Below are 576716 nucleotides of genomic sequence, written 5' to 3' on the forward strand. Positions count from 1 at the left end.
ACCGCACAAGTTTCTTTTTGAACATTACAAAGCAGCACTGGCAGATGGATGCATGAAGGACATGCCCAAGATTCAAATGTGGAGGCTTACTGCACATGTTCTCTTTGCAAGCTTTCCTTTGGACATAACATAAAAGTGCCATCAGCCAGATACATGTCTGACTCACACATCTGGCTGGTAGTGTTTCCTATGACATCTGAAAACAGTAGAAAGGCAGTAGAGAGCTCCGGCTATTGGGCGGTATAGAAATGTAATAAATAAATAGAAGCAACACATTGAGCTCCATCAGACGGGGGAAAATCACACTTGCCTACCGTCGCTTCTCTGCCCCTGCTTTTGTTGCTAGCTACTTCCTCTTTCTCTCAGGGAGAGGAAAGAGGAAGTAAAAGAGTGCACGTGGCCCATTCAGGGACCATCTTTATTCCATCACTTCTCCTGCACACAGTAGGAGATAGCAGCAACATCCATCTTTGAAAATAATGCAGACTTACCAGGGCCTTTTTTTTGGTCACGTGAAGGCTAGAGGGGGTCGGAGGCAGGCAACATTGTGAGAGGAACCCATGATAATGCGTAACTGCCCAGTAACACTCATAAAACACTCATCTGATGATGTTTCAAGCATTGCTCATACTTTAGATAAAAAACACAAATTCTGCAGCCAGCTCTTGGCATATTAACACAACAATTCCAAGTTTCATGTTAAATTTGGGTGCAGAGGTGGAGTTAGTGACATTTGGGGGGGGAGGGTCCTTTTCTGATATAGTGACATTTTCTGAGATACACACACAAAAAGGAGCATTGATTCCACTAAGATACAAACTTGCTATGTATTCCCATCATAAATTAGGGATTATTTGTCTTTTCCTTTTCTTACTTTTCAACTCGCTACTTCACAGTATAAAGTGAGGGACAGAAAGGAAATAAATACAATCTCTTTAAGGTACATTATAAAACAGTACAACAAGCTCAGATGCATGTCAAATGTCCTCTTGAAGATAAATGAAGGGGATGGAACTCAATGTACTGCAATCAAGGCTGTTTCTGGAATTAAATTACTTCAACGGGGAATTGTGAGGTTATATGTGCATCAGGCATCTCATCCCAGTGGCACTGCAAGCCAACAGTCCTTATGACATGCAAATGTCACCTTTTCCGTGGAGTTGATGCATCTGACAACATAAATGCCATGCTAGAATGCTTCCGGTCCCGAGGTGAAGAAAATCCTCGAATGATCTTAATCTGTTTTGCTAGATGTAAGAACAGTTTTGATGAATCAAAGCAACCGTGGGGATTTCTGCTTCTGCACAGGTTGAGCCAACAATTTATGGTTCTAGATGAAAATGAGATCAATAGCAATTTGGGAAATTTTCCATAGTTATGGTTGCTTAGGTTTAAGACAAATGCCCAGTCCTGTTTTGGGACAGAATTAATCTAGGATGAGGAACTTTAAGCCTGCATGAGTGCAAACGTAAAACTATCAAATGAAACAAATAAGTCAAACATGGCAAAATGTAAAGCCTTCTTCATATTATGGACAATTTGCAGGAAGCAAATTATTCTGTACTATATCTGTATTTCATTCATTGTTATTTATTACGGTCACAGACCAGCAAAATCAACACCAAAACATACAAAGGATAGATAAAAAGTGACATAAAAACAAAATATAGCTTGGTGAGTTGCTTCTCTCAGAAGGATTGCAATGTTATTTTTCTAATTTGCATTGAGGTCATGAGAAACTCTGTGTTTCAGTGCCTATCCAAAATGCAGAGGCTGCTGAGATCACAAGGAAGGTGAATGCCTGAAACTTTAAAAGTAGATGGGTAAACATGAACAGTGACCTATAGTCAATTGTCAATACACACTAAGGTTAACTCTATCAGTCTTCCCCCATCCTTGCTCTTTGTATTATTTTATTTTATTTATTACACTTTTATACTGCCCAATAGCTGAAGCTCTCTGGGCAGTTCACACTTAGCCTGATGGTGTGTTCTGGAGAACTCAAAATCTTGCACAATCACCTGTGGCATTTGGGTTGATTCTAAGAAAACTATTGCCAAATGATGGATTTTTGAATGGAGAGGAATTCTTATGACCAGCATGGCTACCTTGTTTTTATGAAACATTTTAGGCTATCACCAAATGTACAATTGATAACATTACTCCATGATTGTTAGCAGTCTCTACAATTCATATATTGGTTGTCACATAATATCAAGGTGCAAGATGTTTTGTAAACCTCATAGAATCATAGAATAGTAGAGTTGGAAGGGGCCTATAAACCATCAAGTCCAACCCCCTGCTCAATGAAATCTCATCTTGTTCATTCTCACAAAAATACTGTGCAGCAGATGTGGTCAGTATTGTTTCTATTTTAGAAGTGGTAAATGCAGAGGGATTTATTTACCCCCAAAGAAATTGCCCTCAATCCAATGTTGGTTGGCTATAAACCAAAAGATATTCCAAAGGTTTGAAGATATGCCCATTATGTATGAAGTGGAAAACAGTTCACATTGGTTCACCTATACTGTGGACAATATTCACTGCATATATTCATCAGAGGTATATGACTTAGCAATGGAAAAAATGGAATAAACATACTCTGTTCTCCTTCCATATCCATATTGTGTAGATTTCCTTAGATGCTGACATTTTTGAAATGTCAGAGTTTATGAGGAAATAATGAAAATCTAGGTAACATGGCAGGCCACAGTGACCTTTCACTAAGAGATTGATATGAACTCTTAAGCAAGCTTGGGAAGGAAATTTGGAGGTAAAAAATCAGGTTCTAATAAGTAATTGAGGACTTCAAATGTCAGTGTTTTAGCAGCATTTGAGTGAGCGGGCTGGTGCTAGCCACTCTTCATTTTAACATTTCTATTATGTGCTTATTGGTTGAAAAGGAACTTTACAAATTGCTTAAACAGTGAAGTTCTGTACACAGTTTTAATTGTAATTGTGGCTTTTCCCCACTAGTGTGAAAGACCTACTAGGCCCAATCTACACCAAGCAGGATATAACACTTTAAAAACAGTATGAAAACATTATATGTAATGTGTCCTAGGCCTGAACAGTTGTCATAACCATTATAAACCGTTTTAAGCAGTTGCGTAGATCCTGTCCTAGTCAGATATCATAAAGATGAATGGATGTTACTAGTATTAAGATCAGAAGCTGGACATATTTAATCAATGTTCTTCTGGCGTTCTTAGTATAGCCATTGAGCCGAGGAGTAACAACATAGCAAATCTAGCAGATATTTTGGGCAGCCATATATTCCAAAAGAATTGGGATGTATGACATACGCAATAGCAAAGAATTGCAGAAGGATACCAGGTGTGTGTGTGTGTGTGTGTACTATTGCATATGAGATATAGATTAATATTTGTATCCTGTGTAGTAGCCTATTAGTTCAAGACATAGCAGCCAGGTTGGTCACCAGTACACCGAGGGGTGACCACATCACACCAGTCTTAAAATCTCTTCACTGCCTACAATTAGTTTACTGGTGAAGTATAAAGTGTTGGTTATCACCTTTAAAGCCCTACATGGTTTGGGTCCAGGCTACCTGTGGGATCGTCTTCTCCCATACAATCCGCCCCGCATACTCAGGTCCTCTGGGAAGAATTTACTCCAGCCAACAAAAACAAGGCTGACAACTATTACCCAGAGGACTTTTTCTTCTGCCGCTCCCAGTTTGTGGAATGGCTTGCCGGGAGAGATTCGTCAACTTAACAGTCTTCCAGAATTTAAAAAAGCCATAAAGACTGATCTCTTCTGGCAGGCCTACCCAGATGAATTTTAAGATGCCTTTTTTAATGGTGTGCTGTTTTTAATGATTCACTGGTTTTAAACGTTTGAAATAGTTTTATGTATTTTATGGTGTTTTTATTTGTGTTGTACCCCACCTCAATCCAGAGGGAGAGGTGAGTAACAAATAAATTTATTATTATTATCATCATCATCATCGAATGAAGAAAAACATTTAACAAAAAAAAAACTTCTACAAAGGCATCAAAGCATAATATTGCTAACAGCAGCCCATTGGAAAGATTTATCTATACTAGTATTTCCACCACCACCCCTCAAAAATACACCACACCTCTTTGTATGTATGTTTAATGGTGTCACAAACTATTAAGTGCAAATATAAATGCCAGTTTTGAAGTCTCTCAAGAGTTTGCAAAGCCAACTTACCAAAAGAACACCATCAAAACCAGGGGAACAGTATTGCTTCCTACACCCTTGCCCTGTATCCAAGCCAATGCTCAATGATCACTGGATGAGACTCTCTGCTGAGTTGCCCTATGCCTCTGAAGTGATCAGAAGGTCTTGGCTTTAGGAAGGTCTGCTTTTAGCCCTGGGTTATCAAGGATTGCTCCAGGGCAGGGAGAGCTCAACTGAACTGTGCTTTATAAGTAATCAGAGGAGGCTAGACTGGACTCAGGAGAAACATGGCTAAGCCAACCCTCTGGGAGATAAGTACTCCAGTAGTCTGCTAGCCATCGCTTGCAGAATGCTGATCAAACTCTTATCAGTGGGCCCTTGGTAGTGAGCACATACTGTCTGCTGGATCTAGGGTGTAAAGATCAGTTGATAGGATAATAGAGGATTGGCTTTATGACACTTCTGCCTGTGGGAGTGAAAAGTCAATTGCTGGTATTACCAGCCCTGCACAACCAACTGAGGAATTTCTTTCTGTTACTCTCAAATGTACCAAGACAACTTTGTTGCTGCTGTGAAAGCTATTAGCTCTCATCATGTGGGAACTGACTTCATCTGAACCACATTGGATATGCAACAGTATGTTTAATTCCCCCCTTTGAATCACAGTAACAACTTTTATGATTCCTTTAAAGACAAGTAAATAATCAAAGCCTAATAGACAAAGACTTACCACCTTTTCCTTCAATTCCCCAGCTCTCAACTACCCTACCAGCCCACTCCCTTCAACTGGCTCATTGCTTACAGTATCCCATTTTCCAATCCTGATTCAGGAAAGAATCTCAATTAAAGTGAACTTCTAGCATCACTACAGAAAATAGTAACCATGTATTTGACACACTACTTCTTCCTGTATAATAACCAACATATGTCTCTATTTCTGTGTGTGTCCCCATGTGTGCATGCCCATAATTTGTTGAACTTTAATAAAACCCAACAGCCCTCCATTTTGCCAAATCACTTGCTAAATGCTGTCCAAACCCTCTCCAGTTGGCCCATGGGTAATGAGCTCTGAACTCTCTGCTCAGTCTTGGGTCTGGGAGTGAGTTGAGAGATTGGCTTGACCTCCTCACACACTGCTTTAAACACAAGACATCAGTAGAGGTCCTCTCCTCACATATGTTCCCCACCTCAAATGTCTGCACGTAGGCCCTCCAAGGTCATAAATTGTTTTCAGCAGATTCAGCCCCTCTTGTAATGCTTCCTGTTTGTAGAAACTACCGACTGAGCAAGCAAGGTTCATCCAGGGTTAGAGATGGCTTGGCCTAGTTTAGAATCTGAACTGCAGCTTCCAAATAAGTATGTACTAGAAATAAGTCTCCCAAGTCCATAGCCAAACCTCAGGCCTTTACCATCTTAGCTGAAGATGCTCAAAGCATTGTTGAGGAACCTCATGATGGCACAAACATTGAGAAGCATGATTTGAAACCAGATCACTGGCCCAGGTGTTTTGATATGTGTAATGAAATAGTCAAGATGCCCTTGAACTGCTTCCCACCACCACCACCATACATTGAGTCCTGGCAATGTTCCATGGGTGATTTTAATTTCTTCATATGTTTGCTGATGGTGTTCTTTTTCTTTTTTCTGAAAACACTTTTGCAATCTGGGTTGGAATTTCAATAAACTGCACAGCATGATGACATCTGCTAAAAACAAAAGGAAGAAGAAAAGAAAAGCATTTCACAACTCTGCTTAAATGAAAAGGAATTAAGGTGACTGCAGAAATTTCCACTGTATTACTAGCCCCATTAGATACATGGGAGCAAATTCAATGCATTTGCCATCTGCCAGCATTTTTCCCACAGTGCCCTACCATTGCTCCTGTTGCTTCACCTGTGAGCTGGATGCTCATAAACATCATGTTTCAGTGTGACATTATTATACCCTGCTGTTACAGCAAAAGCTTTTTATAATCCATTTATCTGAGTAGCGCAATTCGTTTTCTTTCCCTCCCTTCTGTTGGCATAAAAATATTTTGATAAAAATACATTGGAAGCTGAAAAAATTCAACTACATCTGAAATACAGATGTTGTCACAAGAAAAGCTAGGTGGAAATGCCAATGGCCACTACTCTCTTGCCAAAGCCCTGGTCAATATGGAAATTGTTCTATATTGATCAAAACGCATCCATGTGGATGCACATTTTAGGCAAGGTCACCAACCTGCTCAATTGATGCACTCATCAGGAAATAACCTCCTGGTGATACCCAAATTTGAGGGGATTCAAACCATCATGACTTGAATTTGGACATTTAGTGTCATGGCACCCACTCTCTGGAACCCCCCACAGCTACAAGGGCAGCAGCCCTTCTATGGTTTTGGCAACTTTTTCCAACAGACATTCCCAGAAAGGTAATCTTGTCCTCCAGACATCACTTAGAACTTTCTATAAGAAAAGCCTTTCCTAAAGATCAGAAAAATAAATAAATAAATAAATAAATGCTTCTGTTGGCATAAAAATATTTTGAGCTTTTGGGTTACATCAAATTCTTCATCAAGAAAAATGTCAAAAAAGTTATGTATTGTCAAGGATTGCATACCTGGGGGTAATAGCTGTACTTGTATTCTAGTGGTCAGTAAGGGTGGATGTTTGAATTCATTTTCAAGGCACAGGAAGATGTGGAGCAGTGTGTGGCAGGATCAGTTCACTTCTCAGCTGCTGATTGGCCACCAGGGGAAGGGGGCAGTGGTGCTAAGGAGCCAGGGCTTCATGCATGGACAGCAAACCTATTCATATCATAGCTAACAGTTCCAAGTGCAAGCCAATTCCTTGCCATGCCTCCCAAGCTTAAGCTGGCTTACACAGTGAGGGTGCAGATCAAGGTCTCCTGGTAAGCGTGGGTCCATGGTTATGCCTGAGGAACCTCTACATCCACTTCTGTGAAATTCCATGACAACCAAAGGATTTGCAGCCCTCTCCGCAAGAAATTCTTCTAGTTTTACCAAAATTCTTAGGATTCCCTTTGAAATTTCTCTAACAGTACACCAAGGAAGAAATATTCATATTCACTTCCTATCTATCTCACTTCAGTGGCTCTTCTAATTGACCTGGAACATCAGCTACAGGGTAAAGAATTGTCTGATTCCCTAACATAGTGATAGAATAGCTGTGTTTTCATGGACTGTTGTATGCCCATTTCATAAGTTAAAAGTACTCTTACTTAATTTAGAATTTTCTATTCACACTAATTAGCTTCCATGCTTGTTCATTAGTGTGCTAATAAAATATACGAGGAATGGGAAGGGTGATTATCTAACTGCTAATCTCACTGTGTTGTATGTGTGTTTCCCTGTCCATTCTAATTGTTACCACATGATTCATAATACTCAGGCCATGAAAGATGAGCTTTTGCCATAAGAACAGCCTCACCACCCACCCCCTCCACGGTACTTTGATGGAAATTCTGTCATCCTGGACTTTGTAAAAAGAGGTGGATATTTCGATGACCGTATAGGCTGACTATCTTTCTGCTAGGTAATAATTGATACTTTGGGGTACTTGCGCACATGATGCGAAGCACACCAAAAGCAAGCCAGGAGCGTCTTTATCATACCAGGAAGAATAAGGACCTTGGATCTTCCTGCTAGGGTCCAAGCTTTAAGATCCCTGATGCCTTAGAAATTGGGGATGGGGAATCCTATTGGATTTATTTGTGGATATTTACAAACTTCCCTCCATCAACCAAGATCGGATTTTATGTAGACTAGTTGCCATTTATTTATTTATTTATTTATTTATTACATTTTTATACCGCCCAATAGCCGAAGCTCTCTGGGCGGTTCACAAAAATTAAAATCATCATAAAACAACCAACAAGTTAAAAATACAAATACAAAATACAATATAAAAAGCACAACCAGGATAAAACCATGCAGCAAAATTGATATAAGGTTAAAATACAGAGTTAAAACAGTATAATTTAAATTTAAGTTAAAATTAAGTGTTAAAATACTGAGTGAATAAAAAGGTCTTCAGCTGGCGACGAAAGGAGTACAGTGTAGGCGCCAGGCGGACCTCTCTGGGGAGCTCATTCCACAACCGGGGTGCCACAGCGGAGAAAGCCCTCCTCCTAGTAGCCACCTGCCTCACTTCCTTTGGCAGGGGCTCACGGAGAAGGGCCCCTGTAGATGATCTTAAGGTCCGGGTAGGTACATATGGGAGGAGGCGTTCCTTCAAATAACCTGGCCCCAAACCGTTTAGGGCTTTAAATGTCAATACCAGCACTTTGAATCGGGCCCGGACCTGGACTGGCAGCCAATGAAGTTGTAAAAGGACTGGCGTAATGTGATCTCGCCAGCCAGTCCCTGTTAGTAAACGGGCTGCCCTGTTTTGTACCAGCTGAAGCTTCCGGACCGTTTTCAAAGGCAGCCCCACGTATAACGCATTGCAGTAATCCAAACGAGAGGTTATCAGAGCATGGATAACTGTAGCTAGGCTATCACTGTCCAGATAAGGGCGCAGTTGGTATATCAGCCTAAGCTGATAAAAGGTGCTCTTTGCCACTGAGTTCACCTGTGCCTCAAGTGACAGTTCTGGATCGAAGAGCACCCCCAAACTACGGACCCGATCCTTTAGGGAGAGTGCAACCCCGTCCAGGACAGGGCAAACATCACCTCGCCGGACAAATGAACCACCCGCTAACAGTACCTCCGTCTTGTCTGGATTGAGTCTCAGTTTGTTAGCCCTCATCCAGTCCATTACCGTGCCCAGGCACTGGTTCAGAACAGTCACTGCCTCACCTGGGTTTGATGAAAAGGAAAGGTAGAGCTGGGTGTCATCCGCATATTGATGACACCTCAGTCCACATCTCCGGATAACCTCCCCCAGCGGCTTCATGTATATGTTAAACAGCATAGGGGATAAAATAGAGCCCTGCGGAACCCCATGGCTTAGGAGCCACGGCACAGAGCAATAATCCCCCAGCACCACCTTCTGGAATCGGCCATCCAAGTAGGAGCGGAACCACTGCAACGCAGTACCTCCAACTCCCAGTTCAGACAACCTATCCAGAAGGATACCATGGTCGATGGTATCGAAGGCCGCTGAGAGGTCCAGGAGAACCAACAGGGTCGCACTCCCCCTGTCTCTCTCCCGACAGAGGTCATCCCACAGGGCGACCAAGGCAGTTTCTGTTCCAAAACCAGGCCTGAAACCCGATTGAAATGGATCTAGATAATCCGTTTCATTCAAGAGTGCCTGGAGTTGTCCTGCAACCACCCGCTCAAGCACCTTGCCCAGGAAAGGGATATTAGCCACCGGCCTGTAGTTGTTTACATCTTCCGGGTCCAGATTAGGCTTCTTCAGGAGTGGTCTAATTACCGCCTCTTTTAAAGAGGCCGGCACCACTCCCTCTCTCAAGGAGGCATTTACAACCTCCTGGACCCAGCCGGCGATCCCCTCCTTATTTGATGTAATGAGCCACGAGGGGCAAGGGTCAAGCACACAGGTGGTCGACCGGACTTGGCCAAGCACCTTGTCCACATCCTCGGGCCTCAATAACTGAAACTCATCCAATAAAACTGAGCCGGACGGCGCTCTGAACGCCTCTACTAGTGGTGCTGCATTAAGTGTGGTGTCCAATTCATGACGAATCTGAGCGACTTTATCTTCAAAGTGCCGTGCAAACTCGTCACAGCGTGCTACCGAGGGTTCAACTATCTCACGCCCTGGCCCAGAGTGTAACAGGCCACGAACCACTCGGAAAAGCTCCGCCGGACGACACCGAGAAGACGCAATGCTGGTGGAAAAGAACTGCCTCTTTGCCACCCTCACCGCCACAGAGTAGGCTCGATAGTGAGCTCTAGCCCGTGTTCGATCAGACCCAGCACGAGTTTTCCTCCACCTGCGTTCTAGCCGTCTCCCCTCTTGCTTCATCGCCCTCAGCTCAGATGTATACCAAGGAGCTGACCGGGCTCTGCTCAGAGGGAGAGGACGCTTGGGCGCGATCGTGTCAACCGCCCGAGTCATCTCTGCATTCCACAGAGCGACCTGGGCTTCGACAGGAGCACCGGCCATATCAGCAGGAAAATCCCCCAGAGCCCTCTGGAATCCATCGGAGTCCATTAGCCTCCGGGGGCGGACCATTTTAATAGGCCCCCCACCCTTGCAGAGGGGAAAGGCCGCCGAGAGTCTAAACCTCAGTAGGAAGTGATCCGACCATGACAAGGGGGTAGATGTTAGTTCCCCCACTTCCAGATCACCATCCTCCTGTCCAGTCGAGAAAACCAGATCAAGTGTGTGTCCCTTTGCATGTGTTGGGCCGATGACATGTTGAGACAGCCCCATGGTTGTCATGGCAGCCATGAAGTCCTGAGCCGCTCCGGATACAGCAGCCTCGGCATGGAAGTTGAGATCCCCCAGAACCACCATCCTGGGGGTCCTCAACACCAGGTCCGAGACAACCTCCGTCAGCTCAGGCAGGGAGACTGTTGGGCAGCGGGGTGGACGGTACACCAGCAGAATCCCTAATCTGTCTCGAGTACCCAACACACAGTACAAACACTCCAGACCAGCACTCGACTGAACAGGAAGCCTAGAGAGGGAGATTGTATTCCTATAGACCACGGCAACCCCCCCTCCCCGGCCCTCGAGTCTGTGCTGGTGCTGCACCGAGTACCCAGGAGGGCAGAGCTGGGTGAGAGCAACCCCACCCAGTTCACCCACCCAGGTCTCAGTGATGCATTTCAAACCATTTATTGTTTTATTATCCACTTAATCTTTGTATGGCCATCCATTCACATACATTGTTGGGACAGCTAACAGAATTTCAGCTTGTTGTAATAAGGTAGAGTAGAACATGAGAAATGTACAAACTGATTAATGGGCGAATTATGGAATAAAGCAGGGTGAACTATACAATAAAGAAGGGCTACCTTGAACTTCGGTCACCTTTGTTTGCACAGAACTCTAGTCATTCCATCACACCCACAGTTTGGGATGGATTTTTGATCCAAGGCTTTGCCTTCATAGAACAGCTGGATTTTTCATCTTCTAGCTAAGGACAATGTGGCCTTCAGAGCAGAGCAACTTAAATCTACAATGCTCTATAGTTCAAGATTGAAAAGGAAGAGAAAGATAACTTCTGCACTTACAAAGAACTGAAGAAGGTGTGTGTCTGCATTTCTAAAGTCTGTCCTTGGGTGTTCTGAGAGGGATGCCTTTGATATAGTGTGCTGATAGGACGCTTATACCATTAAGTTATACTGATTCAAACTTTCATGCATCATTTGACAGAGAAAATGAGAATTTGTAGAAGTAATAGCTAATGTAAAGTATATTAGTCTGCAATGCAGTTAGACAGGTAAGAAAATGACATTTACATGTTGATGCCATAGAAAAGAATACCGAAGCACAAAAAGAGCCCTTTCAGCTGGGTATTTGTAATAGAATAAATGTGCTTCAGTTGAAATATGACTGAGAATGATGACTCCACTCCGTGCCTTCAAGTGTTTGATGCCTTCCACAGTAGGGAAGGAGTTCATTTAATTTATTTATTTAAAATATTTCTTGGCCCCCTTTCAGCGCAGAAGGTGTTAGAATCAAGGCCTATTTCATAGTATTTCATGAATAGGAGAGAGAAAATTCTTAGGATGTAGCAAACACAATCTTTTATTTGATTTGTATGTTTTGGGGTGTTGTTTTTTTTAAAAAAGAATGCAAATAGCTTCTAGCATTCTCAAGGCAGGATGCAATGTTTCAAGGTTTGAATGCACACACACACACACACACACACACACACTTATGCTACAAATACAGGGAATTCCCTTCTAGAATGAGTCCCTTAGTGTAAGGTGTTAAAATTCCTAGGCATGTAAAAAGGTCGGAAGGGACATACTGATGAAATAGCCATAGTACCATATAGCAGGGGTGTACAAACTTTTTTGCCCTGAAGGCCGCATTGGGATTTTGCAGGGGTGGCTAGTCTGCACTTGTGTGTTTCCACATATGTGTGAATGAGTACATATTGACATACAGTTCAGCTACAAGTCACTCTCTCACACACACCACTCAGTTCTCAAACCACCCTGCCCTCCAGGAATCCAGATTTTTAACTCTTCCTCCTCTTCTAATCTACTCATTTCATGGTCTGTTACCTAGAAAACTTTAAGGGGGTGGAGAGAAATGCCCTAGAAAAGCACTCTATGGTTCTTGCCATAGATGCTCCATTCCTATAGCATTGTAGGAAGCAGGCAGGAGCCTTCAACTACAAGGCTCATGGAATGGTCTCTATGGTTCCTGTTGTAGAAGGCTTCTATGGCAAGAACCATGGAGACCATTCCTAGAGCATTTTCCTTTCTCTAGTTTTTCTGGGGTGTCTTGGGGCCACATCACCCTTTTTTCATCCCTGTAATAAAGGGACCAAGGATTTCCAATTTATGGAATGTAAAGCAGGGCCCATTTTGGAGACTGAAATGTTGCAGGGTCCTCAAATGCTGTATACTCCCAGATTTTGGGCCTACATCAGTAAAGTGGTTCCAGGGATGAGAAGGTGGAGAGAAAGACTGACAGAGGTGTAGAACATTATTAAATAAGATAAGATAAAGTTGGGGAAAGGGCATAGAAACAGCCAAAAGATGAACGTTAATTGATGCTTTGAAAGCAGGGGGAAGATTGGCAAGAGTTAAAATGATTTGTTGCACAGTCAGTTGTGAAAGTGACTTCCAGTGACAAAATATATTACAAGCCATTAAAGCTCCTGAGCTTTTTGGACATATCAGCAGCAGTGGGATGATAGGTATTTCATTTCTGCTGCACTTCAATGCATCTGTAACTTGATGGCACTCATAAGCAATAATCTGAATTGCCTATCAGAGGGGCCATTTCGTCCTATTTACAAAAATGGGAAATAAATAATTTAAGATGCCACCAGTCCCGTAATGAAACAAAGTGAATATAGCAATGTGCATAATGAAGCAAAATACCCATAGCACTTCATATCCCAAAGAGATGACATTCCTGGGTTCAATGAGTTGTTACACAAAAGAACATTTTTATAATCTCTTGACACTTTTTTTTTTAAAAAAACAAGAAACCATCTTCTTCTTCTTCTTCTTCTTCTTCTTCTTCTTCTTCTTCTTCTTCTTCTTCTTCTTCTTCTTCTTCTTCTCCTCCTCCTCCTCCTCCTCCTCCTCCTCCTCCTCTCTCTCTCTCTCTCTCTCTCTCTCTCTCTCTCTCTCTCTCTCTCTCTCTTTCTCTTTCAGTAGATATTTGACCCAGATAAGTACAAGGTTAAACTTCAGCCACTGGACACAATTTTAGCCCTATTGGTTGAAATGCAAGTAAGCTAAGTGTGTCTTTCACATTGACTTCAATAGGGCTTAAAAGTGTTAACCTTGGCTAGATTGAACCCATTATTTCCTTTACACTGAGCATAGGAAACTGATATCACAAGATTCTCTATCCCAAATAAGTAATCAGTTGGCTGCAAAGCATTAACATCAGAACTGTCTTTTACCAGTATGACTTCCAGCAGGATGCTTGTTTTACTAGATCCAAAGGTTTCGTTTCTCTGGCTTCCATCAATGGAGCAAGGAAGAAGGGGACATTTGGATCCAACCTACTAAAATTATAATTCCTATTGATCAGTGTTAAATCCCAGTAAATAGGACTAAGGTTACAGTTCTATATACCCATTAATATGGGAATAAAATAATTGAGCTCAGACGGATTTACTTCTGAGTAGAAATGTATAGGATGACTCTCATTACACATACTTTTAGCTAGGTAAGCACTGCTGCCTCCATAGTTTTCAGATATGTGTAAAGTGGGCCCATGTAGATCTTCTTGATTTTTGAAATGTAAAGGCAAAATAAATAATTTCATTGGAGGTTTCTGTTTGGGCAAAACATCTTAGAAATTTCAAAGGTAGCTAAAAGGGATTTATTAAATTTAACAAATGTAGGGCGACCATATGAAAAGGAGGACAGGGCTCCTGTATCTTTAACAGTTGTATTAAAAAGGGAATTTCAGCAGGTGTCATTTGTATATATATGGAGAACCTGGTGAAATTTCCTCTTCATCATCACAGTTAAAGCTGCAGGTGCCCTGCCCTCTTTTAAATCTGGTCACTCTAGTATAGCTCCTGCAGCTTTAACTGTTGTGATGAAGAGGAAATTTCACCAGGTTCCCCGTATATACAAATGACACCTGCTGAAATGCCTTTTTCTATGCAACAGTTAAAGATACAGGAGCCCTGTCCTCCTTTTCATATGGTCACCCTAAACAAATGGTTTGGGGAACTTCTACACAACTCTACTTGAAATCCACAGAAAACCCAAATACAGGCTGGAAGTCAACATGTGTAGCCATCAGTCTCTCCCTTGCACTTGAATGTCCAGTTGGGAGTTCAGGACTTTCGAAGAAATCGTTCATGCTGTGAGAAAGTTAGTAAGATGTGAGACGACTATTGCCACTGAATTTCTCTTAAAATGAAATTTCAAGGCAAATTTCTAGGTTGCATTTTGGAAGAAACTTGACTAATTCAAAGGGTAGGCAACATTTTTCTTCCCCACCCTCCTTCCACCTCCGTCAGTAGTTTATTAAGATTTTTATTTATCTACAACAATAGAAATAAGGAAAGAGATAGTGATAACTTTCTAGTAGGGTGTGTGCATGGACCCCCCGATCCGCTTCTCTTCCAGATCCACAATTTGCGGATCGGGCTGCTTCGCTCCGCCCCGCTCCGCCTATAGTCCGCTCCGCTCCGCTGTGGAGCTCTGGATCCAGATCGGAGCTCCACTTTTCCCCCATAGGCTTGCATTGAAATCCAAAAAAAGTATACAATTTTTTTCTGTTAAAGTTAGAAAGCTCAAGTTTGGCACCATGACACGTCATGGACGTATACATATGCATGCCAAGACTCAAGCCAATCCAAGCCTCCCCTGATTTTTGGGGAATTTATGAAAATCGGACACCCCATTTTCAGACATGGGCTTTTCTCCGACATTTTGACAGATAATTTTTTTTGAAGTGGGCATCCTCACAGATGCTATCTAGATCCACAATCATGCCAAGTTTCAAGCAAATCCCATCATCCCCTGATTTTTGGCGGGGCTCTAACCTCTAACGCACCACCCATAACCCCAATTCACACCCCTTTTGATATCTCCGTCAATTTTCACATTAGAAACCTCAAACTCACCACCATGATAGATTATCCATGGATACACATGCATGCCAAGACTCAAGCCAATCCCATCATCCCCTGATTTTTGGGGAATTTATGAACATCGGACACCCCATTTGCAGACATGGACTGTTCTCCGATGTTTTGACAGATAAAAAAAATTGAAGCAGGCACCCCCACAGATGCCATCTAGATCCACATTCATGCCAAGTTTCAAGCAAATCCCATCATCCCCTGATTTTTGGCGGGGCTTAAATCTTTTACTCACCCCAAATCAAGTCAATTTGCACATCAGAAACCTCATGTTCGGTCCCATGACAGCTTATCCATGTGTCCAAATGGACGCCAAGTTTGAAGCCAATCCCATCATCCTCTGATGTTAGGGGAATTTTTGAAAATCGGACACCCGATTTGCAGACATGGACTGTTCTCCGACATTTTGACAGATAAATTTTTTTGAAGTGGGCACCCTCACGATGCCATCTACATCCACATTCATGGCAATACTCAAGCAAATCCCATCATCCCCTGATTTTTGGCGGGGCTCTAACCTCTAACGCACCACCCATAACCCCAATTCACACCACTTTCGATATCTCCGTCAATTTTCACGTTAGAAACCTCAAACTCGCCACCAGGATAGCTTATCCAGGGATAAACATGCATGCCAAGACTCAAGCCAATCCCATCATCCCCTGATTTTGGGGGAATTAATTAATATCGGACACCCCAGTATCTCAGGGATTTAAAGCTGCAGACAGCTCAATGGGGCCATTTCAAAGGAAATCCCAACATGCCATGAATTGGGGAGTAGAGATAAACCTAAATATGGATCTTCTTCCACACTTGAAAAATGTATTTGGAACTTCCAAAAGTCTAAGTGAGCGCAGGAAGGACTTCTCCCCTGAGTCAAAGCAAGACACACACAAACCATCCCTGCGAGGCAGGCAGGGGAGGAGGGAGGGAAGGCAGGCAGGCAGCAGACATTTCTGGGGGCATAAGGAAGTGAGCCAAGGATAATTTCAAAGCCAGTAATGCAAACCATCCCTGTGAGGTGGGAGCAGCACAGAGAGATGCCTTTTCTTTTGCATCCCTTATCTACTAGGAGGCTAGGAGGATCCTTGCTTTGTGATCCTTGCTTCAGAGTTCATTGACTGCACTGTGATCACAGCCATTACTAAACAACAAAATAATAATGTTAATAATAGCAGTACTAATTAATATTAATAGCAATAATAATAACAACAACAACAATAAGGAGTTGAACCACAATGAAAGCCTGCCTGATTCACTGAAGTGGAAAAGCCAGGAGAGCTTGGGCTATGGGGTGTAAAATGGAAGAAATAAATAAATAAAGGAGGGGTGGAATTAAAAGCAGCAGTGCTGCTGAATAAACAACAAGAAGAATTTTTTTTAAAAAGGCTATGTCTGTCTTTTACCAGTAAGAGGGAAGTGGACGTGCCCAGGGGGAGGGGGATTAAGAAGTAACCTTTCACGTCAACTCATGAAAGGCATTAGCTCAGCTGCTTCTATGCCAAGAAACTGCCTGTTACTTCAACTCATGACAGGAATTAGCTTCAGCACAGGGCACGTCCACATGCCCTAGGGGACCTCATCCCCTTGCACCACATGTATTCAGTTGTTCCCCAAGGTTATGGTGGGTAGCAGTGCTGTGTTTCCTATCTGTTATTTATTTGCTTAGTATATGATTTCAGGTTGTGTTTGTGCATTTGGTGGGGCTACTGTTTTAAAAAACACTGGGAAAAGTCCGTTCAGAGTAGAAATAGAAGTTTCCCAAGATCCCAAGTTACCCATTTTGCCTATCCCCTCCTCCAACTTTGGGATCATGTGATCATGACCGGGAGTTGACTCTGCCCCTCAGCACTTCGAAAAGGTACCTTTTCCCGGTTTTTTACATATTTTTTCAAAAAATTCTAGCAAGCAAACCGCAGCACGCAGAGAGCTGACAGTAGGCTCAAAATGACCCCCAGCCACAACTCTCTAAGCACAAGAAGTTTCAGAAAGATAGCTTAAAAAAACAACACAGTTATCCCCTTTTCTTTTCCGCAATGCAATCCTATGGGCGAAATTTTTCAAAATGGCGATTGGATCGCGCCACAAAAAGAGAATCACTCTGCCTATGGGCGCTTCTCTTCGCCGTGCTTCTAAGGGTCCGCGGTCCGCTTCTACTCCGCCTCTGGGCAAGGCGGAGCAGGCCAATTCGCTTCTGATTCTCCGATTCTAATCGGAGCGGAGCACATCTCTACTTTCTAGGGATGGGTGAACTCCCCCAAGTGCTGTGCTCATCAGACTCCTGCTGTTTGCCCAACCCTGGAGTGCATGCAGGGCAAACCACCAGTTGGCACACAGGTGCCCAGCGAGAGCTTGTACCTTTTTGTTGTTGTTGCTCCTGAGCTGCGATTTCCATAAATTTGTTGCTGGGAACCTTTACGGAATTACAATTTGTGCAAATTCATGACAACAAATAGCATAATGTGTGTAAAAATGAGTTTACATATGCAATTTAGTGCAAATTGAGCTATTTATGGCCATGAATTTGCATGAATCACAATTTCGATAAATGTTCCTAGTCAGGAATTTAAACAAATAAGGATTTGCACCAAAAAACAACACAAAACCAAAAACAAATAGTGGGAAAACATGAACTTTCCCGACCAGAATGTGCCAATTCGAGCCAGTTCAGGAATCCATGAGCTGACATCTGGAGGGCCTAGATGGCAAAAGCTCGCTGGTCTCTACCCCCAAAACTGATTCCTCTGACATCCCTAAAAATTCGGACAAACATTGGAAGTTTTGAAAAATAGATAACACTATTCCTTTGGACAGTGCAAAACTATTTGAAAGGAAAGACATTTCTAGTAAATAAATTATGCATGTTGCAGATTCTAGCCTCTACAAAATATATCTGGAGTTGGATCTAACTTTCTCGTTTCAGCAGTAGAACATATACCATTGGTGGAAAGGGACTCCCACATCCTTTCTTCCTCCCTCCAGCCCCACCAATGTGCCCTCCGGATCTGTTCTGGAGGATTAAGGCATCCTATGGATGAGATGTGGAGGTTGTGCAGGAGATTGCAGCAGGGAGAAGAGGATGTGTAAGGCCCATTCCGTGAGAGGTACCTATGGGCACAATGAGGAAGTTCGATCCTACCCCTGGTGTTCTGTTTTCAACCAGATAATTAGGAAGATAAGGAAAGAGACAGAAGATAAAAGAGAGATAACAGTTTTTTTACTCCTATGGACATGCCTTATTTTGAGTCAGACCTTGGTCCATCTAGTCCAGTATTGTCTTTTCTGACTGGCAGCAGCTCTTCACCTGATCATCTTAGCATGCACTCTACCACTAAGATATGCCTTCCTCTTTTGTGAGGATTCAGAGACCCAACAGAAGGCTCAGTGCTTTGTTTAACCCTTGTTCTCTCCCAAAGGGGCTAGTTTGGCTTACATGATCCCCATTGTGGGGCATCTTGAATTCCAAGAAGGTGATTTGCAAATAACAAAGGCTAAGCTTGCTGAGCTTTTGTGCATACCAACATTTCTGGATTCCTGATTAAGGGCAACTTGCCTCATTGAATTTTAGAAATGCAATGTATTTATTGTAAGAAAGTCTCCTGACTTTTTTTCTTCTTCTTCTTCATATCAGAGACAAGATCATTTCTGTAAATGACTTATTTCAGGAGAGTTTAGGCTGGATTAGTGCTTTGTGATTGAAACTGAATGTGGTTTAAAAGAGAATAGAAGAAAAGTCTGAAAAATCCCTTGGTAATCCTGATAAATGAAGTTCTCAGTTGAGGTACTGTAGCCATTTAAAACAACAATATGATTTACCTTTTACAAAAAAAAAAAAAAAGGGAATAGATAAACTAAGCAAATAATGTTTCTCATTTCTTCCGCTAAATGTCTGTTCACAATCACAGTCAAGAACAAAGTGAATCTTTAACATTATTTTCAGGAACACTTTTGCATGACTGAGGTTTTTCTCCTTCTTTCTGTTAACTGCCCTTTCTCCCTCAATCTTTAATCAAACTATCTCAAATTTCCACGTCATGTAAAATAGACACTTCTTTCTAGCATGTGCAAATTCTAGGAAGGTTGGTGAAACCCTTTCGATTTTATTAAGGTTAGTACAACCCACCCCCTTGATTTCCATTTAACTTTACAGAACCCTTATTTTCCTGATTTGTTTTAGCTATTGTAGCCACAACTGTGGCTCTGGTAATAAAAGAGGTATGCAATTGTTCTTCCAGTTATCAAGTACAACAATTGAGTGGAGCTGGGTGGGTGGATTGCTTGTGTACAAACATATGCCGTTGGTGAAAATGTTACAGTGATAGGAAGTGCTTCAGACTCAAAGCTGGGGGAGGGAATGTGGAACAGAAATTCTGATGCACAGAAACAGATGGAAGGTAATAATGATGGTGCCAAGGGAGCCAAGTGGAAATGCAGGCGTGCTTTAATGTTGCTTTAGAAAGCAAGTGACTCACTATTTAATAAATGAACTACAGCTTTTTCTGCTTTATCAGTGGTTAGTGTGAAAATCAATAAGAGGGGGGAAATTACTGAGGGGCAATGAAATGTATAATCAAATGAGAGGCAATAAATCTTGATGTAACCATAAGATAGGTTTCTTCCCATGTTGCCTGAGTGGTGTGGGAGGTACCACAACGAGCTTGTCTACATGAGGCTGTTAATCAGCTGTACCTACTTTCTGTTTCATCACAGAATTGATATCCAAGATCTGCACCTGGGCAGGATCTACACTACAGCTTTAAAACAATTTAGAACAGTTTTGACAACTGTTGGGATCCATGACACACTCCATATACAGTTTTCAAAACATTTCCAAAGTGTTTTATCTTGCTTGGTGTAGATCTGGCCCAGGACTACATAACCTCTAGGAGACCCTGTGGCAAATACTCAAGAGGAAGTCACACTTCATTTCTACTTCTTTGTTATTTGCTTTTAAATTAAACACTGCATTTTTCCTGCTCTAAAAAAAACTCAATAAAAGTACCGGCTAGAAACAGAATTGAAATTGCAGGGTCACAATGTTTTCTAAAGAATCCATAAACAACTGTGAACGAGGGATGATGAGTGCATGTGAAATACCCCATGTAGAAAAGCCCAGTGTGTCTTCTTCCCATGCCACTACAGTAGATTCTCCCTGTTGATGGGAGTTGAAGTACAGCACATCTGGAGATTGGGGAATGTTTGGTGAGATAACCAAGTTGAAATCCATATTCAGACCTGAGTCAGTGGATGACCTTGTACCTCTCTCTCTCTCAGCCTAACCTACCTCATATAGTTAGGAATAAACAGGGGTTACATGCATAACCATGTAAGCCACTCTGGTCTCCTTTGAGAAAGGGTGGGTTCTATATGTAATAATACATTACAAATTATGGGGTATATTTGCATTGTTTTACATACATTTGGCTGGTTCTTCTTTTTCTATAAGTTAATATATTTTTAAAAATGCCACTGTGTGGAGGTCCTTGGCTTCCCCCACCCTCCATGAAGTACAATTTGGACTGGAAAATTCTGAAGAAAGAACAACCTATTTCTAAGAAGAATCTTGTTTGACATATGTAGCTACAAAGCCATAAAAGGAAACACCCTTTTTTAGTTTAACATGGTCCATAGTACACAAATATAGGAGTATTTATTTATTTTGCTACAAATCCCAGAAGGATGTATTTTCCTGCATTATTTATAAGATGGACAGTATACTCCGGAGAGGAAAGCTGTTGGCAAATGTTTGTCTGCTCATTGTTAAAGCAGAGAGAAGTCTGTGATCTGTCTTACTGTGGAAATGATTTGTGCAAGAATGCCCAAAGCTCAGGATACAAGTCTGATAGTTTCATAAAGCTAAATAAATATACTTTTGTAAAATGCCATCACTTATTTGCAACAAGTATTGAGGGATTTTCTCTAGTGAAGTCATTCATAGGCTTCAAAAGCCTAATATTCTGAATCAAATGTGATGGAGAGAAGAGATGAATTTGAAATTGGTGGGTAGACATGTGAATGGGAGGGGGAGCATCACCGTTATTCCCAGCAGTGCAGGCAGGGGCAAACAATAATCAAAATAGGCTGCCACCTCAGCTGGAGTCAGGGGCCTCTCAGACCTTACAGGACACACCTAAGTTTTAGAAATAAAGGCCCAAGCCTGAATCTTTAAACTAGGGCTATGCAAGTTTTGGCTTCAGAATTCCAAAATATGGCAGCCATTTTGTGTGGAATCCACACAGCCCTAGTGCGAAGATAGAAAAAGTTCCTACAATTCCCAGCATGCATTTCAGTTAATGATGGATGGACTTAGCAGGGTCTGTGAGCAGCGGGTGCACATGACCTCACCACTGCCGCTCGCCCAAGTGAGCCAGGAGACATGAGCCCTTGGACGGCTCACCACACAGTTTGTGAGTATCCTGCAGCTGCCCATTTACCTTGCAAGCCACTCATTTCTCTCCACTGTCCGTAAATGCTGGGCTCCCAAAAGTGCACAGATGATCCCTCCCTGATCCCGGGATCCCCTGTGCATCCTGTAGACGCACAGGGACGACCCCGGGGTTCACCCCAGGATAAATGCTGGTCTAGCTAAGGCCTGTGCGCAGAATTTGCAGTGAGATCCTAATCTAGGGTGACCATATGACTGGATTTGCCCAGATTTGTCCGGGTTTTTGATGGCAAATCCGGGAGGGGGAGGGGAAAACATCCAGATTTTTTCCAAAGAGGAGCTCTAATGGGAATTAACAAAACTGCTTATAACTCTGTCATTTTTTAAGATAAAGACATGAAACTTGGCACAATGGTAGCTCTTAGGAAGGGCTTTAGTCATACCAAATTTGAAACAGATCCGTTCATCCATTGATTTTTTAAGGAATTTTTAAAAATTGAGGTTTTAAAATTATTATTTTTAAATCATCATTTTTAAAGTTAAAGAGATGAAACTTTGCACCATGAAAGGATTTAGGTAGAGCTTTAGCCACACCAAATTTGAAACATATCCGTTCATCCATTGGTTTTTTAGGAATTTTTAAAAAATTGAGGTTTTAAAATTATTATTTTTAAAATCATCATTTTTAAAGATAAAGAGATGAAACTTTGTACCATGATAGGATTTAGGTAGCGCTTTAGCCACACCAAATTTGAAACAGATCTGTTCATCCATTGATTTTTTAGGAATTTTTTTAAAAATGAGGTTTTAAAATTATTATTTTAAAAACTGTCATTTTTAAAGATAAAGAGCTAAAAGTTGGCACCATGAAAGCTTTTAGGTAGAGCTTTAACCATACCAAATTTGAAACAGATCTGGGGGCAGTAGCAAACCCTGTTAACAACACCAGCAGCTTGCAATGAGTGAAGATACAGTCAGAAAAGATATTTCAGGGAAGGGGAGAATGTAACACACATAGTATAGCAAAAGCTTCAAAGTACAGCAAAACCTACAAAAGTAGGAGTGAGTGAAGTTAATTTCAGATACATTGAATCTCTCACTTGTTCTTTATTTCAGTGATTTTAACATTAAGATGTTATGTAGAACAGATTTGTCTTAAATGTGTGCTGTAAAATCAGACATGTGACCAAGGCTATGTTTGGGTGGGCACGCCCCCTTGGTGCTGGACACCCCCCCTTGGGGGCGACCATGTTGTCCTCCTTTTTGGTTTCCAAAATATGGTCACCTTACACTATCATATTTGCTGCAAAAGGGTTAGCGGCCTAACCATGGCTTAGCATGTTGTCTGAACAGGCCCATTATCTAGATCCAACCCCATATGGAACCACCCTGCACAAAATTCAGTCCACTGTCACGATGACCTGTATTCATCCAGCTCAACTGGATAGTCAAAGCTTTTCTGTTGACCAAAAAATGTTAAGTTACATAATGCTGGAACAAATGACGCATGTTGGGTGTGCCATTAAAAAAGATGGGGGCATAGAAAGGATAAATGATTGCTAGCATCTGGAATGATGCAACTTTCCCTGAAATCTGTACAATGAAGCTCTCAGAAACAATTCTAAAGACTAGTCATTTGTGAACTACTAGCACACAAAAGATCTGTAATTACATTTATGCTAATTTGGGGTAGCACACGAACTGAATAACACATTATTATAAAGGCTTCTAATTTGGAAATATACATGGATTCCAGCATGTGTGTGGAACTTTCATTCCCGAATATCAATGAGATTTAAGGGCATGGGTGATTCACACTGTCTGTATCCTTGCTGTTTCCCTAGCATTTCAAATGAAATCTTTTTTCTTTCTTTTTTGCAGGAATTTTTTAAAAAATCAGGCTTCTTTCTCTCAGCATCAAGAAAATAAATGCACTTGTGTACATTCCTTGAGGGGCTTTCCTCTTGCTCAAAATCTATTTTGAAAGAATCATTCATTTTGTCACCGGATTTCCCCTTCTATTTGTTTTCTTCCTTCCCCTGCAAAAGAAGCCAGATTTGCATCCATATAATGTACGGTGTGATTCATGTAACTCATCATAAACAGATTTCTAGTTCCTTGCAAGATTACTAACCCACTTCTTCACTACCATAAAAAGAAGGCATACATACATACACACACACACACACACACACACACAGAGAGAGAGAGAGAGAGAGAGAGAGAGAGAGAGAGAGAGAGAGAGAGAGAGAAGACGCAGCCATGGAAAAAAGGGATAATATTAATCTTAAAATATATGTTTTACTTTAATTTACCAAATGGATGTCTGTATGCTGTTTTGTAGGTGGCTTCCCTATGTGCATTTACTCTGGTGAGTCCACTGTAGCATTTTACCTATTTTGCACTGCTTTCAGGCATTATCCCCTAATCATGGTGACTGTGGCACTCCAGAGTAATCCAAGATTTGATGCCATTTTGCCCTTTGGCAGGAAGGTGTCTCTCAGAAGCCCAAGGTAATAACATGTGGAGAGTCAGGGCTCCTCCACTGCGCATAAATGCGTAAAATGGATTCCTGCTAGATTTCTTCCACAGAAGAGTCTGCAGCTCACATGCTTCTCAACACTTCCTGCCTCGGTCTCTCAATTTACATCAAAACAGGTAGCATTGACAAACCTATGGGGGAGCCTATGTACATAGAGACCTGCACACAGATATCCCCACCCTCTTGCCAATATTCCATTCAATGCACAGGTGTCAGAGGCAGAGAAATGTGTGAGGTCTCACTTCCCCCTCTACACATTGGATGAATGCAAGGAGAGAGCTCTTATGAATAGACTCTTGAACTTCAAGTGTTCAAGACCTGCTTTCAAAAACCCTGCTTGGCCATGAAACACATGAGGTGAAGTCATTTTCTCTCAGCCTCCTCCTCACAGAATTGTCATGAGGAAAAATGGGACAACTCAATGTACACTGTCATAAACTTCTTTGGGCCACGCAGGGACAAATAAATAAATAAATAAATAAATAAATAAATAAATAAATAAATAAATAAATAAATAGTAATATAAAGTAGCACTTCAAGCTGGTTTATACACTAGGCCTTCCACATGATGAATGTTCACCATTCCCCTTGATATTGCCTAAAATATAGCATGTGACATGGACCAACTCAGCGAATGTTTCAAAAAAGGAAGGGAAATGGCTCACATAGTCCACATCAGAAATTACACTATACATATGGGGTGAGCATTCTCACTTCCAGACCACATGCATTCATTCCAGGGTACCCCTGTGGCTGCCATTTTGTTCAGCACAGCAATTTTTTTTTTAATGTGGGAATACAAGACAATGTATAAATTGCTATTTCTCCTTCTGTTGAATGAATCAGACAACCAGTTCAGTGCAAATAGAAACATCAGGCTCATTCAAGGGATGAGCATATAAATGATGGCTTGCACATCTAACATGGGCTATCACAAGTTACCAAAGAAAGAGTTTTCACATCACCACAGATCACTTCAAACAAAATACATTTCAATGGTGAGTAAGCACATAGGTTATGAGCCAGGAAGTTATTTCAGCCATAAATGCCCTGAGGTGCCTCAAGCCAACTACATTTCTCTCAAGTCCCTCCACATATATGCAGTAAGGGGATGATGATGATGATGATGATGATGATGATGATGATGATGATGATGATGCACATCCTTATAGGGCTGTTCTAAAGTACTTTGAACATTTGAAATGTGCTATATATTTTTCATGGCTATTGGCTGACAGCTATCAGGTAATCAGCCAAGCAATACGTATGTGTGTGTGTGAATCAATCGCAGTGTGGTCAAAGAATTTCAATATACACAGCAGGATCTAGACTACTGCTTTAAAACATTGTATAACAGTAGTGACAACGGTTGGGGCCCAGGACACACTCTATTTGCAGTTTTCAAACCATTTTCAAAGTGTCATATCCCGCCTGGGATAGATCAGGCCATCATCTCTGTTATCCTTACTACAGCTCTATATAAGATAGGACCGACATCATTTAATAACATATAAATAACCTAAAATAGTGGCTTTACAGCCCCTAGGCAGTGCCCCTACATATGTTGCGGATCTCCTCCTCCATGCCCATAGACAAAGGAGAGGCCACAATCCGCAGTATCCTATGGCCTCTCCAGTCTCCTCTGTGCCCACTTAAAGATAAGTCAGCTTTATGTGCTCAAAGACCATCTAGCTGCTTTTTGCATTTTAAATGGAGGAAGGGAAGCAAAATCTTGCCAGCAGGGTATAGAATAGATAGAAGGCTCCGAATTCGGAGTCCTCCATCTTTTGGGAATGCAACCCATAGGATTGTGCTCTAAGTAACTAAAAAAAACCTTGTATGATTTTAGATCCCTAATTCCTCACTAGGGGCAGTAGCCAAGGACGTCCAACTGCTGTCAATCATCTGCACCAGCCAAACTCAGTAAGTATACCTATTCCCAGCATGGAGGGGAACAGCCATGGAGCTGTTCAAAATGAGAAGGCAATCAGAAAAAAAGAAGTGGAAACTCCAATTCAGCACTAACGTGATTGAATACACAGGGATTCAAATCCAGCAAAGCACTCTGTTAGTTTTGGTTTCTCCCAGATTCATTTCTTTTTAAAATCATCATCATCATCATCATCTCAAGTTCTTTCCATCGAGAATACTAAGACATTTCTGAATTTTGGAATTATTATTTTTTAATCAAAAATGATTTTTTAAAAAATCTCACCCATCCCTATTCCTGACAAATCTGAAACATCTTTCATTGTTTCTAGAACAATGTAGGAAGCAGTAGGCCATGGTATAATTCAATCTTTATATGTGTATTTTGTGAATTGCTAAATTCAGCTGTTGAGTATTTCCATTTCTGTTCTGTACCTTTCAAATCCAAGCATTTCCCTGTCTTCCAAGGAAAGTTTGTTAAATTGATGCATGAATGGTTTTCTGGCAAAAACAGGTCAATTGACAACCCTAACATTTCAATAAAGATCTTGGGGATTGAGGCATTGGGGGGCTGAGGGGTTGGGGGGAGAAGAAGAGATTATTTTAAGATAGGATACATACAATTATCCTGTTGGACACTAGATGGAGCCATGACAAAACAATTCCCTCCTGGTCTAGTTTTTTTAAAAACATCAGGAAGTTTTGTTTATCACATTTTTCCCCTTATCAATTTTGACGAGCGAGATGCTTCACAAAATGTATTCTGCTCTACACACACAGTCCTTGAAGCAATTCATCCTCACCTTATGGGACTGCAACTATATTCATTCATACATTTGACCACCTAGGAGAACTTTTAACATGCATTCCAAATGTCCCTGTTTTCTGGTACCTGGTCAATATCAGTTTATGCACAGACTTACACTAGACCTCCCCACCCACCCCAGTTTCAGATCCTTTTAAAAGTTAAATCTCTGAGTTAGAAGTCAGATCAACCTTGATTCAAGTGGCATATGCATACAAAGTGGCATTAGAGAGCCAAGGTCACCTTCACTCTGCCCGGATTTTCCCAGTCCTTTCACATCTTGTTTCAGTACATGTGGGCTTTGCTCAGACACAAAAAGCTCATGCATCCCGAAGTCTCTCCCTGCTGAGCCACCCTGTCTCAGTTGGGGTGACTTTGCCTTGCCTGCGCCTTCTACCATTCAGGTGGATGTGGGGAAAGGAAGGCTGAGCAACCCAGTCAGAACATGGACGACTGGTTACTCTAGGTGCCTCCTAAGATGGTCGCCTTCTCCATGCATTGCTTGCAATGGGCATGGAAAGGGGAATTCCCAATGTTAACTCAGACTGGAAGTTAACACCCTGACTTTCTGTCCCAGAATCTGGCCCACAGATGAATGTGGGCAAGGCCTGGGTAGAAGCATGGCATGGGAGGAAACCTCTACTGGATGAATTGGGACCTCTGAACTTTGGCCAAAGTTCTCCCATGGGCTGCCATGATTGCCATGATTCCAATCTCCCATGATTGGAAGATCCATCATGTCATTCAGAAAGAAGTGCTTTTTCTTGATTAGATTGCAAGAGCTGCAGAACATGCCCATTTTTCCCAGGTGTTCCAACGATTCTTTTGAAATATTTATTTATTATCGATTGATTTGATTGTACCCTACATTTCTATCAAAAATGGCACTCAAGGCAGCTTACAGTCACTGGTAAAAACAACGATAAGCAAATACATTGAAACACAACAACAATTAAAAACACAATGACAACAGAATAAAAACATCATCCAGCTCAACTGACCTGCTTACATACCAAAGGCCCATTTGAATAAAGTAGCCTTTGCCTGCTGGTGAAAGGACAGCAGAGAGGGAGGCTATCCAGCTTCATTGAGCAGGGAGCTCCACAACTAGGGAATATTCAATTGCTTAGCCTTGGGAAGAAGTTCATTCATTCCCTGAAGTTTGGCCACACGCTGTGGATGTCTGACTTGATGTCTTCTGCACACAGCCTTGCCTAAAAGGAAAAAAGAAACCTTGGGGGATAACAGAGCTTACTATGTGTGACATGGAAATTATTAATGCAAGAAAGTAAAGGCAGGTGAGAGTGAGGACAATAAAAATGAACAACATTTTCACAAAGAATTCCAGGGGGGAAAATCCAAAAGGTTTTGAACACACACAAAAGTCCCTTTCAACAATTTTGCTCAGCTCTTATTTAATCATGAGCTAAAGTGCAATGTTTGACCAGGCCTCTCTCTGTGATAAGAATGGGAAACCATGGCCTCCCTTTCTTGGTCCCACCCTAGCATGGCAAGTAGGCTTAAGAAATGGTTGGTTTGGCAGTTGGGGGGAGTCTTAACTCTCTAGCTTCCATATGCTGTTATGCCTGCCAAAAATCTACCATTGTGACAATTAGGGGCTAGTCTAGACAGGCGCTTTTCCACGCGGTAGCTTCAGAGTAGCAGCAGGTGATCCACATGATGCAGCCACCACTCCAAGGTGATCCAGGGGCAAAGCCCCAAAGATCCGCTTTAAAAAAGTCAAGCACTTACCCCAACTTTTTTTTTAGCTTGGAGCGAGGCGATGACAGCATCTGCTACCTGTCGCTCTTGCTACAGAGCTGTTTAAAAATTAAAAAAATAAAGGGGGGGGCTGGATATTCTGTGAGGGAGGGAGCACCATGTTCCTCCCCCTTGTTCCCCCCATTTAGCCATAAATGCAACCCTTCGCATTTACAGCTTTAAAAAAAGAAAGGAAAAACTAAACTTAGGGCAATATATATATATATATATATATATATATATATATATATATATATATGTGTGTGTGTGTGTGTGTGTGTGTGTGTGTGTGTGTGTGTGTGTGTTTGTTAACCGAACCTTGGAAGAGGGGCACAGATGCTCCCAGGCGCCCCTGAACTGCCACATGTGTGCCCAGGTGGGTGGACCCAGCGGCAGCAGTGCCATCAGGAAAGCCCACAACTGTGCTCCTTCCACTGTAGATGGTTGGAAGAAGCGCCAATGTGGCGCTATCCCGCTTTGCGCCGCCCCATGCTGCAGATCTGATGTCATCAAGACGAGGGCTAGTTTTAGAAAAAAAAAAGGTTCTATTTGCAAAAATGCTACCTTTCGCTTCCCTGAGCCTACTTTGCCACATTGGATGAAGGGGGACAAGATGGGGAGAAGTGGAGAAAGAAATAGATAGAGAGAAGAGGGGGAAAGGCAGAGAGAGAAAGGGAGGGAGAGAGAGAGAGAAGGAACAGTTGTTGGTGGAAAGAAAATAGCTGATCCAGGACACCTTTGGCTTTGGCCTTGGCCACTGATAACTCTGGCCCTGAACATACCCAATATGTCGCCCCTGAGGGAACACAGCCCATGATTTAGAAAAGGTCCCCCCCTTTTTTTTTTTTTAGATGGAGGGATGAACTCTTTCTTACCTTAAGCCCAGGATATGTTTGATAATAATATCAAACTATACTTAAAGTTCTACATGGGAACTTATATAGATACCTAAGAGAGTAACATTTCTGCAGGCAGAAGTAAGTTTTACCATTTTCAGCAATAAGGAAACAATGAGGTAAAAAGACTACGTTTAATTAGTAGTGTCCTACCACACATCTGGCTTGCCTAGCTGTGGGTGGGGGGATTGCATTGGGGGTGGGGGAAGAGCAAGATACTTGCTCTTGCTCTTTGCCCCCATTGAAGGAGGCATGGTGGTGCCACTGGCTGGCAGAGGGTTTACAGGGCTTTATTAGTTCCTTCAGCCTGTCCCCAGCCTCTTTGGAACGCGGCTCCCTCCTTCTCTCTCTGGATGCAGTGTGGCTTCTGTGGGTCATCCTTTTGGGGGCCGAGTAGGAATTTTTGGCTCTTAGGGCCCGTCTACACTTGTCTAGATGAAACATAACAAGTTGGCAGAGATGACGTCAACAGTCACGTGATGCTGTTGTTGTTACGTTTCTTCTGACTTTTAAAACCGTTCCACTTTCTGTTAAAATCGTTTTAAAACTAACAATGTGCCCCAACCTTTCGTTGTTTTCAATGCCGTCTTTCAAAGTCATGTCTCGTGACCATGGTCTTTGCTTCCTGATTAGGACAAGTGAGGGCTTTTCTAGGGGAGAGAGAGCTGGCACAACGCGACGAGGGGGAGGGGGAGGGGGAGGGAGGGCGGTGAAAGAGGGGACAGAGGCTTAATTTTTTTAAAAAACGCTTATCTTTCAGGGCGCACGTGGCCCCTTTAAGACGCTGCAGGGCTTCCCTCGTCCCTACGCGTCGCCCCGCCTCCCTGCCGGCTTATCCCGGCAGGTCTAGCTCAGAGTCACCGGAAGAAGGAGGTTTACTTCAGAGCCGGTATGAGCATAATGTAGAACGTTCTAAAGAAGAGTGTGCCGGGTTAAAACGATAGAAGAAAAGGTATTTCGATTGACTGGGCTCAAGTTGCATTTTGTAACGTAGCAAGGGAGGACGCAACAATGCACTTAAACAATGGTGTAATGAATAGTGTAGATCCTGCCTTTGTCTTCTTGGATGGCTGGGAGTCTTTTTGCCTACTCCACACTGTAAGTAGGGCAGGAGCATCTTCTCAGGCTAATCTGGAGGTTTGTTGACTGTTAATTCATCACAATTTTCAATTAGGCTGGTGGGGGTGGGCACGAGGAGGGAATTCAGGAATGGTGTGCATTCTGAGGCACTGTGATGGTGACAGGTGAGCCCTGAGGGCCTCCTGCTGAGGGTTTTCCAGCCCCAGTGGGGGGATAAGGGCTACCTGTGAGGCCAACTCACCTCACCCACTCAGTGTTTTACAGCCCAGGAGGGGTGACATAGGAAAGTTTTTAGATGTGCGTATTTACTGTTTTTATACTGTATGCTTTTATCTGTACGCCGCCCTGAGATCTTATTGATATAGGGTGGGATATAAATGTTTTAAATAAATAAATAAGTCTCCCCTCCCCAAAAGGGGCAGTCCTGTCAGTGGCAATCTGGCAGGTGCCACTTGACAGGAATGGAATGTTTTCACCCGATAACAGCCCAGCTAGTTACTGGCTGACTTTACTTGTTCGCCGAGTTAGTCCTTTGCAGATCTAATTTGAATAAATGTGGCCCAATTTTATACCGTACCTATGTGTCTCGTCTCTTTATTTCCCTTCCTCCACTCGCAATTTGAATTGCAGATACGTTTGTGCTAATATATCTCTGGAGAAAGGAGTGCAGATAGGGCTTTTAAAAATTGGGGTATATTTTAGAGTAACAGCTTCCCCGTAAAACTGCACATTAGTGTGGGTGAATTAAGTTATTTATCATTGTAAGTAGTGCAATGTTATCCATAAAACCCAGTAGAATAGAAGTTTGTTTCATGTGCTCATCAAGAGGGTAGTTTAGTAAATGGATTAATATTCTAACCTCAGTACTGTCTTAGAGCAGAACAGGAAAGTCCTGAAATGATTCCTGGGATGGCATTAGTTACAGAGGTATTCCTTTGGTATTCCTTAAAACCAAAGAGATAAAATCAGATTACAAGAAAGAATGGGGGAGAAGGTAGAAGCACCTTGATTTTGTCATTCTTTTGGTTGCTTAATGATTCATAGATAGGCCCCTCAAACATAGATCAATCAATTACTGAATTACAGAGCAATACTATGGTCCCTGAACAGTGTGACAGTGACCATCAGATATGGTGGTTCAGCCCTTCTGAGGCTGTAGACAGAGAGCTTTTCTACATGAGGCTATTAATACACTGTCTCTACTTCCAGTTTTGTTGAGGAATTGAAATCTGAGCACTACACAATCAGTGTTTCCTTTTCTGCTACAAAACCTCTAGGTGGCACTGTGGTGTAGCAGACTTGTGTGAGTACATGAGTGAAAAAAGCATTTTCTTTTGCTTTCGCAAATAATATGGCATTTTCCCTGTTAGATAAAAAATCACTGAAAGTGCTGTTCATAAACAGAAGTGAGCCATGATATCATCTTAAAGAACCCATAAACAACAGTAAGTAGGGAATGAAGAGCGCACAATATGTACCTGTGTAGAAAAGCGTATCACTATGACTTGAGAGAAGAATCCAAGACGGGATTTCACAGTCGCAGCCATCACAACAACATTGACAGTGGGAAAAGGGCATGCTGATGGATAGTGAAGGCAGAGGACATAGATCTGCTCGGATGACAAGCCTCTACATTCTCAACCCTATCCAATGACACTTAAGGAAGATAGACAAGCTCAGAGGCCCATATCAGTCTTAGTTCTTCTTAAGAGGAATAGGAGGTGAAAATGCCTTCATCATTCCTCCTGCCATGCCTGGTTCTTGCCAGCAAGGCTTTAGATTCTCAGAGTACTCCAGCATCAGAGTGTTCCGTCTTATGGGCTAGAGACACTCAAAAGATTGCTCAGTTAAACAAATCGAGAGATGTGGTAAAGCACATGCTTTGTACGTAAAAGATCCTATTCTGCTGCTGCAAGTCGTTGTAGATCATCCTAATTTAGAGGGACCAATGGTCTGGCTCATTATGCATCACTTTTCAACGTCCCTAAAGCAAGATTATGTGAATGAAAAAAATGGTAGTTTAGAGTAAAATAACTATTAAAGAAAGTTATATGGAAGGTAAAAGGAAAGAGATTTGTTAAATGTATACTATTATTTTTGCTCAAGTAGCAGGTGTGATTGACAATTACTTAATAAGGTTTTAAGAAATACTGTTTGAAATTGAATTGTAATTGTGTTAGAGAGCAATCCTATGGTCCTGGGAGAACATCCCAGGGACTGCAAGATTATTCAGTTCTGCTCCACCCACCCCCCGAAGCCATAGACACTGCTACAACCTTGGAAGGGGAACTCCAGAATCTGTTCCCTCCCCCAGCCCATGTGGGTTGTGGCTGCTGCAGGAAGAACCATGCCGGCTGATCGGCGAAGTTGCAAAAGGCTCTTGGACAGGTCTGAAAGGGGGCGTTCTGGTGTGCAGGGAGTGGAGAGGAGAGGCCAGGATATGAAGTTTCGTATGGTTTCTCCAGTCCAGCCCTGCCCCTGACAGCATGACTACTCTAGGCAGGCTCAGGAGGTAAAAGGGGGTAAAAAAAAAAAAGGAGGAGGAGGGCAGAGAGGTGAAAACGCCTCCATCACTCCTCCTGCCCTGCTAGCAGCGATGTGTCAGGACACTGGATTCACGGAAAACTCTGCAATCCGTGGTTACCATCTACTGAGGACGCAACCCATAGGACTGTGCTCTAAATTAATTACAATTAATGCATTTCTGGTTATGATTTTGAGAATCTATACAATGCCAGATATTGTTAATAATTACATTTAGCTGGGATATAAAAAGTGAAAGTAAATAGTATTTGTATTTTATAAAAAAAATGTTTTTTTTTAAAAAAACTAATTAAGAATTACTGGTAAACAAAGAATTGCTCGTACTCTGTGCAATATTATATGGGCGATCATACAACTTGCACCTTGCATCCATCGCTTGCATTTTTTTCTGTGCTTTGTCACAGGCTTAGGGAACCCGTGGCCCTTGATATTGTTACACACCAACCCCAATCATTGCTTACCAGCGACCATGCTGGCTAGGGCTCATGGGATCTGGAGTCTAGCAACACCTTTCAGAGGCCTCATCAATAACAACATTTGCCTTTAATGTTGTAGTGCTCACTCTCTGGAACTCCCTAACACAACAAAGTCAGCACCGACCTTCTGGGTTTTCATTCCCTACTGAAAACAGACTTTTTCCAACAGGCATTCCCAGGAAGATAATCTTGTCCTCTGTATGAAGACTTGGATGTTTTATTGTAAGAACCTAACAGCCATGCTGAATCAGATTAAGGGTCCATCTAGTCCAACATTCTGTTCACACAGTGGCCCAGCAGCTGTTGACCAGGGACCAATAAAGCAGGACATGGTGCAACAGCACCCTCCCACTCATGTTCCTCAGCAACTAGTGCACATGGGCTTACTGCCTCGATTACAGGAGGGAGCACATAACCATCAGGACTAGTAGCCATTGATAGCCTTCTCCTCCAGGAATTTATCCAACTTCCTTTTAAAGCCATCTGAATTGGTGACCATCACTACATCTTGCAGAAGAGAATTCCATAATTTAACTATATGCTGTGTGAAGAAGTACTTCCTGTTATATGTCCCGAATCTCCCACCAATCAGATTCATGGGATGACCCCAGGTTCTAGTCTTATTGAACATCACTTAGATATTTCTTTAATGAAAGCAATTCATAAACATTGTCAAATAAATAAATAATCAGTCAGAGGCAATGAAAATCAACCCATAAAATAGAATTAATTACCCTAATTCCATAACCTTTGTGTGTGCAAATGAAATCCATTATTTTTCTTGCTTTGTTTCAACACTGCCAATGTTGGCATTAGGTTTCTGAATGTTGTTTAGATTAATCAAGCCAGAGACTGTGACTTTAATTCTTCTGTTCAGAAGTTGCTATTTACTAATGAAAAATAAAAAAATAATAATAGGAATGACATAAAAGCAAAAATCAGGTAATAATCTTTGCACTACTGAACTAATTGTTTCAGCCCAAAGAATTGTCTGACAGCAGAAGACACAGCTGTACTAATGAAGGTTAAATGCTCTGGATGGAGGGAAAGGTTACTTCTGGATTATATGTAAATTAAATTGATATCTACGGAGAAAACACAGAAGCATAGAGCACTAAAGTTTCATTTCACATGGGTTTTGATAAGAATATATCAAAATTCACAAATTTCTTCCTATTCAGTATGGAAACAGCTTGAGAGTGTAAAAAAAAAATGTGGAGAAAGCAAAACGGACACATCTACCCCTCCCTGGGTAAATCTCAGAAAATGTCCAAACTCTCCATTTGGTTTTGGACATTGAAATTCTACCTCAGAATTTCACATGTTGTATTTAGAATCAAGATTTTTTTATACAAAATTTGACAGTTTTGAGTTCTTTCACCTGCTCAAAGTGATGCTGCCTGATTAGGTGAATTAATATATTAGAACAAAACATATTAAACACTGTTGCAAATTACTGTCAGACACTGTCACATACTCACTGCTACGGCCTGTCAGATGTCAAATACTGTCAAAATGTTGAGAGCTGTGACAAACAAAATCATCTGAAGTTCAGCATCAAATATTCACCCTGTGAGCCTCAGTCTATGTTGTAGTTCTAAACACCTCAGAGGACCCAGCTGGGCCCTAGTATTGCTGAAACCATGATCTCATCTAGACACATCTGCCTGATGATAGGCGGTGCTCACCGCAGCACTAGTGACTGTTCCTAATAGCGATGGGAGAGCCCTCACCCCCATTTTTATTTGTAATTAGCTTCTGAAAACCAGTGTTGGTTGAGTTTTTTGTGGGGTGGAGGAATTGGAGATAGTGGGGAGGAGGGAAGGAAAGAGATCTCCTTCTTCCCACTCTGGGGCCTGGAACTATATTTTGCAGTGAACCAGGCACAAATAGCCCTGACACTCACAGTTCGAGTGACCATATGAAAAGGAGGACAGGGCTCCTGCATCTTTAATTGTAAATGGAATTTCAGCAGGTGTCATTTGTATATATGGAGAACCTGGTGAAATTCCCTCTTCATCATAACAGTTAAAGCTGCAGGTGCCCTGCCCTCTTTTAAATCTGGTCACTCTAGTATAGCTCCTGCAGCTTTAACTGTTGTGACAAAGAGGGAATTTCACCAGGTTCTCCATATATACGAATGACACCTGCTGAAATTCCCTTTTCTATGCAACTGTTAAAGATACAGGATCCCTGTCCTCCTTTTCATATGGTCACCCTACTCACAGTATCCCTGGCAAAAAAAAAAAAAAGTATTTCCCAGTGTTCCACGTGCTGGAAGGGAAAGAAAGGCCTCTTGCTCAGCTGTCATTGGAGTAGCAGCTGTGGGTGGGGGGCAGTTTAGAGGCTTGTGAATAGGTGGGAGAGAGTGGTAAAGAAGTTGAGTTAAAATCTCAGCAGAAGAACTATGGGTTCACAATATGATCACAATACAAAAGCAAGTGGGATGAGTCATGGAGGTTCATATTCCAAGCTAAAGGATATTTTCAGTGACACGCTAGTACTTATTCCCATAGTTTTCAGTCTTTCATGAAAGGGAGAGAGAACTGGGTCCAGAATTCCAATGACTCCCATACATCCACTCCCCAGACCCAACTCACTGGCCCACAATACATTTGTGAGCCCCCTTTCAAGCGCCCCAAGGCATGACAAGCACCCAGCAGCACCCAGCCCTGGCCTGGAGCCTCCTTTGTTATACACATTGGAGGCTCCAGAAATTGCGTATTTCTCATGTTGTATAAATGTGGCCTTTAGAGCCACCTTTTATGCAAGTTAAGAGATACACAATTTCCAGAGCCTTGATTTTGCACAACAATAGAAGCTCTGGACCAGGATGGATGGGCTTGGATCTTGTCAGGTGCTCAACAAGCCAGGAAAAGCTCACATGCTGCCACGACTAGGGGCAGGTGGCAACTTGGCGAGCATCCAGACACAGGTGAGTCCATCCCTCTCTAGAGTTGGATAAATGTGGCATGTCTTTATCTGGCCTATACAGTGTTGTGTAAAAAAAACCTCTCCCTGTGGCTTTTTATCTGCGAATAAGGCCTACCCAAGGCTTCAATCCTATGCAGACCAGCCTCCATAACAAACAGGGCCTTTCTTTTGTAGCCCCAGTATTTTGGAATGCCTACCCATGAGGGATACATTTGGGCCTTCCCTACTGCCTTTCTGAAAGCAACTCATGGCTTTTCTTTTTCTATCTGCCATTGGTGGTCGAGTTGCCAGTGCAGCAGATGGTTTGGACTTTGGACAATGGCTTAGAATTCCTGACCATTGGCGATACTGGTAAAAAGCCCCAAGTGAGGGAGTCCCCTAGGGGGCTTTTCAGAAAATGCAAGATGTGCCCACAGACCCCAAAATTTTCCCACCCCTGCTCTAGAAGCTATACTTCAATGGGTGGCAATAAGTGGGACTTGTAAAAAAAAGTTATTTAAAAAGCAAACCGCCTAATAAGAGTTCTTAAAATCTAAGGGATTTTAGAAAATAAATACTTTCTAAAGTTGTTAAATCATTAAGTACCATTAAATATAATTAATGTATTTTTTAAATTTTATTTTTTTGCCCTAGCATCCTAAAAGTACTTAATTCCCTTCACGCATAATAGAGCTATTTGTTATTCCAATTGCTGCAATCATTATAAGTGAAAGTGGTTTTAAAAGAATGCCAAGTCATTAATTCAAGTCCAAAATTTGGAACAAAGTAATGCAAATCTTTCCAACAAAGTGCACCAAAAAATGAGAAAATATCTGATATGTACATAAAACAGGAGCTGAGGCTTGCACCAGCAAAAGGCTACAGGAAATGAAGGGGGATACATGAATTACAGCATGTTTACTCAGGTATAAGTCCCATCATGTTTATTTGAATTTGCTCCATGAAAAGTGTGCAAGAGATTGCAGCCTTAGATGAACTTCTTATAATTGCATTCTGCTCTTCTTTCCAGGAGCTCAGAGCAGCATTAGAAATTCACAGCAACCCAGTGGGGTAGGTTAGGCCAAAAGATTATGTATTTGCCCAAGATCACCAGGTCAGCTTCATAGCTGGGTAGAAATTAGAATGTATGTCATAACCCAACACTTTAGATCAGAGGTGGAGAACCTCTGGCCCTCCAGATGATGTTGGATTACAAATCCCATTAGCCCCAGCCAGCATGAATAATGGTCAAGGATGATGGGTGGACCAAAGAGGAAGAGGAAGGAGGAGGAGGAGGAGGAGGAGAATTATTATTATTATTATTATTATTATTATTATTATTATTATTATTATTATTCAGAAAAGCACATACATCTATCATCATCATCATCATCATCATCATCATCATCGGGAATTCCAGCCAGCTGACATGCAATGGAACTACAATATAAGGTCAAAAGCTCAGAACATAGAACTATCATGAAGCCATAAAATAGTCAGACAGGCACTAAAGGCCAATTTCAATCCCCTCCAGAAACTCAAATGCCTTCCTTAATAAAATAATTTCCTCCTCATTCTTCTAAACATCAGGAGTGATCCAGCTTACCTTGTCAAGGTGTGACATGGGAAGAGTACTGCAATGGAAAAGGCACAAGGTCTAGTGGTGGGCATTTGAGCAGGGGAAAAGTCCTTGAGGCCTGGGGACAAATCTGGCCCACCTCAGATCCCAATCCAGCCCTCCAGGGATCCCCATGTGGTCACACACCCTTCTTACAGCCCCACTTCCTTACCCCAACCATGAATCATTTGGTGTTCTCTGGCTTTTGTGCAACATTTCCCACAATCTAGAAAGCTGAAGTGCTTCTCCAAAAGCTTAGCTACTGGCAACAGCTTTAAGCTAGAATATACTGGTATCTTTTTTGGCCCTCCCCCCTTTGTCTTATGGCTCCACCCCTTTTGTCTTCAGCCCCACCCACTTCCCCTGAAAGCTTCTCTGAAATGGAATGCATTCCAGGCATGGAAACATGTTCTACACCTCTGTGTTAAAGGGTGCATAGCATGCAAAGCAGGTCCCCAGCCTACCAACTTAAGCCATGAGGGGGAATACATAGGCAGATATTTCTTTCAGGGTAATTAATATAAATATACTAGAACTATCAGTGCACATAATGATATATTCTGGTACCAAACAAGACAGGCCATTGAGCAGTGGAACTTACAAATCTGTATTTCATCAGTGATGGAGAAAACAAAGGAAGAACATGGTATGAAGATTTATTTTATTCTTTATTTTTTACATGAAGTCACACTGAAAGTACGTTATGTTTTGGTGGATTCTTCTCTGCCCATGTTCTCAACTAGGTTCCACATGTCATGAGCAGATCCATGTTGGACACCTAGGGACAGGTGATCTCCTTTTGTCCATATCATTAGCCATGTCTACACTTCCCGGTGTTCCAAAAGGGAGGGGGAGGATCTCACAATTTTCTGATTGTGAGATCCTCTTCTTTGTGCAGATGGTGCGTATGACATCCTGGGAGGAACGAGGGATGTCGCGCCCGCCATTTTTTCTTTTTCTGTTTTTCACAGAAGATGAGTGCTCATGCGCTCCCATAGCCAGGGCTCCCTGGGCGGTTTACAGAAATTCTAAAATTGAGATAAAAACAAGTATACAAAATTTAAAACTCTAAAACACAGAACATACACACATAAAGTATTAAAACTGTTAAAAAAAACTAAACATGTGGGTGATTAAGATGTGCTGCCATATGCCTGGGCAAAGAGGAAAGTCTTAACCTGGCATCGGAAAGATAGCAGCGTTGGTGCCAGGCAAGCCTCATCAGGGAGATCATTCCATAGTCTGGGGGCCACCACTGAAAAGGCCCTATCCCTCATTGCCACACTCTGAGCCTCTCTTGGAGTAGGCACCCGGAGGAGGACCTTAGATGTTGAACGTAGTGACCGGGTATATTCACGTCAGGAGAGGCATTCCATCAGGTATTGTGGTCCCAAGCCATGTAAGGCTTTATAGGTTAAAACCAGCACCTTGAATTGGGGTCGGAAACATACAGGCAGCCAGTGCAAGCAGACCAGAGCAGGTGTTATATGGTCAAACCTTCTGGTTCCCAAAATCAATCTGGCCGCTGCATTTTGCACGAGCTGCAGCTTCCGAACTGTCTTCAAAGGCAGCCCTACGTAGAGCGCATTGCAGTAATCTAACTTGGAGGTTACCAGAGCATGGACAACTGAAGCCAGCTTATCCCTGTCTAGATAGGGGCGTAGCTGGGCCACCAACCGGAGTTTGTAGGTCACCTGAGCCTCAAGTGACAATGATGGATCTAAAAGAACCCCCAAGCTATGAACCTGCTCCTTCAGGGTGAGTGCAATCCCATCCAGAACCGGTAGAACACCCCCCATCCTGTCAGCAGAATCACCTACTAACAGCATCTCAGTCTTGTCTGGATTAAAAAATAAACTGCTCCCCCATCCCACCCCTGATGGGCACTGAGTGCCTGAAGAGCTCCATGCCCCATGCCTGCCTCCTGCCTCCTTGCATTTACTCATGAAGAGCCAGGACGAAGCTGGGATGGCTGCCCACACCTACTGTGGTCTTGGGATGATCCCAAGACATCAGGAAAAATTGGGCTAAAAGCCGTTGCAGTTATCCTAGGGAAATGGAGGGATCATCCCTCCCTTCCCCCGGGATCCCCTGTTTGTCATGTGGATGCACAGGGATGATCCCGGGATGATCCAGGGGATAAGGCCCATTGTCCACAGATCCAGGGAGACAGTAAAACAAAGCTGTTTATTTCACTGAAATGCTTATTATAAGACCGTCTATCAGGAGTTTAATAATTTTAGCCTTAAAAGCATCCCTGACATTTTAGAAATCCAATTACCTGGAACTTCACAGAGATTTCGTTTTTGTTCAATTGCTCTTTAAAAGATGCTACTGAAATGCTCACCATAGGGCAGAAATGTGTGTTAGAGATGGGTGAACCCCTCACACAAAGAGAAGTATTTTATTTTGCTCATATCTGTTTGTTTGCATTTGTTCTTGGCATGTTTGTTTCCACGCCTATTAAGTGTGGCATTTCTTGCCCTTTTCTTATTGTCAGGTGTGTTGGTTGCTAGGCATGCAAATAGGTCTGAGTGAGGAGGGGGATTTGTGTAATGATGAGCACTGCTGTTACGACGGCCCTGGCAATTCCCTCCATCGTCATATAATTGAATTCTCCTATGCAATTATTAGGAAGAAAGGGCTGGTCTACAACATCAAATGTTTCCTAAACATATTTTATTATCTATCCCTCCTGCCTGTATTTGCAATGGACAGAAAGGCAGACACGTGGGCTATTGTTGTATAAGATGATCCCCTACAAAGGTATTGTTGTATAAACTGATCTCCCCTCAAAGGACATTTAAATGTAATTGTCTGGCATGTTCACTTTGGCAGTATCTTCTGTTACTCTTCCCAAAAGGTGGGAGAAAGAAGGGATGATAGGAGAAAGCATTTATGCAGCAATATACCAAAAATAATTTACAGTGAAAGATACAATCCTCAGAGATGATGATGATGATGATGATGATTGAAGCCCATCTGTACACATTTGTAAATTGTAATGCCTTCTTTGGTTCTTTTGCTCTTGCATTCTTTAAAATTTATCAAGCTGTGGGGACTTAGAACCTCTTTAGTTATTACCCATATAACCTGATTTCCCATCCACCACCACCCATTCTTGATTTGTCCGCACTTGTGTCTACTTTCACCGTGACCATTTCATCTTAAGTAAGGATCTGCAGAACATTCCTAATAATTTCAACCTTGACAATCGGTGGCATTACATGTTTGGGGGCAATGATCTCCAAAAGTGGATGCTGTATTCATGAAGGTAGACTTTCTGAATTATCATTTTGTGCCCAAAGCATAATTGTATATCCTGGCCTATTTAAAGGCACAGCAGTCTAGCATAGTTGTGGGAGACAGCTAAGAAGAAAAGTGGCCTACGGCCTGATCCTACACATGTTTCCTTGGAGGGAAGTCTCAATAGTTTCAGTAGAGCTTATTTCTGAGTAGTGTGCACAGGATTGTAGCCTTAATTGCCCATGGTTTCACTTTATTTATTTATTAAAAAGCTTAGGAGCATATGTCTACATTCTTACAATGGAGCCCAGTGGCTACGATGTTGATAGGGCTGTGGATCCATTCCAGGTTTCAGTCAGAATCACCCAGAACTCTAAAGGAGCTATCCAAGGTGCTGAACTCATTTTGGCAGTGTGCTGAATTCATTTTGGGAGTTGGGATTCAGCACCTTCGGTAGCTCCTTTAGAGTTCTGACTATTTTGGACTGAAACCCAGAGTGGATTCACAACTGCACTGAAAGCAGAGCCACTTTCTTCCTCTCTCTCTCTCTCTCTCTCTCTCTCTCTCTCTCACACACACACACACACACACACACACACACACACACACGCATGCACCCACCCACCCACCCACCAACCACTTAAAAGATATAAAGTACAGATATAGTGAATAAACCCATACTGAAAAATAACGTTTCCATTAGGTGATCAATAACTTCTACTAGTTTGTTTCATCTTTCAGTTCTCACTTGCCTCTCTCACATTCTGATATATATTTCTTTTGTCTTCCCTTCTTTGGGAGCTCCTTTTATGTTCATTCTACTATACTCATTTTTCTGTTTATCTTTTCCTCCATGCTCTAAGATATCCATTTCTTGATTTGAAAACATCATAATTTAACATAGGAAAGAAAACCACGAGCCAATTGTAGATCAGAGTATATATCTCTCCCTGCCACTTCTTAGTCTTCTCTGAGAACCAGAAAGAAGATGAGCTCTAAACATCACCAGCTATTCCCTGTATGATTGAGGTAACAGATGACACATATGCAAACCAAATAACTGATTGCCTTTTGTTCTTGTCAGCCAAACTGAACTGCACAGAGACATAACTGAGGGCCAAGCTAGTTGGGATGGCAGCTCTATGTACCTAAGGGCCAAAGTACATGGTATGCTAACTATGTAGAATGCAGCGATGTCTGCATTTTTCCTTAATTAATTACATGGATGGGGGAGGAGATTATTATCTAGGTTGCCCCAAGTGTGGAGGGAAGAATTCTCTCTTCAATCTCTGATTTTGATCCAAATCAAAATTGTCCCCCAACCTTTGTAATGGAGATAATCCTTCCCTCTCCACTGTGGAGGTTTTGTTTAATAATAATTTCCCACCATGCCTTAATTAGATACATAGCTGCATGCTGCACATTACATGACTGTGTCATTTGACACTATATCTACCTGAATCATGTAGAATGCAAGGAATAGTAGTTTCTATTTTAATAATACAAGGGCTGTACAAGTTTAGAGAATACCTCTTCTTGGATTTATCAATCTTCAGTCCCTCCTCTCCATGGTTTTACCCAGTTCCAGTATTGGACCTTGGCTAGATACAAAAGTACCTGGGGAGACAGATTATTTTTGTAACATGACTGCAAATTCTGGAATATGCAAACATTTCTCCAAATAAAAAGCGCTCTTGCTTTTTCTGTGTGAACGGCACATGCCCTCATGATTCGCAAACAGAAATGAAAGTCTCGTACATTCCTAGTTTCAGTATGATTAACACATGGATCTGCCCCTGCAAGGTCAAATTGGGCCCTGATTTGTCCAAGGTCACCAAGCAGGTAAGTAGCAGAGGAATCATGAATGGAACCCATAAATATTCATTGAAACCAACACAGTTGACACATCTGCTGAACCGTGCTTCTTCAATACAGGACTAATTACCCTGAAAATGGATTTTGCCTGCTTGAACAGATGACTGCCTCTCGGACACACCCAGCAAGTCCTGACTTTATTTTGCTGCCTGATAGGAAGCACCCCTATTCAACCTTTTAAAGGGTAAGTGTACACACATCCATTTAGCTTGTAAATACTCTCTGCCTCTTTCAGATGTACAGCATATGTATTGGCTAGGAGCTACCTAGAGTTCATACTTGCATTCTAACCTCAGATAAATCACTTACTGAGGACAAGCAAAGATCAGGCAGCAGAAAGAACCAAACCAAAACTTCTGGTTCATGCATTGGAAGGCTTTATCAATCTTGTATGCACACACATGGGATGTAGGACAGATCTTCTATTATTATTATTATTATTATTATTATTATTATTATTATTATTATTATCAGTAATAATAATAATAATAATATAGCACAGTCATTGTACATGGTACTGTACATTTATATACATTACTGGCACAAATCGAGGATAATTTTGATGTGGACAAAAATGGTTCAAAGTTTTGAGTACATGGTAACAAACATAACCCCTGTTAAGTATAATTAGTGCTGTCCCAGAACTCACCACATACTTGCGCAAGATCAGTCCCTGCCCCTGAAAAAAAATAAATGAGGGGAATCTTCTGGTGCTTTGGGGGTAAAGGGAGAATTTTCTTCAAAGCGTTCGGGCTGGGATGATTTATGTTAGCTTTTTTAAAGACATGGGCAGAATCTACACTACAGCTTTAAAAAGGTTTATAACAGTAGTGACAACTGTTCGGGTCCAGGACACACCCCGTATACAAACCATTTTCAAAGTGTCATGTCCTGCCTGGTGTAGATCTGGCCAAGGTAACTGGAGAAGTGTTTCTCTTTTAAAACTCTTTTTAAAAGCTTAGCAACTGCTCTGAACTGCTGTGATGCTCTCCCCATTTCCTCCCTGCTGTGTTGGGGTAGGGGTGGCTACCTTTAGAAGAGGCGGCCAAGGAGGCAAGTCTTCTTTTTTAATCTTTACAAAAAAGAGCTTCTCGGTGGCTCCAAGGCACCAGAACTATCTCTGTTTTCTCCCTGTCTTTTCTGGATCCAGAATACCCATGGGATCTGGATCCAGAGAACACCAAGAAGGGCATGGAGAGCAAGCAGGGCTTTCAAAGATGCTCCAGAGTTTTTTTCCTTAAGGATTGAAAAAAAATAGGATCCCCCCTCACCTAAACCACCCAGATCCCACTTCACAAGGAAGTAGGAGGGAGAATACTGTGTGGTTCTAAATCACCTTAAAGATGTTGCTTTCATCTGTAGTATCTATCTATCTACTTTCACATTGTACTTTGCATTTCCTTCAAGGAGCTCAGGATAGCTGATTATCCCATGTTCTCCTTACAACAACCTTATAAGGTAGGTTGGGCTAAGAGTTAGTGACTGGCAACGTATGAGCTCATTTCATGCGCAAGGATCCAGACCCAGGCCTTTCCAGTCAAAGTCCAACTCTACCTGCTCTACCGCTGACAGTCATTTGAGTGAATGCATTGTGCCCCACAAAAAGACACAAGCAAAGGAAAAATATTATCAAGCAGCATCCAAAACATTATAACTGGCAAAAATATACTGTCAAAGCCCATGCCCATATTTTTAATTCTGTTTTAATTTTCCTTTATTGATTTGGTGACAAGGCTAAGAGTTCAGAAATGAAATCTCATTATCAAAGCCATTCCCTCAGGCTTGGAAAGATTACCATTCTATGTGCTGTACAATCACTCAAGAGAAATTGGACAGATCATCGTCGTCTCCGAAGCTGCATACTGGATGTCAATGAGGAGGCTGATGCAAACTGCCTTTGTGCAAATGATTTGTCTGCTTGCGCCAGACAGTAGCTTCCACCGTGGCTGGTGTAGCACTGTAGCACTAATCTAGAAGAAGATGGAAGAAGATCCCACTTAGTGTGCAGGGTGAAGCATGTGATGAAATATATTCCACCCCACAGGTAACTGGAGGAAAAGAGATTTTCTTATTGTTGCTTACTAGTTTTGCACTCTGGATGGCTACACATTCCAAGATTCGTTTCAGTGAGACCATAGCTGAATGGCATTTTCAATTGGTCTATTCCTAGAACTATGATGTGGGCCTCTAGGGCAGAGTTGGGCAGACTTCAGGCTTGCAGAATCTACTGTTTTGTTTTCTTGCCAGAACCCTGACATCTAAATAGTGGTTCAGGCAAACTGACCTCCATTATGACGTAAGGATTAGGAGCCCTGTGACCATAAGCTTAGCCCAGGAATTTTTGACCCATACCAAAACCAAGCTCAGAAGTCTGTTCACACAAAAAACTACTCCTGGTTTTCCCCCAAGCATTATTTTTCAGCAACAGACAGGGCGATCCTATTGTTGTGAGCAAGACTGTAACAGCAAGGCCTTGTAAATGGAGCAAGGGACGAAGACAAAATGATGCTGGAGCTATGTGTGATGGTACAATCTCCCAGGAATTGTGACAGAGTGCTCTATGGCTTCGAGTGCAGCGTCTCTCGCTGATCTCCCCATCCCCTTATTTTTTTTCCTTTTCAATTTTGTTTTTACTCTTTCCATTTTTATTTTATTGTTTAAACTTAGGAGTTTAACTTAGGAGTTTGATTGAAAAATGTTGGTCCTCCTTTTCTCTGTCAAGAGACAACAGGAGCCGGTTGTAAAATAATTCATTTTGGTTTGACTCTGGAAGGACATTTCAAGCAAGATCAACTTACCTGAACATATGGGACGCAACCCAACAACAGTTGTATGTGGTTTGGCCCATTGAAATAAATGGGCTTCAGAATGCTTAACTCTATGCTGTATTGTAGTCGTACAACACAAGCCTATGGATGTCTACTCAGACATGCGTTCCACTGAGTTTAAAGAGTTTTACTCCAAGATATAAGACTGAACCATTGGGGCAGAATCATATGTGTGTGTGTGTGTGTGTGTGTGTGTGTGTGTGTATGTCAGTGTCAGGAGTGGTGGCTTTTTATCCATCTTGAAAGTGGAAACCCAAGTTGCCTTCTGAACCTATTTTGGGCTATATATGATTACATGCAAGCTCTTCCACCTCACTACATGGCTAATTTCGCATCTCCTGGCCAAGTCTTCTGACTATATTATTTTCAAATTCAGCTGGAACCTACTCAGATCAGGTGCAGGAACAGAAACTATTCCAGGTGGGAAGTGTATAAATGCACCTCCCCTCCATGCAAAAAAGTCAAGTTTAATTTTAGTCAAAGAATCATAGAATCATAGAATAGCAGAGTTGGAAGGCGCCTATAAGGCCATTGAGTCCAACCCTCTACTCAATGCAATAATCCACCTTAAAGCATACCTGACAGATGGTTGTCCAGCTGCATCTTGAAGGCCTCTAGTGTGGGAGAGTCCACAACCTGCCTAGGTAACTGGTTCCATTGTCATACTGCTCTAACAGTCAGGAAGTTTTCCCTGATGTCTAGCCAGAATCTGGCTTCCTGTAACTGGAGCCCATTATTCCATGTCCTGCACTCTGGGAGGATCGAGAAGAGATCCTGGCCCCCCTCTGTGTGACAAACTTTTAAGTATTTGAAGAGTGCTATTCATGTCTCCCCTCAATCTTCTCTTCTTCAGGCTAAACATGCCCAGTTGTTTCAGTCTCTCTTCATAGGGCTTTGTTTCCAGACCCCTGATCATCCTGGTTGCCCTCCTCTGAACACGCTCCAGCTTGTCTGCATCCTTCTTGAATTGTGGAGCCCAGAACTGGATGCAATACTTAAGGTGAGGCTTAACCAGGGCCGAATACAGAGGAACCAGTACCTTGCGCGATTTGGAAGCTATACTTCTATTAATGCAGCCCAAAATAGCATTTGTTAGTTTTTGTTTGTTTGTTTGTTTTTTGCAGCCACATCACACTGTTGGCTCATATTCAGCTTGTGATCTACAACAATTCCAAGACTTATTGTTCTGAATGGTAAAGACATTTTATAGCCGCACATGTAGCAACTGAAATACTGAGAATGCCTAATTCACTGATTTCCTATTTGTATGGCTATTCTGATATCCACAGAGCTCCCTCCACATTCATTTCTATGGAGGGGCAGCTCCACAAGCTCATCTCTGTCAGTCAGTGCACCTCCCGCTACCAATAAAGCAGCGGTCCCCAACCTTTTTGGGTCAGTGGGCATATTTGGAATTTTGAGAGAAGGTTGTGGGTGCTGTCACAAAATGGTTACAATGGGGGTGGACTTACGCATTCACAAAATGGTGGTCATGATTGGTCACAAGATACTCATATCCAGAAGGCAAACTGTGAGACTAACAGAAAAGTAACATCCCAGAGAACCTAAGAGGTGGGGTTTGAGTTCCCAAACCACCCTCTTAAACTCAAATAAAGATGGTATTGTACGGCAGCACTTCACTTTGCAACATGCCAGTCTGCCAATTAAAAATCTTAAGAAGAAAAAAAGAGGGGGCAGGAAACTGGTGGGTACAAGTGAAATGTTTGCAAGGCAGACTGGTGTCCATAGGCCCCATGCTAGAGAGACCCCAGCCATAACATGAAGACGTACTTCATTTGAGTCTACATAGAATTCTGGATCACAAGTAGGACCTGCAACAGAATGAAGCAGGGTAGAATGCTTTTACCCAGGATTCCAGCCACCACAGGCCGTTCTCCATCTGCATTGGTCAGCTAGCATTCCATGCCAATTGAGTATGCTCAATCCTCACTGGGCGCTTTTTTTTAGGGGAAGGGTTCCCCTTCTTAGATTTTCCACCCCCTACCAAAAATGGTACTTCTGCAAACCTTGGGGGTTCTCCCCAGCTTTCTGGTGCCTCCCCCTTGTATGTGCATGGTGCTGTTATGGCTATATAAGCAAGAGAACTTGCAGCCTGAACCTCAGAAATTAAGGGAATGCCGTTAACAGCCCATGCCTACTCAGAAGTAAGCCCCATTGAGTTCAATGAGGCATACTCTTATGTAAGTGGGGATAGGATTGCTGTCAAAAATGGTATTTGTTTCTCTCACTTTGGCTTTCACATGCTTCTATTTTATATTATGGCAGAACACGAGAGACTTCTTTAGCAATAATTTGAGCTTTTTTCCCCAAATTGTGTGTCAGAACTTAATCCTGTCTATGAAGTCTCTTCAAGCATCACACATTCATTAAAGCCTCATTTTTTTCCCCTTTAAAATAAAAGGCTCCCTGCTTAATGAATATCCAAATCTCTTCAAGGATTACGGTTATGAGGAAATGTATTTAAATCTTTTTTAAAAATGAAATGACATTAAAAAAAAAAAAACCACAGTATTTTGCAGATAGGAATGCGACATTGAAATCCTGGCCCCCGGCCTGCCCATGAAGACACACCACTGTGACTTGAATTTATCAGTTGGAGAGATCCCAGCAAGTTTTATGAAAATATTGTACTTTCTAAGATCATTTTTGAAAATCTGCATGCTTGGACTGAACTGGACTAGCTTTAATTAGGGCGCAATCCTATGTACGTTGAGATAGAAAAAAGTCTTATGACTCCCACCATCCCTCAGCCATGCTGAGAGTCATAGGACTGTTTTCAATCTAAACATGCATAAAATTGCACCCATATTTAAAGCATCCCTTGCCTGTGTCAAGGTAATGGAGGGAAGGGGAAGGAGAATGGACAAACATCCTTCTTCTCCACATGCTATCTGTGCTCCTTCTGCTGCTGTGCCTAGCAGTACGAGAACGGATGGTGGGGGAGGAACCTACATCCTTCTCTTCCTCCTGTTCCTGTATGCCAACATTAGCTGGCAAAGTAAAAGGAAAATTGTGGGGTGAGAGATTATTTCATGGATGGGAGGAAAACTTGGAATTCTTCTCCAGCTTGGATTTTAACCCAAGCCATAGAAGAATTTCATGGCTTGTAATACTTCTCTTTTGAGGTGGACTCTTAGGGATCCTAAACATTCTTTGAGCCTAGCTTGGGAGTAACTCACTGACATCTCTATATTGGTTTCCCCAACTTGGTGACTGTCAGGTGTTTTGGACTTCGGCTCTGATCAGCCCTGGCCAGTACAGCCCATGGTTAAGAATGATAAGTTCTTTTAGCCCCAAACATCTGGAGGGCACCAAGTTAGAGAAGCCTGGTATAAGCAATCAGGGAACCTTCCTTTGAAGGCTCCTCAATTGCCTGCAGTCTTTGCACTATTGAACAGGAGAGGAGTTATGCAGGAATGATTGATTACAAGCTCAATGGAAAATTGTCTTCTATTTATAATCTTGAAAGTTTTTAAATTACTATGCTACAATATTTCAGGTTACTCAGCTTTATAACTGCTTTTCTTGTTGTTTTATATTGAGAAATAAACCAAAGCACTGCATTAGAGAATATTGTCATTGATTTCACAAGGAAGCTTCAGACATTTAATAATGAAAAATAAAGCTTCTAAAACCCCTATAATTACAACCTGGATTGGTCCAGCCATCACATGTCTCATAATATCTGCTCAACAAGAAAATGTGTTATAAATGTTGTGGAAGCTTCTTTGGATGACTAATCTTTGACTCCCACAGTCCATCAAGAGCCGGTTTTAACATCTGGTTGTTTTACTATGTGTTTGTAAATTTAGAATTCAATAAAGGAAGAAGAAATATTGAAGCATTACGTCTGAATGAAGCAAAGTTGCTGAGAAACAAACACACACATTTATTGAGGGAATTTTAGTAGAAGGCAACACTATATTGTGGAAAAAAAGGTCTAACAAAATAGAAACTATGAAACATAGGGAAACATAAAATATTGGGCCAGTTATAGAAGAGTAAACTTTAGGGCTATATAATTCTTTAGACGGTATGTGTAAACATTTGGAGCAGGCCAGTTTGGACTATGATCTTGAGCACCTTCAAATTTAATGGTTTTTATACACTAATAAATCTACTGAGGGAGTCAGTTGTGCCATTCAGCATAAATAAGGATTGCAGAACATCCATAAAAGCACATTACTGAAGAAGTGACAGACGTACACAGGGCCAGCCTTAGGATAAATAGTGTCCCAGGAGAGAAGTGTCTTTGGTGCTCCTCCAGTCACCTTTGCAGGGCTACCCAGAGGGTTTATAGGGCCTGGTGCAAGTGTGATGTTGGTGCCCTCCTCAGCTCAGCTTGGCACCCCTCTCTTGTCACCCTGGGAGACTGCCCAGCTCACCACCCCTAAGGCCAACCCTGTATATATCAAAGACTTCATGCCAAGAATGAGGCATGCCGTGTTCCTCCACTTTGCCTTACCTATCAAATGTGAGAGGGATGACTAGGAGGAGAGTGAGGACAATATGGGCACCATGGCAGAGATGGAGGTGACGGGACACCCCTGCTGTCCTACTCCATAACTGAATGATTTAGACCAGCATATGGTGAAAGATTCTAACAACTCCATCAGATGGGGGGAAATCACGCTTGCCTACCATGGTGAGCTTTTGTGCCCCTGCAGAGGAAGTAAAAAAGTGCACATGGCCCATTCAGGGGGCCGACTTTATTGCGCCACTTCTCCTGCACACAGCATTAGATAGTGGCAACTTCCATCTTTAAAAATAATATGGACTTACCAGGGGCTTTTTTTGTTGCACAAAGAAGGCTAGAAGGGACAGAAGGCATGCGGGAGGCAGATGATATTCTAAGAGGGACCCATGAAAATCCATGAGTGCCCAGTAACAAGCATGCAATAAAACACTCATCTTATTACAAACAAAATCCATCTAGAACAAAACCTTCAGCTGAACTGTTCTGCTTTCGAAAATAAACAGACACCAGTCAAGGCACGACTGATGGTTGCCATGGGACAATAACTTCTTGATTATAAATAGGTCCGGCACCATAGATATATAATCTTTGTGTCAAACTAAAAAAGTAGAGGCTGATGACTCCAATATCAGTGGGGCAGTGAATCTGCTCTGGGTTTCAGTAGGAAACAGTTAGAATGCTAAAGGTGCCATGCAAAGCACTTCAGCACCTTCGATAGCTCCTTTAAATTTCTCACTGGGAGAGGATCTACACTAGTGCTTTAAAATGGTTTATTACGGTATTGACAACTGTTGGGGCCCAGGACGTACTCTATATACAGTTTTCAAAGCATTTTAAGAGTGTTATATTCTGCTTAGTGTATATTTGGCCTGGTTCTGACTGAAACCAGCTGTTTATTTTCTGAAATTTGGCCACCTCATGTTGGAGCTAAAAAGGGGGGAACCTCCATTGACTCCAGTGGTGATTTTTTCTTCCCTGCTTTCTTTTTGGCCTCTGTGCAGTGGTAGTGGTTGTGGTGAGGTGATGTCAGAAAACAAGCAGATGAGGGAAGATTTAAATCACCTCTACCTACAAACAGTAGTCCCAATACAGGTTGGGGCCTCACAATTTATGTGTGATGAAAAACAAAAGACAGCTGTTTACTACATATTTAACGCAACATGGAGTTTGACTTTACTCAATTAATGGTATGAGACTTGGTCACTTAGGGCGTTACTAGATGAGGCTGTAGCGCGCGTTACCTTCGGCAGTCGCGTCGAGGCTTCCAGATGACGTTCACGACGATCCGTCGTTATCCTGGGGTGAAGCCTCTTTATCCCGACTTTAAAAAAGTGAGTTCAAGTGCGCCTTTTCCTGCCGGGCCACGGTAATTCGGAGTACGTGTGGGAGGATGTGAGGTCACTGCGGTCCGCACTGGTCAGGAAAAGGCATGCTAAGGGGAGTGGCCAGCGGCTTCGGTCAAGCCACCTCCGCCATTTGCGCCCAGCCCGCCAGCTGGGGCAGCACGGCGGAGCGGCTTTTTTTTTAATTATTTCCACAGTGATAGTTAGCGCAGGACCGGAGGACCGGAAAAGTGGCTGGTGCGCTGCTGGGGCATGTGCGCCTGTTTTTTCTACTGCAACCTCTGCGTGGGTCAGTTTTCGGAAAGCCAGGCATCCCACAGTCCGCCTTCATGGGGAGTTGGTGACTCCTCGCGGTGGGCAGCCACCGTGGCCGCATAATGGCAGTGCTGTATGCTGCCTGTTGGTGTGGGTACCAGGCTGGCAGAGGGCAGAGCTGTTTGTGGGCTGCTGCCATGGCTACGGCCAGATGTGGGTTGGCTCCTTGGGATGGGGCAGAGGGCACAGAGGCGGTCATCGCCGCCGACACCTCAGAGGCATGATGGGAGATGTAGGCACAGAGTGCCCATGCAGACAATTGACCTCGGGTCATATTACACCCGCCACGACCCCCATCAGGAAGTGAGCGCATCAATGTTGACCCTCAACAGCACCAGCAGCACTTCAGCTGGCACTGGCACTGCCACGGCCGGCTCCGGCTCCGCTGCCGGGGCCGGCGGCGGCATCGCTGACGGCTGCGCAAGTTTGCGGTCTTTCAGACTTGCGCAAACCGTGCGGTGAGCGAAAAAAAAGCCGCGGCAATCAGGCCGGTGTGGCTGCGCAACCGTGCTCGCAGCGGCAGCAGGACAACTGGCGCAAACTTCCGCCACAAATCGAAGGCAGGTGTGGATGATGAGGCGTCACGGCTGAACGGGAAAATCCGCTTTCACCGCTCCTCAACGACGGAACACCCGGTAGGTCTAGCAAAGCCCTGAGACTCTAATCCTAAACAGACAAGCATACCTGGGAGTAAGTCCCACTGCATTCAGTAGTAGAAATGCATAGAATTGTGGTGGTAATAAAATTGTAGTGATAAAAAAGAAACCATTCTTTCAAAATCACACTTCGTTTTTAGATGATGCACTCATGTTGTAGCAGGTGGTGTTGTAGAATGAGCATCCCCATCCTTTAGGTCACATACAGGAAGAAAAGCTTCTACTAAGATAATGCTTGCTCAAGTGCCATCTTTATAAAAACCTGTGTTAAACAATAATTTAAAAGTGAAGTCTGATGCCCAGTCAAAATGCTTTAATCAATCAATCAATATAACTAATTAATTGACTAAATATTGCCCTATGAACATAGAGACTCTGATCCAGAACCAAATGCTTATTATGACCTACCATTATGAGCTATGGTTGGTGGCTGAAAATTGTAGTCCAAAACATCTGGAGGGCACCTGGACAGGATCTACACTACTGCTTTAAAATGGTTTATAACAGTAGCGGCAACTGTTGAAGCCCAGGGCCAGGGCTACACTAAACAGGATATAACACTTTGAAAATGTTTTGAAGACTGTATCTGGAGTGTGCCCTGGGCCCCAACAGTTGTCACTACAGTTATAAACCGTTTTAAAGCAGTAGTGTAGATCCTGCCCAGGACACAGCTAGACTTAATGTTTATCCTGGGATCATCCAGGGTTCGCCCCTGCCTGAGCACTGGATCCCCTGTGTTATTATTTATTTATTTATTTATTTATTTAGCACCATCAATGTACATGGTGCTGTACAGAGTAAAACAGTAAATAGCGAGACCCTGCCGCATAGGCTTACATTCTAATAAAACCATAATAAAACAATAAGGAGGGGAAGAGAAAGCAAACAGGCACAGGGTAGGGTAAACAGGCACTGGGTAGGGTAAAACTAACAGTATAAAGTCAGAACAAAATCAAGTTTTAAAAGCTTTCGGAAAAAGAAAAGTTTTTAGCTGAGCTTTAAAAGCTGCGGTTGAACTTGTAGTTCTCAAATGTTCTGGAAGAGCGTTCCAGGCGTAAGGGGCAGCAGAAGTGTGTCACCTAGATGAATAGGTTTGAGCCCTGGATGATCCCGGGATAAACCTTAGGTCTAGCTATGGCCACACTCCCTATACAGTCTTCAAAACGTTTTCAAAGTGTTATATCCTGCTTAGTGTAGATCTGGCCCTGGCTCGGGACATGGAATTTTATTTAAATTCATTTCATTTATTTAAACTTATTCCTAGGCCATCTTTAAAGGTGGAACCCTCTGAAACTGGTATATTCCCAGAATCTTGTACGATTACAGCCACTTTACTGCTTGCCCTTTGCTCCTTTACAAATTTTCAATAAAGTGTCCAAACAAAGCTAATGTGTACGTAGCACCACCAATCAGTAGATAGTGCTATATCATTTCCTCCTTAGTTTTGTTGTTCTGACAATGATCTAGAACAGCCTTTCTGAACCTGGGGCGCTCCAGATGTGTTGGACTACAACTCCCAGAATGCCCCAGCCTGGCTGGGGCATTCTGGGAGATGCAGTCCAACACATCTGGAGTGCCCCAGGTTGAGAACCACTGATCTAGAAGTTCGTGTTCTTCTACGTGTGCTTCTTGGGGAATTGTAGTAATTTAATGACGCTTATTTTCTTTAAGCAAGTATTGCTTAACGAAATCCATCACTTTGTTTTAAAATGGCTTCTATAATTGCAGAAGCTACCAAAAAATGCACGACTTACAATTTTTTGGCTGAAAGCTTCAGGCCACCATTTTGTTTCTAAAGTGAGAATAAAATGGCACCTCAAATACATGACGAGTCAGAAACTAATTATTTTTAATAGACACATTCATCCAAAGTATTAAAAAAATACCTGTGCTATCCAATTAAAAAAGTAATGTCTTGCTTCAGAAAGTAGATTGATTTTCTAAATATTTACATATCACTGTTTTGATGCCCAGAGACAATTAATTATTTTTAGTTTGTTCTTATATTGTAAAACGTTCCTGTTGCCTTCAAGGCATATACACAAATTATCTGAAGAGGTCACTCTGACAAGTGTAATTACTTGATGGAAAATAATATTTCACATTCCTTCAGGCTGTTCAAAGGCATCCTATCTCTAGTATTTGAGGCAATAAGCCTGTGTGCACCAGTTGCTGGGGAACATGGGTTGGAGCATGCTTTTGCACCATGTTCTGCTTTGGTGGTCCCTGGTCAACAGCTGCTTGGCCACTGAGTGAACAAAGTGCTGGATTAGATGGGCCCTTGGTGTGATCTAGCATGGCTCTTCTTATGTTCTTATGAATGTGAAGAGGTGTTGGACAGGCATTCTGAGAATCTTCTGAATCCCTGAGCATCCTTCAAAGGCTGAACAGTGTCAGTTGCTGAGCTACTCTGACCTGTTACAACACCGTGTGTGTGTGTGTGTGTGTGTGTGTGTGTGTGTATCCTGGTAATATGCACCTATGTAATGCTGCACAGTGGTGCGTACATGTCATCCTAGATGTGGGTTGGTGGTCAAGAGCACATTATTATTATTATTATTATTATTATTATTATTATTATTATTATTTATATAGCACCATCAATGTACATGGTGCTGTACAGAGTAAAACAGTAAATAGCAATATAAATATCATTATAAAGTAAATAGCATTAGCACCACTGAAATGCCCACCCAATGGTAGTAATAGATACAGAAATGCACAGCATCCATAAAAAGCAGCTATAACTGAATGTGTGGGTGGCCCGTTGGCAACTCCAACTTCCCTTCATTGTTTTCAGCTACTTTTGCTTTGTCTTGAATCCTGCTTCCTCCATTTCTGTCCTTTTCTCTTAGCCCCACTGTTGCACTGTTATCCTTGTTTTCTGTGCACTTCCAAACCAGGTTTGCACATTTCCTTAAAGCATTTCCCCCACCCTTTTTTGCATCATTTATTCTGCTTTTGTTAATGTTGAGAAGGGACAAAGGGTTATGTAGGGCGCTGCATTCCTGCCACTGATCACAGAGATGCTCTACCCTGTTTGACTTGCCTTGCTGTGATGGAGGGGGCATTGCGGGTGCAGAGGGTGAATGAAAAGACACTCCTTAAAGCCCCAGCATTGGCCAGGCTTAGTGATGGTGATCATTCTGAAGCATCCTTGGTGGAGACAGGTGGTGCCTGAGGGCCTCCTGCTGAGGGCTTTGTGGCCTCAGTGGGGCGGGGGGATAAGGATTGCCTGTGGGGCCATCTTATCTCACATATCTGCTGTTTCATGGACTGGGGGGATATGACAGGGGATGCCCCCCCTTTTCCCAAAATGGGGAAATCCTGAGGGGTGCCAATTCTGCAATCGACATCCTTCAGGCAAAGAATATTTCGCCCAATTACATTGACCAGCTCGTGCCGGCATAGTGGAATTGCTGCTCAGGGATCCCTGTTTGCAGATCAAATTTAATAAACATGGCCCAATTTTCAATCCATATGGTTATGTCATCAACTATTCTGCAGATCAGAGCTTGATTATGCACCAGCTTTGGCACTTCCTGAATGCTCCAACAAAGTTCTTGGCTCAATAAAGGTATCAAAGTATGTTCAAAATGAATTTTTTTTGACAGAAAATAGATTTGCAAATGCACTCCCTGCCTCACTCCTCCCCCTCATAGCTGGCCCAGTTCTCTCCATGCCTGCTATGTCACCCATTTGGAAACAGAGTGTGCAGATGGAGGAAAGGAGAAGAGGAGGAGGAAGATTGTGGAAGCCTCATTTTGCAGCTGCCTGTGCATGTTCTGGCTTTCTTCCCTCATCCTCTGCAAAGCAAAATCACCAATCTAACCAAAAATGAAGGGCCGCCGGAGCATTCAGGTGACAGCAAAAGTGTCACTGATTCAAGGCACCCTAAGGGGGCACAAACCTATATTTGATTGGACAGGAAAAAGTCCTACAGCTCTCAGGATTCCGCATCCCCATGCATAGAATTGCACCCTAATTTATCCACCCCTATTAAACACTAGAGACCCATAAACATATACTTCGGTCTTTCCCAACTTCGTGCCCTACAGATGAAGGCACAAAGTTGGGGGAGGCTGCCATAGCTCCTATGTATTGTCAATATCGCTTTCTGTACACTGGCCGCTTGAGCACAAGCTGCCAATGAGAGCGCTGCATATGAGAGAAAATAAATGAAAGAGAACTCACTGATGTATTTCAATGGAACGCTTCACATTTGGATGAGTAAACAGAGCTTCAGATAGTTTATTTGGATATATCTTTGTTTGGTAATTGCTAGGAATTTCAAAGTCTGTAATGACATATTGTTCACTCTGAAAAGCTCTTGTGGGCAGAGCTCACAATTAAAGAGAATAAGCAGAACTTATCAATGACAGTAGATTCACTAATTAGATCTATTGTGTCCCATGTTAATGCCACAGTGTCAGAGTTATTTTTATGAATATGTTTCGCTTCATGATAGCTCTTTCAGTAGGAACTTATGCATTAGGCAAGCAGCTGTAAAATCCCAGCCCAAGAAAGAAAATTAGTGATGAAAAGTATAGTCTCATCAACCTTTCAAACAAGGGGTGGATACAGACAACCATTTATGGTCTGCCTCAAATCACCTGGTAAGCTGGTTACCTGAGTCCAGACAAGTGGCCATTTTACTACACATCTGCACCTGATGTGGGGTAGAAGCCCCTGGGTAATTTGTTCATTCTCTATGCCATTCTTCTGAGTGGAATGGGGAACATGTGACAGACCAGACCAGACCAATGCTGATATTTAAATGTTTGTTTAAATAGGGGGAGGGGTATATGATTCATTTTTGAGACTATAGTTCATTTGTTAGACTGTGGGGACAGACAAGTTGGTTTTTGGTTCATTTGTGAATCCGAAAAACAATAAACTGGCTTATGATGCATTTGCACAACATTATGTCTTTAAAAAACCAATAGCAATGGTGAATGGCTGGCTGGCCAACTTTTATATTTCTAAAAGCTCCTCTACACAATGTTGGCCCCTCATTCAGTGATTCCTTGGTTCTACCCCTGCTGAACTGCTTCCCATTCCACCTGTGGGCTATGAGCCACCACTGGCATTGGACCTTTATAATTCTTATAAAGAGTATAAAGAAGGAAGCATATAACTTTCTCTCTTGCCAGCTCTTTAATTTCCAGTACATCTCTCCTCCCTTTCCCTTCAAAGCTGGAGCAATCCACCATGCAACCTCCTTGGTAGCATTATGAGCTTTATCACACCAGCGTTATACTGTGCAATCACTGCGAATTGCGTGAAAAGGACTCCGAAGTTTTCCAGCTTATAATCTGCTTTGACTGTGAAGTACTCCCATGCATCCTGCTTTAATTGTGCTATAAAGGGGTGTTAGCATAGGTGCCTCCATTTTCTAAAGGAAGCTGTGAAGTAGCCATTATACAGCAGGCAAAATGTCATGTATGTGAGAATGTCTCCTTGGATGTCTCCTTGTGTCTGTCTTATCTAATGAAAACATAGCCTCGGCTCCAGTGCTCCTGTGTCAAAGTTAACTTACTGTAACTTACTGTAAGGCAAAGGGATTGTTTAGCAAAAGATAAAAAGGCTCTAGTGTTACGTTCTGATTGGTTTATGCTGCAACAGGGCCCTGCCCTTTGCAGGCTTGAAATGCTGTGCTGAATTCCCAATGTCTTTGTCTGACTGCTCCCTTTGAAGAGACCAGACCTTGATTACTAATCAATAAAGCGCTTTTGAACCCTCTGTCGATGGAAGTGTGGAGTCGTGCTTAGGGGCTGTTTGGATCTCGTCCCTAGGGCAAGAACTTGTATAACGGGGGGGGGGGGGAACACACCCTATTTTGCTACTACTTTTGGAGATAATCATTTGTTGTTTTCCGAGCAGCCACTGGGGGCGCAGGAGCAGGATTTGATAGGTTTAAAGAAAAATTAAACAAATGCTTACATCTGTGTAAGCTTTAAAGATAAAGACATCAAAATTGGCACAGTAATAGATATGAAGGAGAGCTTTAAGCATACCAAATTTGAACTGGATCGGGTCATCCGTTGATTTTTTATGGTTTTTTTTTTTACATTTCCCCCTTTAAACCCTTTGCAAAGGATCTTAGGAGCGCTGCCGCCTGGGGTGTGATTTCGCAGCAGCAACAACAACAACAACAGCTTAGCACTGTAAGGGATAATTTGAGGGAAACAGGTACGTGGGATGAAGCTTTACTTCTCACCCCCTCCAAGTCCCAGGACAGACTTCAGTAGTTAACAATTAACTTTCCTTTTTGTTATACTTCCTCAATAAATCGTCTCATCCAGACTTCAACCCAAAGTTACTAATTATGTGCTCCTGTGTGTTTGAGTAAACATGCTAGCTTCCGAGGCAGCTCTACCAGACAGACAGCAGCCTGTCCTCTGAAAAAATAGAGCTGGGGGGGGGGCTATTTCCCATAGCACATTTCAGTTAAATTTCCCAGTCATTCCTGTTCTAGAGGGACTTTTGCTTTTGATATAGACTTTAGATACAAATTCCAGGATCAATTTTTTTTTGCCACCATGGATCAGTCAAGGTGTCTCTCAGCCTCTTCCCAGATAGAGACAGGCTGCATGTGCTAAATTTTATTATTTATTTATTTATTACATTTCTATACTACCCAATAGCCGGAGCTCTCTGGGTGGTTCACAAAAATTAAAACCATTCAAAGTATAAAACAACAGTATAAAACCATAATATAAAATGCAATATAAAAGTTCAACCAGATAAAAACAGCAGCAATGCAAAATTACGAATTTAAAACACCAAGTTAAAATTTATTTATAGACTGTTAAAATGCTGGGAGAATAAAAAGGTCTTCACCTGGCGTCTAAAAGCATATAATGTAGGTGCCAAGTGAACCTCCTTAGGGAGCTCATTCCACAGCCGGGGTGCCACAGCAGAGAAGGCCATCCTCCTGGTAGCCACCTGCCTCACTTCCTTTGGCAGTGAGATGCATTCTAATGATTAGAATGCATCTTTGGGGAGATGAACTAGTAAGGAAAACCATAAAAATGATATTGTTGAAAGTTCGTTGTCCCTCTCCATTTCCACAATCTCTGCATTTTTAAAATCATTCTTGCGTTTCTGGGTTATAAGAAACTCACAACTACAGCAGTCATCTTTGTCGCTATGTCGCACCATACCACAACGCAAGGCATCAACATCATTGGGGAGCTGCCTATTCTGCATCATGGAGTCTGCACAGGATATGAAAGAAATGTCCGTAAATGTGACCCTGGAAAAGCAAAATGTTTAGAAGCAACTCACAAAACCGTGCTGGCTGTTCCAGAATTCCAGAGAGCACAGCATTAATTACTAAAATGTTCCAATGGTCAATTTCATATCCTTCCATAATTGCGTGCATATAATATCAAACTAACTGTTTGGCCCTGTTTCACTGGATAGAATTCAAAATGGAGGTGTGGCAAGCTGGAGCTGCCAGAGAGCATTTATGCATGAATACTGCATCAGTGCTTCATGATTACAGGGCTTTTTCAGCCAACACCTACTGTGTCCACTGTAAGGCTATATTTAGTTCTGGACCATCTGCCATAACTTTAATTTGCCCTCTATTGCTGGAAGGGAACTCTGTCATCCATTCACTTTTGGGAGAGGGGGGGAGTCCATTGTCCAAGCCAGAATATGAAACATGGATGAGCAGCAGGTAAATATTTTCACTTTTCCCCTAATGATCTGTTGACGTATGGTCCAAAAGTCACATCTGAGAGATCTCTCTCATGGAAGCCAGCGCAATATTTGCAAGTTCAAGCAATTTTTTTTAACAACGTCAACACTACTTAAACCAACTCAACACAGGATCTTCAAGCTCAAGCTGTGCTCATTCCATAATCCTCCACAGTTGTTGGTTTTATATAACAGTTCTGGGCCCAGCTTGGGCAATTTTGTTTATCTACCGCTTGCACACACTGTCAATAATGTTTCCTTCCCGTCATTATTGTGATCATTACCTCTAAATGCTCTTTGTGTTGTTGGGCTGCTATTCAGAAAATAATAATAATGTGCATCAAAACAGCTTCACCCACCTGTGTAGATCGTTGTATTATCAAAACAATGGAAAGAATGGGGAGCAGAAATTACTGTCTTCATGCAGTAACTCCATTACATTGTATTAGCCAAAGCCACAGTATCAGCTGCATTGCCAGTGGTGATGCACAAAACCATTTGGGGACGCAATAATGTGACAAGATATGACATGTAGGAGACATAATTGGGGATGACTCTCCTGCCACCTTAAAGGTATTTTTAGCCAGAGTCTTGCCATTTACACTAGCATGAACACATGTTCCAGATGTGTGGCTATAACCCAGTCTTGCACAACTTGGGACACCCCAAACTGAACACACATCACTAGCCATGTGTGGCTTCATAAACCTGTTGTTGTTTTGCTGTCTGACTCCAACTGCAAAATGGAGGAGGGGCCGTCAAACTCCTCAGTGGCCAAATTATGTAGCTGTCAGACTGCAACATTTGGAGCATCATTAGACGAGCATTTTATTGCACACTCATTACTGTCCACTCAGGGTTTTTCTCAGGCCCTGTTGTCAATGCCATCCACCTCCCATGCATCTCCAGCTCCTTCTGGCCTTGTTCCCATCATATAATAAGACCCTGGTAAGTCCGACTTATTTTTAGAAGCGAAACATGCCTCAATCTCCTGCTGTGTGCAGGAAAAGCGGCATGATAAAAATGCCCATTGAATGAGCCATGTGGTCTTTGTTTACTTCTTCTTTCTTCTCCGTGAGAAACAGGAAGTATTGTGAGACAGAAGGGGGAAAACAACAGTAGGGAACTGTCTGATGAAGCCCTTGGTTTAGTGAACCACCAAGTTTTGCAGGCCTGTAATAAACGATTACCATGGAAGTGGAAGCAGCTCTCAGAATAAATGTGCTTCTCAAAAGGATACTGCTGTAGCTGTCTTAACGTAAGCTAGTCTTTCTGGACCGAACCAGTATTAAAACCTATTGCTCCTATTGGACCCTGACACTGTTGGACCTAAATTTGGGGAGCATATGACCAAGACGCTCTAATTCTTCTTTTTCACTTAGATTTCTTATTTAACCCTCTGGGGGAACACTGGGAGTAATTAGGGCTCACCAGGAGGAACAATGGGCTTCTTTTGCCAGTTTGCATGCTTTGATGTATTACTTTCCTGCTAGGGAATATTGGAAGAGAACAAGCCTGAGGTAATCCATCCTTTTACAATTAGGATCTCCTATTTCTGTTGGGGGAAACAATAAAGGCGGGTTGCAAATGGGGAAAAAAGGGCTTCTCTGACTCATACTCCCCAAAGGGAACAACATGGTTAGTAACTGGAGAGAGAGAAACTGCCACATGTCAGATGAGTGGATTGTTTATTTGTTTCCAGTCCAATAATAATAATAATAATAATAATAATAATAATAATAATAATAACTTCCCACCAATACTGGGACGCAAGGTGGGACTCAAATATCAGTGGCCATTGGGAAAGATGAATGCAAAACATTGAAATTAAAGGGAGTTGAATCAAACAGACACCAAAGAACCCAGAGTGTGAAGTATTCATCTCAAGCATCAGGTGGGCCTTTATAATTAATAGAGATGAGCATTCTCAAAACCAGGATCATTTCAGAACTCCTTCCAGCTTAATCGGTTCAGCCAGGAGGAATCAAGACTACATGGCCCAGCATTCCTAACAGCATCACGGAGGCTTCCAAGCATGTTATTCTCTCTCAGGGGGGGCAGGGCGGAATTAAATGACAATTTGTCACAGAATCCCAAAACAACTTTGGAAGGGAATACTCCCAAGGAAAACAGTCTCTCTCTCCACCCCCCCACAACATGTCACTGAAGTTGATTGGTGGAAGATTCAGGACAGATGAAAGGAAGGATTTCCTCACACTGTGTATAGTTAAACTATGGAATTTGGTCCCATAAGAAATAGTGATGGCCGTCAGTTCGGATGGCTTTAAAAGGAGGTTAGACAAATTCTTGGAGAAAAAAAGCTATCAATGGCTGCTGGTCCTGATGTCTATGTGCTACTTCCAGCATCAGAGGCAGTATGCCTATATACACCAGTTGTGGGGGAACATGGGCAGGATGGTGCTATTGCATTCATACCCTGCTTGTGGGCTCTGGGTTGTCAGTTGGTTGGCCACTGTGTGAACAGAATGCTGGACTAGATAGACCCTTGGTCTGACCTAGCATGGCTCTTCTTATATCCAAATTAAAACAAATTGGTAGCATGCTTGAATATTGTGAGGGAGAAACCCATCCTTCTCTTCATCTATTTACTCTCTACTCCAAGTCTTCATCCTCATGCTAGCAGTTATGCATCACAAAACGACAACATCCAAGTGTGCTAAAAGTTCAACGCACAGACTACAGAAACCAAAGTACAACTTTCAGAGGGCAATAATGTCTATGTGCAAGGTCGCATTAACTTGTGTATACCAATAACTCACTGGAAAAAAGACACAGAACTTTGTCTGAATGTTCATAGAGAAAGCTTGGAAAGAATGAGCCAATAATGAATCACATAGTGAGGGTTTTTTTCCTCCCCCCCCCCCAAGACTAACTTATGTTAAGAAGAATATTTCACTCTTTTGTAAATTGAAGGCCTTAGCTAGACCTAAGGTTTATCCTGGGATCATCCCAGGGTCGTCCCTGCCTGCTCCCGGGATATCCTGTGTTTCATTTACATGAACAGGGATGACCCTGGGACAATCCTGGGATAAACCTTAGGTCTAGCTAAGGCCAAAGAGCATTAAGCATTTTACAGCATCATGAATATGCAGCTCTTGTTGAATCTTGAATCTTGTTCTACATATTGTTCTCCATCATCATCATCATCATCATCATCATCATCATCATCATCATCATCATCATCATTTTTTGAAAAAAACTAAAGGACTGTTACAGATATTATCCAGGAACCATAGAGTTATTTTAGCAATCCTTCAAATCCTCAGCATGCTCAGTGGAGTGGGGGTTCCACCCCCACTTTCCTTTTAAAAACAGACATGCATGTTGATCACAGACTACTTTTGAAAATCCTCTTTTTCAAAAATAATTTGTCAGGTGTCATCCTGGGGGCAGAAAAACAAACCTAAAGCCCTTCATCTCACAGAGCTACTTGTACAATTATTTGGATTCTGGGCATGTGTTATGTTTAAGGGTGAAAATAGCTCTTCACTGGTCCAAGCTATGGGAATTTATGCCACTTTAGGAGAAGGCTGAAATAAATAAGTCATACATTTGAATATGAGGGCAAGAGGGAAACACATTCTGCCAAAGATTGTGAAGAGGTTTTGGGCTTGTAAAATGAGTTATTGATATGGGGGATCTAGAGAGATGCTGCTGCTGACAAATACTGTTTCCCATTTGCTTAATATGGGACAAGGCTGGTGTTTAATTGGTTAGCTCAAAAAGGGGATCCCTTCACCAGCCTGTCCTGGTGGGAGGGGAAGCTGACCTTGTGGCGAGGATGAAGTAGCAGGCTGCAGTGGCACCTTTTTGGACAGAAGAAGCTTGTCCAAGCCTTTCCCTTCTTCCACTGGGAAATTTAATTGGTCAGTATTGAAGCACAAGCTTTGCATGCAGAAGGTTCCAGGTTCAATTACTGGCATCTCCAGGTAGTGCTGGTAAACACTGTCTGAAGAGCCACTGTCTGAAGTGCCACTAGACAGTGCAGAGGTCCATGGACCAATGACTTCCTCTCTTTCTATGTTATTTGAAAGCTCCAGAACATGCTTGCAGTGTATTAAACACTGCAAGGGCCTTCTTCTGCCTAAGATCATGGGGGTTGAACTACAACTCCCATTATCCCATCACTGCCATTTCCCACTGCAGATCATGAGAGATGCAGTTCAGTCTGCACAATCACAGGCAGATGATCTTGCAACACCTCTATGCATCTTCTATGGCTTTCAACAAATGAAGTCTCAACGGAATCTTTCCACTTCTAGGACCTAGATGAGCTGGCAGTGAGTTAGACAAGAACTGGGGTGTGGGCTGCATACCATGAAATCAAGGACAGATGTTTACTTGTTTACTTACGACACCCCATAACAAGCCATTCCTTACAAAAGGCAACAAAACTCTCCAGTTCTCTATCCCAGTAGACACCTGACACTTGAAATGTCCATTGCTGAAATTTCCTACAGCTTATGCAGAACTGGAGGACTGGCAATAAACAGAAGAACATGTTGAGTGGTAAGCCTTCTCTTGTATATTGGGTGGAATGTGAAACGAGATGAATGGGTGAAAGCAGAAGGTTCAACAATGTCAAGAATTGAATGAATGAAGACCAAAACTAAGTTATTGGAATGGGAAATATAATAAACATTCAATGATAAAAAAAAAAAATCCTGCTGGTTTAAAAGACCAAAGTCAAAACTATCTCATAGTGGCTCAAAGTCCAAAATGCCATGAAATGGGAAGGTAAGGATGATGCCTTAACAGGCTTACCCTGGGATCATTGATGACGTTATGCAATGGCACAAAATTATGCTTGCTCACAACTTCCTTCCATACACCCACACTTTTCATTGGTCTTTCAGGCCCAAATCCAGGTGGGGAGGATGCAGTGCCTGGGACCAGCAAAGATATCTTGGTCCTGTATTGCCTTATGAAACATTTAGAAAAGGAAGGAACCTCTCGTGCAAGCACTGAGTCATTACTGACTCTTGGAGGGACGCCAGCTTTCGCTGACGTTTTCTTGGCAGGCCTTACAGCGGGGTGGTTTGCCATTGCCTTCCCCGGTCGTTATTACCTTTCCCCCAGCTAACTCAGTACTCATTTTACTGACCTTGGGAGGATGGAAGGCTGAGTCAACCCGAGCAGGCTGCCTGAAACCAGTTTCTGCTGGGATCGAACTCAGGCCGTGGGAAGAGTTTCAGCTGCAGAAACTGCTGCTTCACCGCTCTGCGCCACACGAGGCTCTTTTATGAAACATTTAAGCGTTACTGTATTGCTAGGTAAATTCTCCTCTGAGTTGATCCATGTTTATTTGTTGCTTTCATCAGTAGCTGGCAGGATGGGTTGAACAGTAAGTGAGAGCGCTCTTGTAGCACTTCCTCAACATCCTTACTGGTTTTGTTGTTGTTGCCCTACAATAAGTTCGAATTACATGAGAATTCAAGTTTTGTATTCTGGATTTTGAAGTGCACCATGATGAATGAGTAAAAAAAAAATAAAAAAAATTCAACACCACACTGAGATTTCCATCGGCAGGCATGTTAGTGTTGCTCTGGAATCTGAGATACTCGTTTGGGATAGAATGGGTTAGCAGTCTGAAAGAAAAATATTCATTCTCTGCCACATTGAGATTGCCTCCAGCATGCATATTACAATATATGGTTGTTTTGCATCTAGAGATGCCTGGTGAGGATAAAACAATTTTGGTGTTATCTATTGCAGCTGAAAAGAAATGATGAGAGCAAGGGTTAAGAACTCTCTTCCGGCACTCTACTTGTTGTGAGGATGCAATTTGAAGCAAATATCTCTTCAGAAAAGATGTGAGGGCTCTGGTTTGTGACCTCAATTGTCTAACTTCAGTCTGTAAAAATAATAATATAAAATAACTGGGTGAGCCTTCTGTTAATAGATTTGATGGTCGAGTGTGGCACGCATATAGACTAACTGTTTTAGTTGTGCAGATATTTTAACAAATTAGCACGACCTTTCATGGGTTACAACCCACTTCATCAGATACTTCAAGAGGAACTGGAGCTTTGAGTCTGAAAGGACAGTTAAATATGGAGATCTGCAACAAGCATTCCATCCACTTGAAGAGACAGTTACAAACCACAAACCACACTAAGGCCTCAGCTAGACCTACCAGTCTAGCGCGACGGAGGGGTGAAGATCTCGTGATATTTTTATCACGAAATCTCCCCCTCTGTTTACATGCGGCGCACGACGACCTCAGAGGGAGAGGTCGTCGCACCTGCCATTTTGTGTGTGTTTTTCCTTAAAGGAGACGAGCGCTCGTACGTAAAAGGTAAGTGTTTGTTTGGTTTTTTACACTTTCCCCCACTCTCCCCACCCTACCCCCGATGGGCACGGGTCCCGGCTCTTCACGAGTAACCACGAGGAGCCGGGACAAACTACAATGCCAGCCCACACATTCCGCTGTCTCGGGATCAGCCCGAGACTGTGGAAAAAGCGGGCCTAAAGTGTAGGGCAAGATCCTGGGGCAAGGAAGGGATCATACCTCCCTGATCCCGGGATCCCCTGTGCATCATGTGGATGCATAGGGACGATCCCGGGGATAGCCCCAGGATAAAGCTCTGACTAGCTATAGCCTAAGAGTCTTTATAATGTGCATAAAAACCATAATTGCTGTTGAGTCCCCGATTAACACAATCAGATTTCTTTATCGTCTCTTCGAGAAAAGACCTGGTTGGCTTTGTGATTTACTGGTAAATTCTAGCATTTTCTGACATTTCCCTCTGGGCCATTTAAAATCTTAAGAATGAATAGCAAGTGCCATCATTCACTAAATTCTAGCACTTCGGTCAGGGGCAAAATACTGGTGGAACTACTTCCATAAGCCTATGTGGACTTCAGAATCTAAAGCAATACTCTTCCCTTGAATTGGCATAGCAAACTGCCTTTGAAAGTGAAGGGAATTTCAAAAGTAGTTTGTGATAAACATATTGATTGGCCAGATCTGCATCTTTTGTCATATTATAATCCCATCATGGTGAGACGATACCCATCTTGTGCATTTATACCTCATAGTGTTGCCCCTCAACCAGGGGTTAAAGGCTCACTACCCTGGTGTGTTAGTAGCTAATCAAACACACGAGTATGGAGAATTCACTTAATCCATTTACTTCCAATACTGCAGTATGGAGGTGCTCTCCTGTTCTACAAAATGGAGGCACCAAGAACAAAGGAATCTCACAGTATATACACGCCCTGACTACAAGAGAGTGTTAGTCTCTTTCTAACCCTTCTATTGGTCAGTTCTGGATTAGCATTTTAAGTTACACTTAATTTTCAAGTTAAAGTGCACAATCTCAATGAGTCATAGGTTACATTCGATGCTCTATTGGTTGAAAGTTTTTCTCTTTATCAGAGAAGTAATCTTTTAACCCTTGGCACATTACATTCATCAGAGAGATGAACGCTCTCCCTGGTTCTATTGATAGGACATACAATGATATTTTTATTATTTATTTATTTATTTATTACATTTCTATACCGCCCAATAGCCGGAGCTCTCTGGGCAGTTCACAAAAAAGAATTTCTGTGGTATTTTGGATAATGTGGGACAAAAAGCAGGAAACAACACTATGAAAGAGGCAAATGGATTGTAGAATGTGCCCCAACAGTCACCAGTGCACTTAATACCAGTAAAAAGTAGTAGTGTATATCTAGCCATGGTCACCTCTTCAAACAGAAAAAGGAAATGAAAAACCCCACTGGAAAAAGAATACTAGCAGAGGCCTAAGTATCCTTTTCAATCCCTTTATAGATGTAGGCATGGAAGTGAATTTTGACTTCAGCTAACACAGCTACACAAGGGGAATTGTCCAGAAGTTGCTACTATTGTGACACTGCAGATGTAGACATAATGGACTGCATAAGAAAATGGCTTTTATTCATTCACATAGTTGACACATGAAAGATAGAGAAATAAAGATATTGTTAGTGCATATGGCTGGAACAATAGCTGGTTCCTTACAACAAATATTACAACCATTTAAAATGCTGTCAGATGCAGTAGGCTACCGTCACATGCATGGATAGTTTTGTTGAGCAGTTTTGGCATAAATTGATTTGTACACACAAACTTATAGCAGCTCTTTCAAATAATATAGAAAATATAACCTATACATATAATGCTAATAAGAAATCCAAACAAGTCAGCACTGCCCCTAATTTACTCAATTTGTCCGTTCTTAACTGGGGTTTTTTTAATGTGTGCAGTAGTAAGTATTAGTTCCTGTTACTTAAGTAAAAATTATATAAAAGTTCAAAGTCTTTGATGCCAGCAGAGGTCTGACTCATATTATCACTACAGTGTGAGTGCTGCTTCTGTGTAGTCCTCCAAACCCATGCTGTTTCCCTAAGCTCTGTAAAGAAGAACTACATCATTCATGATGCCTCATGGCTTTGTTTAAAGCTATTAACTGGCGGCCCCCAGGCTTCAGCAAATGATACATGAATCAGGCTACAATTGTGACTAAATCTCAGTCAAAGACACCATTAAAAATAACCACCTGGGGTTGGCCTGCCTTTAGGTAGGATTAAGTCTGGGTGAATCATTGGACTGAATCTCTCCAGTGCAGTGCCCCAGAAAAAAACAAGAGTTCTCATCACAGTTTAGGCAACCAAAAATCTGTAGGTTGTTTGGGTCCTCTGAGGCATTTCTGCCAGAGAAACTATTCTCCCCTTTTCTCTAGAAATGACTTGGAGCCATGGACAAGTCACCCTACAGTGGAAGCACAGGGCTATGTGGACCAGAAGAAAAGTCTTAGCAAGCGGATTACAAGCCTGTAGACCTTAATCTACATGTTACACGAGCATACCACTGGCTATGCTTCCAGCCATCCATTTAAAACACACACACCTCATTCTCTGTTCTTACAGGGGTTGATCGGGTCACCATCCACTTAGCTTCAGCATCAGATACTACCAGGTCATCCAGCTATGTTTATTAAGCTTCCCTCTGTGATGAGCACTTCATAGGCACCCACATCATTTTTCAAAATGGCTTGACTTTCTAATTGGATCTTATGAAGTCTTCCAATCGGACGACAAGCAGGGCTTTTATGAACGTGATGTTTCAGCGTGTTGTTTTCCAAACCTAGGCAACAATATTGAGAAGGTTCCCATTCTTTTCTCCTTCAAACTAAGAGTCTTTAGGACAGAGATCCATCCGCTGCCTTTCTGTTGGTGATCCTGATACCTGTCCTGAATTTTTCAATATGGAGGGCTACAAATCCAAAAAAATCATGGATTTCAAAGACCAGGATTTAAAATTTGTTGGGAAAACTATAAAGAACCAAAGGACTCAATGAAAATACAGATGAGATTACCGTTGGTCAATGTTGACATGAGTTGCTTTAGCAAGCAGTAAACTTTCTGAGCATCCTCTTTGAATTCTAGCTTTACTATACTAGAAATGTGATTTGCATGAACCTTCCTTCGACTATCAACTTAAATGCAAAGTATCAGACATGTATGGCCTTGGGATATAAAAATCACGACTGCTATGGATTATGTTTAAGAATTAGTCACTGCCCCACAGTGACTGTTTGAAATCAGGATAGGAAAACAAGTTGATGTTAAACATCTCTCTCTAGATTCTTCCTTGCACTGAACAACATCATGGCATATTTGCTTGGATTTTATTGTATTTTTTGTTAATTTTAATTCCAGGACCAGAATAACTCTTTTGCAATATTACACAGCTTTTCTGAATCATTCCTATAATTTCAGTGAAGCAGTTGTTCCATTAACACCAGTTGACCATTCAGCCAGTTCTCATAAAGGTCCAGGCATAATATTTTCACTAAATTTCAAAACAGTTATTTGTATAAAAAAAAGTCTTTTCATCAATGATCTGTGTGGTGCATCAAAGCTGTGTTTCTTCTCTGGTGTCTTGCCCAATGGCATTGCAGAAGCTGTTTTTCCGGCTAGATGTGGTGTTTGGAACATATGATAATGGATCTGGGCGGATCAAGTATCTAAAAGAAAAATTACAAGGGGAAAAAAAACCCCACATGAATTTACATTGATTCTGCATCCAAACCAGTAACCATACAACTGATATTTAAAATGGATTTCACTCTGGACCAATGAAAAATTGGTTCTTGTGGCAGATACCACCTACAATATAAAACATAAAACATTTTTAAAACTATTTTAAAGCAAAATCGATTAAACAGAAGCCAGAGATCCAACAAATAGAAGCCAACTCACAGCCCTAACGCCCTCTTAAACTAGGGCCGTAGCTAGACCTAAAGTTTATCCCAGGACTGTCCTGGGGTCAAACCTGTTCATCTAAGTGCTACACAGTGCTCAGGCAGGGACGAACCTGGGATGATCTTGGGATAAACCTTAGGTCTAGCTACGGCCTAGGTCTCCACCAACCTTCAGAAGGCTCCCAATAAGCTTTCTTTGAGAAAGACATGAATATATGCCTTCCACCACATAACTCTTCCTTGGATTGGCTCCATCCCACATTCTACTCTGCCACCCTTCGAGGTTATAGTGGAGAATTTATCAAATTAATGCTGGGAGTGATGCATGCAGAGTGTGCCATAGTTTTCAGTTTGCATCTCTTGCCTCCTCACCACCGCCCCAGTACAGACCTCCAATGTGCATGAGCGCATACACACTGCACAAAAAGGAATCTTGATGCAATGATATGATTGCATTGAGATTCTATTTGGGCAATGATTAATGAATACATATATGTGTTCATGAACATTAGGAGTCTATCAGAAGAAGAAAAAGACACAAGCTGAAAAGTGTGGCAAAATGTGTATGTGCAACAGTGTTAATGAAGTATAAAAATCAAACAAGATCCGGTAATTTGGAACTCCAGGCATTTAGGAGACATTTGAATGGAAAGAGTTTTCTAATTATCCCTGTTTGAGGGAAGGACACAATGTTTGGGTTCAGACAACACAATGAGCCATGGTGCCTGCAGCCTCCAGGTCATGACATATGAACCTGGCAAGCACGGGTTATGTGAGGGATAAGCAACCTAAAAAAGACCATTGCATAACCTGTGCTCAGTGGATCTGCACAGCACAACAACCCTCAAGGAGGGGTTGCATATTCAAAATAGTGGCTGCATGTACCATGCATGTGTCATGGAAAGAGTCCCATAAAGTCATGTAGAGCTTCAGCTCTTGGGCAGTATGGAAATATAATAAATAAATAGAAGCCATGGAGGAAAAGCATGAATGATCACACTTTCCCCATTTTGCCCACATACAGGCAGTTTTACATAAACATATGACTCAGGCCAGAAATGTCCTGGCTAACACAATTTGGATTCTTTGGAAAGCATCATTCTTGAAGGAGGCAGGGGGAAGAGGACAAAAATAGAAGCAACCAACAGAGAAAATTCATAAGGTGTGAACCAAAATGTTCCTCCTCAACTTCAGCATCCTGTTTGCAGAATGTAAAGTTGGTTAGGCAGTTTGGTAATTTTGAGGAGGAGTGAATATGGGCAAAGTGTTACTTATTTCTGGTACTGATCATGCTGAAAAAGATTGCCCGGAAGTACCTTTTCATTTTACTCACAAGACAGTGGGCCTGTTCAGAAGACACCTTAAGCCATGGCTTTAACCGCAGCGAATAAGGCTTTTGCTTTATTCACCATGGTTAAAGCCATGGTTTAAGGTGTCTTCTGAACACGTCCCAGCTTTCTGGCTTAACCACCATGGTTAAAGACATGGTTTAAGGTGTCTTCAGAACTGGGCCATTGTGGTTTGGCTTATGACAATGCCATGTATCCAATGGGTTGTGGGTAATAAACTTGGAAAAACGGAAATGCTGCCCAGCAGCAGTGCGTGTGATTGCTGAAACCACCGGGACCACACCAACAGGCAGCACTGACAAAGGGTCTGAGTGATATGAAAGCTTTCACTCTCCTGAATCCTCTCTTTTTAAGCTGACAATGTTCAAAACAAAACCTCCAGCTCAGTCTTAAAAATTAACAATCTCTGCTATATAAAAGTGCAAACCAGAAGTTTGGCAAATCTTATCTTTCATGGTCTTAACTTACACAACATCATTCAGCTCAAGTCGTGTGTCTGGCGAAGGATTGATCAGGATGTAAGAAAGAGTGTTATGATGATCATTCATTTCATCTACAGGACAGAGACAGAGAGAATGAATGAATGAGTGAATGAATAAAGGATGTATTGAACCACTGAACATTGGACATGCCCTGACTTATGGTAGATCAACCTAAAATCAACACTATACATTTACTTTATTTTTCTTTAAAGGAGATGGAAAAATAAGAGAACAGGGTGAGGTAAGAGAAAGACAAATATATGATTAAAAAAATGAAAATTGGGTCCCACATCATAACATGTTGTGGGTTGGGCCTAAAGGTAAACCCTGGTTTGAAACGTTTGGAGACTAGTTCATTTGATTATTCATAGGCAAATTGAAAGAATGATACCTTTTGATAAATCTATCTTTAAGTAATTGTTTTTGGTCCTATTACACTTGTTAAAACACCATTAAGGCTGTCTTTGTAAGGGAAACAGTACACCTGTAAAGAAGCCAAACAATTATTTCTAGGACTACTATCTTTTTTTATTATTGAAAATATTTGACAGGCCTTCCTTATATTACCAAAATAAAGTCCCATGCTCCCTCTGGATCCATTACACCTGAGAAGCTTGAGCTATCTTTAGAATCTACTTATATTGCTTCTCTAAGCAAAAGATTGAACATGAGAAAAACAGCTTTACTGTAGGTGTTTTTAGGAGAGAGAGAAATAGTTGGCACTCACTAAAATGAGTGCTCCAAATGACAGCCCAGATAGATGCGATGGCCAGGAGTGCCTACTATCAGCTTCGGCTGATACGCCAGCTGCGCCCCTTCCTAGAGTTAGAAGACCTAAAGCTGGTAGTGCACGCGCTGGTAACTTCAAGGCTCAACTTCTGCAATGTGCTCTACAAAGGGCTACCTTTGTGCCTAGTCTGGAAACTTCAACTAGTTCAGAATATGGCAGCCAGGCTGGTCACCGGTACACCTAGGTGTGACCATATCAACCCAGTTTTAAAATCTCTTCACTGGCTTCCAATTAGTTTCCGAGCAAAGTATAAAATGTTGGTTATTACCTTTAAAGCCCTACATGGTTTGGGTCCAGGCTACCTGCGGGATTGCCTTCTCCCGTACAATCCACCCCGCACACTCAGGTCCTCTGGGAAGAATCCACTTCAGCTAGTAAAAACTAGATTGACAACTGTTACCCAGAGGACCTTCTCTTCCGCTGCTCCCAGACTGTGGAATGGCCTGCCAGAGGAGTCTCGTCAACTTAACAGTCTACTAGCATTCAAGAAAGCTATAAAGACTGAACTCTTCCAGCAGGCCTATCCAGTGGAATTTTAAGATGTTTTTAGAATGTTTTTAGGATGTTTTTTAGGATGTTTTTAACAATGTATATTATGTTTTAATTCAGTTTTATGTATTTTATCATTTATTGTTGTTCCCCGCCTCAATCAGAATGGAGAGGTGGGTAAGAATTATTATTATTATTATTATTATTATTATTATTATTATTATTATTATTAAAATTAAATCTCTTTCATCAAAACACTATTTTCTTTCGCTGCCTATGAACACTCTAATAAAGCAATTTCCCAATAAAGTCTTCTTAGTGGAGATTCATTACTGCTCAGAAACCACTCTCAACTATTAATAGTTAATAAACTTGTATTATGGTTTCTTGCAAAGTAGCTATGACATAACTGTGAAGGCACTTCTGCACCTTGAAAGATGCAGCAAGCGCCCCTTAGATCCCTACATTGTGACAACTGTTCATTGTCCTCTGCTTCCTGTTGTTTAAGTTACAAACCCAAAAGAGGAGTTTTCAAGGAACTTTGACCACTCTAGGGCAGGATCTACACTACTGGTTTAAAACGGTTTATAACAGTAGTGACAACTGTTGGGGCCCAGGACACGCTCCGTATACCGTTTTCAAACTGTTTTCATAATGTCATATCCTGCTTGGTGTAGATCAGGCCCTAGGCCAAACTCTACTTCACAAAATATAATATCTTTACAGAACAATGTCCTACCATAGCCTGCTGTGGAAAGTCCCAAGTGTTTCATTCTGTTTTTCACCAGTTCAGCAAGTTCCTGTCTTTCTGACCTTCTATAAAGATTCATTCTCTGCTGACTTATTTTCTCTGCTGTTTTTGCTGAGTGCTTTGGAACTTTTCGGCTCAGCCGCCGTGCCCACTGCATACTTTTTCGTCGTAACAAAGGATGATCTGACTGATCACTGGATGTTGAGTTACGATGATTGTTACGGTAGTTAAATTGTTCTTTATTATCCTTGGTGTCCTCCCATTCTTCCACGCTGATAGAAATTTGAGACTTTAAAGAGAAAGCCATTGCAGAAATTAAATCCTTTGGGAAAAGCTTTTTCCTTCACCTAAATAAATCATCTTAACTCAGAGACTTTGTCTTATTCCCCCCCCCCCAAACACACCTCCACCCAATTATGCTACTTGGTACAGCCAATACAGCACCCATAGTATGAACCAAACAAAAGCTAGGCATTTCCTGGGGAGAAAATGCTATTAGACCACTGTAGATTGTATTTACTTTAGTGGTACAGAATCACTTAAAAACATATTGTGCAAAATGGATGGTACTAGTGAAAGAGTATTTTCCAAAAGAAAATGTTGGGAAGAATATAAGATAACTAAATCACATAAGGTTTACATAACCATTTAAATACATTTGCATAATTATTAATTTGGTTATATACATCCATGATACCACCTCACTTGTACTTTCCCCACCACAGATATTGTGCCTAGGTGTGTGTGTGTGTGTGTGTGTGTGAATCCGACTCATTGTGCACATTCAAATACCACTAGCAGAGCTCCACTCAGTCTTTTACTTGTGCTATTGGAGCACATGGCCCACTCATGAAAGAGGTTGTGCAACTTCTTTAGCTGGAGTCTCTCCTTGCGCATAATTTCTGCCAGTTCAGCAGCATTTACATTAATAGAATGACACAATTGGATACTTCCTATTTATGTTAACAACACCAGTGTTTGAGAATTAGCAGTCGAAGCAAAAGAATGACCTAAGTGTTGGAAGCGCTCAGCAACTGGAGAACATCCAGGTTCTTGAACCTGTTTAGGGAACAGATCTAGATTTAAGTTGGGGCTGGGTCATGTGGTCTTACCTAAAAAGCACATGACCAAAAGGAAGAGAACAACAACCTAATGCTACTGTGACACTAAAACTATACTACAGTAAGAAACAGAAGGCCAACACAGACTCCATAGGCTCATGGCTGCATTTTCACCCAAGGCTCAGAATGGCTAAACATAGGACATGGCTAGAAGCCACCATGCTGTCTAACAGCAACCAAATATATACTAGTTTTACACGTTCACTGTGACATATTCATATATAATACTAGTGATGGGCAATAGGCTAGGGCTATAGAACTGAAAATGTGTGTGGGGAGGGGGAGAAGAATTGCCCACCATACCACACCCTGCAGGCCCAATGACATCAGGGGTTTGATCCTGCCCCTTGACATCACATCAGGAGTGTGGCAATGCCCCCTTCTCTCTTTTTAAATTGTGCTGGAAAGAGGCACAGAACTGAGAACTATCTGAGATTGGAGTAGCAGTGGGCATTGGGATTTGCCCACATGGGGAAGAGTGCCCCCTCAACAAGCAGATGAGTCCCACCACCTCTCATTCCCTCTGCTTCCTCCAGTTTGATATCAGGGCAGTCGGGGCTGTGAATCAACCGTGCACAGGGAAGAGTATTTACTTCCCCTCCCCTGCCTGTGTGAGCAAGTCCCACCACCCAGGCCACCTGGCATCAGATTGGAGAGTAGCAGGGATGAGGGGCATTGAGACTGGCCTGCACAGGGAATAGTGGCCACTCTGCCCAACATGGGCTGCTCAGGCTCAGGCTGTGCAGTATCCCTGTTGCTTTCTCCAATCTCAAATTGGAGATAACAATGGAGATGCTTTCCAAGGGTATTCCTCAAGGGGGCAGGGCTTGGAGGTTAAGCTCCACCCCTTGGAGGAACCCCAAGAGGCGGCATAGGCTGAGTTTGGGTATCTCACAGGCCAGAGGTTCTGCACTCTCACAATAGGCATTTGCATGTTGTTTTCATTGATGGGGTGAATACTATTGGAATTCCCGGTCTCAGTGGGAGGCTGAGGGGCACCGAGGAGGGAGATTTTAACAAATTCCTATGCTTTCTAACCTCCTTCCCAAATAGGTGTGATGTTATATAGGATAAGGTAAAAATATGTAACTCAAGGACACACTTGGATTGGGAAGTTCAAACTTGTCACAACTTATGGCGATGCCAATATCTGTGGTTAGAAGCAAGTCTCTCCCCACCCCCACCCCAGATTGCATCTAAAAGGCAATGAGAACCAAACTAGATGCTACTGGTATCTCTTCATCCTGTCTTCTGTTTCTTGGTGATGTTAGAATACAACATAGTTTTTCAGAAGTGGTGTGTGTGTGCACACAGAATACAAAACACTGCAATTCTATGAAGCTACTAGAATGTTTCTTTTTGCAGATTTGCTATGTTCTGTCTTATGCACACTCACGACTACGCAATTACTAGACTGCTCTATTATTAACTCATGCCCAGGGCTATTAAGTAGCCATCCTTTTCTATTGTTTGCCTCATTATTGAATAACAGCTCAGGGATTTCACTCGTTCGGGCCAACACTCGCAAATGGAAACCCAAGGCAAATACTTACTTGTGAAGCCATTTCTCGAGACTGACACAAAGTAGGAAGTCAGGAGGAGGAAAGAAAACAAAACACACCATTCAAACAACCGTGCCCAAACAAGGAACACACAATTACAGTGATCACAACATTGGGGATGTACAAGTAAATGCACACAGTCAGAAGCTTGTTTAGTGTGAAATATACTCACACTTTTAATTAACAACCATTTGAACATTTGAATGATGGGGTACTGACACAAGCCATCATTTCCCATGTCGTAAAAATGGCCTTTGATCAGCCAATACCATTAAATAACTAACAGGTGTGTGTATGTGCATGAATGATATTCATTTTTTGAAATCATGAAGAGAAATTTTACATTGAGTACCATGCAATAATTCAGTGATATATATTGAAAGCCTTCTGTTTTAGTGCTGGGACTCACCTTTAATCTTAACCTGCAACATGACACCCACTTTTAATGTTTTTACAGTACGTATGCTTCTCTCTCTCCATCCTGTTTTTCTCTGTCTCTTTCTCACTCCTTTTCCTCTTCCTCCCTCTCTCTCTCTCTCTCTTCCTACCCCAACACCATTTAAAGAAAAATTAGGCAGCAAACAAAATAATGATGGTGCTGCCAGTACAGTTCACCTTGGACCAGCCCAAACCAAGGATATGTGAGACCCCACTAGCTCACCGTCAAAATCAATTTGGTTTTTCAAATGAACGCTAAATAAAAGTCAAGGTGTTCATTTTGTTCTGGTTTTTTGAGTGCTCAGTATGGACACATGAGAAGCCCAGTTGTTTTTTAACTGCCAGTCCTCACTTTGCTATTTGCTTCCTTTATTTTACCTTGGGGAAAGGAGTAACAAACAAGGGGGGCTCACTTCGATCCAGGAGAGGCCCTGCACTGAACCCAAGTTGAAGGATAATGGGCATTGTGGTTTCCAAAGTACACACCTCATGATTCCTGCCAGAATAATGATGCTCCGTGCATCATTTAGAACTAAAGAAAGGCTCTGTGTTGAAATGAGGCCTCTATTGTTTGTTCCTCAAGGTAAAGTGCTTTGTTTGGCTTCAAGAAGAGGGAAGGGATGCTTAAGAAGGCCAGGCAAGCCATGGAGGCAGGCTACAATCTCAGTTTGAATCAGGCCAGCTTGGAAGGAGATGGGCCTGAGGCAAATGAGGCCAAATATTTAGAATGGGAAGAAGTTCACATTTTGAGCTTCATCCAGTCAAAGTCTCTCAATATCCCTAGTCCAAGCAACCCAATATTAGGGTGACCATATTTGGGAAACCGAAAAAGAGGACACCTAGTGTGTGTGTGGGGAAGCAGCTTTCTGAGTCCTGCAGAAAGTACGTTATTCCCCCTCCACCTTAAAGAACCCGATTGGAGTAGAGGAGGGGAAAGGATTTCATTCTGCACCACCACCATCCACTCCAATTGGGGCCTTTTCTATAATGTCCACGAATGACCCACTTTCCCCTTTAAGACCTCAATTGGAGCTCGGGGTGGGGGGGAATGATGTACCTCAAGAAAGCATGTCATTCCCTCCTGCCATGCTAATGGCAGCCTTAAAGGGGAAGGTGTGTCATTCCAGGACATTATTGAAAATTATAGAAAATCCCCCCTGACACCATGGAAAGAACAAAAACCAGGACAAATCCGGGGAAATCCTGACAGTTGGTCACCCTACCCAATATCAAACACACTATGTGGTGTTTGTGGTCTGTAATTTGATTAGTCAGTCCTGTGGGTTGAAAGAGGATTGAGTTCACTCCCTTTAAAATAAAGACAAACTAAAAAAAAAACTTCCTCTCCACAATTGACATCTTATGTTTCTGAATTCTCAACATGAGAAATTGTGGATTATTAAGGGAGATGCTAATGATATGGAAACGTAACCACAGCTCCAATTGCCATAAGGATTTAATGCACACATCAGTAAGAATGTAATAAACCAAAGTGTCATATTTTCGGCAAATAAACTTTGATGCCAATTACATATAGAAGAATTTGTGCTAGTTTATTTTACATTAAATTGCAACAAAGTCAGAAATGAATTGCAGGGATACTTAATTCTTTAACAAAGATTGATTAAGGAGAGATACCTCCACTTTATAGCCTGTTTCTTGTGCATTAGTAATGGTCTTTTTTTTATTATTGGCTGCTGAAAAATAGAATGGCTTAGACTTTCATAAGCATTTGAGAAAAAAATATTCCTCAATGAAATGCTGTGACAATCAAGCTTTATTGTGATATAAGAATAACTGTTGATATTGACTAAATTATTTATTTATTTATTTTATTACATTTTTATACCGCCCAATAGCCAAAGCTCTCTAAATGAGCTTATACCATGTTTTCATATCTCACACTGTTATATTCAATGCTATAAAGCATTTGCAACCAAGCTATATGATAAGATGGCAAACCAGAAAAATAAGGACTATTTCACACATAAACAGCACATTTATGTTAAACAACAGGCATCATAGTTGAGGTGGTTAAGCTAATGCTGGACTGAGAAAAATCATGACAACTTGTTGCATCCATTTCAATGGGTCTACTCTAAGTAGGATTTACATTGGATTTTACCTTATGAACCCAACAGAAATTATTCCTTTGGCTCAAAACACACACTTCAAAGTTATATATTGGTATAAGATGAAAAAAAATCCTCATAATTGTTTGCTGCTGGTTTACAAATTTAATAGAAGGGGCTGCTAATTATTATTATTATTTTGCCTATGACTAAATTCAAGGCAAGGCTATCGTTCGGGCAGGAATATCTAAGGGATTTAACTAAATTGGGTTGTACATGTCACTAGAATGAAAGAAGGTGGAAGGCTTAATTCCTGCAATCAACCTAATTTTTTGGAAGTCCAAGGGCTGGTTTTATAGTGTTTTCCACAGGAAGGGTTCCGACCTATTTTGGCACACACACAGTACCCTATTTAGGCATTCAACTTGCTCACATGAGAGGTAAAAACGGGAAGAGGACATTCTTCTCCGGCATACTCCTCCTCCTTCTTGCTCACACACACACACAAACCTTTGTTCCTGCCCACTCAGACCCCAGCTGTTCCAGGAGCGGTCTGAAGTATGCTTCTACTCATGTTCAAGGGAATGTGAGTAGAATAACAACAGCACCCCTTACAAGACTTCCTTGTTCAATGCAGAAAAGTTGAGGATGGAAGGAACAGGGATGAGGGGGGATGCTTGTTTACAAGCCCCCATCTTTCTCCCCACTTTTAGCTCTCACATGAGGTTGAAAACCTGCATAGGATGACTTTCATGCACAAATGGACACCTGTAATAATTCCCATGATTACAACAGCTGGAATTATTGCTGAGATCATGGGAATTGCGGCTGGCGAAATCCAATATTGCCTACTGCATACTTTGCTTTTGTCCATGAAAACAAGTACCTGGAGACAGCTGGGACAGACTGCTTGCATGGAAACAGAACACATAATGAACTATGCTTCCCTGCAATGCACTCTACATAAGGCTACCTTTGTGCCTAGTCCAGAAACTTCAACTAGTTCAAAACATGGCAGCCAGGTTGGTCACCAGTACACCTAGGGGTGACCACATCACACCAGTCTTAAAATCTCTTCACTGGCTACAATTAGTTTACTGGTGAAGTATAAAGTGTTGGTTATCACCTTTAAAGCCCTATACATGGTTTGGGTCCAGGCTACCTGCAGGATTGCCTTCTCCCATACAATCCGCCCTGCACACTCAGGTCCTCTGGGAAGAATTAACTCCAGCCAACAAAAACAAGGCTGACAACTATTACCCAGAGGACCTTTTCTTCTGCCACTCCCAGTTTGTGGAATGGCCTGCTGGGAGAGATTCGTCAACTTAAGAGTCTTCCAGAATTTAAGAAAGCCATAAAGAGTGATCTCTTCTGGCAGGCCTACCCAGTTGAATTTAAAGATGCCTTTTTTAATGGTGTACTGTTTTAATGATGCGCTGGTTTTAAACGTTTTAATTAGTTGTATGTATTTTGTGGTGTTTTTATTTGTGTTGTACCCCGCCTCAATCCAGAGGGAGAGGCGGGTAACAAATAAATATATTATTATTATTATTATTATTATTATTATTATTATTATTATTATTATTATTAGAAGGGACCAACATTGGACATCTGTGGGTAAACTGATAATGGGAATGTGTTGGTTTATCAGGTTTAGAATATTGTAGTAACTGATATGGCTAATACTCTATGTGACAGCAGCTAGGAATTGAATTAATCCTAGCTGTATAAGAGAAGAAATACACTGAAAATGACCTCCTTCCTAATGTGTGTAAGTGTACTTGATTTTAATTAAGAAGTGAATTCCTTGTCCTAATTGTGTAAGTGAAGTTGAATTTGATGTTCCAACATCATTATATTGTGTGTTGCCCTTCTCCCACATTGGCTTCCACTGGTGGAAAAATGTGGAGTGTTATGACATCAGGACATAGGATAAGTTGACATTATGGAGCAGAAAATGCAACATCAGGCTTTTGTGCGCTTGTGTGTGGGCTCACCCTTCTGATAATGTGTAGCTCTGTCCATAGATATCTCTTAATAAAGGCAAGTTCATCATTGCTCTTAGCAGCTTAGTATTGTTTGCATATTATTAAGGGCCTTCTCAGGCAATTCTAGGAAGAACTATCAACCAAATATTAGTATCACATGCATGCGCGTCCCTCTATTCCTACATGGAGAAGGAAATGAAGAAACTGAGATGTACTGTGTACTGTTAAAATGCTTGTTCTTTTGAGGGATGAATCGGGTGGTTAGGGAAATTTTGGTTTCAAATAAACGTTACCTACTTTCTACACTGAGGTAGGGGCAGTACTCATGGAAACACAAGAGTAATATCAGGTTGGAAGTTGACCCCAGATACATTCAGTGCCTGAATAATGTAACAGAATTTTGGGTAATGTGGATCCAACCTTCTCTCTCTCTCTCTCTCCCCCCTATTTTGAGTTCAATGATATTTTCATATATACATTATAACAGTTACTCTGATTCAGGTGACTGGTTCAAAGGAAAGTGTTTTAAACTTGTCACAGACAAATTAAATACGCAAAACCAACACTCGTAATGATACAATGGCAAGAACAAAGCCTGATTACTCACATTTGGTCTAATATTCCCCACCACCCACCCACCCCACTTCAGAGATGGCACTTATTCCACCAGACACTTGATTGTTTCTAAGAATCTTGACTAATGGGGAAAAATAATTATGAGGATAGCAAACGCTCTGGAAGGCAAGTCAGTGTGTGATACGGTTGAACTTACATCATTGACTGCAGGGGGGAAAAGTGCTTCAGAGCATTTTATTGTGTCATGTGATGTCAGCTTTTCACTGAGATGTTCAAGGTATCACACACTAATTAATTAAAAAATGCAAATTAATGAAATTTTGGTGATGAACAGAAGCCTCCAAACTTTGCCAGTCACATGGAATGTACCATATTTCCTGGAATCTCTGTGTCTGTTTTAAGTAGTTTTCTTGGGGGTTGAAAGCAGACACTCATAAATGAAACCTGAGGAGTTCTGAGTTGGGTGGCTTATGTACCTATATTTGGGAATAACAGTGTATGTATTGACCTGTTAATTCCCAACCATCCCTTTTGAAGCTGCAAATATATTTCCAAAGACACTACGACACCTCAGTGTTTTCTCCCCAAAGAAATTGACCCTGGAACAGCTGCTCTGAAGCTCCTTCCCACCACTCCTTCAGATTTTATGTGGCGTTTTATCCTGGTTAATAATTTATGTGGCAATCTTATTTGCTTTCCACAAGTATAACACAGTTATTCCCAAACCCCATGCAGATGTTCTGTGTATCCAAGAGCTTCCTTTGCCCACAATATAATGTGAGAATATAAAATACCTTTATTTTGAAAAATGTACACAAGTGAAACATTGCTTGAATGCAGTGCATCATTTGAGGGAATTCTTCTACGTGCATTATTTGTATACATTTATAGATGTTTACACATTCAAAGTAATTCTGTGTAAAACATAAGTCAGCCCAAACATACATCATTGCAATTCAGACAGGCCCCGGTGTTTAATATTTGCTAGTCAACCAACTCCCCCACACCCACCCCCGGCATCATCTCCTGAGTGATTATCCAGAGCACGCTCTGTGGTGGGATGCGCATTCCTCTCCATTTTAGATTCCTGTCATAACTTTACTGTTGTGTATTTCTGCAGGGCTTTGCTTTTAGATGTACGCGTGTAGCAATGAACAGAATTTCAATACTGTCAAATGTAGTTTGCCTGATTTCCTTACATGCCTGTGATTGCCCATTATTCATGCCATGATGCCTTATTCAAATGAGGGCAATGTGGAATAACATCCGGGAATTTTATGATAACAGCATACATAAATAGGAGTTGGTGCTAATTGCATGCTGAGTGAGTGTGCGTCCACTCTTATATGTCAGAATTATTCATTCTCTCTCTCTCTCTCTCTCTCTCTCTCTTTCTGTGTGTGTGTGTGTGTGTGTGTATCTATCTATCTATCTATCTCCAAAGACACTACAACACCTCAGTGTTTTCTCCCCAAAGAAATTGACCCTGGAAGAATTTTTATCCTACCCCTGAAGCTGATCAGTAATGAACAAAACCATCTTATGATCTAAAAGACCCAAAATAAAAAGGGAGGAAGAAGGATGAGGAAAAATTAAAACAAGAAAACACAGCACTAATGATTTAAATTACACTTAAAAAAAAACACTTTATAATGACCATTAAAAAACTTAGAATGAAACAGGTTGATGGGGAGGAGGAGCAAAAGGAGCTGATCTCTCAGAAGGGGAAATGGAGGAGCCCTGCTTCTTATTGGTCCCTCTGCTGCAGCTCCTCTTCCTGAACTATTTCCATCTATGCCGCTCCCTATAAGATTTTTTCTTAACCTTAAGAACTGACATCTTCCTCTTCCTTCCTCATCCCTTTCCCCCATTTTGTCATGTTCTTTAGAGGGTAATCCCGAGGGCAGGGGCGGTCTCTATTTGTTAGTATTCTTACATGAGCAACTCTGGAAATCTTTTCAGCTGAAGAATGGGGATAAACATTATTTAAACAAATAAATAAATGTATGCCAGATGAATACATATACAGTATGGGATCTCTATAGAGTTCCAGACTTCTGATAGCTGTGGTACATTTTACCCTGAATAAAAAATGTGACAGACATTTTGCTCTGTCACTTTAAAGGTTTATATTTAGAGGGTGTGGAATGTGAGATCTAGCTTCTTTCCAATTAATCTTTGGTGGAACCCATTCCCTCATGTTCCTGCATGACTCACTGCCTGCGGTGTGGTTCCTAATTGGAAAGAAGCGAGACCTGAGCAACAACTCATACAGAGATATAAATTAGCTTCCCCTGTGGAAATTTGGGTGCCTTTCTCTTTGGGGAGTGATTGAATGTCAATCCAATCATACCAAATGCAGAATCAGGGCTGAATTGCTCTCTCTCAGCAGAGTCTGATTGGAATGTAGCAAAGCAGAGCAGTGAATCATGCAGAGACGCAGCAGGCCACCTTTCTCTATGAATGGATACATTTGGGTTCACAGGAGCTGTTATTTATGTAACTCGCTTATGTCTCACACTACTCTAACAGTTCTCTTGCTCAGCGCAACAATTTGTAAATTACTAATATGAATAGTGTAGGAGAAAGGATTAGACCTCTAAACACGTAGTGGATAGGTGTCAAGGTCTGCAACTAATTGCGCCTCTATGAAGCATTTTGATTAAAGACATATAACTCCCATTCATAGTTTATGTTTAGAGAAAGAAAACACCATGATGGAGGTTATAAACACAGCTCCAGACTAATGTGTGAAGAAGACATGAGAGAAAGGTGAGCCAAACAGTTCATTAAAAACATTACATGGCCAATATTCCTTGTAAAAAGGGGTGTGAATATTAAACCATCCAAACCTCAGATGTGGCAAGTTTCTGTGATTCGGTTCTATAGATTCCAATAGGAATATCTCCTGTAGAAGAACAAAGCTTCTGATAAAGCCTGGCGTATGTTCTGATCCACAAATCATCTTCTGTGATTTTCATCTAAGCCAACAACAACAGCAATTAAAAGAGCTCTAATTGTGTGCTTAATTTTATTTACTCAAATCAAATGACCAAAATTACTACAAATGCAACAGACTGATCACTGTCCTCTTAAAAATCTTACCAGATATATTGCTTAGTCTTCACTGACTATAAAAGATTGTGTTTCATAATAATGAGTGCATAACATGCAAGTACAGATTTCAAATGAAAGCAAAAGGGCTGCAAGGATTGAAAATATGTCACAGAGAGATGGAAAAACAGAAGAATTTCTCGGAATATGCAAAGGTATTTATTAGGTAGGACAGTCAATTTGGTTTCTCTTAGCCTGAAACATGGCGGTCTGGAAGATATAAGTACCACAGCTAAGCACTAATTGTCATGCATTTAGTGCTTTCTATGGGAATAGAAACTTTTCAAATGCTGTCATTTCACACTTCCAAATATAATTTCTTAGATGCTAGACAGTGATGCTCTTTCTGCACAACATGGGCAAATTCAAATTAACTATAGACTTGGGGAGGGTTCTTGCTTTTCAAGGTGTGAAAATCACAGGGGTTATGCTAGAAATAACGGCAATACGAAGACTCTTAGGTGGGTTGAAATATCATGAATGAAACGATGGGGGATTTATTTATTTTTAACGGTGTGACACCTCAAGTAGCACAAGGCAGAAAAGAATGAACAAATTCTGAACAGATAACATTTTACTTCAAATAATCCCAATCTCAATGTGACTTTTAGACAGCTTTACTTTATTTGTATACTCTCTCATTTTAGTCTGTACTTGATTCATTCTCATACAAGACTTTCTTAAACCAAATCTACTATATGTAGTTGGTATAGTGTTGGCTCTAGACTTGGGCATGTGGAGATTAAGTTCCTATAAGCCATCGAGTTCAGTGCCTTGGACAGGAATAGACAACTGGAAGTCCGTGAGTCAGATATAACCCAAAATAAATTATATGTACTTCCTAGCATCACTCCCAAATTTTAATTAAGGTGTATTAAAAAGGTTGCCCATAGCTTCACTTGTAATCAAAAGAACAAGGCTTCTAAGTAGTAGTAGTAGTAGTAGTAGTAGTAGTAGTAGTAGTAGTTTACATTTTTATACAACACCATAGCCAAAGCTCTCTGGGAGGTTTACGAAAGATTAAAACATTAAACATTAAAAAATTGATATTCCAAATTTAAAAACATAAAAGCAGACAGCATACAAAGACAACACCCAAGTTGTATGAAATAGAGATATTTCAGACTTTAATTCTCTTTTGAATTTTGTGCATAGTGCCCCAGGTAGGCATGTGTTTGTATCTATCTTATTATGGAACCTGACCACTCTTAAAGATATCACTCCAAACGGCAAAATACACTTCAGTCTGGAGAAGAAAATGATAAGGAGTTCAGGATCTGGCCATATTAGATCTTGGGTCAGACTCTGTCCTGCAGATAAATCCACTAAAACCTGTATGTTATTTTTAAACAACACAGCGAAATACAAGAACAATGATAATAGCAGTTCAAAAATATACCTCCTTTTCAAGTAATGATAGTTTCTAAGGTTTATCTCACTCCACATCATAAAGTACTTGCTTTACCAATAAACAAATATATGAATCCTTTGCTTTGTGCCTACCTTGTTAAAGTCATTCTTCAGAGCAAAAGAAATTGAGGAAGAAAAGGCAATACCAAAACAAAAACCCACAACGTGCCAATGTTCAGTCAAACTTAACCAAAAGTTGTTGTTTTAAGATGACAACTTACAGAACAAAGAAACCCAGATCCTGGTGTTGTATCTAGTCCCAGCAAAAGTCTTGCGATAGAGATCATGTAATCCTTAACAAAAGACTGAAGATTTAAAAAGAAAAGAAAAAGTGCTTTAGTATGTATCAGTAAGTAAAATTCACAAATAGAATGGCTAAATCTCTGTGTGTGTGTGTGTGTGTGTGTGTGTGTGTCTGTGTCTGTGTCCGTCCCCCCAGTGGATATTGACTTAGTGGACCAGCTTTAAATCCCTATGGACAGAAGCACAAATTGGATATGCTCATGGAAACAACCTTTTCCTTTCTCCAAGGCGGCTTCTTCTTCTTCTTCTTCTTCTTCTTCTTCTTCTTCTTCTTCTTCTTCTTCTTCTTCTTATTATTATTATTATTATTATTATTATTATTATTATTAAATTTATTTATGTATTTATTTATATAGCACCATCAGTGTACATGATGTCCCTCAAGAAGTGGGGAGCTCAATAATAGAGTGCATGTTTGGCATGTATATGAGCCCAGGTTCTATCCCTCCCTCATATCTTCAGATAAAAAGGATTTCAGACAGCAGACCTCAGAAAGATCTGAGCTAACTTGAGAACTTGGAGAGCTTTGAACCCTCCAAATCGACAGTGTAGGTTAGAAAAACAAATAGTTTGACAGCGTATGGCGGCATCATATCATTTGAGTTTTGCATTCTGATTCTTAATCTATACTGACAAGTTTTGTAATGCTATGCAACACTGTCATTCCAGTTTGTTTCAAACGAATCACAAGACCTGTTTCCATAAGCAGGGGAACTGCTAGTGGGGGAAAAGTGGCTTCTGCACATTGACTCTAAGATTCACTTAGTGAATTCTAGATGTATTCAATTACGTTTATTTATCTATGAATGTCCTATGACAGTAACACCAATAAAAAAATGTGACTAATTATTAAGGTCATAAGTAAAGGAGATAAAAAACTGTGTGGCCATAATGAAGTGCTAAATCTGGTTTTCAAATGCATAGCATGATGGAATTTGCCCATTTAGGAAGAAGTTAAGTTTAAGTCAGGGAAATAACATATGGGGAAATGGTTAACACTTGGGATGGATAACAAATGATGTTTGCATTCACCCAGGTTCTCTGAAAATTAGCTTGATGTTTTTCTCATCTAGTTTACCAAAGTCATTTGTGATCTCTGATAGATTGGCGTAAATGGGGAAATTGTGCAAGTCGAACAATTTGTGTACTTTTCCAAGGTTACTCAATTTCCCTCATAGACTAAAGCATGAGATTGCGCAATTTTAAAATTGCACAATTACGAATACCTTGTTCAACAAAAAAATTGTGCATTTTTTGAATGTGACCATGTGCTCTAAAATTCATGAACAATTTCAGAGAACACATTCTCCTGCTTGTGCCCATGAGCATGAACGAAATTCTTGTACATCTTGTATGGAAAAATAAACCAGAAAACCTTTGTTATCTTGAGGAGAATAGTTTGATGTACAGACCATTCTTACTCAGTCTCTGAATTCCCGTGAGAGAGCGTTTTCTCACTGTGATTCCATTGCATCATATGTTGTCTGTAGTATGAGTCAGCAGTTGCCAAGGCAGCAGACAACTCAGGCTGCTGTAATGCATTTGAAGCCTGGGAGAAGAAGTCTTATCTACCAACAGGTGGCGTTTCTTGGCATGCTTCCCAGAACTTCTTGCTTTGATCTATGAGACAAGTCTTGTGCCTGCTGAGGTCAGATGTCTGGTTCCCTTGGTAACATGCTGATAAGAGGCGGGAACATAGTGACATAATGGGCTAAAACAGCACATGCGCTAGGGGCCAGTTAGTATAAATACGACTCCCTAGCATCTTTTTTGTGGAACTTCGACACAGACTCACATTGCAGTAAAAGGTGCTGTGTGTATGGTTAGCCAGCAGATGGAGTTTCTCCATTGTCTTTTTGATGCGGTTTCCGGCAACTGAATGGAGAATGTAAGATCTTGTTCAATTTTGCTTATTAACCTTATCTATGTGTATTTAAATGCGATCTTTAGCTTGCTAGGTAATAAAGCTTTAGACTTTTACCCACTTTTGTTGTTATTGCTTCTGAAATCCGAACCTCTCTAATTAATTGGCAAAACATATCCCTAGTTAATACTCTGCACCATAGCCCCAATCCAACTGTCTCTCCCCCTCCCCCAAAAGCTTAGAAAACTTGTGAAGTTGCAGTCCTTGAACTCTATGTAATGTGTTGTTTGATACTATGTGATGTACAGAAATATACACTGATTGTGGTGGTGGTGGTGTGTGTGTTGGATTGTGTGAGCCTTGTCATGTGGCATAACCTATCCCTGTTACCTATCAGCCTCCTCAGCTCCAAAATTTGCCTTTGAAGTCAACCATCAACACACCTTGGAGAGAACACAATTCAGCTTCTTAAAGATTGAACTCAGTGTTATTTCTATGGATAAGGGCAGCGAACAGAAGAAGTCTGGCGGTTGGTATGACTGAGTTGTTCAAAACTTCACAGCTCTCTAATCACCTCTCAGCACCAGGGTATTCATTAACTCTGCAGTGAGTATTGAGAAGTGGTGATAAATGTGTGTCTTGAGGTTCCTTTCATTTTGTGCCCAGCTTCCCTTCTCCCCGACATTGATTTCCCCCCCCCCAAAAAAAAGATCTTACAGTTGTTGTCATTCAACCACTGCAATATTTCACTTGCCTGAGGGAGATGGCCACTTGGTAGCAGTTTTAAAGGTGCAAATTCATTTGATTCTATCTAGAACAAGATTCAAATTCATTTGATTCTATCTAGCTCCTGCCTTTAAAACACACACACATCCACGTGGTGCTGGAGCATCCCTCCTGACTTCTGGGACATTGCTCTGGCATGTGCATGCTGGGGGATGATCCTGGAAGCAGGAAAGCCCACAATCCTCCCCCCATCCCAGATAGCCAATAGGTATAGATGAGCCCAATGTGTAATCTTGTCCTTACTCTACCATTCTTCAGCTTCCCAAACATCTTCTGCTTCCTCAGACAACTTTCCCTAGTTTCACTTGGTGATCCTCAAGCCTGGGATTCCCTCCATAACAGTTTTATGGAGCTGAGGGATGGGTGAGCATTTCACTCACTTTTGTTCATAAGGAATTACCAAAATCCACAAATTTGATAGTTAAAGATACAATTGTGGGAGAAAGTGAAACTGACAGGTTCATACACCCAAACAGAGTGCTTCGAGTGCTTAGCTCTTCAAAATCTGGATTTGAATCCCTATATAATCAGCTATGTTTGTGGTGATGGATTACAGTTTTCCCCAGGTTTTTTGGGAGGGGGGGGCGGCTTCTTATCTTTAACAGCAACATGGCAAGAAGTTCAACATGGTCATATCCATGCTGGCGATAGCTAAGCAACAGCTAGGGATGTGAAAGAAATGTGCTGACTTTGTAAATTCATAAAAGATTACCCAAACTGCACCTTCTGGAACCAAATACAATTTACTATCGGAAATCTGGACATTTACGAGCTTGTGATCAATTTGTGCCCCAAAACAAATGCATCTAAAAGATAGGTAAGTGTGAAAGAAACCTATTAAAATGCATACGTTTGAAAACGTGTACAAATACAAGCTCATAATCTGTTAAATACCGAAGTCGGAACAAGCTTTGAAGTGGAAATCTGGGAACTTTTACAAGCCTGAGTTTTGCTGATTTGCACATCCCTTGGAATAGCTATGCCTTTTGAATTTGGCCAGTGCCATGCAGTTTGCTTTTATATGAATTTACCAAAATTTGCAAATTTCTTCATAGAAGGGACAGAAAGAACTTAAGATTCTGAAAATTGGAATGACCGAGAAAATGGACACATTTGTCCATCCTTAATGCTGCTACCTTTCTCTCCTCCTTCAAATCCCCCTCAAAATATACCTTTTTTTTAATGAGTGGCTTACCTTCTCTTGACTTCATCTCCTATAGCAAACTAAACCAAAGGACTAAATGCACTCATGTATTTTCTTTTCCTGTTATTCTTACCTCTGCCTTGCTTTCCTGTAAATTGCTCAGACCAGTCTTTTGTTTTTTCTGCAAATTGTCAGGTACATTGATATGCATATCAAATACTATGAAAACAACATGTTGGCGTTTTCAGGTCTGTGGTGGCTTGAAATACTTTAAGAAGGATAGCCAGCTAGCATCTCATCTGGGTAATCTCGCTTTCTACTTTTGTACCATGCAATCAATTGCATTGAGTGTTTCTCTCCCTTTGCCTTCCCCAAGAGATAGTATGGCATTTTGAAATGGTGCATGATTCTGACAGAATATCATTGATCCTGATACTGGGGCAAATATCATCATATCTTCTCCTGGTTGCTACTTGGGTGGTGCAGAAATTTATAAGAACACAGCCACCCAAGCTTGAAATGTATTGAAAGGTAAAGGCAAGACATATAGCATGTGCATAGGTGTACAAAAGAGGACACCATTTTGCTCTTCACAGTACCTGGTACAGCAGGGTGTCCAGCATGCTGATACTAAATACTCTGCCAGCAGCAAAGGGCAATCGAAACATGAATGCCAGATTGGAGCCCTTCTCTCGTTCTTTCTGTTCAACATCAGGGGGTGGAAGAAGAACAAGAGAGAGAGAGAGAGAGAGAGAGAGAGAGAGAGAGAAGCAGTTAACACTTTAATCCATTAAGTAAATGCTGTATTAGGACTTCCACAGGAAATATTCTGCCAAAGTAAACATCTCCGTATGCTGCTGCTGATTCTTTTTTTAATACAGCACTCAAAGGAAAATCATGGCAATTCTCAAATGGATATAATTTCCTTCAGAGACTCCAGATTTTGAGTCACTGTCCTCTTGTTCTGAGAAAAATAGGGCACTTGCATGGGTGCACACATAAAGTTGGTTCATTATTTTGGTACTTTTGCTGAATACACCCAAACTGAAATTCCAAGGCAAATAAAACCACCCGTGTTTAGTTTCAACACCTTGGGGGCAACAATATTTCCCCCCTAGAATTTTTAACATTTTAGTGCTTCAATAGACAAGTACATTATTCTATACCCTAACTACACCATCATACAGGCTAAGGAACAAATATTTCCCATCATATAGGCAGTGGTTATATGCCTCAACACTTTCCTATTCAGCGATGAATGCCCATCTGTACAGATTCTGGGGCAAATGTTTAGTACATCAGGCCTTAATCATTGATCTATGTGATTGTGATGGGGCCCATATGCTACAAAATGTGCCCTTACAGTTACACATTGTAGAAAAGACTGGTAATGCAAGGAAAGCGACCTTTCAAAAAAGCTTTTTCCATTTTTACAGAACTTCTTTGCTACTGAATGCAGATTTGACAACAGAAAGAATAACAGTGGGGGTCATGTCAACATTTTAGGATGCTTCATTGATACTGACCTAAAAGTTGCAAGCATCCTATAAAGGAATAGAGACCATAGCCTAAAACTGCAAAACTATTTTATTAAAAAATAATAATTATCAGGATATTTCATTCTGTTCATTTGGGGATGAACAAGGATGACGGTTTCCTGACCCAGTTCTGTCAATTAATTCAGCAGGGCTATGATGACTCTGTTATCATCACTAAGTTATAGTGTTGTGAATGGTCACTGTGCATGTATTTGGGGCTCTCTTTTTTTCATACAATTAAACTTCAATTGAATTGTCATTTTTTTGCATTTTTTTGCATTTCATGAAATTTGATGCCGCTGCTTACATTTTTAAATTCCTCTTCTGCTCTCATATTTATATATTTACCAGCTGAGAATAAGTCCTCATGCACCTGATGAATTTGGCATTAGTAGATGAAAGCTTATGCCATAAGAAATTTGTTAGTATTTAAGGTGTCACAGAAAACCTGAAAACCACTGGTACAAGAAGGCGAATAAATATCTTGGAGCATATAACAAGACTGACATCCAGACTTCACTACAATTGGGGACTCTTATCTCTCTCTCTCTCAAGAAATAAATCTTGATTTTCTAACCTAGGCCACAACTAGATGGGGCGATATCCCAGGTATCACCCCGGGATCATCCCTGTGCATGCAAATGACGCACAGGGCATCCTGGGAACAGGGAGGGATGATCCCTCCCTTTCCCCAGGATATCACCCTACCCTTCAATCCCACTTTTTTCATGATCTTGGGATGATCCCGAGACTGTGGAACATGTGGGTGGGTGTCGCAGGTTGTCCCAGTTCCTCACGAGTAACTGTGAAGAGCCAGGAGCCAGGCATGGGGCACAGAGCTTCTCAGGAGCTCTGTGCCCATTGGGGGTGGGGGGAAGGAGTGGGGATTTTTTTTAAAAAAACAAACAAACTGACCTTTTGTGCACGAGCGCTCGTGCACACCGTCTCCTTTTTAAAAAATGGCGGCCGTGATGTCGAGCGCTGTGTGCAAACCAGGGTGACGATCGTGCGATCATAAAATAGCTCTCTGACCCCCTCGTCTAGCCATGGCCCTAGTGAAGATTAAAGACCACAGCAGCCTAACTATATACCTGGCAACTACTCCCCATAGGACTGAGTAGAGATGAAAGCTTCTATGAGTCATCATTTGCTCTCAGTAAAATGCTCAACTCTTCTGTTCCACTATGCTTCTCTTATCCCATGTTTCATCACAACAATCTTCTGAGTTACATTGGTATCAGAGGAGGTGGGGTACCTTGGAATAAGATAAAGCCAACTTGTCCAAGATCATTCACTGAGACTATGGCTGGGAAAGGAGTTCACATTTCAGATTTCAATCCAGGCCTCTCACATTCTAAGTTCAAATTCTATAGTTCCCCTTCGTGGAAAATTAAATGCCACTATTTGCCTTTTTTTAAAAAAAAATTTTTTTGGGGGGGGGGTAACCAAAAATCCCACCGAAATTAAGAAGAAGTTTGTTCTTAGTTACTGAATTGCTAACATGTCAACCAACATGCATTCATGTTTACATCTGCTTTATGAATAATGAAACACGGCTCTGGATGTTAACTCTGGCCCTGTCTGCTGAGATTTGTGGCGAACAGATACTTTCTGAATTGCCGCAGTAATTGCTCCCATGCATTTTTAATTGATCATTCAAGCTGCACAGAGATAGCGATACAATTTACTCCTTGGCACAAAGAAAGCCACCACAACAGCTTTAATTATTTGGAACTGGATCATTCTGTCCTCCTACATAATTCACAGCAGGAGCCTCTGCAAGTAGAAAGATTGCAAGAGATAAGAGTGCACTGAAAGAGGGGGGGAAGAGTGCTCCCTTAGACAGAAGAGAGAGCCTAGCTGAACAATGCTTTGAGATCTGTTCAGCTCCAGTTCTGAGACTGTATGCCAGTCACTACCAGATGGTAGGGGTTTTCAACAGGGATTGGATGTTTCGTCCATGCCCTGTTTGTGAACTTCCCTGTGGGGCATGTGGCTGCTACAGAGGATGCTGAACTTGGGGCATTAGTCTGACCCAGCATGGCAATTGTTATGTTTAATTATAGGTTGACTGTAGACACCACTGGGAAGCGATGCTTGGGGATAGCATGGTGGGCTCTCACTGCCAACTATGCTGCCCCTCATGAAGGACATCTGTATTATTTTTACTTGCTTTCCCTATTAAAGTAACAGATCAGAACCAAGATAGTTAAACAACAACAAACAAGCACGTCCTTCCGTCTCAGCCTCACCAATTAAAATGGTCTCCAACAATTAATCCATGCTTCTTTGGCATAATATACATATAATAAGAATAACTTTGTCCTCCTTAAGAAGTAGGGCAGAACCTAAAAAGAACACCTTTATGTTATTAGTTCTTGGCTCTATAAGGTGTTCCCCTGCGATCAAGAGACAATATATTGTACACACAGTGGGTTACAGGAGAGAATTAGGCACGGGTGGATCATTGTATTTCCAGACCATATCAATCTCACACCCACCCATCCAAATTCCATCCCATTTCTACATGAAAGAGCTTGTTTTGAAAAGTTACATAAAAAGTTGTATCTACATATGAATTAAAATAAATACCTTCAATATATTTTCTAACAAAATACACATTATCTAAATGATCTGTGTTGCCAAAATATTTAATCCTCAAATTTTGTATTGCATTTTATGTTGTATCCTGTGGTTTTAATTGTGGTGAACTGGGCCAAGAGCTTTGGCTATTGGGTAGTATACAAATGTAATAAAGAAATAAATACACATTTTAATATATTTTGGTACATTTTATGAGTTGCATATAGTACCACAAAATTCAGAGAACTTGAGTCCCAGTACTTCAAAAAAGGTGGGATGAAATAATAATAATAATAATAATAATAATAATAATAATAATAATAATAATAATAATAGAGAAGAATAATGATAATCTCAAACAATTTGATCTGCACCTTGGTCAAATCAGTTTGTATATGAATTTGCTAAGACCGAATTCTTCAAGCACCCTTTAGATGTAATCTGAGACATGAACAATGTGTAAGGATGGGTGAGAAATTAATTGGATTCACATTTTAAAGTGAACTTACCAAATCTGCACTATTTGAACCTACACACAAACCCGAATGCACTGATATGCCTATATTCACACTTTCCTGAACTTTGCAATGCCTACACATAGTAGTACACAAAAATGCATCCTATACAGGAAGGCACACGGGGAACATGCACTCAAAACCACTTTATTATTTGCCTTAGAAATGTGTATAAACATATGTATATCTGGAAATATGCACACTATAAATAAATACTATAGATGAATGCACATGAAAATACACTTTCATTCATTATATTTCTATACCGCCCAATAGCCGAAGCTGCATTATGAATTCATGTAGGTGAAATGATTAACTGAGTGGAATCGAACATCAAGATTCATCAATCTCTAATGCTAGATAAACATTTTGTATAATTACAACATTTACATACTTTAAACAAACCACAAAGAAATAAATTATGCGGGTTACGCTTTCATGTCGTAATGCATATACATACATAGGCATCTAGTTATAAATTTGTTCAAATGAAGGGTACAAGCCTGATCACATAATATTGGGACATTGTGATGTGGTCAGAAATGTTAGTGGGTTCAAACACCACATATACTAATAGTGGGCATCTATTTCCTTTCTTAACTAGACAGCTGAAGAAATGCCACTCTCTCATTCATGTTTAAATAAATACAGTGGTTTATGTGCATACTGAAATATTAAATATTTGCATAAGATTGCTTTTTCTTTAGTACATTTTAGTTGTGATTCATTTTTATCTTTTTTGTTGCAATTACTTTGTATAAAAGCCTTTTAGAATATGACTATAAATATAGTAGAATCCACAGATTGGGGACTGAATGCCTTATGCTAACAATGGACTACAGCAAACAAGAGCAGTTTAATTTATTCCTCATCTGCTCTAATTGATACAAAATGGATATGGGTTTAATGACAAAAAATGCAGTGTTGGGTGGGTGATGAATGGAGGAGCTATAATATTGGGCGCTTATTGGTGGGGAAGAGTTTAAAGAAAAGAGAGGGTTGCATATTAGTATTAGTATTATCATCATCATCAGACATCAAAGTAAAACTAGAGTATTCTTTTTCGCCAGCTCATTCCCTCTACAATATTTATTGGGCAGATCAATTTTATGGCTGAGGAGAAGGAGAAACTAAGACGGTTCACCTTTTTGTATGCCTTGCTTGCTCATCCCAGCAGGGTGGAAGGTGAAGAGCAGGTGATATTTCCCCTTTTCTATTTGTTCATTTTATTTATTTATTTATCCTTTCCCCCTCCCATTGCTCCAAATAGGAAGGAAATAAGCACGCCAGTTCCAGGGCTGGTATAGTTTCCCCCCTATTCCAGGTGAATGTTGGGGAAATATTGGATCCTGCAAATGTACACTGTTTCTGAGCATGCATGCCCCCAGCACACATCATTTTTGTCCTCTTTCTTATGTCAAAGAAGCACTAGCTGTGGGCCTTTCTACAGCCCTAGGTAGGATACTTATGGGGTCAGATGTCCCTCTCTGAGGGCTTCCCTTTTCCACTCCTGAAGAGAGAAAGAACCCACCCACCTGCAAATCTTAAGGCTCCCAGGACACCCTCCCATGGACCACAAGATTGTGCCCTCAATTATATTTATATTTCATTGATATTTATATTTTAATAAATATTTGTGATTTAATTACCCCTAACCTATCCATCCATCATGTATTTTGTTTGTAGACTGTAAGCTATTGGTCGGAACCTACTTTTGTTTTTCTTTTATTTGTACATTACTGAGTGTAACATTTGACATAATGACAACAGCAAACTACTATTGCCCCTTGTATTTCAAGGGTTTTTTGTCCCATCGTTGACAATTCCAGCTTTTTACCCCTCCACCCCCTTCAATGCATCCATTTATATATACATGACAACTTGGGATACTGCTTGCAACTGATGAAGTAGGCTCTAGCTCACATAAAACTTTCTCACAAAAGAAATAAAATATGTTCCAGTGTTTCTTGACTGTTTTGGAAGAGATTTGGGGAGGATCCGATCATGGTTCTCAACATCTGTAGATTTATTAGGTCCCCAAGTTATACAGATGTCAGAAAGGCCCCCAAGTGGCATGAATAATTCAGTTTCACTGGTTTTGAGGAATGGGTGTCACCACCCAATGTCTGAAAGTAGGTTTACTCTTTGATAAACATGAAGCATCTACACAGTTAGCCCCAAACAGCTGGTCAGCTTTTTAAATCTTTTCGGCACCAGGTCAAGACTTTTCTCCCAGGTATTTTAACAGCTTTTAACAATGTTAAGTTTGTTTTTAATGGACCCCAGAATTGTTTTTTTTAATGGATACTGTTGTTTTTATACTGTTTTATGTTTTTGATGGTTTTTAAATTTTGTATACTTTTAATGTTTACCATTTTTAATTGTTGTAAACCGCCCAGAGAGCTTTAGCTGTGGGGCAGTATATAAATGTAATAAAATAAATAAATAAATAAATAAATAAAACCAATCACCCATGTGCTCCTAAGCGAATATGATGGTTTTTCCCATTTGACTGAAACTTAATGTTATCATGGACTCAGTCCATAGTAGGTGAACTAGCCATGTGTACAGGGATCACCACAAAGCATAACAATATCTTTCCCCCTTCCACGTAGTCATCACATTGACTGGGTGGGATGGGAGGGCTGTATGCACCTTCCAAATCCCCATCAAAACCACCTTGGGCCTTTGTACACCTGCCTTTTCCCCCGGGATCATTCCTGGATCATCCCTGTGCATCCAAGTGACATACAGGGGATCTCAGGAGCAGGCAGGGACAATCCCCCCATTTTCCCAGGATAACCCTTAGGTGAAGAAAGGGCCCTCCTCAGCTCAGTCAAGAATCATGAAATCACAGTTCATATTACTCTACCAAGGAAAAAGGGATGTGGCGGTATAGACAAAGGTATCGAAAGCACACATACGGCTCCCATTCCTTATAAATGCCTGACATATAGAAAGAAAGAAAGATAGATAGATAGATAGATAGATAGATAGATAGATATGCAAAGGGAGGGGGAAACAGCCTTTATTATACTCCATGGTGATCCCTCCACCTATGGGTGCTATGCCCAGAGTGGACTGGATCAAGACAAATAAATAAATAAATAAATAAATAAATAAAGTATGTCTGAAGAGCAAAAATAAATAAACAGGGGGGAAGTGAGTTCCTCTCAGGCATTACAAAATCTAGTTAGAAAATGTTCACATTTAATTAAAGGTGTGTTAACTCAGACAGTATGCTAACACACACACACATAGTCAGTGGGTGTAATCCTGCAAATTCATACACATACGCTCGTCATCAGTTGATGACAGAAACTTGAAGAAATCTCTCACACATGTTACTGAGAGAGCCCCGGTGTGAAACTTTATTCCATTTCAGGTCACGTCACCTCAGTGGAGTCAGTTCATGCATTCAGCTGATAGTCATCAAGCATACATTAATCAAGGGCTGTACACACTTTTATGAACCAGGCCTTACACTGCTTAAATCAAACTGAAGACAATGGTATTTAAGCTGCTTAACTCTGCATGAGATCGCACAGCCAGACGGTATCTTCAGTGGAAATAATGAATGCATGCTTAGACAGTCAATTTTCCTACCCCTTAATTGAAAAAAAAAAAATTACAGCCATTAGGATGCTGTATGGAGGCTTTCTTGAGTTTTAATTTTTATGAAGAAACCGGAAAGGATAGAGTTTGACTTTGGGCATATGGTTGCCATATCTTTCATCCTCAGATATTTCTGCTGAGCAAAAGGCTCTTGCTTGTTCCGATGCCAACTGTGATTGCTTAGCTATTTCCAAAGAGCAAAACAAGGGAAGTTGCAGCTGTAGCAGCAGATGGAGTTCTCCTGTGACTCAGGGATTTCTTGCTTCAGAAGCCCATTAAGCCACGAAGTCAATTTTCCATGTATGTTTGTACGCTTTCGCTGCAGGCAACTGCCTCATTTTTAGAGTCCCTTTGTAAAGGGAGAACATTACACAGGAATTAACAATCAGCTGTACACTGGACCACATAAGACAATTTCCTCTCAAAATTTTAATTGCATTTCATTTTGCACAGGGGAGTTCTCTAAGCTTAACGAGCTACAGCTCCACCTGCAAAAATGTGCTGTGGTGACTAGTAAAGGTGAAATGAATGGAACAGAGCAGTAACCCTAGCCCACTTGTCCCACATGAAAGATAAACTCTTTGAACTAATTTTCCTACTTGTGGCTAAGTGGGCTTAAAGTCAGTTAAGCAACTCTTCTTCAGTTTTTCCCCTGTTTAGGCCTGGCATAGGAAACTGAGGGGCCTCTGCAAGCAATCCGTTGAGACCTCTGGCAAAAGCAATCTGTCTCTCTCTTTGCAGCCCACAGAAGAAAGGCGGGATGGGAGAATGAAAATGGGTGGCCACGCCCACCACTGGCTTCAGCCACACCCACCAATGGCATGAGGTTCCAAAGAGATTACAGCCAAGGGAATGACTGCCCCTGCTTTAGGCACTTGGTTTACAGATTTCACAAGTTGTAGAGCAGAGCTCTTGCCAATCATGTGTATAATGAGTGTATAAAAGCTTCCCAATGAGTGTATAAAAGATATATTGAAGTGCATGCGTCTGTCACAGTCACACTTAAGGCCAGATCTGCACCAAGCAGGATATAACACTTTGAAAGTGGTTTGAAAACAGTATATGGAATGTGTCATGGGCCCCAACGTTTGTCAATAAACTGTTATAAAGCAGTAGTGTAGATCTTGCCATAGAGCATCGTCACACAGGGGGAAATCGTGTTTGCTTACCGTCGCTTCTCCGCCCACACATTTGTCCCTCATAACTTCTTCTTTCGAAAGAGGAAGTAAACAATGTACACATGGGCCATTCAGTGGGCCATTTTTATCGCGCTGCTTCTCCTGCACAGAGCAGGAGATAGCAGCAACTTCTCTCTTTAAAAATAAGTCGGACTTACTGGGGTGTTTTTTTTTTTTTTTTTTTTTTTTGTGGCACAAAGAAAGCTAGAAGAGGTGAGAAGAGTGTGGGAGGCACACAATGCAGTGAGAGGGACCCGCAAAAATCCGTGAGTGCCCAGTAACAAGCATGCAATAAAATGCTCATCTGATGGAGCACGTAGTCTACACTTTAAAATGCAAGACACCAAATACAGGTGTCTTCCCCATGACAATCTTTTTTAAAAGACACACACATCAAAAGCAGCTTCAAGTGGTAAGGAAATTAAATGGAGGAAGGGGCTGCTTAAACTTTTCCTCACCAGTCATTTTTTCCCTGCTCAGAATTGTCCCAGTTGCTTTTTCCTATAAGGAAAAAAAAAAAAAAAAAACAGGGAGGAAGAACATCTCTGGGAGTGCAATGTTGAGAAAGAAAATGGCTGGAGGGGAAAGCTTTAAGTGAAAGCTTTAAACTCGCAGCCTTTCCAAAATGCTTTTGGCCAAGAAAAATAAAAGAGCTAGGGCAAAGGTACATGCAATTGCATGTCATGGTTGTTTTGACTTAACTAGATACGCGCGTGTGCACACACAATCATCCAAACCTACCAGGGTTCCCTCAATCACTTCCAACGCTACAAGCTTTTAAGGAAGGGTGGCTACTGTGAGTTACTCCAGTGTGAAATTACCACATGGGAATGATTAATACACATTACCACTCTCGAGAAAAATTCAGTTCTTGCCATGCTCCCACTCATGGGGCTTTAGACCTATATATCCTACATGGCTGGTTCCCTAGCAAACACTTCTTCTTGGCTCCCACACAACCACAAATCTCTTTCACAATAGCTGAGCGTTAAAGTTGTCTTATGACTTGCATATGGTACATATGCATCTGCAGTACATAAAAAACTGGCACTGAAAAGATGGCTAGGAATGCATATACAAATGCATTTAAACAAGAGAACAAGCACAATGAAGCCAATTATGAAGGGGGTATCTAGTTTTAGCCTGTTATATTTGCACTCCAAGTGAAATTAATCATATCCCTCTTATCCAAATGAATGCACATATATTAAAAGTACATATGCTAGCTTCAATATTTTTCTCAATTAATTGACTAATGCTCAAAGCATCACATTAGAGCTGCTATTTTGAAATTACTTAAGTACGCATTAAATTTTCTTCTTCAGTTAAATAGGTTGTTTAAAAAAGGATGTCTATGATTTGCTTTCCATTTTGGAAAATCATAAACTTAGTTTTAGGGGGCAGTGGGAAACGGATGGGTTTAATATAGACAAAATCCCCCAAATCTTTCAGATTGCCTGGGTTAATTTTGAACACTATTGCAGAAAACCCAATAAATAGGCCTCAATAGTGGTTTTCAAACTGTGTTGTAGGTACCTCCAGCAAACAATATATAAATCATTGTATAATAGCAAATAAGCTTTCCTGAAAGACAGCTAGCTCACAAATGTCAATCTTCCACACCAATATGTAGTCACAGGAGACATTTTCAGTTTACACAGGTCAACACTAAGACCCAACAGGCCTGGCCAGCAGACTGCATTAAATGGTTCACTCTGCAGCACACTAGGGGCAGCATGTAACGGTACATGACTGCTAATTTAAATTATATTGTACTACTGTAAACTACTGTAGCGCAATGCTAATAGCATTAGCTGGTGTGCCAATTTCCTGGGGAAACTGGGGCACCAGCTAACACTATTGGCATTGTGCTAGAGCAGTTTACGCTAGAGAAACATAATTTACATTAGCGGTTGCACTCCATTGGCTACTGTTTCCATCTTTCCATGACAGACATTATGGGGTAAGTCGAATGAGAAGTTGAGATGGGACGTGTTCCCTGAAAGCAGGAAGTCTGGAAATGGAACTGAAATAAATTCGCTCCCAGAAATTCTCCTCAAAATTCTCTGAATGTTGAAAGAGAATATCTGGGGGATTTTCCAAATATTTTACCATATATGTCATAGCTGCACGTGGCACCTCATGATACGTAATTTCAAATTATGAGAAGTAGTTGATATGTGCAAGGGCATTTAATATTTGATAGTACTGATATTTGATATTCAATGGTATATCACAAACCCTGTAAAAAAGAATTCCAACCAAAAAACCTCAGTCTTATATACAAAATATTTCACAGTATATACAAAGTCTGATTAACTATCCTTAATATAACATCACACACTTGAAACGAAATAAAACCTATCTAATCATTTGAAGCTAGAATTTTAAAATGAAACCATCTCGCTGTTAAAACATCAATGTGGTTTAATAACACACTGCCAAACATGCTTTAATTCCCGTCTTCCAGAGCAGCTATTGGATAGTTTAAAATGCATCTTCGTGTATATATTTGTATATATTAAAGTCAGTTGAAATTTTAACAGCTGTGGGCCAATGGGATCACAATATTCTCTACCCTTTTTGTGAACAGAGGAATGGGGGAGGACCATTTCACCAAATTTCTCCAATGGAAAGAGAAATTACCCCACTGTTTCTAGAATATGGGTCTCACCATTAGCAATAGCTATAGCACAGTAGTCTTCTTCTTCTTCTTCTTCTTCTTCTTCTTCTTTTTTTTTTTTTTTACATTTTTATACCGCCCAATAGCCAAAGCTCTCTGGGTGGTACACAAGCTCTCTGGGAGGTGGTTGTCCTCCTCCTCCTCCTCCTTCTTCTTCTTCGGGGGTTGTTGCTTTTATTTTTGGTGCTGCCACTGCAAGTGGCAATGGCAACAGCTATGTTAACAGCCTGGCCCCCATTTTGCATCTTCCACTATGCCTCATGCCTAGCATCATTCTGGGGCATTGTGTGGGTGATTATGGATACATGTTGCCTTTAATGCAGATGCTTATAATACTTCTTCCCTTCATGTCCTGTAGCAAAATTGAGGGGGAGGGGCAGTGTTGTGTTCAACTCCAGGGAAGAAGTGGAGCTAATGCTGTGCTAAAATCTGTCCTCCGATTTCCCAAACATTTTCATCACTCATCAAACCACCCATGACCATTTAAGTTCTGCTTTAAACATATTTTTAAACTATTTCCCATGAAATTGAATGAGAATGGTAAAAAAATGTGGGGGGGGGAATTTCAGCACAGCAATAATTTATATATAGTATTAGATCAACCTTTTGTGAATATGATTATGAATATGACAATGGTTTTCAAACACTTTCTGAGTTCAGAAAGGAATCCTTCTACATTGACCTGGCAGCCAAGTAATCATTTCAGCCTGCAATTAACCTCCCACACATTGTTTGAAGTTCTGAAGCATACTCTAAAGTGCATACTCAGTTCACATGTGGCACTGTTGGTCATTGCTACCTTGAACTGAGAGTTTGTCTTAGAAAAGATCAACATTTCCTTTTTTTCAGTAGAAAATTATTAGCGATGCACAAGTTATCATCCAGGAAGGTTTGTTTACTGGTCTACACTTTAAGGAAACCTCAAAAGTTTTTTTTTGGGGGGGGGGAACACAGCTTAAAAACCACTGTTGGCAGAATTTGATGGCTGGTAGATATGGCATTTTGGCAGATAAATATTAGACCATGACAATTCATGAAGTTTCAGAGTTGATCCCTACCAAGCTATATAAACTAAGGAGATGTCAATAAACCTAAAACATTTAAATGTTGGATTTTAAGGTAAACATGTCACATCCGCACTTTGAATTTCCCAGTAGAAACTGGCAAATTTAACATATATTGAATATTTGGAATTATTATTATTATTATTATTATTATTATTATTATTATTATTACATTTATATCCTGCTTTTTTTCCTCCAATGAACCCAAGGCAGTGTACATCCTCCTCCTCCTCTCCATTTTATCCTCACAACAACAACCCTGTGAGGTAGGTTGGGCTGAGAGTCTGTGACTGGCCCAAACTCATCCAGTGGGTTTCCATGGCCAAGTGAGGACTAGAACCTGGATCTCCTGACTCCCAATCCAACACCTTAGCCACTACACCACAGAAATCATAATACTCCTACCATCCCTTTGTTCACCAGTGACAACTGTTCATTACTTTTTATTTACTAATATAATAATATTCATATTTATTTCACAATTATTTTGATAGTTCCAATCGTAAAGACTTGGCATTTTTGTATTATCAATTTCAAATAAAACCCAGATTTTTTTTGCTTCTACTCCATTTGAAAAACATGTAATATATTAATTATAACATATATTAAAGATAACCCAATTATCAAAGATATTTTCTTACCTTCTCCAATCTTGATAGCGCAAGAGAATAGCAGTCTTTGGCCCTAAACTGCATGAATCTCATGTTGGCTGGGTGAGTTAATTCAGTGATAATGCTTAGACTGGAGAACAACCTAAAAGTTTTATAAGGAGATAATATAGTTATTTCTACAGTAATATCAGCTGGCTAGGATAAAACATGGCAACACATAAAGAACCTAATTACTTATTTCAAACGAATAGTGAGTTGCAAGGAAATGCTGGCTTTTGACAAAAGCAAATATGCCCCTATAACAGGACAAATGTCCTGAAGATATTCAAAAAAAGCCAGTATATTGATATCTAACACTTAATATGACAAAGAAAGCATTGATCAGCCATTATTTCAGCTATGGTTGATAACTAACTTATTCTCAAAAATGGAGCAGGTCTGCAGAAAAAGATGAAAACGCAGAGAAAGAAATGGACAGATGTAGTCTGTTACCAAGGAACTAATTTTTCCAACGTGCAAAATTATAACTATGTTAAGAATTTAAATTGCACTCATGATTTATATAAGAATGATTAAATGTTGACTCTATTCCTATCAGTAGCAAAGCTCCCAGTGCTTTAACACAGTGCTAGTAAAAGAGTTCAGATAGTGTTGCTTATTTTTGTCTTAAAACTGGAAATAGCAGAAAAGAACTCAACAGAAACAACCAAAAGCAGGCAGACTCTCAAAGAACTGTTTTTAAACAGCCTTAATAGAAAAAGAGATTACTTAAATGGGCATGCAAGAAATTGAACAGCATTCCACTAAATTAGGATTGAAGCCAGTTTCTTGCTGTTTAAAAGTAGCTACTTTAATGCTCTGGCATTAGATGTTTGAAATATTTTAAATACAACAAACAGAACTGCACTTTATTATCACCACTCATTTGAAGACTTATTTATGTTCATATATGCTGATTTATATACTGCCCTCCCTAAACATTGAGGAAAGTCTGGATTAGTTAAATTACAATCCAAAAATCTGCCATGAACCACAACCACAATAGATGATGTAGCTGGACTTTTACTCTTTTCCCTCCCCCTAGTCCTCTCATGCATAAATGGGGAGTATCTTCAGATCAGAGCCAAACTGAGGGCCAGATAGAAAGCTCTTGAGCCTGCAATCTTATGCATGTTTAGGCAGAAAAAATCCTACAACTCCCAGCATCCCCCAGCCAGCTATGCTATGCTGTCTATGGAATGCTGGGAGCTGCAGGACTGCTTTCTATCTAAACATGCCTAGGATTTGTACCCTAAGTGTCTATATTGGATTCCCAGGCCACCAGACGTCCATCCTATTATTCAGAAACAAGTCAAACTAACTATAGGGGCCAAACAATTTTAGAAACTTGAGATCCAAATCTATATTATAATGTCCTGCTTAATTTTATTCTTTTTTCCCTTTCATTTGACCTGCCTTTTAAGATTCACACAGTTTTATTTATTTCTAGCCACTTGCATCATAAATGGGCTGATTCAATGTAGAACAAAATACACTTTTTGGAGTAAGTGTGCCAATCCGTATAAAATTTAGATTGCCATAGTGTGTGAAGAGGGGAAGGGAATAATATTAATGAATGATCAACTTCTGGAATCCACCAGATGTTCCACTGCACTGAAATTGCAGATGGGACTCATAAATAGGAACAAGGAACATGGAATGTCAAGCTAGCAATATTGGATTATGATAGAATAACTGAGAATGAGTTTTTAGATTTCTGGGGGGAAATCATCTTTTTTTTTAAGCTTACACTCCTGTAGTCTTTAATGTTGTATATTATGCATTGAAGAAAAGACAGTTGATTAGGCCAGGTTTCTCATATGTGTGCAAATGGGTGTTTTAAGTTATGTGTGCATGCATATATTACATTCACACGTACATATATGCTCCAGTTATATAAAGCAAGCACCTTGTCAAGGGAATGGGGGAAAGGTTGCTATAGTTGAAGGTAAAGGACATTATTATCATCTATAACTCCAAGCCAAGCTCCACACCCTCCAGAGATATGGACCTTTGGCACAAGATGAAGAGCAAGCCATAAGTGAGGAAGAAGCCACCCTCATCGCACACTATGCCAGGTTCAGATGATATGGCAACACACACTGCATCAAACTGGGATAGTGCATGCAGTACACAGAGGCAGGCAGAGAAACCACAGTGGCTTTTTTTACTTGTGTGATCATCTGAACCCAGTCAGTGCATTAGTACCTGCAGCAGTAGCCAGAACATCTAGGAGTCATGGGAAGACTGTACTTTGAAAATGTTATGCCCCCTGGGATTGTGGCTACAAGAATGAGCCAGAAGACTTACCACCAGAAGTCACAGAGAGGGTTTGATCAATTTTAGGAGATATATTAAGAACTATTTGTATTGGGGGTCAGTTGTGGCCTGGAAGGTGGGGGTCATTATAAGTTAGTACAGGGCAGAAGGTATAAAAGCAGTGGGGGTAATGACATTGGTTGAAGGAAGGCAACTGAGACATCTTAATGTTGTTTCTTCTTCCAGTCCACCTGTAACCTCTGTAATCTTTAAGGCTTACTTGCATTTCCCTTAAGTCTGATAGTTGAAAATGAATGCCATGTTGGCCAATGGGAAAAGATGTATCTTTGGTTTATTTATAGAAGATCATGCAAGCCTAGCTTGTGCTATCAAGGTATGGTTGGATGTAGACAGAGGGGTAAACCTCGTTAAGATTACCCTGTACAGCATTAAGCGTGATTTGAGGGGTGGTAGCCTTGGTCTATAAAGATTTCATCTCCCTGGTCAGAGAGAGACAGGGCTCACCTACACCAAGCAGGATATTCCACTATGAAAGTAGTATGAAAATGGTATAGAAACTACTGCTTTATAGCAGTATTGAAGTGCACTGACAACTGTTGGAGCCCATGACACATACCATATACAGCTTTCATACTACTTTCATAGTGTTATACCCTGCTTGGTGAAGATGTGTCATGGGCCCCAACAGTTGTCAATGCACTTCAGTACCACTAGAAAGCAGTAGTGTAGATCCTGCAGTGCCCTTCAATACCTCTATAAAGCAGTAGTGTGGTTTCTGTCTGTTATATACAGCTTTCATAGTGGAATATCCTGCTTGGTGTAGATGAGCCCACAGAGTTCCCTACTGACCACATCCCAGCTGTTATCTCTGATTTCAGCCTCTAAGCACCACCCCCAAGAAAGACACAAGGAGGCTCTGTGGCTTGTATGCAGAACCTTCACAGGGCAGACTAGGCCTGCAGGCCAGAGGTTTCAAATTCCTGATTTGCATTAGCTTCTCTGGCAACTGAGTACAACCTACTGCTCTTTTCCTACATTGCAATTATTGGCCTGACACCTACACCACAGTGCATTTCATAATCCAGATGCAAGGCATTAAATGTGGTGTTCTCAAGATGATGACGATGACAATGATATACAATTATGTTAACTGCATCTAGTTCCAAAGAGACAGAATCCTAAAAGCACAAAAATACATCCAGTAACTCCTCATCACACTAACTCACTCTAAACATAACATTTCATATATTAGGTAAGGCTGCACTCTTGTGGAATGTTTCATACAAAATGAAAATGCTACGCAGCAATTAAGTACATTCTGTCTCCTTTCTGCATAAATTTGCAAGTTTTTTTTTGAAGTCCATACAGAAATTTGCACTTTTAAAATATAAAAGTGTACACACAAAAAAGTGTAATTCATTTCTGTGCACATTTTGAAAATATAAGCTTTTCCCAAGTACTTTCCATTGACATAATTCACATTTGTGCACAGATTCCAGTCTAATACATACATTTTTGTATGTATTTTTCCCATTGAAATGCATCACTAAGCTTGGAAAAGTGTAAATTTTGACACACAACTATGTTTCAGCTTGCTTATTGGTTTGGGAAGTGTGTATTGGGTAAATTCACTTTAAAATATCAATGAAACTAATTTCTTATCCATTCCTAGGTAAGAATGATTGTGGTGGTCCTTGTGCTTCTAGCAAGAGTGGTATTAGCATGGGATTATCCTGCATATATTTATAATTGTATGTTGTTGTTTATTCGTTCAGTCGCTTCCGACTCTTCGTGACTTCATGGACCAGCCCACGCCAGAGCTTTCTGTCGGCCGTTGCCACCCCTAGCTCCCCCAAGGTCAAGTCTGTCACCTCCAGAATATCATTCATCCATCTTGCCCTTGGTCAGCCCCTCTTCCTTTTGCCTTCCACTTTCCCTAGCATCAGCATCTTCTCCAGGGTATCCTGTCTTCTCATTATGTGGCCAAAGTACTTCAGTTTTGCCTTTAATACCATTCCCTCAAGTGAGCAGTCTGGCTTTATTTCCTGGAGTATGGACTGGTTTGATCTTCTTGCAGTCCAAGGCACTCTCAGAATTTTCCTCCAACACCACAGTTCAAAAGCATCTATCTTCCTTCGCTCAGCTTTCCTTATGGTCTAGCTCTCACAGCCATAGGTTACTATGGGGAATACCATTGCTTTAACTATGTGGACCTTTGTTGTCAGTGTGGTGTCTCTGCTCTTAACTATTTTATCAAGATTTGTCATTGCTCTCCTCCTAAGAAGTAAATGTCTTCTGATTTCCTGGCTGCAGTTAGCGTCTGCAGTAATCTTTGCGCCCAGAAATACAAAGTCTGTCACTGCCTCCACGTTTTCTCCCTCTATTTGCCAGTTATCAATCAAGCTGGTTGCCATAATCTTGGTTTTTTTGAGGTTTAACTGCAACCCAGCTTTTGCACTTTCTTCTTTCACCTTCGTCATAAGGCTCCTCAGCTCCTCCTCACTTTCAGCCATCAAAGTGGTGTCATCTGCATATCTGAGATTGTTAATGTTTCTTCCTGCAATTTTAATTCCAGCCTTGGATTCGTCAAGCCCAGCACGTCGCATTATGTGTTCTGTATACAAGTTGAATAGCTAAGGTGAGAGTATACAACCCTGCCGTACTCCTTTCCCAATCTTAAACCAGTCCGTTGTTCCGTGGTCTGTTCTTACCGTTGCTACTTGTTCGTTATACAGATTCCTCAGGAGGCAGACAAGATGACTTGGTATCCCCATACCACCAAGAACTTGCCACAGTTTGTTATGATCCACACAGTCAAAGGCTTTAGAATAGTCAATAAAACAGAAATAGATGTTTTTCTGGAACTCCCTGGCTTTCTCCATTATCCAGCGGATATTGGCAATTTGGTCTCTAGTTCCTCTGCCTTTTCTAAACCCAGCTTGTACATCTGGCAATTCTCGCTCCATGAATTGCTGGAGTCTACCTTGCAGGATCTGGAGCATTACCTTACTGGCATGTAAAATAAGTGCCACTGTCTGATAGTTTGAACATTCTTTAGTGTTTCCCTTTTTTGCTATGGGGATATAAGTTGATTTGTTCCAGTCTGATGGCCATTCTTGTGTTTTCCAAATTTGCTGGCATATGGCATGCATCACCTTGACAACATCATCTTGCAATATTTTAAACAGCTCAGCTGGGATACCGTCGTCTCCTGCTGCCTTGTTATTAGCAATGCTTCTTAAGGCCCATTCAACCTCACTCTTCAGGATGTCTGGCTCTAGCTCACTGACCACACCGTCTGACCTATCCCCAATATTATTATCCTTCCTATACAGATCTTCCGTATTTTCTTGCCACCTTTTCTTGATCTCTTCTGTTTCTGTTAGGTCCTTGCCATCGTTGTTTTTGATCATACCCATTTTTGCCTGGAATTTACCTCCGATGTTTCTAATTTTCTGGAAGAGGTCTCTTGTCCTTCCTATTCTATTGTCTTCTTCCACTTCCGTGCATTGCTTGTTTAAAAATAATTCCTTATCTCTTCTGGCTAACCTCTGGAATTTTGCATTTAATTGGGCATATCTCCCCCTATCACTGTTGCCTTTTGCTTTCCTTCTTCCTTGGGCTACTTCCAGTGTCTCAGCAGACAGCCATCTTGCCTTCTTGGTTTTCTTTTTCTTTGGGATGTTTTTTGCTGCCACCTCTTGGACAATGTTGCGAACTTCTGTCCATAGTTTTTCCGGGACCCTTTCTACTAAATCTAGTCCCTTAAATCTATTCTTCACTTCCACTGCATATTCATTAGGAATATTAGTGAGCTCATATCTAACTGATTTGTGGGTCTTCCCTATTCTCTTTACTTTGATTCTAAATTGTTCAATAAGAAGTTCGTGATTGTATAGTTACTTATAATTTCATTGGTAGCAATTAATGCTAAATTTGAAATAATCAAGGCCAGCCCAAAGTACAGAAGATTTGCAGCAGTCTCTAAGCAGCACTGTGATGGTCAATTATGTGTACCAAACTAAATTCATTTCATGACAATTACAATTTAGATTAATTTGTCATGCATCTTTGCATGATACACTAAATATCAAAACAACACTTCTGATCATTCCCCCTACACACACTTCAAATTTTGATGTATTCTACAGAGACAATTCCTTAATTTGTGGTTAAAACTAGATCCGTCTAATTAGTAAGTCATTAAAAAGTGATTTTGTAACAGAGAATCTTTTCAGACCTTGTTCCTTGACAAATAAACATCTACAAAAGAGTTTAGACATTGTGATTTTCTGCATTTTTTTAAAGAAATCTTTTGCGAGTTCTTCACATTGTTGCTACAAAATTGTCCATATCTCTTTCTTAAATGAGAGAACAGTTTGATTTACGAAGCCATACTTGCACTAAAACCATTATATTTTTAATGCTTTTTTCGTTCAGAAAACAAAACCTCTTATGTTTTTTCAAATGGAATTCCTAACTGCAGACACGGGGAAAGGGTGCCATCTAGTGAGAATATGCTATATCTAAAGATGAACTAGCTGGAGGTATCTATAATAATCTCATCACAAGTGATAATGAAGACTGCAAACGTATTTATGTTAAGTAATAAATAACTTTGTCGGCTACACCAGTATCTTTTCTGGCTTCTGAAATCAACCTTTAATTCAGATTTCTACTTCATCCTTTGGATATCCCTCTGGTGATTTTAAAACTGGAGCTCTCAAGTAGAAACAGGACAACAAAAATAAAGCAGGAGACCCAACAGTGGATAACTACAATGAATGACTAAGGAGCATTTGTTCTTCAAACAGAAAAAAAGTAAAGATGAAGTCATTGTGAGTCTGATAATAGAGCTAATGGCAAGCATTTTCATCACTGTTAATCTTCAAGGTACAGTTCACCCAAGGACTATAAGAATAATGGTGCTTGTGGAAGTAAAAAGAAAAAAAGAAAAAAGTGTATCCAGCAAATTAATTTACCCACTGCCCCACCAGCTGAAGAGAAAGCCATGTGTCTTTTGGCTATGGAACAACCACAGTCACTGGTAAAACTAGGAGATTTTAGACCCTGGACTTAGCCTTATGTGGGATGCCTTTAGACCACCTTGTATGTTACTTGAATTGTGAAACACGTAGCTTACATTTCTTTTTCCCCTCCCTCCAACAGTCATTCTATGCTTTGAAACTGGTTCTTCATTTCTGATATGTTATAACACAACACTGTTTGCCAACCCTGATTTAAAAACAAACTAACCAACTAAAATGTAAAATTGCACATGGACATAAACTCACTTAAATCATAGCACCACCATGACTAAAGGAGTAATAAAATGGAGTTAGCATCTGCTGCCCTGTTGCCCTCATGACCTACTGCTTTCTGTGTGGTCATTTGAGGCCCTCTGAGCTCCGGAGCCTTAGACTTTGACCCCAACATCTAGCCACATCTGGGTTTCTCTTTCAGGCATACTTTCTTTTCGTTCCAAGAGAAGAAACCATGCCACTGATGAGTCTGGGTGTTCCACGGCTGCCCTGGTTGACTTCTATACATTGCAGTGATGTACAATCTAACTTGGAGAAAGCAGCTAGCTGACACTCATGGAGCACCCAGAACAGCCAGCATTTCCATTTTTCTTCTCTGTGACTGAAAGTGCAAAACACTTCAGTCGGAGGGCAGTAGCTACAGTCGTCTCCATTGCTTTATTGAATTCTTGCTGCATGCGGGAGAGTGGAACAAGTGGCAGCTGCACCATAGGAAAGAAGTGAGAAGGAGGTGAAGTGAAAGAAGGAAGATGAGGACACAAAAGCAAGCCTTGTTGGGTACTGGGCTGGGGAAGACCACAGAGAAAGTATCTCTGGGTTTGTGAGTGGATCAGGAGTAGCCTAAGTACTTAAATGAGGGGGAATCACTGTTTGATAGAAGGCTAAATGCCAGAAGGATTGCAATGCTGTACAAGCTTTCACAAATTCCTTCAAGTCATGATTTTTGACTGCTCTGTAAAGCTCCATTTATTCTTTTATACTATTAAATTGTGTCCACCTTTACCTGAATTGCCCTCCTTAATCTCAGGGCTAGCTGCCTCATGGCTGTTTCCTCCATTCTATGTACAAAAGCCAACCAGACTGGCTGTTGAATCTTACTTCAACACAGTTGATGGGACAGCATCTTGTGGCTGCAAACTACCTTAAGGGACCTCTCAGCATCCACTGCTTGTGGTGGCTGCTTCACTGCCTACTGTTGGGGCCAGCCCTGGTTAGCCAGTTCCTTCACTTTGAACTCCAGCCATTATTCTCTCTTCTCCATCTGGCTTTACTGCAGCCAGAACCTATGAATATCTACTCAGAAGTAAGTCCCAATGAATTCAAGAGTGGGCACACACAGAGATGTCTTAGCCCTTCCATGTAAATCTTCCTTCTTCATTTATCACAGACACCCCAGATTTCCTTCCTCTCTTACCCACCCATCCACTACCACCCCACTCTCTCACTCCCTTTGAGGGCTCCTGACTGCACAGCTGCACACATTGACAAAAAAAGTAGGAGGGAGGGATTATGGCGTTACCCCACCATTGAGTATATTGTATATGTATGTCTAGGTTAGTTAGGCTGACCATATGAAAAGGAGGAGTGGGCTCCTCTATTTTTAACAGTTGTATTGAAAAGGAAATTTCAGCAGGTGTCATTTGTATATATGGGGAACCTGGTGAAAATTCCCCTTCATCACAGCAGTTAAAGCTGCAGGTGCCCCGCCCTCTTTTAAATCTGGTCACTCTAGTATAGGTCCTGCACCTTTCACTGTTGTGATGAGGACAGAATTTCACCAGGTTCCCCATATATACAAATGACATTTGCTGAAATTTCCTTTTCTATGCAACTGTTAAAGATATGGAAGCCCTGTCCTCCTTTTCATATGGTCACCTTAGGTTAGTATGTCTAGTAGGTATGGAATGTTAGAACTGAGTGGGTGTGGTTTATGATGTAATAGGTGGGGGGAAGGAGTATATAAGGAGGATTTTGGGAGTTTGTGAGGAATGTGAATTTCAGTGTGTGTGAGGAGTGTTGTTTAGATTTAGAATAAGAAGAATTTGGATTCTAGGGACTTAGGATTAGTGTGAAGAGAGTGACATGGTTGGTGTGTGGAGAGTTCAGATCAGGCAGGGTTGAAAGTATTCTATTTTGATTTAAAGCTTTTAAACAACAATAAACTTATTTTTTATTTTGTTAGCTATCAAATACCATGTGTCAGCTTGGCATTATTTACCTGCCTTACAGTTATTAAACACCCACACCAGAGTATTCCCACACTCATATTTAGAGCAGATACTGAAGAAAACCTGTTTCCCTCATAACTAAGGGAAAGGTTTTATTTAACCCTCCCTCAGTTTTTCAAGTAGTGGTGCTTGGCCTGAGAAGGGTTTATGTGACGGGCCTAGTGTAAGGGCCAGTGACATCACAGGGATGAAATGCAGTTGACATACATCAGTGGGGCACAGACTGCAAGACCCCGTGAAAGGCCAAATGACTCTGTTTTACACAAGTGGCATTCTTGAGCATATATATATATATATATATATATATATATATATATAGAATCATAGAATAGCAGAGTTGGAAGGGGCCTACAAGGCCATCGAGTCCAGCCCCCTGCTCAATGCAGGAATCCACCCTAAAGCATCCCTGACAGATGGTTGTCCAGCTGCCTCTTGAATGCCTCTAGTGTGGGAGAGCCCACAACCTCCCTAGGTAGCTGATTCCACCGTCGCACTGCTCTAACAGTCAGGAAGTTTTTCCTGATGTCCAGCTGGAATCTGGCTTCCTTTAACTTGAGCCCGTTATTCCGTGTCCTGCACTCTGGGAGGATCGAGAAGAGATCCTGGCCCTCCTCTGTGTGACAACCTTTTAAGTATTTGAAGAGTGCTATCATGTCTCCCCTCAATCTTCTCTTCTCCAGGCTAAACATGCCCAGTTCTTTCAGTCTCTCTTCATAGGGCTTTGTTTCTAGACCTCTGATCATCCTGGTTGCCCTCTTCTGAACACGCTCCAGCTTGTCTACGTCCTTCTTGAATTGTGGAGCACTTCAACTTGAATTGAGCACTTCAGCCTTTTCTTTGTCGTCTGTTATCAATTTGCCATCCTCATTAAACTGGACGCAATACTCTAGATGAGGCCTAACCAGGGCTGAATAGAGAGGAACCAGGACCTCACGTGATTTGGAAGCTATACTTCTATTAATGCAGCCCAAAATAGCATTTGCCTTTCTTGCAGCCATATCGCACTGTTGGCTCATATTCAGCTTGTGATCTACAACAATTCCAAGTTCTTTCTCATTTGTAGTATTGCTGAGCCAAGTGTCCCCCATCTTGTAACTGTGCATTTGGTTTCTATTCCCTAAATGTAGAACTTGGCATTTATCCCTATTAAATTTCATTCTGTTGTTTTCAGCCCAGCACTCCAGCCTATCAAGATCACTTTGAAGTTTGTTTCTGTCTTCCAGGGTATTAGCTATCCCACCCAATTTTGTGTCATCTGCAAATTTGATCAGCGTTCCTTGCACCTCCTCATCCAAATCATTAATAAAAATGTTGAAGAGCACTGGGCCCAGGACTGAGCCCTGCGGCACCCCACTCGTTGCCTCTCCCCAGTTTGAGAAGGTTCCATTGATAAGTACTCTTTGAGTCCGATTCTGTAGCCAACTGTGGATCCACCTAATAGTTGTTCCATCTAGCCCACTTTTAGCTAGTTTGTTAATCAGAATGTCACGTGGTACTTTGTCAAAAGCTTTGCTGAAGTCAAGATATATGACATCCACAGCATTCCCACAGTCCACAAGGGAGGTTATCCTATCAAAAAATGAGATCAAATTAGTCTGACAGGATTTGTTCCTGACAAATCCATGTTGGCTTCTAGTAATCACTGCATTGATTTCAAGGTGTTTACAGATTGACTTCTTTATAATCTGCTCCAGAATTTTCCCAGGGATGGATGTCAGACTGAATGGTCTGTAGTTCCCAGGTTCCTCCTTTTTGCCCTTTTTGAAGATAGGGACAACGTTAGCCCTCCTCCAGTTGTCCGGCACCTCACCCGTCTTCCATGATTTTGCAAAGATAATAGACAAAGGTTCTGAGAGTTCTTCCGCTAGCTCCTTCATTACTCTTGGATGCAGTTCATCGGGCCCTGGAGATTTGAACTCATTCAAGGAAATTAGGTGTTCTTTGACCATTTGTTTATCAATCTCAAACTGCAATCCTGCCCCCTCAACTTCTGCTTCACTTTTTCCAGGGGGGTCATAGACCCGCTTTTGGGAGAAGACCAAGGCAAAGTAGGAATTGAGCACTTCAGCCTTTTCTTTGTCGTCTGTTATCAATTTGCCATCCTCATTAAGCAGTTGAACCACCATTTCTTTCCTCTGTCTTTTACTACTCACGTATCTGAAGAAAGCCTTTTTATTGCTTTTAGCATCCCTCGCTAATCTCAGCTCATTCACAGCTTTAGCCTTCCTGACGCCATTTCGGCACTTCTGCGCCACTTGTCTGTACTCTTCTTTTGTAGCCTGGCCTTCCTTCCACTTCCTATATGTATCCCTTTTTGTTTTCAGTTCATCAATAAGCTTTTTGTGGAGCCACATTGGTTTCCTCTGTTGTCTTCTATCTTTTCTCCTTGTTGGAATTGTTTGTAACTGTGCCTTTAAAATTTCATTTTTTAGATACTCCCACCCATCCTGCACTCCTTTTCTCATTAGGCTCCCTTGCCACGGGACCTTACTTATTATAGTTCTGAGTTTATTAAAATCAGCTTTCCTAAAATCCAGAGTACGTGTATGGCTACGCTCGACTTTTGTCTCCTTCATAATCAAGAATTCAAGTATGACGTGGTCACTTTCCCCCAGAGTTCCCATGACTGCCACTTTATCCACTAAGTCATCCCTATTGGTCAATAACAAGTCAAGGATTGCCGACCCTCTAGTTCCTTCCACCACTTTCTGTAGGAGAAAGTTATCACCCATACATGTCAGGAATTTCTTGGAAGGGCCGCTTTTGGCAGAAATGGTCTCCAACAGATATCAGGGTAATTGAAGTCCCCCATTACTAGTACATCACACTTCCTTGAAACACTGGCAATTTGTTTCTCAAAAGTTTTGTCCTCATCTTCTCCTTGATTGGGTGGTCGGTAGTAGACTCCGATTATCATATTCTTTTTATTCCTAGCCCCATTTATTTTAATCCATACGCTCTCGACGGGGCTCCCAGTCTCATCCGCCTGTATTTCTGTGCAGGGATAGGTATTTTTAACATATAGTGCAACTCCACCTCCCTTTCTATTTCTTCTGTTCTTTTTGAACAAGTTATATCCTTCAGTTGCTATATTCCAGTCATGGGAGTCATCCCACCAAGTTTCAGTTATACCTATCAAGTCGTATTTGCCTTCATGTAATAAGAGTTCAAGTTCATTCTGTTTGTTTCCCATGCTCTGGGCATTAGTATATAGACATCGAAGACCATGTGTTTTATAGTCTGGCTTTGTTCCTACCTTGTTGCAGACACTATTTTGGGACACTGTTGGAGCTGTTCTCTGTACTGTGGTGCATTGGCCTTCATCCATTGTTGCCTCAAAATTTACGTCTCCCACCCCCGTAAGATTCAGTTTAAAGCCGTCCTGATGAAGTTCTTCATGCTGTGGCCGAACTCATTCTTTCCAGCCCTTGTGAGGTGCAACCCATCCCTTGCCAGATGGAAAAGAACAAACAATTCTTTGTTTGTTCTTTTCCATCTGAGATTGCAGGAAGAGGATATTTGTCAACAGCATGCCTGTTCGTCTGTCTTTGTCCCAATAATGTAGGGGGTGGGGTGGCAGAGGTGAGATGGCGATGGAGAAGCTGGGGTGGAGACTGGTGGATGATGGAGTCTGGTAGGCAAGCTTGCTCAAGAGGAGCTCAAGAAGAAATTAGATGGTTATCATTGGAAGGGCAGCAAATTGTTAGTTGTTTAATTTAATACTACATCATGTTTACTGCTAGAAAGTGGGAGAAGGGCTTGTGGGATTTTCTTGTTCAGGTACAAAATAATTAGATGGGCCTTGAGTACTATGCACAATGTTGGGAAGGGGGGCATCATTTGCTGTTGCACCTCAGGCAGTGAAATGCTGTCGGGCAGCCCTGCGCATTACTTACTTCTTGGTAACTGGAATTGACTTCTAGGGGCTCATCAGACAAATGTTTTATTGCATTCTTGCTACTTTCATGCATCCTTTAGATGCTGCTGTCTGCCTCCCATGCCTTCCGCTCAATTTTCAGGCTTTTTTTTTTTAAATGAAACTTGCCGCCATTTCCTGCTGTGCGTAGGAAAAGCAGTGCAATAAAAATGCCCACCGAACAGCCCATGTGGTTGTTGCTGCTTCCTCTTTCTCTCCCTATGTAAAGAAACTATCACTGTTGTGGGAGAGCAGCAGGAAGCCATAGTGACGGTAGGGAAACGTGAAAATCCCCCCATCTGATGATGCTCCTGGTAGCTGTCACACAAAGTATAATATGCAATGCTGTTTGTTTGCTCTGGATACTATGCATTTAATTGAAAAGGAAACCTTATGTTCATCAGGAAAAGAGATGCAGGACTCAAGGTCCTCAGAGAAGTATCTGTGGGGCTTGGAGCTTAAAAACACACTTTCTTCCCACACCAGAGTTTCATTAAACTTAGTGGGACCCACATCAAGGCACATTTGAAGCTGCTTAACGTGCCTTGAAGTGTCAGACTTAATCATTCTGTATGTTCCAATATCCAATGAAAACCATTATTATTATTATTATTATTATTATTATTATTATTATTATTATTATTAGGCTTTTCAATAACGCCACTAGTGATTCTGATTCACCACAACAGGAATCTTAACATTATACTGTATCCAACAAAGGTACAAGGGGATAAAAGCAGTTGCACCATCACTTACCTAAAAAGGGTTTGAACATTTACAATAGTCTTAGCATCTGCCATGTAGTCTTCTTCAGCGCTCATAGTACTTTCCTTATCCACCACGACCATGTTGGCAGCAAAGGTCATGCCACACCTTAGCAAATCATCTAGGCTTTTGTAAACAGAACAAACAATTAAGCACTGTCAAAAATGCATAAATTTGCCACGTATTTTGGTAACAATTTAAAATGCTTAGGAATGTAGAATGCTTGCAGCCAATGTACAGTCTATGGTTGTTCCTACTGGCTTGAACATTCTAGTTTCTTAGTTGTGATAAACTGATTGCATATGGTGGCTGCAATTCATAGGACTCAGCTGTTGCTACTATGGTAGTTTTGCCATGGCAGCAAACTTGCAGGGGCATATGCATCCAGGAAGCAAGGAACTAATATATAGTATTTTTCAACTGTTATTTTTTTTTTTTGAAATGGTTACCATTGGGCACATGACTCAGGCCCTTGGAAGAACAACACAGACATCAATCTGGTTTTGTCTTAACTATGATTGACAAATCAAGAGCCAATGCATATTCCTTTCCTGTAGCTCTCTTCTTAAGAGCAAATCTCTACACCATTCCCACTATTAACTATGGTTACCTTCAAAACTAACTACCTAACAGCACAAACCTATACATGTGAATTCACAGAGGTAGGCCCCATTAAATTCAATGGACTTACTTCTAGACAAGTGAGAGTGAGCAGGGGTGAGCAACACATAGAGCATGGGACATATATGCATCTCCTAGCTGATTTTGCCCTACTGCTGACTTTGCTGCTGAAATTCAGTAGTACAGCAGCAGAAAAAACCCACAAATTTTCCTTTAAAACAAGGTGTGTGGGAAGCACAAGCCTTGTTTTAAAGCAAAATCACATTCCTGGAAGTGTCCATGGAGCATGATTTTGCTTCAAATCAAGGCACATGCTCTCTGCACATCTTGTTTTAAAATAGAGTTAGTGCAGAGGGGAGGGTTTCCCAGCTGCCACCATGCTGCCAAATTTTTGGCGGCTGATCTGTTGGTGGGATAGAAGTAGCAGGGAAGGTGGAGTCCCCGCTAGGTTCCAGGAGTGGGAAATTGGCCCCCTGACCAGTGGGTGTTGCTCACCCATGATGTATAGGACAGCAGTCCAAGGCTTCCTTTAAGCCTGAATGTGTAACTCACTTCAAAATGCCGTTTCAGGTTCTGATAAAATGAGAACCCTGGTTAACCACAGTTAATGTCATGGCCAACAACAACCAATAAGGGAGGGAAAGGGAAATTTGCTTCAAGGAGGGGAAGGGAAAGGCTGCAGGAAAGGGACACACATCCCAGAGCTGAGACCCAATTTGTTAAATTATCATGAAGAAAGTCCTATCATTGCATATGCAGTCCAGTATGATTAATTTCCTTTGACTCATGGCTACTGTTCTGGACAACATTATTGCCATCATCACTAGAGGAGGAGGAGGAGGAGGAGGAGGAGGAAAGGTCAATTTAAAAATAAATAAAGGAGAATTACCACCCCTACTCATTTCTTCTGTAGGCCACCCACTGCAGCTAGGCCACCCACCAATAGCCAAAAGAGAAAGCCAACTTGGATGGGTGTGCCTGCTGGCCATAAAGTTTGCACCAGTGGGTGCTTTTTCTGCACTTTGACTGAAGTGCACTGTCCAAGTCCAGAGAAAATAACCCACTGATGGCCACTCCACACTGAGTTACCACTCCAATTTCTCCAGTTTCCAATTTCTGGAAATTGTTTCAAAAGTGGGTGAAATTAAAAGATGGAGGATTGTGTTCCATGAAACAATTTAATATTCTCAAACCCAATTACATGTTCAATTCAGATTGGCTTAGAGTGCAATCCTATGCATGCATGCTCAGAGTAAGACCTGCTGAGTTTGATGACACTTACTCGCAGGTAGTAGTGTATAGGATTGCAGCCTTAATGACTTTTAAAATGAGGGTAATAAACTGGCTCTTTGGGCAAAAATATATATTATAGTAATAGGGCTACTGCTGATAGTAGAATTGAGTTCTCTGTCTCTTCCTAATTGCATCTAGTGAATCTCTCTGTGCTCCACATATTTGACTACTATTGCTAGGGGAGGGCAGCAAATCTGGACAGCATGAAACATCAGATTAAGTGTCACTACATGTTCTTGGATATTGTGCATTTGACGGGGGAAAGAGAAAAAAGGCCATAACAGCAAAAAGGGAAAGAATTGGAGAATGCATAAAGTAGGAATAGTTAATGACAGCAAAAGAGGGTTGCGCAGAAACATATTGGATGAATGCTAAACTGAGGGCCTAACTAAATGTTACAAGGGATGCATGGCTGCCACTAAACTGGTGGCATCTAAACCCAACAAATTTCTCCTAAAAGAAACATGTAACATCACATCACATTCACCACTCCTGCACCCTAGTTCTTTGGCTTCCATGGGAGTCAGGAAAATACTGAATGCAATCACGGCATGTATCATGTTACTTTTATTTTTATTTATTTATATACTAGGAATATTTATATACTGCTTCTCATTTGAAATAAATCCTAAAGTGGTTTACAAAAGAAAACAAACAAAAACTACACACACACACACACACATACACACACACAAATATCATGTGTCTTGTACAAAGACAGCTCCTGGCTGGGTGTGGGAAACCAAAGTAAACAGATATATTTTCAATAAATGCTAGTGTTGAGGCCTGATGTACCTCACTGGAAGATCATTCCACAGAGCGAGCCTCACTGCAGAGAAGGCTTGTCACTGTGTCACCACAAAACAAAAATCCGTAGGGCATGGCATAGGCCACAGGACCTCCTCTGAAGATTGTAGTGGCCTGGGAGGTTAGTTTAGGGAGAGATATTCCTTGATATAACCTGGTACAAAGACCCTACCAAATATAGTTGTAGGGAAGGGGGCAGGTTTTACATGCATCCCTCTTACGTCTAGTTAAGAAATAAGTTTTATGTCGAGTGGACTGTCTTGCCATTATTGGTAGCAGTGCAAACAACACATCAGAAAGTTGAGGAGGATTTCTGCTAATAGGGTTGTTTCAGAAGAATGCATTTAACCTTTATAATTATTTTGGTTTACATTTATAATATGACTCGGCAAGTGTTTTCTTGCCGAACTTTAATAACACAATAATTACATTTGCACAAATTGATACGAATGAAAAATTACTCATCTCTTATTATGAAAACATAGTCCTCCTGAACTCTTAAAATCTATGGAGTGATGTCGGCAAACAATGCATATTAGTTTAACCACAACCATTTTTGCAGGAGGGTGCACACCCTTGGCATGTGACCCTGGAAAGTTACTCAAAAGGAAATGTGGTCCTCAGACCAAAAAGGCTCTCACCCCTGGTTTAGATTAAAAATAGAGCCAAAAAAATTCCCATGTGAATTTATCCCTGGATTTACAATAGTGAATTGCCTGGTGTTTTACTAATGTCCAAGTCTAGTTTTGCTCATTTATACACTGAAGGAGGAGGAGAAAGAGGAATATTGATGTTACTGTATGAATGGCTGTATCAAGATTCTTTTTGCAGAATGGTTTATGGATGTGCAGGAATGCAGGTACAGAAAGAGTCTTGACGCAATCATATGTCCAGTCCCATCAAGACTGATGAAACACTTCCAAAAAAGAAGCTATGTACATATGCATATTGCTAATTTATAAGAAGTGAAGGCACAAAGACATGGAGGAAGCTGAAATGCAGCAAAGCATTCATGCTTCATTTTCAGAACTGGAAAAATATGCAAAACAATAAAAGAATGAAACAGGAAAAATCTGTTCATCCCTAGTTTAGGTATCTATAAACTTGCCTATTATTATTATTATTATTATTATTATTATTATTATTATTATTATTCATCATCATCATCATCATCTTTTCTATACTGCCCCATAGCCAAAGCTCTCTGGTTGGTCTATGGTTGCAAACTTAAATTCATTATCAGTCTTACTAATCAACTGGAGTTTTAATCACATATTCCCTTGTGATTGGTTGGACTGAAAAATGACATAACCTCTGGGTATTGGACTCTTGAAGGATCTGATACTGCACAAATAAATTAACTGACCAGGTTTGGACAACATGCCTCAGCTTGTCCTGGTTTATTTAATCCATGCTGAACTGCAGCAACTGCCAGCTCCAAGTTGCAGAAGTAAGCCCTGCTTGGGGGTTGTGATGTCATGAGAACCCAGTGAGTGTGGTTTATACGAGGGTGAAACAACCTTCGCATAACAACAGCTGTATAATATGGCTAAACAACAGACCTCGCATAACACACGCTCATAGGTTTTACATGACACAACAACCCCTGACTGAGAGTTGCAAATTAAAAGTAACTAATAACTGTGAGGTGACCAAGGGTGCTTTCTATTACACATTTCTCCATTTCTTTTGAGCCTCCCAAGCTGTCTGTGGCCATTGTCCCGGGATCATCCCTGTGCGTCTAAATGACACACGGGATCCCAGGAGCAGGCAGGGATGACCCCTCCATTTGCCTGGGATAATCCTTAGGTCTGGTTAAGGCCTCTGCTTCCTGATTTGAAAAAGCCCAATGGAAGGAATTACTTCATGATGTTTTCCTCTGGGCTTTAAAAGAAATATGGAAAGCCAAGGAGGCTACAGGCTGCTGGAGAGATGATTGTACAATGAAAAACAGGGCACTTGTGCACACTCCACAGCCATGAGCATCCACAGGGCATCATTAATCCCTTTCTTCAATCCCACTGGCCTTTGGTAAGGCTGTTATAGTGCTGGACACAGTACAACAGTCCCCTTATTTTTCATTAATGGAAGTTCATGTGAGATCCACCAACTCACCTTATCTTAAGGGCAGTTTGTGATTACTGGGAACACATGTAACTCATGCACCAAGAGCCTGGACATTAGAAGGGTGCATAGGCTTCCCATTTTAGGTAATGGTTGAGCTCTTTGCACAATGCCCATCGTAACATACACCTAGCTGAGAGCCAACAGGAGAGAAAGGGTGAAAATACTTCCCTCCTGTGCATACAGCTGCAAGGGACATCATACAAGGGATATGGCACTCAAAATATATTGATTGATATTTTAATTGTGTTAATTTGGGATGGAATCCTGGAGGACCACACACGCAAATTTCTAAGTGGAATCACTCCATGGGAGTCATGAAAACCCTCAACTCCCACATTCAGTTGAGACCATGATGCTCCGCTATTTTTGTAGCCTTGGGCAATAATAGTGGAACTCATTTTAAGTGCTTTATGGATCATCTTCTTGCTAGGTCTGATCTTTTTTAGGAGCTTTAGCGAGTTAAATAGATTCTTACAAGGGCATTTATTATAAGCTCTTCCACATTTGTCTGGAGGAAGTCTGGACAACAATGTGCTAAACAGTTAAGATGACACGCCTGACATAGCCATATGGATGGAGCATATACATCAGTTAAACAGCTGGAGAATGAGATTCAATAAAGAAAATGCATTGGCAGAGTAATTTCTAAATAAATATGATGGGTTGGATCTAATAAGACCAACTACCAGCACAATCCTATATGTATCTACTCCAAAGTATGTCCCACTGAGTTCAGTGGGGCTTACCCAAGGTAATTGCATAAGATTGCATCCCATGTTAGTTAAACTTGTGCCCCATAGTCATGACATTATTTAAGTCCCATTGATTTCAATGGGAAAGAAGTTGAATTAACTTAGCCTGGATCCAGCCCAATATGACAAGCAAACACTGTTATTTAAACAAAAAGCTTCAGTATATATGACAGCCTTTAAAGATATTGAGTACATTTATTCCTGCCACCATCTGTTTAGAGAACAAGAAAGATGCTATAAAATGCTGTTCATACATAAACAACATATTCGCATCAAACTGAATTTCCTTCAGATTCAGAAAGTTCATATAACTATCAAAATGCCCAACAAACTGTCAGGAGGGGTGTGTGTATGGAGAAATGACACAGGGATATTTACAATGATGACCCCAGGATTAGCAGTTTTGAAATGGTAGAGTGCAGAAGTGGTAGACTAGCTCTTAAAGTCTTGTACATATGTGTGTGGGAGAGAACTAAGCAGAAGTAAACTCTGAAGAGTAGGTGGCGTTCTGGTTTTCCGAGTCCCTCATCATCCCTATCTCAGAACTTTGGGCAAGTATGCTTCTCTTAGCTGCATTCTCTCCAGAGGTCTAACTCATGCCTTCTGTAGAGTGAATTGGCCCTACCATTCATGAACTGATGCAGATCACCCATGGCCTCTTTTAATCTTTCAAGAGTGAAACTGATGGACTTGTAGGTGGCAAGTTGGAAGTGACTCATGGCTACTTCTAACAGCCACATATTGGTCTTGTATTCAACAAGAGAATCACTTCCCAAATCAACTGGAATCTTGGTTTTCTAGGTCTCAGAAGCAGACATAGTAATCGGTATAACTGGATGCAAGTCAAGGTGTGTGTGTTTTTTTAAGTCTAAACTCGTAACGTAAGGGTTTAGAAGGTTGAGGAACAAATATGCATGCAAAGTTACAACCTTTTAAACACTGGCATTACACAGATACATGCAATTACATGGCACTGCACACCACAACACACTACAATATTTAGTGTTCCAAGGATTGTTTTACCTACTTGTCAATAGAGCCCACCATGTAGTAAACCATTGGAAACCAACAGATTGCATCCAGAAAATGCATATCTGGCCTAAGCAGCAGATGGGTCACAAAGTGAAAGATAACATCACAAAAATTGTGTGGCAACTAACAAGTACTTAATGCTAATAAATTCAAAGACAGTTTTAAGCCAGCTTGGATATACAAATGTATTCTTTATGATAACATAAGGAGTAGCTTGTTTAGTCCTTCACAATGTTTATTCTCGTCAGAACCATTGACACCAGTGGGTTTACTCAGGCAAAACTATGAAATAAATATAATTGTATACATAACTGCACTTCTAACAAAAAATATTTAAATCAGAAGCTTTACAGCACAATGATATACAAAATACCATGTTAATAATAATAAAGTATGACTACACTTCGCACACACTCTGTGAGAGCCACTTTTCTGTGATGTGATCCCACATGACTGGAGGCTGCAAATGAATGATGCAACCCTGTGGGTGGGGCAGGTTGTATGGGTCTTTCCCAGCACCACACTGGGTTTAGCTATAGAGACCATATGACCTAATATAAAATGGCGGAACTTTGGTGCACAATTACATGCACATGAATCCTGTTGAAATCAATGGGACTTAAGCATATCTGACTCTGTGCTGGATTATGTTGGACAATCATTTCAAGGGAAGAAGTTCCTATCTGCACTACAAGTGTTTTTGTCACTGGGAGGTGGAACATATGATCAGAGAACTCACAGGTAATCTCTGTTTGGCTATGATCACAACGATTATCCACAAAAGTTATACTGAAGTCCCCTTCAATATAAAAAGGAGACCCAGCCAGAAAATATGATCTAGCATACATCAGCCAATTTGGGGGAAACAATGCATTTAAAATGATGTATTTAAAATAAAAGCCCTAAAAAGAATGCATGCAAGCACTAGAGGGCACTGTGGTTCTAAATTCCAAATTCCAGTGCGCTGTGAAGTTTGCAGAGTTGAAGATGAAACAATTATTTTAAGGACATTTCACACATCATGATTCTTGGACAGGAGGCCTTGGAAAGATGTCTATCAGAGATCTTGGGTCCAAGATCTGCTGTTAGTGAAGGCTGATGTTATCCAGCAATACAAATGACATGCTAATATGTATGGATGATAGTTGCATCTCATGCTACAACTATGTCGAAATTTGTTTCATTTTGGCCATGTTTTCAAGACAGTTATATCCAGGGCTGGCCAAAGAAAATATAGTTTGCTGCCTGAGGCAGTGTAACAAATGATTAAACCACCCCCACCACCATTAAGGTGCAGAGTATCCAAGGCATCTCCCATTGTCAGCAGTAATGATCTCTAACAATCTGCTGCCCTTTCATGACATACAAAATCGGCTGTAAGAAGCAACTGCCTCTCTCTGCCTGGGTTCGCAAAACATGCTAACCACACTCATGGTTGTTGTTGAACCATGGGTTGGCATGTGGTCTGAAACCTGGACATTTTCCGCAGGGTGGCTTATTAAACCACGCAGTGTGTACTTTTCTTTGAACAGGCCACCTTGAGAACCCATGGTTTGTTGTTGGCTTGTTCAGGGTGGTGAATAAGCCACACTGCATGGTTAACTAGCCACTTTGCAAAAAATGCCCTGGGTTAAGACAACACGCCATGTCATGATTCAGCAAACAATCCACTCTCAGTCACTGCATGCTGGTAAGCATGTTGTATGAACAGCCCCATAGTCTAATGGTATGGTTGGCCCTGGTTACATCTTTCCATTTGATGCATAAAATAAACCTTGTATTTCCCATTGAATTGATGATATTCAAGGATACTGGTGCCATAATACTTCTGATTTAAAACCAACCATTTAATAAATTACTTAGCAACAACATGAAACACATGTTGTGTTCTGAATCTGAACCCATATCTGTGATAAAAGAATAACCTTTAAAAAAGCCACTTACGGATTATCCAATAGCAATACTATTGGGTTGAGTTCTTTTTTTGGTCTGTAGTAAGCCCTGAGAGGAACAATGAAGTTGTAGAGGCCATTCCCAGCAGTCTCTGCAGCAACTATAATGATTTTGTTTTTGAAGCCATAGGCTTTGGCATCTTCAAAGTAATTATGCTGGCATCCCTAAAATCAGCAAGTGAAAACAGGATCAATGGCCTCTATTCACAGAACAGACTTAAAGAAGACGGTATCAATGAGTTGTTGAATTTAAGGACTGGTTGACGGATTGGTCACAATACATAAACATTCAGATGAATGAACTCAGCCTCTGAGTTCCTTGAATAAACTGCCTTTTCTGAAAGAATCCATTCCCTCTAACGGAATCATAGAACCCTGAAGCCAAGACCAAATTTTGAGGTGAAATCCCTCTTCTGTGAAATTCCATGGCAACCCTCTATTAGCTGTGGATTGGGGCTTCATTCAGAAAATAATAATAATAATCAGAGAGTGTGGCCAGGCTATCTTCCTGATACAGCCAAAGCCACCATGTTTCCACATAGCTGAATCAGCTGACCTTTAATGTATACCAAATAAATAAATACCAAAAGCATTGCATCGGGGTAAGCAACATGAGAGGAGGGATGTTACGAATTTTGTAAAAAACGTTCCATCTGCATTTTGCAGATTGTCAGGTGTCTTTTGTTCCATCCTCTGCTCACTGATGGAATTGGAGAGGGGGGGTTGTTTGTTTGTTTTTCAAATTTCCCACATTTGTGAAAATCCCCACATGTGCATTTTCACGCTTTAGCCTAAGGGGGAAATGCACATTTTAGCTGTTTTTTTTTTCTTTTATGTATTCTTCTACGACTAAATTTGCGTAAAATTCTGGAAAGTAAAATAAGTGGTCCACAAATCCACAGAATCTGTGTGACTTGAAAATGTCAGTCCACTGTGGAATCCATGGGGCAGATTTATAGAAATCCAAGCTCATTTAGTAGATCTTTCTGGCATCCCTATTTGTGGCCCTCTAGACATTTTGGCCTACAACTCCCACCATTCTCACCGTTGGTTAAGTTTGCAAGGGGTGATGAGAGGTGTAGGCCAAAACAACTGGAAGTCCATAAAGGTGCCCAGGCCTGATCTACATGAAACAACAGTGAATTTACCTTATCTAACCTTAGACAGCAAAATGGCACTTTTTCTTGAAGCAAATGGCAGAAAGTGGGAGAACTTCCTATATACGGGGAGTAGGGCGGATAGCCTTTCAGATACCTAAAACAAGGGAAAATCCAGTGTTGTTATTAGTGTCAGTTATGACTTACTCCACATCACATTTCCACAGAATGGCTCCACTGTGTATAAATTCCTCCCCAACCCATCTTTGATTGGGAGATTGAGCTACTAGGGAGAATTCTCCTTTCAATTTAAACAGCTCCACCAGTGCCACCATATACCAACCTGGAAAATCTTTCACTGCCATACACGTACGAAAAGAGAAAGGATCTTCTCTGCTCCCCAATCCCCTCCCCTTGCCTCTCAGTCTCTCCTGTCTAATCCCTTTTCCCTTGGACTCTCCACAGAAACACCCAGCTTTTGCCTTTGACCCAGTCTGAATTCTTTATATGCATTAGACCTCTTTGTTTACACTTTCCAAATGACTGCTGGCTGTAATCTTCTGTTATTTTTGTGGTACACATTGTACCCTTCTGCTTTGCATATACTCACCCCAAAGGAGGGAAAGTCTGCTAATAGTTACCCTGCTTCCAGGTCAGAAATGACCCAGTTTCTACTGAGTGCTATAAGTTCTATTGTATAAATGCATGATCATACAATCAGGCTTTCGGCTTCTCCACCCCTTTCTTTCACAAGTTCACTTATTATAGATCATATGCTATATTTAAAACACAGAATATTATTCATTTCTTTTCCCTTTCTTCTTAACTTTTCTTGAATTCAACTCTTTAGCAGCAAGTAATATTTTTTGGAAAACTGGCATATACCTTGTACAAAAATACTAATGTTCTTCTTCTAATGAGTTCCATTACACACACATAATTTCCTTTCTCCAGTTCCATGCCTTTTTAAACATATAAACTTATTTAAGTGAACTGAACATACTCCAGGCCATTCGAAACATCTTCATCTGAGGGAGTTGTTTCATCTTCTGACTGGTCACTTAAGAGATCACAGGTCTGAAGTGCTGAAGAGTCAGCAACCTCCAGAACGGGTGCTATGCTAGGTCTTCTGCCTGCTTTGCCTGCCTCTGAAGGAAGAGTTAGGGTAGGCCCACAAGGAGATCTGCAGCCTGTATCTTGCAAGTCTATTGCCACAGTACCTGAGGAAAGAGGGAAAAAATAGCTTTGAAAGTGAGGAAAAAGAGACAATTACTGGATGTGATCATGAGGACCAAACTAGGTGCGATGGTAGGGATTTCTGAGAATTGCATTTTGCTCACAGAACAAGTAAGCATGCCCTGTTCAAAGCCCCGGACACGATCGTGATGATAAGTATGCGTCCACCAAAAATGTTCACCAATTGCTAGACTATGGAATGGCCTGCCAGAGGAGACTCATCAACTTAATAGCATTTAAGAAAGCTATAAAGACTGATCCATTCCGGCAGGCCTATCCAGTGGAATTTTAGGATGATTTTAGGATGTTTAAATAATGTATACTATGTTTTTAATTCAGTTTTATGAAACCTTTTTTTATTCTCTCTGTATTTTAACAACTAATTTTAACTTACATTTAAATTTTACTGTTTTAATTCTGTATTTTAATCTTATATCAACTTCTGTTGTGTGGTTTTATCCTGGTTGTGCTTTTTATGCTGTATTTTGTATTTGTGTTTTTAGATTGTTGGTTGTTTTATTATGTTCTTCATGGTTTAAATTTTTATGAACCACCCAGAGAGCTTTGGCTATTGGGCGGTTTTAAAAATGTAATAAATAAATAAATAAATAAATTTTATACTTATTGTTGTTCCCTGCCTCGATCCAAATGGAGAGGCGGGTAAGAAATACATTATTATTATTATATTTGCTCTCGTCTGGTTTGTACGAATGCCCAGTTAGATGTTGGACATATTTCCAAATTTGCGCAAATTTCCCTATCGACTGAATCAGCCTGGCTTTAGTCTGTGGAAGAAAGTTGCGCAGTTTAGAAAAATTGTAGGGTGGGTGAGGAACAACAATTTGAAAAATTTGAAAGAAAGAAAAAAGCTGTGTCAAAAGCTGTAGAAGGAATCTCAAGATAAAAATTTAAAGAACTGGTAGGGGTGGGTGATCTCTTCTGCACGCAGCTCAGTGGGCACTCGCCCTTTCACCACTACCATCTGCCCCCACTGCCCCATGAGCCTCTTCAAAGGTTTGGCTTTCCCCAGCAAGTGCTTGGCAGCCGCCTGCTCCGTCGCACCGAAATTGTGCATTAACTCCCCTGTGTCAATGGTGCCCACAATTGCACAATTTCTCCCAGCTGCATCAGTGGTGGCTGTAAAGCTCCCATATAGGCAAGGGTAAAAGGTGTGAATTCTCCTTTATGGCCAACTTTGATCATTTTCTCCAGCTAAATTTGTGTAAAATTCTGGGAAGTACAATAAGTAGTCCACGAATCCACAGAATCTGTGCGACTCGAAAATGTCAGTCCACTGTGGAATCCATGGGATGGATTCATAGAAATCCAAACTCATTTTATTCCAGAGTAGATTTCATTGATGCGCAAGTGCTCAATTTTGGTGTGAGGGGGCAGGGCAGCTGCCAAGCATTCTTCAGGACTCGTGGGCACTTGAACAGGATCTGTGTTCATGCCAGGAGCACCTGACTGGGCATGGTGGGGCAGACGCACGTGTGTGTGTGCTGGACTCCCATGCCCAGTCAGGCACTCGAGTCAACCCTATGGGGTAGTATTCTAATTGTGGATCTACAAGTTATGTAATGGGGCTTTGACAATTCTACAAGTCATCTGAAATGCTTGCATTCGACATAGAGCTCACAGAAGTGTTTAAGTAATGGCACACATGCTAAAAATCCTGAATGCTTTCATAAAACAATACGGAGGCATTCTACCAGTATAATTAATCTGAGAGTATGTCAAAATGTTGTTTCTAACTAACGTCTTACAGTTTTGTATTTTATTTTATTTTCATTTTTATTTTCGTTCAGTTTAGCTATATCTTACTACAACATCATCACTTTCCACTTTCTCTTACCCATACTAGCAATAATGCTGTGCACTGGCAACCGAGAGGGACCATGATAAAACGACCTGGATGGGTGATTTTTCCGCTGCTGCTCTTGCTTCTTAAAAGCTGAATTTTCTTCTTTCGTGATGTTAATATAAAAACATATGTCTGAGGAGCTCATAATATAGCGAGGACCTGGGTTCAGCAAAATGTTTTTGTTGTCTTCCCTCCTAACACCAATTAAGCAGACACCAAACCTTAATTTTAAAGTAGAAAAATAAAATGTGGTTAGCAAATTTGAACAAAATCCAGGACATTACACATTCACTTACAGTGCAGATGGGTAATATGGAAATGCATTACAGCAAAAATAACTGTCTGGTTGCTTATTCCCATTCACAAAATTCAGCCCAATAGCAAAATATTTTCTATTGCTTCCAGAAAAATAATTGTTTTGAAGAGCATCTAAAAGAAATCTCTATCATCATGCAGCAACCACAATATACTCTTCTCTACAATTCCTTATCACTGACAGAGTGCCCCGCTAAAGACACTTGAGAATCAGATTGTGGCATATGGAATCATTTGAGCACGTTACAGGTTTGGCAAGAGTATTTATGTGATAAGGAAGTGGCCATGATCCCATTCCCACCAACATTCAGATAAATTCCTCATCAATGCCAATTTCTGCAATTCTTCTCCTGCTCTAGTTTTGATGAAAGAAAATCACTCAACTTGAGCATCCATGTGGAGTGCCCACATCATACATGACTTTATGTGTGTGACGGAAGGAAGGAGGCATGATTTTCCTCCACCAAGAAATAATGCTTACTGGTTCAGTAAATATCCCACTGGGCTGTGACCTCTTGATGCTCTACACTAGTGCAATTCTGGCATGGTAAAGTGTTACTAGCATAGAGAGGGTGCAGTCCATGCTACATACCACGATGTGTCACACTTCAACTCTAGAACAAAAGCCGCTGGAAATGGAACACAAAGATTTCTACTTCATTAAAAGAGGTACAAGGATTTGTGTGTGTGTGTGTGTTAGACTGGATAAAAATCTCATGCTGTCCTGCCTCCAGCTGATCATTTATCATTATTGGACTTGTTTCCTTTTCGTTCAATGGTAAATTTCTGCCATTTTTTTATTTTCTTTAAACTTGGCTAGTTGTTGATGCAAGCAGGATTCAAGCTACATCTCAAAACCTCATAATCCATTTTTGGGGGAGGGGGCAAAGGAGATAACACTTGTACAAGTACAACTGTGCAAAGAAAGAAATTAATAAGACAAACGAAACATACTTAAATACAAAAAACAAGAATTTTTTTTTGTACAGGAAACATGCAATTGTTTCTTATGGACAATGAGAAACAAAAATTAAATGAAAGTGAAAGTGTTGTTCTGGGTACAAGTATGTAGGATCCAATATATTTAGGACATTGTAAGTGAAAAGTAGCATCATGGATTTGGTCTCAAAAAAAAAAGGATGCCAACTCTAGACCCTAGGACATCAGTGTAATAGTGTTCCTTTATATGCCATTTTTATATACTGCAGATGTCACACAATGCAACAAACATTAGGGGTGTGCTCTCCGCCCCAGAATTATCTGGTAACCATGAACATCCATGGAGCATTAGATCTTCCAGAGCAGAGATTGGCCACTTCCAAACCCATCGATTAATATCAGAGCGGAGACATGCCCAATGAGAGCTTCTAACGTCTCCAAAATTATCCAACTGTTTTTCAGTGCTCTGTGTGTGTGTGTGAATTGAATATATCCATATTTGGAAGATGCTGAGTTGGGTGAGGGGCAGCTTTGTTATTGACATATGTGGCTAACCAATTAGGAATTGCAACAGCGCTGCCTGTGACCATGCTCTCCTCCAATCACAGTGTTTGGCGGAGTGGGAAACACTAACTGGTTGCTGATTCTGACTGTGGGGGAGGGAGAGAGGGAGCATGTTTCTGCTCAGACTCATAGAAGTTAATCATCCACATTTCCACAGTGTGAAAGTGCTGCTGGGCTGGCTGGCATCATGAGTGAAAAACCTTCTATACCTGAGTTAGGCGTAGGCAGGCTCTTTATTTCAGTTAAACTATTACTCCTGTTGGCTGGCTGGGCTTCCAGTGCATTGGTGGCAGGGGCATCCATCCAATAGATCTGGAGGGCACCAGGTTGGAGAAGGCTGGAGGAGAAACTTCCACCAGCAGCAGTGGAGCTCTGCATCAGCAAAGTAAAGGATAAAAGCTCCCTGCATAAATGTGCAGGGTTGGGTTAGTGTGTGTGAGAGAGTTTAAGGGGGATAATGGTTTGAAGGGGGAATTAAAAATTCCTAAAAAATCAAGACATGAATGGATTTTCTACAATCTTGGCATGCCTAAAGCCCTCCTTAAGAGCTATCACTGTGCCAAGTTTCATTTCTCTATCTTTAAAAATTACACAGATGTAAGCATTTTTGTTAATTTCCATTTTAAAAAATCCTAAAAATCAAAGCATGAACTGATCAGATTCAATCTTGGTGTGGCTAAAGATCTTCTTAAGAGCTATTGTTGTGCCATGTTACATCTCTTTATCTTTAAAAATGAGGGAGCTGTAAGCATTTGATTAATTTCCATTGACTAGAGTGCTTATCCCAAAATGGGTGGTTCTCCCATTTAATCTGACAGGGCAGAGTAAGGGCAGCCACTCCAAAATCATGGCAGAGAATTGCCTCAATGGAGCTCTGCTTTGAATTTAAGGCAGAGAAGACCTACTTTGCACACCCCTAATAAACTTACATCTGAGCTTTGTGTTGTACAAAATTAGTTTTCCATTTGTGATCAAACACAGCTCCAATGTAATAATGGCACCTCAAGGGACAAAACAGGAAAAAAGTTAAGCTTTTTCTTTCTAATGCCAACTAATTTCTCAAATGAGACTCTTATCTCCTTCTGATCATAAAATGTTAGAAGAATAATGCTCTCTTGCAAGAAATTATGCATCATATTAATACTGTACCACTATTGCTGAGTGGAGACCTATTTTCAGGTACTTTTCTCTCTATATGCTGTTCTTAGAATCTATTTATAAACCACAGAAAATAGATAAACAGAATACATTTTTCCCTAAAAAGAGTTTTAGAACATCCCTTTTATATTTGTTATATCCCTAAGCTTCATATCCTAAGATGAAAACTGTCTGTTTTAAAACATATTCAATGACATCTGCATACAACCATTTGCCAAGTGAAAACTTATCATGGTGGCATATATCTACTTGGAAAACCTTTGCCAGAGAATGAAGAGAATTTAACACATTTTTCTCTAACTATTAAGAAATCCAAGGAAAACGTTCTCGTTGAAACAACCTTTGAGATGTAAGTAACTAGGCAAGTCTTCCTAACTATAACTTACTGTGAAAGAATACTCAGTTATACAGAGCATTACAATGTGACAACCCACCAGCAGTATCATGTATATCATATTAAACACTCTCACAAGTTTGTGGTTTTCTGCTTCTATTTGCTTGTGTTGACATACAGCATCCTTCCTATCTGCATCAGTAGCAGCCGCTACCTGAAGCCAGAGATAATATAGTGGAGGGAGCACAAACTGAGAAGAGTTATCTGGCTTTGGTAGTGGGACTGGGGAAGGTGGGGGCAGCTAAGGAAGGTCCCATCAGCACAGCTCACTAGGTATTCAGTGCTTGGAAATGGATATAGAATATGTAATGAAAAGGAAACAGACATATACCTCTGAGTGTAGCAATTCTACAAACATTTGTAGCAATACTACAAACAAGAAGGATCTTGGAATTGTTGTAGATCACAAGCTGAATATGAGCCAACAGTGCGATGTGGCTGCAAGAAAGGCAAATGCTATTTTGGGCTGCATTAATAGAAGTATAGCTTCCAAATTGCATGAGGTACTGGTTCCTTTCTATTCAGCCCTGGTTAGGCCTCATGTAGAGTATTGCGTCCAGTTCTGGGCACCACACTCCAAGAAGGACGCAGACAAGCTGGAGCGTATTCAGAGGAGGGCAACCAAGAGAGACTGAAACAACTAGGCATGTTTAGCCTGAAGAAGAGAAGATTGAGGGGAGACATGATAGCACTCTTCAAATACTTAAAAGGTTGTCACATAGAGGAGGGCCAGGATCTCTTCTCGATCATCCCAGAGTGCAGGGCACAGAATAACGGGGTCAAGTTACAGGAAGCCAGATTCTGGCTGGACATCAGGAAAAACTTCCTGACTGTTAGAGCAGTATGACAATGGAACCAGTTACCTAGGGACGTTGTGGGCTGTCCCACACTAGAGGCATTCAAGAGGCAGCTGGACAACCATCTGTCAGGGATGCTTTAGGGTGGATTCCTGCATTGAGCAGGGGGTTGGACTATAGGCCCCTTCCAATTCTTCTATTCTATGATTCTATGAGTGTTTTCTGCTGCAGGCCAAACCACAGGATCTCTGGTCAACAGTAACCATGTTGAGGGGTGGGGACGATGTAATTCAGATCAGGGCTATGGTGCCATTTTCCCAATGAAAAGTGTTGTCTCGCTTGGCCCTGATTAATAAAGACAGTCTCAACATATCTGGGAATAGGGGCAGGGATTCCAGATCACAGCTTGAAGTTTCCAGAAAAGCTTGACCCTTTTTCTCATTATGAATGCAGCGGGTTCAAGCATCTGATCTAGATGGGTGACATTTTAAGATTCCAGAGTACTGGCTCTGTGGCCTATACCCAGATGGAATTCAGCAACCCCTCAAGCATATTGTAGGCTTCTTACACTAGCCCTAATGCATTCCCAGTGGGCCAAATCAAGAGTTTCTGAAAGGAAGTCATATTAAACTCCACTGTTAGAAAGGAAACATACTTTTTGTGTGCATGGAAAGATGCATATGTGAAACTCTTTCCTTCATATTCAGCAAAAAAAATACTCTCCTCCAGGATAATGTGATACACTTCATTACCGGAGCATCTGCCATACATTTTCTGCCACTGTTCTGGTGATTGTTGGCCTTCTCTGAAACACAAATAGAAAAAAGGTGAACCAGTGTTTTGCCACGCAAAGGGATGGTGGATGTATGATATAAATGGGCCCTCTTCTCCATTCTTGTTCATCATCACATAGCATTGATTACAACCTCCTAGAGTGCGAAGAACTCCCCCATGGTCTACTCCTGTCCAAAACAGACAAACATGAATGGAATTATTGAGTTGGAATTGTTTCCCCGCTATGAGAAACAATTTTATTTCCTTTCCATCTGCTCCCTTAGCTTTTCACTTGATAACATTTTGCGATAAGAGGGATTTATTTTACTGAGAAAATCAAAGGTGGCCGGGTGGGGGGGTCATTTTGTTACACCATATATAAAACAGGCAGGGAGGGGGGAACTGTGATGAGAAACTAATACCAAATAATCTTAAAAATGGAAAAAAACATTTTTTCTATCTCATTTTAATTAATATCCATTTATTAAGGGAAATTGCTGGATTTTCATCGGCTCAGGATTCTGTATACACTTGGCTGAGCATATTAATGCTAATGAAGGTACATTTTTTCCCCTCCGTCGTTCTCATCTGGCAGGCAGTGCTGTTTTCCATTTTGTTTCTCTTAGCAGGTGCCAACAAAATGGGCACCATTAATAGCTTGACATTTGCCTGCCTCTGTGCGTTGTGTGTTTCGGCCACCTTGGGGGATACTCAATTGCCATACAAAAGGCTAAACAGCCCTCTGGGTAAATGTCAGCATTTTATTCATGCTCATATAGCTACTTCCTCATAACATTTTAGTGTTGTTTTTTGTTTTTTTAATTGGATGCAGCATTTACCTCAGCACTTCACAGCTTAATACAATTCTTAAGCAGAAATACAGTCAAAGGGATTCTTTCACATAGGGTTGCCACCTTACTTCTGCCAGGCTCCCTTACCTTTGAAAGCTGCACGACTACTAGAAATCTATCAGGCACAATTTCCCCCATCACTGCATCTTTGTGATGGGAAAAGCTGCAGCTGTTAATATTTTTTTCCTGTCATGCAGCTCTTAAGGGCACTGGAACCCTATCAGAAAAGAAGAGAAGAAAAAAGAAAAGAAAATGCACGCCTATTTTTACAGACATAAGGAGGGGGGATGATAATAGATCTTGGGGCTGTCTAAACGTCATTTTTGCCCCCCGGTGGCTGTGAATTAGCACTCTGTTGGTTGTTGGAGACACAGAGAGAGAGTTTTTCCAGTGGTCATCCGGGTACTGGAGCCCTCCATCTTTGGCTTCCTGTGACCAATCAGCTGTTGCTATCCACCCTGCAGCTCCAATTTGCAGCCACTGCAGGGCAAATAGATGAAAATATGCAGTGGAAATTTCAGGGTCTTATCCTGACTTTTTTCTTCAGAGGTCACCATGGCCCTTCCACCATGTGGCCTCACTCCAGCATGGTGCCAGGGCTGTCCAGGGTGGATGGTGACAGCTGATTGGTTGCTGAACGCCAAAGATGTCAGGGGGGCTCCGGTACCTGGATGACCACTGGAAAACTTCTCTCTCTCTCTCTCTCTCTCTCTCTCTCTCTCTCTCCAACAATATACATTTCACACTGCCACCCTACAGCAGCGAAACCACAGGGTTTAGCGTAGGGTGACCATATGAAAAGGAGGACAGGGCTCCTGTATCTTTAACAGTTGTATTGAAAAGGGGATTTCTGCAGGTGTCATTTGTATATATGGAGAACCTGGTGAAATCCCCTCCATCACAACAGTTAAAGCTGCAGGTGCCCTGCCCTCTTTTAAAATGGTCACTCTAGTATAGCACCTACAGCTTTAACTATTGTGATGAAGACGGAATTTTACCAGGTTCTCTCTATATACAAATGACACCTGCTGAAATTCCCTTTTCTATGCAACTGTTAAAGATACAGGAGCCCGGTCCTACTTTTCATATGGTCACCCTAGTTTAGCGGCACAGTAGGGTCAAAGCAGTGCCATGAAGATGCCCCCCTTGTATAAAGATATACGGGGCAGTATCCGAGTCTTCCCATGTGCCGGTGGGACCCACTGCTAGCACAATGGGGAGATAGCAGTTTTAAAAAGCAATAAAAAATGAGTGGAAACACTAGTTTCTGGAATGTGGCAGGTCAGAAGTGCTTGCAGCAGGAAACTCCGCTGACCTGTCCCATTCTCAAAATGAGCGTTTTTCACTTGTTTCTGGGTTGCTTTTTGAACTGCTGTTTACTTTGCTTAACGTATTACATTTTTGTATCAAATATATGTGATATTAGAGGATGGTGAAAGATACAATGCTGGCGTTCTCAAGACATTGTTAAGAGACAGGGAGCAAGTTGCCATTCCTCCTCAGAAGCACGTGCCCCTCTGGAGAAAATCTCCACTTCTGCCTTTACCTGTGATTGAGAGATGTGTGATTCCACAGCCTGCTTCCAGCCTCTTACACAACCATCTGAGCATAAGAATTTCTTTACAGCGATGTTTTCAATATATTTAAATTTTCACAACAAATTAGAGAAATGATACCATTTTAATATAATAGATTTAAACGAAGTAGTGAAGGATGCTTTCTGGTCGACCCTGTAGGCAGAACATTCCATAAAATGGGTGCCATCACAGAGAAGGCTGAGTTTTGCAACCCTATTCTTCTCATCTCTGAGGAAAGAGGCTGAAGACCACATCTCCAGTACTCAGCGTACAGGAGGAACATACACCTAAAGCAGCCATGTCATAAACATGTAGCATAATAAGCACCTTATCCCAAGGAAAGATACATGAGAGATAAGGTCAATAAATCAGCCCCTCTCCTTGAAATGGTAACCCACTTGAAAACCCAGGTTGCTCTGCCAGTATGACAGCGCAACGACACAGTCCAAAATATGGAGGAAGGTGGTTGCTCTTCTGTACATGGTGTTTTCATTAGTCAGGAACAAAGAAAGGAATCATAATTAAGTAGGGTGACCATATGGAAAGGAGGCCAGGGCTCCTGTATCTTCTAACAGTTGTATAGAAAAGGGAATTTCAGCAAGTGTAGTTTGTATGTATGCACCACCTGGTAAAATTCCCTCTTCATCTCAACTGTTAAAGCTGCAGGAGCCCGTCCCTCTTGACCAGATTCAAAAGCAGGCAGGGCTCCTGCAGCTTTAACTGTTGTGATGAAGAGGGAATTCCACCAGGTGCTGCATGCATACAAGTGACACTTGCTGAAATTCCCTTTTCTATACAACTGTTAAAAATACAGGAGCCCTGGCCTCTTTTCCATATGGTCACCCTATAATAGATAGTCACTTCCCCCCATGCAGATTCCATTAATTAAAAGTTTATACTTACTGCCCTCTTGAGGTATGAACTAACAAAGTGATGAGTGTGGATGTTGCTGGACAAATGCAGTTCAAAGCTAACATTGCATATTTGAATTCTTCTTCACATACAACATGGTCTGAAATAAAAACAGAAGAATGCTATTTGAAGCATGAGTGGCTTGCTTGGGAGCAAGTGTCTACTAGCATTACATGGGGTTTAGTGCATTTGCATGCCTGTAGTGAATTTGGTTTGTAAACAGGCCAGAAAGCTTTAGCTGTGGGGCAGTATATAATCATCATCATCATCGTCATCGTCATCATCATGCAACAGTATTAATTTCTGTCTCATTTATGAGCTAGGTAGTTAAACCACCTAAAGTATATACTTACATCAATGGAAACTGACCCTTGCTTTCAATGAAGGAATAGGATTCCTTTTAATTCCAGTGGTATGATACTTTTCAGGCTAACTTACTTCAATACAGTGATGATCTGACTCATAGAAGTCAATTGAATAAATGCAAATATGCTATCTTAATTGGTTTATGGACAGAGATTATATTGCCTCTAAAATGCAGCCATTGCTTTCCTCAAAATTACCTCATTCTACAGCTAGCATGATACTATGTGTATAAACTTTTCTCTGTATAACATTATAAAAAGGAGTTTTAAAACTGTTGGCATACCTAGTAATAGCTCCGGTTATTATTATATTCTTCATAATCTACCTTCAGAACAATCTCCCAATGTTATCCCTAAATTGCTTTTTAGAAGTCTGATTTTTCTCAGTAGGATTATCTCATTTTCACATTACCAGTAGTATTGATCTCTACTAACTTAATCCACAACTCAATTTGAGAGAGAGAGAGAAACACCTAATCCAGTCACAGTTGGGCTTCTGAATTAGATTTCTTTTTCTCATTCATATAACACAAAGTATTTTATTTCAAACCTGTACATAAGCAGGAGCAGATAAAGATGTTTCTATTTGGAAAAGGTTTTGCAACAGTTCTTGGACAGTTCTAGTGGTATTATTCAGAAACCAGGTAAAAAAGCAGGAATATTATATGTGAAATGCATAGATGCAATACATAGGCAAAGTGTTTGGGGCCATGAGCAGATTTAACAATTTGAAAAACTGTTCTGGACACCACCACAAAATGGCTTGGTAGTCACACTACCAAGTAGCCTGCCCAAAAAAGACTGAGTACAAGGCGGAGGTGGAGTCTCACTACTGCCAGTAAGAAAATGTATCAACTTGTTTTAAGAAGTGGGAAGGGTAGGGCACTTAGTGGTCACCCAGGGGCACATTTGTGCCTGCAGACATCACATTGCCTACCCCTGCAATACACATACATGTTCTTATTTGAAACCTCTATTGCACCTTATGTATTGTATAAAAACATGACATAATACATTAGTTGTTGGGGAATATGGGTGGGAGGGTGCTGTTGGATCATGTCCTGCTTCTGATTCCCTGGTCGACAGCTGGTTGGCCACTGTGTGAACAGAATTCTGGACTAGATGGACCATTGGTCTGATCCAGCAGGGCTCTTCTGATGTTCTTATGGACTGAAACATTTGTGTTTGACCATTTGCCTGCTTAATGGACTTCCCTATTTGAATTTGTCCCTGTACTTGTATAGTCATGAGCCTGACCCAGCTGGAGCAGGACATGCTAGTAGCAATGTGTGAACCAGCTCTCAGAGTTATGTTTTTTTTACTTCTCCCATTGACCATACAGATATTACTTAAACTTATTAATACTAGAAACATTAGTAATTTATATTACAGATTTATGGAATATGTAGGGACAATATATGAATCTCACTTTGTACAATTACAAATTTCTGCCCTGGATATGCAATGTGTCCACCTTCTAATGTTTTTTCGATGTGTGCACAGCTGGTGCCTTTTGCCCTGGACTGGTTTTCACTTTGGTTTACTTTTGTTTTACTCTGTTTTAAATTTAGGGTTAGGGTTAAATTTAAGGTTTCTATATTATGTTTTACTCTGTTATTGTATGCTATGTAAACTGCCTAGAGAGCTTGTTTATGGTAATATCATGACATTTTTGAAGAAAAGGATTGATATAGGCAAAATGTAATAGGAGGAAAAGACATGACCCAGAAAGAGAGAGAGAGAGAGAGAGAGAGAGAGGAAAGCATTCATTTAGTGCCTTTCACAAAGACCGATGCAATTCTGTAATGGATAAATTCTACTACATTTCATCTCTGCACTTAGCTGATGGATCAATTCAGCAAATTAAGCATTTAGACACTTAGTATAGGGGGGAAAAACCACAATCCAGGAGAAAGATCTAAGAGAAATTTGTATGATTTTGCTTATATTGGAAGATGAGCCCGATTGCCCATCCTGCTAGACTCGTGCAATGGATACAAGTGCACAGTTTTCCTAGCCATGATGTTAAGGGGAATTCCATCTTCGATATGCTTCACATGTGTACTGGGGCCCTCAGGTACCATGTGGATCCTGCTTTATGGACAAGGAAAAGGGTGGACTGGATGACCTTTCAATCACTTCCTGTCCTATTCCCAGAGGGTTCCAAGCAAAGGCTAAATGGGGACTCAGCTGGAGATACAGGGCACCACTCCGCAGGTGTCAGCAAACAGATACTGGTTCCAGTGAGCAAAATCAAGATGGTAGAGTAAGCCTTGAGCAAAGCAAACCTTGCCTGAGATCTGAGCTCAAGTAAGCATTGAAATGGCAGAACAGACCTGTTGAATAGCCCTGTGCTTTGACCAATAGCCAGCAAGGCATTAAATCTTAAAGGGACAGACAGAGCCCTGCCTGGGAGCTTTGCACTCCTGCATTAGGGATGTACAAGAGTTTTGTTCCTGTTTACAAATCATGCAAGCATATCCTGTTCACACACATCCACTGCAAACAGGAATGCAATTCTGGGGAATTTTTGCAATTTCTCGAACTTGCATTCACATTAGAAAATATGCACACACACACCCCAAAAATGCATATTTGCTCAACCCCCCCCCCCCCAATCCACATTTTCATGCTTTAGCATATGAAGGGAAATGCACATTTTTGGCTGTGAAAAATGTGGATTTTTTAAAACTGGGGGAAATAGAGCACTTTTAAAAATGCACATTTCTCCCCAGTTAATTAAAAAAAAAAAGGTGCTCACATTTGGCAATGCAAACAAGGTGAAATGAGCTTCAAGAAGAATTCCGGGAACCTCAACAAACTCTAATATTGCAAGTTGCTCATCCCTATCTAGCATCACTCTGTGGTCTCTTCCTGCTAAGGGCTTATCAGCCTTCTCCAACTTAGTGCCTTCAAGACAATCTGGATTTAATTTCTCATCACACCAAGCCAGCATGAACAATAGTCAGGAATTCTGGCAGTTGTGGTCTAGAACACCTGCAAGGTATCAGATTTGGGAAGCCTAGCTGACATGGTAGTGAGGGGCCTTGGGTATCTGGTAAGATGGGAGAGCTGTAAATTGTATTTCTGCACTTGAGGATTCTGAGGACCAAACTACATATGTGGAATCACATTAAAAAAAAAAACTCTCATTCATCAAACTGAAATGCCTCAGGGGAGGCTCCAGATTTGATTATAACAGGGATAAGAGGAGGTACTTTTCATCAGTAGGACCCCCATAGTTTCCCCCTCATAATCTAAAACGCTGACCTCAGTGCTGAGTCAGATGTCAAGCTCTGCTTCCCAATTATAACAGAAGGACAGTAGAACTGGCTCCCTTACAAAGAAGTTGAAATGCATGTGAACTGCCATCAGCAATCAGCAAAAGTACTATGTGTATATGCAGTATAATCACTGCCCACTGGGTCACAGTTCCCTTGCTCCAGGTGTGCGCAATCACTGGGATGGGATTGCTTGCATGGAGGGAAAGCAACTATGTGAACTGATCCATTGGGAAATGATAAGATTTTATACCAAGTCTTTAGTTTTCACAAATGTCTTCATCAAGCAGATACAAGAAAGTTAAGACTATGTCTGAACCACAGCATATGCATAGTAGATTATTGTAGGTAGAAACTCCATATGATCTTATACCCATTTGATGATAGCGGTGGCCACTTCAAATGGGTTTTTACTATTTCAATTAGCAGGGGATGGTGTTTCTGAAAATCATAAATATTGCATCTTTGCAATAAAGTTGTTAAATCAAACTGAGAAATTTAACTGCAGTCATATGGACTGATCCTGCAGAAGGATTTTCAGGGGCTGTGGCAAAGGGATAATAAAAAATGGGGAGAAAACAAACAACTCTGGAAAATTATTTCCTTCAGCTGGAAATAATAAATTAGTCAAACTCTTAATCTTAAAAATGAAATTGACATTTCTGAAGGCTGCGACAACCAACCTGTTATTTTGCTTTGAGTATTTCACACACTGCTAAATCATTTTCCTAAGAATAAAGAAATCAATCAGTTTTATTTTCTATGTTTTGCCTTATGTGTAAAAGTAAAAATTATTTTCCACAGGCGCAATAACAAATGTAAGTTATCAGCTTGGTGACCCTCAAAGATATATATGAAAAATTACCAACGCCAACCCAAATCATGTCTTAAAGATGTTGTAAACAGAAAATAGCGTTGTGCAAGGGTTGCAAAAATGCTTGGGGGGAAATGACTAAGCTTAGATGAAGAGGGTTCCAAATACTATAAAGGTGTGCACATGTTCTTTCATCTACCTTTCTTCTATGACATTTGAATCTTAGCCCATGGCTAGACCAGGCCTATATCCCGGGATCGTCCCGGGATCGTCCCTGTGCATCCAAATGACACACAGGGGATCCCGGGAGCAGGCAGGGATGACCCCTCCATTTGCCTGGGATAATCCTTAGGTCTAGCTAAGACCTAAGTTAGAATGTTTGTTCCTCAAGAGCAAGCAAGTTCACAGTTGCAAGTCCATTACTTGTTCTTTCACCACTTGGGAATGTAAAAGAGTACATGGGCTGGTTCCAGAGAAAATTATCATCTTGAGTTTGCATTGGATGATATATCAGTTTTACCTGTGGTGGCACATTCACACATACAGGTATTCACCAGCCAGGAGAATTAAGATGGCTGGCCTCACTATGGGAAAGCTGCTCCCATGTCATGACTTTTCTAAGGCAAAAATGATCAAGTATTCTCCACACTGATATATAGATTACTAACAATGTTAACATGAATTTAAGCAAAAATTGTGATAAAAATATTGAGAAGTATATTATGGATGTGCCGAATGATACTTAAATACTGCTGTCATGGTCCTCAATGGGAATTCTGGTAAAATGTGAAAGCTTGTGTGAAAAATAGCTAGAATTTATTAACTTTGATCATTTTCACAAGTGACTCCAAGAATGGGAAATTTGAGTACCATGTTGGCATCACTTATTAAAATGTCTTACAACTACAATCCGGTGCATGTATATTAGCATTTATTGATTTCTAACTGACTTCAACATGCACAGATGAGTGCTGGATTGTGGCAGGTGTTTTACCTTGTAGCTTCCTTTTGAGTACAACAAACAATGTACATTCTGCCAAAGGCTTTTGTTGCACAAAAGAAAGTTATTCTTCCAGTTCAATGCAATGTGTTTAGATCACAATTGTTGCATGTTCAATGGTACAAATATAGGATTCTTTGCACTCTTCTGGACTACGAGACAGAATGTTCCGAGATGCTCAGCATCACCTTGAGATTGGCCTTGCAGGTGCTGGACAAAATGGCATCTCGGTGGTGAGTTTTTCTTCCTCCGCTTGCAGCATGAAGCTGTACTACCAGCATGAATTGCCAGCATTGATGTATTGTGTCTCCCACCTCTGCCAGCAGCTGCCAAAGACACAAAAGTACGAACACAATGGGCATGTCTACACCAGCCCTATACCCGGAGGTCATTCCTGTGCATCCAAATGACACAGAGGGGATCCCGGGAGCAGGCAGGGATGATCCCTCCATTTCCTTGGGATAACCCTTAGGTGTAGAAAGGGCCCAAGTGACAGGCCATTGCTAGCTTTTCATGCAGAAGGTCCCAGTTTGATCTCCAGCTTCTCCAGGTAGGGCAAGGAAGGAATCCTGCCTGAAACCATGGAGACCTGCTGCCAGTCAGTGTCGACAATACTGGGCTAGATGGACCAAAGTTCTGACTCAGTATAAGGCAGCGTCCTGTGTTCCAATGTTGCCTAAGGAGTATGGCTTCTGCAGCAGCATCTGTATGGCCATAGGCAGCTGATCAAGTGGTCTACAAACACCCTTAATTCTCAGGATAATTTAAAAAAAAAAACACCAGGAAGATTTGAAGCATCTTTACATGACTCAACCATTAAAAGTATGCCTGATCATATATTAGGTACCTTGGAGAGAGGCTAAAGATTATTGCATACTGCCTATGACTATGGGCGGATGCGCACGTCGGCCCCAGAGCGCATTTATGTGACTCTAGGGCACCCCAGAAACGATAGTCTGTACTTGCCTGTAAAAAGAAACTAGGAAGAGACGGAGACGCCGACGCCGCCCAGCTCTTCCCTGCCGGCTCCTCGACCGGGACGGAGAGCTCAGCGGAAGAAGGTTGGGTGGACAGTGGAAGAAGCTCTCTACCCCCGCCTTCTTCAAAAAGAGCTCTCCGAGCCGGCCGGGGCGGCGTCGGCGGCGTCTCCGTCTCTTCCTAGTTTCTTTTTACAGGCAAGTAAGACTATCATTTCTGGGGTGCCCTAGAGTCGCATAAATGCGCTCTGGGGCCGATGTGCGGATCCGCCCTATGTCAGGCAACACCTTCAACAGATCCTGTGTGTCTGTGTTCTGTTGTCTCTTACTTCACTCCTAGCAGGCTGTGAGTTGAACAAGCAGTTTACAGTTGGAAGACCTTCAGTGTGGTGCTCATGGCAAGATGGCTACTTCCATGTCTGCTTCAATCTATTGTCATTAATTGGTGTCTTTGCAGCACCATGTACATTGATGGTGCTATAATAATAATAATAGTTTTGGGAATGTGTGCAGCAAACCTTTCCTGTCTCATTTAGTAGTCATCTGAGAGGCTTTAAATGATTCATTGATCGAAATGCTTCAGTGATTGATGACTGGTGTCTGATAGGCTAGAAAAGCAACCTTTTTAAAAAAATTCTACATGGTTTTAAAAAATAAATACATAAACAAAACTTCACCCAAGACAGCATTGAAACTGGTATCAATTTAAACTTAATTTTAGAATAGGCATTCCTATTTTAGAAATAGAATAGGTATATTAAATTTAAAATGTTTTGATAATGTCAAACAATTTTTTTAAAAAAAAATGTGGAAGGGAGCAAGAGAAATAATTATGGCTGGATATATGAAGAAAGGAAAAGAGAAGGCGAGATGAACAGAAACAGAAAATTCAGGGAGAAATGAAATTAATTTGACTAGGCCTGAGACAAATGAATGGGATGGAAGAGATAAATTGTAGGAAATGAAGAGAAATGAGTCAGGACAGAAAGTGGTGGGAGGAGAAATGAATTGGAAGTGACTGTGGGCCTTTAGTGGGTAATGACAGGCAGTGCTGTTATAATCTGATCTAATTGGAAGTAGTAACACAGGCGTGTAAGTTATAAAATGATCCTATACATGTTTACTCAGAAGTACATTGACACACTTAAGAAAGCAACCTCAAATTGTCAGACTTTTGAGTTTGCCACATTCCTCTATCATGGGGGCCGTAGCAGGCTAACTTTGAATACAGTGACTAGTGATAAAGAAAGCCTACCAACTCTCAAAAAGAGTCTGCAACTTTAAACTGCCTTAATCATGCCCACCCGCAGTCCGAGTAACCTCAATCCTACTTGCCAATTGTGTGTCGTTGGTTGAGCTTACTATGTGGCAACAACTTCTAGATGGGTAGCCATGTTTGTCTGCCACACTATTGGTCTCCAGCACTTTGCATGTATTCTAAAAGTTAGTGTTATTCCCCACAACATACAAGGAGGGCGACGGAGAGTAGCCCGATCCCCGCCCATCCGGAATGGCTTGGGGTGGGCGGGTTTTACAAGGGGGGAAAGGAGCCGCAAATAGGAGCAGTGTTCAGCATTGTGTGGAGGTGGAGCCAAAGCTATAAAAGGCTTGCCTCATGTGGCTCCCGGCCCCACCCTCCCTATCAACTAGTATGGGAATAGCCAGTCACCTTCTTTGAAAGGGGGTGGGTGGCTGAGTAGGATTTTCCCCTGTCATTTACTAATGTTCAGGTTTTCACCTACTCCATACTGGATTTAATCATAAAATGGAGAATAGGTCAATTGGTGAGTGGCAGGTGAGTACGGGAATTTTGGGAATTGAGAATAAGGATGGTGGGCACTCTGGCACCTTTATGGTGATTGGCAATCCAGAGGTCCTGCTCCTCAGGGGCTCTGCAGCTTTCGTGTCAGGATATGGTTTGCATTTGGGGACCTTCTGGTCTCATCTACTGGAGCTTTGCAGCCCTGGGTGGGGATGATGCAGGTCAGTCTCACCAAACACTCAAGTGTAGTTGGGAAAAGGGACCGGGTCGCCCAACACCTGTGTTCAACTGAGTGGCTCGCCATGATTGGCGGGCTAGTTGCCTGGAGACAAACAAGCTAGATTCCCACACAAATCCATAGAGGGGTGAATTTCCTGGTTTAAATACAGTTTATACCAAAGCTCTGTTGTCTGTGTTTTATTTCTATGGCTTCCTTCTCCACTCGCAAGCACACTAGCTCTGCTCCCCAGCCTCATTCTTGTTGCACCCAAGAAAGCTCCAGTGCAATGCAGAACCCTGGAAAAGCAAAGGCATTGGATTCCACCTGTCAATGTGTATCGGTTTGAGTTATTATATGGTGATGCAGACTGTATGCCCTAACCTTAGTTATGTTTTGGTGGAAAGAAAGGCACTCTGCATGGATTCATGGACAGTCTGCATGGCTCACTGTGGTCACGGACACTTTTGAAATCTTTAGAAGGACACCTAATATAGTAGGTATATAAGATCGGTATAACTTCCTTGAAGTTTTGAGGTAGCTGAGAAACAACAATATGTTCAAGAATCACGATAATCATTTAAATTCCAGTTTAGAAGTTTCTTAATTAATCTCAGTGGGTGTTCGTCAGGCTGCAAGTATGGGTTATTATACAGCAGGAAACACAAGGTTTTGGAAAAAAGCCAAGTTTCTCCTTTCATTTGCTTGGCAAAGTGGCTTGCAAAACTATAGTCTGAGGCACATAGAGCAGTTTCAATCTTAACAAAATATTTTCCTTAGAAACAAACATTACTGAAGAAGTGCTGAGTAGTCCAGTTATCGGTGGTACAAACATAACTAGTTATTTATATTAATAGCATTTCACTTATTCCTACCTTGAAGAAACAACATACCATTTATGCTGCAGTATGCAAAGAATATCAGACAGCTGGAGAAAGGGGCAATTAAAATGACAATGGACTGACTCACCTTACAAGGAAAGCCTAAAGCGCATGGGGATTTTTAGTTTTAAAAAACCTGAGGTTAAGGGGAATATGGAAAGAGTAGTGATTTTCAAACTGTATCTGGGAAAACCTTGGGTTTCTTGGAAGTTCCTCAGCAGTTCCTCAGTGAGAAGATCAATGTAACTGTAAACTACCTTGGCAGTATTTAGTTGGCAGTGTGACTCTATTGATTCCCCTTGATGTCTCAGCGGCCTTTGATACTATCAACCATGGTATCCTTCTGGGACGACTGTCTGAGCTGGGAGTGGGAGGTACTGCATTGCAGTGGTTCTGCTCTTACTTGGCTGGTCGGCTCCAGAAGGTGGTGCTTGGGGAACATTGCTCAGCCCCGTGGATTCTACAGTATGGGGTATCGTAGGGGTCAGTTTTGCCCCCCATGCTGTTCAACATCTACATGAAACCATTGAGTGTGGTCATCTGGAGTTTTGGAGTGCATTGTCATCAGTATGCTGATGACACGTAGCTCTACTTCTCCTTCTCATCTTCATCAAGTGAGGCTGTGGATGTGCTGAACTGGTGCCTGGCTGCAACGATCAACTGGATGAAGGCTAATAAACTGAAACTCAATCCAAACAAGACTGAGAGGCTGTTAATGGGTGGTTCTTCTGACCAGATGGAGGGTGTTCAACCTATTCTGGATGGGTTTACACTTCCCCTGAAGGCGTAAGTTCGTAGCTTGGGAGTTCTCCTTGAACCATGTCACTTGAAGCTCAGGTGGCCTCAGTGGCATGGACTGCCTTCTATCAACTTCAGATGGTGGCCCAGCTATACCCCTATCTGAACAGGGATAACCTGGCTTTAGTTGTCTATGCTCTGGTAACCTCCAAGTTAGATTACTGTCATGCAATCTACCTGAGGCTGCCTTTGAAGATGGTTCAGAAGCTGCAGTTTGTGCAAAATGTGGCAGCCAAATTAATAACCAGGACCAGGAGGTTTGAGCATACAAGACCGACTCTGGCCTGCTTGCATTGGCTGCCTGTACATTTCTAAACCTGATTCAAGGTGCTGGTTTTAACCTATAAAGCCTTACATGGCTTGGGACCACAATGTCTAACAGAACAGCTCTCCCGATATGAACTTATCCATACACTATGTTCAACATCTAAGGTCCTCCTCCAGGTGCCTACTCCGAGGGAAGCTCAGAGCATGGGAACAAGGGAGAGGGCCTTCTCAGCAAATTATCTCCCTGACGAGGCTCGCCTGGTGCCAACATTGTTATCTTTTTGGCGCCAGGTCAAGACTTTTCTCTTCTCCCAGGCATTTAACAGCATATGTTGATTTTTAATTGACCCCAGATCTATCTTTAGGCCTGGCTGAGATTTTGAAGTTTTTTTAAATGTATATTGTCTTTGTATATTGTATATTTTTATGCTTCTATGGTTTTTAATTTTGAATATTGATTTAATGTTTTGATGTTTAATGTTTTAATCTTTGTAAACCACCCAGAGAGCTTCGGCTATGGGGCAGTATAGAAATAATAATAATAATAATAATAATAATAATAATAATAATAATAATAATAATAATATAATAATAGATACATAAATTCAAAAAAATTAAATAACTAATCAAGCAGACATACATCCATGCAGTGGAGGCTGTTGGCTCTGATATCAGTGGGGCAGTGATTCCGCTCCAGGTTCCAACCAGAACTAGTCAGTCTAAAGATGCTATCCAAGGTGCTCCACAGATGACAGGTAGGATCTCACATATAAAATGATTACCCATACACAAAAGGAAGTATGTCAGGGGAAAGGGTTCTAGCCTAGCCACCAAGAAGGGGGGCATAGTTCAGTGTGATAGCACACATGCTGGTCATGCAGATGTTCCCAGGTTCAATTCCCATCTTCTCTAGGTAGGGCAAGGAATAGGATCCCACCGGAAACCCAGGAGAGCTGCTGCCAGTCAGTGTCGACAATACTGGTCTAGATGGACCAATGGTTTGATTCAGTATAAGGCAGCTTCCTATGTTCCTAGTCTTCTGCCTGACATACTAGTTTTCCATGAGCATTTTATTTTTATTTTTTTATTGTATTCAATCATATGTTCATCCACGAACCATCTGAAATTGTATAGTCTACAGGCAGGCTTACTACCTCTTCTGCTACTTGTAAGAACTAGGCCTCAGTTCAGACAGGATGCCTGTGAGCGAGGCACCATGTGTTTGGCCAGTTGTTTTACGTCAGCTAAGTATGTGTTCAGTTACACTCGCCTGTCCTTGGAGTCCTCTCTGCAAAACTCAGAAAATCTCCATTGCAAGAAGAAGACAAGATGATATGAAAATAATTTCCTGTGCTGGAACTTTTGCAACCATTGTGACACTGGTTTATAATTATAAATAGCACACAAAAAGAGAAGGTTTTTTTGTCCTGTCATAACACTAAAACCTGGGAATCAGCCATTGAAGTTTATTTGCACTGAGATGCAAAGGAAAGGACTTTTTCACACAGCACATTGTTAAGTTGTGGAATTCAGTCCCCTAATGTGCACGTTAGTTTAGATGGTTTTTATAAAAGATGAGACAAATTCATGGCAAATAGGTCTATCAATGGGTAAATGTGACCGTTGTGTATTGAAGCAGATACAAAATGATGGAGAGATTCAGCAAGAGAAGTCATTAACTTCATGTCCTGTTTCTGAACTTCCAAAGTCATCTAGATAGCTGCTGATGGATACAAAATGTTTCACTAGGTGGACACCGGTCTGAACTCACAAAATAATGCTCATGTTCTTAATCAAAATTAACTTCCAAACAGGGATGCTCCAATAATTCGGTCTTTTTTCTAATTCTGTGGAAAAACTGAACAGATCTTCACCTTCTGGACTAATGTGCAGATCAGAACGCAGCTATCTACCAGAATGTTCCAGTGCAGTTTTCAGTTCAAAAAAGTAAAAAATGATGTTAAAAATATGTATTCCAAGAGAAAATATTTAATATTAATATTTAAATGTGTTTTTGAGAAGATATGTTTAGAAATACATGTTTGAGAGAAATATAATAAAATATGTTTTATATGCAAACTTTCAAGCAGATCTTGAAATAAACTGCAGATTGATGAGGAAATTGGACAGACAGACGTAACAGGCTAAAGTGACATGGACCAAAAATAGTCTACAATCTATTTTGTATTCAGCAACACTGAATTATTACATTAACTTAAGCAATCTTCCCACCATAAGTCTGTATTTTGCTATATTTTTGCAAATGCTTTCTAATAGTCCATGAACTTGTGCATAATAAACCTAAACTTTTTTTTCCAATGGTGTCTTGGCCCAGATGTCTCAACATAAGCATGAGAACCAGACAGTTATTATATCTGCTGAATTAACAGTTTAAGATTTATTTTGCTTTTGCAACCATTTCCATTGCTGGCAATATGGTGGGAATTTGCAGTCATAAGAACATAAGAAGAGCCATGCTGGATCACACCAAGGGTCCATCTAGTCCAGCACTCTGTTCACACAGTGGCCAACCAGCCATCGGCCAGAGATGAACAAGAAAGACATATTGCAACAGCACCCTCCCGCCCATGTTCCCCAGCAACTGGTGCACACAGGCTTACTGCCTCGAATACTGGAGATAGCACAAAACCTTTTCTTTCATTTTGAAGTCCATTTGGTTTTAACAATCAAGTCACTAGATACAGTGATTGGATCCAAATTATATTTATCTAGCCGTATAGGACAATTGCAAAGGCATATAGGCAAGTTATTAATTATCCACTATCCATTAAACAAGCTCGGTTTTTATACCCAGGGGTCTGTGTGCACATTAATTTTTTATATGGAAATGTTTACATCAAACTGGTAACCTTACTGGTTTTGTACTTGTGAAAGAAGGGGGGGACCCCGAATTATCTATCCATATTTCCAAACACAAGTATCATTCTTGACCCAGACTTACCTGCAAATTTGATGTGAAACTTATTTTCAGGCTTCAGTATCTGAACGTATAAAGGACAATTTGGTGCAAAATCTTTAACTGCCCAAGCTCTTAAAATGGTTTGATGATCCTAGAATAAAATAGAAGGCATCACATCAGACAGGATGATTTTAAAAGCACAAAAGCTTTATTGCAATGCTACTGGATTCCTTCTGTGTCTTGACCCATGCCTGTTTGTTGCGTATATCAATGGTTGACAAGATTGGTTAACAGTGTCTGTGTGTGTGTGTGTGTGTGTGTGTGTGTTGTGGTGGGGGACTCTTTTAGCAACCTTCACCATCTTTAAGCTGGCTCAACAGAGACAACTTTTGTGTATTGCACTACAATAAGATTGAATAACATGAGAATGTAAGTTTCTGATACTGCATTTGGAACAGCAACAAAATGAATGAGAGAAAAATGTTCATTCACCACTGCATTGAGATTTCCACAAGCAAGTATGCTGCAAAACATCTGTAGTTGCTTCAGAATGCGAGACGCTGGTTGGGGATAATATGGGCTGGGTGCCACAGAACTGAAAAGAAGTGAGTAGTGGAAGGTTTGAGCACACTCTTCCAGGACATCAGCTCTTTGCTTCAAACTGCATCCTTCCAAAAGGTGTGTGGACCATGGTTTTTGAGCCCAATTGTTTTATTTCTTTATTTGAAACAACAACGATGAACTGCATCTTCATCCCACTGGTACAGAATTTCAGGGCAGCATGCACAAAACCTTTCTCACTTAATATTCTATGTCAGTCCCAGAGAGGAAGAGGCACTGGCTTACAAATACGTGAAATATAAATGAACAACCCAATCACGCCCCAAATCAGTGCATTCCACACCTCCCACTCTGCAAAGACACAGTGTTTCTTGGTGCCTCTTAAACTAGGCAGCTTATTTTCAAAACTTGTTTTATTTATTTCATTTATGTACCGCCCCATAGCCGAAGCTCTCTGGGCGGTTTACAAAGGTTAAAAACAATGAGCATTAAAAACAAATATACAAAAAATTTAAACCAACAAAAGCATAAAGACAACAATATCCATTTAAAATAACTATTCTGGGGTCAGTTAAAAACTCAGCATATGTTGTTGTTAACTGCCTGGGAGAAAAGTCTTGACCTGGTGCCAAAAGGATAACAATGTTGGTGCCAGGCGAGCCCCATCGGGGAGATCATTTCATATTTGGGGGGGGGGGCACTACTTAGAAGGCCCTCTCCCTTGTTGCCATCCTCCGAGCTTCCCTCAGAATAGGCACCCAGAGGAGGACCTTAAATGTTGTGCGCAGTGCACGAGTAGGTTCATGTTGGGAGAGGCATTCCGTCAGGTATTGTGGTCCCAAGCCATATAAGGCTTTATAGGTTAAAACCAGGATTTTGAATTGGACTCGGAAACGCATAGCGGGCCAAAATCAGTCTTATATGTTTGAACCTTCTGGTTCCGGTTATCAATCTGGCCGCTGCATTTTGCACAAGCTGCAGCTTCCGAACCATCTTCAAAGGCAGCCCCACGTAGAGGGCATTACAGTAATCTAATTTGGAGGTTACCAGAGCATGGACAACTGAAGCTAGGTTATCCTTGTCCAGATAGGGGCGTAGCTGGGCCACGAACCAAAGTTTTGACATTTTTCATAACTGGCCATCAATTTAATGGTGCTAGGAAACATGGCTGCAAGCATCACATCCCAAATCATTGCCAGTAGTACCATTCTCACTCCTACTGCATCAGAGGAGATCTCGTTCTCCCAATGTTTAACAACCTATCCTGCCAGTTACTGGTGTAGGCAGCAAACAGGCATGGGTCAATGCACAGGAGGATTACTTTAGCAACACAGTAAGACTCAGATGCTTGCAATCCATGATCATGACAACGTGAAGCATCTTTGCTGCTCTCAAGCACTCCATCCTCCCCATCTGATCTGGGCCTGAAAGACCAAGGAAAAGTGTGGGTACATGGGAGGTAAGTTGTAAACCAGCACAATTTGTGACACTGCACAACATCATCACTGATCACAGGACACATTTGTTAAGGCATCAGTCTTAACTTCCAATTACCTGGTTCTGCAGTGCTTGAGCTACCATAGCCAGCCTTAACTCTAGCCTTAATCCAGCAGGAATTTTTATTAGGGCTGTGCACGGATCCTCCCCCTCCCAATTTGCTTCAGATCCTGATTTGGACCTTCCGAATCAGGATCCGAAGCAAATCAGGGGGTGTCTGTGCACAGCCCTAATCAAAATTTGCTTCGGACCAATTCAGATATGTTTCACTTCGCTTTAGATCCAAATCCAAATTGAGATTCGGATTTCCAAATTATTCAGATTTCTCATTTTCCCATAGTCTTGCACTGGGGAAAAAGCCTATAACTTTTTCATTTTTCATGACACAAACATAAAATTTGGAAACCTTGTAGATGCTGTGGAGGTGCTCATGTCTGCCAAATTTCTGTCAGATGGGTACAGTGCTATTCGTGCAATCAACTGGTAAAATTTGCTTTTTCGGAGAAACTACTCAAAGCAAAGGGCTATAACTTTTTCATTTTTCATGATACAAACATGAAATTTGATACCTTACAGACACTGTGGAGGTGCTCATACCTGCTAAATTCCAGACAGATTGGTGCACTGGTATTCATGTAAACTACTGGTAGAATTTGCTTTTTTTCATGAAAAAATGGAGAAGGGGAAGGAAGGGGGAAGGATTGGAACAAACACATTAAAAGCTAACAACTAGAAGATTATTTTTCATAAATTTTGTATTTTTAAAAAAAGACAAGCAGAAAGAGAAATAGGGGCAAGAAGGGGGAAGGCTCAAGAAAGATCCACGTACCAATGCCCCAAAACACACACCAACAACAAGCCTTAGTTAACCAGCCCAAAACACCCTACTAGCCCAGAATGAGCAAGGATGAAGGAAGCTTGATCTCCTGATTATCCTTAAGCCCTCCTCCACCATTGTGATTGGAGGCTGCTGGAGAGAATTGGGAGAGTTCAGGAGAATTGGGGGATGAAGCTGTCACTTAGCAGGCAATTTCCCCTCCAAACTCCTCCCCCCTCCCTACTCTAACAACAAAAAAATGTTGCAAGTACAGACAGGTGGTCTGTACTTGGGGAAAAAAAGGTTCAAATCAATAAGAATAAATCCAAATCAATTTGGACCATGCTGCTTTGCTTCAGATCGATTCGGATCTGTTTTGATTCACTTTGGATCTGTTTCAAAGCCCTCCAAATCATCTCAATTCACATCAGATTCGAGATTTGGATCCGATGCAATGCACAGCCCTAATTTTGATAATGGAAAAATGAAATCCATCAGGTCAATTGAACTAACGAGACACTTTCCGCTGGTATAGTACCATTAGAAAACAAAACAAAACCAAGTCTTCTTGTTGAGATATACTGTCTAACCAGACTATTATAACTTCCACTCGTTATACTTTTAGTTATTTTTTTTTAAAAAAATAGCCTACCAAAGAATGATTTCTCATAGCAGTCATGCCAATAACCAATTAATTATAGCAGAAGTCACAGATAGAACCTATTGTTAAGAATAACATGAACATATTCAGAATAGAATACTTTTAATACAAATCACAATTGACCAAGTTGGGCATTGAGAATATCTCATAGATCACTAATGACTGTAAAGCAATTTGAGGAACAGAGCAATGAACAGGCTTGTCCTTCCATTTACTAATACTTAGCATTTTACATTGCACTTAGCGATTATATATTGCTTCACATACTCTATCTCAGTATTTGAGAGCCAGTGTGGTGTAGTGGCTAAGATGTTGGACTGGGAGATGGGAGATCCAAGTTCTAGTCCCCACTCAGCCATGGAAGCCCACTGGGTGACTTTGGGCCAGTCAAAGACTCTCAGCCCAACCTACCTCACAGGGTTTTTGTTGTGAGGATAAGATAGAGAGGGGAAGGATTATGTACGCCACCTTGGGTTCCCTAGAGGAAAAAAGGTGGGATATAAATGAAATAAATAAATAAATAAATAATATACCATAGAATCATCAAATAGTAGAGTTGGAAGGGGCCTATAAGGCCATTGAGTCCAACCTCCTGCTCAATGCAGGAATCCACCTCAAAGCATCCTTGACAGATGGCTGTCCAGTAATGCTTCTAGTGTGGCAGAGACTACAACCTCCCTAGGTAACTGGTTCCATTGTCGTACTGGTCTAGCAGTCAGGAAGTTTTTGCTGGTGTCCAGCTGGAATCTGGCTTCCTGTAACTTGAGCCCATTATTCCACATCCTGCACTCTGGGATGATACTGCATCCTAATATTGTAATGGAGGCTCACACATTCACTTTCTTATGGATGCCTAGCGAATGTACGGATAAGGCAAGATCCAAACTAAGGGAATTGTTGTCTCATAACTTCCACTTTTCACTGCTACACTAGCTCTACATATTAAATGTATTATTATGGATACAGCCCTTGCAATATTGCAGCTTGAGTTATTGTTTTTCTGCAATGATAAGAGTGATTTGCATGGAAAATGCCTATAGCCCCACATGCACCAGTTAGACGATCTGCCTCATCCCTAATCCAGAATAGATCCTATCCTATATCAAAAGGTAATGAGAAAATGTCCCACTCTTCCAGTAACAAGATATCAGTGATTTTGGCATGCCATCTCCATATGTCTACTGGCAGCCAGATGTACTCCTGGGGCAATGTTTGTAAGCTGATAAAGTAGTCCCTTGGAAAACTTAGTTTGAAGGACAAGGGAATTTTCTTCAAAAAGGGCAGTTTCTGGAGAAATGGCAAATTGGGAAGCAACTGTTGACATTTTTTAAGGTTGCAGTGGACTTCCTGATTTTGTGCACTCATATGAGTTCTGCTGGAGGCTACCTTTCATTCACAATGCATTCTTCTTCCTTATATGACTGAGAAGCAAGGATTAAGCTCACTCAGATTTATGCAAACACTGTTCCAAAAGAAAGGTGAGCAGCTGTAACTCGTTGACCTGTGATGAAATATGCGTCTTCTCTTTTGTTTCTATGCTTTTTATATACATAAAACAGGGTCAGATGATGTTAACATTTGTCTAGATGAAAACTTTGAACCAGAATACAAAATTTGATAGAGAAAATCTAAAATATGTCATGAATTGTTTAGATGGGAGATAGAATATCGGGTTTGAACAATCCATGATTTTGAATATATCATGGTAGAAATGCTAAATTATATTGTTACATAATTATTAAACTATGAATTAAAATGTAATTAAAATATAATGTTAAGCATTTGGGAAAAAGATAGTTCAAACCGATCTCTTCTTTTTCTTTTAATATATATGCATGAAGATGGGTTTCTTTTAAATGGATATGTATAAATTTGCTTCTTAAAGACTGGTTTAGTTCCCAATATTTCACTTCATTTTATAGGTCTCCAGTCACTCCAATTTACTCTTATCAAATATAAAGAGCTAGACTCTACAGGACTCCTCTAGTATTTCAAATCGCACCATGTTAATACATTAAAATGTTCAATTTTTGAAGTGCTGTTAACTTCTAAGACTTTATTCTGTAAGACCCAGATCAATTTTTGGAAAAAAATCAACTCTGTTTTCAAAAGCACAACTGATGGTAATTTACAAGGCCTAATGATGCTTGGGAAAGGAATGGATTGTCTAGTCATAAACTTGCTAGTGGAGGAAAAGTGAGAAAGAGAATAGAACAATTCATTCATATCTGTGGTGGCAGTAGATAAGAAAGGTTTCTTTTTGGTCCAGTACACAAAGAAACATTTCAGCCAAAATGGTGGCAGCATTATCACTTTCAATGGGAGAAGAATGAACTATTTTTGCTGGGAAGCGGAATAGCAAAGTAACAATGGTCAGAACAAGTATTTGGAAGTCTTCAATCGAGAGGCCATCACAAATTCCTTGACTGGTGAAGAAGTGAGACCATACATCTGCTCTCCAAAAATGGTATTCATGAATAAAAGCCTTTCAAAGTTATGTGTTTTTTGTTTTTTAAGCTACTCACAATCTGAAGTGATTAAACCTTCTTACTCAGAACTCAAAAAAGCAGTCACAGGCTGGGGTCCAAAACAGAAAGAAAACTCTCTCTCAGAATTCTAAAAGCTATTATCTCCAGAACACTGCATATTTCAGCATGTCCAGATACAAAGAATGGTCCTAATGGTTAAGTATGCCACTATATATGAAAGTTACATTAGCTAAACCCAAAACAATTAGATGGGCAGTTGGGATGCCAATGACTTCTACACTAAACCTAGTGTTTTTAGATTAATAAGAGGAAAATACTAAATCATCTCCAGGAAATGCTGGTTAGCAGCAGGACACAAAGCAGGGTGTGTTGGTTGTAGTTAGAAAATATTAGGCACTGGATTTTAGGGCCCATTCTTATTTTACACTGGGCCCGTTCAGAAGTCACCTTAAACCATGGCTTTAACCATGGAAAAAGGCTTTTTGCTTTATTCACCCTGGTTAAAGCCATGGTTTAAGGTGTCTTCTGAACAGGGCCATTGGCAGCATGGGAGTTACTGCAGTGTGGCTATTTCCTATGCCACGAGGGTAACAGGGGCAGGCCCCAGCCATATGAAGGTGCCCACGCTGTACCTTTTTCCTAGCAAGACACAAGCAGGGGACACTTTACCATTTCCACCTGTCCCACACAGACTTATTACCACGAGGGGAAATGTACATATTTCTTGTGGAAGTTTATTCAAACTTATTTCCAATCAAGCTATGTGGCTCTCCATATGTCTTCTGAGATTTGCTGGAGCCAATGAGAAGCAGTCTTGGGGTCGGGGGAGCACTATTCTGAACAGTGAGCAGCTGGCTCGCCCTATAATGTATGGAACTGCCCTCACATCTTCTTTTGATATTACAACTTTTGTTCTCAGGAGCATGCCAACACGTCATTCCCAGAGACAAAAAATTAGGATGTCTGATGCCATTATTTGCAAGTCAGGTAGTGGTTTTGTGAAGCTGCTTCAAGGATGCATGGCTCAGCCATGCCTGATTCATACATAGTTAAGGATTGTAAGTCCTCTCAACATTATGATTTTTGTCAGGGGAATAACGTTGCCCCTACAGTCCCGTGAGTAAACAAGTTGTACGGTTGGAAAAGTTCTATAACTCTAGATACTTTATATGAGTTCACAATGGCGCACATGTATTTTGCCCTCATTCCAGTTAATCAAATATTTATTAATTTTTTAAAATATTCAAAATTCTGGTGCCTGTAAGATAACATTAGTATGTGGCAGCTTTTTTTTAATTCTTTTGAGTGTCGTCGTCCCCCTCGGCTTCCAAATTGCAATTAAGAAACCATTTAAATGTATATTTCGTTTGGGTTGAATTCACTGAATGGATATGTACCACCTTGACTCCTATGAAGGAAAAGATATAAACCAAATAAACAGACCAACCATGCTACAAATAAAGCTAACTGACTTAAAAAGACAAGGTCACTATCTACAATGATCACAGGTAGGATCTCCACTACTGCTTTAAAGCACTTTGTAACAGTTTTGACAACTGTTAGGGCCCAGAACACACTCCATATACCGTTTTCACTGTTATAAAGCGCTTTAAAGCAGTAGTGTAGATCTGGTCACTGTCTCTCCCTCACCCCACCCCTACTCGACACACACACATAAACACACACTTTGTGTAGGCATCTTTTCCTGTTTTCCTACTGTCTTCTAAACAGGGCCATCTTTTAAAACAAATCTGTGCTCACGAAGAAGAAGAAGAAGAAGAAGAAGAAGAAGAAGAAGAAGAAGAAGAAGAAGAAGAAGAAATAATAATAATAATAATAATAATAATAATAATAATAATAATTTATTTAGAAAGAAGTGTGTCTGTATCATAATCTATATATATAAAACGCTTAGGTATGTTTCCGTAAAGGCTTCAGCTGATACAGGTTGCTAAGCAACAGTAACAACATGTAACGTCAGCTGATACAGGTTACTAAGCCCCTCGCCCGACTCCTCCGGGCTTTCCAAGGTAATCCTACCCCCCTTTCTGCCTCTTCCCCCCCCCCCATGAAGGGGGCAGCACCATGGTCTGGAGCATGAGCAAGGCATGGCTGAGTCCCTTGGTGGCCGTGTGGGAGGCCGCTCGCCTGCTGCAAGCCCAGGCCCGGGCCTAATCTCATTCGAGCTGGGCAGGCAGCCCAAGGCTGACAGGAACCCTGGGGAGAGGAGGACACCTGCTCCCCCTCCCCTCAACCTCCCTGCCCCCCAGTTCTGCCAGACGGTGCTGTATCGGCGGCCTCCAAGCAGCCCGCGCCCCTGCGATGATATTTAATTAATAAACTTTAAGATATGCTACAACGGCGTATGTTACGCCGGGTACAGCTAGTAATAGATAATCTTTCTAGGATATACATAAACATTTACCTACATCTGGCCTTAAACCTTCAAGTCTGGTAAAGCCAATGTATGGCATGCTTTAAAAGCATGAATTGATTTTGTTCTGACTTTATACTGTTAGTTTTACCCTACCCTGTGCCTGTTTGCTTTCTCTTCCCCTCCTTATTGTTTTATTATGGTTTTATTAGAATGTAAGCCTATGCGGCAGGGTCTTGCTATTTACTGTTTTACTCTGTACAGCACCATGTACATTGATGGTGCTATATAAATAAATAATAATAATAAATAATAATGTGATAAGAACGCAGATTTTGTGATATCAGCAAGGACAGGCCCAATACATGGAGCCATGTTCTCATGGTAAATTGCAATGATCACAGATGCTCGAGACCCTGGAAAGCTGCTGTGAGTGATAGTAGACAATAATGGGCTAGATGGACAAAGAGTCTGACTTGTTATAAGTTCCCAGGATCCCAAAATGGAGTGACAAAGCATTCAAATCCTGGTCTGTTGAAGAAACTATGCACATTGCATATCAGTTCAGATGTTCCTAAAATCCCGTTGCTATTTCGGCATCTATTTTAACTTCAGAACAGGAAAATAAGTAATTGCTATGACTGTATGTCCTTCCCACGTGACCTGTTTACCCTCTTTTTGTGGCAGATGGATTAAATTAGGTCATAAGCACTTCTTGTTTTATTCACACTCCTATTGGTATGATTAATAAACTGCCAGCAGGTGGTGGACCGTATGAACCTTCTAAAGCTTAAAGTTCCAATTTCCCAGAAATCATTTAAAATCTGTAATGCTCAGGCTATATCCAGTCAACCCCACATGTAGCATGATTTTCCCATTCAGGTAGCACTAAGGCAACATTGTGAAAGAAAAGAAAATGCACAGAAAACCCGTTTCCAAGCTTCAGTTAGCTGGGACAACTAATCCACCCCTACCCCACCCAAAGTTAAACATGGAGCCATACTTCACTCTTACACCTGAAAAAGTATGACTTTTTAGAGTTTGTAAGAGAAAGGATTACCCACTTTTAATGGAGTCCACTCCAATGGTTGCTTGTTCTGGATCTTAATAAGGTAAGGCAAACCTACCTCATGCAGAGTGCCTCATGCAGAGATGCAAAGGGCAGCATTGACCAATTCTGGTACACCAAGGGTAGACCACCCAGTGCCCTCCAGTTGTTGTGGACTACAATCTCTAACCATTGGCAATGCTGGCTGGGGCTATAGACCCAAACATCTGGAGGGCACCAAGTTGTCTACACCCGTTCCTACATTTTTTTTAGCAGAACTGGCCAAGTCAGTACAATAAATTATGCAAAGATAGAGTGGGCAGCCATCCCAGTGTTTGGGTTTCATAGGAGGCTTTCATGATTGAAATTATTTCGTGAGGTTTAGGGTTAGGGTTAGGGTTAGGGTTAGGGTTAGGGTTAGCAGTGCTCACAACCCATAATTTGGGGATTACCAGTCTAGAAGCTGTCAAGATCACTCATTTGGAACTATGGCTGCATATGCCTCCATCATTATTCTGGTCACCTGCAGCTGTGCTATATAAAGCTAGCCTTACTCATATCCCTTCATGGAAATTCTCAGTAATATTATCAGATAACCCAAGGGTAGGCAATATGGTGCCCTCCAGATGTTTTGGGCTGCAACAACTTGGACCATCCCAGACTATTGGCTATGATGGGCATTGTAGTCTAAAACATCTGGGGAGCACTAAGTTCCTACACCTGAGATAGCCTAAGCCGCATCTAGCCATACAGCATGCTGCAGAATACCATTGGTAAGCCAGAATGGTTGCTCGGAGAGGTTCAAATGTCTTACTTAAAATATTTTTATGCTGCCCAGAGTGGCTTATAACAAGACAATAAAAGCAAACAACAATAAATATAAATCCAAGCACAATAAAATAGATAAACAGCAGAGAGCAGCAGTTAAGCAACAAGCACAGAGCTCGGTGGAATGGATAAAAAACAAAACACACAGCCTGCCTGCTTGTACTAGATGATACATGCTCAGGCAAATAAAAAGGACTTGGCTGGGTCAAGAGGCAAAATGATAGTACATCAATATAACAGAGGGTCAATTGCATGCCTTAGCCCTTGTCTCAATTATCAGTGCTATGCTACCCATGAAGTACCAGATTGTCTTTTTATTCCCTTCTGGGTGGGGTGATGGTTGGGTAGCTTTAAAACCATTAAATCCATTTGCTTTGATCTGGTCTTCTCTGGACTCAGCCATTTTAGACACAGATGAATCAAAAGAAGAGTGGGGGAGAAAGATACATCTCTTGACTATTTTAATAGGTATGGCAGGAAGAACTCAAGAACTGGCAATTCAACCGAGGTTCCATTTTCTGAATCTAAGTGCACAACTGACACACACAGCAAACAAGAGATCATAAAAAGGGGGAAGCGTTGGTACAAGCAGTGCCGCCACGACAAGGCCCTTCCCCATAGGCACTGGTTATAGGGCAGAAAAAAGATCCAAAAATTATATAGAGACCAAGCAATACATTATGCAGCAGTAAAGGAGCTGCTTTCCCATGATCTGATCTTACAGCAATCAGGCCTTAGCTAGACCTAAGGTTTATCCTGGGATCGTCCTGGGGTCATCCCTGTTCATGTAAATGACACACAGGATATCCCGGGAGCAGGCAGGGATGACCCCGGGACGATCCCGGGATAAACTTTAGGTCTAGCTAAGGCCCCTGTTAACATGGATGAGGCTTATCCCATGGCTCCTTCCAGTGCCTAGGTCCTAGAGAAGATGACACTGGCACAGGAAGGAGTCATATTATTCCTCCATTCATTATTGGGGATATGTGGGACCAGGACACAGCAATCAAATTCCCAAACTGCTATGGATAATGTATGTATTAGGTCACGTTCAAGCCAAACAGCAATGTTGAGAATGTTCTCAGTGTGTCTTCCTCTGCTGTGATTCGAACAGGAAAGACTTCTCCCATATGCCATCAAACTACAAGGGAGCAACACAGCATGTAGGCAATACCAGCAGTGCAATAGCTTTGATTTCTAAATGTTGTTTGCCGTTTCAGTAAGATGGCTGCACTCTTGAAGAAAGTATGACAAGATCTATTTTCAGTTCTGGAGCTCATGTCCTTGCAGGCACAATGATGGACAAGTTTCTTAAGACTAAATATCAGCAAGAGTGAAATATAAATAAATTGTCCTCTCCTCCCACACTCTAAAAACAGAGGCATGCCCTAGAATATAGAGTACAAGAATACGTATTTCCATCACAACCACCCAGGCTGCGGCTGTCTTAGACCTGTTCTCAATGCTCTTAACATGTAGAGAGGTCTGCCTGAAACACTGCATTTGACTCAGAGGCATGGGCCATGAAAGCAGCAGGGCCAGATGGATGGGCGGTGCTGGGGTCTTGTAAACATCAGTTTGATTATAGGTGGCCACATAGGACTTTATTTATTATTATTTATTTATTAAAACATTTGTATCATTGGGATCTTAATGTGGCGAACAGATAATTATGGCAGAACAGTTTGAGGAGGTGCAGTTAGGTTGGGGAAGAGAGGTTGGAAAAGCTTTGAGAGAAACCCGGGCAATGCAGAGCTGACATTTGAAAACAATTTATTCAGTACAGCAATAAACCAGTTGATAGAAGCTTGCAGGGCCCTTTCGCATCCATAGGCCTATCTCAGGGCTCAAAGTAAAATATGCTTTGCAGAGCCAGACAGATGACCAAAACCTATATTAAATTATTTGCAGAATGGAGAGTGTGGTAATGAGAATATATAGAAGTACAGCCTGGAATAGTGGTCTTCAAAGTGTGTTTAACATCTGGGATTCCTTGGAAACATCAAGCGTTCCTCAGTGAGAAGAACAGTAATAGCAGACAAGCTTCCCAAGAAAAACTGCTTGCCTACCACTATCAATCTTCCTCTGCAATTTGCAACAATGCAAGAAAATTTAAGGTTTGTACTCGGTCACGCTTACTCTGAGTATAGGTAGATGGTACTTGCCAGTGAGTAACCCACCTGGACTTACTGTGTGCCTTAAAACATGTCCAGGATATTCTACAATGTGCAGAGGTTTCTTAACAGACAACTCATTGTGGAAAGTGTTCTGTGGAGATAAAAGGTTTGGGGGTGCTGGCATTGGTTTAGAAGAAGCCACGGCAACTGTGTGGAGCCTCACACATGGACTACTTCAAAGCCCTTTAGAATGATTCTATCAGCCTTGGATGGAATTGTTTCACAACCTGAGGGGTATGGCGATTCTGAGGGGTATTGGTGATTTTGGGCAATAGGCTGTAAAGATCAGCTGTATATGAGAATCCATTTTCCAGATTGGGTTCAGCACCTTGGATAGCTCCTTTAGAATTCTCACTGGTTCTGACTGAAACCCAGAGTGGATGATTCACAGCTCAACTGAAATCAGAGCCACCAACCTCCACTGATCACAAGACTATGGGATGCTTTCCGGCACTAACCCTACTTTGCTTTGTTTGTTGCAAGCTCCATTTAGGAAATGTTCAAACCCTAACACACCCTGTTTTTTCATTCAGCTACTGCAGTAATGCACAATTTAACAACTCTTCCATATTTCTGACAAGGTATTCACAACAAGTAAGAAAGGAACACAAGAACCAAATGGGTACTATAAAAAACTTACTGCTGCAGTTCTGTCCACTTCACAGCGGCTACTTAAAATGAAACAGGCTTCAGCATCATCCATCCTAAAAAGTGATATGAAAATTTTAGCAAAACAGATTTAACATCCCCATACTACTTCCAAAGAGTGTCTAATTAAAAATGTCCTTTAAAATGTAATCTTTAGGCCTAATTTTTTTCTTCATATTTTTGGGTTGTAGAAACAGCCCTTATTAACTCAGGAATGCAAATATTTAAACAAAACACCCCCAGTAACAACAAAAACACATTATGCATTATAAAATATATTCGATTAAAACAGAAATAAGAACATAAGAAGAGCCCTGATGCTGGATCAGACCAAGGGTCCATCTAGTCCAGCACTCTGTTCACACAGTGGCCAACCAGAAATCATAGAAACGGAAAATCATTTTATTTATTTATTATTAAATTTCTACATTAAATTAAATTTAAATTACATTACATTAAACATTTAAAAGGGCTTTCTCCGCTGTGGCACCCTGGTTGTGGAATGAGCTCCCTAGAGAGGTCCGCCTGGCGCCTACACTGTACTCCTTTCATCGCCAGCTGAAGACCTTTTTATTCACTCAGTATTTTAACACTTAATTTTAACTTAAATTTAAATTATACTGTTTTAACTCTGTATTTTAACCTTATATCAATTTTGCTGCGTGGTTTTATCCTGGTTGTGCTTTTTATACAGTATTTTGTATTTGTGTTTTTAAGCTGTTGGTTGTTTTATGATGGTTTTAATTTTTGTGAACCGCCCAGAGAGCTTCGGCTATTGGGCGGTATAAAAATGTAATAAATAAATAAAATAAATAAAAAATTAAAAAAACCACATTCTGGGATGTTTTTCAAGGGAAACTTATTATTAATTATTTACTCCACCCGCTCCTTTAATAACAGTAAGTGAAAACTAAACAAAAATAGAACTACTAAATGCTGCAGAATGCAACAAATAAAAGACAACCATTAACAGGAGCAGACACCCTCCAGCAATTTAAAACAGTTCAATGTAGCGAGTTAACACATAAATGTTAAAACCATTCATATGCTGACAGCCCTCCTAAATAGGATGTTGTGGTTGTTGTTTTTAGCAATTCAGTGGAATGCTGTTAATGAGGTGCTGAGATAGCGAGTGCCCAAGCCTGAGCAGTCACTGAAAAGGTCTTCTCCTGGGTCCCAACTAATTGTATTTCTGGGCGCTTTGGGACACACAAGAGGGCCTCTGATGAAGATCTTAACAGATAGGCAGGCTCATATGACAAGGCACTTCAGCTGTCTTGGTCTGAAACCATGAGGGGCTTTAAAGGTGATCACCAGCACTCTGCATTGGGCCCAGGAGCAGTTAGGAAGTCAGTGGAGTTGTTTCAATAAGGAAGTCATGTGTTCTTGCTATGCAACTCTGTTTAAAATTAGGCTGCTGCATTATGAACCAATGGTAGCTCTTTATAGGTAGCCCTGTGTCATGAGCATTACAGTATGATGCACATGTGATGCAACTAGGACACATGTCATCCTGGCCAGGTCTGCAGACTCCAGAAATAGCTGAAGATGCTGCACCATCTTCAGCTAGACAAAAATATTCCTTGCCAAAGCAAACTGTTGGGTACCCAGGGACAAGGCTGGATCCAGGGAACCCCCTTCTACATGATGGGGTTTGTCCCAACTTATTTAGGTGCCACATCCCCATAATTTCACTACAATCATGTCCCATTCAGCTAGAAGCCAAAGCACATCCATATCAGCAGTTGTGAAAGAAATCTTAATGTCATTCTTCCCTCCCTGAGTCTTGCTAAATATCTAAATAAATTATTACCCTTTTCTATGGAACTATCAAAAACGAAGTAGTGAAAATTAATATAAAAAAGAAAGACATAGATTGCTTTTAAAAAAGTAATCTCATGCAGCTGCTTTTATAGCCATTAATTTTCATTAGCCTGGCGCGTAACATTTTTCCATACAGAGGCTACATGATAACATGCAAATTCAGATAATTGGGAACAAAAACAGATTCATATTTTTTTTTAGTGATAGCCAAAACATACCTAAGACTTCCTTTACTAGAAGGGCTGCTGAGTGATCTTTTGCTATATCCTCATTATAAAAAGAGATATACATACTGCTGCTTAGCAACTTGGGCTCTATTTCTTCTAATACAGTCTATTAAGTTCTCCCCATGTTGTCTTCCATAGAAAGTGTTAAAAAATACTCTCGAGAAGTGTGCATTCAATTATATGTTTTGTAAGGAGAAAAGTACACTTTTATAGCTGCATGGCTTTGAGATTATTATACACTAAAATCCTATTATGTTCAAGGGAAAGGTTGTTGTTTTTATTCAAGCTAACCTTCTAACACAGAGAAAGCCACAAAATTCTTTTTAGCAAGATCAGACTGATAGCTAAAACTGGATTTGTATTTCTTAAGCAACCATTTCCAGGCCCATCTCAAGGTATTTGAGCTTTATGTGAGGTGCAATTTTGCCACCACCACCTCATCACTTATATTAGTTTTGAAATAGCATACAATGGGTTTGGGGCAGGATGAGGGACACACAATTCCAGGAATACTGATTCCTTCTATTGTTAATTGCTTTATTTTTACAGCCAGAGACTGTGCTGGGTGCTTAAAAGTTTCGAGGAAGAGGCCCATAAGCCAGTATCTAGAGACAAATTTGTATAAAATGTGCAATTGCTGATATATATGAATAGATGTGAGTTTAGAAATCAAACTATAATTTAAATGCATTCTCACCATAGTGGGGAACACAGTGATTTTGACATTCAAAATATGCTTAGTTTGCACTTCTGTTTTTCCACTGACTACATTAACAATTTGAGATCAAGCAACATAACTGTTGATTATCCTATAGCAAATCAGAAACAAGTGAATGGATACAGTATTGAAAGAGACTGAAGAACAGAGCATGTTTAGCCTGGAGAAGAGGAGACATGATAGCACTCTTCAAGTACTTGAAAGGTTGTCCCATGGAGCAGGGTCAGGATCTCTTCTCGATCATCCCAGAGTGCAGGACACGGAATAAACAGGCTCAAGTTACAGGAAGCCAGATTCCAGCTAGACATCAAGAAAAACTTCCTGACCATTAGAGCAGTACGACAATGGAATCAGTTACCTAGGAAGGTCGTGGGCTCTCCCACACTAGAGGCCTTCAAGAGGCAGCTGGACAACCATCTGTCAGGTATGCTTTAAGGTGGATTCATGCATTGAGCAGGGGGTTGGACTCGATGGCCCCTTCCAACTCTAATATTCTATAATTCTATGATTCTATTTCCCCTCCATGTCTTGACTGATGTCTTAAGATAGCTGACATGAAATATAATTTGCTCATAATCAGAGAAGGCCATTTTAGCAGACATTTGTTAAGCCTGGTCTTCTGCCTTCCTGAGGGATAGGACTTCCATATACTATTGTAGAGCAGGAAATATCCTGTCCCAAGAATTAAAGCAGAGAATGCCCACAGACCTAATTCTTATATTATAAGAGCAGCATACTAAATTGCCAGTCTCTACTGTGACTTCCTATGATGTTCCAGCTCAGGCAATGTATGAAAGAAAGAACTATAGTTACTAACAGGCACAGAATTTCATTATAGATCATAAGGAGGATTTTGAAATTGGAACATCTAATCACATTGACCCAAGCAATGTTCTTGTCTAAGACTGAAAGTGGTTAATATTTGTTACTTTTACTTTGTTCTCCAGAAAAACTAACCATATCCACTTTCAGTGTAAGTACTGTAGTGTATTCATTTGAACCAGATCCCTACATACACTCAGGTAGATGTACAGTCTTTATTGAGCCACATCATCAAATGCATTCAGGTGGATGTGCACTCGAGATATTTTTAGTGTAAATGTGATAAACATCTGTACCCTGCAGGTTCACATATCAGGAAGTTCTAACAGCTTGCAGCTCACACTGTAAACTACACTTTGCTTAGGCATAGGCAACAGCTCTATTAATTCAGATTAAACTAAATTAAGAGATTATATACTGTACAAAAGCTTGAAAAGGGCAAGAAGGAGGTTGAATGATATCTTGGACCAATAACATTACTATTTTAATAACATTAAAAAACACACTAGATTGCTAATACCTAGAATTCCAAAAAGCAAATATTTCAAATTGTAAGAATGACTGGCTTTAGCAGGTTAGGTTTTTGCTGCTGAAATTCACAGCAGCAAAAAAAAACAAACGGATTACCACTACAGAATGGTAAAAAGGTCAAATTTAGCTTGAGAAAAAAACTAAAACTAAATTTGATCTAGTCATTGCTCCATAGTGATTGCCACTGATTGTTTTTATTTATTTATTTTGCCACTGCCAGTGGAGGCCCACAGAATTCTATGCAGCAGTTGCGGTAGGAATGTGGTCCCTGTGGGTGAAATGGCTCCTGGATCAGACCCCTTAGAGATGCCCACCGCTTGACTACAGCAATGCTGTAGTATACAGGACTTCAAACAAATGGCTTCCATTTTGCTTTGAGTTCTTATGTATGATGATCGAATTTATGAAATTCAAATTGCAAAGAAAGAAAAAACACAGATATTTTATACATACTTAGCTCTTAGCAGGTCTTGATCCTTCAGTGCTGAACCTTGTAGATAAATAACTCTTTGAGACCACATTGGGATTTGTAGCACTCTTCGCACCTGAACATCCATCTCAGTGGGACACAAGATAACAACATAGTAGTCCTGCAAAAGTGTTCAAGAAGGAATGAATGGAAGAGGAGGGGGGACAGAAGAGAGAGAATATCATATGGGTATACTTTGTAAGTGGAACACTATTGAATATTTAGATCAGAGAAATTGGAGGAGGGGGTGAAATTCACGAGACGTAACTTATTCCAACTTTTAGTTCTGGAAAGAAAAAGGAAAATGTCTCCATGCAATTTAGTGCCACTGTGATTTTGCTGATGCCAAGGCTGCCCAGCAAGATACCAAAGTACAAAGCTTGGCACCATGCTGTGATGAATTTAAATCACTTCCTCTGGCAAAGCATGTTTAAGCATTACATGCTTTGCAAAACAATCTGGTTCTGCAGCAGAAAACACACATTTGATGGGTTAGCACAGACATTTCACTCCTCACAAGAAACATCAGGATAGGCACTATACAAGTTCTAGCAACCCTAACAACAGGAAACATCAGGTACTGTTATCATTTTTAAATGTCTGTACATTTCCCCCCATAAATGTTTCTTGATTTACCCAAAAATTGTAGGTCGTTTCCAGTCTTGTGAAGATGGCCTAGATGAACATTTCTGAACGGAACATTTTAGAAGACAGCCTGCAAGAGATTTCTGCCTGAATTGATATTCTGGTCTGCTTGATTTACCTGGAGCCTGGGATGAGCATAGAACTCATTTAGGAAATCCATGAGCAGGTCAATCTTAAGAGAACTGACACATAATACCACATGTTTTTCTGTCTGAGCTCTGTGCCGGCTATAATTGCCACCTGATTTTTGTCTTTCCATCCACAAATATGCGAGCTGTTCAAACTGCAATAAAATTGAAAGATAAAAAGCATACTTATATACATATATTTGAATGCAAATGAGGTGTATGTAAATACCCTTGCCCTCAAAGCATCAAAGAGCCAATGGGACAGAAGCAGAGAAACCATATGCTCCAATTGCCTAGAGACTTCTATTTGTGATGATTTATTTATTATTTACTTATTATAGATTAAAACATTTGTATCCCACCCTGTATCACTGGGATTTAATCTGAGATCGCTCATTCATATATACAGAACACATGCTGATTCAATAGTCAGTGAGTGATGTACATGCATAGATAAACGGGCAGCAAAAGCTAATATACAGATTCCAAGAAAGCAAGAAATAAATCTCCCTTTTACTGTAGTACTTCAGATTGGCAGTAGATGGAATTCACATGTTTACATGCTTCCGTCCCAATAGAAAACTTATTGCCTGTAGAAAGCTAGTGTGTCAGGGAGAGGATTAGGCAGCCTGCCATAGGACTGGATGGGAACCATTACATTATCTGGAAGTAAGAGAGTGCATTTGTGGATATCACTACTCATAGTGACCACAACCATTCAAAATCAATACTGCCTTTTTAAAAATAAAGACGGGATGTTTTACCATTTGCCAACATTCATTATTATAACCCATAACTCTCTTTTATTATTCTGGCCTAAGCCTTCATGCAAACATTAGCAGGCTCATTTTCATATCAATCATATTAAGCAGGGAAGCATAATTATCTTCATTCTCTTTTACAAAAAAAAAAATATGGACAAGATAACTTTAGTCGTTTAGCCTGAGCTCGTAGGCAGAACAAGTCTTCTGTCAGACTCCAGAAAAAAGGTTTAAAAACACTGCATGGCTTATTTGAATTGTGTGATAAGAGAATAGGAGCTATTATGGGCATGAGCAAAATGGTGAACCCAAAAGCTAGAAGTAGAGCCACAATAACAAAAAACAAAACAAAAAACAAACACAAAGTATTATCACTTGAAAAGAATCCTGAGTCAAAGAGGGGGACACACCACTGGCCTGACAAAAACTGCTATTAGCAATTCCATGACTGCAAATAAATGTTTCACCTCTATTCCATCACACTATGGTCAGAAGCCTTATTCACTGTGGTTAAAGCCGTAGTTTAAGGTGCCTTCTGAACGGGGCCATTACTTTCTTGTTCTCTGGGGGGTCAACAAAGTCCAGTCCATAACTTTAGACAGACCATTGTTCAGGTAGGCCTATTTGAGGATTTTCTTCTTGGCTCAAAAATATATTAAAATGCATATTTTAGATTAAAATGCATGTATTTTAATATAATATAGCAGAAAGTATGTGTGAGTGATGTATGAACATTATTATTATTATTTATTATTTATTTATATAGCACCATCAATGTAAATGTTTACCCACCTCCAGATGAGTTAGAAACTTGAAATTTGGCATGTACAATGTACCAGAAAAATCTAAAAACACAGATTTTTAGGTTTTAAGTATTTTTAAAGTATTGAATAAGAACCAAGGCTTATGCCTACAACTCCCAGCATGCCTTGGGCAGGAGGCCAGACTTACTGGCCTTTGGCGGCCATTGTGAGTGCATGAGCGGGTTGCTGCTGTGTGTCTTTCATAACCCTGACTCCTAAGGTTAGTCTTGAGAAGTCAACCCAATTCCACGTAAAAGGAAACAACCCACAGAAATGGGCTGCATCCATTTGCGGTGCCTCCTCCCACCCTCGGCATGGTTTTAAAATCATAACTAGGTACAACAGCTTAACTTTGAGGGGCTGAACATGCTGAAAGACACTCTGTCCTGATATCACTATTTCTCAGAAGCTGGGGGAAGGAAGTGTGCAGCCTTCACCCTTAAGAGATAGGTAGGAAGGGGGGCACTCTGTGCATTCCCAGAAACAGACCCAACGAAGGGGGAAAGTGCCCTGGCCAGCCCTGGCACTTCAGAACTGGTTCATGATGGAGCACCTGGTGGACAAGAAGCATGGGCCAAGGCAGTCCCAGCAGGACTTAGTCCGAGCTGGTTGTGTCCACTGACAGCCACTTACCATGCCTCCTTGGCGATCCTACTCCTCAATGCTTTATCGAGGAGCAGGAGCAGCAACGAGAGGAGGGAAGCACCTCTCAGAGCATGTGAGCACCTGTGGGCCACCAAAGGCATGCTGGGAAGCATAGTATTGGCATGTAGAATGGCTGGTTTTAAATAAAGCATGGGTTAGTAAGCCAGGTCACTATGTGCAAACCAGGGGCATGTCCACACCACAAGGGTGTAGGGGGAGGATGGAGGACTTAACGGCTTTCGCAATCCTCCCTGGGTGTCTAGAGGGCCGAGTGACCCCGCTCCCCACTCCCACCCACTGATGGGCACAGACAGGACAACCCGGGAGCAGCAGGCCACGCTCCACAGGTTGGTCATGGAACTGTGGAAAAGCCGGGTGTTCCATGGTTCCTGATATCCTGGGCTAAGTCCTTGCTAGTCCTGGGTTGTCCCCAGGATGCCCTGTGAGTCATGTGGATGTACAGGGACGATCCAAGGACTACAACAGGATATAGGCATGGTGTTGACATGCCCTAGGTCACCTTTTCTCAATCCTAACTCAGTAACTGTCTTAGTTCTCCTTCTACCTGACTTTTGACAACTGCCACTAACCCTACCCACCGTTCCATTCTAGCCACAGCTATCACATTCTTCCATTCACTCTTCTGTTTCAATGGTATAGTCAGGCTTTTACATAAAAATCATGAACTTTGTCTTGGAATGTTGTAGTTTAGTTATGATAGAAAAAAACCTGGAGCATAAAAAAATCTTATCAACTTAAAAGGATCTGGGGGGTAAATAAAATATTCACTTGGCACTGGAAAGTAATCACTAGGCAAGCCTGCCTAGGAAAAAGAAATCCATAAGCAGGGTGCCACAACTAAGTAGGCCTGCTCTCCAGTTGTCTCCCACCACACCTCAGATGTTGTTCAAAGATTAACACATTATTCAGGAACTTGGGTTTATGCCTACAACTCCCAACATGCCTTGGGTGGGAGGGAAGACTTATCAGGCTTTGGCAGCCATCATCTCACCATCCTGGGCCTGAAGATAGAGTGCCTGGGCCTAGCTGCCAGCCTTGGTCGCTAGGCACCATCAGGATTAGGACAGAAGGAGGGTGCAGCTCTGGGCCTATTGCCAATGGCAACGAACGAGCTAACCATCAGTCAGTCAGCTGGCTCCCTCATGGCCTACTCGTAGATTACCTTGCGGACATGTATTTTAGGGGGGACGAGCAATGCCAGGTATATCTCATATATATTCTATATGATAAAATGCATACATAATACGTATTTTGGGGGGAAATACATTTAACAGGAATGTGAATTTGTGTGTCTGTTAATCGACTGTGATTTTTAATTGATCAATGAAGAAACAGAATGGAACAAAACTGACATCTTATTGTTTACATTATAGCTCTCCTTTTGACCATAAAATCACGCTCAAGGTGCCTAACGATAAAATCCAGATTCAAAACAAAATCTTAACGAAAAACATAAAAACAAATAAACTAAGAACACAACTGAAAACCAATTAAGAAATATACAGCACCAACCACTTAAAACAAACAAAAACAAAAACTTCAGCAACAGATTAGTTTATATGCCAAAGACCTTCCTGGATAAAAATATCTTTGCCTGCCAATAGAAGGACAACTAAGAGGGGGCCAACGTACCCTTCCTCAGCAGGGAGTTCCAGAGCCTGGGAGTAGCCATGAGAAAGCTCCCTCTCACACACATCCCCACCAAATGCGCTTCTGATGGCAGCAGTAAGAAGAGAAGTCCCCCCACCCCTGAAGATATTAAAACCCAGGCAGGCTCATATGGGAGAAGGTGGTTTTTCAGATAGCCTGGCCGTATAGGGTTTTCTAGGTCATAACCAGCACTTTGAATTGTGCCTGGAAACAGACCAGTAGCCAGTAAAGCTATTGTAACAAGGGAGTTGCATGCTTCCTGTAACTGGCCCCGGTCAACCATCTGCCTTCAGCATTCTGTACCAACTGAAGCTTTCGAACAGTTTCCAAAGACAGCCCCACCTAGACTAAGATGTCTATGGCCAGATCAGGCATCTCTAGAAATGGACACAACTGGCACATTAGCTTCAGCTGTGCCAACACAAGCTGGCCTCTACTTAAACCAAGGGATCCATGTTTAGGGCTGAATCCAGGTGATTCAGGACCAGAAATAGACTCATCTGTCCATCCCTAGAGACAGGAGCTTTTCAACTGTGGTAAGCCATCTGTGGAATTCTGTGGAACCTCTTCAGGAAGGTTTGCTGTCTCCATCTTTGTTTTCTTTTCAGCTCCAGGTGAAAACCTTTTTTTATTGCCCAGGCCATTTAGGTTTTATTGTTTTATTATTCTAAGCTGCTCCGAGAGCTTCAGCTGAACAGCAGCCAATAAAAATCCCAAATAAATAAAAACCGTTGGGTGATTGTGGACAAGTCATTAACAGTTGTATTTCCCTGTTTTAGTTGAGTGGGAATAATGCCACTTACATTTTATTGTAATGATAAAATAACAATTGCAAATTGATGTGCTCTTGAAGTTATTAATAATTGTTTACAATCTATAGCCCATTTCTAAATGAGCTATTTATAGCACACTCATTTCTGGAGACTCAGGTAATTTTCCAGGTCAATTAAATGATGCAGTAAACAAACAGGACATCTCCTGTGGTTCCCACCCCCCTTATTCTGGTTTAAAATAGATCAGATAAAAGCTGGGATAAACCCTTAATTGTGTAAAATTAGCCACATGTAGAGCTGACATTGCACTATGAAGTTGCTAAGGAAGGGAGGAAGGTCTTTACAGGAAGGTAAAAGAAGGTAAAATGCCTCCCTGCAACAAAGGTGGGCAGATTTGATCCTCATATGTCTACTCAGAAGTAAGTCCTATTGTGTTCAATGGGGCTTACTCCCAAGTAAATGTACCGAGGGTTGCAAGCACACAGCACAATCTTACTTCTACTCAGAAGTAAGTCCTGGCTTTCTTGGGGGCTGCAAGGAAACAGACGAAAATCACACACACACACTCAGCCCCTTTGCACACATGCCAGGAAGGGAGGCGTCCCCCTGATTCAACCATGTCTGCTGTTTAAAGGAGCCCCGGGAAATAGCAGGATCTTCCACCTTGTCAGCCCTCTCCTCTCCTGTAATCCAACTCATATCACTCATGCCAGAGAACCAGGGGGGGGGATCTACACTACTGCTTTTAAAGCGCTTTAAAGCACTTTAAAGCACTTTGAAAACGTTTTGAAACCTGTATATGCAGTGTGTCCTGGGCCCCAACAGTTGTCAAAACTGTTATAAAGCGCTTTAAAGCAGTAGTGTAGATCCTCCCCCCCTAGGACACACAACAGCGCTGGATAAAAAGCAGGATTTCCCTTAACGTAGTGACGCTCTGTGTTTTTGTGTGTGTCCATATGTGAGAGAGAGACAGACCAACAGGCGGGGTGGGGAATCTGGCAGGGGAAAATCAGCAAAACATACACAGAGATTCGTTTTTCTTTTTCCGAATAGGAGTATTTGGTTTTCCCAATGAATACATTATTTAATGCAAACTCTAGGAAAAAATGAATTAAGTACATTTACAGTGCAATCCTATACAGGCCTGCTCAGAAATAAGTGCCATTGAGTTCAGTAGGATGTGCCCCTAGGTAAGTATGTATAGGATTGCAGCCTTAAGCAACAATTTAATGTAGCTGGTTTTATATTGGCTTTTAAACTTTTTAATGTTTTAAATGTATACTTGCATTTTATGAGTTTTAATTGTGCACTGCCCAGAGAGCTTCAGCTGGTGGGCAGTATAAAAATGTAATAAAAGTATTCAAAAAGCACAAAGCCAAAACCCAACTTCTTCACACATGGATTTGGAAACCCTATTTTTAATGTACATATAAACCATCGCTAGCAAATAGGAAACCAAGGAATTATTTCTTTGTATATAAGTGAACACAGGAAGGTATGGTTATTTTGAAAAGATGGGCATTTAGTCATTGCAAAACATTTAACAATAATAAAGCATTTATCCCTTTGTATAATGAAAAAAGAACACCTTATATATTACCTGTATTGGTAATACCACAAGGGCAACACAGATCATAATGACAACCAGTAGTTTTGAAGGCCAGATCTTGGGAGTAACATCCCCGAAGCCCACAGTAGAAAATGTCACTATGCAGAAATAAAGGGAGTCAAAGAGAGTGAGCTTGTTTCCTGCTCGTTCCAGATGCTGTATTCCACAAATACTACATAAAGAAAAGAACAAATAAAAATAAAATCAACACCTAGAAATAGTTAGATAAATACAATTATGACAATTATGCTTGGAGAGGGGATCAATTATTTGATATACATGATTGCATCCATGTAAATACACTGGTTTTCATAAGAATGTTTTCCAATTCACAATGGCGAGTTCCATGTACAGCTTTTCATGCTACTTGAATAAGAGTTCTGTGTATCTTGCATATTTCAACATCAAGAGTATCTCAAAGGCTCACTGGCACATTAGAGTTACTAGGATTTGATTAGCAGCCAGGGCAAAAGTAGTAAGAAGGACTAGCAATGTCCCCGACTGAAAACATCAGGGATGTTTTCAGAAAAGTGCATATAGAATTCAATGCATTGTAGCCATATGTATGCATTTTAAATATTTCTGCATGGTTACTTTGGCAAAGTACATACAAGAAATGCTATGATTGTCTGCTTATGTCTCTTACTGTTTTAGGCTGGTTCTTTCAATGGCAAGACCAACAAATAGGATGAAGCAAATTAACAGCTACTGAATACTAGCTGGACATGGGTGTGGTTTTTAGACATGGGCATAGATCTGGATCTGGCAAGCCAAAGCCAATAGCAAACTTGTTCCATTGATAAGTTCCACATCCTGTTGCTATGCTAAGTGTAGTTAAACCCAGTGTGCTTTCAATAACAGATTGGTAAATTATATTAGTATTCCCTCAACAGTGCTTTGAGATTGCCTATTAACCTTGCTTTTGGATCTGCTAGCTAATGTCAGATATTAAGACCTGCCAAAATGAAACTATGGGCTTGTTCAGACGACACGCTAAACTGCTAACCCTTTTGCAACAAATGTTTGTGGGTGTGTTTAAAGCGTGGTTATGTAGCCACCATGGTTAGGAATGGTTCACATGACATTATGGCTACGCCATAATGTTTAGCTCAAAATAGTTAACCACTGTGGCTTAGTGTGTCATCTGAACAGGGTCTATGAAGGGTTGATACAAAAATGCAAGGGCATCGTTCAATAGAACATCTTGCAATGAGTAATTACAGCAACTTGTTGTTGAATGTGTGAACTCTTCTGATCAAAAAATATAGGATTGGATCCAGACATGCTTGTAACCCTTCACCCTGAAGCCCCCAGGAGACTGTGTACAAAGAGTTATAATTTTACTAGAAAGCACAATAGTAGCATGTCAGCTTTCAGTTCACCATACGTACTACATATATGGGGGTATAACTTGGGGGTAGAATACTTTGCATACAGACGGCCCAAGTTCAATCCCAAGCATTTCCAGTTAAATAAACTCAGCTAGCAGCAGGCCGAGGAAGTTCTCTGACCTGAGAGCATTCAGACCCAGGACACACACACACCACTACACACACCACCACCACCACCACGAAGTATGAAATGGAGCACATTTTTCCTGAGCATGCAAGTTTGGCTCAATGAATGCCACACTACTAAGAGGCAGCTTGTGGAGGAACACCACCTCAGGTTATACCACTGTTATCACCAATTGCGATGGAACAACCTGGACTGTTTCAGGGACTACTTGCTGAAGTTCTCCTGTTCCTCTGCCTGAAACCTTCTGGTGCTGGACTCTGCCTTCCTGTTAGATGCTTCACCACTACCACCACACACCACGGCTGCCCTCAGACACAGTTCCAGTATTTAGAACTTCCAGTAGAGTTCCTTAGACTGGGAGGCATCCTCTTTTGCCAGCTCTGAGCGCTTTCCCTTCGGTCAACAACAATTAACTCTCCTCCTCTCTGACTGTCTCTACCAGTTTTCCACATCTCCTGACCAATCATGATCCTCATGGTACTTTTAACTGCCAATCATCTTTGTTCACCCACCTGACCAATCCAAATGAAAGTAATGCTTCTCCTCCTAGACATTTTCAAACTCAGCTTGAACCCTTCTTTCATAGTGACTGTAATCAAGGCAGCCACAACTGACCTAGGCCCAATACTGAGTAGAAAAGCCAGGCTTCTTGCCTACTCATTTACATTATAACATTCCTCAGGGTTACTCAATACATAAGCAAACATATATAAATACAGTGTTTCTTCACACTGCTCATGTTTGATCTAAAGATGATGAGCAGACTTTTCCCATAGCATAAGACCAGACACTGTTAAGAATGTGTAGGGTAAGGCATGCTACAAGCATAAATTACTTATTGTCTTCTTTTCCCATCCTTTCCATTAGAATTGTGATAGCAATTCATTTAGAATTCAAGCAAGAGGAAACCTGGATCTGGCTAAGAGTTTGCATTTGCATTTATACAGTGCTGCAACATTTAATTAAGCATTTTTGTACATAAGTCAAGCTTTGATGCCTACAGCACAAATATCTCTTTTGTTGTTTTTCCTCCCAACAATATGAATTTATTCTCAGTGTTCTGCCAAATATTCTCTGGGCCATGAAAACACCTCTTCATGCTCAGATTAACCTTTGGCAAAATTATCAGGTCTTTTTCTAAACTTCAGTAGGTTGAAGCTGAAGCAATTTTTAGGGTTCATCCCAAGACAAACTGGCAGAACCAATACTTTCAGAGCTATACCTTTTTTTAAAAAAGTTATGAACTCACTATCAATTCCTGTCTTTGAACCTCTTTAAAGAAGATAAATGTGAAGTTCAAAAGAAAGGAAAAGCTTTGCATAAACTATGACAAATAACAATTAATATCCTTATGATTCATTGCATCCTCCAGGCATTCTGCATCACACTGGACTGAAAAGACTTGGAGGGTATCACTCTGAAGAGCATCTGAGGGAACCTAGCTCATCTAAACAGAGCAGGAACAACTTAACCTGTAGCAATCTCCTATGACACTCTAAAGGGATCATATGAATCATGGAATCACATGGGTCTCACCCAATCACTTCCCAACTGACAATAAGGTTGAAAGACCATCAGAGTTTCCTCTGTGGATTTTGGATGCCTACCTCAGTGGCATGGGCTATTGCCATAGGTAATTGGTTTCCACTACAAATTGCTATTATTCCTTCAGGACATTCCATAAATACAATTTCTGAAGCAGGAGATATTGAAAATTGCTTTATGTTATAAATGCTATTCACGGACCCGAGCAACACCGGGCAAATCAGCTAGTATCCAATATTTTGATTTGCACTGAAATAATGGCTGATTCATACATTAGTTCAGGAGCACAGCTGCAACTGAGAATCACATCTATGAGGTCAGAGTTCCACATGATTTGAATCTTCTTCATTTTAGGGTGGTTCAGATCAAACCCAAGACCCTAATTGGCATCAGTCATGGTGTTTGCCCATGCATCAGCTTTGCCTATGTTCACCAGGGAAAGATGAGTTGCTGGTAATTCCTGCCTCCTTCTGTTGTTTCATGCAGCTAATCTTTCTTAACAGTTGGAAACTAAAAGAGAAGAAGGTCAGGGGAAAGCATCCACAGGCAAGTGCTCCAGCTTTCCTTCCAGAGAGGGATGATCCACAGTTCAAACCAGAAAGACTCAGGCCATGGCTAGACTGGGCCTATATCCCGGGATTGTTCCGGGATCATCCCTGTGCATCCAAATGACACACAGGGGATCCAGGGAGCAGGCAGGGACGACTCCACCATTTGCCTGGGATAATCCTTAGGTCTAGTTAAGTCCTTAGGCTCCTTTACATGTAATGTGTCGCATGTTGCCCAACACTCAGACATATGTAGGAATCTCAAGTTACCAACACAGCGTAAATGATCATTTAGAATTGTGGGCTAACACTTTCATAAAAAGAGCTAAAAGCCAAGTCAGGTTTACATATTGTCACTTCATTTTCAAAAGGTAATTTCATTTTTGCTTGCTGCTAGGAATATATAGGCGTTCAGGAGAGAAAGCAGTGTTAACTTATTCATGGAGGATAATGCTACTAGTCACACTGGGTGTGCATTTACTTCCAGTATCAGAGGCAGTTTGGCTCTCAATACCAGTTGCTGGGGGACATGAGAAGGGGGTGCTGTGCACTTGTGCCTTGCTTGGGCATCCCATAGGCACTGTGGGAACAGAATGCTGGACTAAATAGACCTTTGCTGTGATCCAGCATAGCTCTTCTTATGTTAAGTCTGTACTGTGGTAATTTTTGTCTCCTAAAGCAACAAAGAGCAAAAAGAAAAGAAAAATCCAACAGAACTGAAATACTCATAATCCAGAATTAAGTGGAGTCAGATGAGGAAGTGTGTACCGGGGGACAGGGGAACAAATACTGCTAACATTGACTATTATACACATTGATGTACCACCTGAACTTTGTAGTGTTGAGTCATTATTTACTCACATCTTTCTCTAGTTCCCGTAAAGAGAGGTTTATATTACATGTTTACACCGAAATGGCTGCCAATCTTTCTTCCCAAGTACATATTTCCTAAGTGTAACATAAAAAAAAACAACACTCTATTTTTCCTCCTTACTGACAGAAAATAAGAGAATATCACACAGAAAAGGAGACAACAAATAATGAAGGTGACTAATTCTTGGTATGGCATAAATGAGCAAAAGTTTCTTCAGGTGGATTGGAATTTAAAAGGACTTCAGTTTGTCTGCTAGTGGAGCCCCACAGAACTTGTTCCTTTGCTTATAGTTGGGGAATATCTGAGGGAAGTTTGCACATGCCTAGGGTGACCATATGAAAAGGAGGACAGGGCTCCTGTATCTTTAACAATTATATTGAAAAGGAAATTTCAGCAGGTGTCATTTGTATATATGGGGAACCTGGTGAAATTTCCTCTTTATTACACCAGTTAAAGCTGCAGGTGCCCTGCCCTCTTTTAAATCTGGTCACTCTACTATAGCTCCTGCACCTTTAACTGTTGTGATATAGAGGGAATTTCACAAGGGTTCTTCATATATACAAATGACACCTGCTGAAATTCCCTTTTCTATGCAACTTTTAAAGAGACAGGAGCCCTGTCCTCTTTTTCATATGGTCAGCCTACACATGCCTTTTTGACTAGTTTTATCACAGCTTGTGCTATTATGCCCAGAGGCACAAGTACTAAGGAAAATACTGCAGGTGCTTTTGGAAACATGACTCTACATATCATGCCATCTAAAAATGGCATTACGCCTGCCTTTGATTACCATGACAAAATGGAAGTCTGAACTCTCCTAGATATAGATCGTTGCAAACTGCCCAAAGAGCTTTGGCTATTGGGTGGGATATTATTATTATTATTATTATTATTATTATTATTATTATTATTATTTCCCCCCTTTTCCCCAATACTGGGCCTCAAGGCAGCTTTACAAAATTAAAATATATACAATTAAAACATATAAATAGAAATATACAAATGTTAAAAACATAATTAAATGTAGTTCAAAGAAGAATACAGTCTTTCAGACTACCTGGACCCAAGCCATATAGGGTTTTAAAGGTCATAACCAGCATTTTGAATTGTGCCCGGAGCTATTTTAACAGTGAAGTTGTATGCTCCCTGGCTGCAGCTCCTTGAACCAGCTGAAGTTTCCAAACACTCTTCAAAGGCAGCCCCACGCAAAGGGTGTTACAGTAATCCAATAGGGATGTAACTAAGGCATGTGTCACCATGGCCAAGTCAGAAATCTCTAGGAATGGTTGCAGCTGGCGCACTAGCTTTAACTGTGCAAATGCACTCCTGGACACCACTGAAACTGGACATCTAGGCTCAGGGCCGAATCCAGAAGTACACCCAAGCTGCGGACCTGTGTCTTCAGGGGGAGTGTAACCCCATCCATCACAAGGTGAATCCCTATTCCCTGATCTGCCTTGTGACTGACCAGGAACACCTCTAAATTGTCTGGATAAAGCTTCAATTTGTTTGCCCTCATCCAGTCCTTTATGGCTGACAGACACCGGTTTAGCACCAAAGCAGCTTCCTTGGAATTGGGTGGAAAGGAGAAGTAGAGTTGGGTGTCAGCAGCGTACTGTTGGCACTGCACCCCAAAACTCTGGACCTCTCCCAACAGTTTCATGTAAATGTTAAATAGCATGGGGCCAAAACAGAGCCCTGAAGGACTCCACAGGCCAACAGCCAAGGACTCAAACGTAAGTCCCCCAGCACCACCTTCTGGGTCTGCCCCTCCAGGAAGGAATGGAGCCACTGTAAAACAGTGCCTCCAAGTCCCATCCCAGCTAGACAGCCCAGAAGGATACCATGGTCAATGGTATCAAATGCCGCTGAGAGGTCCAGTAGAACCAACAGCAACACAGTCCCCCTGTCCAGTTCCTGACATAAGTCATCCACCAAGGCGACTGAAGCTGTTTCTGTCCCATAACCAGGTCTGAAACCAGAGTGTAATGGATCAAGATAATCCATCTCATCCAGGAATCCCTGGAGTTGGAAGGTCATGTGCTCCAATACCTTTCCCAGTAATTGTCCAATACGTTGGGGTTAAAGGAGGGTTTTTCAACAGGGGTCTTACCACCGCCTCCTTCGGGCAGGCTGGAACCCTGCCTTGGTGAAGGGAGACATTAACCACTCTCCTAACCCACTCGACCAGTCCTCCTCTGGCTGCTTTTATGAGCCAGGTAGGGCAAGGATCTAGCACACACATGGTGGTTCTTACCTCTCCAAGGATCCTGTCCACATCCTGGACAAGCAGGTGCCAAAGTCACTTCCACTGGGTCTGTATCAACTATAGCATCCAAGTCAGAGTGGATCCGAGTAAATAAATGTAATATAAAATAAGTAAATATATAAGACTGTCAGGTTCTGTCCTGCAGCACCACCTGGTGGCCACAGTGCACCTTACCGGCCGCAGAGTAGTTGCAGGATCCAAGTTCATATCATCAAGCAGTCACAAGTGGACTGATGCAGACCAGCTGGGAGCAGCCAGGAAAGGGCTATATAAGAACTGCATTTCCACTCAAGCTTTGCCACAGCAACATGGTCTCCTGTGCCTGCATCTGTGAATCCTGGACCTTGCCTGACTGTCTGTTTCTCCTGACTATGTCTCTGGTCCTGCTTGAACTCTGTTTGCCTTGGGACTCTGAACCTTGCTTGCCTCTGGACCTTGCCTTTTACCTCTGGCCCTGCTTGAACTCTGTTTGCCTTTGGACTTTGCCTCTGGCCCTGCCTGGACTCTGTTTGCCAGTTCCACCACTGTCCATCCTGGCCCTGGCATTCCTGCACTGAGGCCTTGCCACCCATGCCCCAGACCCTGATGAAGACTTATTCAGGCATTATGTTTACCAGTAAGCTGAACACATGACTGAGGCCATGCTGACTATCCCGTGTCTGGAGTCATGCACATCAAATACCCCCCATCCTGATATCCACACTTATATCGTATCGCAAATGTCTGCAGGGAAGGGGACTTTATGCATACAGCTATAGGTGCAAGGGGTTCCATTTGACCTGGAGCCTTAATACATACTGCTGTACATGCAAAGACTCACTTCCTGAAGAGGCTCATGTTCTATGTATGTGTGCCAAGGGGAGGGGCTTACTCACATTGGGGATGGAGCTACTCACCATGGCCCTGCTTGCATGTTCAGCATAGTGGTAACCTAATGCCTGAGTAGGGCTTCAGGTACAGATATACCCATTCAAATGTGCATCTCTCTGGGCCATGTAGAGAGAAAATAAGAGCAAAACAAAATAAGAAAGCAGGACCATATCTAAAAGTGCTTCTAAAAAGCCATCCCATTGAGAGAAAAATCAATAAGAGGAAGTTGTCACACATGCAGGTGTCATATTGGATGGTTCGCTACCAATTACTAGAGCTTACTGAGCATAGGCGCTTCATAAACAAACCTGTGTTATTACTAGCCAAAAGTGTTAGACATGTGTTAATACTTGCTACTGTTTCTATAAACAAAAGCAGATGATTTGTAAAGTTATCAAAACTAATTATTATCCAGTTTGGAATATCTCATAGCCCTATCTCATCCCTATAATATCCCTATCTCATAATACAATTCTAACATTGTTTCCCCAAAGGTTCTTCTGTAGCATAAAAAAAAAGATCCTCTCCATGGGTAGGGTGTGTTTTGATATGATTTTAAAGGCTAAATACATTTTTTTTTAGCCCAAGTCCAGTTAATGCTTACACAGAGTTAAGCAAATGCCTTTGGGGATTATTAAGGCTCCACAGACCATTGGGAAAGCGCACTGACACCCCCAAGCATGTGGGGATACACTGTGTAGCCCATGAGCTTCTCTGACCAAACTCTGGAAAATTCCCCTATCCAAATGGCCCTAAGAACATAGCAATTGGCCATAAAAAGCCCTGCCAAAGGCTTATCCAGTCTAACATCCTGTTTCACAATGAGCATAAGAAGAGCAATGCTGACTCAGATCAAAGTCCTATCTAGTCCAGCATTCTGTTCACACAGTGGCCAACCAGCTGCTTTTAGGAAGTCCTAAGTAGGGCATGAACACAATAGCATCCCGCCCCCCATTTGAGTTCCCCACCAACTGGTACACAGAGGTATACTACCTCCGATACTGGAAGTAATGTGTAGGCATCATAACTCGTAGCCATTGATAGCCTTATGTTCCATGAATTTGTATAACCCCCCCTTATGTTGGTGGCACCCCAAGATCTTGTAGTAGTGAATTCCATAGTTTAGCTATGTACAGTTGTTTGTCCTGAATCTCCCACCACTCAGCTTATTGGGATGACCGTGACTTGGTTCTAGTATTACAACAAAAAAGGAAACTTCATCCTATCCACCTCCTTCACATAATATTGGTTAGACTACTTGTTTGTTTATTTGTTGTTTCAACCGTCATGGTCATACCTATGCATTTGTAAAGTTGATATGACCATGACGGTTGAAACAACAAATAAACAAACAAGTACTCTAACCTTCACATAATATTCATAATTGTATAAACGTCAACTATGCCTTACACACCTTTTATCTAAACTAAATAGCCCCCAATACTGTAGCTTCTCCTTGCTCCAGCCTGGTTATTTTGGTTGCCCTTTTCTGCTCATTTTTCAGCTCTGTAACATCCTTACTGAGTTTCATTGACAAGAACAGTACACAGTATTACAAGTTATTATTATTATTATTATTATTTATTTATATAGCACCATCAGTGTACATGGTGCTGTACAGAGTAAAACAGTAAATAGCAAGGCCCTGCCGCATAGGCTTACAATCTAATAAAATCATAGTAAAACAATAAGCAGGGGAAGAGAATGCCAACAGGCACAGGGTAGGGTAAGCAGGCACAGGGTAGGGTAAAACTAACAGTAGAAGTCTGCACAACATCAAGTTTTAAAAGCTTTAGGAAAAAGAAAAGTTTTTAGTTGAGCTTTAAAAGCTGCGATTGAACTTGTAGTTCTCAAATGTTCTGGAAGAGCGTTCCAGGCGTAAGGGGCAGCAGAAGAAAATGGACGAAGCCGAGCAGGGGAAGTAGAGGCCCTTGGGCAGGCGAGAAACATGGCATCAGAGGAGCGAAGAGCACGAGCGGGGCAATAGTGTGAGATGAGAGAGGAGAGATAGGGAGGAGCTAGACCGTGAAAAGCTTTGAAGGTTAACAGGAGAAGTTTATATTGGATTCTGAAGTGAATTGAAAGCCAATGAAGAGATTTCAGAAGCGGAGTAACATGAGGCTGCACCACCCAATAATATGGGCCTAAGCATTCATAGGACAAGAGAATTAAAAGAGAGAGAGAGAGAGAGACGGAGACAGACAGACAGACAGACTTTCCCAAAATATCCCCCCAAAATAGAATTTACACTGAACTCCAAGGCACCTGGAAGAAAGGTTCCCCCCCCCCGCCCCAATTGAACACACTCCCTGGATCTTTCTTCACAATACATTTAACAGTATTTATTAAGCTGTGTTCTCAAATTAGTTTAATGTTCAACCTCCTAGTACTAGCCTGCATTTAAAGGAATATGGACTCAGGCCTTGGGATCAAATGTGCCTATAGCAGCATTTATAAGAAGATGTGCATGGCCTAGGGTTAAATGCACATATCTACATGCATGATTTCCTGGATCTCTACCTCTCTTACACCCAAACGGGAGGGGTAATAATTGTGGAAAATGTATGTCACAGATGAACACTTGGGTCATCTTTGTGCAATCCAGACTGTGAATCATCACCGTAGACTGAGCCCATTCCTACATTTCTCCACATAATATGAAGGAAGAATATTTGAACTGGGTCCTTGCTGTTCTCGTATATTGTTTCAAAAATATTTTTGTCATAATCTTTCATGAAATAATTAGCATAGATTTTATAGCACTTTATTGCTGGGGAGAACCTCTCCCATATGAATATTTGAGTTTTAAATGTTCCACCTTTCCCTATAGTTTTTAGAATGATTTCTTCATGGCTACAGCTATTCATAACTTCTCCCTTACACAACAGTTCTGGTAAAAAAGAAAAGAAAAGTGTGTGTGTGTGTGGGGGGGGGGGTTAACCTTCAAAGTAACAACTATCAATGAAATATCTTGATATTGAAAATATATATCTAACAGAGTGATAAGGAACATGTTATCATGTCCCAATTTCTCTTACATCCTATTTAGCTCTCCATGCTTGCCACTCCAGATTTAAAATGTCCAAAAGTAAGAGGGACGCTGAAGTTGCAGAATGTTCTTCAGCCTGATACGGAGTGAAAGATGCTTTGATAAAAGGAACATTCACAGCATGCCATGCAGCACTCAAGTCCTGCAATTTGGAGAAAATGGTTAAGATAAGGAATGTCTCTGACAGCCTTTGCTGTGATTGTTCAATATCTTTGCTGCTGCAAAGTCTATTTCAGTGTGAATCATCTAGGCACAAAGCCTTAAGGAGCAGGCTGATAACCTAGGCCCTTGGATTTTGTTCAGATTCTGTTGTGTCTCTAGCCCTGTGTAAACGTTCAAAATTTGCATCCATTACAGCCCCAACCCCTCCATCCACAACCTTCCTGTGTTCACCAGGAAGGTCTGAAGGGGAAATGTAAATAATAATAATAATAATAATAATAATAATAATAATAATAATAATATATTTATTTGTTACCCGCTGAGATGGGGTACAACACAAATGCAAACACCATAAAATACATATAACTAATTAAAACATTTTAAACTAATACATAATTAAATGCAGCACAGCACATTATTAAAAAGGCATCTTAAAATTCAACTGGGTAGGCCTGCTGGAAAAGATCAGTCTTTATGGTTTTCTTAAATTCCAGAAGACGATTAAGTTGATGAATCTCTCCCAGCAAGCCATTCTACAAACTGGGAGCGGCAAAAGAAAAGGTCCTCTGGATAATAGTTGTCAGCCTTTGTTTTTGTTGGCTGGAGTAAATTCTTCCCAGAGGACCAGAGTGTGCGGGGTGGATTGTACGGGAGAAGGCGATCCCACAGGTAGTCTGGACCCAAACCATATAGGGCTTTAAAGGTGATAACCAACACTTTATGCTTCACCCCTTGGCAATCGTCTTTGCAATGTCAAAATTCCATCAGTATGTTTTTGGTGTCCAAGTAAAAGTCCAATCAGATCATAAGCCACTGGAGGCAATTTTTGCCAAGCCACTGGGGAAGGCCCCAGCAAGATTACAGAGAATGTTATTACAACTGCAGAAATATGATATTCAGATCCACTATACGAAAGGCAAGGACATGTTTATAGCGGACACACTTTCTAGGGCGACTACAAGTACTCTCCCCACAGATACAGAACCTCTGATGGAAGATAGAGTGATCTACAGTTTGTCCAGTACAGACCCGCTTAGTGATCATACCCCTAGGTGTACCAGTGACAGCCTGGCTGCCATATTTTGACCTAGCTGAAGTTCCGGACTAGGCACAAAAGTAGCCCTATGTAGAGCGCATTGCAGAAGTTGAGCCTCAAAGTTACCAGTGCATGCACTACCATCTTTAGGTCTTCTGACTCTAGGAAGGGGCACCGCTGGAATATCAGCTGAAGCTGATAGTAGGCACTCCTGGCCGTCGCATCTATCTGAGCTGTCATTTGGATTGACAGATTCAGAAGCACCTCTAAGCTGTGAACTATGTCTAATGGAATATGATTACAAACTCTGTGTGACTTGTAACCCCGAGAGCCCTGCAACTACATTCTACTAGACATGTCCCCTTCGCACCTCCCCAATAAACCTTGAAAGGTCTTCAATGGAATGGGCAGGGTCACAATCCCATTCCTTTCCATGGATACAAGTTTTGAACTTGTATAGAACTTCTCATAGTACAGTAACTGAATACGATGCAGCTAAGGGATGTTTGAGAAATGAGTTTCATTGTGTGTTTTATCAGGATTTACCCAGTTCATGCTTTCCAGACCAAGCAGTCGACATCTGTACATTTCTGAGCTTGCAATGTGATTTGCAGACCCGAAACGATGTGTACCTTTGAAAAAATCTGCATGAAAAAATGTGTACCTTTGGGAAAAAAATGTGTACAAATGTGCTTCAATTGGTGGGAGAAGACTGAATACATTTTAAAGATGCACACAACTAATGTGTATGTAGGCAGGAAAATACGCATGGATTGGCATCCAAAAAAAAAGGGGGAGAATGAAGCTCACAATCTGATATGAACTTGAATTGGAACAAGCTTCGAGATGGAATTCGGAGAACTTTGGCAAGCTCAAATTTTGCTGATTCACACACCCTAGTAAAATTAACCCCATTGAAACCAATAAAATGAGTCAGTTTCAATTTTGATTGAAACTATTTAAAAATAAATAATGTTTAAAAAGTTATGATGAAATGAAGTGCGATGATTTTCAGTGGGCATAGTCACGACTAACTGTTAGCTGGAAGCCACAAGAACCATGTGGTTTTAACAGCACTGGTCAGCTCTTCATTCCAATATAAAGCCACAGGCTGTCTTCACTCAGCAGACTTTGAGGCTTATGATACACTTCTAACATGTGAGTAAGGAAAACAGTGTAATTATGTCATTTTCAAAAATGGGGCTACACTTACTTTATTTCAGCATTTATATCCCCCCCCATTTCTGTCTAAGCAAGATGCAAGAAGCCCCCCTTGCAAAATTTAAAACTTATTCATTGTATTCATTTTAAATTTCTCTCATGCCCCTTTCTCACCCACCACAAAAGTCAGCCTCAAGGCATATGCCAACCTATATCAATATCAAAGCATAACAATGAAATCCAGTCACGAAGATCACTTCAATCAACTTCATTGCAGCATTCTTGAAAATCCAGTTTGGTTTCTTTCAAATAGCTCTATTCCAAACTAATGGTTAAAAGCCCATATAACATCAGGACGTGTGACTTCTAAAAACCTGCAGAGATATCTGATAAGCAGACCAGGTTAAGTGAACCACTAGAAGATAAATATTTGTTGAAACCTACTGTGACCATTTGAAATATACCCACAGCTATTTCTTCAATAAATGGAATTGCACAAGAACTGCACAGAACAGGCACAGTGCTTCCTGATTGCCAAAAGGTTTGTAGGAGTGAGGTAGGAAATGGAAAGCAAGAAAAAGAGCAGAGGCAAACCTAACCCTGCCTTCTCCCTATTCCTACAAACAGGACATCTTATTTGACCTTGAAGTCCTGAGCTTAAAAATAATTATGACAGTGCCTATTCAAGACTTGCATTTCCAGCTACTGTCAATGAATCATGTTCCTAGAATTGTAGGATTGGAAGGAACATTGGAGGTCATCTAGTCCAACCTCCTGTTCAAAGCAGGATCTGCAATGAAGGATCAGCAGCTACAGCATTCCTGACAGATGACTGTCCAACCACTACTTAAATGCCTGCAGAGAAAGTGAGCACACAAATTCATCTGGTTCTACGGTCTTACAGCTCATACCACTGGGAATTTTTTTCTGAAGTCTAGCTGAAATCTGCCACCCATTGTTACCAGTCCTGCCTTCTAGTGCAACAGAGAACAAGTCTGTTCCATCTTCATAACAGCTATTCAGATATTTGAAGACCACCATCATGTCTCCCCTTGGCTTCTCTTCTCCCAGTGAAGCATACCCAATTCTTTCAACCATTCCTTGTAAAACTTGCTTTCTAGGCCCCTCATCATCCTGGCCACCTTCTTCTTGACATGCTCCAATTCATCAATGTTCCTCTTAAACTGTAGTGTCCAAAACTGACATGGTGCTCCAGATGGAATCTGACCAGTGCAAAACAGGGTGAAACTATTAAATCTGATGATTTGAACACTATGAATTAGCTTTTAAAAGTCATATTGCTTTGCTGGCTCATGTTCAACTTATGATCAACTAAGATTTCTTGATCCTGTAGTGTCCAGAACTGACATGGTGCTCCAGATGAAATCTGACCAGTGCAAAACAGGGTGGAACTATTAAATCTCATGATCTGAACACTATGGATTAGCTTTTAAAAGTCATATTGCTTTGATGGCTTATGTTCAGCTTATGATCAACTAAGACTTCTTGATCCTGTTTACATTTACTGCTGTCAAGCTACATCTCCTCATCAAATAGCTGTGGGTTTCGTTTTTGGTACTGTGGGGTGAAAACATGACAGACTTTTCTGGTTTGGCCCTGTGGATTTCATTCTGGTTCCTTGTGTTAAATCAACTTGATCTCCAGTGAGTCAAGTCAATATGCAGATTGCATAATTTGGGGGGATTTTGAATTTTAAAAAGAAACAAATAATGATAATTGCTGAGTTTGTGCACATGTGTACGATTGCAGGTGTACCTGTCTGTTATGTAGCCCAGACAGGCATATTACCTTCTTGTCAATATCATCCTCTCCACACACTACTTCATTTGGACCAGACAAGCCATATTCCATACTAGTCAAGGAACATGTCAATTACTTCCCCTACACCCTTCTCTTGGGAAGTGTTAAAGTGGAAAATGAAATTGACAAGTAAGGCCATAAAAAAATAAAGGTTATCTTGGCATGGCTTATTCTTGATAAACCCATCCTGGCTCCTAGTAATCAATGCATTTTTCCCTAGATGAGCAAACTAACCATTTAATAATCAGTTCTAGAAACTTCTCCAGTATCAATATCTGTAGTTTTCTGGACCCACATTGTACTCCTAATGGAGGTTGGGGCTTGGGGTGAAACTGAGAACGTTGCTTACAATAACCTTACAGTGTAACCCATTGCTTTTATCACCTGTTGCAGGTTGGGCTGAGAGTGTAGTATACAATAACCCTCAGTGTGCTTCACTGTTATACCCCTATTGCAGGTTGGGGAGAGAAAAGCTTACAGCATACCTGCAGTGTATCACTGTTAATATTATAAATCGGAAGTGGAGCTGAACTAGTCAGAATTCCTAGTCAAAAATTCTCCATATTTCTCAGGTTGTAGCAAACACTACTTAAAAAGATTTTCTAAGCCTCCTCCCAGCACTTAATTGCATGTGGTCCATTTTGACTTGCAGGCGGGGTGGTTGCACTTTTAAATGTTAAATAAATAAATCCAGTTCGCACATGAAATTAGAGCAAGGAACACTGTCTTTGATGTTAACCACAGGCCCAGGTGACGTATGCACACCAGGGAAACACTACAACATTTTGTTGCCAGGCCCCACTTATTGTAACCATTTGTAAGCTCCTTTCTGAATATGGGGACACTCTCAGAGCTTGATATAAGACCCTTGTCAGGATAACGATTTCCTGGACAAAGGAAACTGGTGATCTCCCATATAAGAGAGAGTAAACACCTTTGTTCCACCATTCAGCCTGTTCTTCTTCCCTTGTCTTATACGTCCAGGCAATGGGTTTGGAGTTGAAGAAAGGAAGCAAGCTTCCCCCAGCTTTTAGCACCAAATCCTACATAGTGCTCTTTTGGGCACCAGGCAAAGACCTCCCCTCCACCCCCCAGGCATTTTAGTCTTTTAGCTCTGTTGTTTTAAATCTGTTGTTGTATTTTAAATCTCTGCACTGCTGTTAGGATTTATTTTGGTTTGTACTTTTATATAGTAGTTTTAGTTGTATATTGTATATTTATTTATTGAATTTTTACCCCACTCCTCAGCCTAAAAAAGGTTCTTGGAGCGTCTTACAATCAGTTAGCAAAGAAGACAGTCCTTTCCCTCTAAAATCTAAAAAAAGAAGAAGACATGACACACAAGGAAATGGGGTTAGGGAGGGGAGGGGAGGGGGGAAAGAGAGAGAGAGAATTAAGTAGACCAGCAACTGGGCTGGTGGGATTGTCCTGCTCCTGAAGGTGGGGAATAGAACTGGAGCCGGCCCGGATGTTTCCTCTGCCTCCTCCAGTCTCCCTTGTTCTTGCTTCTTTCCCACAGGGCCGAGATGTCAGTTAGCCCAGTGGTGAGGGGGAGAGTCCAACTGGATGGAATCTGTGGTTTTAATTGTTGCGAACTACCCAGAGAACTTCAGCTATTGGGTGGTACAGAAATGTAATCAATAAATAGCCCATTGCAGGGGTCAGGCATGGGACTCAGAGGATGCTCTTGAGAGCTTCTGAGAAGTGCTGCTAGTTTCCCCATTGTCCCATCACATGCTAGGTTACATGGACTCATCAGGTGAGAGTACTCTGATATGACCCAGGGCTATATATCCTTGTCCGAGTTTGGGGAGAGAAAGACAGGACGGGGCACCCCTTCCTTCTCTCTAGCCTGCACTTCCTATATCAGAAGTTCCAAATAATCAAGGGAGCACCCCATAGGCTCAGGTAAATAAAACAAAAAATACTTTAAATTCATTATATGGCTGCAAACCTATCAGCAAATTGTAAAGTGTTTCCATAAATTTGCACTGATATACAAAATGTTTTCCCAGTAAATGCCAGAAAATAAACAGGCAAAACCTGCTAATTATCAGCACCTTGGGAAACTGCCAGCCCTTCTGACTTCTTGTAGGAAAATAACGTTCTGACTGATTGGCAGCTCTATGTGCCTAATAATTTGTAGCCTCGACCTAAAAGCTCCACAATATGCTGTTCTTGGAGGTATAATGTTCTTGTTTTATGCATGTATCACAATTAGTCACTAACAAAACAAAAACAAAAAATTGCCTGTGGGGGGGATGGTGGAACTGGATGTGGAATTCAATCCAGCCAGAGTTAAACTTTCTATGGTCCTATTTATTTCAAAGGGCATTTTTTCACATACTTGAAATTCCTCCCATTCAAACAAATGTGACTTAGAAGTGCTTAATCATGTCCACTAAAGATTTAAAACCCTTCCTGAAATAGAATCTGTCTGACTGCCCATCTGTCCCTGCTCCCCTCAATTTAACATTCATTTCCTGTGAAGTTTAACTGAGATATGCAAGCAAGTAGACACTTGTACTCATTTATAAAACAATGTACACTAAGTTTGGTGCAAAAGAGGCTGTACAAGTAACTGTATTCAAGGTCGCTCAACTGAAGAAGTCAGATCTGGCTGCTCTGAAAACATTCCAGGAGGATGCAGGCCACTTGGAGCCTACACGGTACTAGGGCTGTGCACCGCCTCGGGCCAAATCCCCGAAACGGAGGCAAGGTGGGCTGATTCAGCCCGCCTCGCCTCGGTTCCAAGTCAGTTCCGGGTCAGCCCGAAGCACCCTGAAGCCAAATCCGATTGGCACTGAAGCTTCGGAGCACCTCGGGCCATGTCAGAGTGGCACTGGGCCGCTCTCCCTGCTCACCTGCCGCCATTGCCGTAGTTTGTGGCCATAGAGGTACTAATCAGAGCCCCCACAATATCTTAAAATTGCAGCCTGGTTCCCAGATGCAGCAGCGGCGATGGCAGCAAGAGAGAGGAAGACATGGCAGTGATGGCGGCAGGAGTGAGGAGGCGGCAATGGTGGCAGGTGAGCAGGGAGAGGGAGGTGAGTCCAAAGGACTCACGGATGGCCTTGCTACCTGCTTTCATGGGTGCCGGCTGCGCAGGGACTTACAAGGCTGAATTGCCTTGGAGGGGGGGTGAATCTCACCTCGGCTTTGGCACCAAGGTGAGGTGGACAATCCCCCGAAGCACCCCGAGTCGAATCAAGGCTGTTTCGGAGGCTCCAAACTGACCTCCGAGGTGAATCGGGGGGGACCATACACAGCCCTACATGGTACTGCTTCTGCCCTTAGATACAGTTGAATACAGTTACTAATTGTGATAAGGTTTCAGGCAAGCTGGAAGGGGGTGGGTGAGTTTAACGGTGCCTGCTGTTGTGCCTACCTTGAGTCCTTCTGTCAACAGACCATCTCCATCTCAGCATCACTGCTTTATAAGCGCAAATGGGTGGAGACCCAGCAGAATACTGTAAGGAAATACCTTTGCAATAGGGATGGGAAATGTGTGGCCATCCCGATATTGTTTCAGATTTCCTGAAAACATTCCAGTCTACCCGTTCTATGGATTCCTCTCTGTTTCCTTGCAGGATGATCTCACATGCCTCTTTGTGACACCTGATTCTTGGCAAATGAGGAAATTCCAGAGTTGGGGAAAGACCTTTGGTGGTTATGGGAGGTTTCAGTAGCTAGCATTCATTTCATTCATTTATTACATTTCTATATCACGCAATAGTTGAAGCTCTCTGGGAGGTTTACTAAGATTAAAAACCTGATCATTGGATGTCATATTCCAAAGTATTAGGATATATATTAGTATTTTTATGAAAAGTTTATATGTATGAAATATAGTAATCACTAGGGCTGTGCATGCCCCCCCCCGAACTGCTTTGTGGCCCGACCCGGAACTTTCGAATTGGGCTGATCCACTTCAGGTTGATCTGACCCTCCCTCGCTCCACTCCGTTGAGCAAGATCCGGAGGGGCGGATCAAGATTTCCCCCCCTTCCCTACTTACTTGCCTCTGCAGAGGATGGCAGAGCCAGGTATGCCTCCCTCCCCTCTACCCCCGTACCTGGCTCCACCGCTGTAGCCGCACAGACTGCGCCACCGGCGTAGCCAAGTAATTTCCCCCACTTACCTGCTTCCGTCACAGGCTTCAACTGAGGCATAGGCCTCAGTTGAAGCCTGCACCAGACTGCAATGGACACAGGTAAGCCCCCCTCCCACCTGCCCCCTTACCTGGCTTCGCCACCATCACTGCACAGACTGTGGCGCTGGCGCCAGGTGAGCCCCCCTCCCCCTTACCTGCGTTTGGAGCTCCAATTCGGATCCGCCTTTGGCAGAGGCAGATCGGGTTGCTCCGCTCCGGATTCGCAATCCGAATCGGAGCGGACTACAGCTCTAGTAATCACCTATCCATCCCCTGTGATATACAATTCCTAGAAAAAACTTAAATTAATTAGCCAAGAACAAAAAAGGTACAAAAACAAAAGACAACCCCTGTTGTGTCTCTGATTGCCTCTGCTCCGGATAGAGGAGAAAGGCTGAACAGCTGAGCCTGAGAGAGTTTGGGGAGGAGCCCTTCACAGGAGCTAGCTGCAATCCAATGCAGCTGGCCTCATTCAAGCTTCAGGAGCACAATATAAAGAACCACCCAGAGAGCTTCGGCTATTGGGTGGAATAAAAATGTAATAAATAAATAAAGCCTGAGATGCTGTGGGGTTGCTGGAAGCAATTGTTATTCTTCCTTGCCTTTGCCCTTGATCCTTGCCAACCAGCTCCTGAACCTTGCCTAGACCTAACCTGACCTTGGACTGGACTTTGACTAAGTTTTGAGGCTTTCCTGATTCCATATTGTTGACCCGATTTTGGACAGATACTTCAGCTTTTCACTACGGACTATATATTGACATTTCCTCCCTGCTTATCTCTTAAATATAATCCTATTTAAAACACCTGGGGTGGGTGGGAAAGGAAGAACCTTAATTCTGTACCTAAATTCTAAGCATAGCATGCCTGACAGGTTTCCATGGACAACGCTCTCTAAACCTGTGGTGCCAACACTGAAAAAGCCTTGCTCCAAGCCAGACAGGATTCTGTAATATGGAAAACAGGGTCCTGGAGCAGGATCACCCCAGAAAATCTCAAACAATGAGTCTGCACAAATGGGTGGAGACCCTGCAGAATGCTATTTCCATAGTGGTAGTCTATATTCAGAATCATACTGATAGTCTTTTATATTTCTTTCCAGAATCAGGAAGACCACTGCACATTTCCAGAGAAAATAGATAAAATAAGCACATGATTTTTATTTTACATATTTAACGTTGAGTCCCCCAAAGCTTCCTGTTATTTTCCTTTCCTTTCCATCTCATATTTCAAAAAGAGCAGATTAGACAAACCTACCGCACACTGGATTCAATGGGACTTACTCCCCAGTAAGTGTTTGTAGGATGGTGTAAGCCTGGATGCAGCTATGTAAATCATACAGGCCAAATGCTCTACCATGGAAACATGATAATCTACATAAAGTACCCTTCAAAACCCTCTACCCCAGACGAAGAGTACTGAGAGAAATTTAACATAAGCAGTCCAACTAAGACCAAGGAAGGGAATGTTTCAGATTACTATGGACCAAGGTATACAACCATTTTGGCCCTGTGGACCACACACAATGTCAACTGGGAGTCTGGGGCCATGTGCATGCACACACACACCCAGCAATCGTGCTTAAGTTCAATGGGTGGATGGAAGACAGAGGCTGCTTTGCTATATTTATTTCAATTATATTTACAGTGGTTTCTCTTTCTCTCAAACAACTCCCTTTTCACCACAGTGAATATTTCCCTTTCCTTTTGCGCTTACTTTGAAAAGTGTGCTCCTCTGAGAGGGCCACCACATCACCAGTCAGAGCTGCACTCAGAGCAGGAGACCCAGAACCCTCTGAGACCAACTGCAAGAGCATCTTCTATGGGCCCATTCAGAAGACACCTTAAACCATGGCTTTAACCATGGTGATTAAGCCAGAAAGCTAGGCCGTATTCAAAAGACACCTTAAACCATGGCTTCAACCACAGAGAATAAGGGTGGGTTTTTTTTTTTTTTTTGCTTTATTCACCATGGTTAAAGCCATGTAAGGTGTCTTCTGAACACAGCCTGGCTTTCTGGCTTAACCACTTTGGTTAAAGCCATGGTTTAAGGTGTCTTCAGAATGGGGTCACTGAGACACTCTGAGAGCTGCTCCCAGAGGGCTCTATGACGCCCGCCCCCAAGTGCTGCTAAAGTGGGAAGAAAGGAAATAGGAGTTATTTGCAGAAAGTATAGCCATATGTGGCAAAGAAGAGTTGTTTGCATTGCAGATAGTACTTTGTGCAGTAATGGAATACTACTACAATGAAGGGCTTGAAGATGATAAGTAATTGAAGATAAGCTTCTGTGAGTACACTTTTTATAGAAAGGCAGGATATAAAGTATTGTAATAAAGTAAGTAAGATGATGGTAGGAATGGGTCAGGGGGAACCAAACAGCATTATTTCCAGAATAAACAAGGCAAACTAATTATCACTTAGCAAAATTCCAATTCAAATAATAAGGATGTCCTCAAACATGAGTGGAAAAACTTTTGGTAACAGAATGGGTTTGCATGCACACAAACACACACTAAAAATAATAATCCTCCACTGATGTGACACAACTCATTACTCAATGTGACAGACTACAGCTGGCTCACTGTAGCTGTTTCTAGACATTGATACACCTACCACTAGCACTCCTCCATTTCTTTTCCCTCCTCCTCACTTCCTGTTTAATAAGTGGCTTATACTACTTAACAAGGGAAGAGGGTGTATAGCACATTTTTGGAGTAGCATGGGCGTCTGAGAGCAGCTTCATATGCTACCCAGTGGTAATGTATCTGCTACTGGGCCTGCATCCCACATCACTCTGGTAACATACAATACGAAGACATTGTATAGGAGGAGCTCGTCACGTTGGAATTTTTAAAACTGCTCAGAGAGTTTCGGTTATAGGGTGGTACAGAGATATAATGAATGAACGAATGAAATGAAATTCCCATAACAGCAACCCTCCTAGTTTGCGTTTGTCGGTATCAACTTCTCACATCATTTTCACACTTCATATTTAACCAGAACAGCATGAGATGCAGTCATAAGAAAGCAGCACACATGCCGCTCAAGTACTGTATGAATCAGTTCTGAAACATTAATTGAAGTTCCGTTCCCACATAATTCTATTCCTGATTCCAAAGTTTTATGCAGACCTATGGCCCTTCTAGACCAACACAAAGATACTAAAATACTGTCAAAACTTCATAATTTTCCACCTTGTGTAGAGAGAACCGAGTTCCAGTGTAAACATTTATCCCAACTTAGAATCACCGTTAGCTTGAATGCTATACAATAGAAACAGGACAGAACGTCATTCAAGAGCAAAGCTCTAGTCCAGTAGTATTTTGATTGCACAGTGTTTGCTCTGCACCCAAAGCAAAGGTACAGTAAGTATCAAAGCTGCTGTCTTGTATCCCCCTACATTTGCTTCTTTTCACTTTGTGTATAGTGCTATTCTAAACCAAAGGATGTCTTCCTGACGGCCTGTTCCGCTGCTTCAGTGAGAAATCAGAGGCATAAATTGGATTCTTGCCTGTCACTTTCACCCAAAAACTATTCTGATCTTGCAGTTTATTTGACTGCCTAGCCAATGATTCATGAAGGCAGAATACAATTCCTCTTTATTTTTCTGCAGTTTTGCCAAGACGGTAGCCATAACACTAGAAAAAGAGTGTCATTTTCTACTACTGTCAAGTGAAGATGTGCTATTTTTAGACATCTGCTAATAAAACAAAGAAGCTAGCTGCCATGGTAAAAACAAAAACATTTTTTTCCTCAGTCTGAACCTTGTTAGAAAGTTTGCAATGTTAAAATTGCTAAATAAAGGGGCCGAAACCACCACCCCCAGCACATATGAGTCTTGCCCCACTTTTAGAATCACATTCCCAAGCGCTAATGCTAGTTTCCTCTCTGCTTGAAACTCAGCCCAATACTCTATACTATCTGTTCCTATTCTGGCTACAGCTCTGAGGAAGATATCATGTCCCCATAAAATTAAAATTGGAAAGAAGATGTGACCCATTTTTAGACATTATGTCAGGCTATTCTGGTCCATGACTTGGATCCTTAATTGCTATTTCATTCAAGTCAAGGGAAAGATTTCCAGCAATTCACTCCTCCATCTGCAGTCTCCTGTACCATATCCCAAAAGATCCCAGAGTAGATTCCAGTGGGGGCCCAAAGGGTACTGCAGAGAGGAGGAGGGGGGAAATCCCTGTTCTGTGAATAGGGATTCTATTATGTCCACACACAAAAGAAGTTAGGATCCACTTCAAACAGACCTCAATATTCTGCATGCTTTTAATGAGGTCCAAAACAAAGGCTTTGCTCAATACGCATAAGAAGTGAATCAATTGGGCACAATGCAGACCAAGACTGGAGATATAATTTATAAATACTTAATCAGAGACAGTAATGTGGTGAAGACTACAGTATGAAGATCATTGATAAAAACAGATCACAAACATCTCTGTTCCAGGAACAGTGTTTAATCCCAAACCTTAGCAAATGGTATCAAATTAATAGGCTATTCTAGATTACCTTGACCTTAAAATATAGCAGGGATTAATTTAGCTTACTTAGAGCATATATGGATGGATCCAAGCTAGCATAATGGCTAAGGAACTGAGCTGTGATCCTAGAAGTCCAATCTGCTCTAGTCCATAAATTTACTACAGGACGTTAGACACTCAGCCTCACTCACACAAAAACATGTACTGCTCTACTTACAGAATTGTTGAGAGAATGTGTATGTGAAGTGCTTTGAACTCTCTGGAGTGCTAAAGAATAAATTATTAGTGAAAAATAGTTTGTCAGCTCAAGTACGTCATCAGACAGAGGGAAATCACATTTCCTTACTGTCACTTTCCTCTCAGCTTCTGTCCTACGATACTTCCTCTTTCTTCACAGAGGGGAAGAAAGAGAAAGTAAACCACATGGCACATTCAGTGGCCATTTTTATTGCGCCGCTTTCCCTGCACACAGCAGGAAATGACAGCACAATCTGTTTTTTTAAAAAAATGGATTTAAAGGGGTCCATTTTGTGACAGAAAGAAGGAAAGAAAGAGTGGGAGACACATGGGAGGCGGACAACATTGTCAAAAGGACCTACAAACACTTGTAAGTGGGGAGTAATGAGCGTGCGATAAAATGCTCATCTGATGATGCTCCAAGACTCCCATTTCATACAGGTTTTAAATTTTGCTCACAGCACGGAGTGCAACAGCATGGGACAGCAAGAATAACATTGAGCAAGTGGGTGGGATAAAGCTAGTCACAAATTTATCGGCTACAGCTTCCACAGAGTTTGGCCTGGCCTAGGGCAAGGATTCAGCTTTTTGAAGCCCCACTGCTTTTAGATGAGTTACCACTCCTCATGCTGAGGAAAACATAAAGCGATATTGTACACTGCCCAGAGAGCCCCAGCTAATGGGCAGTATGAAAATGTAATAAATACATAATTAAATGATACCATGGTCATCCCTGCCAACTTGGGGGGTGGGTGGGTGAGGCATGCCTGCCTGCCCTCAACTGGACTGGGATTTGGTAACATCCAAGACCCGTTAAAGGGAACTCAAACAATGAATGGGGAGCTCACTTCCACGCAGCTTCTTCAAAGGATCGTGCCCAATTTCCACAATGCGAATGGCTGGATTGTGACAAAAGCAGAGGATACCAAAACAGAGGGTTGGAACCAATGGGACCCTTGGGACCAATGGGACTCAGTGGTGGCGGTGACACAGGCATGGGCAGGTCACAGCCCTTCTGGAAACAAGCATTTCCGCTCATTTCGGTACTTGCTGCGGAACTGCTACATTGCGGCTGCTGGTGGGCCTTAATTAAAACATTGCTACTGGGAAGGCAACACCTCTGCTTTGCTGGGCCTATTGTGAGTGCAGACAAAATCCCTTCCCAGGTCCCTCAAGAGGCTGTTAACATGTAGCCAGGTAATTGATGAACTGCCAGACAAGGGTAGCAGGGGGTGGAGGGACAAGTGGAGAAGTCACTGGCTCAGGTCCCTCTGAGCATCTTAATTTATAGCCCAGGGGAGGAACAGAAGGGAGAGATTCCCACTCCCTTGCCTGTGGGTGGGGTGTAAACTACAGCAGCCAGATTACATCGCTGCCCAACCACAGTGCCGGCATGTCCCCATAACTCTCTGCCTGCAGCCCCTCATCATAATGTCACAAAACAGCCCCCCTGGTAAGTGAGGAGTCAGGGCTATCCATGCTTTTTAGCAGGATGGGACAACTTGTAGACCAAAATATCTGGAGGGCCACAAATCCCATCATCCCTCGCCACTGGCTGTACTGGTAGTGCTGATGGGAGTTGTATGTCAAAAAATCTGGGGTTAAACCAAGTTGCCCACCTCTGCTTTATAGGCTCAATTGCTAAAGGAATTACAGGTTTTCATGAAAATTCATACGCGATTGCTTGGCGGAGTAGAACAAGCAAAGATCAGTATATACAAATAATTATCTAAAGTATCAACATTTGATGTTAATTATCTTAAGATATAAATACAACTCTTGGAATGTCCAAAGAAACAGCAACATGAGCAAATGGCAGCTCAACAGAGGATTCTTTTAAGGAACACTGAATATAATTTTGATTAATATCACATGCTGTTATAAACTGCTTCATTCCCTTATGTAGCTATTGTGTATTTTGTTGCTACTTAGTCTATTTCTTCCATGTTTATAAGGGTCAGAACAAGGGCAGAATAAAATGGCACATAATAAGCTGCTATCTGCAGATGGTGAAGGCAGCAATAATTGCTGTAGGTCAACTTGCCATTTTCTTCATCTTTTCCTGTCAGTTACAAAAATGCAGGCCGCACCTGAACGTTATGTTCCCTGCTAAACAGCACTTCCCTTCTTGTCTATCACAGACTCTGGCTTGCTCCGAAATTCTTTTGTTCCCCGCAACCAACCCAGCCTTAGCCAGAAGAGGAGACATGTTTTGTGTTACATCAACCACTTCAGTGTGATGGAAGGAAGGGGAGAGAGAAACATAACTAATCCCAGCAAATGTGAACGCACGTGCTCAACCAAGAGCACTTGATGCGGCACTTGATGCAGCACGGGAAGGCCACTCAAAGTGCCCAAGTGGTGCGACTTTGAAACAGTTTGTGCTAGAACTAAAGACACATTTTTTTTCAAAAATCTAAACTTGAAAGTAGACATGCAAAGTGCCATGGTGCAACATTCGTATAACTTTTACAGAAAGCAAAAGTTGAGTTTCAAATTTCACTTTTCAAGTGTCATATTTGGGCTTTTGGATTAGGAACATAGGAAGCTGCTTTATACCGAGTCAGACCATTGTTCCATCGCCCAGTATTGTCAACACTGACTGGCAGCAGCTCCCTAGAGTTTCAGGCAGGAGTTTTTTCCTGACCTACCTGAAGATACCAGGGATAGAAACTGGGACCTTCTGCAGGCAGAGAATTAAGTTTCAAATCATCAAAATAAAGACTTTACAACCACATAAGAAATGTTTCCCCACTCCTCCAGCCATTGATGTTTGTAACATTAGCTCCATCTCAATGTTAAGGAGGTATGAAGAATATGGTGACCATATTTTGGAAACCAAAAAGGAGGAAAAAAAGGCCGCCCCCAAGGGGGCGTGCCCACCAACATGTCCAGCCCCCAACGGGGCGTGCCCACCAACATGTCCAGCCCCTAAGGTGGCATGCCCACCAACTTCTCCAGCTCCCAACTAGCAATTACAGGAGAAGTGAAAAACCCTTCTCCACCCCCACACCAAGCCCATCGGCGTAACAGCTAATAGTTAGATCCAAAAGATCAGTGAATTCATTGGAAAACCTTAGGAGAATTCAAAGCTGTTCTAGTTGCGGCAACTAGAAAGAGTGGGACCTGCTGCACAAGATAAAAATTCTCTCTCATTCCCAGAAAGAGGCAGCAACTGTAGGATATCATACTGCATTGTTGTTTTCTAGGTTTGTATTGTAGGGGAATAAGCCATCTCCCCTCCCATGCACATATGGAGGCAGCCATACTGTTGGAGCCCATCGGAAGTGAGGCAGGTGGCTACCAGGAGGAGGGCCTTCTCTGCTGTGGCACCCCGGCTGTGGAATGAGCTCCCTAAGGAGGTTCGCTTGGCACCTACATTATATGCTTTTAGACGCCAGGTGAAGACCTTTTTATTCTCCCAGCATTTTAACAATCTATAAATTTTAAATAATATGGTTTTAAATTTGTAATTTTGCATTGCTGCTGTTTTTATCTGGTTGAGCTTTTATATTGTATTTTATATTATGGTTTTATACTGTTGTTTTATACTTTGAATGGTTTTAATTTTTGTGAACCACCCAGAGAGCTCCGGCTATTGGGCGGTATAGAAATGTAATAATAAATAAATAAATAAAATAAAAATCGGCACATACCATATACTGCTTTCATAGTGCTATATCCCGCTTGGTGTAGTTCTGGCCTTAGTAGCTATGCATGCACTGTATCAATTTACCATGCAAAGTAACAAAGAAAGAAGAGCTAAAACAGGACATTGATCCCTCACCACCACCCCATTTTGATCACCAGGCAGCTGGCGACCTTCCCATGTCCCATGCCCGGCACATAATTACAGGTGGCAAAGGCTGCGTGCTTCTCCAAGCAGTCCCAATGAAGTGGACTGGTATGCACAATTATAGCTCCAAGGCCCCAAGGCACTATGGTGAACTCAATGGGTGCACTCTCAGACCCCCAGAATTTCTGGCATCCTTCTGTAGGTTTTCCATCCCATGCAAGTTAATTTTGTGCTATGCTCCCCCACATCCCTCTGCCCTTCCTCTCCTTTTAAAATTGTTTTTTATTATTATTATTATTATTTCAAATTATTTTAGGCTGCTTTTAAGGAAAGAACCCTTTGGAATTGTTGCACAATTAATTTCATGTGCACATAGGGTGGGGTGGGGAGAAATAGCCCAAATAGAATTAAGCATAAGTACGTAAGAAGTGCCATGCTGGATCAGACTGAGGGTCCATCTAGTCCAGCACTCTGTTCACACAGTGGCCAACCAGCTGTCAACCTGGGACCAACAAAACAGGACATGGTGCAACAGCAGCCTCCCACCCATATCCCCCAGCAACTGGTGCACACAGGCTTACTGCCTTGGATACTGGAGGTAGCACATAACTATGAGGGCTAGTAGCCATTGATAGGCTTCTCCTATTAGCCTTTCCCTGCTGGTTTTGTTTTGTTTGTTTGTTTTTGCTCCCCAGCAAAACAATAGATACTCCCAGAGTATTTATCTCTGATACTCAGAGGTAGACTGCAGTTGAGCATGGGGGTTCTATTTAGCCATCATGATACGATTTCTCCTTGAATTTGTCTCATTGCTTTTTAAAACCAACACAAGACTCTGTGTATGTATCAGCCATGCTTTTAAGCACATTCACATGTACCCCATTCCACCCATCACATCCATATACTCACGCACTGCCAACATGAACACAAATACTCTCTCTCTCTCAGGATCACCCACCCCAAAACACACACACACACACACACACACACATCCATTCATAGACAACCATGCACCTCATTCAGCCATCACATCAATACAGTCACACACACACACACACACACACACACACACACACACACACACACATACACACTTCTCCTACCCAAGGATGCTCCTATGCTTGCTTCTGCTGTCTCCCCACCCCCACCCCCCACTCCATTTCTCTAGGCAAATGATGGGGATTTTTACATTCATCTTGGAAATATTCTTCACAGCAGCTAGGACACCGGTTTATTTCTACTATTTTCCAGATGGCTATTCAATTTTTGGTAAAAAAGAAACCATTATCAATGTGCTGAATCCAATACTTTAGAAGCACATCAGTAGCTCAACTGAAGCCATATCCAAATATTCAGCTTTTTAGGACTTTCTTATTTTGCAATATTAACTTCCAAACTTAGTGCTTTATTTTAGAATTAAAGAGAGTCATGTAAGTGAAGGAGCATAAAGTACAAAAAACACACACCCAACCCTCTATACATAGCTGTGACAGATATTTATTTTACTGAAGCGTATTTCATTAGAAATTATGGCTCCTCCCATTGGTCTTGAACAGATCAAGATATTTAGAATCAAACAAAATCTTTGTGAAATACACCATCTAAAGTGGAAACATGAAACTTCAGATCACACTTAAAAAAGTAGTCTGACTTTGGCCTGATCTGCCAAAAAATAAAATAAAAACAAAAAAGCCTGTCATTTCCATATATTCCATCCTTTGGGGTGGGGGGCGTGAAAGAACAGACAGGGTAGGTTCAAATTAGAGTAACTAAATTTACTTCAATGGCCTTATCTTCCCTCTGGGAATTCATGGTAAGAGAATACATAAATGTTATTTGTTAGAAGCAAATTACAAAAAAAAATGTGGTTTGTGGGGTATGAATACACAATTTGGGTGGAAACTGCTATCTGGATGAAAAAAAAAACCCTACTGAAATAAATATACACCAAGGGCATGGTGCTGTGTCTATCTGTTGCTCCACCCCCCACCCCACCCCGGTACAGAGAAATGTATATATATATATATATATACACAAAATCTTTTACCAAAAATAACAATAAAAACTTTTTAGCATCCTACCTTCAACAGTGTCTTCCAGCAACTTGAGCTTTAGTTTAAGCATGGGTGGGGAGAGCAGGGTGCAGGTCTTCCAGCCAGGAGAAGCTTGTAGTCCAAGAAAAGGCCCAGATGTGCCAATGGGGGAGTCTGGGAAGGCTCATTTCCAGAAGTGCCAAAACGGGCCCTCCCAGCCTCTCCCAAGCGGCAATCTGGGCTTCTGCTGGGTCATCGCTATGGCAGCAACCCAGCAGAAGTCAAGATGGACCATGGGAGAGGCAGGGAAGGCCCGTTTCAGCACTTCTGGGAATGGGCCTTCAAAGCCTTGCCCAGCCTATATCCGGGCTTCTACTGGGTTGTTGCCATAGCATTCTGGCACTTCTGGAAATGGGCCTTTCGAGCCCCTCCCCTGGTACATCTGGGTGTTTGCTTGGTCACCGCCATAGCGATGACCCAGCAGAGGCCCAGATTTAGGCAGGATGGGCCTACGAAAGCGCATTTCTGGAAGTGCTGGAACGGGCCTTCCCAGGCCCTACCACCCAGCGTTTTTTCTCTATTTCCCCATAAAATAGGGATTTTCCTCCAGGACCTGGTTTTGCCCTCCGTTTTCCAGACTAGTCCAGGCAAAACTGGTCATATGGTCACATTAATGAAGAATAGTTTCTCATATTACAAGGGCCTTGCTAAGCAGTAGGCCTTCAGCAATGTTAAGGATATGTGAAGAATAGCTTCCTGTATTACAAAGAACTTACTAAATGGTGGCCCTTCAGAAATGTCTTGGAACAAGCTCTCTTTGGAATACCATAAACATCATCTGCAAAAGAGTGAGTTTCACCTAATCTAAGCTGTAACACTTTCATAAAGTGGAAATGTTTGACAATTTCTTTCCTAGAACAAACATTTACTGTAAATGCCCTCTGAACGTGCTTTACCAAACATGTTCTTAAATAAAATGTAATTAAAACTTTTGGTCAAAACAGTAAAACTCAGGGATGACAACTTACCATGTAAAGATAAGACACAGCAATGTAGATATTAAAATCAGAACTTGGTTAAACATTGCAGATTGTGTGCGCTGGATGGCTCTATGGAGATCATTCTAGATTAAAGGAAAATAGAGAACTGTACAGTGTTCGGATGTGATTTGTATCTTAGATGTGCTTCAACTAATAATAATAATTCATCGAGTATTTAATATGAAGTGTGCAATCTGTAGTACATGCTAAAATGTAGCAATATGTGCACAGGCTCATTTCATTTATACATTAACTGGTTATTTCCCTTTCAACTGAGGTTTTCAAACCAATTTACAAACAAGATAAAGCGAAAAAGAAAAATCAATTAGCATTACTAAGCAGTACAAGAAACAGTAAAAACAAATTCTAAAACACATGACTCATACAATAAATGAAATTAAAAACAGCTAACCTAAATAAAAATGGAGGTAGCAGTCAAGCCAGCATTTGTTTTGAAATATGAGACAGTACAGCTAAGTGATCAAAAGCCTTCTGAAATAGAAACTCTTGCAGTGGAATCTTACCTGTCTACTCAAAAGTGTCCTATTAAGTACAATGTGGCTCAGTCCTAAATAAGTAGGTGTAGGATATCTGACAGTAAGGCTCACTGAGCTTAGGGATGTTGGAGAAATGCTCATTGGACACAAATCCCTTCAGACTACTGAATGTTTACCTGTGTATTCTGCAGCGGACTGGCTTTTTCCAAGTCACGTGGATTCTGCAGACTTGTGGACCCTTTTTTATTTTATTTTATTTACTTTTGGCAGGGATTTGCACAAGTAGGAACAGAATCCTCTTATACAAATCCGATATCGTCAATGCGTGGACGATGGAATGAAAGATGCCTGTACAAGCCATGAAACACAGGCAGAACAGATTTCACTGCATCCGTACATCCCTAAATCTGAGCTCAATGAGACTTATTTCTAACTAGATATGTATAGGATAGTGCTTTTCAGATGGCAGCAGAGCTGAGCAAGGAAGGGGACTAAGCAGACCTTTCCAGGCAGAGAGTTCCACAAAGTGGGCAGCACTACCAAGAGAAGCTTCTCTGTGGAATATCAGAAGAATATCAGAAGAAAAGGAGGGCAAGGGGCAACAGCAAACTACAAGAGACGGGGAAAACACACGAAAGAAGGAATCCCTAAGATTATGCTCAGGATTCAAGCCATTTATGGCTTAAAGCAGGGAGAAGGGAACCTTTTCAGCCTAAGGGCTGAATTCCAACCTGAGAATGGTCATAGGAGGCACATTCGATCTGTGAGTCTTTCTGATTGTAAGCCTACACAGAAGTAAGCAGGACAAGGCTTCTTCTGCATGTCTACTCATAAGTAAGCAGGACTGAATCACTCAGCAGCACTTTCAACTAGCATCCCAAATATCAAGTCTGTGCATGTCGACTCAGCAGCAATCGTGAGCAGAATGTCTGCTCAAAAGTAAGCAGGGCAAGCAAGCAGAATTGAATCACACAGCAGCTTCTTCCCAAGGCTTTACTCTTGGCAAGGAAAAGCTCTCATCTCCAATCAGCTGCTGGTTATAGAGAAGAGGAGCGGGGCTTGGGGAAAAAGCTGCCAGGCCAGATGGGAAACACCCACAGGGTATATCCAGCCTGTGGTTTCCCCATCCCTTCTTTCAAGGTAATAACCAGCCCCTTGAATTGGGACAAGAAACAAACTAGAGTAATGGGCACTGATGCACTCTGCTCCTGACACACGATGGGCCACAGAATTCTGCACAACCTGCAGCTTCTGGAGCTTCAAGGGTGGCAACCCCCTTAGGACGAATTACAATCATCCACCTAGGAGGTTATTGATGCATGGATGACAATAGTGTTAATTATCTCCAAGCTTGCAATAACCCTCTGAGATAGGATAATGATCTCTGTTATTCCCATTTAATAGATAGAGAGCTGAAAGTAAAAATTGACTGGGCTGCCCTACACGTTCACAATGTAAGAGGAAGTCCTTGAATCCAGACTAATATGTGGCACTATCTACTGGGCTGCCGTGATTCTACCATCTGTGATGCACTTCAGTTGCCTCAGTTCACAATAGTTTTAATTCATTATACAGATCCTGAAATTTGCAGAACATTCAGGGAATGAGACCAAGAAATTCAGTTAGCAGCACTATTATTTCAAGGCTGGTACTCGCTGCATATGTTTAGGCCTATTCTTAAATTTGCCAGCTGGCTGCAGGCCCCAGTGCCAAATATGCTAGGCAGAAATAAGTGGAGCACAGCAGTTCTTTGGGCTTGTCCCCATATTCTGCTTTTTTCATGTTCTGCATACCAGCATGGGATAGGAGCCAAGTATAATTGGCATTTGCTAAGCTAGGACCTCAAAGAATCCTCCGTTCTCATTGACTGGAGCCAGCAAAAAAGAACCAGCAAATCAAAGGGGTTAATACTGGACCAAAGCTTTATTATAAGCATAGTCAATGCATTTAGAGTTCTGAATACAGAAACTAACTGAACCACAGGGACGTAAAACAGAAGGTTGGAAATGCCAACAGTAAAACAACTTCAACATCTGAAAAGCAAATAAAAAAGCAATTAAGCTAACATATTTGGATTTATACCAATTTACTCCCAAGGATTTTCAGTGGCATTAAAACAGTCTTAAATCTAAGTACTATGATTTAAGTGGACTGCAGGCCAACCTTTATGCTTCTAGTTGCATTTCCTCATACAGAAAAAAGTAAGAAGGTTTTCCCCCCTTTTCTTAAATCAATTATGGTCGGAAATCAAGTATTCTATTATACTTACAATCATATTCTCCAAAGCATGTTTGGCAAGCCAACAGTTTAAAAATACCGGTATAAATAAATTTCTTAACGAAGGCCAGAAAATCTGGGGGGGAAATACAGAAACACATTAAATGCATCGTCTAAAAAATCTCTCTCAATGAAACTGCATCCAGTGTACAGAAAAAGTAGTTTCATTTTAAAAGACCAAATTTCAAGCCTCATTGCTTTTCTGCTAGACATCAAAGGTGGCAATAATACAGGTAAGAAGAATACATCCAAGCAGGGAGAACTCTGACATTTAATCTACTCTATTTTCATCCCAGTTCTTACTTCCGATAAAAGTTGTAGTCCAAAACACAATTGCCAGGAAGTATGATTCAGGTTCCTGGATTTAGATTTCCCAAGGGTTAACAGTTGCAGCCTTGCCTTCCCTATTTTAAAGTTGGTTTTGTGGGTTTGGCTTGGGATGTGTGTACATATAGTTGAAGGGAGGTGTCCATATTGAGGAGTGTGAGAAAAGTTGTTATAATATACCTGACATGGGGGGCATGTCTACACCAGCCCTATACCCCGGGATCATCCCAGGATCATTTCTGTGCATCCAAATGCCACACAAGGGATCCCAGGAGCAGGCAGGGATGATCCCTCCATTTTCCTGGGATAACCCTTAGGTGTAGAAAGGACCTAGGTGCTATAGAATATCTAAAGGTAAGCCTATGCTACAGTCTTACAATCTCAACAATCAGTGTAATAAACAAAAGCTACAAGTCATTGTTGCAGGGGTGGGGGACTTTTAATAAGAGCTAAAAGAAATACACCATATCTAAAATAGAGTCAAAATTACATTTTGGTCTTACTAATTCAATTAATCAACCAAAACTTGCTGCCTTAAGAGAAATAAACACTTTTTAATACACCTTTTAAGGGTGGAACACTCTCAAGGTTGTGTGCTTGATCAAAGCTGTACAGAACAGATACAATAACAGTGTAATAAATATGTGTTCAATACATGTTACTTTACTGTGTATAATCTGTACAGCACCATGTACATTGATGGTGCTATATAAATAAATAATAATAAATAATAATAATAACTTTAAAAAATTGATTACCTAAAAAAACCAAACAACATATGCAGCCTTAAGAGAAATCATTACCCTTTAGTTAGAACTAACTAAATCCCTTTAGTTAGAACTTCATTTTTTGTAACTTCAAACTAAAGTAACTTAGTAGCTTACTAAGCTACTAAGTACCCCAAGAGCCTGTCCCTCTCGCAATAGAGAAATACAGATAGAGACTCACTGTAATGATGAAAGGAATAGCATTGACGATTTCCAAAAGGAAAGGCATCCGCACGACTTGTTCCCATAGGTTTCCCTAGAAGAAGAAGAAGAAGAAGAAGAAGAAGAAGAAGAAGAAGAAGAAGAAGAAGAAGAAGAAGAAGAAGCCAACACAACACAATCAACAGTTAATTTTGAACATGAATATTGTGAAAACATCATAGGTGACACACAGCAAGAGTATACTACTACATTCTCCATCTAAAATATACTAGTTTCTTCTAATATACAACAGCATACCTTAATTGTTGCTATCAAGCCCCATTTGTAAGAAGGGCCCACATGTTCTTTTTAATGTGTGAGTGGGTCAGGCTTTGCCATCTAGTCCCCCCCCCCAAGTTAGTGTAATTCTAAGCAGCTGTAACCTCTGGCATTTGCACATACAGCACATTTCTGGAAATGGTCCTTTACGGCCGCCGTAGTTTGCAACCTTAGATCTAGGGAACTACAAAGACCACATCTTCATTTAAAATGGTGGCTCTCATTGGGGATCCCAGCTGCTGGATGGGTCAAGTGTGTCCCTCAGACAGGCGGGGCAGAGTGGGGGAGAAGTCTAATGGACTCCCAGACAGCTTCGTGCCTGGGAACCTAAAACAGCCAACTCGGGTCAGTCCAGGCCAAAAGTGGCCCGAATTGTGTGTGTGAAAGAGTGTGTGTCTGTGCACAGCCCTACTTCAAACAGTAGAAGAGGGCTTTACTTATCTGTGAACATTTCCTAACAATGGCATTGAAGAAAATATTGTTGTTTTTTTAAAAAGACAGACAGGTTTGTCACCACTTTAGAGAACAGGATCTTTGAAAATGAACAACAAACTACTTGATACACTTAGGAACCATATACTAGGAGGGTGGGGGTGAGGATGAAACCATGAGTGCATCATCAAGGAGAGAATGTAGTATAAAGGCATAACTGAGTTTCACCCTGGGGTGGGAGAACTGGGGATGCTCAAGCTCACTTAAATTCTCCAAACTTTATTTCAAAGCTCAGTTTAGCCCTCTCCTATTCTTGTCTGTGATCCATTTTTCAACTTGTTCGAATGAAGAAAGTGTGCATTATTCAAAAGTGCAAACTTTTCCCCACTGACTAAACTGGGAAAATGTGGCTTTTTACAAATGGACAACTTTAAAAATGTACAAGTTAAAAACACATTTTTAAAAGTGCTGACTTTCTCCCCATTAAAGCTTGAAAATGTAAATATTTAAAAGTGCACATTTTTAAAGTGGTACATTTTGCTAATGCAAACACAAGTTTGTGCATTTTTGAACATTTTCAGAGGATATGTGCTCTCCATTTGCATTCAGGGTTGCAAACAGGGCATTTTCAAGTGAGCTGCCACTGAAACTTGATCAGGGGTCTGGAAACAAAGCCCTATGAAGAAAGAATGAAACAAATGGGCATGGTTAGCCTGGAGAAGAGACGATTGAGGGGAGACACGATAGCACTCTTTAAATACTTAAAAGGTTGTCACACAGAGGAGGGCCAGGATCTCTTCTCGATCCTCCCAGAGTGCAGGACACGGAATAATGGGCTCAACTTACAGGAAGACAGATTACGGCTGGACATCAGGAAAAACTTCCTGACTGTTAGAGCAGTACGACAATGGAACCAGTTACCTAGGGAGGTGGTGGGCTCTCCCACACTAGAGGCATTCAAGAGGCAGCTGGACAACCATCCGTCAATAATGCTTTAGGGTGGATTCTTGCATTGAGCAGGGGGTTGGACTCGATGGCCTTATAGGCCCCTTCCAACTCTACTATTCTATGATTCTCATACATCCCTAGTTTCACCACCAGATCAGTTGTTAGAAGCAAAACAAACAAATGACTTTACCCAACAAAAATGAAAAGCAGTGATTTAGTAAAGAATGATCAATATATTAAATGGATTTACATCTTCTGCACTAAGACACGTTTAGACGTGCAGGATCTGAGACAGAAATATTATTGCCAAAGGACTCAATCACCGGGAAGCTCTCTTACCCAAGCCCCATTGAAACAAACTTCAGCTACACAAGAGCACTTCACTTCATTGCAATAGAATAACTCCCAGGGAGATTTATTCCAGTGCAAGTCTGGTCCCTATATAAATATTTGCCTTTGCCTTTTAAAAAAAAAAAAAAAAAAACCCTACTACTTTCTATTTCATGCTGTTCAATTAAAAAAATGAATCTTCTTTATTTAGAAGCACATAGTGCTCCGTTAATCAGGAAAGTCTAATTAGTAAGTGAGGATAGAATCTTGTTCCGTTAGAACATGAGTCCCTTGACCCAAAGCTCCAGAAGACACAGGAGCTCTTCCTTTTTCTCACAATTAAGAAATACTCCCAAAACATATCCTCACTATCTCAAGAGAACAGGGAAATCCTGACTCCACCACAAGAGATAAGGGAAACCCTGGATTCAACATGTACATCAGAGCCCAGGTATCCACAGTAGAGTGATTGGCTCAGTTGAATGCAAGGCTTTATTGCAGTGTTGAACCATAATTTCAAGTGACACTGCAGCATCAGGCAGGCCACTGGAAATTATTCAAATGCAGCATCTTTCTTCTGTTACAATAAAACTGATAGACAAGGTTGCAGAGAGTACTACTCATCAAGCCACAACTAATATCATTTAGGAAGGAATATATTGTGTGTGCGCGCACACACACACACACACACACACACGCTTCTCATTGGGTGCTTGGGAAGATCTTGCATTGTAATTACCCAGACATATATTGAGTCTGGCATTTATTTATGGTAGGACACGTATTGCACTGTATTGTAAGAAGGCAAATCCATTGTGGTCAAAATGTCATTGTTTACCATCATGTATAAATTTATCCCAATTGGTAGATGTAGTGGAATCGCTCTGTTTGACCCAGCGATTCCTTGGCCGGAGAAGGGGGGGGTCTGACTCAGCCAGCCCAGACTCACGCCCCTTCACTGCCGCTTGTTAACCCTTTAGAGTCTAGGTTCTCAAGGAAGCCACGCCACACTCCAGAAATAGGGACCAAACACTTTTATTCTTCACATTACACACTCCCATAAGTGTCCACACATTAAGGTACACACATAAGAGGTTTGGGGGGGAAACACGGACAAAGGAATGACACACATAGGACAGCAGAGACTAATACCTCCCCCTCCCCCTTTACACACTCAAGCCTAATAGAATCCGCACTCACTCCCCACTTAACCACCCCCACCAGCCGTAACTCTGGCAAGGTCCCTTGCCCAATTGTACCCAAACCTAAACTAAAACAAAACCATCATATATCTCTGCAACTCAACCTCTTGTTGCTCAGTCCGACTTGACTTTACGCCACTCAAATTAGGACTCCTTCCCTCAGCGGCCGCGTGGAGCCTCCGCCATCCAGCCAGTCCAGCCTGGATGCTCTGACTCACCACACACACGCTGGACTCGTAACGCCCACAGGAAAGAGACTGGACCCTTAGGTACCTAAGCCTTTTATCCCTTTCTGGGACCCCCTTGTCACCAGACCCACCCTGACCAATAGAAACCCCATAGCAACCCACACTTCTCCCGAAGGGAGGGGGAATGCTCCCAGACATTGCACAGCTGCAACTTGTTACTTTCCCCCCTGGTACCAGCCCGGGGAGGCATTATCAGATGCCAAGCGCTTCTTGCCCAGCACGGCCTTGGCATTTCGTTTGCTACTCCCTTTTCAGACACAAAGAAACCCCTCTCCCTCTCCCTGGGATGAAGCAAAAAGATGTTCTCTTAAAGGAACCATGGGCTCAGCCCATGACAGTAGAGGCTGAAGCAGACTGATCTAACAAGAAAAGCAATGGATTCCTAGTGAGAGGGTTCAGAAAGCCAAGACTGATGATGGGAAATATGAATTGCAATTTTAAAATCCACAGGAAGCTTGAGCTGTTAAGACAATACTGCTTGTAACAATCTCTAAATTCAACTAATAAATAACTTTACAAACTCACTTGTCTTAATTAAGAGGAACATGGCTTCTAATTGGCAAGGGCCTCACTATGAACTATGGATTTGGGAGAATATAACCATAAGTACTTACTTTATAGCTGAGATAACTCAGGAGCGTAGTTTCCAACAGACTTATCGAGGCCACTGATACCTAAAGAAGTGACATGTGCATGAAATCTTACACAACCTTTGAAGATTAAGAAAACATGAAATAACAATATTGGAAGGTAATCGGGGATGGCCCAAGACATTTTGCTTCTGAGGTAAAGGAAAAGATGGCACCCCACTTCATTCTACCTCCAGAAGTAAAACAGAATGGTAGTTGAATGTTACACTGATGATACAGTAGTATTCTCCACCTCATCTGAGGAATGCCAGACTATTTTAGGGAGTGCAGGTCAGACAATGAGGAACACACGGCTCTGTCCTCTAACAGTGAAATGCCAAGGAGGCTGCTACTGGTGGCCTTTCTGCACAACCCACTGACACTTGAGGTGTAATGGCTGACCCTGAAGGTAATCAAAACTAGTTGTATTATGAGTAGAGAAGTTATTCTTCAAGCTTTCAATAAAGTCTTTGGTCTCTTAATCTGGGCTTCTTCTCATAATACAGCTGCCACCTAAGAGCACACTTTGGAACGCCCCTATATTGTGACTACTCTAGCCTTAGAGCTGTTTCACGTGTTCCATTTCTCCATGTTGGTTGACCTGCACTGTGCAGTTTTATCTCCACTAACAATAAGCAAAGGTTGACAACACGATAGAGATAAATTATTCAGTGAAACATAACAAGCCACATTGTATCAGACAAAGATTGGTTTTGCCCAATATTTGATTTAGCCCAGAATTCCATTTCCAACACACAGACTAGCCAAATTCCTCTGGAGGCTCATAAATAAAGCATGAAGGTGATGACTTTCCACTGATGTTTGTCCCCGGCTTCATATTTGGAAGCAACTGTATCTGGAACTAACTGCATTAAATAAAAATGTTGCAGCCATTCGGGACCTTACAAATCTATTCCACATAAACAAACACCTGATTCAGAAACGGATTTAGTGCTGGTTTCGAGTCCTTATATTCAGGTTTTCTTTATCTATAGATCTTTTCAAGATCTTAAAATGCAAATAAATAAATAAATAAAATCTCAGATTAATTTGCCTCAGTCATTTCAAAACCACTATAAAAAGTACTAATGGGCTTAAAATAACTGCATAGACTCAATAACTACAGGATATTCTATGAACTGTTATTTCTAGAAACATATCATCATCCAGTCTGGAATCTTGAATAAGATTAGCATGAGAATTTCTAATTTTAAACGAATGTCCCTTGCTAATGAAAACCCAACATCCTGACAATCGCATAATCAAGATTAAGCACAGATATTAGGAGTCATGGAAGTAGAGAGAACAGCAGACCAGAAAGCTGTTGAAATGCCACAAAATAAGCATCACTGCTTCTGGCTGAAGTGAACCATATGCCACAAGCATCCAGCCACTTGGCATGAATAAATGCTTCGTTTTGGTGATAAAGAGCTTAGAATTCTAATAATCTCAGCTTCCACTATGCACTATTTTTAGGCCCATGAAATTTTCATGGGAGGGGGTATGTTTTGTTATGGGGTGTCAGCTCCTGGGCCACTGGCTTCTACGCTCAGAGCTGACGCCAACCATAAAAGCTAGCATTGCTATCCGAGAAAGGGGAAGGGCACTCATGTTTCCCAGGCTTCTTCTGCACCTCTATCAATCAATTGGCAGGTTCTAATGTTATGATGAAGGTGACGATGGACTAAGCTTGGAGGACTGCCTGTGACCCACCTCTTGATTATCCAAGAAGTAGACATGGGGGAAAGGATGGCCAATTCAAGTAGAATATGAGCCAGAAGGAAGAATGGCATACCCATAAAGGTGGTTGCTCAGCTTGGTGGGAGTTCCCTTTCAGTCCCAAATATACCAAGCCCAGAGTGCTTATCTCAGCTGAGCACAGTCAGAGGAGGTGGAAGGGCACAATAATGGCAGTGCAGTCCAGAAAAAGTGTGGAGAGGCAGATAGAAGTTGAAGCGCAAGGCTGAGAGGTATAGTGTAACTCATAAAATGAGAAGACAAAGGGCATCTCTACATTAAGAACAAAACCTGCACCCTTGCCAGGCTTTCTTTCTATCAGGCCTTTTTGTGTTCACTATGGGCTCTTTTAGACAACTACCAATGGCGACCAAATGATTTTGAATTGACAACATCCCGTCTGGGGAATGCTATTCTGTTCCAGTGGCAGAATAAATCCTGTGATAAATTAGATACTGCATTAACTCTTGTGTTTTCAAAAACCGGGATTAACATGGGAAACCGTGGAAGACCTTCTGGATGTTGGCAAAATCATGTAATGGACCCGCAAACTTCCATGAGTGGCCAATCACAAGCGTGCTATAAATTACTCGTTTAGAGAAGTCCAAAGCTTTGAGAAGGGTTGAAACCCACCCACTTTGTGTATCAGTCTAGCCCTTTAAGGTTCTCCAGATGGTCTGGTCTCCTTCTCTTGGCCCCACCCCCTTCCTTTTTCTGCCGATCTTTTGGTATTTTTCTGGCTTTTGCCTCTCTTAAGTCTTATTCACTGGAAGGAAAAATTTTAAGCTAAAACACTCTGTTATTTTTGATATTTTGGCCCTGCCCCCTTTTTGCCTTTGGCCCTGCTCTCCAAAACTGAATTGAGCCGTTGGGCTGAAAGAGTTTGACACCCCCTGATATAAGAGGTTAAGGAGATGGTCTGCAGAGACAAAAAAGGAAGAGAGCTTTGCAAATATTATTCTAGAATGAAATGGTATTATAACCAAACAAGGACGAAGGTGAGAAGAGTAGCTGTTTTCACAGAGGCATCCTGACACATACAGTATTGGGTGTACGAAGGAGGCTAATTATTTATTTAATTTTAAAGTTAAGGAAGTGCAGTTTGTTATATATCTCATTATGATGCATCTTACATCCAAGCCAGAGAAAATTATTCTCAAATTCCACTTAAGTCAATGGGGCATGCTGGTTGAACTAACGTGTCCCATTAATATAAGGTGCAGCTAACTTTCTCTGGATCATTATCACTGTGCAGTATCAAATTAATGCCATAAGCCCAAACTTTAAAGATGAATTCATCTCATTATGTAGATGTGTTTGCTCAGACTTTGTTTTCAAAGACCCCCAAAGTATACTGGTTTTATGAACTAGAATCACATTATATAATTATACTAGATGGCTAAAGACCTTGAAAACGAATTTGTATTATGAATAACCAAAAATGGACAAGACTTGGAAACTATGTGAACAAAATATTGACTTCAGAAACCACATACATCTTATTAATTAGGAGGTAAATTCCTATACTCAGGAATGACTAACAATGTTTACTTATAAAAGCTACAAGGTAAAAGTAATTTTAAATACAATACTGCCAAGCTGATTTAGGCACAATTTCAAAAATATCAATTCAATAAACAAGAATAAAACAAATCAGAAAGGTTTAGTCTTTCTACCTAGCTTTTGTTTAGAGTGGTATGTAATGGCATTATACAGTTCCACACCTGTCGCACACAAAAACCCAAAATATTTATTCACAAACACACACTCACTACCCAGACTAGGGCTGCTTCTTTTTTAAAAATTATGCTCCTAGGACCCACTAGATGTTCCTCTAAAAGTGTGGAGGCTTCCAGAAACAGCAGCTATATATCTGGTTCCTCCCTCCCATCGTGCAACATCTAGTAGAACTTGTGTTTAGACTGAATGACATTTCACATTTCCTTTCTCTGCCATCATGAGCCAGCAATGTGGAGTGGAGTGGAGCCAGCTTTATACATTACGGACAATGGTATCCACCTCAAAACCATCAGAGAAATTGTCCTTTTGACTGAATACCAGTGTATTTCTGCACAACACACAGTCATTTTAAAGGGACAGGAGAAGAATCATGGTGAATTAGACCCATGATTAATAGCAGGACTGAAGAAATATCTAACCAATTGGGAAACAATATGCTACCAATAGCCTATATTCAAAAGAAAGAAATGAAGAATAAAGGAAACTCACTCTTTCTTCTTGACTGATGTCATAGTATTATATTATCTCTCTAAATTCTCAAAACCATCCATGACTCTAGTAATAAAAATGCACATCTTAAATTGCTTTTTGAAACCCACAGCACACTCCAGCATCATCATAAAGATGATGCTACTTCCAGTCAGCCTCTTATCATCTACACTGTTTAATAACTCTTCCACAGTTCATCCATTCTAGGAAGTTCACTCCTTTGTGTGCGGCGGAGAAGCAGGCCTACTCTCTCCTGTCAGGGGGAGTCAGCACTCCATGTCAATGCCTGACCCATATATCATCCCATTTTGAGGGAGAAGAACATTGTGATTGGGCATCAAGATGGAGGCAAATCCAAAGTCCATTTGCGCAGTTGAGCTACTAATGTGTTACTCCATCAAGTGAAGAGGAGATCAACTAGAGCCATATATAAACCCTGGGTTTATATATTTACAAACAAAGCTAAATAGCAGCTTTCCAGCTGTAATTTGATGCTCAGTTTAGAGGTAAGCACTTTGCAATACCTTAGGCTGGGATCCAAATGGCAAAGTTTTGTGCACAGAATGGGGTTTTCCCAGTGTAGTGCAAAGGGCTACAACATGTGTGTGGGGGGGGGGGGAGAGGGGTGAAAGAATCATTGACTCTTTCCCCATGTACAGGAGTGCTTTCTGTTATGCATGGAGCTCTTTAGACACCAGCATTGTAACACAATCCCATCCATGTCTATATAGGCATAAGTCTCATTCAGTTCAATGGGGATTACCTCCAGGTTAAGGGTGTATAAGATTGCAGCCTCAGTCTTTCAAAAAACATGGACTTCGCCTGACTTTCTGAATCCAAACTTCTTAACCAGCCTTTCCACTAGTTTGCCATCTGATTAGCGTTCTGCGTTGCTATCTGTAATTACCCACCACTTGTTTTGAAATGTAATTAAGCAACATCTGCATGAACTGCATAAAACTGAAATCGTACATTACCTGTAGTCCCCATAAAGGCAAGCTTCTGTTCACCCAGACAATAGGCGACCTGTTAAATTACAGCAACAAAATGAATGCCCCTCCAACTGAATAATTGGGAGCCTGCTCTGAGGACCAAATAAGCTACGTAAGAGTAAACTAGCATGGCCCCTCTGTGGCATCCTGGCTGACAGTTAAATAGATTTCCCTCCCTTAAAAATGTCAATGCATTCAAAACATTACAGTCCATACAATTAAAACAATGCAAAACACTTGAAGCCTACAGCCAAGGAATGGATGGGATAGTTCAAGGCAACATTTATTTACTTATTTATTTATTTAAAATGTTTGTACCCTGCCCTATATCACTAGGAACTCACGACGGCATACAGATAAAATCATACAATGTAAAACAATAAATATACACAGCTAAAAACGAATTAAACTATTAATCAAGTTAAAACCAATATATAATTTAAAAGCAGTAAAAACAATTAGAACTGTTAAAACAATGTGCAAGCCAGGAAAATTTAACCATTAAGGGCTTTATTAAAAAGCCATGTTTTTTACTTGGCGCCGGAATAGAGTCAGCGTTATATATGAAAATTAGCCTCTTTCCTGGTGCTGCACTGTCAGGATTCTCATTATATGCAACTCATGAGCCCCTTTCATGCATTACTCACATGAATATGATCATCATGTGAATTCTGGGGAGTGGGGGCGCACTCCTGGCATCAGGCATGCTGCCTGGCCCTGCCTCTAGTTGATCATACACTAGTACCATTGAGCACAAGCTTCCATACCATTGGGTGTTTTGACTGTGTGGAAGCTTATACATGAGCAGTTGCTCACAGATAGGTTTTTTTCTATAAGGACGTCCAGAGGCAGACCAACTAGCATGCTGGATGCCAGTGTGGGGCCAGGCAGCTCATTAGACTTTAGGACAGGGTTCCCCCTGCAGTCATGTGATGTCCCCTTCACATAATTAATGTGTGAAGGGGGCTTTAAAAGTACAGCAGGATTCTCCCGGTCAAGATCTGGCCCACAGTTCCAAAAACACTCCATTTCTCTCCTGCAGAAATAATACACAGTCCCTATCGTCTTTCCGGTTTATGCGCATTTTGTTCTAGTCCTACTTTCCCCTCAGCATCTCCGTTGATCAAATCCAAGTTTTCTCGGATCCCAATGTGTACTCTGTCTTACTTACTTTAGCCTTTCTTATTCCTGACCAGCTTTCCTATCCCACGTCTTCCCTTCCAGCCCTATGAATCGCTTCAGACCCTCACTGTCATTACCCCTTTCGCATCCTAATCTACCTGTCTCCTACATGTCCTTCTACCCTTACTTTTCATTCTTTTTATATCATCATTGAAAAAATTAACTCTGTACACTTCCTTCAGCCACATAAGCTGCCTATCTTTTATCATCCCTACATTCTTCCAGGTTCCAGGCTTGCTGAACAAAATACTTCTCTAGGACCTGTGTGAGGTTTTAATCCCAGCCAAACTAATGGCCTTCTTTTCCCTCACAGAAGCTGAATTAAAGATATAGGGCCCTTCGTGCTGATAGACTTTCCCATATAGAACACTGCATGATCAGAATTCCAGAACACAAGATAAGGCTACATGCATAGGTTTTGCCTTGCAGATGTCCACAGCTAATGAGTGTATTTTGGGGAGACAGAAATAGACGCTCTGCACAATCTCAGGTGTGGGGCCAGAGGTGTGACATTCACAGCCCTGATCTACATGGGCTGAGCACTTGGGATGCTAAACAAAATATTAAAAATCTATTCCATCACCCCAGCTAGGCAATTATTGTCTGAAGCTTCACCACTGTATTATAATATATGTTGTTATATACAACCTGTATAAGTATGTAACATATACAGCTCTGCTTTAGCTATACTGTTGCATTGGTATAGTTCTTCTTGCAAAAGCACAGCTCCTGTTTACATCAATAAAGATGTTCTTTAGGGAAAGTACAAGTTAACATAAAACATCTCATTACTGTTGCAAACACAACTTTAACACTTACCAATCTATCTTCGCAGAAGTGTTGTTTTGACTGGAACATCCCCGGATTAATTCTTTGCTACCAGATATCCAAATGTAAAATCCATTTTCATTTAGAGAGCAGCATAACAGCACAACAAAAATGATATTAAGAAAAATAACAACAACACAAGAGTCAGACAAGATAATTAGCTTGTTGCAACAACACTTCTTAAATGGTTGCAAAACATTATGCAGAACAATCCAACAGCATTTTGTCTGAGAAAAGGGAGCACTTAAAAATAAACAGGGTTGATGAACAGAAGCCTACCTGCCTGGAAGGAGACACAATTGGGGCTGGGGATTGCTTGTTTATGCAGTAAATTAGCGATGGAGAGAAAATCCGCCTGGGCCTATGAGGGCAGCAGACGCCCCCATGTCTGGCACTCACACAGGCCCTGATGGATGTGCCGGCAGATTTCCCCCACCCCCATCTCTATCTGCAGGATGACCTGCCTGCACTCTTTGTCCTTTCCCCACTACAGTAACGTTGGCTGCCATTAACGCAGCGGGGGGAAATAAGTATTATTTATTTATTGCATTTGTATACCGCCCCATAGCCAAAGCTCTCTGGGCAGTTCACATAAGATAAAACACTTTAAAACAATATACAAATATACAACCTTGGGGAAATTGTGTTTCTCTCTCCCCACCTGCCGATGGGGGCCTTTAAGGCCCTATTAACAAGACTTTTGAGCAGTGGGGGGAGGGGAGAAACATGATTTCTCCAAAGCTGGGGAAGTCACATTTTCTCCCTTCTACTCTAATGGTGGTGACCGCCGTTAGAGTGGAGGGGGAAATGCACAATTTCTCCAGCCTTGGATTAAGAGAGCCTATAAGGCCACAATTGGCACGGGGAAGGCAACTCACACTTTCTGGGGCCTCCAGAAAGTATGCATTTCCTCTGGCACACCATTAGCGTACCAGGGGAATGTGCACTTTCCGGAGGCCCCAGAAAGCACACTTGCCTCACTCCCCCCACGCCAATCAAAAACTTAAAAGGCATTTTAATCCAAGGGCCAGCTGGACGCCCTGCAAGTTCTTTATTCCCTACAATTAAAAAACTTGCCATAAATCTAATAATATGATTCTAAAACAAGAGAACAACAGTTTAGGAAGATAACACAGGGTATTTAAAACATATAACCAAGAATATATCTATACTATGATTCCACAGAAAAGCAAAATATGGTAGTAGGCACCAAAAATAATAAACTTCTAGAGAATCTCAGCTTTCATTTTTAGAAAGTTCAGTTACATTTCTGTTCTCCTGTTTGTGAAGATATGCTTCAATGTGTAAGGACTACAGATGTACAGATTTTGTAAAATCTGTTCTGCCTGCATTTTGTGGATTGTCAGGTGCCTTTCATCCCCTTATTGATGGAATTGTTTTTTTCCCAATTTCCTAAATTTGCACACATTCACATTTGCGAAAATTCTCACTAACAAAACTGCCCACCCTCTATGTGCAAATCACGCCCACCCCCAAGTGTATTTTCATACTTTAGCCCAGGGAGAAAATATGCATTTTTGGCCAGTGTCTTTTTTATTTTACATATTTTTCTACAACTAAATTTGCATAAAATTCCAGAAAATAAAAAAACCCTCAAAAACCCAACTGATCTACAAGTCCATAGAACCTGTGCAACTCGGAAAAAAAACCATCTACTGTGGAATCATGGGCTGGATTCATAGAGACTTGAACTCATGTGATTCCAGTGCAGGTTTCTCCAACATCCCTCGTGAGGCCTGCACCTGCTAAAATCCCATAATCCAAAGAAGTGACCAAATCAGTTTCCATTGTTGAAAGGTTTTAGAACTCCTACATCTGCTTCTCACCCTGTCTTACAAAATAAGAACTAATTATGCAGAATATGGAATTGAACATATGCGAAGGATGTATTGCGAGTTGAATGCAAAGGTGCCTTTCTACTAGTGATAGGTCTCCTCTGCTCATACAAGGGGTGCTTCCAAGTGGGCAGGGAATGATTATGTGAGAGTTGTGACCACAAATCCTCTGTTTGGCCAAACACTTATGTAGGTCTTTGCACAATACAAAAATGGGCAACATTAATTAGTAACATTAGACTAGTAACATTAACATGAGCTTCATTAAAATCGTTGGGTCATTTTACAGGGATCTTTTTAAAAACTAGAACATCTTGTACAATAAAAGCTTTCATGAGCATCCAGCAAAGTGATTCATTCAAGACCTTTTTATGGCCCATGAGAGTTTATTTATACAATAAAGACTTATTTCCCTTATTCATTGTTTCTTATACTGTAATCCAGCCCCAGATACATTTTAGCACCACACTGTGAGAAGTCTTCTGCTAGCTCTTCAGCAAGTGTTCACGGAACAGCACTAATGCATTTTCTCCTTCCACTTATAGTTCTCCTTCTGCTTACAACCTAGAGAACGTATTTTCCTTAATTTATATAGGAAAACAGAAATTCAGTTTTTCATTATGCAACTTTGGAGTGCCTAGATGAAGATGGTTTAAAATGTATTTACACTTAATATTAAACAATGACCATAATTCTACTTATAAGGAGTCTCCGATCTTAGTAACTAAATTGGTTGATACTTTTATTTGGTTCAACCAAAATTCCAAAAAATTGTATAAGCTTTCGAATTCCTCAGAATTCTTCATCAGGCAAAACACCAGGGGATCTAGACTTGGCCACGCTAAGAGTAGACGGATTGAAATCAATAGGCTGTATGTCAGTAATGGCTAAATTAAGTCTCATTGTTGTCAATAGATCTAGTATGACTAAGTCTGGATCCAGTCCTATATATTTGAAAGACAGTTTTGGATTTTCCCAAAACTGGAGTAATTCACCCTCAAAAATCATCCTTACCCCCTCTCTCACAGACACAGAGGAAAAGAGAAATGGAAATTTACTAGCATAAAGAACAGCTGGGCCACATATGCCAGATACAATGTTTCTCACTAATAAAATGAATCCCAAACATGTTTAGCTGTAGGTTCCACTGAGTTTGATGAGAATTAAGAATTGTGTTTTAACGATTTAGGATTCCCACTAATTGTAAAGCACCAGCTAGATTCTATGATGATATGAAACTATGACATTGGGAAAAATTGTTGTTAGGATTCAGTGTAGCGTATCTAAATGATAAACCTGGTAAACTGATGTTTTGTTTTGTTTTCCAAACAGTGATTGTGATCATAGTAATACAACCTTGGATAGCACTGCTTCTTTTTGAACAGACAAAAGCAAAACATTGTCCTTTAGAACATGAAAACAGCCATACTGGATCAAACAAAAGGCTTGTCTAATTCAGCATTCTGTTCCTGCAGTGACCTACCAGATGCCCCAATAGGAAGCTCAGAAGTAGGACATGAATGCAATGGCACACTCCTGCTAATGTTCTCCAGCAACTCATATTCAGAAGCATACTACTTTCCTGCAAGCATGGTTGGAAGCGTTTGTAAATTTATTACTATGTAGGAATTCTGACATCACCAGGTCCAAAGGCACCAAGCCAAAGCTTAGAAATAATTAATATGGGGCCAATTCAAGTCAGTAGCTCATTTTACAGGATTTTTTTTTTAAAAAAAAAACTGTTTCTAACATCCTGTACAATAACCTATTTCATGAACCTACAGCAAAGTGATTGATTTATTACATCCTAGCAAAGCGAAAGTAGCTGAACATCTTGTAGATGGAAGCCAATTTTAATTGTAGGCTGAATATTGTATTTACAAAAGTAGTAACGATATAATCCAGAACAAACAGACATGTAAAATCCCTTGCGACTATTTCAAAATGAAAATGTCGTTTGTAGTAGAAAATTAAACTGGCTTTCAATCAAACAATGATACTATTTGATATGAGTAATGACGTATCCAGTTTACATACAGACCAAGCCAAAATGCTGGATTAGTAATTGTACCTGTCCCACTTTTGATTTATAGCACTTTATTAAAATGAGGGTGTATTTTCAAATGTTATCTAGGTTGGTTAAGTCACTATTCTTCTACCACCAGCTAGTAAACCTACAGTCAGTGGGAAACTACACCCTATGCTTTCAAGGGCAAATATTGTCACAAACAGGTAAGGATGGTCGAAATCGTGGAGTGCTCACACTGCGGGCACTCGCCTCATTGCTGCTGCTGCCTATACCCACAAACCAGGTCGCGTGAGCGTCCGTGAAAGCTGGCTATGTATGAACCCAACAGTGTGGTTTAAAACACACTGGTAGAGATTTTGCAAGTGCCTGACTGAGTCCAGGAGTCCAACGGACTCCCCCGTGTCCACCCACACCAGACCCAGTCAGGTGCATTTGGTGCGAGTGCAGATCCATGATCAAGCGCTCACAAGGCCTCTATGAGTGCTCGGCAGCCAGCCACCCTCACTGCCAAAATTGTGCACTTCCCCTGTTGCATCAATGGTGGTCGCCATTGTTTTAATGGGAGGAAGTGCGCAATTTTGGCAGTGAGGGCAGGCAGCTACCAAACACTCACCAAGCCAAGCTGAACATCCAAAGAACCAAAGAGCGCTCCGGCTTTTGGGCGGTATAGAAATGTAATAAATAAATATAGAAATGTAATAATAAATAAAGAAGCATGCGTGCCCGGAGGGTGGGGGCAAACGGTGTGGGCGACAAGGCAAGTGTCCATCAAATTGGATGCGGGTAAGTTCGTGCACCTCTATGACACTGGATATTTAAACAAGCCACTTTAACAACCCATGATTTGAAGTTGGTTTGTTTAGAAACTAACCAGAGTTTGTTTAAAATATGGTGTCTGCTTTTTACATAAACACAAGCCAGCTTTCATGAAAAGTGAAGCCAAACTCTGCCAAAGGCATACAAAAAGCAGTAGGGAGGAGGGTGCATGAGCCCAAGGATTTGTTCAAGTATATTCAAATTCAGATATGTAATGCTGAACCATACAAACCAGCTTAGTAGCAATTTATGGATGCCTGACATTCTTCTGAGAAATTTCTATATTTAAATTTGTGAGGGGGTGTTCTCTTGAGTTTCCTTCGATCTTTCATCCTAGCTAGACTGAGGAATGAGTGTATTGAAAAAATATCATGGAAGACCAGACCTTCCAGCCACCCAAATCTAATAACGTTTTAAATGCTATCAGGAAATACGGAAAAACAGTACTTTCATAAGCTATCTGTAATTGTAATGCTGGTGATTAAATACATTCCATAAAGTTAAACAACTATTTTCTGTTGTCTTCCTTGAAAACAACAATTTGGAGTAAACACTAGCATTAAAACTTGAGGGGGAAATCAAGAAAAAAGGCCATAATTTTCTTTTATGACATATCATGACTGTTAGGCCCATCACAATAAACTTTCTACTTTTGTTACTTATTACGATGTAGACTTCAAAGCTCTTAGTTTTATGAACTCTCCCTTGAGGCAGTAGCCAAACCATTAGCTTGTTGCATGGGCAGCTCAATGGAAACAATGATTAAGAAGAAATACAATTCTCTCCTAACTCTTCCCTTTCTCAGAAAGGGAGGCAAAATCATGACTCCTGACAGATGATGTAGCCAAGCCTCCCTGCTCCAAGAACTTACATGTGGAGGCAGAAGAAGTTGCAGGTGAACTCAGAAGCTGGGGTTAGGTGTTAATTAGAAGAAAAATATAGTAGCTGGGCAACTTTATTTCGCCATGGTGCAGACATTCTACAACAGGGCTGGAAAGACATAAGGCTTGCAGGATCTATTTCGGAGTGGGGTGTGTTTTTTTTACTAGAGACTCAAGTTCCACCAACTGAAACTAGGTCCAAAATGATTAGAATTTAAGAATTCTGAGCACAGGACTTTCTTTTGAGTACCAGAACCGTACTGAATTCACAACCCTTCAAGGCAGAACCTTCCTTTCCCCTCCCACAAGCAGCTTCTCCTCCTCCTCTTTCTATTATTATTGTTGTTGTTGTTGTTGTTGTTGTTATTTCATGGTGATCATAATTTTTTATTGCTATTCTTAAGCAATTTGGAGTCAGAAATCCCTGATCTACGGCAAATCACCGAGAGATTTACCAGGAGATCCTGATCGCCCTTCTGTCCTCTTCTAGAGCCATATTGGAACGTTCCACTGAACTTTGGAAAGTCCCATTTTCTTAAGGCCAAACTTGGGACTACAGATTGAAATATGCCTGTTCCAGAAAATATATTTCCAATCCAGCACTGACAGTGAACAGATTCCCCTAATTTTGGGTTTTCATCTAACTGTATTTTGTAGCTTTGTCTGAACCAGGCAAATGATGGCTTGTGAAATCCACACATTGAGGCTTGAATGATAGATTATTCCTCAGGAGCATCAACATCTCCGGACAACTCACTGGTATTGCACACTTAGTGACTATTGTTATAATTATATTGGCCTAAATTCTATGTACACCAGAGGTGGTCAACTTTGAAATGTTGGGGCACCATACTGGCCTCCACAGAATCCTGTGGGGACTGCACCCCTCCAGAAGTGGCCATAACGTCATAATCCCAGTGGTTCTGCTGGGAAACAAGGTGTGTAGGGAGTGCAGACTTCATTTCCCAGTAGACTCAGGCTCCCTACAGACCATCAAACATCTTAATTGGAAGCCCGATTCTGTTGAGGAAAAGGGTGTGCATTTCCTACATGCATTGCTTCCCTGCAGAATTGCTGGGATTTCTGGGGTGGGGTGGCAGGGGGTGGCAGGGACAGGCTGGAGTCCGCACAAATTACTATGGCATATGGGTCATGTGTTGCCCATCCCTGAAGTTTGCATTCTACACAAAAAGAAGAAGAGAAAAAAAGCAATCCCTTTCATTAAAAATAAATAAAAAATAAAGTTAACTTTTTTGCCTACACTGAGAGCTGCCCAGAGAGCTTCAGCTATGGGGCAGTATATTGCAACAATTAATATGAGATATAAATTAGTAACCACAACAATATATTGCATCTATAAAATGTATCCATAGCCTTAAGCTAGTCACTAAACTTTGCTTAGAATTTTGTCTCCTTGCCTCACCCCATATACAGTGAAATCTGAAACTAAACCTCTGTATATCAAATATTACATATAAGACTGATCTTGGTAAAAGCATTTAGAGAGACAAACAACAGAAGTAAACATTACCATCCATGTTGTTGAGATGGATCATCCAGGAGCACTCGGACTATATACAACAAACAACTGAGCAGCTTGAGTGAAAAATTGAACAAGCGTATTCTGAGGCCTGTTATGAAAAAAGAAAGTGAAACAAACAAACAAAAGCCCAGTTTATTTGGAAGTTATAAATCCATGTTTATTGTAAACTGGCTGAAAAGCCATTCCCTCAGCCCCATAAAGAAAGAAAAAAAATCGAGAATGCTCAAATATTAATCAATACAGCTTCAGCAAGACAGTCTTAGCTGAGGGCTATCTAGCTCCATCCAGGTAACGGCTCAGGAGAGGGAGAAAGGCAGGTGGAGACATCAGCAGATGACTACTCCTAGATCATCTGTATTCTACTCTTTTCCCACACCTATACATCTACCCATCGTGGCCATGTAAGAGCCATGTAAGAACCACCCTGTATGAGACAAAGAAGGCAGTGAAAGGCATCTCTACAGTTCTTTTCCTGGGCAGGACTGCCCCATCCCCACAACAGTGCCTCACTGCGCTAGGAAGAAAGTGAGAATGGGCTCAAGTTACAGGAAGCCAGATTCCAGCTGGACATCAGGAAAAACTTCCTGACTGTTAGAGCAGTACAACAATGGAACTAGTTACCTAGGGAGGTTATGGGCTCTCCCACACTAGAGGCATTCAAGAGGCAGCAGGACAATCATCTGTCAGGGGTGCTTAAGGTGGATTCCTGCATTGTGCAGGGAGTTGGACTCAATGGCCTTATAGGCCCCTTCCAACTCTACTATTCTATGAACCCAAGCGAACACTTACCAGATGCCTACTTCTAGATCAGACAGTGTGTTGTTGTTGTTGTTGTTAAATGTATAAGGTTAACAACATTTCTCCTTGACAAAAATCAAGTTAAGGCACAAAATGTACACAATTAAAATGATTTAATGTTAAAAAGTACAAATATTAAAAACGTATCCAAAACATATGTGTCATGATATGTAAAATAAAAATAATTACGAATCCTAAAAACGGTGATGTTAAAATGTTATACTGATCTAAAAGGATACATATGACAAAATGTTAAAATCTACATCATCATCATCATCATAACAATAATAATAATAATAATAATAATAATAATAATAATAATAATAATAATATAAAACTTTAAAAAGTACAAATGGCCCAAAGTTTTTCAAATTTTGGTCTTCACCAGTGACCTGAGCAAAACTATGGCCTGAGCTCTAATTAAAAATCATTTCATTGTAGGGATGAATGTGCAATCATATATCTTTGGCAAACGTTCATTCTAGGTGCACTGTTGCTTGATGAATACAGTTGCCAAAATAGGTTTAGCAAAGTAGACTGAAAATATTTTTAAAAACTATCCTTCTCCTCATTAGCCTGCAATAGTTTCAAGGCCACTTATTAACAATTACGCTACATTTTATAAATTTCAGAAGCCTCTTCAGGGATTCTGGTCAAAAAGTGCAATTCAAATCCTACCATCAGGTCCAGCCCGTCCATGAAACAGGGAGAATCACCTGCATCAGGTGGTAGAGTTGTAGGGTTGTAGGAGCATCAAATTGAGCCATTCCCTCTGGGCCCACCACCTCCCGCAGGTTATAGGGCCTTGTCAGCCACTCTCCCACCATGGCTGATCACAGTTTTTAAATCTTATTTGAAAACATTTATGCTCTCAAAAGCTTATAATCTGTAGTGTGACGATACTAGTTTTTATTATTTGTTTTATTGTCCCCCATGCTGGTTGGCCTTTCCCCTCCGTGTTTGTTTGTTACTGTGATTTTAGAACATTATTATTATTATTATTATTATTATTATTATTATTATTATTATTTATATAGCACCATCAATGTACATGGTGCTGTACAGATTATACACAGTAAATAGCAAGACCCTGCCGCATAGGCTTACAATCTAATAAAGTTGCAGTAAACAATAAGGAGGGAAAGAGAATGCAGGCAGGGTGTTTTGTATTTTGTTTTATTTTGTTCAGTACAACACCATGAAAATTGATGGCACTATATAAATAAATATTATTATTATTATTATTATTATTATTATTAATAATAATAATAATAATAATAATAATGGCATTTGTTGTAGTGAGAGAGCAGCCAGTGGGACTCCCAAGCACAGCCATACACTGTCTATTTCCCCTTCAAGAACTCCCAGCTGAAAGAAGCTAGTGAGTTCCCTGGATGAGTTCACACAAGCTGCTGCCTCCACCTACACAGCTTTCCATACAGCCGGTGAAGGGGTTCAACAAGACAGAGGCAAGTGTTCTCCCACTTTAGGCAACGTGAAAGTTTGAGCCAGGGCTGCCACCAACCCATTAAATAGAGATAAATAGATAGACAAGATAGATATCTGGAATATTTTCAATACTTTTGTGCAGAGAATTCTTGTGGGAGCCTATAAAATATTGAACTATATTCATTTGGAGTGGAAGCTGCACATAAACCACTTAAAAATCAGATAATTGAAAGTTGGTGATGAATGCACGCAATTTGCTATATACAGTATAATTTATTTAAAATGTAACACTCCGCTGAAATTTGGCATTCCCTTTTATATCTATGCAACGACACAAGAAACAAAACAATAAATTTGCAAGGACAATTTTGCTCATCTGTTTTCAATGGAGGTTAGAATCTAACCATTAGATAATCGTCTGTGGGTCAGCACAAAGATTGCTGTTGGTCACTGAATCAAGCACAGTTATATTCCTAGATGTAGCTTAACTTAATCAGAGCACCTGGTATATCATTACCTAGTTTATACCATTTCTAGATAGTGGGTCTCACCATTACCAGTTGCTGTATCACAATAATAATAATAATAATAATAATAATAATAATAATAAGATGTCCATTTTACAAACAAAGAAGAACATTTTTTTAAAAACCTAAGCAAAGCGTACAGCGATTCAACATTTCCTAAAGGCCTTGCTGTTGTTGCTACTGCTACCACAGCAAGCAGCAACAGGAGCAAATGCATTGACAACCTGTCCACCACTTTTCATCCTCCATAGTGCCCTAGACCTACCATCATTCCGGGATATTGGGAGAAGAAATGAAGCTACCACCTACCCACCCACCCAAAAAATAGTGAAGAAAATGCTTCAAAGTGACGTTTGTTTCCTTAGGAGGGAGGGTAAGTAAAAGAAAATGCTGATAAATTTTCTCCGAAAGCTATCGCCAAAGAATCTTCAACTTGGCTCTATACTTGATCATTATTTATTGATAGGCCACAGTACTAGTGAACTAGGCAGGTGTAGCAGTGGATAAAGTTCAACTTTGAAGGGACAGTCCTGGTTTCATGAAAATGAATGGGCATGGTCACTATCTTTCAGCATGATCTGCATATTATGACAACAAAAAGAAAATCCTATCTATGCCATTCCTGAGCTCCTTGAAGAATCGGTGAGATTATGTGTGCATGTTGACACAGAGTAAAACTAAGTTAAAGACTGGGCTCATATTGTGGAGGGATGGGAAAACGTTTTCACTGTGATGGCTGCATTTCCTTGTGGGTAAGGTGCAGGGAGCCACACAATACAGGTGGGCATGACTAGTGCCACACATGGGCAGGTTCCAAGCCACATATACACTGCGTTCATACACATCAATCCACACGTTCCCTCCATTCTTACACATCCATCCATCAACTCAAAACCCCACACTTCCTTCCCCACTCTCTCTCTCTCTCTCAGATATCCGCCCACCAGCCACACTTCCTCCCACTCACAAGCAAAAACAACCCCACCCCTTTTCCTGAGCAAGGCTTGAAAAAAATTGTCATTTGGACCCCCTCCCCTTTAAAAGATCCCCCTCTGCTTTGGGGGATGGGGTGGAAAAAAGGGAGCCTGGTTATGGACATCATAGGCAAAAGATGAACATGAGGACTACATCTCCCAGCATGCTTTGTGCAGTACTTCCACTCCCCTTCCTCCTCCTCCTCCTGTCATAGAATAGGCTATTTGTTGAGACGCTGATGATATCAAAAGTGCATGGAGGGTTTTGGGGTCATTTTTTTGTTTTGTTTTGCCACTTAACACATGGATTACCACCATGCCATCATTCAGTGGTGATGGCATCAAGAGTCTCAAGATCTACACTACTGCTTTAAACCACTTTAAAGCACTTTATAACAGTTTTGACAACTGTATATGGAGGGTGTCCTGGGCCCCAACAGTTGTCAAAACTCTTATAAAGCGCTTTAAAGCAGTAGTGTAGATCCTGCCAGTGTCAGTGATCTTCACGGAAGCATTTCTAAGCATTATGATCAGATGAGAGATTACCTGACATGGAACTGGCTATTTTCCCCAGTATTCCTATGACCAGTGAGCATGGGCTCTTTGTACATATTGCCTACCCGCTTAGGGGAGAGGAGTGAGTGTAACTGATAGAACAAGCAAGGCTCCAAGTCCAGGGGCTTATGAGTGAGAAGCAATCTTGAACTGGTAGCCAGGACTCCAACTCATCTTATCCCTGAGATGAGTGACAAGCTGGTTTCATTCGCAAAGGGTTGAGATTGGAAAGCTGTCAGATGCCAACATGCAGGCACAGCAGATATCTGCATTTGTGGCAGTAAGAAACCATACAAAAGAGAAGGCAAACTCCTAGTGGGATATATCTGATCCTGCCTTTGACAGACCAGTCCCATTAACCATTTCTCCTATATATTATTCTGTAATTCCTTATTCACTTTACATTATTCATCAAATGCTTCCTACTCTTGACAATAGTACCATCTGGCAAAGGCAACTGTTGAACGCTAATGACACTGTAAGTTTTAGTAATATGTGCAGTTAACACATTCCCATGGTGTTTTCAACATGTTTCATAATGGATAATTTAATGTCTCCAATATTGTCCATTTTTCCATATGAGGCTGCATCAATCATCAGCATAAATACAATGAACAAAGATCTTATGGTTTAACATGTTGTGTTAAGGTTTTCCATGTTCGCTCAAGTTCCAAAATGCTGGGCACATGCCCTCAATCAGGGGTGGGCAAGTGGTGGCCCTCCAGATATTTTGGACTACAATTCCCATTGGCTCTAGCCAGCCATGCCAATGGTGAGGGATGATGAGAGCTGTAAGCCAAAACATTTGGAGGGCCACAAGACCCTAATAGATACAAACTTGTTCAGCTGTAGCGAAACGTGACGCCATTTCCTGCTGTGTACAGGACAAGCAGCAGGATAAAAATGCCCACTGAATGGGCCATGTGGTCATTGTTTACTTCCTCTTTCTTCTCCGTGTAAAGAAAGAGGAAGTATTGTAAGACAGAAGCGGGGGGGGGGGAGTGTCGGTTAGGAAACCTGATTTCCTCCCGTCTCATGATGCTAATAGAATGGTTGCTTCAGTTGCAATGCAATGGTTGCATGATAGCTTTAATTGCATTGAACAGAACAATTAGTCACAATGTTTGCACCCACGCCCCCTTACCCAATTTAGCCCTACACACCAACAAGCACACACCTGAGTAGCACTTAAATCAGAGCACATTTTAGACCCTCTCCCTGTCTCGACACAACAAATACATTTTTATATCCATCTCAAAATCAGCATGTGTCACCCTCAACCCAAACTTTCCTTCACTGCCAAGTCTCAGATCAATCCTTTGAGACATTTTTGGGGTGTAAACCGTAGAATCAAATACCTACCTAATGTGAAGTTATATTGGAGGAATGTGATTTATCTGACTCACTGGCAGGATGTTTTATAACAGTTTATAATAGGGGTGTGCACGGACCCCCCGCTCCGCTTCACTTGCAGATCCACCATTTTCCGGATTGGGCCGCTCCGCCCCGCCCCCGCTCCGCCCACTTCCGCTCCGCTCCGCCCGGAGCTCCGGATCCGGAGCTCCGTTTCCCCCCCCCATAGGCTTGCATTGAAAGCTAAACAATTATACAACTTTTTTTCTGTTCAAGTTAGAAACCTCATGTTTGGCACCATGACACCTCATGGGGATATACACACGCACGCCAAGTTTCAAAGCAATCCCATCATCCCCTGATTTTTGGCGAATTTTTGAAAATCGGGCACCCCACACACAACATCCCTGCGAGGTGGGCAGGGGAGGAGGGAGGGAAGGCAGGCAGGCATGCAGCTGGCATTTCTGGGGGCATAAGGAAGTGAGCCAAGGATAAGCCAGTAATGCATATAAAATGGAATAAATCAATAAATAAACAAAGGAGGGGTGGAATTAAAAGCAGCAGTGTTGCTCAATAAACAGCAAGAAGATTTTTTTAAAAAAGGCTATATCTGTCTTTTACCAGCAATAGGGGGACGTGCCCAGGGGAGGGGGAAGTAGCTGCCAGTTCAAGACAGCCACCAACAGCTCTGAGAAGAAGTAAAACGCTCACTTCAACTCATAACAGGCATTGCTCCACCACTGAGAAGTAAACGCTCACTTCAACTCATAATAGGCATCGCTCCACCACTGAGAAGTAAACGCTCACTTCGACTCATGATAGGCATTGCTCCACCATTTTACTCTCTTTGGAAGGCTCTAATGGCCTTCCAGTGCAGGAGAGAGTGGGGGCACGTCCACGATGAGATGCCCTAGGGGAGCTCATCCCCTTGCACCACATCTATTCAGTTGTTCACCAAGGTTAGGGTGGGGAGCAGTGCTGTGTTTCTATCTCTTATTCTTGGCTTAGTATATGATTTCAGGTTGTGTTTGTGCATTTGGTAGGGCTACTGTTTTAAAAAAACACTGGGAAAAGCCCGTTCAGATGAAGAAAGAGAGTTTCCCAGAATCCCAAGTTACCCGTTTTGCCTATCCCCTCCTCTAACTTTGGGATCATGTGATCATGACCGGGAGCTGACTCTGCCCCTCAGCCCTTTGAAAAAGGTATTTTTCCTGCCGATTTTTAAAAAACTTCTAGCGCGCGACCCGGACAACGCAGAAAGTTGAGAGTAGTCTCAAAATGACCCGCATCCACGACTCTCTGTGCACAAGAATTTTCAGAACGATAGCTTAAAAACCAACCCAGTTATGCCCGAGTCTTTCCCTCAATGCAATCCTATGGGCGAAAAGCCGAAAACGCCGTTTGAGCCGCGCGGTTGACCCGATTTTCACAAAAATATAGCACGCAACCCAGACAACGCAGAGAGGTGAGAGTGGTCTCAAAATGACCCCCATCCACGACTCTCTGAGCACAAGAATTTCTAGAACGATAGCTTCAAAAAGAACGTAGTTATGCGCGATTATTTGCCGCAATGCAATCCTATGGTGAAATGTTTTCAAGATGGCGACCGGAGCGCTCCGCCTGAACTAGGAGCTCTGAAAAATGGCCGCTTCTCTTCGCCTTGCTTCTAGGGGGTCCGCGGTCCGCTCCTACTCCGCCTCTGGGTAAGGCGGAGCAGGCCAATCCGCTACTGCTTCTACGCTCCTAATCGGAGCGGATCACACCCCTAGTTTATAATGGTATTGACAACTGTTGGGGTCCATGGCACATTCCATATGCTGTTCTCAAACCGCTTTCAAAGTTTTATATCCTGCTTGGTGTATATCTGGCCACTCTTAACACAGGATAACAGTTGTGGCCCTTTAATTCCAGTTAACAGGGTGTAGGGGAAATGTCATCTGGAATACAGCATTACTCTTTTTAAACATGTTTTTCAGCTCCTTGTGCATCCTACTTTACAGACCTTTAAGCACAGCTTATTTCCTTTCTTTTTGTCCACTGTCTTAATCCCAGGCAAACCTAATTGCTGTTAGCCAAATAAATCTTCCTCTGTGAAGTTAACCTTATGGAAAACTCAAGTATTATTATAGTCCAATTCTATGCAAGATTACACAAGGGTAAATCCCACTGAGTTCAGCAAGACTTCTTTCCTAGCAATTAAAACTTTGGAGGGCTAAAAAATTTTTTAAAAAATTGCAAATCCGTTACCTAGAGATTTTGAATTACTTACCAAGCCTAATTAAGAGAAGGCTTCTATTTCCTTGGAGAAAAGAGCCAAAGAAGCCTTCAGGGACAGCCTGAAGACTTCCATGAAAATTGAATTGTAGAGTTCTCTGGTCTGCAGGTGGTGTGAGATTTGCTTTAGCGCGCACACACACACACACACACACACACACACACACACCACATCACACACAGTTTCTCTTGCTGAAAAACAGATTTTAATGCCACCTTTACTCCAAAAACTAGTTGTAAAATATATCTGCAACCAGGCAGGTAATTCGAACCAAGGACAAAAGATAATGTGTATGCAACTCAGAGGCATAACACTTTTAATTACAATGCTTAGCACAGAGTCTGAAAGAAGAATGTTTGTGAATTTTTGAATTTTACACAAATTCAAAATTTGCACAAATTAATTTGCACAAATTTCCTCAGTAGACTAAATCAGCCCCACTTGAATCTATGGCGCAAATTTGGGCAAATTTGGGGAGATTTGCACAAATCTCCAGTTCGATTGCTGCTCATTTTGTGCAAGTTTCCTGTCCGCGCAGAGCAAGCAGTGATTGCGAATGGGAATGGGAAGCGGGCATGAGGCAAGACACGAGATGACGTTCGGAGAATCCTCATAATCTCAAACATCACTCATTTGCCCATCACTCCATCTGAAGCCTTAAGGTGCCAGGAGTTTTAGACCACAGACTTTGGCAACCAGGCCTAAATGATGTATTCTCCCATGCCAACTCAACAGCTGTCCAGTATAAGTGAGTAGCACCAAATACAGAGGTCCAGGAGGAGGTATTTTGCAACCTTTTGACTCAGTGACTATCAATCAACAGAAGAGTCATGAAACCATGCAGTCTATTGGGCTTAGATTTGGGGCACTTGTACCCATGCCCAAATCTAAACCTGAGATGGGGTTTTCCCTATACAGGGTCACTGCTGCCTGTACTTGGAAATAGAGGGTTGTGTTGGACCCAGAGATACTATTCTGTCAACTAGGCAAAGTCAGAAGGTCAGATTCATGAAATTTATATATTTAAGATGCCTGGCTATTATTTTAATAATGTATTAGTTTTATATGTTTTTAATCAGTTTTATGTATTTTATAGTATTTTTGTATTTGATGTTGTTCCCCGCCTCAATCCAGAGGGAGAGGTAGGTAAGAAATAAATAAATATATTATTATTATTATTATTATTGTTATTATTATTATTATTATTATTATTATTATTATCATCATCATTTTTATATCAGACATGACTCTCTTCCAATCACAGGGCGTAACATTATACACCTTTATTCTTTTCTGTGGCCAAAGAAGGCTCTGAGGGCTGCTGAGTACCTAATGTTCTAGGTGGCTCTCCTAGCCTCTGCCTATGAGGTTCCTTCTTCTAGCTCTGGATTCTCTAAAACTTGCTCACAAAATAACACACAGAATTCCCTTTCAACAATTGACTTTGCTCATGGGAGGACAGCAATATTCACGCTTAATGAAGCCTGATGAAAATTCAATTCTCAATCAGGTAAAAAGATTAGAACAAAGCCTAATAAACACAGGATACTGATATTGAAAGAGTGCAATTACATTAACTAAGATTTTGGCTAATAGAGAAGCAAGACACACACACAAACCAAAAAACCCTGCCTAAATCAATGGGAGCTATGTAATCCTCATAGCTCCCATTGATCCTCTCATTTTATATTATGGTTTTATACTGTTGTTTTATACTTTGAATGGTTTTAATTTTTGTGAACCGCCCAGAGAGCTCCGGCTATTGGGCGGTATAGAAATGTAATAAATAAATAAATAGTACAAGAACATCTGGCCCCGGAAAAAAACAATCTATGTGACTAGAAAGTTTGGGCAGTTGCAGTAGGACAACAAAATAAATATGATATTAATGCACTCTTTTCCAGCTAGAAACAGGAAGTATTACTGCAGGCTGTGTAACTAAGCATTTTCAACAACAGGCCCAAGGGCATGATCTAAAGGCATACAACACAGAAATCTTGCTGAAGCTAAGTGGTTCTGGGTCTGGGTCAGTGTCAAGTGTTTGGATATGAGACCACTTGGGAAACATGCATACACTGCCTTAAGCTCCCTGCTGGAAGTGTGCGGTATAAAATCGATACATAAATTAAAGAGCAAATGCAGAGACTGTTTCCAGGTGTTCCCAGGCTTCCAGGACTTCATGGATAAACACCTTGTGAATCAAATTTGAATCTTCAACCCATTTTTTTTTAAATATACAGTATATACTGAAACTCAAGTCACTTAGAGTGACATTCAATTAAGCTTAGGGAGAACACTTCTAAGAGCAACATAGGTCTGTCATTCTTGAAACCAACAGTAGAGATCAGTGCTGTTGAGCTCCTCTTTAGCTTGATTCTGAATTGGGCCATTAGAGGATTTGCATTTAGAACTGAGGCTTCTTGGCTGAATGTCTCCCTGTAACCCAATCTTCCCCAACCTGGTGCCCTCCTGATGTATTGGACTCCAGCTCCCATTATCCTCAGCCTGCATTGCCATGCTGGCTGGAAATTATGGGAATTGAAGTCCAACACATGTGTAGGGTTTCTGATTGGGGAAAGTGGTGATAACCTAAAGAAGTAATCATAAGACGTAATGGTAAGATATTTCTTTTCTTTTCATAGGTTTTAAAATGTATATGTTTTAAAAAATTTAAGGCTGCCTTGAGGCCAAGTATTGGGCAAATGGTGGGAAAATAATAATAATAATAATAATAATAATAATAATAATAATAATAATAAATAATGCGATAAGGAGAGAGCAAACTCCCAGAACTCCATATTTACATAATTAGAAATGGGTTGAGAAAAGGTTAACTCCAATAGAATTTTTTGGGGGGTTGGATTCAAACCTACTCATACTTAGAGTAGAGCCATGAGAATCAATGGACCATATGCTAAGTTAGTCATGACTAACTTAAGCCCCATTGGTTTCCATGGGTATAATCTAAGTATGATGACTGAATTTGCCAGGTGCTTTTCAACACTACTGGCCCTGTTCAGAAGACACCTTAAACCACAGTAGTTAAGGGTTTTTTGTTAACAAAAAAGCCTTAACCACCACGGTTTAAGGTGTCTTCTGAACAGGGCCATTGTGTCCTCGCAATGCCTTCCAGAGAAGCTTTTCAAGGTGGCTCAGGGCCTGCTAAATCTGCCCCATCTGGTAATGTGAAGGTATACTCAGAGGCCTGCTGTGACATGTTTGCAAAGTACTTTGAGGATAAAATCCCTCACATTTGTCATGACACGAATGAAACAATTGAATCAGTTCAGACCCTATTAATTCTCCCATTATCAACTATGATCTTTTGGGATTGGCTGGCCACAGTGGGAAGCGGAGGCACAGTGTCAAAGTAGCTCCATTCCTATGGATGGCTGATTCCTGAAGTCAGTTCTGGGGGACTATTGCTCCACCTTGGATTGCATGCTATCCCCCAGCATTCTATTTTGTCCTTCATGTTATTTGACAGCTACATGAAATTGCTGCATGAGATCATCTTAAGGTTTAGAGTGAGGAGTCATCAACATGTGGATGACACCCAGTTCTATTTCTCATTTTCATCCAGTTCAGGTGAAGTGCTAAATTAGTGTCTGGCTGCATCAATGGACTGAATGAGGGCTAATGAACTGATGCTCTATCCAGACAAGATAAAGGTGCTATGGACAGGTGGCTTGTCTTCTCAAGGAAGTGTTGTTCATCTTGTGCTTGATGGGGTTACACTCCCTCTGAAGGAAGAATTTGCCAGAATGGGGGTACCTCTTGGTGCTATACCTTTACTACTGGAAATGAAAATTGCTTGTATGATGCCTTTCACCAAGTGGAGTGCCAGCTGCAAGTGTATCTGGACAGCAATAGCTTGGCCTCCTCTGCTAATTTCTAGGTTAGACTGCTGTAATGTACTATATGTGGTGCTAACTCTGAAGACTGTTCAGAAATTGCAGGTGAAATGCAATCCTAGGTATGTTTACTCAGAAGTAAATCCCTCTGTGTTTAAAGGTGCTTACTGCCAGGTAAATGTCCATAGGATCGAATCTTCGCTGAAGAATGTGGCCACTAAATTACTAACTGGAACTGGGCATCGTTATTACATTATGTCAAGTGCTCTCTCAGTCCACTTCTGGGCCCCAGAGAGGTTTGCCTAACATTTCCCCTTTTGCCACTAGTCAAAGACCGTTTCCCCCCTGCCCCCAATTTTCCTGAGCTTTTTAGATACATTTTTAATCTGGCTCACTGTTTGTGGCCTTTAGCTTAGTATAGTTTTTGTATTTACATTTTATATTGTTTTATTCTTTTTGTAAACAGCCCTGGGAATTTACCTGAAGGCTGATATACAGCACTTATAATCAATACATTAAATCAATATATTAAATAAATAACACACCAAATATTTCAAAGCATGTACAAATACTTGCTAGCTTTAGCTTCACTGTCCTTAACATCTCTCTCTCTCTAATAATTATATACAAATCATTAAGACCAAATACTGTAACTCAGTAGTAGATCAGATGCTTTGCATTTACTGGACACAAATCTAATGCTCCGCAACACCAGTTAAATGACAGCGGATAACAGGGCTGGGAGGAAAAACACCCATGTTTGACACCCCAGATAACCAATGCCATTCCTCATCATCAACACTGGGCTGGATGGACCATTGGTCTGACTCAGACTCATTCACATTTGACTTTCTGTAGGAAGATTCATCTGGAACCATGGACGGCTTCCCATTCTTCTTGGCAGCCATGAAAGGCAGCTTCCTACTCTACCTATCATAAGACTGGGATAGTTTGTAGGCTGCACTTCCAGAAATGTTCCACTGGCTAAGATATATTGACAGCCTTGATACCCAAAAGATGACTCAGAATCTCTTCAAAACAGCACATTTTAAATTAATAGAGCCTTTAACAAGGTGGAACTTAGCAAGACTTCATTCTCATTGTGGCATTGTGCCTAGATCTGTTTATCTATAGCACTTGGATTCTTAAAGATCAACATGGTCATATATTAAGAGTGAGCATGTGAAAAAAATCCTGCACCACTAAAGAAGTGCTCTTCAGATAGTAATGATGTAGTCAGGGATATGTATATACTGCATAAATGCAAAACAAAACAAATGCAAAATGTTTTTAGGGGCTTTTTTAATGATTTTAAATTTGTTAAATGTTTTTTAACAAATTAATCGTTGTTAAATTTTTCAGCCTCTCCATTATCAGAAAAAACAGGTGGGAACCCAAAACAGGGCCTTTTCAAAAGCAGCACCCAAAATCTAGTCTATCCTGCCTAGGCAGAAGTACCTGACCCTTCACTGCTCACTTTTAAAATACCAAAGCCTAATTTATTTCAACATGTTTTCGTAGATTATCATCCTTAGATTATTTATTGCTGCAACTGCCTTCTTATTCTTGTTTCATTCATCTATTAATAATACGTATATCCCACCTTTCTAACAGAATATTGCTAAAGGCATCTGAAAACCAAAATAGAAATTAATCAAAATGCAAATTAAATATTAAAAATATGCAAATTAAGAAAAAATAAACCATCTATACACATTTGCACAATTTTATCTTTTCTGATGATTAGCTCTGATTGTTTGTTTGCTTTTAGTGCTCCACATAGCCCTGGCAGGGGGTTGTTTAACAGAGAAAGTGGAGAAGTATAATGTTCAAGTAAATTGCAGGAGCCCAAAGAAGTTTAAACGCAATTCCTGTCCAGAAAAAACACATTTGTTCATCAAAATGAAATGCTTCTTATTTCAGACACAGTAGCTGCTTTATGTTACGTGTTCATGGTTTCATCAAAGTTCAGTAGTATCTACACGAAAAGAGATGGAAGTCTTCATACAGAGCTCCATTTGTTTGTTTTTCCTTTACTCTGCTTATCACAGGATGATAAGGGAACCCATTCTGGATAGATAATAATGTGATGAGAAAGAGTTGGATTTCAGTTAAGGAGTTCTCTTTTTCTCTTTCCCGTGCAACTTGCCAATCAACTAGCATATGAATTCATATAACGTTCTTCACCAACAATGTTATGAAGGGGGGCTCTGACATTTGTTAGTTTCATCAATCATCTATTTCCCCTAATTAGCTAAAACCTTTATTTGCTGCCATTATAATTTTATTCTCTCATCTTTTCGTTAAAAAAAGTGGGGGGAGTAATAACTGTAGTCTACAATCACTTTCTGTGTTTCATTAAATGTCAATTCATTGATTAAGATTTACTGTCAAAATATCTCACTGCAAATTTAAAGCATAAAAAATGCAGGACTTTAAACTGTATACACAAACTAAGGGTGTTTCTACATTAAGCAAAAAAACCACCAAACCACATTCTTACCATGGCTTTCTGCTTTCTGGTGCATTGCAGTATTAGGATGGGTTCCTTTATACGGCAGACACATGGCTTGAATCAAGGAAGTGCCTCCCTCCCTCCCTCCCTCCCTCCTTGGCATGGGTGCAAAGGAAGGGGGATCTTGTTTTCATCTGTATCCTTAGTGTTAGTGGGGGGGGAGGGCTCAATCCAGAAGCCAGGGCAGACCTGCATCGGAATGCTCTTGGGGGCTCATGAACACTCAGGCACGTGTCACTCCCAGCACCTGGCAAATCTGCTTGAGCCCATGAAGGCTGGATGTCAGGGCATCTGCTGCCCTCATGGACTGGAGTTGACTTTCGCTACATTCCAAGTTTTAATTAGGTTGAAACTGAGGTTTGAAGCTAGCTGAGATATCCTGGTTAAAAGGGAAATAACAATGGATAATATCTATGCGTAGATCTAATATCTATGTTCAGATGTATCTAAGTATATGTCGTATCCTTAGATATATATTCCTACATATTTCCTGATCTGCATATTTAGGAGGTCTAGAACACATTTCAGGCTCACATGCTCCTCCTCCCAGGCTTTCCTGCTCTTCCCCCAGCTTAAAGTTAACTATGGTTAGCATGCAATTTGGTGCAGATGGAATAATATTAAGGAATAATCAAGAGAAGGGAGGATGGAATACAAGCACCGTAAACAGTAGGGGTGTGCACGGACCCCCCGCTCCGCTTCACTTGCAGATCCGCGATTTTCGGAGCGGGCCGCTTCGCCCCGCCCCCGCTCCACCCACTTCCGCTCCGCTCCGCTCGGAGCTCCGGATCCGGATCGGAGCTCCGTTTCCCCCCCCACAGGGTTGCATTGAAAGCTAAAAAATTATACAACTTTTTTTCTGTTCAAGTTAGAAACCTCATGTTTGGCACCATGACACCTCATGGACGTATACACACACACGCCAAGTTTCAAGGCAATCCCATCATCCCCTGATTTTTGGGGAATTTTTGAAAATCGGGCACCCCATTCAGACCCCTTTCCATAGCTCCATCAATTTGCATGTTAGAAACCTCAAACTCACCACCATGATAGCTTATCCATGTGTCCACACGGACACCAAGTTTCAAGGCAATCCCATCATCCCCTGATTTTTGGGGAATTTTTGAAAATCGGGCACCCCATTCACACCCCTTTCCATAGCTCCATCAATTTGCATGTTAGAAACCTCAAACTCGCCACCATGAAAGCTTATCCAGGGATACATACGCACGCCCAGACTCAAGGCAGTCCCATCATCCCCTGTTTTTTGGCAGGGCTTAAACCTGCAGACCTCTCAATGGGGCCATTTCAAAGGAAATCCCAAGAGGCCATGAATTGGGAAGTAGAGATCAACCTATATGAATCTTCTTCCACACTTGAAAAATGGATTTGGAACTTGAGCACAGGAAGGACTTCTCCCCTGAGTCAAAGCCAGACACACACAACATTCCTGCAAGGCAGGCAGGAGAGGAGAGAGGGAAGGCAGGCAGGCAGGCAGCAGACATTTCTGGGGGCATAAGGAAGTGAGCCAAGGATAAGCCAGTAATGCATATAAAATGGAATAAATAAATAAATAAATAAATAAACGAAGGAGGGGTGGAATTAAAAGCAGCAGTGTTGCTGAATAAACAACAAGAAGAACTTTTTTAAAAAGGCTCTATCTGTCTTTTACCAGTAATAGGGGGACGTGCCCGGGGGAGAGGGAAGCAGCTGCCAGTTCAGCTCAAGAAAGCCATTGCTTCACCAACAGCTCTGAGAAGAACTTGAGAAGTAAACACTCACTTCAACTCATAATAGGCATCGCTCCACCACTAAGAGAGAAGTAGAACGCTCACTTCGACTCATGATAGGCATTGTTCCACCGGGTTACTCTCTTTGGAAGGCTCTGATGGCCTTCCAGTACAGGAGAGAGTGGGGGCACGTCCACAATGAGATGCCCTAGGGGAGCTCATCCCCTTGCAACACATCTTTTCAGTTGTTCCCCAAAGTTAGGGTGGGTAGCAGTGCTCTCTTATTATTGGCTTAGTATATGATTTCAGGTTGTGTTTGTGCATTTGGTGGGGCTACTGTGTTAAAAAGCACTGGGAAAAGTCCGTTCAGATGAAGAAAGAGAAGTTTCCCAGAATCCCAAGTTACCCATTTTGCCTATGCCCTCCTCTAACTTTGGGATCATGTGATCATGACCGGGAGCTGACTCTGCCCCTCAGCCCTTTGAAAAAGGTATTTTTCCCGCCGATTTTTTAAAAAATTCTAGCGTGCGACCCGCACGACGCAGAGAGGTGAGAGTAGTCTCAAAATGACCCCCATCCACGACTCTCTGAGCACAAGAATTTTCAGAATGATAGCTTCAAAAACAACCCAGTTATCTGCGATTATTTCCCGCAATGCAATCCTATGGGCGAAATGTTTTCAAGATGGCGATCGGAGCGCTCTTCCTGAAAGAGGAGCTCCGAAAAATGGCCGCTTCTCTTCGCCTTGCTTCTAGGGGTCCGCGGTCCGCTTCTACTCTGCCTCTGGGTAAGGCAGAGCAGGCCAATTCACTACTGCTTCTCCGCTCCTAATCGGAGCGGAGCACATGCCTAGTAAATAGTGCTCCCCATCTCTGTGATTAGAAAACATATACATCACTTCTGTACCCAGCTGCAATGCTAAAGGCAGGAAATCAAAAGAGCAATTTGTGCCAGAGAAAAGAGGGGAAGGTGCTCAAGTCCAAAACCAGATCTTGTCCCATTATCCACAGTTAAGATATCAGCAGCGTTACATATGCAGCAAGCAATCCTCTTCATTTGCCAAGAGGCGTTGTAGAGAGCCCTTATAGGTCATTTGTAAAGCTAGGTAGTTTCAGCTCCCTACATCCTCCAGTGGTGTGCAGGTATCAATCGAACGTAACACGTATCCATTTCTTACAATCACAAAGTAGTATTGTTTAGAATTCCTATTACACACATAGTTAATAAAAAACAAATTGCTTACTTGATCTCTGGTTTTTGATGAAAAATAGCTTTAGCCTTTCTTTAAATGTATTTTCGTGCATGTAAAATTCAACTTGTACTCTGAAAAGCAAAAAAAGAAAGGAAAGAAAGAAAAGAGTTAGATTTTAATCCTACTGTGTTGTGTTATAAGACACAATAGTTGTACACATATCCTTTTGGCATTTGTCTAGAACAAAGACTAAAAGGAACAGACTTTAAACAATAAGCACCTTTGCAGATTACATTTCCAGGAGGTCACTTGAAACCATGTTCCAGTGAATGAAAATTCAAATGGGTCAATTGATAATTCATCTTACCCTGTAATCACTGGAACTCTATATAGCTGCCTAGTGGGTCCTGGAGTGTTAGCCAGCACTGAATCTGGTTTTATGAGTATGGCTGATTACTACGAACAGGCCTACCACTGGGCAATTAATAGATGACAAAAAGGCTTTTATTGTAAGCCATTTTGAGGACTCGTGTCGAAAACTGGCATAAAATTCAACTAAATGAGTACATTTTAGAAATTCCCCAAACATTTCTATGAAATGAAGTAACACAGCAGGGCAAATGGCATTCTTGCACATCTCATATGTGCCAACATATGCTGTGTGTGAAGCCCCGGCTACGTCTTGCATGGTCTTATCACACATAATGCAATAGCATCATTACACATTTTGGAGTTTTATCCCACTATTAAATTATCCTAAGACAATCTATTGGTTCCTACAAACTATGAGCTCCATCACATCTACTTTTTCCCCCTGTAATGCACCCGGAATTTTGACCTCCGTTTGATTAGCCCAGCAAGAGCTGGTACCTTTCATGATCACCACTGTACCTGTGAACTCTCTTTTCACTTGTTTGCGCTCCTGCTATTGCACCTGCCTCACCCCACCCAACCCAACCCCTTCTCCTTCCCCCTCCAGTTCATTGGTTCTAGTCAACTCAGCACAAGTCCGTTCATTTGACCACAGAATCATCAAATCACAGAAGAGTACAGTTGGAAGGGGCCTATAAGGCCATCGAGTCCAACCCCCTGCTCAATGCAGGAATCCACCTTAAAGCATCCGTGACAGATGGTTGTCCAGCTGCCTCTTGAAGGCCTCTAGTGTGGGAGAGCCCACAACCTCCCTAGGTAACTGGTTCCATTGTCGTACTGCTCTAAGAGTCAGGAAGCTTTTTCTGATGTCCAACAGACTCAGCAAGCTGGAGGGGAATTGCCCGGCCCTCCTCTTTTGTCAGCAGGACCACTCCCAACAAAAGCAACATAGTGTGAGGATGGCAATACACAGGGATGGAAGGGTGATTTTATTTCACATGGAGAAAATAAATCCATTATTTTCGCATGGAGAAAATAAATCCATCTTTTTCCCTGCCCTAGAAAAAGACGGTAAATGAAGGGGAAGAGGCAAAGAGACTGCAGGACAGGCACAACGTCATGTGAGTTATCACATTTCAAAACATCAAACCAAGCAGGATGAGAGTGTGATAAAATGCTAGTGTGATGGGGCTCTATATGGAACCCTCCAAAAACTCAACAGTGAAGTAGGTGAGCTAATAGGATGAGTTTCTATAACCAAATGTCTCCTTTATGAAAACATTACCCTGAAAGCATTACCCAGTAAAAGACAATTGTATAAGCACAGCCTTACAGTGAGTAACATAGTGGCACTTAAAATCTTCTCATTGTTTTATGTCATAGTAAGATTTAACTTTTTAAGGTAAGTGAATAAAGGCATACAAGTTCACAGACCCGGGTAATTTACTGTAACTTCTAAAGGAAACAGTGTTAGCATTTTATTCATACAGTTTTGAGCGGTACAGCTATATTTTCAAGAGGAAAATTACAGCACTTACATGGGACATAAAAGAATAGCACGTCAACAGTAAGAGGTGATGTAAAGGTAATGAGGAAAGTGAGTGTGGGAGCTAATCACATTCGTATAAACTCCCATTATGAGAGGGTCCGATGGCCTAATAGTGCCGTTTCTTTCTGCTTCCTATTCCTTAACAACCACAGCTGCCAGATTGGCATCCCTAGGTGATGGTTTCCATGACAAAGAAAGAAAGGAAGAAAGAAAAGGGGATACTAAAAGCAGTGGATTAGTTTAATGACCCAACACCTTTCAAAATTCAGTGACAAGTTGTGAGGTGCCCTGGTCCATGTTTTGCAATATCTGAGCTCCTGAAGAGGCGAGAGCAAAACACTCAGTGCAAAAGGTGCAAAAATGCAGATGACAAAAAGAAAAACAGTCTGGAAGTGTAGAATTTTGACTGGGTCCTTGCATTAACTCATGCAGCTCCTTCTTACACCCCCCAGGTAGCATGTGGAGCCTGGGACCATGTAGGAAGTTCCCACATTGTGTCTCTTCCCCATGGCAGCATGAGCTTAGTTTTCCAAGGGTTGATGCTGGTGTGAAAATGCAAATTTCCCAGACATTATGAAGCCATGCAGGGGGTGGGAAAGGTTTTGAGGTGGAAATTGGGGGGGGGGGGGGGAATTGAAATATATACAACTAGGTGATGTACCCAGCATTGCTGCCCCCCCCTTAAGATATATGTCTACAAAATAATCATCTTAAAGTGGTAGGCTGGTGCTAGGCCTGTGAGTTAACTATTAAATGAATTAAATTCATTTCTTTTTCTCCCCCTCTAAAGCTCATGACAACCCTGCAAGGTAAGCCGGTAACATTAAAATGGATTAAATTTCTTTCTTTCTTTCTTTTTCTCTTTCTCTCTCTCAGCCCTGATTAGTGTTGCCATATTCTGAATCCACAAAACAGGGACAATTTTTTTTTGGGGGGGGGGCTAGGATTTTTTTAAAAAAACTGAGCAATATGTAAAGGTCTAGGAAAAGAAAGCAAGCTATCTAAGCTTTAGTTAACTAACACTGCAATCCTATGTGTGTCTACTCAGAAACAAATCCTATTAAGTTAAACTGGGCTTATTCCCAGGTAAGTATGCATAGGATTGCAGCCCAATGTAGTTAAGCACTTGGAAATAAATAATAGGCAAAGAACAGTTTAAGCAAACAAACAGAAAAAAAATGACACTAAATTACATTTCTCCACTAGTTCTCAAAAGCTAGAGGAGACTTCAATACGGAGATTTACACTCCACTGAGCAGGCTCAGGGCACCATTTCGGAGGTTTGAATTTCTCCAGCTGGCTGGAACAGGAATCCGGGATTCTTGACTGACTGGCTGGGACATTTTGGAAATGCTTGGAAACCGTGACATTCCCAGTTTTCCGGGACGTATGGCAACCCTACCCCTGATGCATAGCCAGGGCTGCCTTGAAGCAGCCACCGCCGCCATGATTTTCCTTGTCCCCACAAAAAAACAAAAACTACAACTCCCGGCATGCCTTTTACCACAGTGCCCAACTTGGCCAATGGGAGTCTTGCTGCTGAGGCTCATGGGAAGTGAAGTTTGGCTGAGGCAGTCTGCACTGCATTGTGCAATTGATGCCCGTAGACCAGCTAGCTGGCTGACTGATGGTTAGCTTAGTTGTTGCCATTGGTGATGGGCCTGGAGCTGTGCCCACCTTCCCTCCCAATCCTGGTGGTGCCATAGGCCCTAGGCGCTCTCCTTTCAGGCCCAGGATTGCAAGCCACATCCAGATGATGGTCGCCAAAGCCTCCTAAGTTTTCCTTCCCACTCAAGCAATGCTGGGAGTTGTAGGCGTAAGCCTAGATCTCTGAATAACATGTTAATCTTTGAACGCCATCTGAGGTGTGGTGGGAGATAACTGGAGAGCGGGCCTGCTTAGTTGTGGCATCCTGCTTATGGATTTCTTTTTCCCAGGCAGGCTTGCCTAGTGACTGCATTAATACCAAGTGATTTCCCACCCACCCCAAGGCCTTTTAACTTGATAAGATTTTCTATGTTGCTTTTTTTCCTAGTATAACTAAACCGCAACATTCCAAGACAGATGCAGGAATTACTCACTAAAGTTTATGATTTTTATGTAAAAGCCTGACTATACCATTGAAACAGAAGAGAGAATGGAGGGATGACTGATCACTGAGGCTAGAATGGAATGGTGGGTGGGGTTAGTGGCAGTTTGAAAAAGTCAGATTGAAGGAGAACAAATACAGTTAACGAGAGGTCAGGAAAGTGGGAGCTGAGTTAGGACTGAGAGATAGTGACCTGGTTTGCTAATCCATGCTTTATTTGAAATAAGCCACTCTGCATGCCAGTACTACACACACGCCCAGCTTGCCCTTGGTGGCCTGCAGGTGCCCACATCCTCTGACAGGCATTCCCTCCCCATGTTGCTGATGCTGTTCCTTGATAGAGCATCTAGAAGTAGCATCGCTAAGGAGGGGAGGTAAGCAGCTGTCAGTGGATGTGCCCAACTCCAGCCAAGTCCTGTTGGTACTGCCTCAGCCTGGGCTTCTCACCCACCAAGTGATCCATCAGGAGCCTATACTGAAGGGCCAGGGCCAGGCCTGGCACATCCCCACTTCCTCAGGTCTGTTTCTGGACATGCAGAGTGCCTCCCCTCCCTCCCTCTTAAGGGCAAAGGACGTCTGCTTGCTTCCCCCAGATTCTGAGAAAACAGTGCTATCATAGGGTGACCAACTGTCAGGATTTCCCCGGATTTGTCCTGGTTTTTGTTCTTTCCATGGTGTCAGGGGGGATTTTCTATAATTTTCAATAATGTCCTGGAATGACACAACTTCCTCTTTCAGGCTGCCATTAGCATGGCAGGAGGGAGTGACATGCTTTCTTGAGGCACATCATTCCCCCACCCTGAGCTCCAATTGAGGTCTTAAAGGGGAAAGTGGGTCATTCGTGGACATTATAGAAAAGGCCCCAATTGGAGTGGATGGTGGTGGTGCAGAATGAAATCCTTTCCCCTCCTCCACTCCAATCGGGTTCTTTAAGGTGGCGGGGGAATAACGTACTTTCTGCAGGACTCAGAAAGCTGCTTCCCCACACGCACACTAGGTGTCCTCTTTTTTGGTTTCCCAAATATGGTCACCCTATGCTATCAGGACTGAGTACCTTTGAGCATATTCAGAGTTCAACCTCTCAAAGTCACACAGTTATATCTAGTTATGATTGTAAAACCATGCACAGCAGATGGGAGGAGGCACTGCAAATGGCCGCAACCCATTTACCTGGGTTGTTTCCTTTTAAGTGGAATTGATCAAAACCGACTTTAGGAGTCTGGGTTATGAAAGGCATGTCGCAGCCATTTGCCCGCGCATTCACAATGGCTGGCAAAAGCCGGTAAATCTGGCCTCCTGCCCAAGGCATGCTGGGAGATGTAAGCATAAGCCTAGGCTTTTTATTAAATTCCTTAAAAATATTTAAAAACCAAAATTTTGTGTTTTTAGATTTTTTTTCTGGTATATTGTATAGTCAGACCTATCAGCCTGACAAATTTCAAGTTTCTAACTCATCTGGAAGGAGGTAAACATTTCCAGACATACATCCCAAACATACTTTCAGCTTTATAGGTAGAGATACTTACTTTCTTATCAAACCTAAACCCAGGTAAGCGCATGTAGGATTGCATCTTCAAAAATGAAAATATCTTGCAGCGCAATCTAATACATGTCTACTCAGATATAAGTGGCTTTAATTTTCATGGGATGTACACCCAGATAAATGTGCATAGTTTTGTCCAAGCGAAAGGACAGCAAATACATGATATTGATGTCAAATATCTCCAAACTAGATAAAAGGTCACCAGAAGGAAACGTGAAGCAAACAATTCACAACAAAACAAAGACCATACATTTTTATCTCATAAAGATGGTAAGAAACCTCTGGAGAAATGCATCTTGGATTTGAGTGTTCTCTATGGGTACAGTATACACAGGAACCATTTTCTCATGCTGTAGACTGCTTTACGTAAACTTCTTCATCGTCTGCTATGCATTTGGAGTAAAACCTTGTATTAAAACCTTGCTTGATATAGATATGCAAGTCCTTCAGAGTGCTGCACGGGGCCCATGCTCCCCCCTGTCCCTAGGACTACCAGCCTCCTTTTGTAAAGATGGGATGCCTTATCTACGCTGGTTGTCTATTCCTAAATACAGGAGAGCATTCTCATTAGCCAGACTTAATGTTCTTCCCTCCAAACTTTTGGAGGGCAGATTTAATAAAATTCCAGTGCTCAACAGATGCTGCCCCTGCAACAATAGTGAAGTGGAAACTGTATCTCATGTTTTACTGTTTTGCAGATTTTATCTAGGGGCTAGAAATGATCTTCTAAACCCTATTTTACAATTTTATCCTGGTCACCCAACTGAATTCTTAACGTCTCTTTTACTTTGTAATATAGACAAATCAACCACTGAGCAAGTGGCCAAGTTTTTGAACCTGGCCATCTCTTTTAGATCTTCTATGATCGCCTGACTTTTAATAGTTAATAGTTAATGGTATGTTCAGTTTGCTGTATGTAAAATTTTTATCTGCTGGAATGGTCTATTGACCGCAATAAACTGTTGTTGTTGTTGTTGTTGAGTAAAACCTTGTATTAAAAAAGCATTTCAATCATTCCAAAAGGAAAAATCATTTAAACAAGTTTTTTTTTTCAGGGTTCCTCCAAATTTCTAGCTTTTCTATTGGAAAAAAACCAAAACAAGTCCTCAGGGGGGAATCCTTTATCTCCCTTTCTCCCCCCGCCCCCCCCCCCCCCCGGAGTATTCAAATCTCAATGCTGGAGTGGAGAACTGCAACAGTGAAGATCCTTCCATGTGCCCTGGAGCTTCTCAAGTTATCCTGCAGGTATCAGAGGGAACAATATTCCTGCAGCACATTTTAGGGGAGTATGCATCTGCGCTTGTGTGCACTTTTCAATGCAAATGCAAGTTCATGAAACTGCGGAAAATGCAATTCCCTTCAATGAGCGGATAAAAAAACAAAAGCCATTTGACAAACCTCAAAACACAAAAAGAACTGAAACCTGTAAATCCCCAATCACTACATCTTGTAGTACTGAATACCACAGTTAAAATACGTGTTATGTGAAGAAATACTTCCTTTTATCTGTCATTAATCTCCCACCATTCCGCTTCATGCGATGACCCTGGGTTCTAATATTATGGAAGAGGGAGAAAAGATTTTCTCTGCTCACACCATACCTAAGTTTGTAAACTTCTATCATGTTCCCCCATACTCACCCTTTTGCTAAGCTAAATGGGACCCGACTGTTGCTTTGTATTAGAGGAATAAAATAGGATAGCCATGTGTAACTTGAAATTGCACTGTCCAGAAAAACTTATCTCCAAACTAGTATCTGGCCTCCTCCCCAAGGCATGCTGAGAGTTGTTCTGCTGGATGTACTTTCAAGCCCCGAGAGACGGTCATGCCAAATAATGAATTCAACAGTAACGTTAGGTTAAAAATTTGAGGAATATAAATTGTTTTTATCTCATTTGAAATTCCACAGGAAAATATAAATGTAGCATCCAAAACACAGTGGGACTCAGTCAGACAGATCCATGAAGTCTAGAGTTGATTTTATAAACTTTTGACTGATGAGTTGATGTACATTTCTTTAGGAATATATTTCAAGGTTTTAGGATAGCAAATACAAGAACATTTTATTCAAAGACTAACACTGCTATGAAACTACTATACTTAGTAGTTATGCCAAGGTCATACAACATCCAAAAACAAAAGGCTTCCATCTCTCTAAGCACGAAGGCCATAGAGCTTGTAATATTCAGAATTATTAGCTTGAGATGAAGGTATCATACTAAGAATCAAACATAATTGGACATTGACCATATACAGAATGAAGGAAATGGAAACATAATAGATTTAAAAAACAACAACACCTCACCTCTGCCATGCTAAGATTTCCAAATACAGGGCTATAATAACAGATACATGGTCTGTCAACACTTCAGTCATCAATCAACCCAACCTGCCACCACAGTCTAAACCCCAAATGTTAGCACATTACAGCATTACATTACTGGAATAATCCTGTTAAAATCAATTTTCACACATCTATTCCTGATAGTCCGTTACCTTTCAAGAAGAGAGTTTAAATTAAATGGGTGTGAACCTACAAAGTTCTGATCCCAGGCAACACTCTTTCACTGTAGTTCCTCTTGCATGGGAGGCAGGGTATTCACATGAACTAGGACTCTGATCGTGCAGACACATACTATTATGTGGGGAAGAAGATGCGAGGGAGACTGGAGCAGGCAGGGACCATCAGAGCCTGCTTCAGTTGGAAACCCCACCCCCACAGGGCTAACATCTTCACCCTGTGGGGAAGAAGAAGGAGCTGTTGGTTTGCCCCTCCATTGGGAGATGAGAGGATGGAGCAGGGCCTTCCCACCAGCCTAAACAGTCTCCTTAATTTCTTTTTATTTTCTCCCTCTTCCCTCCCCATCCCCATTTCCTTGTGTGTCATGTCTTTTTTTCTTTTTTTTAATGTAAGCCTGAGGGTAGGGACTGTCTTCTGTACTGATACATTCTAAGTCGCTCCGAGAACCTTTTGGCTGAGGTGCGGGATAAAAATACTCTAAATAAATAAATAAAGAAAGAAATATGCTTGTTCTGCTGTAGACTTCCCGTAGTTATCTAGTTGGCCGCTATGGAAACAGAATGCTGGACTAGATAGGGCTTTGATCTGACCCAGCAGAGCTCTTCTAACACGCTTATTTCTAAAGGAAACATCATTATCCTGAAAATGTTCTACAATGCATTTTTGTGCTTTACTTTATATACTAGATATGTTCACATTAGGGACTCACAGCACTTACAGTAGATATCTCATAGAATTATAATAGGAATAACATCCAACTTACCATATTATTAATACATTTTAAAGCCAATTAAAGCACATTAAAACAACTCTCCAAAACGTGTAATGTGGTACAAGTTGAAGCTCTGCACTGGCTACAATCCAGCACCCAGTTGTGCACACTTAGGTTGCAATCCTATGCAAACTTACCTAGAAAAAAAACTCTACTGAATTCAGTGAAACTTATTTCTGAGTAGACATCCATATGATTATGTTAAATGTTAATGTACTTGTCCACAATATTAAATGCCCACTGTCAGTAACATGAGCAAATGTACAAATTCTAGGATAATTAAGACTGTCCAGTAGGTCATTTTTGAGAGCTCCAACATTTCTGAGAGTTTTATGTCTGCAGTGCCTCTATCAAAACCCCTGTGCATACTCACCACAAAAGTCTCAAATGTTTTTGTCTTTATTTACTTTATTTATTTACAATATTTATATACTGCTTCTCATTCAAGAATTTCACAGCAGTGGACAAATAGAATAAAATAATAGAAATAGAATAAAAACACATTAAAAATACTTTTTTAAAAGAAAGTGCAAATAAAACCACAGCTGGTCATTAAGGGAAGGCTTCCTGGAACAACACAGTAAAGCAAGATTCAGTTTTGCATTCTTCTAATAACATTTTCTTTAAATGTTTAATATGTCAACCCATAAAGCTGGTTGGTGGGAGATCCAGGACAAATAAAAGGAAGTACTTCTTCACACAGTGCATAGTTAAATTATGGAACTCACTACCACAGGATGTCGTGATGGCCACCAATTTGGATGGCTTTAAAAAGGGGGTTGGATAAATTCCTGGAGATGAAGGCTGTCCATGGCTGCTAGCCCTGATGGTTGTGTGCTATCTCCAGTATTCGAGGCGGTAAGGCTGTGTGCACCAGATGCTGGGGAACATGGCTGGGAGGGTGCTGTTGCAACATGTCCTGCTTGTTCATCCCTGGCCAATGGCTGGTTGGCCACTGTGTGCACAGAGTGCTGGACTAGATGGACCCTTGGTCTGATCCAGCATGGCACATCTTATGTTATTTAATTAATTAATTTTATTTATTATATTTCTCTGCCATCCCATAGCCGAAGCTCTCTGATCGGTTCACAACTCTTTAACCAACCTGGTGAACATAAAGCAAAAAACAAACAAAAAACAATAGGAAACTACCCTATTTCTTCGATTCTAAGAAGCACTTTTTTCCCATATAAACATCTCTAAAAATGGGGTGCGTCTTAGAATTGCAGGTGTGTCTTAGGGTTGTTTTTTATTCTGTTGGTGGTACTGAAATTAGTGTGTGTCTTACCATCGATGGGGTCTTACAATAGAAGAAATACGGTATGTTCCAAGGACAACTGTATTCAGATGAGAGAATAGAACTGGCTGCAGCTCTTATACAGTATCACTATATATAGGACTAAATAATAATAATAATTTATATAGTGCTTTATTACAAAACACTGTACATAAAATAAAATAGGTCAGCAGTTTACAAAAATACAATAAATACAATAATCCTATTATATTGGGACCTGCAACAAAATATTGCAGTATGCTACAATCCAGCCCCTTTCCAGAATATTCCAATCCTCCTTACTTTCAATCTCCCAGTGTCCTTCCCTGCCCCTCCAACAGACACTCAGCATTATGTCCTCATGGGACATGCTCAGCCCTCATTGATCTATTTTTCCTCCCTTCCTTAAGTTTTTTTCTAAGTATTGTAAACCATAGGATTTCCCCCGTCATGCTGATTACTCCCTCTTGTGCAATGATGGTGTTGCTTTGGCTATGTAAGGATCCATACTCATAGAATGAGTTTGTTGGTAATATATGAGACTTCATGATCTGATAAGAGCCTCATGTGGCACAGAGCGGTAAAGCAGCAGTTTCTGCAGCTGAAACTCTCCCCACGGCCTGAGTTCGATCCCAGCGGAAACTGGTTTCAGGCAGCTGGCTCAGGTCAACTCAGCCTTCCATCCTCCCGAGGTCGGTAAAATGAGTACCCAGTTAGCTGGGGGAAAGGTAATAATGGCCGGGGAAGGCAACAACAAACCACGCCACTATAAGGCCTGCCAAGAAAACGTCAGCGAAAGCTGGTGTCCCTCCAAGAGTCAGTAATGACTCAGTGCTTGCACAAGAGGTTCCTTTCCTTTCCTCCTCATGATCTGATAGGTTAAAATGTCTTGGTTTTGGACCTCAAATAAACTGGAGGATCTTGGATTATATGGGCACTGAACTTCAGCTCTCTGTTGTGAAAGAACTGGGTTAGACAAATCTGTTGATTTCAATTTCACTTAGTTTCTCATTTTTCTAATTTCAGTTTGGTTTATCCTGAAATATGAAGGGGGGGTTGGGCATGCATGAAAATGTGTACATCTTTTTGTGCACATTTCTCCTATTACATGGATTTAATGAAATTTTGCCCAATTGTTTGAAAACAAATTTCCTAATGCATTTTTTAATGTTGTTTTCACTACTATACACATTTTTGTGCACTTTCAACACATATATACATTATGTATGTCATTTTTGATTGGAGAACCCCATTGCAAAATTCAGAGAAGTGTGAATTTTGAAAGATAACTGTATTTTGGTTTGCATAGTGTTTTGAAACGGGAAAATTAGTTAAGTTCACATTAAAATGCAAACCAAACACATCTCCCCCACATCCCTAGGAAGAACCCTAACATTTTTACACTGTCATGATGCACAAAACAGATAGCAGAGGAAAACAGAAGCAAATTTTAGGCCAACATTTAGAAACAGGCATTTCAGTGTTTACATTTGGGGGGCCTTGCTGCCACAAAAATGAGGCCACATATGCTGGTGCATGAAGGCTGATTTAAAGACCTTTGGCTTGGGGTTCCATGCAGAACAAATGCTTCTGGTCTCCAAACAGGCATTTCAATCAAGGAGAAATGTTATGTGGATTTCTTAATAAAAAGTGAGAAGTGCAAACATGTTGAAATGAAGTATATTCTCAAACTGCGTATCGGTTAGGTCTTGGCAAATTGGCTGTGTATGTGCAGGACGTGCAGAGCCTTACACCTTGTGCCTTTGGATTACCATACCTTGAAAACTGGTTCACGGACATTTGTAACAGATTGGATTTAGAGAAATCAACTGAAAGACCAACTACTCATATTCATCCAATAGCAGCCTTCCAAATCCTGGTGCCCTCCAGACTATAACTACTACCATCCCTGATCACTGGCTGGTGGAACTTGGAAGTCCAAAACAACTTGAGAGCACCAGGCTGTTCTACATCTTTGGCAGGGGATGATAAAGTTGTCTAAGAAGTTGTACTTAACATTTTAAAGGGCTGTCCACAATATCATACCTGATGCCTGTGAAAACAATGTGATCCGTGGTATCCATCAAAACTATGTAGCAAAGATTCTTCAGGAAAATATATTTGGAGAATATCACAGATCTTTTGTGTGTTTCACTGTAAGCTGCAAATATTGTCTGCAAATATAGATTCTACTGATAAGCTCCCAATGACCTCGGTAAGACTTAGCTGCTCTGAGAGAGTGTATCCAAGGTAATCTGGAAACTTCCATAAGCATAAAACGTCTACCTGCAATATGCATCTGGTTGTCAGAAGTGAAATAATTTGCCCTAACTGGGCACTAAGCTCCTATATCAAATAAATTTTAGTAAAACATTTGAGGCACTGGGAGAAAATTGAGGTCAAATTTTACTAATAGTCTGGCTATTTTTATAGATTTCTTCTGGACGTTTTCAGTGTTTCACACTGTAATTCTTACAACAGTACACTAAAAACACATTCTGTTTTAAAGATGGTTAACTGTGGGTAGAGCTGCCGCCTTGCCAACTAGACATCAAAACATAAACTTTTACATTTCCTGCTCCAGAAGGAGAGGAAGCAGCAGTCATACCTCCCACATATTCCCTCACCAATCTTGTCCACCTCCCACTTCCTAACTTTATGCCTACACTGGTGGAGTATGAAGTGACTAGGGATGTTACGAGCGTCCGACTGGGTCCATGAGGACAGCAGTCCCCACTCCATGTCAGGCCCTCACGGATCCAGTCAGACATGCTTGGTGTGAGGGCAGAATTGTGCCCATAAGCTCCCCACGAGCACTCGAGTGTGGGTCCGCCCTGGCTTCCAGCATAGCGCCCTTAACCCCTATTACATTAATGGTGGCCACCATTAACGCAGCAGGGGGAAATGAACACTTTCTAGAGGCTCCAGATATCATGCATTCCCTTTATGCCAATGGGGGTGTTAAAGGCCCTATTAACACAAGGGTAAACCTTTACACTTGTGTAATTAGGGCCTAAACTTTTACACTTGCATAAATTGGAGCAGGGGGGAAGTGCAATTTCTGGTTCATCCGGGCATCACAACCTTTTCTCCTGGGCCACCATTAGCACAGCAGGGAAAAGGTGCACTTTCCAGAGGCTCTGGAAATTGTGCTTCTCACCCACCCACCCCGTGCCAATGGGGACCTTAAAGGCCCTACTAATGCAAGGGTAAACCTCTACACTTGCATAAATAGGTCCTTTAAGGCCACCATTAGAGTAGGGGGGGGGAAGTGCGATTTCTTGAGCTTCTGGAAATTGTGCATTCCCCCTTCCATGATAATGGTGGCCGCCATTAACAAAGTGCAGAAAATGTGCACTTTCCGGAGCCTCCAGAAATGGTGCACTTCTCCCCGCTGTGTTAATAACAGCTGCCATTAACACAGTGAGCCATCGTGGGTGGTTGCTGAGCGCTTGACAGAGGCTCATGCAGATGGGCACTAGCATATGGGGGGGGGGGGCTCACTGATTCCACCCATCCCTAGAAGTGATAGTGTGGCTGCTGTGAAAAGGGGAAAATCCATATTGGAGATAAATGAGAAAGGAACTGGAAGTAAAACTACCAATCTCACAATGGCCTTTTACAAATCTTTGATGCAACAACACTTGGAATACTGTGTTTAGTTCTGATGATCAAATCTAAAACAAAACTGCTGTTGAGTTAAATAAGAAAAAAGGGTGAGGAAGCAACCCATAGAATCAAAGGCCTATAGCAACTCAGCCATGAGAAAAGATGACAATGTTTGGGCCTTTTTAGCTTAGACAAAAGCAAGTAAGTTGGGGGTGGGGGTATGATGGAAGTTATAAAATTATGCATGGTGTAGAGAAAGTGGGTAGGATGAAGTTTTTCTTCCTCACATAATACTCGATTCTGGAGTCATCCACCGAAGCTGGGAAATTTAGAATTGACAAAAGGAAGTACTTTTTTCATGCAGTGCATAGTTGGACTATGGAATTTGCTACCACAAGATGAAGTGATGGCCACCAACTGAAACTGAAGGTGACAAAGATGAAGAGGGGTATGAAGACCAAGTCCTATGAGGAAAGGTTGAAAGAGTGTGGTATGTTTAGCCTGGAGAAGAGATGATTAAGAAGCAATAGGGTAGCCATCTTCAAATCTCAAATGACATCCTTAAGTGGTTTACATTCTCCAACATAAACGATGGAGAAAATTCATTTTCAATTGCCCCAGAGGGTCAGATCTGTACCGACAGGTTCAAATTACAACAAACGGATTTCAACTAAACATTACATATAATCTCCTGATGGTACAAGCTGCTCAAAAGTGGAAACGGTTGCCTTAGAAGCTAGAATATTCTCCTTTGTTCAAGGTTCAAAGCAAAGGGTGGATAGAGACCTATCAGGGATGCTGCGGTAGCAAATCTCCTGCATTAGCAGGGGGCTGGTTTAGATGGCCTTTGAAGTCCCTTCCAATTCTATGCTTCAAGCATAATTCCACACACAGCAGCAGCTTTCTATTGATGTTGTTTTGTCAAGTACTTGAAGTGTATTATTTTCTCTCTGTTGGGACTGATTGTTGACAAGAAATAGTCAGCAGGTACTCTTTTCAATCTATGACAACACATTTTCCTGCAGCAATGCTATATTCTCAGAATCCATAACATTCTCTGCTCTTGATCTGAATTCACAAAAGTATTCAATCGAAAGGTTGTCACTGATGTCAACAACGAAGGAACAAGTGGCATGTTCCAAAGATCCTGCAGAGAAATTGCTTAAAAAACATAGGCAGGGATCAAGAACGGAAGGCTTACAAGATATTCTCTGCCTGTGACCAATATAGCCCCACATATTTGCATTAAAAGCGAGATGCTAAAAGGTTATAGAGAACAAAGTGGATCTTGACAAGGAAGGCCAAGAGTGAGATGAGGTTAATTATGAGATATCAAGCATGAAGAACAAACAACCTTGAGACATCAACGGTTGAAAGGTCATCATCTCTCAAGACCTCCCAACAGAAGAGCCATAAATTCCCAACAGTCCTAGGGCTATGGATAGTGTACAGACCACTCACACAAGTACATTAGAACTGCAAATTAATAGGTAGGAATAATACTAATATTAATACTAACACTAATAAAGGTTGTCCTGCTTAGAATGTTGCTAGGGCAGAGCTCTAGGGAACCACTCAGTGTCAATTCCAAAAGCAAGGTTAGAAACCAACCTAAAGCCAAACACACAAGGAGATTCAGAGAAAGCTGGGTTAGCAGGGAAATACAAGTTAGGAAGCAGGCACTCTGACATTGTTCTAGTGCCTAATGCCTGGACCTGAAACACTAAGCAGAGCCTCCAGAGCCCCACCCAGAACACAGCTGCAGGCTATCAGTGCCACTTGAGAAAAAGTCTACTCATAAATAGGCCCATGCTCACAACAAGTTCTTATTCCTCAGGCAGGAACTTCTGCATCTGGCAGCTGGCTGAGGCCTTAGCTAGACCGAAGGTTCATCCCGGGATCGTCCTCCCTGCTCCCGGGATATCCTGTGTGTCATTTACATGAAGAGGGATGACCCCGGGACAATCCCAGAATAAACCTTAGGTCTAGTTAAGGCCTGAGTCTCTTGACCTTTGGACATCTGTACTCTCTGGGGCTAGGTGGACACTCAGATGCTTCCCCGGAGGGTCCAGGGGGCTCTAGTTCACCCTCCAAAGAGGAGTCCACCAGATGGGACACAACACAGATTGGGATAATAAAAGCTGGGTCAGAAAGGAGCAAGGATTCTGACTGCTTTGGAGAAAACAGGATCTCTCCATTTTTCCAGAATTGGCCACTCCAGGGAAAGCTCTAATATTACCTTTCAGTTGTGGCAGAATAAACTTTTCATATGCTTCATTTTAACTTGGTTTTTTTTTTAACAGAATAGTTTTATTTATCAATGTACTTATTTCATATGCTTACTATATTAGAAAAATATTTGCACAGAAAAAGCTAGCATGTTAAGAAAGCACTAAGCTAGATCACTTCTCCCTGACATGCTAGGATTGTTTCTTAATGTTAAATTATGGTGGAGAGAGGAAGGATTGGATGGCTGTTCCCTCCAACCTGCAAACTTGGTAGTTTGCAACCTAGAAATAAATTTCCCAGCTCAGTGGGCACAAGACATAAAACAGGCTGTTAAACAGCTTCTGAGAGGAGATATTTTTCAATTTAATTATATTTACTATCAAAGTAGTACATTATTATTTCTACCAATTAGACCATTTTTTACCATACAATATGATATTGCTATATTATGCATTATGTTATACCGTCACAGTTTTGCAGTCTCACATGGGGATATTACAGGTTACTGTTGCTTTGTTACTGTCCACATTTATTCTACATGTTGTTTTGAACAAGTTATGCAATTTTAAAGAAAGGTATAAAATGAATAGACCTGTTATATAGCAATACATCTGGTTCCTAAGTTTTCGTAAATTTCTAACTATCAGGACAAATTCACAGGATAAATTATTTGTCTTTCATCAATTCCTCCTAAGCATAATCTGTATCTGATTGCATGTGGGAAATTTCCCCACAATACCACATCTGGTTATCACAGTGACAATTCCCAGAGTAGTAGCATCTCTTGCTATTAGAATGTAAGCCTATGCGGCAGGGTTTTGCTATTTTGCTATTTTATTGTTTTACTCTGTACAGCACCATGTACATTGATGGCGCTATATAAATAAATAAATAATAATAATAATAATATTGCAACAGGAGAATTTGTTCACAGTGCCAACATGATGCCATCCAAGCATGGTATCAATTGAGCCTCTGCACTGATTACACGGCGCTAGTGAAAGGACCTGCTAATTCAGTTGATGAGATGGGAAATACTATACACTGAAGTTGCCATCTGCAATTCATTTGCGCCTGACCAGATTAGCACAGGTTTACTCATTCATTCCTTTATTTACAGTCAACAGACCAATATAAAACAAGAAGATACACCATTATATAAAGCAATACAATGTAGGGATAAGGAAATAAGAGGCAATGTTGGTGCACTATCCTGATTCTTCTTTGCGAAAGGTGGGAAATATCTATCAGCAGCCATCTGGGTTTATAAAGCCAAAATAGGGTCTCAGACTCTGTTTGGAGCTCCAATATGGTTTCCACACTTCAACAGTTCTCTTGGAGGAGAGCAACATCTTTACCTCAGGCTTATATTCGGAGTCCCTAGGTGTGTTTCCGGTGCTGCCCTTACCTTGTAAGCTGGACTAAGCACATTAAAATGCCAAGCTTAGATATTTACCATACATTACTGGCTCCACTGCCACCCAATGGTCACCCCCAACTCCTTGGTTACCAAGGTCCTGTTAGAACCCTCTAAATCTCACTGGTCTAAGGCAGTGGTGCAAAAAGTAACCTTAATAGTTCTATCCCCCTTCTTCTTGCTATCTCTAGACTTGGACAGCGCTAAACAGATCACCAAACAGAGACTACTGGATATAGACCATCAGGAGCTCCGGGGAACTGCTTGGGGACCCCAATCATTGAGTCCCCCAGTCCCTTCTTGCAAAGATGGAATGCCATACCTGGGTTGGTTAACCATTCCCAAGTACAGGAAAGCATTCACCCTAGCAAGATTTAACGTCCTCCCCTCCAAGTTGCTGGAGGGAAGATATAAAAAAAATCCATCCAAAAACAGATACTGCCCATGTAATAACATCGAGGTGGAATCCATTCTACATGTGCTCTTCCATTGCAATTTTTACCAACAGACAAGGAAAGACATATTATGTCCTATTATGCAATGTTTCCCGGGACGCTCCCCCGAGTCACTTCTGATTAGTTTACTTCAGGGCTCCAGTAAATCTACCACTGAGCAGGTGGCCAAATTCCTGAATTTTGCCATCCGCACCAGATCTCTTATGGATGTCTGATTGTGCTTAAATCCACAGATTAGCAATTTTATTATCTATACATCCTCCTTTTTTCACTATGCTAGGCCTTAATAACCTGATTCTGTTCCCTTCTCAAAAACCATAAAATAACAATCTAACAGGTTTACTCAGGTATCAATTTGCTATCAATTACAGCTCCAGTTTCTCTTTGGCTGGACAGTCCTCTATTTGAATGGTTTAAAGACTAAGAACTACAAGAAGGGAGAGCAAAAGGGTCCTTCAAAGTGTCCATCAACAGTTAGCACTGAACAGCAGGTACACAAATCACCTGAGATGTATAATATATCAATTTAAAATTACACAGTAATTATGTCCACATTTACATATATTTGTATAAATCAGCATAAGCAAATTGTATGCAAATCAAGTCTTTTTGGTGACAAATAAGTGCTCACCCTAGTTCCTCTGTATAACATGGTTAGACGTGCAAAATTGTATGGATAGTTATGCATAGCTGTGATTCCACCCCCACCCCCTCAAAACATACTTAATTTCTTAGTGTGATGTTACATTTTTTTCTGAATCTCTATTTGAAAAAAATATATGAAACCGCCACCACTATTTCATAATTTGCCTAATATTTCCTGGAGGAATTATTTTTGTGAAATAGATGTTACTATATTAAATCACGGAGTTCTTATCTTGTGAGACTTAAGTGCATTAATAATAATTCACAATAATTACTTCAGTTACAGCTCATACTCTGAAAACGCAGTGAGAATTTATCCCACATTCTTGTAGTTCTTAAATTTATACCAATTTTAAACAATTAAAAATATGAATAACACTTGCTCTGACAGTTACACCAATGTCTTATAACATTCCATATGTCGGCAAGCACAAATCGGCCTCTTCTTGAAGTGCTTCAGTGACATTGGTTGGTAGGAAAGAGCACCAGAAAGCCAAGAGGGAAGTTACTCAAACATCTGGGAGAACTGTGGCCTTTTCCCTTTAAAGAGACAGAGAGATCCTACTCTCAATGATTCCTACTCCCTAGGAACAACTACAAGGAAAATCTTCTCAGAAAGGCTGTTGATCGCTCAAGAGGGAGCAATCAGAGGAACACCCACTGCACAGAGGAGAAGGAAATGATGAACACTTTAGGTGAACTACAGCCCAGTCATTGGAGGCAGTGGCTTTATGTCAATGGGCACAAGGGGAGAGACGCATAAGGCTACATGCACCTGGCCCTGGCTGTTGTCCCTCTATCAGGGCTATCATGATGATAGAGGCTGGGAAATGGGTGCAACATGGGTGGTTGCCTGTAAGAAATATAGAGAGGCCAAGGCTCTGGGACAAAGGGTATCTCAGGTGGCTCACAGGGGCAAGGCTGGACAAATGAGAAATCGTGCAGGTAGATGAGAGCTCATGGGCTTGAGACTGGAGTGAGGAAGTGGAAGGAGGGCCCCAGTGTGGAGAGGTGCAAAGCACGTCTCCTCTATCCCACCCAGTGGCACTGGCCACTGGACTAATCTTCTCTTTCTATTTGCGTATTGGAAAAATTCTAGATGGAAAGCTGGACAGATTTCAAACATTCCCACTATTTTGAAAGACAACCAAATAGGACAGGGCATAGGAAGCTGCTTGGTAGAGTATGAACCTTTATCCAGCCTTTAATTCAGAATGCTAGGTTTTCAACTGGGGCTTTTTCATGCAAAGCACATGTCCTGCAGTTGTGTTGTAGGCTGTCCTTTTCATGAACTAAATGCTGAGCTAGAACGTATTCATTCATTCATTCATTCATTCATATAACCTCTAAGCATGCAAGTAGTGACAGGAGTGAGAATCATAGAATAGTAGAGTTAGAAGGGGCCTATAAGGTGATCGAGTCCAACCCCCTGCCCAGTGCAAGAATCCACCTTAAACCATACCTGACAGATGGCTGTCCAACTGACCTCCCTAAGTAATTGGTTCCATTGTCGTATTGCTCTAACAGTGAGGAAGTTTTTCATGATGTCCAGCCAGAATCTGGCTTCCTGTAACTTGAGCCATTACTCCGTGTACTGCACGCCAGGATGATTGAGAAGAGATCCTGGCCCTCCTCTGTGGGACAACCTGTCAAGTATTTGAAGAGTGCTATCATGTCTCCCCTCAATCTTCTCTTCTCCAGGCTAAACATGCCCAGTTCTTTCAGTCTCTCCTCATAGGGCTTCATTTCCAGACCCCTGATCATCTTCGTTGCCCTTGTCTGAACAAGCTCCAGCTTGTCTGCATGCTTCTTGAAGTGTGGTGCCCAGAACTGGACGCAATACTCAGGATGACGCCTAACCAGTGTCGAATAGTGCGAAGCCAGTACCTCACGCGATTTGAAAGCTATACTTCTATTAATGCAGCTCAGAATAGCAGTTGCCTTTTTTTTGCAGTAACATCACACTGTTGGCTCATATTCAGCTTGTAATCTACAATAATTCCAAGATCCTTCCACTTGCAGTATTGAGGAAACAGAGCAGTTTCCTTTACTCACCTTGTACTCTCAGGATGGTTATATGGATTGGGTCAAGAAAGAGGGAAAGTGAATTGGCAAACAATGAGGTGAACTCAAGGAGGGAGCCCACTGAGAGCATCTTGTCTCAGGACACCCACCCCACCAAACCTGGGAAAGTACTATATAAATCAGAAGTGGGCAATTTCTGGGATTTTAGTGTCACCAAATTTGCCACCAAATCTAGCATTGTGGTACAGTGATAGAAAACAAAATTCCCTGCAAACTTACATGAAAACAAGACACATATTCCCTGTATGTCTTGTATTAAAGCACTGCCATATCATTCAATTTCAGCAGCAAATTCCAGAGCATGAAAGTAGTAGGGGATGAATGGGGCTTCAATACAGGTCAGTATATTATAAACTATGAAATGAATAACCAGTAGAGCAGCAGTTCATGTGCATACCCCTAAAAGTCCATCAGCAATCTTTTTGTTCATACCTAACTTTATTTTACTAACCACATTTTCTATCAAGAAACAACTGCTTTAAAACGTATCCAGGGTATCTGTTTTTTATCTAAGTATTTCATTTATGTGTGCCAATTATAAATAGGTACAGCAATATATATTTTTTTTAAAAAAAAATCACTACAGTAGGTGCCGAACACCTACTAAACATCCACATTTACGCTTGACTGACAATTCCAGACAAAGTTTGTGAATTCGGAGATAACCGTTACCTGTGTGACACATCTAAATAAGGCTGTCAGTGTTCACTGGTGTATGTCTGAAGAGTGATGAAATTTATGTATCCATTTCACAAAATTCACCAGCTTTAACATGAGAATATGATCTCTCACTAAAGTTTGGAGACCATAACATACACTAAGATGAACAAACCCAGATATTATTTTCTGTTACCTTACCAGAATTCCTTCCTGCCCACCTCTTTCTTCAATCTCATTGCTGGAGTTTTCTGTCACTGTAATTCTTCTAACATTAAACAACATTACCTTGCCCTCTGGCATACCAGCAAGAATCCAAAAGCCTCATAGGCTATTTCCACAGCATAGGCGAAATACTTCAAACTAGTCATACTTGAGCTCTACCAGAGAAGTCACCCCTCTATTGTATCATTTAGAAAAGACAGACACAATATGTTTGTGGAAGCAAGAAGTACTCTTCCACACTGGATGAATATCTGAACAGGGAATGAAAATGTAAAACATCATGAATAAGGTAAACTCTGCAGAGCTTAACACTGCAATGACCTCTAACAAATGTCGTGGTCACATTATTTTAAAGATATGATTGCAATTTGCAGAAGATCCTGCAATGCCAGGGAGACCCACCCTTCCAACCTCCTGAACAGATTTTATTTCTAATAAACTTACAATGTGCTCTCAAAAACGTGGTTTAGATTTTTTATATATATAACCTCAAAAAACAGCCTTCCATTCAATTTTAATGAGTTTTAATGGCAGTCAGGTGCTCAAATTGCTTAGAAAATCCACAACCATAGCCTAGGTAATTACCCTCAGTGTAAGTGGAAGGGTCTACCAAGAAGACAAAATTTATTGCTAGGAAATAGAAACATTTGTTTTACTGGTAATACTGAATGCAAGTGATTTGCTAATAGCTAATCACATAAAATGCTTTGAATTTTTTATCTTAATAATCAGCGTTAACAATTCCACTATACTGTTCATCTTCAATAGGAATGTAATTTTAGTCTTTTCCTTACACAACAGGGTAGACAATTTGGTGCACCACAAATAGGCAGTCACTGCACTTCTACATTAGAAACACTATCTAGCAAAATTACCTCTGTGCAGAATCCAAGCCTTGAGGTTCAAGTCCTGGAAAAGGTACAAATGTGGATCCATGAAGAACTAGTTTGGGGGACATATTTTTTTCCTTCGGTGATCAACTGCAGCAACATCTGTTTCTTCCTCTTTATTCCAAAGTCTAAGCTTGCAAGGACTTTACCTGCATTTATGCAGATGGCTTTACCACTACTGCCTTTTCGAACGTTGAATCTTTTAAGTATACTTTTGCTCTTGCAAACAGATTCAAACTAACACTGCTCAATAGACTATTCAGTGATTTCTTTTATGAGGCAGGAAGACCAGTGCACTGGTTAACATGATTATTTTACAGAGCAGAGTGCAATCATTAGTACCAAATAAGTTGTCAAAGAACAACATTTTGTTCTTCCTGTTCCCCGTTGGCTCTTTCATGATTGATAAACTGGAAGTACCATTGTCCTTACATTTATTACATTATTGAAAAGTGAATCTATGTATCGGACAACAGGGAAAGAATTTAATATTCTGGTAACAAGCATTATGAATTGGCCTGTAATGAATAAATAAAAATGAGATCCATTATTTACAAGTTAATATCAGGTTTGAGGCACAATTATAGTCAAATTTCAAAAGTAGTTTTCTTTAAGGAAGGGGGAAAGCAAGGATATTCATTGATCAGTGCTTTTGTTTGTTATCAGTTTACTCCCATCATTCCTGATCACCAATTGAGACTGATAGGAAGTGGAGTCAAAAAACATTTGGAGGGCCACAGGTTGTAATCCCCCACCACCCGATTTAGAAACTACTGCAATCACAATTAGAGAAAGGTATAATAAAAAAGGATGAGCAATTAATATCACAAGCAAAATTGTCAGAGCAAACCACTAAACCAATGAAGTTAGTTACAGAATTAAATAAAATTGATTCAGAATCTTCTGGACTCTATTGTAGAAATGGAAGTTGCATGGTTAAGGGGAAAAAATCAATAAAACTGTGCTTTTACAATTCTGTAAATAGCAAGTGCAATAGCTGGGAATCTATTGGATATAAAATTAAAAACAAATTGTAAGAACAATTATGATGTAGTGAATTTATATAGCAAGTAGTCAAATACAAAGATTGTCTAAAATGAATTTGTAATAGCTATGGCCATATGTTGGCAACAAAAATGATAATCTTACCCATGACGATGATAATTGATACTTCTAATATGATTAGGGAAATATCAGTTGAGAAATGGATTAAATTCAACTGATAATGAGACAAAAAGAGAATTAAAATAAAAAAAGCTTTGTAATCTTTACACACATGAAGTAGGAGGAAAGGAGAGTCTAGCTGTGCCATGCTAATACTATCCAGAGAAGATCATGATGAATAACTAAACACAACGGACTTCATCAAACAAAGAAACAAAAATCAATCAACTTAAAATGCAAGCTTTGTTATGGCTAAACTGGAGATCAAGATTTAAGAAAGAAAATCATCATTTCATTATTTACCTGTTAAATATGCAGGGGAATATAAAACTGCATTGAGTCCTGCTAAAATACCACTTGCACTATCCAATATAAACTTCTCCTGTTGACCTACAAAGCTTTTCACTGTCTAGCTCCTTCCTATCTTTCCTCTCTCATCTCACACTATTGCCCCGCTCGTGCTCTTCGCTCCTCTAATGCCTTGTTTCTCACCTGCCCAAGGGTCTCTACTTCCCTTGCTCGGCTTCGTGCATTTTCTTCTGCTGCCCCTTACACCTGGAACGCTCTTCCAGAACATTTGAGAACTACAAGTTCAATCGCAGCTTTTAAAGCTCAGCTAAAAACTTTTCTTTTTCCTAAAGCTTTTAAAACTTGATTTTGTTCTGACTTTTATACTGCCTGTTTGGTGCGTTGTCTTCCCCTCCTTATTGTTTTATTATGATTTTATTAGAATGTAAGCCTATGCGGCAGGGTCTTGTTATTTATTGTTTTACTCTGTGCAGCACCATGTACATTGATGGTGCTATATAAATAAATAAATAATAATAAATTTTCATTGTCGCCTATCATCGCCGCCATCATCATCATCATCATCATCTATAAAACACCTAACCGTGTAAAATTGCTGTACAGATAAGATATACAGAGGTTCACAATACCCCTAATCAAGTTTTCCTAAAACTACTTATCCCAATACAAAAACAGGGAGGGGCCACACTGAGTAGCCTCTCCTGCAATATTGTGCCTATTATGCAGCCCGTCCCCTGCTACCTGCACAAACGTCTGCAGGGAGACAGGCACCTAAGCAGAAACCCTAATTGTTAGGGTTCCTGTTTGCATGGAAGCTTCAACGCACATCCCCACTCATGCGTTGGGGTAAGTAACACCTGGATAGTACTAAACAAATAGACAAGACACAAGAAGAAAAATGGGGAGGGAAGAGGAATGCAGAGTTCTTTCTGCCAGGGAATAAGGAAGCAAGCTCCCTGCAGCTGTTCGTTCTCTGATGGATGGGGCCAGAGTAATTTTCCCTTGTTCCTGGGATGAGGGCACACTAGCCCTTAACTGCCTGATCAACGGCAGAAGTCAGGGTGTGCTTCTCTTTAGGTTTTCCCTAGTTAGGAAATTTTGCTGTATGGAAAAAATTATAATCTATACCAGGGGTGTGCAAGCTATGGCCCCAAGGCTAGGATGACCATATGAAAAGGAGGACAGGGCTCCTGTATCTTTAACAGTCACATAGTAAAGGGAATTTCAGCAGGTGTCATTTGTATATATGGAGAACCTGGTGAAAATTCCTCTTCATCACAACAGTTAAAGCTGCAGGAGCTATACTAGAGTGACCACATGTAAAAGAGGGCAGGGCACCTGCAGCTTGCATCAACTGCTGTGATGAAGAGGGAATTTCCCCAGATTCCCCAGATATACAAATGAAACCTGCTGAAATTTCCTTTTCAATACAACTGTTAAAGATACAGGAGCCCTGTCCTCCTTTTCATATGGTCACCCTACCCAAGGCCTTTATTGTATCTCCCAAAGGATGTCTTGGCACAACCACCACCACCACCATTGAAGTCCCCACTGCAATGTATTATCCACTCTCTCCCATAGAGATCCTCATATAGATCACCCTTTTCCCATCAGTGCCAGCAGCAAGGAAAGAGTGATCTGTATCAGGATCTCTGGGGAAAAGGCTGCCGAATGCTGTCTACTTCCTCCGTGGAGATACTCACTCAGTTCCCGGTGGGGTGTGGGTGTGGGTGTGCATGCATGAGCACATGCACATAGCCCCAGACCCAACATCACATGTGACCCTCCAAGATGAAAAGATTGTGCACCCTTGATCTATACAGATATACAAATTTAAAATGAAACAATCAGATACCAACACAGGTGCCCTGCTATGGCTGGGGGAGGCAGAGATTGGAAGCACAGTCAAGAACAGAGTGGTCCAAAAGCAGAGCTGAAATAAAGCACAAGCAAGGGGTGCAACACAGGCTGAAAGAAAGGTCTTGTTCCAGGAAGCAGCAGGCCTCAACTGAGAGCTTATATATAGTGAGGTCTCCCAGCCCACACCCAGGTATAGCTGCAAATAATTAGTCCTGCCTTCAGAGTCTTGCTGGGAAGACCCTTACTTTGAAGTAGTTCCTTACTCCTGAGTTATCTGGTTGCTTTGGGCCTTGATGTGCACACTTCACCTCCAAGTAGTGGTCTGTGCCTGCATCTTTTGGGGGTGACACTCTGTAGGACTGAGAAGTGATTCAACCACGCCCTCTGACTCCACTAGGGGGACACCATCTGGAGGGCAGTTGGAGTCCCTTTTTACAGGGTTATCCAGGTCACCCTCTGTAGACGAGCCCAGCATAATATCACCAGAGATGCTGGAGTGAGCCAGAGTAGTGTTGGAGTCGTATGTGGGGGCTTGCCTGCAGCAGAGATCCTTTGACATCTGAATCATCATCGGGGAAGATATCCAGCACTGGGACTGTGTCAGTCTTGACCACATAAACATTTGGGATGCCACCAAAACTCAAAATTAGGAGGTTCATTGGTTGAATCCATCATGTTTGTAATGCCCATCTGTGTATTGAGCCTGGATGGCTATCTAAAGAACTTCAGAATTTTCATTATTCAAACCAAGATTGCTCTCTGTTCTACTAGGGCGGCCATATGAAAAGGAAGGCATGGTTCCTGTATCGTTAACAGTTGTGATGAAGAGGGAATTTCACCAGGTGCTGCATGCATACAAATAGACACCTGCTGAAATTCCCTTTTTCTATACAACAGTTAAACATACAGAAACCCTGTCCTCCTTTTCTTATGGTCACCCTATGTTCTACACCTGTGTGGTTTGCATGACTTAAGCATATAATCTCCACCATTTCTGTCCTGAAATGTGTTGGTTTAACCCTTTACTGTATCCACAAAATTTATCCATGTGATTGAGAGAAGCTCTCCTCTTCAGAAAGTCACCCTCCATTAGTAGAGGGGGATGAATATAACAACACAGAGAGTGGAGCTAGCATCCTCTCTCTCTCCTCATGCTTTTAGTTTAACCACTTAAAGAATGGCTGAACAGGGCTCAAGAAATTTGCAGATCCTCTAACAGAAATAGAGGTTATTGAGAATTATCATCACATATGATCACAGTTACCAAGGATTGCATTTGCCAAATTTTGGAGTCTGGAAAATACCTACAATAGAAGAATAGGGAAAGTTATCTCAGCAAGCTTTTACAGCTAAATTAGCCTATTATGGAAGAACATAAGAAGTTAAACAGTGCAACAGTTTAGAGAAAATTGCCCATTGTCTATGATGAGAGAAGCGTACTTATTTTTAAATTGGCCCTTTAGCTCTGCACCATGGCACCGAGTATGCTGCACCAAGCTACCAGGAATTATAAAGATGCTTTATTAAGCTTTATAAAGAAATTATGAAGGTCCAATCATACATAAGACTCTGATCATGCAGTCATCCTGACTATTAGCTTCATCCCATGTACCTGTTTCCCTCAAATTATCCCTACAGCGCTAAGCTGTCGGCGTTGTTGTTGTTGCTACCGGGCGGCAAGATCCTTTGCATACTAGGAAATGAGTTTAAGGGGGGAAATGTAAAAAATATCATAAAAAAATCAACGGATGACCCAATCCGATTCAAATTTGATATGCTTAAAGCTCTCCTTAATATCTATTGCTGTGCCAATTTTGATGTCTTTATCTTTAAAGCTTATGCAGATGTAAGCATTTGTTTAATTTTTCTTCAAATCCTGCTCCTGCGCCCCAGTGGCCGCTCGGATGATACGCTCAAAAACTAGTATCGAAATACGGCGAGTCTTTTGCTTTTATAGCACAATTAAAGCAGGATGCATGGGAGTACTTCACAATAAAAGCAGATTATAAGCTGGAAAAATTTGGAGTCCTTTGCATGCAATTCGCAGTTATTGCACAGTATAACGCTGGTGTGATAAAGCACAGTATAACACTGGTGTGATAAAGCTCATAACAATGAAATTATACATGGATTTTGTGATTCAGTGGGTGGACTTGGTTAAAGAGATGAAGTGCACAGGAAAGAGATGAATGCAGCCATGTGTTCATAGGGTCAGACCAGTGGTCCATCTAGAGTAGTGTTGCTCACTTTAAATAGTGCAGTTCTCAGAGGTCTTTCTCAGCACTGCCATTTGAGATCCTTTTGACTCACCTGGTACGTCCTGCATGTAAAACATGTCTTCTGGCACAAAATTATAGCCTCCCCATTTAACACTAATCGGGTGATATGACAGGTGGCAAAGTCTTTTGCCAAAATAACAGGTGCAGCTCATTTAAATCTGATCATTTCATACAAAAGTAGATGCAAATTCTAAATACCTCCAAATCATACATATGCAAATAAAACCACGATTGTGTAAAGACATTTTAAAAAGTGCATTTGAATTTGGGGACAGCATTAAATCTAGCGGAACATGACTGGAGAATCTGAAAACCCCTATTTGTGTCATATCTATTCAAAAATGCAGTATTACTCTCTGAATTCTAGCATACAAAAACACCCACCACCATTTTAAGTGGTTCTTGAGAACAACAACAGAATAAAAATTATGTGTTTCATGTTAGTTTCACAGGGATCCAGATGGCCGTACGGTTAAATTGGCAGAAGCTGATCACATTTGTTCAGCTCTATCTTGAGATATCTATACAAGAAGCAGCAGAGGGAAAGTGAGCAAGGCAGAAATACTGACTCAAACAAAAGTTCAAGAAGAGCACCTAGGAAAAGTTACATTTTATAGCATCAGTTACCTGATGAGATCAATTCTTTAATCAACATTTTGTAACTTTTGTAAACCGCCCAGAGAGCTTCAGCTATGGGGCGGTATATAAATGTAATAAATAAATAAATAAACAAACAAACAAACATTATGGACTAAATACCGATGATGATTTAAATGCAACGTATGTTTTAGCTGCCTTTCAAGATTATAGCCCTCCCAAGGTAGCTTGCAATATGCACCAATTCTATATCAACAACAAATTCATGAAATCTTAAATTAATTTTATAGCCAATTTAAAATAAACTACTGACAAAAGCAGCATAATTTAAAAAGTTAGCTGAAAATGAAAACAAATAAGTTTTTTTAAAAACCCTCTTAGATTGATAGCAACAGGTGGCAACCATTCAACAGCTCTTCATGGAGTGTTTCAGTGCAGTTAGTTAATCCGACAGTTAATTGTAATCACTATTATAAGCCTAATATAGAGGTAATTCAAAAATGCTAGATTCTGGGTTTTTACTAGGGCAAATCCATCACCTTCCATGCAAGATACCACTGATCCATGTGGAACAAACTAAATGTTACATGCTAATACAATGGTAGGAAACCGCTTTTAGCATGAGGGCCAAATTCATTTTTGGAGAGACTGCATTCCAGTGGTGGATAGGGCCAAAGGCAAAAGGCTGGGTCAAAATACAAAAATTATAATTAAAAACCCCCAGCACATTTTAGTTTAAAGCTCTTACTGACAGCAACTATGTCTTAGGAGAGTTATTTCAACCTTTTATAATGGGGCGTGGACAGGGCGGGAATTGTGCAAAGTCTGAAAAACCACGCAATGATAAGTGGTCAGGAGAAAGGGGGTGAAGCCATCTGGAGAACCCAGGAGGACCAGACTGGGGCCTTAGCTAGACCTAAGTTTATCCCAGGATCGTCCCGGGGTCATCCATGTTCATGTAAATGACATACAGGATATCCCGGGAGCAGGCAGGGATGACCCCAGAACGATCCCAGGATAAACCTTAGGTCTAGCTAAGGCCTGGGACTCTAGGAGGGCCAGGTTTAGCCCACAGGCCTGAAGTTGCCTGTCCTCTGTACTCATACAATATAACTGCAGCCAGATGTTGTTTTTACATGAAAAGCAGTATCAGCAGGCTGAAAATTTAATCAGAGCATCAGCACATGGGGGAGGAAGTGCTTAACCCTTTCCTCAAAAGCCATTTTTCTAATTACAATTGCCTCCCAAGCCTGCTCCCTTGAGGACACACAGAGGAAAAGTATTTGGGGACCTCTCCCACAATGGAATAGGCATCTTAAGCTGATTGTAGTAATTTTGAGCAGGAAAATGGCATTCCTCCTCATCTGTTCCCTTGCTCTCTATGGCAACCTCCCAGTGTTGATAAGAAAAAGAAGTCAAGAGAAAAAGTTTAAAGCATTTGCATATAATATCTAGCTTGGCACCAAGGCAGAAGGTTTTGAAGCACTGGCATCTTTTATTCATGGATGACGTTTCCTTGTTAATGAGCCACGGCCAATGAATTGGCTGGGGAAGGGATGAGAATGGAGCAGGAGTTGTACATTTGCAATGGCCAGCACCGTTTCCTAGACACACACACACACACACCACAACTAACATAAAGCAAGATCCATGACATGGCAAAAGATATGGCGGTCTGCTACTGAAAACAGCATAGCAGGTTTACAGCTGGATCCTGAACATGTATACTTAGAGCTCCATCACACCTACAGATTTGCCCTGGTTTGCCCTCGAATTATCCACCTTCGTTTCCATAGCATACAAAAGCATGAGAACTTACACCTTTGCACTTTTATGTTTCATTAATCTTTACACCTCTCCTCTCCTGTGCACCACCGTATTGCTGTTGTTCCATTGAGATTCAGGCCTTAGCTAGACCTAAGGTTTGTCCCAGGATTGTCCCTGCCTGCTCCCAGTATCCCCTGTGTGTCATTTACATGAACAGGGATGACCCCGGGATAAACCTTAGGTCTAGCTAAGGCAGCAGTCTCCAATCTCCTTTGTACCTCCCCTTACAGTTCATTGGTTGGTGGTAGTTGGACACCTTGCCCTCCTTAGTAATCGACATGGGGCACTCCTGGTCTTGCACTGCTTTTTCCTAGGAAGTAGCTTCTCTTGTTACTGAATACATTTCGGGAAAACTCTGAGCTCCATCCGATGAGTGTTTTATTGCACGCATGTTACTGGGCACTCACGGATTTCTTGGAGGTCCCTCACATGACATCATCTGCCTCTCGTGGGCCTTCTGCCCCTTCTGGCCTTCCTTGCACTGCAAGAAAAACCAGAAAAAGTCTGGTTGCTGCTCTCTCCTGCTGTGGGTGGGAGAAGCAGTGTGATTACAATGCCGGAGTCAATGGGCCTTGTGCGCCTTCTTTACTTCCTGTTTTCAAACAGGAAGTAACTGAGTGACGATGGAGAAGCAACGATAATCATCATTTCTTCCTAGGTGTGATAGAGCTTTCTGTCTCTCTCCTACTTACTTTCGTGGTTATTCCCTGTTGCCTAGGCTGCACCCGCCTGGAGGCTTTAGAGCATGAACTGGAGAGGGTTGCAGGGTTGTGTAAATCCCATTGATTTCAACTGCATTTACATCCAATTCATACTAAAAACCAATGCATGCTTACCTTTGAGTAAACCCCGTTGAACAGAGGCAGGCTTACTAAAATGGGGTTTCCTCAAAGGTAAGCATGCATGGGATTTTAGTATGAATTGGATGTAAATGCAGTTGAAATCAATGGGATTCACTCCTGAGTAAGGAAACCAGCAGATCGCTATTTTATAAACTTGGAAATGTACAACTTAGCATGATCAAAGGATTGATCCTTCGCACTTGAGAATTACCAGGAAAATGGGTTTAAGGGGGGAAATTTAAAAATCCTAAGAAATCAAGGGATAGACCGATCTCATTCAAACTTGGCATGCTGAAAACTCTACTTAAGAGCTATCACTGTGCCAATTTTGGTCTCTTTAGCTTTAAAAATGAGGGAGCTGTGGCAAGGAGGGTGTATTTTCCACATATTTCCCTGGTCATGCCTACTCAGGAGTAAAAACATAGAGTTAAATGGGACCTCTCTCCCTCCCACTTCACAGTTAAGTGGAGAATCGCACCACCCTCCTCTTTTCTTAGCGAGACCACCCTTAGACACACTACTGGTACTTACTTTCAAGTAAACATGCCTAGGATTGTGCTCTACATCCTGTTACCTTAAGTTAAAAATGCTATGTTGGATCAAGAAATATAAGTGGCAGTATCTTCCTTATCAAAGTTATGGTGCCACTTATCCCAGTTCTCTTTTGACCCATTTATACAAAATGTCCTTTGATTTTCTTGCTTCTTCCAAGTTTCTCTGCTTCACTCTGGTAAAAACAAAACAAAACATTAAACCACAAATAGTAGAGCTTTAAAAGGTGCCACAACCTTTCCTTTCCATTACACCAATGTTATTTTTTCAGGATTTCTTTCTCATACTTAGAGCCGTTAACCACGACATCTATCTAAGCCTCAGGCTTGACTCTTCACATGGGGTGGGGTGGGGAATTGGATAGAGGAACTCAGAATTGAAGTGGTGGTTACCAAGTGTTCACAAAATCGAAATATAAACTAATATAGGCAGGGAAAATAATCATGCTGGGGTTATTTACAAGACCCATCTTTAAAAATAGTTCAAATAATGGAAACAAATTGTGTGTGTGTGTGTTTCAAGGATGATAATGTGAACACAACTGTTTGGAGCTTCACATCTAAATATATAAAGTATGTTATACATGAATACTAGTTATATCACCCGAGACCCCTAAGTTTCAACATGCAGTTTCTTTTCCACATCCAGTGCTGGGGGAACCTACAAGTGTCAGGCACGGGTGTGGAGGGAGGGAACAGAAAGTGATGGCCTGGCCTCTAGGCAAAAACATGTGCCTGAGATGCTTTGCCTTTTAGGGTGGCCATGTGTCCTCTTTTACAACAGACAGTCCTCTATTGGAAGGACTGTTTAGTCTTAAGGGCTCCATCACACCAACGATTTATCGTACACTCGCCATGCCTGGTATGCAGTTTTGCAGCCTGGTCATCCTGTCCTGCACTCATTTCACCTTTTCCCCTCCAAGTTTTGTTCCTTTTTGGAGTGGGGAAAGACTGTTTTTTCCCCTCCATACGAAATAAATGTGATCATCCCTCCCATGTATTGCTGTCCTTGCGTTCTATCAAACCATCCTGATCTTTGTTGGGGGCGTGACTGAGGGCGGTTGGGGGCATGACTAAGGGCGGTCTAATGGTGGTCTCACTAACAAAACCATAGGGCAGGGCAGTTCTCTGCTCCACCATGAAGGGAGAGGGACAGAGATCCCATTTTATTTATTTATTTAACTCTATGTACTTACTCCTGAGTAGGCATGACCAGGGGTACATTTTCACCTTAAAAGAAATGCAGAAAATGCACCTGGACAGGGGTGGTGGTAGTTCACCGCCATGCCTCCCTAGAATTGAGAAGCTTTGCAGTTAAAGACTTGTCTTGTGTGTTATTTAGAAATGGGACGAGGCACCAGTGCACCCAGCTGCAGTGCATGTTCACTCCTCTTCCCCTGTAAACCTTTCCCAATCCAAGTGACAGCAACAGTTTAAGCCCATGCGCTCCCTCCTGCTTCCTACAAATGGCCTCCCTTCTTTCTCTCCCCGGAGTTTGTTTAATATGACCTTAGGGGAAAGTATAGTGTGTTGTTTCACCATAATTGCACAGCTTCAGGCTGCTGTAGTATTGGATTTGCACAGAAATAAAACAGATTTTTTTTTTTAAAAAAAAAAAAAATTAACTGCAGAGGAAAGGAGAACATAGGGGGTGGGAGATTTAGCCGGCATAGTAGCGCTCCAGGTGAAAAGATACATGAGCTGAGGAGCGCAACAATGCACACACATGAAAGTGTTCAGTGCTCAACTTGCTGAAGAAACAGAGTGAGAAAGCACAGATGAAAACCAGATAAAAGAAAGTAGGTGTGATGGAGCTCTAAGTTGGAGCTCTAAGATGGAGCTCTAAGCTCTAAGGATAAAGATAAAAAGCCATTAGAAGGATGAGTTGGCCTTGAAGCTACCTATCAACAGCACCTGGACAGCAGACTGAGCAAGGCACACAGGTCACTGCCTTCCACACTATGGTGAGATGTACTGGATTTCTATTGAAATTATATAATTATTTCTAAATTTGCATCTATACAAATAAATTTGCATATGCACGTTCGTTGCAAATTGGTGTGCTCCTTTGCCCTCTTTTTCGGTGATGCACATCCTCTTTTGGGGGGATTCACAAGGGATCGCCCTATTTGCCTTTGCTGCCCTGTGTGATGTTTTAGTAAGCGGTTTCTCAGCTATCTACTTTGGCTGATTCAGTTATTAGAAGGGAAGTAATTTTACCAGGGCCCTCAACTGGCACAAAAAGAAGCTTGGTTTTTTGGCTTCCTCATAGCCATATATTTGTCACAGATGGTGCTTACACAATAAAACCAGGATCATGCTTGTTGGGGTGTGTGTGTTCAAAAAACCCTATGGGGAAGTGGCTTGCCAATGACTCATAGGGGATTGAGCACACACAAGTCAGTACACCAGGCACTGGCTACCAGCAGCACTGTCAGGTTAGTGTCTGTGGGTGAAAACTGGAGGTACACTTCATACCACACTCAAAGTGATGTGTACATATTTTCAGCTTCCAGAGAATTGTTCTATGTTTTGTGTGTGTGTTTAATTTAAAATATTTGTACCCTGCCTTTCTGTTGTACAAACAATGCTCAGGGCAGTTTACATCATATTGAAAACAAAAAAAAATATCAAGAAAATTAGTAATAAACCCAGGCAGGCAAACCAAGCCTGAACCAAATAAAAGAACAACCCCTTTTTATGTTTCCCTGAACTGCAACAGAACCTAAATCATTATGTGAAAGTTTCTGTTGAACTTGAATGGAACAGATCTACCAAAAAAAAAAAAAAAAAAATTAAGTTATTTGTTCAGAATAAGGGTTCAGCTGAAAACAACTGATGTGGTACGTTCACTTGCTTCACCAAAACCAGAATGAATCAGAATGAGCAAATAAAATGGCAGAATCCAACGGGACATCCTCACTGATTTGTTTCCACCCTGCTGATTCCCTTCCACAAGCAGTGGGTGTCAATTGCAGTTCGCAAGTGAGACCCACTGCTTATGCAAGGGAGATTTAACACTTCCTAAGCAAGACCCAAAATAAGTAGAAACACCCTTTTCTGGAAGGAGGCAGGTCGGTGGAGCTCCCTCATGAGAGTTCCATTATCCTGCTTCCTTCCAGAGTCAGCATTCCTGCTTGTTTCAGGTTGCCCTGGAAGGAATAAAGCCCAAAGCAAAACGGATAACAATTTTATCCTGCAACAGCTCTACACATTCATGGGTCCAGGTGATGAGGTCCTCAAACTGCATCCCTCCCGTTGTTTGCCACAACTTCTTCCATCTTTTGTCCTTCCATAAAAACGAAGAAAGATGGAATAGCTTCACAATAGATTTTGATCAGCAGTGCAAGGAACCATCCATCTGCAAGCAGTTAGCATTGCCTCTCGACAAACTGCCCTGCCCAGTCAATCAGGGATCAATATCCATTGGGATTCTGCTTTCAGGGCAGTGGAGATGCTCCTAGGATTTCCTTACGCATACCAAGTGTTGTCTCAGAATAGTGCAATCGCCTATATATTGGCTGAGGGAGAAATTAATGCCGCTAAAGGCCTCCTTGCTTTGACAGATGGAGAGTCAAACTACATGTTACATTAATTATGCAACATGAACCTGATCCCTCTCTGTGTTACCTACTCTAGACTAAGAATGTGCAGCCCCAATCTGGATTGGACTATTGGACACTAGGAGCGGACATTAAAACCTTTCTCCCTCAAGCATTTGCTTCCAGAAATCCCCCACCCCCTGAAACGTGGGAGTTAAGTAAAAACAAACAAACAAACAAAAACCCTCCCTTAATGTATAAATATAAAACTTGTCAGGGGGAGGCTTTCAGAAGGTAAAAGTCTGAAGGGGACTGGATTAACTTTCCTTCCAGATTAGGGTTGTGCATGTTTAGAGTAACACAGAGGGGTCAGCTTCAAGCTACATAGGTAATGCAATGTAGTTTGCTCTTAGAGTAGTAGATGCACCTAAGATGGTGGCTTAAATTTTCAAAACAGATTTCAACCCTTCCCATGGCACGTTAATGTGCCCCAGCCCACACAGAGTTCAGTAATCTCTCTTTTAGAGCAAGAGGGATGCATCACAGGTAAGTCTCTCTCTGTCTCTCTCAGCCTTCCATCTGTAAAACAGAAGCAATTGTACCCTACTTCAAACATTTGTTTCAAGTACAAATGAGGAAAGGAAACCGTGTTTCCTGCTATGACCTTTAGAGACAGGATGGGCCACAAATCTAAGTAATAAAATTGTGAGCAGCATATAGACAAGGCTTAATAGTTTACAAGTAATGTGAAACATCTGCTTTTTGTTTTCTGTTTTTATAGTAAATTAGAGATTTTGAAAAGTGATCCTAGACTGGCCAAAGGTCCAGATAAATTATGAGGTCTGCAGTGTTTTGCCACAAGAAAGACAGAAATAACTGTGGCCTAACATCAGAATGATTAACAAATAAAGTTACCAAGGAAAACCCATTTGTTCCAGAATTGGCAGGAGTTTAAACAACAACAGGTGACAAGTTCTACAAGCTAGATTATTCATGCAAATAAGGTAAAAGACAAATATATCTGTATATAAATAGAACAAGAAAGGCTGTACTCTGCTACATTCAGATATAATTGGGTTGGGAGGAAATGAACAGATAACAGAAATGCTGTGAAGCGAACATCGTGTACAAGGTAGTTGACAAGATTCAATGGAGACATGTACCAAAATGTACATATACATATAATAAGGAGAAAGTAAATACATGATTTACTGACATAATTGCAGAGGCAGGAGAGTGGGGAGGTTTCCTTGTTTCTGAGAGGCCAATAAGTTTACAGGAAAACTAGAGTAAATAACAGTGCAATTACGTATATAAAAGATTTAAATTGAAAGACTAAGATGGAAAATGCAGTTTAACGATGGTAAATTAGCCTTGAAGTCAGATGGAAAGGCAGATGATAAATGCTGAAAGGGAAATATGATCTGCCATGAGGCAAGAGAGCAGGAGAGAGAAGAGGAGGAAGAAGAAACTCTTCCTCACTCCTGACATGGCTGTAACAAAAGGGACAGCAAAGAGGTTCCAAGTGCTTCCCTTAAACAAATGGTAGAAGGGGAAACGTTGCTTTGAAAATGTTGCTTTGAAAATGTCCCTGATTTAACTCCTCATCCAGAAATTCACTTGGGTTTAAAATAATGCATCTATTCATTCCCCAAGTCGATCGATCATTTACCTTTCACTGGAGGATTGAGATCTACAACTGATTTGTGGAACAGCCCAAGATGGGGGACACCAATACGCCCTACTTCCATATTTGATGATGTTCTTTATTTTGAGAGAATGAATGGATGGATGGGGGGGAATGGGGGCAGGAGGGCAAGGCAAAAGAGTTTTTCTCCTCATTGTACCTTCCCTCTCCACCCCGTGTGTGTATGTGTGTGTTCCTTTGTTCTACCTTTAAGCTATTGCAGAGACTTGTGCTTAGCCCAGGAGAGAAACACTGCAGAACACATTTATCCCTTAAATTCAAGGCAGTCAAACTGACCCTCCACTCCTATAATGGCACAAGGACTGAACAAGGGGAAAGCTTGTTCCCCTCTCCTTATGGCCACTAAAGGCAAAGGGGAGAATTGGGTCAAAGTATGCACATTGCTAAAAATCACTTCCGTCCCTGCTGGCAACTCTTTAAACTGGAGTAAGGCAGTATCTATCCCTGTGAAAAAGATTGATTTGGAGAATTAAATTGGGCTCCCTTCTCCCACCATTCAGCCTCCTACATCCATTCCCCTCCTACCCTCACCCAAATCAAAAACAAAGGACAGGACTAGAATCATCAATGCCTGAAGGCCCTTCTCTGAGTACCATGGTTGGGAGAAGTACACGGATGAATGATAAAAGAGAAGGCCTTCTCTGTGGTGGTATCCCAACCTTGGAATGATGTCTCGAGGGAGATACAATTGGAGCCAATTGTGTATTCTTTTTAGATCAAATTAAAATATTTATGTTTGTTCAGAATATTAAATTTTTAATTCAGTCTATACTGGTTTTTGATTGATTGTTTGTGTACAGGTTGAATAGAATTTTTTTTTATATATATATATATATATTAAATTTTTATTCATTTTCAACACTATATAAACATAGATAAACATTACCAAAATATAACTGAAACAAAACACAATAAGAAAAAGAAAAACATCAAATATCTGCTGCATACATATTGAATGATTGTTGAGTACAAATATCAAAAACTATTACATATACCTTATCATACTACAACATCTTCGTTCTTAACATAAAAGTGCACCCCCCACCTCGGGATCATTCTTGAGTCCAAAATCTAATCGTTTCTTCTGCTGGTGGTTTCCCACTTCCCTTAGTAAACACAAACACTAGGAACTGTTTCCAAATTCCTTTGAACTCATTTATTTTAGTTACGCCTTTTCTCCACTTAATATTACATGTCAGTTTATCATTAATGGCTATGTCCCATACTTCTTTGTACCATTCCTCAATAGTATATTCCCCTTGGACCTTCCAGTTCCTAGCTACCATCAGTCGTGCTGCAACCAACAAATTTGATATCAGCTCTATAGTTCCTTTTCCACACTTTATATCTTCAAATAGTGACAGCAATGCTATTTTTGGTGTTTGTTCTATTTTCATTCCCACTATTTCTTCAATTTCTGAGAACACCATCTTCCATAATCTTTGTACATATTTGCATTGCCACCACATATGTAAATACGTTCCTTTTTCCCCACAACCTCTCCAACAATTTGCTGAATGTTGATCACTTATCTTATTCAATCTAACCGGGGTTAGGTACCACCTCCATAGGATTTTAAAATAATTCTCCTTTATTCTTACTGATAAACTTCTCAACACTCTTTGTTTCCATAGTCCCTCCCAGCTCTGTCGCCCTATTTGTATCTTCAAATCTGATTCCCAAACCATTTTCTCTGTATTCTCTCTAAACTCCTTCTCTAACAATATTTTATATATTTCACTCATTAATCCTTTTGAAACTATACTCCCTCCTTTCCCTTCCTCCTTACTTACTACTAATTCTTCAAACCTCGTCATCTTTCTGCACATTCTATTATCTTTAATCCACTTTTTATTCCATTGCTCTAATTGACCATATTCTAGCCAAGATAGCTTCTTCTCCTTTAACAAATTTTCCATATCCTCTCTTGTTTTAATATCTCTTACCCAATCCTTTAATCTTATTTTATTTTTCTCTTTTAATATTTTACATAATCTACCCTTTAGATCCTCTGGGAAATTCTTTAACATTATTATCGGTGCTAAGGGAGAGTTGCTCGGAAGCAGCTTCCCTTTAAATTTACTCCAAATTTCCCATTGAGTCCTCAGGAGTGGATTATCTATACTTCCAACCCACTTTCTTCCTCTGTCTTTAAAAAAAACATTCTCCAAATTCATCTCTACCTTATTTATGGTTTTTTCTTCCATCCAATATAAATCTCCTACTCCCATAATTGCTTCTACAACATGTCTTAATCTATTTGCTACGTAGTATAATTTTATGTTTGGGAGACCCATTCCCCCCTTTTTTTGGCTTAGGTACCAATTATTTTTATTCACTCTTGCTCTCTTTTCTCCATTACAATATTTATTAATAATATTTTGCCAACTTTTTATCTCGGTTTCTGATATTTTTATAGGTAACATTCTAAATACAAAATTAATTTTAGCTAATATCTTCATTTTTATTAAGGCTATTCTTCCGAACCAAGATAAATTTAATCTTTTATATTTCTCCAATTTCTCTAATACCTCTTTCTTTAACCTCGTTAAATTTTCCTTTTCAAGATTCTCTAAATTTTTTGTAATTTTAATTCCCAAATATTTAATCTCATTCTTAACTTTCAATTCCATTCCCTTAAATTCCCAATCCTTTTCTTCCTTCTTGGTATAGTTAAACAACATCATCTCTGATTTAGACCAATTTATTTTTAACCCTGTAATTTCCTCAAATTCCCTCAACTGATATTTAATTCTTTCTAACTTTCTTAATGGATTCTTAATGGTCAATAAAGTGTCATCCGCAAACATGTTTAACTTTATTTCCCTTACCTCTCCAATTCCTTCTAACTCTTCATCCTCCCTTAGTGCCTTCGCCAAAACTTCCATAACCATTACAAACAGGACCGGCGAGAGCGGACATCCTTGTCTTGTTCCTCTGGCTAGTCGTATCTTTTCAGTAAGTCCGTCATTTACCACCACTACCGCCGTATTTTGGGAATATAGCTGTTCTATTACATTTTTAAATTTATTTCCAAATCCCAATTTATCTATAATACTCTTTAGTGCCTGCCAGCTCACACAATCAAAAGCTTTAAAAATATCTAATGCCATAATACCTGCCTTAATATTTGCTTTTTTAATTACATTTATTACATTTAAAACTCTACCCACTAAATTATGCATATGCCTTCCTACCACAAACCCACATTGATCTGCTCCTATATATTCTGCCAAAAATTTATTTAGCCGTTTGGCCATAATAGATGTAAAAATTTTAGCATCCTGATTTATTAAAGAAATAGGTCTATAAGAATCGGGATTAGTCAAATCTTTATCTGGTTTTGGGATCAGAATTATCACTGAATGTTCCCATGATTCAGGTATCTTCTCTCCTGATAATATCCTATTATAAAGTTCCATTAATTTTGGAACTAAACAGTCTTTGAAGACCTTATAATATTCTGGACCCAAACCATCTGCTCCCGGTGATTTACCAACTTTTAACTTATCAATAACCTCTTCAACTTCTCTTTGAGTTATTACTGACTCCATTAACTCCTTATATTCTAATTTTATTCCCTTCTTTATAAACCTTCCAATATACTCCTCCACCTTTTCTTGTTGACTTTCTTTACCCTTATACAATTCCTGATAGAATTCCTGAAAATTTTTTATTTTAGCTTTCATTGCATGACAATAATTCCCTCGGCTATCTTTCAACGTTTCTATCCCATTCCTCCCTTTTTCTTTTTGTGTGAGCTTGGCAAGCAACCTCGAGTTCTTATCACTGTTTTCAAAATATTCCCTTTTCATATACATTAAATTCTTTTGAATCTCTTCTATATTTAAATTTTCTAATTGTTTCTTCTTAGCTTGTATTTCCACTAATTTATATTTATCTTTAACTCGCCAATATCTTTCCTCCAAGTTTTTAATTTCTATCTCTAACTTTTCCTGTTCTGCACGTTGTTGTCTTTTTAAACTACATGTTTCTCTAATACAGATTCCTCTTGCTACAGCCTTCATGGTGTCCCAAATGACTGACCCAGCTGTTCCTCCTTTTTCATTAATTTCCCATGACTCCGACAGTTCCTTCCGAATTTTATCTACTATTTTATTATATTTCAATATCTTTGTATTCAGCTTCCATCTATATGCCTCTTTATAATCTTTCTTAACTGTAAATTCTAGACTTAACAAGGCATGATCAGTTACTTTTATTACCCCCATTTCCATTTTACAGATCCTCGTTGCAAAATCTTTTGAAACAAATATATAATCTATCCTGGAGTATGTATGATGAACTGGGGAAAAGTATGAAAATCCAGGCCTATTCCCGTTAAGTAAACGCCACGAATCTAAATAATCATTTTCTTTTACTAATTTATTCAATATAGTCATATTGTTCCTCTTTTCAGCATTAGTGGGATTTGACCTGTCCCGTTTATTATCCATAACCATATTAAAATCCCCAGCTAATATAGCATACCCCTCCTTAAATTCTTCTATTTCTTTAAACAACTTTATAAAAAACTCTCTATGCCTCTCATTTGGGGCATAAACATTAATCAAAGTATAGACCTTTCCCTCAATTTTACCTTTTAACATAAGATATCTGCCCTTATCATCCTTTTTTACTTCTTCTAATATAAACCCACTTTTTTTTTAAATCAAAGTGGCCACTCCATTTTTTTTCGATGTCCCTAATGACTTTTCATAATAGGCTAACCACTTTAATTTTATCATATTCGAATTCTCGGAGCCTTGGTGTGTCTCTTGGACCATTATAATATCTGATCCCTCTTTATTAAGCATTTGTTCTATTCTCTTCCTTTTCACGACTGCCCCCAAACCTTTAACATTGAGTGTTGATACCTTTATCTTTTTATCCATAATCACCCTTTTGAAATCTCTTCCGATCCCTTGTGCTCAGCAGTTCAAACTTGCTTACATAAAAAAACAAACTCCATACATAAAACCCCCACCCTCCTACCCCAATCCCTCCTCTCCTACCTTCCCCCCCTCCCCACCCCCCCACTCTAATCCCCCCCCATATCCCCGTGAGTCTAGCACTCCAGCCATCTACTTTAAAGGGGGGGGGAGGCAGTGCTGCGCCTGGCCGGCAGGTTTCTATATTAGCATTTCTATTTGCAATTATCTCCAAACATAATTAACAATTCTCTTACTCTCCAGATGTCCCAGCCTCATTCCCTCCCCCACCCACTCCAGCCCCATTTGCTTCCCCATCCAGACCCAGCCTCTTCAGCAATTCTTTACCTTGATCCAATGAGGTTACTCTGTGTTCCCTCCTCCCATATGTAAATCTTACGAAAACCGGGTAACCCCATGCGTATGGAATTTTGTTCTGCATTAACATTCCAGTTATTGGTTTAATACTCCGTCTCCAATTTAATGTATGTTGAGAAAGATCATTATAAATTTGCACTGCTTTGCCTTTATATTGTAACTGGGTCAAAGATCTCAATTCTTTCATGATTTGCTCTTTTTTATAATAGTTACCAAATTTCACCAAAATATCTCTAGTCCCTTTGTAGTTTTGCCCCCCCACGCGGTGGACTCGGTCCAGATCCGATCCATCTATTGGTATGTCAGGCATCAGCTCTTTGAACCAGTTCAGAATGATTTCTCTAAGATCTTCTCCTTGTATCTGCTTCAGCTGCTTTATTCAAATTGAAGATCTATGAGATTGGTCTTCCAAGGCGATCAGACGTAATTCCCATTCCTTAAATTGAATATTTGTTGATTTTTCAAAAGCCTCTTGCTTCTTCTGGTCCAATTCCGCTTTTGCCTCTATCTCTTTGATCTTATCCGAGTTTTCTGCGGTCTTATCCGAAAGAACACGCATTTGTTGTCTAAATTCATTCATTTGCAGATCCATTTTTTAAAAAATGATGATATTATTCTCTACAATAACTGCCTTAATTTCTGCTAGGGAGGGAAAGTTGCTGTCCATTGCTTTTCCCCCTTCAGCCATATTCTTTTCTTTATTTGGTACTGTATCCAAAGAAACTGGGTCTATAACTTCGTCTTCCTGGTCTGTTCCAGGGGCTGTATCTTCCAGGTGGGAGAGGTGGGTTAAATTATGATTTGAAGGTTTCTTTTTTTGTATATTCAACTTTTCCCACTTCTTAATCTTTTTTTTAATGTTGGACATAGGACCCTTCTCAGTAGGGCATAAATCTTAGAGCCCCCACTTCCTTAGCAACTTTTACTGGCTTCTCTTCTATGTGCCAAACACACCACCTTCTTCCCGAGGGGGAGGAAATATATTCAGTTCACAACAGCATTCACTAGAGGGGATCAGATCCAATCATTCACAGTTTCTCAAAATCCCACATCTCCCTCACAGAATGCTGTTTCTTCCCCTTCACCCCCCCCCTTCTCGGCACACCGCAAACAGCTTCCACTTTCCACTTTACAAAGATTACAGCAAACAACTTCAAAGCCAGTATTTCAATCTTTCCAACTTAAGATAAAGGATGAGAAGTGAGGATCGCTGTAAATCAGATCAACGTCTAACAAGCATAAGTTCTTTCTTTTCAAACTGCGACATCAATCATGTTACTTTACTTTCGGTTTTGCCTCTGCAGTTTATAAAGACATTCCGTCAAGCTCACCTCATCCCATCGGCTCTTCTCAACACTTTCCAGCTCCGATAGCTTTTATAATCATTTCCTGTCGTTTGCTCAAAGATTTATGCCCATTAAAAAATAGATAATTGCTTTTTCCGGCAACGCCGCTCAGAGCCTCAGAAGAAACCTGCCACCGCCATGGCTGCCAAGCTCCGCCCCCCCGTTGAATAGAATTTTTTATGCCTCTTATTATTGTAATTTTATTGCTATTATATCCAATTCCTTTTTGTCATTTTATGTAACCCGCCATGGAATCCTCTGTGGATGAAGGAGCAGTTGACAATTTTAAAGATTGATCAATCAATCAATAAAACAGTAGGTGGAAATAGTGGAGAAGCAGGTTTTGGCTAAGCATTAGGAGAAGCTTCCTAATGATAAGAGCTGTCTGACAGCAGGAAAGACGGCCTTGGGAGGAAGTGAGTGCTTCAGGTATTTCGGCAGAGGCTGGATGGCCATTAGTCAGGGCTGCAGTCATTGCATCCTGCATTACAGACACTGCACTGAGACACGGGTTGGCTAAGAACTAGATGACCTCCAAGATCCTTCTAATTCTACTATTCTAGATCCCAACTCTATGATCCTTTTCTTTGCTTACCTCTTGCCCTTCACCTTGTCTGTTGAAAGATACCATTGGAGTTTCTGCCTGCACAGAAGTCTCAGCATCTTTCATGGAGAGTTACAGCAGTGGCCAAAATTGTGGCCACTTCTTGAAATTTTCATGTTTTGCAACTTCACATGCTTATAGAAAATGTTCTATTTCACAAAATTCAAATGTTTATATATCAATTGAAAGAGAATTTAATGTAGAATCCAATACAAGAAACAGAATGCAAATATCTGCAGTGCAAAAAAAGTTATGCTTACTTTAGTCTAAAATCAAACACAGGTGTGATTGAGTAAAAAGTGGACTGGAATTGCAAACCCTACTGGCCAATCACAGTCCTTGTTCTGGGGACCAATCACATGGCAGTAGCTGCGATACATCATGTTTCAAGTTGGGGAAAGACAGTTTTGCTGTTTGTTCTGTAACTGAAGCGCAATTGGAGAGTGTGTGAATATTTGAAGCATTTCTCAAATTAAAAGTGTACGTACATACATCATAAATACAGCAATGGCACCAAAGAAAAGAGTTGATTGGACACCCAGGAAAAGAAGCAGGCTTGTTGTATTACGTGAATCAGGTCTTTCAATTGATATATAAACATTGGAATTTCGTGAAACAGAACATTTTCTATAAGCATGCAAAGTTGCAAAACATGAAAATTTCAAGAAGTGTCCACAATTTTGGCCACCACTGTAACTTCAGGGGCAGAATTTAACAGATCACATGAGGAGCTAGATCTTGTGGATGCACACTTAACAAGAGGCATCAACAAGAGGCAATCCCCCCTTTATATTCCAGACAAAACATCTGCCACTTGCTTCTCTACAGTCCAACAGTGACCTGACAATGCAGATTTGCACCTGTAGGCTGTTCTCTGCTGCCAGGGATCCAGGACAACATGAGGACAGCCCTCACTGCAGAGTACAGTTGATTGTATGTTGTACACCAAGGTTATTAGGGGTGTTTCAATAATCTTAAAAGACTGACAGCTACTTGACCAATTGCTCTGAGGAACTGGCTCATTGTCTAAAAAAAAATTCTTTAAACTTGGGATCTGAAGTGAACCAAGGTGCTTTCCCCCTGTGATGCAGGGCCAAAAGAAACCCAAATGTATTTTGCTTTACTTTGGATTTGGGAAGAAGCGACATCGAGTCAGTACTGCAATGACGAAAACTGCCCTGTTACGTACTTGCCAGCTTGGACTGTTGCACATCTGGTTCTAGAAGCAGATAGAGAAGCCGTCTGCAATGTTGTTTGGGTACGTTATATTAACTATTTAAGACTCCATGGATTGGCTGTTTATTTACTTCCTTCGACAGGTTGATATCAGATTATCAAAAGCCCCACATCAAGGGAAGTCCAATTTGCTCAGCTTAAAAAGGAAGAGGTGTCCTTTTCTAGCTGAAATGCTAACAGTGCAGGGAAACAACAATAAACAACCAATGGTGTAGTAATACATTTTGAAGTACAGACACTCACATCCATGCCTCCGAAGAAAGTAGGAAAATGTGTTGCTTCATCTCTCTCTCTCGGTGTGTGTGTGTGTGTGTGTGTGTTTTACATATGTCTTTCATAAAGAGAGTGGATCTTAATTAGAAAGTTTATTAAACCACTTAGAAATTTTATTAAACCGCTTAGAGGTTTTATATTAAGTGTATATGAGTATTACTAATAAAAAAACTTATCAGCCATTCAAGACCAAGCCACACTAAAATACTATGCATTAGAACAGGGATTGCTCACAATATACTGCAGCTGGGGGAAATAATTTCCCCCCTCTGCTTTGAGGATTGCAGCTGAGCTCAGAGGGATCAGGGAAGTCTGAGGGGTGGGGTGGGGGTGGCAGATGATGTAACTGCCCGTGCTAATCAAAATGTCCCAGTGCTTTGACCCTGTGAGCCCTGGCTCCACTAGATCACTGCCAAAAACCACTTATATGAACTAGTATCACATGTCCTCAGTCCTCAAATGCCAAAAAAAAAAAAAAAAAAACCCACCCAGAGACAGCTCATAACGTTTTGGTCACCAAAAGGAATGTTATGCTACCAAAAGCCTCCCTAGAAAGCAATTCCTACCAGGTCCTCTAAGTTCACATATACTGATTATGTGGATCACGATGAACACACTCCTCTCCACATTCCCTATACCTGCCAGGACGGGCTTAGACATCCTGCAAATTACACGGTAATGGGGGTGGAATAACTTACCATGTAGAACAATCCTCTCACACACAAAATGCTGTTTCCAGAGGCCTTCCTTGGTGACCATGATATGAAATACACAGAATCTAGAGGTCTCTGTGGAACAGGCAGTTCTAACATGGTTTATAAGGATTCTGTAGTTATCCTCTCTCCGTGTTTCTCCGTCTCACTTTGGATCACACCACTAAAACTATCCCCTTCTATGCCAACTAACAATACTAACAGTACGGTAAAATGGCTTATAAAGAGAAGCTTATACTCAGCTAGGGAGTCACTACTGACACCTCCCTAATCATAGGAATTATGCATTTAATCCTCAGTGTTGTCATTCTGAGAAAGCAGCTCTGCTCGCTACAATTGTTAGTGATTCACTTCTAATTGACTTCTTAATTCAATGCATTAATATTGTACAATGGTCTACAAAAAAAAAAAAAAAACTGGAAAATGAAAAGCAAGACTTAAGGTCCTCACTAGTGCTGTGCCGAAAATTACTCCCACTTTTTTTGTGAGGGGACCATTCTCTTTCTAATTGATAGGAAAGAAATTGCCTTCAAACAGAAAATCAATGGTGAGGAAAATTTCAGAGAAATTCTAACGGGTTTATTTTATTTATTTATTTATTTATTTATTTATTTAAAACATTTCATTTCTTGGCTTACAACAATAAAAACCAGTTAAAATATTAAAAGCAATAAAAATATAATCACAATAAAATAGCAATTAAGCACAATAAAACCAGCAAGAACAACAATAGCAGCAATAACAATACTAATCATGGGAAGGCCATCGTAAAATAAAATGGTTTTAAGACCTTCTTAAAAGCCTGCAAGGATTGTGCATGGCGGACCTCTGATGGGAGTTCGTTCCAGAGGTTTGGGATCACTGCAGAGAAGGCCCTCTCCCTTGTGGACACCCACCTAATTTCTCTCAGAGGTGAGCAAATGAGAAGGGCCTCTCTTTCTGAGTACTATGTCCAGTTCTGGGCACCACACTTCAAGAAGGATGCAGGCAAGCTGGAGGGGCTTCAGAGGAGGGACACGAGGATGATCAGGGAAACAAAGCCTTATAAGAAGAGACTGAAAGAACTGGGCATGTTTATCCTTGAGAAGAGAAGGCTGAGGGGAGACATAACACTCTTCAAGTACTTGAAAGGTTGTCACACAGAGCAGGGTCAGGATCTCTTCTCGATCCTCCCAGACTGCAGGACACGGAATAACGGGCTCAAGTTACAGGAAGCCAGATTCCGGCTGGACATCAGGAAAAACTTTCTGACTGTTAGAGCAGCACGACCAGTTACCTAGGGAGGTTGTTGGGCTCTCCCACACTAGAGGCCTTCAAGAGGCAGCTGGACAGCCTTCTGTCAGGTATGGTTTAAGGTGGATTCCTGCATTGAGCAGGTCTGCATTGGTCTCGATAGCCTTATAGGCCCCTTCCCACTCTACTATTCTATGATTCTTTGATTCTATGAAAAAGTCACTTGCAATCTTTTATCAGCAACAGTGTCTCTTGCATTCTATGATACTATAATCTTAAAGTGCAGGCAGGCTGATATGAGTGAAGGCAGTCCTTCAAGTAACTAGGTTCCAAACCATTTAGAGCTTTAAAGGTCAAAACCAGCACTTTGAATTGGGCTCGGAAACACACCAGTAGGTGTGAGTGCCCTATCTTTCACTGTACGATTATTTCTCTCACAGCCTGTAGCCTCCTTGGCTTCCAGCACTTCAATTAAATCCCAGAGGGAGATGTCATGAGATAATTCCCCCCAAGGGATTTTTTTTTCCAGATCAGGAAGTACAGACAGCCTGGGAAGCTGAGTTACAATGATTAGGCAAGCTCAAAAACACCACAAAAATAAATGAGGCAGAACAATGTAAGCTTCTTTTATGAGGGAAGAGAACTTTCAGGAAATGGAGGACATGTTTTGGCTCAGCACTGGCTCCCCCTCTTTCCTGGAGGGACACACAACCCTGCCCTCCTCACACCTGGATTGTGGTGGATGCAAAATGGGGTCCAGCCTGCCAACAAAGTTGCTGTTTTTCCCACTTGCAGTGGGAGTGCGAAAAGAAAAAGAAAGACCCTTGGGGGAAAAGAAACAAGCTGTGGTACAACCTTTGCCGATGCTGAGCCCTACCTGTGAGAAACTGTTGAAACTGTATCCTCCCCCCCCTCCGCCCCCCCGGAGAAATTCAGTGAAATTGTCTCCCCACCAATGGGGTGGAGAATTTCAAAAGGCTATTTGCATACAGCTCTAGTCCTCACTATTTACACATACAGTGATAAAGTGGTAAGATGAAGAATTCAGGGCTGCAGAGCAGTGCTCAGTACTGACTCTCAGGACCCGTTCAAACAACACGCTAAACCATGCTGCTTAACCACAAAATGGTTAATGGAATGTATGCATTTTGTGGTTAAGCAGCATGGTTTAGCATGTTGTCTGAACAGGGCTTCAATGTGCAGGACAGAGGAAACACGAATTAATGGCTTCTGATAGTGTGGTCCTGCTGTGATTAACCATAACTGTGCACATCACAAAAAAGGATCCCAACTTTGAGAACCAATGCTTTTAACAGGGACCATTAATCCACACAGAGCCAAAGACAATTTGATCATGTTCAAAATGACTTCAATGAGTTCCAAAATCTCAGTCGATTTACACCCAACACAAAATGTCTTCGAAGACAGTGCAATGGGAAAATCTGGAACCAATTCTCTGACATGCCGAAGAAGTATTTATTTATTTATTTATTACATTTTTATACCGCCCAATAGCCGAAGCTCTCTGGGCGGTTCACAAAAATTATCCTTGTTACAAGTATCCTTGTTACAAGCTGCACTGAAGTCAGTGAATGAGATTCATTTTATGCATAAAGCAGGAACCAAGATGCAGCCATGATAGTTACATGGAACCTCCATGTGCAATTTCAGTGGTGCTCAGAGGAAACTACAGCAAAATCCCTTCCCTACACTTGAGCTACTAAAGACATCCAGCTGATCATTCCTGGAAAGAAAGAATTGGGCCAGATGTACCTTCATATGATCTAACAAGGCAATGCTTATGTTCCTTGAAGTAGCAAGTCTAGGCAAAATATAAAAGTCTCCCACCCATCCCCAATGCACCAGCTGTAAGAACTATAAGCCAAGCAGCCCTTTCTCAACCATTCTGTCTGACGCTTTGCATTATCTAGTCTTTTATATACACACACACACACACACTTAACTTAGTAGTATTTGTTTTCTCATTACACCTACAGGTTTATGGTTTGTACTGAAAGTGTACCTTACATTGGATTTTATATACCAGGCCCCCATCTTGATGGTGGCGTGTCTCCACTGTGAGGCCTCGGGCTCCCGCATTGGCGCTCCGTCCTGGGATCTGCACAGGAAGAAGCGTCAGTGTGCAGTTGCCGCTGCTGCCGGGCCAAGCACCGAGTACAAGGGAGGAATGGTGCAGCCAGCTCTCCTCCCTCTGGCTGCCCCATTCCTCTTCCCCCACCATTTTTTTAATCTGTAGATGTGAACCTTCACATCTACAGGTTAAAAAAAAATTGTTTAAAAAAATTAAAATTAAAATGGGGGAAGCTGGAGAGAAGTCAGAGGGAGGAGAGGTCAGAGGGAGGAGAGCTGACTGCCCCACTCTTCCCCCTCCCCCGGTGCTCAGCCCAGCAGCAGTGGTTGACACCCGGCTACCCCAACCCTCTCCTCCCCCCTTTTTATTATTTATTTACAAGGACCTTCAGCACCCAACTTGGAGCTCCCAGTCGGCCCCCTTCCTTGTCCGGCCCAGCTGATGGCGACTAATCAGGAGGCGCCATTAGCTTCGCATCCTTCGGGGTAAGTGCCCGACTTTTTTTTAAGTGGCATTTCTGGGGTTTGCCCCCGGATGTGTCATGTAGATGACCTGTCTCCACCCCAGGGCAAACCCTTCATCAAGACAAGCCCCTGCTCTGCTTATCATAGTTTGGAAGCTGGAACTTACAATGTTGCTAATTAGTTTTTACAACTTCCTCTTATTATGTAACATTCCATATTTGTTACCCATTCTCAGAATTGCTGCCACATCTGGTTTGATTAATAAATGGATGTAGAAGCACTGAAAACTATGACCCTTGCCCTGCAGTCTAAAGTGGTACAATCCAGATATTACAACTTCAATCCGCATAATGTGTAGACTAGCTCAGTGCAAAAGCACACATTTAACTCACACAGGCAATTTCATGAAAATACTTTGATGGGGCCGGGAAAGTATGTTAATGATTTAGGATAGAAGTCTACACTCTACTACCAGACAAATATTTTGAATAATATATTAAATCCAGAGGACATTAGATATGTTCAAGTAGTAAGTGATCAATTTGGTAATGCAAGATTTTTGCTACTTTTGGTGAAAAACATAAAATTGGGATTATAGCCTTAAAAAAGGTAAATGTTTTTGCAACCAAAGAAGGATATAAAATATTCTAGAATTTTATGCATGATGTATGAAGGTCATTAAGCTGGCAACTCATAGATGACGTACAGCATTAGAAGGAATAAAGTAAGAAACTAAGATGAAGTTGTCTGCATTCCTAGATTAGGTCACATATTAAATATAGAAAAGAGAATTTTGCATATTTCTTGTTCATATTGTTGCAATATCTATATTTTGATATATAATGGTCTGTTTACTATGCCTTCAACCAGATTCTATCATTAGTAAATGTATAATACAAAATAAGTGTGTGCTTAAGGTCTGGTCAATGATAGTTAGATGAGTCCATTTAGATATTTATATCCAACTTTTCAATTTAGAACAAAATTCACTAGGCAGCTTCCAAGTAACAAAACATAAATTACAAAACAGAATCATAATAAAGCAGCATTCTAAAACAAGCAGAAAGCCACATTAAACCAGCATGAAATGTCAATAGTAGCTCTACGATAACACCATTCAATTAGCTGCTCAAGAATGGGTTTAACTGAGTGCTTAAAACCAAGGCATATTGTACCAGGTGAACTGCTTTGGGGAGGGAGTTTCATTAAGAGGATATCATCATAGAAAATGCACTAAAGGAAGGAGCACCTTTAGACTATTCACATTTTATCTCTGCATTCAGAAAGGTTGTACCAGCTTGTCCAAAAAGAATAAGAAGAAGTAGTCAGATGCTGCTGATGATGATGATAATACACTAAACAAACAATAATTTCCATATAAAGGGTATTGGCAAAGATCTAGATATTGTTTTAACTATAAGCCATTGCTGCTAGTTGAAGGAATAATTTTTCATATACAAGGTGAATTAAGCCAAATAGAAATATTAAAAAGGCTGATGAGCATTTCCACTGTACTTAATGGGATAGGGTAATTTATACTTGCCATCTCATCAGAATTCTTTTATGACCAAGTCTAATAGAAGTACCATCATTCAGAGATTAATGGACTCCAACTATCACCTTGGCAGTTGCTTCATACTGTATTAAGATTGAACCATCTGCTAGGCAGTCAAAGCGGTGGGTTTCTTTAATTTCTTCAGTAGACATATAAAGGCATACATTGTTCTAGTTCTCCAAGAGCTAGAAATAAAGCAAGCTAGCTATATTAACTAATACAGTGCCCATCAACAGAGTAGGTATTATTTACTTCCATAACACTTAAAGACTCTCACTGACTTTTATAGAATGAAACCAGGGAATCACAAACTACAGTAATATTACTATTGTGGGGATAAAACCAGAAATCGCAGCATCAAGAATAGCAATAAAAAATTAAAACAAAACAGGAAATGACAAAAACTGTTATTCATTGGTCTTATGTTTAAGATACAGTGTACAATCACCTTTACAAAAGTTCTCTGCATGCACAAGAGGTTGTCTAGTTTCACTGCTTGTGTCTCACCTTGCCTATAACTGCTAGAGCCTAACAACCACCTTCAATCCTACTTTTGTAAATAGTGTTGAAATTGCTGATAAAAGTAGTAAATACAAGTGGGCCTGGCCCTTAAGATTTTCTAGAGTGACTCTTCTTTCAAGACCACCACCATCAGAGGTGTATTTGTTGCTGATACAAGAGAGGGTTATGTTTTTGTTGTATTTTAAGGTGTTTTATTGAGCTTTATCACACCAGTGTTATACTGTGCAATCACTGTGAATTGCATGCAAAGGATTCAGAAGCTTTCCACCTTATAATCTGCTTTGATTGTGAAGTACTCCCATGCATCCTGCCTTAGTTGTGCAATAAAGCAAAAAGATTTGCCGTATTTAGCCCCTACTTTTTGAGCGTATCTTCCGAGCCGCCGCTGGGGTGCAGGAGCAGGATTTTAAAGAAATGCTTATATCTGCGTAAGCTTTAAAGATAAAGACACCAAAATTGGCACAGTAATAGATATTAGGGAGAGCTTTAAGCATTTAAGCACACGAGAGAGCCTTGTGTGGTGCAGAGTGGTAAGCAGCAGTTACTGCAGCCAAAACTCTCCCCACGATCTGAGTTCGATCCCAGCAGAAGCTGGTTGTCAGGCAGCCAGCTCAGGTCGACTCAGCCTTCCATCCTTCTGAGGTCAGTAAAATGAGTACCCAGCTAGCTGGGGGAAAGGTAACTGCGACTGAGGAAGGCAATGGCAAACCGCCCCGCTACAAAGTCTGCCAAGAAAACGTCAGCGAAAGCAGGCGTCCCTCTAGGAGTCAGCAATGACTCAAGTGCTTGCACAAGAGGTTCCTTTCCTTTAAGCATACCAAATTTGAATTGAATTGGGTCATCCATTGATTTTTTAATGATTTTTTTTACATTTCCCCCCTTAAACTCACTTCCTGGTATGCAAAGGATCGCTGTCGCCCGGTAACAACAACAACTGTGAAAGCTTAGTGCTATGGGGATAATCCGAAGAAATCAGATATGTGGGATGAAGCTTATTGTTTTAATCTAATTTAAATTGTTTTTGTAAGCTGCCTTCAGTGCCATTTTTGGCAGAAAGGTGAGGTAAAATAAATAATGTTTTAAACAACCAAACATAAACAAACCAATATACCGTATGCCTCACAGGCATCACTTCAGTCATCTGACAATAGCTTCCTAACAGTTCCGTTCTTGAGTGATGTATGCTTATTAAAGAACTTGTTGTAGTGTGATGGTCAGCTTGAGATGTGAAACCTGACTTGCAACCCTCTTACAGCCAACACTCTTACCACAGATCAAGCCAAGGCATAGTGGTGAAATACCCACTTCTGAAAATTCCAAAAAGTTTGCAGTGCTAGTGAACAACTAAACACATTCATTTATTTTAAAGCATTTTTATGAAATCGGATGTAAAGGCTTACATACAATCAATAAAAATAGGGCAGTCCTCACCCTCAGGTTTACAATCTAAAAGGCATGCCCAAAAAGTCAGGGGGGGGATGGAGAAGGAAGAGGGGGAAAGGAAACTCAGGAACAATTTCTTGAGTTAAATAGTAGTTCTTCTACCAGCTTGAAAGCATTTCATGGAAAGGAGAAGTCTGACAGAGCTGGCCTTTCAACAGATGTTATGAATGCACCTTGCTTTAGAAGATATGCAGCCTGCTAGGAGTACAAACTGTACTTACTGTAATTTTACTTCTTTTTTTACTATGGTTATTTGCCTTTGGCGATTAGCAGCCTGAATCAAATAAATAAGTGGATAGAGTTTTAATTTAACAGGAACATCTGAACATGACATTAATGGGACCATCATCATATAAGAACTTTTCTCAAATCCATCAAGTCAATATTCAGTGCTGTAAAGGCACATATGTAATGAATCTTTTTAGATTCATTACATATGTAACGAATATTTATAGCCATCATATGAACTGGCAGAAGATTCATTTAGATAGGTTGGAGAATGGGAGCGGATGAATCAGTTTCCTCCCCAAGAAGTCTCCTCACATGGCAGTGCTGCTTTGCTCTTCCAGAATGCACAATAGCATATATTATATCGCATCTTTGTATAGACCTAGCACTTATATAGTGTTTTCAGTGTAAAAAGCACTTCAGATAAACGAACCCAGTGATCCTGTAAGGTGGTCCAGCACTATTCAACCCGGGCTGCAGACAGGACGGACAGGACGAAGCAGAAAGGCAGTGAGTTGCTGAGGCCACCTAGCAAGTTTCAGGTTGAGATGTCCTGGATCACAGCCCACATTTAGCACTCCACCACAGCAGCTTCCAAAACCATTTAAAAAGTACACTGGGCAAATGCAAGGTGTTTTCACTGCTCCTTTACATTACAAGTGAAATTGAGGTTCTTCCCACACACACTGACACGTTTTTTGTGGTGGGGTGGCGTTACACCCCATAAGTCAGTTCCCTAATGTAGGTCTAGAATTTGTAAGTCTGTTGTGTTTAGAATGTTGACCTGAGTGGGTGGAGATTGAATATCTTAGGATGAGGGAGGAGGATATATAAGGGAATGACTGAGGTGATGGGGGGGGGGTTTGAAGTACTTTGGTTCGAGGGAGAATTAGAGGATCAGGGTAAAGAGGGTTGTCTTTTGAATGTAGTGTGCAGATAGTCAGTTGGTGTATATTAAACAATCCTGATAATAAAGAAAGTTCAAGAGTGAAGGTGTGAGAGAAAGGAAAGTGTGTATGAGAAGAGAGAAAGGATTGGATAAGAGGTTTTTACAAGGGTCTGAAAAGTTTTATTATGAAACGACGTTTGTGAACATTGAAATAAATTTTTATTCAGTTTGTTTTACTACCACAAAAATCCCACGTGTCTTCTTGGCATTTATCATCTGCAGTTATATACATATAACACCCATTCTGACATTAATGCACCATCAGCACATATAATTCACAGTGCATTATTTTATTCCTAAAAGTATTCCTGTTTAACCCCTTTCTCCACATAGTTTTTGAAAGGTGGTGTTTGTCCCTCACCTCAGGCTCATAAAGTGGTGGCGCTTAGCTTCAGCAGGGAGTGTCCGCGGAGCCTGTGTCGTGGCACAAGGGGCACATCTTAATTAAGCTTTGAGAACACCAAATGCAGAAGTTAAAATTGCTCTGGACAGGACCCAGTCCTCAAACTACCAGGTGGACATGCCTTCTCTAGTCTAAATCACAGTTCGGGCTAAAAAAGAATTAATGCAATTCTTTGGTTTTATAGGACATAATAAAATGGAAGAGAGCTGAAATATTTCAGGCTGACGTTTCAAACTGTTTTGTTTCTCAAGCTAGTATAAAACTGTATATGCTGCAAACTACCCTTCTCCCCATGCATATAATTTGACACATTTAAGCTTGCTGTGAATGTTTTGGGGCTTGATATATTTGCCATTTTTCTTTCTAGCTAATTTTCCGAGGTGACAAAAAATTTCAAAATTATTATTGAGGTTTCCAATAATGCATCCACTGTGCCAAAGCCTCCAAGCTCATAAATAATAAAAATCACTCAAAGTAAGTAAGTATAAAAGAGAACAACAAAGTTCAAACCACAGGGATTCAACTCCTACACTCTAACATAACCCTTTTCTATAAGGGCAGGTCTTACAAATTAGGATGCCAATAAGCCAAGATAGTGCATTTGACCCCTCATTATTTTGCCCGAGGAAAAGACACAGCAATGTAAAACACTGCAGTTTCTCTCAACAGGAAATTGCATGAGGCCCCACAGATATTTATTTGGATTATGCTCTTCTTTCTGTTTTTCAGACAACTGTGTGTTCCACAGCTGAAAGAAGTGACTTTGATTTTGCCTCAGAGACTCAAATTATGTATGGATTCCAAGATTAAAATTTTGGCTCCTGGTGCCACTGTGCTGTTCATGGAAGAAATCAAAGCAATGTCTACTTTGGGTTTTGTTCCATGTCTTAGTATTGTTCCAAGTCTTAGTTTTAATCTTGCACATTTTGTCTGGAAAGGAGCTCAAAATGGAGCTATAGTTCCATTAAATGTAAATTTTAAGATTTCCCATCAACTAACTAGCAAACCATGTTTTTATTCCGGTATATTTGAACTATCCATGCTTATATCAAACCAGAGTTTTCCAAGTTCTTATGTAATGGGGAACTGTAGTTTTTTCAAGTCTCCTTCCCTTGCATGCAAAGGGGAGGGACAGGAAACACATGCATGCCCAAGGCTAAATTGCAGTTTACCATTATTTCTGAATTGGAAAATTGAAACTACCATATATGAGTGTGTTGTATAAGGCATTCTGACATTTTAATGGGCCATGGATTAAGTAACTTTTTTCAAATGGGCTGTAGCAGCTCTGTTAAACAAAGCTTTTACCACTACAGTTTTCAAGGGTGCCACCTAGTTTCATCTTTGCTATCAACTAATGTGGAGTACTTGAAAATTAAAATTAAGTTCTGCTTGACTGCATAGTGGTAAAAGGACCAATTCCACCCACCATCCCTATTTACTTTCTAAGCAGGTGTACATAAGAACATAAGAAGAGCCATGATGGATAAGACCAAGAGTCCATCAGTCCAGCACTCTATTCACACAGTGGCCAACCAGCTGAGGACCAAGAACCCACAAGCAGGTGCAATAACAGCCTCCTACCCATGTTCCCCAGCAACTGGTATATATAGGCTTACAGCCTCCCCATGCAAACCAGAGTGTTGGAAAATCCATGTTCTGGCTTGAGTGGAGAGCCTCCACTGATAGGGTCTCCTCTTCAGACAATAGGCTACTATGAGTAGAGGGCAACAAACACAATGAAGGAGAGGCTGGGGCTCTATTTTATCCAGATCCCTTAACCAAGAAATACCTTACTGTCCAGCTCTCTCAACCAGTTCTCCAGTTCCAGTAGCTCTGACTGTTTCTTTCTGCTATCTCTCTGCTCTTCTTCCTGCTTCTCTACAGTTTTTCTCTCCTAAAAGTAGATTTTTCTCTCCCCAACTCCAACTAACCAGGAGGAGAGTTTCTTGTTCATTTCCAAAAAAACTACATATCTATTTCCCAAGCTAAAAATCATGTGAACTTTATAATTTCCTAGCGTCCTGGGCAAACTTCCTTGCGTTAGATCAGCTTTTGACCTATTCATACATTCTGAAGAATACGTGAGGGCACAAAATAGAGTTAGGGCTACACGCACAGGCTCGATACCCAACATCGCTGTTCATGACTAGCCTGGCCCCTTCATTACCCAAAATGGTTTGGGTCCAGGTTACCTGTGAGATCGCCTTCTCCCATACAATCCACCCTGCACACTCAGGTCCTCCAATCCGCCACAACTAGGCTGACAACTGTTACCCAAAGGACCTTTCCTTCTGCCGCCCCTAGACTGTGGAATGGCCTGCCGGAGATTTGTCGGCTTAGTACTCTCTATGAGTTTAAAACAGCCATAAAGACTAGTCTCTTCCAGCAGGCTTACCCAGATGAATTTTAAACCTAAGAATTTTAAGACGTTGTGATGGTTATTTTAATATTGTATTGGTTTTATATGCTCTTTTAATAAATTTTATGTATTATATTGTATTTAATGTTGTTCCCCGCCTTGATCCAGAGGGAGAGGCGGGTAAGAAATATTATTATTATTATTATTATTATTATTATTATTATTATTAAATGGATGAGGTCTGAAGTGGGGGTCTGTTTGTGTTTCAAGTGAATGTGAGCAAAACGTTCTGCATGGTCAGGAACCCTGCTAAAACATGCAGCAAGGTCAAGGAATGAAGCAGCAGGATAAGGCATGAACAAGGATGCCCTTTCCCCACTTGGAATCCTCGCACATTCTTTAGAATACATGAATGAGGCTATTGTGAGTGTGGCCCTTTCTACACCTGCTTTTTTCCCCGGGAAAGGGCCTTAGCAATGGAAAAGCACCACTCACTAATATGGATTCTCCAGGTCCAGCCACACCACACAGCAGATCATGCATAGACAAGGACTTTTTCTTTTTTGCTTTATTTGCCTCTACCATCAGGCTGATGGGTTTAATTAAAAAAAAAAAGTTTTAAGCCCAACTTCATTAAAGGCATAACACAGTTTTATGGCATCCCTGCCAGAGGTATTTTTCAAACTACCTCTCCTAATGAGCAGGTAGTTAACTTGACTGGAACACTCCCTTGCTCTCCTTTTCTGCACTGCAATGCAAAAAACAAACAAACGAAAACCCCACCTACAGAAGCCCCCGCTGTCATATCTACTTTTACAAAGGCTTATATAGCATCTACTTCTGGCCAAGAGGATAAAGAAATAATTTTAGCATTGGTAACAAGCAATTCTTTATAACACTGTCATAAATCCCATAGGGTCTCAGGTTATTTCAAACGCACTGTGTGTCTAATACTGCCGACTGATAAATTGTCAAGAACACACAGCAGTGTTTGCCATGAGCTAAAGCCAAGTTGATCTTTTGAGCCTCAGAGTCAAAATGTTGTCCCATGGCTGCATAGACACATAAAGCACTGAGACTCTTCTATATCATAAACAGCAAAAATGAATACCCAAGCACAACATGAAACACTCTTGGTGCTGGCCACCCACCCAGTCAGAGGTGCAAGCAGCTTCTTATCTCACTTACACAGAATACTGGGACCCTTGTATGACCTGAGCCATGTTCATGCCCATTCAGTACCGTAAGCTTAACAAGACTTGTTTGATCAGATGAAGTCCCATGATAAGCCATCTAACCCAGTATGCTGTTTCCGGCAGGAGCCTGCCAGTTTCCTATGGAAACTCACAAGCAGGGTAAGAAGGCAAAGGTATTTTTTCGCTTATCTGTCCCATGCCTATGGTATGCTGCTTCTGTACATGGAGGTTCTATTTAGCTGTCATGGGTAGCATTTGTTGATCATCCATAGTGATTTGTTGATCATCCATCTTGGCACACTCTTATGGAGCACTCCCATAGGGAAAAACGTTTCTCTTTTTTCAAAGACCTCTCTGCAGCTCATGTGTGCATGCCAGCAGCCCTGCATGCACCTTGTTTCCCCCCCCCCCCAAGGGTTGTTATTCCCAGCACCAGCCATTAGGCATGGATAAATTTGTCAATTCTGGTTATGCTCAGTTTTTTCCAACCTTTTTCAAATGGGAGAAAATCACATTTCCTTACCACCGCTTTTCCACCCCTACTTTTGTCATTCATTACTTCCTCTTTCTTCCCAGACAGGAAAAATGAAATAAACGAAGGCCATGTGGCCCATTTAGGGGCTGTTTTTATCATGCCGCCGCTTTTCCTGCACACAGCAGGAGGTCACAGAACATTCCGTTTTTAAAAAAAAAGTTGAAGAATGCCTTAAATGGAATATGGCCTTATATGTTTTGTATGTGTGCTTGTATTGTTTGTTAAGTTTGTGAAATTTTGTTTCGTCTTTTTCTGTAGGAAATAATAAAAATTGCAAAAAAAAATATTAAAAAGTTGGATTGGAAGGGGTCTATTTTGTGATGGAAAAACAAGCCGACGGAACAGGAGGTGTGTGGGAGGTAGACATCATCATCTAAAGGACGCCCGAACATCCGTTAGCTGGCAGTAGCTCACCTGATGACACCCTTAAACTCATTTAATTCTGTTTCGACATCACTTTGCAGATTTCCTTTTAAAAGTCCATATAAATATTCCTACACATTTTTGTGTCCATTTCTCCTACTATACATTTTTAGCATTTTTCCTAATATAATACATTTTGTATATTATTTTCACTAATATATGCTTTTTTGCATGCACATTGCCTTCAAATACACATTTTTTTATTGGCAAGCTTTGTCGCAAAATTAGAACAATTGTAAACATGATGTATAACTGTATAGTTTGCATAGTAGGTCAGGAAAGGCAAGTTAGAAAAGTGTGCATTAAAATGAGAAATAGATGCATTTCTCCCCTACCCCTAGCAGTCATGGCTAAAAGCTGCTTAGAACTTCAACACACACACCAAACACACATACCCAGAAACAAGGGGAACCTGGGAAGCAGCAGTTGGAAGAAATAGCTCCTGAGCTCCTGCCCTTCAGGGCAATTTCAGACAAGTGTCTGGTGCATGGAGGGGGAAGAAGCAGTCTCATGAGCAAGGCTTAGATTCCTGATGATTTTTTTTCAGACTGCAATCCTAGATTCACTTACTTGGGAGTAAGCCACACAATGACCCTGCTGTCTGAATAAGCGTACATTGGATTCCAGTGACAATCTCCTTTCACCACAGTCCACAGATTCTTGCAAAAACTTCACCTCCCCACCACAAAAGGAGAGATATGGTTGGCACAGGATTGGGGGCAACACTTACGAAGTACAGAAATTTAGGAACACCTCCCACCCACCCTTTCTTTCAAGAGAAGAAGAGGAGGAGGAGGAGGAGGAGGAGGAGGAGTTAGAAGTAGATTAACCCAATTTAAAATGTGTTGTTTATGGAAAAAGGATCCAGTATTTTCGTAACCAGGACCAGGATCCAGTCTTAAAGGAATTGCACTGGCTGCCTATACACTTCCGGTCAGAATTCAAGGTGTTGGTAATGACATTTAAAGCCCTAAACAGCTTGGGACATCAATACTTGAGGGAGCGCCTCTCCTTATATATGCCTGCCCAAGACTTGAAATCTGTTGGAAGAGCCCTTCTCCGCATCCCACCAACACAACACATACGCTATGGTGGGACATGGGAGAGCGTGTTTTCTGTTGTTGCACCCTGACTGTGGAATGCCCTCCCCTTGGAGGCCCGACTGGTGCCAATGCTGATTTTATTTCGGCGCCAAGTAAAAACATGGCTTTTTAACAAAGCCTTTAATAGTTAAATTCACCTGGCTTGCACATTATTTTAACTGTTTTTACTGCTTTTAAATTATATACTGGCTTTAACTTGATTCATGATTTAATTTGTTTTTAGCTGTGTATATTAATTGTTTTATATTGTATGATTTTATCTGTACGCCGCCCTGAGATCCTAGTGAGATAGGGCAAGATACCAATGTTTTAAATACATTAATTAAATAAATAAATATTTTGAAGGAAACAGTAATAGTGATTTAGTACTCTGCCCAGATATTTGAAAAAGCATTTGATGTAGAAATGTGTGGGTCTCTTTTCTACTTACAATCCCAAGATGCTTTCCTGATGAAATGACAGAACAGAGAACTTCATTCAATGATTTACCAAAATGACAGATCAAACAACTATGAAAGTGAATTCTGAGGTTTACATTAAGGGAGGCCCTCAGCAATAGTTCTCAATCAAAAGAACAACTGGCCCAGAGACATGTGAAGGTGTTGGAAATTATCCCAAATCTGTAAGAGACAGTGAAGCTCATTTAAATCATAAAACTCCTGAGATTAAAAAACCTTAATTCCCTCACCATTTTATTGGCTTGAAAGTGCCTTTGTCTGATATTAGTGTTAAGTTATCTAGACTAGACTGGGGATTCAGGCAAAAGAAATTTACCGAGTGTCAAGGCCAAACTGTAGGCAGCCAGACCTGAAATTCGACAGGAGGGTCCATTCTCTAGATCAGAGTTCCTGAGGCCACTGGTTTTTCCTGGGAGCAGAAAGCTGCAGCCAGACATACACCACACAGAATGAGCACAGAAGCCAAATGGGAGAAGGCCAGGTTTGTAATAGTATTGCCAGCCCACACTGGCCAGCCCAGAGCCTCAATATTGCCTGCCAGTTTGTAGGGGGCAATGTTGCACATGCCTCTGAAGCCTACACAAGAGCTCCAAAGGAGGGGAGTGTCTTCACAGTACTGCTTCATCATTCTTTCCTAAGAAAACCCCACAGTATCATTGCTGCACAGTGGGGGAAGGAAATCCCCATGGCAGCAGGGAGTGTGGGCTTTTCAGCAGCCATTTGACTCATTGCTCCCACCTCCTGCCCTTTTCCAGCAACCTATCAGCAGTCACCATCCACCCTGGAATGCCCCAGCTCACCACCGAAGCAAGGTCACATGGTGGAAAGTCCCCAACTTTTAAAATGTGCAGCTTCGGGAAAAAGCCCTATGATGGCTACGTGTTGGCAGCTGCGTCATATAACCCACGCACAGCCACCACAGGGCAAATAGGTCATATTGATGGCCACATAGTCATATAGGTGCCTGCTCTAGGTCCTGAGAGTTCCCAGCTCAAACCTCAAAGTCCCTGTCATATAAGAGCACTAATAAAGTGGTAGGCAAGCCTACCCAAGGAAGTTTTGTTGTTGCAAGAGGAGATGTCAAAACCGAACAATGTAGAGCCCATCCAAACTGAGTAGGTAAGAGTGCCCTTTCTCAATCAAGCACAAGAGCAGTAATTATATATATATATATATATATATATATATATATATATATATATATTTCTACATTACTTAAACATACACATTTACATTTCACATAAAAAACAACAACAACAACATACTGCATAATGTTGAATATTGAATACATAATATCTTATCTTAATAACATAATCAAAATTAACCTACAAGTGCACCCCCCACCTCGGGATCTCATTCCTGATTCCAGAATCTCATACTTTCTTCTGCTGGTGGTTTCCCACTTCCTTTAGAAAACACAAATATTAGGAACTGTTTCCAAATTCCTTCAAAATCATTTGATTTAGCTATACCTCTTTTCCATTTAATATTACTTGTTAATTTATCATTAATAGCTATATCCCATACTTCTTTATACCATTCTTCAATAGAATATTCCCCTTGAATCTTCCAGTTCCTAGCTACAATCAATCTTGCTGCGATCAACAAATTCGTTATCAGTTCCTTAATTTCCTTTTTACATTTAAAGCCTTCTTCAAATAGTGACAGCAATGCAACTTTTGGTGTTCGTTCTATCTTCTTTTCCACAATTTCTTCAATCTCCAAAAACACCATCTTCCACAATTTCTGAACATAGTTACATTCCCACCACATATGCAAATACGTTCCTTTAACCCCACAACCTCTCCAACAATTTTCTGATTGCTGATTGTTTATCTTATTCAATCTAACCGGAGTTAGGTACCACCTCCATACAATTTTATAATAATTCTTTTTTATTCTTACTGACATATTTCTCAACGCTCTTTGTTTCCATAATCCCTCCCAACCCTGTTGTCCTATTTGTACCTTCAAATCTGTCTCCCAAACCATTTTACCCGAATTATCCACCGTCCCTTTCTCCACCAATATTCTATATATTTCACTCATCAACCCTTTTAACACTGTTCTTTTCTCCCTTTCATTATCTTTCTTAACTATTAGTTCCTCAAACTTTGTTAATTCTCTACAATCTCCATTATCTCTTATCCACTTTTTAGTCCACTGTTCTAATTGCCTATAATTTAACCAAGTTAATTTTTTATCCTTCAAAACCTCTTCCATATCCTCTCTTATACTCATTCCTCTTAACCAATCCCTTAATTTCATTTTATTTTTTTCTATTAAAACTTTACATAATCTACTCTTTAATTCCTCCGGGAAATTCTTCAACATTATTACCGGTGACAAAGGAGAGCCGCTTGGAAGCAGCTCCCCTTTATATTTACTCCAAATTTCCCAGTGAGACCTCAAAAGCGGATTATTTATACTTTCCACCCATTTTTTTTTCCTTCCATAAAAAATACATTTTCCAATTTAGTCTCTATATTACTCGTAATTTTTTCTTCCATCCAATCTAATTCCCCTAATCCTGTAATTGCCTCCACTATACATCTTAATCTATTAGCTACATAATATAATTTAATATTCGGGAGACTCAATCCTCCCTTTTTTTGGCTCAAATACCATTTACTTTTATTTACCCTCGCTTTCTTATCACCATTACAATAATTATTTATAATCCTTTGCCAACTTTTTAGCTCTAATTCTGAAATTTTTATTGGTAGCATCCTGAACACAAAATTAATCTTTGCTAAAATCTTCATTTTTATTAATGCTATTCTTCCAAACCAAGATAAATTTAACCTTTTATATTTTTCCAATTTTGCTAAAATCTCTTTTTTTAACACATTTAAATTCTCTTTCTCTAAACTCTCTAGCTTCTGCGTGATTTTTATTCCCAAATATCTAATCTGATTCTTAACTCTCATTTCTCTTCCCTTTTCTTCCCAATCCTTCTCTTCCTTTTTAGTATAATTAAACAACATCAATTCTGATTTAGACCAATTTATTTTTAACCCCGTAATATCCTCAAATTCTCTCAGTTGCTGTTTAATTCTCCCCATCTTCTCTATTGGATTCTTTATCGTCAACAAGGTGTCGTCTGCAAACATATTCAATTTAATTTCTTTCATACTACCTATTCCTTCAATCTCCTCATCTTCTCGTATTGCATTCGCCAATAATTCCATTACCATTACAAATAGGACTGGTGAGAGCGGACAACCTTGCCTTGTCCCTCTGGCTAGTCGTATCTTATCTGTCACACCATCATTCACTACCACTACGGCTGTATTTTGAGAGTATAACTGTTCTATTATCGCTTTAAATTTATTTCCAAACCCCATTTTATTTAAAACCATCTTTAAAGCTTGCCAGCTCAAACAATCAAAAGCCTTAAAAATATCCAATGCCAGAATTCCCGCTTTAACCCTAGACTTATTTATCACCTGTATTACATTTAATACTCTTCCCACTAAATTAGACATCTGTCTACCTGCCACAAATCCACATTGGTCCTCCCCTATGTATTCCTCTATAAATTTATTCAACCGCCTTGCTAAAATAGTTGAAAAAAGCTTAGCATCTTGGTTTATTAATGAAATAGGTCTATATGAATCAGGGACAGTCAAATCTTTATCTGGTTTTGGTATTAAAATTATTAATGAATGTTCCCATGATTCTGGCGTTCTATCCCCTTCCAATATGGAATTATACAAATTTATTAATTTTGGTATTAAAATTCCTTTAAAAACCTTATAATATTCTGGTCCTAAACCATCTACCCCCGGTGATTTACCCGGCTTCAAATTCTCAATTACTTCTTCTACTTCTCCTTGAGTTATTACCTTTTCCATTAACTCTTTATGCTCTATTTTTATTCTCTTCTTTATATATTTTTCTATATAAGCTTCCAACTTTTGTTTTTGAATATCCTTTCCCTTATACAATTCTTGATAAAACTCCTGAAAAATCTTTACTTTATCCTTCATTGTATGACAATACTTCCCTTGTTTATCCTTCAAAATCCCTATCCCATTCCTGGCTTTTTCTTTTTGTGTGAGCCTGGCAAGCACTCTAGAATTCCTGTTACTGTTTTCGAAATACTCCCTTTTCATATATATTAAATTCTTTTGAACCTCCTCTAAATTTAAATTTTCTAATTGTTTTTTCTTTGCTTGTATTTCTATTAATTTATATTTATTTTTATGTTGCCAATAATCTTTCTCCATTTTCTTAATCTCTTCCTCCAATTGTTCCTGCTCTGCTACTTGTTGCCTTCTTAAATTACACATTTCCCTAATACATATCCCTCTTGATACTGCCTTCATGGTATCCCAAACTACTGCCCTTGACGTTCCTCCCTTCTCATTAATTTCCCAAGCCTCTGTCAATTCTCTTTGCATTTTTTCTACCACCTTATTATACTTCAAAAGTTTTGTGTTTAGTTTCCACCTAAACGCTTCCTTATAATTCTTTTTAACTGTAAATTCTAAACTTAACAATGCATGGTCTGTTACCTTTATCACCCCCATTTCCATTTTACATACCTTACTTGAAAACTCTTTTGAAACCATTATATAATCTATTCTAGAGTATGTCTGATGAACTGAGGAGTAATAAGAAAATCCCGGATTCAGGCCATTCAGTAAACGCCAACAATCTACATAATCTTTTTCTTTTACTAGTTTATTCAATATAGTAATATTATTTCTTTTTTCCACATTTGTGGGGTTTAGTAATTTAACCCTTATTTTTGTTACCTTTGTTTATCTGGGATTCTTCTCACACCAAGGATTATAAACCAAAAAAGGAGGGGAATAATACAGGCCTAAGCTAGACCAGGCTATATCCCAGGGTGATACCCGGGATTGTCCCTGTGCATCCACATGACGCACAGGGGATCCCGGGATCAGGAAGGGATCATCCCTCCCTTGCCTCAGGATACCCTTTGGCCCTGCTTTTTCTGCAGTCTCGGCCTGAGACCGCAGAGCATGTGGCCCGTTTCTGTGGGTTTACCCTGCTCCACGCGATTACTCGTGCAGAGCCGGGAGCCGTGCTCGGGGTGCAGCACTCCTCAGTGGGGTGAGCGGGGAAAGTAGTTTTTTTTTAAAAAAAAACAACTTACCTGTGCACACAAGTGTTTGTGCGCTCTGTTTCCTTTAAAAAATTAAAAATGGCGGGCGCGACACCTCTCTTCCTGAGGTTGTCACACCTTACGTGTAAACGAGGGCAAGATCTCGCATTAATCGCAATGTGAGGTCTCCCCTCCTCTCCCCTGGACTTTCAGGTAGGTCTAGCTAAGGCCATATACTATATCGGTCATACAGGTTTAGTTCATGGGAACCTGTCATCCTCGAAGAATGAGGACAATTCTCAAATGTGTAAAAAGCTAGAATTCCACAGTGAGAGAACATCTAGATATGAAGGCCAAATCTGGCAGTGATACCAGTGCTTTGTGATGGCCTCCTTTGCTACTTTCCTCTTGGAATTAAGGAACAAATACCAACCTATAACAAAATGAGACCCCTGTGAAGGTTATTTTGTCACAGTGTTGACACTGGTACAGAGGTTTCACTGGTCACAGGGATATTGAAAAGTGAAAGGATCATTGCATCATTCTCATCCTGGGCTGTACAGCCAATATCTCAGTTGACACTCTATTTCTGTTGGGGGAATCCTGCAGTCATGCTTTGAACATGGTATTCCCCACTTTACAAAGAAAACAAGATAAAAAGAAGCAAGAAAAAAGATGAAGAGAGTTATCACTATAGAGTTTGTTTTGTTTATTGTAACAGAAATAACTCCCGTGAGATCTTAAGACTTGGTTCTCTCATTTCAGCGCAGAAAAGCAGAATAGTAGGCTTGACTCATGGGTTTTATTAATGCCTGCCAATTCCCCCCAAACACACAATTCAATAATTCAGATACTGAGTAACACAGAACATGCTCTGAAGATGAATCTGAAGCTAAATAGGTGTGGGACTTGCTGATAACTAAATGAGACTCTACCCGGCAAAGCCATCAACAGGTGACCTCAGCGGCACAGAGTGCCTTCTACCAGCTTCGGTTGGTGGCCCAGCTATGCCCCTATCTGGACAGGGATAACCTAGCTTCAGTTGTCCATGCTCTGGTAACCTCCAAATTAGATTACTGCAATGCGCTCTATGTGGGGCTGCCTTTGAAGATGGTTCGGAAGCTGCAGCTTATGCAAAATGAAGCAGCCAGATTGATCACCAGAACCAGAAGGTTCGAGTATGTAAGACCAACTCTGGCCCACTTGGATTGGCTACCTGTATGTTTCCAAGCCCAATTCAAGCTGCTGGTTTTAACCTATAAAGCCTTACATGGTTTGGGACCACAATACCTGACAGAACACCACTCTCGACATGCACCTAGGGAGAGGGCCCTTTCAGTGGTGGCCCCTCAATTATGGAATGATCTCCCTGACGAGGCTCGCCTGGCACCAAGGCCACAGCTAGACCTATGGTTTATCCTGGGATCATCCAGGGTTCACCCCTGCCTGAGCACTGGATCCCCTGTGTGTCACCTAGATGAACAGGTTTGACCCCTGGATGATCCAGGGATAAACCTTAGGTCTAGCTAAGGTCCAACATTGTTATCTTTTCAGCACCAGGTCAAGACTTTTCTCTTCTCCCAGGCATTTAACAGCATTTAACTGACCCCAGAATAGTTGTTTTTAAAATGGATATTGTCTGTTTTTATATTATTTTATGGTTTAAAATTTTGTATATTTCTTTTTAATGTTCACTGTTTTTAACTTTTGTAAACCACCCAGAGAGCTTTGGCTATGGGGCAGTATATAAATGTAATAAATAATAACAACAACAGTATGTGCAGCACCTGGCAAGGCGTAATGCAGATGTAATACACAATTATGCATTCTAGAAATGTATTAAAAACCTTCCATTCAAGAGAAGAGTTTAGGCACTTATAAATCACTAGTTTAAGCCATGGAGATATTCCTATGGCTCCATAATAATAATAACAACAACAAATGCCCTTCCCCCGTATCCCACTTGCATGGCCGACCCATGTCTCTCCAACCAGTGTTTTGAGGCCTGCGGGGTGAGGGGCATGGGAAGGTCAACCCTCCCCAAAAGGGTTATGGCCTGGGAGTGGCAATCATTGGTGACACCCTCCAGACATGGAATGTTTCACCCATTATAATGCCTAACTAGTTGCTGACATAGCATAGGGCCCGCCCAGTCTCCCTTTGCAGATCATTTAATAAAATGTGGCCCGAATTTGATAACATATACTGTTGCCTCATCTCCTTATTTCGCAGCTCACACCGCAACCAGTTTCCAAGCATGGAATACTCATGAATTATGTTTTGGCTTTGTTCCTGGGTTGTATGCCAGTCATGACAGGAAGCCAGCAGTCAATTTTATTGAATTCTTTTTTTCACAAGTGAAACACTAAAATTAAACCCTAGATGAATAAAAAAAATTAAGGTAAAGAATATAATTCACATATATACTTTGCAGAGGAGATTCAGAGTGCATCTCCTGGCCATCTTTGCCCTCTGAAAGATTTAACATTGACACTACGGTGTTCACTATCACGTTGGCCAAGAGTTTAGGTACCTATGTAAATAATAAATAAATTTGTAGACCCCATGCAGGTTCAGTTTAGATGTAATTATATTGGTTTATTAGACTAAAAATGAGCCTTGTGCTCATGCACTCTATTCTTCCCTCATGCACCTAGGTTTGAGTAAGATGTTTGTTAAACCATACTTTCTGGTAATGTCCAAACTGGGAAAACCATGGTTTTTTAAGCCAATAGTCATGAATGCACAACAGCACTTATCCATATTTTAGCCACCCAATTATCCCCCGCCTCCAAATGCAAAGTGGTTTACAGAATAGCCAAAACTATTTTAGGGAAGGGGGGAATTTGCATGATTTATGATGCAATCCTATGTATTTTTTGACAGAAAAAAAAACTGCTACAATTCCCAGCATTTCAAAGCCAGCCTGTAGGGTTGTGTTTTTTTCTGTCTAAAATTACATAGGATTCTGCCCTTGATGCTCTTCCAGGTGTGGGGTGGGAGGATTCTCTTCACAGAGAGAACTAGATATCAAAGAGGAAAGTTCCAGCATTGAAAATTTGGAGATTAGAAAAATTTCCATTTGATCAGCCCAATCTCCAACTAACACTCAAGGGAGTTTAAGTAACACTAAAGAGTTCTGAAAAGGGAACAATGGATCAAATGGCTTTGTACATCATGAATATGGTTTACCCCACCCACTCCAAAGCCATAATCTCAAAGCTGTGTAGATGCCCTTATATAACATCCGTTAGCAACAATACCAAGGAAGACATTAATGACTCCAGTTTGACTCTTTACTGTATAAGGAAGAAAAAAATAGAATCATTCCAAAAATTGGTTTGTATCTTTATAGTCATTACAATATAAGAAATCAATAAACATTTCCAAGTTACTTACAATCAATTATGTAGCTAATGTTTGTTTTGATTGTCCTTGTCTCTCTGAAACGTAACTAGACTGCCACTCCATATTCATTAGACAGTGCTTTAATAAACCATCAGAGTACTCAAGACAGGAAACTAGAGAATAAATCATACCCAAAGGGCGTACAGATATTACTACATTTGGAAGAAAAGCTGAAAAAAACAGACAGCATAAGGAAGAGAATTTTTGAGATCATACTCTAGAGATCTGGGCATAAGCTTACTTGGCATGAGGCTACCTCAGCTGACTGGGTTGCTGCAAGGATACCAATGGGTTAACCCAAACATGCTGCCCAGATGGGTAGGGATAGGTTAGAAATGCAATAATATATACAACGTCTCCAATCTGCTCTTTACAAGATCTATGTAAGGGATATTGAGTGTTCTGTGATTAACATTTAGGGGGAAAGGAACATACCAAATAAACAGCCCAGTTATACCCACAAGTTCTGTCATGGACCCTGTTCAGACGGCACGCTAAGCCACAGTGGTTAAGCATTTTGAGTGAAACATTACAGCTTATAGTGTCATGTGAACCATGACTTATTGTGTTGTGTGAAGCATTCCAAAACATGGTGGCTATATAATCAGGGTTTAAACACACTCTCACTAACCATTTGCTGCAAAAGGGCTAGCGGCCTAATCATGGTTTAGCGTATCGTCTAAACAGGCCCATGCTCTCTTACAATGTAGCCACAACATGCCCAAATCTTTTAGCTCTATTTACATCCCTATTTAGATTGTGGGGGGGAGGGGGTTTGACGCTGAAGCTCAGGACACTCTAGGGGCAATGGCCACCAAGCTACACAATGGCACCTTCATATTGTAATGAGATGTGGGGTTAGTCAAGATGACCTTTCAATGATCCCTTCCAACCCTGTGATACTGCAGTTGTAACAAGGAAAGTATTCGCTAATTAAGATTGGTCAAACCTGCTGGGTAAGTCTGCCAGACCTCTATTGTTAAGAAGATGTCTGAATGGGAGACCTCTCCCAACTCTTTCTCCAGAAATGTGATGAGATCAAACCTTGCTCGAGCATTCCTTTAAGTGGACTGAATGGAAGATGACTCACCATTATTTCCCCCACTAGACTAAGTAGAGGGGACAAACTAGGAGTGCATGTGTAGCAGGAAACAAGGGGCAAGCTGGCAGTTCTTGGAGATGGGAATAAGACAGTGAGGTCTGAGTTGTCCTCTGCAGGAATTGCTATGGCATGGAGAGAAATCTGATAGGGAACAGTGGGGGGGGGCAGTAGGTTTAAGCATCCACGTTATGCACACACTATGAGTTATGACAAGAGTTGTTTAACCCTTGCACACACACCACCGCCCAGGTTCACATGACACCACAAGCCACAATAACCGCCAGCTGGATCCTGCATATTTGAAATGGTGACAGGCACATGCTGCGGCAGCCCTAAGGGTTAATTACCCAAGGTACTGGTTCCCCTCTACATGGTACTGAGTAGGCCTCATCTTGATTATTGTATCCAGTTCTGGGCACTTCAAGAAGGACAAGCTGGAGGGGGTTCAGAGGAGAGTAATGAGGATGATCAGGGGTCTGAAAACAAAGCCCTAAGAGGAGAGACTGAAAGAACTGGGCATATTTAGCCTTGAGAAGAGAAGACTGAGGAGAAACACGATAGCACTCTTCAACAGAACTTCAGCTATGGGGCGGTATACAAATGTAATAAATACTAATACTACTAATACTAATACTAATACTACTAATAATAACTTGAAATGTTCTCACACAGAGCAGGGCCAGGATCTCTTCTCGATCATTTCAGAGTGCAGGATACGGAATAATGGGCTCAAGTTACAGGAAGCCAGATTCTGGCTGGACCTCAGGAAAAACGTCCTGACTGTTAGAGCAATACGACAATGAAACCAATTACCTGGGGAGGTAGTGGGCTCTCCCACACTAGAGGCCTTCAAGATGTAGGTATGGTTTAATGTGGATTCCTGCATTGAACAGGGGGTTGGACTTGATGGCCTTATAGGACCCTTCCAACTCTCCTATTCTATGATTCTATGTTTATTCTTGCATTGTCAATTCCCTTGTGTGATACAAAGGTCAAGGGAAACCCAGAAGTGGAGTAGGTAATATACTAGAAAATTGACATGGTGAGACTGCACATCATCATCCATACACACTTGTGAAGGACCAGGGGGGAAATAATACTAAGAGAAAGTATAAACCCATTTTCACAATACAGAAGCACCAGAAGAAAAAATGCAAGCAAAGAAATTGATCCAAAGAGGAGTACCAAAGGGAGGGGACAATAACTCCCCCTTGGGACGTCATCCTCTCACTATTACACCTTGAGTGGACTCTTACCAGTGACTTCCCACCTTTGGACACTTCACCAAGTCCCAATAACGTCAACAAATGGGAGTTATTGGTTTCCCACCGCTCACCCCATCATGGGTCTTTTTCAGACCAATTACTGCTGGGGTTACTGCACTTCAGCAAATTTAAACAGGATGGAGCAACTGGGGCCACAATGGAGCAGGCAGCTGTAACTACTGCTAGTGCAGGCGCCCCATTCATGATCTGTTTGTGAGCTTCCAGGGGATCATGGCTGGATGGTAGTGGACTAGATAGGCCTTGACCTGTTCTAGCAAGGCAATCTGTATGTTCTTATTCCAATGTTGATAGACAATGTCAACAACATCTTGTTGGGGATACAAAAGCCTGGAGGCAGAGGAAAACCGGGGAGGTCTGTCTGCCCCCACCCCCACCCCCATGGCCTCCAGATTTCTACATTTTGTTTCAGTTGTGAATTTTTGTTACAAACAGGGGGGAAAGAAAGCTCTTTAAAGGTATCTCATTTATCCAAACACACTGTGTTTGTTAATTCAGAAGTCAATGTATAGTCCATGACAGTTGTAGGACAATGCAATCTTGATGTGAAAATAATGGACTAGCTTGTCAAATATTCTTCAATGTTTACAGCAAAAAAACAACAAAAAAAATCCCTTGCAAATGGCTTTGAAGTTGACAGCTGAGGATGTTTGTACTGTTTCTGGCTGCAAAATAAAGAGCTTCTGAGATTTTGTGGCCTGTCTTTAACATAAATTACACAACAACTATTTATCTAAATAAGCAAACATTACCCTTTCCTCTGCTTTAGAACAATGTCTATTCTTATTAAAGAATCATAGTTCTGAATAAAAGAAGAATCACCCAAACTGGATTTCACATGTTTTCAAGGTACATTCAGATGTAGCAAATTTGGTTTTTTGTTCCTCAGCAGTCGTAGACTAAGCCATTCAGGGAAATTACAACTCTTGGGTATATGAAAGCAATTTGTGAGCCAAGGGAGATAAAAGAGAAATGAAAGACCTCCTTCATAGGCTTCACTGCTACAGAAAGATACAATCTTGTCCAAATAATGGGTAGTATCCAACAATATTTTTGTGTTAACACAAATTACATTGTTATATTGTAGGAGAGCTCTAGCACAACACCAATAGCATTAGTTTACCCAACAAGTTCGACAGGAAACCTGTTGCACAAGCTAATGCCATTTGAGTTGTGCTGGAGATCCCTTATGCTAGCGCATTGTAATTTGCGTTAATGCAATGTCATTGTTAGACACTGCCCACTGGATACTGCTGCTGGATGTTGTACATACTGCAACTTCACAAAGCATTATAATGTAGGTGTAGCTTGCCCTTGCAACATTTTTCAGTGCCACTGGGCATGTGGGTTTAGTCCCAGGTAATGACTGCTACAATTATACAAATATGCATAAAATTATTGATTATTTATTTATTTATTATTGCATTTATATCCCACCTTTTTTCCTCCAAGGATCCCAAGGCGGCATACATAATCCTCCTCCTCCTCTCCATGTTATCCTCACGACAACAACCCTGTGAGGTGGGTTGGGCTGAGAGTCTGTGACTGGCCCAAAGTCACCCAGTGGGTTTCCATGGCTGAGTGGGGACTAGAACCCAGATCTCCCGACTCCCAGTCCAACACTACACCACACTGGCTGCAATACTAAATACACTTGATTTAGGCTACAATCCAAAATAGGCAGACTTGCAAATGTCTTGTTTTCTGGAGCAGGGAGGTGGAACTTGAATGATGCAAAGGCTGGCAGCATTTGGATGTCACTTTAAGCCATGATATTTTATTTTATTTTTGCAATTTTGTTTATGGATGAATTAGAAACTCACAGTAGCTTATTTTGAAAACAAACTACTGTTATCCCACACACAATCAAACAAATAAGCTAGTGTGTGTAATTTGAGTCAGCCCCCCTGTCCTGCTGCAGTCCGCCCACCCCAGCAATGATGCTGTTACACCAACTGACAACATCAAAGCAGCCTGCTTTAACCTTCCACAATATCCCAATGATTCAGCATTTCCAGCATCACCCCAAGAAGGGGTGTGCGGCTCTAAAACACTAAAAGTATGCAGGATTGGGACCAAACACAAAGAAAAAGGACAACCCTGTACAGCTGCTGCCACCCAACTGAGACCGTGTTTGACAATTGTAGAGACGGCAGAACACACTGCTAGACTTAGGGTGGGGGCGGGCGGAAAGCGCAGTCAGCTGTTAGGCAGATCGTGGAAACTGAGATCTGCCAATTGGAGGAGAGCAGCGGCAGCAGTTTTGACTGCTCTCACACAAGGCAGGATCTACACTACTGCTTTAAAGCGCTTTATAACAGTTTTGACAACTGTTGGGGCCCAGGACACACTCCATATGTAGTTGTCAAAACTGTAATAAAGCGCTTTAAAGCAGTAGTGTAGATCCGGACCTACTAGTGTCTCTGTAGGCGACCAAAATAAACCACTATAATCACCACACAACACGACAACTCATGATGGGTTAAATAACCCACTCTGCAAACTGTGGATTATCAGAGTTATTTTGGCTAAATGAGCCATCATTAGTTAAAAAACTCATGACAGAAGACACTATAACCCACAAGGCTTATTTAACCCATTGTGAGTGATTGTGACATCTGAAGCCAATGACTGCCAATGCAATTGAAAGTCTGCTTATTCAGAAATAAATCCCACTGTGTTCAGTGTGGCTTAGTCCCAGGAAAGTGTATTTAGGACTGACTTCTTCTAGCCTGTCCCCAAAAGCTTCTTTGCCATGTCAGGAGCCTTTCAGGCAATTGCCTAGTCAGAAGCAGTGGAAGAGTCTTCCAGGTACTGCTTCTTCCTCTAGACAAGAGGTATGTAGAAAGTCATCTAATAGGCTGGAAATTCCTGCCAATGTCTGTCCGTGGTCTAAATTCTCCAATGTATGGAACAGAAACAATGCGAAATTTATTTATTTCTAGAGTTATTTATTTTCCATTGCACTTGGCAGAAGCTTCCATCCCACTAGATGACTATTTGCACTTCCTGGAAAGAGGAAGAAGTGTCATGCAGGAGTACCGAAGCCATGAGCTTGGGGCAGCTACAGAGCTGCCTGCCACAAGCAAAGGGTTCTGTATCATATGCATGCATCACACTCTGTATCATATGCAAGCACCAAACTTTGTGTTGTAGGGACTCTGCAGTTGTTTATTCACACACCTGGCCCATTCATGGGCAGGGGGGTTGTCTGGACAGTTGAGCTGCCAAGGGTGGGACTGGGGCTGGACGGACCATAGGATACTGGTGATCCCAGCCTCTGTCCTCCCATCAGAATATACCCCCTTTTTTCATTTCCCCAAAATCACGTCTGTGACTTCAGGAAGTAGCCACCATGGTTCTTTTCCATGGTGGCTACGAAAGAGTGGGGGAGGGGGAGGAAACAGAACCCAAAGGAGTGTCTATGACTTTGGAAGGGAGATCATGGGGCTGCTCTGTTAACATGATTCAAACATTATATTATATAGACAATTCTAATGGCATACCTATAAAAAAAGGAAATAAAATAAAATAACATGCCCGTCCCTTCCACTGCACTGCAAATTGTTGACACGCTAATTAATTTTAGCAACCAAAAGAAATGTGCATGATATGCCGACAACCGCTCATCTATTTCAACAGAGTTCAACTCTCTTCCACAAAGGGTTGTTGGGGCACCTTCAGTTTTGCTGTCACTACTTATTAGTTCCATTTCACACTGAGATATATACCGTATTACAATGACAGATATGTATCCTTTCTGATATGCTTGCTTGGGATAATCACCTGAAAAACATGAATTACAACTTTGACACTGGCAAGCTTGCCTAATGTTGTATTTGCAATTGGCATACATTTGTTTTTTACTAATGAAGATGGAACAGAAAATTTTCCTTAGGGGGGAAAAAGCCCTCTGAAATTCCCCACCCCACATCAATAATAATAATAATAATAATAATAATAATTTATTTATTTATTTGTTACCCGCCACTCCCTCTGGATCAAGGTGGGATACAACACAAATGCAAACACCATAAGAACATATAACTAATTAAAACATTTAAAACTAATACATTATTAAAAGCAGCACATTATTAAAAAGGCATCTTAAAATTCAGCTGGAAGAGATCAGTCTTCATGGCTTTCTTAAATTCTAGAATACTGTTAAGTTGACGAATCTCTCCAGACAAGCCATTCCACAAACTGGGAGCGGCAGAAGAAAAGGTCTTGTGGGTCAGTGGTCCCCAACCTTTTTGGCACCAGGGACCGGTTTCGTGGAAGACAATTTTTCCACGGACCGGGGTGGTGGTGGTGGTGGTTGAGGGGTTAGGGAGGCGCCAAGGGGTGGGCCGCCCCTTTCCTTGCCAGCCGCAGCCACCCTCCCTCCCTCCTCCTCCCACCAAGCATCAGCCCAAGCTGCAACCTGCTCTGCGTTCAGAGTGCCGACGGTGCCATGTGCCTCCAGCCCATCCACGCACAAGGCCCGCTCCTGCCTGCAAGCAATGGCGGTGGCCAGGGTCATGCCCGCCTGGTCCCCGAGAGGGAGGAACAGAGCTGCAGCAGTCTCCCCACCCTCGCTGCCGCACCCGGAAGCTGCTCTCCCACAGCAGCTCTGAGAGATGCTGGAGGGGGGTGGGCGGGCGGGGGTGGCTTTGCTTCGGCTGGGTGGGCACCCAGCTGAAGCAAAGCCAGGATGCTGGTGCAGGCAGGTGGCTTTGGAATGGCATGCCTGGAAGTTGCTCTCCCAGAGTGGCTTCTGGCCAGGAGTGCTGTTCCGAAGCCCCCCACCCCCACCCCAGCGTCCTAGCTTCGCTTTGACTGGGCAGGCAAGATGGCGCCCCATGCCCAGGTACACTGGGATGGGGTGGGGTGGGTGGGTGAAAGCAGCTCACCTGCGCAGCCCGGTTCCTAACAGGCCACCGACCGAGACCGGTTCACGGACCGGAGGTTGGGGACCCCTGCTCTGGGTAATAGTTGTCAGCTTTGTTTTTGTAAATTCTTCTCAAAGGACCTGAGTGTGCCTGTAATCGGTACAGGCAGATGCTACAAAAGAGGGCAGTGGCACCAGCAGCTGCCATTGTCAAAACAAAAAATGTGCTGAAGCAACACTATGTCACTGTGGGATATTGCAAGTAGCTAAAATTGCAGCACCTGCCCAATGCTCATCAGAATGCTGGAAGAGGGGGACTTTCAGCAACAGCAACAGAGGGCGACTGGCAGGTGCCACAAGATGCCACCTGTTCATGTCGGACCTGTCTCAAAGATATATCCCATGAAAAATGGGTGAGATAACTACCAGTGTTACAGTAACAGATGGTCCCCAGTCTATTGATCATGTTCTAGCCTGACGGATACTCTTCTAGATGTGCAATCTTGAGGAATGTCAAGGAGATACCATGCAAAGGAAGGTCTCATGGATAACTGAAATAATATGCTTCACAAAGAAAGAAGAAACTCTTAGTTGAAAATGTTATGCACATTTTTTTTTGGCAGGGAAACTGATGAGAAAGGTTTCCCTAGAGATGAAAGCAAATGCTGTCCAACCTAAATCCTCAGTTTCAAAGAATTAGCACAGTCATTGAGCTAGGTATTCTTTCAGCAGATGACAGCGTGTTGTACAAAAATTCACACCCTTCAAATGCATCTCTTGTATGGAATCTATCTCGGTAACTCAAGACTGTAGAAACATTTAGGGGAACTTATCACTAAGTTAGAGTACATCTTTGTGGAGGTGGACTTGCTTCCAAATTGTAGATAAAATGTCAGAGGGATAATGACAATAAAATAGTAATTTCTACCCTGGAAAAGGGATAGTGCAAGCTGTACTCAAGGATTTCTTGATCAGTTCGATGTGAAAATGGTAGCTCAGAAAGAGGCAACATGAGTAACATGCAATTCCAGATAGGAAAATTCCCTGCCTTCTTCAAAAACAGTAACTTTGGGCTCAATACTATGTGATCTGCCAGACTTATGAGTATTCTATGTCAAATGGGGGACGCATGGCACCTCAAACTGCATTTAAGCTAAGCGGGTGTCTTTTGCCCAGCTAGTGGAGGCTTTGCAGAAGGGGAGGGGAGGAGACTGGGGTGGCCATAGGATTCGTCATATGGATTCTAACCTGGGCTCCTCCCCTCTTCTTCCCCGGGAATGCATTCTCTCTAAGCCAGCAAGGAAAGGGGAGAGGCTCTGATGTCGGAAGAGCAAGAGACACTGTCTAGGGGGCATAGGATTGCTCTCACCGACATTCTATGACATATCTGAGATTTAAGGCTCTTTCTTTCTCAGATATTCACTGCCTAGGCAAAAACGCAAACATCTAAAATGGTTCCTGTTGGGAATTAGTACTGAAGGATGGACTGGAATACTAAGGAAAGAGACAGCAGCAGGCCAGAAATTCTTCACAAAGTAGAAAATTGGAAGACTGTATTGCATAATAATGCTCCTTGGCACTCAGAGTTCGAAATCTCTAGAAGTGATTAGAACAACAAATCTCTACAGAAAACAAGGAACCTGAAGCTTTTCAGAATACAAATGAGGAGTTCTAGTCCCCGGGTCTCCAATTTTGTGGAGGACACAGTACAGTTTAATTTTAGAGTTCAATGCAATGAGGGAGTTAATGGAACTGCAGACAGATTTGGAAAACCTTCTTTAATAAAGGGAAAGAACTCTTTTATATTCAAAACCTCTCTTTAACACCCAAATAATACTGGAACCAAACAAGCAAATTACACCCCTTCCACGTGACTTATTTTTCCAAATTCAAGAAATATCCAGCCAGCTATGGAAAAAGAGTCTGTGAGGAGAATGAAAGAGTTGATAAGCGAGACATCTAAATTTAGTGAAGCTGAGACAACTACACACTTGCAACGGCAGGCATTTATTCAAACAAAAATGGTTTACACTGACATTCTATACATGCCTACTTAGAGGGAAATCCCACTGAGTTCAGCTCTTACTTCCAGATACAAGTATGTATAGAATTACAGCTTCATATACATTAACAATTATGGCAGAATATTTAAAGCATCCCCTCCTTGCATGGTTCCCTCCAGACACATTGGACTACATCTCACATCATCCACACCAAGAACGGATATTGGAGAAGGCTAATCTAGAGAATGGGCAGTGAACATAAGAGTCCTAGGAAATGAACGCAGTTTCCTAGGATACTCTAAGGACACTTTAGAATTAAGATTTCCATGGCAGGAGCATAGAGCCTGTTGCTGCTTCTTTTTTCACTAAGGTGGGAGGGGGGCTCTAGACAGAACTTAGGGGGTTGCGCTTATTGCACACCTGATTTACAGGAAGATGCCTACAAAACTCAGGTGGGTACAGAGGGGCAACTTAACTGGTGAGATTCAGAGCTCTATCAGACGAACATTTTATTGCACACTCTTTACTGGGCAGTCATGGATTTTCACCAGTCCCTCTCACAATGTTGTCTGTCACCCGCACACCTCCCGCCCCTTCTAGCCTTCTTTGCATGACCAAAAAATCACACACCCTTAACTCCAACTTATCTTTTGAGGCGGAACTTGCCGCTATCTCCTGCTGTGTGCAGGAGAAGCAGTGCGATCAAAACAACCCACTGAATGGGCCATGTGTACGTTGTTTACTTCCTCTTTCCTCTCCCTTGAGAATAAGGAAGTAATGTGGGACAAACATGCAGGCGACAGTAAGGAAACACAATTTCCGCCTGTGTGATGACACTCTCATACTACCAGGTACGAGTGAATCTACATTGTTTAGAGACTCTTATTTAATTTTCACCTTAATAATGAATTTCAGCAAGTAGCACATTTCTGATGTCAATTTTGTCTGGGAAATTACCCATCTCATGCTTGTGACATGGCCTTGCTATCTACCATGCAAATAAGATCATTATTGTTACTAAGAGGCTGTGGAACCACTTGTTAAAGAGAACAGTTGAAGGTTAAGTGCAATAAGCCTATAAGTATGATCTTTGGAACCCAGCCCACATGTCATAAGTGGTCTCTTGTGGGTGAGGACATAAATGCAAAAAAAATTATTTGCGAGCCTCGTTTCTTCAGACAAAAACATTCATGGAAGTGTCATCTTCTTCCAACCAAACTGAAAGTCTCTAGAACAGCTCATGTAGCTTAGAAGACGAAATCACTTAAGGACTTTCATATGAAATTCTCTTACAAATGGCATGTCAAGCTGAAGAATGAAGAACAGTGAAATACAATACCTACAATTGCTACAGAAAATGATTTAATTCTTTGCTAGGCCCATCCCAGAAATCCTTGCAGGTTATGTGAAGGCTGAAGTAGGCTTTGCTCCTATTAAAAAAAAAAAAAAAAACACCCAACAATTTTATCATAATTATTATAGTGCAGTATTTCAAGTGTGACTGTCAAGATGAGAACTCCCTTGCCAGTTTTGGAACAGATCAAAACTGGTCAGGAAAATAGTTGCTTTTCTTGTTGAAAAAGTAAGATGAAGGAATACCTGCTTAGCTTTAACAATGCAAGAGAAGATGTATCATGAGAGCATCATATGTCCTCACATCTTCCTGAGAAGGGAGGAATGATGAGTTAGGGCAGAGCCAAACAGGAACTCACCTGATGCACAGCTAACCCTGGCAATCCAGATGCTTGAAGATATTAATCTATGCTCATCTCTCAGCAGTACATATGGCAGATTGAGGCTAGCCTATTACAAGAATGGGATGGACTGTGCAATCTGTAAAACTGGCTTCCAAGTGACTGAACACAGAGATATCTCAGAAGAATATAGAGCTGAGTCTACCCATCTCCCCCAGCAAACATCTTATTTTTCTTGCTTAGTGCTAAACCTTTGGATGAAACAGGATGCTGGAGCAGAGACAGAGCTTTATTTGTGTCAACAACCCAATTCCAAAAGCATTAAATCTGATTTGAGTAAGGATAATGGATTTAATTGAGACTTGCTTAAGCACAATTGGCAGTGCAGCTTAGTTGAGAGTGTTCTACCCTTAAAAATAATTTTAAATGAATAAATAAAAGACAAGAAAAATAGTTCAGTCATGGTTTGAGGTGTTTAGATCTAGCTGTCCTGCCCATCCCATAATCTCTTTGTCCCACTACTTCACTCTCTTTCCCAGGTTGCAAGTACCTATCAATATGCAGATGACAATTGAAGTCTGCAATACCAGTCTTACAAACAAGTCTATAGAAGCTACTGAAGGGCAGGGGAAAGAGCAAGAGAGACAGAATTGCACACCCAAAAGCTTCCCTGCCTGATAGTAATTCTTACTCACCACAGGCAATTAAGTATGGCTATTTGCACGCCTGTGTAGTTATGTCTCAGTGTCCTGCAGTTCGCTGCATTCTGCAAACTGAACAGAGGGAGGAAGGGTGATTTAATACAGGGCAGTTCCCCTATGTTAAAATATGTGATAAATCCCCAGGTAAATGTACCAGTGGAAACACTAAGTTGGCATCAGTCATAATTGGGATGTGCTCTCGCCAATCTGCTTGGATAATTCAAATGAAAATTTAAGCAACAGAAAGCAATTTTCACCATTAGACAACTATCAAAACAACAAACCTCCAAGGTCTACAGCTATTCTTCTAAGCAGCTGCGTTTACAGTACCCTAGTGCCAAAACAATCAAAACCTTTCCATGACTTCTGCACCACTAATACTGCGGTTTTCCCTACAGAATATTTTACTTACACCTCTTTATTGTTGCCAAATGATTTACAACAGCATTTGCTGGGTTTTTTATTGCCCAAACAGATGCCTATTACATTGTGTGTGTGTTTCTAGCATATTTTCTAATGTGCATACTTGGTAAACAGTAATCTGTGTGTGTGTGTGTGTGTGTGTGTGTGTGTGTGTGTGTGTGCGCCTCTCCTCTAAAAAAGCCAGGGTGCTTGTAGAAGGGAGGGGGTTGCTGTAATACATTTTGTTTCACCAAGATAGCACAGTGCAAATAAGAACATAAAACAGACGACACGCTTTGTTGGGTCAGACTAAGAGGTCTAGCACTTCAATGGCTGGCAGCCAGGCAGCCAGCCAGCCAGTGACCCAAGGGGCTCACAACTGGGAGATGATGGAGCCAGCCATCACCCATTACTCATTTCCACCCTCTTTTAGTTAAAAGTAAACTTCCTTCCACATTGTTTTATCTGTCTGATGGTTAAGAGCCATCGATAGAAACATATTTTATAAATAAGACTTAACTATTTAAAAGTCATATAAACCATTGGTGATGAGATAAAGGATCTACACCCTGCCCGTGTCCTGTAACCATCATGGATACCCAGTAGTTTTGGGATTTGGGAATTAAAGCCTTGGAATATTGTTTCATCATTACCTCCATAATCATTCATAAAAAAAAAAAGGCCAGAAGACAAGGCGTTCTCACCTTGGTCCAAACTCCACAAAGCCAGGAAATTGGAAGCTAAGGTTGATGCCTGATCTGACATGCCCCGTGATCAGTCATGATGTTGTGTGCTATGTCACAAATTGTGCTTGCTTACAACTTACATTCCATGCACCCACACTTTACTTGGGTCTTTCAGTCCATTCCATTCATTCATAGTTTATTGTGTCTTAGCAAATTGCCATTATACACAAAGCAGCAAAAGGAGAAGGGGGGAATCTATACAATTTAGAACTCTACTAATACACCATTAAGAGTTGAATAATTTCCCACACAGCCTTTGAACTTTATGGCACATATTTATAGAGGATTCACAAGAAATTTAGACGTTCTAAAAGATACATACTTCTCAACATCAGACAATAGGAAACAAGCCTTAACAAGGGGCCTTCCTTTCAATGGTTTTAACAGTGGATGGATATATTTGGTTCTAAGATCATTATAAATAGAGCATTCTAGCAGTATGTGAATAGTATCCAATTGACACAGAATTGCACCCGCATACTCTTTCCTTCTTATGCCAACCCACCCAATCTGCCAATGGGAGAACATTTAACCTTGCCCGAGTGAAGGCTACCCTCATTTTAACATTTTGCAAGTCTACCAGGTATTTTGGAAAAGATAAATACAAAGGAATAAAGGAAGCATGTAAGTTATTGGATTGGCAAGTCTTGATCTCAGCCACCTGAGATTGCATCTCAGTATCCTTGAGCCTTTGGAGCAGTAATACTTTACCACTATCATAACCTTGAGTTAAAAGGAAAGAGATTTAAAATCCCAACTTCATGGCAACCAATTACATTTTATGCTTCCATACGTTTTGGCCCATCTCTTCCAAAACCATCAGAAGAAATTCTGATATCTGCTTTAAAATGATTTTTAACCAGAAAAGCAGGGCTAGTCTAAGAGCTTCAGCTTTTATTGTCCTTACACCCAGTTCTGCATGGACCAAATCTAATTTTGTAGAAATGGGAACTGCCAGGAGTCTACGCAAAAAAATATTTTGAGCTCTTTCTAATGGATGGAAGTTGGTCATAGCCCACAGTTGTGCTCCATATAGCAATTCTGGCAGAACCCTGGTCTTGTACAATTCTAGAGTGGGCTGAACCAGATTGCCACCTTTTGTACAATAGAATCGTAATAGTTCATTTAAAGTTCTACCAGCTAACCAGGTACTTGATTGAGCCTGCGAAGACCATGTGCCTGTCCACTGAAAAACCACACCAAGATACTTAAAAGAAAATACTTGCTCCAATTTATTCCCATCAAGTAACCAATTATGGATTTTCTTAGATTTACCAAATATCATGACTTTTGTTTTTTGGTAATTGATAGAGAGCAGCTCATAAAATGAACTGGTTCAACTATCTGCACAGGCCCAACTGAATGTAAGAAATCAGGATTGCATCATCTGCATAGAGGAGGATGGAATATTTCTGATTTCCCATTTTAACTGGAAAATAGTGGTCACCTCTTAAGAACCCAACTACAACATTTATAAATAAATTGAAGAGAAGGGAAGCAAGTAGACACTCTTGTCTTACCCCTTTTGTGACTGGTACAGAGTCAGATAAATGTCCTCCATCAATTCTAACTTGCAAGGATGTTCCAGGACATAAGGTCATTATACATGTTAGAAGCTGCGTGTCAATGCCCATAGATTGTAATTTGTTCCAATGGCATTCTCAAGAAACAGAATCGAAAGCAGCTTTCAAATCAATAAAAGCCACATAAACATGCTTTACAATTCCGGCCAGTTATTTATCAATGATATACTTCAGCATAAAGCAATTATCTAGATTTGACCGACCCGGGCAAAAGCCAGCCTGTTCTGGAGCTAACAAAGCATGATCTTCCACCCAATCTTCCAGTTTATCAAGAAGAGACCTTGCATAAATCTTCCCTGGAACATCTAATAAACTAATTGGCCTATAATTTGCCAGAATTTACTTGGGTTCTTTTGCAAGAGTGCAAGGCCTAGTTCCTTCCACTGTTCCTCATAACAGGTCCTCTTTTCTCGTTGATTAATCTTTTATACCTTTTGCGCATTTCTTAAAATTGAAGGGGGATTATACTGGTACAATATGATCTTATAACTTTTCCCATCTGCCTTTTTAGATTCCTGCAGTCTTTGTCAAACCATGCATTACCCCTTTTGATTTGATAATTTTCTGAAATTTTAAGAAAAATGGTCTGAGGGGATTTATTAGTTGTCCATATAATTGATTAGCTAATCCAATAATGGACACTTGGAGCAGATCATTTCTTAATCTCAAGAACTGTTCTGAATAAAGCCTCTGTTCCAAATCTGTTTGCAGCAAGGGATTCCATTTAATCTACTAGTCTGTTAATAGTGCTTGCTCAAAATTTAAGTGAGTGTCAAAATTTATAGTAACACTGTTAGACCACTGCAAAGAAAATCTAAGTGGCTGGTGGTCACTACCAGCTACTGAATCTACTAAGAAAAATAAAAATAAAAATAAAAATAAAAATAAAAATAAAAAATAAAAATAAAAATAAAAATAAAAATCAAAAAGGTTAAGAAATCATTACATAATCCACAATACTTGCATCAAAATTACTTAGGTAATAAACTCTCCTTCTGAATTATCTAATTGGGAGCCATTAATTAATATTAAACTTAGTTTTATTGCTAATGCAAGAATGATAAGGGCAAAATCATAAATCTTCATCTCTTTGGATTTCCAGTTTTCCAAGACTTCCCATAGCTCGACTGGACTTCCTAGAGCCTTAGCAATGGCCTGGTTAGTTGGACCTTTACATCCATTAAAATCACCAGCTACCATCAGCGGGACTCAAGGGAATTTGTACTCGAGCTCACCTAAGTAATTTTCTAACTTATTCCAACAGTCCACATCATAATATGGTGAGCTTTTAGGAGGAACATAGATATTAACAAAAATATAAGAATGCATGGTATTTTTAATAAAGACGGCCATGGCACATGAGACCAACCCTTTAAGCTGAATGATTGAGGCCTGAAAAGAAGTAGATATTAGTATAGCCAATTTTCCCTTTGGTCTACCACCCTTGGAGGAAGAGAATGCGGGCATTGAATAAGCCACGTATCCAGGTAACCAGATTTCCTGCATTAATCAGGTTTCTTGAAACAACAGAATTTGGACATTATTTACTGTATGTAATGTAAAAAACAATTATCCTCTAGTTTGTTCCTCCAACCAGCCAGGTTCCAAGACAAGCAGAAAACTCCAGCTTTTAATTGTATTGGTTATCATTGTTGTGTGAGAGCTTCCATTTCAATGTCCTTCTCTGAGGTTATTATTGGCCCATTCTCTAATAGATGAGGATTATGTTGCGGTTGATGTATGAGGAACCTCAAAGGAAATCAAATCATGCTGGCTCATAGTGTTGACAATCCTATCTGGTTTGGATTGTGTAATCAATGGTGCCACTGAATCTAGGTCCAACTCGGGCCTGCTCTGCACAATTAATTTTTCTCTTAGGATGCCCAGTCTATGTATGAAAGCGTTTTGCTCAGTCTGGGGCAACAGATTAAATGAACCTATTGATTGCTCTTCTTCAATTATCCTAGAATTATTAAGTGGGTCTTGAGAGCAATTCTTCTTAGAGGTAGTCATCGATACAGGATGTAGCTGAGTACCCTGATGTTCATTACTGAGAGATATCAAGGGTATGTCTTTTGAAGTTCAATTTTCAGTCAAGAGGGATGACCCAAGATAATATCTCCGCAAACCCTGGGGATTATTTAGAGTCAAAAGTGGTTTCCTCATTGTATCCAGAAATACTCGATTAGGTAGCATGCCTAACCTGGCCAAAAATCCTTTCCTCTTCAATAGAAGAGATGGAATTCTGTCTGATCTAAATGCTAGAATGTATTTTGCATTTGAGGAGGGGCATACAAAACTTTAATGAATGAAAGCTCAATTTCCTTTGTTGGTAAATGTAATAAAGTGCAAAGATGTTTCAAAGCACAGGTTGTTGTGTTCCACAAAAAAAGTGCATTCTCTATAGGGATAAACAGGGCTACCTTATTAACCTGAAGAAGTAGATTTGGATCCACAGAGGAACTCTTTTGAACTATGGAAGGTTGGGAAGATAGGACAACTTCTTTATTATTTGGTATTTTAATATCATCCTGTTTCTAAGTAGTTGGCTTAGGGAGGGAAGTAGAGCGTTCGCTTTTTATAACAGATATAAGAGTATCTACATTATTTGAAATTCTTTTAACCTATTTATAAATATGTTTAACTGTTTTGGCCACCAAATTATATTGCTCTGGTAGAAGTGCACTATCACTAAGAAAAGTAATGGAGTTATTAATATTCTCATGTCTGCTCCCACTTTCATGATTATTAATAGTGATATTTCCAGTATGTGGTCACTGGAGCTCCAAACTTTCAGTTTCTAAAACATCAAATCTATTAAAGGTAGGAATTTTAGGTTTACTATCATCTGATATCAACCTATAAGGTCTAAAAAGCTCATCAATTTTAAGCTGTTTGGTATGAGGGGGAGATGATTGATTACAATTACTTCAGGAATGCTTCTGGAACCCATTTCATTTAACATTCAAGTAACAATTAAAATACACAAACCTAAGCATATATGTACATGTAACACTAGACCCCCAGAAATATATATATATAATCTTTACCAAATACTTTAACCCAAAATCTATTATTTTGTCTAGAGCCTGTCTGTCACAAATGAAATAAACTCGCAAAATTATTATTAATTATTATTATTATTTATTTATTTATTTATATAGCACCATCAATGTACATGGTGCTGTACAGAGTAAAACAATAAATAGCAAGACCCTGCCACAAAGGCTTACATTCTAATAAAATCATCATAAAACAAGAAATATTGTTATTACATGAATGAGACAGACCAGTTCAGCCTTAAATTCCTGATACCATAGGCCTATGTAACATTTGACTCTAAGAAACGGTGTAATAATTCAAAGGTCCCGAAGAAAACCTCAAACAGAAGCTCAAAACTAAGGTAAGCAGATGTTCTTTTTATTTTTCTCCAAAATCCTTGAGGCCTCTTCAGGTACACTTCTTTCCACCCCACAGACTGAACTTTGTCAAAAGAGTCTCAGGGCTTTCTGATAACCCCCTCCTAAGCAATGTTCTCTTCTCTACCAAAGTATAAACTCACTTTTGGGTAGCAACCCACACTCATCAAACCTCGATTCCAAAGCATCAACCACTTGACCTGCTTCCAGGGAGCAAAGAATAGCTCTAAAGAGTCCTCCTTTGGATCCTGGTGTCTTAAGAGCCCTGACTCCACAGAGGTCCTTTCTCTTCAACTATTTAACAAATCAGGACATCAATATGGAATTCTGAGCCTCTATTCACTGTCTCTTCTCTACAGGTCCCAGTAGGTAGGGTTGTGAGCCAGAACGGAGGAGTGGGGATGTGTGTGAAACTTTACACAGCTTGAATTGTAAGTAAACCAGGAAGCAACAACAATTTCTTCTTCAGGTCTTTTAAGTTCCTTGACCTCTCTATTGCTCAAGTTTTGAAAAAAATAAAGTTTAATAATAATAAGAAGAAGAAGAAGAAGAAGAAGAAGAAGAAGAAGAAGAAGAAGAAGAAGAAAGAATAAACAATGGTGACAACAGGACCCAAATGGCTCCGCAGCTTGGAAATAAAACATAAAACACAAGCAGCTGAAAGTATATGAAAACGTCGAAGCAAAAGGCGACTCCCTCTATAAATGTGGGCTCACAGCAGCTAAAACGGATAAAAACCCAACGTGCTAATTAATCCACAGAAAAGGGGTAAGACAAAACTTTCTGATAAAATGTGACTGCTTACAGCAATACAGCCAAATGCAGGTATTTGGGGCAATTAAAACACTTCAAACAAGTATTTAAAATAATAAAAACTAAAACAGGTTGCGGAGCTCAAACCAAAACCGTTTCCCTCCTTCTTTCACTCCCAAATCCAGATTGGGAGGACTGTTTCTGAGCAGAGATGCATAGGACCGCACTGTTTTAGTTTAGCGACATAATATATATAGCTTATATAGCTTGGCACCTACATTATATGCTTTTAGACGCCAGGTGAAGACCTTTTTATTCTTCCAACATTTTAACAATCTATAAATTTTAAATAACATGGTTTTAAATTTGTAATTTTGCATTGCTGCTGTTTTTATCTGGTTGAGCTTTTATATTGTATTTTATATTATGGTTTTATACTGTTGTTTTATACTTTGAATGGTTTTAATTTTTCTGAACCGCCCAGAGAGCTCCAGCTATTGGGCGGTATAGAAATGTAATAAATAAATAAATAAATAAATTATATCTGCAGATATGACTTGCTTTATATTTCATTTATATATTCATACATATCATTTATATCTATGGATCTATACCTATCTATATTTCTTTAGATATATGCATAGTTATGTATGTGGACTCGTCAGGTAGTTAGGTGAATATGTTAAACTTAACCATGTTAAGTTTAACTTAACCTGAAATTCCCTCTACTGGAAACAGCAGAAAGTGAGCTGGTGGTGATATAGAGTAAAAAGAAAAAAGAAAACGTCCTTGTAATGCTGCTTCCCCAACTCTTGAAATGCGCAGCTGCAAAGGAGTGAATGGGCGAATAGGCGGCTCTACGATATACTGATAATGTGCTTCTGTGCAATTGTTGCAGTGGGATTTTTTTTCTAAAGTGCCAATAGCCCCCTCAATTTTCCCGCCTTTGGGTGTCAGTACACAGGGTTTTGAAGGAGATTGGGTGCCTCATGAGTAAGGGAGGCTGCATATGAAGTTTGGTCCCAATTTTGCAACTCTGAAAGGATTTATTTGTGCTATCCCATTCTGGATGTTCCCTGGATTTCCCCACCTCTTGCTGTGAAGTGTTGTCCCAATCCTGCAAGCCCCCAAGGCTTTGTGGCTTCCACCATTTTTGGTGCACACAGGATGTTTACTCCTGTGTTGGTAATTGCACAGGGGGTTGATGTTGGATCGGGTGACTCCCAATTGCAAACATCTAGCACTTTAGAGGTAAAATAGCAACACTGCTTGGGTGGAAGGACTGCAGCAGGACAGGGGGCAGAGGGGTAAGTGACATTACATACAGAACTTAATAAGCTACTCACAGCAGCTTATTAGACCATTCATGTGGTGGATGATAATAGACTATTTCAAAAGGTAAGCTACTGTGCATAGCTTATTAACCCATCATGGGCTATCATGATGTCCAAACATGACAAAAGTAACTGAGCAAGCCTAGCAGAGCCAATGTGGAAGGGCAAATCATATATTCCAATCCCAAATCCTACCAGTAAGCTGGCCTGACCTAGATAGGACCAACTGGATTGCTCTGGCTGGATCAAGCCAACACCTTTTCTGTATAAATTCAATACCCATTCACTTGCAAACCAAAGGTATGGTATACAATCACATTTGGAGACACCAACAACCTCTAGCCCTAGGCAAGAGAACCTTAGATAATGGTCAACGTACCATCGTATTTTGAATATCCAGCTTTTCCCACATGTCCCTTTCAGATGTTCAATCACCTCTGTTCCCCTTTATATCTCTATCATTTCTCCAAGTCCTCATTTGTCCTTCAACCAACCGATGAACAAAAATATTTTCTATTATTAATAAAAACAAGAATAATCAAATGCAAGCAAGCAAGCTTGAAGGAAAGCGCGACGCCACCACTTCGCTCACCAGGCTTTGACATGCACACCTCCCTCAGTTTAAGCACCACTACTTAAATACCTGAGGAAGGGGTAAAAAGAAACCAATAACCCTTCCCTTATAGCAGAGGGAAAAGGTAAGGAGGTTTGGACAAGGCTTTTCTGTGAATAAAGTGGGTTGAAGGTTTAATGTAATGTGTTTATTTATGAACCGATAGAGCAGGAGACACAGCTAAACTGACACGTGGTTTTGCAGTAGTAAAATAAAGAACATGTTTATTGTTGTTTACAGTTCTTAGTTCCTTCAAATTCTATTCAAATCCTGCCTATTCTTAAGAATTCTAGTAATAACAATTCCAATAATAACAATCTTTAGTCCCTAGGATCTTATTTCTACTCACTCTTGACACAATTCATGACAAGAACACACACAGCTAAACACATCTACCCTCCAAAACCCAACCGCCAACTGAACAACCAGAACCACTCAGCTCCCCCATATATATACTCCTCCCCCACTTTCCACAGCATCACCAGCCACACCCACTCAATCCAACATTCCTTACTCTCTAGACATACCCTCCAGACATACCTAAGGGAATAGAAATGTGGGTAATGCCACAGAAAGACATAACAGAAAAAGCAACACAAACGCACACTGCTCCAAGCCATTTAAGCTGGGGTGACACACCCACCCACCCTGATAAAGAGCTATAAGCAAAGGATGCCCCTACCTGCCTAGCTGAAAATGTCCCAAAATTATCAGTGGGAATAGGCCCTGTTCCAAGCACCCTCCCATTTGAAATCTCAGGAGAGCTCTCCAGTCTTGTGTAAGAATTCCTTGTGAGTCTCTTGTGTGCCTGCACCTGCACCTGACACCAATGAAGACCCACTCATAATAAAAGTAAATAGACAAGGTTTTGTTACACTGATGGTTAGTACAAAATGAGCAATTTTAATGAAGCACAAGTGTATTCTAGAAACACGCTGATTGTGTAGGATCTATTAATACAAGCCCCTAGAGGTTTAATACACACTGCATTAGGTAATAGAAGATTGCTACTTGTTAGCTTGTAATTCTAGCAACGGAAATGTATTTCCTCCCCCAAATCATCATCCTATCATGCCTTTTGCTGGACATGGGATATTTAGGAGTTACATAACAGCCACAATAGAATGGCTGCCCATTATATGTCATTCAATTAAAAGTTATTAAATTGATGATGAATGCTATAGGCCCGACCTGTTCCATTACCACTTTGAGCCTCAGCACTGTGGTAAGTTTAAGCCATTTACAATATAGCACAATAAGATTTAGAATCCATTTTGTCGGTTCTTGGTTCTATTAACAGCTTGAAACAAAGGACAGGAGAACAAAGGGAAAAGAGGATAAATTTGGAGATCTTAAGCATCCAGCTCACTACAGAACATGTTTGCTAATTTTACAATATATAACTCAGAAGAAATTGTTGTTCTCTTGCAGCACAGTTTAATGAGACTTGTTTGCATGTCAGTGTGTTTAGGGTTACAGTCTTAGTTGCAGAGGGAGTTTTAGAAGGTAGACAGAAGACTTACAGTATCAAGTAAGTATTGAAAACCTTAGTACATTTTGGTCTATAAAACCCTTTTCCAGGGAGAAATCTCAAGATAAGACAACACTCATTACAATTATTATCAAAAAGAAAATAAAAGATTAACCAGATACGCACTTCAAATGAGTATTTCACAAGAATACTCAATAGTTAGTTATAACTAGACCTTCCCAAAGTGCACTCAGTGAGCTTCATGGCTGAGTGAGGACTAGAACCCAGATCTCCTGAGTCCCAGACCAACACTCTAACCACTACACCACATTGGCTATCTTGGGTTGCTTGGTCAGCCAGCCTAGAACAACACACTCTCCCCCTTACCATATTGTTTTTTTTCCTCTAGGGCAATATAAAACCAGTCTCCACTGCTGCTGCAAATCTTCCTCCTTAAGAGTTGCAGCCACTCTCCTCTCGTTGGCCATGCTTTCTCCCCAATACATGCCATCCTCCAAGGCTCAGAGAGTAGCCATGCCAGTGCTGCCACAGAGACATATTTGGGACAAATTGAAGCCCATCTTCAGCCACAGGACATTTTCAGGAACACTATACCATGAGTCTTCATGTGGGCCTTTTCTATCAATACAATGCAACATTGCTGGTGAGCATTCAAAGTAACTAGTTTCAGCCTTTGCCTCTGGCTGACGCAAATTAACCATGGATCAGTCCTTCAATAGCAGAAACACTGTTAAGGGGGTTGTACATGCCACGCCTCCATATGAAATGCATGTCGTATCAAGACCCAGGACAGATTACCTGGGTCTACAAAGAATGCAAATGAAATCATCTCTGGAGCTTATCCAAACAGCATTTTAACAGTGGCTCTTATGAGTAGACGTATGGAAAAAGATACCTATAGAAGAAGAAGCCATCCAGCACTGAAGAATTCTGGCACAAGTGTGCAAAATAATGGTCACACTACAGTCAACCCCATCTAAAAATCGGACCAACACTGGCCGCGAAAAGGTGCAACATTGGATCAGATAGCCAATTCCCCTCCCTTTCCCAAATGCCCCACACAGACAAGCCCTTAAGCTCCTTACCACAGAAATTATTATTAATGTGCATGGTACTTTATAAAGCAACAAGGACAGCAGTGATAGGAGAGCCACAAGGCACGAAAGTGAGCAAGTAGAATACAATGAATACTGCATTCCATTTACAACTGGCAGGAGAGAGATGCTACAGCAAGTCCTTCAGGAAAGATACAGGAAGGCCTCAACTTCCCCAGTGACATACTCTCTAAATTCATCATTGTTGGGTATAGTGCAACTAAAGAGTTGCCTCCTTCCCAAAGGACCACTATGTTATGCAATCTTTCTTCATTAAATATTTCTTATCAGTGAAGACTGACAGTTTCTATGGCAATGTTACCAAAATTTCCCCAAGAGCGATAATATTTCTATGAAAATATGTACACACTAGTCATACATACTAGTCATCCACATAAGTGGTAATGTCACAGCAAAAACAAAAAATGGATTTACCTAATTGGCTCAGTCTTTTGCAATTCAGAACTGTGAACAATCTTTCATTCTCTTTTTAAGATGCCAGCTGAATATTTACAACATTATTTATAACAGTGCCATAAATAAAATACCAACCACAGTATGTAGGAAGTAAAATTTAAGTTTTTCTAACTCTGTTTATTCAAGGCAAGATTCTCCAGATCAAGGATCCAACCCTGACTGTCAGCCAGCAGAATGGAAAACGCTGGTGGAACAGTTTTCCCATTACCCTGTGCAGCATATGTTGAGTTTTAATTAACCCCAGATCTATCTTAAGTTGTTTTTAAATGGAACTTGTCTTTGAGAATCATCACGTGGAGGAAAATCACATTTGCTTACCGTCGCTTCTCTGCCTACACGTTTGTCCCTCATTACATTCTCTTTCGAAAGAGGAAGTAAACAATGTACACATGGCCCATTCAGTGGGCCGTTTTGATCCCACTGCTTCCCCTGCACACAGCAGGAGATAGCGGCAACTTCCACCTTTAAAAATAAGTCGGGACTTACTGGGGGGGGGGATTGTCACGCTAATAAGGCTAGATGGCATGTGGGAGGCATGTGGAAGGCAGATGACATCATGAGAGGGACTGTGAAAATCCGTGAGTGCCCAGTAACAAGCATACAATAAAACGCTCATCTGATGGAGCTCTTTGTATGTTGTCTGTTTTGATGTTTTTAAATTTTGTGTATCAATTTTTAATGTTTAATGTTTTAATCTTTTGTAAACTGCCCAGAGAACTTTGGTTATGGGGCAGTATAGAAATGTAATAAATAATTAATAATAAGTAATCCCATCTGCCATATGTGCTCCATAAGTTTAGGAGATCCTCTGAAGCAGATTTCAAAAGTGCATAGCAGACAAGGAAGAGGGGAGCAAGGGGAAGTCTTCTCATGTGACACTGAATTTAAGCCATGGTTCACAATCCATGCTTTCCAAATTCTGCTCCTATCTCTCATCAACAGAAGGCATAAAAAAAGTCTTTGGGAGTGAATAATACGCAATGATGCTATACCAGGGGCACACAACCTGGTTGCCGCCAGCTGTTTTGGGCTACAGCTCCCATAAGACTTAGCTAGCATGGCCAATTATGGGAAGTGGTGTAATGAAGTCAGGGCTTCCCAGGCCCGATCTACACTAAGCAGGATACAACACTTTAAAAACGCTTTGAAAACTGTGTATGTAATGTGTCCTGGGCTTGAACAGTTGTCAAAATCATTATAAACCATTATAAGCAATAGTGTAGATCCTGCCCCAGATTCCTAAGTTCAAGATAGAGCATGCAACAGATAATACATCAGAGGGGAAAAGCAGGTGTATACAAGACACCACCATAGACATTTATGAAGTTTGGGTTATCTTTCCATGACCATATGAAAATGATGGAAAAAGTCAAGTTATGACTTAATTACCCAAACTGGGAATTTGACTAACAGATGAGTCCCATGTAGACAGATCATAGCATCTGAAGGTCTTCTGTTTCAGGGCTTTGGACAGTTTGTCCAAAAATCTGATCTTCAATTAATGACAGATGGACAATTTTAAGAAATTAAATGCTGCATGCTTTTAATGTAATAGTGTACAAACATCTGTGATCTTCGGAAAGTGTAGCTTTGTTGTTTATTGAAACATTATTTAATCAAAAACGCCCCAAAACTGGCACAGAATTCATGAAAACACATCGCTACCACAAACACAATATAGCTTAAGGAGTCTGAGCATTCATAAAAGCATCTGAAATTAGTAGTGTACTTTTTTCTTCAGCTTTCATTTCCCAATACTCAGTTTTAATGATGCAGTCAGAACTATTTGTGCACTTTTTACAACTTAAGTGGCTTGCTGACCATAAAACAGTAGGAGTGCGTGAACCATGTTGGCTTCCCTTAGAAAACATTCTTCTGGTTAACGACAAATCAATCTGCTTTCATCTCTTTGATATTCCTAGTCCCCTACACAATAAGAAGTTATACTCAAGGGACATAGAACTGGTTCTCCTCTGTTCTCTTTTGCCCCTCTTCCTCATGATACCTAGCATGAGAGGGGGAGCATTTTGGACACAAGAGCCAAATTCAAGCCTTGGGAAGTGTCAGGGTCCATTCCAAATGTAGACAGAGCTAAAAGCGAGGGAGCAGAGCTACATTCACAGTGGGCGGAGCCAAAGGAACAAAACCATTTTTGTTCTTTTATCCATCTACCTTCTTTTTCCAAACATATTGGCCTCCCTTAGAAATGGCTCTTCTAATTTGCTTTTATCTCTTCAATACTCTTGCTCCCTTATACAATGGAAACTTAGACTTATGAGAAACAGAGCTTCTGGTGCAGCTACTCTTCCTTATAATGGGTTCTATGCAATGGAATTGGTCCCCTGACAAGAGCAATTCCATCAGTGGAACTGGGAGGGGGCCAAAACACTCTGGGGAGATTCTTAAGCAGCACAGAAGGCTGCAGATGTGAAGAGAGAGGGGTTTCTGACAATGGATTTTAACCCCTTATCTAACTGAACATAATGAATGATACAATAATGTCATGAGGCGTTCGCAAATTTTGGCTGTCCTTGGTAGCCATGCCAAGATGTATGATTGCAAGAACCCTGAACATGATCTGGGTCAACCCCTTGCTCTTTTCCCCAGCAATAAGCTTGGGGCTGGAAATCACTCTGCTTCTGAGGTGCTCAGAGTGTCTCTTCTATCCCCAAGGCTTAGACTTGTCACACTCGTCATATTCACCAGATGGAGGGGGACACTTGCCATAGCAAGTGTGGCAAATAGAATTGCGCACCTTTGATCATCATGTGGTGCACTGCCCAAACTTGAGCAAACAATGATAAGGTTGGATCACACATATAGATGTCATCTAGTTGTGTTCATGTAGACCATCCTTCCCTGACAAAGTACCCTCCAGATCTTTTGGGTCAACTCCCATCACCCCAAGGCTACATGCCCAATGATCAGAAAAGCTGGGAGCTGTGTTACAAAACACCTGGAGAAGACCTGGTTGGGGAAGGGTGACCTAGACATTATGAAGAAGACAGGGAGAAGATATAAAATGGAGAGGAGGAGGAGGAGGATGTACACCGCCTTGGGTTTATTGGAGGGGGGAAAAGGCGGGATATAAATGCAATAATAATAATAATATGAAATGGTGGCAGGTCCATATCACTCAAAATATATGTTAGACCCTTATGAATGGTCACAGAACAAATCTAGTCTAGTATTTTGCTTTCAGTAGCCTTGGTTTATTTCCTAGTAATGTGCAACAACCAACATGTAAAATGAGTCGGGAGACTTAAATGGGTGGGGAGACTTAAATCACTCAGATTTTCCAGCAGTCAAATATTAAGGAAGGCCCAGAGAATCATATTGTACTGCCTCAAAAATTTGTTACGTATCATGGTACATTTACATTCTGCTGACTGGTCTTATAAAGAAAAGAAAAGAAAAGAAAAGAGCTATAGCACTGGACTTCAAAGTTGCCCCTTAAGCTATATTCTTATATACACCAGGAAGTAAGCTCCAGGATTATTTCTGAGTAGAAATATATAGGATTGTGTTGACAGTTACATAGTTTAATTGCATGACACTTGGTTTGTTTTGAAACTGCTGCATTTTTAGGAGAGTTTTAGGACAATAATTTGGTTTTCCATCTTGCTTTATTTATTGCTTGGTAATGACATATGTCATTCAATCAGAGAGGAATCTATGTGGATTTCAGAGAATACACATTAAACTCCTCATAGTGTCACCAAATTATGATTTCACCATGCTAACTTTCAACCTTTATCAATGGTAAAAAGATTCCACCATAACACAAAATCCATAGGATATTTAGTTAAAACATAAAAAAGAAATCAAATGGAAGAAAATTTCAAAGGAGAACACTCAAATTCATCAGGCAACTGCAGGGAAAGTGTGCAAAGAGCATTTGTTCTTAAAAGACAATTATGACAGATATATTTTCTTGTAAATGTATTTTAATAAAAATATAAACACTTTGAACAGAAACTTATAAGTGACCCAGTGAAAGGTAGGGAATACCTGATGTTGAAGGACAGCTGTAGCTAAGTAGATGTGTACCTGATCCACCCCTGGATGGAAAACCACGAGAGCAGGATGTGTTTTGAGAGAGAAACAGACAGAAAGACAGACAGAGAGATGGAAGCTTGAAAATTGACTGTTTAATTTTGAGAACATTTCTAATAACAAGGGCAGAACAGAAGTTCCCATAAATTGCCTTGATTTAATGTCATGATTCACCAGCAGCACAATGTGGAACAAATAAACAGTGATGTTTGGAAGTGCATCACAATCTGAACAATCTATATAAACTTCATTATTTTACATAATAAAAACAAAATAATTATTGAGTATTAGACATCTCAACCAATAAAGGGGCACGTGACACAGCAGTAGCAGCACTTAGCAAGGATGCTGTGCTTCAGACAGCATACATTGGCAGAGAATCACTACTCGCAGTTTAACCTTTTCCTCCAAATAGGGAAGTCAACCTAGGACAATACATGAGGGATATATAAAAAGCTGGTAGTCTCCAGAGTGAGTTAAAGGGTTTATGGGATCAGACTGTCTTCAGATATACAATGTGGGAAGAGGAACAAAATACACAAGAGGGTTACAGAGGTGTGTGTCCATAGTAATGTGTACAGACAAGGGAGAACAGAGGTTCAATAAGAGCACTAACAGACTTTTGCAGTGTGTGTGTGTGTGTGTGTGTGTATGTGTGCACATATATATCCCAAACTCAAAAATTCTTTACATGGGTAAGCAAGACCGGTGTGTGTACACATACAGGCAAATTTACACCGAATATACTTGTGCGCACACGTATGCACACACCATGTACTTGAAAGGGCAACAGGTGTGAACAGTCATAAGTGGCATATATGGGTGCGAATGGTTGAGGCGGAGGCACCAAAATAAGAATTCTGTAAACCGCTTCAAGGAGCTCAAAATCTAACAGGTTGACAAAAACCTAAGAACATTAATCCAGAAGTAGTAATGCAAACGCACATGCACCAGAAAGTATGTGCCGTACATAGAAAGATTCCTCAGAGCTACAAGACAGCTCTCAATACATAAGAACTGGTTTCGTGCACCTTAGAGTCGTATTTGCAGGGGGATGGATCAGTTACACCTATGATTTCTTGTCAAGTAACTGCAATAGGTACAGCACCATGTACATTGATGGTGCTGTATAAATAAATAATAATAGTAGTATCAAACAACTCAACAACAGCATCTCCCTTATTTCTAGGAATCTCTCAGCGCTGAAACACCAGGGAAAGAGCAGCCCTCCTTTCACCTCCCTCTCCGCTTTCCGGGCATACAAAGCACAAGAGCTTCACCTCGCCTACTCACCTGTCATCGTTCTGCCATCCCTGATCTCCCAGCAACAAATCCCGGAACCTGTACCTGGGAGGAAGCGGAGGGACTTCACTCTCCACGTCCACCATCCTGCCGGCGAGAGGGGAAGAGGCAGCGCTCCTCACAAGGGGCGGCAGCAGGAGCAAGGAGAAGCAGACAAGGCGGCGGCCAAAGCACTGCTGAGAGGAGGAGGAGGAGGGAGGCAGGGAGGGAGGGAGCGAGAGAGATGCTAGCAGGCTCTCGCTCTTCCCCGAGGTGAGCCTGCAAATCCGCTGCACCTGCCGGGAAAGTTTTCTCCCCCTTCCTTGCAACCTCTATCGCAACAGGAGGCAGCGCGGGCGGGCGGGTGTGAGTGTGTGTGTGTATGTGCGCGCGCGCGCGCGCCGCAGCCGACGGGGCAGCGCCTCCAGATGCACGCGCGGCGGCGGCGGCGGCGGCGGCTCCCTCAGCCTGCCGGGCTCGACAACAAAGGACTCCTCGCACCCATCCTTCCCATCCATGCAAATGCCGTTTGGAGCTGCCGCTGACGGCTCAGCCAATCACTTTTGGCCGTCAGGAGCACAATAAGGTGACGCGCCCGGGAACCCCGCCTTGTCGACCAATAGCGTCCCCCCACATTAGTATGAGGGGAATAAAAAAGGGTTCTTCTCAGAGACCAGAATGAGGCGGGCAAACTTCGGGAACGGAGCTGTATAATGAAACACACACAATCAGCTTTGTCCTTTGTGTGAAGCACTAGGGGCAGGTTTAACACGTGCAAACGAGAGAAAGCAGCTGCTGCTCTTACCTCACCTCTATAACTCACCTCCTCGGTCCCTCAGGGGCCATCATGCTTGCTGCTTAGACGGAAAGTGTAAGCAGTCTCTTCTGACTGCTCCCCAGCCCAGCCCACCTCTCTATAAGGGTGCCATAGCATGCAAAGACAGACTTTGTATTTCTGGGCGCAAAGATTACTGCAGATGCTGACTGCAGCCAGGAAATCAGAAGACGTTTACTTCTTGGGAGGAGAGCAATGACAAATCTTGATAAAATAGTTAAGAGCAGAGACACCACACTGACAACAAAGGTCTGCATAGTTAAAGCAATGGTATTCCCCGTAGTAACCTATGGCTGCGAGAGCTGGACCATAAGGAAAGCTGAGCGAAGGAAGATAGATGCTTTTGAACTGTGGTGTTGGAGGAAAATTCTGAGAGTGCCTTGGACTGCAAGAAGATCAAACCAGTCCATACTCCAGGAAATAAAGCCAGACTGCTCACTTGAGGGAATGGTATTAAAGGCAAAACTGAAGTACTTTGGACACATAATGAGAAGACAGGATACCCTGGAGAAGAGGCTGATCATTGGCGTGCAGACAGGGGGTTCAGCAGGTTCAGCTGAACCCCCTAATATGCTGCCGCCGCCATGTTTGCCCCGTCCCTGCCAAAATACCGGGGTTGTGGTTACTGGGTCCGCAGCAACCACAACTCCAACTTACCGGGCCTAAATTTCCCCGGCAAGTGGCGGCGGCCATCTTGAATCTCGCCCGAACTCACGCGAGATCTCGGCAGCTGGCTGGGAACTCTGTGAGACCCAGCCAACAGCCGAGATCTCACGTGAGTTCGGGCGAGATTCAAGATGGCCGCCGCCACTCACGGGAGAAATTTAGGTCCTTAAGAGCAAGGTGAGGGGTTGGGGGCTGCGTGCAACAACGCAGCCTCCAGCACCCCACCCCCCAGCTCAGAAGAAGCAGAAGCAGCAGCAAGAAGAAGCACAAGAAGCAGCAAGAAGAAGCAAGCAGGAGGAGGAGAAGATAGAGGAGGAGGAAAGACTGAGGTTTGTGTGTGAGAGAGAATGTGGGGGTGCATGGGGTCTTTGAGTGAATGCACGTGTGTTTTTGGAGTGAGTGATGCTGAGTGTGTGTATGTGTGTGCTGACAGTGTGAGTGTATTGATGTCTGAATGGGATGCCTGGTTGTTTGACTGAATGAATGTATGTCTGTAGTGGGGGTGGCTGTAGTTTTCTGTGACTTGGGGGGATGATTTGGAGACAGAAAAAGTCCTACAGCTCCCAGCATGTCCTAGCCAGCATGTTTACTTCTAAGTAGACATGCATGGGGTTGCACAGGGCTCTTTTCAGGGTTAAGGTTAGAACTAGGCCCAAGAGAAGTCAGCTTGAGTTAGGGTGCAATCCTATAGACAGAAAAAGGCCTACAGCTCCCAGCATGTCCCAGCCAGCATGTTTACTTCTGAGTAGACATGCATGGGGTTGCACAGGACTCTTTTTAGGGTTAAGGTTAGAACTAGGTCCAGGAGCTTGTGCTTTTGCGAAGTTAGGTTGAGTTAGGGTGCAGTCCTATAGACAGAAAAAGTCCTACAGCTCCCAGCATGTCCCAGCCAGCATAGATGGCTTGGGCATTCTGGAAGTTGTAGGACTTTTTTTCTGTCTGAACAGGCAGAGAATTGAGCCCAAGGATGGTAACAATATATCATAGAATCATAGAATGGCAGAGTTGGAAGGGGCCTACAAGGCCATCGAGTCCAACCCCCTGCTCAATGCAGGAATCCACCCTAAAGCATCCCCCACAGATACTTGTCCAGCTGCCTCTTGAAGGCCTCTAGTGTGGGAGAGCCCACAACCTTCCTAGGTAACTGGTTCTACTGTCATACTGCTCTAACAGTCAGGAGGTTTTTCCTGATGTCCAGCTGGAATCTGACTTCCTGTAACTTGAGCCCATTATTACGTGTCCTGCACTCTGGGATGATCGAGAAGAGATCCTGACCCTCCTGTGTGTGTCAATCTTTCAAGTATTTGAGGAGTGTTATCATGTCTCCCCTCAGGCTTCTCCTCAAGGCTAAACATTACCTCTGTTTCCTCTCCCCTCCGGGACACTCATACCTCTGCTGTCTGCACCCTCTCTCCCTCTTCTAGCCCCACACATAGGGGCATTTCTCTCTCTTCTTTCCCCAGGGCTCCCCCTACGCCAATCCTCTTCTTCTGCCCTTATTTTATTTAGAGTATTTTTATTTAGAGTATTTTTATCCTGCACCTCAGCCTAAAAGTCTTACTTACAATTGATCAGTAAAGAAGACTGATGTGCCCTTGTGACGGTTTCCCATCCTCTCTTTTCTCCTTCATCTCCTGTCTTCTGCCAATAGCCCCTTCGCGGCCTTTCAGAGATGCCCCTAGTTCCAGATCTCCTACACTCCCCCAAGTTTTCCAAATCTTGCCAGCCAGCCCTCTCTTACGCCAGGCTTGCAGCCACCCCTCGTCCTCACTATATTCACCCCAGAAGTCTCTCTCCTGGACCTCATTCCAAATTCTTTGCTCAGCAGCACACAGGGCAATCTTTTAAAATCATTATTAGGGCATTTGATGTATGGTGTATTCTCTGTATGGTGCTGGAACTTAAGATGACACTCATTGTTGTTAATGTGATAGAAACTGTTTTAAATGTGAATCTGTTTTAGTAAGTTTGGATTAGGTCATTATCTGATTAAATTTAAAGATGGTGAAAATTGACTGTATCTTTATATATGCCTGGTTATCACTATAGCAAAAAAATAGTATTCAGAGTCTCCATTTTAAAATGTGTATTTTTAAAGTACAGATTACTTGTTAATTAAAAAAAATACAGTTTACTTCAGTTTTCGTTTATTTTGTTTGTTTGATGAATGAAAAAAAGTCCTTTATTACTGTATATTTAATCAATGTTTACCTTAAAAAAAAAATCCCTGGCTGAACCCCCTAATGAAATGTGCTGCGCACGCCTATGAGGCTGATGCTAGGGAAAGTGGAAGGCAAAAGGAAGAGGGGCCGACCAAGGGCAAGATGGATGGATGATATCCTGCAGGAGACAGACTTGACCTTGGGGGAGCTAGGGGTGGCGACAGCCGACAGAAAGCTCTGGCGTGGGCTGGTCCATGAAGTCACGAAGAGTCGGAAATGACTGAACGAATAAACAACAACAAAAGCATGCAAAGAGAGCTGGTCATGGAAGGAGCTGCCACCTCTCCCTTGCTCACCTGAGTTCTCCCTCTGGACAGTTGGGGGGAAACCTCCTGAACGGCAGATTTAAAAATATATATTATAATTTGCTCTTGGAAGAGAAATGATACTGTTGTTCTATGCTGCTACTCCCTGATCATATTCATGGTTCTCTTCCACAAAATCATTTTTGTTGCAAGGCTTGTTTGCAATTTTAATTTTCTGGGTGCTCTTATATGATTCCCCTACATTCTGTCCCCTGCTATTTTGTGAGTAGCCAAGGGAATGACTTTCATGAAGCATCAGTGTGATGTTATCGTTTTTACAGAATTGCTTTAGTGGACAGTAGTAAAGCCAAGTTTGGCTGAATGCAATCTTCTCTCCAAAGTTCTTGCTCTGCAAGGTGATACTATGGGTTACACTTAGGAGAAGGAGCCATGCCGCAGCTACTTGTGTAGTGATACTGGCTTGTTTTGCAAGGTTGCTGTCATATTGTAGTGTTCACACTCCATAATGGGAGTTTGCAAAGCAGTCAAAACTACTGGATAGATGTGTGTGTCTCTTTTCCTTCTAAAATTCCAGTCTACCAGGTACAAAGAATGGCTCATTACACCTTCTCTCTGAGGAGCTTGCTCCGAATAGGACAGCTGCTGTTAATGGTTGATGCATCTCACCAAGTGTAGTCTGGATGGGTTTGCACTCCCCTTGATGATGAGGCTGTCATTTGAGGGTGCACCTTTTTCTTTGGATGCTCAGATGTTAGCTGAGGCACAAAACATCTTGCACTAGCTTAGGCAAGTTTACCAGGTGTGTCCTCCCCTGCCTAGAAAGAGGTAGCCTTGCAAAAGCTTCCCATGCTCTTGTAACATCTATATTAGATTACTGTAATCCAGTTTGCATTATACTCTTGAAGACAACTCAGAAAATTCATTTGATTCAAAACAACCAACTGAAGTCAGATCTCAGATTGGGACCATCGTTTTGACCATATCACTCATCATTTTGACCATAACAAGCATAACATATTTCCATTTGCTTTCAGTACACTTATTGACTTAATTCAAAGTGCTCTCTTAACCTCTAACACAGTGGCTCCCAAAGTGGGCAGTACTGCCCCCTTGGGGGCGGTGGGATTGCATGGGGGGGCATTAAGAGTCAAGGGGGTGGCAGGGGGGCACTCGAGGTGGTCTTTTCCATGAAGAGCCTCTCCAGAAGGTCTTAAAACCCTGGGATAATAATGTTTATAGTGCAATGTTTTTTATAGTGTAGGGTAGGGGGCACTGGGGATGAGTTTGTGAAACCAAGGGGGTGGTTACCTGAAAAAGTTTGGGAACCACTGTTCTAACACCTACATGGCTTGGGACAAGGGCATTTAAAGAAATCTCTAGGCATGTGCTCCGCTCCGATTAGAAGCGCAGAAGCAGGAGCGAATTGGCCTGCTCCGCCTTGCCCAGAGGCGGAGTAGAAGCGGACCGCGGACCCCTAGAAGCAAGGCGAAGAGAAGCGCCCATTTTTCAGAGCTCCTCTTTCAGGCGGACCGCTCCGATCGCCATCTTGAAACATTTCGCCCAGAGATAACTGGGTTGTTTTTGAAGCTATCGTTCTGAAAATTCTTGTGCTTAGACAGTCGTGGATGGGGGTCATTTTGAGACTACTCTCACCTCTCTGCGTCGTGTGGGTCACGTGCTATATTTTTTAAAAAATCGGGTAAACGAACATTACAAACAGGGACAGCGCGGGTCAAACGGCAGTTTTCGCCCATAGGATTGCATTGCAGAAAAGAATCAGGGATAACTGGGTTGATTTTTAAGCTATCGTTCTGAAAATTCTTGTGCTCAGAGAGTCGTGGATGGGGGTCATTTTGAGACTACTCTCAGCTCTCTGTGTGGTGCGGGTCGCGCGCTAGAATTTTTTAAAAAGTAGGGTAAAGGCGGGAAAAAGATTACCTTTTCAATTGCTGAGGGGCAGAGTCAACTCCCGGTCATGATCACATGATCCCAAAGTTGGAGGAGGTGATAGGCGAAACGGGTAACTTGGGATTCTGGGAAACTTCTCTTTCTTAATCTGAACGGACTTTTCCCATGTTTTTTAAAACAGTAGCCCCACCAAATGCACAAACACAACCTGAAATCATATACTAAGCCAATAATAAGAGATAGAAACACAGCACTGCTACCCACCCTAACTTTGGGGAACAACTGAAAAGATGTGGTGCAAGGGGATGAGCTCCCCTAGGGCATCCCATGTGGACGTGCCTTCACCTACCTGTGTCCTCTTGGTTCTCCCCTATGGCAGTTGGTCTTACAGGGCATTTAAATTTGAAGTAAATTTAAATTGTAAATATAAAATTTAGCATGGCCAGATGAGAGTGCATGCCATTTCTTCTTCTGGGGAGAAATGGTTTTAAGAGGAAAAGCACAAGAAGGATTCAGCCAACCCCCTTGTACTCCCTGTAACATGCTATAAATCACTCCCAACCATCTCTACACACACACACACACACACACACACACACAAACACACTCTTTATGCGAATGTGGTGCCACAATCTGCATTCTAACATATCACCCATGTTTCTGTAACATCTAGTTTGCCCTTCCACTCTGATGCATATTATCATTAATTACTTCTAATTCGCTTATTGTCCTGGGAGCATGAAGGTCTAATTTGTTTATGAAGATGGGACATTTCATATTTAAAAAAAGATAAATTGGTTAAAATATGTCTCTCAGTCTTTTTTTTTCCCCTTTCCTTTTCTTTTGGATTCTGCCTAATGCCCACATTACACGTGTATGGATCTTTTCAGAGCTGCTCAGAATTTTGGGGTGGGGGCATCACAGACACCATGCATTCAGTGCCATTTTGGACCCTGAATACCTTGAACAACGAACACTAAGAACTATACATTCTAAACTTTGCTGGCCGATTACAGCCATGCCAACCAAAGAAGAATTGCATTCTATACGTGTCAACTCAGTAATCAGTCTTGTTCAGTTCAATGGCACTAGCTCCCAGAGACATGTGTATAGGACTGCAGACTTAGAATGCAATTTTACGAGACTGACACTTGTTAGACGGAGCGCTCCATCCATCCTAAGAACTGCTGGCAAGAGCCACAAAGAGTATCTCTGTCCTCTGTGTGTGTTGTTTTAGTTAGACAGGTCATCTCACAGAATCATAGAATAGTAGAGTTGGAAGGGGCCCATAAGGCGATCGAGTCCGTGCTCATTGCAGGAAATCCACCTTAAAGCATACCTGACAGATGGCTGTCCATCTGGCTCTTGGATGCCTCTAGTGTGGGAGAGCCCACGGCCTCCCTAGGCAATTGGTTCCATTGCCGTACTGCTCTAGCCTATCTTGCTGTGGGGCAGGGAGAAGAGCTAAGAGGCTTGAGGATCTGGTGGATCCCTCCCCACCCACTTGCCCACCCAAACATTGCCATTTCCTTCCCTCTTGCCATCACAACAGCTCAGTGGAGGAAACCACTATGGAGCTTCCCACAGCAGCTGGTGGGGTAGGGTGGAGAATCCTCTCTTGGATCCCCCTCTAAAGTTATAACATTGCCTACAACCTTGGAGACAAAAAATCACCAGCATGCTATGGGCTCTCAGATGCTTTCCAGCGTCCATAGGATAGCTCTGAATAAACCTTAATTTTGCTACACTTTCTGCCAACCTTTTCTGCTGCTTCTCTAGAATAAAATATTTTATTTAATAAGAATTGTGTCTAAGGGTTTGCACTCATGTTTCATGCAAGAAATAGCCTTTGTTAAACACTTTGTTGTCAAGGGCCTTATGCCCAGATCAGCCTAGAGGAAGCCAAAGTTTTCTGATTCCTCCCATGGTGTGTAATTATTCCTCCCATGGTGTGTAATTATTTCAGGGTGGCCCATTTTAAGATTCTGAATCTAGTGTTTCTCTGTTTCCCTGATTAATTAAAAAGAGGATTCAAATATGATCTTGCCAGCAGGTTAAGACACTGCACCATCTTGCACTGATTGCCTTACTCTCTTGCAAATAAACCTGGAATTTTATACACATTACAGGGAAAATAATAGAGGAAAAATCATTTTACATCAACATTCATAGGTCTTTTGTATCTTTTTTCAAATTATGCAATGTAATAAATTTGAGACACAATCCCATCTGGTTTTACTCAAGAGAAGGCCCAATTTTATTAAACAATTGCTTATTCTAACATATGAGTCTCGTGTGGCACAGAGCGGTAAAGCAGCAGTTTCTGCAGCTGAAACTCTCCCCACAGCCTGAGTTCGAACCCAGCAGAAACTGGTTTCAGGCAGCCGGCTCGGGTCGACTCAGCCTTCCATCCTCCCAAGGTCGGTAAAATGAGTATCCAGTTAGCTGGGGGAAAGGTAACAACAGCCGGGGAAGGCAACGGCAAACCACCCCACTATAAGGCCTGCCAAGAAAATGTCAGCGAAAGCTGGCATCCCTCCAAGAGTCAGTAATGACTCAGTGCTTGCACAAGAGGTTCCTTTCCTTTCCTTTCCTATTCTAACATAAGGAAACAAAGTACCTCAAGGTTAAAGTATACAGCTACCAACACCTCAGGAGGATAACCTTCATCTTCCAACATGCCCTTATAGCATAATTGGGATAGTTCTGTCAAAGCAAGTGCTTGCTTCAGGTTTTCAGGTGTGGACTCCTTCAAAGGATGGTTTTTTTATACCACTGTGTCTTTTGAACTGCAATGTGCTGCCTCATATCTGACATTTACCATAGACAGTATGTTTGTGTGGTTTGTTGATTAAAGCATCTTTCTGTCCTTAAGTTGCTGATTAAATACTTCGTTATATTGCTTGTTCAGCATTTTGTCTTATTGCGATTTTGTCTTGTTACCAATAGTGCTAAGAGAAGCATTTTATTTTGTCCTCTGTAGTAGGAAGCTGCTTGTGCTACTGAAGTACCTGAATCAGGTAGTTCTGTAATTTAATTGCTGAATACAGCATCACTCTAACTGGGGCGTGAAAAAATGATTAGCAAACGTTTTCTGCAGTGTGTTAGATGTTTAAGATAGCCCAGCTCTCTTCCTTTGATTTGGGAACATATCTTGCTCTTATTTCAAAGAAACAGCTGATAGAAACTATCAAGAGTGAGTGCCTGTTAGTATAAATGTATTTGCTTATATTGTTAAGTGTAACCCAGGTAAGTTAGGGTTAACTGAATGTTAGTGAGCAAAAGATGGGACAGGCTTGTGTGTGAGAGGATTCTGAGGTTTTAAGAGAAGTAAACTGACAGAAGTCAGATAGGGATTAGGGACTGAAAGAGTGTACATCTAGTTTACCTAGTTTTGGAAATAGGATTTAGAAAGGGTAGAGTAGGTAGGTAGGTTAAGACCAAGTATATATTGATTGATAAAAATATATAACTTTTCTTGTATTTAATAAAATTTATTTGTTTTATTATAAATACAAAGTCTCATGTGTTGCTTTGTCTTATTATGCTACCAAGAATTAAAGCCCATTTCCTTGTTACTTCTCCAGTATTGGGTAGAGGAAACGAATTGTATCAAATTGGGTGTCTCCTTTACCCAGAGTAAAAGGGTTGACGTTTTGTGTATCAGTGAGGACAACTCACCAAAATGGAGACAGGCGTCCTGAGGGGTTTCTCAGATTCAATAGGTAGAAACGGAAGAGGGTATAACCTGGGAGCAGGGACGTTATAGTTATCAGAGGGGAACCCGAAATTGTGTCAGGAGAGCCAGACCAAATGACACCATGAAATACACTGAAGCCTGGAAGAAAATTGTTGCTCAGTTATAATCCCAGCCAAAACAGGTTGGCCCTACCATTAGTAGAGTGACTCCACTGCCTCAGGCAGCAAATTCTAGGTGTTGTGGTAGGGAAGCAAATTGATAGTTATTTAGCAATAGTATCTTTTTACTGCGAGAGGGATGGAGAGGGACTTGTAGTATAATAACTTGACCCACCTTGGATGTTACATATTTGGTTGGGAGGGACAACATTTGCTCATCCACCTCAGGGAACAAAATGTCTTGGGATGGCTTTAAAGCCTTTTATACTCCTTCCTGTCTAGAAGGGTTCAGTGGCCAGTAGACACGGTGCTGACCAGAACCTGAGAATAATGCAATGCCTGAAAATGCTCCAAACTGTAGTTCTAGTCACTTCCCATGTGGAACAGCACAACTGTACACAAAGCCAAGGCTTCCCAATATGGATGAGTGAGTATTATTATTTTATGGATTTACACAATTTGCAAATTCCATGCCTATAAAGGAGCCAAGACAGAGTTCCATAGTGGAATCTGCACTTTGTGGTGCAGCTTGTGTTGAGCAAAATGTGCACAACAAAACATGCAAAGGCCCAGTATTGGGCAAAAGGCAGGATAATAATAATAATAATAATAATAATAATAATAATAATAATAATAATAGGGGAAAGTGCAGACAGAATGCATATATTTTAGAAAAGTGCAAAAAAAAATCTACCTGATAGCAATGTAAAGTACTTTTAAAAATATACACAGAGCATGCATTAGAGGAAGTGCTCATTAAACATCATATAAATTTCTGCACAGATTTTTTTCTCCTTTAAAGCCAAGCTTATGCAGAAATGGACTGGAACGAACTTGACCCTAAAAATCTGACAATCTCAGCAAGACTGAGTCTGACAGATCTGCTGGCAAGAGCCTAGAAGAGCTTTCTGTCCTCCACTTGTGCTGTTTCAGCTAGATGGGCCTCTGACCCTATCTAGCTCACCTACTTTGCTGTGGGTGGGAACAAGAGCTGAGAGGCTTGTGGATCTGGGTGGGGAAATCCAATTTTGGATTTCCCAAGGGATTTCCCCCACTGAGGTTACAGCATTGTCTAGGATATTGGAGGAGAATATCGCCAGCATCCCATGGCCCCTCCTGGTGCTGTCTAGGGTCCATAGGATTCACCTCTGAGTAAATCTTCATATTGCTACACTTTCTGCCAACCTTTTCTGCTGCTTCTCTAGAATAAAATATTGTATTTAATAAGAATTGTGTCTAAGGGTTTGCACTCATGTTTTATGCAAGAAATAGCCTTGGTTAAATACTTGGTTGTCAAGGGCCTTATGCCCAGAACAGCCTAGGGGAAGCCAAAGTTATCTCATCTCCTGCATGGCATAGGGTTATATTTCAGTCTAAAATTTACAGAACTATCCATTCCTAGTTCCTGTGCTGGTGTCTCCTGACAGAAAATTCATGAGCAAGATGGATTCTGTCATAAGTACATATGTACCTCATTGCTGAGACATTATCTGAACATAGCTTAGGGCAGGGCAGGGGAACTTGTAGCCTTCCAGAAGTTGTTTGTATGAAACTCCAGTCATCCTTGACCTATGGCCATACTGGCTGGGGCTGATGGGAGTTGAAGTCCAACAACTTCTGGAAGGCCACAAGTTCCCTACTCCTGGTTTAAGGTTGCACTGTAGGTTGCATAGGAGTAAGCAATTATACCTTTTCTCCTTGATGCAGATATGCCACAGCCCAATGGGAGGCTCTTTTTTTTTTCCATGAGAGAGTGCCTTTTCACTTCTCCTCATTTCCAGAGCATACCAGATCACCCTACCTGTTCAGGTTCCCAAGCTGCTGTCAAGGGGCTTGCTCAAGGCATTTTGCCGCCTGAGGCAGAACAGCAAAATGTCGTCCGTCCGTCCCAAAATAATTATGTGCAAATTGTTTTGGCAGCTGAGACAGATCTCTTCCTGAGAGTAAAAATAAAATAAGAATAAAATAAACAGCAATGTGCTGCCCTTTCATGACACCTAAATCAGCTGCCTAAGGCAACTGCCTCTCACTGGTCCTGCGTGCCTCCTCTGCTCCCTGTTCACATAACACTTCCCTTGACCTGGACCCCAGAAAGTAAGTTACCATTCTCAAGAATGTGTCTTCATCAAAGTACAAAGAGTATGTGGACATAAATAAAAGAGATTAAGGGCACAATCCTATGCATGTTTAGACAGAATAAGGTCCTACAAAACCCAGCATCCCTCCAGACAACCATGTTGGTTGAAGCATGCTGTTCTTGTGGGTCCTTTTTTGGTCAAAACATGCATAGGATTACACCCTTAGAAAGTGAATATAATGCCTACAAAGCCAACCACTGTCTTCTCTGGTCTAACAAGTTTTGCAGACTTTTGCAACAAAACGACCACATTTGTTTGTTTTAAAATGTGTATAATGACACTTTTCAGTCTATATACCGATGGAGCAAGAAACTTATTTAACAGATACTATTAGGGCGACCATATGAAAAGGAGGACAAGGCTCCTGTATCTTTAACAGTTGTATTGAAAAGGAAATTTCAGCAGGTGTTGTTTGTATATATGGAGAACCTGGAGAACCTCTTCATCACAACAGTTCATGCTTAGGTGCCCTGCCCTCTTTTCAATCTGGTCAGTCTAGTACAGCTCCTGCACCTTTAACTGTTGTGATGAAGAGGAAAATTTCACCAGGTTCTCCATATATACAAATGACACCTGCTGAAATTCCCTTTTCTATGCAACTGTTAAAGATACAGGAGCCCTGTCCTCCTTTTCATATGGTCACCCTAACAGATACAAGAGGCAGAAAGCAGGATTGCCACATACACTATGATCACCTTTTTTTTTTTCCAAGCTGCCTTCTGTTCTCTGGAAAGAAAAAAACTGCATCTCCATCCATGGAAGTAAACCATGTTTATTAAACACATGTCTTCTCAGGAGTAAGCCCCAATGCAACAGCTTTCATGCCTGCAAGCCACCGCTCAGTTCTATGCAGGATATTTAAGAGCAGGGTATTTATAGTTGAAATGCCTTTAAAAGCTGTCTTACGGTATCTCCAATCACTGATCCGAGGTAACAGTAGAACAATAAAATAAGATTAGAGGCTGGATGGAAACATCTGGGGGTGACATCTGGCCTATGGCCCAGGTTTGCCATTCCAGAGCTAGTGTCTTGCACAGGGTGGACCATATGGAAAGGAGGACAGGGCTCCTGTATCTTTAACAGTTGTATAAACAATGGAGTTTCAGCAGGTGTCATTTGTATGCAGCACCTGGTGAAATTCACTCTTCAACACAAAAGTTAAAGCTGCAGGAGCCCTGCCTAGGGTGACCATATGACCGGATCTGCCCGGATTTGCCCGGGTTTTTAATGGCAAATCCTGGAGGGGGGAGAGGAAATCCGGATTTTTCCCCAAAGAACAGCTCTAATGGGAATTAACAAAAATGCTTATAGCTCTGTCATTTTTTAAGATAAAGACATGAAACTTGGCACAATGGTAGCTCTTAGGAAGGGCTTTAGTCATACCAAATTTGAAACAGATCCGTTCATCCATTGATTTTTTTAAAAAATTGAGGTTTTAAAATTATTATTTTTAAAATTGTCATTTTTAAAGATAAAGAGATGAAACTTTGCACCATGAAAGGATTTAGGTAGAGCTTTTGTCACACCAAATTTGAAACATATCTGTTCATCCATTGATTTTTTAGGAATTTTTTAAAAATTGAGGTTTTAAAATTATTATTTTTAAAATCGTCATTGTTAAAGATAAAGTGATGAAATTTTGTACCATGATAGGATTTAGGTAGAGCTTTAGCCACACCAAATTTGAAACAGATCCGTTCATCCATTGATTTTTTTAGGAATTTTTTTAAAAAATGAGATTTTAAAATTATTATTTTTAAAACTGACATTTTTAAAGATAAAGAGCTGAAAGTTGGCACCATGATAGCTTTTAGGTAGAGCTTTAGCCATACCAAATTTGAAACAGATCTGGGGCCAGTAGCAAACCCTGTTAACAACGACAGCAGCTTGCAATGAGTGAAGATACAGTCAGAAAAGATATTTGAGGGAAGGGGAGAATGTAACACACAGAGTATAGCAAAAGCTTCAAAGTACAGCAAAACCTACAAAAGTAGGAGTGAGTGAAGTTAATTTCAGATACACTGAATCTCTCACTTGTTCTTTATTTCAGTGATTTTAACATTAAGATGTTATGTAGAACAGATTTGTCTTAAATGGTGCTGTAAAATCAGACATGTGACCAAGGCTATGTTCGGGTGGGCACGCCCCCTTGGTACTGGACACGCCCCCTTGGGAGGCGACCATGTTGTCCTCCTTTTTGGTTTCCAAAATATGGTCACCCTAGCCCTACCCTCTTTTGTAGAGTGACCAGATACAAGAGAGAGCAATGCCCCTGTAGCTAACAAATGATGAGGGAGTTGAGTTTTTTGGTAGAATCCCAGAAAAATCACCTAACAATCTGAAAAAGACATTCTGTTGATAAGAAGATTTTTGCAGAAATCTTCCTATAAGAAGGCCTTGAAAAGAAACAGGCCGAAACACGTCGGGCTCTCCAACCTACAAATAAAAGTTCAGCATCCTGAGAATTTGCTTCTCCCTTTTTTCATATGATCGACATAAGCAAGCTGGGCCTTTGGGGTAAAGGTTTAATCAGACATGAATTGAGAAGGGTGGTAGCGAAGGGTGACCCCTGTTCCCAGCAGGGGTCACCCTTCGCTACCAGAAAGCTGCAATGTGTAAGCTTGTGAGCTTCATCCCACATACCTGCTTCCCTCGGATTATCCCCATAGCGCTTAGCTTTTGCAGTTGTTGTTGTTGTTGTTTTTGTTACCGGGCGACAGCGATCATTTGCATACCAGCAAGTTAGTTTAAGGGGGGAAATGTAAAAAATCATTAAAAAATCAACGGATGACCCAATTCAATTCAAATTTGGTATGCTTAAAGCTCTCCCTAATATCTATTAATGTGCCAACTTTGGTGTCTTTATCTCTAAAGCTTGCACAGATATAAGCATATCTTTAAAATCCTCCTCTTGCGCCCCGGCGGCAGCTCAGAAGATACGCTCAAAAAGCAGGGGCTGAATATGGCGAATCTTTTCTCTTTGAAGCACAATTAAAGCAGGATGCATGGGAGTACTTCACAATCAAAGCAGATTATAAGGTGGAAAACTTCTGGGCCCTTTGCATGCAATTCTCAGTGATTGCACAGTATAACGCTGGTGTGATAAAGCTCTGTATCTCAGTTTCATCTCATGTTCTAAATGTTAATAATTTTTGTATGCAATATATTCTCCTAACTGGAATCATGGTACCTTTCTGTCTCTCTCCCGTTGTCCTCTATTTCTCAGCTTTCTGTCAGTAAAATATATAAAATACAACTGATATTGAGTGTGTGTGTTTTTGGCTCAGCAGCTGTGCTGTTCAATCATTAGGAAACTCAGCAAACCGCAGAACATGATTTGCCTGCGAGGTGCAGTTTGTAGGGCTCATCTGAAACAAGGCCAGAATGTTAAGTGTTTCTGATCAGGACTACAATGACCTGAATAAAATAAAATTATTACAGCTATAAATGTTGATTGGTGGCAGCATGGCAAGAATGGTTCTTTTGGATCACGTTGCTCTCTGCCTTCCTTTACACAGTGCAGCAAAAGATGCTCAACCCCACCCTATTCAAAGCTATTACCAAAATAAATAGGTATGGATATCTGCAGGCACAGAGATGCTAGATCCAAAACTCCTGCACTTTCTTTTGGTTCCAAATTTGTAAGTAAGAAATCCTGGTCAGAAATAAGCAATATGGGGGACAAGCTTAAAAATAATCAAGCAGCAGATGCTAGGAACAGCACTGTCACACCTTCCCCTGGCCAATTCCCCTGAGCTGTGTAGTCTGCTTGAAACACACCCAAACCAGATCCAGGTAGGGGTGAATTACCCAACCTTAAATAAAGATGCCCTAGTTTACCCAAGTTCTGGTGTTTGAGGTCACAGCTAGACCTAAGGTTTATCCTCGGATCATCCAAGGTTCGCCCCTGCCTGAGCATTGGATCCCCTGTGTGTCACCTAGATGAACAGGTTTGACCCCTGGACGATCCAGGGATAAACCTTAGGTCTAGCTATGGCCTGAGTCATTCTTTCCTCTGAGTGCCAACTTTAGCTGTAGTTCTATATTTTGCGTAGTTGAGAACAAGGCATGAAACTGAAGGATCCTTGCCAAGGAAAAATCAGATTCCTTCAGGCAACATGTATTGAACACTCATAGGCCCCAAGCAACATTGTTTGGGCTTACTGGGAGAAGCTAGATGAGATCATTCAGGTGCATGAAGTGTGACAGAACGAAAGCATACAGGAAGGAAAAGCGAGGTGCGAACAGGCAAATTGCACCTAGCAGACTCGTAGTAGAAGTTTAAAGAAAATGAAGCAGAAGCTTTTGGGGAAGGGTGAGGGCCCTTTGGAAGGCTCTGTAATGACCTTCCATTTGCTGGGCTGTACTGTACTGGGGTGTATTGTGGTGCACAAAGCTGTAAGTCATTGAACGTTAAATAATGCAGTCAATTATAAGGCATGGCAATGTTCGAACCATATATAGCGATGTGGGATTGTTCTTTACTTGTCTTCACTAACGCTGCAGTCCTAAACACCCTTAATTCACTAGAACTAGCACAAGCTCATGCTCTAAGAATTCTAGATTAATTCCTTTCAGATATCTATTGTACAATAAAAGAGCTGAGTAATTTGAATTGACTTTGATTTCAGCAATGTTTACAAGTGGGGAGCTATATAGTGTAATTCTAGACAAGTTTATTCAGAAGTAACTCCCACAGCATCTAATAACTATTGGTTGTTATCATCTTATTACGGAAAGAGCAGCTTTGTTAACAAGAAAAATGAAACCAGAAAAAGAAGAAGCGTGAACAACACACCTGCCATCTAGAAATGAACATTTGGATCATTTTAGCATATCACTTTGCCTGTCAGACTGATGATATTTGGGCAGCAATCCTAAACAAACTCATTTGGGAGTAAGTCCCATTGAATTCAGTGGGACTAACACTGCAATCCTATATATATATATATATATATATATATATATATATATATATATATGCTCAGAAGTTCAATGGGGCTTACTCTGTGGTATATGGGAATAACCTTTTGGGCAGAAAATTATTGGATGTTAACTATAATTAGACGCCACCCCAAAACCATACTATTATGATTTTGTTCTGACTTTATACTGTTAGTTTTACCCTACCCAGTGCCTGTTTACCCTACCCTGTGCCTGTTTGCATTCTCTTCCCCTCCTTATTGTTTTATTATGATTTTATTAGAATGTAAGCCTATGCGGCAGGGTCTTGCTATTTACTGTTTTACTCTGTACAGCACCATGTACATTGATGGTGCTATATAAATAAATAATAATAATAATAATAGGTCTTGAAACTTACTTGGAATTATTGTAGACTGCAAGCTGAATATGAGCCAACACTGCAATATGGCTGCAAGAAAGGCAAATGCTATTTTGGGCTGCATTAATAGAAGTATAGCTTCCAAATCACGTGAGGTACTGGTTCCTCTCTATTCGGCCCTGGTTAGGCCTCATCTAGAGTATTGCATCCAGTTCTGGGCTCCACCATTCAAGAAGGACGCAGACAAGCTGGAGCGTGTTCAGAGGAGGGCAACCAGGATGATCAGGGGTCTGCAAACAAAGCCCTATGAAGAGAGACTGAAAGAACTGGGCATGTTTAGCCTGGAGAAGAGAAGATTGAGGGGAGACATGATAGCACTCTTCAAATACTTAAAAGGTTGTCACACAGAGGAGGGCCAGGATCTCTTCTTGATCCTCCCAGAGTGCAGGACACGGAATAATGGGCTCAAGTTAAAGGAAGCCAGATTCCAGCTGGACATCAGGAAAAACTTCCTGACTGTTAGAGCAGTATGACAATGGAATCAGTTACCTAGGGAGGTTGTGGGCTCTCCCACACTAGAGGCATTCAAGAGGCAGCTGGACAACCATCTGTCAGGGATGCTTTAGGGTGGATTCCTGCATTGAGCAGGGGGTTGGACTCGATGGCCTGCAGGCCCCTTCCAACTCTGCTATTCTATGATTCTACTTATTAAAGACACACATCTCAATGGCCTCAAACTTATTAGTACAGTATTTCTTCGATTCTAAGATGCACTTTTTTCCCTAAACAAACAGCTCTAAAAATGGACTGCGTCTTAGAATCGATCGTGTCTTAGAATCGAAGCAATACAGTAAGAGGAAAAGAGGAAGCTCCTGCAGCAGCCTTGAGCCATGCGATTGAGGAGCTGGTTGGGTAAGCGCCTGGTTTTTTGTTAGGCAAATTTATTCGTAAGTCCCATTGATTTCCATGGGACTTACTTGTGTGTCGTCGTCCCCTGGTGCACAGACAAGTAAAGAGCGGGACTGGAGAGTTAAGTTTACTCTTTGTTTCAACGCCCCCCTTCTTCCCGCGCAAATGGCAGTTTCTTCTCTCACAGAGGGAAAAAAGAAAAGGACACACCCATTAGAAGAAAGCGCGGAGGGGGGGGGAGGTTGGCTGGGCGGTGAGGGAAGTATTTCTTTGATTCTAAGATGCCCTTTTTCCCCAAATAAACATCTCTAAAAATGGGATGCATCTTAGAATCGATGGCGTCTTAGAATCGAAGAAATACGGTAGCTGCAAAATTGGTTATTAAACACACAGGGGGAAAAAGATAATTAAAAGACACCTTCCCTGTAGGGACTGGAGAAGAGATAGTATAGCTCCCCAAAAACAGTCAAAGGAATTTTTTGAGAGGAGTCCTTCCATCCCTGGAAGATAGATCCTGGATCCAACCCAATGGGGGAATAATTCTGATAAGGTGTGGATAGAATTTCACTGTTAGAGGTGGCAGGCAACAACATCCTAAATTGCATATGGTTTTGGAGAAACAAAACATGAACTTTACAATAAATTTTTATATGTTTTAGTTCATTATTAAAAATTCACTTTTACTTGTGTTAATCAACTTCATATATGAGTTATGATTCTTATAATAAGGCTGTAATACTGTACACACTTGCCTGAGTAAATATGCGTAGGCTTGTGCTATAATTCAGGTGGGTTTTTTTTTCTTATTTGAATGTTTTTGGATATATGTTTAAAATTATATCAAAAAGAAAATACCTCTAAGACACACCCCATTTTTAGAGATGTTTATATGGGGGGGAAAGTGTGTCTTAGAATCTAAGAAATAGAGTAACACAGATGTGTTCTCTTTTGCTTGTAACCAAGTACTTATATACAGATTGAATCAGAATACATTTTTAGCAAGTATGTAAATGGGGCAAGCAGAAAAGGGTTTAGAAAGTAAGAAAAAAACCTGTGTTTTAAAAGATGTAATTGCTAATTTATATTTTTTAAAAAATCTGTTCCTTCTGAGGAGTAAATGCCTATTTTGTGTGTTCTTTAGTGCCCCCTTTTCAAAAATCTTTTGTCTATCATGGTACACTGTGTTCACCTTGTCATGTTCAAACTTATTTTTTTTAGGCTTAACTGTAAACACCATAATGGGTGCATAGCATTTAACAACACTCTTGGTCACCATTGTGTATCAGCACAATATTGCTAATATCAAGTGATGGATGAATCACAGCAGTGCACGTATTATATGCTGCTTCTGGAAACTGGACACCACTAAATGTTCCTGAACAAATGTCTAAATGCCAATTCTGTTTGGCTTCATGTTAAGGAAGTCGCCACTAGCAATGTTGCATCATCTAATAAAATTACGGCAATCCTTTAAATGCCTGCTCTGTGGTAACTGCCATTGAGTTTGATGGGGCTTAGTGCCGGGTGAATGAAAATAGAACTGCAGCCTCAAAATCAGTTTGACTCAAAATACTGAACGATATCTAGGCCCCATCTATATGGGGGATTTACTCCGGTGCTACTGCGCCTCATAGACGTCTGTCGCACATGACATTTCCACCTCTCTCAGCAACTGCGGGTTTTCATGCTGTAAAACCTGCATTTTGGCAAAGTTATTTTGTGATGGATTTTCCTGTCGCGCCAGCTTCGGTCTGGTTTGGGAGTCTGTGTGACTTCAAGTTGTGATCTTGGCTTCCATGCTGGGTGTGGTGGGGAGCAGCACTGCATGGAGGAAAAGAAAGTTGTGTTGCCTGTGCCTATCCAGAGATGGACACGTCTGCAAAAGGGTTAATGACATTAAAAGGATCCTTTGTTTTTCCTCAACTCAGCCTTAAAGTCATCACATTGCTTTGAGGTGACTGTTGTTCTTTTGATATCTCCACTTCTGCCCTGAGAATAGCCCACTAAACATGTCTATTCAAACCTAATTCCCATTGACTTCCACTGCACTTTCTCAGAATGGCGCGGAAAGAGGGCTGGAAAAGCCTTTTGGAGGAGCGGAGGAATGCACCTTCACCAAAAGGCTAATGACTTTAAAATACAAAGAAGCTTATTGATGCTGTGAGACTCCACCCGCTTATACTTGAACTTAAAGCTATTTCTCAAGCAAGCTCCCATGCAAAAGCAGTTCTGAGGGTGCCACAGGAGGAGCACATCTGATTTGATGAAAACACAGTTTTAAACTGAATTGCACTGGAAAGCATCTCTGTGTAGATTACACCCACCCACAGTTATCTCCTGAAGCCTGTAACAAAGGCCATTTTCACCTCTTGTGTTTCCTCTTGGTTTCTGAGCTGAGTGGAAAAGAGGAAGTTGGAGGTGGCAAGGAAAGCAGTGTAGGCACGGGCAGACAGATGGGGAGCTTTAAGAGAAAAGATGAACACTTGAAAATGAAGGTAGTTCACTTATAACAATCTTCTCCCACCTTCGACTGTGGATTATAATTGTGAATTATAAAATATTACTGGATTTGAAAATTAAGGAACCTATTTTGAGGAAAAGGTGGGAGACAGATCTAGGAAGACCTATCTCTGAGGAAATGTGGCTAAAAGTTTGGGGATTGATTGATAAGAGCTCTTATTCACTCTCAGTTCGGGAATCCCGGTATAAATTAATGTTAAGATGGTATCTAACACCAGAACGTTTAAATAAAATACAGTCTGTTAATTACTTTAAGTCTTGGAAGTGCCATGTAGTTAATGCTAATCTTAAACATATGTGGTGGGATTGCCCCCTTGCCTCAATATATTGGTCTCAGATAACTCGAACCATTGCAGATATAATTGGTCACCCATTAAGACCATCCTTGATGTTGATAATTTTTCAGATTGTTCCTGATGAAATCCCTGGTAATTTAAAGCCCTTGGTTACAATAATGATAATTGCAGCTAAGATCATTTGGGCCACAAGGTGGAAGGCGGCACAATCTCCAGCAGAAAATGAATGGCTGAGTAAATGTCCGGAACTTACAGTTATGGATAAGCTGACTGACTATATAAAAAGGAAGGAAGGAATTTTAAGAGGCACAGAGTATATGGACAAGTGGGCATATTTTGTTCAGTTTTGGAATAATAGTTATGGGAATCAGAGACTTGAAATGTTTTTCTTTTAATAATTATCTGTACCATAATTATTTGCATTATAATTATTATTCATTTTTCCTTCTTTAAGAGTTGTAAAAATGTTATTATGTATGGAATGCCTTAGGGCATGTCCCCCTTTCTTCTTCTTTTCCTGCTTCTCTATTAGAGGCTTCCACTTTTGTTTTTTATTGTCATGTTTGCACATTAAAATAAAATAAAAATATTTATTAAAAAAAAATGAAGGTAGTCTTCCTGGCAATCCCTAGACTACAGCTGACGATGGACGAAAATAATTTGACTTGTATTTTTTACGTTCTTGGCATGTGTACATTTGGACATAGGTTAGTACTTATGGAAGGCGATACATCATGGACATCTGCAAAATTTCCTAAGATGGAAATTCATTAGGGACACAATGCATTTTATGGTTAACATGGGGATATCAGTCAAACATATCCCACACAAATGTGCCCACCTTTCCCCCTGCCCCACAGTGGTGCTGCAAACATTGAGGGTAGCGAACTCACAATCTTATGTGTTTGTCATGTGGTATTTCTTTTTCAGACCTTATGGTCCGAATGGGGATTGGTCATCACCCAGAGGCCATTTTTCACCACAAACTGTTGACAAGTACAACATATGATCTTGTCATAATGCTGTCACAAATGTGCACATTGTACTACAATACCAACCAGAAGAGTCAGGCTGCATACTCCATACTGAACCAGGGCTGTGCGTCCAGAAAATGCCCACAAATACATAGAAAGAATGTGTGAGGTGGTCACTTGGGTTAGCCTCGCTCCTGCCACTGGCCTTATGCACATGTTGGAGGCACAGCTAGCACATGTAGCCCCACAAAATTGTGTAAGAAAATGACATTTCCTTAGTTATGCATCAGTCATGCCCAACATCACAGGTCAGCTCAGCTTGGAAAAGGCAAATGAGTGACGTTGGAGATCGCCAACATTCTCTGAACATCCGCCCACTGCTTATCTCGTCCCTGATACCCATTCGTATTGGCAGCTTTGCTGGCTTGGGTAGGAAGTGGAAGGTGTCTAATGGGGGAGGAGGGCTTGATTGACAGGCAGGGAGAAGGGGGATTTGGCATCTGGCTGGAATGGGTCTTGGGGCAGCAGGGGGCGTGGCAAGCAGATTGCTGCAATGAGGCTATATTGGCAGAGGGAGGCTTGGGGAGGGGGGGCTTCTGTGGGGGCAGGACTGAGTGGGGGACTTGGGTGGCAAGCCCATCAACAACACTATGCCCAGGGCACCATGGAGGCTGGTGCAGGCCCTGGAGTCAGTCATAACTAACCCTTTGTGAGTGCTCAAGTCCAAGTTTTTATAATGTTCTCTCAGTTACAATATAACGGATAATATTGGAAGGTTTCTTCTCATTGCTCATCAGAGACTTTTGAGAATGGAAATTAAGTATTCGTGAAAAGACAAGAATTTTGTTGTCAAGGATTCATTTTGGGGATTAAAGTATAGGAACATCAAGTACAGGAACATCAATATTTACTGTGTAACATGCTTCCCAGCCTTGGAGAGTTGGTGCGGATAATTTTTCCAAAAATGCGAATTATTTTCTTTCCCCTAAACTTACTCTAAGATGTTCTAAAATGTACCAGTTATATAAATGCAAAAGGAGGTACCCATTAGCAAAGGACGTTGCATGCAACAGATATCTTGTGTATCACATTACATAAGGCCAAATACAACTTCATGGATTTCAGTAAAACTTATTTCAGAGGATTTATTTTAATTTGGAAGCAAAGGGATAATTCATTAAACATGGTCACGATTTAAAATTACTGATGATATTGGTTCTGTTTTTAAAAGGCACATTTCATCTTCTCCCTGTGTTCAGAATTGTATGTGCCATTGTGTTTGCTTGTGTACTTCCCTTCTATTAATGCCTGAAAACTCCTTCCCTGTCTTCAATACCCCTCTGTTATCATAGCTATTATCCTTTTGTTACGCAGTGGTGTAATTAAGGAGCTCTCATGGATGTATGAAAAATTAAGCATAGCTGTCTGTAGGATGCCTGGTTTGTTTTGACCTTTTGGAGCTGTTGTTGTAGGGGGCTGAATGGTTTGGTCTGAGATTGGATCTGTGGAGACCGGAAAAGGAGACTGAGGAGATTATGTTAAGACTAGTCTCTTCCGGCAGGGCTACCCAGATGACCTAAGAATTTTAAGATGTTGTGATTGTTATTTTAAATTGTATTCGTTTTATATACCCTTTTAATTAATTTCATGTATTATATTTTATTTGGTGTTGTTCCCTGCCTTGATCCAGAGGGAGAGGTGGGTAATAAATAATGTATTATTATTATTATTATTAGTAGTAGTAGTAGTAGTAGTATGGGGGTGGTGAATGGGGTGTAAAAAGGAACCGTCCAGAGCAGACCATGGAGGAGGGAGCGCAGCAAGCTGCCTTCTGCCCCCACACAGCAGCATTTATTCAACAGCAGCTGCATTGCCAAAGTATGTGACAGAGCCTGAGGCCTACATCTGCCTCCCAGGACTGCATGGGCAGAGATATGCTGCATCTGTCTTAGTTATTGGACTCCATCCAGGCTTATTTTGTTGCTGTGAGATTTATTTTAAATGAGTTTTTCTTTTCTTTTCTAGAGTTGTCCTACTTTACAGTCACGTATTTTGGAGAGCTGGCAGGAGAGTCCTTTACTGGAAGGTGTCCTCCATTTATTGGGCTGTCCAATCGGCTTTGCCCGCCAGGATTCTCTGTCCAGCAGGCCTGGAGGGCAGGGAGGTGGAGTGGCAGTGGTCTATCGGGATTCTATCCCCCTGACCAGGTGCCCTGTTCCACAGTCTTCGAGGTCCGAATGTGTGTATCTGAAGGTGAGTGCCCAGGACAGAATAGGGATTGCTACCTGGGGTAGTCTCAGGGTTGTTGTTGGAGTCCCCTCGGCTTGTTGTGCTGTGGCATTTCAACATCCATGCTGAGGCTGCCCTGTCAAGAGTGGCTCAGGATTTCATGTCTGCCATGACAACCATGGGGCTATCCCAAATAGTATCTGGTCCCACCCATGCTGCTGGGCACACTTTGGACCTCGTTTTCTGTGCTGGATTGGGTGACAGGGATCTGAGAGTGGAGGAACTTTCTACAGTTCCATTGTCATGGACAGATCACTATCTGGTGGTGTTTATACTTGCTGACACTAAGAACCTCTGCAGGGGTGGGGGACCAATTAAGTCGTTCTTCCCCAGGAGGCGAATGGATCCGAATGGTTTCCTACTGGATCTCCCTTGTTGCCATCCTCTGAAACTCCCTCAGAGGGGGCATCTAGAAGAGAGCCTCATATGATGTCTGGGAAGGTCCATCCAAGGAGAGGTCTCCATCAGCTTCAGAGTTGGCTTTATAGGGCAAAATCAGCACTCTGAATTGGACTCAAAGACATACAGGCAGCCAGAATTGCTGGTCCCTGCTATTAGTTTGGTAGCTGCATTTTGTATCAGCTGAAGTGTAAAGTCATCTAAGCAAGGGGTTGTAACCACATCTTGTGCTGGTGAATTGGACTAGTGAATTGTGTGAACTTCCTTTTAGGGGTAGGTTCTGGACCAGCAAACAGTTCTCTTGGGTGTTCGGTTAATATGGGCTTCACATTTGGCTCCATCTCCTAGGATACTCATCCCTCATCAGTCATTCTACCTGAATGTGGCTGAGAGAGAGATGTGAGACAGTGATCCACCAGCTCAACTGGAGCTCACTGCCAATTGTCTCCACCTCTCACTGGCCATTCAAACTAGTGCTGTTCCAAAACCCACCTGCCCCTTTGCAGTCTCTTCATTGCCCTGTGGAAGAGGCAGCCATTTTTCATAGGTCTCTTTCATAGGTATGTTGAGAATTTTGGAGAAATTCATCTGGGTGTTGGGCTTCAGTGCTTACATTACTGTAAGAAGGAGGCCAAGAGGTGTGCATTCTCTCTGTTTTACCATTTTTCTGGTTCGGTCCTTTCAGCCTCTCTGGCTGCCTGAGCTTCTTGGAAACACCCCCTTAAAGACTTACCCAGGACTCCCTCTCTTGTGATTTTCCAATGTTGCCGTCTGCTGAGTGTCCAAAGAAAGGAGGTCTTCTTCTTCTTCTTCTTCTTCTTCTTCTTCTTCTTCTTCTTCTTCTTCTTCTTCTTCTTCTTCTTCTTCTTCTTCTTCTTCTCCTCCTCCTCCTCCTCCTCCTCCTCCTCCTCCTCCTCCTCCACCACCACCACCACCACCACCACCACCTCAAAGCAAAACCAATTATGCCTCTCTCAGCATTCAGGCACTCAGCAGGCAGAAGCTCAAGCAGCTGGAGAAGCTGCAAGGACAGAATGAGGGAGAGAAAATGGTAAAAGAAAGAGCACACATACCCCTTGGTCACTTTTTTCTTTTCTTTTCTTTTTCTTTTTTTTTTTTTACAATAAGGTAAGCTCTGAAACTCTGAACACAAAGAAATTTCTCCAAAATCCTCATCCCTTCCCACAATTATTGGGTGCAGTTCCTATTTGCCCCTCCCTCCCTCCCAACGAATGATCAAAATAAATAGATTGAATTTGCTCTGTGCCGAATTTTTCAAACTGGTTATGAAACACTTGTGTAACAATGAAGAATGAGTGCCTGAACTTGTTGCTTTTCCGTATCTTTCGAAATCCCTTTTTCTTTTGAATTGTATGTGTTACATTTTTAGTGGACAGAAACTGTGTTGTTTTCTTAATCTTAGCACAGCATCTAACGTTGTTGTTGTTGTTGTTGTTGTCCGTAGAATAGAATTCGGACATTCTGAAATCAGGAGAGAAAATTTCCCATTCATGAAGTTGAAGAATGATGTTTTACAGAGAACTTTGTCCTATAAGTTATTAATCAAGCCATCTGATCTACATATTAATAAGAAAAAGGGAAAGGAAGTTAGTGTAGATCTTTGAGAGTGATCTCTGATGATCGGTCACTGTCCTTTGGACTGTATGACAGCACCCTCTAGTGGAAGTTAATTTAATCCAATTGCACACTTTAAAAAAAAAGCATTCTCCAAGGACAACAGTCTTTTCTCAACAATAGTCTGAGATTAAGTTCCTGCAATTTCAAAAAAAATACTATAATATAGAAGATAGATCAGCTACACTCCAATCACAGATTCATGAAGGACAACATTTTATGTGCAGTTATAGTGAATTTGTCTCCTACTAAATCTGCAACATTTAGCCTGCAATCATATATAACTGAGATGGGAGTAATTGCTGTACAGAGTTCGTCTAATTTTAATTTTTTATGTAATAAAATGTGATAATATATGTTCGGCTAAAACCCATTCAGGGTAGCCGCAATTTTTGTAGTTTCCTCCTGCAACAACCCTAGTCCTGTTTTGAACTTCAAATCTGTAGCTGGGATATACTGAAATGAATGACAAGAATCCTATTGAGAACAATGGAGCTACTGAAGCCCACTGGAAATAATGGGAACTATGAATGCCAGTTGATATGACAGAGCTCCACTGAAATAAATCTAAGCTACAAATAAAGCAAGGAGTGGGAGAGATTAACTATTTTAGCCAGGGACAGGGAGAATGATGGGAAATAACAAGATGGACCTTGGGAGACTGGAGGGTTGGTCCTCAGGAGTGAAATGAAAGACCCCAAGAAGATGGATTATCATTCCAGTCTCTCATTGCTATGGTCCATCATTCCTCCCTGTCCCCTGTTAATGTGATCTACCCTTGTGACCCATTCGATTCTCTCATAGGAACCATTTGTTCCTTCCTTTCAATGGAACCATGCTGTCATGTCAATTGGGATTCAATTCCCATTATTTCCCACAGGCCTTCAGGCAGTTCCAATTGTTTTTAATGGTCATTCTTGTCACTGATTTTAGTTTATCTCTTGGTAGCCTAACATCACTGACACAAACTGGTCTTCAATCTGGACCAATTTTAAGAAGTAATTAGGGTGATTAAGCATGGGAGCTGCTCAAAATGTGTGTGTTTGTGTTCTCCAAAATTTTCCAGTAGATCAGCCCAATCTCCAAACAGCACTAAAGAGAGTTTAAGGGACACTAAAGAGTTCTGAAAAGGGAACAACGGATCAAATAGCATTGTACATCATGAATATGAGTATACCCCCACCCACTTCAAACCCATAATTTCCAAGCGGTGTATAGGCCTGGCCTTTATATAACCTCCGTTAGCAATAATACCAAAGAAGACATTAAGGTCTCCAGTATGATACTCTATTGTATGAGGGAAAGCCAGACCCATTCCAAAAATTGGTTGGTATATTTATAATAAGATCAGTCATACACATAAGAAATCAATAAACATTTCCAAGTTACTTACAATCAATTATGTAGCTAATGTTTGTTTGGATATTCCTTGCCTCTCTGAAACATAACTAGACTGCCACTCCACATTCATTAGTGCTTTAATAAACCATCAGAGCACTCAAGACAGGACACTAGAAAATAAATCATACCCAAAGAACATCCTGACATTACTGCATTTGGAGGAAAAGCTGGAAAAACAAAGGATGTTGGGGCTTGTACTCTGGAGATCTCAGCATAAAGCCTTGGAGTGAGTGACAGAGTTGCTGCAAGGATAACAGTGGGTTCCTTTATTTCAGTCTCCAGGCTAAACATGCCCAGTTCTTTCAGTCTCTCCTCATAGGGCTTTGTTTCCAGAGCCCTGATCATCCTCTTTGCCCTCCTCTGAACCTGCTCCAGCTTGTCTGCATCCTTCTTGAAGTGTGGTGCCCAGAACTGGACCCAGTACTCAAGATGAGGCCTAACTAGTGCCAAACAGAGGGGAACCAGTACCCTTATTCAGTAGAATTCAAACAGTGGGCAAAAACTGCTTGAGAAGCAATGGGAGTGAAGTAGGGCTGTGCATGGACATCCCCCCCGCCCGAACCACTTCGTGGCCCAATGTGGAACTTCCGGATTGGGCCTGAACTGCTTTGGGCCGATCCACTCGTCCCTTGCTCCACTCTGCGGAGCGAGATCCAGAGGGGTGGATTGGGATTTTGCCCCCCTTCCCTACTTACTTGCCTCTGTGGTGGATGGCGGAGGCAGGTGAGTGGGGAAGGGGGGACAAAATGGGGGTCGATAAGTCCAACTCCCCCCCGCACCCTTACCAGTGTCCGTTGCAGGTTTCAATTGAGGCCCCAGCTTGAAGCCAGAAGAGGAGGCTGCAGCCTCTTCTGGCTTGAAGCCAGGGCCTCAATTGAAGCCCGCGATGGACTGCGACAGAAGCAGGTAAGCCCCCCTCCCCCCTTACCTGGCTCTGCTGCCATCGCTGCATGGACAGTGGCAACGGCAGAGCCAGGTAAGCCCAACTCCCCCCCCACCCCCTTACCTGTGTCCATCACGGGCTTCAATTGAGGCCCCAGCTTCAAGCTGAATGAGAAAGCCGTGGCCTCTTCCAGCTTGAAGCCGGGGCCTCAATTGAAGCCCGCGATGTACTGCATCAGAAGCAGGTAAGCTCCCCTCCTCCCTGCCCCCTTATCTGGCTCCACTGCCGACGCACAGACTGCGGCGGAGGCGCCAGGTGAGTCCCCCTCCCCCCCCCACTTACCTGCATCCAGTGCTCTGGATCGAGGCAAACCACTTCACCTCAATCCGCAGCCCTCTGATCCGATCCGTCTCTGCCTTTGTCTGAGGCGAATCAGGCCACTCCGCTATCGCTTCTCTGAACTGAACCAAAGCACAGCCCTAGTGTGAAGCACAGGAAAGTGGAGGCAGAAATAAATATATATAACAATATTTTGTTTGCTGATGTACATGTAAGCGTTGGGTGTGTTTTTGGGAATGTCCCTAAGTTTCAAATATTCTGAACCAATTCACTCCACCTACGTTTTCAGAGGATGAATAAATAAATAATCACTCCCTTTATCACTCCATTTGCTTTGCCCTTTAATGGAAAAATGAAAGGGAAATCACTACTCTAGTTTTCCTTATTGACATTTATAGAGCATTCCATATTCCAAATAGAGGGTGTTCTACATTTTTATGATTTCTGTGCCAACAGAAAGCGCAATAGTGATTACAGCTCTGGTGGAGCTTACGTTAGCCTACATGCAGAATGATGTGGACAGTTATAAAGAAAGAACTCAGGAGGGTACAGAGTCAGGCGATGTGTTAGGACAAAAGTACAAGAATATAACAAATGATAAGGAGGTTGAGATTTTCGGAGAATGTACAACCCTTTCTAGGAGACAGGGCCTGTTGCTAGGAGACAGGAAGAAGGAAAAGAAAGTACATTTCAATGGGTCTTTCAGAGTGTTCCCTGATCCTGTGCTTTGGATGGTATCATACACCCTCTAGTGGGGGTTCATTTAATCCAATTGTCTACTTTTTTGTCTTTTCTCATCAGCAGTCTGAGATTCTGTTCCTTCAATTTCAGATGCAGTTTAATGAGGCAGATAGGTCAGCTGCACATCAGTAACAAAGTCGTGAAACACAACATTTTGTGTCTAGTGAATAGTGCAATTTGCTTCTCTCTAGGACCGCAGCATTTAGGTAGCAATATTCTTGAGGAAGACATCTCAATGAATGCAACAGATCTTATTTCAGAGTAGACATGTATAAAATTATGCTGCTAATCTCTTAATCGGTTAAATTAATCGAGTCAAGCTTTTGGTTGAGAAAAATAGTTTCCACAGATAATTGGGAAGCAAAATTAAAACACTTTTCAAAATTGCTTTATATACAAGCACCTACACAGGTGGCTGGTGTCATAACAGGAAGAAATGGGTCTTCCAAGATTGAGCCTGCTGTGACATATGCCAAGCAATACAATCTATTAATAGTAGAATGGTATTTGCATGGAAAAGGAAGGAAAGGAACCTCTCGTGCAAGCACTGAGTCATTACTGACTCTTGGAGGGACGCCAGCTTTTGCTGATGTTTTCTTGGCAGGCCTTATAGCGGGGTGGTTTGCCGTTGCCTTCCCCGGCCATTATTACCTTTCCCCCAGCTAACTGGGTACTCATTTCACCAACCTCGGGAGGATGTTATCAGAATCCCGGGTGGTTTAAGAGCAGAGTTAAGGCTATCACACGTTGGCTCAAGTTTCACAAAGCCAGGGAATTGGAAGCATAGGCTGATGCCTTAACAGAAGTGCCCCATGATGAGTAATGATGTTGTGCAACGCCACAAATTATAACCTTATAACCTTACCCTCCATGCACACAGATGTTCCCTCCATCTTTCAGATCCAGATGCAGATGGGGAAGATGGAGGGCCTGGGACCAGAAAAGATGCCCCACGTTGTCCTGATCCTGTTTTGCCTTATGAAGCATCTGAACCTTACTGCATTGCTAGAGGAATCCATGGGTACCCCACCCTCAGCATCGGTGAATTCCCACCCTGCCTGTACTCTCCACAGAGATCATCATATAGATCACTCTTTCTCTGCCTCTTCTAGTAAGCAAGGCAGGAGGAATCTGTTTCAGGATCACTGGTGTGTGTGTGTGTGTGTGTGTGTGTGTGTGTGTGTGTGTGTGTGTTTGAGTGAGTGACATGTGCAGTCACTTAGCCAGCAACACATGCAGCCCTCAGGGGCAGAGCTGTTGTGCACTCCAGATTTAGAGAAGCCCGCTTCCCGCCCAGCTGGAATGGCTTGTGGGGGGCTTTTGCAGGTGGGAAGGGGGAAAAATAAAGATGCTGCACATGCAATGGCACATGGGCAGCATAAGGTGTGAGTGGGGCAGAACCTACAAAGGCCAGCCCTGCCGAAGCTCAGCCTCTTTCGCTTCTTGGCTCCAACCCTCCCTCTCTTTAACTAGTATGGGATTAGCCAGTCGCTCCCTTTGCGGGTGGGGCTGAGTAGGTATTTTTTACTTGCCAGTTTTTTTGCCTACTCCATACTGGAATTATGATTACTGGAGGGTGAATAAATAGGTGAATTAGATTGGCTTGGCAGGGGTGTGTGGGAATTTGGACAATATTACAATAGGGATTATGAGCCTTCTGGCACCTTTTGGTGATTGGCATATCTGGAGGTCCTGCTCCTCAGGGGCTTTGCAGCTCTCATGTCAGGATATGGTTTGCCTTTGGGGACCCTCCTGTCTTATCTACTCGGAGCTCTGCAGCACTGAGTGGGGATGACGCAGACCGTTCCCCCACCCCCATATAGTGCAGTGCAAATTGATTAAGGGGCCGGGTTTACCCGACCCCTGTGTTCAAAGGAGAGGCTCAGTTGCCTGAAGGCTAGTTGCCTGAAGAAAGGGTCTAATAGATTACTGCGCTTTCACATGCAGATCCAGGGAGGGGTAAAGTTCCCTTATTTAAATAAAGAGGCCCTAGTTTATCCCAAGCTCTGGTGTCTGTGTCTTTATTCCATGCTTCCTTCTCCACTCGCAAATGGATGCTGAAGTACTGCACTGTTGCAGAGGGATATTAGAGGGCTGCAGAGGGAGGCATTTTATATTGTATTTTGTATTTGTGTTTTTAAATTGTTGGTTGCTTTTATGCTCTTCATGGTTTTAATTTTTGTAAACCGCCCAGAGAGCTTCAGCTATTGGGTGGTATAAAAATGTAATAAAGAAATAAAATATTATGCTACAGGGAGAACCTATGTGCAATGCTAGTCCTTTAGTTATAGGATGTAGTCAAACTGTACACTGATACATGGATTGAAGAAGCCTAGTATTTGGGTGTCAGGGGGCTTTAACTCTTTGTTCCCCAGCAGGATGCCTGAAGTACAGACTTTTGTAGCCCTGAGAAGCTTCCATAAGATATCCTGAGGAAGCTTTTTTTGTGAGGTGATCCTGAGGGAGAGTGGAAGGTTTGAGAGAGGAAAGTGATTGGAGGGAGAACAAGTGACTAAAAAGTGCCAGCTAGAGAAGACAATGGAGAAGAGAACTGCAGCCAAATATCCTCACACAGCATGCATCTAGCAACAGCTTTGAGGTCAGAGAGTGACAGGCTGGGGCCTATGGCTGCATTCCAGGTCAACCCAGGGCTGTGTAGCATCAGGCAGGCCTGAGATGAGAAACCCTAATCGCTCACGAATGCCAGATAAGTGTTTTGCTGGATTCCATCTCCTCTGCTTCTTCATTTTGTTTTTTGATTTTTCGGAGGCTTGCCTTGTATTCTATTGCGAGGTGATGTTCCTGTTATTAAATAAATTCTTGTCAGCAAATATTACTGACTTCCATTAGAACTTCCCAGAGCAGCTTACATTCAATCAATAAAAACAATCAGTCCCTGACTGCAGGCTTACAATTAAAATAAATATGGCACAAAAGAAAAGAAAAAAGGGATGGGGAGGGAAGGGGGGAAGAGGAAGTAAGCGTTTAGCAGAGTTGATGGCATGGCCCTGTTCCCATTTCATCGTCTTCTGCTGCAACATGCAGCAGAATGGCTGCTGTTGTAAATAGCAACTTTTCCAGAGAGCACAACCCTGTGCGACCCGTACCAAACACAACATGACTTATTTCTGGAGGTTATTTACAAAAATTTGGGGACATTTGTGCAAACCTCCCATATGATCACTGTTCACTTTGCGCAAGTTTTCCATTCATGTAAAATGAGCAGCGATCGCAAACGTGAGCAAGAGTCGGGCACAAGAGGTGCGGTGAGATGATTTTCAGAGAATCTTAGCAATCTTGAACATCACTTGTTCACCCATCCCAAATTTTAGCCTGTATTTCTTTGTATAGAGTCTGATTTGTGAGTTTAATCTGGTGTCTGTGTTGAGGTGTGTGCAACTGGGTTGGCGGAAGCGGATTTCTCCACCCACTTCTCCCCAGGCCATCTCACCAGACACCTGAAAAAGCTAGACAGAAAGCTCCATCACACCAGCGTTATAGTCTACTGTCACGGTGCAATGCATGCAAAGGACTCAGATGACATTGACCATGTCCTGCTGTGATTGCGGTTGTCCCCCACCCCTCTTAGTGACATTATTTGGTGTGGTGAAAGTCTGGTTCTTCCGGTAATGCGAAAGCACACAGCTCAAACTTCAATGTGTGTCCAATGTTCTGTGGGTGTGTTTTCAAGGGGCAGTATTGCTGGTGAAAGAGAGAAGCATGCCTTTTGTCCAGCAGGTGTTTTTAAATTCAAATTCACATCCTTTCCTCCTCCTGCTTCCTGGCTGCTGGGTTAAATGAAAGAAGGGTCTATTGTACTTTCTTTCCTCCACCTTTGCTTCATGACTTGCTTTGAGTGGGGGGGGGGAAGCAAGAGGGGGATGCATTGGTAATATCATAGAGGGGGGAGTGATGGCAGGTATTCAAGCCTATTGAAATGATCAAAATGCAACTGTGAATAAGTGCGCCCAGGCAGCTGTGGTCTTTTGTGCAATTGGAAGTGTGTGACAAGGGGAACACTATGCAACCTCCAGTGGCAGCTGATAGGAGTTTTAGTTGATTAATTAATTAATGGATTAAATTTGCAGTCCCTCTGGAGCAAGAAAAGGTCCCATTGAACTCTGTGTTCTTACTCTGAGTAGGCATTTTCACCTCAAAAGAAATGTGGAAATGCACCGTCCTTGCCAGCAATGCCCTCATTTTTAAAGTTAAAGAGATCCAAATTGGCACAGTGATAGCTCCTAAGGAGGGGTTTCAGCATACCAAATTTAAATCAGATTTGGTCATCCCTTGATTTTTTGTGGGTTTTTTTTTAAAAAAAAAACTTAGATTTTTAAAATCCCCCTTAAGTGTTTCTTCTTATTATTTGATTGTTTCTGTATATATCTATACAGTTATATGAAAAAGTAAGCTACCTTATAACACCGAATATGTTAGAGTAAATTTTGAAGTACTAGATTTTTCTGTACTTGTCAACTGCTTCATTTGTTCAGTGGTAGCAGTATGCTGAATGTGTGAATATGGATATGAGAAAGGTGAGACTATGGTCATCCAGTAAAGCACTTGCAGTCAGAAAAGATATTTGAGGGAAGGGGAGACTATATCACACAGAGTATAGAAAAAGCTTCAAAGTACAGCAAAAGCTACAAAAGTAGGAATGAGTAAAGTTAATTTACTACCATGGTTAATAGCTGCCAATAGACTTGTTCTCTATGAATTTGTCAAACCTAGCTTGAGTGCCATCTCCTGGGGGGAAAGTGGGGTATAAATTAATCAAATAAATACAGTTAAAACACTTTCAAAGTCCTGTAAGCTAAGGTTTGTAACCACATTTTATGCAGATGAATTTCATTACTTAATTGTGTGTTGTGAGGAAAACAAACTTCTTTTTGGAAGTAGGCAAATCAGTTCTGTTGGGTGTCCCATTAATATGAGTTTCACATCAAGGAATTGGGCTCCACCTCTCCCAAGATGTTCACCCTTCATCTGCCATTCCGTCTGAATACAGCAGAGGGAGAGTTTGAGACAATACTCCCATCAATGCATTTGTCTCCTCTCTCACTGGCTATTCCGAATGGCAATGAAAACATGTAGCTGTGAAGAATTAAGGCTTGAATTTATTGGTTTTCCTGATCCTTCCCTGTCCCCTTTTTTATTTGAATTGTGTCTATTACATTGTAAGAGAACAGAGACTGTATTGCTTTCTTAATATTTGCACAGGACCTACAAAATGGTTGTTGTTTTATTATGTTAGCATTAGCCATGCCAACAAAAAGAAACTTCACTGTTCAGAGGGGAGGGGTGGTGGAGTAGTACCAACATTATCAATGAGAGATGTTTGTTGCCATCCCTCCCCAGGCACCCCTGTCACCACAGTTTTATGAATGGGAATGGGGAGTAACTAACCCACAATACTGGATCTAACTCCCCATGAGACTATCCCACTGATACAAATAAGCCCCACTAGTTGGGAGCGAGCTCATCATGACAGGAATATTAAGTTGGGTTTTTCAGAGCATTCCCTAATCGTTCATCTTTGTGCATTGGATAGTATGACAGCACCCTCTGGTGGAAGTTAATTTAATGCAGTTGCAAACTTAAAAACAAAACAAAAAACCCACAAAGGAGAACAGCTTTTTTCGAAATTATGTTCCTGAATTTTCAAACATGGTATAACAAGGGCAGTAGATCAGTCACACATCATTTACAGAGTCATGAAGCACAACATTGTGTGTGCAGATAATAGTGTAATTTGCTTCCTGCTACGACTGAAACATTCTGGTTGCAATCCTATATATATTGGAGTAAGTTCCAATGAACTCAATAGATCTTACTTTAGGGTGGACATGTATAGGCTTGTGTGCTAACCTTTTAATCAGTTAAATTAATTGATTCAGATTTTTTAGTTAAAACATTTCCTAGACTCATTTAGAAGCAAAATTAAAGCATTTTTCAAAACACAGGCAAGTGATGTCACAAAGGAGAGGATGCTTGTTACAAGATGATGCCTGCTATAAAACATGACAAGTATTATGACCTTGTAAGAGAAGAATGCTGGCAAATTTCATGGCATTTGTGTGGAAATCACAGCTGGCTATCACATTATAGAATGGGTGTTGTTGTTTATATTATGGGTCCCCTTTGTCCAGTCTGTCTGATATTTGGCAGATATGTTGCCATAGGGATATCATCGAACATTTATAAATGTCTTGCTATTTGGGCAGAAAATACTATAGCTATAGGCAGTAGAACATAGGCTGAGTCTCCACTGAAATCAGTTCAGAAAGATTAAAGTAATATGACAATTAAATGTGAAACAAAACTAATGTGAATGAAATGACTATGAAACTAAATTAGAAATTTTAAAAACTAAAACTGGGCAAAAATTAAGTTTGTCAGAGAGCCAGCACTTCGTAACATGTTACGAAGAATAGGAACTGGAAATTTGTTGATGCTTTTTCAATTTTGCTCTTGCTTTTTTTTCTTGTGTGTATCTAGTTCAACATGGCTGTGAACCACCACCTAGAAGAGTTTGTGAAGAACTGGTAGACTTAGAAGACAAAGAGTCCTATTCACATGGTGAAATAGTATCGTACAAATGCTGGCCTGGGTACCCAAGATTTGTACACATTAGATTTCAGTGTAATAATGGGACCTGGGAACATGTTTACCAGCTGGGGAATGTAAAAGTAACTGTCAACATAACTTTGAAAAATTAACAAAAACAGAATATAAAAATACTTTGAACGGTTTATTTTTTTTTCCTAATCAGGTTTAACTCTCTTTTATTAGTATTTTAAACAAGTCTTAAAAAGTCTATAAGAGACTAGGGCCTTAGCTAGATCAAAGGTTTATCCCGGAATCATCCCGGGGTCATCCCTGTTCATGTAAATGACACACAGGATATCCTGGGAGCAGGCAGGGATGACCCCAGTACGATCCCGGGATAAATCTTAGGTCTAGCTAAGGCCTAGGTGACATTGTTACTTTTTTTGAAGGGAGTGTATATTTTCTGTTTGACTTTGTATCCATTCACTCTCTTTTGCTATTTGTCATTTGGATTCCCTGATTTGATTCCCCTAGTATGTATCTACCCAAACATTATGCTAGTCATCTGAGGCACTTTTCCAATTTTTAAACCACTTTCAAAGTATTATATTCTACTTGGTGTAGAGTCTGGGGTTCCAGAGTATATACATTGTTCATTGCAGAGAACATAGTCAGAGACAGAGCATCTTGGCCTCTGGCTAGATGGTACATGCAAGGCCCTAGGAGGAGTGACCTAACTCTTACTTTTATGGGAATCTGAGTCCAATCAATGCCAGCCCCTTAGCAGGGACTGATTGCTGTTTTTTCCAATAATGTGATAGCTTAGTGGCTGGACTCACCTTACCTACAACGCAAAAGGCTCAGACTTTTTGAACCAGTTAACTTATTGAAAAACAGAGAGTAAGGTTTGGTTGCATTTGATGACGAAAAGGTGAGATAAAGTGAGCTAAGGTATTCAGGATGCCTGACAGGGTGCTAACATTCCCGATGCTCCAGGGGGCACTGTTGAGCTGTATCAGAAGTATGTTTTTGTCATGTTGTCAGGGATGACTAGCAGGAAAATTCCATATAGTTTTGTTTCATTTTTAAACTATATATGTACAAACAGAAGCAAACAGGAAGTATTAAACATATAACAAAAATATCATTGCATAATATACTTCCCCAACCTGATGTTCTCCAGTTGTTTTGACCTTCAAGTCTCATCGGCTAGTGACAATGGCTAAGCTGCTATTGGAGACCCTGGAACCACAACTTTTTGGTGAAAATTAGATTTAGGTTTCAGTCCTATGGGATCCACCCTGGGTACTTGGAAACCTCTGAACTCAGAGGCTTACAAATATCCTATGAAGAGAGGGGCGGGAATTTAGTATGGGGAAAGTTTGTATGAAAATCATACACATCATTGAAGTGTCCCCAGCCAAGAAAGCTGCAAAGTTTCAGAAGGATAAGTGTAAGCACTAGGAATTTAGGGTGATTATAAGTCTTTTTCACAGTGAAGCCTAGGTCAGACTTACACCAAGCAGGATATAACACTTTCAGACACCAGGTGAAGACCTTTTTATTCTCTCAGAATTTAAAGTCTATAAATTTAATTTTAACTTTTCTGTTTTAAATTTGTATTTCTTCACTGCTGCTGCTTTTATCCTGGTTGTGCTTTTATATTGTATTTTATATCATGCTTTTATACTGTTTGTTTTATACTTTGAATGGTTTTAATTTTTGTGAACCACCCAGAGAGCTCCGGCTATTGGGCAGTATAAAGATGCAATAAATAAATAAATCATCATCAGCTTCTCACGAGAGCCCAGCCTCATTCTAGTAGTGGCATTATGAGCTCTTCCAATTCTCTAGGATTTTATTCTGAGCTAGGCTCAGGTGAGCTTTTATGCCATTGCTAGAAGCAACCAGTTATATTATAGGCAAAATATTGCTTCTTTTCTAGAATCCACGTTTGAAATGGAATTCTACTGCAGTTTCAGCATGCATTCAGCAGCAGCATTCAGTGATGATGAGAACAGCAGTCAGTGAGCCCAAGATTGTCTCGGTTTTCAGTTGTGCAGCCAAAAAAGCAAACCGACCAAGCAAGGCGGGCACAGTGGTTTGAAAACCATTGACAGTTAGAGATGCTTTCGCATCCCCTTAATCAGATCCTAGTTGGAAGATTACCCCTTGGGGTTTCTTCCTTCAGAGTTGATTTTCTGAACTCTGGCACAGCCAGTCATACGATGATGATGGAAAATGATGAGCAAAATCCTGATACTACTTTCTCATCTTTCGGGAGAGAAGGAGACGGTGATACTCCTCCTCCTCCTTCCAGGGCACTGATGATGATGCTTCCACCTGCCTCTGCCAACGGGTCACTCTGCCCGGCCTCAAAAAGTGACCTGTGTACAGTAGTGGCAGAATCAGACAGAATCACACAAACACACACTGAGAGAGAGATAGAGAGAGGGAGGGAAAGAGAGAGAGAGAGAGAGAGAATAATTTTTGATTTTTAAAGTTTTTTTAAAGAACAGGAGAAAGAATGAACACACACACACACAGAGAGAGAGCAAGCAGATACAAATTGTTTTTTTTATATATAATGGAAAGATGAACAGAAAGTAAGAATCAACACACAGACAAACACAGGGTTTTACAAAGGAAAGGACGCCTGGCTGGAACAAGGGGGAGGGGGGAGAAAATAAACACACACTCAACAGGAACAAACTGAATATGATATAATAAAGAGCTAAAGAAAAGAAAGGCAAGAGAGAGACAGAATAGGGAAAGGGAAAGAATGAGAAGAAGACCAAAGAAAAACTCCACCAAAACTCCTCCAAAACGATCTCGCACCACACAGCTCCAAACAGCAGTCTTTCTCCCACAAATGCCAACCCCACAAAGAAAAAGTGAGGAAAGATCTCTCCCTCCTAAAGCCCTCCTCCACCATTGTGATTGGTGGCTGCTGGAAACTTGAGCAGGATTGGGGGATACAGTGCTGGAAGCTTCAGGACGATTGGGAGTTGAAACTGTCAATCACCTCCTGTAAACTACTTCTCCCCCTCCCTTTTTAAAGTTTTTTTTTAAAAAAAATAGCAAGGAAACCGTTAAACGTATGTGTCTGAAAAGTAACACACATGACATACATGAGGCCATCGGTAACCTCACCAAGTTTCAACTTTCTACGTTAAAAAATAAAAATAAAAAAGTTATAGGCTTTTTTCCCCAATGAAAGTCAATGGGAAAAAAACGCGGTTTGGCCTAAAATGGTGTCCGAATCAGTCTGAATCGATTCAGAAAGATTTGATTCAGTTAGGACTGATTTGGAGATCCCCCAAACCACCTCAGATCTGTAATTCAGGGGTCTGAATCACCCCCAATCCGCTTCGGATTCAGGGTTCTGATCCAAGGCAGAGCACAGCCCTGAAAGAAAGGCATTAGTGTTCGTATTAGCAAAGCCAAAGGTGAATTTTAGGTGGTGAACTAGATTTTATTTTATTTATTTATTTTAAAAAAATCTATTCCAAGCACATTAGCTAGTGGTTGGAAAGAGCGGAGCTCTCAAAATGCAAAATCCCCTCCTTCTGCTTTTTGTACTTGCCGGGGATGGGGGGGCGTGTCTCAAGGCTGAGCTTAGGAACACGGAGTCCCTTTGATGGAAGTTGGGTTATGCATTGTCAGGGTGTTAGCCTGGGACGTTGCCAACTGAAATGTTGTTTCCAATGCAGTGTTTCTACTTTTATTACAGTCATTCACAATCATGCAAGAACACCCGCTTGAACCCTCATAAAGGATTGTGCTTTTTTGCAGATGTTCTATTCAAACGCTTGAATAGAACGTCTGCAAAAAAGAGAGCTTCGGCTATTGGGCGGTATAGAAATGTAATAAATATTACATCCCATGTGTAACTGCTTTTCTGGTTTAGACACTCATCCGGTTCTTTAATTCCAGGAGGTGGTTCTTTGTTGGTGGCTTCGCGCCCAGTGCTGAGAGCCGCAGGCTCGCGCCTTCTAGCACCCAGGGGCCTTTTGTACCTGCAAGGGGCGTGGCAGACAAACACTCAGCTCAGCAGTCCTCCAAGCCTTGCCCACAGCAACCTTTCCCAGCACCCAGGGGCCTTTTGTACCTGCAAGGGGTGGGGCAGACAAACATAAATAAATTGTGAATAGATTAGAATGCTCTCATAAAATTTCCTTCCTGCTCCCCTTCCTCAAAATTCTGAATCTTTTCCTAGGGCAGGAGAAGGCAATGGATTACCCCAGTGTCTAAATGGTTTATTCCCCTGGCAACCTTTTAATGGGAGCCACTGAAAATCAAACCTGCTTCAAACTGCATAGCCTCTGCCAGGGTCCCATATCTTGGTCACATTGCTTATGCCATGAGCATCTGGATGGAACCTTGGAAAATAACTTCTACATAGAGGAATGATATCCAAAAATTATTTCAGTCATTATGATATGAAAAGGATCAGGAGTTTTCCTACAGCTTCCCATCCCAATCCTACCCAACCTCAATAAATAAATAAAACCCACACTAGAGAAAAAGATCTTAATATGGACTGTGTTGGACTCCACTAATGTGTTCACTCTGAAAGAACCCATAATATATAAAAAGTAACTGTGAAATAAAGATGAGAACCTAAAACTTTGTCATGTTTGAGATATGTTTTGATGTCTAAATCTCACTTTGCAAACAAATGTCCCCCATCTCACTTTGCACTGTGTATGCAAAGATAAAATAATTTCTCTCTCTCTCTTTAACCCTAAAGTATGCCGCGAGACCAAGAACAGCAAAGATTGCATGGAATCAAGGACCGTGAGAAAATTCCCTCCCTTGAACACTGTGATTGCAGGAGAACAGAACACAGGCATGGACAGAGCTGTGGCAATTCCTATTTGGTTAGCCGCCAATGTCAATAATATATCAATTATCAAAACTGCCCCACCCCATGTTCCTTATTGGGAGGTTTTCAATTAGACACACACACACGAAATGGTCAAATAATTAGGGAGACTTTAGAAGCACCAATTGGGCGCGTCTCCACTCTGATATTATTTGATGGGTTTAGAAGCAGCCAATCTCCACTCTGGAAGATCGATTGCTCCATGGATGTTCGTGGTTACCAGATAATTCAGGGGTGGAGTGCACACCCCTACTACGAACCCCAAGGCTAAGATACAATCACTACCAAACCAAGATAGCCTTCATCCTTCAAAACACCCCCATAAGATAGTTGGGGGTTTTCTGTCAAAGCAGATGCTTGGTTCAAGATTTCAGGGTGTGGATTCCTCCCAAAGCGTTATGTTTGGGCATTTTTATACCACTTTTGAACTGGCATATGCTGGTTCATGTCAAATGCCCATGGTCAGATAATCTCTGTGTGTGGTTTGTTGATTAAAACATCTTTCTGTCCTGAAGTTGCTGATTAAACACTTATATATGTCGTTAGTTCAGCATCTTGTCTTACTGCTTTTTTGTTTCTTTGTGCAGTCTAAGTATCTGAAACAGGTAGTTCCGCAATTTAATTGCTGAATGCAGCATCATTCTATCTAGGGCATGAAAAATGATTAGCAAACATTTCCTATGTGTGCTAGATGCTTAAATTAGTCCATGTTCCTTCTTTTGACTGGGGAACATAACTTGCTGCTATTTCAACATAATAGCGGATAGAAATTGTCAAGAGTGAGCTGTGGGCAGCTATGAGACAGGGAGCAGAAATTGTGCCACAAAGCAGAGGTAAAGTCAAAGGTAGGCTTGGTTGAGCACCTACAGGGGCCCCACATCCCACCAGTGACCAAGTGAGAAGAGCTTTCTGGAGTTCCACCTCCTCATTGCAATCTACTTGTTCCCTTGCCTCTTGCTCTGGCCCAGACAATGGAGGTGGTGAGAAGGAACAAGTGATGTTCAGAGCCTAGCTGCTCTTCTTGGTTCTCTGCCTGTCAAGAAAGCAAGTGGTAGCAATGATGAGGATGAGAACAATAGCAGCTGGTAACAGTGGTGGTGGGAAGTTAGACTCGCTGAGGGAGGGGGCCCATTAAGGTTGCTCATTGAGGGGGTCTTGCTCAAGGACTCTCAAAAAAACTGGAGCTGCCACTAAGCCAGAGTCAAATAACACGCTAGACTACACCAGAGCTAAGAAGATGGTTGTTTGTCTGCTAAAATCCCAACCTAATTAGCCATACCATTAGACAAAATGAGGTGGCCTCCTCAGGCAGCTGAATTGAGGCTTTATGAAAGGACAGCAAAATGGCAGTTACTTACTTTATTATTGTATTTTTGCTGTCAGAGTAGGGAAGAGGTGCATGTGGCACTTTTTGACTCAGGTGCCTAAATAACTTGAATAGCCTTGGATAGTGGATACTATATTTTTGGGAAGGACACTATTTGATGCTCTGCCTCAGGCACCAAAATGTCTTGGGTTGGCTGTCAAACCTTTTATACTCCTTCCAGTTTAGCAGGGCCCAAGTGGGACTTAATTGGCTAAGGCCAGTCCAGACCAGGGCCCAATCTACACAGGTGATTTAGTATGGAGGGAGAGCACAACAGGGTCATTAGTGACTAGGGTGACCATATGGAAAGGGCTCCTGTATCTTTAACTGTTCTATAGAAAAGGGAATTTCAGCAGGTGTCATTTGTATGCATGCAGCACCTGGTGACATTCCCTCTTCATCACAATAGTTAAAGCTTCAGGAGCCCTGCCCTCTTTAGAGTGACCAGATACAAAAGAGGGAAGGGATCCTGCAACTTTAACTGCTGTGATGAAGAGGGAATTACAGCAGGTGCTGCATGCATAAAAATGACACCTGCTGAAATTCCTTTTTCAATATAACTGTTAAAGATACAGGAGCCCTGTCCTCTTTTCCATATGGTCACCCTAAGCCCCGTATATCTGGAGCTTTCTCTCAAAGGGGGTACATTTGGTCCCATCTGTGTTAGCTTTTAAATAGGGGTGTGCACGGACCCCCCGATCCGCTTCTCTTCCAGATCCGCAATTTGCAGATTGGGCCGCTTTGCTCAGCCCCGCTCCGCCTATAGTCCACTCCGCTCCGCTGCAGAGCTCCGCATCGGAGCTCCGCTTTCCCCCCCCCATAGGCTTGCATTGAAATCCAAAAAAGTTTACAACTTTTTTTCTGTTAAAGTTAGAAACCTCAAGTTTGGCACCATGACACCTCATGGACGTATACACACGCATGCCAAGACTCAAGCCAATCCAAGCCTCCCCTGATTTGGGGGGAATTTATGAAAATCGGACTCCCCATTTTCAGACATGGACTGTTCTCCGACATTTTGACAGATGAAAAAATTGGAAGCGGGCACCCTCATAGATGCCATCTCGATCCACAATCCAAGTTTCAAGCAAATCCCATCATCCCCTGATTTTTGGCAGGGCTTAAACCTCTAACGCACCACCCATAAACCCAATTCACACCCCTTTTGATATCTCCATCAATTTTCACGTTAGAAACCTCAAACTTGGCACCATGATAGATTATCCATGGATACACATGCATGCCAAGACTCAAGCCAATCCCATCATCCCCTGATTTTTGGGGAATTTATGAAAATCGGACACCCCATTTTCAGACATGGACTGTTCTCTGACATTTTGATAGATAAAAAAAAATGAAGCTGGCACCCTCACAGATGCCATCTGGATCCACATTCATGCCAAGTTTCAAGCAAATCCCACGATCCCCTGATTTTTGGCGGGGCTTAAACCTTTTATCTCACCCCAAATCAAGTCCCATGCTACAACTATGTCAATTTGCATGTCAGAAACCTCATGTTCGGTCCCATGACAGCTTATCCATGTGTCCACATGGATGCCAAGTTTCAAGCAAATCCCATCATCCCCTGATTTTTGGGGAATTTATGAAAATCGGACACCCCAGTATCTCAGGAATTTTAAAGCTGCAGACAGGGGCCATTTCAAAGGAAATCCCAACATACTATGAATTGGGGAGTAGATAAACTTATATGAATCTTCTTCCACACTTGAAAAATTGATTTGGAACTTCCAAAAGTCTAAGTGAGCGCAGGAAGGACTTATCCCCTGAGTCAAAGCAAGACACACAAAAACCACCCCTGCGAGGTGGGCAGGGGAGGAGGGAGGGAAGACAGGCAGGCAGCAGACATTTCTGGGGGCACAAGGAAGTGAGCCAAGGATAGTTTCAAAGCCAGTAATGCAAACCATCCCTGTGAGGTGGGAGCAGCACAGAGAGATGCCTTTTCTTTTGCATCCCATAACTAGGAGGCTAGGAGGATAAGAGTAAAGCTTTGTGATCCTTGCTTCAGAGTTGATTGACTGCACTGTGATCACAGCCATTATTAAACAACAACAGCAACAATAGTAACGTTAATAATAGCAGTACTAATTAATATTAATAGCAATAATAATCACAACAACAAGGAGTTGAACCACAATGAAAGCCTACCTGACTTCACTGAAGAGGAAAAGCCAGGAGAGCTTGGGCTATGGAATGTAAATATAAAATGGAATAAACAAATAAATAAATAAACAAAGGAGGGGTAGAATTAAAAGCAGCAGCGTTGCTGAATAAACAAAAGGAAGAATTTTTTTAAAAAGGCTTTATCTGTCTTTTATCAGTAAGAGGGAAGTGGACGTGCCCAGGGGGAGGGGGAATTGTGCCAATTTTGACTGGCCCTGTCTAGGGACCAGTCTTTAAGAAGCAAACTTACACTTCAACTCATGATAGGCATTGCTTCTCCACTGGTTTACCTTTGGAGGGCTCTGATGACCCTCCAAGGGTGGGAGAGTGTGTGCACTGGGCACGTCCACATGCCCTAGGGGAGCTCATCCCCTTGCACCACATCTATTCAGTTGTTCACCAAGGTTAGGGTTGGTAGCAGTGCTGTGTTTCCTATCTGTTATTTATTTGCTTAGTATATGATTTCAGGTTGTGTTTGTGCATTTGGTGGAGCTACTGTTTTAAAAAACACTGGGAAAAGTCCGTTCAGACTAAGAAAGAGAAGTTCCCAGTATCCCAAGTATCCCGTTTTGCCTATCCCCTCCTCCAACTTTGGGATCATGTGATCATGACCGGGAGTTGACTCTGCCCCTCAGCACTTCAATAAGGTAAATCCTCCGCTTTTTTTACCCAATTTTAAAAAAAATTCTAGCAAGCGAACCGCACCACGCTGAGAGCTGAGAGTAGGCTCAAAATTACCCCCAGCCACGACTCTCTAAGCACAAGAAGTTTCAGAAAGATAGCTTAAAAAACAACACAGTTATCCCCTATTCTTTTCTGCAATGCAATCCTATGGGCGAAATTTTTCAAAATGGCGATCGGAGCGCTCCACGGAAAGAGAAGCGCTCCGCCTATGGGCGCTTCTCTTCGCCTTGCTTCTAAGGGTCTGCGGTTCACTTCTACTCCGCCTCTGGGTAAGGCGGAGCTGGCCAATTCACTTCTGATTCTCCGATTCTAATCGGAGCGGAGCACATCCCTACTTTTAAATAGACTTTAAAAGATTTTTGGCTTCAATCTCAGTTTTATTAACAGTATTGTCCTGGAACTGCTCCTGTTTTTAGTTTTGTAATCAGATTGTTTTGTATAGATTTTTAAAAGTCTTGTTTTCTTTTGATTATGTTTGTAAGTTGTCTTGGGAGGGCTTTGCCTTGAAAGATGGCATTCAAAAAATCATTACAAATGAAGAAAGAAGTGGGGGATTTCACAGAGCATGATGTCCTGATAAAGGGCCAACTCAGAGCTTTGCTTCTACTGACTTTGTTTGCATCCTGTTTCTTTTTTTATTGTTTTAAATCTATTACTATATTTTAATTCTTTGCTCTGCTAGGTTTCATTTATTTATTTTATATTGCTGTTTTAAACTTTACGTTGTGTTTTATCATGTATTTTATGGTTTTAATTATTGTGGACCACCCAGAGTACTTTGGCTATTGTGTGTTATAGAAATGTAACAAATCATTTCTGAGAGGTGGTGGTGGAGTTTATATTTTGGTTTGGTTTTTTTTGGAAGCTTGTTAATGCTGCGAGACTCCACAGTCTACCACACAAAAAAGGTTCATTCTCTTTCTCCCCCCCCCCCCGGGTTTTTTCTTTTTCTTTTGATACCCTGCTTTAATTGGCTCTGTGTGTCATGGGAGGAGCAAATCCAATTTCATGAAAACGTCTCCATGTAGATGGGGCTCTGCTCCGTGAAAATGAAACCCAGGTGCTAAAAACATGAGAAATTCTAACTCCCTTTGCAGTGAAATCTCACAACAATGATCATGATTAATCATTACATTCCATCTCGGTGGTTCAAAGTTACTAAAAACACTGACCCTGAAAGGAAAGCCAAACAAGATTAGAAAAATGTTACTCCATTAGGGCTCAGCTCAAGTTCTTCTGCAAACAGTTTGGACTGAAAAAGGGAGGACCTAGGGGGAAAAGATTTTTTCACAAAACCTCCCAAACACTTGATTATATTTGCTGCTGCTGCTGCCCCCCTGTTTTAAGGGTCTGGCGGTATCCCCTAAAATATTGACAGCTGCCATTATATTCCTTCTAGGACCCCCTAGAGGAAGGACAAAGGGTATGTCTCTCATTCTGATTGGATTCATGAGGAACCTATGTTATCATACCATAAAGCCTATCAGACTGAAGACAGTACTTCCTGCCTTCAATGATGCAGAACATTTTCAACCCTAGGGGTCACAGCCAGTGTATCCTAAGGGTACACAGGTGTACATGCCATCACTACCAACTACGTGGCTTCTGTGCAAAGGCAATCTTTTTCTGCTCATAAGTAAGCAGGACTGAATCACTCAGTGGGACTTTTAAATGTCATCTGGAATACCAAGCCTCTGCATATCTATTCAGAAATAAGCATGAGCTACAAGCCTACTCAGAAGTAAGCGGAGCAAGCCTTCACATGGCAATACAGAAGTGGGGCAATACAGGTCTCAGAGGTAAACAGGTCTGAATCATTCTCCACGCCCTTTCCCCTCTCCACAGCAGGGCAAAGCCCTTGTATCTGATGAGTCTAGTTAAGAGCTTTTCCTTGCTAAATTCAGAGAAAGGCAGCTCAGCAGGGGAAAGCTCTTTTCATATTAACTGCTGCTAAGAGATAAGAGCTTTCCTTGCCGGAGGAGAGGGGGCATTGTTGGGGGATCAGGAGGGGTGTGGGAATCAGCAAAACTTGAGTTTGCTAAAGTTCCCAGAATTCCATTTTGAAGCTCATTCTGACTTGAGTCTGTATCAAATTTCGAGCTTCATTTTTTTTCTTTTTACATGAAAAACCAGGTGTATTTTTGTGCATTTCCCCCAAATGTACACAGTAATCATGCCCATCTTTGAAATGTATGTATTCCTCTCCCATTTATGAAAGTGTATTTGTGCACATTTTTCAAAAGAATGGTCTTTTTCATGCATACTTTTCAGATGTGTGCATGCTGTCGAATGCATTTTTTTTTTTTTTTTTTTTTTTTTAGGGTGGAGGTGTAAATCAGCTTGCAAATTCAGAAAATTACAGACTTCAACCCCAGATTGTGTCTGGGTCCATGTTTGGTCTGGAAGATGCAAACTGATCAGAAATGAACTTTTTAAAAAAGAAAGATATCTCATATATCCCTAGGGATCAGCTGGGCTGTGAGAAAAAGATGTGGGATGGTGCTGGTTGCACTGGCTGTACCAGGAGCAGCCAAGAATTGCATGCGGCCTGTGAGTTATGCATCCTTGTTCCTGGGAAGAAAAAATGGCAGCCTCCAACTACTGAAATTGTAGAGAGTGCCACTAGAGGCATTGCCTGCTTTTACTGCTGTCCCCAAATTTGCCAAAATGCCATCCATGCTCTATTCAAAAACAGTGGCACAGTTGGGAAAGGGATTTCGGTAAAGCCCTGATGCCTGTGTTCTGAAGTCAGAAGTATTCATGGAAATTTCCAAATTATTGTGTGACGCATGCTTCCATGATATTCCATTGGGATTCACTTTTATTTGTACTTCCATTATTCCATAAGGCCTAGACAGGCTGTTTCAGTTTTGCATCAGAAACTTAGGCAAATAGTGCCTAAGAGAGTTATCCTGTGGTCCCTGGGAGAGTGTCCCAGGGACCATAGGATGGCTTATAAAAACTTTCCGATGTTGGAGACAGCACTCCAACTTTGGAAGGGAAAGTTGGAGATCTGATCCTAGACTTCCACACCCCAACATGGAAAGAACTGTGCCAGCTGCTTCTCCAAGGTCAGAAAAGTGACCTCAGAACCTCAGGAAAGGGGGCACTCCAGTGGAATGGGGTGAGGGAGAGAACAGAGAAGCTAGGATCCAACTTATCCTGAGCCTCCCCTGACCTCTTCCCTCCCTTTCTGATATACCCTTACTAAATACCTGGAAAACCTGGCAAGGAAAAAATAGAGATTTCTCCTGGCCTGCTGGCTCTAACCTGGCAGGGCAGAGGAACTCAGAAGTCTCGGAGTTCAGCGGCTTCTGAGCAGAGAGGGCAAAATCGATAAGATACACACCAAGTCATTGTCATGATGGGACTTTCAGTGCACATCCTGTATGGAGATGATCGTCTTGAAGACTCTTTCCAACAGTAGAGCATTGATTAAACTGTCACTGACCATCAGCAACAGGCAGAAAGGATTTGATCAATAAACAAAACTTCTTCAAGACAATGGAGACTGTGGGTCAAAGCACATGTATCTTCAGTTGTTTGTATTGAAAAGTAAGAGTAAAAGTAATTAAAAATAACAGGTACTGTTCTTCCTGGTTTGTTTGTTTTTTGTCAATGTTGTATTATTTTACTGGGTTGCCCCTGCTTTGGGATTATTTAATAACAAAATGAGTAAGAAATTCTTAAATCAGCAAATAAATATTTGGAATAACATTTTTTAATGTCACTTCTAGAAACATAATCATACTATTATGAAAAGTCAAACTGGATAGCAGAAATAACTGATGCAAGTAAGAACATTCTCTAAATCACTTCTGCTGACTGTGCATTGTAAAAAGCCAAAGATTAAAAGATAAAGGCCTGTATTAAACCAATAAAGGGGCAATCTTATGCATGTTTAGAGTAGACTGAACAAGTCCTACAATTCCCAGCATGCAAAGGATTATGGAAAGGATTACACCCTAATACACTTACGACAGATGATAAATGATTGTCGTCCCCCCTCTATTGTAATACCATAAGTTGCTAAAGGAAAGTTCTTTCTGTTCAGCGAATACCATCTCCAGATCAAGTGTGTGCATATGGTGTGGTATATGGTAATGAAACCTATACTATGATTGCAGATGGGGATGCCAAGACCAGCTAATCCAGCTTTATACCTTTTTCATGATTGGAATTGCTCTACTAAGGAGTCTTGTTTTTAAAAAAACTGTAGTAAGGCGTGGATGTTTCCTAAATCAGAACTGGGCTCTGTTAGTTAACCAAGAGATTGTCTTGTTTCTACTTGACCTACCATCCCAGGCCCCAGAGTAGAAGAAGGAGATGTGGGTGAAAGCCTAAACCATACTTGCATTGACCCATCCAAATCCATGATACAACCACCCTCATTAAAAAAGTAAGAAGTGCACCAGCTGGCAGGCACATCATTGCATAAACTTCCTTGGTTTGGAACACTAAACTTAAATGGTGTTTATAAAGCCTGGCAAACTCTAGGGACATATGCTGAATGACTTCTTTCATCTCCCCATCCACCCAACTCTGCTCTGTAGCAGTGTCCTAAACTTGGTGCCCTCCAATGGCTATGCTGGATTGGAATGATGGGAGTTTTAGTCCAACATATCTAGAAAGCAGCAAGTTGGGGAAGGCTGTGCGAAGACCATGGGCCTTGCTAGACGAGGCCTTAGAGTGCTGTGAGGTCCAGATGACGCACAGGGGAATCTGGGGTCAGGCCACGCTGAAACCTCCCTTAACGCACCATAAGCGAATTTGCTTATGGCGCGCCTTTTCCGCAGCCCCGGCCTGAAGCCGGGGATGCGTAATGTCTAGCTACTTCCGTGGCTTTTTGCGGCTACTCGCTTACTCGTGAGTAGCCGGGAAAAGCCACGGACTGGGCACAGCACTCGTACGAGCGCTGTGCCCATGGGGGGAAGGCCAGACCCGGCAGGAGAGGGGGGGTAGAAGGCCGGGCACCGGGATGGCATCGGGGAGAGGGAGGGCGGGTACCGGGATGGCATCGGGGAGAGGGAGGGCAGGCACCGGGATGGCATCGGGGAGAGGGAGGGCGGGCACCGGCATGGCATCGGGGATAGGGAGGGAGGGCGGCACGGGCATCGGGGAGAGGGAGGGCGGGCGGGGAAAGAGTGGGCAGGGAGGCATCGGGGATGGCAGGGAGGGATCAGGAGCGGGGGGGCCTTAATTTTCTAAAAAAGGCACTTACCTTGTCCGGCGGCTTCGGGGCGCACATGGCCCCTTTAACAACAACAAAAAAAATGGCCGATGCTACAGGGCTTCTGGAGTCCCTGCGTGTCGTGCGTGTAGGAGGCGGGGTGGCGCGCGCTAAAGTTAGCGCGCCGTCGCCCCGCCTCCCTGCCGGCTTATCCGGCATGGTCTAGCAAGGCCCCATGATGATGTTTTGGGTTACAAGTCGCTTTGGGATACATTGCAAGTAGGAAGACCAAGCACTATGTCTTGTAAATCAGATAAACGATCAGGATTAAGTTCCACAAAATGACAGAAGGGGTGTGTGTGTGTTTTTGGTCCTGAATTGTGTATTGTTTATTATGACAGCCACAGGTGGCTGATCCTAGAATCATGCCATCTAGAAATCAAATCACCTCATTTGTTATTCTGAAAAGCCAGAACCAAGATGAATGTACTTTGCGTCCTAGATGAGGTAACTAATGAATCTGCCAGACTCGGAACCTAAATTGTTGACATCCTGGCCTGATGTTTTAACAGTTTGTGTAAGAGTCTCAGCCGAGAAGAAGCATGATTCAGGCTGAGCTGTTTGGGGGCAACGCGAGCATGCCAGCATCCATGGATTGCATCAACTAGGGAAGGAAGGAGTCATACGTTCCTGTGATGCCAGCAGTGGAACAGCTTGGCGGTTCTGCTAGGGGTTATTGACAGCTTGTAGCATCTACAAAGAAAATTAGCTTTGAGAAGATAATCGTATAGGAAGAGATGAAAGCCTCTGAACTTGGAGTCTCCTGAGTATCCAGTACCCTTCCAGGCTGCTGATAACAGAGCAAGAGGAACCCCCAAACCAATTTTCACATTTCCGTCCTCCTGCTCTTTCATTTTCCTTCTAGATGAGTGTCTGAGCCTGTCTAAAGGAGGGGCACTGGCAAGGGAGTGCTTAGGGCTGGAGAGGCCATAGGATTCTTCATAATTGGATCTCTCTTCTCCCCACCCCTCCTCCCCGAATGCCTCCTTACAGACCTGGCACAATTCTTTCCAAAGTGGGTGAGTGGGGTTGGGGGAAAGGATCAGATACCAGATCCCCTCTTCTGACATTCCCCAGGGACCACAGGATTGCTCTCAAAGGATGCCATCTTATACACACTTACCAGGGAATAAATCCCACTGAACTCAGTGGGATTACTTTTGTGTGTGTATGTGTGTATAAGCTGTTAAGCTGTGTATGAGCAACAGAATCTGTGCGTTTGTTAATCAAACAAACTATAGCAACCTTCTACAATCTAGTGCCGTGCAGATGTGTTGGACTGCAACACCCATCATTCCCAGTCAGTTTGACTATTAGTCCTGATGGTTATATGCTAGCTTCTGTATCAGAGGCAGTATTCTTCTGCATATCAGTGGATGAGAAACACCAACAGAAGGGCGCTTTTGGGTTTCCCACAGGTACTTGGATGGCCACTGTGTGAACAGGATGTTGGATGAGATGGACCCTTGGTCTGATCCAATAAGGCTCTTCTTTTGTTTTTATGTCCAACTCATCTGGAGGGCACATGGGTAAGAAATGCTGAAGTATCGCAAAGGGTCAAAAAATGTTACTGGCTCTATGCCTCAACAATAAGCAAAACAGCTCTCGAGTTCCAGGTCTAACAAGCACAGTTTTAAGAGAAAAACATCAAAATCTTGACATGTTGATGGTAAGAAAAATTCCAAAATCCACATTAGTGTAATGCCTTTATTAGTCCAACCAAAATAGCACAAAGAAATAGACAAGTTTTGAGATCATAGAATCATAGAATCATAGAATAGCAGAGTTGGAAGGGGCCTACAAGGCCATCGAGTCCAACCCCCTGCTCAATGCAGGAATACACCCTAAAGCATCCCTGACAGATGCTTGTCCAGCTGCCTCTTGAAGGCCTCTAGTGTGGGAGAGCCCACAACCTTCCTAGGTAATTGCAAGACCTCTTCATCTGGCAAGATTTGTTAAAAAGCAGCTTTGAGGGGGTGAGGGGAGAAAAAAATAGCCACATTAATGTGAAGTCACACCACTGATTCACACTATCAGCATGAGTTAAACAGAATTGTGGTGTGTGTTGGGCGCCATTTGCCTGGGTGTGGCTTTTCGTGTCATCCAAACCCAAGTGGTATGCTTGTTGGAGGGGGAAACCACTCTCAAATAACCCATGAACTGTTGTTGGGTTATTTGAGGGTTGTTTCTGCATGTTCTGAGTCCCAATATGAAGTGGGGGATGTAGGCTCTGCAGACATTTAAATTAGGCTCCGCAGGTCATATGATGGTTACAGGGTTAGATGTGGATTTTCCCCCAGAGCTGGAAACTAAATAGGGGGAAAATGGATCCCTCATTTTGGAAATATAAAATCCAGCTGTTACTCAGGTATCCTGGGCAAAGCAAAGAGGCTCCTTCACTAGTGGATCACAGAGAGAAAATAGGCAGTCTTCATAGTAATCAAGATGAAGATAATTTAGATGCTGTACTAGGTTGAAGAAGAAGAAGAAGAAGAAGAAGAAGAAGAAGAAGAAGAAGAAGAAGAAGAAGTCATTTGAAGCTAAATTGGATAGCTCATCTTTAATTTCATAAATTGCCCTTTCCAGAAGATGTTTTTTGGTCTGAATTGAACACAGTCTCCTAATGGCCTATATAAACACGTATCTGCTCCTCAATAACACACTTCCAGGGGAGAGGGCTGTTCCCCTGTGACTACTACAGTTCTGGCAAAGCACTAAGAGCAACAAAGGGGCTGGAGAGTGGGCTTTTTATATTTCCCAAGCATCTCCCTCAGCATCCTCTACTGAGAAACAGGACAGGAGCCTTTAATATTGTCTGCCCCTGAGGAGACCTACAAGATTCAAAAGAAGAATGCAGATGGAACTGTAGCGAAAATTTCTGAAGATATTTTGACATAATCGCGTATTAAAGAGGGAGGGGGAGGGGGAGATACTTTCAGTGCAATTCTATACATGTCTAGTCAGAATTAAGTCCCACTGAGATCAACGGGGCTTACTCCCACAGAAGTGGTATGTTATTGTAATATTTACAGAGGAATGTTGCCAATAACTGAGGGTAGGGTAGGGGACAATCAGAATTTTGAAAAAAAAAACTAGCATACAAGGTCAGGGTATAAGAGGCCTTTTTCTCTTTTCTGAAGACATGAGTAATAAACATGATTGCAAATGCTTGACTCCTTTTCTTATAGGGGATTCATCACCATCTGCAAAAAAGGGAGGAAGAGAGTTAGTGGAACATTCTCGGACTTGGCTGTACCCTTAATTTTATGGGAATACTTTTCAGAGAGCAATGTATCCCACACAAGTTGGCCCAGAGGAAACTAAAACCATTTCTCATCTTTGATACACTCATTAACGTCCAAAGTGTGTATGTGTATAATATTATATGTCTTTCAACAAAACGTTCTCCAAGTCGTATTTATTTTGTTCCCATGCTCACGGCCCACTTAACGATGTCTTGTTTTTCTGAATCGCATTCTTGTCTCAACTTGTGCTGGGTGGTTACATGGTTTATATTTCATGGGTGTTGGGTGGTGCTGCCAAAAAGAGACATCTCCAAATCCCAATGTCATTAAATGAGAATAGACAATGACTGCTGGGACAGTGAAAGTGGTGAGTAAATTAGATTAATTAAAGGCTGCAACCCTACATATGCACATGCGCTAGGGAAGAAGCCCCATTGAAATCAGTGGGAATTACTTCTGTGTAAATGTGTGTAAGCTCATACAGCACAGTTAATGAATTTTAACCAATAGCTTTAAGCGTGTGTGTGTGTGTGTGTATGTGTATGTGTGTATGTATATGAAATAAGTCCATCAACAGGAAAATACATTAAAGGTTGAATGAAGGTTGTCCATTATTGAATGAATACTGTCCATTGTTATAACCCACAAGTGGAGGACATTGTAGGAGTTGTCCTTCAAGCTAGGTAAGAGCAAGGGAAAACAACATCAACAAATGAAAGGTTGGGGGAAAAGAAGGGATAATGTCTGCCTAGTGTGAAGCCCAGAGATAGTTGCTATTTAATTTAGGATATGGAACAGATACCTTCTGCTGATGGGAGTTTGCTAATGTCTAAAGGCTGCAAGCAATGGGAGTACAGAATGTATCATTAAAACTTCAGGAATGGGATACTGTTAGCAGAATTCATGGATATACAATTTTCAGAAATGGAATCCACAGATTCATTTTGTTATAGGAATCCACCCTAAAAAAATACCTCTGTGATTCCCTGTAAGGACATTTCTTATCACCCTAGCTGCAGGACTAAGAAGAGTAAATAAAAGAGTAACCAAGGACTTGTTTGAAAGAACGGGCACAATTGAACTGCGGAATTCTTTAACCTAGGATGTGGTTTAGGAGTGGTAATACAACTGGATAAAGGAAGAGCTAGCCACATGTAATGTAGGATATTTATGCGCACCATGGGTTGCTATATTAATTGGCACAATATACTTCTTTTTTTTCTTTAAAAAAAATGCCAAGGGAGTTTCGAATGCCAGAATCTCAAAAGAACAACAGGAAAAGTACCACATAATGTGTTCCATTTTTATCATTTTATCATTTGTTTTTTTAATGGACCCCAGAATTGTTGTTTTAAATGGATGCTGCTGTTTTTATACTGTTGTTTTTATGTCTCTGATGGTTTTAAAATTTTGTATACTTTTAATGTTTACTGTTTTTAGCTTTTGTGAACTGCTCAGAGAGCTTTGGCTGTGGGGCAGTATATAAATGTAATAAAATAAATAAATAAATAAATAAAAATAAATCATTTCTGCTGTTGTGGATTTCATCACTAGAATCCAGTACTGGCCAAAGTCAAAACAAGACTCTGGATTATTATGTTCTCTGTCCAGAGCCATGTGGTGCTGCCATCATTTTTTATATATATTCTTTTGAACTTGGTCAAAAGTCCAGCTATTCAGACAAAAAATACTCCAATACATACAAAGAATTATTGGATGTTACATGTCCATAGACTCAGGCCATAGCTAGACCTAAGGTTTATCCCAGGATTGTCCTGGGGGTCAAACCTGTTCCACACAGTGCCACACAGGGCATCCAGCGCTCAGGCAGGGATGAACCCAGGATGATCCTGGGATAAACCTTAGGTCTAGCTACGGCCTCAGAGTATTACTGAATTATTTGTATAAAAGACAAACTTCCAAAAGAGCGAGTGAGAGCCAGAGGGAGCGCTATTTTCTTTCTAAGAGCAGTTAAAACTTCTGGCAGCTAAATGGAGACGCAAGAGGGCACTACCTATTACCATGTGATTTGAATAGGACCTATTCATAAGAATAGACTTAGTAATTGAACTCCTGCTTTTTTTATCACATTTGCAAATACTAAATATTAGGCTTTACAATCAAATAAACATGAATTGTTTTATATTTATTACCTAAACTGTAAACTGCCCAGAAAACTTTGAGTATGGGGCAGTATAGAAATAATAATAATAATAATAATAATAATAATAATTTCTCTTGCTTTTTGTTTAGTGTTTCTTTACTCTGTTTCTTGTCTCTTAAAACAATGACTTTTTCATTTTAAGATATTAGTACTTCCAGGCAAGTTTTAAAATTATTTACGGGTGCATTTAACTTGTTCAATGGTTGAAAATCTTGAAATAAAGGGGGGAAGCATTATGTTAACATCAGAGCTTTGTATCTATGCAGCTGTACAAACCTCAAAACCTACTATTACAAAATAGCTTGAACTAGGATTAAAGATTCTGCTGTGTGGTGTTTTGTTTTGTTTTAAAAAAATAATTATTATTCCAACAGCAATAACCTACTGCACATTATGGGCAAGGTTTTGAATGTAATGTCTACATTGTCATTTATGATAGGGTAAATAAATACCTGCTTTTATTTCCTGTTGCACTGAGTGATGCTTCTGTCTCTCAAGCTTGCTGCAATGTTTGGTCAGCAAACATTGCAAAGGGAGTGTTTGCTTTCATGTTCCGAGAAAAGACTCCCTCGGACAGTCCCTATGCCAAAACTAACCACAAACTTCATTTCTGCTGGCCAAAGTTTAGAGGAAGCTGAAGCAATTGACAGTTTAGCCAGCTGGATTAGGAGAGTGGGTACTGATGAAAAGTGAAAGAGGGAGAGACAGACAGAGAGAGAAGCGGGGGAGAGGGGGAGAGAGAGAGAGAGAGAGTGAAAGAAAACCATAGAAATGCAACCAGGATGATCAGGGGTCTGGAAACAAAGCCCTATGAAGAGAGACTGAAAGAACTGGGCATGTTTAGCCTGGAGAAGAGAAGATTGAGGGGAGACATGATAGCACTCTTCAAATACTTGAAAGGTTGTCACACAGAGGAGGGCCAGGATCTCTTCTCGATCCTCCCAGAGTGCAGGACATGGAATAATGGGCTCTCCCACACTAGAGGCCTTCAAGAGGCAGCTGGACAAGCATCTGTCAGGGATGCTTTAGGGTGGATTTCTGCATTGAGCAGGGGGTTGGTCTTGATGACGTTGTAGGCCCCTTCCAGCTCTGCTATTCTATGATTCTATGATTCTATGAAATTAAATAGAAGAATCTAAAACATGAGAGCAGAAACAACTGGATGTTTCAGGTTCGAGGAGCCAAACTACACATGATCTCTCCTGCATATTTCTGGCATTAAGTACAGGGATGGGGTTTTCCTTTGTTTGTTTCATTTTTACTAATTGCCATTGCAGGGGCCCTGTTCTAGATTAGGATCCTAGCATGGGCTTCAGGAGGCTTTAGCCCTTCGCTTCCCCTTACCCTACACACTCACACATTGCAGTCCCAATCTGAACCGAGGACCCCATGCCTTCAACCACATTGCCCCCCAACGAGTATGCACTAAAACAAATGACAATGGAAATTGCAGGAGCAGGAAGACTCAATCCAGGGGGCTGTCTAAAAGCTCGGAATGCCCCAGGATGGATGTGCGGTGGTGCAGTGTCGATTATACAACGCAGCAACAATTGTTCACCCACCCCAGGGCTTTCCACTAAAGCTGCGGAGGGAAAAAAATTGGGACTTACCTCAACTTTTTTCTCTAGAGTGAGGTGAGGATGCACAAGACAATGTCAAGACAGCCCCTAAGCCTCCTTCTGGAGTCACTCTGGAGCCATGGCCAGGCAGTGCCTGGTGGAAGGTGACCTACGATTGGTTGCCTTCCACCAGGAAGAAGGCAGGGAAGTTCCACTCCATAGATAGCCACCCAGAAACCTCATGCTCCCTCCTTGGTGTCAGGATTACCCGACGCCATCCTGGCAGAGAGAAACTGTGGGGGTTATGAGGGACGTGGCACCAACCCGGCACTGTGAAGTCACCCCCAGGTTGGAAATGCAATAGGGGCAAAAGGTTAAATCCCCCTACTACCAAGACTGATCTGGAGCAGGAACCCATCCTGCAATTTGTAAAATCACAACCCCCATGCCCCCCAGCACAATGCCAGAAATATGGAGGTGGGGTCTAAGCCCCAAACACGAAATAACTCCTCTGAAGTCAGAGTTTTGAGAAGCCTATTCCACAGCAATCCTAGTTCCCAGTCAGTAAATGTGTTACTTTTTTAAAAAAGTGGAAAGTGTAGAGAAGTGTAGATATCTGGAGTGGATTGGTGCCCTCTGGGCACCACATTGCCTACTGCTCCTTCCTCAGTCAGCTGCCTTTCTCAGTGACACTGTTTATAATTTTCTGGAAGACGATGACTAGGTGAGGTACTACCTGAGGATCTAGGCAAACAACAAGTGAGCCTCTACCATTATACTAGAACATCAAGTCATCCCTGATTGGTGGGAGATTTAGGTGAGATAAAAGGAAGGACTTCTTCACACAGTGCATAGTTAAATTATGGAATTCACAACCACAAGATGTAGTGATGGCCACCAATTTGGATGACTATAAAGGGGGTTGGATAAATTCCTGGGTTAGAAAGCTATCAATGGCTACTAGTCCTGATGGTTATGTGCAACCTCCATTATCAGAGGCAATAAGCCTATATACTCCATTTGCTGGGGAACATGGGCGGGAGAGTGCTGTCACACCGTATCCTGCTTTTGGGTCTCTGGTAGACAGCAGGTTAGCCACTGTGTGAATAGAGTGCTGGACTTGATGGACCCTTGGTCTGATCCAGCATGGCTCTTCTTATGTTCTTAACCAAGGGGTTCAGGGCTCTCCGGGATTTCTGGTAGGATTCCTTTCCTCACCTGACCTGGAGAAACTGGGGACTGAACCTGAGACCTTCTGCATGCAAAGCATGAGCTCATTCACACTTAGCTATGGCTAATCAGTTACCTAGGGAGGTTGTGGGCTCTCCCACACTAGAGGCCTTCAAGAGGCAGCTGGACAAGCATCTGTCAGGGATGCTTTAGGGTGGATTTCTGCATTGAGCAGGGGGTTGGACTTGATGACCTTGTAGGCCCCTTCCAGCTCTGCTATTCTATGATTCTATGATTCTATGAAATTAAATAGAAGAATCTAAAACATGAGAGCAGAAACAACTGGATGTTTCAGGTTCGAGGAGCCAAACTACACATGATCTCTCCTGCATATTTCTGGCATTAAGTACATGGACCCTTGGTCTGATCCAGCATGGCTCTTCTTATGTTCTTAACCAAGGGGTTCAGGGCTCTCTGGGATTTCTGGTAGGATTCCTTTCCTCACCTGACCTGGAGAAACTGGGGACTGAACCTGAGACCTTCTGCATGCAAAGCATGAGCTCATTCACACTTAGCTATGACCCCTCTTGATGGAATTTGGTTTGAGATGTCTTGTAAAATAGTTACTTTTAAAGGCTGCATTCAGAAGTAATGATTAACTATTGTTTGTTATTACAGGAATGAGCCTGGGTAAGCCTTGGGCTCGCATGGTCCCTTGAAGACCTAGGCCTCCACAGAAGATGGAAACCAAAAAGGAGGACAATATGGCCACCCTCAGGAGGCGTGGCCACCTCAACATGCCCACCCCAAGGCGGGGCCAACTCAACATGTCTGGCCCCCAAGGGGGTGTGGCCTCAGTCACATGTATTTATTTATTGATTATTATTGCATTTATATCCCAGCTTTTTTCCTGCAAGGAACCCAAGATGGTATACATAATCCTCCTCCTCTCCACTTTATCCTCACAACAACAACCCTATGAGGTGGGTTGGGCTGAGAGTCTGTGACTGGCCCAAAGTCACCCAGTGGGTTTCCATGGCTGAGTGGGGACTAGAACCTGGATGTCTGGACTCCCAGTCTGATACTCTAGCCACTACACCACACTGGCTCTCACACATGTCTAATTCTACACCTTACAATTCAGTCAAAAATGTAAATATTCCCCACCCCAATATAATTCCTTGTGCCATGGAGATAATAGATTACTTATAGGATGACCATATGGAAAGGAGAACAGGGCTCGTACATCTTTAGCAGTTGTGTAGAAAAAGGAATTTCAGCAGGTATTACTTTGTATGCATGCAGCACCTGGTGATAGTCCCTGTTCATCACAACAGTTCAAGCTGCAGGAGCTGTGACCAGATTCAAAAGAAGGCAAGACTCCTGCCTGCAGCTTTAACTGCTGAAATCCCTTTTCAATACTACTGTTAATGATATAGGAAATCTGTCCTCCTTTTCATATGCTGATCCTATCAACAACAGCTGTCCCCAACCTGGTGCTCCCCAGATGTTTCGGACTTCAACTCCTATCAAATCTATAAAACAAGGCCATTATCACCACCATTAGCAATATCACCATCATTAGCAATATTATCATTATCATCATCCATTATCATTACCACCATTATCAGCATCCATTATCAACATCCCTATTAACATCAACCATTATCATTATCATAATTATCATCATTCATTATCAATCATCATCCATTATCATTATCATCACTATTAGCAATATCATCATTATCGTAATCAATTATCATCACCACCATTATCGTCATCCATTATCATCACCATTATCAGCATCCATTATCATCAACCATTATCATTATCATCATTATCATCATTCATTATCAATCATTATCATCCATTATCATTATCACCATCATTAGCAATATCACCATCATTAGCAATATCATTATTATCATCCATTATCATCATCACCATTATCATCACCATTATCATTATCACCATTATCATCCTTTATGAAATATCATCATCTGCTGTTGGGCCTGGGCTGTTGGGAAGGGGGCCTGGGCTGGGGCCTGTGGGATGGCGAGAATAGACCCAGCCCAGGCCCCAAGCATGCCCGAAAAATAAATTAGGAGGATGGCTACCTTCTCATTGGATGGTACTGCTGGCCTAGTCCTCTGCTGTTTCTGTCCTCCTTCGCACCTCTGGTCCCATCCCACCACCTGGTCCACCGCCCCCGCACCAACTGTTTTTTGGCAAGCAGGCCAAGAAAACGGCCAGCTCATCGCTGGGAGGTGGTGGAGAACATGTTTCTGGCTGTGCTGGAAACATGTCTTCTAAGCTCCTCCCCCATGCCACTCTGGGAGTTTTCTTGGCCTCCGCGATTACAGCGGCGAAGAAAAGGGCCAGAGCGATGCTGGGAGGGGGTAGAGGACACGTTTCTGGCTGCGCCGGAAATGCATCTTCCAAGCTCTTCCCCTATGCCGCTCTGGCCATTTTCTTGGCCTCCATGATGACAGCGGTGAAGAAAAGGGCCAGAGTGGTGCTGGAAGGGGTTGGAGGACACGTTTCTGGCTGTGCTGGAAATGCATCTTCCAAGGTTCTCCCCCAAGCCAATCTGGGCATTTTCTTGGCCTCCATTATCGCAGTGGTGAAGTAAAGGGCTAGAGCAGCATGGGGGAGATTAGAACTCCCAGACATTTTAATAAATTATTTCATTCCCCCCCCCCGGATGCTGGATTTCCGCAACATTTCTGGACTTGTCCTGGGGGATCCAGATGTATGGACACCCTACTTAAAACTATTAGAGTGTTAATTTCAGCTGAGGTTCTGCTTTGTTAAGAACAGGGCATGAAACTGAAGGATCCTTGCCAAGGGAAATCTGGATTCCTTTAGGGCAACACGAATTTAACACATGTATCCCAAAGGCAATACTGTTTGGGTTTGTTGGGAGAGACTAGATTAGATGAGTAACGTGTTGTGTGAGAGAATGAAAGCAAACAGGAAGGGCAGAGCAAATTGGGAAATTGGGGAAGTGCTTTTTTTTTTTTTAACAACATTTGCATATTTCTCTGCCAAAAAAGAAAAAGGTTGATTGTGTATGTTGCAACAGGATTAAGTGGAGGAATGAATAGTGAAAAAAAAGCTTAAGCAAGGTCATTTCTTGGAACAGCTAGGAAAGGCAAAGTGCAGGCAGGCAGAGGAAAACAACCAGAAATTTTTGGGGAAAGGGCGAGGGCCCTCTGCAAGGCTCTGAAATGACATTCCGTTTGCTGGGCTGTACTGTTCTGCTCCTACTCGGGGTGCATTGCAGTGCACAAAATGGTAAGTCATTGAATGTTAATTCGATGCAGTCGTTATAAGACAGTGTTCAGTCCATCTATAGAGATGAGTAATTGGTAGTGGTGGTGGTTGTTACTTGACTTCTCTAAGGCTGCCATTCTAAACACCCCTAATTCATTGAGACTTGCACAGGTTTGTCCTGTAAACATTCTAGAGTAATTCTTTTAACATATCTATTATGCAATGAAAATGCTGAGTAGTTTGAATCACCTTTGATTTAAGCTGTGTTGGGGGGTGGGGGAAGCTGTATTGCACAATCCTAGACATGTTTACTGACAAGCAAGTCCTATAGAGTTCTGTAGCTCTTACTGCCGTGTAAATGACTTTATATTCTCTTATTGCAGTAATCAGTTCTACTGGGAAAGGGAAGCTTTGTTAAAACAAAAAAGGAAGCAAAACACTCGTCTAGAGATGAACACTTGCGTCAGCTTAATATATAGTTTTGTGGGTCTAACTGGTTATATTTAGGCCTGCAACCCTAAACCAATTGATTTGGGAGTAAGCCCCATTGAACTCGGTGGATCTAACAGTGCAGTCCTATACATGTCTACTCAGAAGTAAGGCCCATTATGTTCCCTAAGGTTATTTCTCTGATAAGTGGGAATAAAATTGTGATTTGAGAAAAAGGGAATCCCATGGGGTTTTCAACTTGTTCATAAATGATCTGGAATTAGGAATGAGCAATGAAGTGGACAAGTTTGCCAATGACACCAAATTATTTAAGGTGGTTAAAACACAGAGGGATTGGGAGGAGCTCCAAAAGGATCTCTCCAAATGGGGAGAATGGGCATCCAAATGGCAAGTGCAGTTCAATGTAAACAAGTGTAAAGTGATGCACATTTGGGCAAAAACATGCTAACTTCACATGTATGCTGATGGGGTCTCAGTTGTTGGTTGAGAGCTTGGGGTTGTAGACAGCTGGATGGAAATGTCAAGCCAGTGTGCGGCCACTGTAAAGAAGGCAGACTTCTTCACACAGCACATAGTTAAACTATGGAATTCACTACCGCAAGATATAGTGTTGGCCATCAATGGATCCTTGATCTAACCCAATGGGGCTTAATACTGATAAAACATGCATAGGATTGTACTGCTATTGATGGCAGATAGCGGAATCATCAGTTTGCAACAAAATGCTGTCCTTTTATTGTTTTTTGGAAGACAAAACATGAACTTGAAATTAATATTTATACTAGCTTTATTACCTTATGAGAATCTCTTTTTATTTGTATTATACAACTTCATATATGAATTACATCTTTCTTACACTAAGTCTACAATTTTACACACACCTATATTAGGAAACATACATAGGATTGCATTATAATTTGTTATTTTTTCTTGTTAGCTTGTATTTGTATATATGAATATAATACAATTATATAAATAAGGAAGTTAACACACAACTGCGTTCTCTTCTCCCTGTAGCCACTTTATATACAGATTGTGCTAGAACACATTTTTCAGCAAGTATGTAAAATCAGGCAAGCAGAAAATTATTTAGAAACTAGAATAACTATTGTATTTTAAAAGATGCAATTGCTAATTTTTAAAGAAATGTTCTTCCTCAGTAGCAAATGGCTATTTTGTTTATTCTTTAGTACCCCCTTTTCAGAGCCTTGTGTATCACCTTAACATGTTCAAACTTATTTGTTTAGGGGTTAATGGTAAACATTTGAATAAGTTACAGAATTTTTTATATCAGCTTTCCTACTTAGCACTCTGTATCAATGCAATATCATTAGTATCAAGTGGTAAATGAGCCACAACACATTATTATTATTATTATTATTATTATTATTATTATTAATCTGCTGCTTCTGGAAACTGGACATCTCTAAACATTCCCAAGCAAATGTGTAAATGCCAACTCTGTTTGGGTATGTTAAGGAAGTAACCACTAACAATGTTATCTAATAAGTTACCTAATAAAAAGCTCCATCACACCTACACATTTGCCATCAAATTATCCACCTTCATTTCCATAGCATGTGGAAGCCTGATCACTTACACCTTTGCGCTTTTATGTTTCATTCATCTTTACACCTCTCCTCTCCTGCACACAAGCGTATTGCTGTTGTTCTATTGAGATGCACTCTCAGATCTCCTTTGTACCTCCCCCTACAGTTCATTGGTTGGTGGTAGTTAGACACCTCGCCCTGGAGAGGGTTGTGTAAATCCCATTGATTTCAACTGCATTTACATCCAATTTATACTAAAATCCCATGCATGACTTTGAGTAAACCCCATTTAACAGAGACAGACTTACTAAAATGGGGTTTACTCAAAGATAAGCATGCATTGATCTAAGTATGAATTGGATGCAAATGCAGTGAATGAGTGGGATTTACTCTTGAATAAGGGAGCCAGCAGATCTGTAGTTTATGAACTTGAAGATGCATAGCTTCAAAGGAACTGAAGATCAATCCTTCACACTTGAGAACTACCAGGAAAATGGGTTTAAGGGAGGAATTAAAAATTCATTAAAAAAATAAAGGGATGAACTAATATGATTCAAACTTGGCATGCTGAAAGCTCTCCTTAAGAGCTATCATTGTGCCAGTTTTGATCTATTTATCTTTAAAAATGAGGGAGCTGCAGGCAAGGAGGTGGCATCCACATTTCTTTTAAGGTGAAAATGTACCCCTGGTCATGCCTACTCAGGAGTAAGAACATAGAGTTAAATGGGACCTCTCTCCCTCCCCTTCCATGGCTGAGTGGAGAATCGCACCACCCTCCTCTTTTGTTAGGGAGACCATCCTTAGACACCCTCCCCCCAACAAAGAATGGGATGGTGGATAGAACACAACCACAGAAATACACAGGAGGGAGAAGAGCATTTATTTTGCAGGGAGGGAACGTAATCCAGACTTTCTGCACTCCAAAAAGAAATTAAACATGGAGGATAATAGCCAAAATGAGTGCAGGACATGAATGATGTCATGTGGGTACTGGGCTGCAAAACTGCATCCCAGGCAGGGGAAGTGTGCAATAAATCACTGGTCTGATGGAGCCCAAAGTTGCAAAAATTGCAAATCTCTATGTAGTATCCAACATTACTTCTCTGTAGACCCATTGAAATGAATGAGAATTAAATTCATCACAGCCCGCTTGAGTCCCATTCATTTCAATGTGACTACTCTAAGTAGGACTAACATTGGATACTGATCTTTGGTTTACAGTAAAATCCTTAACATGTCTACTCAGGTGTCTTAATCAGTTCAGCAGAACTTACTACTAGATAAATGGGTCTAAGATTGCAGCATCACTATACATAATGGCTGGTTACCTGCTGAACCTTTTAACAATGGCCATTTTTACCTTTTGTATTTCCTTTTGGGTTCTGAGAAGAGTGGCGATCAGGGAAAGGAGGTTAAAGGTGGCAAAGAAGGCAGTGTAGGCAGGGGAAGACAGATGGGGAGCCTTAAGTAAAGAGATGAACACTTGAAACTGAAGATAATCTTCCCGGGGAATGTATATCCACAGACTAGAGTTGACCATGGACATGTATTTTTGCCATTATTAGCAGATCTTGATGGTTGTTGTAGGTGTAAACCTAAGTTTTTATTAAATTCTTTAAAAATTCTTAAAACCCCAAAATTCATGTTTTTAGATTTTTTCTGATCCATGTACACAAAGACCTGTCTGGGAGAACAGCATTAATAACGAGCTGCTTTTAATAATGTATTATTATTATTAATAATAATGTGCTGCTTTTAATAATGAATTAGTTCTAAATGTTTTAATTAGTTATATATATTCTATGGTGTTTGCATTTGTGTTGTACCCCACCTCAATCCAGAGGGAGAGGTGGGTAACATATTATTATTATTATTATTATTATTATTATTATTATTATTATTATTATTGCAGTACCATATGTGGAAGTGGGTAAACATTTCAGGACATACGTGACACACACATACTTTCAGCTTTATAGGTAGAGATTGACCCAAATTGTATGTAGCAGCAGAAAATCCTGGATTAATTAACTAGGGCTGTGCACCATAGACATCTATGATGTTTGATTTGGCCTTGTGTGATGTGATACACATTATATTCACTGCATGAAATTATATTTTCCCTTTACATTTATATAATGGATATCTTTTAGGACTTCTTACAAGAGGTTCTTCCCCCCCCCCAACAACAACAAAAAAGAAAATGTTATCAGCACCAATTCTCCAGGATTGAAAAGCATGTTAAATGATAAATACTGATGTTTCTGAAGGTTACTTTAATCCAAACAGGAATCATGAACAAAAAAATTGGTGAAATAATCTCATTTTTTCACAAATACTTAGTTTTCTCTTTATTATCATTGGCAAAAAATGTCTGATGAGCAATGAAAATACGCTCTACAATATTTGTTATATTATACCTGAGAGAACAGCATGAACAATTGAACTTGAGCATTAGCAAGGAGATCATAATCCAACTCTCTCATTCTATAGAAATACCATATTCTTACATGATTTTGATTTTTAAATCAAATTTTGCTGATCAGAGCCATGCTCTCCCAGGTGAGCCCCCCTCCCCCCCTCACTTACCTGTGTCCGGAGCTCTGGATCGAGGCAAACCACTTCGCCTTGACCCGCAGCTCCCCCGACCCAATTTGGATCTGCCTTTGGCAGAGGCAGATCGGATCGCTCCACTCCGAATTCGGGAAGCTGAAATGGAGCAGAGCACAGCCCTAATAAACATATATAAACCTCCTCTCCTTGTATTGAGGAGCACTACACATGTACATCTTAACTCATATTGGGCTTCTTTTGATTAAGGGGAAATTGCCTCAGACGGTCCGAATTTCACCTCGGCTTTGGCACTGAGGCATATCGGGACCCCCCAAGGCAGCCCCGAGGTGGATCAGGGCTGCTTTGGGGGCACCAGATCGGCCTCCAAGGTGGATCGGGGGTCCCTGCACAGCCCTAATACACACAACTCTGAACGCAAAAAGGAGAGGGGACGTAGCAGAAGAGTCAAGGGGCTCAGAGGCCCTTGACCTTGGTTATAAGCAACAATGAGAGGGGGCTTACCTGGGTCCGCCGCCACCACCGGCAGCTTCCACTCGAGGACGCCGCAACCTACTTCCTGGATTCAGCATCCTCAAGTGGAAGCCGCTAGATGCAAGCCGGTAGCAGCAGCGGGAGCAGACCCAGGTAAGGGGGGAGGGGGGCTTACATGTGTTTGCCACTGGCTTGCATCTGGCGGCTTCCACTCAAGGATGCTGAAGCCAAGTGTGAGAGTCACATGCATCTGTCTTAGTTATTGGACCCCATCCAGCTTTATTTGGTTGCTGTGAGACTTATTTTAAAATGTGTGTCATAAGTTTTTCCTCTCCCCTCCCCCTCATGCCTATTTCTGCCCCCCTGCCTGGGGATAATAAATCATAGCCCTTGGGTCTCCAACATGGTGCCTGTGGGCAATGACATTCTTGCAGACACCTGCAGGGCCGGCACTACCTTTAGGCAAACTAGGCAGCCACCTAGGTCGCAGACCTCAGAGGGGCGCAGTACTGACCTTTAAGCTTCACAGTTTTATACAAATTAGCTGTTTTAAGAAAAAATAATAATAAAAGGTAAATGTAACAGTTCAGAAACTCTTCTTGAACAGCTGAATCGAAGTTGGCAATTTTAGGGGGTGGGTGCAAGTTGCTCGCCTTGCCTAGTACACAAAAAAGTCTGGCACTGGCTCTGGACACCTGTCTTACCACCTGTCAAAGTCTCTACCCCTCTTAATTTTTATTATGTTTCTGAGGTGCTTTTTAAAATTAACTTTTTAAACTGGGACACTGGCATGCTGCAAAGCAAAGTTCTGCCCTCCTGTTTGGGTTCTAAAGAGTGATTTCGTGTTTTGAAGTTCAGTCCCCGCTACAGACTTGTACTTAGGTTTTTGGGCAAGTTACTTTTCTTTTACTCCAACTAGTTTGCCTTCGGTGAAATTAGTGTTTTGCAACTGACCACACGCATCATGGCAACCATTTTGTGATAGTATATTTGACACCTTCTCAAAAGATGGGTGGTGACTCCTGACCTAGAACTTGTTCTGGTTTTTTTATTTCTATTCTGTTGAGTTGCCCAGTGGTTTCCCTCCCCTCCTATTAGGAAGCAGGGAGGCCTGTGGGCTGGAAGCACCATACACTATTTTTTTGGCCCTAGCATTCTCTCTCTTCTCCACCGCCCCTACAATTCCAGACTGGGTTGCATAGTTCCCTTGACAAAATGGTGCCTCAGTGGTGATGCAGGAGTCACAACACAACATGTAGCAAAATGTGGCTTTATGAGCTGAGTCAGACATGACACCTGAATCAGGTAAAGGAAGGATGGTTTGCCAGGTGAGAGACAAGCCTGGGTTCAGGGTTCAGATGTCACATTAAACATGTCAAGCAGGAGCCATGTGGGAGTGATCGAACCTGCTGGCTTGTTTATGACAACCCAGGTTGTCATAAGCATGTTTGGATTGGTGTTGCGTGAGAATTGCAAGTAGACAGAGGCCTTAGCTAGACCAGTGTTTATCCCAGGGTGAACCCCAGGATCATCCCTGTGCGTCCAGATGATGCACAGGGGATCCTGGGATCAGGGAAGAATCATCCCTCCCTGGCCCTGGGATACAGCCCTCCCCTTTGGGCCTGCTTTTTCCATGGTCTTGGGCTGAGGCCGAGACCACGGAGCATGTGGCCTATTTCTGTGTGTTTACCCGGCTCCGCATGATTACTCACACAGAGCCGGGAGCTGCACCCATTGGGGAGGAGGGTGGGGGGAGCGGGGTAATAACTTTATTTTTAAAAAAAGCCTTACCTTTGCGCACAAGTGTTCATGCACTCCATCTTCTTTAAAAAAAATTAAAATGGCGGGTGCGATGCCTCTCTTCCAGAGGTCGCTGCACCCTACATGTAAATGTTGGTGAGATCTCACATTAATTGTAACGCGAGATCACCCCTCCTCCATCCAGGATTATGCGGTAGGTCTAGCTAAGGCCAGAGACTGTTGTTTTCTTAATCCTTTTACAGCACCTAGAAAACTAGGTGTGTTGTTGTTGTTGTTTTACTGGGTCTTAGATATGACAGCTAAAAGAAACCTCCATGTTCAGAGGCAGTATGCTTAAGATAAATAAAAAGAATGGACACTGACCTTGAACATCCTGTTTGTGAGCTTCTGGGGTATCTGGCCTGGCTGATGTTGGGGATAATGCAATTACTCAAACACTGCCCCCCCCCCCAAAAAAAGATTCCTTTTTCATCTAACTGGCAGTGTTTTATTAGCACTAATGCTTTCTTGCACAAGAGCCCACAGATTAGGATTTGGACACTCTGAAAGCATGAGAGAAATTGTACCATTCTTGAACTTGAAGAATTGCTTTTTTACATTGAAGGTTGTCATATAAGTGATTAATATTAGCTAATTGGCTCTGCGTATTAAAAGGAAGACGGTATCTGACATCATTAACAAGAAGAAGGAAAGGAAAGGAAGTTTGGGTCACCTTGTTCGCTTTGGATAGTCACCTTGTTTGCTTTGGATAGTATGACAGCACCCTCTAGTGGGAATTAATTTAATTCAATTCCATACTTTTTTTTTTTAAGAAAAAAAGCAGTCTCCAAAAGAAAATAGTATTTTCTCAATAACAGTCTGAGATTGTGTTCTTGCAGTTTCAAAGATAGCTGGTGACATACAGGAGGAATGCCTCTTCTAAGATGGTGCTTGCTGTGACACATGACAAACACTGTATGCATTCAGCTATTACATGAGAAGTATTAGTACATGATATTTGTGTGGAAACACAGTAGTTATAAGCAAGAGAAATGTTGCTGGATTTTCCATTTAAACTAATGGGAAGCTTATAGGATGCTTTAAAAAATGGCCAGTACAATGAGGAGGGGGGAATCTGCCCCATCAAAGTCTATAGCAACAACTTCTACAAGCTCAGTCTTATTCTGAAGCCAGGACGCTGTCAGTACTCTACTATTAACAGAAGGTTTCTATGTTGCAGAGATATTCTAGTGGATTCTATGTGCAGTGCCATTCCTTTAGTAATGGAATGTAATCTCTCAGGGAAAACTTGCATGTTACTGCATAGAACGGAACCTTAGTGTAGAAGAATAGGGGAATGTTAACTCTTCACCCACTCCTGTGGGATGTGTGGAGCCTCGGGTGACCATATGGAAAGGAGGACAGGGCTCGTGCATCTTTAACAGTTGCATAGAAAAGGAAATTTCAGCAAGTGTCATTTGTATGCATGCAGCACCTGGTGAAATTCCCTGAAAGAAATATCTCTGAAAGAAAAGTAGTGGTATATTTCACGTGAGAAGCTCCCATCCTAAACATATTATTTCTGAAATAAATGGGGAAATGGTTATTTTAGGCCTACACGACAGAAGGGGAAACTACTTTTATTTTTGAAAAATAGTAATTTGTTGTTAGAATTTATTTTGGTGGGTGGTTGTTGTTTTTTACTATTATCTCTCCTGCATGTCAGATGCTTCCCTTTTCCTCTCACTGGATTGCTACTGGCCTGTTGCCATCTTGAAGCTGCAACATGCATAGCCTTTGTTGGCTCCAAAGAGGCAGCTGAACGGTAGAAGAGCTACAGAGATGATAATATATGAATGCACTTGTATACATAAAAATGCCTTTCTTTCAATGAGTCCAGCAATGTGGGGGCGAGCAGGGTGGCAAAGCTCCTTGTTTTGGGAGGCGCTTGCCCATCCCCCTGGCCTCCCTCTAGCACTGCCCCTTGTTTACTGGGAAGGTTGGAATTCTTATTAGGGTTCCCGATTGTGTGAAGCTCTGTAACTGCATTCACACAAACGCAGTTAAATCTCCACTTCAGACCTTCCAGATCAACATGGAGAGATCACGGGTGGAGGGATCAGGTCTGCAATACTGTGTACGTTCCTGTTTGTTTCCATGTTTACACATTTTGAATAACTAAATAGGGACTGATGAGAACCACATAAGCCACCTTGAGGAAGAAAAGTGGGATTAAAATATAAATCAGAAGGAATAATGGGTTGATAATTTGGTCCATTTTGGGGGTGGGCAGGATCTACACTACTGCTTTAAAGTGCTTTAAAGGGCTTTATAACAGTTTTGACAACTGTTGGGGCTCAGGACACTCTCTATATACAGTTGTCAAAACTGTTATAAAGCGCTTTAAAGCAGCGAGACGTACTGGTAAGTCCGCGACGGAGGAGGGGAGATCCTGCGATGCAAGTCATCTCTGCTTGACAAATTATTGATGAAGAGAGAGAGGGTAACAAAAATAGTATGCTGGAATTGTGTGCAAGCTTACTCAGACATTTGTTGCTGCTTGTACTCATTCACACGTACGTGTTAACCTCTGTCTGTTCATGTGTAATGACCAACATGGGTCTAAGGGAGCCTTTAATACAGTGGATTGCTATGCTTATATAAATGGAAATAGCCACTTTTAAAATGAGTTCAAACACTTGTTCAAAGTCCAAAAATATAGGCTAGTATCCTATAGAATTGCTGTGCTCCTGCCAATTCTTTTGTGCCAGCAGGTGTGACTGGTGTTGTGGGGCTTCTGCAGTTCTAAAAAATAATCCCAGAAACAAGCAGACACAGAGCTCCCTCTGTAGACTCCACTGACCTGACCTGACCTGTTCTGGAACTGAGTGTTTCTGTTCCTTTCAGATTATCTGTAGAACTGCAAAAGCCCCATTGTGGGAACAGTCTCTCCCACAGATGCGTGGGCACAATAGGATGCTACCCGTAAACTTTATTTTTCAAACATTTGTTCTCAACGACAAGCGCAATGGACATTCATTACAGAGGATAAAATTGGCTTGATGTGCATACACACCCTGTACCCCATGGCTCATTTTCTAGTTCTAATCAGCCGAATTAGAAAAGGTATAGAAAAGATGGAGATTGGGGAGAATCAGCGTTCACTAAATAAGGAGGGAAAGATGGTGCTATGGAAATGGTGGAGTGAGGGATGGGAAGGCTATCAGACCAAGGAAACTTGGATGTCAGTGGCGATACTGGATGGTGGGGGCAGAAATGGATAGATTGAGAGGGAAGGGAAAAGAAATAGAGCAGGAGTAGTTATAGTTACCTGACTTTAGAGGAAGGAGCGTCACTTCCTGATTAGTTGCCAAAAATTATTTTTTAAAAAATGCTGCGGACACAGACTATCCTCAGGTTTCTCAGGTTTTGTTTCAAATTCAGAAATGGGCCATTAGGCTTATGCTGCTCTGACCTTGCTGACAATGTGTACGCTGTACCACGTTGTCCACAGATTTCCCCAAGTGAGGTGTTTTGAATGGGTGATGATGGGAAGATTGTACAGAAGCTAAACAGCCACAATTTGGTTAAGAATATATTTTGATAGGGAAGAGGCAAGCATATTCTTTGGCTGCTGTGCCTCCCTGGCTATTCCAGAGCCTCAACTCCATTCCTGGCAGCTTTGTAGGCTATACCTGTGGAACAAAAATGTATCATTGAATCAAGGTGTCAGGGTGATGCCAGTTAAATCTATAATGCACAATGACTGGGTTTGGATGACACAATAGTCAATGGTTAATTAAATAGTCCACCATAGACTAAATAGTCCACCGTTGACTATTGTGATATTGGGGGGAAACCACTCCACGGTTGGTTATTGCAGAGGAATAACCAACGCAAATAATTAAGGGTGTGCAGAGTTAGCTATCTGTATAACTGTGGATTATTGTGTCATGAGGCAGGATCCGTTGACTCTTTCACATGCCTACAGAGTCGTGAGGCAAGAGCCACTGAAACCCCTGCCACTCTTACCCAGAGGGGTTCTGTAGGCATATGTCATTCGTCCTGGGAAGCATGTGGGGAGCCACCAATTGTGCGGCACGTGGGGAGCCGCCAATTGACATGCACAAATGGAGGTCAGGGCACAGAAGCATAAGGATCTCTCCTGCAGCTGCAGTGTCAGACCACGGAAGAAATCCCCCCTCTGCCCTGATACCAGAAGCTCATTTGTGGATATCGTCGGGGTGCACCCTGCCGATATCCACAAATGGATATGGAAGGGAAGTGCTCACAGGGTGATGCTTCCATATCCGCAACCCTGCTTCCAAATTAATAGCCCGGCATGGCGGAGGGAGACACTCGCATGACGCTGTCCTTAGGAGCATTATGCGAGTGTCTCCCTCCACCATGCTGAGCAGAGGGAGGCGCTTGTCCTGATGCTGTCAAGGATATAGGCAGGGACAGGACATGCATGCAGCGCCCCTTGCAGGGGTGGGATACGCACATCCCAGGGAACATGGGGGTGCCGCGATTGTCTGATGCGGCTCTAGTTCCCATGAGAATCTCCCTTCAGGCCAGGGCAGGGTTTACACTACTGCTTATATAGGGTGACCATATGAAAAGGAGGACAGGGCTCCTGTATCTTTAACAGTAATGTAGAAAGGGAATTTCAGCAGGTGTCAATTGAAGAGGGTGAAATTCCCTCTTCATCACAACAGTTAAAGCTACACTAGCTATAGTAGAGTGGCCAGATACAAGAGAGGGCAGGGCTTCTGCAGCTTTAACTGTTGTGATGAAGAGGGAATTTCACCCTCTTCAATTGACACCTGCTGAAATTTCCTTTTCTACACTACAGTTACAGATACAGGAGCCCTGTCCTCCTTTTCATATGGTCACCCTAGCTTATAATGGTTTATAATGGTTATGACAACTTTTCAGGCCCAGGACACATTACATATACCGTTTTCATACCGTTTTTAAAGTGTTATATCCTGCTTGGTGTAGATCGGTCACCCCACCATCAAAACAGGAGGAGGAGAGCGCAGTGCCAGGTACTGACAGTGGGGGGACCCAGCACAAAGGGGGATTCTCATGGGAACCAGCGCCGCTATTTAGTGGGGAGGACAGAGAGGGAGTAGGGGTTGGGTATAGTCAACCCTGTGCTACTAGTCAACTCCATGGATGACTATTTAGGGAGGTAGCCAAGATGACATTATAATAGTCATCCGTGGGGTTGACTATTAGCACAGGGTTGACTATTGTGTCGTCAGAGTGCGGCCAATGTCAGGGCGAGCCAGCATGCCTGAAGCTCATCTCTAACATGCTACAGATGGCAGGACCTGGATGTTCATTGAAAATTTTTTAAAGTACGATGTTGCTTTTTTCTTCCATGTATCTAGATCAAAATGACTGTGGACCACCACCCAGAAAAGAAATTGAAGAACTTGCAGACCCCTCAGACAAAGAGTCTTATTCACATGATGAAATAGTATTTTACAAATGCCGCCCTGGCTACATAACACTTGGACGCATTAGATATCGATGTAACAATGGAAACTGGGGAAAGGTTTTCCCACCAGTAGACTGCAGAAGTAAGTACAAACATAATTTTCAAAAATTTACGAAAGCATGATATAAAAACACTTTGAGCTGTTCATTATTTTTAATTTTGTGATTTGCTTTAAGTCTCATTTCTTAATATTTTAAACCAGGTTTTTTTTAAACTATAAGATATTATGTGCTAAGTTTTACTTTTTGTTTTGTTTATTTTCTGTCTCACCATGCATCCACTGCTTGACATTTGGATTTCCTGATCTAATTTTAGAAGAGATGAAGAAGATTATTTTTTTTCCTTTTTAGTTTAAAGTTTAGTTTCCTTTTTAGTTCAAAGGTCAGTAATGCCTTTAATGGTATAATTTAAAGACAACAATAAGAAACTAAAGGCCAAAGTAGATGTTAGGAGGAATGCATGACTGCTGGTGTGAATAATAACTCCGCATCTGCCTGATAATGTCTTATGAAAGGTACTTGATGTGTTATCGTCATGCTCAGATATTCTGCACCTGCCTTTCCACAAGTAGCTGCCAATGAAATAAAACAGAAGCAAGATTTGTTTTCCAAGCAAACTTAGAACAAATAACAAAAATATCAGTGCACACTGGATACATTTCAAGAAGTTGAAAGATCAGCTGTTAGACCATGGCTGTGCCAAGAGACATAATTTTGCAAATATATTATGTCCAAGTGACATAAATGTGCAAATATAGTGAATAATCGTCTCAATACAGGTTAGTTTTGTAATTTGGACATAAAACTTAACAATTGATTTTTTGGTCTTGTATCCATAAGTTACTATTGTTTCTTTTCTTAAAAGTTTTATTCTGCCTTCCTCCTACTAAAAATAGTGCTCAAGGCTGTTAACAATAAAAGAAAGAAAGAAGAGGAATAGGAAAGTCATAACTAAAACATTCAATCTTATCAATTCGGAACACATTTAATAAAAATGGAATCGAATAAAGCCAAATAAAAGTAAAAGACAAATTAAATTGCATCAATAAGAAAGAAATAACAGCATCACCAGAATCAGCAGCACATCATCTTAGGTGCCCAATGCCTGCCTAAATACGAAAATGTTTATTACTAGATCCAAACATTACTTATATCATATGTTACTTTTTAAATTTGCAGAAAAGTCTTGTGGACATCCTGGAGACATCATGTTTGGCTCTTTTGAACTCATCCATGGAGATGAATTTGTGTTTGGTGTTCGTGTTGTGTATCGGTGTGATGAAGGGTAAAACTCTCCTCCTCCTCCTTCTTCTTCTTCTTCTTCTTCTTCTTCTTCTTCTTCTTCTTCTTCTTCTTCTTCTTCTTCTTCTGATCCTCCTCTTCCTGCTCTCTTTTTCTTCCTCTTGTTTTTTTCTTCAGAATGTTCATTATGTACAATATATATATATATATATATATATATATATATATATATATATATTCAAATTTAGATTGTATTCTTTTGTGAGATTTGAGTGAATGATTGTGGGCTGGTGCTGGGGTGCTCATTTGGACTTGGACTTATGCCTTTGGACAGTCCTCCTGTCTTGGTGGCAGTTCTCTTCTAGAAATGATCCTTGGAGTTACAACATGTTTCAAATCACTGCAGCCCTTGACATGTAATTCTACTGTGGTTTTAGCATGTTTTCATTTCATTATTTTTTTTATAAAAACTTTTCAGATATCAGATGCTCAGCCAAACAAATTATCGTGATTGTCGGGCACATGGATGGACCAATGATGTCCCTCATTGTGAAGGTACACATGCTTTCAAAGATATTAACTTCGACTCAAAATATTGCAAAATTATTTAAGCATATGCAACGTTGTTGTTGTTGTTGTTGTTGTTTGTTTGTTTGTTTTTGCTCCCTTTTATTAATTAGATATAATTGCACCATATAACCTGATGAAGAGTACTGGAGAACTTGGAAGCTAGCAGACTCTTTGGTAGAATTTTGTTTGGTCATAACATAGGTATTGCTTTCCTGTGGGTTTCCTCTTGGACCAGCATGTCTACCTTTGTTTTGTAATCCTTTGCACATATGTTTCAATTTGGGCCTTTGTGTTAGAAAAATATGGCATAACACAATCATTCCTTCTCTTAATTATAGGACTTTCCCAAATCCAATCTGATTGTTGCCGTCAATGCAAGATTGAAAAAAAAAAGTATACAAGATATATTAGCAAAAACATAGAGAGCAACAAAACACATACACAAAAACATACAGAACAGTGTTTCATCCATGCTGAGCAAATAAAAAACAGGTGAACTGAGCTGTCAACTTAACTGCAACAGAAAAACATAGCAAATTTTCCAGTAGCTACAGGAACGTTAATTGTAGGGCTGTGCAGGAACCACCTGATCTGCTCTGGATCCTGATCCAGACCTTATGGATCAGGTCCGAACCACTCTGGATCGATTCGGACCTCTTCTGAACTGATCCGGAGGTCCAGAGGTCCGGATTCCACCCCCCCGCATAGACTTACATTGGAAAAGAAAAATGCCTATACCTTTTTTGTTTTTCAAGATACACACATGTAACTGGGCACCGTGATAGCTTCTAAATATTAGCACAATATTAGCACTTCAGAGGGAACACTGTGTTCCCTTTGAAATGCTGTTGTCCTGAAATGCACTTTCACTATCTCCTTCCAATACACTTTATTCTGAAGGTTTATTGTGGTTTAGGTTTAAAAATTTCCTAAAAATCAGGGGATGATCCGATTTGCTTCAAAATTGGCACGACTAAGGACCTATTTAGAAGCTATCATGGTACCCAGTTGCATGTATGTATCTTGAAAAGTGGCAGAGCTGAATGCAGATTTGTAAATCAGAGGAATGGTTGAGGGTTAAATCGTTAAAAAATCGCTAGAAATCAGGGGATGATCCGATTCTCTTCAAAGTGGCCAGGCCTAAGGTCTTATGTGGAAGCTATCATAGTGCCCAGTTACATGTGTGTATCTTGAAAAATGACTGAGATAAATGCAGTTTTGTAAATGGGGGTGGAAGCTTCAAAATTTCCCTAAAAATCAGGGGATGATTCGATTTACTTCAAAATTGGCATGAATAAGGATCTATTTAGAAGCTATCATGGTGCCCAGTTACATGTGTTTATCTTGAAACATAAAACAGGTGTTTTTCTTTTCCAATGCATAATAGGTGTTTTTCTTTTCCAATGCAAGTCAATAAAAAAAAAACACGGTTGGACCCAAAATGGTGTCTGGAGCTGCGGATCAGCCCGAACCGATCCCCTGACCTGATTCGGATCTGAATTTAGGGGGTCCGGATCGGCCCGAACCAATCTGGATTCGGGGATCTGGAACGGAGTGGAGCACAGCCCTAGTTAATTGAAAGAGTTGCAGTAATTACATGACTTTTTTCTATTGTTGTTGTTTTTCTGACAGATGAAGAACTATCTTGCTAAACCTTACAAGAATGTTACTTGTTTTACAGTAAGGAAGTGTTTCCCAGTAAAAGGACCTGAAAATGGAAGGATTATTATGACTGGAATACAAGACCTGGACCAAGAATTTCTATTTGGTCAGGTGGTACGATTTGAATGCAACGTGGGCCTCAAACTCAAGGGATCTGAGCAAATCTTTTGCACAGCCCACGGAAACTGGAGTGCATCTGTACCCAAATGCGAAGGTTAGTGTATACGTATGTATGGGTGTGTATGGGGGAGCAGGGAGAGAAGTGATCAAAAACATTAGATGAAGAGGTCCTATCAACATTCCTGTGCCCTTCCGGGCTGAAGCAGCAGGAGCAGCAGACACAATCTTTGCCTTATCGTCCTCCATCTTTGGTGATCTTTTGCTGACTAGTGAGGGCGCTTTGGAGGGTTAAAGCAAACCCTTTGGAGGAGGCTCAGGATATCTTGTATCCTGGCCGTTCCAGTCTCCTTCCCAACCCGTCCACTGGAATGCTGCCTTTCCTCCTCCTCTGAGGTTGCTTTTCTGACTTTGGAAAGCAGCCAGCACAATTTTTCCGCACTAGCTGTATGGGGCGGGGGGGGTGGAGATCTCTGACTTTCTCCGACATTGGAAGTTATTTTCCAAGCAGTCCTGTGGTTTCTGATATGCTCTCCCAGGGACAGTAGGATTAATCTCTCCAAGAGTTAAGGATTAGAATTTGAAGAATAGAACAAAAGCTTCTTTGCCTCAGCCTGGAAAGGGAGCAAAGTAGCACCAAAGTCTCTCCATGCAATTATAGGGATCACATATTTGAAAATATGTAGCTTTGGCTAACTGAAGCAAGGATTTCATGAATCTTTGAATTTATTGACTATCTCATTTCATTGAGTCATGGAAGTTATGGATCAGTAACTGTTTAAAGAAAGCAGAGAGTAGGAATAAATGGGATAAATGGTAAATTCTCCCGATGGAGGGAAGGAAATAGTGGGGTCCCACAGGGATTGGTATTTGGACCAATTCTTTTCAGCTTGTTCATATATGATCTGGAATTAGGAGTGAATAGTGAAGTGGCCAAGTTTGTTAAAACACAAAGGGATTGTGAAAAGCTCCAAAGAGGTCTCTTCAAGCTGGGAGAGTGGGCATCCAATGGCAGATGCGGTTCAATGTAAGCAAGTGTAAGGCGATATACGTTGAGGCAAAAAACAACAACACCCAACTTCAAGTATAACCTGATGGGATCTGAGCTGGCGGTGACTGAACAAGAAAGAGATCTTGGGGTTGTGGTGGACAGCTCGCTGAAAATGTTAACCCAGTGTGCGGCCACTGTAAAGAAGGCAAACTCCATATTAGCTATTATATGAAAAGGAATTAAGGATAAAACTGCCAGTATCATACTGCCTTTATACAAATCTACCACACTTAGAATACTGTGCACAGTTCTGGTCACCACACCTAAAAAAGGATTTTGTAGAGCTGGAAAAAGTGCAGAAAAGGGCATCTAAATGATTAAGGGGCTGGAGCATCTCCCCTGCAAGGGAAGGTTACATCAGCTGGGACGGTTTAGCTTGGAAAAAAGGAGGCTAAGGGGAGACGTGATAGAGGTGTACAAAATGATGCATGGTATGGAGAATGTAGATAGGGAGACTTTTTTTCTCCCTCTCAAAATACTAGAACCCGGGGTCATCCCCTGAAGCTGATTGGTGGGAGATTCAGGACAAATAAAAGGAAGTACTTCTTCACACAGCACATAGTTATATTATGGAATTCACTACTGTAAGATGTAGTGATGGGCACTAATTTGGATGGCTTTAAAAGGGGTTGGATAAATTTCTGAAGGAGAAGGTTATCAATGGCTACTAGCCCTGATGGTTGTGTGCTACCTCCAGTATCTGAGGCTGTAAGCCTACATGCACCAGCTGCAGGGGAACATGGGTGGGAGGGTGCCGTTGCACCATGTCCTGCTTGTTGTGGGTTCCTGGTTGACAGCTGGTTGGCTGCTGTGTGAACAGAGTGCTTGACTAGATGGACCCTTGGTCTGATCCAGTATGTCTGTTCTTATGTTCTTATGTTACTGGGCTTGAATCTGGCCCATTCCCAGTGAGAATGATAACAAGCTCCTTCTCCATCTTGATCCCATGTACTGTTGAGTAAATCTTACTCAAAGATGTCAAAGACTGAAATCAGAAGGAGAGCCTTAGAAACACAAACACAGCAATTTCTTTTTCCTCAAAAAAAAAAATTATAATACATTTCTTTTCAATTCAAATGATCACAGCAGATATTGATTAGAAACCTTTGTTCATATTTTACAATAGAAATAACTTGCGAACCGGAAGATATTGAACATGGAAGTATAATAGCTCCAAAGACACTTTACAGGGATGGCGATCGAATACAGTTTTCCTGTGATCATGGCTATAAACATATCGGGAGATCTGATGCAATATGCACTCATAATGGATGGAATACAAGGCTTGCATGTACAGGTTTGTATGTTTCTAATCCGTAGTGCTGCCATGGTTACAAGGAAATCCTATGCATGTTTTGTCTGAAGACAGTCCCATGGAGTTCAGTGGGGCTTACTCCTTAGTAAGACTGTACATAGGATTGCAAGTTTGGTCAATTGAATTTGGTAAAAGGGACGAATGCTTACAAATAAAACAGATGGAAAGCACCATCTAAAAGCAACATTTTATTTATTTATTTATTGCATTTTTATACTGCCCAATAGCTGAAACTCCCTGGGCAGTTCACAAAAACTAAAATCATTCAAAGTATAAAACAAACAGTATAAAAACATGATATAAAATAAACATTAAAAACTGATTAAAAACATACCATACATGATTTTAGCTTTCACAAATTCATTTTACTTGAAAACCTGATTGCAGAGTGACAGGAAAATCTACAGCACTGCATTCAATGCTATTTTAAGGGAAACAATCACTTAAAGATCTAAAAAATATTTTCTTCTTCTTTTGAATCAGTGGGTTTATTCATACATATATTTAATTGATTGATTTAAAACCCCTGTGATTTTCAAGTAAAGTTCTTTAAGTAGCCTCAGTAATCCCATAATTCAAATTTCTGTGCTTTAATAACCTCGATTAATTAAATGGTCAGAATCTGTTGCTCTCTTGTACTGTCTTGAGCAGATCTGGTGACTACTTTGACAACATTTTAATATTTGAAAACCAGCAGCAAATTCCCCTTTCTTTACTCTTAATTAATCAGTATTAGAGATGGCCAATTTATGGGTTCTCAGGGGCTGCATTATTCCTCAAAGTGTTCTGGAACCAGATTGTGGAATGTGTTGCACAACCCGACTCAGTCACGGGTGGTCAATTTCTATAATCATTGGTGCCACATAGCAGTGAGGGTTTCCCACGTCTAGTGGGAGCATTATCCATAACTTTAAAGGGGAGTTCTCTCCAACTCTCAGCATTTGCAATAGGGATCTTTCCAGTTCCCCACTAGGATCCAGGTGTCTCCCCTGCATCCGCCCTCTTTTTGCTAAGCCTTGGTGATCGCCGAGTGTCTGGGAGCAGTCTGCCTTCATAGCCGTCCCCACCTGTTGTCCAGCCCTCATGATCTCCTTCCTTGCAAGGAACGGGACCGCAATGAGACTTTGACTTATGGGAAGAACAAGCATTTGGCGGGTGGCGACTCCTGACCCTCCTGCTGTCAAGAGCTTGTGGTCTCTCCTTCCTAGAAAGGAAGGGGATCGTGTGGGATTGAGAGCTGGTGGGGGCAGGAGTCATTGTCACCACACACCAAATGCTCATCCTTTCCTCCTTGCAAGGAGGAGAGGACCAATGTTTGGCACTCAGCAATGGGGACTCCAAGGGCCACACTTAGCAGCTTGGCCTCTTCCAATAAGGGAATGTTGCATAAAAGGCAACACTCCCTTACTGGAACGTAACGTAACGTAATGGTGGGGTGACCTCTTCCCGGAAGAGATCACCCCACCATTTTGTGCAAAATTGCAGTGGCTTGCAAAGAGGATGGACAGCCCTCCACAGCCTCATCAGATGCTCACCGACCCACCCAAGAGGCTCACACAGTGCCGCAAGTAGGGGCGGCTCAACAAGTGACCTGTGAGTTGGGCACAGGGGAGTTCACCCCTCCCTACTTTGGAAACAATGGCCGGGTTCACAAGTCATTTTAAGTTATGATGGATTAAGCTACTCAAAATAGCTTATTTTAAAAGTAAGCTACGGTTATCCCACACAAAATCAGGCACTTTTATGAGTTTATTTATTAAGTAGTTTATTAAGCTATTGTGCATAGTCTGAGTCATCGCCCCTATCCCCTGTCCTGCTCTAGTTTTCCTGCCTCAGCAGTGTCCCTGTTTCACCCATTGATGACATCACACAAGCCTGTTTTAACCTTCCATAATATCCCTATGAGAAGGGGAAAGGGTGGGGTCACATACAGGGGTTTTATTTAGCACTTCCAGCATCACCCTGACAAGGGAGTGGAGGTTCAAGACCCAACAGTAGTTAGACAGAACATGGAAACAGAGATCTGCCAGCTGGAGGAGAATGGCGCCAGCTGTTTTAAGCTCTCTTGCCAAGCAACTCAGTAGGTGACCAAATTAACCGACTGTTCACCACACTAGCTGGGGTTGGTCTCGTTGGCCTTATACGCCCCTTCCAACTCTACTATTCTGTGATTCTATAACCCATGATGGGTTAAATAACTCCCTTTGCAGACCATTGGTTATCAAAGTGGCTTATTTGGGCCAAATAAGCTAACATGGGTTTAAAAACTCCTGACAGACAACACGGTAACCCACTATGGTTTAAATAAATCATCCTGGCTTATTTAACCAACCTGGGTTATCATGACATCCAAACCCAGTCAGTGTTTCTTTCCTTAAGAAACAAGCTGGGGGCAAACTATGAGAGCCAGTGTGGTGTAGTGGCTAAAGCACTGGACTGGGAGTCGGGCGATTTGGGCTCTAGCTCCCACTCAGCCCTGAAATCCCACTGGGTGACTTTGGGCCAGTCCACGGACTCTCTGCCCAACCTACCTCAGAGGGTTGTTGTGAGGATAAAATGGAGAGGGGGAAGATTATGTATACTGCCTTGGGTTCCTTGGATGAAAAAAGGTGGCATATAAATGTAATAAATAAATAAAATAAAATAAAATAAAATAAACTATGGCAGTTCTATCAGGCATATATAATAAAGATATTTTCAGGGGCAGAATAGAGCCAGTGGGTGTTGGCCATCCCTGTTTAAGACCAAACAGCCTCTGACTTGAGCCTTTTTGTCATTGTAACTATTCATTGTATCCTTTCTTATCTGCTCTGCCCCACAGAACTGTAAAATCATGTATTTTCCACAGGCTGCATAGTGGTGATACAGTTAGTCATGAATAATAGCTGAAGAAGAAATTTGCGGCCAGATGCATTCTTGACTGAATTTCCTTATTTATATTCTTTCATAGAAATTATATGCCTCCCTCCACAAGTACAAAATGGTATTTTCCAGCCTAAGGAGAATCAGTACAGGTATGAAGATATCATCCAAATGCAGTGTGATCGCGGGTATAAGGGCAGTGGACAAATTTCCAAATGCACTGAGAGTGGATGGACACCTCCCCCCAAGTGTATGCGTAAGTAGCTTTCTCTTCGCAGCGTCAAAACACAACCAACTGAAATTTAGTGCAATCAGTTCCATAGTTCATGAATCAAATGCTCCTTATCATGATGGATAGGATGAACATGGAGCGAGGCCATGTGACCTCATGTATACTCTGATGTATTACTGTGGCAGAAAAAAATTCAGGGCTGTGCATTGGCCATGGGTTGTGGGATGGATTGGAAGGGGGGACATGCCGGTTTAGGTTCCGACGACATGACAACCCATGATGCATCATGGGTAATTGGGGAAATGGGGTCAGAGAAAGGAGAAATGGGTTCTAAAGATACAAATAATTTATTTTCACGAAGCCTGATGCATTTCGACCTTTACTGTATTCAAAGGCCTTCCTGGGGGGGGGGGGGTTATTAGAAGATAGTATCTGCAGATTTCCTCTAGCAAGATAATTGTCTCCTGTACTAATCTATGATGACTAATCTATAGCCCCTGAGGGAGCATAGGAAGGGTGAGGCAGTGGACCCTTCCTATGTTTTACACTTGCTCATATGGAGTGCACAAAGAACATTTGCATGCATACACTTGTAGCACGTGCACAGGATCAAGGCCCTTTTACAGTGAGCAATAGGTTGCATCCTTAAAATATTATGTGAGGATCTTTCCATATACTTGCTCTAGTACAAATCACTCATTTCCACACTGGTAGTGTATTGTGGACATGGCTAGTTTCCCTAACTACTGGTGATTTCCCCCCACAAAAACAGCACTGATCTGATCCTAATGACTCAGAATCAGGGGCATGTCTGCATGGGGTATTTACTCCGTTGTGGCTGTGAACTTGCGCACCTTTGTTTAAATGATGCAACCACCAATTCGCAGCTGCATCATGGTATCCGTCCCGCAGCTGTGCATTTTCACAGTGCCATTTTACCGCATATTTTAACTTGGCTCTGCTGTCGCCGTGGTTCTCTGCGCATGTGGCATTGGTGGGGCGAATGTGGCTTAGGATGGTGGGCATACCGATTGGCAGAAGGGAAAGTTGCATGGGGACAGGAGCGTGGGGAGAACGTGGGTCTAACCATGTGCCCAGAAGTAAGTCATTGCCTTCAGTTGACACTTTGATGAGTGCAGGAGCAGAGGGATCTAGAGAATTCCTTTGTCAGCCCATTTTTGTTCAAAACTGTTCTCTTGGGAATGTGGGCTCAATCGCTGCGTCTTGCTTTAAATATTCTTTGAGTGCTGTGTAATCATGCTTACACTAAAGTAGGGTTGGGCAAACTGAGTTTCAGGATTGGTGCGAAGGATTGGTGCTTTGTAAACGCTTCTCTCTCTCCCTCCCTCCCTCCCTGCCCTGCCCTGCCCTGCCCTGCCCACTCTCTGGGCTGCAGCCACAGCTAGCAGGGGGAAATTGTTATTAGCACTGCTGCTGCTCATTCATTCACAATATTGGGGTTTGGGCTGCCTTTGTGGGACGGACGCAAGAAATAAGAGACGACACAAGTGCTGGAGTTAAACTGGGCCACTTTTATTCAAGATCTGCAAAGGGGGTTCTCCTCAGGCATCCAGCCAGGCCTGCGTGCAGGCCTTTCTAAGTGAACGGGCGAGCTTTCCTGGTCCAGCAGGTGGCGCTCGGTTTCGCCACCCTGCTGTCCATCCCCAACCAGGGGTAGGGAGACCTTCCCTTGTCACCCCCCAACCCCTGCCCCCACGGGCTCAAGGTGGGGTGAGCGAGGTCGGCCTCAAAGGTGGTCCTTATCCCCCGGCCTGGCCACAGGGCTCAACACCGGGAGCCCTCGGGAGTCACCAATCACTGAAACAGTGCCTTGGAATCTCGCCATTATATTCCCTCTGGATGCCTTCTCTACCTGCCTTGAAATAGGTGACCAAATCGCTAGCAGCCGAATTGACCTAGTTATACTCCCCCGATGTCTCACAGTGTGGAGTAGGCGAAACAACTCACGTCCAATTCAGGGCGGGAGCAAAAAATTCCTACTCGGCCCCCTAAAGGCGACCCAAAGAACACACTGTCAACAGGGAGGGAGGGAGGGAGCCGCGGAGCACGAGGGCAAGAGGGCCTGGAGGGGTCAGGCGTCCCCTGATAAAGGTGCCCAACCCCTCCCAGTTCCCAGAGGCCCTGCCAATGCAGGGTGGCCACGTCTCATGCCCCGCCCACAAAACCCTCCCCATGCCCAGGCTTTGCCGGGCATGGCAGAATGTGCCTTCTCTCCACAAGCAAGTGAGGATGGATGTTTGCATGTCTGCTAGGACTTGACTCCTCCAATTCACTACACGAGCACATGAGAGATGGGGCGGGGGAAGCCTATTGATTCAAGGCCTCGCAGCTACGATGGAGCACAGCAGAGAGAGGGTGGGTGCCTGTTGATTCAAAGCTGCATAGCTTCAAGGAGGCATCCTTTCACTGCTATGCTATGGAGTTGAGCAGAAGGGGGAAAATACTTTCAGTGCCCCATCGTTTGTTGCTATTTGCTGCACATGACAGCTGTGTAAACTATGCACATTTAGACCGAAAGACATACAACACTGCCCAGCATGATTAAAATTTGAATTTAATTTGCACCACATCCTTTTCCCGAGGACACCAGGTTGGAGAAGTAACTGGCTGCTTCCTCACATAACACTGAGGGCCGGACATGGGGGCTTGCAGAGGAAAACAAGCCTGTTGATCTCAGTGGTCCCTCATGTCTGATCATTCACTGCTGCAATTCTGCTTTGTTTCCCATTGCTGAACTCACCTGCCTCATTCATAAAAGCAGCAATGCACTGTTTGGGGGCTTCACATTGCTTCAGGGGGAACTAGCCATTCATAAAAGCCGGGCAGAAGGAGGAGGCTTAGTTTGTGGTTGGAGCTGGAGGAGCTGAGGCAGCTGCTGCTGGCAGAGGGGAAATGATTCTCCTTCACTAGAAGTTTCCCTGTGCAGAAGAGGATAGAGAAGGGCAGGAGGCAAGCTGTTTTCATTGGCCAAGCAGCATCAATAGGCTCCACCCGCTCTACCCCAAAGTAAGGTGATTTTGACGGCAGCCTGACAGGTCTTTAGGAACTGTGTTTACTCCGCTTTTCTTGCTTTGTGTGCTGCTGATGGAGCAAAGCTGATTTCCTTAAAAAACAGATTATAGCCCAATGCAGTTCTCATTCAGTTCTCATGTAGACACCCGCCCCCGCCCCCGGTTGTAGGTAGGGCGCAATCCGCAGAAGGATTTTTGGCCAAAAGGGTGTGAAACGTATCCAAAGTCACGTTTGTTGAATTTATTTCTCTATCCTTTATTTTGATCTCTGGTTGTTTAGTGCCACAGCTATGGCACAGAGCATCTCTACAGCAAGGTAAATTGCACTGTTTACCCAGGGCTGTTGTGCTTCCTGGTTCTTGGCGCTATTGATATGAGCTGATTACACTAGAGGAGAGGGATAACAGGGTGGAAGATCCTGCTGTTTCCTGGTTTGAATAGAGGGAGCTCCTCCCTCGCTCCCTCCCTTCCTGGCATGTGTGCAAAGGAGGGCAGGGAAAGTCTGCTGTACTGTTTTCTCACAGGCTCCAGGAAAGCCAGGACTTATTTCTGAGTAGACACAACACCCTCAGCACAGTTTCTTGGGAATAAGCCCCATTGAACACAATGGGACTTACTTCTCAGTTGACATAAGACCCTCAGCACACTTATTCCAATAACAACAGCAACAACAACAACAACAACAACTTTATTTCTTACCCGCCTCTCCGTTCTGATCGAGGTGGGGACTTAAAGGGGTGCTCTTGGTGGGGTGGGGTGGGGGATCAGATCTGCCTCCCTTTGTTTCAGGGAGGCATTTTGCCCTCTTCTCCCTTGATCTCAGACATGGGAAAGTCCTTCTTCCGTAAGTTCCTAGCTCAACCTCAGCTTTTGACACTGCCACTTTCGCACCATTCCAAGTTCATCCCAGCTTTTCTTTGATCTATTTTATAACGGAATAAGGGGAAGAAGCCACAGGAGACGTCCCGTCAGATGCTGAACATCGTCAAAAGGACGCACGAACTTCCGGAAGTGGCCAGCCATGAGCGTGCTCAACTTTGCTCGTGTAAAGAACCCCATAACAAAGCAAGTTGTTGTTGTGTGATAATTGAACATGGAAGAAAGAAAGAGGTGGAGCCAGTTGCAACATGGGCTGTTGGCCATGATTGTGTTTTGTCCTTCTTCTTTTTCCCAAAGCCCAGAGGAAATAGCAGAACCAATGGGTATGTCCTGAGGGGGCTTCTATCCCAGACATTTACCTCTTTCTGTCTTTATATACAAGAGGAGAAGCGATCATATTCCTCGGCAGCTACACTCGGACTAACAAGGCAGCCTCAATGAAAGAAGCGTAGCCCCAAGTCAGCTTAAGAAAAACAGTGGAATATCTTTTAAAAGTTAATAATTGTGCCTTGCATTTCTCTCTGTCTCATCTTTTCCAAATCAGTGGGCTGTGACTATCCCATTATAGAAAATGGAAGATTAGATGCTTATTATGAAGACAGGAGGGTCAACAACATTCCAGTCTTACTCGGACATCCAGTCCAGTTCAGATGCAATCGTGGTTTTCTGACATCAAATGGGTATGAATCGATACGAGTTCAGTGTACCAGATCGGGCTGGAATCCGGAACCAAAATGCCTCAGTAAGTCAATGTTTCCCTTCCATTTTCTCCTCTTATCAGGAATATAAATTATCATACATAAATTAAATATGCCTCTTCCGTGCCATTTTCATCTGGTTTTCTGGAAAGACGGGAGCTGTTGCTCAGCACTCTATTTCCAGTTGTAAACTTAAAATGCATTATTTTTTAAACAGTGAATGAGACAAATACTTGTTTCAATACACATATTGTAAGGTACCGTTAGTGAGCCATGTTTGGTTCCTGCTCATTGTCAGATAGTATTCTACTGTTTCAAAACCTGCCCCTATGCACAATATAGATAAAAGCCAAGATCCAATCAGAGTATGTAAGCTGTAGTTATATTACAGCCTGTGGGTGCAAACTTTGCACAAGTAGCAGCCGTTGTAGAAGTCATCTTGCTCCCAATATGCAAACTCTTTTTTAGCTCCATATAAATATATATGCAACTACCGACTTTTAAAATACTTTATGATGAGGCTCTAGCATAGGAAAGCATATCACATTTGTCAAACAGTAAAGAAATAAAAATACAAGCATGCTTTTTGTTTATTTGTTAATACTGCAGTGTGACCATCTCCTTTTATTAAAAATGTAAAAGTGGCCCTCAGTCCAAATTTTCACCTCTGGTCCTGTGTTTCATCTCCTGGAGTTGGGTACATCAAGCAAGTTTCTTAACATCTCTTAGAAAAAAGTGTGATCTGAGTTAGGGTGGCCAGGTGTCCTGTGTTCGAAGGGCTTCCAGAGAACCACCCTCTATTTGGAGGTGTGCTCTGTTTCCAGGGCTGTCATGTCCAAATCCGGTTTAAAGATAAATAACCATAAGAACTGTTGCCCACTAACTGTTAGCACCTGAACAGCAGATTAAACAGGCAGGCACAAAGGCCTACATAGGAGCAGAAGAACAAGAGCCATTCTGGATCAGACCAAACTGCTGGTTGGAACCCGCAAGCATGACATGCACCCTTCCATGTGTATTCCTCAGCAACTGGTATAAAGAGTCATACAGCCTCTGATACTGAAAGTGGCATATAGCCATCAGGACTAGTAGCTAGGGCTGTGCACAGACACCCCCCCCCTCGGATCCTCTTAAGGCCGATCTGCCCATCCCCCCCCTCCGCTTGAAGCCAGGGCCTCAATTGAAGCCCGCAACGGACCACGATGGACACAGGTGTTATAAAAGCAGTGGAGCATGAACCAATTAAATCCAATAAAAGCAATCGTGATGCATCATTTCGGGTTCAAAGAAAAGCTTTTTTTTCCACTTCAGGTACCAAGAAATCTCTTTGCAGAGATCTCTTTTTTTTTTTTAATTTACAGAAGTACATGCATAAAATCTTTAAACTGTGTCAGTTATAATACAGCATCTTTAGTAATAATCTCCATAATATGCTTTGATAAATGCTGTAACATAGGCCGTAGCTAAACCTAAGGTTTAACCCAGGATCATCCTGGATTCATCCCTGCCGAAGCTCTGGATGCCCTGTGTGGCACTTAGATGAACAGGTTTGACCCCAGGACAATCCTGGGATAAACCTTAGGTCTAGCTACGGCCATAGTTACTGTTGTGGCCCAAACATTACGAAGACGGTTCTTATGGTCCAATACGCCTTTATTGATAGAAAGGAATTCACATTGCAATGGAGAGAAGATGTACCTCTGCCGAGGAGCACCCTTCTCTGAGGTTTGCTGGGTCTGCCAGCTGTTTTATTAGCAATTTCTGGTCATGTAAGCATGAAACAATTGAGCATGTGCAAAGGGCGCCTGCTAACTCAGTAGGAAAGTTAGCCAACCAGTAGTTCCTGTATTTTCTGTGATTAAACTAGCTTCTTCTTGTAGCAGGCCAGTTACCTGGGCAACCAGGTCCAAAAGGAAAATCTAACCCCGCAGCTAGAAAAAAAGGAAGTCTGCCTCACCACAGATGGGTGGGTGGGTGGGTGTCTTGTGAGGCACAGAAAGCATTTTTCAAAAAGCTACTGCTATTAAGACAATGCCCAATGTCTGAACTTTCCATCCCGATTGATCAGACATGGCTTCTCTCATGTCAAAATATGCTTATGGCCATCACATTACTCTTCTTGCCCTTAGAAATATGTCGAGATGATGTACAAGTGCCACATGGTCGGCTCCATGGTTCCTATTGGGGGAGAGAGTACATAGAAGGTCAAGGCCTTTCATATACATGCGACAGGGGATTCTCCCCTGCAGATCCGCACGCAAGGGCCAGGTGCACAAAAGATGGCTGGTCACCCAATCCACTTTGTGTCCCTGAAGGTAAGCTTTTTGAAATGTCCTCTAACCTGATAATACGCAATCTGGGAAGCTAGATGTTGCCTTTCCTATTGTGCTGTAAATCGCATTTTGTGTGTGTGTGTGTGTGTGTGTGTGTGTGTGTGTGGAGTGGTGGCATCTCTCAGGTAAAGGAGGATTTAAAGGAGTTTTTATATACAAGTGGAAACTCATGATGATGTACAACGAGGCGTTGCAGTGGAGGCACCTGCAGCACCCATCACCTCTGTGACATCCTCTTTGCATGAGAACACAATGGCTCAGTTCAGACAACACATTTCTCAATGGTGGTTTTAGAACTCCATGGTGGAGTTGTTACACACTACGGTTGAGAAATGTGTCATCTGGCGGGAAAACTCCACCACGCAGTGGAGGTTTTTTTTAAAACAACAACACTCCACCCTGAATATCCACGCTGTGCAGTGGAGAGTCCCAGCACAACTGTTGTGTTCTGTGTTATCTCGGGGGCTCCGTGGAGTTTCTTGCTGCTTTGAGTGGAGTTTCCCCACTGGCTACAGAGTTACCTGGCTAGAGTAGCCAAATGAGGAAGTGCCACTCTAGGAGAGCTGCCGGGACTGTTTTTTCACAGCAATGGCTGATGGGATGTCATCAGTAGGACTGGGGTATGAGAGAGGGTGGAGGAACTGTCAGTCAAACATCACATTGAGTTTTACTCTACTCCACATTCACACAACAGTGGAGTTGGAACATGTTGTGTGGGGAGTACCTCCTAAAAACTCCACTATTGAGTGGAGTTTTCACTCTGCGTAGAGAAAAGTGTTGTGTGAATTGAGCCAATTAGTAACATGAAGGGAGGGGGCAGGTCCACATGTATGCCCATGTGGTCACCAAACCATGCACACGTGGATATAGCTGGGCTTGGGAGCAAGCACCGCTCTCCATCACCTCCCCTTCCTTGCTGTTCCTGTTCCTGCTACCAGGAAGGTAGAGCAGAGAAGTGGGTTGCCCTTCCTCCCTGTGATGGTCCCTCACTCCATTGTTTCAGTTGATAACACTGCTCTGTGGAACAGGGAGATGCAGAGGGCCATCAGCTTGATTGCACCTGACTGCCCTCGCCTGCCCTGTGGAGCCTGCTCTGCTCCCTGGTTGACTGGGGAGCAGCAGTCAATAAAACAGTCTAGACGCTGGGTGGAGTGCAAATGGTGCAAGCCATGAAGTTAAAATTCTCTAGAGCGTAGAATCGCGACTATTGCATGGTGGTGCAGGCAGCAAAGGAGGCTTACTTGGCTTCTGCCATTGTGTGCTAAAGTCGATGTCTAACAGAGCACTTTCGAGTGATCTGGAGGTTGTTAACACTCTCCCCACAAAATGGGACACTGGTCCCCTCAAGGACCCAGGGTGATCTTTTTGCATCACACTTTGAGGACAAACTACTTATTTCGACAGCAAACTTAAGTAGTTAGTGCAATTCCAGTCAAGGTGTCTGATACCAACATCTACCCAATTTTGTGGGATCAGTTTCAGCTGCTGTGGCCTGTTGATGTGGACAAGGTGTTTGCAGCAATGCGACTGACCACATACCCTCTCGAGCCTTGTCCTCCTGGCTATTAAAAGGAGGTTTCACTGTGTGGGTCCAGGGTGTGGTGAATGCTTCTCTACAGGGAGGGTTGGTCCCTGCTGTCCTTAAGGAGGCAGTAGTGCGAGCACTCCTGAAGAAGCCCACCCTGGACCCGATGGTATTAGACAACTACTGCCCGGTTGCACATACCCCTTTCTTAGGGAAGGTACTGGAGAGAGGGTCATGGCAGAACAACTGCAGGCACTCTTGGAGGATACTGATTATCTGGAGCCATTCCTGCCTGGGTTTCAACCTGTTATGTGACTGAATCAGCCTTGGTCGCCCTTAATCAAGAGAGGGACAGGGGGAGTGCAACTCTGTTAATTCTGCTCAATCTCTCTTCATTTTTTGATACCATTGACCACAGTATCCTCCTGAACTAACTTCATTGGAGGCACTGTGTTACAGTGGTTTCAGTCCTACCTGCAGGGTTGAATTTAGAGAGTAACATTTGGTGACCATTCCACAGCACCTTGGCAATTGAGCTCTCTTTTCCCTAATGTTGCTTAACATGTACCTGAAGCTGTTGGGAGAGAGTGGAGCAAAATGCCATCAGTATGCTGATGACACCCAGCTCTATCTCCTTGTGATATCTGAATCAGGAGATGCTGTGCAAGTCCTGGATCTGTGCCTAAACTCAGTAATGGGCAAGGTGAGGGCTATTAAACTGGCAAGACAGAAGCCCTGTGGGTGAGTGGTCTCCAAGTCTGAGAGATAGGCTCATTGCATGTTCTGGATGGGGTTGCACTCCCTTTGAAGGATCAGATTTCATAGTTTGGTTATATTCCTAGATCCAGCATTGGCACAAGTGACTATACCAGCTCGAAGTGCCTTCTACCAGCTTTCTCTGACTTGCCAGCTAAGGCTTCTCCTGGACAGGGATAGCTTGGCCAAAGTAGTACAGATGCTACTAACTTCAAGACTAGATTACTGCAGTGTTTTCAGTGTGGGACTGCCCTTAAGGGTGTTCTGGAAGCTGGAGCTAATGCAAAACACAGCAGCTTGGATGCTGTCAGGGAGCTGCCTCTTTTCAGTATGCAACTTCTTTGCTGAGGGAACTGCACTGGCTACCTATTTGCTACTGGGCCAGGTTTAAGGTTCTAGTGCTAGTGTACAAAGCCCTAAAGAACTTATGACCGGAATACCTGGGAGAGTCCCTTCTCCCTTACCAACCTGCCCAGCCACTACGGTCATGAGAGGGCATGTTCCTGGTGGTTCCACATGGACCTATGGCCTGATTGCAGTCCTCCTGGAGAAGGGCCTTTAGTGTGGTGGCCCCTTTTCTTTGGAACTCTGTGCCCCTGGAGGACAGGCAGGCACCAACTTTGTGTTGTTTCCAGTGCCTACTAAAAGAGTCCTACTCCAGGAAGCATTCCTTAATTGACCAGCCATGGTTTTATTGGCATTACATTTAAAAACAAACAAACAAAAAACACATTCACCAAACAAACCAATTTTAATATTTGTTTTAATCTTTTTACCGTTTTACCTTAATGTTCACTGCTCCAGAACTTTTTAGATGTGGACTGGTATTCAAATGTTGTACATAAATAAATAAATAAATAAACAAACAAACAACAGAATAATAAATTAAGAATAACAAACTTTTTATAATAATTGTTTTAAATTTTGAATCTTAACAATGCTGTATGTGATATAGTAATGTATGTATGTGTTTGGGATTGTCTGTTTGTTATTAATGTTTTTATTGGTTCTGGTCAATGGCCGTAATAAATTTATCTTAACAATGTATCTTAAAAATGTCTTAGACCAGATTTTATTAAAGAGTTACATTATAACATTTATAATGTAGTTTTTGTATTTATTTTTGTGAATTGTTGTGAACCGCCCCAGAGAGTCTCAGCAATTGGGTGGCATAGAAATGAAATAAAGTAATAATAAATGATAATGACAGGCTAAATTATATGATCTGGTTCCCGGCCAAAGCACTGGCTGGACCTTCTCCAGCTGACAACAAGGCTGAGGAACTGGCTCCTCTGTGTGTAGGGTTTCCTGGCTGGGGACAATCCGTATGCACCAAAGACATGTCACTCAAGTCAGTGGCCAGGTGAAGCAGTGCTCCTCCACTCAGTGCCTCAGTAGGGGTGGGTTTGCCTGCCCCACATCTTGTCCGGTTTGGGATGATTCAGGGCAGCTCAAGCTGCTTTGACTGGGTGCCGGGTGGAGGAGTGTTATCCCATCTGACACCTTGGTTGGAGAGAGCTTTTGCCTGCCCTTACTTTTTCTCCACTGGGGAGGATGTGGGGCAGATTGGGAGAGGGAGTGGTGGGCTAGGTGAATCCCCACTGTTAGCTCTAATCTGCAATGACAGCGGGGATTACTCTCCCCACAGTAGGGGCAGGGGAGATGGGCCAGCCTGGCAGGCCAAATTTGGCCCATGGACCAGAGGTTCCCCATCCCTGCTCTAGCCTATAAAAGTTCATGCCACCAAAGAGTTTAGTCTTTAAGGTGCCACAGGACAGACGCAGAATTAAAATAAACATATACTGGGAAAATTCCACACATTGTCCTACAGTTTGTGGTTCTTAGGGGAAAAACAACAATGTAAATGTTGTTTAATATTTGATCCTAAATAGAAAAATGAATATTTATCAGTGTTGTGGGTTAGGAAACGTTCTTAATATTTTTAAAGGGGAAATGAAACTCTGTCAAATCTGTAGAATGATTCTAAGGTTGATTTTTTGTTTAAAAATCAGCCCTCCTAAAGGATGAGTTGCATTACTTCATCAGACAGTGTTTGTATTGATAAATTCTTATAATATTATCTCTCTGTTATGATGGGGCTGGACTTCACAACTTGCTAGTAGAAAGTAACACTTGGCTCCCTAGCCCATGCATAATTTGTGACCCTTTTAACTAATATCTTCCTTTTTTCCTATTAGAAACACTACATACATGTGAAAACATCCCTGTGCTTCATGGCTTTTTCTTTGAAACAAGGGAAAGGTTTCCTCTCAACGAGAGAGCAAAATATCGCTGTCAGAGTGGCTTCACGACTTTAGAAGGACACAACACAGGAGAGACACAGTGCCTTGTAAAAGGATGGGAACCAGAGCCAAAGTGTGTCCGTAAGTAGTTGAATGCGTAATGAATTGTTATTAATTTATTTCTTACCCGCCTCTCCATTTTGATCGAGGCGGGGAACAACAATAAATGACAAAATACATAATACTCAATTCAAACCTAATATACATTGTTAAAAACATCCTAATAGCATCTTAAAATTCCACTGGATTCTATGGTATCCAATGAGAAACATGAAGCTCTGTTCCAGATCTTACGTTGGGCTCACCTGAGTCAAACTGGGCCTCCAAGTGGGTCATAGTTGAACCATGTTATTTATTTATTTATTATTGCACTTCTATACCACCCAATAGCTGAAGCTCCCTGGGCAGTTCACCAAAATTGATGCTAAATACTTTACCTAAAATGATATTTAAATACCACAATATATTCCTCTATTTTTTCCAAGTAGACTGAAAACGAATTCAATAAACAAAAAACCTACGGTTTGCAAAACAACATTAAGGCTGTACAGTTTTCAACCAAGCACGAAAAAGCAGGGAAATTGGGAATTAAGGCTCACAAGCCTTAACGCCACATCCTCCCTAAGGAGGCTGAAAGTACCAGTGAAATTATCATTCTTTATTATTATTTATTTATATAGCGCCATCAATGTACATGGCAGATAAACCATGAGGACAGGATGGAGAATAGGATATGCAGAGGTGACTGTGGGGTTGTGGAAAACTGATGATGAACAACTTAGAGCCACCTACTTCTCTTTTTTTTTTGTTTAGAGTAGCCCTTCCCCAACCTCGTGCCCTTCAAAGGTATTGGACTACAACTCCCATCATTGCAAGTCAGTATGCAATAAGCACTCAGAAATCAAGTAATTTAAAGAAAGAACCTGCATTTGTCTTTATTTTAATACAGTACGCTATATAACATGGGGAAGTCAAACTTCATTTCTTATAAGTTTAGCTGCAGATTACATTTTGTTCCTGAACAGGTAGGGGCTTCTCTCTGGGATTAACATACGTCTTCAGTTCAAAGTCAACTACAGTGCAAGTATAAGCAGAATCAGCTGATATACTCTGCAGTGTAGTTTAGAACAAAGCCAAAACCTATTCTTTGGATGAGAGACAGCATTTCAAGTTTTTAATCTCCTAATATGAAAAACATGGGAAAAAATTGTTCCAGATATTAAGCTTAGCAAGGTCTCTCAAGATATTACTTTTCCTCAAATTCGCACTTTATCTACATATTATAGCAAAAAAACCTACTTCAAACTCCTATAGATTATCTACAACAAATGCCTATCCCATGCCATTTTCTCAGATGGGCTAACTTCTGACTTCTGGATCCATTTGGGAAGAAATATGAAAATCCTGTCTGGAGTGGTCATATGTAGGAGAGAATCAGTGGGGAAAGGAAAGCATCCTCTTGTGTCCAGCAAAAGCGACCTCATAGAGATGGTAAAGGGAGCATTTCCATAGGTGGCGAGGGGAGTTACCCCATATCCTGAGGCCTCTCCAGCCTCCTTCCCTGCCCCACTGTGACGCTTCAGCTAGAAAGGACAAAAAAACCCTTCTAGCTAAAATACAGGATGGGAGGCAACTCGGAGGCAAGGATCAATTCCACCATACTTGATACTCATTAGTCTCCTGTTTCGGAGGCTTACGAGTATCAAGAGTAGATCCTATAGGATTCTGTCCTAAACTCACTTGTTTACCAAATGCTCAATATTGTCCAGTTGATATGCCTCCTGGAATCTTCCATGTTGAGTTTCCCTCTAGAGGAAGTAATGGATGTGTAGGCAAGACCACATTGACAGGCACCACTTCTGGGCACAGCTAAAGAGCAAGCCACCATGTTCATCAAAATGTATTTATAGGTTTAGGAACATAAGAAGCTCTCTTATACTGAATCAGACCATGGGTCTGTTTAGCCCAGTATTGTTGACACTGACTGGCCACTGCTGTCTGGGGTTTTCAGGTGGGATTATTTCCTAGCCCTACCTGGAGATGACAGACATCGAACTTGGGACTTGCAAAGCATGTGTTCTACTACAGAAGTACGGCCCCACCAATATCACTAGTGGTAAGTGACATCTGTCAGCTTGGTTGTTTCATAGTAGCTAGAGATGGGTGAGATTTTTTTGATAAGAACGTTCCAAAATTCACATAGTTCTTCATAAACATGTTAGAAAGTAGGGATGGACAAATCTCACAGTTTCAGTCTTCTTCCCCATTTGAATGTTTTAGATCTCAAGTTTGTATCCCTGTGTATTCATTCATGTTTGTTGTCATGTCTGATTTAGGGTTGCCACTTCTTTTTTCTGACAGGGTCCTCCTCTTTATCAGCCATGTAGCAAGATGGCAGAACATGGTCCTCTCCCTGATGGGAATAGCTGTACCTTTAAATTTGGCCAATGCAAATAGTTGAAAATTTCATTTTAGTTGATATTTTTTCATAAGTTTACACGTTTCTTCATTAATGGGATGGAAAGAACTTGAGATTTAACCAATGCAAATGTGGGAGGAGGTGAAACCAGTAGATTTGCCTATCCTTAGTGGTAGCTCTTACATTACTTCCTCCATATACTTGCATCTAGAAGGTCATCCTGTGAAGGGGCTTTTAGAGGAAAGAACAATAGATCATTAATAATATCTATCCTTTGTTTCTTCAGAAACATGCTCAAAGCCATCAGAAGAGAATGCTATCTTCAACACAACAAAATCAGTTTTCTTACCTGAGGAAACACTTAACTATCAATGTAAAGATGGGTTTGAAACCCTTAAAAAGACCTCTGGTGACCAGATCGCATGCACAGGGAATGGATGGGTTCCAAATCCTGGATGTCAGTGTAAGTTAATAAAATACCATTGTTGGTAATACCACAGTTTTTCATATCTGCATATTTCATTCTAGCAAGGGTGGTGTTCTTGGTGATTTCCATTCAATTACACACACGGGTCACTAATTCTAAATCATCTTCCAGAAGCAGATCTTTCAAATATATTAGAAGTAGTGCTTTGGGACAATTCAGTATGTCATACCAGCCATATCCTTCATTTTCTCCAAAATCTACTTCCAGTAATTTCTCATATTTGGAGATGGCTGAAACACATGGACCTGGTCTGCACCTGGGGCCTGATCTATAATCATAAGTCAAATTATATAATTCATTTCGATGTGGTAGGTAAAATTCAAAACTGGATTTTAAGAATTTGAACACGTGAAACTGGATTTTGTAGTAATTTTCCTTCAGTTTATTTTTGTTAATAATTAAATTAGTATCCATTAATTTATTACATTTCTATACTGCCCAATAGCCAAAGCTCTATGGGTGTTTCACAAAATAATAGAACGTAATAGAAAACCTTTAACATACACAAATTTAAAAATGCAGAGGCCTTCTGAGATTTGAGGAAGGTTGGCTGGTCTGGTGTGCCATTCATCCCACCCTCTCTGAGGAGATCTCTGTCTTATAAAGGGACATTGCCTGATTCTACAGCTGCTGACTCCTATAAATAATTACTTTAGTACTGAGGTAATAAGGATTGCATTTGTGGGGGAGGGGGGCTGTCCTCTGAGTCTGGTAAAGCCACATCCTCTGACCTGGAAGGTCCTTGAGTCGCAGATGACAGCTCACTGGATGATGCCTTCTCCACCTCTGAGGCAGAGGGGGGAATGAAGAGAAAGAACATGACTCATATTTAGTATCATCTAATCTGCATCTTTTCCATTGTTGCCATCTCAAACTATTTCAATACATTGCAGCTATCCTCCAGACCTTGTGAGCCCTCTGAGGCCAAAACTGGGCTAGTGGGCCATGCCATGCCTGACCTATGGACGGGGCTGTGATGAACCTATGAGAGCTATGTTACCCAGCTTTAGAGAGCACTGGCACCAGAAGGTGTAGGTGCAGGTGGCCTCTCATCAGCAAAGTACATGCCTTAGGACTCAGAAACAATCAAATTCCTCAGGAGTAAGAGGGCTCCTTTCGTCAACATGGTGTTCTGACTATAGAAATTTGATGAGAGCATACAAGAGTAAGCAAAATCACACAAGCAGTAGAGGTCTATCAGAATTTGCTAGCATTGGTCTTCATTTGGCAAGAGGCAAGTGAAGTTGTGAACATTATTGAATGTACAGGGACATGTCAGAAGATAGAGATAGGGGCAAGGATGAAGAGGAAGATAGAGATAATCAAAATGTGATGGGGTCCACTGAAGTCAGACATATAATACTGATTTTTAAAGGTGTGAACATCCAACAAGTAGCATAAATGTCCACCAGAATTCCATGGTTCAAGTTAAAACCAACTGGGATTTATTTATTTATTTATTTATTTAAAAATAGCAGACTCTAATAAGGTTGCATACACTGATTTGTATCCTAAGTGAACTAAAAGTTCACAACAAGAAAGACATTTCTGTTTCCTCTTCCTGCACTGTATCCCATGTTTTACAGAGGGGCTCTTGACCCTCTGGAGAGACTTTTCATGGGTTGCAGCAGGAGGGAGGAGGAGCTGGGGACTTTTCCTTCCCTGAACCTTTTAAAGTTATCGCAGAATCCAAGATTTGAGCTGATATCAAAACTTTTTGCAAATGTATTTACTCACATTGCCCACCCCCATCCCTTCATTGCTTGAGCTGCCATCCTCAAAACACCTCATAACTGAGAATTACAAGAATATGCACTTTCAGCCATTCATGCGCAAGTACGGCTTGCCATTGAGTTCAGCGGCCACTCTGTAGCACACCTTGGGAAGTGCTTTTAGTTCAGGAAGGGAGCAAATCAGGAGATTTATTATGCTCCAGAGGACTGGCATGGCTGGCTGGTTGGTTGTATTCAGCTGAGTAAGTAAAAGATTTTTAGCCATTATAAATCCTTATAATCAGTTCAAGCAAATCCTTTTCTTGCCAGCGCTGAGTTCCGAATAAGTTTGTTTCCAGCATAAGCTGGTTCTGAACAGTGTGCAATATGCAATGGTGACTGCCCACGAGTGGCTAGCCCTGGTGATTTTGTTGCACAAGCAGCACCCACTTCTTGCAGAACCGTGATGGAGATTTAGCTCTTCTGGGGGCAACTCTTGTTTCTGGAATGGGACAGGTTTTCAGAATTCACATAAGGGAGATCCACCGACCTGCCCTATTCTAGAAATGAGCATTTCCGCTTGTTTTGGGGGGTCACCTTAAAAGTGCTAAATCTCTGTTGTGCAAGCAGTGGGTGAGTCTTGTGCAACAGAAGTGGTGGGGCTGGCTGCTCACGGACTAGATGTGGCAGTGGGCCCCACTCACAAACAAACCGCATTGGATACTGCCCAGTACTGGCTGACTGGTTCCTGTGACAACATGAACCAACTTTAGCCCTGTCCCAGAGCAATTTTGCAACTCCTTTATAAACTGTTTGTGCAGCACCAAAAATAAAAGTATGAACGAACATCAAAATGAATAAATATATATGAAGGATTTCAAAAAAATGAAAAGGCTGACGAGCCTCCTGAATCTAAAAGAGAGAGGCAATACAGGTGGTTGAACCAGTATTCTATTAGAGTGTTAATCCCTAATTTAAAAGGTGACGTACTAGGGAGGTAGACACAGCATGCAGTCTATTTTTATATGACAACTGCCTTCACCTTAGCAGATTGCCATGTGTGCTGTCCTCGAATAATGTTTATAATTTGCAAAGATTTTCTCAGCGGCTTAATTTTAGGCACCTTCCAGGTGCTTAATATATTTAATGTATTTTTCTCAACATTTCCTTTAGTAATACAATGTGAAACTTTGTCTCTGGAAAACGGGACTGTTCATCCGAGAAACGAACGGTATTTCCCCAAAGATGTGGTGCATTTTTCCTGTATCAGACCACAGCACAGAGTTGGGCCTAGCTCTGCCCAGTGTTATAACTTTGGATGGTCTCCACAGCCTCCAACTTGCAAAGGTACACATTTCTTCACAGGCTGTTTAAGAAGTACCTGCTAATTAAAGGGCTGAGTCAGGCCATAGCTAGACCTAAGGTTTATCCCTGGATCATCCAGGGGTCAAATCTGTCCCTCTAGGTGACACACAGGGGATCCAGTGCTCAGGCAGGGGCGAACTCTGGATGATCCCAGGATAAACCTTAGGTCTAGCTGTGGCCTCACACTCACGAAAAAGTTTCCCCATTATATCCTTCTCTGTTCTAGTTGCTTATAAAAAGGACATCTGTTGTGCTAATAATGTGAAACCTGGCATCCGTGATCTATCTCAAGAATGGGCAGCATGTGACACCCTGGCCCTGATTGCTTTTGTAGCCCCTGCCCTATTCCCCAGCCACTGTGCAATGAGAAAGTAGTAGCAAAAGATTGCTGTGATTTTGCAGGGAAACAAGGTGCATAGTGGGAACACATCTTGTTTCCAAGCTGAATCATGCTCCCAGAAGCCTCCCAGAGATTTTTACTTGTTTCCCATAATTTTATTTATTTATTTTGCCACTGCTGCTTTCTCCATGTAGCACAATTTTGGCAACAGCAGTGAAAAGTTTTCTGGGGGTGAAGTGCAGCCCCCCATTGGGTTTTGGGGGGCAATTATCGCCCCTGGACATTGCCCTCCCCTGATGAGGTCTGCAATTGTGCAAAATTCAAATCAAACCAATCCAAAATGCCACAGGCACAGCAAGTTTTGAAGTGCTGAAAAAACTGACGCCCTTTTTACTCCAGTGTTTACAGAGGGATTCTGTGTCTCAAAGGGAATCTAGTGGATTCTTTGTGCGACGCCTATTTCTTTAGTGATGGAATGTGACCTCCTGACGTCAGACAATGAGAAGTCCCGTAGCTCAGTGCTAGCACACATGATTTGAATGCAAAAGTCTCCAGGATCAATCCACAGCATCTCCAGGTAGGGCTAGAAAAAAACTCTGCCTGTATCGCTGGAGAGCTGCCGCAAATCCGTGTTGACAATACTGGGCTAGATGGACCAATGTGGTGATGTAGTATGAGGCAGTTTCCTTGGTAGTGATGTGTAGTTCCTATTACACATTACTACATAGATCCTAGTGTGCATGTGGAGGTAGGGTGACTTTAATCGTTGCCCCGTCCCACTGTACTCCTAATGTGGATCATGACCTCCACATATCCCATTTACATTGCCATAAATTCATCAAGTTATAATTTGAATTGCAGGCATAGGGCAAAGGGTTAAAGCCCCCTTATCTCCAACTCTGGGACCATCCATATTAGGTCCTGTGCACTTTTAAGGCAAAGGGGAGGAAACTAGCAAGATTTTTTAAAGTAACATGTGGTTTGATGCTCAGGGAATTTTTATTTTGGGGTTGGATGAAATGCAAAGGGAGGGGAAGCAGAAGGCTCAACGCACACCATCTCTTGGCACTTTGGACCATGTGGCTTTGCCTGCCCCATGTCCTCTCCAGTAGTGAAGGCCCAGGGTAGGTGAAACCAGTCCCCAATGCAATTGCTGGCTAATGAAGCTCCAGCCAGTGCTTTAGCTGGGGACTAAATGACAGTGGATGACTTCAGACAGTGAGGCGCCATTCATGTAACATAAGTGGGTGTGCCCCCCGCAATACCACTTAATGTCCGCCAGCCCACAGTGGGCTGGGTGGGTAGTCATCTGGCACCTCACCCCATTTATGTTCCCCGCCCCTGGATTAAACATTCCTTAGCCCTGGGGAAGTACACATTCATACTCAAAAAGCAAGGAAGTGGGAGAACACTTTCAGTGCCAAGGCGGGCTGCTGCCAACACTTGCCAGGCAACGCTCTGAAAAGGCTTGCACCCGTATGGTCCCTATGCCTGAGGGATACTACATGCATGGCCTGGCAAGCAAGGGGAAACAGCAGTGGCGAAGGCGCGAGCACCCACCAAGGCAGGCACAGGGGAATGCTAATCATCCCTCATCATCCCTGCTAATCAGAAAATATTGCTGCTGTGTCCCTGTGAATTCAGGGTTCACCATATCACTGAAGATGGCCACACATGGTAAGACATTTGCCTGTATGGCGCTGTTGAGGGGTGAGTAAAATTTCCCCCTTCATTATTTCTCCAGATCTCTGGCTGGGTACAAAAATAGGTTAAACTTCTCTTTGCCATTAGCAATAAGGATAGAGCTAACTGTCTTACCGAGTATTTAATTGCACATTAACTTGCCTATTGCGACTCATTCATACTTCTCTACCAGCAGCATAGTAATCATTTCCCCATGTCTTCTTCCACACCACTATTGGTAATGTAAGAAACCAAGATTGGGCTAATAATTCTCTATCTTCTAGAAACGGTCAACCCTTGTCAGCCACCACCCGACATTTCAAACGGAACTATGATCGGTGACCCTGCTGAAGGATATAAACATGGTGAGATGGTGGAATATGAGTGTAATTTGAAATTTATTATGTCTGGATCAAAGAAGATTATGTGTCTTGATGGGAAATGGACAACTTTACCATCTTGCACAGGTAAACTTTAACTGCAAGAAAAATGTGGTCATAAGGGGAAATGATATGTGTGGATCTCAGCCATTTCCAGTGTTTGCAGGGATTGGATTCTCCTGCTCCTCTGTGTAGACTGGATTCTATCCTGGACTGTTCCAAAGTAGAAGTAGTGTCAATCTGTGCCAATTTATTTTTCCCAAATTGTGAAATTGGAAAATGTGCCAGACTTTGGCATTTTATGAAATTTCATTTCCATTCTAGTTCTAAGCTTTATGAGACTATTAAAAATAAAACAAAATGTATTTGGCACTGCATGCTATACAAGATAAGTGACAATCAAGAGAACATAGGACGCCTAATCACTGTCAAAGCTTCTGATAATAGATGGTCGCTGCACTTTCTGGCTCACATCCACTTAAAGCTAACAGTCCTAATCTGACTTGGAGGTGAAATTGGGAATGCAGCCTAACATAAATGGTTAGGCTGCAGTCCTATGCACACTTATCCGGGAGTAAGACTTGTTGAATACAATGGGATTTACACAGTGGGAGAAAGGATGCATAGACTTGCTCAGTTTGCTATTTGTTTTTTAAATGAGTATCTGATTGTCTATTTGCTTGCTCAAAGCACTTACCAAACCAAAAAGCAAATACAGTAAATCAGTACATCATTATAAAATTAAATATATAAATTTCATGATGAATCCTAATACTCTGATCAACTGTCCCCTCCATCCAAAACTGACAATCGATGCTTAGTACCTATAATGTAATGGAGAGTTGTCCTTGCCGATTTATCATCCCAATAGAGAAATGGAGTCTGGAAGTATTGGATATGCTGGGAAGTTGAGGAAGAAGTAGTGAAGTTAACATGAGTAGTTGATTGTTTAGTTGATACATTCCTCAATACTGATCGAAAGTTTCCATTGCTATGATTGAGGCTAATAATAATAATCAAAACTCTGCAAAACAATGATACTAAATAAGTACACAATGACGTTAAAAATGATACAAATCATAATAAGAAAAAAATGGAGGGATGGCTACCCCTGCAATAAATATTGAGTAGTTGCAGCTGGGATGAAAAATGGAGGGGTGTCCTTGGCTTCTGTTTTATCAGGAAAAGGGAAGGAGACTGAAGGGGATAGAATTGCAAAGGCACTAAGAAATGAAGGACAGGATGATTGAGAAGGAAATTAGGGATAATTATTTTCATCCTCATCCCTTTGGGCTGTTTTCAGAAGTGGAAGAAAAAGTCTGTGGACGACCTCCCAATATTACAAAAGGATATGCTCGCAGCTTTGACTCAGACAAATATTTTCATGGAGAAACTGTGAACTATGAATGTGAACAAAATTTTGTCATTGTCGGGACCAACCCAGCCAAGTGTCTCCAAGGAGAGTGGGAGTTTCCTTCATGTATTAGTAAGTTAAAGCACTACAAATAAATATAAATAAAATTTATACTGGAACATCTTGGATTGTATTGATATTTGTTAGCAGCTGCAGTTATATTGTTGAGAACAGGTGTGATCCATTGTTTCAAGTTGCCTTGTTTCAAAGCATAGTTAGCATTTGTTATTTTGGACAACGTAATAAGCTGTGTGGTTAAAAACAAGCAGAAGTGAAAGCTTGTGAGCTCTTCCTTCTGGCCATGCCGGACAAAGAGATGGGAGGGCATAGCATGTGAATCTGAGCCTTTCCTAGGCTTGTACACATCATACTAAACTCTAGTTTAGTGTGACTTCCTAAACAGCCACTATGTAGCCTTGATTGTTAGTAAACAACAACAACAAATTTTATTACAGTCAATAGACCATTCCAGCAAAAGTTACATACAAAAGGACTTAGCGTACATTTAGCTATTAAAAAGACAAGTTAGTACTTCTCCACCTAAGTTTCATTCTCAAAAACATGAATAAAAATAATCTGTCCTCTAAGGTGGCTGCAGGATTTATTGCAATTCAGTCTGTAAATTTTTGGAAAATTAAACATGCCATGTCAATGAAAAACACCAGTGAGATTTTCAAGTTAATTAATTCCTTTTCATTGTCATTTGTTAACAAAATGTCTTACTTGAACAATATTTGAATTGTTAGATCATGCAAAAAGATGTCTGCGTCCACCGAATGCAATGTCGCTGAATTTTCTGAAACAGCAATATGACAACAGTGAAGTTGTAACCTACAGCTGTGACTCCAATCTACATGAAACAAAATGTGTTAATGGAAAATGGTTGCCCAAGGTAGAATGCAAAGGTACACTTTTGCATGCTGTGTACAAGTTTGTGGTTCCTTGGCTAGGATGGCAAAGGTGGAAGGAGGAGGAAAAAGGAGGAAAAAGTGGGGCAGAACAATTCAGAAATGCCTTTTGCTTTGCTTCTGCAGGTGGGGTAAAGATCCTTCATAAAGGCCTGCTACAGTTCCCTGTAAGAGCTCTGTATGCCTTATCTGGTTGGCTGGTGTGATGTTGTGCAGCACTAACAGATGTCGTCACTTCTGATATTGTGTGGAATAAAAAATTCATCAGCCTAGGGATAGAAGAAGCAGCCCGCTCCTTCTTGGCACACAGCAGCCAACCGCTTGGGCTATGCTCAAGCAGCCTCAGAAATGAAAACAGAGGCCTTAGCTAGACCTAAGGATTATCCCAGGCAAATGGAGGGGTTGTCCCTGCCTGTTCCCGGAATCCCCTGTGTGTCATTTGGATGCACAGGGATGATCCCGGGACAATCCCGGGATATAGGCCTGGTCTAGCCATGGCCAGAGTGTTTTTTTCTTCTTCTTCACATCACTTTGAGAGCTCCAACCCAGATGTCAAACCAACTGTGGTGCCCAGGATACAGATGCACACAGCTTGGAATGGATGGCAGTTGGTTTTGCCTCCTTCCCAGCTATGGCCTAGGTAGCGAAAGTCTGGATTACATGAAAATTGCCATCACGAACCTGTGAGGTCTGTGTCTCCTACCTTCTTGGATAACAGATATGATCTCATGCTGAACATGAAGCATGGAAACCTGGAGTGGATCATATTAAAAGGAAGAGTAGAAAATAAATTCCAGCAGCAGCTCTTAACGTTGTACTGAACAGACACCCTCACACCACATTGAGGTCTAGGTAAAATGGTAATGTAAATTGGGGATCTCATCGGAATAAATCTCTGACTTCTACTACTAATGCGTAATTTCCCCAGACAGCACTTCGGATCATGACCAGTGCAATGAGCTAAGACTTTTGAAACCATTCATGAGTGGGAGGAAAGATGTTCGCTTTTAATAGTTAATTAATATTCTGCTCTTTCAAGGTCTTCCACATAATTTTGCGTCACTCCATTCTAATTGAAAGATATTTTTTGTTAAAGAACTCTGCCCGCTGCCACCTCAGCTTCCAAATGCCGTCACCATAGCTGAGCTGAAAAACTACGAGAATGGTGAAGAGATAAGCTTCAGATGTAAGGCGCATTTCCTTCTTAAAGGCCCTCAAACAATATTGTGTGAAGATGGAAGGTGGCAAACACCACCAGAGTGCATTGGTTAGTCCACTCTTCCTTTTTTATATTTGCCTTCATTTTCAGAAGAAAGAGAAAAATATAAATTAAAATGTGAAGAAATGGCATATCACTGGAATTATTCTAGATTGTGTATTATTGTAAAGAGGGACAAATCAGGCAGTTTACAATATGTGTCACTGTTGCATATCTTCATCCATAAATCCATTTTGTCCTATATCTGTATTAATCTGCATAGTCTGCACAAATTCTACACAAAAATTCACATTTAAATACTTACTTTAAAGTATATTTTCTCTCAAAATATATATTTCTGATCATATTGTTTCTCAAAAGGTACATTTTTGAGTGAAGAACAATATTGTAACATTTGTGAAGTGCAAAAGCTGGGTGAGACCTAATCCTCTGCCACTGAAATCAGTAATACTTGAAAGTACTTAACTTTGAATGGATTGAGCCCATAAACCATATTTCTTGTAATAATTAAAGTAGATTTTAGGTTTATCAATCCTGAAAGCAAAATGCGACCTGGCCCACCAAAGTTATCCGAATTTCACCTTAAAGCTAAATCCGACTCAAATCTGTGTCCGATTTTTTTCTTTTCACATGAAAATTTGTGTGTATTTTTGTGCATATCTTTCCAAATGTACACATCAGTTCTGTGCATCTTTGCATTTTTCAAACTTATTTTCAAACACTGTTGTCAAATCCACGCTATAGAAGGGGCTTCAACCCAGATTGTGTCCGAGTCCATGCTTGATCTGGAAAGTGCAAAGTGGGTAAATTGCTATTGATGAAAATTTGGTGCCCTGCCTTTTTCAAGCAGAAATGCTTCCCATTGTTACAAAGACACAGTTGGATACTACCAATGTGATTATTCGACACTGGCTAGATCATGCCTATGACTAATGAGAATAAAGATAAGTAGTAGTAGTATTCAGTAGGAAGTCAAGAATCACATGTTATAGCCAACAGATGGCTAATGCCAAAAGCGGCCATCCTGTGTTTTCTGCTCTTCCTCTTCTCCCCTATAAAGCTTATTTAGGGAAAACATAAGATGTTACTACACATTCATTCATTTAGACATTTGTATCCCAGCTTTCACTTGAGTGATCTTCAAAGTGGCTTATAGTATTTCTCAATAATACAGACAGACAACAAACTCCCACAGCCCAGTAGGCCTTCGTCCCCTGGCTGATGGAGTCAGTTTCCTTTCAGTGCTGCAGTGTTAAAGCAACAGGTGGAGCTGAGTTTTCGTTCTGGCAGGGAGAGTGGTGGTGGGGAAATAAGCTCTGTGCAGCTGCTCCTTTTCTGAAGATGGATGGGGCCAGGTCATGTGACTCTTTGACTGCATGGGCTGAATAGCTATGATGGCTATTCATCCCATGCAGTCTTTCCCATGAAAGAGTCACATCGGGAACGTGTCATGTGCTTCCCTTGCCCTGTGTGCATTCATTGAATGCCTGAAGGGCGCCTCCACAAATGCAGCTGTACATGCAAGAGTGCTATGACCATGCAATCAAGAGCCCTGCCCAGAACCAGGCTCCCGATCAAGTGGAATGCATACGTTATGTATTCCGCCAGAAGTGTGTAGATATTTGGGCTGTGTTCAGGCATTTGGGCTGTGTTCAGGCATTCAATGAATATGCGTAGAGGAGGATAGAGGCCACCACTTTCCCCCTGCACACACCATCACTGAATGCATCATCTGAGTGTCTTAATGGAGCTATTCTACTCTATTTCATTGGCTTCTGTGGAACTGCATCATGCATGTTTCCATAGTAAATAATAGTGGGTGAATGCGGAGGAAACAGTCTGCTTTGCACAAAGGATATTGTGTGCCTAGATACCAGTGTACAACTCAGGGTAAACGTTTAGAGATAAACAGACACCACAAAGCCATTATCAGCCTGTGGTTCTCAGCCACCCATGGATGTAAAATGATTCTGCAGTGGCTGCCTCTGGATCCTATTGCCAATCTCACAAGGGGAGAGGTATTCTACACATTAAACACTCTGAAACTCTTCTGTCTGCCATTTTGATTTTATTCACTAAAAACATGCTATCTCATCCGTTTTCCAGATTTACGTTGTAGCGACCCCCCTACAATTGACCATGGTGAGGTAGTAAAGGGAATAAACAGCACGCCGAGGAAATATCTTCCTAGTGTAAATGTGCATTATCTTTGCCATGAAGGTTTTCTCATTAGTGAGCCAAGCTATACAACATGTCGAAATAAGGAGTGGTCCAAAGTACCATCTTGCACAGGTAAGATAATATGCTTCCATTCAAAGATGCAGAGCAGGGTGGGCAATGCACAAGCGGTGAGCCACGTGTGGGTCCTCCTGGCCAATTTTGTAGCTTACAGTGCAACGCCACCACACTGCTGAATTCCTGGAGGAGGGCCTTTGGAGCTACAGTCTGTCTCTCCTTGGGATTAGGTCCAACTACCACCCAGCTTTTACAACTGTTTCCTCAGGCTTCCTTCCTTTAAGCCATCTTAAAAGTTGCTTGCTCCTTTGTTGCTTATATAGAAACATCACACATTCTCTATACTGCCAATTTTCAAAGTCTTCAAACCTTCTTGCTCTTGTAGCATGACCATCATTTAAATTGGGGTACAATATGCTTTTTCACCTGACTGTTCCTTTCAAGCTCCAGTAAGCTAGGAATGGCTGCAGGTCCCTATTGATTGGCAGAACATTTCAATTTTTTTTTAAAAAAAAAGGATTAGTCCCTGTTAGTTCCCACCTCCTTGGCTCCTCCTTCGGCATGCGCGTCCAGTATCTCTCTTCTGCCCATTGAAAGCAGACATACTTTTTGAGCATGAAGATGTTCCTTCAGCCTTGGCAGAAGTTGGAGGAGGATTGTAGGATGGATCAAGGTAGCCCTCCCCCCACCCCCACTCCCAGTTAAAAGAGGGACCTGGTGCTGCGGTAAAACTGTTGGTCCAGCGGCCTCACCTTTCCCCCAGGCAGACTCTGCGCTGGAGCAGGTCCGGAGGCTCGTTCTCCTTAGTGCCCATCCTCTCCCGCTATTTGAGAGGGGTTCTGGAGCTTGTGACTGAATGGTGGTGGTGGTGGGAGTTCTACAACCCACTGCAATTGAATTTTTGGGCCAGAGAGTCCACCTTTCAGCCCCATTTGGTCTCTCATCCTGGGTGCTACTCAGAGGGGACCTGGTTCTCGAGACTGGCTCATATTCTGCTGTTGTTGCAAGCCATGAAAGAGAGTGCAAGAGCTTGTCTGACTCCCCCACCACCACCATCTGCCACCTTCCCTCACTGACCTCGTGTAGCACAAGTTGGCTCCTTGTGCCAGCATTTCTCTTCCTCCACTGCTGCTCTCCTATTCCTGGAGGAGGGCCTTTGGAGCTACAGTCTGTCTCTCCTTGGGATTAGGTCCAGCTACTACCCAGCTTTTACAACTGTTTCCTCAAGCTTCCTTCCTTTAAGCCTTCTTAAAAGTTGCTTGCTCCTTTGTTGCTTGTTCCTCTCTTCCCTAAACCTCTCGGCAGATGAACAGGCTCAGCTCATGGAAGAAACAGAAACGCAGGACATGCAAGAATGGCTCATGGCTCAATTTCGGGCATTTCGGGCACAAGCCAGCCGTTCACAACCAACCCCACAGATAGAGCCCAGAACCAACCAGGGGGTGGGGGTGGGGGTGGGGATGAGACTCCCATCCTTAAGAAGGGTGAACAGACTTCTTAGTCCAAGCATGAGGAAGTGCCTACCAAAGCACCCAGAACTGAGGAGCAGGATGAGGGGTTTTCCTTGGCTGAGGAGGGAGAACTTTCAGGTTTGTTGCTGAAACCTCTTCTGACTCCCAACAACTCCTTTTTTCCTTAGTCTTTTCTCCAAAGCCTGATCAACAAGGTATTCCCCAGAAATGAGATTATCCAGGAGGGTCTGCCAGAAGAGGATGGTGCACTCACAGGCAATAAATACTATTTTCTGCCCCAGCACTTTTCTCTTGCCTTTCCTCTTCATTCCAGCTTTGAAAAATTGGTCTTGTAGGAATGGAAGGACCCAACCAAAATTTCCAAGTCTCCAAAATCATATCTGTCCCCAAGGCCAAGGAGTCCCTCCTCTCCATGCCTCTGGTAGATGCTGCAGCTGTGGGTTTGGGAAGAAACATAGCTGTCCCCTCAGCAGGGGTGGTCCCACACAAGGATGCTCAGGACCGCAAACTAATTTTGATACGTTTAATAAGCCAGCATTGCATGATCTTATTTTGCCAGGTCGACCTATGACTTGGCTGGACTGTCTGAAGGAGTCCATCATCTGAACATGTTCCAGCATCCACCTTCACTAAGATCTCCATGTCTCTAGTCTTTCTAGAAGACATGTACTTGCACTCCATCACTCTTTCTGCCAAGGCTGCAGGTTTGGATGTGGCAGCAAGAAGACACCTCTGGCTCAAAAACTAATAGATGGATCCATCTTCTTTGGACAACTTAATATGACTTCCTTTCCAGTGGGGATGGCTCCCATCATCTGCTCCTAAACAGTCCTTTCCCCGCAACAAGCAATTGACTCATGGCCAGCAGCATTTCACTTGGGGCTCCAAACTCCACATAGCACATGGAAGATTTAATCTCAGGTACAACCACACTGCCAGTAAGGGAGGGCACACAGCGAAGAAGCCCTTCCCTCCCAAGAAGGAGGGCTGGTGGGCAGTCAGGTGGCTTTGTTTCTCCAGGCCTGGGCACACATATCAAGGAACAGGTAGCTCTTGGTGGCCTCTTCCCATCAGGAAACAATCCGGGCAGTGAACTAGGCAGCGAAGTGTTTAATGCTGATGGGCATCTTGATCAACCATAGGAAGAGTCACCTGCTCCCCACATTGCTCCCTCCAACAGTACAGGGTATTGGACACAATGGAGGTCTCTATGCAACTGACTCCCCAAAAGGAGTTGACACTGTTACAAGCTCTCTGGGAGGCTCGTTTGTCTCATCACTTCCCTCTGCTCACACTTGCCTGGCTGTGGGCTTGTTGGTTTCCTGCCTGGCAGTTGTCCCTGGGCAGTGATTCACTTCAGACCACTGCTGGCCTTCCTTGCTGCTTTCCAATATGAGATGGTGAACTCCGTCCAGATGCAAATCAACCTGATATGGAGGATTCACCAGTTTCTGGACTGGTGCCTTTGACTCTTACCTTTGTTTTTCCTTCTCCTCTCGAGTGGTTTCCTCTCAAGTACTTGGACTTTTTAGAAAATTGGAGAAGTTCTGTCAGTCAACAGAACTCCAGCCTTACTGGAGCTACTTTTGGAGAAGTCCTGGGGTGGGGGGAAGCTCACAATAAGTGTAACCGCTGCGTTTTCTTGGATATTCAAACATGACATTAATTTTCAGATATGCTTCTGGACAAGACTGCGAGGCCTTGATCAAGAGTTTAATCGGTGTTCATGAGAGGCAGTACCAAGAGTACATAGAGTATATTATGGGGTGCACTATTGGGTTATGTGAGGCAATGGCCAAATCCTCTGGTTTATAGGTGATGCCCTGTCTAAACTGAGCATGACCTCTGTGGCATATTAGGGTACGTAATAGGCAACTTGAGGGGTAAGATTTCCCTGAGGGTAGAATGTGTGAAAACTACTAAACTGAGATAACTAAACCATCGTTTTTATTTTGCAGAGTTGTCCACAATATGCACCGTATTCTGAAACACTGTGGTTGCTGGCTTCTCTCTTGTTGCACCTTCTGTCTGCCCTCATGTCTCTCATTTTTTTTAAAAAAAATATATATACTCTGCATTAACAAGGAGCTTTAGGCAGTATTTTGATAGGAAAATCCCAGCAGTGATATAATGGCTTGTTTTGAAAGTTATGTTTTCATTTTTATATTTTCTCAGAAAAACCATGTGGAAAGCCCCCCAAACACAACAGTGTTATATTTGTTGGACGCCCAAAAACCAGCAATGCACCTGGGACAACAATGCACTACAAGTGCCGTCAACATTTAACTGCTGAAGGACCACTAAATGTGACCTGTCAAAGAGGAGCATGGCCACAATCTCCTACCTGTCAAGGTTGGTTGCATGTCTTGCCTGGGTAACTTCTGAAAATAGAGAGTTCAATGTTTGCGCTGAAGAGCACGGATGGGCACCCTTGCTGTGTTACTCTCTATAGGTATTTAGACTCTGAGAGCCTCTGGTGTTGTCTGCTATTCTGAAACCTTAATAAGGCCACAGCTAGACCTAAGGTTTATCCTGGGATCATCCAGCGTTCACCCCTGCCTGAGCACTGGATCCCCTGTGTGTCACCTAGATGAACAGGTTTGACTCCTGGACGATCCAGGGATAAAACTTAGGTCTAGCTATGGCCTTGGTCTTTCGACATTCATAAAGTTTAAAGAAGACATCGCCCAATGCCAAAGTGCACGTATGGTTGGGTGAATCACTGGCAGCAATTTTAAGTGTGTTTGTGTTGTGCTTGATGGGGAAAGAGGAGCTGAACTGCTTTCCCAATGATCTGTGCAATGTCAAGGTTTGAGGAGGGAATCAATAGAGAGTATCTGGAAAGCTCTACTACTGTTCATTTTCTCCTGGGTAATAAAGGAATAGAGGGTGATGATTTATTATGCAAGACCTGGCTGAAAGCATAATTTAGATGAAGCCCTTATTTGTTTGCATCATCTCCCCATTTAGATAGAACCTGTGGACACCCACCTAGAGTTGCCAATGCCGACATTGTGGATGGTACAGCAAACGTCTATCTGCCTGGCCACCAAGTGCGTTATCAATGTCGTGAAGGTTTTGAAATGCCTGAATCCGACACTATAACATGTGAGAATAAGAAGTGGTCACAAGCACCAAGATGTGAAGGTAGGAATTTATAATTTCAGAGAAGCATCAGAGATGCATGCCAGGTCCTCTTGCGCAGTGCCAAACGTACAAAGCGAGAGAGAAGGCAACTAGACCAATGCAGAGCTTGGGCACACTTCTAATTCCTGAATTAAAACTGGAGGCACACTTCATTATTCTATCCAAAAATGTTGATTTTTAAAATGGTGAGCATGAGAACTACCTTTAGCTGGCCTGGGAGGGATCATCCCCAGTGTTCCTCTCTCTAAATTAGGTGTGGCTGAATAATTGAATTACACTTACAGTAGAGATGCCACTTCCAGTACAGCTTGGCTTGAAGGAGGCAAGATGAAAGCAATTCATTATGACAGCAATTGTGTCTGTGTCTCTCTGTGTGTGCTATTTTGAGTTTTAATCATTAAATTAATTGATTTTCTTCAATATGAAAGCTGTTCTCTTGCATGATATTGGTGTACCACAGGACACCATTTGGGAATCGCAAGTATAGTCAAGGGATCACACAGGCTTACCTAGAAATTACATCACATGAAATAAATTATTATGTACATCCACCTTTTTCAACCTGGTGCCCTCCAGAAGTGTTTGGACTACAACACCCATCTTTCTCTACCACTGCTGCCTGGCTGGAGGTGATGGGGGTTGTAGTAGTAGCTCAACACAACTAAAAGGTGCCAGGTCAGGAAAGGCAGATGTACAATCTTCTTTACCTTCTACAGGCCAAATTAGACAATCCATTTAAATGCATGATTTCTGGTGTTGTCATGGTGGCCTAGCCAGTTATAAAATAGCAGAACGCTACAAGCTCCTAGTGAATAAAAAAATGATCCTTAAGGAGTTGCATGATTTTTACATGGCATCCACTCAAAATCATCAAGTTTTTGAGAAGGAGGCAGCAGCAGCAGGATGGAAAGGGAGGACATAGTTGTTGGACTTAGATCTCACACGAGACCATAGGCATCATTAGAAATTCCACTATAGTCAATGAAGAGGATGTTTGAGACTTTAGTAAATGAGGTGCAGTGACAGTCTGCCTAGGACCTAAGATGAACCACCAATGGAGTGGGATTTTAGCCAGTGCGTGTGGTGGAGTGGGGTGGGTGGGAGAGCAGCTGGGTGAGAAGGTTTAAACTCTCCCTTCCTGCATGCAGCAGTCTTGCTCCAGACTACCTGGAGATAAAAAAAGAGGAAGGCAAGGATCAGCTGCATGCTATGTAGTTAGTGGTGTGGTTTAGCACTCATGATTCAAGCTGAGGGAGCTGTTTATCCAAATCAACAAGTCAGGTTCTGAGACAAATGTACTTTTTGCAGACAACACAAGTTGATGGAAATGGCTTTCGGGGAAAGGGCATTTTCAGGATGTCTTTCCAATACTGTTTTATCTACTGTTTCAGATGTTACATGTTCTCCTCCACCTCATATTCCTGATGGTCAGATTTATGAACTAAGAAAGCAGAGATATTTGCCTTTTGAGAAGGTGAGGTACCATTGTCACCAACCTTACAGTCTTTCTGGACCTCCCACAGTAATGTGTTCGAACAAACGATGGACAGCAGTACCAAGATGCATAGGTATTTGGTATTCACATTTTAAAATTCTTCAATGGACCTTATGTTGTAGTGCAGCACCCTTTGTTAGATGTCTTGCAGTCAAGATGCCCCGGATTGAGATCACTGGTGGTGCCACTTCTGCACAGCTGTAAAAACTGTTCAAATGGAAAAGCAGTGTTAAAAGGGAAACACAACCACTGTGAGTGACTCCTGAATAAGTAAAAGTGTAAGCTCCTCAAAAGTGTCCTTAATGACACAAGCGTTTCTTGACCCAGCTGGGATTTCTGCCTTCCCCACTTCTTTCCACCATCTCCACATAAGTGCCAAGAATATTGTGAAAATAATATTCAGCCTGGCTCTGGAAGTAAGCCAAAGGAAGTTCTGGGCAGGGGTTCCAGGCATGAGGGACAAAACAGGAGAATAGGCAGAGGTGTTGAAGGAAGGAGAAGACCTTCAATTCTAAGCTTCTCCAGAATCTATTGTTAAAAACTAGACTCAGCTAGGTACTCTGCTGTGTATTGATAGGACTTTTCAGGAGCTGACAAGGATAGGAGAAATACTGATAGTGAACAAGTGAGATCCCATCCATGCAAAAACAACTGCTACTGATTTAGTTATTGGTCTATTTGAGCTACAAAGAAAGTGAAGAAGAAATACCATCCACACGTGGGAGACAATAGGAATGAGAACCTATTGATGGTTTGTCAATAAGTGTATTGTATATTGTATATTGTATTTTATATTATGCTTTTATATTGTATTTTATATTATGGTTTTATACTGTTGTTTTATACTTTGAATGGTTTTAATTTTTGTGAACTGCCCAGAGAGCTCCGGCTATTGGGCGGTATAGAAATGTAATAAATAAATAAATAAATAAATAAATTGTCGTCCATCAGTTATACATAATTCATTAAACAAGTAATAAATTGTTGGTTTTCAAGGAAGATTTTTCAAATTGTTGCATGCTTATTTTCTTATTGTATGAAGTTTATTTATCTATTTATTACATTTTTATACTGCCTATCTGCCAAAGCTCTCTAGGCACTGCGCAATTAGAAAACCCCATAAAATATAACAAGTATAAATTTAAAACATTAAAAAGTTAAAAACGCAATATAAAACCAGCTACATTAAAAACCAGGGGAATCCTGTGTAAAAAGATATGTCTTCAGGAGACATTTAAAAGTTATGTTTTCTATCTCCTGAACCACATGAAGGGAGGGGGGGTTTCCACAGGGTGGGGGCTGCCACAGAGAAGACCCTCTGCCGAGGTTCTTCATGGCGACATTCTGTTTGTCTTGGAATGACCTTACAGAGTTATGTGTGAGCACTACAGTAACGGAAAGCATAACAGATGTCATCTAATAGATAATTTTCCCAATTTAATGTATCACTATAGATAATGCAGGGAAATGTTATCGCCCACCTGCTATAGAAAATGGAGATACCGTGAACATTCCCAAACCAGAATATATGCCAGGCGATTGGGTGCGATATCAGTGCCAAAATCTCTACATAATGGAAGGATCTCCAGATGTACAATGTTACCATGGTCATTGGTCAAACATACCAAGATGCATAGGTATAAGAAACAGCTATAATTTTTCACTTTTTATTCTATTGTAGAATAATGTATATCTAGAAATGCATGTGAGGTCCAGGGATTACTGAATGATGATTGTAGATGAACTTTTGTGTGTGCTTGTATATTTGTGTGTGTGTGTGTGTGTGTGTGTGTGTAGAGAGAGAGAGAGAAAGAGAGAGAGAAACTGACTGAAGTAGGAAGAGATGGCAACTTACAGCCTGTAGGCCACGTGTACATCCCTCCCCCCTCGTGCCTATGAAATGTGCTACTGAAACTCGGTAAGGCAGCAGAAAACCTACATTTTCCTTTACAATAAGATTCATACTCTCTATGTGCCTTGTTTTAAAAGAAAACAGCATCTTCGTTTCCTGCCCTGTGCTGCCAAATTTCAGCAGCAGATTTGGGGGTGTGGCAGTAGCAGAGGAGTAAAGCCCCACTGGTTTCCGTGTGGAAGGGGGAATTGGCCCCCAGACCCCTGGAAATTGCCCTGGGTTTAAAGAAACCTGAGTTGGGCAGACTGAGTGTGTGAATTAAGTCTATGGTTGTGACATGGAATGTTAAGGTATCAGTTGAGAAGAGAGAGAAAACAGGTAACGTTGAGTTGCAAAGAGTAGACATTGACCTGCTCAAATGTTTAACGTCTTTAGTCTATTGCATCATAAGCTTTCCATACCTAACTGATACAGTGTTTTTGTTGAATGAACTCCTCTAAATATCTAAGATAAATGACTTGTGCCTTTCCTGCAGTTCCTTGTACAGCAACTGAAGAAGATATGAGGCATAACAATATACGGCTAAGGTGGAGAAAAAATGAAAAAGTGTATTCAGAATCTGGAGATGAAATAGAATTTAGCTGTGTAAGCGGTTATCGGAGTGATCCATCCTCCCAAGCTCCATTCAGAGCACAATGTAGAAATGGCAAGTTGGAATATCCAAGATGTAAGTATAGTGTTGTTAAGCCACACGCATATGCTTAGATTTTTCTTAACCCTTAAGAAGCCATGTGCATCAAAAAGAGGTATGGCTGTCTTTGAGATTATATGGTCTGTGTCCATATCCAGCTATGGCTGAAGCAGACTCAGTGATAGAGCAAATTATGGGGCATTCCAAAAGGGAGGCAACAATAAAGCAATTGGCCAAGCACAAAGGTTTCAGTGCAATCTGGGGTCAGAATAAGACAGGAGTAGTCAAGATCCAAGCAAAGGGCAAAGCACAGTTTAGCGGTCAGATACTATACATAGTCGAGAAGCAGAGTCAAGCAGGAGTCCAAGGGTCTGTAGCACCAAAGGTCATTCACAAGGCAATGTCCAGAAAACTAATTAGAAGACACTGCAGCTGTCAGAACGTTGTTGTCCCAGTACTGAACACTTACATAGCCAGAGCTTCCTGAGTCCTACTCATGATTCATCTGCAGTGTACTAAGGCCTTCTGCTAAAAGTCCTACTCAGGAAGAGTCCTTGCTGCCAAGGAGTCTTCCTTTGTAATCAAGAACTTCTTCTCAAAGGTGACAATGCTCTCTGGGGCTAGTTGGTCACTCAGCCTCCACCTCAGAGGTGGAATTCACCTCCTCCTACAGAGGATAGACTAGTGGCGATCCCCACTGAGGGCCCAGGCTCCCCCAGATCTCCAGACATAGATGGCTCCTTTGTGTTGTCTCTGTGCTTGAGGATTCTATCAGTATGGGACTTGCGCGGCACCTTGTGGTCTATGGCAAATCACTGCAAAAGAGTTTGGAATGCAGAAGTTTGGAATCCCAGGTTCAATCTCCATTATCTCCAGGTATAGCTAGGAAAGAATTCTGCCTGAAACCCTGGAGAACCGCTGCTGCCAGTCTATGTCAACAATATAGGGCTGGATTGGCCAAGGTTTTGACTCAGTGTAAGGGTGTTTCCTATGTTCCTGTGAACAGAAAGCCTTAATAAAAATAGCATTGCGGGGGCAGGTTGGAGTGGAGGTAAACACTGCTTACTTATACATTCCTATTAGGGCTGTACATCACCTTGGATCCAAATCCCAAATCCAAGGCAAATCTGGGTGATTCAGAGGGCTTTGAAACAGATATAAAATGAATCGAAACAAATCCAAAGTTGTCCTAACCGAATCAGAAATTGGCTGTTAAGTGACAGCTTCATCCCCTAATCCTCCTGTAGTCTTCCAATTCTTTCCAGCAGCCTCCAATCGCAATGGTGGAGGAGACTTTAAGGACAATGAGAAGATCAAGCTTCCTTCATCCTTGTTCTTTGTGGGTTAGACTTGGTAGGAGTAGGGTGTTTTGGGCTGGCTAGCTTCGGGTTGTTGGTGTGTGTTTTGGGCTGTTGGCACTTGGATCTTTCTTGAGCCTTCCCCCTTCTCTCACTGTTATCTCTCGCCTCTATTTCACTTTCTACTTGTCTTTTTTTAAAAATACAAAATTTATATATAAGGAATTCCTCTAGTTGGTAGACTTTAATGTGTTTGTTCCAATCCCCCCATTCCTTCCTCTTCTTCCATTTTCCCCTGAAAAAAGCAGATTTTACCAGTTGATTGCATGAACACCACTGCACCAATCTGTCTGAAATTTGGCAGACATGAGCACATAATGTATGTATGTATCTCTCCATCTCTGTATGCACACATACACAAAGAGAGAAATACACACATATATTAGACATGTGCACTGATCCCCTCCCTCCATTTTGACTTGATAAGCAGATGCAAATTTGTATTATGGTCCTATGCCCTTTATCTTTTAAGAAGGTAGCAATGCCCTTGGCTGCATGTGATCCTCCCAGTGAAGCCCCTACCATCCAAAAGGTAAAAAAAAAACCCACCATTTTTTAAAGGACAAGAATGGCATTCTTGGGGCATCATCATTACGAGTGTTTTGTCGCACTCTTGTTACTGCCCACTCACGGTTTTTCACGGGTCCTTTTGACAATGCTGTCCACTTACTGTGCATCCCCTGCTCCTTCTGTTCTTCTTTCTGCCACAAATAAGTCCCTGGTAAATCCATTTTTATTTTATTTTTGGAACCAAAATTTGCTGCCATTTACTGCTGTGTGCACAAAGAGCAGCACGATAAAAACGCCCACCAAATGGGCCACTTGGTGATTGTTTGCTTTCTCTTTCTTCCCCTATGTGAAGAAAGAGAAAGTATCGTGGGACAGAAGCCGGGTGGTGGTGGTGAAGAAACACAATTTCCCCCTGTCTAATGATGCTCATAGTGTCTATGGAGCACCAAAAAGGGCAAACTTTGCTTGGAAACAAGCTCATTTTGGCCCATTGGGCACACCGTAGCCTGTACAGAGCACTAAAGGCATTAAATTTATCTTGGAGGCAAGCTAAATTTAATACTTGTAGCACCCTGTAGTGCTATGGAGTGGCAAAGCAATGATTTTCTCTGTTTTTTAAGGAAAGAAAAGAGGGGCACCCCAGAGTGAATGGGGGGGGCGAGGTGTCCAGAGGGAAAAAATGGCACCCAGACCACCTGCAGTTGCCCAGCTCTGGTCTTCTCTAAACTTGACTAAACTTGATCCTGACTTGATAATATTTCCAGGCAAGTGAGGGTAATGGCTTTAAAAGTTCCCTCTACATAGACTCTGGCATACCTTGGAATGAAGAAACCTGAAGATGGAGTTTAGTGACTGGCCTTCATGTACCACTGTCACAGATCACAGAGAATCAGTTGATTAAAAAAGATTCTGCAGGAAATGTTTGAAAACCAATTCATTTCCTCAAACCTAAACACTGTCAAAGCAAGTAAATTATACTGGCTCATATTCAATGGTGTCCTTCTGCCAGGAGAATGGACACTGCTGGTGAGCAATTTTCCCATGCATCTGCAGCTCTCTCGACATCCCACAAATCTGCTTCAGAAGGTTTCAGAACCCTCTGGATTTATTTATTTTAAAAAAATTAGTGGGGGGTGGGGTGGCATTCACAGGAATGGGGAGCAGAAAGGAAACTACTGTTGGAAAAGCAAAAGTCTATTCACACTCATTGGATTTAGCCCATAGGTAAATTATTGGCCTAAATTTGAAACAGAGTGGTTTATTGTTGACTTGTTTCTCTAGAAGTACTGGTACCTATCAGAAAAGATTGCATCACATGGCTAGTCCTTAACATTGACATCTATACAATTGAAGATGTCATTGTTTACTAGTAGATGCCGCTACTGAAGATAGGAAGTTTGTGTTGTGATATGCCTGTAAATATTAGATATGTTTGTGTAATGAGGTCTTCTCTGGGCATATACCAGTCTACCACGGTAAATGCAATCATTCACCAACAAAGGATGGAAATGGTGTTTGGACTTGTTCCACTCTAGGAAGAAATGTTGACCTTGAGTTTTACTGTGCATGTTAAAATTATATCCTAAAATGTCTAGTACGACTGGTAAGTGTCAACATTCGTAGAGCTTCTGACCTTTTATTCTAGCAGTGATATTTTGAAAAGTAAACATGGTAGCAATTTTTCCTCAGTGACAGGATGATCTGAATCTCTTGGGTCACTTTAATAAGATGAGACACGTGGCTTAACAGGCCGAGAGATTGAAACCGTATTATAATAGTCACCTACTACTGCTTAATATCATAAATGTGTCAAAGAGAAAATATTGTTGCACAAAATCTACGCATGTCACCTTATCTCTTGCTTTTTACTTTGTATTTATCAGGCATAAGATGAATGGGATTAAGCATGCAGCAGACATTTTTAACCAGAAGCATATGATCTTCAATAATCATTGATCACTTATTTTTCAGACTATCAAATCAAGCTTTTTTTTTTTTTACGAATATGTTTTTCATGGATGATATGCAGCTGTTCACAATGGATCATGGATGTAAAATGGAAAACTTATTTCATGGAAGCCACACTTCCAATGTTTGTCAGGGGTAAAGTTATAAAATGGCTGTAATTATAGGATTCCGCCCACTTACAATAAAATTCAGTTAAAAACATTTCAAGTCTGACATTACAGAAAGAAGCATCAGCTATACAAGGGTTTGCATATGCATTTCTCAGCCTAGACATCTGAGCTTTCAATTTGAACTTGCAGACAGAACTATACAGTGACTGTGTATAATTGCACTGGATTATTGTTATTTTTTTGCCTGTACAGACTTTATGTTCATTTTAAAAAATGAAATAAAAATACTTATTTGCAAAACTGAAGTTCTTCATTGGTATGTAATTTTTTTTTAAACCCAGGGAAGAATCAAGTGGGGCCTTTTGTCCGTGCTGATTCTCTTCTGTCCCGCTGGTTCTGTTGTGAGTTTGGGACCCACTGCTTGCACAACAGTAATTTAGCAGTTCCCAGAGGAAGGCTTGAAAAGAGCAGAAACTCTTGTTTCTCAATTGGGACAGGTTGGTGGAGCTCCATTATGTGAGCCCCCTGTCTGGTGGAGCTTAAGGGAATCAGTGGAGACGTAGGCACTCTGTTGTATTCAGCCCTTTGTGATACCTTTTAAAAAGTTTAGACTGCAAACATATATAATAACCGGGGAGTGAACCCCTTGAACACATTGGGGGCTGCTTCTGAGTTAACATGCTTAGGATTGCACTGTTAATATTCCTTTTTCATATTCTCATACAAGTGATCTATTCTCTTGGCATATTAACATCCACACACATCAATATATGTGACTGCCTTTTTGTGGTTAATTATGTTTGTGAGCAGTGGTTTGTGTCCCTGTGAGCAATACCTTGTGACACCAATTCTGAGTCAGAGGGGGATGCTATGGAGCCAGGCCTAGCTGACGCTTGAGAATTCTGTGCTACCAGGCCTCCCACCTGGTTATAAGTCAGGAAAGAGTGAGACTCAGGACACTGATATGGCCTGTCTTCCACAGCTGGTAGACCTGACCTTGATGGAGGCCCTTCTTCTCAACCTGAGACATTCTACTGTATGTAAACAACAGCAACAGACACTGGAGTTTGCTAGAAGCAGCCTCTTTCTAGCCTGGAAGGCTTCCTTATCTTGCGGACTCCTGTCACAATCCAACACAATGTTACATTGAAGCCCATAGATTCCTGTTGGCTTAGTTGTATCTAATCTTGGGTTGTGGCTATTTAGTTTTATGTAAAACATCATTTGTCAAAGGAGTTTAAAAAAATGTCCACCTCAACAAGACTGTGAGCCTATTCAGACAACATGCTAAGCCATGGTTAGGCTGCTAACCCTTTTGCAGCAAATGGTTAGTGAGTGTGTCCACCATGGTTAGGAATGGTTCTCACAACATGATAAGTCATGGTTCAAATGACACACTAAGCCATAATATTTAGCACAAAATGCTAAACTACTGTGGCTTAGCATGTCTTCTGAACAGGGTTTGTGAAGTGTATGTGTGTACACGTACACTTGTGAATCACAGTCCAAGGGTTGTCTTGGAAGATTATCAATCCGGCATAGTCATGGGGTGATCTTAAATAGTTCACAAATACAATTTCAAGAGTAATGGTTGTTTCATTATCCTATATCAAACTTGTTTACAGCAAATAAGAAAATGGCCAAAGAGAAGCAATCAGGAATGCCATGAACCCTAGGAGCTAATGTTTTGTGAGTTGTATTCATCTCCATGGAAGAAATGTATTGCTCTGCTGGTAAAAACAATGTCTAATAGAACTTTATCTGAGAAAATTCTAGTTCTGTTATCTGATAATGACCCATGTGTCACTAAACATAGAGATATCTGATCTGGCCACCATGACACATGGCTTAGTTACTAGGGCTGTGCAGGGACCCTCCGATCCACCTCAGAGGCCAATCTGGAACCCTCGAAGCAGCCCTGAACAAACTCAGGGCTGCTTTGGAGGTTCCTGATCTGCCTCAGCACCCTCTGAGATGACTAAGAGTTTTCTGGGTGCCAGCTGTGCAGCTGGCACCCAGAAAACTCTCCTCACTTACCACGGACGGCAGAGGCACCAGGCAAGCCCCTCTCCCCCCTTCCCCACTTACCTGCATCCGGCGGCTTCCACTCGAGGACACTGAAGGCCGGATACAGGGGGAGGGGGCTTACCTGGGTCCGCTGCCACCGCTGGCTTGCGTCTGGTGGCTTCTACTCGAGGACACTGAAGGCCGGAAGCAGGCTGCTTCCAGACTTCAGCGTCCTCGAGTAGAAGCCGCTGGACACAGGCCCAGGCAGCAGCAGATGCAGGTAAGGGGGGAGGGGGGCTTACCTGGGTCCGCCACCATTGCTGGCTTGCATCCTGCCTCCATCGCCATCTTTCTTCTGGCAGCTTCCGTTGCTACCGGAAATGAAAGGGAGTAGGCCATGTGATAACTTAAAATCACGCGGCCTACTCCCTTTCATTTCTGGCGGCGACACCGGAAGCCGCCAGAAGAAAGATGGCAGTGGCGATGGAGGCAGCATGTAAGGAGACTGTTGGGGGTAGGAGTGGCTCCATAGCGCTGAGGTGGCCCAAAGCTTCAGAGCCAATTGGCTTTGGCTTTGGACGACCTCAGCCTTCGCCCAAACCGCCTCGGATCCAGTTTGGAAGGGTCCAAACTACACCAATCTGCTTCGGATTCAGGGTTCGGATCCGAGGCAGTTCACAACCCTATTAGTTACATGGCATTTGGATTCCTATAACTGTTAAGCCCTCTGAAGAGTTTCTGGGGATGGACTCAGAGGAGGAGGAAGCAGAACCGGTGCAGACAGAGGCTAGTGTCACGGCTGCTGAACTGGTGCCAGCTGGGAGTGGGGCCAACTCAGAGAATGAAGTGGAGGCAGAGTCAAGTAACAGTGTGCCAGTAATTAAACCAGCAGGGAGTTTGGCCAATTCAGAAGACACAGAGGGAGAAGCAATGAACTTACCTGCACAGTTGTTTAGGCAGCATAGGGCGGAAAAGGAAGCCCAGCGCAGGTCTTTGCGTATTTATACTAGACGCCAGCTCAATAGGGAACACCTGTAGCTGCCAGGGAGGGGTATTTAGAGAGCTGGAAAGCAACAGGAACTTGACCAGAGATTAATCTGTCCAGGAAAGCTGCCAATAGACCAGCTAATTAGACAGAGATACAGATGTGGGCAGCGTGCCCAGACAAGCCCCAAGAATTAGGCCACAAACTCAGCAAACAAACCATGGAGTTTGTCTTCATCTGTGCTATGAAACACAGTTAACTCTTTAATGTCAGAGTACAAGACATTTAAACATGAGGCAGAGTCCAGTTCCATTCCAAGAGTCAAAGGCTTACGAGAGGTAGAGAGAGTCCAAGAAAACAGTCCAGAAGTCCAGGGATACGAGCAGGTCACGAATTCCAAGCCAGTCCGAAGTTCAACCAGGATACAAGGTCACCAAGATCCGAAACAGGAACCAAGAGCTTTCACCAGGATGCTCAGTTAATCTCTGGCAAAGTTTCTGTTGCTTCCCAACTCTCTAAGGCCCTAATTATGCAAGCTAGGACAGACTTTGAAACCATGTAGACATTGGCCAGCTACATGGATTGTATTGAAGGATGGGATGCCAGTAGCTTAAATAGGACCAATAAGAAAGTCAATGGCAGATTTGGCAGGCTCTACAGGGGTGACAAGGTTGGGTCATTCCACACTCGGCCATTGTACCTTATAGAGTGGATCTTTATAGGTTGGATGGGGTCCACCTCTCTGATGCAGGGATCTGCATGTGAGTTTTGCTGGAATTTTTCCAGGCTTGAGAGGGTGGGTAGGGTGCCTAAGCTGAGGCTTGGCGGATTTGTGGGAATTTGCTATCCCAGAATACGGACAGTGTGGTGGGACCCATGGTTCGCTGAGTGGTGGTCACAGACTCTCAAGACACAATTTCTCCCTCTTTAGAAGGTTTATTACAAGCAGCGCTGCAAGGTGACAGTCTCAGAAGACCTGAGGAACTACCCAATAATTTCAGGAAAGGCTAACATATTTATAGGGTCAGTTCCCCTCAGATACAATGGCAAAACCTTCCCACCAATCATAATACAGTTCTGCAATACAATAACCAATGAGAAGCAAGGCATTTAGGCATGTACAGAGTGTAAGTACTTGTCTGACTAGAAAAACAATACATAAATGGGTATTGCAATAGTTACAGCAACCAAATCTCCATCTGTTTCCTTTTGTGGTTAGCTTGCCTTGAAAACATCTTACTCCACCCTCTAGCTGTCTGTGTTGACACCATTTTGTGACATGATTTCAACATCAGCTATGAGTTGTGAAAGTAGTTGCAGTCTTAAAAATATGTTTTGGTTACTCAGGAAGCTATGAATCTTATGATTTATAGAGCTGAGGATTTATCGAGCCATTTTCCTATACCTGTGGCCATAGGTAAAAGAACCACCCAGCTTGATTTCCTCGACAACAGTGACCACTCTGGCACCTTTTAGGCAATTGGCATACCCAGAGCTCCTGCTCCTCATGAGTTTCATGGCTTACGTGTCTGGATATGGTATGCCTTTGGAGATCCTCCTGCCTTATCTACTCAGGGTTTTACGGCTCTGCATGGGGATGACATGGGGTGGTCTCCCCACACTCTCAAAGTGTCATATAAGAAAGGGGCTGGGTTACCCGACTCCTGGCTTAAGAAAGTGGCTCGCCCTTAAACAAGGCAAGTAGCCTGAGATTAGTACATATTGATTCCCGCACTTTTCACATGCAGTTCCAGGGAGGGGTTGAATCTCCTTTGTTCTTAAATAAAGAGGCCCTAGTTTATACCAAGCTCTGGTGTCTGTGTCTTTATTCCATACTTCCTTCTCCACTCACAAATAACACTAGCTTTGGTTTTATAATGGTGTAACATGGTGTAACATCAACATGGTGTAACATCCTAGCTGTTACTGTCTTGGTTGTCAGCTGTATAATATCCAGTTATTCATTACACAAAGCCATGAAATTCATGAAATAAAAAACGTATGGTTTACAAAACAACATTAAGCCTTTAGAGCTTTCAACCAAGCACCAAAAAGTAGGGAAATTGGGAGTTAAAGCTCACAAGCCTTAACGCCACATCCTCCCTAAGAAGAAGGCAGAAAATACCAGTGAAATTCTCATTCTCCAAAAGCAGATAAACCATGAAGACAGAATGGAGAATATGATATGCAGTGGTGACTGTGGGGTTGTGGAAAACTGATGACAAACAACTTAGGGCCACCTCTCTCTCTCTCTCTCTCTCTCTCTCTCTCTCTCTCTCTCTCTCTCTCTCTCTCTCTCTCTCTCTCTCTCTCTTTAAAGCAGCTCTTACCCAACCTGGAAACTGGAATTCCTGGGTCCAAGGACAGACTGTCTTTGACTTCAAATCCAGGAATCTGAATTATCCTATTTCCCCCTATCTGTCTAGGCACTACAGGATTGCTCCCCAGATGTTTTGGATGACAACTCCCATAGTTCCTGACCATTGGCCATGAAATCTGAGGCTTATAGGAGTTGTAGTCCAAAACATCTGGAAGGCATCAGGTTGCCTACCCCTGATGCTACTTTACAAATGCTATTTTGAGTTGAATTAGTAGAAGTATAGCTTCCAAATCATGTGAGGTATTGGTTCTCCATTCAGCACTGCTTAGGCCTCATCTTGAGTACTGCATCCAGTTCTGGGCATCACACTTCAAGAAGGATGCAGACAAGCTGGAGGGGATTCAGAAGAGGGCAATGAGGATGATCAGGGGTCTGGAAACGATGCCCTAGGAGGACATGTATAATGGTGTTTAATGGTGTTAAACAGAATAGGGCATGTTTAGCCTAGAGAAGAGAAGACTGAGGGGAGACGTGGTAGCACTCTACAAGTACTTGAAAGTTTGTCATACAGAGGAGTGCCAGGATCTCTTCTCAATCATCCCAGTGTCGAGGAAATGTGTGAATGGGCTGTTTTGTCTGTGCCCACCCTGTTTTGATGTAAGCCCTTTCTATTAGAAATTAAGTTCTATAGCAATTTGATCCAAACTGTAGCTGAAAATATATTGAGTCACACTTGCTCAACCAACAAGAAGTGTTGACACATTAGCCAGAGTGTGAACCTCCCAGTGAGGACAGGAAGAGTAGTAACCACAAAGGAACAGAAGTTCCAGGATTGCAATACCCATCTATGTGTTGTTTTTCTAGTCTTAGAATTATCTGCACTCTGCACATGCATAAATGCCTTGTCTATCATTGGTTACTGTATTGCAAAACTGTATTATAATTGGTTTATTATATGAGGAAGTTCTGTTGTTGCTTCTGAGGATGTTACCCTATAAGTATCTTAGCATTGCCTTCAGATCCTCTAGGGTTTGCCACCTTGCAGCACTGCAGGCTGCTCATAATAAAACTTTTCCAAGATGAGAGTCTTGAGAGTCTTTGACCGCCACTCAGCGAACCAAGGGAACCTCCCCTTTCGGGTTCCTCTACACCAGAGTGCAGGATGCAGAATGGGATCATGTTACAGGAAGCCAGATTCCAGCAGGACATCAGAAAAAACTTCCTGATCATTAGAGCAGGATGACAATGTAACCAATTACTTAGGGAGGTAGTGGGCTCTCCCAGACTAGAGGCATACAAGATGTAGCTGGACAGCCATCTGTCAGGTATGCTTTAATGTGTATTCCTGCATTGACGGGTTTGGATTTGATGGCCTTATAGGCCCCTTTCCTACTCTACTATTTTATGATTTAGTACATGAGTGTCTTTGATTGTTTAAAAATGAAAAACATCCATTGCAATTTAAAATAAAACCTATTGTGTTAATCCATTGGCTGTATTAACAGCTGCATACAACCTATAGAAAATATATTTGCAAAAGCAGCTTTGACTACAAACTCACGATTGCAACTGAAATGAATGAAATGATTTATTGCTATACAATAGAGAATACCAAAATGATAGCATGAACTCCAATGAGAACATGAACATAAAGAAACCTCCATCAGTACAATGCAATGTGCATCAGAGAATAATCAAGGCAGAGCAATGTGAATCAAAGAACAATTTGAATATGCATAATTGATAAAGCAACTGCTAACAAAGACATTTCATAGATATATTACTAGGCTCCATGTCGTCCTCCTAATACGTCCTCCAGCCTTTTTAATTTAAAGCCATCCCAATTTTCCTAGCTATTTTAATAGTATTGCATTTTAGGATTAAGTTCCAGAAAAAGTTATTGCTTCCAATTAAGTATAATGGGCCCGCAGGTCCAAGCTTCCTTCTTTGTTCTGAGAGAAATAGAAGAATGACAGAATGGAAGGAAGGAAGGAAAGGCAAAGCAATAATCTATCCAGACCGAGTCTCATCAGAACTAAAAGGAGAGAAAATGTGAAGTCAACAAAGCCCAAGTAAACTTCTAACTACTGAGAGATGGAACCAAACCTTTTTATTATTTTGAAATTGGGCCCTGAGATGAACACCAGAACCTTTCCTGTGGGAAGGGAAACTGTTATCCCTCCAAACTGGCATCACACAAATTACATAATTCACATTGGCTCATTTCATGTCAGCATCTTTTCAAAGCACCCCATGTTCTGAAGGTCTTCTTGGTTGGATTAACAGCTGCCAGCAATCCATAGAAAGTATATTTGCAAAAGCAGCTTGATTTGGTGAGGTTAAAAATAAACAATTAAAGATGTCTGGTGACCAAATTCCTGACTAAACATGTCTCTAAAATAAGTCTTCTCCCCTGTTTAATTACGATGTGCCTGTTAAATACAAAGTCAAAAGTGAGAACAGAAAGTTGCATGCATTCATTTATTAAACAATTCCTTTTATTAATACTTCTTGATGGGCAACAAAATGCAGTTTTTAGATATTTACATTACACTGATATGAGAAACCAGAACTAGATATGAGATATAATCTGACACTTTCAGGATCTGAGCTGGAAAGGAGGGCAACGAAGCTCAAAAGAGCCATCCTGCCTATTCATGGACATCATTAGTTTTGAACAGGTCCAGGCTTCTAGTCATTTGTGTTGTTGCTTGTGACAAGTAAGTACTTCTAGGCTGGAAAGAGTGGGCCCATTCAGAAGACACCTTAAACCATGGCTTTAACCATGGAGAATGAGGCTTTTTGCTTTATTCAGCATGGTTAAAGTCATGATAAAGTCTTCTGAACACAGAAGACTTCTGAACACAGCCAGGCTTTCTGGCTTAACCATCATGGCTAAAGGTGTCTTCTGAATGGGGCCAGTGTTTCAATTGCTGTGCAATTCTTCTTTCTTCCCTCCCCCTCCCCCTTTCAGGGCCTAATATGCGCAACTGACAGAGATAAGCATACCTGAAAATAAGAGCTAGTAAAAAACAAATGAAACGCCACACAACACTGACTAATGTGTTGTCCGAACTGAGGCATTGAGAGCCTTCTACTCCAAGAATGTATCTAATCCCCTTTTAAAGCCATCAAAAATTATGCTCCATATAATGTAATTATATGAAGCAAAGGAATTATATGGAGGGGGGAATTAAAATTGTGACTCATGTTTCAGTTTGGGTTTTAAGGTAGGTGTCAGGACTTAAAAATTGAGGATGATTGATAGAGATGTGTGTAATCACAAAACCAACCTCTTTGCAAGGTTAAGAAAAAACATAACAACTGAACTGGCACATGTGGTTGTATTATTATTATTATTATTATTATTATTATTTATGAATTGCAACATATGTACCTGTAAACATCTTGGATAATCCAGCTTGCCTTCGACACAACGTTGTCTGAATGGAGGGGAGGATGGATCTGACTCATAGCCGGATTTACAGGCAAATTCCACCTCTTGTCCAGATCTTAAATTTAATGTTTGGCTACTGGTCCATTTGAACTTGATATTGTTAGGATCCAGATCTTCTTCAGTTACTGGACAGTCATGAATAGAGTTCTGTGTAATCACAAAAACAACCTCCTTTTAAGATGTATCTAATCCCCTTTTAAAGCCATCAAAAATTATGCTCCATATAATGTAATTAAGAAAAAACACCACAACCACTGAACTGGCACGTGGTGTGTGTGTGTGTGTGTGTGTGTGTGTGTGTGTGTGATATATATATATATATATATATATATATATATATATATTGTATTACAATATACGTACCGCTATACATTTTGGATATTCCAGCCTGCCTTCAATGCACTGTTGTCTGAAAGGAAGGGAAGTTGCATCTGGTTGGAAGCCAAACACACAGGTGAACTCCACCACTTCTCCAGAACGTACATATAATTTTTTGCTATCGGCCCACTTCAACTTGATCTTGTTAAGCTTCATATCTGCTTCAGCTGCTGTACAAGGCTCTGCAGAAAGGCACAAGTCATTTCATCTTGCAGGAAAGAGTTCACATGACAAAAGGACCTTATCAGATCAGTTTGAAAACGTTACATAACAACAAACGTACCCCTCAAATGGACAGACAACCTTACTATTTTCAATAAATAAATAAAGCAAAGATTAAGTTGCCTGATATATTGTGTCCTTCCCCCCTTTATTTCATTTATTACATTTCTGTGCCACCCAATAGCCAAAACTCTCTGTGCAGTTAACAAAAACCGTTGGTCCATAGCCCAATGCTGTCTAATGCAACTGGCAGTAGCTCTTTAAGGTCTCAAGAGCTGAGGTCTTTCAAGAGCCCTTCTACTGAAATCATTTTCATTGGTGGTGCTAGAGACTGAATTCAGAACCTACTGCAAAAACTACATCCCTTCCTCCAAGTTCTAGCCCTCATGCTCCTGATTGAGCATGGATTTTTCCCCAGGATCTGAATCAGGGACCTCTGGCATTACAAGTAACAGTGGCAAGTTCCTGAGCTGCACTTTAAATTATTTGGTTAACCATTGGGTTGGATGCTGTACAATAGCCTAAGGGCTGCACGGAGTTTCTTGGATATAAAGGAAATGTTAGTTCCCTTCCAAAATAGAAAAAACAAGAGTGTGGGCTCTAGAACTCATGCTATTTCTTTATATTCTTATTATACTATTTTTCATTCCTATTACAATGTGAAATAATGCATATATATCTGGATGTTGGGAGCTGTAGTCCACAATATCCAGAGGGCAACAGGTTGGGTAAGGTTCCTCTAGAATCATCCCAATCTGCGTTTTATCCACATTGGGCATAACATGAATGCAGATGCTCCTTTTGCACTTGGATCTTGCAGACACTCCCTGCTGGAGGAAGGAGGCAAGGGAGGTGATCTTCACTGATTCACCCTTCTCCATGCAGCCCCCTGTGTCACTTCTCTTCCTGCTCCAGAGGTTCCCAGAGCCATCCAGATTTTCAGGAGGCACAAAGTACTGCAGGAAGAAGGATGAATCACGAAGATTACTCTCCCCACCCCGCTCTATTCCTTTTGTCCAGTGGCAGTGAGGCTCCAACCCATAAAACTCACACTTTTTCTGTAGTTCTTGTAGCTTTCAAGAGTGAAAAATTATAGATGTTTCCCATACCTAGGCACACTGGTGTTTCTGTCCAAATTCCATTGTCACAACGGACTTCTGTAGGTCCTCTCATTATGTAAAGGTTTTGGCATTTGTATGTCACGGTCGCACCTGATATATAACTTTTCAAGGGTGTCTCCAGAATGTCTCCATTTTCAAGAGGAGGTGCACGACTACACTGTTGTCCATGATCTACAATGATAAATGAGATGGTACCCAGTATTATTGCAGATGCTGTAGCTTGTAGACACAGTCTTGCAAATCCATCCAGTTTAACAATATTTGTTTTTTTAAAAAAAAATGCAAAATAAGCCCAGCGTTAAAAAGGGGGGAAGACAGAAGGTTATCTTGGTATGCTGTAAAATATTGGGCTGTGTATAAATGATAAACAGCGAACTATCACTAACTTGCCACTGCCATTCTTTCTAGGGGGTCTGTCTTCAAGGTGTCTTGTTGGAACTGTATTTCCCCCTAAACCTCATGGTTTCGCTTACCTGGGGTAGCATTGGATAATCCCCATGCCAAACAGGGAGTGCAGGGTTTCCGGTGGTCATCTGGGTACTGGAGCTACTTCACTGCCCTCTTCTTGACTTCCCGTGACCAGTCTCTGATCAACATCTGGCAGGACACCCCCCACCTCCAGAGCAAGGGCAGAAGAGCTGGAGTGACCTTGCTCCCACCAAAAAAGTCAGGTTAAGTCCCAGATTTTTTTTACCACACAGCATCGCAAAAAAGCCCCACAGTGGCTGCGAAACTGTGGCTGCATCACATACTGTAACTGAAGCAGTGCCAATTCACAGCCACTGCAGGGCTTTCAACACGTATAAACAGCCCCTAGGAAGGTGGATATAGGGATGCATGAATCCCACTATTTCCTGTCTGTGTAGCTTCACATACTCTTACCTGTGATTCTGTTCTATTTCCTCATTAATTTCCTCATTGATCAGATTAAAAATCCTCCAACATATGCATTTAAATGTTTATTTGCTTTCTAACATATTTAAACGTGTTTTCTCTCTCAAAATAGGTATGTAAATGTACATTTTGATTACAGCTTCACACAAATGGCCTCTTCAAATTCTCCACCCCACTCATGGGTAGAGAAACTGGGGGAAGAATTTCATCAAATATCTCCAGGCGAAGGAGAAATTCTCCCAAGAGTTTCTCACATGTAGGGCTCAACATCAGCAGGATTGTAACACAACTTCTTTCTTTTCCTAAGGAGTTTCCAGGTTGCTGGGGGTAGTGATTTTGCACTACCACTGCCATTCAGCATCAACTGTATTGGCAGGCTGCCCCCCCACCATTTTATATCCACCACAGTACAGGTATGAGGGGGGCAGTGTTTTGTCTAGCTCCAGGGAAGAGGTGACATTTCCCACAAATACTGGAAATTGGATGACAGAATGCAAGGCATCTGATAATCCATGAAATACAGGTAGAATAGATTTTACAAAATCCATACATCCCTAGAAGATGCCTCCTTCTATCTCTTCCACGGCCTTTGTATTGAATAATGAACATTTATTTATTAATAGTCCACCATTCCGCCATCATGGCATACATAGGGTTCCCTAGCAATCTCCCTTCCTGGCACAAGACTTCTTAACTTTAACAAGGTTGTTATATATACACCTATTACTCAATCCAGAGAGGCTTCTCAGCACATGCATAACAATCATCTCTTCTCTTACACGATATGCATAAAATGAAAAAGGCAGAAGCATGATACAGGATTGGGCCAGGAAGGAGAATTTCTAGCGTCCCTTTCAGATTAGAAGGAAAATGAGGACAACTGGGTGGTGATAATTTAGCCGTGACAAAATTGGGGCTATCCCAGGACTATTTCATATTGCCATTGTGATCATGGCAAGCACCCAGAGAAAATGTGGTAAATGTGGTTGTAATGATAAAACTTGAGTTATTCATGTAGCAAGTGCTTCCTTCGATAGCAAACTCAGGTGCTGTGTGCCAATAGCATTGGAGCCAAAACGAGACCACCGAGAAAAATAAGGTAATTATCAGAATACTTGGGAGGAACCCCAAGGTTTACAAAAGTATGAATAATATTTTTTGAAAAGGAAACTTAAAGGGAGGGGGGAAAGAACAAGGATCAAGAATGTTCAACAGTTTGAAAAATAATGGAAACTGGGGAAGGCAGATGGAATTGAATATCTGGACGAAGGCATGTCTCCTAGAAGAGGGCATAAAGTGCAGTCTACTGAAGGAGGTGAGTATACACTGCAACATCTTGTTGCAGGTCTCACTTCTTTATATGATTCTCCAAATTAAATCAAGAGCTCTATGCATGTAGGGGGAAAGTGAAAGTGCTTACAGATGCCTGAATCGTACTAAGGAAAAACACTCAATGGTGTCTGCTCATCTATCAGGATTAACTGTAAAACATTCTGCCATTAAGTGACCTATTAATTCTAGTAAAGCATCTGCTACCACATTAGAATTGACAGAACTCCAAAACTTAATGGTGGGGAAGGGAAATACAACATTAAAGTGATTCCTATCTCTGGGGTTCTAGTAAAGAACCAAAGAACCTAAGAAGAGCCATGCTGGATCAGACATAAGACTCCATCTAGTCCAGCACTCTTTTCACACAGTGGCCAACCAACTGCCCACAGGAAACCCACAAGCAGAACATAATAGTTTTTCTAAGTTTAAGAAAGCCATAAGAATCATAGAATAGTAGTGTTGGAAGGTGCCTATAAGGCCATCAAGTCCAACCCCCTGCTCAATGCAGGAATGACTGGTCTCTTCCAGCAGGCCTACCCTGATGAATTTTAAGATGTCTGATTGTTAATATTGTATCACTTATATATATTTTTAATTAGTTTTATGCATTTCATGGAATTTTTGTATTTAATGTTGTTTCCTGCCTCGATCCAGAGGGAGAGGCAGGGCAAGAAATAAATAAATTTATTATTATTATTATTATTATTATTATTATTATTATTATTGAAACAGCACCCTCCCACCCATGTTCCCCAGCAACAGGTGTATGTAGGCATACTGCCTCTAATACTGTATATAGTATTACAATTCTGGTGAAGTGAACTCTTCCTTTAATGAAGAATTAAATTTCCCCAAATTAAATATTGCCTGCTGCTTTCATAACTTACCATTTTGGGTAGAACAGAATGTCCATAGGAGAAATGAGATGATATAGATCAGTGATCGCTTCATTGTGCGTCATGCAATGTACAGTTCCTCTACACCACAGAACCTTTGAACCACAGAAATGTTCAGCTGCCTCAATATTCCAGAGATTAACACTACAGAGATGTGTCTGCTTTTGTGGGTTGGCAATTCATTTCCTCTAGCAGTTCCTTTTTCTTGATGTTGTCTTGTGGTGTTTTTGAATTCTTCTGGATAAGAGAGGATTTCTCAGAATTTCCCCAATGAGACAATAGATGCAAAAGGTCTGTGAAATTCTGGCAGTAGTTACTTAAATCGAAAACTGGACTTTGGTGCAGGATTGCCAAATGGTCAGGAAAACAACAATTTCTGCTTTTCTCTCACGTCATTAAAAACAGCTGAATAAGCAGAAATTGGTTGCTGCAGCCTTGAAAGAAGTATTATGGCTGCACATGACCGGCCAACGTCCAACGAAAGTTTGGGCAGGAGCTGGCACTTGTGTTTGGGGAGGAGCGAAATGAACGGTCCCCCATTGGATACCGGGTCACGTGGGGGTAGGGTGACCATATTTTGGAAAACAAAAAGGAGGACAACATGGTCGCCCCCAAGGGGGCATGTCCAGCACCAAGGGGGCGTGCCCACCCGAACATAGCCTTGGTCACATGTCTGATTTTACAGCACACACTTAAGACAAATCTCTTCTTCATAACATCTTAATGTTAAAATCACTGAAATAAAGAACAAGTGAGAGATTCAATGTATCTGAAATTAACTTCACTCAATCCTACTTTTGTAGGTTTTGCTGTACTTTGAAGCTTTTGCTATACTCTTTGTGTTATTTTATTTATTTATTTATTTATTTATTTTATTACATTTATATACCGCCCCACAGCCGAAGCTCTCTGGGCGGTTTACAACAATTAAAAATAGTAAACATTAAAAGTATACAAAAATTTAAAAAACATAAAAACAGTATAAAAACAACAGTATAAAAAGTGTTACATTCTCCCCTTCCCTCAAATATTTTTTCTGACTGTATCTTCACTCATTGCAAGCTGCTGTTGTTGTTAACAGGGTTTGCTACTGGCCCCAGATCTGTTTCAAATTTGGTATGGCTAAAGCTCTACCTAAAAGCTAAGTTTCAGCTCTTTATCTTCAAAAATGACAGTTTAAAAAATAATAATTTTAAAACGTCATTTTTTAAAAAATTCCTAAAAAATCAATGGATGAGCGGATCTCTTTCAAATTTGGTGTGGCTAAAGCTCTACCTAAATCCTATCATGGTACAAAGTTTCATCACTTTATCTTTAAAAATGATGATTTTAAAAATAATAATTTTAAAACCTCAATTTTTAAAAAATTCCTTAAAAATCAATGGATGAACAGATCTATTTTAAATTTGTTGTGGCTAAAGCTCTACCTAAGTCCTTTCATGGTGCAAAGTTTCATCTCTTTATCTTTAAAAATGACAATTTAAAAAATAATAATTTTAAAACCTTAATTTTTAAAAAATTCCTAAAAAATCAGTGGATGAACAGATCTGTTTCAAATTTGGTATGACTAAAGCCCTTCCTAAGAGCTACCATTGTGCCAAGTTTCATGTCTTTATCTTAAAAAATGACGGAGTTATAAGCATTTTTGTTAATTCCCATTAGAGCTGCTCTTTGCAAAAAACCTGGATTTCCCCTCCCCCTCCCGGATCTGCCGGTTTACAGCAAAAATCCGGCCATATCCGGGCAAATCCGGGTCATATGGTCACCCTACGTGGGGGCCTGGGGAGGGGCTGCTCTAAATAAGCAGCCCTCACCAGCACTCGGCCTCTTTCGGGTCGCTGACCCCACCCTCCCTCCCTCTTCTAGTATGGGATTAGCCAGTCGCTCTCTTTGGAGGAGGGGCTAAGTAGGAATTTTTCCCCGCGGGGTTTTTGCCTATTTCATACTGGAGGTTTTATGAGGAAGGGTGAATAAATAGGTAAATTCGTGGCAGGGATGTACGGGAATTTATATGTTTAGTTAGGGCGGTAAGCACACTGGCACCCGTTTTGGGAGAATGGCCTATCCAGACAGCCTGCTCCGCAGGGGCTCCATGGCTCACGTGTCAGGATATGGTATGCCTTTGGAGGCCCTCCAGTTTCATCTAATTGCTGTCGTTATGGCAGCAAGTGGGGGTGAAACAGGGCGGTCTCCCCACACTTACAAGGTGACAGATAAGCAGGGAGCTGGGTTAACCGGCTTCTGGTTTGGAGTGTGGCTTGCCCATAATGACAGGCAAAGTAGCCTGAGTTAGAACTAATTCCCGCACTGTCACATGAAGATCATGGGAGGGATGTAGTTATGTAATTATAAATAAAGAGGCCCAAGTTTAATCCAAGCTCTGTGTTAGCGTCTTATTTACCGCTTCCTTCTACAAACACAACAAGTTGTTGATAACTTTATTATTGAGTAGAAAACAATATATTTTAAAATCATAGGATATACCATAATGCAGAATACAGCATGCAAAATAGTATTGATTCTAAACGGTGGAAATCTGCTTTGAACACCATTCTTTGGCAAAAACCTGGGATATAAAGGGGGGGAGAGTGGTCTCTTTTTCTTATATATATACACACATTCCCCCTCTCTCTTTGCAACTATTGCAGCTAATAAATAATAATAATAATAATAATAATAATAATAATAATAATAATAATAATAATATCTGGAATTAGGAGTGAGCAGTGAGATGGCCAAATTTGCTAATGACACCAAATTATTTATGGTTCTTAAAACAAAGTGACATTGCGAAGAGCTCCAAAAGAATCTCTCCATACTGGGAGAATGGGCATCAAATGGGCAAAAGCAGTTCTATGCAAGTGTAAAGTGATGCACACTGGGGCAAAACTAGGGTGACCATATGAAAAGGAGGACAAGGCTCCTGTGTCTTTAACAATTGTATTGAAAAGGGAATTTCAGCAGGTGTCATTTGTATATATGGGGAAACTGGGGAAATTTCCTCTTCATCACAACAGTTAAAGCTGCTGGTGCCCTGCCCTCTTTTAAATCTGGTCACTCTAGTATAGCTCCTGCAGCTTTAACTGTGGTGATGAAGAAGGAATTTCACCAGGTTCTCCATATATACAAATGACACCTGCTCAAATTCCCTTTTCTATGCAACGGTTAAAGATACAGGAGCCCTGTCCTTCTTTTCATATGGTCACCCTAGCAAAACATCCCAGCTTCACATGTACATGGATGGGATCTGAGCTAGCAGTGACTAACCAAGAAGAAAATCTTGGGATTGTGATGATATCTCAATGAAAATATTGATCCAGAGTATGGCTGCTGTGAAAAAGGGAAATTCCATGATTCCAAGGCATAATTAGGAAAGGAATCAAAAATAAAACTGCCAAGATCATACTCTCTCTCTATAAATCTACAGTGTAACTTCATTTGGAATATTGTATAAAAAGGGATATTGCACTGTTTGAAAAAGTGCAGAAAAGAGCAACTAAAATTATCCAAATGATCCAAAAATGAGCAATTCCCCTATGAGGAAAGGTTACAAAATTTAAGACTGTTCAGGTTACAGAAAAGGCGAGTGAAAGGAGTATAAAATAGTGGTGTATAAAACTATAAAACTTTTATAGTGGTGTATAAAACTATGGATGGTGTGAAGAAAGTGGATGAGGAGACATTCCAATGGATACGGACCACCAAGCTTCGTGCCAAGCCCAGCCAAAGGGGGCATGTGGGCACTGCAGGGCCTACAGAATCCTCTAGATGTGACACCTGCGGCTGTTGTGTGAAACTTTCAAAAGAATGCATAACACTATCCTGGCTATGCATCTCGCCTGGTCTATCAACCCCTCCAGGATCAGTGATATCATGCTCAGGGTCAACCAGAAAAGATCTGCTTATGTATTTTCTATATATTAATATGGAGCACAAATTTTTGTTCACTCCGTTTCAACCACTAAATATTATCTGATGGCGTTTGGAATAGTCTCAAATTAAAGTTGCCGCTGCCTAGGTTTGCAGAAAAATAATTGCACCACTGAAAATAAATGGACAACTTCACAATTGTTTACTTTGTAATATTTGTTATTATTTCAAAACACAACAAACTAACAAACACAAAATACACAAAGTAAGACAAATGAAAAAGAAAAGAACACACATACAAAAAAAAACACATAAACCACATACAAAATTAAGATGGGCTTCCAATCTTCTCCATAGCAAAAATATGTAACAATATTTTCTCTTGTTCTATAATTATAAAAGTCAAAATTCTCCTCTTTCTTTTATCTTAAAGTTTTCTTCTTACTCAATTAATCCACAATTAATTGTTAAAGTTTATAATAATTTGGTTCACAGAGCTGAACAGGAACACAATGCATTTACTATTGATGCTTAAAAAATGGGTTTCCCCCCCACTACCACATGCCAGCAGTGGGTGGGGCCAGATCCAAAAGTGGGTGGAGCCAGAGCAAGTTTGCTTGTCCCAGGCACTCCATCCTGCCGATCTGTGTTTGGGACTGATAGAACTAGGAAAAGTGTTGATGCATGGAGAGAAAGTAGTGAGCAAACATAATTTGTGACATAGCACAACATCATGGCTGACGGCAGGGCCTATCAGATAAGGCATCAGCCTTAGCTTTCATTTTCCTGGCTTTGTGGATTTGGACCAATGTGAGATTGCATTAGCTTCAGGTGTTTTAAACTAGCAGGGCATTTCTTTCTGGCATGTTCAATTCTCAGGAAGATTTTAGTAAGGTTATAACAACCCATTCCCCTGATTTCCATTTACCTTTGCAGAACCCTTATTCTACTGATCGCTTTATCTATTGAAGGCACTACTGTGCCTCCAATAATATGGTGGTATTAGTATGGGGAGATATTGTGAGCTATTTAATAAAAAGAAAGTTATTTTCCTTCATTTACTTTCCTTCTGACCTCACCGTTACAGTTACCCATCACTGTATGTACTGTGTATAATCCTGAAAAAACCCATCACTCCGTTTATCTGATGAATTGGGCTATAGTCCAAAAAAGCTTATGCCACTTTTGAACATAAATGGAAGTTCAGGAAATTTGTGAAAAAAATCCTGAGAATTGTGTTTCTTCTCATGTTCACATTCGGGGTTGTGAACAAGACATATTCTCATGATTCTCATATGACCTATCCCTCATTGTAGCTCACATGACAGTGGCTGTGGTGATGAAGAGAAGTCTACTTTCTTACTTTCTCTCTGCTTGTCAAGGAAGCAAGTGGTAGCAATGATGAGAACGAGACTGAGGAGCAATAGCGAGGGGACCCATTGAGGGGCTCTTGCCCAAGGACCAGGACCAGCTCTACCATTAGGCAGAGTGAAGCAGTTGCCTCAGGTGGCCTATGCTGGGAGATGGCAGCAAGAACTTGGAGGAGAGAAACATGGACCATGGGGCTTACTCTTCACCCTCTAAGTTAGCCTGCTGCCTTTAGGTTTGGTGGAACATGCTGTCCCATCATCAGCACTGAAGACTGATAAAGTTGCCAATCCAATCAGCTTTTGGACATGGGATGGGGGAGGGCGTCATCTTGTTTTCCATCCCAGGCAGCAAAATGTCATTGGGGGAAGTGGCAGCTGCAGCTGCAGAGCATATGGCCCTAAAGAAAATACTATCACCTCTGCATCAAGGCTAATTGACAGAAATTTACAAATTTGTCCATCCCTAGAGGAGTTACAGAATCATAGAATTACAGCAAATTTTGCTTTAAAGTAGGGGTGTCTGGTGTTTCTGACCTGCATTATACCTTAATTTTCTCTGTTTGGTAATTTATATTAAGTCTCCTTTTTATTGACTTGCTGAAAAAGCATCATGTTATTTCTCAAGTGAAAGTGCCCTTTAATCGAGACACTGTTCTGTCGAGGGAGGCTCTCCAATGCAAGACTGAGGCCAAAATGGGAGGAAGAAGAGCTCGTAACTCCCTAGCAGCACTGTGTTATCAGAGGAGGTGGGCATGGGTGATAAACTCTTCCGCCATTCATGGTCTGGTGCCCTCATTCAGCATATCTGCTTGCTCTGTGCGTTTCTCACTCCTGTCATTTTGTGTCCTTCCCAAGCCAATCCTTTCCTCACAAACCAGTACTAATCTCCTCCTTTGGCCTCGCATTGTCTTCCGGCCCCTTTCCTCTACTTCATTCCCTTCATTTGTTTGTCTGTCCTTAATATGTGTGATCTGTTTCCCTGACTCAGGTCTTAGCTAGACCAGCGGTTATCCTGGGCTGATACCTGGGATCGCCCCTGTGCATCCAGATGATGCACAGGGGATCCCGGGATCAGGGAGGGATCATCCATCCCTGGGCCTGGGATACAGCCCTACACTTTGGGCCCGGTTTCTCCCATGGTCTTGGGCTGAGCCCAAGACCGTGAGCATGTGGCCTGTTTCCGCAGATTTTCCCAGCTCTGCGCAACTACTTGTGCGGAGCCGGGAGCCACGCATGGGGTGCAGCGCTCCTCAGGAGCACTGTGCCCATCGGAGCTAGGGTGGGGGAAGCAGGGAAATTGTTTTTTAAAACAACAACACCTACCTGGAGTCGCTTGAGCGTTCGTGCGCTGCCAGCTCCTTTAAAAATAAAAAAATGGTGAGCGCAACACCTCTCTTCTTGAGGATGTCACACCTTACATGTAAACGAGGGCGAGATCTCGCGTTATTCATAATGTGAGGTCTCCCCTCCTCTCCCCCAGAACATCAGGTACGTCTAGCTAAGGCCTCACTCTCATACCCTGTTGCCCAGTCTCAGGAAGATATGCCTTTAAAAAGAATGCACTGCTATGCAATAGGCAGAATTTGTCATTTACTTGTGTTCAGGGGCACATGCGATTTGTAGTTGCCTTAATATTTTGAAACTGTTGGGTTTTTTTGAATGCTGCCACTTAATAACATAAGTCACAGATGTTTGCTCTCAAACTCTAGTAACCCATATATTTATGTGGCAGCCACATATATTGATGTGTTGGCTGTTGATATGCAAAGGGATCAAATCACTTCTATGAGAATATGAATGAATGAATGAATGAATGAATGAATGAATGAATGAATGAATGAATAAGTTTATTATGGTATAACAACCAGCACTCCAATCAAACACCATACAATTTAACACATTACATTATATTACAGATGTAGAACATGCATATATTATTATTGTCTCACCTCTTTACGGCGTGAGATGGCTGCAGCACAAAATCTGGCCACTTTCACAGTAACTTGGACATTCATGCCTGACAAAAGGTAATCTAAACAAAATTTGTCGGTTCTATGAGAATATGATAAAGCTTCTATGAGAATATGATAAAGAAATATTAACAGCGCAATCCTGGGCATTAACTCAGAAGCAAGCCTGCCAGTGTTCACTGGAGCTTATTCCCTGGTAAGTATGTACAGTTGCAGCCGAAACGTTTAAAAATATATTGCAGGGTTTTTCAAATTACACATGAATAAAGAACTTAATGTTTGCAAATAAGTCTTTTTATTTCATTTTTTAAATGAACACAAAATAATAATAATAATCCATTATGCACAGTCATTAGTTGGGTTCGGACAACACATTACCCCACTATGGTTTATTTAATTCATGATGATTTTTTTAACTCATGGTTAGCATGTCACCTCTGAACTGTTTTCTAACACATGGTGGGTTATTTCTCAAAAATAAGCCAAACTGAGAACCCATGGTCTGCAATAAGAGTTATTTTACCTATGGTGGGTTAGCATGTCATCAATGGGTTAACCAGCGTGGGTTACAGATATTGACTACAGAGCCGCTCAGCAACAGTGGCCAAAAATGCTGCTGCCACTCTGTTAATCTTGAACAATCTCTGCTCCCAAGATCTGCTAAGCAACAGATTGCTCTGCTGCCTGTCTCCTCCCCGGACCTTTGGTGATGCACTCTGTAAAGTTGGAAAGTTGCTTTCACCCATGTGGTTCCTAACAGTTTCACCTATGGTGAAACCCTCGTGCTAAGTTCCCAGAAGGGAAAACTTTGTATGAAACTTCTTTCCATTCCTGCAAACTTTTAAGGATTTAGAAACACACACACGTACACACCCAATTTTGAGAGCCGAGTGCCTTAGGCCTTAGCTAGACCTAAGGTTTATCCCGGGGTCATCCCTGTTCGTGTAAATGACACACAGGATATCCCTGGAGCAGGCAGGGACGACCCCGGGATGATCCCAAAATAAACCTTAGGTCTAGCTAAGGCCTTCATAATTTCAAAGCAGTCTTAAACAAACCAAGTTTTAAGCAAGCCAAATAACCTGTTTTATATGCTAATAAACAATTTCCTTTTATTCTGTGTTGTCTGTTTGCTGGTGGTGAGTGGGGAGAGGCTTGAACTTTCAGAATAAGAATAAGAAGTGGGGAGGGGAGAAGGGAAGGGGAAGAGGGGGTAGGAGCAGAAAGGGGAGCAAATGTGTGTTTTTTAGTATACTTTTCCATGAGAAAGTGAAGTTGTGCAATATGCTTGTGGGGCCTACCCATGAGGATACCCCACATATTTAACTTTGCACCATTCCTGAAAACGTTCAAAAGGTTAGACCCCCCCCTTTGGGTGCACATGGGCAGAGATAAGGAAAAGGCTCAGAAATCCAGCTTAGGGAGCAGGGTGGCAGTGGGAGCAGGGGGCAAGGCCTTGAGAACCGGGGTGAAGTGGGTTGGGTGGGCAGGAGGAGGTGCAGGGAAGCAGCTAAGGACCGACACCACATTGAGAACAGTGGGCTGCTTGCAGAGACATGAGACAGAAGAAGACACTTCTAGGGCAAAGCAGGCCAATCAGAGATAGGCAGGTGGCATAACAGCAGTACAAGGGATGGGAGGATATGGTTTCCACTGCAAAGGAAGCTGGGATACCTGCCCACCCAGGAAGGAGGACCACAGAGGGAGGGGGTGAAGAGCAGGATAAATAAACTCCGCTGCATAGCTTGTTTGTTCGATTGTGTGAGAACCCAATTGTGGCACAGTGGGCTATTTTCAAAACAAGCTATTGTGCGTAGCTTATAAACCATCAGGATGTATATTTATTGTATAATTAGGGCTGATCATTTTCAAGGAAAGTTCAAATGTATATTCAGACAAGTATATGCAAATGACTTGCATACTTTATCCCACCATATTTTTATTCCTTTCTACAATGTCATATTTGTAATTTTTTTTATTAAAACCCCCCACTGAATTTTAATGTAAGTGGGCTGGATCTGTAGCCATTTTATATCTTTACCCATGACAGACACTGGAGGCGTGGCTTCCATGAAGCAGGTTTTCCATCTTACATCCATGATCCATTGTGGTCAGCTGCATATCAAGTGTGAAAAATATACTTGCAAAAACCCAGCTTGATTTGATAATATTAAAAAATAAGTGATCAATGATTATTGAAGACCATATGCTGGTTAAAAATGTCTGCCGCATGCTTAATCCCATTCATCTTATACCTGAGAAATGCAAAGTAAACAAGGATGAAATAAGGTTACATGCATAGCTTGTGTCACTAACTTTTATCTTTGACACATTTTTGATATTAAACTGGTTCCATACAAAAAACAGTACTAGATGATTATTAGAAATATCTCGATATCTCAGCTTGTTAAGCTACATGTCTCATGTTATTAAAGTGATCCAAGAGATGCAGATTATTCTGTCACTGAGGAACAATAAATAATTCAGATTACGACTTTTTAAAAAAGAAGAAAAACAAAGGGGACAAAAGGAAACAAGGGTGACTGTTTCTCCCCTAGGAGAAAGTGAGGAATGGAGAAAGGAAGAGAAAAGACACAGAAAGTGGGGATTGGGGGGGGTTTGGGGGGGGAAAACCCTGAACATATCTGGCAACAAATTGAAAAATGGGTCCCAAGTTTCAGGCTTCAGTTTAAGGTATGTGCCGGTTCTGAGAATATTCATGACTCTTACTGTTATGTCCCGATGGAGGAATCCTCCTCTGAGAAGGAGCTACAGATACCAGAAACAGACAAGACCAAGGTGCCATCTATGTCTGGAGATCTGGGGGAGCCTGAGCCCTCAGCAGAAATCAATAGTAGTCTATCCTCTGTAGGAGGAGGGGAGTTCAGTACTGGGACAACATTTTTCTATCAGCTGCGGTGTCTTCTACCTTATTTTCCAGACATAGCCTTGTGAATGACCTTCAGTGCTACAGACCCCTGGACTCCTGCTTGACTCTGTTTCTCGACTATGTATAGTATCGGACCGCTAAACTTTGCGCTTTGCTTGGATCTTGACCACTCCTATCTTACTCTGATCCCAGCCTGAAATCCTTGTGCATCGTCAGTTGCTTTATTGTTGCCTCCCTTTTGGATTGCCCCCATAATTTGCTCTACCACTGAGTCTGCTTGAGCCATAGCTGGATATGGACACAGACCATATAATCTCAAAGACAGCCATACCTCTTTTTGATGCACATGACTTCCTAAGGGTTAAAAAAAATCTAAGCATATGTGTGTGGCTTAACACTATACGTACATCTTGGATATTCCAACTTGCCATCTCTACATTGTGCTCTGAATGGAGCTTGGAAGGTTGGATCACTCCGATAACCGCTTACACAGCTAAATTCTATTTCATCTCCAGATTCTGTATACACTTTTTCATTTCTTTTCCACTTTAGCCGTATATTGTTACGTCTCATATCTTCTTCAGTTGCTGTACAAGGAACTGCAGGAAAGGCACAAGTCATTTATCTTAGATATTTAGAGGAGTTCATTATCTTAGATATTTAGAGGAGTTCATTCAACAAAAAGACTGTATCAGTTGGGTATGGAAAGCTTATGATGCAATAAACTAAAGCTGTTAAAGATTTGAGCAGGTCAATGTCTACTCTTTGCAACTCATCATTACCGATTTTCTCTCTCTTCTCAACTGATACCTTAACATTCCATGTCACAACCATAGACTTAATTCACACACTCAGTCTGCCCAACTCAGGTTTCTTTAAACCCAGGGCAATTTCCAGGGGTCTGGGGGCCAATTCCCCCTTCCACACGGAAACCAATGGGGCTTTACTCCTCTGCTACTGCCACACCCCCAAATCTGCTGCTGAAATTTGGCAGCACAGGGCAGGAAACGAAGATGCTGTTTTCTTTTAAAACAAGGCAGGCAGAGAGTGTGAATCTTATTGTAAAGGAAAATGTAGGTTTTCTGCTGCCTTACCGAGTTTCAGTAGCACATTTCATAGGCACGAGGGGGGAGGGATGTACACGTGGCCTACAGGCTGTAAGTTGCCATCTCTTCCTACTTCAGTCAGTTTCTCTCTCTCTTTCTCTCTCTCTCTCTCTACACACACACACACACACACACACACACATACAAGCACACACAAAAGTTCATCTACAATCATCATTCAGTTAGTCCTGGGACCTCACGGGCACACGTCGGGCCATGTGGTTTTTAAAATTTCTTTTAATTTACAAATATATAGTTCTCCAAGCAGAGAGAAAACACTCCTTTATTTCTGGATATGTTGAATTAGCTTCTAAATAGATGGGGATCAACACTTGAGTTGGCTATTGGACAAAATGCTGATGTCAGTGCCCTTTTACTTGTGGTTTCAGTCATGAAGCAGTAAGAAGGAGAATATGGGCTCCAGAACGGGGTCACGTATCTCAATAAAATGAATTATTTTTTATACACATAGTACAATATTTAGGAAGATCTCTTTATAGCCAGAATATGAACATTGGGAACCTCTTCCTGCACTCATCTCACTGCCGGAATGACTGACTGAGGTGGAGGAAATCCATGGAATGACCGTTCAGTTGCTGCGATGATGTGGAAGAGCTCTTGCACAGCTGTCATTCATTTTGATGAATGACAACTGTACATCATTTTGACGCACAGCTCTCATTCATTTTGCCACAGGATAATCCCTTTCGTGGCAGCTGCCTCACTTGGCCTCATGGAAGGGCAGCTTCTGGCTCCCTAAAAACTCAGGAATGAATATTTTAATAATCCAATACCATGTAAAATAATCCCATCTGACATCACAATCATGACATAAACACCAAATTCATGCATTTCTAGACATACATTATTCTACAATAGAATAAAAGAAGGCAAGTTACACAATCGTTTTCGGGTCGCACTGGGGTCGCATAGAAGCGGCCTCAGTACGACGTGTGGAATACCCCCTGGTGACCAGGCGGATAGACGTTTGCTGTACCATCCACAATGTCAGCATTGGCAACTCTAGGTGGGTGTCCACAGGTTCTATCTAAATGGGGAGATGATGCAAACAAATAAGGGCTTCATGCTTTATGCTTTCGGCCAGGTCTTGCATAATAAATCATCACCCTCTATTCCTTTATTACCCAGGAGAAAATGTACAGTAGTAGAGCTTTCCAGATACTCTCTATGGATTCCCTCCTCAAACCTTGACATTGCACAGCTCATTGGGAAAGCAGTTCAGCTCCTCTTTCCCCACCAAGCACAACACAAACACACATAAAATTGCTGCCAGTGATTCACCCAACCATACGTGCACTTTGGCATTGGGCGATGTCTTCTTCAAACTTTATGAATGTCGAAAGACCAAGGCCATAGCTAGACCTAAAATTATCTATTAGTTGACACCTGTTCTGCTTTCAGTTACTGTAGTGCTCACACATATCTCTGTAAGCTGATTCAACTCGGAGGAGGCCTCACTGGCCATTTGGAGATGAATGGAATGCTGCCATGAAGAAGCTCAGCAGTGGGCCTTCTCTGTAGCAGCACCCACCCTGTGGAAACCCCTCCCTTCGTGTTGTTCAGGAGATAGAAAACATAACAACTTTTAAATGCCTTCTGAAGACATATCTTTTTACCCAGGCTTCCCCTGGTATTTAATATAGCTGGTTTTATATTGCATTTTTAACTTTTGTATGTCCTGGTGGCTTGCAAACCATGGCTGCTTGCAAAGGCTTCTGGGTGAATGGCTGCTTCTGCTTCTAAGCAAGCAAACTGTTATTTGCTTCCATACCAGTCAGCAACATTCCTTTGTGTTATGGGAAAGACGAGTCAAAGCACAGTTACAGTGATCTCATGAGAACAGCAAATGTCTTATCTATGTAGCTTGATAACGTATCTGGAATTTGGTTAGAGCTTAAAGATCCCAGCCTCTTCATCCAAATAATAAGTGCACCTGGGTGAAGAACATCGTTATATGTGCCAAAGAAATGCCAAGTTGTGCCTTGTTTATCAATACAAGGTAACCTTAGCTATAGACGCTTATGGTGAGAAGAGTTGCTTTGCTATTAACACACACATATGATTGATTACTCTGAAGTTAACAGCAATGCCAGTCCAGTTATTCTATAACTGAACTTGTGCCCAGGGGGCGGTCATCTAGATGTCACCGAAGCATGGATATTCAGGGTGGAGTGGGTTTTTTTTTAAAAAAAAAACACCTCAACTATGTGGTGGAGTTTTCCCACCAGACGACACATTTCTCAACAGTGGTGTGTAACAACTCCACCGTGGAGTTCTAAAACCACCATTGAGAAATGTGTTGTCTGAACGGAGCATTGTGTTCTCATGCAAAGAGGATGTCATAGAGGTGGTGGGTGCTGCAGGTGCCTCCTCTGCAATGCCTCGTTATAAATCATCATGAGTTTTCACTTGTATATAAAAACTCCTTTAAATCCTCCTTTACCTGAGAGATGCCACCACTCCAAAAAAAAAAAAAGAAGAAGAAGCAATTTACCTGCTGTTTACAGCAGACTAGGAAAGGCAACATCTAGCTTCCCAGATTGTGTATTATCAGGTTAGAGAACATTTCAAAAAGCTTACCTTCAGGGACACAAAGTGGATTGGGTGACCAGCCATCTTTTGTGCACCTGGCCCTTGCTTGCGGATCTGCAGGGGAGAATCTCTGGTCGCATGTATATGAAAGGTCTTGACCTTCTCTGTAGTCTCTAACCCAATAGGAACCATGGAGCCGACCATGTGGCACTTGTACATCATCTCGACATATTTCTAAGGGCAAGAAGAGTAATGTGATGGCCATAAGCATATTTTGACATGAGAGAAGCCATTTTTGATCAATCTGATCAATCAGGATGGAAAGGTCAGACATTGGGCATTGTCTTAATAGCAGGAAGTTAGGGCCTTGCTAGACGAGGTCTTAGCGTGCTGTGAGGCCTGGTTTCCCTGCTGTGTGTCCAGATGACGCACAGGGGAATCTGGGGTCAGGCCACGCTGAGACCTCCCTTAACGCTCCATATGCGAATTCGCTTATGGCACGCCTTTTCCGCAGCCCTGGCCTGAGGATTATCCTGTGGCAAAACGTCTAGCAGGGTCAGTGGCTTTTTGCGGCTACTCGCTTACTCGCGAGTAGCTGGGGAAAGCCACGGACTGGGCACAGCGCTCATACGAGCGCTGTGCTCATCGGGCCGGGGGGGATCATGGGGGGGGGGAAGGCCAGACCCGGCAGGAGAGGGGGGGAGAAGGCCGGGCACCACGGGCATCGGGGACAGGGAGGGCGGGAGGCATGGGCATCAGGGAGAGGGAGGGAGGGCACCACGGCCATTGGGGAGAGGGAGGGAGGGTGACACGGGCATCAGGGAGATGGTGGGTGGGCGGGGAAAGAGTAGGCAGGGAGGCATCGGGATGGCAGGGGGAGATCAGGAGCGGGGGTCTTAATTTTTTAAAAGAGGCACTTACCTTGTCCGGCAGCTTCGGGGCGCACATGTCCCCTTTAAATTAAAAAAATGGCCGACGCTGCAGGGCTTCCAGAGTCCCTGCGCGTCGTGCTTCTAGGAGGCAGCGTGGCGCACGCTAAAGTTAGCGCGCCGTCGCCCCGCCTCCCTGCCGGCTTATCCGGCATAGTCTAGCAAGGCCCATAGTTTAATCACAGAAAATACAGGAACTAATGGTCGGCTAACTCTCCTACTGAGTTAGCAGGCGTTCTTTGCACATGCTCAATTGTTTTATGCTTACATGACCAGAAATTGCTAATAAAACAGCTGGCAGACCCAGCAAACCTCAGAGAAGGGTGCTCCTCGGCAGAGGTGCATCTTCTCTCCATTGCAATGTGAATTCCTTTCTATCAATAAAGGCGTGTTGGACCATAAGAAGGGTTTTCATAATGTTTGAGCCACAACAGTAACAATATTACAGCATTCATCAAAGCATATTATGGTGATTATAAGCTGATCCTTACTAAAGGTGCTGTATTAAAACTGACACAGCTTAAAGATTTTGTGCACGTACTTTTGTAAATAATAAAAAAATGAAAACTAGACTTTTGACAGACCCCACTACCACCACCACCAGCAGCAGCACAAGCAATGTCTTGAAACACAATCCAGCAGATGACATACACAAACTACTATCGGAGTTTTATTTTGGTGACGGGAGCAAAGTAGTGGCAGGATGAGCAGAATGCCTGAAGAGGGTGAAGTCAGTGCTGAGAAACAGCGTGTCCAGATAGGGCAAAACTACCAAGCACACATGATCCATTAGCATCTATATAGTGCAGAAGAACCACACTTCAACCATTTCCCCACTCTTATGAGGACTCAGATTTGAGTGGCCACTTATGAACTAGCAGAAAAAAAGAAACAGATCGCTGAAAAAGAGGACTGTGGTTTGCATAAAATTGACATGTACTAATTGACTGAAATCTTTCAACCTCATTATTTATACCATGTAGTCAAATGGCTGCCCCAAATAAGAGCTGTGTTACAAACTTTCCATGAAATACAGTATCAGGAAAGCCATATTAATTTCAGCAAACACCCTTTGAAAAGTGGAATCTTTGGAGAGAGCTGCTAGGCTATTTCATGCCACTAAGGGTGCAGAAGATCTTTGAAGGCTCCATTTTAAAATATGATCAAAATAAATACCAAGACACTTTATTATAATTCAATAAACAAAAAACGGCTGTAGAATGAGCTCCCTAAGGAGGTTCGCTTGGCACCTACATTATATGCTTTTAGACGCCAGGTGAAGACCTTTTTATTCTCCCAGCATTTTAACAGTCTATTAATAAATTTTAACTTGGTGTTTTAAATTTGTAATTTTGCATTGCTGCTGTTTTTATCTGGTTGAGCTTTTATATTGTATTTTATTATCTGGTTTTATACTGTTATTTTATACTTTGAATGTTTTTAATTTTTGTGAACTGCCCAGAGAGCTCCGGCTATTGGGCAGTATTGAAATGTAATAAATAAATAATAAATAAATGCAGATTTGCCACCGGTGCCGGGAGGGGGGAGAAATGGGGCAGCCAGCTCTCCTCCCTCTGACCTCCCTCTGGCTGCCACGTTCATCTCCTCAAACCCCCTTTTTTATTTTTTAACCTGTAGATGTGAACCTTTGCATCTACAGATTAAAAAATAAAATTAAAAAAATGGGGGTGGGGAGAGGAACAGGGTAGCCAGAGGGAGGTCAGAGGGAGGAGAGCCGGTTTGGGCTCCGTGCGACCCTCTCTTCCTCCCCCTCCTCCCCCTCTGGACACCCTGTTCCTTCCCGACCCACCCCCAGTACCAGGTCTCCTCCCTCAGACCTCCTGCCCAAGCCCCTGTGTACAGTGTGGTCACTGGGGGGGGGGCAGCCTTCCCCCCCCCGTCATTTATCTGTACATGCAAAAAATAAAAAATAAAAAACTGGGGTGAGGAGCTGGAGGGGGAGGAAGAGAGGGATGCCCAGAACAGATTCTCCTCCCTCAGACCAGTGCCACCCAAGCCCCTTGGGGTGTGGAGGGCAGCGCAGCCTATTCCCCCCCCCTTTGTTTATGTACAGATTTTAAAAAATCAAAACCCCGGGGTGGAGAGGTGGTCTCCCCCCTTCCCTGTCAGCCGATGCCAACCAATCAGGGGTCGCCATCGGCTGTGGCATGCCTCCTGAGCAAAAAAAATCAAGGTAAGTGCCTGACTTTTTTTCAGTGGAGCTTTGGGGGTTTGCCCCTGGATGGGTTCGGGATAGCGGCTGCATCATATAAATGACCTGCCGCCACTCCGGATCCACCCTGGGGCAACCCCCTCGTCAAGACAAGCACCCAGTCTTGATTGAGACAATAAGACAAAGTCATCAGCATATAACAACAATGGTACCCATGTGGCAGCTACTTTGGGGACAATGGCCACTAATCCTGATGGCTATATGCCACTTTCAGTATCAGAGGCTGTATGACTCTTTATACCAGTTGCTGAGGAACACACATGGAAGGGTGCATGTCATGCTTGTGGGTTCCAACAGGCAGTTTGGTCTGATCCAGAATGGCTCTTGTTCTTCTGCTCTCATGTAGGCCTTTGTGCCTGCCTGTTTAATCTGCTGTTCAGGTGCTAACAGTTAGTGGGCAACAGTTCTTATGGTTATTTATCTTTAAACCGGATTTGGACATGACAGCCCTGGAAACAGAGCACACCTCCAAATAGAGGGTGGTTCTCTGGAAGCCCTTTGAACACAGGACACCTGGCCACCCTAACTCAGATCACACTTTTTTCTAAGAGAGGTTAAGGAACTTGCTTGATGTACCCAACTCCAGGAGATGAAACACAGGACCAGAGGTGAAAATTTGGACTGAGGGCCGCTTTTACATTTTTAATAAAAGGAGATGGTCACACTGCAGCATTAACAAATAAACAAAAAGCATGCTTGTATTTTTATTTCTTTACTGTTTGACAAATGTGATATGCTTTCCTATGCTAGAGCCTGATCATAAATTATTTTAAGAGTCGGTAGTTGCATATATATTTATTAGGGGTGTGCACGGACCCCCCCGCTCCGCTTCTCTTCCAGATCCGCAATTTACGGATTGGGCCGCTTCGCTCTGCCCCTGCTCCGCCCATGTCCGCTCCGCTCCACTGCGGAGCTCCGGATCCGGATCGGAGCTCCGTTTCCCCCCCCCCATAGGCTTGCATTAAGCTAAAAAAGTATACAACTTTTTTTCTGTGAAAGTTAGAAACCTCAAGTTTGGCACCATGACACCTCATGGAGGTATACACACACACGCCAAGACTCAAAGCAATCCCATCATCCAATGATTTTTGGGGAATTTATAAAAATCCAACACCCCATTCACACCCCTTTCGATAGCTCTGTCAATGTGCACGTTAAAAACCTCAAACTCGCCACCATGATAGCTTATCCAGGGATACACACGCACGCCCAAACTCAAGGCAGTCCCATCATCCCCTGTTTTTTGGCAGGGCTTAAACCTGCAGACATCTCAATGGGGCACCCCATTTGCAAACATGGACTGTTCTCTGACATTTGGACAGATAAAAAAAAGGGAAGTGGGCACACTCACAGATGCCATCTAGACCCACAATCATGCCAAGGTACAAGGCAATCCCATCATCCCCTGATTTTTGGCGGGATTTAAACCTGCAGACAGCTCAATGGGGCCATTTCAAAGGAAATCCCAACATGCCATGAATTGGGGAGTAGAGATCATCAACCTAATATGAATCTTCTTCCACACTTGAAAAATGGATTTGGAACTTCCAAAACTCCAAGTGAGCGCAGGAAGGACTTCTCCCCTGAGTCAAAGCCAGACACACACAACCTCCCTGCGAGGCGGGCAGGGGAGGAGGGAGGGAAGGCAGGCAGGCAGCAGACATTTCTGGGGGCATAAGGAAGTGAGCCAAGGATAAGCCAGTAATGCATATAAAATGGAATAAATAAATAAATAAATAAATAAATAAATGAAGGAGGGATGGAATTAAAAGCAGCAGTGTTGCTGAATAAACAACAAGAAGAACTTTTTTAAAAAGGCTATATCTGTCTTTTACCAGCAATAGGGGGACATGCCCAGGGGAGGGGGAATCATCGGCCAATTTAACTGGTCCTGTCTAAGAACCAGTCTTTTAAGAAGCAACGCTGTCAGTTCAACTCATGAAAGCCATTGCTCCACCATGAGAGCTCTACTAAGGAGTAAAGCTCTCACTTCAACTCATGATAGGCATTGCTCCACCGGTTTACTCTCTTTGGAGGGCTCTGATGGCCCTCCAAGTACAGGAGAGAGTGAGGGCACGTCCACATGGCATGCCCTAGGGGAGCTCATCCCCTTGCACCACATCTTTTCAGTTGTTCCCCAAAGTTAGGGTGGGTAGCAGTTCTCTCTTATTATTGGCTTAGTATATGATTTCAGGTTGTGTTTGTGCATTTGGTGGGGCTACTGTGTTAAAAAACACTGGGAAAAGTCCGTTCAGACTAAGAAAGAGAAGTTCCCAGAATCCCAAGTTACCCGTTTTGCCTATCCCCTCCTCCAACTTTGGGATCATGTGATCATGACCGGGAGTTGACTCTGCCCCTCAGCAATCGAAACAGGTAACCTTTTTCCCGCCTTTACCCTACTTTTTAAAAAATTCTAGCACGCGAACCGCACCTCGCAGAGAACTGAGAGTAGGCTCAAAATAACCCCCATCCATGACTCTCTAAGCACAAGAATTTTCAGAAAGATAGCTTCAAAAACAACACAGTTATCCCCCTTTCTTTTCCGCAATGCAATCCTATGGGCGAAATGTTTCAAAATGGCGATCGGATCGGTCCGCGAAAAGAGAAGCGCTCCGCGTATGGCCGCTTCTCTTCGCTGTGCTTCTACGGGTCCCCGGTCCGCTTCTACTCTGCCTCTGGGCAAGGCAGAGCAGGCCATTTCGCTCCTGCTTCTACGCTTCTAATCGGAGCGGAGCACATGCCTAATATTTATATGGAGCTAAAAAAGAGTTTGCATATTGGGAGCAAGACGACTCCTACAATGGCTGCTACTTGTGTAAAGTTTGCACCCACAGGCTGTAATAGAACTACAGTTTACCTACTCTGATTGGATCTTGGCTTTTATCTATATTGTGCATAGGGGCAGGTTTTGAAACAGTAGAATACTATCTGACAATGAACAGGAACCAAACCTGGCTCACTAACGGGAAACATTGACTTACTGAGGCATTTTGGTTCCGGATTCCAGCCCGATCTGGTACACTGAACTCGTATCGATTCATACCCATTTGATGTCAGAAAACCACGATTGCATCTGAACTGGACTGGATGTCCGAGTAAGACTGGAATGTTGTTGACCCTCCTGTCTTCATAATAAGCATCTAATCTTCCACTTTCTATAATGGGATAGTCACAGCCCACTGATTTGGAAAAGATGAGACAGAGAGAAATACAAGGCACAATTATTATCTTTTAAAAGATATTCCACTGTTTTTCTTAATCTGACTTGGGGCTACGCTTCTTTCATTGAGGCTGCCTTGTTAGTCCGAGTGTAGCTGCCGAGGAATATGATCGCTTCTCCTCTTGTATATAAAGACAGAAAGAGGTAAATGTCTGGTATAGAAGCCCCCTCAGGACATACCCATTGGTTCTGCTATTTCCTCTGGGCTTTGGGAAAAAGAAGACGGACAAAACACAATCATGGCCAACAGCCCATGTTGCAACTGGCTCCACCTCTTTCTTTCTTCCATGTTCAATTATCACACAACAACAACTTGCTTTGTTATGGGGTTCTTTACACGAGCAAAGTTGAGCACGCTCATGGCTTGCTACTTCCGGAAGTTTGTGCGTCCTTTTGACAATGTTCAGCATCTGACGGGATGTCTTTTGTGGCTTCCTCCCCTTATTCCGTTATAAAATAGATCAAAGAAAAGCTGGGATAAACTTGGAATGGTGCGAAAGTGGCAGTGTCAAAAGCTGAGGTTGAGCTAGGAATTTACGGAAGAAGGACTTTCCCATGTCTGAGATCAAGGGAGAAGAGGGCAAAATGCCTCCCTGAAACAAAGGGAGGCAGATCTGATACCCCACCCCACCCCACCCCACCCCACCAAGAGCACCCCTTTAAGTCCCCACCTCGATCAGAATGGAGAGGCGGGTAAGAAATAAAGTTGTTGTTTTTGTTGTTGTTGTTATTGGGGTAAGTGTGCTGAGGGTCTTATGTCAACTGAGAAGTAAGTCCCATTGTGTTCAATGAAGCTTATTCCCAAGAAACTGTGCTGAGGGTGTTGTGTCTACTCAGAAGTAAGTCCTGGCTTTCCTGGAGCCTGTGAGAAAACAGTACAGCAGACTTTCCCTGCCCTCCTTTGCACACATGCCAGGAAGGGAGGGAGGAGCTCCCTCTATTCAAACCAGGAAACAGCAGGATCTTCCACCCTGTTATCCCTCTCCTCTAGTGTAATCAGCTCATATCAATAGTGCCAAGAACCAGGAAGCACAACAGCCCTGGGTAAACAGCACAATTTACCTTACTGTACAGATGCTCTATGCCATAGCTGTGGTACTAAACAACCAGAGATCAAAATAAAGGATAGGGAAATAAATTCAACAAATGTGAATTTGGATACATTTCACACTCTTTTGGCCAAAAATCCTTCTGTGGATTGCGCCCTACCTACAACCCGGGGAGGGGGTGGGTGTCTACATGTGAACCGAATGAGAATTGCATTGGGCTCGGTGACCATATGACCGGATTTATCCGGTTTTTTGTATGGCAAATCCGGGAGGGGGAGGGGAAATCCGGTTTTTTCAAAGAGCAGCTCTAATGGGAATTAACAAAAATGCTTATAACTCCGTTATTTTTTAAGATAAAGACATGAAACTTGGCATGATGGTAGCTCATAGGAAGGGCTTTAGTCACACCAAATTTGAAACAGGTCTGTTCATCCATTGATTTTTTAGGAATTTTTTAAAAATTGAGGTTTTAAAATTATTATTTTTAAAATTGTCATTTTTAAAGATAAAGAGCTGGAATTTGGCACCATGATAGTATTTAGGTAGAGCTTTACCCATACCAAATTTGAAACAAATCCGCTCATCCATTGATTTTTTAAGAATTTTTTTGAAAATGAGGTTTTAAAATTATTATTTTTGAAATCATCAGTTTTAAAGATAAAGAGCTGAAAGTTGGCACCATGATACCTTATAGGTAGAGCTTTAGCCATAACAAATTTGAAACAGATCTGTTCATCCATTGATTTTTAGGAATTTTTAAAAATTTGAGGATTTAATTTTTAAAAAAAATATGTTATTTTTTTAAAAAACTATATTTTTATAAAAATTTAAAACACTTTTCCTGGATCTTTCAGTCCCAAATCCAGATTGGGAGGATGGAGTTCCTGAGACCAGCAAAGATGGTCCATGTTGTCCTGGTCCTGTATTTCCTTATGAAGCGTCTGATTCCTTATTATATTGCTAGAGTAATCTGCTTTGAGGTGACTCACACCTTTATTCTGTGAGTTGTAAGCATACAGAAGGAAAAGTCCTTCTGAAAACGAATCAACGTAATTTCCTCAAAGGTAAGTCCTGTCTCACTAATCTTTTAGAGTTCTTTGAGAATGTCAATGAACATGGGGAGCAGTCTGGCATGGAGCAACATGGCCACATAAAACTTCAACAACTCCACAGCTCTCTGGGAATGAGTATTTGGATGGGCTCCCAGCTCATAAAAAAGATATAATTAAAAGCCTGCTAAGCAGGCGAATGTCAATACGCCAAGGTAGGGTGAAAGTGAAAGTGATAGCAGACTTCTTTATGCTGAGAGAAGAACTTTCAGAATGACCACCCAAGAGGCAGAAAGCTGTAAAGATGGCATTGAAATCAACAGAAAATAGTGAAACCACAGTGGAGACAATTGCACTTCTAAAGGCTGAATTCACTCTGCAATTAACAACTGCAGGATCTGAATTTACATCACAACAGGAGACTTTCAAAGTCATGTTTATTGACACTTGGAAACAATTGATGACTTGTTTGGTGATGCATTATTTGACTGTTGTAACCAGAACTATGAAAAAAATATATAAAAATAAATAAATAAAAGTGATTTTTAAAATAATAAATAAACATGTAGACAGGAGTGACCCAGTGGACATTGTTTACTTGGACTTCCAGAAGGAAGACTCCTGAGCACCAAAGACTTCTGAGCAAACTTAGCAGTCATGGCATAAGAGGAGAGGTCCTCTTATGGATCAGTAACTGGTTCAAGAACTGAAAGCAGAGATTAGGAATAAATGGTAGGTTTTCCCAGTGGAGGGAAGTAAGTAGTGGTGTCCCACAGGGATCTATATTGGGACCAATTCATTTCAAAATGTTCATAAATGATCTGGAATTAGAAGTGAGCAGTGAAATGGCCATGTCTGACAATGACACCAAATTATTTAAGGTGGTTAAAACAAAAAGGGATTGTGAGGAGCTCCAAAATGATATCTCCAAGCTGGGACAGTGGGCATTAGGACTGTGCAATATTCAGCTTCAAAAATTCAAAGCACATAGGCCACTAATGCAATGCCCTGGGTCAGATTTGCTGTGATTCCTCAGGATTTGAATCAATGTGGGATGTGCTCTCTCTGAAGCTTGAAGCTGAAAACCACTGATGCAGACCATCTCAAAAACAGGCATGTGTAACCCTTCCATAATCATGGCAAGACCTGCAAATTCCACTTACCAGTACACATGTGTGAAGGTGACCATCCATTCCTTGTGCATTCAGCAATCTTTAGTCCACCTTCTCCTTGAACACTGTCACATTCAATGAGAATTATATCTCCACCATGATATACATTTCTTTGAGGTCTGAAAGTACCATTCGCCACTTTTGGGGGGTTGCATGTAATTTCTAGGATGATTGAGACAAACATGTGACACGCAGAAATAGAAAAGCACTCAGATTGTGGGTACTGCCTTCTCTTTGCATAGGAAGTGGGGGGAAATAATTCTATTTACATAGCACCATAAGTATGCAGTGGACTTCACAGAATAACATCAGCACACACAAAAATGGACAAATATTTCAATCTATGTTCCAAGAGGCAGGAGGGAAGGGAAGTCAAAGTTCACGATTTCACAGATAAAGGGGGAAAATGAGAGAAGCAAAAACATAACACGGGAAGAATGAGAGGAAGTGCATAAATATGGCTATTGTTTTATCAAGAGATGAAGATAGAGAATATAATCCATAATACCTCAAACCAAAGCAATGCACATTTAACCATTCATAAAATAAATAACTTTCTATAGTATCCTTTAAGAAGGATCCCTAATTAAGGCAGAAATCCCAAACTCTATCTATGGAGTGAGTTGCATTCAACATAATGGGACTTAATTCCTGTGATAACATATGTAGGATTACTTTGTATGTCATTGAACCAGTATGTACTTTCAAGTAATAAAAGCAAACATATAAACAGCAAACTCCATCTAGGCTTTCCCATCCCTTGGAGGCAGACTGAGTTGCTAGAATATTCCAATTCCCTTTCCGGTGGTGCAAAGTGAGCATGCTCCTAGCAGCTACCTGTAGAAATGGAGGAGGGGCTGCCTCATCCCAGGAATCAGGAGCTTCTATCCTGTTCTCCTAATCTGGACGGGAGGAGTACCTGACTCTCCTTGTGCCAGACAAGACCCTGGGGCTGTCTTGATGTCGTCTTCATCCTGCAATGGCTTCGAATCGACACTGCGTCAGTTATATGATGCAGCCACAGATTCAGAACCACCAAGATTCAGCAAAGAGGAAAAGATCTGCAGCTGAAAAGTCAGGGATTTACCCTGACTTTTCCAGCCAGAGCAAAGCCAGCCTGGCTCTTTTGCTGGTCTGCCCTCACTCTGGAGCTGAACTGGGGGCTTTCCCGGGTGAAAGGCAACCCCCTCTTGGCCGCCATCTGCCCAAGCCTTTTCTCCACCTCCTGGTTGCAGAGGCCAACCCTTTGCACAGGATCTCCTCCTCCACCACCACCTCCTGCAGAGTCAGCCATGCCAGCTGGGACTTCCCTTACCCAGCTTCACTTTTGGGGGTGTTCCCCCACCTTTTCCTGGATCCACATTAATATAGAAATAGGCTTTCCGGTGCTGGGCATACCCAAGCAGAGGACAGGGGGCATGCCTGGCCCTGGAAACCCCGTGCATTTGCTGCAGCTTTGAGATTAGCTGTCGCCACCCCACAGCAACAAAAGTGCAGGGTTTGGGCTCATTGTGACAGCAACCCACCCCATACAGACAGCCCCCTTTCTCTATCCTCCCAATTCAGAGGCAGGAAAAACGGGGAAAGGCAAGTGATGACATCAGCGGGTGAGGACACACCCACTGACATCAGCAGCACGGCCATACCCACTGATGTCATCTGGTCTGTGGAGGGCTCAATGGGGCAAAATAGGCTCCCTTCCATTGCCCTATCCTATACCAGTAAATGCAGGTATAGTTCTGTTCCTTTGGGGGGGCATGATCATATTTTTTTATATACTCTGTACAGCACCATGTACATTGATGGTGCTATATAAATAATAATAATAATAATAATAATAATAATAATAATAATAATTTATTTATTTTTATAAATTTTTATTTTTTCCTACAATACTTAAACATAAACATTTACATTATCACAAAAAGAAAAAAAACATAACATACTACATAATATTGAAATGTTGAATACATAATATCTTATCTAAATAACATAATCAAATTTAACATACAAGTGCACCCCCCACCTCGGGATCTCATTCCGGATTCCAGAATCTCATACTTTCTACTGCTGGTGGTTTCCCACTTACTTTAGAAAACACAAATATTAGGAACTGTTTCCAAATTCCTTCAAAATCATTTGATTTAGCTATACCTCTTCTCCATTTAATATTACATGTCAATTTATCATTAATAGCTATATCCCATACTTCTTTATACCATTCTTCAATAGAATTCCCCTTGAATCTTCCAGTTCCTAGCTACAATCAATCTTGCTGCAGTCAGCAAATTCGTTATCAATTCCTTGATTTCCTTTTTACATTTAAAATCTTCAAATAGTGACAGTAATGCAACTTTTGGTGTTCGTTCTATCTTCATTTCCACAATTTCTTCAATCTCCAAAAACACCATCTTCCAAAATTTTTGAACATAGTTGCATTCCCACCACATATGTAAATACGTTCCTTTACCCCCACATCCTCTCCAACAGTTTGCTGATTGCTGATTATTTATCTTCGGGCCTTGTTAGACCTGCCGGCTTACGCCGGCAGGGAGGCGGGGCCGAGGCGTGCTAACATTAGCGTGCCTCCCCCAGGCTACCAAACGGCGGACGCATAGGGACGTCGCGTCCCTGCGGCGTCCGCCATTTTTTAATTTTATTTTAAAGGGGCCGGGTGCGGCCCGAAGACGGCGGATAAGGTAAGTGTTTTTTTTATTGTTTTTTTACGGGGGGGGCTAAGGCTGGGAGGGTGGGTGACAGAATGGGCGGCACGGGGGGAGGGCGGGTGCGATCGCCCGGGCAATGCCGCCCCATGCCAGGCATTGCCTGGGCTTGGGCAGCGCGTGGCGCGATCGCACCCGCCCTCCCCCCGTGCCACCCACCCTGCCACCCACCCTCCCAGCCTTCGCCCCCCCGCCGATGGGCACAGCGCTCCTATGGGCGCTGTGCCAGGCAGGTCCGCAGCTTTTTGCGGCTCCTCGCGAGTAAGCGAGGAGCCGCGAAAAGCTGCGCAAGTCCCTAGACTTTCCCCAGCTCCGGCCTGAGGCCGGAGCTGGGGAAAAGGCGCGCCATAAGCGAATTCGCTTATGGCGCGTTGGAGGAGGCCTCAGCGCGGCCTGTCTCCGGATTCCCCTGTGCATCATCTGGACGCACAGCAGGGAAGCCGGGACAGAAGGCGCGCTAAGGCCTCGTCTAGGAAGGCCCTTATTCAATCTAACCGGAGTTAGGTACCACCTCCATATAATTTTAAAATAATTCTCTTTTATTCTTACTGACATTTTTCTCAACGCTCTTTGTTTCCATAGTCCCTCCCAGCCCTGTTGTCCTATTTGTACATTCAAATCTGTCTCCCAAACCATTTTGCCTGAATTATCCATCAACCCTTTCTCCACCAGTATTCTATATATTTCACTCATCAACCCTTTTAACACAGTTCTTTTCTCCCTATCATTTTCTTTCTTAACTATTAATTCCTCAAACTTGGTCAATTCTCTACAATCTCCGTTATCTCTTACCCACTTTTTAGTCCACTGTTCTAATTGCTAATAATTTAACCAAGTTAATTTTTTATCTTTAAGGACCTCTTCCATATCCTCTCTTGTATTCATTCCTCTTAACCATTCCCTTAATTTCATTTTATTTTTTTCTATTAAAACTTTACTTAATCTACTCTTTAATTCCTCCGGGAAATTCTTTAACATTATTACCAGTGACAAAGGGGAGCTGCTCGGAAGCAGCTCCCCTTTATATTTACTCCAAATTTCCCAGTGAGACCTCAAAAGCGGGTTATCTATACTTTCTACCCATTTTTTTCCCTTCCCTAAAAAATACATTTTCCAAATTAATCTCTATATTACTTGTAGTTTTATCCTCCATCCAATCTAATTCTCCTATTCCTGTAATTGCCTCCACAATATGTCTTAATCTGTTAGCTACATAATATAGTTTAATATTTGGGAGACCCAATCCTCCCTTTTTTTGACTTAAATACCATTTACTTTATTTACCCTCGCTTTCTTATCACCATTACAATAATTATTTATAATACTTTGCCAACTTTTTATCTCTAATTCTGAAATTTTTATTGGTAGCATCCTAAACACAAAATTAATCTTTGCTAAAATCTTCATTTTTATTAATGCTATTCTTCCAAACCAGGATAAATTTAATTTTATATTTTTCCAATTTTTCTAAAATTTCTTTTTTTAACACATTTAAATTCTCTTTCTCTAAACTCTCTAACTTCTGCATAATTTTTATTCCCAAATATTTAATCTGATTCTTAACTCTCATTTCTCTTCCCTTTTCTTCCCAATCCTTCTCTTCCTTTTTAGTATAATTAAACAGCATTATTTCTGATTTGGACCAGTTTATTCTTAACCCAGTAATATCCTCAAATTCTCTCAATTGCTGTTTAATTCTCCCCATCTTTTCTATTGGATTTTTAATAGTCAGCAACGTGTCATCTGCAAACATATTCAATTTAATTTTTTTCATACTACCTATTCCTTCAATATCCTCATCTTCTCTTATTGCATTCGCCAATAATTCCATTACCATTACAAACAGGACCGGCGAGAGTGGACATCCTTGCCTTGTCCCTCTGGCTAGTCGTATCTTATCCGTCACACCATCATTCACTACCACTACAGCTGTATTTTGAGAGTACAACTGTTCTATTATAGCTTTAAATTTATTTCCAAATCCCATTTTATTTAACACCATCTTTAAAGCTTGCCAGCTCAAACAGTCAAAAGCCTTAAAAATATCCAATGCCAAAATTCCAGCTTTAACCTTAGACTTATTTATCACCTGTATTACATTTAAAACACTTCCCACCGCCTGCTACAAATCCACATTGATCCTCCCCTATGTATTCATCTATAACTTTGTTCAACCGCCTTGCTAAAATAGTTGAAAAAATCTTAGCATCTTGGTTTATTAATGAAATAGGTCTATATGAATCAGGGACAGTCAAATCTTTGTCTGATTTTTGGTATTAAAATTATTAATGAATGTTCCCATGATTCTAGTGTTCTTTCTCCTTCCAATATGGAGTTGTACAGCTTCAATAATTTCGGTACTAAAAAAGTCTTAAAAACTAGGGATGTGCTCTGCTCCGATTAGGAGCGTAGAAGCAGTAGCGGATTGGCCTGCTCCGCCTTACCCAGAGGCGGAGTAGGAGCGGACCGCGGACCCCCTAGAAGCAAGGCGAAGAGAAGCGACCATTTTTCGGAGCTCCGAGTTCAGGTGGAGCGCTCCGGTCGCCATCTTGAAAACATTTCGCCATAGGATTGCATTGCGGCAAATAATCGCGCATAACTACGTTGTTTTTGAAGCTATCATTCTGGAAATTCTTGTGCACAGAGAGTCGTGGATGGGGGTCATTTTGAGACCACTCTCAACTTTCTCCATCGTACGGGTTGCGGGCTATATTTTTGTGAAAATCGGGTCAACCGCGCGGCTCAAACGGCGTTTTCGGCTTTTCGCCCATAGGATTGCATTGAGGGAAAGAATCGGGGATAACTGGGGGGGGTTTAAGCTATCGTTCTGGAAATTCTTGTGCACAGAGAGTCGTGGATGGGGGTCATTTTGAGACCACTCTCAACTTTCTGCATCGTACGGGTTGCGGGCTAGACGTTTTTAAAAAATCGGCGGGAAAATACCTTTTTCAAAGGGCTGAGGGGCAGAGTCAGCTCCCGGTCATGATGATCCCAAAGTTGGAGGAGGGCATAGGCAAAACAGGTAACTTGGGATTCTGGGAAACTTCTCTTTCTTCATCTGAACGGGCTTTTCCCCGTGTTTTTTAACACAGCAGCCCCACCAAATGCACAAACACAACCTGAAATCATATACTAAGCCAAGAATAAGAGATAGAAACACAGCACTGCTCCCCACCCTAACCTTGGGGAACAACTGAATCGATGTGGTGCAAGGGGATGAGCTCCCCTAGGGCATCTCATCGTGGACGTGCCCCCACTCTCTCCTGCACTGGAAGGCCATTAGAGCCTTCCAAAGAGAGTAAAACGGTGGAGCAATGCCTATCATGAGTTGAAGTGAATGGTCACTTTTCAGTGGTGGAGCAATGCCTGTTCTGAGTCGAAGTGAGCGTTTTACTTCTTCTCAGAGCTGTGGCTGTCAGTGTCTTGAACTGGCAGCTACTTCCCCCTCCCCCGGGCACGTCCCCCTATTGCTGGTAAAAGACAGATATAGCCTTTTAAAAAAAGTTCTTCTTGTTGTTTATTGAGCAACACTGCTGCTTTTAATTCCACCCCTCCTTCGTTTATTTATTTATTTCCATTTTATATGCATTACTGGCTTATCCTTGACTCACTTCCTTATGCCCCCAGAAATGCCAGCTGCATGCCTGCCTGCCTTCCCTCCCTCCTCCCCTGCCCACCTCGCAGGGATGTTGTGTGTGGGGTGCCCAATTTTCAAAAATTCGCCAAAAATCAGGGGATGATGGGATTGCTTTGAAACTTGGCATGCGTGTGTATATCCCCATGAGGTGTCATGGTGCCAAACATGAGGTTTCTAACTTGAACAGAAAAAAAGTTGTATAATTTTTTAGCTTTCAATGCAAGCCTATGGGGGGGGGAAACGGAGCTCCGGATCCGGATCCGGAGCTCCGGGCGGAGCGGAGCGGAAGTGGGTGGAGCGGGGGCGGAGCGGCCCGATCCGGAAAATGGCGGATCTGCAAGTGAAGCGGAGCGGGGGGTCTGTGCACACCCCTATTAAAAACCTTATAATATTCTGAGCCTAAACCATTTACCCCCAGTGATTTACCCACTTTCAAATTCTCAATTACTTCTTCTACTTCTCTTTGCGTTATTACCTTCTCCATTAACTCTTTATGTTCTATTTTTATTCCCTTCTTTATATACTTTTCTATATATGCTTCCAACTTCTGTTTTTGAGTGTCCTTACCCTTATACAATTCTTGATAAAATTCTTGGAAATTTTTTTTTTTACCCTTCATTATATGACAATAATTCCCTTGTTTATCCTTCAATATTCCTATCCCATTCCTGGCTTTTTCCTTTTGTGTGAGTCTGGCAAGCAATCTAGAGTTTCTATCACTGTTTTCAAAATACTCCCTTTTCATATATATTAAATTTTTCTGAACTTCCTCTAAATTTAAATTTTCTAATTGCTTTTTCTTTGTTTGTATTTCTATTAATTTATATTTATTTTTAAATTGCCAATAATCTTTCTCCAATTTCTTAATCTCTTCCTCCAATTTTTCCTGCTCTGCTATTTGTTGCCTCCTTAAATTACACATTTCTCTAATACATATCCCTCTTGTTACTGCCTTCATGGTATCCCAAACTACTGCCCTTGACGTTCCTCCCTTCTCATTAATTTCCCAAGTCTCTGTCAGTTCTCTTTGCATTTTTTCTTTATTGTACTTCAAAAGTTTTGTGTTTAATTTCCACCTAAACGCTTCTTTATAATTCTTTTTAACTGTGAACTCTAAACTTAGCAATGCATGGTCTGTTACCTTTATTACCCCCATTTCCATTTTACATACCTTACTTGCAAACTCTTTTGAAACCAATATATAATCTATTCTAGAGTATGTATGATGAACTGAGGAGTAGTAAGAGAAGCCCGGGTTCGACCCATTCAGTAAACGCCAGCAATCTACATAATCTTTTTCTTTTACTAGTTTATTCACTATAGTAATATTATTTCTCTTTTCTGCATTAGTGGGGTTTGACCTATCCACTCTATTATCCATTACCATATTAAAATCCCCAGCTAAAATAAGATGCCCCTCCCTAAACTCCTCTATTTCTTTAAATAATTCCATAAAAAACTCTCTATGTCTCTCATTGGGGGCATAAACATTAACTAATGTATATGATTCATTTTCAATTTGTCCCTTTATCATAAGATATCTACCATTATCATCCTTTTTTATAGTTTTTAATATAAATCCACTTTTTTAAAAAATCAAAATTGCCACTCCATTTTTTTTTGATGTCCCCAATGACTTTTCATAATAGACTGACCACTTTGTCCGTATTTCATTTACACCGTCAAGTTTTTGGTGTGTTTCTTGCATCATAATAATATCAGATCTTTCTTTATTTAATATTTGTTCTATTCTCCTCCTTTTCATGACTGCCCCCAGACCTTTAACATTAAGCGTTGATACTTTAATTTTTTTATCCATATTTACCCTTTTGATTCTTCTTCCGATCCCGTGTGCTCTGCATCTCATAAACATAAACAACAAAAAACACAAACCCTAAACCCCCCTTCAACTCCCTCCCTCCCACCCTATTAAACCCCCCCAATCTCCCATCCCCCCCACCTCCTTCCCCCCCATATCCCCGTAAGTCTACCACTCCGGCCATTAACTACCTTAAGGGAGGGGGGAGGCGGAGCTCCGCCTGAGCAGCAAGATATCTATACTTAACAGCTTTTATGTATTATTATCTCATAACCATTCAACATTTTACCCCATCCCAGACGCCCCCGCTTCAGCTCCGTTTCCAGCTTCAGCTCCAAGACTTGCTTCCTTAGATAAACCCAGACTCTTCAGCAACTCCTTGCCTTGATCCAAAGAGGTTACTCTGTATTGATTCCCACCATATGAAAACTTTAAGAAAACAGGGTAACCCCAAGCATATTTTATTGCGCTTCTTGTTAACATTTCAGTTATTTGCTTAACGCTGCGTCTCCATTGGAGTGTTTGCTGACAAAGATCGTTGAATACTTGCACTGCTTTGCCTTTATATTTTATCATAGCCATGGACCTCAATTTCTTCATCACTTGCTCCTTTTTGTAATAACTGCCAAATTTCACAAGAATGTCCTTGGTTCCTCTGTAATTTGCTCCTCCCACTCTGTGGATCCTTTCCAGGTCACAGTCTTTTATATCCAGATCAGGCATCATATCATTGAACCATTTCAGAATTATTTTTCTCAAATCCACTGCTGGTTCTTCAACAAAGTGTTTAATTCGTACGTTGGAACGTCGGTCCTGATCTTGCAATTGGATCAGCTTTAATTCTTGATCTTGGAACTTCACCTCACAGCCTTTTTCAAAGACATCCTGCCTTTTCTCCACTAATTTTACTTCAGCATCTAGCATCTTTATAGCTCTGTCATTCAGAGCGATCTTGTCTGCGAGCACCCCCATCCTCTTATCTGCCTTCTTAGCATTTTCATCCATCTTCTTACTCAGTGTTGCTGTACTGTCCAAAATCAGCCTCTTCAGATCTTCCATTGTAGTTGAAGTTGGCACCGTGCCAAGTTTCTCCGCCATCTTGACAGAACTGTCACTCTCGCTTCCACTTCCACTACTTTGTGTAACTTCTTCTGTAGACAGTTTCTCAAGACGGGCCAAATTATGATTAGAGGGGCATTTTGTAGCCTTCCCAGGGTTTTTTTTTTTTTTTTTTTTTTTTTGATTTTCTAACATTCGGCATGGATCTATTTTTGACTCTCACTTAATGTCCCATATACAATCCGCACCGTCTCTTTTTCTATGCAGATAAACACTTCCTCCTTCGATGCTTTTTAAAGGGTGAATTTACTGCCAATTAGACATTCTTCTCAGATAAGGAGTGTAATTCACCGTCTTTATCAGACTGGGAGAAAAAAGAGCTCTGACATTCACAAAGCCAGTTTCATTTTCATCGCTCCCCCCCCCCCCCGTTCCATCTGACTAATTTACAGCCAGAGACACCGGGCTGCTTTTCTCCCTCCTTATACTGATTCTGCTTCAAAAAACAAGATTTTCACCCTCACTTAAAAGTCATAGTCATTTCCCTTCATTTTCATTGACGACCCATGCCTTTTTGAATGAGATAATTAAGTTCTCAGATCCCCCCGTACGGGAGTCTCAAGGAGAAATCTTACCCATCCAGCTCCGCCCCCCGGGGCATGATCATATTATGCATACAGAAAAACATCCTACAGCTCCCAAGATGGCTGGCTGGGAAATACTGGGAGTTGTAAAACTTTTCTCTGTCAAAACATGCATAATATTGCACTCTTAGTAACCAATTTAGTATTTCTATTGGTATTATTTGGTTTATTTATTTATTTATTTATTACATTTTTATACCGCCCAATAGCCGAAGCTGTATCATATAAATAAGCTTTTTAGAAGATGTGTAAGATGTTTTAGATATTTGTACTACTACTGTTTTCTCTTTGGTTTAATTCTGTATCTGTTTTAAATATTTGTAGAATCTTACATTATTGTTACACTGTGGGTTCTTACATTAGATATCATTATGTTTTTATATTTTACATTTTCAAGCTCTGCTTTGTGAAATGTTCAGAGAACATCAGCTATTGGGGAGTACAGAAATGTAAAAAATAGTTATTCTCCTTATAATTGCTGAAAGTACTGCTACTTTTGTAGTTTTGTACTTAAACTACAAAAGTTAAGAACTAAGCAAAGTAGGTTCACATTCGCAACATAGTAGTTGTAATTATTTCACAACATTATAAAACATTCAGAGGCACATGGCAATTCTCAGCAAGATGGCAGTCAGTGACGTCTGGATTTTTCGGCATCTGATTGGAAGCCAAGTTTTAACATGTAATTTCACGTCATCTTCAGTTACCTTTGCATTCAGGATACACAATTGGTTTTCCATCACACTGGATTTCAATAGAAGATTGGGGAGAAGTTGCCGCAAGGGCGTATCCTGATTTACAGGTAAGCTCAACAGAATTGCCACGTTGTAGGTACGTATTCTGAGATCCACTTTCATCTGATCTCCCTTTTACCTCTATGTTTTGGCTTTCCATTTCAGCCAATGATAACGCACAGGGCTCTGAGGTGAAGTAAAAATATAGAATTCTGTTAACAAAGATAACAAATATCTAGATTCACCTATTGCTCTATTGAAGAAGTAAAATAACTTGGGAGGTTATATGCATCAGTCATGGGAACACAAGTCATATTGGCTTTAACTTCCAATTCGTTTTAAAAAGAGAAGAATATTAGTTTCTTGTAAAACTACAATTTCCAGGATTCTTTGGAGAAAGTCATAATCGTTAAAGTGTTTGATCTAGGAATTTAACTAATATACTAATAGTAAGCATTTATACAGGGTTTGTCAAGTATTCAAAGTACTTCGCCCCATTTCAAAAGTACTTAAAACTACTCTTACAAATGAGCGTCTGAGGCTGAGAGAAGAGTGGCTTGCAGAACTCCAACTAAAAGACGTATATTAGAAGCAAGTTATGAACTAGGAATTTCTGCCCCCCTATTTCACGTGCTTCACTATGGCCATAGCTAGACCTAAGGTTTATCCCAGGATCATCCCGGGTTCGTCCCTGCCTGAGCGCTGGATGCCCTGTGTGGCACTTAGATGAACAGGTTTGACCCCTGGACTATCCAGGGATAAACCTTAGGTCTAGCTATGGCCTTAGAGTACCTAAAAAGTCTCCTCTCAATCCCCTCAGTCATTCCCTTATATATCACTCCTCCCCCTCCCAAGACACTCTAACTCCACCCACTCAGGTCAACATTCTAAACACACCAGACTTACTAATGCTAGACATGCATTAGGGAACTGAATTATGGGGTGTAATGCCACAGGTACTGGTCCATGATAGGAGTGGAATGACTGAAAACCTCAACTGGAGCACTCCAGTTTTATTGAAGGTCTCACTAGCTATGGCCAGAGATTTTATAGCAGGCAAGATGTGGAGCAGCCCCAAATGAATCATATACAAAATAAACTGTTCTCTCTGTAATTAATGAAACCATCCCCTGTGCAAGTCAGAAGTTACAATCAAAAGGAAGCTATACATTTAGCTAAATTGTATTCTAAACTTAAGACACACAGGTTGTGTAACCACTACCTTTGCTCTTACCTAAGCAAATGGGTGCTTTTGTCCAGTTCCCATTGTCACAAAAAGAACTGTTATGTCCCTCCATGGCATAATATCTTTGGCATTGGAATTCCACTGAAGAACCAGATGCGTACTGCTTCTGAGATAAGGTAATAATATCTCCATTCTGAATAATGGGTGGACGGCTACAGTTTTTCCCTCTTTCTGGTAAATAATAAAGTAATACGAATGATGGCTTTGTTTCTATCATCAAAGCTTTGTTATTCTGCATAAACATTGCTAGACTGGTGTCGTACAACAAATGAGAAGCTCAAATGTGGTATAATGGGCCTTAGTCAGAGGTGAACATGGACATCTTAATCCTTACATCAATCAAACCAGGCCACTTTGAACTAGCTAAGCTCATAAATAGTTATATATGGCTAAAGGAGGCTCTACTTTGACTTTTTATCAGATAATTTCCTCATGCTTCTCTTATTATAAGGTATGTGTGTGTATGTTTGTGTGCAGATATGATTGCTGTTTATTAATTAGGGATGTGCTCCGCTTCTAATCGGACCGGAGAAGCAGTAGCGGAGCGGGGGGCTTCACCTGCCCTTAAGGCGGAGGCGAAGAGGATTGGGGGGCCGGCAGAGCGTGGCGAAGAGGATCGAGGTGAAGGCGGATCCTTCGCCTCGATCCAGAGCTCCGCCGGAAAGGTAAGTGGGGTTTACCGGGCCCTGCCGCTGTCGCTGTCGCCCATGCGGCGACAGCAGCAGGGCCCGGTAACGCCCCCCGCCCTCCTCTCCCTTACCTGTCTCCGTCCGCGGTCCGTCAGCGTCTCCAATTGAGCCCGTGGTTCCAGCAGGAAGTCTGGGCCGCACTTGCGGCCCAGACTTCCTGGTGGAACCACGGGCTCAATTGAAGACGGTGATGGACCGTGGACGGAGGCAGGTAAGGCCCCCCTCCCCCTTGGTCCCTTACTGGGCTCTACCGCCGTCGCCACATGGGCGGCGATGGCGGCAGGGCCCGGTAACACCCGCCCGCCCTCCTCTCCCTTACCTGCCTCCGTCCGCGGTCCGTCAGCGTCTCCAATTGAGCCCGTGGTTCCAGCAGGAAGTCTGGGCCGCACTTGCGGCCCAGACTTCCTGGTGGAACCACGGGCTCAATTGAAGACGGCGACGGACCACGGATGGAGGCAGGTAAGGCCCCCCTCCTCCTTACTGGGCTCTGCCGCCGTCGCCGCATGGGCGGCGATGGCGGCAGGGCCCGGTAACCCCCCCTATGGGGGGGACCGGAGCTCCGATCCGGATCCGGAGCTCCGAGCGGAGCGGGCACAGGCGGAGTGGGGGCGGGGCGGAGCGGGCCGATCCGAAAATGGCGGATCTTAAAGTGAAGCGGAGTGGGGGGTCCGTGCACACCCCTATTATTAATGTCTTCTACTTTAGATCTACTGTTCCAGCCCATATTAATATAACTGACTTTTACAAGTTATATTATTGTTATTTATTACTATCATTTACATACTGCCCTTTCTGCTAAAATTCACCAAGATGTCTCTTCATCCATCACCAGATCACAGAGAAAAAGGGTCATGCAGGGGTGGCTGAGAGGTGGGTTGCTAGGAGAGCCATTGCAGTGCTGTAGTACTGGAATATAGAGCAGCCAGTTTTGGTTTTTAACCAGTGTTGCCTCTTGCCTCTGTAGCCTGGCAATATAACCTGTGGTTCTGGATTCACATGTAATGACAATCCATAGTTAAAATAACCCAGAGTTTACAACCCATTAACATGCTATGGGTGTTTGTGGTTAGCAACCCATGGTTAACCTATATTTCTGGGTTCGCACAAAACAACAATCCAGCATTCATCAACCCACACTCTACCCATACTCTGGGTTGTCATTATGTGCACAGCTGAGGAAGAGAACCCTGGAAGCATTCGCTTTCAAACTGGAACATGGAGGGATTAGAGGCCCTTTGAATTTTTAAATCACCCTGGAGAAAGATTGTATCATTAACTGCATGTTTACCAGAAATACACAATGGCAAGTCCATGTGCCCATCAATACACTTTCTGACCGGAGGAGGAGTGAGCACATATCCATCTCTGCACAGAAATTCCAATATTTGGCCATTTTGAATGAACTGTGAACGTCTTCGGCCACCAGACAAAAGCAGATGTTTTCCATCCAGCTGTTGTTTCGAGATACCACAAGGTGCTAAAAAAGGTGGGAGGAGGCAGAAATCATTATTGGAGTGTCACATTCCCTTCCTTACACAGCTAACTAGCAAACAAAATTACCCATTGACAAAGCGCACCTGTCTTTTTTTTTGTGGGTTCATCAGGATTGCACAGAAATTTAAACCAAACACTTAAGAGATGGAAGGTTTTTATAAAATCTTTTTTTAATTCTCAAAGAATCAAACAATATACAAGATAAAGAATTTAAAATAACATATACAGAGACCTTAGTTCACTAGAAGTAGTGGTAACCAGCAAAAGCACATTTTAAAAACTTTCTAAGTATCCAAACGGAGCAAGTATTTTAATAGGGCTGTGCCCGGACCTCATGATCCACTCTGGATCCTGATCCACAACTTTTGGATCGGGTCCACTCTGCTTTGGGATGATCCGCCTCCGTTCCGCTCCATAGCGGATCCAGATTCGGATCCAGAGCTCCGCTTTCTTTCCATAGACTTGCATTGAAAATGTAAAATGCCTATAACTTTTTTAATTTTCAAGTTAGAAACATGAAAATGGCCACCAGGAGAGCTTCTAAATACATCCTTACTCATGCCAATTTTGAAGGAAATGGGATAATGCCCTGATTTTGGGGGGAAATTTAAAGTTAAACCTAAATCAGAATCTTCCTCTCAGGTTAACCACTGCAAAAATGAATACAGGGAACTTCAAGATAGAAAATTATTAAACTGGGTGAGCGTACAGCATATAGCTGGTCATGGGATAAACAAACAACTCAGACCTTGTGTTGCCATGCTTGGGTCACAATACTTCTAAAAACATTTCAAAGTGCTATAACGTGTTGGTTTTTCAAGATGCACACACACACACACACACACACACACACATACACACCTCAAACAGAGATGCCATTGAATAGACGATCCTTTCAGGGTCTGTCACAGTTCACAAACTCCAGGGTATGCCCAGGAGATAATTGTAATAACAATAATAATACTAATAATAATGACGATGATGATGAGCCTACATTGTTGCAGAGGATTCAGTGATCATGGCAGAAGCACATACAAAATGCAGCTGCCTTTCAGGACGAGGAAGGATGGACTAATGCAGGGGTTCTTAACCTGGGGTCCATGAACCTCCAAGGGGTCCACGGATGGGCTTCAGAGGGTCCGTGAAAGTCAAATAAAAATTTATATTCACTATATTAAGAGAATCACTGGAGTTGATTTTTTAAATTTAAAATGCTGTGTCTTTAAAAGAACTCAGCAGCCATTTTGAACTTAGCTCCCCCTCCATGTGCTCTCTCCTGCTTTCCCTGTTCCCTCCTGCCCAACATGCCTGGAGCCTTGGAGGGGGAGAAAGAGCGCAAATTCTTTGTCTGCTTGCTGGCTGGCTCTCTCTGTGTGTCTACTCAGAAGTAAGTACCATTCAGGGCAATGTCTCAATGTCTTCCTCCATTGAGGGGGGCCCTGGGAGGATTTCCTATCCCCCATCGGCTTGGATTGAGGGGAGGGAGGAACAGACGGACAGAGGAGACGGTGGAGTCACGGGGCTCATCTACACCAAGCAGGATATTCCACTATGAACACGGTATATAAAAGGCAGGAGCCACACCAAGCAGCATATAGCAGTAGGAAAGCGGTATATACTATGTCTCAATGGGCCCCAACAGTGGTCAGTGCACTTCAATACCTCCATAAAGCAGGAGTGTGGCTCCTGCCTTTTATATACCACTTTCATAGTGGAATATCCTGCTTGGTGTAGATGAGCCCACAGTTTTCAGCACTTGTTTCTATCAAAACGAAAAGTCGAAATCGATTGGATGTCAAAGATGACATGCGTGTTACCTTGTCAAAGACCACTCCACAGTTTCATCTTCTTATTCAAGCCAAACAACAACAACCTTCTCATTGAAATGAACTTTTGAGCAGAATTATTTATTATTTATTTATTTATTACATTTTTATACCGCCCAATAGCCGAAGCTCTCTGGTTAAAGTTTTGCTTTGTTTAATTAAAGTTTTGCTTTGTTTAATTTGCACATGATGATTGTATTTCATTTTTGTATGGAGTGGCCATTAATTTTTGCATGAAAAAGAGTGAGAAACATATTTTTTTGTTAAGCTTGTTCACTTTATTCATACTTTGTGTATGTCATACACTGTATGAGGCAATCAATTTTCAGTAAAATAAAGTATATTCATTGCATGCAAAGTTGTGTTTATGTAGGGTGACCATATGAAAAGGAGGACAGGGCTCCTGTATCTTTAACAGTTGCATAGAAAAGGGAATTTCAGCAGGTGAAATCCCTTCTTCATCACAACAGTTAAAGCTGCAGGAGCTATACTAGACTGACCAGATTTAAAAGAGGGCAGGGCACTTGCAGCTTTAGCTGTTGTGATGAAGAGAAAATATCACCAGATTCTCCATATATACAAATGACACCTACTGAAATTTCCTTTTCAATACAACTGTTAAAGATACAGGAGCCCTGTCCTCCTTTTCATATGGTCGCCTAAGTTTATGTGCTTATGTGCATTTTTCTAGGGAGAGGGTCCATAGTTTTCACCAGATTTTCAAAGGGGTCCGTGACTCAAAAAAGGTTAAGAACCACTGGACTAATGCCCTGAGTCAAAGCAAGACATGCACAAACCGGCCCTCTGAGGCTGGCACAGAGGAGGAATGGCAGCAGGCGCCTATGCCTCTGAAGCACTGGGAACAAGCATGCCATAGGCTTGTGGGGTTGACCCACACAGCCCATCTACATCTCCCTGGCACCAGGAGGGCAGAGAGGCAGGCAGACATGGTGAAGGAGGATACTGTGGTCAATGATATGAAAAGCCTCTGAGAAATTAAGAAGAAGTAACAGGTTCACACTCCTGCAGTCCAAACCTAGAACGGAACCCAGACTAGAATGTATCAAAGTAATCAGGAAAAGCCTGCAGTCTAAATGTATTAACTTGAATATAATTTGTGCTTATGCCAATCTGGCTAAACATTTCCTGGTGTCCTACGTTCATTAAGTACTTCATATATTAAAGCAATTCTATGAACATAAAAGGGAATAAAAAACAAAGGGCATGATCCCGCAAAATAATTAAGCTCTTTAAGATTTCAGTTGGAGAGTTAAAATGATTGTTTCTCACAGTAATTAATGGGGAACAGTACTGTCCTATACATATCTACTCAGAAAAAAGTTCCATTAAGTTCAGCTGGGACTTATCGCAGGTAGTGAGTACAGGATTGCAGCTTGAATGTGGTTGGGTTGTGTCAGTTCTCTTATTCATTCACCCAATAACTGTACACATTTGTGGTTTCCATCAAAAGAACAGAGGACCAGACAAAAACTGGCCTTAGGAATCATCATAGCTGCATCCCAGAGGCAGGATACGAAGGCAAATCCTCTCTCTCTCTCTCTCTCTCTCTCTCTCTCTCTCTCTAAGAACCAGATCTACACTCTAAGCAGGATACAGCACTATGAAAGTGGTATGAAAGCAATATATAAGAGGCAGGAGCCACACTACTGCTTTATAGCGGTATTGAAGTGCACGGACAACTGTTGGGGCCCATGACACATACCATATACTGCTTTTATTCTGCTTTCATAGTGCTATATCCTGCTTAGAGTAGATCTGGCCAATGTCTCTGTAGTTTCTCAATCAAATAAGTCTAATTCAGACTTACTTATCAAAAAAATGTGAATTATTCAGTTTTACTGTAATTTCTCAAGTATCAAAACTGCCCAGTTATACAAATCCATCAATGCAATTTAGGAAAATATATCACAATATGTGTTTTTAGTTCATTAAATCTGCACACATGGAGAAAACCTCTTTGCACGCAAACGTGTCCTACGAAGTCATACTGGGCACTCCACATTCTGATTTTCAGGTTTTAGTATTCAAAATAAACAGAATGTGACTTCTTACCTAAACATTTTGGTGGAGGTGACCACTGTTGTCCACTGCATATAATCCATTCAGACCCTTCGAAGGAATACCCAGGATTGCACTTGTACTGTACTCTGTCGCTTTCCCGATATTCAGCCTTCTCATCACTTAGAATTATTCCAAATTCAATATCAGGTGGTTCTTCACACACTGAAATCACATTTAGCATTTGCACCAACTCCTCCCTTGCATTTCAGAGAAGCACAATAAATAACTAAGGGTGGAATCCTAAACTCAAATGTTCCTTGTGGAGGGATGTTAGGATGAGGTGGAACACTCCAAACATCACCAGTTGTGCAAATCTGCTACCTCTGCTGAAAAGACAACCATGCAACTGCCCCACACATTGCAGAAAGCCTCCACCTCTGGATCCCTGAAATGCCACAAGCAGCGCAGGTCTGTTGCCGCCACTGAAAATATGCTGAATCCTAAATTCCCCTCATTTCATAGGGAGGACCACAAACATGGCAGAAATCTATACTACTACAGGGCCAAGTTTTAGCTCCTGCCCCAACCTGGAGAGCCAATGTGGTGTAGTGGTTAGAGTATTGGACTGGGATTAGGGAGACTGTGGTTCTAGTCTCCACTCTGTCATGAAGCTCACTGGGGCCTTAGCTAGACCTAAGATTTATCCCAGGATCGTCGGGGTCATCCCTGCCTGCTCCCAGGATCCCCTGTGTGTCATTTACATGAACAAGGATGACCCTGGGACGATCCCGGGATAAACATTAGGTCTAGCTAAGGCCATAGTGACATTGGGCCCCTCATTGACTCTCAGCCTTACCTACCCATCAGGACTGTCATGAGAATAAAATATAGAGGTGGAGAATTGTGTGAACTGCCTTGGATTCCTTGCAAGAGAAGGATAATAACAATAACAGCAATTACCTGTCCTCAGCACCACCTCTTACATGGACACTGCCAGTTTCACAGTGGCAGTGTTTCTTTTTGCTGATTTTAAAAACCTCCTGGGCCCTAAATAATTATGCCATGTAGTCACATCGTGTCATTGTGAGTGGATTTGGGGTTTCAAAACAGCAGCCAGCAAGAGAGTGGGGAGCCGTATCACTTCTACCACTTAGTTCAGTCTGTTTTGCCCCATTCTGGCTCCCCTCTGGAAACTGCCAAAATAACTCCCTGAATTTTGCCACCTGTAACTGTGGTAGCAAAGATGTGGGTGGGGGGAGAGATGCATTTTGTTTGAGTAGTAAGTATTTCTTCATAGCCCCAGCTCACTGATAACCATCTCTTTGACACACAAACATGCAGAATCCTTATACTCTGCCCTAGGTGTGATGCTCACTGCTACATATGCCAAATGAGCTCTGTACTGTGGCACTAATCCAACACTGGCATTACAAGGGAAGAAGAGCAGGATGTATAAAACACCCCCTTATCTGAAGGACAGCGAGAGGGAAGAAACTTCTCCCATTTGTTCTCTCATTAAGACAACGATTTGGGTAGCTGCAACACAATGGGCTCATCTACACCAAGCAGATATTCTCATATGAAAGCGGTATGAAAGTGGTATATAAAATGCAGGAGCCACACTACTACTTTATAGTGGTAGCTCATGACACATTCCAGATACTGCTTTCATACCACTTTCATAGTGTTATATCCTGCTTGGTGTAGTTGTGCCAATGGGCCCCAACAGTTGTCAGTGCACTTCAATATCACTATAAAGCAGTAGTGTGGCTCCTGCCTTTTATATACCGCTTTCATACCACTTCCATAGTGGAATATCTGCTTGGTGTAGATGAGCCCTAAATCTCTGTTCTGAGAAGATTGTGCTTTTGGGGGGGCATTTCCCACCATTTTGACCCCTCTCTGGGACTTTTTTCCTCGGTTATTCTTTTCCACAATGGGATTTTGTGTCACTTGCACTCAGGGTGGTGGTGGTGGTAGAGGAAGCACATAGTAGGAGAACTCCCGTCTCACTAGGCTTTGCTCTCTTTTTTTTTTAATCAATGGATATGTGGCATTGTGTTTTAAATAAATCAATTTAAAGGAGATATATATATATATATATATATATATATATATATATATATTTATTCAATTTTGAAATCTACTTATATAACCACACTGGGAATATTTTGTTTCAGAATGGAATGAAAGTATAACAATAAACTAGAAAACCCATGGAAAATGTCTGAACTTCTTTTCAAACAAAATTGCAATTCCGGGCAATTTTAAGGTGCAATCCTCTGCATGTTTAGGCAGAAAAAGTCTTAATATTTCCAAGACAGCCATGCTGGCTGGCAAAGATTGGGGATTACAAGATTTTATCTGTGCATTTACCAAGTCGTCAGATGAAGCATTCCACTATGAACAAGTATATTAATAACCTCAAATCCCCTAAATGACTTGTGTTGATTCCAACTCTGAGATAATCCTCAAAGAATCTATTACTACAATTTGGAAGAAAACCATGACTTTATAGAGAAAAATATGAAATGGAATGAATTCCTGTCTCTACAAACCCACTGGGGGAAAAAACTCTCTTTCTGTAATGAATACTGTAACAAGCATTTTCCCTGGTAACATTTTCCCCATTTCCCTTCGCAACTTACCACTTTGGGAAGTACAGCACTGCCATAGAAGGAATGGGACAATGAAGACCAGCCAACTCTTCATAGTACTTCCGGCAACGTACAATTGTTTTGTACCAAAGAACCTGCACTTTCAGCTCTGCAAATTCTCCAAAAACCCTTCTCCTTTGGTTTCCCCTCTAATCCAGTGTCGTTGTCTATTTGCTGCATTTATTTATTTATTTTTTATTGATGTGGCAACCTGACAAGAGGAAACATTACTGGAACAAGGCACATGAACTTTGTAACCCAAAGAGGAGTGATTGCAAAAGGTTTCTGGCTTTTCTGTTGCAATTCTGCAGCAATGGTAAAAACAATGTAGTGTTGCCAAGTGGACAGATAAAGGGGAAAATACCTTACTTACCAGGGCTGCTGACATTTGAACCAGACCTTTCAATTATCAATTAGGAGTGGTTTTTGTAGCAGACAACAAAACATACTATGATGACTTCAAAAGAATTAATTGTTAAAGAGAGAAGAGCAGGCTAACCTGTTTTTTGACTAGCCATTTAGCAAACTTACAAGCTCACTCTTGTGCCATTAAGGTCAACCTTCTGTGCTAAAGTTACAGTGATGGACTGGACAAAGTGATGGTAACTTTGCTTTGAGAGAAAGACCCTTTTCTTAAAATCATAAATCACAGTAGCATAGAGAGCACCATTAATCCCATTGATTCCATTTGGTTTAAGTGCTCCTAACTCTACTTATGGACTTCAAAGCTCTAAGTAGGCATCCATCTGCTTGTGTGTACGGGCTAAAGTGTGCAGGTGGATGTGGGTGGACATATAAGCCCCACCCACCCCATGTTCCTATGCACCTGGAGCACAGTTAGACCTTCACACTTTGAGCACAAAGGTCTGAGAGGGATCTGTAAACATGTTTGGGTGAATGCACTTACAGAATTCCCAAATTAACAAACTCTGCCTTATCAAGTTTTGCAATCATGGGTACTCTCTAATGCAGCCTTCCTCAACCTGGGGCGCTCCAGATGTGTTGGACTGCATCTCCCAGAATGCCCCAGCCAGTAGGAGTTGTAGTCCAACACATCTGGAGCGCCCCTGGTTGAGGATGGCTGCTCTAAGGCTTTTTTACAGAAGCCTTCTTCAGAGGACCCTAAAGTTCCTGACTAGAGTGTGATTCTTTGGTGTCTTCTACTTTGGGCAGTTATCTCTGAACAGTATTTTGGCTATACGGCAGCTGGAAACAAATTTTAAATTTTTGTTGAGAATTTAATGTGGAACACATGATACTGTTGTTCATGATAGTGTAGAGCCAGTGTGATGTAATGGTTAAAGTGTTAGACTGGAACTCTGGAGATCTGGGTTCTAATCCCCATTCAGCCATGAAGCTCACTTGGTGACTTTGGAACAGTTACTGCCTCTGAGGTTAATGTATCTCAAAGGGTTGGTGAGAGAATAAAATGGAGAGGAGGATCATGTAAGCTGCCTTGAGTTCCTCTGAGGAAAAAAGGTGGGATATAAAAGTAATGATGAATAGATACATAAATAAATGATGTGTATGCTCATTCTGCTATCATCCCTATTGGTATATTTTGCACAGTTTTGTTATATGGAAATTAAAAAAAACTGCTAGCAAAATTGGGATAAATCAAATGAGGGGGTATACCATAGAAATGGGTTTTCCCACACATCATGCTACTTTCAGCTCTATTAAGAATCAATGCGAGTTTCCAAATATGAGAATTCTGTTGAATATGAGAAGTGGCCAGAGACAAAACACTAACTGGTTGTTATCTGACACTTCAAATTAACTTTAAGGAGGCGCTCTGAACTATGAAGGTATAGCCCCTTTAAATAAATATTAGGGGTGTGCACGGACCCCCCGCTCCGCTTCACTTGCAGATCCGCCATTTTCCGGATCGGGCCGCTCCGCCCCGCCCCCGCTCCGCCCACTTCCGCTCCGCTCCGCCCGGAGCTCCGGATCCGGATCCGGAGCTCCGTTTCCCCCCCCCATAGGCTTGCATTGAAAGCTAAAAAATTATACAACTTTTTTTCTGTTCAAGTTAGAAACCTCATGTTTGGCACCATGACACCTCATGGGGATATACACACGCACGCCAAGTTTCAAAGCAATCCCATCATCCCCTGATTTTTGGGGAATTTTTGAAAATCGGGCACCCCACACACAACATCCCTGCGAGGTGGGCAGGGGAGGAGGGAGGGAAGGCAGGCAGGCATGCAGCTGGCATTTCTGGGGGCATAAGGAAGTGAGCCAAGGATAAGCCAGTAATGCATATAAAATGGAATAAATCAATCAATAAACAAAAGAGGAGTGGAATTAAAAGCAGCAGTGTTGCTCAATAAACAGCAAGAAAATTGAAGGGGTCTCCGGGTATTTATTTTTAAATATCCGTATTTTCTGTTTAGCCCAGCTGGAAGCAGCTATTGCCTGATGTTGCATCAGTTGCTCTTAAAGGTCAAAGTGATAATTGGTTAATTGGTCAACGACCTGTCAAGAGTGATTGATAGTCAATTATGTTGTAAATTGAAAGAGGCAGATAAGCTCTGTATAAATGTCTCCTATGTGAGCATATCTGTACCTCTCCTGTGTGATGAAGTGACGGTCTGTGAGTATGTTTGTATATAACTGTAAATAAGATCTCTAAATCTATGCCTCAGTAAACTGCTGCTGAAGAAATACTTGTTCCTGTGGTTTGTGTGTTCCTGGCTGTATCTCGTTTCTCTGAAATCTACCTGATTCCGTTGTATACTTTGCTAATCTCTCTGTGTCTGAAGAGGAATTTTATCAAACAGCACCAACACAGAGATGGTACTGGCAAGTGAAGTCATAGAAGCTACTGGCAGAGATGGTACTGGCAAGTGAAGTCGTAGAAGGTACTGGCAAGGCAAGTACTTGTTAAGTATATGAAAAGAAATACTTGCTTAGTCATTAAAATTGTGTGTGTATGGCTATCTCAGGGTTAAACAGAGAAAGACTATCTGTGGGCAATTACCTTGAGATAGAGGCTGTTCTGGGAACCTTGCCAAGATTCTAAGTTAGCCTCATCACAGCTGTATGTAATGTAGATAAGAATTGTGTGAGATGTGTATATAGTTTCTCACTTGTGTAAAATGGAACTGATCACTGCTTACCGATCACTGCTTACCGATCACTGCTCTCTGTGTATGCCTCAGTGTGCTGATCTGAACTGATCTGAATTGGACTGCACAGAAGCCTGAAAGAAATAAACCAGCTCTGCTGTGTAAGACCTGCGTGATGTGTGTTTGTTTCTGAGCACAAACAGAGTTCCAGAAGGAGAAAAGTTCTGGCAATAACCCAACAAAGGTTATGGGCCCAGTCTAGCCTAGACCAGCCTACGCCAACCTAACCCAGGCAGAAGAACCAGAACTTGGTGGGAACGGTGCAGTATCAGAACCAGGAGTCTGCTAAAACAGAAAACTGTTGATGAAGGAAGACATCAAGCTAAAGCCAGTGCTGCAAAGTGAGGAAAAATCTCAGTCGGCTGACTCTGAGGAGGACTCTGAGCAGGAGGACGGTGAGATACAAATTCCTAAAGCAGAGGGAATGGCAGGAGCTAATATGTCTGGTTTGCATCAATTGTTGGAAAAGCTGAATGACTCTAACTATGCATTATGATCTTACAAAATGCAAATGTATCTGATTCAGGCTGAACTGTGGTATGTAGTCACAGAGGATCCACCAGATAGAGCAAATCCACAGAATGCTAAATGGTTTAAGGACGATGCAAAAGCAATGGCAGTTATTGCATTAGCTGTGGAAGACTCTCAAATTTCCTTCATTCAGTTTTTGAATACATCAAAAGAGTGCTGGAATGCGCTACAAGCTGTATATCAAAGAGAAACAGCGGGCAGTAAAATAATTCTAACCCGGAAACTGTATGGAATGAAGCTGAAACCAGGGGAGTCTATGTCAAACCATTTGAAAAGCATGAGAGAAATCTTCAATCAACTCAGGGCACGAGGGATGGAGTTTACAACTATACACCAAGTCTATGTGATTTTGTCAAGTCTTGATTCATCGTACGACGCGGTTGTCACCATGATGGAAAGTCAAGAGGAGAAAAATTTAACCCTCGAGTATGTAGCTGGAAAACTACTGGAAACCTATGAAAGAAGACAAGCTTCAAAACAACAGAGCTTTAAACATCCTGTGGCTGAATTTCAACAAAGCCATAAATCTTCTGACGTGGTGGCTGCATTAAAGGCAAGGAAATGCTTTAACTGTGGTTCCACAGGACACTTAAGGCGGGATTGCAACAACAACAAGAAGAAAAAGCAGTCGACAGCAAAGTGGAGAGAAGAAAACAAAATGAATGAAGCTGAATCAACAAAGAAGTGTCTTCTAGCAAGAGTCAAAGAGACAATGAATCCTTGGTTTTTGGATTCTGGGGCTTCAATAAGTATGGCAAAAGACAAACTTTCATTTGTTACCTTGGAAACTTCTACTTCAAAGCAAAAGTGTGTTACCCTTGCAAATGGAACAAAAATCCAGATTTGTGGTGTGGGTAATGTATATTTTGATTGTCTGGGAGTTGAACTACAAAGTGTTTTATATGTACCAGAATTAGAAACAAACCTTCTAAGTGTGTTTCAGTTAACAGAAATGGGGTATGAGGTTTGTTTTACTGAAGAAAATTGTACTATAAAACAGGGAAACAAGGTGTGTGTGCAGGGAATAATGAAAGAATCTTTGTATGTGATTAATACTTGTACAAAAAATGAAGTTGTAGCCAGCAAAGTCACAACAAAAACAATAGCCAATTGCAAACCACTCCAAGAGTGTATCCATTTAACTCATAAAAGGTTTGGTCACGCTAACTATAAAACAATTTCTAAGATTCCAGAATTGTGTGAAGGGGTGAAAATCAAACCATGTTCTAACTATGTAGAATGTAATGTATGCAGTGAAACCAAGTGTCATAAGTCAAACATTCCAAAACATAGTGAGAGAACAACAAAAAGAATTTTTGAATTAATACATGAAGATCTTGCAGGTCCTTTTGAGACAAGTCAAGGAGGAAACAGATTTTTCTTGTCTATTGTTGATGATTACAGTAGATTTGGATTTGTGTATGTGTTAAAACAGAAGAGTGAAACTTTTGGAAAGTTTAAAGCCTTTGTTAAGTGGAGTAAAAATAGATTTAAAGAACCTATAGCTAATCTAAGAACGGACCAGGGAGGTGAATTTCTTAGCAACCAATTAAAAAAATTCCTCAGTGATGAGGGTATACAACATGACCTTACTGCTCCATATTCACCATTTCAAAATGGAGTTGCAGAAAGGAAAAACAGAACCTTGCAGAACATGTTAAGAGCTCTATTGAAAGAGTCAGGATTGTCTAATCTGTTCTGGGCAGAAGCTTTGTCCACCTCAAATTATTTGTTAAACAGGCTTTACCACTCTGTACATGAAAAAACTCCATATGAAATGTTTTACAAAAGAAAACCTAGAGTGTCACATATACGGGTTTTTGGAAGTAAATGTTTTGCTCATGTTCAGAAAGAAAACAGACCAGGAAAGCTAGCTCAAAGAGGTTTGGAATGTAAACTGTTGGGATATGATACACAAACAAAAGGCTATCATTTGTGGTCTCCATATCACAAAAGTGTAATTGTGAGCAGAGATGTAGTTTTTCATGAACAAATGCAGGAAACAAAACAGTATGTAAGTTTGCCTGTAGAACAGAAAGCTGTAGAAACAGAAGAAATTCCTGAACAATCTCAGCAAGAGAGGGAGGGGGAAGAAACTGTAAAGGAGGAAACTGTGCCTGTAACTATGCCAAAGCGACCAGAAAGGGAACGCAAAGCTCCAATTCGTTATTCAGATGAATACCAAAGCAAACAGGTTTCTCATAGAGCTTTACTAATAGCCTATGAACCTACTTCATTTGAGGAAATTCAGGAAATGGAACCTACAGAGGCTCAGGGCTGGCATGAAGCAATGTCAGAGGAAATCAGAGCAATGGAAAAAAATGAAACGTGGGAGCTAGTACCTTTACCTGAAGGTCGTAAAGCCATTACCTGTAAATGGGTATTCAAAGTAAAACAAAATGAGACAGGACAGGTGGAACGTTACAAGAAAACAAAATTGTGTAGCAATCTCTAGTGCAGAAGCAGAATATATCAGTTTATCTTTGGCTTGTAATGAGATTGAGTGGTATAAACAATTATTTGCTGACCTAAGGCTGGAAATTGAGACACCAGTAACCATATTTGAGGATAATCAGGCATGTATTAGTATGGTTACATCTGAAAAGTGTAAACCAAGAACTAAACATGTGGATGTTCGTTATTCTCATGTGAAAGATATAATTCAGAAGGGCTGGATTAAGCTTGAATATTGTCCAACTGAAATGATGTTGGCTGATTTATTCACAAAACCAGTATCAATGGTAAAACACAAAGAGATGCTTTTAAAGCTGGGTCTCAGATTGTAACACAATTTAAACAACATGCGCAAGAGGAGGACTGTTAAGTATATGAAAAGAAATACTTTCTTAGTCATAAAAATTGTGTGTGTATGGCTATCTCAGGGTTAAACAGAGAAAGACTATCTGTGGGCAATTACCTTGAGATAGAGGCTGTTCTGGGAACCTTGCCAAGATTCTAAGTTAGCCTCATCACAGCTGTATGTAATGTAGATAAGAATTGTGTAAGATGTGTATATAGTTTCTCACTTGTGTAAAATGGAACCGATCACTGCTTACCGATCACTGCTCTCTGTGTATGCCTCAGTGTGCTGATCTGAACTGATCTGAATTGGACTGCACAGAAGCCTGAAAGAAATAAACCATCTCTGCTGTGTAAGACCTGCGTGATGTGTGTTTGTTTCTGAGCACAAACAGAGTTCCAGAAGGAGAAAAGTTCTGGCAATAACCCAACAGTACTGGCAAGTGAAGCCGTTGAAGCTACTGGCAGCTGAAATACTGGCTAGAGAAGCTGGTGAAGCTACTGGCAAGGCAAGTACTGGCAGGCGAAGCCATGAAAGCTATTGGCAGCTGAAATACTGGCAAGTGAAGTCGTTGAAGCTACTGGCAAGTGAAGCCGTTGAAGCTACTGGCAGGAGAGGTACTGGCAAATGAAGCCGTTGGAGCTACTGGCAGCTGAAATACTGGCGGGCGAAGCCATGGAATCTACTGGCAGGGAAGGTACTGACAAGTGAAGCCGTTGAAGCTACGGGCAAGGCAAGTGAAGCCGTTGAAGCTACTGGCAGCTGTAATACTGGCAAGAGAAGCTGGTGAAGCTACTGGCAGGGAAGGTACTGGCAATTGAAGCCGTTGAAGCTACTGGCAGAGATGGTACTGGCAAGTGAAGTCGTAGAAGCTACTGGCAAGGCAAGTACTGACGGGCGAAGCCATGAAAGCTATTGGCAGCTGAAATACTTTCAGGCGAAGCTATTGAAACTAATGGCAGAGAAGGTACTAACAAGTGAAGACGTAGAAGCTACTGGCAAGGCAAGTACTGGCAGGCGAAACCATGAAAGCTATTGGCAGCTGAAATACTGGCAAGTGAAGCCGTTGAAGCTACTAACAGACTGACAAGTGAAGCCGTTGAAGCTACTGGCAGCTGTAATACTGGCAAGAGAAGCTGGTGAAGCTACTGGCAGGGAAGGTACTGGCAATTGAAGCCGTTGAAGCTACTGGCAGCTGAAATACTGGCAAGTGAAGCCGTGGAAGCTACTGGCAAGGCAAGTACTGGCAGGCGAAGCCATGAAAGCTATTGGTAGCTGAAATGCTGGCAAGTGAAGCCGTTGAAGCTACTAACAGCTGAAATAGTGACAAGTGAAGCCGTTGAAGCTACGGGCAAGGCAAGTACTGGCAATTGAAGCCGGTGAAGCTACTGGCAGCTGAAATACTGGCAGGCGAAGCCATGGAAACTACTGGCAGCTGAAATACTGGCAAGTGAAGTCGTGGAAGCTACTGGCAAGGCAAGTACTGGCAGGCGAAGCCATGAAAGCTATTGGCAGCTGAAATACTGACAAGTGAAGCCGTAGAAGCTGCTGGTACGGCATGTACTGGCAAATGAAGCCGTTGAAGCTACTGGCAGGGGAGGTACTGGCTAGTGAAGCCGTTGAAGCTACTGGCAGGGAAGGTACTTACAAGTGAAGCTGTTGAAACTACGGGCAAGGCAAGTATTGGCAAGTGAAGCCGTTGAAGCTACTGGCAGCTGTAATACTGGCAAGAGAAGCTGGTGAAGCTACTGGCAGGGAAGGTACTGGCAACTGAAGCCGTTGAAGCTACTGGCAGAGATGGTACTGGCAAGTGAAGTCGTAGAAGCTACTGGCAAGGCAAGTACTGGCAGGCGAAGCCGGTGAAGCTACTGGCAGCTGAAGTACTGGCAGGCGAAGCCATTGAAGCTACTGGTAGGGAAGGTACTGGCAAGTGAAGCCATTGAAGCTGCTGGCAAGGCAAGTACAGGCATGTGAAGCCATTGAAGCTACTGGCAGGGAAGGTACTGGCAAGTGAAGCCATTGAAGCTACTGGCAGGGAAGGTACTGGAAAGTGAAACCGTTGACACTACTGGCAGGGATGGTACTGGCAAGTGAAGCCGTTGAAGCTACTGGCAGCTGAAATACTGGCAGGCGAAGCCATTGAAGCTACTGGTAGGGAAGGTACTGGCTAGTGAAGCCATTAAAGCTGCTGGCAAGGCAAGTACTGGCAGGGAAGCTACTGGCAGGGAAGGTACTGGCAAGTGAAGCCGGTGAAGCTACTGGCAGCTGAAATACTGGCAGGCGAAGCCGTAGAAGCTGCTGGTAAGGCAAGTATTGGCAAGTGAAGCCGTTGAAGCTACTGGCAAGGCAAGTACTGGCAAGTGAAGCCGTTAAAGCTGCTGGCAAGGCAAGCTACTGGCAGGGAAGCTACTAGCAGGGAAGGTACTGGCAAGTGAAGCCGTTGAAGCTACTGGCAGCTGAAATACTGTCAGGCGAAGCCATTGAAGCTACTGGCAGGGGAGGTACTGGCAAGTGATGCCGTTGAAGCTACTGGCAGCTGAAAATACTGGCAGGCGAAGCCATTGAAGCTACTTGCCGGGAAGGTACTGGCAAGTGAAGGCATTGTAGCTTCTGGCAAGTCAAGTTCTGGCAAGTGAGGCCAGGGAATCTACTGGCAGCTGAAATACTGGCAGGCGAAACCATTGAAGCTACTGGCAGGGAAGGTACTGGCAAATGAAGCCGTTGAAGCTACTGGCAGGGAAGATAATGGCAAGTGAAGTTGTAGAAGCTACTAACAAGGCAAGTACTGGCAAGTGAAGCCGTTGAAGCTACTGGCAGTGAAGGTACTGGCTGTCGGGTAATCACTGTACCGTGCTGTAAGTTACAGACAGTACTAGTGAATAGCAGAGTTTGCAACGGCTCTTAGGACACAGCAAAGACCAATAAATATAAGGCAAAGTTTATTTGTGGTTATAAAAATAAATACTTTACTCACAGATATAATTTAGTTATGGCAAAACAATGTACATATCAATACTCACACATAGTCACAGAAATACAGCTTACATCAGGGATCACAGCAATGAGAGTGGTGATGAGAAGAATTATGAAGATGATTAACAATGGTTCAAAACCCTCTCCTTATATTCATATCTCTGTACAAATGATGCAACCACTAATTGGCAATCATAAAAAATACCAATATGCAATAGTCCAATTGTTCAATAAACATCCTCCTGCAAAGTTGACCTTTAAGTGATTGTCTTCTGTTGACTCCCCACTTCTTCCAGGATTTGCAGGATATTACAGAAATAAGGAAAAGATAAAAACAGAGTCTTTGGCAGGGAAGCTACTAGCAGGGAAGGTACTGGCAAGTGAAGCCGTTGAAGCTACTGGCAGCTGAAATACTGTCAGGCGAAGCCATTGAAGCTACTGGCAGGGGAGGTACTGGCAAGTGAAGCCGTTGAAGCTACTGGCAGCTGAAATACTGTCAGGCGAAGCCATTGAAGCTACTGGCAAGGCAAGTACTGGCAAGTGAAGCTGGTGAAGCTACTGGCAGCTGAAATACTGGCAAGCGAAGCCATTGAAGCTACTGGCAGGGAAAAGTTTTCAATTAGCCTCTACACTCATATAAGTAATACTGGTCGTATACCTAATGGATGGAAACTTAGCATAGTAATTCCCTTATTTAAAAAAGGTGATCGCAGAGACCCCAGTAACTATAGACCTATCAGTTTAATAGATATCCCTGCAAAAATCTATGCCAGATTCTTATACCAAAAATTAGAGGAGTGGGCAGAACAAAATGCTATTTTGGTAGAAGAGCAGGCAGGTTTTAGGCAGGGAAGGTCTGTTATTGATAATTGTTTCACACTATCTCATTTGATATCTAAATACACCTCAAAGGGTGGACAGCTCTTCACAGCATTCATCGATTTAACTGCAGCCTTTGATTCAATTAATAGAAGTCTTCTCTGGGATAAGTTGGCTAAAACAAACATTGATCAGAGACTCCTTTTTCTTATAAAGATCCTCTATACAGATACCCGTTTAAAGGTTAGAACCTGGGTAAACCAAGCTTTAACAAACGACATTCCCACAAGTAAAGGAGTTCGTCAGGGTTGTATTCTTGCGCCATTCCTCTTCAATTTCTATGTTAATGATGTAGTTTCCGCACTACATAGTCAAGAGCTTCATATGCCAAGGATACTGGATAAATCATTGAATATCCTCCTTTATGCGGATGATATGATTTTGTTTTCTACCACACAGGTTGGTTTGCGGAGGCTTCTGAGAAAATTTAGTTTATATTGCAGGGAAAATGATTTAACGATTAATGGTAAGAAATCAAAAGTGTTAGTCTTTGGAAAGAAAAAGAAGCGATATAAGTGGGTTTTGGATTCTAATGAAATTGACCAGGTGGATTCATTTATCTATCTTGGCTTAGAGTTTACTTCCTCAGGTTCTTGGGCACTGCAGTCAAAAAGAAACGAACTAAAGGCAACGGTGTGTGCAAAATCCTTGAACAAGCTCTTGAATTATAGACATCCTGGTTCTCTTTTGCCAGTAATTAATGTGTACAAGGCTAAAGTGTTGCCGATAATAATTTATGGGGCTGAAATCTGGGGCTTTTCTAAAAGTAAGGAAATAGAAAGGGTCCAAAACCGTTTCTTTCGTATGATTCTAGGGGTTGCATTTGCCTGTCCAGCATACGTGCTTAGATCGGAATTAGGTATCTTGGCTGTTTTAGACCAAATACATTGTAGGCTATTTAATTATTGGTTTAAGCTAGTTTCGATGAATGAGGTCAGGCTTCCAAAGATGTGTCTTCTTGAGCAGATGGCCAAACCTTTAAAAACTTCCTGGCTTTATAAATTTAGTAAGATGCTACCAAACTATGGCTTTAGTTTGCAGGCACTTAGCATTTCAAACACCAATATAAGAAATGCCGTTAAACTCAGGATTTCAGATATTAGAAGGCAGTCTGATATAGCGGCAGTGTCAAAATCAAGGGCCATGAAATGGCTAGCCAAAACAAAATTCCATTTCAAAGAAGAAAAATATTTGTTTTTTGTTATGAAACGGGCCCATCGAGTAGCCTTTACCCGGCTTCGATTCGAGCTGATGGACACAATGATGTTACAGGGTAGATTCCAAGGTATTCCATCGAAAGATAGACTATGTATATGTGGCAACCCTGAAATTGAAGATTTAACTCACTATTTACTTGAATGTTGTTTATATTCAAAATGTAGAGAACATTATCTATCTATGTTTTTAATACGCATGAGAGGCTGGTCAGCCAAGGATAAATTGGCCTTTCTCCTACGTGGTTCTAACTATTTTGTGACCCAGAGGGTTGCTCTCTTCGCTCTTAAAGCAGTCAGTATAAGGAAAAAAGAATTAGAAAAAATGGATTAATTAATAAGTTTTTATCAAATGTTGCAATATATGTGGGGTTTTATTAACTGTTAGTCATATATAATGTATTAATTATGAACTGTATATTGTTTTAGAATTTTAAATCATAAATTTTAAGTATTTGTTTGTTTTTAATAATATGTGATTTTTTGAAATGGTCAGTAGACTTATTCAATAAAGGTATTCATTCATTCATACTGGCAGGGAAGGTACTGGCAAGTGAAGCCGTAAAAGCTACTGGTAAGGCAAGTACTGGTAAGTAAAGCCGTTGAAGCTACTGGCAGCTGAAATACCGGCAGGCAAAGCCATTGAAGCTACTGGCAGGGAAGGTACTGGCAAGTGAAACCGTTGACGCTACTGGCAGGGATGGTATTGGCAAGTGAAGTCGTAGAAGCTACTGGCAAGGCAAGTACTGGCAAGTGAAGCCGTAGAAGCTCCTGGTAAGGCAAGTGCTGGCAAGTGAAGCCGTAGAAGCTACTGGCAGAGATGGTACTGGCAAGTGAAGCCGTAGAAGCTACTGGCAAGGCAAGTACTGGCAAATGAAGCAATTGAAGCTACTGGCAGGGCAAGTACTGGCAAGTGAAGCCGTTGATGCTACTGGCAAGGCAAGTACTGGCAAGTGAAGCCGTTGAAGCTACTGGCAAGGCAAGTACTGGCAAGTGAAGCCGTTGAAACTACTGGCAGCTGAAATACTGGCAAGAGAAGCTGGTGAAGCTACTGGCAGGGAAGATACAGGCAAGTGAAGCCGTTGAAGCTACTGGCAAGGCAAGTACTGGCAAGTGAAGCTGGTGAAGCTACTGGCAGCTGAAATACTTTCAGGCGAAGCTATTGAAACTAATGGCAGGGAAGGTACTGACAAGTGAAGACCTAGAAGCTGCTGGTAAGGCAAGTATTGGCAAGTAAAGCCGTTGAAGCTACTGGCAGAGATGGTACTGGCAAGTGAAGTCGTAGAAGCTACTGGCAAGGCAAGTACTGGCAAGAGAAGCCGTAGAAGCTGCTGGTAAGGCAAGTACTGGCAAGTGAAGCCGTTGATGCTACTGGCAAGGCAAGTACTGGCAAGTGAAGCCGTTGATGCTACTGGCAAGGCAAGTACTGGCAAGTGAAGCCGTTGAAGCTACCGGCAAGGCAAGTACTGGCAAGTGAAGCCATTGAAGCTACTGGCAGAGAAGGTACTGGCAAGTAAAGTCGTAGAAGCTACTGGCAGGGGAGTTACTGGCAAGTGAAGCTGTTAAAGCTACTGGAAGCAGAAATATTGGCAAGAGAAGCTGGTGAAGCTACTGGCAGGGAAGGTACTGGCAAGTGAAGCCGTTGAAGCTACTGGCAAGGCCAGTACTGGCAAGTGAAGCTGTTGAAGCTACTTGCAGCTGAAATACTTTCAGGCGAAGCTATTGAAACTAATGGCAGGGAAAGTACTGGCAAGTGAAGTTGTAGAAGCTACTGGCAGGGGAGTTACTGGCAAGTGAAGCTGTTGAAGCTACTGGCAGCTGAAATACTGGCAAGAGAAGCCGTTGAAGCTACTAACAGCTGAAATATTGACAAGTGAAGCCATTGAAGCTACTTGCAAGGCAAGTACTGGCAAGTGAAGCCGTAGAAGCTGCTTGCAAGGCAAGTACTTGCAAGTGAAGCCGTTGAAGCTACTGGCAAGGCAAGTACTGGCAAGTGAAGCCGTTGAAGCTACTGGCAAGGCAAGTACTGGCAAGTGAAGCCGTTGAAGCTACTGGCAAGGCAAGTACTGGCAAATGAAGCCGTAGAAGCTACTGGCAAGGCAAGTACTGGCAAGTGAAGCCATAGAAGCTACTGGCAGCTGAAATACTGGCAAGAGAAGCTGGTGAAGCTACTGGCAGGGAAGGTATTGGCAAGTGAAGCCGTTGAAGCTACTTGCAAGGCAAGTACTGACAAGTGAAGCCGTAGAAGCTGCTGGTAATGCAAGTACTGGCAAGTGAAGCCGTTGAAGCTACTGGCAGCTGAAATACTGGCAAGAGAAGCTGTTGAAGCTACTGGCAGGGAAGGTATTGGCAAGTGAAGCCGTTGAAGCTACTTGCAAGGCAAGTACTGGCAAGTGAAGCCGTTGAAGCTACTGGCAGCTGAAATACTGACAAGAGAAGCTGGTGAAGCTACTGGCAGGGAAGGTACTGGCAGTTGAAGCCGTAGAAGCTACTGGCAAGGCAAGTACTGGCAAGTGAAGCCATTGAAGCTACTGGAAGGCAAGTACTGGCAAGTGAAGCTGTAGAAGCTACTAACAAGGCAAGTACTGGCAAGTGAAGCTGGTGGAGCTACTGGCAAGGCATGTACTGGCAAGTGAGGCCAGGGAAGCTACTGACAGCTGAAATACTGGCAGGCGAATCCACTGAAACTACTGGCAAGGAAGGTACTGGCAAGTGAAGCCGTTGAAGCTACTGGCAGCTGAAATACTGGCAAGAGAATCTGGTGAAGCTACTGGCAGGGAAGGTATTGGCAAGTGAAGCCGTTGAAGCTACTGGCAAGGCAAGTAATGGCAAGTGAAGCCGTAGAAGCTGCTGGCAAGGCAAGTACTGGCAAGAGAAGCCGTTTAAGCTACTGGCAAGGCAAGTACTGGCAAGTGAAGCCATTGAAGTTACTGGCAAGGCTAGTACTGGCAAGTGAAGCTGTAGAAGCTGCTGGTTAGGCAAGTACTGGCAAGTGAAGCCGTTGAAGCTCCTGGCAGGGAAGGTACTGGCAAGTTAAGCCGTTGAAGCTACTGGCAAGGCAAGTACTGGCAAGTGAAGCCATAGAAGCTACTGGCAGCTGAAATCCTGGCAAGGGAAGCTGGTGAAGCTATTGGCAGGGAACGTATTGGCAAGTGAAGCCGTTGAAGCTACTGGCAAGGCAAGTACTGGCAAGTGAAGCCGTTGAAACTACTGGCAGCTGAAATACTGGCAAGAGAAGCTGGTGATGCTACTGGCAGAGATGTTACTGGCAAGTGAAGTCGTAGAAGCTACTGGAAGAGATGGTACTGGCAAGTGAAGTCGTAGAAGCTACTGGCAAGGCAAGTACTGGCAAGAGAAGCCGTAGAAGCTGCTGGCAAGGCAAGTACTGGCAAGTGAAGCCGTTGAAGCTACTGGCAAGGCAAGTACTGGCAAGTGAAGCCATTGAAGCTACTGGCAGAGATGGTACTGGCAAGTGAAGTTGTAGAAGCTACTGGCAGGGGAGTTACTGGCAAGTGAAGCTGTTGAAGCTACTGGCAGCTGAAATACTGGCAAGTGAAGTCGTGGAAGCTACTGGCAAGGCAAGTACTGGCAGGCAAAGCCATGAAAGCTATTGGCAGCTGAAATACTGACGTGAAGCCGTAGAAGCTGCTGGTACGGCATGTACTGGCAAGTGAAGCTGGTGAAGCTACTGGCAGCTGATACACTTTCAGGTGAAGCAATTTAACTACTGGCAGGGAAGGCACTGACAAGTGAAGCCGTAGAAGCTGCTGGTACGGCAAGTATTGGCAAGTAAAGCCGTTGAAGCTACTGGCAGAGATGGTACTGGCAAGTGAAGTCGTAGAAGCTACTGGCAAGGCAAGTACTAGCAAGTGAAGCCGTTGAAGCTACTGGCAAGGCAAGTACTGGCAAGTGAAGCCATTGAAGCTACTGGCAGAGATGGTACTGGCAAGTGAAGCTGTTGAAGCTACTGGCAGCTGAAATACTGGCAAGAGAAGCTGGTGAAGCTACTGGCAGGGAAGGTACTGACAAGTGAAGCCGTTGAAGCTACTGGCAAGGCCAGTACTGGCAGGCGAAGCCATGAAAGCTATTGGCAGCTGAAATACTGGCAAGTGAAGTCGTAGAAGCTACTGGCAGGGAAGGTATTGGCAAGTGAAGCCGTTGAAGCTACTGGCAGAGATGGTACTGGCAAGTGAAGTCGTAGAAGCTACTGACAGGGGAGTTACTGGCAAGTGAAGCTGTTGAAGCTACTGGCAGCTGAAATACTGGCAAGAGAAGCTGGTGAAGCTACTGGCAGGGAAGGTACTGACAAGTGAAGCCGTAGTAGCTGCTGGTAAGGGAAGTACTGGCAAGTGAAGCCGTAGAAGCTGCTTGCAAGGCAAGTACTGGCAAGTGAAGCCGTAGAAGCTACTGGCAGAGATGGTACTGGCAAGTGAAGCTGTAGAAGCTACTGGCAAGGCAAGTACTGGCAAGTGAAGCCGTAGAAGCTGCTGGTAAGGCAAGTACTGGCAAGTGAAGCCGTTGAAGCTACTGGCAGGGAAGGTACTGGCAAGTGAAGCCGTTGAAGCTACTGGCAAGGCAAGTACTGGCAAGTGAAGCCGTAGAAGCTACTGGCAGCTGAAATACTGGCAAGTGAAGCTAGTGAAGCTACTGGCAGGGAAGGTATTGGCAAGTGAAGCCGTTGAAGCTACTTGCAAGGCAAGTACTGACAAGTGAAGCCGTAGAAGCTGCTGGTAAGGCAAGTACTGGCAAGTGAAGCCGTAGAAGCTACTGGCAGAGATGGTACTGGCAAGTGAAGCCGTAGAAGCTACTGGCAAGGCAAGTACTGGCAATTGAAGCCGTAGAAGCTGCTAGTAAGGCAAGTACTGGCAAGTGAAGCAGTTGAAGCTACTGGCAAGGCAAGTACTGGCAAGTGAAGCCGTTGAAGCTACTGGCAGAGATGGTACTGGCAAGTGAAGTCGTAGAAGCTACTGGCAGGGGAGGTACTGTCAAGTGAAGCTGTTGAAGCTACTGGCAGCTGAAATACTGGCAAGAGAAGCTAATGAAGCTACTGGCAGGGAAGGTATCTTCCGGGAAAATGGCGTTGGAGGCTGCAGTGCTGTGTGAGTCTCCGCGACTCAATAGAATTTAGTTTAGAAGTTTTACTGTTTTGTTGACCTATTTTAAGCAGTTTTATTGTTTTATTGTTTTACTCTTTCACTTGTTTTTAATTGCTCTTACTGCCTCTGCATTTCCAGCTTGCAGTTTTGCAGCACTTGACGTGCTGCCTCCTTCCTTGAACTGCAAACTGCTTTTTACCAAGAATTTAATTAACACTTGGCAGCTTTCGAGTATTAGTTGCCACTCCCTGAAAGGGGTTTTAAACTTTCTAGTAGGGTGGACTTTTTTAGCTTGCTTACCTCTTGGTCATTTGACTGACCATGAGAAGGAAACGCGTTTTATCACCTCCACAAAATGCAAGTAACGTGCCTCGCGCCAAACAGTGCAGGCTCGACAGTTTGATTGCTCGTCAGCCTCCTCATGCCGTCTCTGCTGCTTCTCCGAGAGATGAAATCAAAAACCTTGTCTGACAAGTGAAGCCGTTGAAGCTACTGGCAAGGCAAGTACTGGCAAGTGAAGCCGTTGATGCTACTGGCAGCTGAAATACAGGCAAGAGAAGCTGGTGAAGCTACTGGCAGAGATGGTACTGGCAAGTGAAGTAGTAGAAGTTACTGGCAGAGATGGTACTGGCAAGTGAAGTGGTAGAAGCTACTGGCAAGACAAGTACTGGCAAGTGAAGCCGTAGAAGCTGCTGGTAAGGAAAGTACTGGCAAGTGAAGCCGTTGAAGCTACTTGCAAGGCAAGTACTGGCAAGTGAAGCCGTAGAAGCTACTGGCAGCTGAAATACTGGCAAGAGAAGCTGGTGAAGCTACTGGCAGGGAAGGTATTGGCAAGTGAAGCCGTTGAAGCTACTGGCAAGGCAAGTACTAACAAGTGAAGCCGTTGAAGCTACTGGCAAGGCAAGTACTGGCAAGTGAAGCCGTTGAAGCTACTGGCAGCTGAAATACTGGCAAGAGAAGCTGGTGAAGCTACTGGCAGGGAAGGTATTGGCAAGTGAAGCCATTGAAGCTACTGGCAAGGCAAGTACTGGCAAGTGAAGCCGTAGAAGCTGCTGGCAAGGCAAGTACGGGCAAGTGAAGCCGTTGAAGCTACTGGCAAGGCAAGTACTGGCAAGTGAAGCCGGTGAAGCTACTGGCAAGGCAAGTACTGGCAAGTGAAGCCATAGAAGCTGCTGGCAAGGCAAGTACAGGAAAGTGAAGCCATTGAAGCTACTGGCAGGGAAGGTACTGGCAGGCGAAGCCGTTGAAGCTACTGGCAGGGAAGGTACTGGAAAGTGAAGCCATTGAAGCTACTGGCAGGGAAGGTACTGGAAAGTTAAACCGTTTACGCTACTGGCAGGGATGGTACTGGCAAGTGAAGCCGTTGAAGCTACTGGCAGCTGAAATACTGGCAGGCGAAGCCATTGAAGCTACTGATAGGGAAGGTACTGGCTAGTGAAGCCATTAAAGCTGCTGGCAAGGCAAGTACTATCAGGGAAGCTACTGGCAGGGAAGGTACTGGCAAGTGAAGCCATTGAAGCTACTGGCAAGGCAAGTACTGGCAAGTGAAGCCGTAGAAGCTGCTGGCAAGGCAAGTACTGGCAAGTGAAGCCGTTGAAGCTACTGGCAGCTGAAATACTGGCAAGTGAAGCCATTGAAGCTACTGGCAAGGCAAGTACTGGCAAGTGAAGCCGTAGAAGCTGCTGGCAAGGCAAGTACTGGCAAGTGAAGCCGTTGAAGCTACTGGCAAGGCAAGTACTGGCAAGTGAAGCCGTTGAAGCTTCTGCAAGGCAAGTACTGGCAAGTGAAGCCGTTGAAGCTGTTGGCAAGGCAAGTACCGGCAAGAGAAGCTGTAGAATCTGCTGGCAAGGCAAGTACTGGCAAGTGAAACCGCAGAAGCTACTAGCAGAGATAGTACTGCCAAGTGAAGCCATAGAAGCTACTGGTAAGGCAAGTACTGGCAAGTCAAGCCGTAGAAGCTGCTGGTAAGGCAAATACTGGCAAGTGCAGCCGTTGAAGCTACTGGCAAGGCAAGTACTGGCAAGTGAAGCCGTTGAAGGTACTGGCAAGGCAAGTACTGGCAAGTGAAGCCGTAGAAGCTGCTGGCAAGGCAAGTACTGGCAAGTGAAGCCGTAGAAGCTACTGGCAGCTGAAATACTGGCAAGTGAAGTCGTAGAAGCTACTGGCAAGGAAGGTATTGGCAAGTGAAGCCGTTGAAGCTACTTGCAAGGCAAGTACTGACAAGTGAAGCCATTGAAGCTACTGGCAAGGCAAGTACTGGCAAGTGAAGCCATTGAAGCTACTGGCAGCTGAAATACTGGCAAGAGAAGCTGGTGAAGCTACTGCCAGGGAAGGTATTGGAAAGTGAAGCCATTGAAGCTACTGGCAAGGCAAGTACTGGCAAGTGAAGCCGTTGAAGCTGCTGGCAAGGCAAGTACTGGCAAGTGAAGCCGTTGAAGCTGCTGGCAAGGCAAGTACTGGCAAGTGAAGCCGTTGAAGCTACTGGCAAGGCAAGTACTGGCAAGTGAAGCCGTTGAAGCTGCTGGCAGGGCAAGTACTGGCAAGTGAAGCCGTTGAAGCTGCTGGCAAGGCAAGTACTGGCAAGTGAAGCCGTTGAAACTACTGGCAAGGCAAGTACTGGCAAGTGAAGCCGTTGAAGCTGCTGGTAAGGCAAGTACGGGCAAGTGAAGCCGTTGAAGCTTCTGGCAAGGCAAGTACTGGCAAGTGAAGCCGTTGAAGCTACTGGCAAGGCAAGTACTGGCAAGTGAAGCCGTTGAAGCTGCTGGCAAGGCAAGTACTGGCAAGTGAAGCCGTTGAAGCTGCTGGCAAGGCAAGTACGGGCAAGTGAAGCCGTTGAAGCTGCTGGAAAGGCAAGTACTGGCAAGTGAAGCCGTTGAATCTACTGGCAAGGCAAGTACTGGCAAGTGAAGCCGTTGAAGCTGCTGGCAAGGCAAGTACTGGCAAGTGAAGCCGTTGAAGCTGCTGGCAAGGCAAGTACTGGCAAGTGAAGCCGTTGAAGCTACTGGCAAGGCAAGTACTGGCAAGTGAAGCCATTGAAGCTACTGGCAGCTGAAATACTGGCAAGAGAAGCTAGTGAAGCTACTGCCAGGGAAGGTATTGGCAAGTGAAGCCATTGAAGCTACTGGCAAGACAAGTACTGGCAAGTGAAGCCGTTGAAGCTACTGGCAAGGCAAGTACTGGCAAGTGAAGCCGTTGAAGCTACTGGCAAGGCAAGTACTGGGAAGTGAAGCCGTTGAAGCTGCTGGCAAGGCAAGTACTGGCAAGTGAAGCCGTTGAAGCTGCTGGCAAGGCAAGTACGGGCAAGTGAAGCCGTTGAAGCTACTGGCAAGGCAAGTACTGGCAAGTGAAGCCGTTGAAGCTACTGGCAAGGCAAGTACTGGCAAGTGAAGCCGTAGAAGCTACTGGCAAGGCAAGTACTGGCAAGTGAAGCCTTTGAAGCTGCTGGCAAGGCAAGTACTGGCAAGTGAAGCCGTAGAAGCTGCTGGCAAGGCAAGTACTGGCAAGTGAATCCGTTGAAGCTACTGGCAAGCCAAGTATTGGCAAGTGAAGCCGTTGAAGCTACTGGCAAGGCAAGTACTGGCAAGTGAAGCCGTTGAAGCTACTGGCAAGGCAAGTACTGGCAAGTGAAGCCGTTGAAACTACTGGCAGCTGAAATACTGGCAAGAGAAGCTGGTGAAGCTACTGGCAGGGAAGATACTGGCAAGTGAAGCCGTTGAAGCTACTGGCAAGGCAAGTACTGGCAAGTGAAGCTGTTGAAGCTACTGGCAGCTGAAATACTTTCAGGCGAAGCTATTGAAACTAATGGCAGGGAAGGTACTGACAAGTGAAGACCTAGAAGCTGCTGGTAAGGCAAGTATTGGTAAGTAAAGCCGTTGAAGCTACTGGCAGAGATGGTACTGGCAAGTGAAGTCGTAGAAGCTACTGGCAAGGCAAGTACTGGCAAGAGAAGCCGTAGAAGCTGCTGGTAAGGCAAGTACTGGCAAGTGAAGCCGTTGAAGCTACCGGCAAGGCAAGTACTGGCAAGTGAAGCCATTGAAGCTACTGGCAGAGAAGGTACTGGCAAGTAAAGTCGTAGAAGCTACTGGCAGGGGAGTTACTGGCAAGTGAAGCTGTTAAAGCTACTGGAAGCAGAAATATTGGCAAGAGAAGCTGGTGAAGCTACTGGCAGGGAAGGTACTGGCAAGTGAAGCCGTTGAAGCTACTGGCAAGGCCAGTACTGGCAAGTGAAGCTGTTGAAGCTACTTGCAGCTGAAATACTTTCAGGCGAAGCTATTGAAACTAATGGCAGGGAAGGTACTGGCAAGTGAAGTTGTAGAAGCTACTGGCAGGGGAGTTACTGGCAAGTGAAGCTGTTGAAGCTACTGGCAGCTGAAATACTGGCAAGAGAAGCCGTTGAAGCTACTAACAGCTGAAATATTGACAAGTGAAGCCATTGAAGCTACTTGCAAGGCAAGTACTGGCAAGTGAAGCCGTAGAAGCTGCTTGCAAGGCAAGTACTTGCAAGTGAAGCCGTTGAAGCTACTGGCAAGGCAAGTACTGGCAAGTGAAGCCGTTGAAGCTACTGGCAAGGCAAGTACTGGCAAGTGAAGCCGTTGAAGCTACTGGCAAGGCAAGTACTGGCAAATGAAGCCGTAGAAGCTACTGGCAAGGCAAGTACTGGCAAGTGAAGCCATAGAAGCTACTGGCAGCTGAAATACTGGCAAGAGAAGCTGGTGAAGCTACTGGCAGGGAAGGTATTGGCAAGTGAAGCCGTTGAAGCTACTTGCAAGGCAAGTACTGACAAGTGAAGCCGTAGAAGCTGCTGGTAATGCAAGTACTGGCAAGTGAAGCCGTTGAAGCTACTGGCAGCTGAAATACTGGCAAGAGAAGCTGTTGAAGCTACTGGCAGGGAAGGTATTGGCAAGTGAAGCCGTTGAAGCTACTTGCAAGGCAAGTACTGGCAAGTGAAGCCGTTGAAGCTACTGGCAGCTGAAATACTGACAAGAGAAGCTGGTGAAGCTACTGGCAGGGAAGGTACTGGCAGTTGAAGCCGTAGAAGCTACTGGCAAGGCAAGTACTGGCAAGTGAAGCCATTGAAGCTACTGGAAGGCAAGTACTGGCAAGTGAAGCTGTAGAAGCTACTAACAAGGCAAGTACTGGCAAGTGAAGCTGGTGGAGCTACTGGCAAGGCATGTACTGGCAAGTGAGGCCAGGGAAGCTACTGACAGCTGAAATACTGGCAGGCGAATCCACTGAAACTACTGGCAAGGAAGGTACTGGCAAGTGAAGCCGTTGAAGCTACTGGCAGCTGAAATACTGGCAAGAGAATCTGGTGAAGCTACTGGCAGGGAAGGTATTGGCAAGTGAAGCCGTTGAAGCTACTGGCAAGGCAAGTAATGGCAAGTGAAGCCGTAGAAGCTGCTGGCAAGGCAAGTACTGGCAAGAGAAGCCGTTTAAGCTACTGGCAAGGCAAGTACTGGCAAGTGAAGCCATTGAAGTTACTGGCAAGGCTAGTACTGGCAAGTGAAGCTGTAGAAGCTGCTGGTTAGGCAAGTACTGGCAAGTGAAGCCGTTGAAGCTCCTGGCAGGGAAGGTACTGGCAAGTTAAGCCGTTGAAGCTACTGGCAAGGCAAGTACTGGCAAGTGAAGCCATAGAAGCTACTGGCAGCTGAAATCCTGGCAAGCGAAGCTGGTGAAGCTACTGGCAGGGAACGTATTGGCAAGTGAAGCCGTTGAAGCTACTGGCAAGGCAAGTACTGGCAAGTGAAGCCGTTGAAACTACTGGCAGCTGAAATACTGGCAAGAGAAGCTGGTGATGCTACTGGCAGAGATGTTACTGGCAAGTGAAGTCGTAGAAGCTACTGGAAGAGATGGTACTGGCAAGTGAAGTCGTAGAAGCTACTGGCAAGGCAAGTACTGGCAAGAGAAGCCGTAGAAGCTGCTGGCAAGGCAAGTACTGGCAAGTGAAGCCGTTGAAGCTACTGGCAAGGCAAGTACTGGCAAGTGAAGCCATTGAAGCTACTGGCAGAGATGGTACTGGCAAGTGAAGTTGTAGAAGCTACTGGCAGGGGAGTTACTGGCAAGTGAAGCTGTTGAAGCTACTGGCAGCTGAAATACTGGCAAGTGAAGTCGTGGAAGCTACTGGCAAGGCAAGTACTGGCAGGCAAAGCCATGAAAGCTATTGGCAGCTGAAATACTGACGTGAAGCCGTAGAAGCTGCTGGTACGGCATGTACTGGCAAGTGAAGCTGGTGAAGCTACTGGCAGCTGATACACTTTCAGGTGAAGCAATTTAACTACTGGCAGGGAAGGCACTGACAAGTGAAGCCGTAGAAGCTGCTGGTACGGCAAGTATTGGCAAGTAAAGCCGTTGAAGCTACTGGCAGAGATGGTACTGGCAAGTGAAGTCGTAGAAGCTACTGGCAAGGCAAGTACTAGCAAGTGAAGCCGTTGAAGCTACTGGCAAGGCAAGTACTGGCAAGTGAAGCCATTGAATCTACTGGCAGAGATGGTACTGGCAAGTGAAGCTGTTGAAGCTACTGGCAGCTGAAATACTGGCAAGAGAAGCTGGTGAAGCTACTGGCAGGGAAGGTACTGACAAGTGAAGCCGTTGAAGCTACTGGCAAGGCCAGTACTGGCAGGCGAAGCCATGAAAGCTATTGGCAGCTGAAATACTGGCAAGTGAAGTCGTAGAAGCTACTGGCAGGGAAGGTATTGGCAAGTGAAGCCGTTGAAGCTACTGGCAGAGATGCTACTGGCAAGTGAAGTCGTAGAAGCTACTGACAGGGGAGTTACTGACAAGTGAAGCTGTTGAAGCTACTGGCAGCTGAAATACTGGCAAGAGAAGCTGGTGAAGCTACTGGCAGGGAAGGTACTGAAAAGTGAAGCCGTAGAAGCTGCTGGTAAGGGAAGTACTGGCAAGTGAAGCCGTAGAAGCTGCTTGCAAGGCAAGTACTGGCAAGTGAAGCCGTAGAAGCTACTGGCAGAGATGGTACTGGCAAGTGAAGCCGTAGAAGCTACTGGCAAGGCAAGTACTGGCAAGTGAAGCCGTAGAAGCTGCTGGTAAGGCAAGTACTGGCAAGTGAAGCCGTTGAAGCTACTGGCAGGGAAGGTACTGGCAAGTGAAGCCGTTGAAGCTACTGGCAAGGCAAGTACTGGCAAGTGAAGCCGTAGAAGCTACTGGCAGCTGAAATACTGGCAAGTGAAGCTAGTGAAGCTACTGGCAGGGAAGGTATTGGCAAGTGAAGCCGTTGAAGCTACTTGCAAGGCAAGTACTGACAAGTGAAGCCGTAGAAGCTGCTGGTAAGGCAAGTACTGGCAAGTGAAGCAGTAGAAGCTACTGGCAGAGATGGTACTGGCAAGTGAAGCCGTAGAAGCTACTGGCAAGGCAAGTACTGGCAATTGAAGCCGTAGAAGCTGCTAGTAAGGCAAGTACTGGCAAGTGAAGCAGTTGAAGCTACTGGCAAGGCAAGTACTGGCAAGTGAAGCCGTTGAAGCTACTGGCAGAGATGGTACTGGCAAGTGAAGTCGTAGAAGCTACTGGCAGGGGAGGTACTGTCAAGTGAAGCTGTTGAAGCTACTGGCAGCTGAAATACTGGCAAGAGAAGCTAATGAAGCTACTGGCAGGGAAGGTATCTTCCGGGAAAATGGCGTTGGAGGCTGCAGTGCTGTGTGAGTCTCCGCGACTCAATAGAATTTAGTTTAGAAGTTTTACTGTTTTGTTGACCTATTTTAACCAGTTTTATTGTTTTATTGTTTTACTCTTTCACTTGTTTTTAATTGCTCTTACTGCCTCTGCATTTCCAGCTTGCAGTTTTGCAGCACTTGACGTGCTGCCTCCTTCCTTGAACTGCAAACTGCTTTTTACCAAGAATTTAATTAACACTTGGCAGCTTTCGAGTATTAGTTGCCACTCCCTGAAAGGGGTTTTAAACTTTCTAGTAGGGTGGACTTTTTTAGCTTGCTTACCTCTTGGTCATTTGACTGACCATGAGAAGGAAACGCGTTTTATCACCTCCACAAAATGCAAGTAACGTGCCTCGCGCCAAACAGTGCAGGCTCGACAGTTTGATTGCTCGTCAGCCTCCTCATGCCGTCTCTGCTGCTTCTCCGAGAGATGAAATCAAAAACCTTGTCTGACAAGTGAAGCCGTTGAAGCTACTGGCAAGGCAAGTACTGGCAAGTGAAGCCGTTGATGCTACTGGCAGCTGAAATACAGGCAAGAGAAGCTGGTGAAGCTACTGGCAGAGATGGTACTGGCAAGTGAAGTAGTAGAAGTTACTGGCAGAGATGGTACTGGCAAGTGAAGTGGTAGAAGCTACTGGCAAGACAAGTACTGGCAAGTGAAGCCGTAGAAGCTGCTGGTAAGGAAAGTACTGGCAAGTGAAGCCGTTGAAGCTACTTGCAAGGCAAGTACTGGCAAGTGAAGCCGTAGAAGCTACTGGCAGCTGAAATACTGGCAAGAGAAGCTGGTGAAGCTACTGGCAGGGAAGGTATTGGCAAGTGAAGCCGTTGAAGCTACTGGCAAGGCAAGTACTAACAAGTGAAGCCGTTGAAGCTACTGGCAAGGCAAGTACTGGCAAGTGAAGCCGTTGAAGCTACTGGCAGCTGAAATACTGGCAAGAGAAGCTGGTGAAGCTACTGGCAGGGAAGGTATTGGCAAGTGAAGCCATTGAAGCTACTGGCAAGGCAAGTACTGGCAAGTGAAGCCGTAGAAGCTGCTGGCAAGGCAAGTACGGGCAAGTGAAGCCGTTGAAGCTACTGGCAAGGCAAGTACTGGCAAGTGAAGCCGGTGAAGCTACTGGCAAGGCAAGTACTGGCAAGTGAAGCCATAGAAGCTGCTGGCAAGGCAAGTACAGGAAAGTGAAGCCATTGAAGCTACTGGCAGGGAAGGTACTGGCAGGCGAAGCCGTTGAAGCTACTGGCAGGGAAGGTACTGGAAAGTGAAGCCATTGAAGCTACTGGCAGGGAAGGTACTGGAAAGTTAAACCGTTTACGCTACTGGCAGGGATGGTACTGGCAAGTGAAGCCGTTGAAGCTACTGGCAGCTGAAATACTGGCAGGCGAAGCCATTGAAGCTACTGATAGGGAAGGTACTGGCTAGTGAAGCCATTAAAGCTGCTGGCAAGGCAAGTACTATCAGGGAAGCTACTGGCAGGGAAGGTACTGGCAAGTGAAGCCATTGAAGCTACTGGCAAGGCAAGTACTGGCAAGTGAAGCCGTAGAAGCTGCTGGCAAGGCAAGTACTGGCAAGTGAAGCCGTTGAAGCTACTGGCAGCTGAAATACTGGCAAGTGAAGCCATTGAAGCTACTGGCAAGGCAAGTACTGGCAAGTGAAGCCGTAGAAGCTGCTGGCAAGGCAAGTACTGGCAAGTGAAGCCGTTGAAGCTACTGGCAAGGCAAGTACTGGCAAGTGAAGCCGTTGAAGCTTCTGCAAGGCAAGTACTGGCAAGTGAAGCCGTTGAAGCTGTTGGCAAGGCAAGTACCGGCAAGAGAAGCTGTAGAATCTGCTGGCAAGGCAAGTACTGGCAAGTGAAACCGCAGAAGCTACTAGCAGAGATAGTACTGCCAAGTGAAGCCATAGAAGCTACTGGTAAGGCAAGTACTGGCAAGTCAAGCCGTAGAAGCTGCTGGTAAGGCAAATACTGGCAAGTGCAGCCGTTGAAGCTACTGGCAAGGCAAGTACTGGCAAGTGAAGCCATTGAAGGTACTGGCAAGGCAAGTACTGGCAAGTGAAGCCGTAGAAGCTGCTGGCAAGGCAAGTACTGGCAAGTGAAGCCGTAGAAGCTACTGGCAGCTGAAATACTGGCAAGTGAAGTCGTAGAAGCTACTGGCAAGGCAAGTACTGGCAAGTGAAGCCGTTGAAGCTACTGACAAGGCAAGTACTGGCAAGTAAAGCCGTTGAAGCTGCTGGCAAGGCAAGTACTTGCAAGTGAAGCCGTTGAAGCTGCTGGCAAGGGAAGTACTGGCAAGTGAAGCCGTTGAAGCTGCTGGCAAGGCAAGTACTGGCAAGTGAAGCCGTTGAAGCTACTGGCAAGGCAAGTACTGGCAAGTGAAGCCGTTGAAGCTACTGGCAAGGCAAGTACTGGCAAGTGAAGCCGTTGAAGCTGCTGGCAAGGGAAGTACTGGCAAGTGAAGCCGTTGAAGCTGCTGGCAAGGCAAGTACTGGCAAGTGAAGCCGTTGAAGCTACTGGCAAGGCAAGTACTGGGAAGTGAAGCCGTTGAAGCTGCTGGCAAGGCAAGTACTGGCAAGTGAAGCCGTTGAAGCTGCTGGCAAGGCAAGTACGGGCAAGTGAAGCCATTGAAGCTACTGGCAAGGCAAGTACTGGCAAGTGAAGCCGTTGAAGCTACTGGCAAGGCAAGTACTGGCAAGTGAAGCCGTAGAAGCTACTGGCAAGGCAAGTACTGGCAAGTGAAGCCTTTGAAGCTGCTGGCAAGGCAAGTACTGGCAAGTGAAGCCGTAGAAGCTGCTGGCAAGGCAAGTACTGGCAAGTGAATCCGTTGAAGCTACTGGCAAGCCAAGTATTGGCAAGTGAAGCCGTTGAAGCTACTGGCAAGGCAAGTACTGGCAAGTGAAGCCGTTGAAGCTACTGGCAAGGCAAGTACTGGCAAGTGAAGCCGTTGAAACTACTGGCAGCTGAAATACTGGCAAGAGAAGCTGGTGAAGCTACTGGCAGGGAAGATACTGGCAAGTGAAGCCGTTGAAGCTACTGGCAAGGCAAGTACTGGCAAGTGAAGCTGTTGAAGCTACTGGCAGCTGAAATACTTTCAGGCGAAGCTATTGAAACTAATGGCAGGGAAGGTACTGACAAGTGAAGACCTAGAAGCTGCTGGTAAGGCAAGTATTGGTAAGTAAAGCCGTTGAAGCTACTGGCAGAGATGGTACTGGCAAGTGAAGTCGTAGAAGCTACTGGCAAGGCAAGTACTGGCAAGAGAAGCCGTAGAAGCTGCTGGTAAGGCAAGTACTGGCAAGTGAAGCCGTTGAAGCTACCGGCAAGGCAAGTACTGGCAAGTGAAGCCATTGAAGCTACTGGCAGAGAAGGTACTGGCAAGTAAAGTCGTAGAAGCTACTGGCAGGGGAGTTACTGGCAAGTGAAGCTGTTAAAGCTACTGGAAGCAGAAATATTGGCAAGAGAAGCTGGTGAAGCTACTGGCAGGGAAGGTACTGGCAAGTGAAGCCGTTGAAGCTACTGGCAAGGCCAGTACTGGCAAGTGAAGCTGTTGAAGCTACTTGCAGCTGAAATACTTTCAGGCGAAGCTATTGAAACTAATGGCAGGGAAGGTACTGGCAAGTGAAGTTGTAGAAGCTACTGGCAGGGGAGTTACTGGCAAGTGAAGCTGTTGAAGCTACTGGCAGCTGAAATACTGGCAAGAGAAGCCGTTGAAGCTACTAACAGCTGAAATATTGACAAGTGAAGCCATTGAAGCTACTTGCAAGGCAAGTACTGGCAAGTGAAGCCGTAGAAGCTGCTTGCAAGGCAAGTACTTGCAAGTGAAGCCGTTGAAGCTACTGGCAAGGCAAGTACTGGCAAGTGAAGCCGTTGAAGCTACTGGCAAGGCAAGTACTGGCAAGTGAAGCCGTTGAAGCTACTGGCAAGGCAAGTACTGGCAAATGAAGCCGTAGAAGCTACTGGCAAGGCAAGTACTGGCAAGTGAAGCCATAGAAGCTACTGGCAGCTGAAATACTGGCAAGAGAAGCTGGTGAAGCTACTGGCAGGGAAGGTATTGGCAAGTGAAGCCGTTGAAGCTACTTGCAAGGCAAGTACTGACAAGTGAAGCCGTAGAAGCTGCTGGTAATGCAAGTACTGGCAAGTGAAGCCGTTGAAGCTACTGGCAGCTGAAATACTGGCAAGAGAAGCTGTTGAAGCTACTGGCAGGGAAGGTATTGGCAAGTGAAGCCGTTGAAGCTACTTGCAAGGCAAGTACTGGCAAGTGAAGCCGTTGAAGCTACTGGCAGCTGAAATACTGACAAGAGAAGCTGGTGAAGCTACTGGCAGGGAAGGTACTGGCAGTTGAAGCCGTAGAAGCTACTGGCAAGGCAAGTACTGGCAAGTGAAGCCATTGAAGCTACTGGAAGGCAAGTACTGGCAAGTGAAGCTGTAGAAGCTACTAACAAGGCAAGTACTGGCAAGTGAAGCTGGTGGAGCTACTGGCAAGGCATGTACTGGCAAGTGAGGCCAGGGAAGCTACTGACAGCTGAAATACTGGCAGGCGAATCCACTGAAACTACTGGCAAGGAAGGTACTGGCAAGTGAAGCCGTTGAAGCTACTGGCAGCTGAAATACTGGCAAGAGAATCTGGTGAAGCTACTGGCAGGGAAGGTATTGGCAAGTGAAGCCGTTGAAGCTACTGGCAAGGCAAGTAATGGCAAGTGAAGCCGTAGAAGCTGCTGGCAAGGCAAGTACTGGCAAAAGAAGCCGTTTAAGCTACTGGCAAGGCAAGTACTGGCAAGTGAAGCCATTGAAGTTACTGGCAAGGCTAGTACTGGCAAGTGAAGCTGTAGAAGCTGCTGGTTAGGCAAGTACTGGCAAGTGAAGCCGTTGAAGCTCCTGGCAGGGAAGGTACTGGCAAGTTAAGCCGTTGAAGCTACTGGCAAGGCAAGTACTGGCAAGTGAAGCCATAGAAGCTACTGGCAGCTGAAATCCTGGCAAGCGAAGCTGGTGAAGCTACTGGCAGGGAACGTATTGGCAAGTGAAGCCGTTGAAGCTACTGGCAAGGCAAGTACTGGCAAGTGAAGCCGTTGAAACTACTGGCAGCTGAAATACTGGCAAGAGAAGCTGGTGATGCTACTGGCAGAGATGTTACTGGCAAGTGAAGTCGTAGAAGCTACTGGAAGAGATGGTACTGGCAAGTGAAGTCGTAGAAGCTACTGGCAAGGCAAGTACTGGCAAGAGAAGCCGTAGAAGCTGCTGGCAAGGCAAGTACTGGCAAGTGAAGCCGTTGAAGCTACTGGCAAGGCAAGTACTGGCAAGTGAAGCCATTGAAGCTACTGGCAGAGATGGTACTGGCAAGTGAAGTTGTAGAAGCTACTGGCAGGGGAGTTACTGGCAAGTGAAGCTGTTGAAGCTACTGGCAGCTGAAATACTGGCAAGTGAAGTCGTGGAAGCTACTGGCAAGGCAAGTACTGGCAGGCAAAGCCATGAAAGCTATTGGCAGCTGAAATACTGACGTGAAGCCGTAGAAGCTGCTGGTACGGCATGTACTGGCAAGTGAAGCTGGTGAAGCTACTGGCAGCTGATACACTTTCAGGTGAAGCAATTTAACTACTGGCAGGGAAGGCACTGACAAGTGAAGCCGTAGAAGCTGCTGGTACGGCAAGTATTGGCAAGTAAAGCCGTTGAAGCTACTGGCAGAGATGGTACTGGCAAGTGAAGTCGTAGAAGCTACTGGCAAGGCAAGTACTAGCAAGTGAAGCCGTTGAAGCTACTGGCAAGGCAAGTACTGGCAAGTGAAGCCATTGAAGCTACTGGCAGAGATGGTACTGGCAAGTGAAGCTGTTGAAGCTACTGGCAGCTGAAATACTGGCAAGAGAAGCTGGTGAAGCTACTGGCAGGGAAGGTACTGACAAGTGAAGCCGTTGAAGCTACTGGCAAGGCCAGTACTGGCAGGCGAAGCCATGAAAGCTATTGGCAGCTGAAATACTGGCAAGTGAAGTCGTAGAAGCTACTGGCAGGGAAGGTATTGGCAAGTGAAGCCGTTGAAGCTACTGGCAGAGATGGTACTGGCAAGTGAAGTCGTAGAAGCTACTGACAGGGGAGTTACTGGCAAGTGAAGCTGTTGAAGCTACTGGCAGCTGAAATACTGGCAAGAGAAGCTGGTGAAGCTACTGGCAGGGAAGGTACTGACAAGTGAAGCCGTAGAAGCTGCTGGTAAGGGAAGTACTGGCAAGTGAAGCCGTAGAAGCTGCTTGCAAGGCAAGTACTGGCAAGTGAAGCCGTAGAAGCTACTGGCAGAGATGGTACTGGCAAGTGAAGCTGTAGAAGCTACTGGCAAGGCAAGTACTGGCAAGTGAAGCCGTAGAAGCTGCTGGTAAGGCAAGTACTGGCAAGTGAAGCCGTTGAAGCTACTGGCAGGGAAGGTACTGGCAAGTGAAGCCGTTGAAGCTACTGGCAAGGCAAGTACTGGCAAGTGAAGCCGTAGAAGCTACTGGCAGCTGAAATACTGGCAAGTGAAGCTAGTGAAGCTACTGGCAGGGAAGGTATTGGCAAGTGAAGCCGTTGAAGCTACTTGCAAGGCAAGTACTGACAAGTGAAGCCGTAGAAGCTGCTGGTAAGGCAAGTACTGGCAAGTGAAGCCGTAGAAGCTACTGGCAGAGATGGTACTGGCAAGTGAAGCCGTAGAAGCTACTGGCAAGGCAAGTACTGGCAATTGAAGCCGTAGAAGCTGCTAGTAAGGCAAGTACTGGCAAGTGAAGCAGTTGAAGCTACTGGCAAGGCAAGTACTGGCAAGTGAAGCCGTTGAAGCTACTGGCAGAGATGGTACTGGCAAGTGAAGTCGTAGAAGCTACTGGCAGGGGAGGTACTGTCAAGTGAAGCTGTTGAAGCTACTGGCAGCTGAAATACTGGCAAGAGAAGCTAATGAAGCTACTGGCAGGGAAGGTATCTTCCGGGAAAATGGCGTTGGAGGCTGCAGTGCTGTGTGAGTCTCCGCGACTCAATAGAATTTAGTTTAGAAGTTTTACTGTTTTGTTGACCTATTTTAACCAGTTTTATTGTTTTATTGTTTTACTCTTTCACTTGTTTTTAATTGCTCTTACTGCCTCTGCATTTCCAGCTTGCAGTTTTGCAGCACTTGACGTGCTGCCTCCTTCCTTGAACTGCAAACTGCTTTTTACCAAGAATTTAATTAACACTTGGCAGCTTTCGAGTATTAGTTGCCACTCCCTGAAAGGGGTTTTAAACTTTCTAGTAGGGTGGACTTTTTTAGCTTGCTTACCTCTTGGTCATTTGACTGACCATGAGAAGGAAACGCGTTTTATCACCTCCACAAAATGCAAGTAACGTGCCTCGCGCCAAACAGTGCAGGCTCGACAGTTTGATTGCTCGTCAGCCTCCTCATGCCGTCTCTGCTGCTTCTCCGAGAGATGAAATCAAAAACCTTGTCTGACAAGTGAAGCCGTTGAAGCTACTGGCAAGGCAAGTACTGGCAAGTGAAGCCGTTGATGCTACTGGCAGCTGAAATACAGGCAAGAGAAGCTGGTGAAGCTACTGGCAGAGATGGTACTGGCAAGTGAAGTAGTAGAAGTTACTGGCAGAGATGGTACTGGCAAGTGAAGTGGTAGAAGCTACTGGCAAGACAAGTACTGGCAAGTGAAGCCGTAGAAGCTGCTGGTAAGGAAAGTACTGGCAAGTGAAGCCGTTGAAGCTACTTGCAAGGCAAGTACTGGCAAGTGAAGCCGTAGAAGCTACTGGCAGCTGAAATACTGGCAAGAGAAGCTGGTGAAGCTACTGGCAGGGAAGGTATTGGCAAGTGAAGCCGTTGAAGCAACTGGCAAGGCAAGTACTAACAAGTGAAGCCGTTGAAGCTACTGGCAAGGCAAGTACTGGCAAGTGAAGCCGTTGAAGCTACTGGCAGCTGAAATACTGGCAAGAGAAGCTGGTGAAGCTACTGGCAGGGAAGGTATTGGCAAGTGAAGCCATTGAAGCTACTAGCAAGGCAAGTACTGGCAAGTGAAGCCGTAGAAGCTGCTGGCAAGGCAAGTACGGGCAAGTGAAGCCGTTGAAGCTACTGGCAAGGCAAGTACTGGCAAGTGAAGCCGGTGAAGCTACTGGCAAGGCAAGTACTGGCAAGTGAAGCCATAGAAGCTGCTGGCAAGGCAAGTACAGGAAAGTGAAGCCATTGAAGCTACTGGCAGGGAAGGTACTGGCAGGCGAAGCCGTTGAAGCTACTGGCAGGGAAGGTACTGGAAAGTGAAGCCATTGAAGCTACTGGCAGGGAAGGTACTGGAAAGTTAAACCGTTTACGCTACTGGCAGGGATGGTACTGGCAAGTGAAGCCGTTGAAGCTACTGGCAGCTGAAATACTGGCAGGCGAAGCCATTGAAGCTACTGATAGGGAAGGTACTGGCTAGTGAAGCCATTAAAGCTGCTGGCAAGGCAAGTACTATCAGGGAAGCTACTGGCAGGGAAGGTACTGGCAAGTGAAGCCATTGAAGCTACTGGCAAGGCAAGTACTGGCAAGTGAAGCCGTAGAAGCTGCTGGCAAGGCAAGTACTGGCAAGTGAAGCCGTTGAAGCTACTGGCAGCTGAAATACTGGCAAGTGAAGCCATTGAAGCTACTGGCAAGGCAAGTACTGGCAAGTGAAGCCGTAGAAGCTGCTGGCAAGGCAAGTACTGGCAAGTGAAGCCGTTGAAGCTACTGGCAAGGCAAGTACTGGCAAGTGAAGCCGTTGAAGCTTCTGCAAGGCAAGTACTGGCAAGTGAAGCCGTTGAAGCTGTTGGCAAGGCAAGTACCGGCAAGAGAAGCTGTAGAATCTGCTGGCAAGGCAAGTACTGGCAAGTGAAACCGCAGAAGCTACTAGCAGAGATAGTACTGCCAAGTGAAGCCATAGAAGCTACTGGTAAGGCAAGTACTGGCAAGTCAAGCCGTAGAAGCTGCTGGTAAGGCAAATACTGGCAAGTGCAGCCGTTGAAGCTACTGGCAAGGCAAGTACTGGCAAGTGAAGCCGTTGAAGGTACTGGCAAGGCAAGTACTGGCAAGTGAAGCCGTAGAAGCTGCTGGCAAGGCAAGTACTGGCAAGTGAAGCCGTAGAAGCTACTGGCAGCTGAAATACTGGCAAGTGAAGTCGTAGAAGCTACTGGCAAGGAAGGTATTGGCAAGTGAAGCCGTTGAAGCTACTTGCAAGGCAAGTACTGACAAGTGAAGCCGTTGAAGCTACTGGCAAGGCAAGTACTGGCAAGTGAAGCCATTGAAGCTACTGGCAGCTGAAATACTGGCAAGAGAAGCTGGTGAAGCTACTGCCAGGGAAGGTATTGGAAAGTGAAGCCATTGAAGCTACTGGCAAGGCAAGTACTGGCAAGTGAAGCCGTTGAAGCTGCTGGCAAGGCAAGTACTGGCAAGTGAAGCCGTTGAAGCTGCTGGCAAGGGAAGTACTGGCAAGTGAAGCCGTTGAAGCTACTGGCAAGGCAAGTACTGGCAAGTGAAGCCGTTGAAGCTGCTGGCAGGGCAAGTACTGGCAAGTGAAGCCGTTGAAGCTGCTGGCAAGGCAAGTACTGGCAAGTGAAGCCGTTGAAACTACTGGCAAGGCAAGTACTGGCAAGTGAAGCCGTTGAAGCTGCTGGTAAGGCAAGTACGGGCAAGTGAAGCCGTTGAAGCTTCTGGCAAGGCAAGTACTGGCAAGTGAAGCCGTTGAAGCTACTGGCAAGGCAAGTACTGGCAAGTGAAGCCGTTGAAGCTGCTGGCAAGGCAAGTACTGGCAAGTGAAGCCGTTGAAGCTGCTGGCAAGGCAAGTACGGGCAAGTGAAGCCGTTGAAGCTGCTGGAAAGGCAAGTACTGGCAAGTGAAGCCGTTGAATCTACTGGCAAGGCAAGTACTGGCAAGTGAAGCCGTTGAAGCTACTGGCAAGGCAAGTACTGGCAAGTGAAGCCGTTGAAGCTGCTGGCAAGGCAAGTACTGGCAAGTGAAGCCGTTGAAGCTACTGGCAAGGCAAGTACTGGCAAGTGAAGCCATTGAAGCTACTGGCAGCTGAAATACTGGCAAGAGAAGCTAGTGAAGCTACTGCCAGGGAAGGTATTGGCAAGTGAAGCCATTGAAGCTACTGGCAAGACAAGTACTGGCAAGTGAAGCCGTTGAAGCTACTGGCAAGGCAAGTACTGGCAAGTGAAGCCGTTGAAGCTACTGGCAAGGCAAGTACTGGCAAGTGAAGCCGTTGAAGCTGCTGGCAAGGCAAGTACTGGCAAGTGAAGCCGTTGAAGCTGCTGGCAAGGCAAGTACTGGCAAGTGAAGCCGTTGAAGCTCCTGGCAAGGCAAGTACTGGCAAGTGAAGCCGTTGAAGCTACTGGCAAGGCAAGTACTGGCAAGTGAAGCCGTTGAAGCTGCTGGCAAGGCAAGTACTGGCAAGTGAAGCCATTGAAGCTACTGGCAAGGCAAGTACTGGCAAGTGAAGCCGTTGAAGCTGCTGGCAAGGCAAGTACTGGCAAGTGAAGCCGTTGAAGCTGCTGGCAAGGCAAGTACGGGCAAGTGAAGCCGTTGAAGCTACTGGCAAGGCAAGTACGGGCAAGTGAAGCCGTTGAAGCTACTGGCAAGGCAAGTACTGGCAAGTGAAGCCGTAGAAGCTACTGGCAAGGCAAGTACTGGCAAGTGAAGCCTTTGAAGCTGCTGGCAAGGCAAGTACTGGCAAGTGAAGCCGTAGAAGCTGCTGGCAAGGCAAGTACTGGCAAGTGAAGCCGTTGAAGCTACTGGCAAGGCAAGTATTGGCAAGTGAAGCCGTTGAAGCTACTGGCAAGGCAAGTACTGGCAAGTGAAGCCGTTGAAGCTACTGGCAAGGCAAGTACTGGCAAGTGAAGCCTTTGAAGCTGCTGGCAAGGCAAGTACTGGCAAGTGAAGCCGTAGAAGCTGCTGGCAAGGCGAGTACTGGCAAGTGAAGCCGTAGAAGCTGCTGGTAAGGCAAGTACTGGCAAGTGAAGCCGTTGAAGCTACTGGCAAGGCAAGTACTGGCAAGTGAAGCCGTTGAAGCTACTGGCAGCTAAATACTGGCAAGAGAAGCTGGTGAAGCTACTGGCAGGGAAGGTATTGGCAAGTGAAGCCATTGAAGCTACTGGCAAGGCAAGTACTGGCAAGTGAAGCCGTTGAAGCTACTGGCAAGGCAAGTACTGGCAAGTGAAGCCATTGAAGCTACTGGCAAGGCAAGTACTGGCAAGTGAAGCCGTTGAAGCTGCTGGCAAGGCAAGTACTGGCAAGTGAAGCCGTAGAAGCTGCTGGCAAGGCAAGTACTGGCAAGTGAAGCCGTAGAAGCTGCTGGCAAGGCAAGTACTGGCAAGTGAAGCCGTTGAAGCTGCTGGCAAGGCAAGTACTGGCATGTGAAGCCGTTGAAGCTACTGCAAGGCAAGTACTGGCAAGAGAAGCCGTTGAAGCTGTTGGCAAGGCAAGTACTGGCAAGAGAAGCCGTAGAAGCTGCTGGCAAGGCAAGTACTGGCAAGTGAAACCGTAGAAGCTACTGGCAAGGCAAGTACTGGCAAGTGAAGCCGTAGAAGCTACTGGCAAGGCAAGTACTGGCAAGTGAAGCCTTTGAAGCTGCTGGCAAGGCAAGTACTGGCAAGTGAAGCCGTAGAAGCTGCTGGCAAGGCAAGTACTGGCAAGTGAAGCCGTTGAAGCTACTGGCAAGGCAAGTATTGGCAAGTGAAGCCGTTGAAGCTACTGGCAAGGCAAGTACTGTCAAGTGAAGCCGTTGAAGCTACTGGCAAGGCAAGTACTGGCAAGAGAAGCCGTTGAAGCTGCTGGCAAGGCAAGTACTGGCAAGTGAAGCCGTAGAAGCTGCTGGCAAGGCAAGTACTGGCAAGTGAAACCGTAGAAGCTACTAGCAGAGATGGTACTGCCAAGTGAACCCATAGAAGCTACTGGCAAGGCAAGTAATGGCAAGTCAAGCCGTAGAAGCTACTGGCAGCTGAAATACTGGCAAGTGAAGTCGTAGAAGCTACTGGCAAGGAAGGTATTGGCAAGTGAAGCCGTTGAAGCTGCTGGCAAGGCAAGTACTGGCAAGTGAAGCCGTTGAAGCTGCTGGCAAGGGAAGTACTGGCAAGTGAAGCCGTTGAAGCTACTGGCAAGGCAAGTACTGGCAAGTGAAGCCATTGAAGCTGCTGGCAAGGCAAGTACTGGCAAGTGAAGCCGTTGAAGCTGCTGCCAAGGCACGTACTGGCAAGTGAAGCCGTTGAAGCTGCTGGCAAGGCAAGTACTGGCAAGTGAAGCCGTTGAATCTACTGGCAAGGCAAGTACTGGCAAGTGAAGCCGTTGAAGCTGCTGGCAAGGCAAGTACTGGCAAGTGAAGCCGTTGAAGCTGCTGGCAAGGCAAGTACGGGCAAGTGAAGCCGTTGAAGCTACTGGCAAGGCAAGTACTGGCAAGTGAAGCCATTGAAGCTACTGGCAGCTGAAATACTGGCAAGAGAAGCTAGTGAAGCTACTGCCAGGGAAGGTATTGGCAAGTGAAGCCATTGAAGCTACTGGCAAGACAAGTACTGGCAAGTGAAGCCGTTGAAGCTACTGGCAAGGCAAGTACTGGCAAGTGAAGCCGTTGAAGCTACTGGCAAGGCAAGTACTGGCAAGTAAAGCCGTTGAAGCTGCTGGGAAGGCAAGTACTTGCAAGTGAAGCCGTTGAAGCTGCTGGCAAGGGAAGTACTGGCAAGTGAAGCCGTTGAAGCTGCTGGCAAGGCAAGTACTGGCAAGTGAAGCCGTTGAAGATAGTGGCAAGGCAAGTACTGGCAAGTGAAGCCGTAGAAGCTACTGGCAAGGCAAGTACTGGCAAGTGAAGCCTTTGAAGCTGCTGGCAAGGCAAGTACTGGCAAGTGAAGCCGTAGAAGCTGCTGGCAAGGCAAGTACTGGCAAGTGAAGCCGTTGAAGCTACTGGCAAGGCAAGTATTGGCAAGTGAAGCCGTTGAAGCGACTGGCAAGGCAAGTACTGTCAAGTGAAGCCGTTGAAGCTACTGGCAAGGCAAGTACTGTCAAGTGAAGCCTTTGAAGCTGCTGGCAAGGCAAGTACTGGCAAGTGAAGCCGTAGAAGCTGCTGGCAAGGCGAGTACTGGCAAGTGAAGCCGTAGAAGCTGCTGGTAAGGCAAGTACTGGCAAGTGAAGCCGTTGAAGCTACTGGCAAGGCAAGTACTGGCAAGTGAAGCCGTTGAAGCTACTGGCAGCTAAATACTGGCAAGAGAAGCTGGTGAAGCTACTGGCAGGGAAGGTATTGGCAAGTGAAGCCATTGAAGCTACTGGCAAGGCAAGGACTGGCAAGTGAAGCCGTTGAAGCTACTGGCAAGGCAAGTACTGGCAAGTGAAGCCATTGAAGCTACTGGCAAGGCAAGTACTGGCAAGTGAAGCCGTTGAAGCTGCTGGCAAGGCAAGTACTGGCAAGTGAAGCCGTAGAAGCTGCTGGCAAGGCAAGTACTGGCAAGTGAAGCCGTAGAAGCTGCTGGCAAGGCAAGTACTGGCAAGTGAAGCCGTTGAAGCTGCTGGAAAGGCAAGTATTGGCAAGTGAAGCCGTTGAAGCTACTGCAAGGCAAGTACTGGCAAGAGAAGCCGTTGAAGCTGCTGGCAAGGCAAGTACTGGCAAGAGAAGCCGTAGAAGCTGCTGGCAAGGCAAGTACTGGCAAGTGAAACCGTAGAAGCTACTAGCAGAGATGGTACTGCCAAGTGAAGCCATAGAAGCTACTGGCAAGGCAAGTACTGGCAAGTGAAGCCGTAGAAGCTGCTGGCAAGGCAAGTACTGGCAAGTGAAGCCGTTGAAGCTGCTGGAAAGGCAAGTACTGGCAAGTGAAGCCGTTGAAGCTACTGCAAGGCAAGTACTGGCAAGAGAAGCCGTTGAAGCTGCTGGCAAGGCAAGTACTGGCAAGAGAAGCCGTAGAAGCTGCTGGCAAGGCAAGTACTGGCAAGTGAAACCGTAGAAGCTACTAGCAGAGATGGTACTGCCAAGTGAAGCCATAGAAGCTACTGGCAAGGCAAGTACTGGCAAGTGAAGCCGTTGAAGCTACTGGCAAGGCAAGTACTGGCAAGTGAAGCCTTTGAAGCTGCTGGCAAGGCAAGTACTGGCAAGTGAAGCCGTTGAAGCTACTGGCAAGGCAAGTATTGGCAAGTGAAGCTGTAGAAGCTACTGGCAAGGCAAGTACTGGCAAGTGAAGCCTTTGAAGCTGCTGGCAAGGCAAGTACTGGCAAGTGAAGCCGTAGAAGCTGCTGGCAAGGCAAGTACTGGCAAGTGAAGCCGTTGAAGCTACTGGCAAGGCAAGTATTGGCAAGTGAAGCCTTTGAAGCTACTGGCAAGGCAAGTACTGTCAAGTGAAGCCGTTGAAGCTACTGGCAAGGCAAGTACTGGCAAGAGAAGCCGTTGAAGCTGCTGGCAAGGCAAGTACTGGCAAGTGAAGCCGTAGAAGCTGCTGGCAAGGCAAGTACTGGCAAGTGAAACCGTAGAAGCTACTAGCAGAGATGGTACTGCCAAGTGAACCCATAGAAGCTACTGGCAAGGCAAGTACAGGCAAGTCAAGCCGTAGAAGCTACTGGCAGCTGAAATACTGGCAAGTGAAGTCGTAGAAGCTACTGGCAAGGAAGGTATTGGCAAGTGAAGCCGTTGAAGCTGCTGGCAAGGCAAGTACTGGCAAGTGAAGCCGTTGAAGCTGCTGGCAAGGGAAGTACTGGCAAGTGAAGCCGTTGAAGCTACTGGCAAGGCAAGTACTGGCAAGTGAAGCCATTGAAGCTGCTGGCAAGGCAAGTACTGGCAAGTGAAGCCGTTGAAGCTGCTGCCAAGGCAAGTACTGGAAAGTCAAGCCGTTGAAGCTGCTGGCAAGGCAAGTACTGGCAAGTGAAGCCGTTGAATCTACTGGCAAGGCAAGTACTGGCAAGTGAAGCCGTTGAAGCTGCTGGCAAGGCAAGTACTGCCAAGTGAAGCCGTTGAAGCTGCTGGCAAGGCAAGTACGGGCAAGTGAAGCCGTTGAAGCTACTGGCAAGGCAAGTACTGGCAAGTGAAGCCATTGAAGCTACTGGCAGCTGAAATACTGGCAAGAGAAGCTAGTGAAGCTACTGCCAGGGAAGGTATTGGCAAGTGAAGCCATTGAAGCTACTGGCAAGACAAGTACTGGCAAGTGAAGCCGTTGAAGCTACTGGCAAGGCAAGTACTGGCAAGTGAAGCCGTTGAAGCTACTGGCAAGGCAAGTACTGGCAAGTAAAGCCGTTGAAGCTGCTGGCAAGGCAAGTACTTGCAAGTGAAGCCGTTGAAGCTGCTGGCAAGGGAAGTACTGGCAAGTGAAGCCGTTGAAGCTGCTGGCAAGGCAAGTACTGGCAAGTGAAGCCGTTGAAGATAGTGGCAAGGCAAGTACTGGCAAGTGAAGCCGTTGAAGCTACTGGCAAGGCAAGTACTGGCAAGTGAAGCCGTTGAAGCTGCTGGCAAGGGAAGTACTGGCAAGTGAAGCCGTTGAAGCTGCTGGCAAGGCAAGTACTGGCAAGTGAAGCCGTTGAAGCTACTGGCAAGGCAAGTACTGGGAAGTGAAGCCGTTGAAGCTGCTGGCAAGGCAAGTACTGGCAAGTGAAGCCGTTGAAGCTGATGGCAAGGCAAGTACGGGCAAGTGAAGCCGTTGAAGCTACTGGCAAGGCAAGTACGGGCAAGTGAAGCCGTTGAAGCTACTGGCAAGGCAAGTACTGGCAAGTGAAGCCGTAGAAGCTACTGGCAAGGCAAGTACTGGCAAGTGAAGCCTTTGAAGCTGCTGGCAAGGCAAGTACTGGCAAGTGAAGCCGTTGAAGCTACTGGCAAGGCAAGTATTGGCAAGTGAAGCCGTTGAAGCTACTGGCAAGGCAAGTACTGGCAAGTGAAGCCGTTGAAGCTACTGGCAAGGCAAGTACTGGAAAGTGAAGCCTTTGAAGCTGCTGGCAAGGCAAGTACTGGCAAGTGAAGCCGTAGAAGCTGCTGGCAAGGCGAGTACTGGCAAGTGAAGCCGTAGAAGCTGCTGGTAAGGCAAGTACTGGCAAGTGAAGCCGTTGAAGCTACTGGCAAGGCAAGTACTGGCAAGTGAAGCCGTTGAAGCTACTGGCAGCTAAATACTGGCAAGAGAAGCTGGTGAAGCTACTGGCAGGGAAGGTATTGGCAAGTGAAGCCATTGAAGCTACTGGCAAGGCAAGTACTGGCAAGTGAAGCCGTTGAAGCTACTGGCAAGGCAAGTACTGGCAAGTGAAGCCATTGAAGCTACTGGCAAGGCAAGTACTGGCAAGTGAAGCCGTTGAAGCTGCTGGCAAGGCAAGTACTGGCAAGTGAAGCCGTAGAAGCTGCTGGCAAGGCAAGTACTGGCAAGTGAAGCCGTTGAAGCTGCTGGCAAGGCAAGTACTGGCAAGTGAAGCCGTTGAAGCTACTGCAAGGCAAGTACTGGCAAGAGAAGCCGTTGAAGCTGTTGGCAAGGCAAGTACTGGCAAGAGAAGCCGTAGAAGCTGCTGGCAAGGCAAGTACTGGCAAGTGAAGCCTTTGAAGCTGCTGGCAAGGCAAGTACTGGCAAGTGAAGCCGTTGAAGCTACTGGCAAGGCAAGTATTGGCAAGTGAAGCCGTTGAAGCTACTGGCAAGGCAAGTACTGGCAAGTGAAGCCGTTGAAGCTACTGGCAAGGCAAGTACTGGAAAGTGAAGCCTTTGAAGCTGCTGGCAAGGCAAGTACTGGCAAGTGAAGCCGTAGAAGCTGCTGGCAAGGCGAGTACTGGCAAGTGAAGCCGTAGAAGCTGCTGGTAAGGCAAGTACTGGCAAGTGAAGCCGTTGAAGCTACTGGCAAGGCAAGTACTGGCAAGTGAAGCCGTTGAAGCTACTGGCAGCTAAATACTGGCAAGAGAAGCTGGTGAAGCTACTGGCAGGGAAGGTATTGGCAAGTGAAGCCATTGAAGCTACTGGCAAGGCAAGTACTGGCAAGTGAAGCCGTTGAAGCTACTGGCAAGGCAAGTACTGGCAAGTGAAGCCATTGAAGCTACTGGCAAGGCAAGTACTGGCAAGTGAAGCCGTTGAAGCTGCTGGCAAGGCAAGTACTGGCAAGTGAAGCCGTAGAAGCTGCTGGCAAGGCAAGTACTGGCAAGTGAAGCCGTTGAAGCTGCTGGCAAGGCAAGTACTGGCAAGTGAAGCCGTTGAAGCTACTGCAAGGCAAGTACTGGCAAGAGAAGCCGTTGAAGCTGTTGGCAAGGCAAGTACTGGCAAGAGAAGCCGTAGAAGCTGCTGGCAAGGCAAGTACTGGCAAGTGAAACCGTAGAAGCTACTGGCAAGGCAAGTACTGGCAAGTGAAGCCGTAGAAGCTACTGGCAAGGCAAGTACTGGCAAGTGAAGCCTTTGAAGCTGCTGGCAAGGCAAGTACTGGCAAGTGAAGCCGTAGAAGCTGCTGGCAAGGCAAGTACTGGCAAGTGAAGCCGTTGAAGCTACTGGCAAGGCAAGTATTGGCAAGTGAAGCCGTTGAAGCGACTGGCAAGGCAAGTACTGTCAAGTGAAGCCGTTGAAGCTACTGGCAAGGCAAGTACTGTCAAGTGAAGCCTTTGAAGCTGCTGGAAGGCAAGTACTGGCAAGTGAAGCCGTAGAAGCTGCTGGCAAGGCGAGTACTGGCAAGTGAAGCCGTAGAAGCTGCTGGTAAGGCAAGTACTGGCAAGTGAAGCCGTTGAAGCTACTGGCAAGGCAAGTACTGGCAAGTGAAGCCGTTGAAGCTACTGGCAGCTAAATACTGGCAAGAGAAGCTGGTGAAGCTACTGGCAGGGAAGGTATTGGCAAGTGAAGCCATTGAAGCTACTGGCAAGGCAAGTACTGGCAAGTGAAGCCGTTGAAGCTACTGGCAAGGCAAGTACTGGCAAGTGAAGCCATTGAAGCTACTGGCAAGGCAAGTACTGGCAAGTGAAGCCGTTGAAGCTGCTGGCAAGGCAAGTACTGGCAAGTGAAGCCGTAGAAGCTGCTGGCAAGGCAAGTACTGTCAAGTGAAGCCGTAGAAGCTGCTGGCAAGGCAAGTACTGGCAAGTGAAGCCGTTGAAGCTGCTGGAAAGGCAAGTACTGGCAAGTGAAGCCGTTGAAGCTACTGCAAGGCAAGTACTGGCAAGAGAAGCCGTTGAAGCTGCTGGCAAGGCAAGTACTGGCAAGAGAAGCCGTAGAAGCTGCTGGCAAGGCAAGTACTGGCAAGTGAAACCGTAGAAGCTACTAGCAGAGATGGTACTGCCAAGTGAAGCCATAGAAGCTACTGGCAAGGCAAGTACTGGCAAGTGAAGCCGTTGAAGCTACTGGCAAGTCAAGTACTGGCAAGTGAAGCCTTTGAAGCTGCTGGCAAGGCAAGTACTGGCAAGTGAAGCCGTTGAAGCTACTGGCAAGGCAAGTATTGGCAAGTGAAGCTGTTGAAGCTACTGGCAAGGCAAGTACTGGCAAGTGAAGCCGTTGAAGCTACTGGCAAGGCAAGTACTAGCAAGTGAAGTCTTTGAAGCTGCTGGCAAGGCAAGTACTGGCAAGTGAAGCCGTAGAAGCTGCTGGGAAGGCGAGTACTGGCAAGTGAAGCCGTAGAAGCTGCTGGTAAGGCAAGTACTGGCAAGTGAAGCCGTTGAAGCTACTGGCAAGGCAAGTACTGGCAAGTGAAGCCGTTGAAGCTACTGGCAGCTAAATACTGGCAAGAGAAGCTGGTGAAGCTACTGGCAGGGAAGGTATTGGCAAGTGAAGCCATTGAAGCTACTGGCAAGGCAAGTACTGGCAAGTGAAGCCATTGAAGCTACTGGCAGCTGAAATACTGGCAAGAGAAGCTGGTGAAGCTACTGCCAGGGAAGGTATTGGCAAGTGAAGCCATTGAAGCTACTGGCAAGGCAAGTACTGGCAAGTGAAGCCGTTGAAGCTGCTGGCAAGGCAAGTACTGGCAAGTGAAGCCGTTGAAGCTGCTGGCAAGGCAAGTACGGGCAAGTGAAGCCGTTGAAGCTGCTGGCAAGGCAAGTACTGGCAAGTGAAGCCGTTGAAGCTACTGGCAAGGCAAGTACTGGCAAGTGAAGCCGTTGAAGCTACTGGCAAGGCAAGTACTGGCAAGTGAAGCCGTTGAAGCTGCTGGCAAGGCAAGTACTGGCAAGTGAAGCCGTTGAAGCTGCTGGCAAGGCAAGTACTGGCAAGTGAAGCCGTTGAAGCTACTGGCAAGGCAAGTACTGGCAAGTGAAGCCGTTGAAGCTGCTGGCAAGGCAAGTACTGGCAAGTGAAGCCGTTGAAGCTGCTGGCAAGGCAAGTACAGGCAAGTGAAGCCGTTGAAGCTACTGGCAAGGCAAGTACGGGCAAGTGAAGCCGTTGAAGCTACTGGCAAGGCAAGTACTGGCAAGTGAAGTCGTTGAAGCTACTGGCAAGGCAAGTACTGGCAAGTGAAGCCGTTGAAGCTACTGGCAAGGCAAGTAGTGGCAAGTGAAGTCTTTGAAACTGCTGGCAAGGCAAGTACTGGCAAGTGAAGCCGTTGAAGCTACTGGCAAGGCAAGTACTGGCAAGTGAAGCCGTTGAAGCTACTGGCAGCTAAATACTGGCAAGAGAAGCTGGTGAAGCTACTGGCAGGGAAGGTATTGGCAAGTGAAGCCATTGAAGCTACTGGCAAGGCAAGTACTGGCAAGTGAAGCCGTTGAAGCTACTGGCAAGGCAAGTACTGGCAAGTGAAGTCTTTGAAACTGCTGGCAAGGCAAGTACTGGCAAGTGAAGCCGTAGAAGCTGCTGGTAAGGCAAGTACTGGCAAGTGAAGCCGTTGAAGCTACTGGCAAGGCAAGTACTGGCAAGTGAAGCCGTTGAAGCTACTGGCAGCTAAATACTGGCAAGAGAAGCTGGTGAAGCTACTGGCAGGGAAGGTATTGGCAAGTGAAGCCATTGAAGCTACTGGCAAGGCAAGTACTGGCAAGTGAAGGCATTGAAGCTACTGGCAGCTGAAATACTGGCAAGAGAAGCTGGTGAAGCTACTGCCAGGGAAGGAATTGGCAAGTGAAGCCGTTGAAGCTGCTGGCAAGGGAAGTACTGGCAAGTGAAGCCGTTGAAGCTGCTGGCAAGGCAAGTACTGGCAAGTGAAGCTGTTGAAGCTGCTGGCAAGGCAAGTACTGGCAAGTGAAGCCGTTGAAGCTGCTGGCAAGGCAAGTACGGGCAAGTGAAGCCGTTGAAGCTACTGGCAAGGCAAGTACTGGCAAGTATAGCCGTTGAAGCTGCTGGCAAGGCAAGTACTGGCAAGTGAAGCCGTTGAAGCTGCTGGCAAGGCAAGTACGGGCAAGTGAAGCCGTTGAAGCTACTGGCAAGGCAAGTACTGGCAAGTGAAGCCGTTGAAGCTACTGGCAAGGCAAGTACTGGCAAGTGAAGCCGTTGAAGCTGCTGGCAAGGCAAGTACGGGCAAGTGAAGCCGTTGAAGCTACTGGCAAGGCAAGTACTGGCAAGTGAAGCCGTTGAAGCAGCTGGCAAGGCAAGTACTGGCAAGTGAAGCCGTTGAAGCTGCTGGCAAGGCAAGTACGGGCAAGTGAAGCCGTTGAAGCTACTGGCAAGGCAAGTACTGGCAAGTGAAGCCGTTGAAGCTACTGGCAAGGCAAGTACTGGCAAGTGAAGCCGTAGAAGCTACTGGCAAGGCAAGTACTGGCAAGTGAAGCCGTTGAAGCTGCTGGCAAGGCAAGTACTGGCAAGTGAAGCCATTGAAGCTACTGACAGCTGAAATACTGGCAAGAGAAGCTAGTGAAGCTACTGCCAGGGAAGGTATTGGCAAGTGAAGCCATTGAAGCTACTGGCAAGACAAGTACTGGCAAGTGAAGCCGTTGAAGCTGCTGGCAAGGCAAGTACGGGCAAGTGAAGCCGTTGAAGCTACTGGCAAGGCAAGTACTGGCAAGTGAAGCCGTTGAAGCTACTGGCAAGGCAAGTACTGGCAAGTGAAGCCGTAGAAGCTACTGGAAAGGCAAGTACTGGCAAGTGAAGCCTTTGAAGCTGCTGGCAAGGCAAGTACTGGCAAGTGAAGCCGTAGAAGCTGCTGGCAACGCAAGTACTGGCAAGTGAATCCGTTGAAGCTACTGGCAAGCCAAGTATTGGCAAGTGAAGCCGTTGAAGCTACTGGCAAGGCAAGTACTGGCAAGTGAAGCCGTTGAAGCTACTGGCAAGGCAAGTACTGGAAAGTGAAGCCTTTGAAGCTGCTGGCAAGGCAAGTACTGGCAAGTGAAGCCGTAGAAGCTGCTGGCAAGGCGAGTACTGGCAAGTGAAGCCGTAGAAGCTGCTGGTAAGGCAAGTACTGGCAAGTGAAGCCGTTGAAGCTACTGGCAAGGCAAGTACTGGCATGTGAAGCCGTTGAAGCTACTGGCAGCTAAATACTGGCAAGAGAAGCTGGTGAAGCTACTGGCAGGGAAGGTATTGGCAAGTGAAGCCATTGAAGCTACTGGCAAGGCAAGTACTGGCAAGTGAAGCCGTTGAAGCTACTGGCAAGGCAAGTACTGGCAAGTGAAGCCATTGAAGCTACTGGCAAGGCAAGTACTGGCAAGTGAAGCCGTTGAAGCTGCTGGCAAGGCAAGTACTGGCAAGTGAAGCCGTTGAAGCTACTGGCAAGGCAAGTACTGTCAAGTGAAGCCGTAGAAGCTGCTGGCAAGGCAAGTACTGGCAAGTGAAGCCGTTGAAGCTGCTGGCAAGGCAAGTACTGGCAAGTGAAGCCGTTGAAGCTACTGCAAGGCAAGTACTGGCAAGAGAAGCCGTTGAAGCTGTTGGCAAGGCAAGTACTGGCAAGAGAAGCCGTAGAAGCTGCTGGCAAGGCAAGTACTGGCAAGTGAAACCGTAGAAGCTACTGGCAAGGCAAGTACTGGCAAGTGAAGCCGTAGAAGCTACTGGCAAGGCAAGTACTGGCAAGTGAAGCCTTTGAAGCTGCTGGCAAGGCAAGTACTGGCAAGTGAAGCCGTAGAAGCTGCTGGCAAGGCAAGTACTGGCAAGTGAAGCCATTGAAGCTACTGGCAAGGCAAGTACGGGCAAGTGAAGCCGTTGAAGCGACTGGCAAGGCAAGTACTGGCAAGTGAAGCCGTTGAAGCTACTGGCAAGGCAAGTACTGGCAAGTGAAGCCGTAGAAGCTACTGGCAAGGCGAGTACTGGCAAGTGAAGCCTTTGAAGCTGCTGGCAAGGCAAGTACTGGCAAGTGAAGCCGTAGAAGCTGCTGGCAAGGCAAGTACTGGCAAGTGAATCCGTTGAAGCTACTGGCAAGCCAAGTATTGGCAAGTGAAGCCGTTGAAGCTACTGGCAAGGCAAGTACTGGCAAGTGAAGCCGTTGAAGCTACTGGCAAGGCAAGTACTGGAAAGTGAAGCCTTTGAAGCTGCTGGCAAGGCAAGTACTGGCAAGTGAAGCCGTAGAAGCTGCTGGCAAGGCGAGTACTGGCAAGTGAAGCCGTAGAAGCTGCTGGTAAGGCAAGTACTGGAAAGAGAAGCCGTTGAAGCTACTGGCAAGGCAAGTACTGGCAAGTGAAGCCGTTGAAGCTACTGGCAGCTAAATACTGGCAAGAGAAGCTGGTGAAGCTACTGGCAGGGAAGGTATTGGCAAGTGAAGCCATTGAAGCTACTGGCAAGGCAAGTACTGGCAAGTGAAGCCGTTGAAGCTACTGGCAAGGCAAGTACTGGCAAGTGAAGCCATTGAAGCTACTGGCAAGGCAAGTACTGGCAAGTGAAGCCGTTGAAGCTGCTGGCAAGGCAAGTACTGGCAAGTGAAGCCGTTGAAGCTACTGGCAAGGCAAGTACTGTCAAGTGAAGCCGTAGAAGCTGCTGGCAAGGCAAGTACTGGCAAGTGAAGCCGTTGAAGCTGCTGGCAAGGCAAGTACTGGCAAGTGAAGCCGTTGAAGCTACTGCAAGGGAAGTACTGGCAAGAGAAGCCGTTGAAGCTGTTGGCAAGGCAAGTACTGGCAAGAGAAGCCGTAGAAGCTGCTGGCAAGGCAAGTACTGGCAAGTGAAACCGTAGAAGCTACTGGCAAGGCAAGTACTGGCAAGTGAAGCCGTAGAAGCTACTGGCAAGGCAAGTACTGGCAAGTGAAGCCTTTGAAGCTGCTGGCAAGGCAAGTACTGGCAAGTGAAGCCGTAGAAGCTGCTGGCAAGGCAAGTACTGGCAAGTGAAGCCATTGAAGCTACTGGCAAGGCAAGTATTGGCAAGTGAAGCCGTTGAAGCGACTGGCAAGGCAAGTACTGTCAAGTGAAGCCGTTGAAGCTACTGGCAAGGCAAGTACTGTCAAGTGAAGCCTTTGAAGCTGCTGGCAAGGCAAGTACTGGCAAGTGAAGCCATTGAAGCTGCTGGCAAGGCGAGTACTGGCAAGTGAAGCCGTAGAAGCTGCTGGTAAGGCAAGTACTGGCAAGAGAAGCCGTTGAAGCTACTGGCAAGGCAAGTACTGGCAAGTGAAGCCGTAGAAGCTGCTGGTAAGGCAAGTACTGGCAAGAGAAGCCGTTGAAGCTACTGGCAAGGCAAGTACTGGCAAGTGAAGCCGTTGAAGCTACTGGCAGCTAAATACTGGCAAGAGAAGCTGGTGAAGCTACTGGCAGGGAATGTATTGGCAAGTGAAGCCGTTGAAGCTACTGGCAAGGCAAGTACTGGCAAGTGAAGCCGTTGAAGCTACTGGCAAGGCAAGTACTGGCAAGTGAAGCCGTTGAAGCTACTGGCAAGGCAAGTACTGGCAAGTGAAGCCGTTGAAGCTGCTGGCAAGGGAAGTACTGGCAAGTGAAGCCGTTGAAGCTGCTGGCAAGGCAAGTACGGGCAAGTGAAGCCGTTGAAGCTACTGGCAAGGCAAGTACTGGCAAGTGAAGCCGTTGAAGCTACTGGCAAGGCAAGTACTGGCAGGTGAAGCCGTTGAAACTACTGGCAAGGCAAGTACTGGCAAGTGAAGCCTTTGAAGCTGCTGGCAAGGCAAGTACTGGCAAGTGAAGCCGTTGAAGCTACTGGCAAGGCAAGTACTGGCAAGTGAAGCCGTTGAAGCTGCTGGCAAGGCAAGTACTGGCAAGTGAAGCCGTTGAAGCTGCTGGCAAGGCAAGTACGGGCAAGTGAAGCCGTTGAAGCTACTGGCAAGGCAAGTACTGGCAAGTGAAGCCGTTGAAGCTACTGGCAAGGCAAGTACTGGCAGGTGAAGCCGTTGAAACTACTGGCAAGGCAAGTACTGGCAAGTGAAGCCTTTGAAGCTGCTGGCAAGGCAAGTACTGGCAAGTGAAGCCGTTGAAGCTGCTGGCAAGGCAAGTATTGGCAAGTGAAGCCGTTGAAGCTACTGGCAAGGCAAGTACTGGCAAGTGAAGTCTTTGAAACTGCTGGCAAGGCAAGTACTGGCAAGTGAAGCCGTAGAAGCTGCTGGCAAGGCGAGTACTGGCAAGTGAAGCCGTAGAAGCTGCTGGTAAGGCAAGTACTGGCAAGTGAAGCCGTTGAAGCTACTGGCAAGGCAAGTACTGGCAAGTGAAGCCGTTGAAGCTACTGGCAGCTAAATACTGGCAAGAGAAGCTGGTGAAGCTACTGGCAGGGAAGGTATTGGCAAGTGAAGCCATTGAAGCTACTGGCAAGGCAAGTACTGGCAAGTGAAGGCATTGAAGCTACTGGCAGCTGAAATACTGGCAAGAGAAGCTGGTGAAGCTACTGCCAGGGAAGGTATTGGTAAGTGAAGCCATTGAAGCTACTGGCAAGACAAGTACTGGCAAGTGAAGCCGTTGAAGCTACTGGCAAGGCAAGTACTGGCAAGTGAAGCCGTTGAAGCTACTGGCAAGGCAAGTACTGGCAAGTGAAGCCGTAGAAGCTGCTGGCAAGGCAAGTACTGGCAAGTGAAGCCGTTGAAGCTGCTGGCAAGGGAAGTACTGGCAAGTGAAGCCGTTGAAGCTGCTGGCAAGGCAAGTACTGGCAAGTGAAGCCGTTGAAGCTACTGGCAAGGCAAGTACTGGCAAGTGAAGCCGTTGAAGCTGCTGGCAAGGCAAGTACTGGCAAGTGAAGCCGTTGAAGCTGCTGGCAAGGCAAGTACGGGCAAGTGAAGCCGTTGAAGCTACTGGCAAGGCAAGTACTGGCAAGTGAAGCCGTTGAAGCTATTGGCAAGGCAAGTAGTGGCAAGTGAAGCCGTTGAAGCTACTGGCAAGGCAAGTACTGGCAAGTGAAGCCTTTGAAGCTGCTGGCAAGGCAAGTACTGGCAAGTGAAGCCGTAGAAGCTGCTGGCAAGGCAAGTACTGGCAAGTGAAGCCGTTGAAGCTACTGGCAAGGCAAGTATTGGCAAGTGAAGCCGTTGAAGCTACTGGCAAGGCAAGTACTGGCAAGTGAAGCCGTTGAAGCTACTGGCAAGGCAAGTACTGGCAAGTGAAGCCGTTGAAGCTGCTGGCAAGGCAAGTACTGGCAAGTGAAGCCGTTGAATCTACTGGCAAGGCAAGTACTGGCAAGTGAAGCCATTGAAGCTACTGGCATGGCAAGTACTGGCAAGTGAAGCCGTTGAAGCTGCTGGCAAGGCAAGTACGGGCAAGTGAAGCCGTTGAAGCTACTGGCAATGCAAGTACTGGCAAGTGAAGCCATTGAAGCTACTGGCAGCTGAAATACTGGCAAGAGAAGCTAGTGAAGCTACTGCCAGGGAAGGTATTGGCAAGTGAAGCCATTGAAGCTACTGGCAAGACAAGTACTGGCAAGTGAAGCCGTTGAAGCTACTGGCAAGGCAAGTACTGGCAAGTGAAGCCGTTGAAGCTACTGGCAAGGCAAGTACTGGCAAGTAAAGCCGTTGAAGCTGCTGGCAAGGCAAGTACTTGCAAGTGAAGCCGTTGAAGCTGCTGGCAAGGGAAGTACTGGCAAGTGAAGCCGTTGAAGCTGCTGGCAAGGCAAGTACTGGCAAGTGAAGCCATTGAAGCTACTGGCAGCTGAAATACTGGCAAGAGAAGCTGGTGAAGCTACTGCCAGGGAAGGTATTGGCAAGTGAAGCCATTGAAGCTACTGGAAAGGCAAGTACTGGCAAGTGAAGCCTTTGAAGCTGCTGGCAAGGCAAGTACTGGCAAGTGAAGCCGTTGAAGCTACTGGCAAGGCAAGTACTGGCAGGTGAAGCCGTTGAAACTACTGGCAAGGCAAGTACTGGCAAGTGAAGCCTTTGAAGCTGCTGGCAAGGCAA

General features: G+C 42.2%; 4 protein-coding genes across 9 annotated transcripts; 1 reads left to right on the forward strand and 3 right to left on the reverse strand.

Annotated features, from left to right (window-relative positions):
- Positions 1-70711: 70711 nt before the first annotated feature.
- KCNT2 (potassium sodium-activated channel subfamily T member 2) lies at positions 70712-347432 on the reverse strand. Of its 3 annotated transcripts, XM_063117301.1 has the most exons (28): positions 347338-347432; positions 248529-248608; positions 231244-231343; positions 222106-222154; positions 217148-217207; positions 213075-213149; positions 211792-211875; positions 209014-209108; positions 178418-178598; positions 172155-172319; positions 171376-171512; positions 166793-166856; positions 153743-153851; positions 140410-140518; positions 136960-137109; positions 132129-132358; positions 130041-130257; positions 129089-129194; positions 127933-128105; positions 125984-126055; positions 119348-119482; positions 105117-105228; positions 91899-92000; positions 87424-87507; positions 85531-85659; positions 74910-75210; positions 72878-72962; positions 70712-70823 (listed from the first exon to the last, which is right to left on the reverse strand). In XM_063117301.1, the coding sequence occupies exons 1-28, from the start codon at positions 347430-347432 to the stop codon at positions 70712-70714; spliced, it is 3411 nt and encodes a 1136-aa protein (XP_062973371.1). The 3 variants fall into 3 exon arrangements, with proteins under 3 accessions (XP_062973371.1, XP_062973390.1, XP_062973381.1); XM_063117320.1 differs by lacking the exons at positions 125984-126055; positions 136960-137109 and adding an exon at positions 77596-77616; XM_063117311.1 differs by lacking the exon at positions 125984-126055.
- A 61587-nt stretch (positions 347433-409019) lies between these two features.
- CFH (complement factor H) lies at positions 409020-469140 on the forward strand. The gene is made up of 23 exons (XM_063135054.1): positions 409020-409221; positions 421385-421576; positions 422673-422778; positions 423214-423290; positions 424987-425181; positions 427262-427432; positions 430401-430568; positions 435000-435197; positions 437283-437468; positions 441966-442151; positions 444776-444952; positions 447862-448035; positions 450361-450543; positions 451760-451942; positions 452617-452775; positions 453875-454045; positions 456104-456289; positions 459880-460056; positions 460675-460851; positions 462243-462419; positions 463801-463983; positions 464734-464925; positions 468641-469140. The coding sequence occupies exons 1-23, from the start codon at positions 409155-409157 to the stop codon at positions 468649-468651; spliced, it is 3696 nt and encodes a 1231-aa protein (XP_062991124.1). The 5' UTR covers positions 409020-409154; the 3' UTR covers positions 468652-469140.
- Positions 469141-475722: 6582 nt separating this feature from the next.
- On the reverse strand, positions 475723-482910 carry LOC134404456 (complement factor H-related protein 2-like). Its single transcript, XM_063135154.1, has 5 exons — positions 482439-482910; positions 479314-479496; positions 477968-478164; positions 477545-477751; positions 475723-476579 (listed from the first exon to the last, which is right to left on the reverse strand). Exons 1-5 carry the CDS (start codon positions 482500-482502, stop codon positions 476565-476567), a joined length of 666 nt encoding a protein of 221 aa, XP_062991224.1. The 5' UTR covers positions 482503-482910; the 3' UTR covers positions 475723-476564.
- A 6603-nt stretch (positions 482911-489513) lies between these two features.
- On the reverse strand, positions 489514-526602 carry LOC134404405 (complement factor H-related protein 3-like). Of its 4 annotated transcripts, XM_063135102.1 has the most exons (9): positions 526400-526593; positions 523803-523973; positions 519698-519886; positions 517709-517891; positions 516448-516660; positions 505850-506020; positions 502350-502547; positions 492955-493146; positions 489514-491912 (listed from the first exon to the last, which is right to left on the reverse strand). In XM_063135102.1, exons 1-9 carry the CDS (start codon positions 526461-526463, stop codon positions 491902-491904), a joined length of 1392 nt encoding a protein of 463 aa, XP_062991172.1. In that variant the 5' UTR covers positions 526464-526593; the 3' UTR covers positions 489514-491901. The 4 variants fall into 4 exon arrangements, with proteins under 4 accessions (XP_062991172.1, XP_062991187.1, XP_062991180.1 ...); XM_063135110.1 differs by lacking the exons at positions 489514-491912; positions 492955-493146 and adding an exon at positions 495997-496440 and having other exon boundaries at positions 523803-523930; positions 526400-526601; XM_063135094.1 differs by lacking the exons at positions 489514-491912; positions 492955-493146 and adding an exon at positions 495999-496440 and having other exon boundaries at positions 526400-526599.
- Positions 526603-576716: the final 50114 nt, after the last annotated feature.

The sequence above is a fragment of the Elgaria multicarinata genome, chromosome 1 (assembly GCF_023053635.1).
Source record: "Elgaria multicarinata webbii isolate HBS135686 ecotype San Diego chromosome 1, rElgMul1.1.pri, whole genome shotgun sequence".
Lineage (NCBI taxonomy): Eukaryota > Metazoa > Chordata > Lepidosauria > Squamata > Anguidae > Elgaria > Elgaria multicarinata.

Bases quoted from the DNA above. Each gene is read 5' to 3' on its own strand.
- KCNT2 (XM_063117301.1), bottom strand. From the start codon at position 347,432: ATGGTGGACGTGGAGAGTGAAGTCCCTCCGCTTCCTCCCAGGTACAGG. The intron at 171,513-172,154 runs GTAAATCAAGCA...ACACTTTTGCAG, and splicing joins ATGCTCATCCCAGGCTCCAG to GACTACTATGTTGTTATCTT. The intron at 126,056-127,932 runs GTAAGTGGCTTT...TCTGCTGCTTAG, and splicing joins GTATTGCTATTGGATAATCC to GCCAGATATGCATTTTCTGG.
- CFH (XM_063135054.1), top strand. From the start codon at position 409,155: ATGACATTCCGTTTGCTGGGCTGTACTGTTCTGCTCCTACTCGGGGTG. The intron at 425,182-427,261 runs GTTAGTGTATAC...ATTTTACAATAG, and splicing joins ATCTGTACCCAAATGCGAAG to AAATAACTTGCGAACCGGAA. The intron at 460,852-462,242 runs GTAGGAATTTAT...CTACTGTTTCAG, and splicing joins ACAAGCACCAAGATGTGAAG to ATGTTACATGTTCTCCTCCA.
- LOC134404456 (XM_063135154.1), bottom strand. From the start codon at position 482,502: ATGAAGCGATCACTGATCTATATCATCTCATTTCTCCTATGGACATTC. The intron at 479,497-482,438 runs GTAAGTTATGAA...TTATCATTGTAG, and splicing joins ATTCTGTTCTACCCAAAATG to ATCATGGACAACAGTGTAGT. The intron at 478,165-479,313 runs GTATGGGAAACA...GCCTTTCTGCAG, and splicing joins AGAAACACCAGTGTGCCTAG to AGCCTTGTACAGCAGCTGAA.
- LOC134404405 (XM_063135094.1), bottom strand. From the start codon at position 526,463: ATGAAGAGTTGGCTGGTCTTCATTGTCCCATTCCTTCTATGGCAGTGC. The intron at 523,974-526,399 runs GTAAGTTGCGAA...ATGTGATTTCAG, and splicing joins GTGCTGTACTTCCCAAAGTG to TGTGTGAAGAACCACCTGAT. The intron at 517,892-519,697 runs GTAAACATGCAG...ATTATTTACCAG, and splicing joins CTTGCCATTGTGTATTTCTG to AAAGAGGGAAAAACTGTAGC.